Source organism: Choloepus didactylus, chromosome 5, assembly GCF_015220235.1.
Source record: "Choloepus didactylus isolate mChoDid1 chromosome 5, mChoDid1.pri, whole genome shotgun sequence".
NCBI classification, from domain to species: Eukaryota; Metazoa; Chordata; class Mammalia; order Pilosa; family Megalonychidae; genus Choloepus; species Choloepus didactylus.
The window spans coordinates 158413196-158989911 of record NC_051311.1 but is presented as its reverse complement, the minus strand read 5'-3'; the positions used below and the strand labels follow the sequence as shown (position 1 = coordinate 158989911).

Here is a 576716-nt window from a genome sequence, read left to right as displayed (position 1 = left end):
GATGTGTTTCGTATAAATGCATTTGCAGTTTTGCCGAGGCATGACCTACCTTGATGGTTTGCTCAATTTAGGCTAAGTGGAAGCACATCATTTAGCTAGCAAATGAGTCTAGCCAACAGCCAGACCTTCTATATCACCTCCTCTATTGTGTTTTTTTCACTTGTTGCAGTAGAGTAATGCTATGGAGTAAATCATATGCTCTAAAAGAGTTACAAATCTGACAGTTCCCAAAACTCTTCCTAAATAGCCCCATCCCCCATCTATATGCCACCACACATTGATATCACCCAAATCACACCTTTATCACAGCATTCACCATATAACAATGCAATTGCCATTTTTCTATCTCCTCTCCCCACCCCAGTGTGTAAGCCATTTCAATACAATGTCTGGGTCTTATTTTTCTCTTTATTTCTAGTACAAATCATAGTGCCTAGGATAAATGTGGAATACTGACAAACTATAGGGTCACACTGTTAAAAATGAGAATAAGCTTTTAGTCCCCATAAGCACTTCAGGTATTTAGGAATCATCTCTGTTTGATGTCTTCCTTTTATCTTTTCCTTGACAGGAAAACAATTAAGAGAGAAGGGACATTTTATAGTGCTGTTAAAGTACAGCAATTGTGTCAACATTTCTCATCTTAGTTTTGGAAGGAAAACAATTTACAGTTGGTGTTAGTCCATCTATAAAAATGGTGCCTGTCAGATGGCATTTTGTGGAAATCAGGATACTCAGGAAAAAAGTCATGGTATGGATACTCAGTAAGACATTAGAGTTTCAAACCACAAATGCCTTGTTTCTATCCACATTATGTCTTAAAAATGCAGTCCTTTAAGTCACAAAGTTGATATCTAAATGGTATGTCAAATTTTATTAAATAATTCATGTTCAGTGTAGAATATTTTGAAAAGAATGAAAGGAATAAAGAAAAAAATATTTTCCTGCATAGTAAGAATAGCTGGAAATATAGAAGATAAAAGATGTTTGTGTATGCAATTATATATTTTTTATTTCATCTAGTTCTTTTATCCTGGGAAGTTGTTTTCTCATCACAAAATCAGTTAATTGTTTATTTCCTTCTTCTAATATATAATTATTTTATATTTAAATAAAAATCTTTATTAGTATGGTTTTACTTCCAACTTTTCATTCATTCCTGCTTTACTGATTTATACTTATTCCTTGTTCATAATATTAAGCTCTTAAGTATACTGAAACCCATTTCAAAAAACTTCTGTTTCATTGATTACCTGAAATTTCTTTCAACAGACATTCTATTGGTTTGATTGGTGTAAGTTTATGACATGTTTTAATAAAGAATAAGATAGGGTCCCCTCATCTGTCTTCATTTTCAAAACATCCTTTGCCTCTGGTGGAGATGGGACAGAATTCAAGCTTGGCCCATTCAGCTTCTGGATTTACATGCGAGAACACAGGCAACTTTATCACTCCTTCAAGACACACCCTAAAAGTAAAGGTTGGTTTGATGAGACATATACCCACAGGAGCAGGGAAACCAGGCAAGGAGACAAGAACACACAACATCAAAAGCTAAGGAACAGATGGAGGAGGTGATAACTATCTAACTGACACAGGAATATGAATCCCAAGCAGTGAGGTAAGCTGAAAACCAACAAGCTTTACACTACAGAATCCTAAAAAGACATACGAGCGGGAAGTTTCAGTACCTCTGTAGCTACTGTTGAAGTAGAGCTAAAAAATAAAAAAAAACAGGCTTGGTGAGGCCAGTTGAGAAAACATTGTTCCCTGAGATCACTATTCCACTTTACATGGCTAAGCCACTGACTTTTCCTCACACTCGCAGAAGCCTGGAGCCTGGAAACGGATTAGGGGATACAAAACGCAACTGAGGAGAAGGCCACTGCACTCGTTACTGAAGGAAGATTCAGCAGCTATGCACGCCAAATGCTGAATGCAGAAACACCACCGTCATCCTTTTCCCCCCAATGAGCTCACAAAATAATAAATAGAAGGAAGACACCTACACCTCCCTGCAGGAGATGGAGATGCTCATCTCTGGATGGTTCAACTAGTACAACAGGAAAGATCTAAAGATACTGTATCAGTTTCCCCCATAGATATCCCTAACTTCAGCCAAGGGCAGTATCAGTGAGCTCTACCCCTGCTCTCAGACATTCCAATTAGCTCTTAGGTTCCCACTAATTATGAATACTGTAACTATGCACTGTTATATACCTGAGAAAGTCTCCTATCATGGAAAATAGTGACTTCTTGAATAATAGGAGAAAAAAAACTTTCAGGAAATAGATACTGTGCTGGGAGGAGAAATCAAATAAACAAAGCAAAATTATTAATGTTCCTGAAGGGAGAATAAAAGCTATTCCATCAGTGAAATAATTACCTAATCACACATATATGTATATATGTATTTGTGTGTGTGTGTGTGTGTGTGTGTGTGTGTGTGTGTGTGTATAGACAAGATATGATATATGACATTCAGAAAAGAGAAAAGAGTTCTTAAAAATCAATCTACACAAAGAAATGTAGAGTGCTGAGCATGACATAAATGAACATAAATATGAAATTCATTTTTCTTTTCTTAACTGTTATAAAATATAATTAACTGCCTAAAACAAAGTAGCAATGTATTTTGTGCTTATAATATGGTCAAAAGTGAAATGTCTAACAAAAATAGCACAAATATTGAGAGGAAAGAATTGAAATAATCCAGTTGAAGGATCCTTACACTGTGATTAATTTAAGATGAATATTCTAAACCCTAGAGTGATCACTAAGAAAAATTTTAAAAAGGACTAAATGGTAAACCAGTAGTGAAGATAAAATGGAATGATTTAAGAATACACAATGCAAAGAAGGAAGAAAAAGAAAAGAAAGGATAAAATGAACAGATGGTATAAATACAAAATGACTGGCAAGATGGTAGCTTTAATATAGCCATATCAAAAACTACCCTAAATATAAAGCTCTAAGTACACCATTTAAATGACAGTGATTGTTATATTGGATTAAAAACTCAACTTTATGCTCTCTACAAGACATCCACTTTACATATAAAAATGTAGACTAACAGTTAAAAGATGGACAAAGATGGACCAAGTAAATTGAAAGAAAGCTAGGCTATATGTATAACAGACAAAATAGACTTTAAAAACAAACAATACTACCAGGGATAAAAAGAGACAATGTGTGATGATAAAGGGATAACCTTACCAAGAACACAGAACATTCTAACAACAATGCTTCAAAATTCAAAAATTGAAAGGAGAAATAGAGAAATATCTAAATACAATAGGAGACTTCAACACTCCTCTCTCAGTAATCAATAAAACAAATAGATGGAAAATCTGTTTAAGTGCCTGAAAAACTCTATCAACAGAGAACCCTTCCAACAATAGCAAACATATATTCTTTTTAAGTGCATATGGAACAATAACCAAGACAGACTTTATTCCATGCCATAACAAAACCTTAATAAATATAAAACATTGAAATTACGCAGAGAGTACTCTAGAACCATAATGAAAATGTGAACACAGAAAGATATATGGGTAAAACCCTATATATTTGTAAATTAAGCAAGACATTTCTAAATGACCTATGGGAAAAAAGATGACATTATAAGAGGTAAAAACAAATATTTTGCATTTAATGAAAATAAAATCATAGCCCATTAAAATTTGTTGGCTGCAGGTAAATCAGTGCTTCGGGAAATCTTATAGCATCAATTTTATACTAGAAAAAAGTAATTTCAAATCAATTATCTAACTCTTCACTTTGAGAAACTAGAAAGCAAAGAACAAATTAAATCCAAAGTAAGCAGGAAGTTGGACATAATAAAGGTAAGAACAGGGATCAATTGAAATAGAAAAACAATAGAGAAAAATCAATGAAGCCTAAAACAGTTTCTTTGAAAATATCAATAAACTTGAAAAAGTTCTAACTAGAGTGCAGTAGAGAAGAAATAACTTATAAATATCAGGATAAAAGTGGTGACATCACTACAGACTGCATACATTGAAACAATGTTAAAGGAAAATTTATAAACAACTCTGTACCCATAAAATCAATACTTCAGGTGAAATGGATAAATTATTTGAAAGACACCAATTGCCAATCATAATCAAGAAGAAATAGACAATCTGAATTTTCTTTTTTATACTAAAGAAATTAAATTCATAGTTAACCTTTCAGCAAAGAAAACTCCAGGAGCAAATGCCTCACTGGCTAATACTAACAAACACTTAATGAAGTAATAATGCCAGATCTACATAAACTCATCCAGAATATAAAAAGTAGAGTGGACATTTCTTGGTTCATTTTATGAGGCCAGACTTACCATGATGCCAAAACCAGACAAAGAAAGTACATGTATAAGTAAAAACACCGAACAAAATTGCTTGTGAACATAGTGATAAATCTGTCAATATATAAAAGTGATAAAATATCAGGACCCAATGTGTTTTACCTGTAATTTGCAAACTGATTCAACATTTGAAAATCAATTGATGTCATTCATCATATCAATAGATTAAAGAAGAAAAAACATGATCATCTTCTAGATGAAAATACAGCATGTGACACTTTAAACATGCATTCATGATTTTAAAAATGAAAAGGGAACTGTAAATTGAGTAGAACTTCCTCTAAAAGGTTCTCTTAAAAAAAAGTTAAAATATTAATTATTGGTGAAAGCCCACATGGGAAAAAGGCAAGGATTTCTGCTGGTACCACTCTGTTTTAGGTTCCAGGTGACAAAGCAATACATACTGATAATGGAGAGGCACCCCAATTTTGCCTTTGTCACCACCTCCTTCCTACACTCACACCACAGCTCATTTTGTGCCTCTGACTGGGTTGGGGAAATAAGACAAATTCTAAGTTCAAAAGAAGATAGAATGCAGACTTAAGGAAATAAAACAAATCCTAATCCCACCCAAAAGGTGTATGACTATATAGGTCAAGTGAGCAAGGACACCGGGGTTCAGACAGAAGAAGAAAGGGTCCATGGCAGGGATGCACCAGAGGGGATGTGGGGGACCTGATCCTTCAGGGGTAGATGGGAGGATGCCTTGGAAAAGGACGAGCGATGTGCAATCAATCAGGCTGCAATTTCACATCTCAGACCCAGCTGGTAGATTGTTGACTTTGATCCCATCAACCAATATTATCATAGCTGGTAAGAGATGACAGTTTGACAGTTAGCACAGCGCACTTTGTGGAATTTGATTCCGGAAGAGTATCGAGTCCTTGGGAAATTTGGGTGAGCCCTCTGCTGACTGTTGATGAGAGAAGGAAAGTGGGAAAACCAGTGCAAGGTGAAAGGTCTCTGCTAGCATCTCCCTGATGAAAAGCTTTATGAGGGCACTTGGGTGACCAGGGGTCAAACTGCTCCCTCCTGCACTAATGTCTCCTCTGTGAAAAGGGCATTAAAAGAAATAGTGGAAGTGCTAGTTTAACACACCACATCAATAGACTGAACATGAATAATTACAGGAATTAAAAAGGATGCAAGGAAGAGGTGAGCATTTGTCTTCTAATTTAAAATTTAAAAGGGCATAGCAGTAAGCATGGTATTTTAAGTACTTGAAGATTGTTAAGGTGTTTCTGCACACTTTTCTTCTCCAGGAAAATCAATGAACAGGAGCACAGACCTCACTTACCATTTATGAACTCTGCAAATGGTCCCAATTATTAGGATTCCAAAATATCTACTTACATTTGGGGGAAGTAAGAACTAACAGAGGCCCAGAAAACAGTTTTTAATTAAAACTGAGTATTTATAAATGGCCGCTAAATAGTTATTTCCCATGGTTATGTAAATTACAGAGCATAAAAATTATGCAAAATTCTCTCAGTTTTCTGACCTGGAGAACATGGATAACAAAGGTTCTTCCAAATACACAAAGTTTCATGGGATGAGAAGTCACAGGAGCAGTAAGAGACGGCAGTAAAACAGGAGGGAATTCTCCAAAATGGTATCCAGGCAAGCAAGAGTTCAGTAGTTACTTGTATATTATTCAGCTTGGAAAATGTAACATTATGTCTCATGCCAACTATGCTCTATATTTGAAAATGTGTACAGCTCATAAATTGTAGATGTATATAAATTTTCAAAGATCATAATTTTCCTTCTGTACAATATTAAATATGGTAAGCCTATATGAAGGATTGAGTTGCATCCCCCAAAAGATATAAGATAAGTTCTAACCTCTGATCGTCTTGAGAACCCTAATTGGAAATAGGGTCTTTGAAGTTGTTATTCTTAAGATGAGGACAATCTGGATTAACATAGACCTTAAGCCAACATGATTGGTTTCTTCACAAGGAGAGGAAACTTGGACACAGACAGATGGAGAAAATAGCCATGTGATAGAGGCAGTGATTAAGTTATGCCACAAGCCAAAGAATGTCACTGATTGCCAGCCAGCCACCACCAGAACTCTATAGACTTCCGGGAAGCACGGCCATGCCAACACCTTGATCCAGACTTCTAGCCTCCAGATTGGTGAGACAATAAATTAAATGGGCTTAAAACCCACCCCTTAGGTGCACTTTGTTACAGCAGTCATAGCAAACTGAGACAGTGTATCTATTGGTAATTTTCTTAATATCTCGGTACAGCGTTTAAGAAGAATTCAGCACTCCTTTGAAGGGCTTTATTTCAATTTAGAAAAGCCCTGCAGGGTTGACGCCTTCATTGAGAAGATACAGCTTTCAAAACTTATGTCCGCCATTCCATGAGGGAGTTGTAGCTGCTTCTGCATCCGAGGCTGACCCAGCAGCTTGTGGCAGCACATAATATACCATAAAAACCAAATGGATGCTTCCCCCGCCCCAATTATAGCGTTTCTATTTTCTCTTTTACTTTAGTTGAGACATTTCATATTTTTCTTTCTTGTTTTTTTTTTTTAACTCAAGTAATGTACAGATTCATCGAAGGAAGAGTAGGAAAACACAGGTAAACACATGAAAAATTTCCATTTTCTAGAAGAACCACTATTAATATTTTGGTTTATATGCCTCATGGTTTATATACATACACATATAAAATAATTCTATACCTTTATTAATCTACTTTGCTCTTAAAATGCAAGGCTTTCCATGTAAATAAATAAATAAAAGTGATATCATCATTTTTAATAACTGCCACTTTGTATATGCCATAATTTATTTAAAGATTCTTCACTAGAGGCTAGAGAGGAACTTTTATCAATAAAAATAAACCCTTAGGAACATAAAATGGCAAAAGATCTCAGGAGATTGTGCAGGTTAGTACTTTACATTTTAATAAATGAATCATTTACTGAAAACCATTTACAGTGAATCTTCTGCATATGTGGCAGTCTTCTGGGATCTGTGAAAGAAATAAGATGAATTATATAAAGATCCAGTTCTAACAGAGTTTACTATGGAATGTGGAAAGACACAAGTTCATCCAGTATATTTATTCAACAAGTTACGTAAAATGTGAGAAAGAACATTACGAGTGGCATGAAGCAGATACCGAAAAAGTGCCCTCATTGTACAAGGTGAAGATTTCCCCCAACTTGTGGAGAAGATGGCATTTAGTGGAGTCCTTCAAATTGCTAAGCCTCAGGTCAAAATCTTCTAGAAAAACCCTTGAGAAGGAAAGAAAAGATGCTGCACAAGGCATTGTGGAAGAGACGTTTTGAGAGGCTTTGAATCCTGGGGACAGTACCAGCCCCGGCCTTAGGAAGAGCCACTGGGTAGACGTGTCTGGGCATGACCACCAAGGACTCAATCTGTGACCTTGCTCCTCCAGAGACCAAAAGGTGGAGAAGAAGATGGCAACCAGATCAGAGCCGGTGGTCGAATTAATCAGAAGTTCCATAAACCCAAATCCCATGCTGCTTAAGAGAGATTTACTGGACAAACTAGAAGGAAGATAGTAGTATAACTCTTTTGTGGATACCTTCCTCACACCACCAAATATGTGCATTGGATACCATGACTTACACCAACCTTCTGAAGGAGAAATTAATGACTCCATTTTGTGAAGAGTGAAAAATCCTAGAGCATCAAATTTTCCTCATATTAAAAGATAGTAAGTGATGGAATATTATGTAAATTCAGGCCAATTTGCTTTCAAAGACTATCCCTTTCAATCACATCATTGCCACTCCAAAAGGAAAGAGAAGCTGTCAGGACCTGAAGTGAACTTTGGAATTAAAGGAAGTCCCTAGGTTTGTGGAGGAGAATGGGAGGGGAACTTGAGGGAAGGAGGATGAAGACTAGCATGGAATGCTAAGAGATACATACCCCCACTACACTGTCTGGAAAAGGTCTTTTCAACGTCAAAGAATATTTGTAGACCATCTTTTCCTAGAACGTTCAACCAGCATAGCACTATAACCTCTGAATGAATGAAACCCAGGGCCTCCAGGAGTAAGACCAGGACTCTGTCCACATTCTTGGCTTATAGGCTTGGACTGATCTGATGGAAGCCAAATTTGGGGATATTTATGGGCTCCAAGAGAAAGCAAGTGGATGGGGAGAGGAGGTCAGTCTTTGCAGCAAAATCCAAAGAGATGAAATAGGGAGTTTACAGTCCAGTCATGTGGCTTTTGCCCATTCTTTGGCATAACCTCCCCATCAAACTCCACAGGACATTCCTGTTCTAGGAAGGAGGGGGCACACATGAAAGAAAAAGAACTCTTCATTGAGATCTGGTTATGCAGAGGGAATAAGCATTTATAGAGGTCGGAAGAGATTTGAAAGAGGAAAGAAGGCGAATGGCTCATTTCCAGGTACTTACTTGGCAGATGGAGACATGTTTATCCAATGAACTTAAGACCAATGGTGGAAAAGACTTTTCTCAATCCCCCAAAGCAGGTGGATCTATGAGACATGTAGGTATCCCTAATTTCAAAAAAAAAAAATTGGGGTAGAAAATTGTTGGATAAAAGACAGGACTTCCTGCTAATCATGAATTTCAAAATTTAAACCGTATTTTTGACCCATAGAAGGGTCTTTTTAAAAGCACAGACTTACTTTTTTAGCTTCTTCCTAGTAGTTCTCTAACCTGCACAACCTCTCAATTGACTTTTTTCCTCTGGATGGGTTTTCCCAAAACAAAGAAATATCTCTGGTCACCTATCACTTAAAAATACTGATAAACTTTTAAGCAAAATATTACAACACAAATACTTCATGCATTAACCAAAGGTAGGGCCACAGACTGTAGATGCCCAGACTACTCTTAGAAGTCCCTATTTGTCATTGCAGTGAACTTTCTGTGGTCAAGCATCCATCTCCTAATAAAAGGAAATCAAGGCTGTTTCTAGCCTGCTGAGATAGCCTGGCTCCATCTTCTAAGAACTCCAATGTCTTCTTCATTTGGCTCAGTTTTGTAGTTTCTGCAGCAATGGATGGCACCATTCAAGATGGCCATTGCCGCTTTGGCATGGGGTGAAGAAAGCTCTTCCAAATGACAGCAAGTGACAGAGGGATGGGAGAGCCAGCTATTGGCTGGACTCAAAGCTTCAAGGAAAGCAAGCAATTAGCTGTTTTTACTGCAACAGATGGGCGTTCTGTAGAAGGAAACCAGGGAGATTCTAATTTGGAGATTGAAGGTATCATTCAGAGAAGGAAAGAGTCTGGAGTAACAACACTGCCTTCTTTTTCATTTTTGGTTGAAATTGCTCCTCTCACTTAGACTTTAGAAGAGGGCTAGTTCTGTAATTACTAAAACAAAGCGCACAGTTAGCATCTTAGGTTTTCAGAATGGCAAATGTATATGTAAACAATGTGTGTAGTAAGCATTTAAAAGTTACCACACAGACTTTTACAAAAGACTCTTTCTTTAAGTATGACTATGCTTCAGCCTGAGACACAGTGAGTCTAAAAATATTATACACACACATATTTTAATATCTATATAATATCTATATAAAGAATGAAAGATGTATCAAAATGTAAAGGAGATTTCCTTGGGGGGTTCAAATTAGTGTTGTTTTTCTCTTATATGTGTTAGGTTGAATTATGTATCCCAGAAAAAAATATTCTTAATTTTAATCCACTTCTGTAGATGTGAGCCCATTGTAAACAGGAGCTTTTGAAGATATTATTTTTAGTTAAGTCATGGCCAAATGAATAAGCCTGGATCTTAATTCAAACTACTGGGGGCCTTATAAGAAAAAATCATGGAGAGAAGCCTGAAGTGAAAGTCAACAGAAACCAGAAGAGAAAGGAGAATACATCAACACGTGATGGGAAAACCAAGGAACCCCCAGGATTTCTGGCCAGCCAGAAGATATGAGCCCTGGGAGAAGGCAAGCCTTCTAGACTGTGAAACTTTGAGCCAATAAATTCCTGTTCTTGAACTGATCCATTTTATAGCATTTGTTTTAAAAGCTGGGAAACTAAAACATTGTACATTGTTATAATTTTCCAATACACCTGCATGCAATAACAAATTAAGAAAAATTTAAGGAAAGAAGTGGTTGAAAACTACAATTAAGAGAAATATCAATCAGTAAAAAACAAGCTAACAGAGGACTCAAATCCTGGAATCAAGAGATAGGTACTTCAAAATAACTATGAAATGAATATATATTTTTAAAACTATAGGAAAAGATGGGTAAAGAGATGAATAATTTAGGAGATTTAGGAGAGATATGAAAACCATGTAAAATGACATATTATGAGCAAAAATGCAATAGCAGCAATAAATAAAATTTCACTATATAGGATCAACAGTAGATTGGATACAGAGAAATAAAGATGAGTGAAATTGAAGACAACTCAAGAGAAATCATCCAAGCTAATGTACAAGCCAAAAAAGTATTTTTTAAGAAAATGAATAGAGTCTCAAAGAGCTGGAGGACAATATCAAGTATCCTGAAGTATGGCAGAGGAGAGGAGAGGAAAAAAAAACAAGAAAAACAATATTTTTATAGAAGTTGACCTTTTTTTTTTCAAAATTAATCAAACAGAGCAATCATAGATACACAAAGATTAGCAAACTTTAAACAGGATAAATACAAATGAAATGACACCTAGAAACCATATAGTTAAATGACTTAAAACCAATAATATAAAGAAACTCGTTAAAGAACCAAAGGAAAAAGGCACTTTAGACACAGGAAAACAATGTTAAAAATGGTGGAAGACCAAAAACATTGAAATAGCATCTTCAGAGTTCTGGGGGAAAGGGTGGGGATAAAGCTGTGAACAAGAATAAAGATAGGAAAAAAATAGCAAGGATGGAAAAAGATATACCATGCAAACAGTAAGTATAAGAAAATGTGACTATATTAGTATCAGACAATATAGAATTTCTGACAAGGAGTATAGACAGATATGAAGAGAATCATATCACAGTGTTCATCAAGAAGTGACAACAATCTTAAATGTTTGTGAATAGTTTCAAAGTCCATGAAACAAACATTGGCAGAGCTAAAAGTATTAAAAGCAAATTCACAATCATAGTTGGAGATTGTAATGCCTAGATCTCTGTAAATTATAGAAAATATAAAGAAAAATCATTAAGAATATAGAAGATATGAATAATCTATCCGCCAACTTTACACAACTGACACTTGTGGAACACTACCACTGCACAATAAACCACGGTTTTCAGGTTTCATGGAATATTGACCAAAATAGAAGAAAGTCTCCATGCATTTCAAAAGGTGGAAATCACAAATATTATGTTCTCTGACCACATCTAAATTCAATCCAAATTAAATTAAAAATCAATAAGCCAATAATTATATCTCCAAATATTTTGAAATTTTGCAGCAGACTTTAAATAAGAAATGGTTAAAAAAAAAAACTAATCCCACCCAAAATTAGAAGGAATTTTGAACTGAATGATAAGAAGACAATGTATCAAAATGTGTGGCATGGAGTGACAGAAGTCCTTAGATTGAAATTAATAGCTATAAATGCTTTTATTTTAACAGAAAAAAAGAGTATGAAATTAGTTATCTAAGCTTCCAAATAAAAACTAGAAAAAAGAGAGCAAGACATACTCAATGAAATCAATGAAATTGAATACAAGCTATAGCGCACATAAATGGATCTCAACTTTGGTTTTTTTGAAAAAATTAATAAAATTTCAAGGAAATAGGAGACACAAATGAACATAATAGGATGAAATAGAAGGCATAACTACAAATTGCTCGAATATTAAATTGGATAACAAAGTCATATTAATATGGAAAACTCTATGCCAATACAATTTAACAACAAGAATTTAATGAATAAATCCCTTAAAATATAACTTACAAAAGCAAGCACAAGAAGAAATAGAAAATCTGACTTGCTATATATTTATTTTAAAATTGAATTTTTAATTAAAAATCTTTTCACAAAGAAACCTTCTTGCCGAGATGGCCTCTTGGTGAATTCTATCAAATACCTGAAGAAGAAAAAATATCAATCTTACCCAAACTCTGTCCAAAAAAAGAAGATGATAAAATGCTTTTCAGCTTTTTCTGTGAAGCCAGCTTTACCTTAATACCAAAACCTAACAGACATTTTACAAGAAACGAAAATTACAGACCAGTATCTCTCATAAACATAAAAACAAATATAAACATCCTCATTAAAATATTAGCTAACTGAATCCAGTGATATGTTAAAAGAGATAAAACATCATGACCAAGTGGGATTTATCCCAGGAATGCAACATTTATTTGATGTTCAAAAATCAATCAATGTAATTCATATATTAAAAGAGAAAATCGTATGATCAGGCAAATAGATGCCATGATCAAAATTCAACACTCATCCATTAAAAAAAAAAGTCAGTAAAAAAATAGATGGAATTTCCTCAGTCTAATAAAGGACATCCCCACATAAAACTTTATGCCAGTATTATATTTAATCATCTGAGGTTGAATGCTTTCCATGTTTGATTGGGAACAAGGCTCTGAGTCCTTTTATTCCACATTGTGTTGGATGTCCCTAAACAATGCAATGAGGCATTAAAAAATAAACAGTAATAAGGATTGGGAAAAAATCAAAGTTGTTTTTATTTGAAAATCACTAATATTGCTTAGAAAATCCTAAGGAATATACAAACCAATTATTGGAAACAGTAAGTGAATCTACCCAGTCATAGGATATAAGGTGACTATGCAAAAATAAGTTGTATTACTATATACTAGTAACAAACAATTAGGATATAAAATTTTTAAATATTAGTTAAAATAGCATCTAAAACCAGAAAATAGTAATAAATTTAAGAAATTATGTAAAGATTTTTACACTAAAAATCAGAGAAAATACTGCCAAAGATACAGTAAGATATATTGTATTCATGGGTTCTAAGACTCTATTATTATGATGTTCTATACTCCTCAAATGATCTATAGACTCAACACCATCCCAGCAAGCAATTTTGTAAATTGACAAGTTGCTTCAAAGGACTTTGAAGAGCTAATACATTTTAAAAAGAAAAGTTTGAAGAATTATACTACTTGATTTCAAGTCTTGTTATAAAAAGTTATTTAATTAAGACACTCCAGGTATTGGCCTCAAGATATATGTATAAATCCATGGAACAATATAGATGAAAAAATATACTTACAAGGTTAATAGAACTTTGACAAATGCTGAATGTAAAGTCTTCTTAACAAATGGTAATGGAAATGATGAGTGTTTAAATGGAAAGAAAGGAATCTATACAGAAAGAAACAAATCTCAATATACCCCCAAATTACTTTGAACTTAGATCATAGACCCAAACATAAATGCTAAAATTACAAAGCATTCACCAGAAAATATAGAAAAAACTGTTCACAAACTTGGACAGGCAAAAATGTCTTACAAAGGACAAAGAATGCACTACTAAGTAAAACAGACCTGATTAATTGAAGTTCATTAAAACTAAAAATTGCTTTTCCAGAAACTTTGTTAAAAAATGAATAATGCAAGCTTTTTATACTTTGTTAGAAAGGAAAACAGGGGCTAAGGGAAGGGGATATTCAGAATACTTGTATCTGACTAAGCGCCTCTCTCCAAAATGGATAAAGAACTTCAAACACTCAATTTAAAAAGCACAAGCAACCCAATAAAAAAAAACAGGGCAATTGCAATCAGGCTTCTCACAACATGATATACAAAAGGCCAAAAAAGTACACAAAAAAAGCACTCAACATTATCAGTAACAAGTCAAAACCAAATTAAAACTGCAATGAGCTACCACTTCATTTAGCCACTTTAGAGTGGCTAAAATTAAAAGATTGTTAACATCAAGTGTTACCAAAGACATGGAGCAACTGTAACTCTCAAATATGGCTTGCAGAAGTGCAGAACATTTACCACCGTTTTGGAAAATAATTTGATCATTTTTTAAAATGTTATATGCAACCCTTACTACAGGACACAGCAATTCCACTTTTCAGAAAAATAGAAACATATATCCCACAAAAATACGTGTACAAGAATGCTCATATCAAATTTATCCCTAAAGCTGGAAACAATCAAACAGTGGAATACTACTCAGCAATCAGAGTGAATGTCTTCCTAATGTTCATAATCACGTGGGTGAATCTAAGAGACATTATATGGAGTGTAAGAAGCCAGGTCCAAGAGGCGATATGACACCACATTAACTCCATTTATATGTGGTCTTTAACCAGGCAAAATCTAAATGTTTTTCAGGCCTAGGTTGTTGGGCGTGGGGGTGGCAGTCAGACAGAGGATTGAGTGATGGGGCAGGAGGGAGCTTTCTGAGCTGTGACAATGTATATCTTGATTGGTGAGGTGGTTACACATGTACCTACATTAGTCAAAATCATCGAAGTGTAAAATCTGTGCATTTTATTATATGTAAATTGCACCTCAATAACGTTGATTTAAAAAAATGATGTAAGCATATTTCCGGATCCTTTATATTGAGGAACTTGATGTAACTGCATTGCCCACCGTTCCTTGTGTTAATAAACTCCACACTGACTGCAATTTTAATTGTTACAGATTCAATAAGAAAACAGCTCTGGGACCTCGTAAATAAATACTGTGGACATGTTGAGTAAAGGCCAAGCGTCTTTATGGGAAGCCACGTGGATAAAGCATAATCTAAGTAGAGAAACAGGCCGGAGAATCCAGGGCCTAACAGACACAGATAGTGTTTTGCTGCTGAGCTCAGAAGAATCTGAGAAATGGAAACAGAACAGGGACCTCCCAGGCTGCAAGCGGCAATCAGGCTTAATTCTCTCTCATCTATCCCATTAAATTAATGTAGCTGGTTTAAATTTCATAGGTTTTGTACTTTACTTTATATCTGACCTGTACATTTATTTTATAGTTGCCTGAAAGCTATAAGCATAAGAGTCTTTAGTGTTTTATGTTTGCATTTATTTAAGTAAATCTACAAGAGAAAGAATTAAGTCAATGTTGGGGGTCTCTGTGAATATTTTCTCCTTTTATAGGGATCAATACATCACTCAAGCCTGGGAAATGCTGAGTATTTCTAAATGGTGTTACAACTGGAAGAGATCCAGAAGTCTTGATTGGATGCTTGAGCTGCCAGGAAAAAAATGGAGCGGAGCTGGCAACTGTGACTCTTTGCACAATTCAGAAACAATTCTTCCTCTGAGAGCGTAGAGGCAGATTTGCTGGGATAGCATGAAAGAATTTCTTGTGTAGAAAAAGCAGTGCCTCATTTTCTAAGTGAGAGAGTACTTTGAGAACACAGAATATAAGACTAGAAACCCTTTAAAGTGTAACCATCATGGTAGGATTTTGATGTCTACAGATATGTTTGGGGGCCACACTATTTAAACTGTGATATAGCTGAATTCAATTAGTGAATTATTTTATTCATCAGGGCTGTTGAAATTTCAAGTGACAGAAAACTCCATTTCAAATCAGCTTTTCAACTTGAAAACCCCATTTCAAATAAAAAAATAAAAGATATTCATTGGCTCTGACAAATGAAAAGACAAATGTTAGATCTTTCTTTGAGGTAGCTGGATTTAACAGAACATCATCAGGATTTGGTTTGTCGTTTCTTGCTTCAATTTCCTTCTGTGCTGTCTCCATTTCAGGTAGAAGCCCTGACTCACAGTGCTCCGGAAGGTCAACTCTTAATTTTTTACCAGATTCAAATCCAGTGGGAAAGGGAAAAACCTTTATTCTCAAATGATTTGAGCACAATTTCTAAGCCTGACTCTCATAGCCTAACTGGATCACATACACTCTGGCCAAAAGAATATGATCTGGCCAGGCCTGAAATAGTTGGGTTGAGATAGAGTTAGGGTCTGGTTCTCTAGAGGAAAATTGGGTTAGCTTTTATTATCAGAAGAAAGCGAATGGATGTGGGGTGGCAAAATTATCTATATATCTACCTATCTATCTATCTATCTATCCATACACACATAAATACATACATAATCTCACTAAAATAAATGTAGGCATAAATAAGTAAACCTTTAATGAATGAATAATAATAGCATCTGTAGGGCACACTGAGGAGCTATGATTAGAATGCAAATGTAGTAGGTGGCTTTGGAACTATTTGAAAAATTTCACTCAAAATACAAATTAGAGAATTGGAATCAAATCAGTAATGCGTGCTGAGAAGGCCCATGGTTGGCAATAGAAAATCGAAGCTGCACTCATCAAAGCTCTACATACAGCAGATACTGTCTACTTAGTTAACATATTGGAAAATGGAATAAGGATCACCTGATTCAATTGAATAACCTGATGCAAAGAATAAAGTTAAAGACCTGATTGGTACATAAGACCAACTCCACAAATCTAAGATAGGGAAGCCTGGCACACTGTCAGACTTAAGTGGATAGATACCTGAGTCACATCTTGGCTAATCAGTGAGGGAAACCTGATGTTGAATCCCTCAATAGTCCCTAAAAGGATTCTTGAATTTTGCAAGGGTGCAGGGGATAACCAGGATGCAGAAGGCCTAAACAGAGCAATAAAACAGGAATTCTTGGCTCACAGCTACTGAGCAATTTCAGGCTTCCTTATCCTGATGAGAGAAGAAAGGAGGTTCTTTCAATAGTAGGTGATACAAGCCTAACTAGCATAATCCTGAGTGAGAGGGAGAAGGGTAAAGCACCTGGGAAAGCCTGGCAAATGGCAGAGCCAGATAAAAGTCAGGAGGGCTCTCTTGAGCTCACATACAGTGCAACAGAACACAGTGCATTTGGAGAACCATTGTGTGTGATGGAGCGCAGGTAATTGGGGGTACAGGGGGATAACAGGAGATATAAGCAAAGGCCAGATCATAAAAACACTTGCCATATTCAGTTTTCATTTTCTCATTAATTCATCTGATAAATATATACTCTTCCCCTGCTACATGCTACAATGTGCTATATGCTAGAAATGCAGAGATGGCATACAGTAAGGAGGGTAGGGTGGGAAGGGATGGGGAGGCTGGGCATGGAGAGTTAAAGAGATAATTAAATAAGTATATGCAACACTATCTTATAGGTGCTAAGGAGTTTAGATTTAAAAATAAAGGGTGTTGAAGGCTCCTTGGGCAGTTTGATGAAGGCAGACCTGTTCTAGTTTAATAGGTCCAAATCACAAAAGAAGTGGATACATCAAAAAGGCTCCCTCTGTAGGAGGGGCCCATTTTATTTTGCATGAGAGTTCACCATTGCAAAGTTGTTGGAACACGTGGTGGCTTGGACTTACACACCCCAGAAAAAAACATGTTCTTATCCCTAAACCATTTCTGTGGATATGAACCCTATAAATAGGACCTTTTGATGAGGTCTCTTCAGTTAAGGTGTGGCCCATCTGATTCATTGGGAATTAATCCTGTTACTAGAGGCCTTATAGAGTAGGCCACAGAGAGACAAGCCATAGGGAGCAGCCAGCAGCTGGAAGTCAAAGGAACCCAGAAGAAAAAGAAGATGCTGCCACGTGCATTGCCTTGTGGCAAAAAGCCAAGTGTTCTAGTTTGCTAATGCTGCGGGATGCAAAACACCAGAGACGGATTGGCTTTTATAAAAGGGGGTTTATTTGGCTACACAGTTAGTCTTAAGGCCATAAAGTGTCCAAGGTAACACATCAGTAATCAGGTACCTTCACCGGAGGATGGCCAATGGCGTCCGGAAAACCTGTTAGCTGGGAAGGCACGTGGCTGGCATCTGCTCCAAAGTTCTGGTTTCAAAATGGCTTTCTCCCAGGACTTTCCTCTCTAGCAAGCTTGCTCCTCTTCAAAACGTCACTCACAGCTGCACTGAGTTCCTTCTCTTTGAGTCAGTTCATTTATATGGCTCCACTGATCAAGGCCCACCCTGAATGGGTGGGGCCATGCCTCCATGGGAATATCTCATCAGAGTCATCACCCACAGCTGGGTGGGGCACATTCCAAGCAAATCATTACCAAAATGTCTGCCCCACAAGACTACATCAAAGATAATGGCATTTGGGGGACACAATACATTCAAACTGGCACACTAAGGAAAGCCAAAGATTTAGGGTTAGCCAGAAGGTACTGACACTGAGTGGTAGCAAGCCTTCTAGCCTCTGAAACCATGAACCAATAACTTCCTGTTGTTAAGCCAACCTTTTGTGTGGTATTTGTTTTAGCAGCCAGGAAATTAAAACGGATACTTTCCACACCGTCCCTTGGTCCTTGGTTTCTCTTGGTTTCTCTTTGCTTAAGTGCCAACCACCGACCATTGCCTGAAAATCCCATACCTTGAATTTCTGAATTTGCCACTGTCCTTGTCCCGCAAAGTTCCACATTTCTGGATGCCTCCAAGTTTGGTTCCATGCATTTGTATTTTGGAGCAAGGAGTTATCTCCTTACCACTGTGCTTCTTCTGGAGCTAATATTCACTATTGGAGTCATGTCTAAAGTATCTGAGCCCCAAACAGTATCAAGAGTCAATCAGGTCCTTGACCAACCATTTACAGAACTCATTCTTTGCTACCTCCCAGTCCTCAGGTTCCCTCCACTGTCCCACAGCTGGCAATAACTAGGGGAGTGCCAAGATGTCCAAGAAGTTTCAAAAGTCATCTTGGCATATACGGGGATCAAGAAGCAAACCAGCTTGTGGTCAGGGACAGAAATCACATCAGGAAGACTCATTGTCTGACTATCCAGAAAAGACCCATGTACCAACCACTCACGTGGGAGACCTGAGGGCAGACTATGATGGTGCTAGATCCCTAGTGATCCATGACAGATCCAGTGGCTGGCCTCTTGCAAATAGCCTGAGCCAGTCATGGGAAAAGACATCCCATCTCTGAAGTGCTCTAGAGACTTCCTCCTTTGGAACTGTCCAATGGTACAAAGAAAACCTTAAACAATACAAAGGTTTTTACTTCTGCTGGAGGCACCTAGGTCCTTTCTTATGAAAGCATGTTCACATGCCACTGGCAATTCCAATGATTTTCAATGAAAATCATTGTGCTTCTTAGACCAGTAAACTTTTGATTGGGCCCTTCTCTCATAATAATTGTTTTGAAAACTTTTTTTTTTATTGGTAAATTTTTACATGGCCATTGATGTTAATACAGTGGGTGACTTTACAGTTTTATTTAAAATAGAGCATTGGAAACCTCCTTTCAAAGAACAAGCCTTTGCCACTGATTTTAGAAGAATATCCATGAGGCCTTCGCTCTACTATCTGAGCAGATGCTGCTGGCTTTTGGTATCATAGCAGAAGTGATGGGTCCCGGATGTGTGGTATAATCAGGCCGAGTGTGCAGCAGGTCAGCTCAGGAAACAGTAACTCAATCCCAGGTATGTATCAAAAGGGTAAATAGTAGCAGAACTGTTGCATCTGTCCCCCGGAGCCTGAGCCAGGATGGAACTTTAATTAGATGTTCTCTTACCAGTCAGTGTGCTCTGTGTGCATGCAGAAAAGTCTGTACACCTAAGGTGGCTTCCTTCACTCATTAAGTGGAGTTTATGGTCAAACTTCTGCCTGAATCATAAAAAAACCTTGCTGACCCCTGATTTCAGGTGGAAGTGGCTTTTACTCCCTCTGATCCTGAAAGATGAGGGTTTTAGGGCTCTTTTTTTCCACGGATCCAAGTCCAGAATTCAAATGAAATGTAGTCTGGCCAGAGGTGTAAACTAAATGAAAGCAACACTCATTTATTGGATCCAGGCAATGAGCAATCAGCAGGACGAAAGCGACGACCATCCCACCTTTTCTGCAAATGCTGCTGCCTGCCATCCTTGCCCGTAAAGGCAAGAAGCACCAGCCAGCACCGCCTTCCTCTCCATGGCCACTTTTAATGCCAGCCCTCCTTTGTGCCCCCAAACACCTATTTGTAGAGAAAATGCACGCGGTGACCTCCTCTCTCCTCTGTATCTCCACTGTCCGGTCTGAAGTCAGGTCCCATTTCTCTGTCATTGTTTTTAGTCATCTTAACTTCATTCCATACTTTATTTCATGCAGTGTCTTTCCTACTCTCAAGCCGTAAGTATCACTTCTGCTATCTTCAACTTCAGTAGGTAACCTTGCATTGGCCTTTGGTGAGCAGATCTAAGCTTCCCCAATTCTCTTTTAATTCACTTGTAAATATATCCTCACAATCCTCCATGGACACTCCATTTATCCCAAAGCTCTTTGTCTTATTTTTCTTCCTTGGAAAACCGACTCCTTTATTCCTCTCCTTCCTGGTTTGAGAAATTATTCGTCAGCTGATTCAGCTGATGCCTCCTCATTCATGCATTTGTTACTCTGCTTACTTGTTCCTTGGCAAACAGACACCGAGTACCTATTATAGGTCGGTCACGAGACTAAGGAACCGAAGACAATACGACTTAGGAACTGACCTCGAGGGTCTCACAGCCTTTTCCAGCCCCTGTATGGCACACTGCTTCTCTGTGCTCCCACAAGCGTAAGGCCCACTGATGAAGTTATACAGGTTACACTGAATAGGGAAGCTGGGGAGAGCCCGTATAACTAAGTGCCATAACTAGTTAACAGAGCATCCACCAGAAGACAAGCAGTTATTACCTCCTGGGGCAAGAGCATTGCAATGGACATGAGAGGATGGAGTTTCTGTCTGACTCATTCCCTAGGAGGTCATCTTTGAGATGTGAATTCTCATTTGCAAAATGGAAAAGAATAAAGGTTCCCCTGAGATGGGGAGTGTCCCGAGTAATCAAGATGGCTATGAAAGGGCCGGGCATTGTGCAGGTAATGTTTCTCCTATGTTTTTCCTTTCCTTCCCCCCCTCCTTCCTTTCTTCCCTGCTTTCCCTCCCTCCTTCTCACCCTCTTCTTTTGTTCTTCTCTTCCTTCCTTTCTTCCTTCCCTCCCTCCTTCTCTCATCTTTCTTTTAATCTTTCATACCTCCTTCCTTCCCTCCCTTCTTTCTTTCCTCCCTTACTCCCTCCCTCCCTCCCTCTTCTCTCCCTCTCTCCTACCCTTCCTTCTTTTTTCCCTTTCCTCCCCCTTTCACTTTTCCTTTCTTCCTTCCTTTTCTCTCTCTCCTTCCTCCTTTGGTCCTATCAAGGCCAAGGCTCTAAACATATAAGGAAGAAAAAGAAAAAACAACAAAAAAAAAAAAAACAAAACATACTTCTAATCCTTAATAAGCTACTGTCTTAGTGGCGGGTGCAGAAACCCACAAACATGAAAACGTCAGACTGGCATAAGGGCTGTAACAGCACATAAACCATGCAGTGCAGAGGTGGCTGAGATTAATTCTGCCTAAGGGGACAGGAAAGTCTACCAGGGAAGCAACCTTGAACTCTGTCTGAAACCCTGCTCTCCCCATTGCTCCAGGCTGGGCCTGTGGCCAAGCATTTGCTCTCAGGCTCATCCCTGAACAGGAACTCTTATCTCCTACTTCAGCGAACTGACTTGACTCCAGCACACAGGAAGAAAAACTGAAGCAATAAACTGGGTTAAAATAGGGCATGGTGCCAGAAATCTACCATATTCTCAGAGCATCTTGAGATTCCTATCTTTTTAGAGACTCTCTCTGCTTCAGTTTAAAGATAAGCATGCTAAGGCCCTGAGACATTGGGTGACCTGTCCAAGTCCCCAAAATCAGCCCCTGGTGGGACCCTGGTGACACTCAGTTCACCTTACTCCCTGATCAGAGAGTTTTCTGCTGCTGCTGTCCACTCTGTGGACTGGAGAACTAGGGAAGGAAGGAAGGAAGGAAGGAAGGAAGGAAGGACAGAAGGAAGGAAGGAAGGAAGGAAGGAAGGAAGGAAGGAAGGAAGGAAGGGATGGAGGGAGGAAGGAAGGAAGGAAGGGAGGTAGGAAGGGAGAAGGAAGGAGGAGGTGGGAGAGAGGGAGAGGGAGGGAAAGAAAGAGAAAGATCACTAAAATTGGGTAATAAATCATAAACGCCTTTGATGCCTGCAAAGTCCCCTATATTTCCTTGAATTACTCAGCTAGTCTTTTTCTTCACGCAGAAGCAGGACCGAAATTCTTCGGCAATCACTTTCCCCCTTAATCTCCTCTGCCCTATCACACCACTTCTGAGAGTATCTGACAGAATAAAGTGGTTTGAACACCTGGAAGCATAATTAGTTCCTGGTTTTCTCAGCCCTCTTCTCATAAGTTCAACTGTTTCATAGTCACATTTCCTACCGTGGCCAGGAGGCAGGGACAAAGAGTTTCTGAATAAACTGAGCCTGCGATTGCAGTGGGATTAATAAAGAGGCATTCTCATTCCCTGCTTAGGACCCCCAATCAATTTTTCCATTAGAAATGGAAACTTTCATGCATACTATTATAACTTTATACCTGTTAGTCACCTTTATTTGGGGCTACACCCTGTAACCACATGCAGTGTTTATTGAGATAAGCAACACAAGCATGTTTCATGACAGGAAAAGAATTAACTGACAAATGTGGTAGGTATCAAAAACTATAAACTAACCTCAAATGCCTCAATTCTATGAAAGCGGTGGAGTATATCATAATTTACTCCAGGGAGGATCATTTTTCACATTATATATGACCACACCCCAAAGTCACATTTTTATGTTGGTACATTGTAGCATATGTGACATCTGTGCTATAGGCACTATAAAGACACAGAAGCCATAACTAATTAGAGCATACAGTGAAAAGCAGGAAAGTACTGGACAAGCAGGCTCCCAGAGGCTCCATCCCACAGGCAAATGTGACCTTCTCCTGGTTTGTGGTGTCAAGAAGAAAAAAGAGTGTGGTTTGCAAAGGCAGCAGAGTGCAAACCCTCCAGGGCAAAAAAAAAAAAAAAAAAAAAAAAAAAAAAGGGAGAAGAAAACATCCTGGACATAGAAACCCTCCACCCAACCCCTGCTTTATTGTAGAAAGGGGAGGCAGCTTCTTCCCTGGGCTTTCTGGGGCTCCCCTGCCCTTTCTAGGCACTTCACTTAAACCTAGTATAAAAAGGTTGGGGAGAAGAGGAATTTGCCCCAAATGGTCCGCCTTCCCCCAGGGCCTGGGGTCCTGACTTCCCAGGCCATGTGCTTACACATGAGTATTTTTCAGAGATTCTAGGATGACACGAAGAGGAATCACCGCCCTGGAAATGGACATTTCTATAAAAATGTCATTTTTGAGGTTAATTCGAGCACATACTGTTGACCCTTTCTCTTTTATCCAGGAAAAACACCAAATTGATTGACCAAAATCTAAGGAAAAAAAAAATCGGAACCATACAGGCTACCTCTGCTTAATGGTTTAGTGTTTCAGAAAAGTGAACCAAAAACATTTCTATCTGTGGCAGAAGAGAGAGGGGGCCGGAAAAGGGAGGTAGAGGGAGGGGTGGAGAGAGAGAGAGATCCGCAGATTGGGAAAACATGCTGTTTGGATTTTCTTTTCTTTTTTTTAGTTTCTTACTCTTACACGTTTCTACTCCTGGGTTTCTGAATGTAAAGAGGAAAGAAGCTTCCAACAGTCTGCGAAACTAACACAGCCTTCGAATTCCAAATTGAACAGTTTGGTTCAGCTTTTCCAACAGTGGCAAAGCCAAGCCATCCACAGAGAGGAAAGCCAGAGCGGGCCAATTAGGAAGCAAGAAATTAAAGAAAAGAAAAGAAAAAAAAGCCAAGATGAAAGGTCCAGCGGAGAGTGAGTGACAAGGCAGGAGAATGGCAGCCCCGGCCGAGCTCGCGGCCGGTCCTGGAGGTGGGGAAGCGTTCGTGCGCGAGGCTGACAGGTGGGCTGAGCGGCCAGGAAGAGGAGCGAGCGCAGCGGGAGGTCCTCCAAGCGCGGGGAGGGTGGGGAGGGGCGGACAGCGCCGAGCCGACCCGGCGACGCCTTCCGAGCGGGGGCAGCAGAGGAGGGAGCCGGGGTGCGAGCCGGGAGGAGGCGGTGCGGCGGCTGCGGCGGGAGGAGCGGGGGAGGCGGCGCGCCAGCTTCCACGCCAGCCTCCAGGTCCCACTCGCCCGCCGGCCGCGCTCCGGGCATCTCCTCTCCCTCTGACGCGCAGCGGCCGCCCGGGGATTTCGGCTGCCTGGGCTGGAGAGCTCCCGGAACCCCCTGGCCGCGCCCGTCTGCTCGCCCGCGGAGAGGAGCCACGCGGGGCCCAGGGTGGCTCCCAGGGACCGCTTGGTGGCCGGAGACCCAGGGAGGAGCGGCCGAGGGCGGCGCGGGCACAGAAGCGAGTTTGCGCCGAGCGGACCCACGGCTACAGGCGGGATGAGAAAGCCCCCGGAGACGCCCTAGTCCGGTGCACGCGCCGGGCGGAGCGCGCAGGTGGGGCTGCGTTCCCCGCGTTCTGCACCGCGCGGGTCCCCGCCCCGGCCGGAGGATGGACAGCCGTGCCCTGGGGCCGCGCCCGCCGCTGCTGTGCCCGCGTCCGCCTGGATCCCGACGTCCCGCCCGCGCTCTGCGCTCATGTACGTAGGCTGGGTGCACACCTGCAAAAGTGAGGGTGCATGTGGGGTGTCCGTCCTGGGCCGCCGCCCATCTGCTCCCGAGGGAACCCCCGCCCTAAGTTTTTAAATAAGGGTGAATTTTCCCGGGGCTGAGGCCCGCTGGGCTGAGTCTAGGGATTGGCAGAGGACAGGGATGTCCCGACCCTAATGGGGGTGGAGGGTGGGGGGACAGAGAAGCCTTGGAGGGCGCCAAATATAAAAACATTTTGAACCCAGGAGAGCCTAGATAGCCGGCGCCCTGCGGCGTCTCCTGCTCTCAAGGCCCCTTTGGGCGACAGAAACTTTGGGATCCAGAAGGGCTTGTCGAGATCCGGAGAGTGTGCGGGGCTGTCCGCATCCTCCGCCCTCGAGCCCCAGCCTCCCCCACCGCACGCCTGAGTGCTGCTCTGGGCACGTCTCCCCCACAGCCACGACCCCCTCCCAGGTAAAAGCAACTCCAAGCCTGAGCGCTGCGGCCGGCTCGGGGTTCTCGCATCATTGCCCGGGATTCCTGAGACAGAATCACTGAGAGAAGGCGGGGAGCGGGTGACGGATGGGGGAGCCCAGTTCTCCCGGGTCCCCGACCTGGACGCCCAGGGAACCGCCAGCGCAATCTCCCGGGCATAGGAATCCGGGAGAGGGATTCGGACAGGGAGCCTCTTGTTTCCTGGCAAGAAACATTTAAAAAGTTGGTGGAAATGACTCACGGGGTCCGAGGAGAAGCTTTGCACCCCCTCTCTTTTTTCCAACATAAACTCCTAAGGCAAGCGAGGTAGGCTTTCCTATTTTCCTGCACATTGGCTCCATCTCTAACTCTACTGCAGATTTCTCAGTTTAATAATCTTTGGGAGAGACAGTGGCCAGAACTAGGAAGGGACCCCATGTGTCATTTCATGGTTCTTACGGGAGCTTCTTGGGTAGCCCCTGCCGGTTTGCATTGCCCACGGCTTCGCAAGCCGCCCTTGACCGTGTAAAATAATGATGATGACTATATAAGAAACACTGGTGGCAGGTTTTCTTGGACTTCGCTTCTGTGTACTCATCCACAATTTTTGAATGTCTAAGAATACTGGCTGTGCGATCCACCATGGGCGTTTTCGCGCTCCCCCCGCCCCCCTTCCCCTGCAACCCCAGGTGTCCAGATCTTTAAACCAGAGCCGGGGCAGCGCCGGGCCGGGGAGGGGGCTTCTTTGGGCCCGGGTGTGCGCGGGCTTCGGGGCTCAGTTGTGCTGCTGTTCTCTCCGCAGGGACCGCGGCTCCCGGCTGGCGGCGGCGCGCCCCCGGGCCGTGAATGCGACTCGCCCCTCGGCCGCGCTCCCCGCCCGCCCGCCCGCCGGGACGTGGTAGGGGATGCCCAGCTCCACTGCGATGGCAGTTGGCGCGCTCTCCAGTTCCCTCCTGGTCACCTGCTGCCTGATGGTGGCTCTGTGCAGTCCGAGCATCCCCCTGGAGAAGCTGGCCCAGGCGCCGGAGCAGCCTGGCCAAGAGAAGCGCGAGCACGCGTCTCGGGACGGGCCGGGGCGGGTGAGCGAGCTCGGGCGCCCCGCCAGGGACGAGGGCGGCAGCGGCCGGGACTGGAAGAGCAAGGGCGGCCGTGGGCTCGCCGGCAGGGAGGCGTGGAGCAAACAGAAGCAGGCCTGGGCTGCCCAGGGCGGGGGCGCCAAGGCCGGGGACCTGCAGGTGCGACCCCGCGGGGACAGCCCGCAGGCGGAGCCTGCGGCCGCCGCCGCCGCCGCCCAGGACGCAGCCGGCGCGGACCCAGCGCCCACTCCGGAGCCGCCGGAGGAGTACGCATACCCGGACTACCGCGGCAAGGGCTGCGTAGACGAGAGCGGCTTCGTCTACGCGATTGGGGAGAAGTTCGCGCCGGGCCCGTCGGCCTGCCCGTGCCTGTGCACCGAGGAGGGGCCGCTGTGCGCGCAGCCCGAATGTCCCCGGCTGCACCCGCGCTGCATCCACGTCGACACGAGCCAGTGCTGCCCGCAGTGCAAGGAGAGAAAGAACTACTGCGAATTCCGGGGCAAGACCTACCAGACTCTGGAGGAGTTCGTGGTAAGAGGCAAGCGCCAGCCGGGCGAGTTTGGCACATGCAAGGGCGGGCTGGAACAGATATATTTATTTACCCCCACTTTGAAGAAGAGGCGCTCTTCAGTTCTCAGAGCTGGAGAGCGCTGGGCTCGCGTCCCTTCGACATGACCTCCCTTTTGCAGTGCAGTGGTAATCTTTCAAAACGACGTGGCTTATCCATATTAACTCCGTTGATATTCGCTATAAAAGGGTTTCATTAGAATGAAGTCCAGGGCACGGAAGGGAACTGCCTCAACACTCATGGGCTGAACCTTTACCATTCATTTACTGCTCCTAAAAGTGTTAGCTGCTGAAATGCTCAACCTGTTTTCAAACACAGGATAATTAACCATGCCATTTGGGACATGTTCCTCAGCTAATAGCTAATTAAGGGGGACTAATTCATATAAATAAGCCGTTTCCTCGATTATGTGTTCAGGATCTCATGCAAATGTTCTAAAAAAATTAAAAGAAAAGGAAAACACTTTGCTTATTGGGTGGCAAAACATAGTGGAGGACAGAGAAGTCTGGTTTATGGCTAAAATTTATTTTGGTTGAGTAGTGGTAACAGTATTAATACAACTGCGTTCTCTTGAATGCCTACTTATCAAGTGAGGTTTTTCACAGGTATTAACTTTAGTCAAACCTCAACCCTGTTATATGGTAGGTTTTATTTGTTATCTCCGTTTTTTTTTTTTGTTTTTTTTTTTTGGAGAGGAGGAAACTGAGATGCAGAATACTTAAATACTTAAATAATTTGCTTAAGGCAACACACTGATGAATGCCTCAAACTAAGCAGTTCTGTTCCAGAGAAACAAAGACCCAGCCCCATGGATTTGCCTGGAGTTGCTATGGGGAGCCAAGCATACCAAATGGGGGTGAAATCTGAAGGTCTTTCCCCTTCACTAGTGAGGTTGAGGGAGAACCACCCAGACATTCAACCATTTCAAACCCCCCAAGGGGCCTGTCTGGACTTGGCTCAATGAATTGCATGCCAGAAATTTCCTTCTCCAACCTGCAGGGGGCGTCCTGGGAACTCACAGACCCCAAAAGCTGAGCATGAGAGGGACACTCTGGGATCCCACAAAGCACAGGCTTCTGAGGTCTGCTGATCCTATATAGGGCCCAGCATGTGATGGACACTTAATAGTGAGTTGTAGGGCAGAATTACCAAATGTGGCAGGAATATAAAGCCAGGAAGGACAGATTTATAGGTCATGTACAGAGTGCGAGATGAGCGCTGGGATTGAGTCAAGGAACGTGGGTTTCCATTCTGGCTTTCCACTAATCAGCTGCGTGAGCTAAACCCGGCCACGTTGCTCTGGGTTTCTACTTTTCTCATCTGTAAGATAAGGGAGTTGGGCCAGGTAGCCTGGAAGACTCATCCAAGCTGATTCCCAGGTTAGAGCTACAGGCATGCCTAGGGTGTCTGGATATGGTTCTTCAGTCCAGCCTTTTGGAGAAACAGAAAACTTGGGTGAAGATCTCAAAAGAACCAAACCCTGGCGATACTAAGACAGGAACCCTATCCTCAAAATGATTCCTGTTTAATGGGGAGCTGAGCGGATACCTTTCCAGGAGTTTTTATTGCAGCACAGAAAGAGCCCGGGCTAAGGTGAGCAGACTGAGGCGCCCGGGCAGAGGTGCAGGGGGTGTTCAAAAGCCCGCAGGAGGGGCCTCCCATTTTTGCTGGGATAGGGCTGCAGATGTGGGCCCCCTAAAACAATTCTCTTTTATAGGTAAGAAAATCTAACTGTTAGAAGGCCAAAGATAAACAGTTGGTTTTGAATTAATAGCGTGTGTTGTGTGTTCTGTTTGGTTTCATAAGTCATTTCTTAGAACTGGCTCATGAGGTAGGTGGAGGAATTATTAGCACTTTTATCTAAAAAGCACACACATATCATGGAGTGGTCATTAATCCACCAGAGATCACACAATATATTTGTGGCAGGGAGGGGAAGGAATTCAGACTTCCATTTTAGTAATTCATTACCAAGTGCAGGAAGCCTAAGCCATGAAGCTGCCTTGGGGTTTGATTCCTGTTTCCAAAACTTGTCCTCAATAGGTAGAACGTGTAGTCAAATTCTGTAGATGGGAGATGATAATAATAAAGGGGAAACTGGAAATATTACAGTCCTGGAAAGAATGAAAATACTAGTATTGCTGTTTTTAGCATGTTAAGAACATCTTTCATCTTCAAATGGCATTTCATTCTTAACTTTCATTCAGTCGTTCTCAGATGCTAGGATGCACACATGCAGTAAGTTGCAGAGTTGTTTCAAATTTTAATTATATGTCTTCATAAAATATGTGCAGCTACAGGAAGATTTTATTGCATTTATCATGTTTGTACATTCCTGTTAGTGTCTGGGAAATTTGTGGGCATTCCCCTAATTTTGTGTAACTTTGTGCAATATCTTTATTTTTGTTTCCATCAATGTGCAAAACAGGACCCAACACTACATTGGGGTGGGGGTGTGTGTTAGAATGATAAATGCAGAAAGGTATAGGGTCATCTATGAGTCCAGGAGGTTTGTGGGTGGTAATAATGGGAATTTGTTGTGATGCTGAGGGCCAGGACACAGAGGTGGTTAAAATGCTTGCTCCAAGAATGCTGGGTTTCAGAGAGAGAAAAATTGTGGTCTGCAGTTTGCATAGCACGAAGTGTATGGAAAATGAAAGAGGAAAGTGTTTTCTGTCTGAAGTGCTTTGGACTTACCTGAAGAAAATGCAATTCAAATGGTGATTGTAGTACAACAGGGCCATGCTTGGAACACCGCGTACTGTAGCAAGGAAGCAGGTGGAAAACATCAACACAGATCCAGGGTGGTGTACCAGTGAGGCACTGGTCCCTTAAACAGTCTTCCCGTGCTCTGGCATTTCATTCCTTTTTGAGACTGTCAATATTTTCTACATCCCGAGGGAGAGGAAATTACTGATGGAGGCTGGGGACTCATAATGGGTGTTTGAAATGAGAAGCAGATAAAATGGCAGATTCTGCCTTGTTCTGGGATGTACAGGGCAGCTTGGCTCCAGCAGAGAAGGTTGTGGCCCCAGAGAGCTTCTCCCTGTCTCCCTGTGCTTCTTTTTCCCTGGGCACTGGAATATTTGCTGCCTTTTCTGCCCAATTTTCTCCATACTCCAAACCTACCCTTCCTCTTCTCTCCATGCACCCCATCAGAACTCCCATTTCTTACAGCCTGGTTGACCTCGGCCAGCTTTCGGTAAAAGATCGCCCTGAGCCAATGAAATACCATGAACTTGCTGATAAAAATAGAGTAATATCCTCATTCTTCCAGGGATGTTTGCAACTTAATTTGTATATCCAAATAAGAACATAGTTAATGGTAGAACTTTCTCTGTTGCCTCCCAAATTATGCTAGTTGTCTTGCTCATCAACTTACACCAGCAGGCATTCAACTTTGAATAAGGAAGCCTGTCTATGGGCATATTTTTTTAAAATAAATATAGGGCATTTTCATCTGCTCTGTTTTTCCCAGTGTGTGACTGACCGGACTGTCCTCGTAAAGATGAGACAAGGATTACTAAGAAATGTGGTGGGTGAAAGGATATCCTAGCAAGTATGATTAGGAAAAAAGAGTTTATAAAGAAGGCTCAGGGTGCTTGGTGATGAACTAAGTGCCAAGCAAACATCATTAAGTGGCCCACCTAGAACATTCTGATTCTGTGTCTATTCCATTCTGAGAGCCCCGTTAGGAGTTTTTGTAATACTCATTGTTCTAGTTTGCTAATGCTTCCAGAATGCAAAACACGAGAAAAGGACTGGCTTTTATAAAAGGGGGTTTATTTGGTTACAAAGTTACAGTCTTAAGGCCCTAAAGTGTTCAAGGTAATGCATCAACGATCGGGTAAATTCACTGGAAGATGGCCAATGGTGTCCAGAAAACCTCTGTTAGCTGGGAAGGCACGTGGCTGGCGTCTGCTCCAGAGTTCTGGGTTCAAAATGGCTTTCTCCCAGGATGTTCCTCTCCAGGCTGCAGTTCCACAAAAATGTCACTCTTAGTTGCTCTTGGGGCATTTTTCCTCTCTTGACTTCTCTGGAGCAAAATCTGCTTTCAGTAGCCGTCTTCAAACTGTCTCTCAGCTGCAGCTACTCTCTCAGGTCCTGTGCATTATTCAAAGTGTCCCTCTTGACTGTAGCAAACCTTCTCCTTCTGTCTGAGCTTATATAGTGTGCCAGTAAACTAATCAAGACCCATGCTGAATGGATGGGACCACACCTCCACAGAAACTATCCAATCAGAGTTATCACCCAGAGTTGGGTGGGGCACATTTCCATGGAAACAACCTAATCCAAACATTCCAACTTAATTCCCACTAATATGTCTGCCCCCACAAGATTGCATCAAAGAACATGGCTTTTTCTGGGGGACATAATATATACAAAATGGTACACTCATGCTAATGGAGCCTTCTGGCATTGATAACTGGAAGGTAACTATGAGGAGCACTGTTGAACAGTGTTAAATTTCTGAGTTTTATGTGCCCCTGCTCTACCATACAGGTCAGCAGCAAATCAAATTGGAAATTCATATTTAAAAAACGATACCGTTTTCAGCAACAAAATAAGTTACTCCCATCAAGGGAATCCTGGTCCTGTGGGGGTAGAAGTGGGAGTTGGCATGCTTGTGTTACTGTTTTATAGAACCTAATAGAATTTATGTGATATCCAGAGATAAGGTCATAGAGGATAACTGGAACTTCACCTTTCTTTGCTTTCAGTTGGAATGATATAAGCTCCATGCATCAACACTGGTTTTCACAGCTGATCAGGAGCTCTGATTGGCAATTATATGTCGTTGCAGAAAATGAGAAAATGAATTGTTAGTAAGTTCTGCTTGCTAGACTCTTTCAAAGTGTGAGTACCGTTGAGGTAGACACACCTGTAAGGGGTACTTGCAGGTGAGATGGTTTGGGACCACTGAGTTCAACCAAATCTTCTCCTCTGGCTTCACTCTCTGGCTTGCAATGAACCCCGCTGTGAGATTTCATTTCTAGAATGTGATTACTGAAAAAAAATTCCCAGGTGAAATTGAAATCAAAAGCTCTGTCTAAATAGATCTCTGTTACAATTAAGAGAAAGTGCCAGTAAAGAAAAAGAGCTGATTATTCATATTTGTCAGTCTAATGATATTTATATTCTTTTGACTGATGCTATTTAACTGCAAGCAATACTATGATTATCTGCCTTTGCAAAGTAAAATGAATCAATCTGTGAAAAGCTTATGGCTGTGTGTGTGTGTGTGTGTGTGTGTGTGTGTGTGTGTGTGTTAAGTGCCTGTGCTCTTGCTGCCTCTGAGTTTGTTTTGGTTCTGGGTAAGAATTTACAGATTCTGGACTCTTCAGTTCCCGCCTTTCTTTCTAAAGCCATTTAAACATCAACAACTATAAGAATAAAATAAAAGTGTCTACCTGGTTTCTCTGGACCTTCCAGATGTGTCCATAACCAGGGTGGGGAAAACACATCTTTAAAGACTGCTTTTCTACGTATTCCACACGATATTGAATTGTAAGTATGATGGTATTAGTACCATAAATGATTGGTCTTTTATAATGGGAAGAAGGGAACAGGTATTTATCCAGCGTTTGTATTTCTAATGCCTCTTTCTATAATTTGCACAGCAGACTGATGAGTTGATGGTATTCTCTTTATTTTAAAGGAGAGAAAATTAAGGTTCAAAAAAGGTAACTTGTTCAAGGTCATAGTGCTAATAAATAGAGCCTAGCATCTAAGTCCTAATATGTGGGACTGTAAAAATCATGCACTTCTCAGCATACCACAGTATCGTCATGACATATATGATAATGAAGTATGTATTTTGTGAATTTAAGGTAGTGGAGCAGAGAAAGGAAAGCTTACACAGACCTGGAGCAGGTGGCACACATTGTTGCCCAATAAATGCTTGATCAGCTTGATTAAGCACTTATGTTTGTAGATTTATGTTATCTCTGACTCCAGCCATCTAGGACAAAGTAAATGTTTGTGCCCTTCAAAATGTAGAATCTGGAGTTGCCATGTATCAAGAAGTATTTAATCCCAGGAGCTCCCTGAGGGCAAGGGGGGAGTCCAGTGAGCAGCGGTTGAAAATAGAGAACATTAGATTGCAAGAGGTGGGCAGGAATTTAGAGATTATCAGGCCCACCGTGGCACCGGAGCCAAATCTGGCCTGAGGAGGTGTTCTCTTTGGTTGGCTGCAAGTAAGACATTTGTTTGACTAGTGTCAGTATTTTAAAAACAAGACTTTCATATAAATACCCAGACTGCCAATTTCTCATGAAAATGGGGTGATTTGGCAGCTCAGGGTCCACATTCCCAGAGAGTAACCCAAGCTGAGTGGGGGCTGCCTCTTCAAAAAGGTATTTGCCCTCCGGCTTACCTCATCCCCACCCGGCACACGATTCACCCATGGTTCTGTAGACATGGGACTTTGGAATGCCCCTCTGTCACACCCCCTCTTTCAGAGGTGAAATTAACCTTAGAAAATCTGCCGCCTTCAACATCAGCCAGCCAGCTGGAATCAGATGTGATTTAGCAATCCAGGGCTCAGCTACCAAGCCTTGCACTCATTATTCAAGGGTACTTGTAGTCAAAAGACATCAGCATGAATCCATGTTCTATTTCATCCTTGTGTCCTCCTGGCAAATTTCAGAGCTTCCTCATTTTCTGGTGGTAAAGGTTGGGTAGTGTCCTGCTTATGTCTCATATTTTAAGAAGAAATGAGATCTGTGCAAAAGCGCCTTTAACCCAAAAACCTCTGATCCAAACAAAATAAGCCTAGTTAGCATAGAATCCAGGATGAGTTTGAGAGAGTGTGCATCTTCTGGAAGGTGAGATGACTACCCCAGAGGAGGTTTTGTGGTCCTTTGGAGGACTGCCTGTAGACTTTCTCATCATGGCTTATAGCTGTGTCGTTCCATGAAGTGTTTCATTCTCAGATGGTATCTCCAAATCTGATTAGTCCCAACAGAGAACTCATTCTTGCCTTTATTTATTCAAAAATAGTTTAGCAGCTACTATATGCCACCTTGGGATAGATACTGGAGATGCCCAGAGAAACAGACTGTATTCCTTGGCAAACAGGCAGTGACAGTGCAGTGTGCAGTGCGTTGTAGTGAGCATGGCAGGGCTCTGGGAGTGACAAGCTGGAGCCACCAATCTTCTGTTGGTTTGTTTGTAGATGACAGAGTCTGGCGGCAGATGTTCTCAGGAAGAGACAAGGGTTTGTCTCAAATATAGAATTTGTAAGTTGGAGTAAATGATGTAGTTTTCCACCCAAACCTACATACCCTGTAACCATCCTTCACAGTACATTTCTGAGCATGTAGCTGGAAAAGCTTCTTGCTGCTTATCTGTTCCAAGGCTGAGATCTTGCCAGCTGGATTCACTCCTCGTTCTATTTCTGTCAGGTACTGGGATGCAGCCAGGCCCTAGACTGCCTTTTGGATCTGAGGAAAAGAATGATGTCAGGCATCTGTCCACAGCCCTCTGAGTTCCCTCGGGGGCTTTGGGCCTGTGGAAAAGGACAGGATTGAAAATTAAAAGGCTCATGTGGTTCTGTATTTCCAGTTGTGAGAGAACATACATATATTCTGTTTCTATATAAAAACAGATTTACTATAGGAATCAGCTCACGTGACACTGTGGATGGGCAAGTTTGAACTCTGTGGGGCAGGTCGCAAGCTGGGAACTCTGAGGAAGGTGAGGTTCAATTCCCAGGAGAAGCTGGCTGATAAAAAGGCAGAAATTCTTTCTGACTGCTGAAATCCTTGGTGCTCACTTTAAGACCTCCATATGATTGGATGAGGAGACTCCCCTCATTCTAGCTCTGATTCTGGCACTTTTGTTTCAGCTGGCTCTTAATCCTCATGCCCTTTTTCTCTTGTGTGCTTCATAATTTTATTTCAATGTCACATTTTTGTAAATCAGTTTGTGCAGATTCTTTGACACCTGTTGGAAAGTGCCATCCTCCTGGGTAGGTTTGCTTCTGCCAGACCTTGTGGGCGCTGCCAACCTGGGACAACTTTATTCAAAAATATTTCACTTGGGGTTTTCAGACCACACAGGGAACATGATTTTGGGTCCCACACCCATAAGAGGGCATGCATGCCCAAGACTGGGGAAACATTTATTTTTCCCTCTGCCCAGAGCTATGGTGTGGCTAGGCAAGTCTCCCTTATTATCCCTGCATAACAGGATCTTCAGTGCATGCTCCTCAAACAGCCACCACTTCAAGGCTCACTTACCTCTCTGGAGTCTTCCTTTAACCTGGTTGTTTTGTGTGTAGGAATTAATTTCAGTTACTTTATTTTCTTGTCATATCAGCTGTGCTTTTCAAAAGATGTGTTTTATATGATATCCAGGATTTCCATGGGTTTTGTTGAAAAGTGGGTTATCAGTCTTCTATACACCAGGTGTGATGGTTAAGTTCATATGTCAAATTTAGGTTATGGTGTCCAATTCTTCGGTCAAGCAAGTTATGGCCTGATTGTTACTGTGAAGGTATTTCACAGATGGACTTGCATCTATACTCAAGGGATTGCATCTATGGCTGAGATTGCATCTACAATCAACAAAAGAGAGTGATCTTTAACCATCACACCTGGCTGTCTGGGGAGCATGCACTGATCCCTGGAGTTTGGACCTTTGGTTTTCATGGCTAAGCCAGGGTAAGTGGCAAAGTCCAGGACCCTGAGGGGAGAGAATTCTAACAGAATCCACATAATAAGGCTAAGTGTCTCTGAAGATCCTGTTATGCAGGGATAGTAAGGGAGACTTGCCTAGCCACACCATAGCTCTGGGCAGAGGGAAAAATAAATGTTTCCCCAGTCTTGGGCATGCATGCCCTCTTATGGGTGTGGGACCCAAAATCATGCTTCCCGGTGTGGTCTGAAAACCCCAAGTGAAATATTTTTGTATAAAGTCGTCCCGGGTTGGCAGTGCCCACAAGGTCTGGCAGAAGCAAACCTACCCAGGAGGATGGCACTCTCCAACCAGGCCTCAAAGAATCTGCACAAATTGATTTACAAAAATGTGACATTGAAATAAAATTATGAAGCACACAAGAGAAAAAGGGCATCAGGATTAAGAGCCAGCTGAAACAAAAGTGGCAGAATCAGAGCTAGAAATTGGGATACAATATAACCATATTTAATATGCATGAAAAAATTAATGTTGGAATCAAGTATATGTGTAAAGAACACAAGTATATCCAAACTATTAGCCAGCTTTGGAAAAGAATCAAATAGAACTTCTATAAATGAATAATACAATAGTTGAAATTAATATTCAAATGAAGGGTTTAACAGCAGATTTAGATACACATTAGAGAATTTAGTGAACTAGCAGACAGATTTGAAGGTGATAGCCAGTATGAAACACAGACATGTGGATAGAAAGTATAAAGAGAAGTTTTGATACATGAAAGATACAGTGAGATTTAATATACATCTGATTACAGTTCTATAAGGAGACAATAGAGAGTATGGGAGAATTGAAGAGATACTGAGATATTGCAGATGAAAGACAGTTATTCTCCAAATAAATCCCAGTTGGATCCCAAGTGAGATAAATAAAAATATATCTTTACCTAAACATTTCATAAAGAAACTTCAAAACACCAAAAGCAAAAGAAAAATTTTAAGAGCAACCAGAGAGAAAAGATATTGCCTCCAAAGTCACAATAATTAGGCTGATGGTTGACATCCTATCAAGAGTAGAAAACAAAAAGCAGTAGAATATCTTTGAAGGACAAAGAGAAAACATGTGCTAATCTGATTCATATATCCAGCAAAACTGTCTTTCAGGAATGAGCCTGAACTAAAGCTATTTTCAGATAAACAAAAATAGCAGCTTACCACCAAAAGCACTTACTAAAAGAGTTTAAAAACTGAATCTAAAAAGTGAATTCAGGAAGAAGAAAAATGATCTCAGAAGCAAATTTATAATGTCAAGAAGGAATGAAATAAAACCTATTAAAACCTATTGCTTACTAAACTGTAAACCTATGGTTCTGAAACAGGGTGAGGGGCACAATTTTGGCCTTCTCAGAGGCATTTTTGGTTGTTGAAACTGGAGGCAGATGTTACTGGCATCTAATGAGTAGAGGCCAGAGATGCTGCTAAGCATCCTACAATGTGCAGAAAAGCCTCCCACGACAAATGTCAGTTAGTGCTGGGCTTGAGTGAGTCTCCTGGGTGGTGATGGGGAGCTGGAGGTGGAGTAAATATTTTTGGGCCTTGCAACAGTTGGTGTGTCTTGCACTGAATTTTTAGTTGGGAAATTCATACTTAAAAAAAAAACAAAACAAAACAGGAAAGGTGTTTAAATAAAAATTTTAAATCTTCTCAGAAAAAAATTTCTGGGGGACAAGCTCAGCTTTAAGCAAAATCATGAAGTAGATGAAAATTTTCTAAGGTTCCTCCTGCTGTCCTTGGGTACCCATTCCCAGTGCCACCAAGCTCTACTTTGCTATAGACTTTCGTGTGTGTCTCAGTTGCCAGGGCTGCTATGACAAACATCACACACTGGTTGGCTTAAACAACAGGGATTTGCTGTCTCATGGTTTGGTAGACCAGAAGTCCAACATCAAGATGTCTCCCGGCTATGCTTTCTTCTGGGTTCTGTTGTCTTCTAGTGGTGGCTTGCAGGCTATTTTTGGTGTTCCTTGGCTTGTAGATGCCTCTCTACTTCTGTCACATGGTGCACGCTCTTTCCTTCTCTAGCTTCTCCTATCTGACTGCATCTGAATTTCCTTTGCTTATAAGGACTCCAGTCATATCGGATTAACTCCCACTCTCATTCAGTTTAAAAACACCTTAACTAATGACAACTTCTGGGGTCCTATTTACAAATGAGTTCACACCCACAGGATGAGGGGTTAGGACTTGAACTTGTCTTTTGTGGAGGACGTGATGCAGTCCCCAACAATGCCCTTCCTCTAATAAAGGTCAAAACCATACAAAAGTGATATCATCACCCCTTCCTACATGGATATATTTACCCTTTGGCCACTAGGAAGCTCAGATATAAATCTCAGCTTCAACTACACCAAACGGATTGGCCCTTCTGTATTGTATCTTTGCTTTCCTATTATGTTAACATGCTACATTAAGTTATATTTCCCTCGTTAAGCTTTAGTTATTTCTTATTTATATTTTTACTTTCAAATTTGCTTTTTTCTAGGGGCATTTTTAGTATTTTTGTTTTAGGACTTGGGAAACAAATGAAATAAATTAAAATTAGACTCAAGCGAGCCCTTCTCTTATATATTAATTCATTTTAATGTGTCATGATCATAAAGCAAACCATTCTCTTCTATGTTAATTCATTTTAATGTGTCAGGATCATAGCGCCCTTCACATGGTGACAGTTCCATCTCGGGGCTGGTAGTACAGGAAGTTTGCAGCATCCAGGAGGATGTTAGCTTTTCACGTGGAACAGTACTACCCCGAGAGCCTTTGCGTCGACATGCTGGCAGTTTAGCTTTGCCACACATGTGAAAATGTCAGGAGTGTGAGGCTGTAAATGAAAAAGAATCTGACAAGGCCGTGTGTTTCCTGGGGCCTGTGACTGGCACACAGAGGCAGAGGCCTGGGGGATAAACTGGCTCTAACGTCCGCCTTTCCGCTCAGGGTAAGCCCCCACGTGCAGCTGAGTTTACCCCAGTGCTCCCGGCGTCCTCTAGAAGCCGAGAAACAAGTTGAACTTGCTCCTGGGTGACAGTGAGGGATGACTGATAAAACTGAACGGTCAGCTCTTCAAGGGCTGCTGTGTCCGTACACAGAGTGCGAAAAGAGATTCTTTCTGTGTGGGTGAGTGCTGCACTTTTTTCTTCATCCCAGCTTAAACCAACATGGGAATGGACTTCGTTAACTGGAGAAACTGCTGGTGGTGTCCTGCTCTCATTTTGGAATATTTTGGAAGAGGTTTTGCTTCAAGGAGATGAGTAGGGACAGAGGTGAGAGCTGGCAGGGCTGGTCTGCTCCTGGCTTGGGCTGAGGCCCCAGGCTTTCTGGTTAAATGGATGCTGATGCACGCTAAAGAAAGGTTTAACAGGATAGCCGTACTCTGGCTTCAGTTGGCGTCCAGGTGGGCAGGCACGTGGGTACAGTTTAGAAATGGGAGTGTAAGCACCACCTGGAGCACGGCCAACTCTGGGCAAGAGGCAGACTGACCCACCCCCGCAGTTATCCTCATTGGCCCCTGCTTAAAGTGATGGCTTTTCTGCCATCTCAAATCAGTGCCATGAAAATGAAAAAAATGAACCCCATGGCTTTCTCATTGATCTGTTTTGTTCTGGTGTGTGTGTGTGTGTGTGTGTGTGTGTGTGTGTGTGTCTGTGTGTGTCTGTGTGTGTTAGGAAGAGGCATATGCCTTGGTTTCAGTGTCTTAAGTTTCTCTCTGGTTTGCCATAGTCCCCACCACTCCCTATTAAGCACCTAGTTCACCTCCTCATTTTCTTACTTGACTGAGCCTTGAAAGAATTTGAATTGCGGCCCTGGAGAAACCAATTCCCATGCCACACCTGCCTTTTAGAAACCCAATCTTTGGAAGATGTTTGAGTTCAATTATTTATATATTAAGTAAAAACTAATGTCCCTTTTTCCTTCTCCCAAGGGATAATTATCATTAATTCTTTACTCCAATTCCAAAACAAATGGGTTTTAATGTTCCCATTTCTTAAGAAGAATAGGGGTTCATCTTTTAAATAAATTTATCAGAGGGCCTTCTCTCCTTCCATTCTGCCCTGTGTAAGGTAGTCCCACCTCATTAGCATCATGCCCCTTCTCTTAAGACTAAAGGACTTGCTTTAGGAATCTATGAATGAGCAAATTGTCTATAAAAATACCTTCAGAAATCTTACCATCACCCATGCTTCCCAGGTGTGAGGGGGGAGGCCGCCCCCTGACCTAAGCCCAGTGCACTAGCTCCTTGCTGGCTCCTCTTCTATCGAGCAGTGCACCCAGCAGGCGAGACTGTAGAGGTGTGGTGCTAGGATTCAGCTGGGCACACGTCTGCCTCAGTGCAGAAACGGAGGCGCAGGCAGCTAGCCCCCATTTTGCTGTTGCTGAGATTGATGAACTTCTAGAATGTTCTGGAATGGTCTGACTCTTCAGCCAGGAGGAAGACAGGTTTCCTCATTTTCTTCTTAGCTTTTAGCCACCAAATGAAATATTACTTGTGAACACTGTCAGCACTTTTTTCTTTTTTTTTTTTCGTTTTTTGCCTTCTGACTGACTTAGCACGTTCCCAAATGAACTGTGTTAATCTAAGGGAATTATTCAGAAGAGGATTTGAAGACTTCAGCAGATGAACATGTTGTCTCACCTCTAGCTAACCCACAAAGAAGGAAAAGTTATTCTTTGGCACTGAGAAGAAAGCTGTGTTCATGTGGGGTTGTCAGACTGTTGTACTGTTAATCTGGTATGTGGTATGTGACCTTATTTTCTTCCCAAGACTCAGAAACTGACAACTTCTGAGGACAGTTCTTAATTGAGTACCTTTATGTGGAAATCCATTCTCTGACAGGGGACTGGATTGCAAAGAGAAGGAGAAAAATTCTTTTCTGAATGGTGCAGGAAGCAGAGGCTTTCTTTTGCTTCCTGGGTAGCTGCTTGTCTTGGAAGCTAAGAGAGAGATTTTTGGATGAAATTCTTTTCACCTTAGAAGTAAATAGAAGAGAGTGTGTGTGGAATCTCCCAGGGCAGGGTGTTAGAACTTAGAGCCTGGGGAGACTTGCACTGTTGGGTTGAAGGTGAGACAGGTGTCCCCCAGTTATTGGTGTTGGACTGCACTGTTTCTGCAGCTTGGAAATGGAGCCTTGAGATGTCCTGGGCTACTTTGACTAGACAGTTTCAGGTTAAGTTCCTGAAGTGGGATTGGGAAAAGGTTTAGTTAGCAGTGATTGTCGAAAAGAAAGCAGTGACCTGAATATTGTCTTCCAGATTTCTTTCAGACAACAAGCAGAGCCTGAAAAAAGTAGGCAATGCCACGTGAAGTCTCAGGATGTGTGTGGAACCTGATGACTTCTGAATAAAGATTTTATGTCAGTAGCATGGTGGTAGGAGCACAACTCAAGTTCAAGCTTCTGCCCCCGAGTTGGCCATTCCCCAGCCCCGTGGGTGCTTTTTCACCTGGATAAAAATGTGGAGTTGGAAGGCAGCACCCCCGGGGTTTTCTTTCTGCTGTGAAATGCCACAGCTCCAGGTGGCCAGTAGCTAACAGGACTTGGTTGTTAAAATAGAAGTGGAACTTGATCATTTTCCTCTAAGTGGGGCACGACAACCTCGTCTTTTGAACTAGAGAAGGAGCAACTGGAAAAGACGCTTTCGCCATCTGGTGACCAGGCTGTGGAAATGACTCTGGGTGGCTGAGCTGCACCCTAGCTGGGGTCGGGGGCCAAGGGAGAGGAGGCTTTTATAAAGCACAGGGTGTTTTTCGTTCATGCCTCTGGTGACCCATGTCTTAATTTGATGCATTAAGAGTAATCATGTAATAGGGTGTTAAAAGGCAAACTTTCTTGCAGTCTCACAGCTTTATCAAGCAATTCTTGAATCTTGGGTAGCATCCCATTCAGAAAGAAGAAGGGAGCAGAAAGGGGAAGTTCATACAGGGCAAATGTGGAAGAAGGAGAGGAAATGTTCTGATTGGCTGACTTTAAGTTTCCACATTACTTTTACAAAGTGGGGAGCAGATATATATTTATTACCATGGTAGGCTTGTCCATTCTGATAAGCTGGCTCTACTGGACCGAATCTGGTTTATCACAAGGTATTGCTTATACACAGTTTTGTAGGGTGCCTTCCATTTTCTCAGAAAGCCTCTGCAGGTCAATTGTTTCCATCTTCTGGAAAATCCTTTCTTGGAAAGGGATCCTTCCCAGAAATACCCAATGCAAGCGGCCATTTTATTTTACTTAATAGTCCCACGTTTTGGTCGAAGCACTCACTGCAAAGCTCAGAGGTGCAGAAGAGATCATTTTCTCTAGTTTGGGAACATTTGTTTTAGTTCCATGCCTCCCCACATCTGCCAGCAGTTGAAAACATTTGTTCTTATCAATTTTTAGGTTTCTCTGTCTCTTGGTCATTGTTGTCCTTCAGGAGCTCAGGAATCTCATCACATTTGGGTGTTTAATTATTCAGCATTTCAGGATTTTTCCCCCTCTCAAAAGATCTCCAGCTTTCTTCTATTCTTCCCCAGACAGTCCCCACTCAGTGCTAGGAAGGACTTACACAGGCTCATGGCTCTGGGAAGCACATTTTGTCCTTATAGTATCTGTTGGTCCTTGCTGTGCCCCCCGTGGTTGGACAGGGCTTGCTTTGCACTTTACCCAGGTGGGGCTCGTGTTGCATGGTCTCGGGGATGTTGTGCTGGCACCTCTTTGCAGCCCCTGTTTTGAGGACTCTGCAATCTGCAGCCACCTAGTGCCAACCCTGAGACCCTCACAGCCACTGGTGCTCCAGCCGTGTGAGCCCAGGGATCCCGCTGTCCTCTCCACCCTAGGAAGGACTGAGCTATGCTTACGAGGCTCACTGATGGTGTCTCTTCTCTCAGAACAGCTCTTGCAGCCATGGCAAGTAGAGCCCAGAGGCCTCCAGGATCCCCAGCATCTGTCTAGGCAGGGACCCTCAGCCTCAAGTTCTCAGACCCCCCAGAACCTGTTGGTCTGTTTCCAACTGCCGCCTTCAACACCCCTAGGTTGGCTCAAACCAAGACTGTGTAATATTTGTCTTTTTGCCCCCTTCTTCCTCTCTCCCACGGATCCTTTCTTCCAATGCTAAAAGATAGTCAGTCTTCCTTTGTGATAAATTCTTTCAGTCATCTCTTCATTCTTCCTACTCTCTGGTTGATCTTTCCAACTTTGGTTCTTGATATGCAAAAGTGCTGCTCAAAAAGTAATAAAATATCACTGCTTTCTTGAAAGTCTGACCCTTGCAATCATTAAAAATCAAAGATGAGCCATTAGTTACTTGGTTCTAGGTGGTATCTGCTATCTCTGGAAAATCAAGGCTTGGCTTCTTTGCATAGTTATAGTGATGGAAGGGCCACCAAAGGGGAAAAATTAATGAGAAAGAAACATGGATTGGGCATTATTTCAAAATACCATCCATCTATAATTATTGTAATTACTAATAATTAACATGTATTGAGTGCTCACTGTGTGTCATTCACTTCTCCTAGCACTTTGCAAATATTAGTTTATTCAGTTGCTCCCATTTTCCATATAGGGAAACTGAGGCACAACATAACTTGCTCCAGGTCACACAGTTAATAAGCAGCAAAATGGGCTTCAATTGAGTCTGTTTAGAGAATCCAAACTCTTAATCCCTTATCCTTTACCAATGCTCATTTTTGTGTTTCACTAGGACCTATGATTATCACCTTAGTTGGTTTTCACAGATATATCCCTCCTTTCCCTTTTTATAATGGGGACACAGAGGTAACACGATTGGCCCGAGATGACACAGCTCATCTGCAGACTAAGTCCAGAGACTTCTCTTCCTGAATCGCTGTGTTATTGAGACTTGTGGCTGTCATTCTGCCTGACCCTGGGTCCCCATGCCATCTGCTTGTTGCACCCCTGCCCACGTTCCCCAACCACCCTTATGCTTGGCAAGACTGGAAACCTCTCTCCCGGCAGCCAGTAGCTTCCTCAATCAGTGCTGCTCATTGCTGCTGGGTCCAGCTTGGACTTTTTCCTTCTACAGGGCTGGGGAGAGGCCTGAGGCTGGGCACCTGCAAAATAGCCTCATCCCCTGTCAAAGGTACATGCAGTTTTAAGGAGAGAAGGGTCCTTCTGATTCTGCCAGTGTGTTTCATCGTGGTACAGCAAAGCCAGAGAGAAGGAGGGGCTCGGGCAAGGCCATGAAGCAGGTGAGTGAGAAAGCAGATCTGGGATGCAGGTTGTTGGTTTCTTTTTTTTTTTTTTGTACACTTCTTGCTGCTCACTGGGATATCCAGATCTCTGAGCACCCTCAAGTCTTGTCCTTTGCCACTGAAGTGACAGGCACACCCTTCTGAATGGCCTCTGGCAGAAATAGGAAGTGGCAGTGAAGGTCTTAGAATTTCATTCTTGGCGTTCTAATGGAAGAGCTGAGTATCCCTAAAGCATCATTAAAACCCTCCATCAGCAAATGGTTACTAGTTAATTATAAGAGTGATTGAGGATGATTAGGGGCATTTGGGGTATTTCCTGTTATATTTTAGGCACTTACTAAATGCTAATGTAGAATGAATTCATGGCTTAAAATATGTATCTATTTTAAAATTTGTTGATTTAGCAAATGTGCAAAAAAGTACACTAAAGGATATATATACTGATGCTATTAGTTTGTCACATTTGTTTCAAGTCCCACTCTTTTTTAAAAAAAGATATAGATGAAACTGGAGCCCCCGTCCTATCTCATTCAGTTTCCTTCCTCTCCAGGAATTGCCATCATAGTACAATTGGGACATAGCACTCCTACCCCTGATTTTCTCCTTTTACTCATGAGTTTCTCAGTGAGCAATGTGTAAAGTTATGTGTCTTTTTCAAAGATAGCAATTTATACAAAGAGTATATTGAGACCAACGTATTCTTTTGCCACTTGCTTTTTTTTTCCTGTTGATATTCTCGAGCCCAACCCTGTGGTTATGTGCAGATGTGTTCATTCATTTTCACCGCTGTGTGGCATTCCAGAGTGTGCTTGTCTGTTCTCTTACTGATAGGCAATTATGCCATCTGCAGCTTTTCTCCATTACAAATTGTTGGAATTCTGGTTTATCAATAGATAAACAATAGACACATCCCATTATTTCACGTCCAATTTTGCCACCAACTGAGCAGCGACACAGAGACAGATCGAAATCCTGGACTACATATAGGTGCAGCCAGATGGACTAAACTTTGCGGAGAATCATATGTGTTTCTGCCCTGAGTCACTGGCAGCCCTAGCAGGTGCAGAGTTTGCTTGTAGGAGTGTACTGCATAGAGGATGTGCTCATCTCACAGGTAAGCTGGCCCACCATGAGAAAGAAATCAGAAGATCTGAGTTGAGGCCTGTTACAGAGCATCCTTGAATTCTTCCTCCCAAGGGAGAAATGAGTGAAGCTGGTAAAGAAACTGCAAGGATGCCTTTCGTTGTTAGCTTCTTGTCAGCTTCTTGTGTATTGTACTCCAAAGTTATCACATTCATTTACAAGTGGTGACGTCAGCCCCATCTTTGCTAAAACCCAACATTATCAGGTGTTTGCTTCATGCAACTCTAGCACGTATGAAATAATATTTGTTTTGCATTTCCCTGACTTTGAATAAGCTTGAACAGTGTCTTATATATTGGTTGACTATTCAGATGTTCTCTTTTGTAAATTGCCACTTAACAGACTTTGCTTATTTTTCTAATGGATTTTTAAAAATAGTTTGTAGTTGATTTATTTACTTTCTTGAATATTGAGTACTCATCTTTGCTAGTTCTCATGAGGATAGCTATAGCAGCAACAGCTGGCATTTATGAAGCTTTGCTTAATTCATTTAAGCCCCCACAACAATCTTGTGGAATAAATCCTGTTACTGTTATTCCCAACTCACAGTTGTGGAAACTGAGGGACAGCAATGCTGTCACTTATCCAAAATGGCACCAATGAGTAAGTAAGTTGGAACTTGTACCCAGGCTGGCTTGTTGCACTGAGTCTTTGGCCCTTGTATAACACATATGAGCTCAGCAGGTAGGGAAGCATGGATGTTGGAATTGGAAGCAAGTGAAATAAATGTCTATTGCATGTAGCATGATATGGTTATTGTAGATACAAGCTGAACCTGTCTTATGGCTCTGCAGGATCATTTTGCCTCCACATTCCCCAGTGTATACAGGATATATTCCCTATCTCTTCCCTCTCTACATAGCAAGTCTTATCAGCTGTTGCACCTCTCCACTCTAATTCACTTCAGCTTGACTACATGGCTTTCCCTATTCTCTGCCTTCCCCATTCCTCACCACCTTACTTGGCCATATTTCCCAGTTCATTCCCTTCCCCATCATTCCAAACGGAAGCAACAACTTTGCCCTTAAAATTCTTAATACGTACACAGCACAATGAACAGCATTTTCTCCCATTTTGGTTAGTTTCTCCTTCATATATTTATGTCCCATCTGCCTAATCAGACTGAACTCTTGAGATCAGTGTCTTGTTGTGTATTTATTTCTGTCTTTGAGCATACTCAGTTCTGTACTATAATTAGGTTATGGAACTGGCTGATGTGAGGATGGATGGAATGATGGTGGGAATTGGGAAGGCTATCCCTGGTTCAGGTCCTCATCTAGAAGGTGGATGATTCCATATCTATGTCCGTGTTTGAGACATCTGAAAGTCATTTGTCAACGGTGTGAGCAAGAGATTATGACTCTTCAGTCATTCTATAAAACTTTTTAACTATGTAAAGAAAACTTTGACCAAGAGAGTTGAGCAGTGAGTTAGAACCTAGATTGTAGGTAGAGTGAGTTGTGACATCTGTATGTAGACCTGGGTTCAGAAGTAGATTGTTTTAGCAACATGAAATTCTGCTTGGTGATCACAGACTGTGCCCTCAGCTACTCAATGTCCACACACACCTTTGTACACTAACTGGTTCCTTTTTTAAAGTCACTGCTTTCATGTTTATATCATTCTGTGGTCCAGATCATCTGTGTCATTTGTAGATTAAATGTGCAATCTACAACTTGATCCTTTTCAATAGACTGTTTGTATTTATTCCCCTTTTCTTAGATGTACGTTTATAATGTGTGAGCAGCCCTTCATGAAGTCTTGAGCAACTCTTCATGAAACAAAGCTGTAGATATTATTCATGTATTTTTGGTTATGTGCTGTGCAGGTTAATTTAGGTCTTCCATCCTTCTGACTATTTCTTTCTTGACTCTGCCAATGTTTATTGAGCCCTTTCAGCGTTGTGAACTGGCCCAGTCACTGTAACAACTATGACACATCTAGGACATGGCCCAGTTATTGAGTTGCACTGAATCTCGATGATCAGCCACTCTGCAAAGGCTGAGGTTTAAGGCTGTGAGTGACAGACCCTCTGTGCTCTAGGCTGGCATGCCTGGAAGGTTCTCAGGGGTCAGGGGACTTAAAGAGTTTCCAAAGAAGGGAAAGATTAGGAGAGGTAGATAGGAAAGAAGAGTAGGGTCCAGATTCCAGTGTTTCTCTTTGTTTTCATGCTAATCTTGTCTTTACCATTGTAGGATCAAAGACCTTAGGAGCTAGAAAAACAAACAGAGCATCTCTGCTAATGGAGGAAACAGAAAAGGGAAGAGGAATTATTTTATACTGAGTGGTTTTAGGTGACGTTTTATGCTGAAGTCTGTTAGCTTGTGCATCTCTTTCTTCTCTGTGTTTAAATTAAACCCATCTTTGAAAACATTGAAGTTACTTGGGAAATTGTTCTCGGATTGTCATACCTCCCCCCTTTTTTGTTCTGGAGTGAGCATCTGCATTCTACCCAGAATTGCTCCCTAGCCGCAAAGAGATTTTGCAGCAGTAAAATTCATGCTACCCACTTCAGCAGTTCATGGTAAAAATCTCCAGATTAGGAGTATAATAGTGGTTGTTATACAGCTGACAGGTTTGTTAACACAAGCCATCTCTTAACTCTTCGTGCCCTTGGCTGCACAGAGCAGGAGGAAGTGTTTACACTGAGGTAGGAGTTTCCTAAGGAGGGGGTGCATTCTGGTGGATAGTGAGGGAATGGTGCAGAGCAGATAGGATGGAGCAGGAGGAAATGTCTGGAAAGGATTTCCTGCATGCCCCAGTGGAGTCATAGACAAGAATGGGGTGCAAATTCAACCTGCTTCCTGCAATATTTGATCTTTCAGAGCCTGTCCTTCTTGTGGTTATGGTAATTATAACACAGTTATAAAATTAAACAAGGTAGAGCTTCTTGCAGACAGAAGCCTGATTACACCTGAGTTCATTAATGCAAAAATGATATGAGATAAAATGTAAAGCTGAAGTATAAAGTTCCTCAAATGATCCTCATAAATGTTAATTCCAACCTCTCTACTCCGTTACCTCATTTTACATTTAGAAATGGTTTCTAACATGTAAATGATGTTTCCCATTTCTACTTAATTGCTTAGAAATAGATCCATTATTTATTGTAGAGTCCTAATCAACTATGGACATATAATATGGATATCTATATAATTACTAAGCATTGTAAGAGTCTAACTAATTAAGAATGATTTGTACTTTACTTATCATGCAGTTAATGTGTCTACTTATCCAGCCAAACCTGGGCTATGCACTTTGTAGTCTTAGTTGTTTCAATAAAAAAGAAGCCCAAACATGTCTGTTCTCCATTGTTTGGCTTTATGTTTGAGGTTATCATTCTTTTTTTTTTAAATTCAGTTTTACTGAGATATTCACATACTATACAATCATCAGTGGTGTATAATTAACTGTTCACAGTTTCATCATATACTTGTGCATTCATCACCACAATCAATTTTTGAACATTTTCCTTACACCAGAAAGAATAAAAATAAGAATAAAAAATAAAAGTAAAAAAAAACACCCAAATCATCCCCCCACCCTATTTTTCATTTAGTTTTTGTCCCCATTTTTCTACTCATCCATCCACACACTGGACAGAGGGAGTGTGATCCACAGGGTTTTCACAATCACGCTGTCACCCCTTGTAAGCTACATTGTTGTACAATCGTCTTCAAGAGTCAAGGCTACTGGGTTGGAGTTTGATAGTTTCAGGTATTTCCTTCTAGCTATTCCAATACACTGAAACTTTAAAAGGGATATCTATATAGTCCACTGTTGGGGGCAGGCCTGGCGGTTATCTAGTGGAGCCTGACCAGCGATCTGGGCCAGTCACCCAGGGCGTGGCAGCGGGCCCAGCGATGGAAGCAAGCAGTGGTAACGGAGTCCAGCCCATGGGCTGGGATGGTGGCCACTGCAGACCCGAGGACCCAGCCACCCTGCAGGGGACTGCAGCGTAAACGTGGTGAAGGCAGGGTCCTGTTATGTGACTTGGGTCCCGGGCAGGGGAGCCAGGAGCCCCGTTATCAGATGGGAAGCTCTGCCTTAGATCTGCCAGGGAACAGGGAGCAGCTGGAAAGCGGCTGCCCAGGGCGGACCGACAAGGGCCACGGCTGGCACTGGAGGGATCCGCCACAGCTCTGCCACCTTCTGTCCACAGCCTGGCTTTGCCTGGCATTTGGAGTGTTGTTGAGCCAGAGATGAGAGTGACTAGGCAGCCAACATGGGACACTGGTGAGGGCAGAGGTAGGTGGTAGGAGGTGAGGAAGATGCTCATGGTGATCCTGATTTTATGTATCAATTCAGGTACTTGCAAAGTGAATAAATCTTCCAGGAGCTGAATCAGGATTTCTAAATATTTACTGATAGGAAAACTCCACAATCAAAATTTTGTGGTCCAAAAACATTTAAGAAAATATAAATAGCCTGGCCTGTGTGCATTTGTTCTGAGCAGCTTTCTGCAGCAGGGACATGGAGAAATTTCAGATCCAGCAACAGGAAGAAGCATTTTGTTTACAGGTCAGTGTCTCTTGCCCATTTGTTAGGATTGGCTCCCCCTTGCAGAAAGGAGCTGGGCGATGCTGACTCAGAGCCTGCTGCCAACCTGCCCGGAGCCTCTTTGACGTCGCTGCTCCCACATTTTGTTCTGTGGTCTTGCTGTCTTCCTGGAGCCCTGTCTGGGCACGTGACATAGGACTCATTTCTCTTCTTCTGGTTTCCCAAACTGAAATGTTTTTGTTTGTTTGTTTGTTTATTAACTCCTACTTGGGAGTATAGCCTGGGGTGGGAGCTGGGTGCCAGGCTGTGCCTCTTTCTCAAGCACAGAACCAGTATCTGACCCTCTTGCTCCTTTTTGACCATACTTCCCTCTAGATCAGATGATCTTTGTCTCCCCTGGGGCAGGGTAGCCTGGAACCCCATCATTTAATCCATACAACCTATGCTTTACGGCTATGCCCAGAATCTTCCAATTGAAGGCTTTGGAAATGCAATAAACCATGTCTCTTGCTACTCATGGTCTCTACTTTTAAAACTCAGAATCTTTTCTTTCATCCTGCTTGCTCCATAAATCCATGCTTGAAGCAGAGATGCTTCAGGGGACTGGTAGGAATAGAAGAAAGCTCATAAACACCAACACAGCTAACGAGTAACGCTGGTTGTGGTAGCAAAAAGATCTTTTTTGTTCCAAAAATGCCTCTTAAAAATGTGCCTATACATTGTCATAGAACTGACTTTCAACTTTAGGCTGTGTTGAAAACCAGGTGAAGATTTTGAACTGGGTGACTCTAATGTTTTTCAAAGTTTCCTTTCTTTTCTGATTTTTCAAGTCTATGTGCATGAACACACATGCCTAAATCCTGACTCCCAGGCAGATTCGCTGTAGTTCCAAGACTGAGAATCAAATACATTTAAACACACACTGAACTTTGTTTCATGAGATAACCAGGCCATTCAGCTGAGATTTTGTGTAAGTATGTATTTATGTATGTATGTATGTATGTATGTATTTACTTATTACATTGCATAGATAAGGAAGCAGCAATGACTATTGTTTGGGTTCATTACTTTACAACTGGGGCTTGTTTCAAAAGTCAGCTGGAGCTGCCCTGCCCTTGGGAAAGCAGGAAACTTGGCTTGACAACATACACCCACGTGCCCCTATTTACATTGTCTAATATTAAAGTGCATATCCCACTTAGTTTCAGTTTCTGATTGCAGGGTCTGTATATACCACCTCTTCTTTGCCCTGGGACAACCCAGATCAAAAGTCCCCCCAGTGATGGTTTCCAGGGAATATGTCTTCTGCACTATGCCCTGCATGATTTATGATGGGAAAGTTCAGTTGGCATGTACAGCCTTTGCAGGAATGGATATTGTGCTTGATTCCAATGGCCCTGAAGGCAGAACGTGAGCCAAAGGGTGGAAAATACAGACAGATTGAAGCCCAGTAGATAAAAGAATATTGTAACCCTGGATGATGGAAGGGAGAGGAGTGGAACCCATGGGCTTTGGAGTCAGGAGGCCTGATGGGAATTGCAGCTCTGCCTCTCTTGAGTCTCAGTTTTCCCCGTCAGTACAAGGCCACTCATTTCAGCAGCTGTTTTTCAGAGTTGCAGTGAGACTTAACTGAGATCAGTAATACAGCTCCTGGTAAGGGGCCTGGCTCTAGGACCTTCTCAGTTTCTCCTCCCTTCACCCTTCTCCCTTCCTTTCCTAGTCTACCATTTTCTTAACTGAAAATGTTGGGAGTGTTCCATGATAAGTTGGGCGGCCACTTGGCTGGGCCAAGGAAGATGCAATCATCATATGAGTGGTCGGGCGAGAATTCAGCGGTGATTTAGTATTTGTGTAGTTTGTGAAGAAACCATAACCTTTCTTCAAAAGAGAGCTTATAAAGAAGCCCAGTACATAGACCACTGAAAACCAGGGCTTTTCTGGTTGAAGTTGAGTGGGAGGTGGACATTCTACCATGTTCCTTTAACCCTTAAATGCCCAAGACATCCATGTTCACAGTTGGAAAACTACAGAGCTGGATATTCTTTTTTAATGTTCCTAAAGCACCTCAATGTCTTCACAGAAAGTTTGGGGGAAGAAAATGATGAGTTGGTATAGGGATGGCTGGAGGACTGACCAGGACGGCTGGGCTTGTGTTTCAGGTGTCTCCGTGCGAGAGGTGCCGCTGCGAAGCCAACGGCGAGGTGCTGTGTACCGTGTCTGCCTGTCCCCAGACGGAGTGTGTGGACCCCGTGTACGAGCCCGACCAGTGCTGCCCCATCTGCAAAAATGGTATGTGAGATGCCCGCCCACCCCCTCTTACAAAAGACACCTGTGAGCTAACTGCTGTGCTTCACGGTGGATGAAACGTGTGTGGGTATGTGGGTTTAAATAGATGTGTACACACACACACACACACTCATGTGCACGATGTGTAAACTTGAGTACACAGGGTGCAGCCTGGAGTTGTTGTGTAGTAAAGGATTCTCTCTGCTACTGCTGTCAGCCGTGTTTCATGGAAGTTAAGAAGTTCTTTGGGGGAGAATTTCCATTTCCACCATTGAGGAATTTATTTTATTTTATTTTATTTTAACTTATTTTAATTTAACTTTGTTTGTTCTTGCAAGGCAGTTTCTCTCTTTCCAAGACAAACCAAATATGCTGGATGGGCTCATTTACTTTTCATTACTTAGTGTACTAAACTTGGAACCTAATAGAATATTTTTCATAAGCAAATTAGGCAGGAAGAGAGAGCTCTTATTCCCAGTGAGGGCCTGTGGTAGATCAAAAGCTTTGTCTGCGTTATTAAAAGGAAATGGCAGGATGTCCTTGATCGTAATTTATAAAGGGGAAGTGTTTCCTCAACCTGACTCATGAGAATTACTCCATACCTGAGGTACCGAGAGTTGTCACAGGCATCACACTTTGAGGGAATTTGACAGGGGTGTGTCCCTGGGAAGGATGGGTTTAAGGTTTTGGGCTTGAGAGGACAGTTTGATAAAGAGTTCAAGAATAGCTTGGAAGAGAGCAGATTCAGAAGACATGACCATGATCTTTCAAGTATCTGAATGTCTTCCCTGCCCGGAGAGACTCGACTTGCTTTGCATAGTTCCAAAGCATGGAGCTAGGACTGATGGGTGGAAGATAGCAGGTTGGCTCAGAAGGGAAAATGATTCTAGTGGTTCAAGTGTTTCAGAGAAGGAATGGACTAACTTGTGAGGCTGTCAGCTCTTCACCTGTGGGGTTCCTGGACCAGCACTTGATAGCCATGTCATGTGGTCTTTGTAGGAGAGGAGCAAACAGTGAATGGATGGTTAGACTGGGATGCTCTTAATATCAAGACAATTCTGAGATTCTGTAATCACGCCAAGCAACATTGTGTGGGCTGTGAGTTTTTTGACCAGGTACCCACTGACTGAACCACCACAAATTGTTCAGCTTTTGAAAAAATTAAAGTTTCTATCAAAGACAGATCGTCCTGAGAGAGCAACTCACTGTGTTTAGGGATGTGAAGGATGATGGAGACACACGTACCATCCTCTGACTGAAAGGAGATGGTGTCAAAAGAAAGATGTTCCAGAATGCACTTTACATAGGGTCTGCTGTTCTTTTATGTGTGTCAAGAGAAATGAAAGCTATTAGACTGAGAAGGAATAGACTTTTGAAGCTTGGAATAAGCTCTTTAAGAAAATAAGGCACAGCACTAGCTGCAAGGTGAGGGGAACTCGGTACAGTTTGTCTTCACTAGCATTGGTTAGGAATCAGAGGGGCAAATAGGCTTGGGGTTTGGGGAGGAGAAGCAGGTACAGAGTCACATTTGAATGTGAAGTTAAGCCTGCTCAAGGGCCTGAGCTGGTGCCAGCTGGTCTGTTAGGAAATCATCGTGCTCAGCTTCCAGATGGCAGCACTCTGCAAGTGGAGGAGGGATGGGAGAAATAACCTCCCATTGAGTCAAATGATACATAGTGAGTGGCTTAGATATAGGTTGTGCAAATATTTGACATCTTAAGTATCCGAAATAGTCTGTGATTTACTTGTCAATTGTGATAAGAAGCAAAGTTTTGGCATTAGATAACTGGGGAATCCTCGTTTAGATGTTTACAAATGACATGAAGACATGATTTTCATTGCCAAGGCTTTCTTCTCTGTCTTTTTCTTCAGAAAAATGTCAAACCTGCAGGAAAGTTTAAATAGTTGTACGATGATCGCTGGTATACCCTTCACTATATTTACCTGTTGTTACTATTTTGCCATATTTACTTTAACTCTTTCTGTATCTGCGTTTGTTCCCTCTTTCCCTATCTCACTGTATAAACCAACACCATCAATATATTTATGTGTTCTCTCCCATAATACACACAGAATAGCCTCTGCCAATACCACCATCAACATAAAACCTACTGAGTGAAGTTCAAGATTTCTTCATATTTCATATATATATATATATATATATATATATATATATATATATATGAATATGTATATTCTACTTGGGGCATAGAGTCTGAGAAGTAGGTTTAAAAATTATTTGAATTAACTTTTTTTAAAGAGAGGTTGTAGGTTTAAAGAAAAGTCATGCAAAAAAAAAAAAAAAATGAATAACCCACACAATATTCCTATATACCCCCATTATTGATTCTTAACATTGGTGAGGTACCTTTGTTAGACTTGATGAAAGAATACTAAAATATTTCTGGTAACTACAGTCCATAGTTTACATTAGATGTATTTTTCCCATATACCACCTTATTGTTAAGACCTGGTAGTACTGCCGTAATTTGTTATAATTCATGAAAGAACATTCTTATATTTGTACTATTAACCATAGCACATCACTCACAACAGGGTTCTCTGTGTTATAAAGTCCCACGATGCAAAACTTCCCCTTTCAGCCACATTCACCAGCATAATTCAGTGCTGTTAATTATACTCAAAATAATGTGCTAGTATCAAACATTTACAATAAACCTAATTTGAAATTCTATGCAAATTAAGCATCAGATCCCCTTCCTCTACCCTAGTCTATCCCCTGATAATCCATATTCTAGACTCTCACTCAATGAGTTTGCTTATTATGAGTAGCTCACATCAGTGAGCTCATACTATATTTGTCCTATTGTATCTGGCTTATTTCACTCAACATAATGTCCTCAGGGCACTTCTATGTTGTCACATGCATCAGGACTTCATTCCTTCTTACAAGTGAGTAATATTTCATTGTATGTATATAACACATTTTGTTTATCCATTCATGTGTTGATGGACACTTGAGTTGCTTCCATATTTTGGCAATTGTGAATAATGCTGCTATGAACATGGGTGTGCAAGTGTCTGTTTGAGTTCCAGCTTTCAGATCTTCTTGGTATATACTTAGCAGTGGGATTGCCAGGTCATGTGTTAGTTCTATACTTAGCTTCCTGAGGAACCACCAAACTCTCTTCCACAGCAGCTGCACCAGTCTATACCTTCCCACCAGCAGTGAGTAAGTGTTCCTTTTTCTCCACATCCTCTACCAAACTTGTAGTTTTCTATTTTTTTAATAGTGGCCATTCTGATAGGCATAAAATGATATCTCATTGTGGTTTAGGTTTGCATTTCCCTTAGTGGTGTTGAATATCTTTTCATGTGCTTTTTAGCCATTTGTATTTCCTCTTTGGAAAAATGTCCATTCAAGTCTTTTGCCTGTTTTTTAAATTGGGTTGTTTGTCTTTTTATTGTTGAATGGTAGGATTTCTTTATATGTTTTGGATATTAAGCCCTTATGGATAGGTGGTTTCCAAATATTTTCTCCCATTGAGTAGGTTGCCTTTTCACTTTCTGACATAGTCCTTTGAAGCACAAAAGTTTTTAATTTTGAGGAGGTCCATTTATCTATTTCTTCTTTTGTTGCTTGTGCTTGGGTGTAAAGTCTAAAAAGCCATTGCCTACCACAAGATCTTGAAAATGCTTCCCTACATTTTTTTCTAGGAGTGTTATGGTCCTGGTTGTTGTATTTATGTCTTTGATTCATTCTGAGTTAATTTTTGTATAAGGTATGAGATAGGAGTCCTCTTTCATTTTTTTGCATATGAATATGCAGCTCTCCCACCAACATTTGCTAAAAAAACTATTCTGTCCCACTTGAGTAGACTTGATAGTCTTGTTGAATATTAATTGGTCATAGATCTGAGGGTCTGTTCCAGTTTGTAATGCTGCCAGAATGCAAAACACCAGAGATGGATTGGCTTTTATAAAGGGGGTTTATTTGGTTACACAGTTACAGTCTTAAGGCCATAAAGTGTCCATCAACAAAGGGTACATTCACTGGAAAAAGGCCATTGGCATCTGGAAAACCTCTGTTAGCTGGGAAGGCATGTGGCTGGCATCTGCTTGCTCCAAGATTGCGTTTCAGAATGGCATTCCCCAAAATGTCTGCATCAGCTTCCAATGGCCATCTTCAAAATGTCTGTCTCAGCTCCAGCTCGCTATGCACTCCTTCTGTCTGAGCTTATATAGTGCTCCAGTAAACTAAACAAGGCCCATGCTGAATGGGGGGGACCACACCTCCATGGAAATCATCCAATCAGAATTATCACCTACAGTTGGGTGGGTCACATCTCCACGGACACTGAACCAACAGATTCCAACCCAATCCACACTAATACATCTGCCTCCACAAGAATGCATTAAAGAATATGGCTTTTTCTGGGGGACATAAATATACAAACTGGCACAGGGTCTATTTCTGAACTCTCAATTAGATTCCATTGTTCAGTATATCTGTCTTTATGATAGTACAATGCTGTTTTGGCCACTGTAGCTTTGTGATATGCTTTAAAGTCAGGAAGTGTGAGTCCTCCAACTTCATTCTTCTTTTTCAGGACGTTTCTGGCTATTTGGAGCCCCTTACCCTTCCAGAAAAATTGATAATTGGCTCTTCTATTTTTGCAAAGTATGCTGTTGAAATTTTGATTGGAATTGCAGTGAATCTGCAAATCAATTTGGGTAGACTTAATACCTTAATGATATTTAGTCTTCAAATCCATGAACAGGGAATGTCCTTCCATTTAATTAGGTCTTCTTTAATTTCTTTTAGCAGTGTTTTGTAGTTTTCTGTATATAAGTCCTATACATCCTTGGTTAAATTAATTCCTAGATATTTGATTATTTTAGTTGCTATTATAAACAATTGTTTTCTTGATTTCCTTCTCAAATTTCTCATTACTAGTGTACAGAAATACTACTGATTTTTGCATGCTCATCTTGTATCTTGCCATGTTGCTAAACTCATTTATTAAGTCTTATAGCTTTATTGTAGATTTTTCTGGATTTTCTATATATAAAATCATGTCATCGTCAAATAGTGAAAGTTTTACTACTTTTTTCCCAATTTGGATGCCTTTATTTCTTTTTCTTGCCTAACTGCTCTAGCTAGAACTTCTAGCACAATGTTGAACAAGAGTGGTGAAAGTGGGCATCTTTATCCTGTTTCAGATTTAGTGGGAAAACTTGCAGTCTGTCTCAGTTGAATATTATCTTAGCTGTGGGATTTTCATGTATGCCCTTTACCATGTTGAGGAGGTTTCCTTCAACTACTATCTTTCAAAGTGTTTTTTCCACCAAGAAAGGATGTTGGATTTTATCAAATGCCTTTTCTGTATCAATCAAGTTAATCACGTGTTTTTTCCCCTTCAATTTGTTAATGTGATGTATTATATTAATTGATTTTCTTGTATTGGATCACCTTTGCATACTTGGAATAAAACCTACTGATCATGGTGTATAATTCTTTTAATGTGCTGTTAGATTAGATTTGCAAGTATTTTGTCAAGAGTTTTGTGTCTACATTCATAATAGAAATTAGTCTGAAAATTTCTTTTCATGTAGTAAATTTATTTGGCTTTGGTATTAGGGTGATGTTGGTCTCATAGAATGAGTTAGGTAGTATTCCTTCCTCTTCAATTTCTTGGAAGAGTTTGAGCTATATTGGTCATTATTCTTTTTGGAGTAATTAGTAGAATGCACCAGTGAAGCCGTCTTTCCTAGACTATTCTTTGTTGTGAGGTTTTTGATGGCTGATTCAATCATTAGACTATTGAGGTCTTCTATTTCTTCTAGAGTCAGTGAAGGCTGTTCATGTGTTTCTAGGAATTTCTCTATTTCATCTAAATTGTCAAATTTGTTGGCATACAGTTACTCATATTATCCTCTTATGAGCCTTTTTATTTCTGTGGGGTCAGTAGTAAATTCCTGCTCTCATTTCTGATTTGATTTGCATCTTCTCTCTTTTTTAAGGTGTCAGTCTATCTAAGGGTTTGTTAATTTTATTGATCCTCTCAAAGAACCTACTTTTGGTTTTGTTAATTCTCTCTACAGTTTTTTAGTCTAGATTTCACTTACTTCTGCTCTAATATCTGTTATTGATTTCCTTCTACTTCCTCCTACTAATTTGGGATTAGTTTGTTGCTCTTTTTCTAGTTCCTCCAGGTATTCAGTTAGGTCTTTGATTTTAACTCTCTCTTCTTTTCTACCATAGGCATTTAGGGATATCAGTTTCCTTCTCAGCACTGCCTTTGCTACATCCCACAAGTTTTGATATGCTGGGTTCTCATTTTCGTTTGTTTTGAGATATTTAATGATTTATCTTGAAATTTCTTCTTTGACCCACTGATTAAGTGTGTGTTGTGTAACTTTCATATATCTGTGAATTTTCCAGTTCTCCCTTTTTTATTGATTTCCAGCTTCATTCAATTATTGTCAGAAAAAGTGCTTTGCATAATTTCAGTCTTTTTAAATTTATTAAGCCTTGTGATGTGACCCAACATGTGGACTATCCTGGAGAATGATCCATGAGTACTTGAGAAGAATGTGTTTCCTGCTTGTGGGGGCAGGCTGGGAGAGCTGAGACCCAGCGATCTAAACTCACCAATATAGAGTGTTATTAGTACCCAGCCTTGACCCTGCCTCCACCCCATCTTAGGGAAGGGGGCATCCATGTCCCTCTCCATCTGCCAGAGCCAGCTAGGAACCGGACCCCATGCGGCTACCTCGAGAGTGGGGGATGGGCGCCATCAGTCACCACTGAGTGATTTACTCACAGTTCTTTACCTCAGTGTCTCAGTCTCTTTGTCCCACTGTTCCCTGGATGCTGTGCAGTGCTACCCTGGGCTCTGCAGCCCCAGAACAGTTGTTCCGGACAGTTTCTGCCCATCCACTAGCTGTTTTTGGTGGAGGAATGAGTACTGCAACCCCCTACTATTCCATTTTCCCTGGAAGTTCTCCCCGAAATTAATTCTTTACCCTGTGTGGATATCTTAAAATTTTGCAAAGATATAAGGTCATTTGTTTCTGTTTATATTCAAGATTTTGTCATTTAAGATACAATTTTATTCTTTGAACAAGGAAAAACTAGATTAAATATAAATAAGGTATATAAATAACATAAATTCAGAGATGCACAATAAGTTTTAACAATGCATTGATGGTTTTGGGAGAGAGGAAATGGTTATTGTCCTGATAATAAACTTCTAGATGTTCATCTGTTACATCTATACTTTGAGAGGCAGTATGGGATGAGGTAGGACAAGATTTTTGTGTAATTCCACATTAGAGATTACAAGAAGGACAATGAATATGTTTTTCAAAACTGGATTTATATTACAGAGTTGTTTGCATTGAAAGATTTGACTCAATTATATCAAAGCATCAATAACTTATTTTCTGGAATATAACTAAAAGTAAATTTAAATTTGTCTAATCACCTAAAGCATTGCTAAGTTTTGCTAATATAGTCACCAGGTAGAACTTGGCTTTCAACTATCTCTTGTTATCTTGTATTCTGACTTTGACAGGGCAAATACAGTTTGAGATTATTAGTGAAAGAGATTTGCTTGAAAAATGAAAACAGTCTGTAGCAGAAAGGCTCTATAATAATTAACTGAGAGTAATGACTAATTTACATGGATCAAACCAAGGCTTTGTTTTCTTGTGTTTTAGTGAGACAGGATTATATGTCTGATATATCAGACATTGGAGGACATCAAAAAAATGGATGTTTTATATGAAATTAAATGCTTGGACAGATTTGGCATAGATGAAATAAGAAGGTTTTAACTGTTGATCTCGGCAGCATGGCCTTTACTCCTCATACTCTAATGTCTTGACATATAGTATTAAATAGCTCTTTCTCCCAACAGAAAAAAAATTACAGTTCTGTTCCTAGCTGTCAAAGTCACTTGCATCAAATGAGCAAAACTTTGAAACCCAGAATGCCTTGAATGTAAATAAATGATCACAAATCAAAAACAACTAATATATTCACTATGTTGAATCTCCTAAAGTTTTTCTTTTGGTAAATTGGATGTTTGCGTGGTATGTTTTGTTTTGTTTTTTTTTTTCCCAGTGACACAGACCATGAGTGTTATAGTGACTTGCAAGAATTCAGGTTTTCTCTGGTGATTTTTTGTACTTCAAAGGTTCACAGGATCTACTGCATTTGAGCCACTTAGTCTTAGATGTGCTTGTGAACATTAAGTAAGATACAAGGCTTTTGGGGTTTCCCCATTAGAGATCAGAAGATCTCCATTCTGTATGTGTGGATACAAAGTAGATACAAAGAAAGAGAACAGATGAAAGTAAAATCCAGGTGTTAAAGTATGAGGGCCTCACAGGGATTAGCTATGCTTCTTAAAAATGGGATACGGCACCCCCAGGGTGGGGGTGGGGGACTGGTTGGGATTTATACCACAGGACAAAGTTACTAGATATAAAGATTTCATCACTTCCTAAAGTTATGAGTGATACTCGATGATTGGTATTTATAACAGTATTTTTCACAAGAAAATAATTATGGCTATTTCTTGGAGGAAAATGAAAATTTAGTGTGAAATTTTTATGTTGAAATCTGAGATTTCAGATAATTAATGGAATTAATTAATTCATGGAAAATATGTGAAACATATTTCTAAATATAGTGTTCTAAAAGAGTATATTTACTCATTTAAACCTCAGAAAAACCCAATAAGGGAGTTAGTGTTATCCCTGCCTTACAGATGAAACTACCAGGGCACAGAGAGTTTAAGTAACTTATTTCAGTTCATACAGCAAGAATGACCTGATGGATATAAGCCATGGGTAGATGCCTCTTTCATGGTCCAAAGTTGTGAGTCTCTTTAGCTCTCCTAACGAAGTTTATTTATTAATATTACGATTTTCGCAAAAGAAGAATAGCATTAAAGTCATGATAGGGAACCAAATATAAGAATATTTGCTTCTTGTCCTGGATGGGAATTTTATCCAATGCAATAAAATTCCCATTTTGGTTATTTGTTATTGTTTTGTTTTGCTTTGTTTTGTTTTTAAACAGAAGTAACTCTTGGGGCTGATGTTGTTCTAATGACTTTTTGAGAGAATTGTCACACTCATCGTAGGGTAATCATGTATTATTATAGTTTTGCAAAGTCTTGTTTATTACTTAACTATTTTAAAGTCCTTTTTAATATATAGACACCAGAATTCATTTTTTATGTGTGTACTGTGCTGAGTTTGAGAAATGCATGTTGTCATGTAAGGAGTGCAACCAAGATAGAGAACAATTCCATCAGCCCTCAAATTTCCTTGCGTTACTCCTTTCTAGTCAAACCCTTCTTTATTCTCTGATGATCACCTATATGTTCTTTGTCTTATAGTTTGCTTTCCTCAGAATGTCACAGAAATGGAATCATACAATATGTACCTTTTTGAATCTCACTTCTTTTCACTTGACATAATACAGTTAAGATTGATCCAAGATGTTACATATGTCAATAGTTTGAATCTTTTTATTGCTGAATAGTATTGCATGTATGTACCACAGTTTGTTGAAGGACATCTGGGTTATTTCCAGTTTTTGCAATGATAGACATTCACATACAGGTTTTTGCATGAACATAGGATTACATTCTACTTGGGTAAATATCTAGGAGTGGAATTTCTCTGTCATGTATAAGTGTTTGGGTAACTTTGTAAGAACATGCCAAACTGTTTAACAAAGTGGCTGTACCATTTTGCATTACTGCCAGCATTGTATGAGTGTCAGGTTTCTCTGCATACTGTCAGCACTTATTAGTGCTAGGTTATTCATTTGCTTTTTCACCACTCTAATAGGTGTGTAGTAGTACATTGTGGTTTTGATTTGCATTTTCCTATTAACTAATGAAGCTGAGCATCTTTTCATGTGCTTATTTGTCATCTGTTTGTCTTCTTTTGTGAAATGTCTGTTTAAACTTATTCCCATTTTTATTCAATTGCTTATTTTCTTGATGTTGATATTGAGGGAAATATCTATAAATACAGATAGGGGTATAGGTATAGATATAGATATTGTGATTGTTAGGTTCATGTGTCATCTTGGCCAGGTGATGATAACCAGGTGTCTGGTCAAGAAAGCCCTGGCCTAACCATTACTGCAAGGACATTTGTGGCTGGTTAATAAACCAGAAGGCTGGTTTATTAAATTATCAATCAATTGGCTGCAGCTGTGACTGATTACATCAAGGCAACGAAGGGCATGTGTCCCACAATGAGAGAATGCAATCAGCTGGATTTAATCCAATCAGTTGAAGACTTTATAGCAAGACAGATAGAGGACCTTTACTTCTTTGGCTGACCAGCGAAGCATTTCCTCAGGAGTTCATCGGAGTTGCTAGTTTGCTGCCTGAGGAGTTCATTGAACACCTTCATTGGAGTTGCCAGTCTGCTGCATGCCCTACGGAATTTGGACTCGTGCATCCCCACAGTTGTGTGAGACACTTTTATAAATCTTATATTTATAGATATCTCTTGTTGATGCTGTTTCCCTAGAGAACCCTAACTAATACAGATATAGGTATAGATGTAGATATAGATATAGACATAGATATATTCACTATGCAAGTTTTCTGTCACAAATGTGAATTGAAAAAGTTTTCTCCGAATCAGAGGCTTGTCTTTTCATCATCTTCACAGTTTCCTTCACAGAGCAAATTTCTGATTTGATGAAGCCCAATTTATCAAACTTTTCTTTTATGGACTGTTCATTTGGTGTTTTATTTAAGGACTGTATCTAATCCAAGGCCACAAAGATATTCTCTTATATTTTCATCTAAAATGTTATGCTTTAATGTTTTACATTTAGTTCTATGTTAATTTTAAGTTATCATTTTCAATAATTCCAATATATGGATCATCTTGGGATTGGCAATTGTTGATTGTGTTTTCCCTTGAAAATTGTTCAGATATTCAGGACACTTTGTATGTCAGGCATATTTACATCATATCATAGACAGTCTGGATACTATGTTATTCTGAGGTCTTGGATTTGATTTTACCCTACTTGCAAGCCAATAAGTTAACCTCTTGAAGTTTCAGAGATGCTGACAGAAGGCACAATACCTTTGGGTCAGAGACAAAGGAATTTATTGCTCAAGGCAGAAAAAATTGCATGAGAAATTTCCCCTTCCCCCATGTTCTAGGGGGTGATGTGACGGGCCCAGATAGATGCTACTAATGCAGTGGGTGTGTGCCACAGCTCAGGTACACAGCTTGGGGACATCCACTGCCTTTATAGCAAGAGTAAGTTTTTGTTTGGATGAACTGTCACTTCTTTGATCAGGTTTACCAGCTGCATAAATATATCTGGAAAAGGCTGTGGATAAAGAATAGTCAGGGCCTTGCATCCTTGACACACCAGCAACATGGGTAGGAACAGAAGAGGTTCAAGAAGGATTCTCTCCCAACAGATGTGAGATGTTGGATGCTATTAAAATCCTCTGGAGCATGTGGGTTTTGTTTGTTTGTTTGTTTGTTTTGTTTTGGCAGGCAGTAAACCTGGTTGGGTTCAGAAGGCAATTTTCTGTCTTGTCTTCAGTGGGTTCCAAAGTCACTTCAATTTGCCAAGCATTTCCTATACTGTTTGAATGCATTCTTCCTGAGTCTCACTGATGGGCTGTGGTTTGTAGTGCAGTTCAGTCCTCAAAGCTTTTGCTGTGCTTCTTTGGATGTGTTCTGTACATGTGCAGCTTGGAACTGGTCCTGAGATGTTGTTTCATATATAAAATTAATGTCTTTCCTTACTAGGATTTTCCACTTGTTTTCTCAAAGTTTTACCTGCACAACCAGGCCACCCTTTAAAAAGTATATAGGAAAAAAAGAGAGAGAAAGGTAATGGGGATTTACACTATTCTCTGTATATATGAAGCCTCCTTTTCCAAGTTCTTCTATTCAGAGAGACAAATTATCTGAGTGTTAGGTTCATGGGCTTCCACCACTACTGCCATAATATAACAATTCCACGACAGAGCCTGGCCTTGGTGCAGAGCCAGCAGAGAAAAAGGAAAACAGAAAAAAAAGAGGATTTCCTGCAAATTTTAAATATTTTAGTGAAATTAATTTAGTGGTAATCTGAAGAAGATTATGATAAATTAAGATTCATATTGTAATTCCTAGGACAATCAGTATGAAAATCAACAGAGGAATGAAAAACAGCATGCTAAAAAATACATATTTACCCCCCCCAACAAAAGACAGTCAAAAAGGAACAGAGGAACAAAAATGACAGGCAACATACAGAAAACAAGTTTAAAAATGGCAAGTATACTCCCAACAATATCAATAATTAAATTAACTTTGAATAGTCTAAACCCTCCAATCAAAAGGTGGAGATTGCCATACTGCATAAAATGAAAACAAGATTTAACATTAAGCTGTCAACAAGAAACACACAGCATGATTAAAAAAACACATATAGATTGAAAGTAAAAGGATGGAAAGAGATATTTCATGAAAACAAGAACCACAATAAAGGGGAATGGATAAATTTACATCAGGCAAAATTGACTTTAAGACAAGAAATAGAGGCAAAAAAAAGATATTTCTTACTAATAAAAGAGTCAGTATATTAGAAAGATACCAACTTTAAATGTTTATGCATCTAATAGGAGAGCCACAAAATAGAAATACATGTAATAAAAATTGGCAGACTTCAAAGTAGACAATGAAACAATTATAGTTGGAAATTTCAATTACCCATTAGATAATTGATTGAAAATTAAAAAAATATAGAAGAGTTGAATGACACTCTCAACCAGCTTGACCTAACTGATATGTATATCTCTCCCAATGACTGAAGAATACATATTATTTTCAAGGGAATGTTGAAACTTCTCCAGGTTAGAGGATAATAAAAGACTTAATATAATAAGTTCAAAGGACTTAATCATATAAAATATGTTGTTCAGACACAACAGAATTCAAAAGAATTAAATTAGAAATAAACAACAGAAATAAATATTTGGAAGTTAAATATCATACTTTTAATAACCCATGGATCAATGAAGAAATCACAAGGGAATCTAGAAAGTATTGTAAAACAAAAGAAAAGTAGAAATAGAACATATCAAATATATGGGATAGAGCTTATTTTAGTCTGCCAGGCTGCCAAATGCAATATACCCGAGATCGTTGACTTTTACAATGGGGATTTATTCGTTTACAAGCTTACAGTTCTGAGGCCATGAAAATATCCAAGTCAAGGCATCATCAGGTGATGCTTTCTTCCCAAAGGCTGGCTGCCAGTGATCCTGCACTCCTCTGCCAAGGCACATGGTGTCTTTTGTTCTTTACCTTCTCTCCCGGTTTTGTTGTCTCCAACCTCTTGTTTCCATGACTTGCTCTCTCTTTTTTTCTGAATTTTATCTGCTTATAGATGACTCCAGTAAGAGAATTAAGACCCACCCTGATGAAGTTAAGATCCTATTCAGCAAAGATCCTACTTACAATGGGTTCACACCCACAGGAATGGATTAACGTTAAGAACATACATTTCTGGGGCCCATACAGCTTCACACCATCATGATGCTAAAGTAGTGCTTAGAGGGAAATTCATGCTTTAAATGCCTATATTAGAAAAGAAGAAAGTTCTCAAAGCAATACTGTAAACTTCCACCTTAAGAAACTAGCAAAAAAAATAAAAACAAAACAAAACAAAACAAAAACCCTGAAAATGATAGCAAAGGCATGCAGGAGAAAGAAATTAAAAATTCAAGCATAAATCAATGAAATAGAAAATAGAAAAACCTTTGAAAAATCAACAATACAAAATTAATTATTTGAGTTTGTTCTTTGAAAAGATCAATAAAATCGACAAAATTTTAGCAAAATTGAAAAAATATGACTGCAGATCAAGAAATAAGGGAGCATCACTGCTGACCCTATGGCAATAAAAATGAATATAAGGGACTATCAGGAACAACTTAAGGCCACCAAATTAGACAAGTTGAAAGAAATGGACAAAATCCTAGTTAAACACAAATTACTATAACCGACTCTGTTGATTTTAAATAGCTTTAAAACAAACAAAAATTCTAAGTAGTAATGAAAGTCTTACCACAAATAAAAGCCCAGCTCTACGTGGCTTCTCTAGCAAATTCAATCATATATTTAAAAAGAAATAATAGCAATCCTGCACAAATCCTTCAAGAAATAAAGACTAAGAGAACACTTCTCAATTTATTCTGTGAGTTCATTATTGCCCTAATACTAAAGCTAGAAGAGAACACTATAAGAAAAGAAAATCCTTATGAAAATATTAGCAACCTGGATCCAGCTATATAGAAAGGATTATATAGTATAACCAAGTGGGAATTATCCCCATAATGCAAAGTCAGTTTAATATCTGAAAATCAATTAATGTAATATACTGTATTATTAAAGTAAAAGACATAGCATACATGACCTTTCAATATATATAGAAAAGGCATCTGAAAATATCCAACATCCATTCATGTTTAAAGCTTTCTGCACAGTAGGAATAGAAGAAATCTTTCTCAAATTGATAAAGACTATGACTCACAGCTAACAACTTACTTAATGGTGAAGTACCTGATCCTTCTTTCTTTGATCACGGAGAAGGCAAGGAAGTTCACTTTTGCTACTTCTATACACCACGATAATGGAGGTTCAATACCATGCAATAAGGCTAAATAAATAAATAAAAAATAACCAAAAACAATAAGAAGGAGGAAAGGAAAAGAGTAAGGAAGGAAGGAAAGGAGAAAAAAAGAAAAAAAAAAAAAACATGTGGAAGGAAATTAAGAAGTAAGGCTGTCTTTATTCAGAGATGTCATTGTACTGTTTATGGAAAATTCTAATGATTCCTCCGAAAGTCAGAATTAATAAAGGGGAATACAAGACTGAAATGCTAAAATCAATTTGTTTCTACAAACTAGCAATGAACAATAAAAAAGAAATTAAGAAAATTGTTCTACTCACAATAGTATCAAAAAGAGTAGAACAGGGTCTGGGTGGCACAGGGAGATGCTTTAAGGCTCTGTCTTCGCACAGAGGCTTTAACAACCAGCAAGACCTTCCAGAAGAATCTTTCTCAAGGCTCCTCAAAGGAGTTAAAGGATTGCAGTAGCCGGCTGAGTGCCAAATCAAGAGAAAGGCTACTTCAGAGTTGTAAGACCTCCTGGCACCCTAGCTGGCCCCTCTTACATCCCTCGGTGGCTCAGTGCAGAGCTGGCCCATGCTCTTGGTGCAGATCCCAAACAGACCCACACTGGAATATTAAAATCCAGCTGTCGAGTGCCAGAGATAAAGAGTGAATTCTGAAGGAGAGAAGCAACTTGTCACATGCAAGGGAACCACAATAAGATTGTTAATTTCTCATTGGAAACTGTGAAGGCAAGAAGGGAGTGGGAAGACATATTTAAAAAACAAAAATTGCCAACCAAGAATTCTATATTGGGCAAAACTGCCTTTCAAAAATAAGAGAGAGATTAAGACATTCCCAGATGAACTAAAGCAGAGGGATTTGCCAGCCCTAGACTGGTCTTGTTGAAACACACGCTGCTGGGGTAAGCCCCGGAGTTCCTGATTCAGCAGGTCTGTCCTGGAGCCTGAGAATCTGCATTTTTACCAAGCCCAGATCTGTTGCTGCTGATCTGGGGAGCCCACTTTGAAAAATGTGCTTTGGGGAACTCATTCACTCAGCTTCTTTTGGATCTGTCCTCCCAGTCAAACGTAATAGGTGTGGTAGATTGAATTAGTTTCCCCAACAAAAACACGTTCTTAATCTTAATCTGCATCCTGTGGATGTGAAGCCATTTATAAATAGGAACTTCTGAAGATGTTATTTTTAGTTAAGGTGTGGCCCAACTGATCAGGGTGGGTGCTAATCCATATTATTGGAGGCCTTATAGAGAGAAGGTAACGGAAGCCAAAAGTCAGAAGGAAGCCACAGGGGGAAGCAGAAGCTGGAAGTCAGTGGAAGCCAGAAGAGCTGACACAGGAGAGAAAGATCACCATGTGATGGAAGCAGAGATGCCAGCCAAGGGACCCCAAGGATTGCCTGCAGCAAGCTCCACAGCGCTACAGTCTTCAGGAGAAAGCACGGCATTGCCAATGCCTTGATTTGGACTCCTAGCCTCCAAATCTACAAGCTAAAAGATGCTTGTTGTTTAAGCCAACCCATTTGTGCTGGTTTGGATCTGTTATATACCCCATAAAAGATTATGTTCTTTTAATCCAGTCTTGTGGGGGCAGAACTTATTGTAGGTGGAACATTTTGATTACGTTGTTTCCATGGAGATGTGACCCTGCCCGTTCAGGGTGAGTCTTAATCATCTTTACAGGTGTCCTCTATAAGAGGGTAAAAGGCAGAGACATTTTGAAGAGAGCTCAGAGATGCTTCAAGAGAAAACACCCAGAGACATTCTGGAGACAGCCACTGAAACCAGAACCAGGAGAGAAGCTAAGAGAAGAAATCCAGAGTTTGCTGCAGAGAAGCTAAGAGAGGACCCCCAGATGCTTAGAGAGAAACACCCTGGGAAAAGCAAGCAGGGATGCACAGGATCTGAGAGAGATAAGCTCAGACAGAAGCCCAGAAACATTTTGGAAAAAGCAATAGAAACCAGAAGCTGACCCTGGGAAAGGCCCAGCAGACTCCAGCCATGTGCCTTCCCTTTTGACAGAGGAACCCCAGATGCCATCAGCCTTTCTTCAGAGATGATACTGTCCTGTTGATGCCTTAATTGGGACATTTTCATGGCCTTAGAACTGTAAATTTGTAAACTAATAAACTCCCATTGTAAAAGCCAATCCATGAGCAGAGAATAAAAATATATATTCAGGGCCCCCCTGAGGAGCTGGGGGAGGATGCGATGTTGGACTTCCTCACCTGAATTGTTGCTGATGTTCTCACAAACACTGGGGACTGACGGCTTGACATGCTGAGCCCTCTGTCTTGGGGCTTGCCCCTATGAAGCTTGTTGCTGCCAAGGAGAGGCTAAACCTGCTTATAATTGTGCCTAAGAGTCTCCCCCTGAGTGCCTCTTTGTTGCTCAGATGTGGCCCTCTCTCTCTCTAAGTCACTTCGGCAGGTGATCTCACTGCCCTCCCCCCTACGTGGGACCTGACTCCCAGGGGTGTAAATCTCCCCGGCAACGCAGGAAGTGACTCCCAGGAATGAATCTGGATCCGGCATCGTGGAATTGAGAACAACTTCTTGACCGAAAGGGGGATGCAAAATGAAACAAAATAAAGCTTCAATGGCTGAGAGATTTCAAATGGAGTCGAGAGGTCACTCTGGTGGACATTCTTATGCACTATATACATAATATTTTTTAGGTTTTAATATATTGGAATAGCTAGAAGTAAATACCTGAAACTACCAAACTCTATCCCAGTAGTCCTGACTCTTGAAGACGACTGTATAACAATGTAGATTACAAGGGGTGACAGTGTGATTGTGAAAACCTTGTGGATCGCACTGCCTTTATCCAGTGTATGGATGGATGAGTAAAAAATGGCGACAAAACCTAAATGAAAAATAGGGTGGGTTATTTTTTTTATTCTTATTCTTCCTGGTATAAGGAAAATGTTCAAAAATAGATTGGGGTGACGAATGCACAATTATATGATGGTACTGTGAACAGCTGATTGTACACTATGGATGATTGTATGGTATGTGACTATATCTCAATAAAACTGAATTTAAAATTAAAAAAAAAAAAGCCAAGTTTCCCCACTAAATCTGGAACAAGATAAATATGCCCACTTTCACCACTGTTGTTCAACATGGTGCTAGAAGTTCTAGCTAGAGCAGTTAGGCAAGAAAAAGAAATAAAGGCATCCAAATTGGGAAAGAAGTAGTAAAACTTTGACTATTTGAAGATGACATGATTTTATATATAGAAAATCCAGAAAAATCTACAATAAAGCTATAAGACATAATAAACGAGTTTAGCAACGTGGCAAGATACAAGATCAGCATGCAAAAAAAGCCAATCTATTTCTGGTATTTGCATTTTGGCAGCTTTAGCAAACCAGAAAACCATTCTATGGTGTCTGTCAGAGCAGCCTGGTAAAGTAGGATAATTAATGTCCACTGTACACCTGTAAAGCTTGAAACATTGAATGAGATCATTTCGAGACTTTAAACACATTTCCAAATGCTGTCATTAATTTATAATTGGTGTTTTTCTAGAGACATGAGAGTTTATAGAAATATATAACAAGTAAAATGATTTTCAAAGTTGGAAAAAATAAGGTTGGAGAGAAGACTTTGAATGATAAGTCAAGAAAGGTTAATACAGAAATGTGCTATCATCCTATATAGTTATTAAAACATTGGCAGTATAGTTGACAATGAACTTTCTAGGAGTCAAAGCAAAAGAAAAAAGAGAAATGTAATAAATATTAGCTGCAAAGAGAAACATCACATTTCTGCTTTTTGTGGCACTGAGACCTGGAGGACATGTCTTCCTAGTGAACAATTTCCCTAAAAATAAATACATACATAAATAAATAAAACATTTAAACAAGATTTATCCAACCTCTTTTGATTGCCTTCCCTAATGGAAGCCAAGAACTCAGCTCCAAAGTGCTAACAGGTTTCTTCTCCCTGGGTTGGCTGTTTTACTTGCATTTTGGTTTTGTGGGAATAAGTCTCAGGTGGCACTCCATTAATCCTTATAAAGCTCAGTGAGCATCAATTATTTATTCTTATTTAGAGAAGCAATTGAATACCTCCAGCCTCTGTAATATGTATTTTCCATGCTGTTCCTCATCACTTTTCTAAACTGAAATTAAGTCTGTGTTTGCTGTTGTCTACCTCAGACTTAGATCCTCAGCATCACCAGAAGACGGTTCAGATAACACTCAGATTTCCTTATTTCTCACAAATTAGATAAAGAGGAGGAATGTGTAGGGTTTGATAAATTCAGGAATTTAATTTGTTTTCATCTCCTCTTGAGATCTTTCCATTAGCAGCTGTTTTTGAAAATATGGAAACAGCTCAAGGTGGCACTTTCATTGTAGACATTGGGCAGAAACTTTTTTTAAGATAAATAAATCATGTTAGACACGAACTACCTCAAAGAAGTTACTGCTGGTTTATTATGATGAAGTACTTTTCTTAGTTAAGTGCACTTCTGAATTTACAGTTCAAAGAGTGTAACAGTGGTTTTATTTGTAGGTTTTATTTGTCCAACATCATTCTAGCCCTAATCACTTTGTACTCTGTATGAATTGTGGAGATATCATAATTTAAACAACCTCTTGTTGTTGAACATTTGGTTGAGCAAATGTTGTATATGTGTGTTGCTTCTATAAAGCAGTTAGGCATTTTTTACTAATCTTGTGGTGGATACAAAGATGAATCTAGTTATGGTAGCTGCCTTTTTAAGTTTCCTTGGCTGTTCAAGCAAATTCCATGCAATGGGTTGGATTAAACAATGGGAATTTATTAGGTCATAGTTTTGAGGCCAAGAGAAAAGACCAAATCAAGGCATTATCAAAGTGATGGTTTCTCCCCAAAGACAGGTGTTCTGGTGCTGGCTGCCAGCAATCCTTTCTCCTGGGCTCCTCTGTCACATGGCAAGGCGCATGGTGATCTCTCCTGGCTTCTTCCTTCTCTTCTGGGTTTCGTTGATTTCAGCTTCTTGCTTCCTGAGGCTTTCTCTCCATCTGTCTGAATTTCATTCCACTTATAAAGGACTCCAGTAATAGGATTAAGCCCCAACCCGATTGAGATGGGCCACATCTTAACCAGCTAATCTCATCCTAAGGTCCTACTATGATGGATTCACATCCACAGGAATGGATTAAGTCTAAGGACATGTTTTTCTGGGGTACAGACAATTCCAAACCACCACACTGCCTTTGATAAGCACATAGTTTAGAGGAAAGGTAGCTGTGTAACCAACTGGCTGCTGTTTTACTTGAAATTATGATGAAAATGGTGAAGGAGCTCAGGGGGAAAAAAGTGAGTAATGCTACAGTAAACATCAGCATGTATATGGCTTTTATTTGCTTTTGAATTATTTTGTTTAGGATAAATTCCTCAGAGTGAGATTGTCAGGCCAAAGGCTTAGAACATTTTTATGACTCCAGTACATATTACCATGTTTTTTACAAAATATTGTGGAAATTTATAAAGCCCTGGCTTTTATTATAGCCTTGCTAACCTTTTATTAATGTAATTTATGGAAATGATGTCTCATTGTTTCAGTATTAAGCACCTAAACTTTAACATATTTCGGATGACATTTTTCAACACTGCATTATGTTTCTCTATCTTCTTATCTTTGAGTATAATTTAAAAAGGTTTTGATGACTGAAAGTCACTGATGGGAAAATTGATTCTAGGGCTGCCAAGTAGTAAAATAAGGTGTTCAGATTAAGACTTTGATCAAGTAGCTTGATTTCTCTATATCCTTTTTGTCATCTGTAAAATGAAGATATGAAATATACTACTTCTCATAAAAAATGTATGCTACATGCATGGGTGTTTTGTGACAATGGAAAATCATAGTCAATTTAGTAGTACTTTGTTAATTCATTCAGCAGATATTGATTGTTTTCTGTATGCAACAGGAGATAAAATGGCGGCCAAGGAGACCTCCAAGGTAGAGATTATGATGAGGGAAGCAGGCAGTTATTCGAGTGTGAGAACTGTGGTGAGGGTAGGAGGCCCTTAGCACTGTGGGAAACCCTGCAGGAGGTGCCCGGGGCAAAGAAAAACCCATCCAAAGGTTGGTGTCGTGGAGGAGAGTGCCAGTGGGGACCACAGAAGAGGGAGGAGAATAAGGAAGAGCTTGCTCAGCCTAGGTGGTGAGAGAAAGTACGTATCATATTTGTGAAACTAAAATAGTCTTCTAGGCCAGGAGTTCAAATGAGTTGGTAACTGTGGTGGATTGAATTGTATCTGAACATGTTATTGGTCTTGGCCCACATTCTTGTGGGTATGGACACATTGTAGATAGTATCTCCTCAAGATGTTACTTCAGGTAAGGTGTGGCCACACTGAATCAGGTTGGGCTTTAATCTGGATGACTGGAGGCCTTTATGGGCAGCGTGAAAGTCAGATGGAGAGAGAAGACAGGAGAGAGCATTGCCATGTGACAGAAAAGCCAAGGACCAAGGATCTCCAGCAGCCAGACTCAGAATGCCACGGTCTTCAGGGAGAAAACATTGCCTCCCTGACAGCTGGATTTTGGTCTTCTCCTAGCCTCAAAAACCATGAGCCAATAGATTCCCATTGTTGAAACCAACCTATTGCACAGTATTTGAGAAGCCAGGAAACCAGAACAGTAATTGCAAGGCAAGCACTTAAGAATAAGCAGAGGCTAGTTTATGATGGACCTTTCAGCCTTATCAGAGGGGCTAAACTTAATTCTGAGGCAATGAAAAACCTGAGAATTGTTTCTAGAATGGAAGTGAGACAATTATATTTCAGGTATAAAATGTCATTCTGGTTGTGGGGTTCAGGAAAGAGGCTTCTGGAGTGATCGAAAAGAAAGCTGCACCAGTTTGCTAAGGCTGCTGTTATGCAAAACACCAGAAATGGATTGGCTTTTAGAAAGGGGGTTTATTTGGTTACTAGTTTACAGTGCTAAGGCCATAAAAGTGTCCAAACTAAGGCATCAACAAGTGGATACCTTAACTGAAGAACAGCTGATGGCATCCAGAACACTTCTGTCAGCTGGGAAGGCATGTGGCTAGCGTCTGCTGGTCCCTTGCTCCCGGGTTGTGTTTCAAAATGGCTTTCTCCAAAATGCCTCTGGATTTCTCTTAGCACCTCTCTGTCAGCTCCTGTGCATCCTTGCTTGTTTCTCCCAAGACATTTCTCCCTAAGCACCTGGGGTTCTTGTCTTAGCATATCCCATGGCAAACTCTGAGCTTCATCTCTTAGCTTAGCATCTCCAAACATCCCTCTGTCTGCATCTCCAAGCATCTCTGAGCATCTCTCTCAGCTCCCAAGCATTTCTCTGAAAGTCTCTCTCAGAGACTCTGAGCTCCTTCTTTTGGTTAGCTCTCTTATAGGACTCCACTGATTTAATTAAGACCCACCCAAAATGGGTGGGGTCCACACTTACATGGAAATAATTCAATCAGAGGTTCCTCCCTAATCAACACTAATATATCTGTCCCCACAAGATTGCATTAAAGAATATGGCTTTTCTGGGGAACATAATGTATCCAAACTGGCTCAAAGGTCTGCCTTTGGATGAGGACAGTGACGAGGTCCCCTCAAGATCCCTCAGAGGTGAAGTCCATGGGATCTATGGCTGACCGTTTGAGGAGGAGGGAGATCAAGAGTTTCAGATTTGGGCAAAGGGAGAGATGGTGGTGCTAGTTCTCGAGACCCAAAAAACAGGAGGAGGAGCAGGTCCTAGGTACAACTGGAAGATAAAGGCTTGCGGATGTCCTCTGTAGACATGTTGAGCTTTCATGTTACACTTAATTCCTTGAAGACATGATGTGAAAAAGTGCTGGCTTTGGAACCAAGCAGCTTAGAATTTCCATTAGAAATTCTTGAGTTTCCTGACCTGGAAAATAGGAATAATCTTCCATACAGCCCTTGCAAGCTAATTATAAGGATTAATTAACCAAATGCCTAATGTAGTCTTGTTTTAGAGACTCAGAACTGTTTTCCTCCCCACCTGTGCCCCACTCCCCCCTTGCTGCACCCCAGTCACGCTTCTTAAAAGTAAATCCATCACCAAATTTTCTTCTGAGGAACCCCTAAAAGCATATCATGAACACTCTGGCCACCGATGACAGTGTGTTGAGCAGTTTGTCCAGCCTCAGCCAGTTGGACTAACACTGCAGAAGAGGTTAAGTTTCCAGCTCTATCCCATAGGCAAAGCCCTTTGCCCTCTGGAAGATTATCCATTCATACATATTCCTTCACCATTATTCATCTGTTAAAAGCTGCTTGGTTATTAATACACTGGTCTAAAATATCTCCAGCCTGTGTCCTCAGTAAAAGGGAAATCAATTGTCACAATATACAATAAAGCTATTCATCCTGAGACAGATATCTCTACCACATCCACGGTTTGATCAATGACACCATTACCAGAGGTAACTTGAATTGCATTCAAAACACTTACATGGGATGCATTCTCATAGAATCGATCTGTCACTGGGAGACAGTGTGAAGACAAATAGCCCTGTGGACGGCTTGCCCAATCTGTCTGGAGAATGAGCCACTGAATATTCTTAGCAAGGATTTTCAGTGGGTGCTTCCAGGGAATGTAAAATACCCTCTTTGTTGATCAGAAGACGCATTCTGCTCTCCCACTCACAGCAAAACTCAAACCTTTTATTTGTCTTTCAGGAAGATAAACTTCAGATATAAAAGAGTCCGTTACCCCAGGAGGTATCCATAAACCTCCAATTCTGTAAATTGCATCTCATCTTTTCTAAAACAAATGTCATCACTTAAGAGCGGTTACAATTTGGTAATCCTGACAGCTGTGAACGGAATTTATCTTTAATCACACATTCACCAAGTATCTATTGAAAACACATCAGGCATCATTGAGCAAAACATTATTATGTGAGGGAAATAAACGGCAAATTCTTTAATTAGGAACACCAATTTTGTTTTTTTTTTTTTGCTAGTAAGAATGGCGTGACTCTGAAGATATATCTGTATTTTCACCTATGTTATAATTCGATTCTTATAAAACTGGATTTAAAAAGTGTTGTCTGAAAAACTATTTGGCCACCAGAGGCATGTGCTCAAAGGTAGTTCAGAAGTACAAATTAGACTTCACTGAAGGACAATCCCCATGTGTTGGGCCCATCTGCATCCAGGGAATCTCAGGAGAGAACTGCAGGGCTTAGAGAAATAGGTGGAAATTGAAAGAAGGTAGATTTGGATACAATACAAAGAAGAATTTTCTATTCATCAGAGCTATTCCTCAGAAGTACTGAGAGGCTGGGGAGCCAAATTCAGAGCTAAATGCTTCCCAAATTGAAACAGATGACTTGGAGAGCGCTTCAACACTAAAAAATCTATGATTCTTTGAAACTAATGCATAAATGGCTCAGGCATCATTACTGTGATCCATTTTGGGTGCACATAAAGTTTATTCTGTTCTCTGATAATTCACAAATTTTCTTTTGCTCCCCATCTTGGTTATGTCAGTAAGTCATTCTGTAAATTAACAGGGTAAATACTCAACACATGTGTTCCTTAGTCCTTGGAGACCCGCAGAGAGAAGGCACCACAGCATTTTCCCCTAAGATGGAACTGAGGGAGACACAAAATCCAAACGGTATTCCCAGCCATCCCTGTGGGACAGTGTAGAAAGCAGCCGAGCCAGCATTCTGGTTCCACTCTCTGCTGCCCCTGGTGGTGAGACGAGGAAACTCACCTTCCAGCTCGGAGCCTCACTTACCTCATCTGTGAAATGAGGGTGTTGGGACCTTATGAGATAAAATGGGAGAGAATAAATATGAATGTGCCTTTACAAATTAAAAAGAATAAATGTTATTTAAAGATAGGGAAATTATTTATTAAATAAAATAAATGTAATTGGTATTTACAAAATCCATTTACTTCCCAATAATTAACTTGTTGAAACCCTCTAACCTGGCCCCTTGGTAAAGCCCAGGCATCTCAACACAATACACAAATGACTTCTTAGAGAATCTGCAGACTACTCTGTCATCAGCTCCACCTACCAAGCCTCTTGTATCTGTTTTCCATCTATGCAGAAATGCTTACATGCTTACATGTCCTCTTATCTGTTTTTGTTTTGTTTTTCTCCTTTATTAGAGAAGTGGGTTTACAGAACAATCATGCATAAAAATACAGGATTCCCATACACCATCCCACCACCCACACCTTGCATTGGTGTGGAATATTTGTTACAATTGATGATAGCATTTTTATAATTGTACTAATAACTAAAGTCCATGGTTTACCTTAGGGTTCACTGTTTGTGAAGTGTAGTTCCGTGGATTTTTTGTTTTTAATTTTATCTCTTACCATATATGCAATCTAGCATTTCCCCTTCTAATCATCTCTCAGCTGTTTTTGCCTCAGTTACTCACCCCACCTTAATTCTCTAACAAAGAAAAAGTTTATCAGTTTTCAAGGGCCAGACCAGGTGACTGCCTCCCATTTTGCAAAAGCCCTGATATCACATGCCTCGCTTTTATCTTCACTTGAGCATTCGCCCTACTCAGGTGGGATCCCTGTTTGATCTACTTTTCTTCTGGGCAGAACCGCTCCTTCTCCTCCATTCTCCACGGCCACCCCTGTGGAATTGCATTCCAGGGAAATAACCAGCACTCCAAAGGCAAAGTCTGTGGGGGCTGAGACACATACTGTGTGGCCAAAATGTGAAATATAATTTTCCTTCTTATATTTGCAGGATTTTAGTCCACCCTAAATAAAGTGAGGTTAGAGAGGCCAGGCGGTTCCCCTCCTTCTTTGGAGAAAAGCTGCCTGTTAAAAAGTTGCTGGAAACCCTCCTAAGGAAGAGAAGCCTTTTCAGCAATTGTAAATATTTAAGGAGGGCTCTGCTCTGCGTCTTCTCTGGCTCTGAGACTGTCTCGAGTGCCAGAAATGTCTGACATTTAACTCCTTCAGACTCCAGGCTCCATGACACAGTTACCACCAAGGCAGCCTTACATTCATTGCCGAAAATACAGCATCAGAATAATGAACATGCTAAGATTGTTCCCTCTGGGTTCCACGAGTAATGAAAAGCCTGAAGGAAGGGCTCATTCATTAAGATTTTATAAGCAGGGGAAGAACAAAGGGTATTTGGGTTTTAAAGAAATTCGTTTCTGATCAGTCTATTCTAACCTTAGCAGAACATTGTTGACAATGTAAATTTATTGTGGAAAAAGAAGATTAACATGAAGTTCAGTAACCACAATTAAGTCTTCAAGTGCTGCTCAAGCACTGCATTGTTAACATTTTCTTAAAAATTTCTGATTAACTGACAAGAACTTAATTTACTTTTCCTAAAGGAAGGTAAATATGTTTATGTGCATATACTGGGAATACAGAGAGTTAAAGTACATTTTACTCATATTGATTCTTCTCCACCGTAGAACCTGGCAGTGCCTTTAGAATCCCTAATTAAAATGGCACAATTGATCATTTGAAATTATCAAAGAGGTGACAATTAATAAACATGCCCCAGTGGAGCAGTACTGAGTACAGGCTGAGTTAGTCCTTCACTCTGGGGTCTGGGATGAGAAGAGGCTGGAACAGACTGAACCCAACCCCAGCCTGGGGCAGAGCTACCCACCCCACTCAGAAGAGGGCATCTGGATTAAGGGCTTGTTTTTGCAAGTGACGGAAATTTTGTTGTGCTGTGGTGTTTGTTCCACAGTATTATCACAACGAATGTAACTAATTCATTCGATAATGCATTTTTATTTTGCATCTAATCCTTTCATTAACAATGAGCTCAAAAATCAAAAACAAAGGAAGTGAACGTTTATAACATTTAGTACTGGTTTTCTGCTTCTCAAGGCTATTAATGATGTATGGGTAATTTGCACAAGATTTTTCTAGACAGTGACCAGATACAAAAGAGAAGACATAAATCTGAAGAAGCCTCAGCTTCTAATTCAAAGGTTAGTAGATATTTTAAGACTGCCTGAAGAGGATGATTTAGCATGTCCAGCAATAGAAGGTGTATTTACCTGCTATCTCTGAATCGTGACTTCTTATTGAAGGCAGATGACTCTTAACCCTAAATTAACTTCACTCATTTTCAATTCCAAGTTTTCTGAAATTGTTCAGAAAAATTACAACCACTATTAATAGATTGGCTCCAATAAGAGAAGACAAATAATACCACTTTTATACTAGTTTCTCATAAACTTCAAGTAGAATGTCAGTTCAGTTATTTTCAAAAACAAAGCCTTTTTTTAAAAAAAAATTCAATTCCTAGAATCAAAGAAAGCTTTTGGATGTTAATTCCTTCTGAACCTGTTTCTAATTCTATTTTAAATTCATTTTAAAAATTCAACATTGCAGGTAAAATTGATTTTTTGAACAATACTATAATAAATTTTTGAAGAAATTGTGTATCAGGAAAAAAAAACCATGATCTTATTACCTAGAGAAACTAATATAGTAGAAATCAATACCTGAAATTGATTATGTTGTACATATTATTCATAATTTCATACAAATCAGCTCTGTCATCCTAGCAATAAATTTAGAAACTTTAATTATCCAAAATTTAAAATATTCTTATAAACAGATTTTTTGTCAATAAAAAAAATTTAAGCATGTTAACAGATACTTTTTCTTTCAGCAGTTGTAATTTTATAAATGGTTGAACCTTGGAAGTACTATTGTTTAGGCAACCTAAGTGTCCAACAAATGGTTTTTTCTTTTTATCAGTTAAAGTTATTGAAGTATCATTTATGTATCATAAAAACCCCCTTTTAACCATACTGTTCAATTCCCACCCCCCACCTGGCCCCAAGAACCTGCTGATGGGCTTTTTGTCACTATAACGACAGAGTTTATAGAATTTCATATGAATAGTATCATAGAACATAAGTCTTTGTATCTGGCTTCTTTCAGTTAAATGGTGTTTTTGAGATTCACCTGTGGTGTTGTCACATGTTCAGTCTGCTCCTTTTTTATTGCTGAGTAGCATTCCATTATATGGATATACCACAATGTGTATATCCATTTATTACTGGATGGACATATGAGTTGTTTTCAATTTCTAACTTCTATGAATAATGCTGCTATGAACGTGAATGTATAAGCTTTGTGTAAGATATACGTTTTTATTTATCTTGGGCAGATTTCTAGGAATGGAACTTCTGGCAGTGTACATGTATGTTTAACTTTGTAAAAAACTGCCATACAGTTTTCCAAACAGGCTGTTTTCTTTTGTATTCCCATCAGTAATGCATGCATGTTCCCATACCCTGGCCAACACTTGGTGTTCTAGTTTACTGATGCTGCCGGAATGCAAAACACCAGAGATGGACTGGCTTTTATAAAAGGGGGCTTATTTGGTTACACAGTTACAGTCTTAAGGCCATAAAGTATCCAAGGTAACACATCAGCAATCGGGTACCTTCACTGGAGGATGGCCAATGGTGTCCGGAAAACCTCTGTTAGCTGGGAAGGCACATGGCTGGCGTCTGCTCCAAAGTTCTGGTTTCAAAATGGCTTTCTCCCAGGACGTTCCTCTCTAGGCTGCAGTTCCTCAAAAATGTCACCCTTAGTTGCACTTGGGATATTTGTCCTCTCTCAGCTTCTCCAGAGCAAGAGTCTGCTTTCAACGGCCGTCTTCAGACTTTCTCTCATCTGCAGCTCCTGTGCTTTCTTCAAAGTGTCCCTCTTGGCTGTAGCTCCTCTTCAAAACGTCACTCACAGCTGCACTGAATTCCTTCTGTTTGTCAGCCCATTTATATGGCTCCACTGATCAAGGCCCATCCTGAATGGGTGGGGCCATGCCTCCATGGAAATATCTCATCAGAGTTATCACCTGCAGTTGAGTGGGACACATTTCCATGGAAACAACCTAATCCAAACATTCTAACTTAATCCCCACTAATATGTCTGCCCCACAAGATTGCATCAAAGAATATGGCTTTTTCTGGGGGACATAATACATTCAAACCAGCACATTTGGTATCAACACTGTTCGGTTTTAGAATTTCTAGTAGGTCCAGTGGATTTCAATTTGCATTTCTCTTGTGACTACTAATGATGAGAATATTTTCATGTGGTTTGATGCTATTTGTATAGCTTATTTAGTGAAGTGTCTGATCAAATTTTTTTCTCAGTTTTTGGAGTTATTTGATTCTTATTATTGACTTGAAGAGGTAGATAAAAGTCTTCCATCAGATACATATGTTGTGAATATTTTCTCTCAGTCTATGGTTTGCCTTTTCATTTTCTTTTTTTATATTTTTTTATTTTGAAATAGTTTTTAAGATTATAGTACAGATACAAAAATAATAAAAACCCCATATAGAGAGTTCCAACATACCCCTCTATTCCTCCAAATACCCAGATCCATCAATTTTAACATTTTGCTAGATTTGCCATATCTTTCTATCTGTCCACCCATCAGTCTTACTCTCTGTCTCGCTGTCACTGTATGTCTCTATGTATCAATACATTTTTACAATTGAGAATAGATTGTATGCATCATACTCCTTTAACTCTTAAGACTGCCATGTACATTTCCTAAGAACAAGGATATTCCCTTATGTAACCACCTTAAGTGCAGTTTTCAAGTTCAAGAAATTTAACATTGATACAAAACTTACAATCTGTATTCCAATTTTTTCATATGTCCAAATAACATCGTTCTTTATTAAATCACATCCAGAATCTTGAATTGCATTTAATTGTCATTGTCTCTTTAGTTGCTCTTTCTTTTCTTTTTTAATTGTGGGAACATATTTATAATAAACTTTCCCATCTCTACCACCTCAAAGCATATCATGCAATAGGATAACCACATTCACAACTTTGTGGTACCCTCACCACCTTCTATTACTAAACTTCCCCATCTCCCCAAACAGAAATCCCACACCCATTATGCATTGACTCTCCATTGCCCTTGTGTGTTGCACCTGGCAACCTGTAATCTACTGTCTGTATGAGCTTGTACATTTTCTGATACTTTCTTTGTAGCTGTCGTGGGGCTCAAATTTAACATCCTAAATATGTAAAAACCTCATTTGATTTTATACTAACTTCAATAGTATACACATACTATAGTCTTATACCCCTCACTCCCCCCACCTTTATGTAGTTTTTGTGACAAATGTGTTCCTACATTTTGAGTCTGAAACCACTGATTTATCATTACATTTTATGCATTTACCTGTTAGGTCCCTTAGGAAGTAAAAAGTGGAATTACAAAACAAAAATGCAGTAGTATTGGCATTTATGTTTACCCATATTGTTACCTTCACCAGAGATCTTTATTTCTTCATGCAGTTTTGATCTATTGTCTATAGACCTTTCCTTTCAACTTGCAGAACTCTCCTTAGCATCTCTAGTACTGCCAGTCTAGTGTTGACAAACTCCCTCAGCTTCCTCAGCTTTTGTTTAATCTCTCTCTCATTTTTGAGAGAGAGTTTGGCCAGATATACAATTCTTGGTTGGTAATTTTTTGCTTTTAGCACTTTAAATATGTTATCCCACTGCCTTCTTGTCTTCATGGATTCCAATGAAAAGTCAGCACTTAATATTAAGAGGCTACCTTTTATGTGACATGTTGCTTCTTTCTTGTGGCTTTCGGAATTCTCTCTTTATCTTGGTATTTGACAGTTTGATTTTAATATGCTACAAGGTGGGATTATTTGTATATATCATGTTTGCAGTTCATTGAGCATCTTGGATGTGTATATTAGTGTCTTTTGTTAAATTTGGGAAGTTTTCAGCCATTATTTCTTTGAATGTTTTCCCTGCCCTTTTTTTCTTTCTTCTTCTACTGGGACCCCCACAATGCATATATTGGTAGTCTTGATGGTGTCCCACAGGTTTCTCAGACTCTGTTCACTTTTCTTCATTCGTTTTCTTTCTGCTTCTTAAACTGAATGATTTCAGTTGTCTTCAGGTCCTCTGATTCTTTATTCTGCCGGCTTCAATCTGCTGTTGAACCCCTTTAGGGAATTTTCAAAGTTCTGTTACTGTGGTCTTCTACTCTTTCCATAATTTCCTTTCCTCTTGATATTATCTTTTGTTCATCTTTCCTTTTCCTTATTTCCTTCAGTTCTTTGTCCATGTTTTCCTTTGGCTCTTTGAGCATGTTTATAGCCATTTCTTTTAAGTCTCTGTCTGGTATATCCCAAGACTGGCCCTCCTCATTGATGGTTTCTAATGCTTTAATGTTTTCCTTTGCATGGGCCATTACATGTTCTGCTAATTTTTATGTTCTGAAACCTTTTCGTGAAACCTAGATGTTTCAATATTTTAATGTTTAACACATTTTAATGTTTAACTCTGGAATTTAGTCTCTGAGATGTCTGCTCCTTAAGCTTTTGTCCAGCTAAGATTATGACAGAGCTTTCCTTGAATGCCAGAAACTAACAAAGAAAAAAGAAAAAGGAAAAGAAGGAAACACCTTTCTCAGTCTTTGCAGATTGACCCGTGCAGTCGTTCTCCTTCAGAGCTTATCCATACAAAGAGTTTGCAGAAAAACCCAAGCATAGGGGCCCCTTGATCCTTTCTTTGCACATGTCTTGTGTTGGGCATGTGCACACAGCCCTAGGAATTCCCTTATTTACATGGACATGAATGTCCCCTCTTTCCTAGGAAACAATATCCTCATGGTCCTGGGCACTGCATTGTGTGGTCTACAGACAGCAATCCCTTGCTCTAGGCAGCCATGACTTGACTAAGCCCCCACAGCATTCTCTAGGCAACCTGTGTAAGCTGTCATCTACACACAGGGCTAGGTGTGTGACAGCAACCTGTTACAAGTGTCCTGGTCAGTCCCTCAGGCCCCCACCAGACAGACCAGACCAGATGTACACCCTCCCAGTATGTGCACAGAGGTTATTATACTCCCTGTGGAATGGGGACTGGGAGCCCACACTGGAACCAGAGCCTACTCTGCAGCAAGCTGGTAAGGGATGAGGGAAGAGCCAGCCACGGCACCATGAAGTCCTACTATTTTTAAGTTGCCTTTTTCTTGGTTCAGTGCACTCCCACTTAACTGCAATTCTTTAATTGTTTTCTGGATCTTTGAGAAACATGTTTCTGCCAGTTCTTCCCTGTTGTTCAAAGCTTCTGTGGGAAATGGAGTCCTGAAGCTTCTCATGCCACCATCTTGATTGGGCCCTTTTCATTTTCTTAATGGTGTTTTTCAAAGAGCAGATGTTTTTAAATTTTGATCAAGTCCAATTTATCAATTTTTCTTTTTAGGGCTTGTGCTTTTTTGTGTCCTTCCTATAAGATCTTTGTATAATCCAAGGTCCCAAGTGTTCCTCCTATTTCATTTTTTCTGAAAGTGTTATGATTCTTTCTCTCATATTTATGGTCTATCATCCATGCTTCGTGTATATCAGGAGAGGTGAGGGTTGTTTATTTATTTTTCCCTACTGATATACAGTTGTTCCAGTACCATTCGTTTAAGTGATTATCTCTTCCCTATTGAGTTACTGTAAACATTTTGTCAAAAATTGATTGACCATATTAGTGTAGTCCTATTTCTGGACTGTCAGTTCTGTTTCATTGATCTACATGCTTATCTTTATAACAATAACAGATTCTAGATTACCGTAGAATTATAGTAAGTCTTAAAATCAAGTAGTTTAGTATTTCCAACTTTGTTTTTTAAATTGCTTATGGTATTCTAGTTTATCTGCATTGTCATAACATTTTGAATTTAGCTTGTTGGTTTCTACAAAAAAAGACTTTGGCTTTTGATTGGTATTGCATGGAATTTATAGATAGATTTGGGGGAGAATTGACACTTTTTAATGAAAGTAAGTCTTCCAATCCATGAACATGGCATATCTCTCCATTTATTTAGGTCTTCTTTAATTTGTCTCACAGTTGCTTTGTGGTTTTAATTGTACAGGTCTTTCATATCTTTTGTTACTTTAATTCCTAATATTAAATTTCTCATATATTAAAAGAAATTATTTTATAAATTTCTCTCCTATATTAAAAGGAAGTATTTTATTAAATTTCATTTTCCACTTGTTTCTTCAATATAGAGATAAAACTGAGTGTTGTTCATTAATCTCATGTGTTCCCACCTAGCTAAATGCACCAGATTTTTGTAAGTTTTTTCAGCCATTATTTCTTCAAGTATTTTTTTTTGGCCTCTTTTTCTCTATCTTGTCCTTCTGGGACTTCAATTACACATATGAAAACATTTTATATTGTCCCACACATCTTTCAGGATCTATTCAATTTTCCTCTATCTTTTTCTCTTTTGTTTTTTATTTTGGACAATTCCTATCTATATATACTCAAATTCACTGATTCTTTCTTCTGTCCTCACTAATCAGCTCACGTGAGTCATTCATTTCAGTTATTGTACTTTTCAGCTCTAGAAATTCCACTGAATTCTTTTTATAGTTTCCATTTCTATGCTTGATTCTCTATATGCTTATTTATTAAGGCTCACTAAGGCCATACTTTCTTTTAATTCCTTAAACATACTTATGAAGAGCTGCTTTGAAGTATTTGTCTACAGAATACAACATCTCAACCCACTCAGACACAGTTTTTATAATCTTTTTTCCTTCAGTTGGGGCACACTTTTTTTCTTCTTATGGCTACTAATTTCTATTTAAAAACTAGACATAGTAGATATTGTGTTTTAGCAACTATGGATTTTGTAGTTTCTTCTGAGGATTAATGGTTTTTTGGTTTAATAGGCCCTTAGCCTGTTTGGACTCATAGAATTTTTTTAATTATCTTGTATTCGGCAACAAATGGAATATTAGTGGGTTTAAAGAATGGAAACTCATACTGTCAGCAATTTTTAATCAAATAGCTGTTCTATACCCAGTGTTGTTCTAATCATTGAGTATGGACATATACAAGTATATTCTGCATTCTTGGGTTTTCATTGAATCTGCTGTATGGAACAATAACTACCTATTTTCCTTTCATATCAATGGAAGATAATTGCATGTGATTAAATTTATTTTGTAGAATTTGATGTCCAAAATAAGTTGCCTTTATTATTTTCTGTCATCTTAACCATTATAACCTGTTATTGATACTAATCATCATTTAGGAGGTCCAGTCTGTGCAAAGAGCAATTCTAAACCCTCTATGTGTTTAGAAGCTTAGAGGAGCTTAAACCCCTCTGGACACACCTCACCTACTACATCTTACTAGTTTCCTTTTCCATTACAAAATGCAATATTTACACCTGGATGTTCTTCCAATATATTTTTAGAAACATGTTTATTTTTTAGCTTCTATACTCTGATAAAGCTTTGTATTGAGGCATGATTTACATACAGTAAAATGCACAGTTTTTTTTTGTTTATGCTAGTGACTGACTAGGGGGCAGGGAGAATATACAAGGAAGTGGTGAAAGAGGGGGTAGAAACCCAGTTACTACCTCAAAGCATTATCCAACCACTCTTGCAAAGGTTGGAAAACTGTGAAACCAACTATAAATCAGAAGATCATTTAGCTTGAAGGTTTTAGGAATTTCAGGTCACAGAAAACTAAGAATCCAATTTAAATCTTCAAGTAACAATTGGTCCACAGAGCAAATATTATGGGGAACTCTGGATGATAGTAAGTTATCTGTTTCAAGAGATGGTAGCAGAGCAATAAAAATGAGGCAGGGGTTCCTCTGCTCTGGGATTGTGCTTCCTGGCCTGAGGCTGGTCAATTTTCAAAAAATGCACAGATCTTAATTTTTGGTAATTGTGTACATCTGTGTAACTACCACCCAAGATATTTCCCTCATGCAGATTTCCCTTTAACATGCAGCCCACCTCCACTCACCAGAGTGTGACTGCATTCTGATTTCTGTCTCTTTCTTATTTTTGCCTGTTCTTAGGCTTCATATAAATGGAATTATATATTGGATATTTTGGCTTCTTTCACTCAACATCTGACTTTTGAGATTATTCCACATTGTTGTGCTTATTTGTATTTTGGTTAGTTTTTATTGCTGAGTGGTATTCCATTTGTACAAATAAGCTGCAATTTGTAAATACATTCTTCTGCTGATGAATATTTGGGTCCTTTCCAGTTTAAGGCTATAATGAATAAAGTGCCATGAACTTGTTTGTTCAAGTCTTTTTGTTAACATATGTTTTTATTGCTCTTAAATACCAAGGAGTAGAACTGAAGGCACATGTGGGAAGCCTGTGTTTAAAGTTATAAGAAACTACTGGTTGTCAGAGGGCTTGTACCATTTTACATTCCTGCCAGCAACTTGCTCTCCGAGTTGCTAAACATCCTCACCAATACTTGGTATCACTTGTCTTTCTAGACACAGCCATCAGGTGGGTGTGTAGTGATATTGCTTGTGTGTGGAGCTGTGTCTGGGCCTTGCTGCCGCTTGGTTCAATTCAGTTCCCCACAGACTTCCCATGTTCAGGGCAGGATCAGAATTTTCCCTTTAGCAGGTGCCTTAGTTTGCCAGGGCTGCTATTTTGGGGGAAAGATAATTAAAAACAAAATCTTCCAACCCAGAAAATCTCTCCAAAAGAGAAAAGTGAAAGAAAAACAATTTTATTACTGAATAAGCATTAAACCAGAATGTGATACATCACAAGCAATCTGCTAAAGAGATTGCAAAGAAAGAAAGAAATGTTACCCTTTTATGTAGCCAAGCAGATACAACCCATTACATACAAGTTCTCAAGATAAGCGAAAACTGGTCCTCAAGTAAAAGGACTTGACAGCACCATTTGTCACACATAGTTTGTCTTAAATTCACCTGGTAATTGGGTTGGTCTTTGTGTTTACTAATGGCCTCTATCTAAAGGAGTCATAAAACTTGTAGTATCTCTATGAGAGGTTGATAGTTAGAATTTGGAGCCAGAAGCCCAAGTAAACTCCCATGGAAATGTGGACATGAGGGCGCTAATTTCCTTGATGTTTACATTTCAAAGAGACGGCTCCTGGGTCCTTGAGAAAGACATTCCTAGGTGGCAAAGCTGGCAAGAGGTTTAATTTTGCCTTTAAAAAGATTCACCTATACCTCAAAGGGGCAGAGAAAGGATTTACAGTTCCACCAACAATTGGAGTTTTGGAGGCTAGAAGTGCAAAACCAAAGTATTGGCAGGCTATGCTTTCTCTGAAGTCTGTAGGGTTGTGGTGGTGGCTTCCCAGCCATCCATAATTCAGTCTCTACCCCTGTCACATGACCACCTGTTTCCTTCTGTCTTCTCCTACATCTCCTCCTGTGTCCACATTTCCTCTGCTTGAAAGACCCCAGTCGTACAGGATGAAGGCCCACTTTGATTCATCTTAAGAGGATCTTCAGAGATCCTATTTGACATGAGCTCACATCCATAGAATCAGGTTAGGAATTAATGTGTCTTTGTGGGGAACACGTTTCAGGCCATAACTGCAGGGCCTGGGATCTGAGCACCTGTTTGGCTTGAGATTTGGTAACTGAAAAAGGATTTAGGGGATGATTATGATTACTAAATCATTATATAAATATTCCTTTTTACTTTCCGGTATATTATAGTAGACAGAGGGAAATAACCTGAAATCTCTGAACTGTAATCCAGCTGCCGTGATCTCTGAGAATGACTGTATAGCCTTTATCTTATACCCTTGTGATTATAAAATCCTTCTAACTGACATTCACTTGTATCCATTTATACAGTTTTTTGACTTTAACATCTTATGATCTCCAAAGACAGAACCTAGTGTTTATTAATGAAGGGCCTTGAGTCAGCCCGGAACTAACCCACCCCAAGTCCAAAGTTATCTTGATAACCAAAGCTGGATCTAACCAAAATGGGCCCACTTGACATGTGCAGTAGCTTAGACTTTAACCTGTAAGTCACCTATATACCTCATTATAATGCTAAAAATCATGCCCATCATCATAGTAGGACCATCATTTTCTCTCATACATTCTGTAACTAAGCATGTAATCAATCTGTGCATGCTCAATAATTAGATCACCTCTAATTACATCATCTGGGGCCACTGTACTCATTATCCTAAAACCTGCCCATCTTTTGATGCTATAAAACTATCAAAATTACTGCAGTTTGGGGAGACAGATTTCGGGCCAATAGGCCATCTGCTCTCCTGCTTCAAGCCTAGCAATAAATTCTTTCTCTCTTTGAAGCCCCAGTGTCTCAGGAATTGGTCATTTGAGTGCATCGGGCAAAGTTCCACTGTCTTGGTCCGGTAATGATATTTTGAGTTTTAGTTTGAGTTCCTAATGTCCAGCATTCTGAACTGTTGGAGATCTCTCTCCGTTTACAACCTGGTTGCCAGCCTTTTGGGTTTCTGGGGGGTTCTCTTTGCTCTCTAGCTGTGCTCCTGGGTTTTCTCACTTTTGGTGGTCTCTCTGCTGCCCGTGGAGACAAGACCCTAGTGAAAGTCCAGCCAGCCTGGGAGAGTCTCAGCTCCCACGCCCTGCCCCAACCTTCACCTGTTCACTTGGTGAAGCTCGTGGGAAGCGGTCGATGGTTGGTTGCAGACGTGCTCTGTGGCAGGGGCCCTTCTGGTTTTTAGAATATCACTCCAGTCCACGTGGCTTTTAAAGGTTGTGAACATTTTGGCTGTTTTCTCCTCACAACTGCCCATGCAGCCTCTTTCCTCTGCTGCCACTCTGTCAACAACGAGACCGACAGTGGGAGTCTTCTTTCCTAGAAGGGCTTGTCCCTTTTTGGATTTCAGTCCCCTTGGGTATTTTTACAGCTTCAGATCTCTAACGTTTAAACACATTAAACAAATAACAACAGCAGCAAAAACAGGAACAGAGAACAACTATGGTTGATAGCTCATCTGGCTCCTTCTTGTTAGGGTGACAGTGACAGTCTCTTGAGGTTTTTTAATATGCCAGTTCAAAACAGAACTTCATATGGGTTCATTTGTATCTCATTAACGTATTTTTTTGGTTATTGTTATTTTCACTAGTTAATCTGCTCTCAGATCTCTGTTGCTGCTTGTAATGCTTTTTATACAGCTGTAGGACTGTACTGACAGATATTTTTCATGTCCTCCAGCAACGGAAACATTTTTCTTCTGCCTTCAAAAGAAAAATCGACATAACTAAATGTATTACATGTGGTGGAAACTCCCGTATTCTTGACTGTGTGCAGCTTTTTCTCGTGGCTCTTCCCCTCTTGAAAGTCTCCAGGAAAAAATCTGACGCATTCTTACTTTTGGTCCTTGACAAGTTGTAGAGTCTTGTCTTTTTCTTTAAAGTTAAAAAAAGAAAATAACAAGTAGGAATCCTGTAGCAGAAGGAGAGCAATTTCCTTAAGGACACGCTCTTCAATGGAGTGTTGGGGGCTCTTGGCATCAACCTTTCTAATTGAGGAATACATTTTTTTCCTCACATACTTTTGTCCTATTCCAACCGTGTTGTAAGAATTCTCTATTTTCTTTAATATCTTGATTTCATCATACATTGAATTGCCTGAAGGCAATTTCTAAATTGTTGAATTTACCGTGTATTACCTTGCATTATTATTCCTGACCATTTCACCAGTGATGATTTTTCTGGGCTAATATTTATCCAAAATTACTCTTTCATTATTTCTCTCCCCTTGACTGTTTACATGGTCGGGAAGGATTATCATCACCCAGTCCTCTAGGATTTTCTGTTTTAGCATGCCTGATACAGTAGCATAGTCTGAGCTCCCACTTCTAGGTAGATAATTTGTTCTTCTTTTGTTTTTAGCTAAAGAAGTAAGGAAGGGCTCTCTGCACCTACTCGGGCTCTCGAGTTGAGTGTGTCCTCCTCCAGCCTCCAGTTCTTCTCCTCTGTGTCACCACACTTGTCCGTGTTGTGGTGATTCTCTTTTTTAAATTTCGTATTGCTTTTTGAAGTTCTTCTAGTTTATTTTGATATGGGTTTTCTTTCTTTCTTTTTTAAAGTGTTACCCTGTACTTTAGGTTGTTCATAATTTTTTTTTTTTTAACTTTTATTTTTATGTTTTCTGGACACTGAGATTTAGGGATAATTTGATGAATGTTGTATTACTTGAATATATTATTTAACCAGATTATGATGGATTTAAACTGGAGAAAGGAAGACTTCAGTGTTTCAAGGGAGCAGTGTTTTGATAGTTGAGTACCTGTTTTATGAAAAAGGGATTAACTTTATTCTGCATAGCTTTAGAGAACTCTCATGGGAAGAATTTACAGGTGGTGTATTTTGTCCCAGCGTAAAGGGAAACCTCTATTAATTAAGGGTTATCCCGACTGACAGACACTGGGGAGGCAGTGATCTCCAGCCGTTGGAGGTGACAGTGACAAAGGACCTGACTGGGGCAGTGAAAAGTAACATCCTGTTCTATCAACAAAGCAAGGGATTTCTCAAGTTTCATTAGCTTCTTGACAATGTGCTGGGCCCTAGGAGTCATTTGGATTTCTACAGTCATGACCACCAGGCTCTAAGGCTAAAAGTATGGACCAAAAATTGTCCCTGCACCAAAGGAGACGATAATCTAAAAGCATTCAGTGGAGAAGGATGTTTCCAGAATTGTAACTATAGTTGGAAATGTGCAAGGTTCAGAAAACCAAGATGACAGATTGAGGGCTAGAAATCAAAGACTACTGTGAAGGTAGAGTCCAGAGGATTTGCTGATGGATAGAATGTAGCAGGGGAGGAAAAGAGATGTCTAGCCAGGTTAACTGCAGGGATTTCATCCTGAGCATCCAGATGCATGCAACTGATATTTATTGATACTTAGAATGTGGCTACAGCAGGATGGAGCAGTGGGGACGTGGATCAGGAGTTCAGTTTGGATGTGTTAAGTTTGATATGCCTACTAGGGATACAAGTATCTTTGTAAAGTAGGGAGTTGTAATGTGGAATTCAGGCCAGAGGCACGGACATGAGGTCCTCAGCATAGAAAGTGGTGGTGAATGCGATCTTTGAGGGAGTGCTTGTATGCAGAGAAATCCAAGGGGGAGCCTGCAGCACTGAGGTGTCCAGAGGTCTGAAAGGAGGAGACGCCACCAGCAAAAGAATCAGAGAAGGAGCTGTCAGGGAAGGAAATGGCTGTATTCCTAGGCTGACACCCAAAACTCAGTGCTCCCCATAGAACAGCTAAAGGACCTCGCATCTGCAGTGCAATAGTTAGAGTCACAGAACTACAAAGTCATTCATGTTTGTGTATAATATATGTGTGTGTGCACGTAATACATACAATATGTGTATGCATATGTGTATATGTGTGTTTGTAAATGAGTGTGTGATGTGTATATATGCATATGTCTATGTGAATATATGTATATGTATATATGCATATTTATGTATGTGAGTATATATATATATAAAATACATGAAAGTGACTAAAACACTTTTGAATCTGGTACAGACACTGCAATGCCCTGGTATGTAGTTTCTAGGGCATGAATTGCATATCCTATTTGGGATCCAAGTTTCCACTCTGGGAACCCCCTAAAAGCCAATCCTTCTGCCAAGGCTTTGGATTCATTGTGGAGACTCAGCATATGCCAAAGGGGGGGCAGGAGACCCCTGCCTCGGGGAGGAGCACTGGGGGTTACAGTGAGTATTATTTTGACACATAAGACAATGAAGGTCGGGTCCACCCTGCCATGGAAAACAGTCGCAGGGGAGAAGGAAGTTGGTGGGACCGGAGTCCACAGTGCAGTCGTGGACACAGACATGAGGCTAGCCCCCTCTGTCTTTTAGGGGATACGCTGTGCACAGGAAGTGAAGCTGCCCATTCCCTTTGCTCTTCGGGGAAAGCCCCCTTGGCAGATTCTCCTCCCTGAAACGAAAGGATAGAGGCCCCAGGGGAATCACTCATCAGGTTTAGGATGTCTGCATGAAGGGACTGTCCATCCGGATATCAGCTTAGTCAGGCGCTTGCTGAGCTGCCCTGGGGGAAAGCAAGGGGAAAGCTGGCCTGTTGGCACCACTGGCACAGCCCCCCCCCCACCAGGGCTGCCAAGTTGCAGCCCCCAGAGAGAAGTCACCCCGGGTGGAGGAGGTGGTGGCTATAGGTTTGCCAGAAATGAGGGCAGCTCAGGGCAGAGAGGTTTTCCCTTCAGAGGGGTGTGCAGCTCAGGGTCAGCCTGGAGATGCAGCCAGGTGCAGCAGGAGATTGTGTTATCTGTGAGAGCTGAGAGCCTGTGGGGGCAGCGTGGGGAGCTCCTTTCTGTGCTGCTACCCTCTGCCCAGGAGATGAGCTAGATCCGGGGTGATAAATAATGGAAATTGGAGGACAACCTCATCACTCCTGATTCCAACCAGCAACAAAAAAGAAGACGCTGGATTGAATGAGGCAGTCACTACACAGAGTAGGAAACGTTCACTTTTTGATCTTTCTTTCTTCTCCCCAAAATACAGGAGAAGTGGGTACAGATGATGGAGAATAGCTTACGATTGCTGGCCATGTCTTCCCATTCACTTCATGCCAGAGCTCCTAGCAAGGAAGAGAGCTTGAAGTCAGATGTGAAATTCAAGTTCTAAAATGGACAGGGTTAATATAAATAGACTGTTTTAATTTTTTAAAAGTCTAAAATTTTATGAAATCAGTTTTTTGCATAGGTAAGGAAGTCTGTTGGCCAGCAGCAAAAAACCAAAACACAAAAAAATCTGGACAGAGCATAACTGATGGCAGTCACTGAAAATATAAAACCACTGGAGGTGTACACTTTGTGGGTTGAGATTCCTTGGTCCAACCAGTTGAAGTTACAACGTCAACCCATAAAAAATCAAGTATTTCTTTAGGTACAAAATCATGCTCATGCTGAATTTGGTTCGGTGCTGTTGAAAGGTAACTTGAAAGGGCAGAAATAATGAAGGAGTACATCGTGTGTACAAATCACATGCAAAGCATCAGAAGAACAAGGAGTAGGTCTGGGAAGAGGTACAGGAGGAAACACAGATCCATCACTCGAAGTTCTTGACAAGCCAAAGTGTTGGGTGACTCTAACTCTTTCGGAGAAGGAGCAGAGACTTAAAGATGTCTAATTAACTTTTTCCAAGGGTGGCAGAACTATGATTGTGCTGCTTCCATCAGCTTTGAAGATATTTGACAATATACCATTGGAATCACCATACCCAAGGGCCAGAAAGTTGACCTTGCACCATGGGGCAGGGTTTGTTGGGCAAAACTCGCAGGGCTCCTGCTGGATACTAGGTTGGTGGGAAAGGCTTGGGAGGAAGGGATGCCTGCTATTTTGGAAACCAGTCTTCTCTGATCTGTGAGCAGGGCTGTTTGAGTGGATGAATAGCCTTGTCTGGGTTGTATGGGCCCTGGGGCAAACTTCAAGGTTGACTTGATACAGTTCATTGGTATGTTCCACTGTCCTCTATGCATTATCCCCATAGGCTAATTCAATTCCAGAGGGAACTCTGTGGGAATCAAATAGTTCAATTTTATGGAGAATGAGTCTGAGAAGAGAGCTATCTTCATGTGTTAAGAAACCCATGCTGCAAACAAGATAGAAAGCTGTATGAGTACAATTACAGTTATGCAAATACATATACAGGTGACAAATTGAGGTTATTATTCATCAGATCTGTTAGTCCTACTAAGTGTCCAGGTCTGTATTATATGCTGAAGTATCAGTGGAGGATAGTCAGGGTTTCTGACAGTCTAGCACATGGAGCTGAGTTTCATGAACCCCTCCTCCTGTAAACACACAAATACTGGATAAGATAGATAGATAGATAGATAGATATTGAAATATGTAGCTTGGTTTGAAAAAAAATTAAAATTTCCAAAATGCTATGAATGAAGGGAGAAATAAAAACCAGAGTAATATCAGTCAGTGCCATGGGACTCTGGGATTTGGGGGCTACCTCAGGTTCTAGGGATCTGTAACCCCATGTAGGGACAGAAACTTTGATTATAAATACATGAGTCAGAAAACCTAGCTGTCCCCAGCATAGAGTTTCAATCCAAACTGGGAGTGGGGGGCATACATTTGGGATTCAAATTATACTACATGCATGGAGGGGAAAAAAACAGGTTGATAATTGAGGTTAAGACCCCTAGAATTCTGGCAGGAGGAAGCTCAAACCACTCCGTAGCAATCGTTTCACAAGTCAGGGATCAAAGGAATCCAAGGAAATTTAAAAGTGCCATGATGATGAGGTCACAATAAACAAAAATAACAAGAAACTCACAAGATTGAGCATAAAATAAAGAGAAAAGACACAATTAAGCAATACTGAGAAGGAAAAAAGATCTGAAACCTATCTAGAAATATAATCGAGATAATACAATTTAGAGAAATAATACCAGGAACAATTTTAAGTAAAATGTTGAAAACATGTAGGGAAATAATTCTTTAAATATAAATTTTTAAAGTTGACTGAAGGAAAAAATGTAAACAGTCCTATAAACATAAAAGAATCAGTGATTTAATTTTTAAAAATTAAAAAAAATTGTTTTAGATGTTGGTTCCATCCAACTTTCAAGAAATAGATGTCCCCTGTGCTTATAAACTTCTTGATTGAATAAACTCTTTCTGAGAAAAAAAAATCCTTAAAAAAACAGTATCAGTATATTAATCTCTCTCACAATCATAAATAAAATTAATTCCTGTATAAAATATCATGAAACCAAATCCAGCAATATAACAAAAACCATATTATGATCAAGTAGAGCTTACCTGTTATTTCAGAGAGGATCAAGTTTGGAAAATCATTTCAGATAATCAGTCACATTAACAGATTAAATGAGAAAGTGGGTGATTGCTTCAATAGCTTCAAAAGAAATTCATGATGAATTTCAGCCTCCTTCATGACTAAAATACAAACACCACCTTAAATAAGGAATAAAAGCAAACTTTAAAAATCCAATGCAGTATGAAACACTATAGGAAATCTAAAACAAATATATTTAAAGATGAAACATGGTAAGTATTCTTTTCAAGGAAAATAAAAGAGTACCGATTCTGATGATTTTTTTATTCAACATTTTATTTTGAAATTCTAATAAATACAGACAAATAAGGAGAAAATATAAAAGAAATATGGATTTGAAGGGGAAGAAACTTCTATTCACATAAAATAGACTATATAGAAAATTCGAGAGACTACAGATAAGCTCTTAGAACTAATAAGTTGAATTGTTAGTATAAAAATCTCAGTGGTATTTCTTTACAACTAATTAGAAAATGTAATAAAATAGACTATTGCTATAGTTGTTGAATTGATGATCACTGGAAAGAATTATACAAACTATTGATACTGGCTATCAGTCTTAAAACTTTATTAATAATTGTTGTTTGTTCATTCTTTATGTTTTTCTATTTGTTGTAATGACCATTATTTTTAAAATCAAAAAGTGATACTGATCAAAAGTGGTGGGTTCTCTGCCCCAACCGCTCAAATGACCAATTCCTAAGACACTGGGGTTTCAAAGAGAGAAAGAATTTATTGCTAGGTGTGAAGCGGGACAGCAGATGGCCTATCAGCCTAAAAATCTGTCTCCCCAAACTGCAATAATTCTGATAGTTTTATAGTATCAAAAGATGGGCAGGTTTTAGGATAATGAGCACACCGTCTTGAGATGTGAGGTTAGAGATAATCTAATTATTGAACATGTGCAAATTGATTAAATGCTCAGTCACAGAATATATGTAAGAAAATGGCTGCCTTAATATGATGATGGAGATGACTTTTAGTATTATAACGAGGTGTAGGTCACTTATAGGTTAAGGTTTAAGCTACTGTGCATGTCAGGTGGGCCCATTTTGGTTAGATCCATTCCTGTCTAGTAAGATAGCCTTGCAACTGGGGTGGGTTATTTCTGGGCTGACTCAAGGCCCTTCATTAATAAACATTAGGGGCTGCCTTTAGTGATTATAAGACTCTAAAGTTGAAAAACAGGATAAAGGTGTATATGTGAGGGCCAGTCGCAAGGTTTTTACAATCAAACAAATAAATGCTGTTGTTATAGAATCATTATCAGAGATCAAGGCAGCTGGATTACAGTTCAGAGATTTCGGGTATTTTCCCTTTGGCTATTCTAGTATACCAGAAAGTTAAAAGGAATATCTATACAATTATTCAGTAATCATAAGCATCCCCTAAATCCTAACTTCTTGATTACAAAAGAACAAAAAGAAGTTGAACCCTGTAAAATGATATCATGACTAATGATCTTATGTAAAACAATTGAAGATAACTTAAATTGCTTCAGAATAAAATATAATTCCTTGATTGTCTTTTCTTTGTTGTTAAATCATAATTTGTAGCTGACGGTTCATAGAAACCAGAGGAAGGGACTTTGTTCTTGGTTTTTATTTTGTGTTTAAACAAAAGTCTGAAAGAGTTGTTCCCGGATTATTCCAATGTGGAGTCAAAAGCCATCAAATTTAATTTGGATACACTATTTTAGCCAGATAACCTCAACAATTCTGTTTACATTTGTAAAACCAAAGCAGTAACTGCTTTTTTTTTAATTAACTAAATTAAGAGGTGAATACATAGGTCTATGGCTTTCATTAACATTTTTACATGCCAGTCTTGAAGCAACCTTTGTGTGTATAACTTTTTATTCAAACCATATTTAAACTTACACTTAGGCATGTGCAGAATATATAAAAATGTGTCTTTGGGATTTAAGGAATTTATTACCCTCAAAATGCCTGGAATTTTTTTCCCAAAGTCTTTTGGTATTTCAACATGCAAAATATACATACACACTGAAAAAGAGATCAAACCGTTTAGCTGTAGATGTAGCTGATCTCACAAATTCATCTCAGAGGGAATTCTCACTTGAATCATAACACAGTCAGGTCACATTTCCACACCACCTTTGTGCTACCCTTGAGCAAAATGTCAAAAGACATGAGAATGTGTGCACCATTAATTGCTAAACTACAAAATCACTAATTACTTGAAAGTTTTAGTCTTTGAAGTCTAAGTTATTTGGTTTGTGCAATATCAGAAGTTGGCTTCATAGCTAATGTCTGCCAACTATTGAAGTCAGTCGAGAACCTTAACAAAAATGACCCAATTCTTTTCAAACATTTTTATTAAACATAACCCATAGAGATATGAAGACTTTTAAGAATTGTAACTGTTCTATTCAGTGAGGGAATATTTAAAGAACCAGAGCTCCATGAAACTCAGTGGACTATGCAAACATTTCTCATACTGGCTTGTATAATAGGCTTAATTAAATTTAAACATCTTAAAATAATTGCTGATGTGTTCATCTTTAAAAAAGAAACTGGTATTAAATGTAAAGAGACCAGTAATAACAGCAAAACCTCCATTGTTTACTTACTGTGCCAACCAAGAGTCTGGGTGTTCTCAGGACACACGATGGGGACTTTTGGGTCCCGTCTCATCAGCTGAAAATGAAGAGTTATGTTTTACTTAATTCTGTGCCTTGAAATCCTTGAAGGCTGGTTGAGTTAGTGGAGAGAGTTCCAGAAATAGATTCAAACCACCTGATTCAGTCCTGGATATTTACTAGCAGCACAATCTTGGGGAATCACAGTGGGAAGATCAAATTAAGACGTGTATGTGAAAAAGGAGTTTTATTCATTGTACTGCACTTCATTTCACAAAGGACTTGACATGATACAAATAGAAGAAATTTAAATTTTTTAGCGTGGTTTATTTTGAGAGAAATGGAAAAAATAGTTAAAGCCAATAGTAAGGTTATGACCCCAAATGCTTTCCAAAGGTCATATACACTTATTTCACATGGACTACAAATTGGGTTCTGTATTGTCTAGTAGTCAAGGGAGAAGAAATCCATCCATTGCACCCTGAGAGAAATTTCTCCCATTGGTTCTTGTGATATAACATAATAAATAAAAATATCTTCCAAATCCTTACAGAAAATACAGCCATAAGCTTCAAAAATCTGCTTACACCCTTCTTCTATGTGCATTCATGGGACAGTGCCAAGAACAGCTCATTGGAAGCAATTTGAAGGGCAGTCAAAACTCTCCGGTCCAGATAAACAAATCTCAAATGAACTGGCTTAATCCAACTGTTAAATTTACGGTAGCAATGGGGGTGGAAGACCTAATATTTGTGAAACCCTCTTCTCTGTCTCTTACTCATACATAGCCTTATGACAAGAATTGGGAAGCAGAGTCAGGAGGCTGCAACGCACTCTGGTGAGTGCCAGAAGGGTATAATCATAAAAGGTGAAACGCCACATGAATGGGAGACATTTCTCACCCAAAATTCTTGGACAATATTGAGTTAAAGGCTTATCATGAGACTTAGCTCTATTCTCTTATTTCAGTTATTTATTTTTCAACAGATGAGTCATCTCTTAAGTTTCCTTAGGAATAAGTGTTTGGACTTACAGTGGAAGCTTGGTGGTTGATGAGGAACACTGGGTTCCGGCAGAATTACACAGACTCTTGTTTGTTCACATCTTGTCGATGGACTAAGAGGAGCTGAGGTGGCCGCTGGTACTAAGGAAAAGGGACGCTTACAGCTGGAATTGTTCCAGTGCCCGACAGAGGAGAGCCCCACCAATTGGGGCTTCAAGGCAAGTCATCCTGGAAATTGTGTTTGGTTTCCTACAGTCCCTGGGCAGATACAGCAGTGTGTGAGCAGTGCTCTGAGGCTAGAATTAACCAACATAAAGCTACAGTGGTGGTAATAATAGCTGTTCTAGTTTGCTAATGCTGCTGGAATGCAAAACACCAGAGATGGACTGGCTTTTATAAAAGGGGTTTATTTGGTTACACAGTTACAGTCTTAAGGCCATGCAGTGTCCAAGGTAACACATCGACAATAGGGTACCTTCACTGGAGGATGGCCAATGGTGTCTGGAAAACCTCTGTTAGCTGGGAAAGCACATGGCTGGCACCTGCTCCAAGTTCTGGTTTCAAAATGGCTTTCTCCCAGGACGTTCCTCTCTAGGCTTCAGCTTCTCTCCAAAATGTCACTGTCAGTTGCTCTTGGGGCATTTATCCTCTCTTAGCTTCTTTGGAGCAAAAGTCTGCTTTCAAAGGCCATCCCCAAAATGTCCCTGTAAGCTGAAGCTCCTCTCTCAGTTCCAGGGCATTCTTCAAAGTGTCCCTCTTGGCTGTAGCAAGCTCGTTCCTTCTGTCTGAGCTTATATAGTGCTCCAGTAATTTAATTCAGACCCACCCTGAATGGACGGGGCCACACCTCCACGGAAGCTATCCAACCAGAGTCATCACCCACAGCTGGGTGGGTCACATCTCCATGGAAACACTCAAAGAATTACAATTTAATCAACACCGGTACATCTTCCCACACAAGATTACATCAAAGATAATGGCATTTGGGGGGACATAATACATTCAAACTGACGCAATAGACATAATTTATCTTTTCAAGATCTAAAAGTGCTCAGGGTTTTCCAGGAGCTTTTAATCAATACTGTATCATTTAAGCAAACTCATGGTGACTCTATGAAATAAATATGTACCTTTTCCAAAACAAAAAACAAGGCTTAATCTGACAAAGGCCTTGTATCCAAAACATACAAAGGACTCTTAAAACTCAACAATAAGAAAACAATCAATCCAATTTAAAAATGGGCAAAAGAGCTGAATGGACATTTCAGCAAAGAAGGTAGAACTGATGGGAAATAAACTTATGAAAAATGCTCAATATCATATGTCATTAGGAAATTGCAAATTAAAACATATGCCTTTTGGAATGGCTAATTCCAAAGCACTGACAACACCAAACATTGACAAGTATGTGGGGCAACAGAAACTGTCATTCATTGCTAGTTGGAATGCAAAATGGTACAGCTACTTTGGAAAACAGTTCATCAGTTTCTTACAAAACTAAACATAGGCTTATCATATGATCCAGCAATTGTGTTCCTAAGTATTTACACAAAGGATGGAAAGTTTATGGCTACACAAAAACCTTCACATGAATGTTGGTAGCAGTTTTATAAAACTGACAAAAAATTGGAAGCAAACAAGATGCCCTTCAATAGGTGAATGGGTTAAAAAAAAACAAAACTGTGGTACATCCATACAATAGAACATTTTTCAGTGATAAAAACAACTGAACTATCAAGCTACAAAAAAACATGGAGCTTTAACCTTGAATGCATATTGCTAAGTAAAAGAAACCAATCCAAAATCAATCCAAAAAGCCTACGTATTGTGTTACTCCAACCTTTTGACATTCTGGAAAAGGCAAAACTATAGGGGTAGTAAAAAGATCAGTGGTTTCCATGGGTTCAGGAGCTGGGATGTATAGGTAGTGCACAGAGTATTTTTAAGGCTGTTGAAACTATTCTGCATGATGCCATAATGGTGGATACATGACATTATGCATTTGCCAAACCCCGTAGAACTGTACAACACCAAGAGCGAACTCTAATGTGAACAATGGACTTCAGTTAATAATAATGTGTCACTATCAATTCATCAGTTGTAACAAATGTCCCACACTAAGGCAACATATTAATAGTAGAGGAAACTGGCTGTATGTGTGTGGGGGGGGGGATTCTCTGTACTTTCTGTGTGGTTTTTCTGTATAGCTCAAACTGCTGTAAAAATAAAGTTTATTATTTAAAACAAAAGGCTTAGAGCTGATGTGTTCATTTCCCAGAATGATATAACTCTTAGAAGGCAAAGGCAGAATTTGAATTTATTCTGTATGTCCTGGGGTTTTTCATTGATGCTGTGATACCTCTGAGGTATTGATGATAATTTACAGTTATGCAGAATTGTTTAATTCACCCTACACTTTTTCAGACATGCTTCGTACCATCCGTACTGAGGGGAATCAAGATTTTGCTTGTTCAGAAATCTCTGTAAGCCCTCACACTTTCTTATGTGAACAGTGTGGTATATTACATCATTGTGACTGGAGCAGAGAGAAAACAGCATAATACCAGTATACTAAAGAGGGGCTGACCTGCAGAAGTTTGGGATGGATGACACTCACCTTCAAATAAGAGCTGGGCTGCAGTGAGGAAACTAGGCTTGGTTTCTTTCATCTGATGCCAACAGTTCTTTGTGTGGTTAGAAGCCCATAGTTAGAAGCTCTAGGATTTGCAAGTGCCAATAGTTGAAAATGTCTTGAGATGAAAGAGTTGCCAACAGAAATAAAGTCATTTGACAATGGAGGGGGCTTTGAGAAGACAAGACCTCAGTTTCACATTGGGGTCTGAACTGCCTGCTGTCAAACTATGAATTCCATGTTTCTAGAACCTAAAGTTAGAAGCATTCACAGCAGATTAGGTTATTTCAAACTCAGGTTTTTGTTTTGTTTGTTTTGTTTTGTTTCCAAGTGAATAACACATGGGATACAATCATATCTTCCCCAAATCAAAGCCGCCTGTGGCTCCCGGGACTGTGGTGTGACATTTCTCTCTGGGAAGTAGATGTTGGGACATCTCTCTCTCACTCCATGATCCACACAGGCCCACGTAGCTGATTAGGCATCCTGAACAGATGTTACTTTCTCGCTCTTGTCATGTTGTACATCCCTCACAAGGAAGGTTGTTCCAGGTTGCGAAAGCTGCCGAAATGCACTATACCAGAAATGGATTGGCTTTTACAAAGGGGGTTTATTAGCTTACAATTTTACAATTCTAAGGCCCATGAAAAATGTCCAAATTAAGGCATCAACAAGAGGATACCTTCTCTGAAGAAAAGCTACTTGCATCCAGGGTTCCTCTGTTGCCTGGGAAGGCACGTGGCCAGCATATGCTGGTCCTCCTCTTCCAGGTTCTGGTTTCAGTGGCTCTCTCTCTCAGCTCCTGTGGGTCCTTCTTAGCATCTCTGGGGCATTTCTCTCTATATAAGCTCTCTCCAAAAGTCTATGCCTTTTATCCTTTCATAAAGAGGATTAAGACCCACCTTGATTGGCCTGGGTCACATCTCAATTGAAACAACCTAATCAAAAGGTCCCACCCACAACAGGTCTGCACCCGTAAGAATGGATTGAAAGAACATGGCCTTTTCTGGGGTGTATAACAGCTTCAAGCCAGCACAAAGGTCTACCATGAGAAAGATGACTGTTCTTTGGTTAGTTATAGAATAATTTGGGGATGCTTTTAGACAAATATATGTTTCTTTGGACTATATATAGAATGACTATTGTATTCTACAACTGTGGAGAATATCTGATGGGGGAGACAGCCTCAACATTGAGTGTGGAAAAATTCTAAGTCATATAGAAGTATATGCAAACAGCATTGAGGTTATAATTATCATTCAGTATTTGCTCTTTGGGGGTTCATCATATCCCATCACTGTCTGATTCTAGATCCATGGCTTTGCTCAACAGAATATTCTGGCTGTTGTTGGTATCATGCAACTTTATGGGGGACTGTGCAGTAAAACTACAGTGTGATGTGATAGTGTTGAAAAGCATGATAACATGTCCTGAACACAAATCAGGGAGTTATGCTCCCCAATAAGTAAATGTTTGCAAAGTTCCCTGCTTTTAAATATTCAGGGGGTAGAAGGGATATTGGTCTGATTATTTTTCCTTCCTGAGTTACTAAGAAAATTCCTTCAGTGCAGCTTCAAGAGCTTTATGCATAATGAGCTGCTTTATCCACTGTTTTATTGTTTATTTTTATGGACCAGGCCTCCAGGAAAATTCTCCGCAATGTCCAACTGCAGCTTAAATGCACCACAAGTTCACAATGGGTCAAGCTCCTGTTTTATATATATATATATATATATATATATATATATATATATATATATATATATGTATTTTTTTTTTTTTCTCTCTTTATCCTCTCTCTAATCCCTGAGGCAGTGTTGAAATCAATCTCAGGCTTTCTTACTCCCAGAACTACAGCTGGTTAACACAATTGAATGGAGGGTGTGTGCGAGGCAGGCAGGGAGGAGGACAGAGTCAAATGGCATTATCAGAGGTAGAACAGATATCCATTTTGTGATTGGATTTCCCCCAAAGGACAGGAAATTGAAATTCAGAAGCCTGCTCTCTGGTTATCTGGTCTTATTTGGGTGAGCGAAGGAGTGAGTTGGGATTTTTCCTTGTCTGAATCATGAGACACAATGTATAAAAGGGCAGCTCTCTGTTCTGGCTTAGGAGGGACCCCTGCAGAAAGTGGTCCTTGTGCTCCAAGCTTAAGTAACCATGCAAGGAAGGGATACTGCCAGTTCCCTTTTGACAGAAAGAACACAGCTGAGGTTTGTAACCGTGTTATGAAAACTGGATTAGCTGAAATAGCCTGAGGATGTTTACACATGTTGACTCTTCCTTTCTTGTCTTTTGTAAAGTAAGAGAATCAGGCAAAGGAGTACGTAAAACTGTCAGCTCAAAATAGACAAGTGAAAATAAAGGATTCTAGGGTGGAGAAAAGAAATTAAATGTGTTTGTGGGATTTAAGTTAAAAACAAAAGGGATTCAATGGTTAAATGTGGATTTATAAAATTCTCATTTAAAGGCAAGTGAACACATTTCTTGTCTTTGGAACTTCTCATAGCCTCTAATATGGTGATGCAGATTGTAAATTTCTAAGAAGGGATATAGCAAATTTCCTAAAATAATTTGGTTTTCGAGCTTTTCCCTTCAAGTTATCTTATATGACTGGTATACAGATCACTGAGGACAGTCTACTGCAGTACAGATTTACTTAGCAAGCCTTGCTTTTCTTCTAACCCTTCATCCTATTTTTTGTCCTCATCTGCACATTTTTCATACTTCTTTTGTGTGAAATCAGTGTTTGCCACTCTGAGTTTCTGAATAAGAGTCAGTCCATGAGCTGATGTTAATAGTCAGCAAAAAAATTTTAACATTGTGTCTAATAAAAAAGAAGCAGCTCTTATGAGGAAGACGTTTTAAATTCAACTCCTTTAAGCAATGTCATAAGCATTATTTAAATATTTAATAAATAAATGTTTGCATGAAGGAATAAATGGCTATTGCAACACCATAGCTCATATGAAAATTATCACTTGGGAAATAAAAAGAAATGTGAAAATATATTGTCTGTTTACTTAATTTACCTCAAATTGTAAAAGAAAAGTTCACCGTGACATTTTCTTTTGTTTTATTTTTTAAGTGGCTGACTGTTAGGCATGATAGTTTAGACAACTCTTAGAGATAAGAGAACAAAAAAGGGACTAGGACACGCCCATTGAGAAGGGGTACCCAGAGAGACTCCATGGAATCACAGTGAAGCACAACTGATGTCTCCAGGATGCCTCTAGAAATAGATCACACCTATATCTTTTATTAATAAGCTTGAGAAAAGTCTTATTAAGAATAGTCTGTACACCTGCATATTATTTGTCATGAATGTTATTGGGAATAAATATGGGAGATAATGTAATAATTTGGGCAAATCCAATGTTAGTGATTTCCTTGGAGATGATGAAAAAGGGAGTTTCAGAGTGTTAGTGTTGAATATGGCCATGTAACTTTAATACTGTTCCAACCAGAGTTCAGCCTGTAGAAAAGAATGATGATTCCTCATCCTTCCACAGCTTAATGAAAGATGTCTCCTACCATTAGCAATCTCCTCTTTCTTGAAAACGTCTTGATACTACAACCAAGAAAAGGTGAAAACTATGAGTATTTCAATAACCATATCATACTCAAATAAATCCAGATTCAAATTCTGGTTTAAATGTCATTCTCTTATGAATGGAACACTTTTCTTTAGTACCTGATAACTCCAAGCACATGAATCTCAGCGAATGCAGATCAGAAATAACAGACGAAGATGATACACAGCTCAGTGAGGTCAATCAAAAGAACATTTGTTTTGAGATTCCTTGTATGTTCCATTTCTTATCAATCAAGAGATAAAAGGACCTATTGATGAGTTCAGTGGGTAGTGGCCTGGATCAAATCACTGAACCAGAGTCTTCCAATTTTATCAATGCAGCTACTTGTGTTAAAAAACATGTACATATGTGCATGTATGGATCACTCTTCAGTGAATGATTTTCTTTTAGTAAGAACAGAAAAAGTTTTCCATTAGTAGTGCCTATATTTTACACGTATTTTTTTTTCTTAGTCAATTACATTCCCTTCCACAGAACAAGCAGTGATATGCTGACCAGAGCTGTTGTCCCGGATGTTGGTGCCTAGTACCTCCCAGAGTGGTGATCAGGCATTGCACATGGATGGATACATTTCATGGGATGGTGTGTCTGTGAATATCTTAGTAAATCCGGAGGGTTCCATTGGCTGGCCTAGATCCAGAAGATGGTTTTTTCTTAAAGGAACAATGAGATGTCATCAAATAAAGCAGTATTTATTCTTTAAAGCCACCTCAAATAATTTTTCAAAATAGGAATTACACAGATAACCTCCATGGTGGAGAGCCATCTTTTATAATGACTGTTCCCCAGAAGCATAATTTAGGTCAAAATATCCACTGGGACAGATTTCAAAGGGTCATTAATGAAAAATCTTCACCGACCAATACACAATAACAGAAGAAATTATGTTTGCACTTATACACACACTTTCACTCATTCACCCATCCTTCCCTGCCTGAATATCCCAGTTAACTACTCCAAAGTGAAAGGGCTTTGCATCTGTGAGCCCCACTTAAACTGGCTTTAGAGAAGGAGACAATTTACCCTGTCATTCTTATGTCTGTACCATACGGGGGCATGCTTTTGAGTTTAATTTCATTAGGTTGTGAAGAATTTTTATTAGGAATTTTCATTTGGATCTAACATGTAGCATATGGGTTCGCATCTTGAAGTTAGGAAGTTTTGTTTTTGAAGACTGAATCAGCTTCACAGGAATTCCTCTTGGCCACAAAGATTGTGAAATGTGTCCAATTCACACAGGTGCTTTATTTCTCTCTCAGATATATTCATTCACAGTCCTGTATTTCAGTCTTTTTTTTTTTTTTGTAAAATTTTAAATATCAGGGGTTTGCTGTCTAACAGATAATATTGATTATAATCATGACTGTTATTGAAGTTATTTATTTTATCTAAAAATTTAAGTTTCTGTAGAAATCACAGACTTGTAACAAAGAGCTGGTTAGAGTCCTAGAGATCATGTAGTTTAATTGCTTCCCTTTGTAAAGGTGGAAACTAAAGCCCAGAGATGAGGAAAGGACTGACTTTCCCAAGATAATGTGGCTGCCCCATATCAAATAGATTGACCCCAAACCAAGTCTCAAAGGCCAGTGTTCTTTCCACTTCTCCATGCTGGCTTTCTGTTTTTGGACTTATTTTTACTATTAGATGGCCTACTAATAAGTAGAAATGTGTATTCATTTGTAGACATAATTAATTGAGTAATGTTGTGTACATTTTGTCTGGGTTAGTATTTACAGAACAATCTTTCGGAAATAGATCTGGAGTTAGCTACTTGACTTTGGTTTGGCATATTTGAAACTGTTAAATGGGAAGTTTAATGACTTACTGAAACCTCCCAAAGGTAAATAGATATGAAATGTTTTAAATTGCCTTACAGGTTGAGAGGTTAAAACTGATATCCTCCAAGGACTCATTTATTCAACCATCATCCAGCTTGATGTCAAAACTCTTATTCAATCGTTATCCCGCTTGATGTAGAAATACTCGAAACCAACAGCCCTGACTCACTTTGAGTGTGGGATCCGTGTCCACACTTAGCAGTCCCCCAAATACCTTAGATGAAACACCACTGCTTCTTCTTCCTTGTACCCCTCCTACCCACAAAAACTACCCCTGTTTCTCCTTCTGTATTCCTTGCCCCAAATGGGTGATCATGCATCCCGTCATCAAGACCAAACTTGGAAACCTTCACTGACATTTTGTTTTCTCTCTCTTATCAGCCACATCTTGTTGAATTAACCATAAATCTTGCCCTTTTTTTGCTTCTTCAGTATTTCCAACATCTCTCCTTTATTTCTCCATCCATCACATCATTATTACATCACCATCAGTCTCCACTTTCCATTCATCCTCCTCATAACTGACAGATTGATTTTTCCAAGACGAAAATATTATCACATCACTACCCAGCTTAAATCCTTCTGTAACATCCTGTAGCATCGAGCCAAACACTCCCACTTCTTAACTTCTCATGCACATATTTCCATGTTACGGCTACTGATAGACCTCAGCTTTTGCCATCCCCAATGACGATAGGGATTCTGGGCTCTAGCCCTGTAGCACAATTATGAAATCTGCAGAAGAGCCTAAGTTCTCCCTCTACTTGGAATTTGACTGCAGCTCTCAGCTCAAGCATTATCATCCTAGAAAGCATTTTTGGCTAAGACATGATTCTCTCCTTTTCTCTTTATTACACTGTATTATTCTCACCTCACTTGATTTTTTCCTGCGCTAAACTGTAAGCGCCATCTAGGCTTTTTGGTCTCAGTGACCAGAGAGCCTAAAGAATGGGTGAAATTTAAGTCCCATCCCTACATATTTGTTGACTTAATTAACAATTTCACACCATAGCAAGTGTACAATTTCCCTTCTCGTGTATTGATACAGATGTAAATTTCCCAGAGCCTCATTTGACAGGCAGAAGTGTGGGTTTTCTCATCACTTTGACACCTTGACAGTTTAGCCTGGATGAGGTAAAATATTATGATACCAATAGCTGTTTGTTTTTCTTTGAAGGAATAATTAGCAGTTTGACAGATCACATATGTGAATTATTCAGTGCAAGATTGTAAATTTCCTACAGGCAGCATTTAACTCCAGCTTGTAATGAGCAGAAGGTCTGTGTTCGAAAGTGTGAATGTCTTTGAAAATGTTGGCTTTTTCTATGCAAAGTGCTTTCCAAAAGAACAGCAAGCCACAGGGATGGCTTTGCTATAGGAACGGATGATTTCTTAAAAGAGGACTCTTCTGTGGGTTATAATAGGAAGAAACAAAAAGTGAGAGCATTTTGTAAGACAATGGCTAATTAGGCTCTAAATCCCCTATCTGACAAGTAACAGGTGCGTGACACTTGACTAGTTACTTATTATCTCTAGTCCTCAGTTTTCTCATTTTTAAATTGGGATAATAAGGTTGACTTTGTTTAGGATGGTGGTTAGGGGCAAGTAGCAAATATCTATATAGCCTTTAGCACAATGTCCAGCAAGGATCCTGAATGTTATTCCTGTAATCTTGCTTGGGAACATGTCACTCCCACATGGGGGTCCCTTCTCTAAATCAGGCCTTGGCTAGACCAGCCTTTTGGAGAGAATTTGCACGGGTGTCAGTGTTGTGCACCAATGTCCTGTCTAACCAGTCGACTGGGGAGGCTGGAAAACACAGCCCAGGGTTTTAGCTAGGCATCCTCTCAGTGTGTGAGACAGGTTGCCATGCAGCTATCCATCCTAAGGGTGGATTGTTCTCCCACCTCCACCCTTCTCTCAGTTCTCATGCCCACAACCACCCCGTGGTGAAATCTCTGCAGGATCCAGTATCTCATTGATTTCACAATCCCTCTCTCCTTCTCTGAGTGGCAGCCCACAATGTTCTCTTCTCCAGTGATAAGTGGAGGCAAGAAATGGTCTGAAGGGACTAGTTGCTGGGCACACACTCTGGACAAGCCGTCTGAGGACACAGCCTTTGGCTTCATTTCCAGAGCACCTGGCCTGGGGGGCCAGATGTGGGGTGCAGGGATTGTAGGGCTCTAACATTTTGTTTTGATTTGTAGAAGCAGGGGGTCTGCCCTTCCCATTTCCACTTTATCATCCATCTCCTCTCTGGCTGTTTCCTTTCAGGAGCTATCATTTCCATTTTTCTCACTTGTAAAATCTTGTCAAAACATGTGTATCTATAAATCATTGGGTCAGCCCCTTTCCACTTCCCTAGACCTCATATGTTTAAAATCTCCTCATAGGCAAGTACATTTTTTGTGTTTCATAGAGATTATTTTTCTCATATGTTGATAACATATATGGATATTTTGGTAACTGTTCTCTGGTCTTTAAATTATTTTCTATTCCACAAATTGAGTGCATTTTTAAAAAGTATATTCAGTAAAATGATAGTGTTTTGTGTAAATCCGTTCATAAAGAAATAGAGACAAAATGCCAACACTAATAATGTATCTGGAATTAGTTAGGCCCCAAATCCCAAATTACATACTAGCATATAATTGAAAAAATATGTTTTGATGACATTTGATCGATAAAATAACCAATTGTTCATATTGCCCTTGAAGTCCTGCTTGGTTTATTTATAACAAATGTGATGGAACTACTGCCTTGCAATTTCTAGTCCTACTGTGATACATTTCCTGTTTCTCAGGATTTAACTTTCCTATCTCCTTAGTTCATTCTTTACCTTCCCAGGGAAGATTCACACTGGTTGCCCTGAAGGCAGTAAAGCTCAGGGATGGGTATCCATCTCCCTGGGGAGAAATGGACACAGTTGCCATGTGTTGATTATACAACACTTTTGTGTCTTACGAACTAATTCTCCACCAAGGGAGAATATTGGCCAACCATAGAGCAAGTCTTTGCTGCATTCGTTAGCCCCACTCAAAATTCATTTCTTAGATAATTGGATAAGGACAGCATTGGGAATTGAATAGCTAATAATATAGTTTATATCTTTTATTTATCCAGTCACAGTTTTTGTAGGGATCCCAAAGCAATTGCCATAGTTGGGGGCATAGTTAGGGTCAGGGTCTTTGTGGGCCCTTTGGGGACTTGGACCACTGTTATCTGTGGCCCATTGGCAGCTATGTACCTTTGCTACTTAGGTAACAAAGCCAGATTCCAGCCTTTCTAGGAACACATCCTGCCTTCCGGTATCCCTTTCCACCCAGTGAGGAATCTGTCTGAGCATAGGAACAGGCAGGTTGGGGTCTCAGGCTGGGTGTTTATTTTCACCCTTTGGGAACCGCCTGGTGATTTCTTGCAGGGAGATAGTGGGTTTATCGTGAGCATGGAGGATGGGTGGACAGCCTGCATGGGCTTACTCTGCTCTCATTAACCACGAGTCCTGCTCCCGCCATGTTTAAGGAGAGCACTGCTTCTCTTTCTCCAACCCATGTCAGCATCATCAGAGATCCCAGCAGGGGAGTGAGTGAGTTCTAGGAAGTCTGAACCCAGTGTCACAGCACAGGGCTCGTTGAAGAGCATTTGCCATCAGTGAGGGTCTGAAAATAAAGACCCCCCCCCCATGCCACGCTCCAAGGACCTGAAATCCCATCCACTTGGAATGTGTCCTTTATTTTAGTCACGTTTTTAATTCCTGCCACCTACAGTTCTCTTGGTGGTTTGAAGATGAACCTAACTGGCCCTTAGGGTGAAGAAGCTTAAAATCTAGTGGAGGGAGGTCTGTCATTTTCCTACCAAACCCTCATAAGCCCAAAGTGCTCCAGGGACTGGGGAGACAGTGGTGACCTCAGTTGAAGGAGAGGGATAAAGCCTTGTACACACACACACTCTTCATGGTTTTTACCAGACCAGGTCATATCTAATTTCATATCTCATAAACAGTCTATTGTTTGTAATTAGAATATGCAGTGCGGCCAGGCAACTTGGGTTCAGATCTAGGTCTAAAATGTCTTCCCTGTGGGTCTTTACCCAAAATTCCTTTACTGTACTGAACTCTGTTGCATAATCTCTGTGATGTGGTTCACCTGTTTGTGCAACAATTACTTCTGGAGCACCACTGTCAGTTGTGCACTGTGCTGACCCAGGGGAGGCAACTCCTCGGGGATTGTTATGAGGCCATATTAAATAATAAGGTGCAAAGTGCTAGACACAGAGCATATTAGACAGGCATGCATTTAAGGGGGTCTTACCGCAGGAAAGGAGTTGCTGTTAGCACTATCACTAAGCCAAAAGGGCACGAGCTGCTTTGATGGTGCCCAGTAAAGCCATGTGTGCATGAAGATGATATGGGCCCTGGGGACTGAATCTGAAATAAAAGCCTGGGAAGAAGCTGCCAGGCCACGTGGAGATTTCTTCTCCCACTGTGTAAAGATCTTCTAGATTTGACTGGCTCCTTGCTCCACCTGTTCTTTTAGATAATAAAGAAGATGTCCTTCCCCGTGGCTTGTTGTTTGCCTGGACTGATCTGCCCTGCTGAGAGCTGTGGGTGAGGATTTGATGGATGAAACCAAAAACTAACCTGACAGATCAGGACACATGATACAGAGACAAACCAGCTCCACAGATCTTGGCTCCCTGGAAGAGTTCAGTCTTCGGGTCAGCAGCTAGTCTCCATTCCTTACAGCCACAGCCACTACCTTGTCTCCTCTGCCACAGGCTCTGCATCAAAAGTTCAGCCTCTAAAGCTGCCTTTTTCCAGGGTTGAGACCTTGCTGCACCCCTGTTCATCCCCTATCCAAAGGGGAAACACCAGCACCTGCAAAATGATCTGCATGGACTGGAGATAATGTGTACAGATTACTTAACAGGGGGCCAAGTTTCAAAGCTGCAAACCCAGTTTGCAAGTGACTTAATCAAGGGGGCCGCTTCTTTTTTGCACTTGCTATAGGTCTGATCCAACACTTGAAGATTATTTCATGTTATCTGTAAACCAAACCTTTACAACTATCATAAAATCAGGGGGTTAGTAGGGTTTAAGAGAATACCTGGAGATAACTATATTTAGTGGCTGCTCCTGTTTTCATGTCTTTTTGCTTTCATTTGGTAATAACTGCTTTAGGCTAAGATTGAAGCTAGATCAGTCTCGTATTATTTTCTCCGGTGGAACTTTGTTACTCTGGAATGACAGAACTGGGGAATGACCCGACTCCTATAGATTTATATCTGGGAGGATTCAAGTGATTCTGGCTTAATTAGCTTTTTCCAAAGCCCAGACCAGCACAGAACTTGGGAGCTGGACTTTTTTCCCCACTTGTCCTTCTTGACTGGACCTCCCTTTGCCCTCCAACTCCCAGTTGTAACAAATGTTTAGCCATGAGTTAGATTATAGAGCCCTCTAGTGGCACTCTACTTAAACTACAAGTTCAGGCAGAAATCCAAATCTGTAAAACCAAGGCACGTGTTTGATTTGGGTAACAAAAACTAGCAAGGGGCAGTCAGGCTTCCATTAAAATCTAGCCGTTTATACTACAGATCTACTTTGATCTCTCATGTTTCTCCATGTCTTCTCACCCACACATTAAAAACAACTGTAACAAATGACAGAAGCAAAAGCCACTGGAACTCAAAATGACCCAAATCTTCTTGCTCTAACCCTGACACAGTTCACAGGGGCAGAGATCAGACCTCTGGGTTGATTTTCACTCTGGGTCACTATTAAAGAAACAGCAAGACACCATAAGAAACGGGAGGGCTCCTTTAGGTGAAGCTCATCCTGCAAATGGGCAGCTGGCTCAGCCAAGCAAACTTTTGTCAGCAGTCCTGGGGAACTGTGTTGCCCTGAAGTATGGCTGACAGCCTGGCACCAGCCGTCTTGGGGCCCAACTGGCCTCCACAGCATGGGGCCCAGCAAGATGTGGCTTCAGTCCACACTGGAATCCTGAGCTGCACTGGAATCCTGTGGTTCAGGAGAATATTGATGAGTACCATTTTGGCTTCCCAGCTGCTAAAACAAAGACCGTGCAGCAGGTTGGCTTAAACAATGGGGGTTTATTGGTTCACAGTTTTGAGGCTAGGAGAAGTCCAATATTGAGGCATCAGCAAGGTGATGTTTTCTTCCCAAAAACGGTGGCATTCTGGGTGTGGTTGCTGGTGATCCTTGGTCCTTGGCTTTTCTGTCACATGGCAATGCACATGGTGGCCTCTCCTGGCTTCTTTCTCCATCTGAATTGCACTCTGCCTATACAGACCTCCAGTCATCCAGATTAAAGCCCAACCTGGTTCAGTGTGGCCACACCTTATCTGAAGTAACATCATGAAGACATCTTATTTACAGTGTGTCCACACCCACCAGGATGTGGGCCAAGACCAAGAACAGGTCCAAAGTGGAATACACAATTCTATCCGCCACCAGGAATGAAACCCAATCTTTGCCCTCAGGTGTCTTACAGCCAAAAGTCTGGGTGGGATAAGACAGGAACTAAACTTTTTTTTGATCTTGGTAGAATATAAATTCTATAACGAGTTTACATGAGAGAATTTATATAAAGTACATTTATGTGCATTACTTTCTCTGCCTGTCATTTATGAGCATATCCTTAACATGAGCCAAGCACTGTGCAAAATTCTCTGGGTATATTGTCTTATTTGCACAACAACTGAATAAGATAGGTATTATTACCTACATTGTTTTAGATGAGGAAACTAAAGCTTGGAACAGTTAAGCAGTTTATCCAATGTGGTACGGAGGCAACCAAGGAGCTTAACTCTCCCTGGTACAGGGTGGAAGGGTTGATAAATTCTAGATACCTGTCGTTAGTTGTCAATTATAAGTGAAGTCCAAAGGTTCTGAAGTTTCAACGTGAAGAACTCTCTTGCCTATATGTGAGGTATGAAGACTTCTCAGTTTCTATATATTTATAGAATAGAAAAATGGCTCTATTGCTCTGTAGAGTTGTGAAGAGAGAAATAAATGAGATCATGTATGGGAAAAGTTTGCTCACATTAGCTTGATAATACTTAAATTGATCATATGTCATAGTTCCTAAGCAGCACTGTTTCTCTTTTTCACATGTTTTTCTGGTTTGCATGTATTATGCCCCCAAAACACCATGTTCTTTAATGCAATCTTGTGGGGGGCAGACATATTAGTGTTGATTAGGCTGGAATCCTTTGAGTGTTTCCATGGAGATGTGACAATCAACTGCGAGTGAAACATTTGATTGGATAATTTCCATGGAGGTGTTACCCCACCCATTCAGGGTGGGTCTGAATTAAATCACTGGAGCCATATAAAACAGCTCATAAACAGAAGGAGCTCAGAGCAGCTGAGAGGACATTTTGGGGAGCAGCTTGATGGCTGTTGAAAGCAGACTTTTGCTGACGCTTTGTTCTGGAGAACCTAAGAGAGGAGGACAAACACCCCAAGAGCAACATTTTGAAGAACACACAGGTGCTGAGAGAGGAGCTGGAACACAACCTGGGATCAGCAGACACCAGCTAACAGAGGTTTTCCAGCACCATTGGCCTTCCTTCAGTGAAGGTATACTCGTGTTGATGCCTTAATTTGAACATTTTCATGGCCTTCAGACTGTAAATTTGTAACCAAATAAACCCCCTTTATAAAAGCCAATCCATTTCTGGTATTTTGCATAAAGGCAGCATTAGCAAACTGGAACACGTTATCTCTGAAAATGGAATATGTTTTATAGTCAGTGGCTGAAGAAAACATTGAATCATAGTTTATTGAAAGTATATTAAAATATGTTTCCTAGTGATATTTAAAATAGTGGTCTTTCTTCTAATCAATGACATCCTAGATTCAACTAGATACCACATACTTCATCCTTAGGTAGGTTGACTTGATGGGCCTCTGGTGAGGATTTCTGAACGAGAGTTTCACATTCACAGACTGAAAGTTCCTCAGGGAGGTTGTAGACGCGATTGGTTCTTGAAGCGAAAGAGGACCGGAAGGCTACAGCTCGGACAGTCGGGCACGCGGAGGAGGTGTCCCGGAGGGCATCAGCGGGATAATGTTGCTCTGAGATAGAATAAGTTTTCACGCTTGGGTACTGTGCTTTAGGAGAACGTGGCCGTGCTCCAAAATAATTTTCAGGGAGCTTGTGGCAGCAGATGGTGAGTAGCAAACCTGGCCAAAACTAGTCCCCTCCAGGGGCCAGCCCAGCCCTTGGCCTCAAAGATTCCCCGCCTCCCCCTGGCAGAGCAGCCTTCCCAGCTGTCCTGGGACACACTGGCGGCCAGGCGGCCTGTGGTTCCTGCTAATCCCCAGAGCTGTCCTCCTGCACTCGCCCCGGCAGGCAGCTGCGGGGAAGGACTGACTGTTCTTTGAAATCAGGTGGGAGTAACTGAGCCCCATGATTTGTTGTTGTGAACAACTTGTTCCTTCCAGCATTGTCCAGTTGAAAAGTGCTCTCCTTCAGTTTGTTCTAAGTATAAATGCTGCCTTTCAGCCTGGCATCCGTTTCCATTCTCACGAATAGCACCCCACTGGGAAGATGCATAGGATCCCACAGGTAGAGGCAGTGTTCTTATGTCTTTACCCTTAAGGGGGTGGTTCTCAAACCTGGGTCTGGGAAGGATGCAGCAGGTGTACGGGGGGGACTCTTTGATCTGTTTGGTGTTTCCCAAAGGCCTATTGGTGATGCTGTGTCACACACAGAAGCCCACACACAGGCTTCCCAGAAACCTTAAATTCATTCTCCTTTGGCTGCTGGGGTGGCCTTATAATCTCACCAACAAAACCTGGACGACAGTTATCTATATCATTGATTTCTCTGATGAAAGAGAAGTTAATGATTAACAAACATGGCAACATCTTTCAGGGTGAGGATGAAAATAATGGCTACCGTGGGTCAGTCACCGCTTCTGGGCAGAACCCCTGGTTGATTCTTGGCCTGCACTTCCTTAAACCGCACGATGAGTTGGTTCACAAATGCAAACCACACGCTGAAAACCTTCCTTAACAATAAGGATACCTGGCACTGATAACATGGCTTACAGTTTTTATAATGCTTCCACATATGCAATTTTTGACCTTCATTGTAACATGTAGAATAGACAATTTGAGCAAATTGTCCCTATTTTACCACTGAGGAAAGAAGCTTAGGGAGTCCAATGCCTAAGGTAAGAAACAGCTAGGACTGTCATCATGCTTTCCAATCCTAGTGCAATGCTCTCTGAATCTTCCTTTTAAAAGTATCATGAAATATTTCATCAATATGAAAGAAGACATAACATGCAAATGATACAAAAATAAAGTAGCATGTATGAACCCACCACAGACCCATCTGACAAAGCAGAGCATCTAAGACCTCCTTTGAAAGCCCAGGTACGCCTCCTCCAGGAGGAAGCAAGACTCAGATTTTTGCATTTATTATGCATTTATTTTTAGTTGATTACTTATGTCTATATTATTTTTTAGTACAATTTTATTCAGATATATTCATACACCATATAATCCATCCAAAGTGTATAGTCAGTAACTCACAGTATCATCACATAGTTGTGCATGCATCACCACAATCAATTATAGAACATTTTCATTTCTCCAAAAAAACAAATAAACATGAAAAAAAAAAAAAAACCCAAAACATCCCATTGTCCCCTATTATTATTATTTTTTGTCTCTATTTTATTACACATCTACCCATACACTGGATAAAGTGAGTATCAGTCACAAGGTTTTCACAATCACACTGTGGCATGATAAAAGCTATATAGTTAAAAAATCATTATCAAGGATCAAGATTGCAGTATTACCGTTCAACAATTTCAGGTGTTTCTTTCCAGCTATTCCAATATACTAGAAACAAAAAGAAATATCTATATATTGAGTCAGTAGTCATAATCATTTGTTAAATCCTAACTTCTCAGTTACAATTCCTCCCTCTCATTTGATCTTTCTCTCAATCTTGAGGGATATCTGGGCAATGGCCATTTTGGTTTCTTCATGATGGAAAGGGGTATTGATCATATGGGGTAGAGGATTGGAACTGGTTGACGTTCTCAGAGAGACTGGTACCTCTGGGTTTCAGGGCTTATCTGGCATAGAAACAATCTGAAAGCCTTGAATTTCTAAAAAAATAAACTTACCAAGAAAACTTTTATAGAGTCTTAGATAGAGCCCAGGGTATTCTTTAGGGTTTTCAGGAATAGTATTGGTTGGGGCTTGGCATACTGTGGCAGTTTGCAACGTCTGGCTGAAGTTTGCATAAAAGTAACCTGCAGAATGCCCTCTCATCTCTATTTGAAATCTCTCAGCCACTGAAACTTTATTTTGTTTCATTTCTTTTCCCCCTATTGGTCAAGATGTTCTCAATCCCACGATGCCAGGGCCAGGCTCATCCACGGGAGTCATGTAGCAGGGAGGGTAGTGGGTTTATTTGCAGAGTTGGCTGAGAGAGAGAGGCCACATCTGAGCGACAAAATGGGTTCTCTGGGGTTGAATCTTAGGCATAATTATAAGTAGGCTTAGCTTCGCCATTGCAAAAATAAGTTTCATAAGGGCAAGCCTCAAGATTAAGGGCTTGGCTTATTAAACTGGGAGTCCCTAATGCTTGAGAGACTATCAGGAATTCCCCAGGTGGGGAAGTTTAATAGTTCCACCCTTTTTTCCAGTCCCTCAAGGGGACTTTGCAAATACTTTTTTAAATTTTCTGCCCAAAATACTCTGGAATATATTGGGGTATTACATTAACCTGTACAGGATAACAAGATGGCATTCCCTATTCTAGGTTTCATGTAATTATGTTGTTTAAATAAACTGATCGTACATGTTAAATTAGATAGTGTGCTACAGAGAATTAAATTTTTGTACCAAATAAACATCTCTTAAAACAGTTAAAACTCAGGAATAGACGTGACTGCTGTAAGAGCTTACAGTCTAGGAACCTTTACAATGAGCTTGACTGAACATTCTATACTCCTGCATCGTCGATTGCCCAGTCTCAATCTACTTTCTATCCCCTGATATCCTATGCTATCAAATTCAATTTTCAGAGTTTGCTCATTATAGTTTATATTAGTGAGACCATGCAATATTTGTCCCTTCATCTCTAGCCCACTTCACTCAACACAATGTCCCCAAGTTCATTTACCAAGTTGCATGCCTCACGGCTTCATTCCTTTTTGCAGGTGCTCAATATTCTGTCATATGTATACAACACAGTTCACCCTTCTGATTCATGAGTTGCTGTGCCCTTAGGCCATCTCCATCCATTACAAATCATGAATAATGCCACCATAAACAGTAGTATGCAAATGCCTATTCATGTCCCTGCTTTCAGTTCTTCCAAATATATGCCTAATACTGGGGTTGAAGGATCATATAGCAGCCCTTACTTAGCCTTCTGTGGAGCCCTCACCCTACCCTCATATGTCTACATTCTTAACAATCTGTATTTTATTTTTTATGTTCTTGAAATTCAGACAAATGAAATCATACTGTATAAATTCTTCTAAAACTTAACATTTTTTTCTCTGTGTTCTCTTTCCACAATTCACTGATAATGGGATTCATGCATTTTACTGCTCTGAGGTGTTTCACTGACTATGTCAGAATATAACTATCCATTCTGCTGCTAGATAATGGTGCTGCTTTATGTGAGTTTTGGGTGATTACAAAGGATACTGCCGAGAACATTGTTCTGCATGTTTTCTAGCTTCTGTGGGCTCACATTTTTCTTGGAAACCTAGCCAGGAGCAGAATCCCTGGTCAGCAAGGATGCATGTCTTCAACTCTACTCAACAATTCCACAAAGGCTTTTAGTTCTTCTATCTTCTTTAACAGTTCTTTATATTGCAAATATATTGCATGCCTAGATTTTTTTTTTTTTTTGCTTCTTTTCACTTTCTTTATAGTCTATTTTGATGAATAATTGAAATTAGCTATATTGTCTTTCATTATTTTTGGTTTTGAGTCTAGTTTAAAAAATCCCATTGTAACTTCCTGAGGATGCTTTCCTATATATACTTCTTAAAGTTTTAAAGTTTTGCTTATCACATTACAACTTTAGTAGGGACAAAATTAGTTTTTGTATATGGTGTGAGGCTGGGATCTGATTTCTTTATCCTTTTTGGTTTTCTTTTTCTTCAAATGGATAACCACTTGAGCCAGCACCACTAAGCGGTGACCTTCAGTTCTGTTTCTCTTTTATATATCTTGTGGGTTGATGTCTGTACTTTTGATTCTGTTACATTGGTACATTTGTCAATTCCTCTGTTAACACACTACTTTATTAATTATTCAAGATGTATACTAATTGACAATTAGTGAGGGAGGACTTTCTCCCCTAAAAACTTTTAAACAAGCCTACTATGTCTTTAAAACAACAACAACAACAAATTCTGTAGAGATTTTCATCATAATCACATTGAATGTATAGATCAATATGGGGAGAAGCAAGAATTTTGCCTTAGTGAGTCATCCTGTGAACTGGAGATATATTCATCCATTTAATTATGTTCCCTTTAGTGGCTTTTAAAAGTTTCATAATTTTATCCATAGAAGCCTTATATCTCCTTTGTTATATTTATTCTTAAAACTCTTTTTTGTTGTAAACAGTTGTAAGTGGCATAAATTTTATGTCATGGTTTCAAACCAAAATTTGGTGTATAGAAATGTGTAATTGATTTTTGCATAGTAATTTTATATGAATGAGAATTTCAAGAGGAGGGGATTATTTTCAGTGCAGTCCATGGGGGTAAGGTGAGAAAGGCAAAAGCTTCTCCCCAGGTAGTGATTAAAAAGCTGGGTTCTGGAATCAGATTGCCTTAAAGCAAAGCATGTGTTCTCACCTGTTCATTTTATAATCTTTGATACATTACTTAAACTCTTTCAAACCTCAGTTTTCTCAGGTGAAAAATGGGAGTCACGCAAGTACTGTGTCAATTAGCTTTTGCTGGAAAACAAACTGCTGCAAGACTTAGTGGCTTAAAGTAACAATTATTTTACTTATTTTCAGATTCTGCAGGTGGCCAGGATGGATGGGATGGTGGACACTTCTCTCCATAGTCTCTAATCCTGTTGTAGGCTAACTCAGGCTTCTTCAAATAGTGGACTCAACATTCCATAAAACAGGAAAAGAGAGCAAACCCCAATAGCCAAGCATTTTTCAAGTCTGCTTGTGGTTCACTTGCTGCCATCCTATTGGCCAGAGCAAGTCACATGTCAAGTCAAGTAGGCTTGGTGGGAGAACACCTCATGGGTTCCGGGAAGTGTGGACAGCTGGGTCCCATGACTGCACAATCCAGCTCAGTCCACTCTCTGGCCCCAGTGACTCACCCGCCGCCAACGTGCAAAATATAGCAACTGCCTCCCCAGACTGCTCAGCCAATTACAGCATCTGTCCCAGTTTCCAAGCATCTCTCTACTTTGGGCAGTATTTCCTGGTGCTGCAGGACAATGCCCTCAGGATTCTTAGAGGCCCTTTTGTCTGGCTGAGAGCATCTACTAGAACCACCTTAAGTCTTTCGGAGGTCATAAAAGACCTTATAGCTACACCTCAATTTTATTTTTACCTTGAGGCTGTTTCTCCTTTTGACAATCTTTTGCCAGATGGAGAGATTAGGAATGTGCAACAGTTTTATTTTTCAGGCCAGCAAGTCCTGGCTCCTCTATATTTCTTTAAATTCTGCTTATAAATCCAACAGCTCCTTTAACTCATCTCTCTCCTGTCGGTGCCTTATCATATACAGCTAGGAGAGCCAAATGACCCTTTAAATGTTCGATTTGTAGATCAACTAAGCCAGATTCAAAAGTTCATTAGGTACATTTTTTTTTCTTTCAAGATACTCTAGATTACAGTTTTCCCAGAGCTTTCACAAGCAATATAATATGGGTTGCCATTTTGTGAGTCCTCACCAGCAATTTCCACCCTGCTTTTCCAACCTCTGCCTGCTGCCCAGTTATAAAGCTGCTGCCACATTTCAGTTTTGTTTTGTTTTGTTTTTTTTTAATGACAATTTCTATTTCAGTTAGATTTTGCTGCTGTTATAGATCATTTCAAAACATAGTGGCTTAACTTCAAGTGTTGGAGAGGATGTGAAGAAATTGGAATACTTATTCACTGCTGGTGGGAATATAAAATGGTACAGTCACTGTGGAGGACAGTTTGGTGGTTCCTCAGGAAGCCAAGTGGAGCATTAACTTATGACCCGACAATCCCGCTATTCAGGATATACCCAGAAGATGTGAAAGCAGGAATGCCAACAGACATCTGCACACCGACGTTCACAGTGGCATTATTAACAATTGCCAAAAGATGGAAACAACCCAAGTGCTCCCCAACACATGAATGGGTAAACAAATGCAGTATATACATACAGTGAAATATTTTTCAGCAGTACGAAAGAACGAAGTCCTGTAGCATGCGACAACATGGATGAACCTTGAAGATGTTATCCTAAGTTAAATAAGTCAGACACAAAAGGACAAATATTGTGTGATCTCACTAATTGTAATATGTAAACTCATAAAATATAGACTATAAATTACCAGGATATAGAGTGATGATAAAGAATGGGGAGTGGTTGCTTAATATGTGCAGAATATTTAACTAGGTTGAACAGAAATGTTTAGAAATGGACAGAGGTGATGGTAGCACATTATTGTGAGAATAACTAACAGTGCTGAATGGTGTGTGCATGTGGTGGAAAGGGGAAGTTTAGAGTCATTATGTCACAAGAAGGAAAGTTGGAGGTTAAAACTGGGACTGTGTAACTCAGTGAATCTTGTGGTGGACAATGTCCCTGATTAACTGTACAAATATAAAAAGTTCTTTCATGAACTAAAACAAATTGTATGGCACTATCACAAGGAGTTAACGGTAGAAGGGAGTATGGGAAAAATGTATCTATTGTACACTATGGACTATAGTTAACAGTAATATTTTAATACTTTTTCAACCACAGTAACAGATGTACCACACCAATACTATGGGTCAGAGGGGGCTTCAGAGGTATGGGAGGATTTGGGTTCTTTTTTATTTTTATTTCTTTTCTGGACTACTGCAGATTTTCTAAAATTGATCATGGGGATGTATGCCCAACTACGTGATGATACTGTGAGCCAGTGATTTTATAACATCGGACAGTTTGTATGGTATGTGAATATATCTCAATAAAATTGCATTAAAAAAAAACTTAGTGGTTTAAACAACAATCATTTTGTGTAGCCCATGACTCTGTAAGTTGGATGGGATGGCCAGGATGCTGGGTCTTTTATCTGTGCTGTCTGTCATCCTCCAGTGGGTTCACCACCCAGCCTTAATAGCAACTCCAGAGTCCCAAAAAGAGGACAACCCCCCCTGTGCAGTGACTTTTCAAACTCCTGCTTGTGTGTTTGGTGCAACTTTCCCATTGGCCAAAGAAAGTCCTGTGGCTAAGCCCACAGGTCAGGTGGAAAATGTTTATCCAAGAGTGAAAAAATTGGGAGCCATGACTGCAGCATTCCGTTGGGAGTCTGCCCTTGTGTTAACTTTTCTGTGTAACAGACTACCCAAAATCTTGGTAGATTTAAAAAAACAACATTTAACAGCTCATGATTCCTGGGTTGGCAGCCTGTGCTGTACAATTCTTCTGTTGAGCTTATCTGACTCTGCTGGTATCTGCTGGCTCTCCTCTATGTCTCCAGTAAGCCAATGCGTTGGCTGGCGCCTTCATCTAGGATGGCCTCCCTTACAGCCTGGCTGTTGGCCAGGAGCTGGTTGATTGTTTTCTCCTCCTAGTGGCTCTCATCTTCCAAAAGGCTAGCTCAGGTTTATTCCACGGTGGTTTCAGGGTTGTGAGTGTAGTTAGAGAGCCAGCCCCGATGTGCAAGCCCTTCTCAAGCCTTTCCTTGCATTACATTGGCCCAAGGTCCTTTGGCTTCATCAAGTCCATGGCCAAGCCCAGATTCAAACAATGGAAAAACAGACTCCAGCTTTCGATGGGAAGCTGCAAAGCCACATCACAAAGGGGCTTGCAGGTAGAAATGGGGAGGATTTGCAGTCAACCTTGCAGTGTGTACCTACTGTGGAGGACTGAGGTGAGCCTTTCCTTCCTGATTTGTGAGACTCATGAGTGTGCAGCCCAGGACCTGGGAGGACCACAGATGCACTGTGCAAAATGCTGTCCTTTATCTTTGCAGGTCTCTGTATTTGTTGGGTTGAGTCTATGTCTATTTGCTTTCAATTCAGTCTGAGGTGAGCCTGAGGCTGGAACATACCAAAACAGTTTTTGGGTTGCAATGACAGTAGAGCAGAACCTCCTTCTCTCTGAGGACTAAGTGATCTGGGAAGCCCACCTGGATCCTCTTCTCAGTAGGAGAAGAAGTGAGATTTTAAACCGGAGCAGGGCTGATCCACAACTGATTGCACTGTCCTTGTGAGTCCCCAGCATCCTGGAGATAACTGGCACAGTCTCTTGAGAGTCTAATGTATAGTTGGTAGCATACAACTATAGATAGGTGAAGAAAACCTATCAACCTGTGTCAACTTCCTATGAGGAGATTTAAACTTTCATTTGTTCACGTCTTTCAAAAATCCCACAGGGAAATGTTGTTGACCAAAGCATCACTAAAAATGTATTTAAAAATTCTTCACTGCTGCAGTTTGCTGGAAGGGAAGATTCATGACAGAAAGAGAAAGGTCTTGTTCTGTTTTATCTGTTCAGGTGTCAGAATTTGCTACTCGGCCAAGACAGGAGCAGTTCAAGAGAACGGAGTAAGGGAAGGAGGCCAGGTCAGTGGAGAGGTGATGCTGTGAATCCAAATTTAAGAAAAATGTTAGGAAATGATTCACCAAAAATAAGATATGTCCCATGTACTCACATAGACTGCTAATTTTCTTAAAGTAAATGAGTGAATAACCAAAGGCTCTAAGGAGGTGATCGAGGGGGAGGTGACCGAGGGAGATGTGAGGCCGAGAAAGCAAGCCACTTGGCCTTCTGAAATCTGGGCCGACGAGCTGGAAGGTTCTGGTCTTAATTACACCTGTCAATCAACCATGAGCCTGAAGGAATGGGAATGTTTCCAGGGCACGTGTGCACAAGTAGAAAGAACGGAAGACAAAGACCTGCCCAGAGTGAAGTCTCTTGGCCAGCCACTGCTTACAGCAGCCTGGATTTTACTCAATAAATATTGAATCATATGTGGGAAAGACTCGATTTAATAATTCATTGTTGCTACAATAACTGTGTTCTTGTTTTTTGAGGTAATGTTCACAGTGCTGATTTCTAGAGCTCAGGGAAAGGTGTACATTTCATTAAGAGAAGGCAGAAACAGAACAGTTTATTTTGAAGCAGAGACATTTTTTTTGATCTTCTTATGCCAAGTTAAGTTTGTAGATCATTCAAAATATCGGTTGGTGGTTCATTTCCTTGATCACAAATCAGTGGGTGATGGTACTTATTTAGTGTTTGTGAGATGAAGCACATCTAATTTAGGATCGCTCTGTCTACTTGGGAGTTATATTTATATTTTATAAAAATATATGAATCATGTAGAAGTAGAGAAAGTGCCTTGAAGCATTTTCATATATAGATTATCCTGTGGTTCTACTACTATGATCTATGTTCCTAAACATTCATGTACCTCTTTTAAATGTTTTCATGCAGGGAGCTGGTAAAAGATGATTATATAGAAAGCTATTTTCTTGTCTCAATTACATGTAGACCTTTCCAGAATATAATTTCCAGAGAGATAAGCTATGATTTAACAAAATATTAATTGTTGTTTTCTTTCTGAATTATATAGAATTTTATAAATATAATGTTTCTTCCATAAATTAGGAATAAACATGCACTCTTTCATTCATTTATTCCATAAATATTCATGGAATACAAGCTATGTGCTTAAACACAGTGATAAGATGTTAGGAAATGATTCACCATAAATAAGTTATGTCCCATGTACTCACATAGACTACTTATTTTCTTAATTTACTCATACATATGAGTAAAACATGGCATCCCACAGCTTTGGGGATGAAGCAGTGACGTTCATTGGTATAATTTAAGCATTGGGAAAATTTACAGAGCATGGAGGAAATAATCCCATCCCACGATCCAGTGAAGAATGGTAGAGGACATGATATTTGTGCAGAGTCTGAAGGGCAGGTTCACCGGTCCAGGAGAAGGGAGAAGGTTCCAGGTGGAGGACCGAGTTTGAGAAAAGCCTCGAATCCTAGAAGTGCCAGGTGTGTATTTCTGCTAGTGAGCAGCTCAGTGTGGCTGGAGGCAGCCTGTTGGTGCAGGAGACGGGAGCTGCTTGAAAGGCTGGAGCTGGGTGTTGGAGGTACTTGTAAGCCAGGATAGGGTGTTTTTATGTCATTGAGAAAATTATAGAACACCGTTAGACATTTTGGAACAGAGGTGCACACCGTGAGCTTCTTGTTGGAAAAATGGCTCTGTCAATAACATGGTAGAGGGGTAGGAGGCAAGAAGACGAGTTAGAAGAACAAGGTCACATTGGAGGGAAAATGTAAGAATGAAGGGCTTACACAACACAGTTGGAGAGAGGAAAAGTAATGGTCTCCATACTATAAAATTAAATGCATCATGATATTTCTAAGCTTTAAGTATTTTAGACTTTTTATATTGATCCTTTTGAAATATTTAAAATCCTTATTTGATATCTTTTGTTAAAGGAATTAATATTAAATGGTGTTTAAAAAGATATGTTACTGAACAGAATGATTAAAATTAAAAAGCCTTCCAATAACAGAGAGTGATGAAAGGGGTGCAAAACTATTGGAATTCTCAAAACCTCCCGGGTCAAGTTGAAGTCTAAGCTAACCCATTGACCCAGTGATTCTACTCCTAGATATATACCCACAAGAACAAGTCCATATGACTTTTACAAAAGATCTTTTCAAAAATGAACATACCCATTTCATTCATGGTAGCTCCAGACTGGAAACAGCCCTGAAGTCCATCAAGAAGAGAATGAACTAAACTATTGTACATTCATGCAACAGAGAACTACTGAGATGTAAAAAGAAATGAACCACTTGTTACATGCAAGACATGTTTGAATCGCAAAAATATTATGCTGATTGAAAGAAGCTTCAAGTACAAGAGTACATACTGTATGATTATATTTATTTGAAACTGAAGAACCAGAAAACTAAGTTATGGTGACAGAAGACAGAAAAGTGGAATTGACAGGGAAGAGGCGGAAGACGACTCTCCAGGCTGATAAAAATTTTCTGTATCATGATTGGGCTGTTAGGTGTATACGTAGGTAGATATTCCTCAACTTGTAAAAACTGTATGTTTTTTTTTAGACTTTTTTATTGCAGTAAAATGTATACAACACTATAATTTCCCATTTTAACTACTTTCAAGGGTACAGTTTGGAATATAAATTGCAGTCCCAATATTTTAAAAGATAAGTAAATGATAGTGGTTATCGTTACTTGGGTGACAGGGGCAGGACCTGCCTCAGGGTTTGGGTTTTCACACCAGCACAGGTGATCTGGGGCCTAGCAGGAGGCCAAAACTGATGATGCAAACACTGGGAAACCGTGCCATTCTCGTGAGCTGATAACAGGAAGTTCCTTCCCACTAATCTTGGCTCCTGAAAATGAACCATGCATGGTAAACAGCAGAGAAAATGAACCACCCTGTCCCAGCTCTCCCTGCCCCCTCCAATCTCCAGTTGGGGACCCCCGAGGGCAAATTCTGCCAGAAGCCCAAGGAGACTAATTGATGGATTCATAATCTAGTTATCTGGGGACACAGAGCAAGGAAGTGGATTCAGGGGGCAAATGAAGATTTCCAACCGAGAACTCGAAGCCCAAATAAAATGAGGAAAAAAAAATGACGGCATGTCTAAATAAGTATTGCTCTCAAGATAATAATAGAAGGGAGATAGGTTTTGTGTGTGCTCAGAATCACTTGGGAGAGAAAATAACTGGCGACAATTACTTGGGATTTGGCAAGAGTGTTCAGAAGGAGCTTAAAAGTATGATCAATTCTTTGTCTTTTTTAGGGGAAGAGACTAGAAATACTCATTAAATTTAGACTTCGTTAGAGAATGTAAAGGCAATTATTAAAAGAATATGCCTAGAATATCTAATGACTTTACTCCAGAGGAAAACAAAGGGAATACAAAGAAATCTGATCAGTACTGCCAATAGAAGGAAGAAGGGAATAAAAGAAAAGGAAGCAAAGGGAACATGCCAAACACAAAACACAAAAAATAAGGTCAAAAAAATAAACCTAAATATAGCATTTTGCCAAAATAAATTTTAAAGCTTTTCTTACCAATTAGAAGCAAAGGATCTTAAAATATCTTAGACTAAATCCATTTATAAGCTTTCAAAAATATATAGCATTTTACAATAATAATTAAAAAGTAAAAAGGAACACATCAAATATAAGCACACTGTTTAAGGGGAAAAAAGCTCATCTAAACTAACACAGATATGAGGTTCATAGAAGAAAGACTCAGCACAGTAAGAATGTTATTTTTCTCCAGATTAATCTAAAATCGGAAGCAATTTTTATTAATCTCTTCCTCAAATTTTTTATGGATGCTAAAAATGTTCTCCAATATTAGTATATAATTAAGTTTAAAATATTTAATATAAGTACATTCTTTTTAAATGTCACTTACCATTCCAGCTACAATAGTATATTGAAACCTATGGCAATTCAAACAGAGCTGGTGTCATAGATATGATATTTACAGTGTGGGAACATGGAATTTCAGAGAGATGACCTCAAATATCAATTGCCAACTCAATAGTCAAGACTCTTGCCTTGAACAGAAACTTTATATGGTTAAGAGTGATGGCATGCCCAGTTGAAGCTACATTTCCCAGATTGTCTTGCAGCTAACTTGTGGCCAGTGAGATGCAAGCAGAAGTCTTCGGTGGTTTGTGTGAGAAAACCTTTTTAAAGAGGGCTGATTCAGCTGGGAAGAATGCGATTTTTCTTCCTCCATCTATTCTTCCTCCTCCTTCCTTTCTGGAAGTGGGATGTGATGGTTGACACTCCAGCAGCCAACTTGGAGTGTGAGGTGAACTAGAGCAAGGGAGCTACAGATTGACAGTGTAGAGATAGAGAAGGAGCCTGGACCTCTAGTGCCCATTTAACTACAAATCAGTCCCAGATTGCTACATCCTGACTTCATTACATGAGAGAAAAACATAGTGAAAGTCACTGTTATTGCAGACAAGCTTAATCCAAACTGTTAATATTCAATACATGCTGTCAGGAAAACTGGGCTTCATATGGAAACAAAAGTAGATTCTTGCCTCACATCGTATTCAAAAATAAATCCCACATGGTTTAGAACTTGGTGAAATTCAATTTATTAGAATCTATGGTCAAGGGAGTTAAATATTTCTTAATCAGAATTCGAAAGAATGCAAAACATAAAGGAAAATAAAGTTTTCCTTTCACAATTAAAGATTGTGAAAATGAGGATTTGTTACCCAAAATGAATAAAACTATAAATTAATAAGAAAAAGTATTTGAAAGGGGGGCAAAGTATATGAATAGACAATTTCTAGAGCAGGAAATATTGATGACAAGTATTATATGAAAAAATGTTCTTCAGTAGTCTTCAAGGAACTGCAAACAATACAGAAGAAAAGCTAATTCTCACCCACAATTTTTGGGGAAAAAGAAGTTTGGTAGGAACTAGTATTGGCTAGGGTATGGGGAAATGTTGTGTATGGCTGTGTAAGCATGAATTGCCACAAAGTGTGGCAGTATATTTTTAAATTACAAATGCACATAGCCAGAGAATTTGCAGTGATCATGCATTTCAGCTTCTGGGTAGATGGACAAAGTGGCTTGAAAAAATATATTTGTTGAATCATTGTTTTTAAAAACAAAAAAAATGGAAACATCTTTAAAATGTTTAGGTAGAAGAATGGATAAATTAATTATGGTACACTTACATAATTGACTACTCTTTGGCATTTCTATTTATGTCAATGTAGAGAAATGACAAAAAAAGAACTACATTTTAAAAAGCAAGAAATATTATGATATACAGTTTAAATTGAATACTAATACCCTGTATTGCCTGGGATTTTGACAGAGGTTTTTTGGGGGATTGGAGTCGGGCAAAGAAGACCCTGACAAAGATTGTGCAAAAGCAAAACTATATCCGTGCACCCACCACACACTGTTACACATACATATTTCACAACTGGAAATGAACAGAGTTGTGAATTCAGGGCGACAAGCATTTGGGGTATTTGTGTCATTCCTTTTTTTCTGGACCTTATAAATTTATTGAGAAAATGAGAAGGCTTTATGCATTAGCCTGGGTGAGGAGGCTTTCAATGTAAATTCTATTCAGTAATCAGTTAACTATGAGCCTTGCATCTTATTTGTCAGTCCTTTTCCGGTGAAGATCCCTGCCCTCTTTTCCATAACTTAGAACTTAAGGTATGGAGAGGAGATATCAGTACCTGCCTCTTGGTTGTCCTTTTTGTAGGAGGAAGCTGGATTCCTGGAATTGCCTTTTCCTGTGGAAATTGGTTTCAAATTATGCAAAGATGTAGTTGAAAGAGTTTTATCATTATAATAGTGTTGCCTATGGGTAAACTAAGGGATGGAGACAGGATTGGAAATTTATGATACTGTTGCTATGTTTAAAAAACAAATTATCCTAACAGACTTAAATAAATAAAAGGAAAAAAAATTAAAGTATCTCAGTTGGGACTGCCTGTGCTGAGGTGAGTCAGAGCCAGGAGCATCTGGAGTCCTTGGGTTAGCAAGCCTGTAGTTTGACATTCATTTGAGTGATTATTCGATTAGTGAAAGGTTTTGAGAGCATTGCTGAGTTTGAAACATGCCCGCTCCCCCTTTTCCCATATTAATCCTGAGACCTTGGAGCCAATTTACCCCCATTTTGTCTCACCTTCCTTCTCTGTGCAAAAGGGATAATAACACTACCTCACTGAGTGTTTATGAGAATTATTTAATATATATTTAGTGCTTAAAACAATGGTTGGCCATTGTAAGAACACACAAGGAGTAGCTATGTATTGTATTTATTGTTAGTAATAATTGCATTATTACTCCTTTGAGCATCTCTCGCCCGCATTAGACTCTAAGCTCCGTGAGGACTGACCACGTTGGGTTTTTGCTCCACCACTATATTAGAACAGTATCTAGAAAATAATAGGTACTCAATTAATAGTTGTTGAAAGAATGAATGGAAGAAATCAGTGTTACATTGTACTAGCATGTTCTTCTGTACTGCCAATGCAAATTAGTACAATATTTCTGTAAAACCACTTGGCTATGTGTATCAGGTATTAAAAATGTTCATGATTTGTGATACAGTGAAACTGCTTCTGGAAATCTGTCCTAAGGAAATAACTGAATACACAGGCCATGATTCATACAGAAAGCTGTCCCAACTATAAGAGAAATTGGTAAAGATCTGTACTTTAACAGATGCTGGCTGACAAAGCCGTGTCCTCGTGGTAGAATATTTAAATGTATTATCTAGAAACTACTGAAAATATCAGCAGATTTTCCTTACGGGAAGCAATTATGATTGGTTCAGTGAAAAATATGTATGCCTTTCATTCAGAAAGCCTGATTTTGATTCTTCTGGCTGCCACTTCCAGGTGACAAGCTTGGGCTAGTCATGTCATATCCATGTGACTCAGTGTCCACACCTATGAATTGGAAGAATAACACCTGTCTCACAGTTTTACAAATGATTTAAATGTATTCAAGCACCCTTTAAAAACCACAAACTCTTGTATAAAGATAAGATTATTCTCAGGTGATATTCAGGGATATGCTTTTTATAGAATCTATATATCATTTAGTAAAAAATACTAATTTGGAGAGACTATGCAAGTGTTAACCACTGAGAAAAGCTCCAGGAAGGGACTGAAAGAAGAGTTTTCCTGTAACTTTTCATAAGCCTTAAGATTTTCTCCTATTTTGAGATTCACTTTCCTCCTCGCGTTTTTTCCTGACAGCCTGTATCTGTATTCAATCATTACCTGTCAACACAGTTTTATGTGGTATGAATAAATATGGCCTAACTAGCTTGAAAAAGATTCTTTAATTACAGTTGTAGAGTTGCTTTATTTGCTCAGCCTTTTTTATCTAAAGAATATGAGACAACCTGCCAAGACGGCTTAAAACATAAAGTCTAAAATCTATCAGTGCGATCCTTTTGATGTGCTTACAGAAGTGTGGGTTTGCCCAATTTCTTATGACAGGTTTGGAAGGTTCAAGAACATGTAACCACATTTATTCCTTAGGACATTCCGGAGTTGCAGAGCTTTCTGCTTTAATGTCAAGTCTCTTCCAGGAATTACAGATAATGCCCAAAGGAATTGGAAGGGAAGATGCCACCGGCAGCCAGCCGAGCTGGCAACTCGTGGGTGCAGAGAAGAACTGCCTTCGGGAACGCGTCACTGCCCAAGGTCCAGCCTTCAGTCTTAAAGTCGAAAGATTGTTCTGTCGGAAGGCCTGAGCTGAAAGGACCTGAGGATGCTAACTCCCACCAAATGCACCCTCAAAAGAAGCACAGCTTTTCCTCCTCTCAGTGTATTAAATCCCAGTAAACCAGGAAGGCAGCCTTTTGGAAGTTTCCTTGGTAAGCACAGACCAGAGGGGAGTTAATCGTGGGATTTGCGTGTTTACTGGCATTCGCCCAGATGACCCAATGCAACCATTTGCAAACCAGCCCTCTGCTCTGCTCTAGGGAGAATTCCGTGGCATACAGTGCCAGGGGTTGACAGACACACACACACACACACACACACACACACCACCCCCATGTCCTCAGTTGCCACAGCCCCCAGATCTGGCACAGGCTTTCTCTGGATAGGTTAATGCTTTCAGCCTGATCCTGCCTTTCCTTTGAGGTGGCTTTACTCCCCAAACTTACCTCACCAAACACCCTTCTTAATTCCCTGATTACAAAGTTCTTTGTCAGTATTCCACTGCCACCCCATGGAGAGTCTTGTAAGATGTTTCTGCATATCAGGGTGTTATTGCTAAGCGCAATTCATTGAATCTGAGACGTCGTCATTCTAGAAACTGAAAAGGAAATGTTTACATTGGATTGGGCCAGCTTTGATGGGTGGACTCAAGAAACTAACCATTGATCAAGATTGTGACAGAGGTCTATAGTTAATATTAAAGTGATACAAAGAGCATCCTTTCATCCATTTGTAGAGCTTCTTTGGAGAAAAGTCTACTCGGTCCTTTGCCTATTTTAAAATTGGATTGTCTTTTTGTTTTGCATTGTAAGAGTTCTTTAGATATTCTGAATATTATACCCTTATCTGATATATGGTTAGCAGTTATTTTTTTTTTTTCCATTCTGTAGGTAGTATTTTCAGTTTCTTGATAACGTCCTTGGGTATACAAAAGTTTCTAATTTTGATGATGTCCATTTTATCTATTTTTTTCTTTGGTTGCTCATGCTTTCAGTATCATATCTAAGAAATAACTATCAAATCCAAGGTTATGAAAGTTTTCCCCTATGTTTTCCCCTGGGTATTGTGTGGTTTTAGCTTTTATGTTTAGGTCCTTGATCCTATGGTCATCAGAGACATGCAAGTCAAAACCACAATGGAATCACTTCACACCCACCAGGATGGCTGCTATTAAAAAAACAAACAAACAACAACAACAAAAAAAAAACAGAATAACAAGTGTTGGCAAGGATGAGGAGAAATTGTTGGTGGAATTGTAAAATGGTGCAGCCACTGTGGAAATCATTGTGGCAGTTCCTCAGAAAGTTGAACACAGAATTACCATATGACTTGACAATCCTGCTTCTGGTATATATCCAAAAGATTTGAAAGCAGAGACTGGAACAGATATTTGCATGCCAGTGTTCATAGAAACATTATCCACAGTAGCTAAAAGGAGGAAGCAACCCAAGAGCCCATCAACAGATGAATGGATAGACATTTGGTATATACTTACAATGGAATATTATTTAGCAGTAATAAAGGAATGAAGTTCTAGTAAATGTTACAACATGGATGAAGCTTGAAGACACCATGTTGAGTAAAATAAGCCTTACACAAAAAGACAGCCATTGTGTGATCTTGCATATATGAAATGCCTAGAATAAGCAAATTCATAGAGACAATAGATTACAGGTTGCCAGGAGCTCAGGAGTGAGGGAAAGGAGGTGCTATCGCTTAATGGGTGCAGAGTTCTTGTTTGAGGTGATGAGAAGTCAGGGTAATGGATGACAGTGAGGTAGCGCAATATTGTGAAGGTAATTAATACCATGGGCTTGCACACTTGAAACTGGTTAAAATGGGAGATTTTGAGTTGTATATATGTTACTACAATAAAAAGCTTAAAGATGACTGATAGATAAAGGAGAGAAAGACAGAGAGGGAGGAGGGGAAGGACTGAGGGAGGGAGGAAGGAAGGGAGAGAGGGAGGGAAGGAAAGAAGGAAGGAAGGAGGCAAATACGGCAAAATGTTAAAAGTTGGCTGATCTGGGTATCTGGGTGAGGGATATGTTGGCGTTGTTTGTATGGGTTTTGTATTACTTTTGCCACTGTTCTTCTGTAAGTTTGAAATTATTTCAAAGTAAAAATTTAAAAAAAGCTTTGCAAGTATTTAGCCCTGCAAAATAAGTCATTTAGTAAGTAAAATGGAGGATCAATATATAATTATTTAAAGACAATACAAAATGTTTTCTTAAACTATTAAATATGGACTTGGTGTCTCAACAATTTTAACTCTAAATAATATTTCATATTTTGCCTTAATGATCAAACAACACAGATGACTGTTAAAAAAACTACAAAGTAAAATTAAATTAAATTAAGAATTTTAAATACCTTTAAAAATTAAAAAAAAATTACACAGAATTTTGGAATAGCGTTAATTACATCTTGCAAATGTTACTATGTCATTCTAATTATCCTCACTGTTAACTCATTTATTAAACTGCCATTGTATTTGAGGTCCTATTTTAATACTTTACAAGCATCGTAGTTCTTAATCTGCAACAGTATTATGAGGTGGAAAGTTATATGTCTATTTTCTAAGTTAGAAATACACATTGTTCAAAGTCATAAGGCGATATGTGACGGAGCCAGAATTTAATCCCAGGAACCATGTGGTCTAAAAATCTGGGCCAGTAGTAAAGCTGTCCTGTTTCTGCTGGCACTTACCTCTCGGTTATAATTCGTATGGTTGTTGTGCAGACTGGCTGGGGGGCAGCATGGGGGCTGGACCTGCTTGGCCCCACCCAGCAATGAACCAGGGGTCAATGTAGATAAGGTGCTTGGGGACGCCCCGTGGAGGAGGGAAAGGACCTGCAGGATATGGGAGAAAAAAGCAGAGGACGCAGCAGTGAGCTGAGTTTGGGCAAAGCACCTGCTTCACAAGGGCTGGGTCTCCATCAGAACAGGGAAGGTCTGGCGTGTGATCTGTCCTCTACCAACATCCCAACAGCAAGTCATTCCTTGCTAATTTTTCTGGCTTAGTTTCTGGGTTAAAGAGTCTGTTATCTGTTGTCTCCCAAGTCCTAAAACAAAAAGAGCACTTATTTGCTTATCATGAAGTAGGTTCTACTTAAGTATTTTTGAATGAATACTTTGGTTTCATCCCAGGCAAAACCTTAAAGCAAATAAGAGAGCAAACCAAGGAAAGGTACAAGACAGTAGGATAAGAAGACTTAAGAGTCAAAGTTAAGATGCATGACTTCATGCAAGTCGCTTCATCTTTCTAAATTTCAGGTTTCTTTTTCATTTGTAAACCATGGACTCAAATATGTCTATCACTGTGGAGCTGTGAGAATCACCTAAGAAAATGTATTGAAATAGACCTGGCACTTACTTGCAGCTCAGAAATATTCAGTCACTTGTTTATCCATTCACATTTTGCCTTCTTCCTTCACGACTGAAGGCCAGACTTGTGGATGGACAAATTCTGGCCTGTAAATGCTGGGACTTGCTAATTAGGACACACAGAGTTATGACCTGGGGATTAAGTTCCCTCATTTCCAACTCAGGCTTTCTACTGTGATTAGCCATGAAACCTCTGGAGAAATCACTAGCCCCTTTTAGGTATCGGCTGCTTTTATTTAAGCCTTAATTTAATTTTTTTTAAATAGGTGATAGTTTCCAAAGGTGGTTGCCGTAAGTAATTTCTCCTCTGATTCCCCACCCTTCAATCCAGGCTGGCTTTTATTCAAAATATATTTTCTTATTTTGCATGCGATCAGTCTTTGACAAATGGGTTATTTAGTGCTGATTTTAAATTTCCAAATATATCTTTAGTTACTTTCTTTTTGTTATTTATACCCAGATTAATTGCATCATGGTCATTTCAACTACTCTGTAAGATTTTTAGACCCTTGAACTTTGTAGAGACTTTCCCAGCATGTTACAAGTTTTTGTAAATTTTTTTGGTGTGGTTAAAAACATGTATTCTATCATTGTCAGATCCAGCATCGTATATCAAATAGATTAGGTTTTCCTCTCTTTTCTTGATTTCTTTTGGGTGATTGCAGATATTTCATTCATTTTTTCCCTTCTATTAGCTCACAGGCCATATATCCTTTTGCTTTAGTTTTAGGGGTTACTCTAGAGATTTCAGTGTGCCTCCTTGACTTCTCAAAGTCTAATATTAATGTGCTTTTGTCTACTATCTGGACAGTACAAGGCTTTACATCACTTTACCTCCAAACGCTCCTTCTGTTGTCATGTATATTAATTCTATGCATTTTAAACATGGAAAGACATTCTTACTCACTTACATCTACTCACATATTTATGATTTTGTTGCTCTTTGGTCTGCTCTGCTTCTCCAAATTCCCACTGGGATAATTTTCCTTCGGCCTAAAGATCACCCTTCAGTATCTCCTTTAGAAAAGGCCCAAGGGGGATGAATTTTTTCAGTATTTGTTCATGTGAACATGACTTCATTTCACTTCCATTCTTAAAGAAATGTTCACTTGATGTGTGCCTGTAGTTTGACTGTTGTTTTCTTTCAAACTCTGAAGTTATTTTTTTTACCATTTTCTGGCTTCCAGTGTTGACATTGCTACTCTCAGTCTGCCTTTGGCTTAGGAGGTCTTTTACTTGATTGCTATTAAAATTTTATCTTTGTTTTTATTTTTCTGCAGTTTTTAAATGATATCCTAAGGTGTTTATTGCTTTTTATTTATCCTCTTTGGTTTCTATAGGACTTATTTATTTGTAGCTTGATGTCTTTTATACATTTCTAATGTTCTCTGCCATAATCTTTCAAAACTTGGCTTGTGTACTATTTTCTCCTCTGCTGCTGGTACTTTAGTTTCACAAAAATTAGACTAGGAATCAGCAGCTCTCACCTACCAGCCAAATCCAACCCACTGCCCTATTTTGTAAAGTTTTATTGGAAGACAGTCACATTTGTTTATAAATTGTGTATGTCTGCTTTCGTGTTGCAATGTCACAGTTGATTTTACTACAGAAACTATATGTTCCACAATGCCAAGAATATTTATTTTTTGGCCCCTGACACACAAAGAGGTTTGCTGACTCCTAGATTAGATCTGCTCAATATATCCTTTATATCCTTCACATGCACTGCATATTTTTCAATCTTTTGTCTCTTTCTGATTCAATCTGGATATTTGCTTCTGAACTATCTTCCAACTCATTCATTCTTTCTTCAGTTGTATCTACTCTTTCTTTGGACTATCCTTTACCTTCTTAATGTTGATTATTATATTTTCAGTTTTAGAATTTCCTCTTGATTCTTTTTTTTTATAGCTTTCAGTTCTCTCCCCAAATTCTCAATCTTGTCTTTTACCTTCTTGAATGTAGTAAGAAAGTGTAATTTAAATTCTGTGTCAGATAATTACAATATCCGGAGCAACTGTGTTGCTATTCATTGTTTTTATTCTTTTGTCTACTTCCCTTATGTTACTAATCTTTTGTTTGCTGCGTGGTCTCCTTGAAAGGTTTGTAAGAATAATTTGAGACTAAATATGATGTTATTTTACACAGGGAGGACTTATGTTTACTCATACCAGATTCCTGTGAGTACCTGTAATTTGGAGTCACCTGATCAATCTGATTTGTAGTCCCTTGTGGGCATGTCTGCTTTTGCTATACTTTTTTTCCAGGTTGCAGCTGTTCAGAATCCTAACCCAAAACTAGTGTTCACCAGCAATTCTGCCCAGGTCCCAGTTGGAAGGCTTTGGACTACAATCTGTGTGATATAAGATCTCCCCAATCTAGTACATGGTCTTTCTCTTTAGTTACTGTTTTTTTTCTTTCAGTGGTTATTTTTTAAGTAGGCCCTTTGTTATCTTTGTCAATTTTATTCTATAATCAATATTGCAAATGGAAATTTTTTCTTATTTCCTTTTCTATGTACCTATTTTTAAATCTCAGAAAGCTATTTGGCTTTCTGGGTACACAGCTTCTCAGCAGCAGTATCAATAGGACTATCACTGTTTTCCCAGTGTTTATTGCTGCTATTTCATTCATTCACCTGTTTTCATTTTTCATAGTCCTCAAATTTAAATAAAATAATAATGATGAGAAGGACCATCTTTTTCTACTTATTGTTTTAATTGAAATTATTTTAGTGCCTCATCACTTAGGATAACAATTCCCATTAGACTTTGGTAAACAGTTTTTCTTGTATTTAAGAATTTTCCCACTTTTCCAATGTTTTAGTAAGTGTATCTACTAAATATGATCAAATCCCTTTTTTCCTTCTGTTAATATGATAATGGTTTCTCTTATATGAATTGATTTATAAGATATTGCTTAGACTTCTTAATATTGAAACACACATGAATTCCTCAATAATGCCCTTGGTCATTCTGTATATTCTTTAATTATATAATGCTGAATCCTATATATTGCCTTTTAAATTTTATATCTGTATTCATAGATGAATTTTGATTTCTTTCATGTCACCATCTTTGTTAGGTTTTAGATTAAAGTTTTGTTTGATTCGTTATATTGTTGTGGAGCTCTTCATTTTGCCCTATGACATAGAATAGTTGAAATAACAGTGGTAGGCAATTTGTATGGACCTGGCATCCTTTCTGAATAGTAGCCTGTGCTGGTTTGAATGTCTTATGTCCCCCAAAATGCCATTATCTTTGATGTAATCTTGTGTAGGCAGACGTATCCGTATTAATTAGATTGTAATTCTTTGATTGTTTCCATGGAGATGTGACCCACCCATCTGTTGGCAATGACTCTGACTGGATAATTTCCATGGGGGTGTGACCCCGCCCATTGGGGGTGGGTCTGAATTAGTTCACTGGAGCAATATATAAGCTCAGACAGAAGGATCGAGCTTGCTATAGCCGGGAGGGACACTTGGAAGAACGCACAGGAGCTGAGACAGGAACTGCAGTTTTACAGAGACATTTTGGAGACGGCCTGTGAAAGCAGACTCTTGCTCCGGAGACGCTAAAAGAGGACAAATGCCCCAAAAGCAACTAAGAGTGACATTTTTGAGGAGCTCAAGCCTAGAGAGGAACATCCTGGGAGAAAGCCATTTTGAAACCAGAACTTGGAGCAGACGCCAGCCACCTGCCTTCCCAGCTAACAGAGGTTTTCCGGATGCCATTGGCCATCCTCCAGTGAAGGTACCTAATTGCTGATGTGTTACCTTGGACACTTTATGGCCTTAAGACTGTAACTGTGTAACCAAATAAATCCCCTTTTATAAAAGCCAGTCCATCTCTGATGTTTTGCATTCCGGCAGCATTACCAAACCAGAACATAGCCTTTTAATCTATCTCTTCCCTGGCAACCAATCTCCTCACATATTTCATTTTCCCTTGGATCCCTTTGTTACATTCCCTGTGGGCCAAGATCTTGCTGCAGAGTACTCCACTCCTGGTTTCAGTTCTTTCAGTTCAAGGGACCCAGTTCTGTGTTTGTTTCACCTGCCTCCAGTGGTCCTTAGGCCTTAGGAGTCATTTTGCTAAGAAGATGGAAATAAATGATCTTGAACGGAGAGGAAGAGAGCCCAGTTCAGGCCATCTTGGTCGTAGCTTTTCGATTCTTCTGTTCCATTTATTTTATCAGCTTTAAAGCTCTGCTTGCCTAGCCAGGTACCCCATCCTATCTGATAATACAGTTTCTGTGACTTGAGAAATTTAAGACCATGTGCTGAAACCGTATTTGGAATAACGGGAACTCTGGAATAGGAGTGACTTAATAGAATGTTAAAAGAAAAAAAAAAAGAAAGTTAGGCCACTTCTATCCATGCTCAAATGCCCGATGCGTTGTCTTTGGCTGTGACTTTAGTTGTTTGGGTTGTGTTAGGAAATAATTAGGAGGAGACTCGAGAAGATGTATTATTGGAGCTACAAAATCAGTGTTATAGTTTCTTTGAGACATTCTTATTTTTACCATCTATCATTACTTGCTCATCCTAGAGAAACAAACCATCACAATATTAGTGCAGGATATATTAATTTTCCCTAAAGCTCTTTGGTTTGGTTAAATTTCTAATTACTGCTGAATTTCTAAGGGCAATTTCTCTTTTTTTAATGTTGATTGAAATCATTTTTCATATAATAATTATTAATAACCAAAATAAGTAGTAATTCTTTTTGACCTATTAAACTATATTTCTGAAGATGAATTTATGGATATATATACAGATATGTTTATAAAAGATGAACAAAATAATTAACATAAAAATTTTTATTACTTATTTGGTCTGCTCAAACTCCAGTTAAATGAATAAAATTGTCTTCAGTGCTTAAACTTATTTTGAAAATAAGTTATATTTTCATATCATTTTTCAAGCCTACAAGAAAATGAAAACAGCTTTTAAATAAGCACCCAAGTGCCATCTGCTTGTTTAACAGTTGCTCACAGATTTTTTTTTTAAAACAGAAAATGTATTGTATATAAATATTTAAGAATAGATTTACATGTGCTGTAAAACTTTGAGAACAAACTGGTGATTTAAACAACATTTGTTCTGTTTTTTTTATTAATTTGATGGACAAGAAAAGTAATGATGGTGACACTCTCTTTTCTTATATGGAAGTTGCCCAAAGTCTACAGTTAGAGGAATAGGTGGATACGTTCCTGGATATTTCTCTTTTTTCTAGTAAACCTTGCCCCACCTCCATTATATCATTTGCATATGTATTATGAGAATTAAAAAACAAGTTAGAAAAAGAGAAAAACATACCACTCTTTCACTAAATCATCCGCTATCTTCATTTTTGTCTTCTAGTTTTCTCCACATATGACAAAAAATTTTAGGCCAGGAGTATAGTAGTTTAGGTGCAACTGTATGCAGCATAAGAAAAGAAAGAGGAAGGGAGGGAGAGAGAGAAAGAGGGAGAGGGAAAGAGGATGGAACGAGGGAGAGGGAAAGAGAAACTGCAGGAAAGGAAGGAGGGAGAGGAGTGAGGGGCAGTGAAGGATAGAGGGAGAAAGAGATGGAATGGAAGCTTCTAAATAAGTGAAATGAAGAAAAAGATGTAAAGCATAAATTTATAAAATTAGGAGTTATAAAGAGGATAGAACAGTTGTGGGGCTGAATTTAAAATCCTAGGACAATACTTTGTACAACTTTAACTTTTATTAATAAAATATCAAAATCTCAATGAATGGGACAATTTTCTGGGTTTACTTAAGATGCCTCAAGGAGAAATAGAAAATTGGAATGGTCTGAAAAGCACATAAGAAATTGAAATGATTGTTAAATAATTTAGTTTCAGAAAAATTGTAATAGTGACAGTTTGAATACTTTCAAGAAAAATATGTATCTATTTACATTAACACATAAAAGGAGGAGGAATTTCTCAAACGTAGGACAGTTCTGAACCACAGCCTGATTTTAAAAATGGTTCTGAAAAGAAAACTGTAGGAAAATTCCACCTATGGATAATAGAAAAGGCCGTAAATTAAATATTAGCAAAATATATTCAAAAAAGATAATATTCCTTTATTTGGATTTTTTCTAGTAACTTTTATAAATTGCAAAGAATATTTATTTCATCTCAACCTCAGACTTGAGGGAAACACTAGATTTTTTTTTATAATATCTGCTTTCATTTTTTTCTGCAAGTTTTACATGAAATAAGACATGAAAACAACATAATAGTTACAAAATTGTAGGCAAAAAAAGATAACTTTTCCATTGTTTTAAAATTATCCAATTAAAAATCCCAACAACAAATTAATGAGAAGCTAATATAGTTAATAACAGAGTTTAATTGTTTCTGTCAATACAAAATAAACCATAGAAAATGGAAATTTTACATAGCAAAAATAAACAGTTATAATTAAGGAAATATGTTCATTCAATAAATACTGTGTATGATGCAGATTTGGGGATACAGCCTGAACAAAGTATGCAAAAATAAATTTCTTCCCTCTTGGTGTTTACTTTCTACTGGGGAGACCACTACAAAGAAAGAAAGGGAGGGAGGGAAGGACGAGGAAAGAAGGCATGTAAATATCACATAGGATGATAAAGGCTGGGGAGAAAAATCTGCAAAGGCACAGGGTGGAATGTTTTGTGGGTGCAATTTTAAATGAAGTCCTTACTGAGATGATGGAATAAGGAAGCTAACCACGGATGGATCCTGGAGAGAGGTCCAGGCAGATGGAACAGTAAGTGTGGCTGGGTGCGTGCTAGAAGATGGGCGTGAGAGGTCGGGGGTGATTAGGCGCCCTGGAGAACATGATCTGCTTCCAGTTGAACAAGATCGCGCCACTGGGGACAGAAGCTAGGAGACCACAGAAGAGGCTTTGGAAAAATCCATAGATATGAGAGGCCATGGGGGCTGGGTAGCCGTGGAGCTGGTGCGCTTTACTAGATTCTGCAGCATTTTAAGGGTGCACCTGATCGGACTGGCTGGCGGCATGGCTGTGGCATAGAAGAAACAGGGGAGTCAAGAGGCTACGTGATCTGAGGCTTGTGCAACCGGAGGTAGTTTCCCCTGGCCGCAAGGGGGAATTTTGTGGGAGGGGGAGGTTTGGAACAGATCTCCGGCTGAAACGCTTAGACCTGGTTAGTTTGAAATGCTTATCAGTTATCCAAATTGCGAGGTCAGGTAAGCAGTTTCTCCGAGGAGTTTGGCGTTTGGAGACAATCCTGGTCCGAGACGCATGTGCGGGATTGCCAGGCCTCTGAAACCGGGAAGCTGGATGAAGTTTTCCTCACAGCGGGTGTAGACAGCGAAGCCGGTCATGAGCTGAATACTCTGGTGGGGAAATGGAGACCCTGTTAAACTAACATTTCTGTTCTTTCAGTGTATTTATTGTTACAGTCTGGCTTTGAATCACTTTTAATAAAAACCTTTGACTATTCAGTCATAAATTTATTGTGTTGTAAAATTCACGTTAGTCTAAACTAATCAATTACACTTTCTATAACTTCTAAACCATTCTCTAATGTGGCTTATGCTGATACAAGCTATTAAAAATGATGTCAGTGCACTGTTAGATTTTGATTTCAAAATGATTTCTCTTTAAATATTCCATCATTGTGCTCTTTGGCATATTTAGTTTTGAAATACGATATGTTCATTGTGTTTTTAGTTTCATTTACCATTATAAAATATCCTTATTTATTGCTCTATAGAATGTGATAAAGTATTTTCTGAAAGAAACAATGCATTACTTAAGACTAACCTTTCTATTCAGCCTTTCTGAATTTTTATTTTAATTGTGTTCCTTGTAGCTACTTTTTGCTATTTCTTGACTTTTAATCAATAACAGCCTTTAATAAATAGGAAATACATGTGACAATTATTAGAACTTGTGAGACATCTTCCATCCTGTTTTATATCTTATGGGTCTTTTTTTGGTTGGTTTGCTTTGTTTTTGTATTTTTCTTTTTACTTGCTTTCAACGTACTGTTTTGTTTGCTTTTACCTTTTAAATAAGTTTTTAAAAGTAAATATTTTATGTCAATTTCTATTGAAGTTTAGCTTAGTTAATTTCAGGTGCATTTTAAGATTGAAAGTAGCAGTTCTTTGCACTTTTTTGGGCATTGCCCCTTTTTAAAATCATAAGGCTAGATTCACCTTAGTAAGACAACACACTTTGGCATCTTCTTTTTGTCCTTCTGCTAATTGATTTTGCTTGGAGCATGAAATAGTTTCCTTTTATAATTAATTCTCTCATCATTTTCCTTTTTGTGGGTGCCATAGTTTTTATTTTCCCATAAAATTATATTAATCAGTTAGAATTATCAAATAAACCTTTCCAGCAATAGCAAGATTCATGTACTTTTTTCTCTTACTTTACCAGTATGGGTTTTAGTGCATACTGTTTTTGAGGTGTAATGTCTAAATTCAAATATCATTCAGACTTCAGTGATTCACGGAGAATTTTAAGTGATTTTTGCCCAAAGGTTATTTGGCAAATCATCACAATTGCTCTCTGATGTCTTTGCACGTGAACTTTAAATTAGTTGAATTATAAAATTCTCTATCAACAAGGGTTTGAATTTTTTCATTGCAAGGATGCTTTATAATGGTTTTGTAAAACCTAAACATAAGGCGGGGATTTTTCCCTAATTTCAATTCTGCCTAATGGAAGTTAGATTTCTGGTCTAATTGTGACATACCCTTATTTATTAATAGACTTGCATGTGCTTCTTTAACAGCTTATCAGCATCAAAACAGCACCAGGATATCCCAAATATCTGAAAGGTTGGCAATTTCATTTTGGAACTGGTTTGTTTTATGTTTGCCTTACATAACACGTGGACAACATTTGCTGCTTCCTGAGATGACTGACAAAGATGTTGACGTGACAAGCAGGAATAGATACAGAAGTTGAAAAGGGACTAGTTTTAACGTAGTCAAATCATTCATTTATTAGCAAATGCACTTGGATTATGGTGATTTTGCTTCCAGAAGGAACTTTGTAATTGTGGAGCCATAGGTAATACTCAGTGTTCTCCAGAGAAACAGAATGGACAGGAGCTGTTACCTTTAATATAATGTAGATTGGCAAGTCTGAGTTTCGTAGGGAACCATGGCAGGTCACAGATGCAGAGGCAGGAGAAGCTGGCTGCTCTCCCTGCGGATTCTTCTTGCTCTCCCAAGAATGGTCAGTTTGCCCCAGGAGCTCCTCAAGGCTCCCACAGTCGGCTTTTTCTTTTTTTTATTATTAAATTCAGTTTGATTGAAATACATTCACACACCATACAATCATCCAGGGTATACAATCCACTGTCCACAGTATGATAACATAGTTATGCGTTCATCACCACAATCTATCTCTGAACATTTTCCTTACATCAGAAAGAACCAGAACAAGAATAAAAAATAAAAGTGAAAAAAGAACACCCAAATCATCCCCCCATCCCACCCCATTTGTCCTTTAGTTTTTATCCCCATTTTTCTACTCATCCATAAACTAGATAAAGGGGGTGTGATCCACAAGGTCTTCACAATCACATCCCACAGTCGGCTTTTGACAGCGGGTGACCAGTCAATAATTTTATTGGAAGAAAAAGATCTTATTGGAAGTAAAAATTACAAACTTGATGAACAGAATTTTTTTTAAATAGTCTATTTGAATTCAAAAAGCCCTAGTTGGTCTTAATTATTAATAACTAATAGATGCTACTGTGTGACTCTAATTCACCCCTGTCATTTTGAAATCAGAAGCCATCTGGCATGTCAGGCTGCATTGAGAAAACAGCGACGGGGTGAGATTTGAACTTCTGTGAGGAAACATTCCGGGTTGTGTGCACCAGCAATGGGTGTGCAGAGCCCGTTCAGCCCCCAGCGTCCTCCATTCAGCCCTGCAGACTCTCACTACCACTAAAGGACCAAGGGGTCTTTTACTCATACTTTACTGCTTCATCTCACAAACACCGCTCAGTGGAATATAAACATTCACCAAGATACTAATAACTGTGAAGAAAGGATTCCATGGTCAAGTGAGTTTAGAAGATGCTGCCTTGAATGATCTAGCCCTCTCCTGGAGGTTTTCAGTGAACACTAGAATATTTAAGTCTTTGAAAATGTCTTTGGTAAAGAACCCCATTTACACTGTTTAATGAAGCGTGCCCCCAATTTATTTGACTGTTTGTGAGATTTTTTTTTTTTAGTAAGAAACCTTTTACTCTATTTCAGAACTTTTGGAAATGCTTCTCTCATTTTTCATTCCTTTGAATGGAGCATATTATTTACTAATTTTTTTTTTGAACATAGAGTGTGTGAAGGTTTCAGCAGTTAAATATTAAGCATATCTTTTGTTTCTTGAAATTTGATGGAGTCTGTGTGGCATAAGATAATTTATATCAACTTGAAAATATTAGAATAAGGTAGCCATGGAATATTTCAGAATTCTAGAATAAGGGCATGCTCTCTGAAGGCTGAAAGCAGGTGTACATTGTGAGGAAAGTTCAGGTTCCTTCACAAGTCTCCATTAGAGCCACAAGGAAAGACCAGATGGTGAACCAACAAAATATTTTCCTTCAATGAAGATTATTTCTTTACCAGAGACCAATTCTACTTCATTTTCATGCTTATTTTAATGTTATTCCTTATTTTTACTCATTTTTAAAATCATTCTCTCTTCAGCTTTCTGGTTAAAAAATGATTTGTGCACTAAATCCTTATCAGAAAATGTGTGGACATGCACACACACACAGACTACACAAAATATGCATTTTAGGAAAAGAGTTTTTCCTATCATTGTAATACCAATGCCTTGTGAATCTAAAATACACCAGGAATATGAAAGGGAAATTAAAATGTATTAGATGTTCTTTGTCATTTAAAAAGCAGTTGGGAAATTTCATATTCAGGATTCAGTGTTGGTGGTAAGGAATATGATTTACAATAAGGTAGAAAAAGAGCAGCTGTTTCCAAACGGGCAAATGAAATAAAGTTCAGTCTATTGGGGAAGTATTTTTTATTTAATTTCATGAGTCCAAAGGAAAGGATGCAGATATTCTAGTGCCTAAAGAAAAATGGGCTGCCATAGGCTAATGCTGGGTCCCCATTGAGCCTCTTGGTCTGTGTTCCTGTTTGCTAATGCTGCCGTTGTGCAAAATACCAGAAACGGATTGGCTTTTATAATGGGGGCTTATTTGGTTACAAAGTTATAGTCCTACAGCCATAAAAATGTCCAAACCAAGGCATAAACACAAGTATACCATCACTGGAGAAAGGCCATTGGCGTCCAGAAAACCTCTGTTAGCTGGGAAGGCACGTGGCTGGCGTCTGCTTGCTCCCAGATTGCGTTTCAAAAGGGCTTGTTCTCCAAAATGTCTGCATCAGCTTCCAATGGCCATCTTCAAAATGTGTCCCTCGGCTGCAGCTGCTCTGAAGTCCTTCTGTTTCTGAGCTTTTATAGGGCTCCAGTAATTAAATCAAGACCCAAGCCAAGTGGGCAGGGCCACATCTCCATGGAAACAATCCCATCAACAGGTCACACCCTAATCAAAGGTGTTATTACTAGTCACACCTCCATGGAAACAATCCAAAGTTTCCAGCCTAATTAACACTAATACGTCGGCCCCCACAAGACTGCATTAAGGAACATGGCATTTTGGTGGACACAATACATCCAAACCAGCACAGTCTGCATGGATTTCTTTGCCATAACTGTGTTCCACAATGCTTTGCCCTCTGTGTAAGGAAAAGAGATATTCACCTTGGCACTTGCTTGTCTTTTTTTATTAACACTGTATCTTCTTGTGGCTTCCCATTACTTGCTGTAAAAATATAAATACTACTGGCAATTTACCCATCAGCATAGCTGTGGGTATTTATTTTAGTTTTGTCTGTTCTCATACTAGACTTTTAACCCAAATCATAACCTTTTGTGAGGTCTAGGTCTGTGCTGAATGCAGTTCTAGAGCCTGGGAAGCAATTGCAGGGAGTCTGGCTCCTGCCCTTGAGGGGATCCCAGTCTTGGAGAGAGCATTTGTGTGCCCGAAGAGCAAGCCGTCACTGTGCAAGGCGGGGCTGTGGGAGACTCGGAGGCAGCAAGGAGGGGGTGCCCAATGGCAAATTCTCCAGTGGGTTCAGGCTGATTTGGGATTTGTGAATGTCTGCCTAATGCCTCTGCAGTTCAGCACACACTACCTGAAAGCGCCTTTGATGTGCTAGACTGTGCTGGAACTGGGGAAAAACTGGGAACAAAACAGACTTCACTCCAGGAGACTCCCAGTGTGGGATTATAAAGGAATGAAAGAGGGCTCCATCCTGCTGATGTCCCTCCAAGAGGGAGCCTCTGCTAATCTGGAGAATATGCTACCTAAAAAGTGTGGGCATTTCAAGCTATTCGAATACAGTCACCAACCACAATGAAGCACTCAAAAACAACTGTCTTCACAGTCACCAATCCTCTGGCCTGATGTCAGATGAATAAGAAAGGCTCAGTTTCACAGTATCTATTGACAATGTACTTAAACAACTTTTCAAAGCAAGAAAACCATGAGATGCCATGATCATTTTCACATTCGCCGTTTTTAGCAAAAGGATCCCCTGACTACAACTATGCCAGAGCAAACATAAAGTAATTTATCGGTAATTACTAATTAGCCATGTGACTTGGACTGATACTTCTTCTCTCTAAATCTCACTTTCCTTATTTATAAAATTCTTATGCCTGCCTCACATTTATTGAAAATATCATGTAAGCAAATAGGAGAGTTAAATATTATAATTAAAATTAAAACATTGCTTCTTTCAATGAAGTTAATTTTATGGGGATTTATGTGCTACTGAATGATTACAGAGGTCAGAATTAATTTTTATAATCAGTATTCCCTTTGGTAATTTATATTTTTGTCCACCAAGTCAGCACAAGTGATATTTTTATCCGAGATGCTTAGTAGATCTTGGGTTACAAGTCCATAAAATTAAAGAATTGTGTTCTATGAAAATACAACATAAAAAATGTGGCACATACCTAAAGTGAAATGCTCAAAAGGAAAAGTCTTCAGTTGATAAACTGAGCTCTCACTTCAAGAAACTAGTAAAAGAAAAGCAAAATAAATGCAGAGCAAGCAAAAAGAAGGCAATAAAAAGGGAAGAGCAGAAATCAATGAAACTGAAAACAGAAAACCAATAAGGAAAATCAATGAAGGCAAAAGCTGGCTCTTGGAAAAGATCAACAAAATTGATAAACCAGTTGATATAAAGCAAGACTAACAAAGAAAAAAGAGAGACAAGGCACAAATTACTAATATCCGGAGATCGAGGATATTACTACAGACCTAACAGACATCAAAAGGATAAGAAAAGAATACTATCAACAACTCTGCACACATAAATTGAACAACTTTGAAGAAACGTACCAGTTACTTTTAAAAAAAAAGCCCCAATATGAAGTAAATACTTTGAATTGAAAACTACTAAGGAAATTAAATTCATAATTTAATCTCCAAACTCCCCCAAAATCTCCAGGCCTTGATGGTTTCACTGGAGAATACTGCCAGACATTTAAAGAAAAATTCACACCAATTTTACACAATCTCTTCCAACAATTAAAGAGGAGGGAATACTTCCCTGGCCAGTCTGTGAAGCCAGTTTTACCCTGATTCTAAAACCAGACAAAGAAAATTCAAAAAAAGAAAATTATAAACCACTATCTTTCATGAATATAGACTCAGAAATTCTTAACAGAATATCAGCAAATAGAATTCATCAATAAAAATAATTTTACACCATGACCAAGTGTGTTTTTTCCAGGTATGCAAAGCTGAATCAATTTTGAAAATCAGTCACTGTAATTCACCATATTAACAGGCTAAAGTAGAAAAAAAAATCACATGGTCATATCAGTTGATGCAGAAAAAGCATTTGAAAAAATTCAAAATCTTTTCTTGATAAAATCTCTCAAAAACTAGCAAGAGAGGGGAACTTCCTCAACTTCATAGGGAACATTTATGAAAAAATTTACAGCTAGCATTATACTTCGTGATAAAAGACTGAATGTTCTCCCCTAGAATCTCCCACTATGATCACTGTTATTCAATATAGTTCTGGAAGTTCTAGCTAGGACAGTAAGGCAAATAAAGGGATTAAAAGGCATATAGAGGGGAGCAAATAAAAATGTTGCTATTTCAGATATGTTCTTCTATATAGAAAAGCCCAAATAATCTACAAAAAAACTCTTATAACTAATAATTGAGCTCATCAGGGCCACAGGATCAACACATAAAAGTCAATTGCATTTTTATGTACTAGCAATGAATGTATGTGAACTGAAATTAAAAACAATACCATGTGTAATAACTCAAAGACTTAAAATATGGTGGTGTAAATCTAATGAAACATTTACAGGACTTATATTGTAAAAACTACAAAACAATGATGAAGGAAATCTAAATGGAAAAACATATCATGTCCATAGATTGGGTGACTCAAGATTGCATATTGTTTTGGTTTGCTAAAGCTGCTGGAATGCAATATACCAGAAATGGGTTGGCTTTTACAATGGTGATTTATTAGCTTACAATTTACAGTTCTTAGGCCTTGAAAATGTCCAACTCAAGGCATCAACAGGATGATACCTGGACTCTAAAGACAGGCTGCTGGCATCCAGGACACCTCTAACACATGGGAAGGCACATAGCCAGCATCTGCTGGTCCTTCTCTCCTGGGTTTCATTGCTTTCAACTTCTGGTTCCAGTGGCTTCCTCGCTGAGCTTCTGTGGGTCCTCTCTTAGCCTCTCCAGGGCTTTTCTCTATGAGCTTCTCTTAAATCCATCTCTTTGCTTCTTTGGGGCTTCTCTGAGCTCTTATCCTCTCATAAAGGACTCCAGTAAACCAATTAAGACACACCTTGAATGGGGTGGATCACATCTCAATTGGTTGATCACACCTCAACCAAAAGGTCCCATGCACAATAGGTCTGCACAGGAATGGATTAAAAGAACATGGCTTTTTCTGGGGTTCAAAATAGCTTCAGACTGCCACAGATATCCATTGGCAAAAAAATGAACCTTGACCTAAACCTTACATCTTATGCAAAAATTAACCCAGAATAGATCAGAGATTTAAATGTAAAACAGAAAATGGTAACATTTTCAGAAGATAATAGGAGAAAATCTCCATGACCTAGGGCTTGTTGAAGAATTCTTAGACATGACAAAAAGAAAGCATGGTCCATAAAAGAAAAAAATGGATAAACTGGACTTAATTAAAATGAAAATTTTTTGCTCTGTAAAAGAGCCTATTAAGAGGATAGAAAGACAAGGTTCAAACTGGGAGAAAGTATTTGCGAACTACATATCCAACAAAGGTCTAGTATCTAGACTATATAAAGAATGCTCAAAACACAAAAGTAAAAAAAAAAAACCCAGTTTGAACATAGACAAAATACACAAAGAGACATTTCACTGAAGAGGATGTACACAAATGACAAAAAAGCACATGAAAAGATAATCAACATCACTAGCTGTATTAGTCAGGGTTCTCCAGAGAAATAGAACTGATGAGATATCTACATATGTATGTATATATCATGAAAGGGAGAGAAAAACAGATTTATTATAGGAATTGGCTCATGTGACTGTGGGGATTGGTAAGACCAAATTTTGCAGCACAGACTACAAGCTGGAAACTTCGAAAAAGGTGATTCTGAAATCTGGCATGGCTGAAATCTGTAGGGCAGGTCACAAGCTGGAAACTCCAATGAAGGTGAAGTTGTATTGCCCAGGAAAAGTTAGCTGGCTGAAGAAGAGGCAGAAATTCTTCTTTCTGCCTTCTAAAATCCTCAGTTCCTGCTTTAAGGATGATTGGATGAGGAGACTTCCCTCATTGCTGGGAGCAGTCTCCTTTGTTGAATGTAGATGCAATCAGTTGTAGATGCAATCTGAGTATAGATGCAAAACTTTCCGTGAAATATCCTCACAGTAACAATCAGGCCAGTGCTTGCTTGATCAAACAACTGGACACCATAAACTAGCCAAGTTGTCATTTGAAATTAACCATCACACTAGCTATTAGTGTAATGCAAATTAAAACTAAAGTGTTATTCACTACAATCCTATCAGAATAGCTAAAATTAAAAAAAAATGTGACAACACCAAATACTGATGAGGATGCACAAAAATGGGATCACTCATATATATAGGAAAGTAAATTTTATAGCCACTCTGGAAAACAATTTGGCAGTTTTTAATAAAATTAACCATTACTCAGCAATTACACAGTGAGGCATTTATCTCAGAGAAATGAAGACTTACATTCACACAAAACATGTAAATGTATGTTTATAGCAGTTTTATTCATAAAAACCAAAACCTGGGGGAAAAAAAACACCCAAAATTCCCTCAATAGGTGAATGGATAAACAAATTGTGGTATAGCCAAATCATGGAATACAGCTTATCAATAAGAAAACAATGAATTTTGATACTCATAAAAATGTGACTTGATCTTAAGGACATCAAGCTGGGAAAAGCCAATCTTTTGCATTCACTTACTGTACAATTCCTCTTACATAACATTATTTAAATGAAAAAATATACACATATGGAAAACATATCAGTAGATTCCAAGGGTGAGGGATGGTGGGAGGTGGTAAATTAAGATGAATATAAAGGGAAAGCACAAGAGAAATCTTTGTGGTGATGGGATGGGATACTTCTGTCTCTTGACGCGGCAATGATTACATAGATTTATACATGTGATAAAATGATGTAGATGTATACATTTACATTGTGGGTTTTAAATAATTTTATTTTAATACTTGGTATTTTCATTGTTTTTGTTTTTCCTCAAAACTACAGTTTTTTACTAATAGGGTCTCAAAAATTTCTTGTGAGCGTAGCTTTATCACACAATTATCTCTTCCTTGTCCAAGCAGATGATGAACAATGTGCTAAGCATTTTTACATTTCATATATACAGGGGGATAAGCTTCAAAATACCCACCAATAGAGTATATCAATAGCAATGGCACATACATAATGGAACCATCACAACAAGGGTCATCTCTGTGTATTCACCTGGAATTATAAGTTGCAATACATTTTTAAGTGGAAAAAAATGAGCATTCATAGAATGTAAGCAGTATACTACCTTTTGTGAAAAAAAAAGGAAATGAATAATAATTTGTCTTTTCTTATAAAAAGATACAATAAAAGGATAAATTAGAAATTAATGATAACGGTTATAATAGTGGCTAGAGGTGGGCAGTGATACAGTACGAATGGGGTGGAGACGATAAATTGAAACGAATGCCAATGATTATATGTCCCACAGTGAATAGTGAAGTGACTTAAAGAAAGTATGTTGTAAGAACTGCAAAGAAAATGCATTCATTATATACTAGGAGTGATATTGGTATATTACTTTTAAAACTACTCTGTGTCATTTTAGGATAAAGAAAATAAGTGAATAGGTTAACGATTCCAAAAAAAAAAAACAAGAGTCTCAGTGTAAGAGTAGAGATATAAAATTTAAAATCTAAGAAGTTAAGAAAAAATGCATAGACTAAGTCAAATAAGTAAATACGTTAATTTTAGTAAACAGCGTTTCAGGGTAAGATAAAAGATATGTATATATAAAATCTAAGGAGAATAGTTTTAAATTACAATCAGTACTGTGAACTTTCTGTGTGTAATCCTAGCCATGTGTGCTGAGAGGACCTAGAAGCCTTAACAGCTCAGTAGAATGAGCACAATCAGCAGCCAGGTCTTGGTTTCTAAACACCATTCTCCACCACAGGGAATCAGGGCTCCTTGGAGAAAAGCCTAATTCCTGGTCTGGGGCAAGGTGAGCAGAAGCTTTTGGTGACTAAAGGAATTGTGTCAAAGGGACACAAGAACCAGTTTGCAGTTCAGGGATCCTAATAGCCACATTTGGAATATTTTGAACAACAGAAAGCATAATGAGACCTTGGAAAGCTGGAGGGTTGCCATGGACTATCCCTGAAGAGAATTTTCTGTCCCTTTTTTGGCTCAGTAGAGAAAGCCCCAGCCATTTTCAGTTCCCAGTGCCCTGACCCAGACAAGGGTGGGAGATAGCACAGGCAGAGAGAATCACTGAAATGCTAATGACCTCTCCCTAGGGGGGTCTATCTTCTCTAAGAGGAAAGGGGTGGGACCCAGCTCTACTACCTGCCTTCCATTCAGAACCAGACCCCAGAGCCTGGGGGAAAACAGCCAAGGGCCACACCTCCTTACATCAGTCTGGAGTTACAGGCTGACAGGCACCACCTGCTGGCAGAAAAGCACAGTGACCTGAGGCATCACAGGGTGTACCAGTTTTCTAGACACATCCTCAGGGAAACCAGATACTGAATATTTCTTCCTTCTAGGACCTGCGCCCATTCTGGTCTGGGAAAACCTGATTGGAGTAACCAAGGAAACCATGCCTAGACAACAGAAAACTACAACCTACACTAAAAAAATGAAGTTATGGCCCAGTCAAAGGAACAAACTCACACTTTAACTGAAGTACAGGAATTGAAACAACTAATAATTAGTCAATTCAAGAAGTTTCGGGAAGATATGGTGAAAGAGCTGAACCATATAATGAAAACATTGGGCATACATAAGGTAGAAATTGAAAGTTCAAAAAACCAACTGGCAGAATCTATGGAAATGAAAGGCACAACACAAGAGATGAAAGACACAATGGAAGCATACAACAACAGATCTCAAGAGGCAGAAGAAAACACTCAGGAACTGGAGAACAAGGCACCTGAAAGCCTACACACAAAAGAACACATAGAGAAAAGAATGGAAAAATATGAGCAACGTCTCCAGGAGCTTAAGGACAAAACAAAAAGCAAGAATGTACGTGTTGTTGATGTGCCAGAAGGAGAAGAGAAGGGAAAAGGGGCAGAAGCAATAATAGAGGAAATAATCAATGAAAATTTCCTATCTCTTATAAAAGACATAAAATTATGGATCCAAGAATTGCAGCATACCCCAACCAGAATAGATCCAAATGACCTATGCCAAGACACTTAATAATCAGATTATCAAACATCAAAGATAAAGAGAAAATCCTGAAAGCAGCAAGAGAAAAGCGATCCATCACATTCAAAGGAAGCTTGATAAGACTATGTGCGGACTTCTCAGTAGAACCACGGAGGCAAGAAGGAAGTGGTGTGATATATTTAAGATACTGAAAGAGAAATACCACCAACCAAGAATCCTACATCTGGCAAAACTATCCTTCAAACATGAGGGAGAGCTTAAAATATTCTCTGACAAACAGACAATGATAGAGTTTGTGAACAAGATACCTGCTCTACAGGAAACACTAAAGGACGCACTACAGACAGAAAGGAAAAGACAGGAGTGAGAGGTTTGGAAAACAATTTTGGGAGATAGTAGCATAGCAATGTAAGTACACTGAACAAAGATGACTGTGAGTATGGTTGAAAGAGGAAGGCTGGGACCATGTGGGACCAGAACAAAAGATAAATGATAAAGACTGGGACTGTGTAACTCAGGGAATCCTAGGGTGCTCAATGATTGTAATAAAAGGTACAAATATGTTTTTACATGAGATGGAACAAATGAATGTCAACAATGCAAGGTATTAAAAATAGGGTGGGATTGGGGGGAAAATACAATCAATACACACTAGAGACTATAATTAACAGAAACATTGTATTATGCTTCCTTTAACATAACAAAAGCAATATACCAAAGCTAAATGCATATGGGGGTTGGGGAATAGGGGAAGGGTGTGGGACTCCTGGCATTAGTGATGTTGTCTCTTTATTCTACTTTAGGTTAATGCTATCTTTCCTTTTGTTGCTTTCTAGCTATCAAGTTTTGGTTTTTGTTTGTTTGTTTTTTCTCTCTTTCTCCTTTGTTTTGCTTTTGCCTCTCTGCCTTCTTTGACTCTTCCTCTGACTTTGTGGAAGAAATATAGATGTCCTTATATAGACAGTGGTGATGGTGTGGAATACATAAACACATGACTATATAGGGAACTCTGTCAGCCCATTTATATGGTTCCACTGATCCAGGCCCACCCTGAATGGGTGGGTCCACACCTCCATGGAAATTATCTCATCAGAGTTACCACCCACAGTTGGGAGGGGCACATTCCATGGAAACACTCAAAGAATTACAATCTAATCAACACTGATAGGTCCACCCACACAAGATTACATCAAAGATAATGGCATTTGGGGGACATAATACATTCAAACTGGCACAGGAACCGATTATTTACTTAGGATGGAATGTATGGTGTGTGAACAAAACTGTCTTAAAAGAAATGTGTTGATGAAGAAACCTTGAGGGCACTATATTGAGTGAAATTAGACAGACACATAAAGGCAAATACTGTAGGGTCTCACTAATATGAACCAATTATAATATGTAAACTCGCAGACATGAAACATAAGTTACCAGGATGTAGAATGAGGCTAAAGAATGGGGAGTGGTTGCTTATTGTGAGCAGAATGTTCAACTAGGGTGAACTTACATGTTTGGAAATGGACAGGGGTGATGGTAGTATGTTGTAAGAATAACTAACAGTGCTGAAAGGTGTGTGAAGGTGGTGGAAAGGGTAAGCTCAGAGTCACACATGTCACCAGAAGGGAAGTTGGAGGTTAAAAGATGGAAATGTATAAAGCAGTGAATCTTGTGGTGGACAATGTCTGTGATTAACTATACAAATATTAGAAATCTCTCTCATGAACTAGAACAAATGTATGACACTATAACTAGAAGTTAATGATAGAAAGGCATATAGGGAAAAATATATATACCTATTGCAAACTATATACTACAGTTAGTAGTATTTTAACATTCTTTCATCAACAGTAACAAATGTACTATATCAAAACTATGAATCAATAATGGAGGGGGGCGTGGTTAGGAGCATTGAGGATCTGAGTTTCCTTTTTTTGTCTTTATTTCTTATCTGGAGTAATAAAAATGTTCTAAAAATTGAAAAAAAAATTAATTGTGTTGATGGATGCACAGCTGTATGATGGTACCATGGGCAACTGATTTTATACTTTGGATCTTTGGATAGTTGTATGGTATGTGAACAATCTCAATAAAAATATATATATATATTTAAAAAAGAATAATGATTGCAGTTGGTTCCAAAACATTGAAAAGTTTTGAAAAATTTTTGAAACCCAGAATGATATAAATGATATGATATATAATGATATAAAAATTGATAAATTAATAATAAAATTTGCCACCGTTTGAAGCGACAATTCACTGACACAGAAGCATAGGCTAATTTAGGCAAGAATAGGAATTTTGCTCGCATATGTTGAGTAACTACAGGGCACCAGTATATTATTTAGTTTGAACAACCCTGTGAGTTATTATTATCCCCATTTTTGCAGGTGAGGCCATTAAGGTTAAAAAATTAAATTAATTACTCCAGGACCACATAACTAGTAAGTGGCAAAACCAGACTTTTAATCCAGATTTGTCTGTTGGCAAAACCTGTACCTTTCTAGGGATACCATCCTGGGCAATAATTGGGTACCCTGTGTGTGCAAAGCATGGTGATAGATTAGAATGAATTAGGAACAGATAACATCCTCATGTTAAACTGTGTAAAGAAAGATGCCAAACAGAGCTAAAACTAAATGCTCAAGTTCATGGGTGTGGTCAGGGGGTTGACTGGGAGACTGTGAGCGATCAGGAAGCATTCCCACTCGGCCTCCCTATTGTGGCGCTGCTGGGTTTTGACCTCCCACATCTGAGGGAAGCTGGTGCTAAACAGAGGGGGACGCCTCAGCCAAAGCTTGGAGACAGCCCAGTGCAGGGTATGTGCGGCCATCTGCAGAGAGCATTAGGATATCATGAAGGGGCTACTGGCTGGAGTGTCTTACATTTAAAGTATTATAAACCATCAAAGCTGATGAATGAGAGTGTCTTTAACAAACTTAAGCTCATCAGATATAAAAGTGAAGAGACAGCCCAGATGTGACAAATCTGAAGTGCCGGCAGGAAATGCATTCAGTTGTCCTCTAGAAATACAGGACTAGAGATCATTGGAACCATAATTTGGGAATCATTCCCAGATTAATGATTTTTAAGACTTTGGGGTCTCCAAGGGAGAAAAGCAGAGAAAAGGTTAAACTTAAGGCAGTGCCTGAATGTGGGGGCTCAAAGAAAATAGAGTTAAGGGTGAAAGGAGTTAGGTGCACCCCAGAAAAAGGGTTTTCACAGCATGGCATTCAGTAGTTAGGGTACTTTGCCAAAAACTACAATCACAAAAGCCTTCTAACCATTCTGCTTAGAATTATTCTGACAAGAATTATAAAGGGGTCAGTTTTTATACTGGAGCTTTGTTGGATTCATTTATTTAAAAAAAAAAGTTCACAGATTTTTTCATCTCTTTTATGACTTCACACATTATAATTAAACATATTTTGGTAGCAAAGTGCATCATCAGTAAAGCCTTTAGAAGCATAAAGAATGAGAATTACGGCAAACTGCTGAAGTTCAAATTCAGGGGCTTTCTTGAGGTCACCATAGTTACTGATGTTGGAATTTCAGAGTGCAGTTAGGAGCTGGAGCAAATGTTCATGTTTGAATTAGGCATATGAACCATAACAGAGAGATGTTTGTCTTAAAAAAATTGTTTCAGCTCATATTGGAAATCTTTATGATACTCATTTCCTTCTCCATAGAGTAAAATGCAGATGTGACACTATTGTTGAACGAGAAACTTACAGTTGATATTCTTAAGAATGACAGAGAGCCTCAGTTACCATTGGAGATTGTCGAAGATAAACCCCTGGTACACGTCTCAAAGTGTGATCCCAGAGCAGTAGCTTCAGAATCACCTGGGAACTTGTTACCAGAGCAAATTCTGTCCCAATCCTACTGAATCAGAAACACTGAGGGTGGGATTGGCAATCTGTGTTTCAACAGCATCCAGATGATTGTTATGCGTTACGTTTGAAAACCACTGCTCTTAGGGGTGAGGAAGTTATATTGAATTTGTGTGATTTCAATCAGTTTACTTGTTCCCTGACACTAAGAAAAATAAGACAGGTGTTTTAAAGGTCCTGGTGAATTATGTTTTTCCTGTGATTATGTAGAATTAATTAAATCAAATGATTTCAGACTTGGCCTTTGTAGAAGACCCTAACATGGAATAGTCTGTTAATGAAAATCACACAGGGCTATCACTCATATAATTTTTAAATAACATTGGCATCATTTTGGAAAAGTTGGCAGTGCATTATATTATTGAAATTGTAATTTTTCCATTGTCCTTCATAAAATCGAGTAAGTAAAGCATACGGTATAATTTTAACCACCCAATTATATGTTATGTATTTATATACACACACACATAATGTAAACCATTTTTCTGTATTCCAGGTCCAAACTGCTTTGCAGAAACTGCCGTCATCCCAGCTGGAAGAGAAGTGAAGACTGACGAGTGCACAATATGTCACTGTACTTACGAGGAGGGCACGTGGAGGATTGAACGACAAGCCATGTGCACAAGGCATGAATGCAAGCAAATGTAGAGAATGTACAATACAAGAACTCTGACATTTTTATAGAACATTTTACTGATATGAACATTCTAGATTACTCTGGGAAATATAAATCAAAAGAAGACTTTTGATGATGAATGATGGAAAACTGTTCGTACTTTTGCTTTTCTGGGTAACAATTCCTGCAAGAGGAGGAAATCAAAATATTTCAAAACATCAGCAAGAACTTTGGGCATAAAATCCCTCTTTAAGATAAATGTGCTATTTTCACAGTAAGTACACTAAAGTACACTATTATATAATAAATGTATTTCTATAATCCCTCTACTAGAGAGCTTATATCAGTGTTTTCTATAGATACAGATTAAAACTACTGTGTTGTCAACCATCCTCCTTGTGTTCTGCATGTCTTTTTCAGTTCTGATTCCATCACATGGGAGTGTTTGCAGTTGACAACCCTCTGTCACACCTTCACATGGGGTCAGGTACCCATGAATGAATCATAAGCTAATGGGACTGATTCCTGCTGGAACCGTCCAACTTCTACTTAATTACAGTAATAGATTGCATTTTTATCCTTAAGAGACCCAGTCTAAATCGCTTAAATACAGTATGTCCTTCTTATAATAACTTACTGCTTTTATCATCTTCATTCTTAGTTTGGAAAATACAGTCAGAAAGATTACTAAAAGACATTTAAAGCCCCCACACTGTGATCTGCAGATAACTGCATACAAACATTTCATTTTCACTTACATTGTTTTCTCTTCTAAGCATATCTTTAGTTCATCTCCTAAACTGAGGAATAGGGTAGGCTGGAAAATTTGCATTACTATTCCATAAAGCTGAAGCATTCCATACAATATCATTGGCAAGTCGCTCAATTCCCTGAAAGAGAACAATTGGACTCCTGAACCATTTTATTCCTGAAATCTAGATATGGTACAAATATCCCAGCTGTCAGTTCAGTGGACTCATATTTCTTATTGGATGGAATCATCTATCCTACAAAATGGATGTAACAAAATCCTAAAAGATAACTCCATATTAGTCATCCTTCGAGAGAAGAATGAGAATGCTGTTTTTCTGCCCAACTGTTTTTTTTTTTTAAGCTGAAAGACAAGTGTACTCCACATCTTTCCTGTAGATATATGTATATATATATATAATTTCAAACCAACTTCATCTCCCTTTACTGAGACAGGGTATGAAAGAAGCCACTGCAAAGTCTTGCTGATCTGTTCAGTATATATTAGAGAATACTTCCAACTTTATCAATCGTGCCAACCCTTGGCACATCGATGAAAGAAGTAGTAGGAGTTTTAATAGGTACAGGGTAAAGAAACAAAATTATAACCACTACATAAAGTATTGAAAGTTTTTTCATGCATTTATTTATTCCAAAAATTTGAATTGAACACCCTTTTTAGCACAAAGTATTGTAATTACAAGAAGAATATGTCATGGTTCTTGCTTTTATGAATTTGTAGTCTCTAGTATAAGGTGAACGAGAAATTAGAATGCTTTGTGTTAGGAGCCAAACTAAAGGTCTGCACAGGATTCTGTAGGGTAAAGAGGGATACCTAATCCAACTCAGGAGGTTAGGAAGGCTTCCTAAAAATGCACAGAGAAAACAAACAAAAACATCATTCAATTAGCATTATTAAAGATTAAATAATACTTAAGAAAAACTGATATGTTTGCCGATCACTGAAAAGCTGAACTGTTGTGAACTTTAATAAATATAAAGCCACCACTGGCTCTGAATCCTTCAGAAATTTACATATGCTCATATTTGTTCATTTTTACCTTGTTCATAAAGAACTTCTTGGATGAAATGGATTCCATGCACATAGATGGTCATGGAAATACTCAGGGGAATTTGAAGCTAATTGTTCTCCAATTTGCTGAGCTTTCCAAAACTTAAGTTTTAGCATTAAAGACTGTTAGACATAGGCACTCTCTTCATTATTTAGGGGTAGATTTTTATGATGCCAGGTTATATGAAGATACGGTTTGGCCAGCAAGTGGCCTGGGCCTCCATGGGTAGGTGGGTCATTATTTATCTCTACCAGCATGCGAGGTGGCTCTTCTCTCACTACCAGAAACAAGGCAATGAGAGAGACTCCATCCACAGGGCCCCAACTCCCCCCATTCCTCATGGTGATGTAATCTTTACCAGGATGGGACAGAAGCTCTGGAAAGAATCGTAATGGCATCTTAAACGCTCTGAGAATTTCAGGAAACCTAGTATTTAGTTTCTTTTACAGTGAATGAACATGATACCTGTCTGGGAAATTGACTCACTTCATTCAGTCTACACTAGCGTGACCCATACATGTCTCATCCACACTGTACATTTTAAATTTTGCAGCATCATAATTATGCTTAAGAAATACTGCTCACTCCTCAAAAATAAATGTTGTGTGTATACATGCTAAAAACCATTCTGATATTTTTCAGAGAATTCAGATGTTTTCTATTTGGTTTTGTGTTTTTGTTTTGATTTTAAGCAGTGATGTGTTTTGAATGTTTTCATTACTGGAAACAAATTTGCAAAAAATACACTTTTCCAAATAATCACTATTGGACACGACACCTATTATTTTAAATGTAGGTTATTTAAGCATACAGAAAACAAAATTATAGACACCACCCAGACAGAAGAAACATTAACAGTTTTCCATCTTTGCTTCAGCAGACTAGAGATCAAGTCTACTTTTTATTAATTTTAAAAGTCATATGTTTTTCTCCAATGCAACATAGTAAGAAAAATTAATGTAGATAAATCATCCCATCTGCAGATATATAAATCTGCATTGTTGGTTAACACCATAAAAACTTCTTTGGCCAATAAAATTTGCAATCTTTTATTCTTGCTAGACCTACTTACATACTCTTTTACCCCACTAGAAGCAACTGTAGATGACTGATGTGGTGAATCACTCCTTGACAACTGGATTTAGAGAAAGCACTTCAGTTATTTTGGAATAAATATGCTTTTTACATTTCAGTCACCACTTCCAAAATTCAGGTTCTCATTATTTCATACTAGATAACTTACCCTGCCTCCTAATCCCAAAAACACCATTTCAGTCTACAAGTTTTAGTTTTCTAAACTCAGATCTAGTGTTCTACTTCATTTTCCACTTTGAGGATCTCAATTGCATACAGACACAAACTCCTCAGCACAGCAGACTTTTATCTTCACAATTAGGTTTTGGATCATACATGACCCCATATCTTGCTCACTAATTTGAATTTAGACTATGAGCACCAAGGCTATGCTTTGAGCATGTCCTCTATTTTCCCACCCTCCTGGCACAGAGTATCCTTTGCAGCATGTTGAAATATTAACCATTCTTCAATAACCAACTCAAGTGTCACTGTTCATGAGAAGACTGTTTTAATCCTAATTGGATTGTCACCTTAAGTCTCTGCCTTGCTATACATTTGATATCCTATTTTAGCATTTACACAATAAAATCATGTCATTCTTTGCATTATAGTTAGTTTTATGTCTGTTTTCTCTATTATTTATAAATTTGTTAATTCAGATGATAGGACAATCAATCCCCCAAATATAACCCAGTACCTTGTATGTTAAAAGCTTGTTGAATTGTATTGAATATTAATTCAATTATTTACTTCCTTGTTTAAAGCCAGCATATATCTCAAAGGGCAACAGAAAGCTCCTATTATCATTGTTCTGCCCTGTTGTCTTTTTGTTTCTTAATAACTTGCAAATCTCAAGAGTCCAAGACACAAGAACCTGTGACACTCCAAATAGTCTATTCTTACACGGTTTAGGATAAACTATGACATAACCATTGGCCTTTTCTGATGCAAACCAGGAAGCAAATTTGTTGTAAAGTTTCCAATGCTGAAAATAATCTCTCAGGTTGAGGAGACATTGGTAGTTACTGCTGATAAAACAAACCAAGTTTACAGCTTTGCTATTTATTTATCTACTTCTTTCCAACTTTCAGTATGTAAATATCTTAGATTTTCTGTTGCAATTTTGAGTATTTCTGCATATTTTAATATTTAACACAGGTAAAGACTTCAACAGGCATATAGTGAGTTGGTAAAATAAATCGACTGAATAACCTGTGCAGAAATACAACAGTTTCCATATCCTGTTTAAAATATAAAACTTGATGGTTATCTAAATTTCACCATACTGTCACATTTTACTCCTAATTTTTCAAAGCACCTGATGTTTTAACTTTCACACCAAAATGTAGAAATTTAATCCAAATGCTAAGTTTTAAAATTAATCAATCCATGGAATATTAAGTGACACTGAAAATTATGCTGAGAAGTATTTACCCAAAATTTCAATAACATTAAGAAAACTTGAAAGTGAAAATATGCTCTAAACGCTTATCTCATGGGTAGTTTATGGCTTAGAAAAATGCACTGTTTAACTCCTTCCTGTTAAGTTCAGTATGGTAAAGCATATGACTCCATAGTATAAGAGCACAGAATTACCAAACAGAACAAAAGGATATAACTGAAGTTATTTTAGTATATTATTGATGCTTCCTGATGACTAAAAACCATTTTAGAAATTATCACTTTTCAAGAAATAAAAATATTTCTCAGTTTTTTACTTAATATTTAATAATATTTTACTTGATTAATATTTATTATTTTTAGTATTCCTTGACTTTGAATTTTAGGCAGTATGCTTTCAAATACACTTTATGGGGATACTTATTTTTCCATTTCCTGTATTTATTATATTTACATTATCCAGGGAAGACAATTTTAATATAAATACAATTATATTTTCGATTTCATGGATTATTTCCTTCCTAAGCATGCAATGCTCACAATTAAAATGAAAAAAGTGAAACATACCCAATAAAAATTGTATTTCTATGAAATTATTAAAAATGTTATACATATAACCAAGTAGTTCATTTCATAGTTTTTAAAAAATCCACTCCTGGGCAATCAATAAATGTATATTATAATCCAAGAATTATGTTAGGTGTTTTCACTTATGATTTCACAGCTTTCCTAGGCAGTAGGTAATGTTATCCCTGTTTTTGCAGGAAAATAAATGTAGGCTCATACAAGTTGAGAAATGGTCACAAGATTCAGTCCTAGTAAGCAATGGGTTAAGAACCAAAATCTGTTTTGCACAAGAGCCTGTGATTTGAGCTCTTGTCATTAGCTTCTAGCTCAGGCAATTAGACAGTAATTTCCAAAATCCTCTCTTCTGTCTACAGCATCATGTCCCTTTAATTCAACTACAGCAATTCTGATACTTGTCAAAGTAAAAAGGTAATTCCTCACAGAAATGTTGTAACCTCCCTAGTATAAATGTTCACCATATATTTTCACTCCTAACCAAACAATCTACACCAAGATCTCTCATTAAAATACTATTCAAGCATCATATTGCTTTATATTTCTTTGTTTATGTATTGTCCTTGCAGTGAAATTTACAAAAAAAATTTCCAAAGTATTACGACCCAGTCTTCCTGAAGCCAAAGGAAGTAAACTGTCATTTATTGGGTGCCAGTTATGTGATGTGCCCTGCAATAGGCATTTCTAATCTTTCATTTGATTTCTTCCTTTCATCCAGAAAAGTATGGGCATGCATTATTTTCCTCATTGCATAGATGAGGAAATTAACACCCAGTAGGTAACTTATCCCAGTTCCAGCAATGGAACAGAGGTCAAGTCCAAACCCAAAAAATCCCTCCTTCCTGCCCTGGTGATGAGGGCTGGAATCAATAGAAATACTTGCCTTCCAATATTCTTCCTGGTGAGCAGCTGCTCACCTTGTTCAATCATTTATATCATGCTATGGATATTTCTTGAGTATATCCTATGTGCCAAATATTGTCTAGGCCTGAGTGATTAAATAATTTCTGGTTCTGGGGCCCATGGAGCTTTGAGATGAGCATGCAGACAGAGGTCCTCGGCCCAATAAAATAAAAGTGATGGCATCTCATGTCAATCTGAACTGTTTGCATTAATGTCATTAACCTACATCCGTAACGCCATGGATTTTCAAAAGAATTTTTGCTACCTCCTGATGTATAGTAGCTAGTGACAGAATTTCGAAGATAGTATCATATGACTTTAAAAAAAAAAATAAGTGCCTACTTGGGCTAATAATATACAATGCAATGTACACTGCATGAGGTTTCTCATTTAATCCTCATGAACCTTAATTTCATTTAATTAATATGATTTAATTATATGAGTAACCTGTGCAAGTTATAGAATGTTAAGTCTGTGATCTCCAAGCACATGTTCTTTTTCAAAACAAAGACCCTCCCTACCCAAAACAACACAGCGATGGTGGAAATGGCCAGAGGAGAGAGAAAATCTCACCTGTCACCAGTTTTCAGGCCAGAGGAGGGGACAGTCCAACTGCTGATGCCCTTCCTGGCTGTTTCCTCTAGAAGAAATCCTGGACATCTAAAGAAAGTTGACTTATCTTCAACATGCTAAAGGAAAACAAACTGCCAACTTAGAACTGCACATATAGGGTTAGTACTATATAGATTATAGTATGACTCTCTGCCTCATCAAGATCTAATATCTATTGGTGCTTTTTACAACTTTTGTGGACAAAGTAAAGATCATAGTACAGTTTAACTCCATTTATCCCTTCCTTCTTTTTAACTAGTGTTTTTATGTATTTTAAATTTGTGTATATTTTAAATCCGACAGGTTATTATTTTTTTTTCTAATAGTCACTATTCATTTGGCTATATCCCCATATTTGCCATTTTGTTGGTTTTTATTCCTTTCTTCATCTTGATTGTTTCATTGCAAATCATTTTTCTTCTATCTGAAGAATACTTTGTAGGGTCTCTTTTAGTGAAATTCTATGGGTGGTGAATTTTTTCAGTCTGTATCTGAATGAAAATATTTTTATTCCATCCACATTCACAAAGTGTAAGGATATAAAATGGTAAAACCACAAATAGATAATATGTCTTGATAAGGCAAGGATTTATACTATATTCTATGGGGTAATGTTTTTACATATGTAACTAGTAGAAGGTACAGGAGATAAAATAATCAGAAAAGATATAGTAGACCTGAGCAAAATAATTAATAAAGCTGACCTAATATATATAGATATAAAACACTGCATGAAATAACTCGAGAATACTGTGGTGGTTTGGAACTCTTTGTACCCCAGAAAATCATGTCCTTAAAGCTAATCCATTCTTGTTTGTGTAAACCCATTGTAAGTAGGATTTTTTTGATGAGGCAATTTCAGTTAAGTTGTGGCCCATCTCATTCAGGATGGGACTCGATCTTGTTACTAGAATCCTTTATAAGCAGAATGGAGAGAGAGAGAGAGAGAGAGAGAGAGAGAGAGAGAGAGAGAGAGAGAGAGAGAGAGAGAGAGAGAGAGAGAAAGAAAGAGAGAGATTGAGAGTGCCACAGAAACAAGAAGCTGAAATCAGTGAAACCCAGAAGAGAAGGAAGAGACCAGCAGAAGCCAACATGTGCCTTGCCATGTGGAAGAGGAGCCAAGGATAGCCAGCAGATGGTCTTTGGGAAGAAAGCATCACCTTGATGATGCCTTGATTTGGACGTTTTCACAGCCTCAAACTGTAAGCTAATAAACTCCCATTGTTTAAGCTAATGCATTTCATGATATTGCTTTAAATAGCCCAGGAAACAAAAACAAATACATTCTTTGCAAGCATAAATGGCATATTAATAAGCAATGACTTTATACTGAGCCACAAAGAAAGTCTCAACAAATTATAAAGGACTAAAATCATACAGATTATAAATCCTGGCCATAGTTCAATTAAACTATAATTTGATAATGAAAAATTTGAAGAGTTCCAAATAACCCATAGGTCAAATGATATGTCACAACAGAAATTATAAATCTGATGAAACTGATAAAGAACAAAAAGAGGGAAAGAGACGATAGAAATAACTAATATCAGGAATGAAAAAGTTGATGCTGCTAGAGAGTAAAATTATACTATGGGTGACTTCTGGTTCTGCCAGGAGGAGGCAGTAGCCCCATCCCTCCCAGATGCTCCCTCCTACTACTAAAAAGCCCACGACATAGCACAAGAAACAAGCACAGGGAGACTCTGAAAGGAGGAAAGGAGACAGTAGGCCTGGGATCCTTGGTGGGGACTTGAAGGGTGACATGGTAGCAAGTTCCCTGGGTTTCCTTCTGGTGTTGCATATATCCCAGAACCTCCAATGGGCACAGAAAGAAAGAACTCCAAGAGAATCCAAAGAACAGAGAAAAGCTGACCTAACAACAGAAAACCTTTTTGGCAACACTCTCCCTACTCCATCCAAACATCAATGGAAAACCTCACCTCTGTCCCTTGGTTTCAGAAGGTCTCCACAGGAAGCTGATCTCTCAGCCCAACCCCTTGATCCTGAGGAAGCAGGAGACACTACCACCCCCCACTGCATGCTGAGTGGTGAGAGGCCCGTTCCTGCACCTCCTATGCTGTGAGGAGGGAACCTGGTGGCTGGCTCTGCTCTGCAGGACTCCAGGCCTATGCATCAGGCATTCTATTAGGCCCTGGGCAGTGGTGCTGATTAAGGCTGTGCAGGCAGACAAGGCAAACCAACAGCTGAAATAGGTCTATATACCTATAAGGAAGAACCATCAGAAGGGGCCAGATGTGGTCAACTTCTCCCAAGTGGCTGGTTGGTGTCACTGAAGAATAGTGCCATACTAGGGACTTAGTGTTGGTCTCTGTTTACTTACTGGTTTGGCATTCTCGGGTGGCAGTGGCTAGATTGACCTGAGAAAGTAGGTGTCCATGCTGGTGGGCCCAGGAAAGCTCCATTTCTGCCATCCTGGCCACTCCATTCATGCATCCATATGGTAGTTCTTGTGTAGCTCTTGATGAAATCTGCCTAATGTCAACTGGCTGAGAAATTTTACCTACTTTGTTGTTCAGTGCCTCTTTTAAGTAGATTTTCTTTTTTTGTGGGTGTTAACATGTGATACAAAAACCACACTTTGTACCCACCCAGCCAGAGTCCATCCACATGCCTGTGCCCCAGAGCTCCTTGTCTCCAGTCTTCCAGTCTTTTTCCTTCTAGGCCTTTGATCACAGCCAGGACATTGGCTAATTCCCCAAATTGGTGAATATTCTTATCTTGGGCCACTACTCCTTCCTTGGGGATGGAATTTCAGCTCTGCTTATTGCAAAGATTTCCCCTCTCCCCTTTCTTTCAGGGCCACCTCTGAAATCTGTCAGCTCCTGTCAAATTTGGGCTTGTACCCATATACAGATCCAATCCACTTATAAATCAGTCTTGGACTTTTCCTTTATCTTTCAATTGGTTGATACAATGTGAGCTTGTAGAGGGGCAACTGTGAATGATATGAGGTCTGGGCTACCAGCTCATGGAGCTTACTTAGGCCTCTGGTTCTACTCGAACTCAGTCCTGGCTGTACCACTTCCATCTAACAATGGAACAATGGCTGCTGGGGCTGCCCAGAACCAACTCGTAACTTGGTGCTCCATAGTTAAGCATTGCATCTGATTGTTTTTTGGTGTTACTTCTTTGCTTCTCTCCAGTCCTGTCCTACAGAGGAACCCTCCCAATGAAGTAGCAATTGAGCAGCACGTCTTTGATGGCCTTGTGAGGGATGTGTCCTCTGGGACCTCCTGGGGAGCAAAATTCTCTGTTGGACTTTCTAGAGATCCATAGATTATCAATTCCAGCATTCTCACTTTCCTCAGTGTCTATATTCCTCTACCATCTTCCAGGGCAGCTCAGACATTTCTGTTTTGCTCAGTGTTAGCCATGACTTCAACCACCCTAGTAATGGGTTTGTCCATATCTCAGGGACTGTGCCAGCGGGTTAAGGACTGTGTCCCCAAAAAGTGTCCTAGTCAATCAATTCTTGTATAGCCAGTTTTATATTCCAGCTCCCTTGACCAAATACCCTCAAAATTCAATTCTAGGGATATCCCCTCAGCTCATGTCAGTCCAGCCTGCTAATTTGCTACTTCTTGCAGCTCCTTTAGTATATAATTTCTTTCCTCCCATATCAGATTTAACACTTTCCCACCCAGATGATGACAGGATTTAGTTCTAGTTATTGTTTATTGTCCTGGCTGCCAGGAGAGAAGTTGGGGCAGTTCCTGAGGGAGGCACTTGTTGCCTGGTGGATGAGGGGCCTTTGTAGCATCTTCCAGTACAAAGGATGTGCTAGCTCCTACTAGGGAAAATGGGCCTTCTCTGAAAACTCTGCTGATTCAGGCACTCTGCAAAACTATTATCCACAGTGGTATCTATCCATATGTCCCAATTCTATTTTCAGGGTTCCATGTTTTTCCACCAGAACCCCAATTTTAGCATAAGTGACCAGTCTTGGATGAACATTTAAACACCTTGAAGCTTTTCAACTCCAGTTTTTCACTATGAAAGTTTCTGTTTGCTGCTCATTTGCATTGGTTCTTCACCTGAGAGATTTAAGGGTCTCCCTGTAAGCTACCAAAGAGGCCCCTTATGAAAGGTCCTCAGCTTCTCATTATTCCTTTTCAAAGCATCAATTTGACTTAGCAGTAGCAAACCAACTCTGCTGCCTTATTGAAATTGTCCCCTCATCCATCAAATGCCTAAGCCATAATACTCACAAGGACATCGTACTCAGTGCAGCAACCTCTTTGCCCACTGGCTGGTGAGTGAGCCAGTCCCTGAACCACGTCTTCCTGCCTGTTGTCTCACACCATGCCTGGCATTACTTGTGTTAGTTTGGGTCCTCTGAAAGATAGTCACAAAAATGGGATTAGATGTGTAAAGATTTATTTGGGAAATTTTTGAGGGAGAAAATAGGGAGGAAATGGAAGATGCTGGGAGATTCTACAAATCACAATTCAGGTTGGAGCTCTGTAAAGGACAGAAGGAAGGAGGGAAGGTCTTAAAATCTTAGACTACAATGCAGTTTTAAGAAAATTTTGGCTGGGCTGATTAAATAATAAAATGACCACCAGATGGCAGTAACACACACTATTTATTAAGGTTGTGGCTTTGCTGTGTTTACAGTAGGAGGGGCTGCCCATCACAGCAAGAAAGCTTCAAGAAGCAGAGAGCCTGAGGGAACATGCTAAAGGGGAAACAGGCAAGGAAAAACTCCCAAACTCCTCGGGCAGTGGGAAAGTGGAGGTAGGGGAAGGAGTACTTACATGTCTAGGTGATGTTGCAGAGTCAGTATGGTGGAGAGCCTTACAGGCCAGAGTGATAAGATGCCAAAGATGCCTGGGGCTTTATAAGTGCAGGGTTTTATCTTATCAACTGAGAGCAGATGTTCAGTGAATTTTTATGAGATATGCAAAGCAGATCAATTCTAAATGGCTATATACGCTATTGCTTACTTAGGCTATTTTTTAAAAACAATTAGTTGGGCACTGGTGGGTTTTTCTAACAGACCCAGGATACTGTGAAGAGGTAAACAACACACAGCACCACTATACAAAGGCCATCTTTAGCTCATTTATACAAGTCATCCCATGGCCCTATGTTGTTTATAATATTAGTTGTACATTATTTCATAAGGCATGAGTTTGAAGCTATCCATAAAGCATGCTAATAACTCAAAGTCCTATTAGGGACAGTGATGTCATCAACATGGCTATGTAAACAGTTACTGAAAACTCTTCTCCAGAGATTCAATGAGAAAAAAGACAATTCTGAATTGTCTGTAACTCTGGAGGAGGATATAGACTGGAAAAGGACCCTGCAGATGCTGAATTGAAGAAAGAGAAGAAATATCAGGTAGGAATTTTCTGTCCCAGATCAGCCAGTCCTCTCATCTCCCCCTTGCTCAGGCTTAGTGTGGGAAAGGCACAGAAACAGCAGACCAGAACCCTCCTACCAGGGACACAGATTTTAAAATCTCTCACAGCAGTGAGACATACCCCCACTGTTTGAAGACCTGGGGGTCAGGGGAGGACATTTCATAGCCCAGGTCAGTGAGGCACAAAGAGACTGAGAAAACATGGATGGAGACTGTGTTTCCAGCCCTGGGTCTGAAAACCCTTCCCCCACCCTTGAGGGAAACAGCAGCCGGTGGCCATTTCCTTCCCTTGGGGAAGGCTGGAGGACTGGGTCAGCTGAGGGAGCACTCTGCCACAGGTGTAGCCCCACATCAAGCCAGATCTTGGCTGGCAAAGTGAGGGCATAGGAATCCCACAGTTTCAGCTCACCTGTGTAGATACAGCCTGCACTCAGAGGCAAAACAGCCTCTGAGGACGAGTAAGTTACTGAACAGTGCCATCTGCTGGACAGTCCAGAAAGTGCAAGAGAATAGTAGCCCTTTTTCAAAGATGCCTCAGACCCTTTGTTAGGACCATAGGAGCTGGTCTACATGCCCTGCACAGAAACTAAGCCCAGTTTTTGCTGAGAAATAAGGACAACCCAACTGTCAAACCAGGGCTCTAGAACAAACCCAGGTCTTGCTGACTGGCAGAAAACAGAGCACAACTGTAAGCCATCAGAACTATATTACCACACACACAGTGAATTTGCTGGGGTGCCCAGTCCCTACCTCCCATCCCTGTGGCAGGTCATGGTGGGTGCCTGATTTGGGGAGAAGACTGGGAACAGAGGCAATCTGACAACTGGGTAGTGAGATAAAGAAATATAGAGATCAAAGGAAACCAACAAGGAAACCCAAGACAAAAGAGAGAAAACAGCCTCTAGAATAAACTAATCAAGAAAATCAGATGCCTAGACAGCAAAACATCATGAGCCACACCAGGAAACACAAAAGATATAGCACAAAGGAATAAACTAACACCTCCACTGAGATTCAAGAGTTGAAACAACTAATTAAAGATGTTCAAACAAATCTTCTAAATCAAATCAACAAGTTGACAGAAAATGTGACAAAAGAGATGTAGGATATAAAGAAAATACTGGGTGACCATAAGGAATAATTCGTAAGCTTGAAGAAACAAATGGCAGAACTTGCAGGAGTGAAAGGTACAATAGAAGAGATGAAAAATACAATGGAGGCATACAACAGCAGACTTGGAGAGGCAAAAGAAAGGATTACTGAACTAAATGACAGGACATCTGAAATTCTACACACAAAATAACAGATAGGGAAAAGAATGGAAAAATATGAGCAGGAGCTCAGGGAACTGAATGACAACATGAAGCACATGAATATACATGTTATAGGTGTCCCAGAAAGAGAAGAGAAGGGAAAAGGGGCAGAAAGAATAATAGAGGAAATAATGAAAATTTCCCAACTCTTATAAAAGACATAAAATTATAGGGCCAAGAAGCACAGTGTACCACAAACAGAACTGATCCAAATAGAACTACTCCAAGACACTTATTAATCAGATTGTCAAATGTCAAAGACAAAGAGAAAACTCTGAAAGCAGCAAGAGAAAAGCAATCCATCACATACAAAGGAAGTTTAATAAGACTAAGTGCAGATTTCTCAGTCGAAATCATGGAGGCGAGAGGGCAATGGTATGATACATCCATGATACTGAAAGAGAAAAACTGCCAACCAAGAATCCTATATCTGGAAAAACTATCCTTCAAAAATGAGGGAGAGCTTAAAATATTTATAGATAACCAGACACTGAGAGAGTTCATGAACAAGAGACCTCCTCTATAAGAAATACTAAAGGGAGTGTTACAGACAGACAGGAAAACAAAACAGGAGAGAGAGGTTTGGAGAAGAGTGCAGAAATGAAGATTCTGGGAGACAGAAAGAATGTAAAGATCAGGCATTTGATTCTGAAGGAGTAAAGAATGTTAAACAGGATTGACTGTATAGATCCAGAAACGGATAGCACAATATTGGGTCATGCTAGCACAATATTTTCAGTACACTGAATGATGATGACTGTGGGTATGGTTGAAAGAGGAAGGTTAGGGGCACACAGGACACCAGAAGGAAAGATAGAAGACAAGATAGGGTACAATACAAATTAGTGAAAGAGTAGCCAATGATAGTGATTCAATATACAAATAAAAGAATGGTTTTACATAAGGGAGAACAAATGAATGTCAAATTTTCAAGGTGTTAAAAATGGGATGGTATTGGGGAAAAAATACAATCAATGCAACCTAGAGTCTATATTTAACAGTAACATTATTATATACTTCCATTAATTGTAACAAAGAAGGCAATACACCAAAGCAAAATGTCTATAAGTGGGGAAATAAGGGAGGAGCATAGGATTCTTGGCATTGGTGGTGTTGTCTGACTTTTTATTGTATTTTATATATTTTTTTCTTTTGTTGCTTTTTGGTTGTCACTTTTTTCTTTTATCTTTTTCACCTCTTCCTTTTTCTTTGTGAAAAAATGGAAATATCCTCATATAGATAGTGGTGGTGAACGTATGACTATGTGATTATACAGTGAATCAGTGTTTACTTAGGATGGAATATATGGTGTATGAATAAAACCTTCTAAAAAACAGAGGGATGTAAGTGCTGGAGAAAATGTGGAGAAAGGGATACACCTGATCTCCTTTGGTGGGGAAGGAGAATGGTGCAGCCCATCTGCAGGGCAGTGTGGTGGTTCTGCAGGAAGTTCACTATGGGTTTGCCATATGGTCCTGCAACCCATTATTGGGTATAAACTTGGAAGAACTTAAAAGAGGGAAATGAATGGACATTTGCACAGTGGGTTTATGGTGGCAGTATTCGTGATTCACATGGATGGAAGTGGCCTAAGGGTACATCAATTGATGAACAGAATGGTGAACTGTGGTGTATACATACAATGGAATATTGAGCTGCTACAAGAAGGAATGAAGTTGTGAGGTGAATGGACATTAAGGACAGTATGTTGAGTGAAATAAACCAGAAATGAGAAAAAAACATTATATTGCCTCACTAATATGGACTATTATGTGCAAACTCTGAGAATTGAATCTGAGAGCATAGGTTATCAGGGGAAGGCTTATTGTAAAGTTTCCTAAATTGTAAGCTCGTATAGCAGTACATTTATTCCTGAGTTGTGATGGCTATTTCTAAATTCTGAGATGCTGAGCTCTTTGTGTATAACCTGGTTGGTCCCTAGAACTTTGGGTATCTGTGTGACACCTGAGACTCAGAGCCAGAGTCCAGCATTTATGAATGTCAGAATTACCCCATACAGCAAATGTTAAAGAGTCTAAAAAAAATCAGACTTCGATTAGAGGTATGAATGAAATGGTCTTGGTTAGGACTAAGGTAAATCAGACTAAAGGGTAAAGGATGATATTGATGGTGTTTAAAAATTTCAACTTCTGTGTGAGACCAAAGGAAGAGATGTTTATTAGGTGAAAATCTATATTTTTGTAACACATTATATAATTTAACTTGTATGGTTAGTTTATTTAAACACCATAATTACATGGAGCTTTCAATAGGGAGTGAAATCTGGTTGGTTTTTACAGGTTAGTGTGAAGGCCTGATACATCCCAGAGTAATTTGGGCAGAGAATAAAAATATATTTGCAAAGCCCCCTTGAGGGACTTGGGGGAAAATAGGGAAATATTAAACTTGCCTACCTGGGGAATTAATTATATTCTCACAAGCACTGGGGACTACCAATTTAGAAGGCCAAGCCCTCAATCTTGGGGCTGGCCCTTATGAAGTTTGTTACTGCAAAGGAGAGGCTAAGCCTACTTAAAACTGTGCCTAAGAGTAACTCCCAGAGAACCTCTTTTGTTGCTCAGATGTGGCCTCTCTTTCTAAGCTAACTCTACATGTGGGACATGACTCTTAGGGGTGTAAATCTCCCTGATAATGTGGGACATGACTCACAGGGTTGAGCTTGGCCCTGGCATGATGAGATTGTGAAAGACTTCTGGGACCAAAAGGGAAAAGAGAAATGAAAAAAAAAAAAAAAAGAAGTTTCAGTGCCTAAGAGATTTCGAATGGAGTTGAGAGGTCATTCTGGAGGTTATTCTTATGCATCATATAGATATCCCTTTTTAGTTTTTAGTGTATTGGAATAACTGGAAGGCAATGCATGAAACTGTTGAACTGCAACCCAGTAACCTTGATTCTTGAAGATGATTTTATAACTATATAGCTTACATGGTGTGACCATGTGATTGTGAAAACCTTGTGGCTCCCACCCCCTTTATTCAGTGTGTGAACAGATGAGTAGGCAAATGAGGACAAAAGATAAATGAATAATAGGGAGGGATGGGGGTATGGGATGTTTTGGGTGTTCTTGTATACTTTAATTTTTATTCATATTCTTTTTTGTGTGTGGTAATGAAAATGTTCAAAAATTGATTGTGGTGATGAATGCACAACTATATAATGGCATTGTGAACAATTGATTGTACACTGTGGATGACTGTATGGTTTGTGAATATACCTCAATAAAATTAAATTTAACAAAAAGTCCTATTAGGGCACAAATTAGGATTTCAAAGCCCATTAACAGTGTGCCCATTTGGTAGGGGAAAACCAGATGAATAGATCATAAATGTGGAAAATAATTGTTCAGTTTGTACGGTCAAAAGAGGGACATTGTGGCCCCTTTAGTACAAGTCATTGGCTCTCAGTAAAACTCAATGTTATCTATTCACTAGACAATATCAGTGGTGCACAGATCCCACCTTTGGCAGTTAAGAAATCTAGAGTAATATTACCCAAAGTAATCTATCTACAGATTCAATGCATTCCCTATCAAAATTCCATTAGCCTTTTTTTTTTTTCAAAAATAGAAAAGTCAAACCTCAAACTCATATGGAATCACAAGTGGTCCCAAATAGCCAAAACAATTTGAAAAAAAAAAAAAGAACAAAGTTTGGATGTCTCACCCTTTCCTATTTCAAAACTTGCTACAAATCTATAATAATCAAAATAGTTTGGTGCTGGCATAAGGATAGACATATAAACCAACAGAATCAAATTGAGACTCCAAAAGGGAATCCACATATCTATTGCCAAGTGACTTCTGACAAGGGTACCAAGTATATTAAATGGGAGAAAAATGTCTCTTCAACAAAAGGTGTTGGAAAAACTGTATGTCCATGTGCAAAAGAATGAAGTTAGACCCCTACCTCACGCCATATAAAAAATTGACTCAAAATGGATCAAGGACCTAAACAGTTAAAACCATAAAACTCTTAGAGGAAAACATAGGGGAAAGCCTTCATGACCTTGGATTTAGCAATGATTTCTTAGATATGACACCAAAACACAAACAATAAAAGAAAAAGTAAACTGTACTTCATCAAAATTAAAAACATTTGTGCATCAAAGGACATTATTGAGAAAAGGAAAAGATAACCAACAGAATGTGAATAAATAGTTGCAAATCAGACATCTGATAAGGATTTAATATCCAAAAACAGAAAAAGCTATCAGAACTTAACAACAAAAAATCAAACAACCAATTTAAAAATGGGCAAAGGACTTTAATAGACATTTCTCCAAAGAAGTTATACAAATAGCCAAAAAGAACATGAAAAGATGTTTAACATCATTTGCCATTAGTGAAATGAAAATCAAAACCACAGTGAGATACCATTTCCCACCTGCGAGCATGGCTATTATTAAAAATGGAAAATAACAAATGTTGCAAAATATGGAGAATTTGGAATTATTATACATTGTTTGTTGGAATGTAAAATGGTGCAGCTGCTGTGGAAAATAGCTTGGAGATTCCTATAAAAGTTAAATATAGAATTAACTTATGACCCAGCAATCCCACCTCTAGTATATACCCAAAATAATTGAAAATAGGAATTTGAACAGATACTGAGTGGTTCACCAAAGTTTATACCATCATTATTCACAATAAGACAAATGGTGGTAACAATCCAGGTGTTCATAAACAGAAGGGCAAACAAAAGGTGATATATACATACAAAGGAATATTATTTAGCCATAAAAAGTAATAAAGTTATGACACATGCTACAACATGAATGAACTTCAAAAACATTATATTGGGTGAAATAAGGCACAAGGACCAGTATTGTATGATTTCATTTATGTGAAATATCTAGAATAAGTAAATTCATAGAGGCAGAATGTAAATTAGACATTACCAGGGCCTGGGGTGAAGGTAGTGGAGAATTACTGCAAAATGGGTACAGAGTTTTTGTTTGGGATTATGAAAACATCTTTGTAATTGATGGTGATGAAGGCAGAACAACATTGTGAATGTAATTAATAGTACTGAAGTGTGCACTTCAAAGTGGTTAAAATGGTAAATTTTTTGATATATACAGTTGCCCGTATCCTCGCAGTATGTATGTGCTATGTGGCTTCCAGTCATAGCTTGTCAATAGTAGAGTGTAGATTACCAAAGCTAGGATGATTCCCTAGTGGATGCATCATCAACACTGGTGAGGGAACGTCTCAAATAAGGAAGGTGTGCCAGTTTGGATGAATTATGTCCCCCAAAATGCCTTGTTCTTTGGTGCAATCTTATGGGGGCAGACATATTAGTGTTGATTAGGATGGAACTGATTGTTTCCATGGAGATGTGACTCAAACAACTGTTGGAAAGAACTTTGACTGGATAATTTCCATGGAGATGTTACCCCACCCATTCAGAGTGGGTCTTAATTGAATCACTGGAGCCATATAAAGGAGCTGATGAAAAGAAGGAATTCAGTGCAGCTGCAGCTTAGAGACATTTTGGAAAACACCATTTTGAAAAGCAACCTAGGAGCAAGTAGACACCAGCCACATGCCTTCCCAGCTAACAGAGGTTTTCCAGACACCATTGATGTTCTTCAATGAAGGTACCCTACTGTTGATGCCTTTGTTTGGACATTTTCATGGCCATAAGACTGTAACTTTGTAACCAAATAAACCTCCTTTACTGAAGCCAATCCATTTCTGGTAATTTTGCATAATGACAGCATTAGCAAACCAGAACAGAAGATCACAACAACAGTAGGAATTTAAGTTGGAGGTCATCTGCAGCCAGCAGTATGGGATCTAATTATCCCCTGGCTATTCCCCAGATGGTGTTGCTGGTTTGAGAGTACTTAGTTCCATCTCCTAGGTGGCAAGAATAGGTCTATGTTTGTTCCACTGTGCCTTTAATGGAACAAATACATGGCAACAGCTTAGAATACTTCTCTCCCCAGACAGGGATGGGTGGCTTGTCTGACTCATGCTGGCTGATGAGAGGATACAGGTTGAGAATGGTTCCAGAAGCAGTGATATATATCAGATCCTCATCAGAATTGGGGAAAGTTACTAGGCTCTTGACTTTCTGAGTGAGAAGGGAAAGGTGATAAGTACCAGGTGGATATTCCTTTGCTGTGGGCAGCAATAAATGATTAGGATAATTGGAAGTACTTCAGGATGAGTATTCTGAAGTAATGTGAAGTGGTTCTGGGATTTTTGGAACTGTTTCTTCAATCTGATTACAGTTCAAGTCACTAATGACTCTATTTCCAATGACAAAGATAGTCTAAGGCATGATGTGGCAAAGCAGATATGTAAAATATCTTTGATACTCCTTATCTAACACTTATGAGAAAAGGCTCTGGGTGACTGGGTATTTGATGTCTTAGAACATTTTTGTCAAATTAATGAGTATAATGAGATTGGCTGTTTGTTCCTAAATATGCTGGAGAAAGTGGTGAAAGAAAAAGATGAGCTCAAGGTTTCAAATTCCCAGATCACATGCCATAGAAATGACCTGAAACTCTATATGTGTGCCTTAAAATAAACTTTATCTCCTGTAGCCACAGAGTTGAGATTTCTAAAAACCAACCACAGAGCCTCGTCTTGTGAGTGGCTGAATTACCAAGCAAACTGAATTCCCAAACTTGCAGGGCATCTGCTGTTAAGCGAGGGCACTGATTGGGAAAGAATAGGATCCTGAAAACAGGACTGGGGATATATGGGCAGATCCTGATGAAGCAGGGACACTGAACATCTACATTCTGCAGAGTCTTCTTTGCCAGTAGAAGGAGCCCTTCCATCCCCATTTGAGGAGTTTAAGCTGCTTTGCTGGACATACTTGTAAGAGACTCCCCTGGGACAGTTGACTATCAATACACAGCAGAACCTTCTCACCAGACCTAAAATTAGACTGCAATTCCTGTAAGGAGAGATACAAAGTGTGACTCATGAAAAATGAGATATAAAGTGTGCCCAAAAGGAGGTGCACTACACTTCAAAAGGACTGCGTGACTTTTCCAATATATGCAGATAGAATTTTGGGGAATATGTTTGGGAATAGATAGCAGAGGTATGGGATAATGGTGGAAAGAACATAAAGTTGAATCAGGCTGAATTTATTGATATAGTACCACTAAACAGAGATTCTGGATTCAGTGTTGTAGCTCAAGGGGTTAGAAAGGGTGTTAACAATTTGTTTGGGTGGGTGGCTGAAATATGTACCAAAAGATGGTCTACACTAACTGAGTTGAAATGTCAGAACTGCCTTAGTATAATGTGGAATAAAGTATCCAGGGGCTTAGGGAGATTGGAATGTTAGAGTGGAATTCTCTTGTAAGACCTCTGTCCAGAGGTCTTGGGGGAGTCTTTTAGTTGCTGGGCCAATTTTAACAGTTAAGTGAGTAATCCCTCCTTTGACTAATCCTCCTCCCAATCTCCTGTGTGGGTCCCTTTAGAGAATAAGTGTTATCTGGTATTAGAGAGCTCTGTGTGCCTGTGTCTCTTATGACCAGCTAGTGCTGTTTATTCTTGGATGACCATATTACAGTTAATGTGGTAAGAGGGTGGGGACAGTGGGGCCCTGCCATTGATAGGGAAAGGTATGGAAGGTAAGGCTGCTTCCAGGGGGAAGTCTTCTGCAGGATGTAATTCCTCCACCCATTTACAAGAGGTAATTCAATTTGGGACTTCACTCTTCCTTAGAGTCCAATATCTAATACTTTAAGTGAGGTCCTTGCTGTAGGTGGTTTGTTTGGCCTAGGAGAGAGGTGGGTCTGTTGCTGTTTTTTGTTTTGGTTAGGTGGCATGTTTGCAGAACTAACAGGCAACACTTGACTCTGAGTTTGTCTTTCGTGACTTTCTATTAAATTCAGGGCATTGATGACCTCTTGACTTGTTTCAGCATTAGTCAGCAGACTCCTTGAGAAATAATTGCATGGATCCAGGGTTTATTGCAGCCTCCTCTGGACTTGCTAAATCATCATGCCTCATGCTATCTAATGCCTGATAAGCCCACTCCAGTATCTCCACTGATAGAGGAAATCTTTGGTCTCAGCTAAAATTTTATGACTGACAGTCTATCCAGGCTATTAAGAGGGCAGCCTTCCAAGAAATAAAAATCCACATCAACAAGGTATTTGTGGACCGGAGTCCAAATCATTCTCTGTGGATCATGCCCCCTTTCTGTATCACTTGTGCAGGGTCCTTTAGCAGAGATACAAGTTTTACATGCACAGTGGTAACAGCTAATTGTTTAATTTCGGCCCCCATTAGGTGGAGCTCACTCCCTGACAAATACATTTTTATAGCCAGGCAGCCCCTTTCTCACTTGGTTCCTGAATGAGGTCCTTGAGGACAGACTGCCTCAGGGCAAAAGAGAGGAAATGAGTCCTTCAAGACAGAACTAATCCCTCCTTGGTTTTTCCCTTTTGCTTTCTCTATCATTTTACAGATGGTTACTGGCAAAGCAGATGGTAAAATTTCCCAGTAATTATTGTAGTGTTGGCAGGTGACATCATCCTGACTCCTGCTTCAGAGATTCCTCATCTATATATGAGAATCCTCCCCTCCGTCTCCTCTTACCCAGGAGTATGGGCTCCTACTTCTTCTACAAGTGGCATCTACATGGGAAATAGCCACAAATAGGACCCAACAAGTGTTTTGCTGGTTTCGGGTGCTCTTTCAGTAGGGTAGAGACCTTCTTTGGACTCCTGGGAGGAGCAGGAACATAAAATTATTGGCTTTAGTTACTTTAAGTAACTCTTAGTCTGGCTCAGCCCATGGGTTGGAGTCTCAATATCTCTCAGGGGAGGGGCTGGAGTGACACCTTCCACTTTAGCACCGGTAAATTCACAAGCAGCAAAAGCAAGCCACCTATTTACAAAGACATCTCCCCTGAGTAGTGTTTTGGAGACTGATCTCAACCAACCATCTCTACCTTGTTGGCTCATTTACCTGCAATAGTGGTCCCGAATGTTGATGATTCCCTTTTTTCTTATTGTACCCAGAATCATTGTCCTGAGTGGAGTGTTAACTTCCCTCTTTCCCGGTCTGCCGCCACTGTGGAACCATAACCCCTTAATGAAAATGTTCAAAAATTGATTGTGGTGATGAGTGCACAACTATATGATGGTACTGTGAACAACTGATTGTACACTGTAGATGATTGTAGGGTATGTGAATATATCTCAAGAAAACTGAATCACTGTGGCCATGGGGCGCTCCTTCTGCTATAGTCTATCTTGGGGTTGGGGGCAGCCCACCCTTGATCCAGAGGCATGGTAATCCTCCCTTTTTTGATTCAGGCCTACAGGTCTCACAACAACCTGTATCTACCTAGTGGAGGACCTAGGTGGGTGGGCTGCCCTTCCTCCTCAGGAATTCAGCACCTCAAACAGCAAGAGTCAGTTCCACCAGGGTGGGTTTTCTCCAGATACTGGCACTATTGCTTGGCCAGGCTAAAGAGGCACAGGGGTAGACCACAAAAAAAAAAAAAAAAAAAAAAAAAAAAACAGAGTGCAGCGTAACAAATGGCAATGCCTCATCAGACTGATGTGGAGGCACCCCAAATTTGGGTCCCTACCATATAAAACAGTCCAAGTGTTTTGCCAATTGATTGCCTACTGAGTGGGTGGACCCCATTTCAATTTCTTGTTCATCACCCCAAATCTTGCCCCTTTCCTTGGTACCACTTGAGTGAGTTTGAATTCAAGGATTTTGCAGCTGATCAAGAAAAATACTTGACCACTAGATGGCATGAAGACACCATTTACTGGGGGTAACTACAGGTTTGCAGTGGGAGGAGCAGCCCCTCACAGAAGAAAACCTTCCTTCCAGAGGCACCCGAGTGGAAGCAGGGCAAGGGAGAACTCCCAAAATCCTGGGGCAGAGGGAAGGCTACATATGTAGGCAATGTTGCAGAGTCAGCTTGGTGAGGAGCCTCTGGGCCAGGGAGCACGGAGGGGCTGAAGTTGCTTGAGGTTTTTATTTTATCAATGGAGAGCAGTTGCTGAGCACAGCTTCATGGGATATGCAAAGGTCAATTCTAAATGGCCAAAAGTAGCTTAGTTGTGCCATTTTTAAAAAAAAAATCAGATAATTAAGGATTTGAAATGGGCATCAGTGGGTTTTTCTAATGAACACACTCTACTGTGAAGTAAAGAACACACGGGCTACTCCACAGAGGCTGTTCTAGTTTGCTTATGCTGCTGGGATGCAAAACACCAGAAATGGATTGGCTTTTATAAAAGGGGATTTATTTGATTACAAACTTACAGCCTTAAGGCCATAAATGTCCAAGGTAACACATCAGCAGTCAGGTACCTTAACTGGAGGATGGCCAATGGTGTCCAGAAAATCTCTGTTAGCTGGGAAGCCATGTGGCTGGCACCTGCTCTGGAGTTCTGGTTTCAAAACAGCTTTCTCCTGGGTTGTTCCTCTCTAGGCTGCAGTTCCTCAAAAATGTCACTCTCAATTGCTCTTGGGGTGTTTGTCCTCTCTTAGCTTCTCCACAGCAAAAGTGTGCTTTCAAAGGACATCTCCAAGATGTCTCTGTAAGCTTCAGCTCCTCTCTCAGCTTACGTGCATTTTTCAAAGTGTCCCTCTTGGCTGTAGCAAGCTTGTCCATGGAGACAACCTAATCCAAATGTTCCAACTTAATCCCCACTAATATGTCTGTCCCCACAAGATTGCATCAAAGAACATGGCTTTTTCTGGGGGACATAATATATACAAACTGGTACAGAGGCCATCTTCAGTTGATTTAAATAATAGGAGTCCTTGAGGCAAAGTGCCCATCGGGAAAGTTCCACATGTCCCAATAATGGGTCTGTTGTGGTATCCCTGCCATGGTGGCAGCAGGCAGTGGGATGCATGAGCTCAGTGCAAAGGTGACGGTGGAATCAGAGTGCAGCAGCTGGAGCCAGTGGTCAGTCACTCCTTGCATTAGATCTGAAAGCCACATTTTCATAGCCGCCGCGCCTTTGTTGTGTGCCATTACCAGCCCATCTATATGGGTGCTGCAGTGTTTGATTAACCTCTACACCAGGACAAGAGAGTATTCGTATCTGCCACAGAGGGTCTGTAGCTTTCCTTCTTGCCCCATTGTTTCCTAACAACTCAATTTCCCCTTGATGTGTAGGATCAATCACCTCAACGAGTACAGTAACCTCTTTTTTCAGGTGTTTCAATAGCATGAGATGGCAGTACTACCTCACAACTTAATAGACACTCTTCTTCCTTGTGAAATAATGCTTCAAAACTAGCAGAGTCCAAACTAGCAGAGCAGGAAGCAAATATTTCTCTAGTGGATATAAGCAGTAATAGTGAGAAGTAACCGCTTCTTCCTTCCCCTCCCTCCAACACATAATTCTGAGACACATTAATTTGACTGTAGAAGCAACAGCACCATATATTAGGGACATATAGGTAGGGACACTTCTAAGCATCTCAGTGAGGTCTTTCTAACAATAATCACCTTAAATTCATAGGCCATGGAACCAGTGAAGGAGACTCAACCACTTGCCATTACTTGTGAATTGATTCAGAGCATGAACCGCATCCATGAAGACACTGCCCTTGCCCATTAAGTGATGTCACTCAGGTGGTATCATGAGCATCTTCAACCACTCCACTATTTTATTAGTTCAGATGCTTCATGGTAATGGTTAACATGGTAAGACCACGGAATTACATGAGCATGAACCTACTGATGCACTTCCATTTGCTGAAAATTAGTTTTCTGATCAATAGCAATGCTCTGAAGGATATGATGGCAGCAATTAAAACATTTAGTAACTCCACAGATGGTGGTTTTGGCAGAAATATTGTCATTAGGGAAGTCAAATCTATATCCAGTTCCAGTATGAATGAAGTGCTGCCCCTTCCAGGATGAATCTGGTTCAGTGTAATCAACCTGCTACCAGGTGGCTGGATGTCTCCCTGGTAAATGTTGCCATATTGGGAGATCATTGTTGGACTCCACTTTTGTAAAACTGGGCACTCATAGGTGGCTGTAGCCAGAATATGCCTTGGTGACCTTCAGTTTCCTGAACCCATGCAGACCCTCCACCCCCTGCCCCCTCTACCACTTTGCTCATGAGCCCATTGGCAAGGAAAGAGAGCCTGACCATTGTCTGCAAAGTAGGTCATTTTATCCACTGAATTAAGGTCTTTCTCTGCTGATATTTCTCTTAGTGAGCATTTCCATGGGATACAAATATCCTCCCACTGTGTGCTCATTTGGAGAGATCTATTCACTTACATTTTCTCAAAACACCTTGTTACTGAATTTCCAATTTTGTTCCTTCCAAGTCCCTGATCAGTGAGCGAAACTGTTGAATACCTCCTAAAAATCTATGTAGATCTGTAACTCTAGCCATCTCTCCTTCCAAACTGGACGAGCAGGTGTATGGCTCAAATTTCTGCCTATTAAGAATATTTCCCTTCACCACTATCTTATAGGATCATACCTAAGTTAGGCTGTAGCTGCACACTTTAGGCTGCTGCCAATATATTGTGCAGAACCAACTATAAACCAGACTCAGACATTTATTCCTCAGCTACTTCATCAGAGAACTCCTTATTAGTTCATAGGTGCAGATGGAAGTGGGGTGGTCATGTAACAGGAGTAGGAACCATGAGAGTCTGAGCCATTTGCTCATGCAACTTACCTATACTTTTAGGACTTGCTTGAACCCAATCTTGTATACACTACTCCCACTGGATGATAGAGTGCTGCTGTGCAAACCTGACTTCATGGCTGGGTAGGTCAGAAAATATGCAGTTCATGATGGCAGCTCAGATAACATGGCAACTTGGTGGCAAATACTAGAATCCAGAAGTGATCTACAAGCTGGTTCTCAAAGGGAGAATAATTATTTGCAGAGGACAGCATAGTTTTCTCTGAAATTCCGAAGGTCTGTACTGTCACCTTATCTCAAGGAACCTGTGGACACAGAGTTCATATAGTATTCCTAGCTAGTACCTGCACTTTGAGCATGATTGCACCTGCTGGATCATACAGTTCAAGTGGAGAGCAGCTTGCACAGTAGCCTGTACCTGTTGTATAGCCCTGTCTTGCTTTGAACCTCATTCAAAACTGGTGGCCTTTCAAATTAGTAAATGAGGAGAAGCACTCCCAATTGATATAAATGTTGACTCTCAAATCAAGAGACCTCTCCTAGGCATTGTGCTTCTTAGTGGAAGAAGCTAGATGAAGAAATTTGCCTATATTCATGGAAAGATGTCAATATCTGTCAGATCACAGGACCCCTAGAAATTTCACAAAAGTGGTAATCTCCTGAATTATTGTGGGGCTTATATCAACACTCTGGTATGTGCATGTCTCACAGGGCTGCATGAGGCATTTGCCAATGCTTAACAACTTCAATCAGCGTAACACCTTCAATGTAGTGGGTCCACTTGGCTATGGAATGGAAAGATAATCAAGTTAACTGTAGAGAAGATTATGAAGAAGGCTATAAATTTGATATAGACCTGATGTAGGATAGTAAAGGTGTGTTTCTGGCCAGTCATCTGAAAGCAAACTTCTTTTGTTGGTCTTTACTAAAAAATACCAAGAAAAGTTCATTCACCATGTCAACAGCTGCATACCAGGTACTAGGGACTATTTTAATTTATACTATAAAGAAACAACATCAGGAAAAGGAGCTGCAACAGGGGTCCCACCTGATTAAGTGGGACAGTCATTCTCCAAGATCCCTCTCTCTTTTCTATAGGCCAAATAGGTGAGGCATATGAGGATATAGTAGGAATCACTATTCCTGCATTTTCCTAGTTTTTGAAAGTGGCACTAATCTCTGCAATCCTCCAGAAATGCATTATTGCTTTTTTTTTTTAATTTATTATTTTGGTAGGTAAGGTAGGTTCTTGGGGTTTCAATTAGGCTTTTCTTCCAATAATCATTATTACTGCATACATCATGGAACCAAGGAGGGGAATCTACCCCTTGTCATTCCAACTGTGCTTTCCGGAACTTGCAAAATAACCATGTGGGGAGGATCAAGGGACCCATTCAGCCTATTGTGAGATTCATCTGAACTGATACTACTGCATTAGCCTCTACCCTGGCCATAGCAGCATTTTGAGTTCCCAGTAGCAGTATCAGTTCAGAGTCAGATTCCAGTATCTCCAAAATATTTGGTATTTTCCTTTTCCTAATACACATTCATGTGGTAAATGGATGCAGGTCCCTTTGAGGAAAGCTGGAAATATTTACAGCATACATTTTTGACAGTGTAGTGTATTCTTCCTCAAGAGGACCACCATGGACTGCTTCTGTTACACTTTGTTCAAGGTACAAACACCTCTGGGTCTGTAAATTGGTTCAAGTCTGGGAACTAGCTAAGAAGCCATGAGTCTCCACTGTTGTGATTTAAGTCAGGATTCTTTTCAACAAGCCAAGAGCTTTCCTGTTTATAAAAATCAAGTGAGACTTTAGTACGCTGTATCTCTTTCAGTCTTAGGGATGCCAGGCACCATTAGCCCATGCCAAAGATCTCTGCAGATCAAGTTATTCTGATTCTTGCTTCAGTCCTGATGCCCACCTTGTTTCTGCTCACCTCTTAGCCTTCACTCCTAGCTCTCATCATCTCCATTGGATTCACCGAGTCCATTTCAATGTCAGCATCTCCCACTCCCAGTATTGGATGGCAAAGAACTGCCATCACAGAGACTTCACCAAAGTATCTCTGCAAGCCCTTGTGAAAGAAATATCCTTTAAACCCATCAGGGGTCAGAATAGATGGTGGGCAAACAGGTCTTACATTAAAAAAAAAAAAAAAAAAAAAAAATCCACTCTAGGATTCCAGTCTCTCTCAGTCTTTCAATACTCTACTCCGTAAACCAAGTTAAGGTCTGGCTTCTCAACTTCATTCAGTGTAATCCACTGTTGGTATCAGATTTTACTCAACTGATACAAACTTTTAGTGCTATGTACGACTGAACAAACTTTTAGCGCTATGTACGACTACTCAGTCTAACACATTGAGACCAGAATCTCTGGTAACTACACCCATACCAATAAATTAAGTACAAGTCAACAGTATATTTCTTCCATTTTGATTTAACACCTTTGGGATTCACCTCCGTATGTATTCATTTACTACTCATCTATAATAAATTTAGTGGCTTACAACAACAAACATTTATTATTTCACAGTTCTAAAGGTTTGGGAGTATGTGAATGGCTTAACTGGGTCCTCTGCTCAGAGTCTCACAAGGCTTCAGTCAGGGTATTGGCTGAGCTGCCTTTCTTTCCAAAGCACAAGGCCTTTTTCCAAGCTCACATGGTTGTTGGCAGAGTTCAACACCTTGCAGTTTTAGAACGGTGGTTCCCATTATCTTCCTGGCTGTCAGCGAGGGGCTACTGTCAGCTCCTAGAGGCCTGGGCAGCTCACTCCCTGCCATTTGATCCTCGCAGAGACCTTCTCAAAACACAGCAGCTTACTTTATTAATGCCAACAAGAATCTCTTGTTCCAGTCTGATAATACAGAGCCTTATGTAATCATGCAAGTGACTCTTCCTTTGACTATATTCTATTGTCTTGAATCAAGTTACAGATTCCATCTGCAATAAAGGGGAGGAGATGACTCAAGAGAGTAATTCATTGTGGTCACCAAAGAATATGTCTTCCACACTGTAGATATATCCCAGATATCTTCTGATATAAACTAACAAACTTGCAATTCTTTTGATGTGTATAGTAGATAACACTTGGTATCCACTTCCCTCCACCTGGGGGTACTGCCAGGATTCAAGTTCAGAAGCAATGAGAAATGATGATGATTCATGAGGAGCATAAAGGCAAGGCAATAATTTCAAGAGTTCATAATAAGTTCCTTAGGCAAGGGAAAGACTAAACTCACAGTGGGCAGAAGAGTGGCTTCTACTGGCAAAGGAAACGTGGCAGAATTTTAGATTTAAGATCCCTCAATGTCAACGGAATCTTCCTGATAGTCTCATCTCTGTTTTTAGGGTCCTCCTCTTTCTTTAGTAATCAATGTCCTAATTTTAACATGAAATTCTTATTAGGCTGTGGATTCAATTTGCTTTGTGATTCAGCCTGCCATTGGATTAGAATTTAGATTTACAGGAAACTCATGTGGATACAGAAGAAAAGAGCTTTCTTCAAGGCAGTTATAGGAGCTTGCTGGTTTTTTAAAGCCCTGAACTCATCATTTTCTTTCACTAAGTTTTCTAGTGCATTTAGAAGCAACCAACCCAACCTGGTACTTATACTCTTAATTTTCACTAAAATGTACAACTCAGCTGCTACTTGGACACCAAATCCTTGCCTTCTGTAGGCATTTGTACTCCAGCTGACTATGGGTGATAATTTTAGTAATTTTCTACCATTGAATGTCATGAATCATCAATGTTCTATTTACCACTGGCAATGTGGTAACATTTATCTTAATATCTGTAAGTCTTATCAGAATAAGGAAATTTTAAAAATAGGAATTAGATGTGGAAGGACAGGTCCATAGAAACTAAAATGCCACCTCTGGTGAAACCCTTTCTGCGTACACCAAGTAGTTAGTGGTACGCCTGAGGTCACTGTTGGTCTGCAGGGCCAGTAAGCACGAAGATGAGCTGGATGCAGAGTAGAGGAGGATGAGGACAGCGGAGCCCTTGAGGCACCTCTACATCTGTCTCCATGCTCAACCATGATGACACAACAATACTGTCCAGCACAATACAAAGGTACTGCCATGGAAATCCAATTCTGGCCAATAACAGCCTTTGAGTGTTCCTAGATCCCTGAATTACAACAGAAAGTGAACGACACTATAGCACAGCTTCCAGAAAGCGGAATATAATGTATAAGGAAGATATCAGAGGTTAGAACAAGGAGGACAGCCTAAGAATGAATACCAGTTTGATAGCAGGAAGATCTCACTAAATCTTGTCCATCTGGAGAGGTGACTAATGTATTTCTCTTTCCTTCCTTTTTTGAATTAGAGTTTTTACTGTTTACGCTTTTTCCTTTTTATAAATTTTATATTGGGGAAGTTGGAGGTAGAGGACCTGTTTAGACCATAGGTACCCTGAACTGATGTGTTGTACAAGTTATCCATGATTTGGAACTTCAACTGTATATAGTAACTGGATCAGAGTTTGAGGTTTCATTAATTGGGGGAAGGGATGAGTATATTGAATGTAGAACATTGAGGTGAAGAGCATATATTAATGTAGAGTAGTTAATGGGATAATCTTTAGGAAGATAACCATTCAACATCCATTCCAAGTCAATATTTTTTAAACTCCCTTCTCTACTAATGAAAATAAAAAATAAATATATCAATTCCTATCTTCTCTTACATGTAAGGAAGGTTATGTGAATTATTCATTTCAATATAATGTAAAAGTCCTTGAAAAGGGTTTTGATGTTCATCTTTTTTTTTTGAATGGAAGGCAAATTCCAATTCTGAATGGAAAGCTTGGAAGTAGCAGCTACCCACAACCATAAGAACAAAAGCTGTGTATATTAAGGATAGTAGGGCAAAAAAAGTACAAGTGGCCTAAAGTAAGGATGACATTGTAGAGATACCGCACCAGCTCGAAACTGACTATTCCTGGATTTATGTGAGGGTGGGGGGCGGGGAGAAAAGAAAACAGTGCTGAATTAGAATTAGAGCTCTCTGTAACTTGCAAAACCAAATCCTAAATGATACACATTTTTACCACTTACCAGCTGTGTAAAGTTGGGGGAGGTATTAAATTATTATGACTCATTTTTCTTGTATATGAAATGGAAATAACAGTTATAAATCAGAGTTGGACAAAATAAATATGAAAATTTATGTGGCTCTTTCAAACAAAACCTTTAAAATAAGCACTCAACAAATAACTAGCATTAGTATTAGCAGCAGCATTATTATCTGAGGAAAGTTCAATCTCACTAGTACTCAAAAAATGGAAATATAAAATGGAAACAATTTCCATATAGCAAATTAACTAATAATTTTTAAATGTTGGGGAGAATTCAGTAAAATATATGCTCTGGTACATTCATTATTGGAACTGTAAATTGGTACATTTCTTTAGGAAAGAAATTTGGCAAACGGTCCAGAAATTTATAAATATCTGCTTCTGGGGATTTAGTAGAAAAAAGACTTAAGGAAGAAGAAGATGTTAACTGCAATGCTCTTTACAAAAGTAAAAATTTGGAAGCAATAGAAATCTCCAACAATTAGAAATGGTTAAGCATATTACAGTATTTTTACTGAAATGTATGAAATATTATGGCCAATACAATTATTCTAATGAAGTGAATAAAATAATATGGAACTACAGAGGATAATATTAAGGGAAATACTGGCTGCAAAATGGTACATATAGCATGAATAAAAATACAAAAATTGGAAATTTACAAAAAATGTCAATATTTATATCTGGATTATGAAATGATATATGGCATTTTTCTCTTCTAATTTCCTTTATCTTACAAATTCCCTGTTACCAATACTGCATCAATTAGGATGCTTTTAGCTGCAAGTAACAGAAAATCTAATTGGTTAAACAAAAGGAACTTTCTAATCTCAAATAACTGGGAAGCCCAGGGGTGGCTGAGATCCAGATACAATAAGGGCTATTATTCAACATCATCATAAAGGGCCCAGTTCTTTTATTTTCTCTGCTTTGTGTCCTCAGTACTGGCTTCACACTCAGGACAGGTCACTTCATGGTTACAAGAAAGCAGCTGCCAGAAAAAGGCATGTGCTGACTGGCTAAAAAGGATCATTCTCTGGAGAAAACAAAGTTGATACTTTGTTATTAGGAAGAAGGGGAAAAGTGAATTAATGTTGGGGAGGATAGTAATAATGTCTTTTCTAAATTGCTCCCTTTTAAAAAAACAATTTTAAAGTATGTTTATTCCTTCCAAGATTTTGAAAGTAATTCATTTTGTTGCAGAATTTTCGGGAAACAAAGGGCATCAAGAAATATAGTGAAAACTCACACATGATCCCATTATATGAGAGAACTATTGTCAACATGTTGGTGCATTTGTTTTAAAAAATTTAAACAATACTACAGAAAAATTCATATTCATATATATTCAAATATATATATTATACCTTAATTCATAATTTGAAAATGTGATTTTAATGGTACAATAACTTCCTATCATGTGGAGATATAGCATAAATTATTCAACCGTTACTCTCTTGTAGGTATCTATGCTAATTTCTTTTTCATTATTATATTTAATGTGGTGAATAATACCATTGCTAAGTAATATTTCATCTGATTTCTGATTTATTCCTAGGGATAATTTTTTTGTAAATGAGATTACTGGACCAAACTCGGTAAGGCTCTTTTAGTCTACTACCAAAAAACACATATTGAAAATCTGTAATGAGAAAAAAATTCTAAGTAATAAAACAGAAAATGGGAATCATATTTACCCTGCTAACTTCAGAGGTCGATGTAAAGATCATATTATGTAATTTAAAAAGTTTTTTTGAAAATTAAGGCATTATATAAAAGTAAGATATTATTTGACACAAAAATGAGCAACAGTTAACACTGCTTTATGACAGTAATCTTAGAGGTTAGTTTATGATTTATCATATACATTGTAATCACTTTAAACAACTTTTGACATTTTATGTCATATCTGTTAATATAATAGAAGCAACATCTGTCTTAGTTACTGAAATATTTAAATTCACAGAACTTCAATAATCTATTAATTTTTTAAATTAAGCACATTTCTGTGTTTTAGGCAGAAGGCTAGGAAGCTACAAATAACCTAGTAAACACTGAATGTGAGAAAGAAAAATGCACAATTAACTACAATAAATTTAATAAATAATAAAATGAAACATAAATAAAGCAAAAAGAACATTTAACAGAGCACAAATACAGCAAAGAGCACTTAACTCCGGTAGCGCAGAAAGAGAAGCAATAAATCCTTCCCTTTCTTCTCCTGCATTTTCCTCTGCTTCAGTTTCTGCCAATTGTTCTCTTTCTTAATCTTAATTTGTTCTGCCCTCCGATATTTGTGTGACTATATTTTTGGTCTGCCTTCACAAGCTAAATATTCATAACTTCCTCTGATCTTCTACCTCCTTTTTGTCTACCCTTATCCCAGACTGCCTATATGACCTTGATCTGACTCTGATCTTTTACCTATCACTGCCATTATAACTGCCCCTGCTTTCTCAGACTGACTAGCTATTGATCTCGTGCTATTCATATCAGAGAAAAACGTATCTTTTACAAAATTACTCAACACTGTTTAAAAATAGGAAAAAAGTAAGCCAAACTTAGAAAGTTAAAAGGAAAACCTATGTATTTGAATTCATCATATTATACAATTAAGAAATTTGAAAACATTAAGGAGGTTGCACTGGTTTTTCTGAAAGATTCAATAGGCCTTTTACTAGTTAGCGAATACATGTGTTTGTTACTTAAAGAACAGTTTAGTCAGCCAAATGGTGTAATGTTAAATATATAACTTATTAGGGAAAAGAAGACACTTGAAAAACTCCTATAAATTCTATGAAAACAATTGCATCATAGTTATGAAAGTCCAAAGAGATTTAAAAAAGAAAGAAAACCACACACACACACTGGGACTGCAAAAGAAACATAGTTACATGTCATTTCTCTTCCCTTTGTACTTGTGTGAGGAATCTGAGGTTACATTTGTCAAGTGATGTCCAAACAAGAGGTTTATTAACTATCTAGTGAAATTCCCGTCAGAGTATTGCACAGTTTGCCTAGATTAAACCTGTATATATTTACCATTTATAAATGTTTATGTTCTAAGAGAAGAAATTTAAAGAACAAAACAGGGAACGAAAAGGAGACAGCAAAGTTGATGCAAATATAAATAAAACTATAATTAGAAAATTGAGACTACTAATTTTGTAAGTTACTTGTGTGTTTTTCATGGAATTTAAATATTTAAATTTTTGGACAATTATCCATATTCAAATATAATATCCCAAAGTGAAAAAGGGTCAGTAGTAGTGGTAGTGGCAGTAATATCTGTCATGTAATACTCATTTTAACAGCAAAGGAAATGAAACAAAGTTTTTGATACTTGTTTGATTCTTTTCTGTAGAGGTGTTGTATGCAAAAGAAATAGCTTAGTCTTTCTCTCTCTCTTTCTGCATGCCTACTGAGAACATTCAAATGTTAATTTAGGCATATGCAATGATTACACCACACTAAAAGGTTAAAAAGGTAACTTACCCGCCTTTAAACTACAAACACTTAAGACTGCCAAATTGAACTATATTAAAAACCCAAAGTGTGCTGGGGGCTAGGCCTTATACAATAAAGGCTAAAAATTGCAATAATAAGACTTCCAGGCATTTAAAAGTGACTTTCAACTATGAAAGGTTAAAGTAGAAGGAATAAAACCCCATAAAATTAAATCAAAGGAATGAAACAAGCTGAAATGAAGTTGTTTGTAGAAGAATACGGAGGTCTAAATCTAGCCTACATATAGTAAAGGCAGAATGGGATATTTTTTCAAATTCTGAAAAAATTTGGGGTAGCCCAATATAATATATTTGAATCTAATTTTTAAACACAATGATACAAAAGATATTTTAGAGTCATATGTAGTCCTGGCATAATAGATGAGGATTACAGAATGATCTCACCTTAGAAAGCACTTGAACTTACAGTGTTTGATTAAAATGATGACTCTCCATTTTTTTTGTATAATCTAATACATTTAATTTTGGCATAATATTGATTTATTATTTGTTAATACTACAAAAAATAATTTTGTGTTTAATAAACCACCTAGGATCTTAAAATAAAGGTCTGTTAGCATGCTTTTGCTCCATACACCATACTGGTATTGCACTGAAGGCAGTGAAGTCCATCACGGGGGTTATAAGTTCCAGGGCTGCAGACCACTGTGAATAAAGAATAAGCTAATAAGTACACTTTTCCTGAAATGCCACCTAAATTAATTTTGCATGGAAGATACATTTTAAAAGAAGACACTTTTTTCAGTACCAAGATTCAATAACATATGTTATTGTTTGGGTCTGGTGCATATTGTATTATTTGATTTTAAATCATTTATTTTTAAAATGCATTTTTTTTTCCAAATTGGGAAATATTCTGTTACTCAAAAGCAGTATTTTCCACACTGGGTTAGGATAAATCCTCAAGTTTTAATAGATGTTTTATCTGGGGACTAATGTTTCCAAGTAAAAAAAAAAAAACGTTTACACAAAGTTAAATAGATGAATTTGCTGCAGTAATAACAAGAGTGTTTAAACTGATAATGAACATTATAAAATTCCAGTGATGTAATAGAATAAGTTTCTTTACAGTGTATGACTGTGGTACAATTTCTCTGAAAGCATACACGCTAATTTTTATTAGAGCACAATTTTGGAAATGCTGAGCAAAGGAATTCAAAGTGCTAACAATCTTTAAAAATGTACAAGAGAAATGTGCATGCAGTCTTTACACACATACAAACAGAAATATATAAGACAGTTTTATACTTTGTGGGATTTAAGCCAACCTATTTGATTGCTACAAGTAAAACTGATACTGGCATTAAATCATCTAAACCAAAGTTTAAATAAAAATGATCTTCAAAGAAATGTTATTAAATTAATAAATCTTAGTAATACTACTTGTGTAATATCACAATCCTTGTCTATGATACTTTCTAAAGGTGTATACATAATAAAATCCTTTTTTTTCCTTCTCAAGTGGAATTGAGGAAAAGATTTAAAAGTTCTTTAAAGTGTAAAATTAAAAGGTTTTATCTAAGTTTAATTTTCACTTAGTAATATATCTCCCAGCTACAGATATGACAGCAGCCTGATTAAATAATAAGGAGAGGAAGAAATGTTAGAAATTGATCAGTAGTAATGAATAAAGAAATCATGACAAAATACAGGAAAAAAATCTTCATGAACTTAGGATACAGAATAATTTCTTTAAAAAACAACAACAAAAAGCACTAAACATTATTGGGAAAATGGATTCATTTGATATTAAAATTAAGGACTTTTGCTCATTAAAAAATCATAACTATAACAAAAGCAGAACAATTACTGGGGAAACAGTTGCAGGTATATAACCCAAAGAGGAATATCATTCAGAATACATAAACTATTCCTATAGATCAATAAGAAAAGGACAAAGAAAATTTTAAAATAGACACAAAAGTCAAAGCAAACAGCCAGCAAATGGATTTTTCAGTCAACAAAAAAGTGCTTAAATGAAATAGGAATCACAGAACCACAAATAAACATCAAAATGTGATACATTGCCTGTTCATCAGACGACATGTATTTAAGGCTTAATCATGCCAGGTATTGGCAAAGATGTGGAACACCAAGAGTTTTCCTACATTCTGTTGTAAAAGTGTGAATTAACATAGCCACTATGGAAGATATTCTGACATTTTTCAATAAACTGAGTATTTTGTGATTCATTATTAGGTAAAGATCTTGAATAGTGAACACTAGGATACATGAAAATATTCATGACAGCAATAGTTGTAATTGCAGAAAGAGGAGAGGTTAGAATCAATGTCAACCAACAATAGCATACAAACATATACATATATAAATAAATTGTGATATATTCATATAATAGAAAGTGATACTGAAATGAAAATTTAAAGAAAGACAAAACCAAATAGCATTATAACCACAAAAACAGGGATGAGTCTCACAAACAATATCTATAATAACGTGAATTGGTTAAAATAAATCAGATTCTTGGGCTAGATTTTTAAACATGCAGCTGCATAATGTTTATGCAAGAATGTAAATTTTTACAAAATTAATCTACATATTCAAAACAATTACAAATCAAATGCCAATAATGATTTTATTTAATTGAACTAACCTTAATTTTTTATTTTAAATCAACTGAAAATTGATAACTTTCAAAAAGAATAAAGCAGGTAGTCTGATCTCTCTACATATCAAGACATTTAATGAAGCTTTGGTAATTATCACACATCAGTAAAATAAGAGAACCCATAAAAGACCCATACATATATACATACACAAACACACATACATACATATATATTACATTATATGTACATAGTCTGTAACCTCATTTCATTCACTATATAAAATAAACTATCTCTGGATTCAAGCCCTGAGTATATAGAAAAAAAATATGAAATTATAGAGACAAAATATCAGGGAAATTTTTCATGATTGTGAGGAAGACAGTCTTTTCTAAGAAGTAACAAATAGAGAAAATGAGCAAGAGGACGGATAATACATTAAACAAAATTTAGTTACCAATGACAATTTACATAAAGTTAAAAAACAAGTGGCAAGATAGTGAGATCAGTGGAAATGGCAGAATAGGTAGCACCAAGTACCCATGCCTACAAAGAAACACTGAAAAACCAAGAAGTCAACTATCAAAATCAACTTTGTCAGAACTCTGGAAAATGGTCAAAAATTTACATCACCCAAGCAAATGATGAATCAAGGGAAAAAACAACTTTAAAAGAATAGAAAAGCTCTGTGGCTTTTAACTTGCCCTTCCCATCACCTGCTTAGTTGAGAAGTGGTCTTGAAGAAGACAGCACATGTTCCCAGCTGGGGCAGATCTAATTAACAAAGAATTGGGGTTGTCTGAGTGCTAACTGAAACACTGGTGAAAGGCATCTGTATTTGTTTCATCTAACCTGGAACTCACTTGGGACAGAAAAATGGTGGGCATTCCTCGAAACACTGTTAGCCAAAGGAACAACCCACAGATGCCTGGGGTTGAGGTATACAACAGAGGTTCAAATGCCTGGGAGAAGAAGCTGGGGAGAGAGCCTCTTTGAGAATGTTCTAGTTTGCTAAAGCTGCCATTAGGCAAAATACCAGAAATAATTGGTTTTTATAAAGGGATGTAATAGGTTACTTTACAGTTCTAAGGCCATAAAAGTGTCCAAACTAAGGCATCAACAAGAGGATACCTTCATTAAAGAAAGGCCAATGACATCCTGAAAACCTCTGTCAGCTGGGAAGGCATGTGGCTAGCATCTGCTGGTCCTCTGCTCCTGAGTTCTGGTTTCAAAATGGCTTTCTCCAAAATGTCTCTGGTCTTCTGCCTGTCTTAGCTTCTCTCTCTCAGCTCCTGTGCATCCTTGCTTGTTCTCCCAGGGAGTTTCTCTCTAAGCTTCTGGGGGTCCTTTCTTAGCTTCTCCGGGGCAAACTCTGTGCTTCATCTGTTAGCTTAGTGTCTCCAAACACCTTTCTGCCTGCATCTCCAAGTGACTCGGTCTGTGTTGGCCCCTGAGCTCTCTTAGGGACTCCAATAAACTAATCATGACCCACCTTGAATGGGCGGAGGTATACCACCATGGAAATAATCTAATCAAAATGTCTCATCCACAGTTGGGTGGATCATATCTCCATGGAAACAACCTAATCAAAAGATTCCAACCATAATAAGTCTGCACCACAAGATTGGATTAAAAGAACATGAGCGTAAAAAAAATAAAAAAATAAAAAATAAAAAAAGAATTGTTTAAAATGGAGAGTGATTAGGATTATACAACTAAGTGATGATAATGTAAGATACGAATGGATTATCGTGGATATAACATATGCTATTTGAACTTAGGAACTGCCTACTTTATGAGTCAAGCCCTTGATACTGAGGCTTGCTTGGGTGAAACTTAATGGCTGGAAAGAGGTGGCTGAGCCCACCAGTAATTATGCCTAGGGGTCACCTCCAGAGAACCTCTTTTGTTGCTCAAATGTGGACTTTCTCTCTCTAAGCCTAACTCTGCAAATAAATTCATCAACCTCCCCCTGACATGGGACAGGACCCCCAAGATGAATCAGCCCTCCTGGCAACATGGGACATGGATTCCAGGAATGAGCCTGACCGTGACATCGAGGGATTGAAAATGCCTTTTTGACCAAAAGGGGGAAAAGAAAGGCAACAAAATAAGGTTTTAGTGGCTAAGAGAATTAAAATAGAGTCAAGAGGCTGTCCTGGAGGTTACTCCTATGGAAGCTTTACCTAGATATGCCAAATGACCACGGTATGATAAGCCCAAGTCAAAAGTAGTCCTGAAAACCTTAAAGAATACATGGATACCTATCTGAGACTCTATAAGTTTCACTCACTAAGTTTATTCAGCAGAAACTTAAATCCTTCAGAGTGCTCCTAGGCCACCTAAGTCCCCAAACCCAGAGGCAATAGCCTCCTCAAGAACATCAACTAGATGTGTCCACTTTACTCATAAAGTTGACACCCCTTTTCAACATGAACAGGTCAAGGTGGTCACTGCCTAGACATCCTTGAAGGTTGAGAAAGTGATTAAACTAGAGGAAGGGGTAGGAACAGACAAGATGGAATTTAACAAAGGATTATGAATTCATTAATCTCTATATAATTTTCTTTTCCTTAGTTGCTAGGCTATTAGAATAGTTATAAGGAAAGAACTGAAATGATGGAACTGTAACCCATAGCATCTTTTGACATTTGTTCTATAGCTACTTGTTAAATTGTAATTTGAAAGCCATATATTTTTGTATATATGTTATATTTCACAATAAGGAAATAACTGAAACTATGGTACTATAACTTACGATAACTTTGGAAGTTTCCTATATATCTACTTGTTATATTATACTTTGAAAGATACTACCTCTTTATATATTATGTTGTATTTCACAATAAGGAAATAACTGAAACTTTGGAATTGTAACCTATAATATTCTTTGAAATTTCCTAATTACTTGTTAAATTTCACTTGGAAAGTTATCACTTTTATGTATATATGCTATATTCTACAAAAAATATGATAAAAAAAAAGAACATGACTTTTGTGGGGGACACAGTATATTCAACCAGCACAACGAGATCAGGGTATTCAGCAGCACCTGTGTATATTAGGGATTTAGGAAGCCATATGCATACCAAGGAAAAAAATTCATGCTTAGAGAAGACCCTAAGCTTTTATTTCTGGCTGATCTCTAGGCTCAGTGTGAGTAGGAATTGAGTAGGAAGTGAAGGTTAAGGCAGAGTTGTCTAGCTGAACACTGAAGAAGCTTCCTGGGGAAATCACAGACATGATCAGTGGCCAGTTCCCAGGCCTTACCTACCCTCCCTCCTTTTCTCCTCTTGCTTGATTGTGTGCAGATGTTTCAATATGTTTCCATTTCGCAGCCTGGGAGAGATGCTGGGTCTCAATTATGAAAAACAAGCCACCCAGAAATGGAATGGCCTGACCATACCTTGAACCCAAAACTGGGAAGAAGCAGCCCCAGCTGCTTGCCAGGGCTGGAACTCTGCAAAAAGGTTGCTTGATACATGCTTTTTGCTCAGTGGCAGGGCCCCATCCCCTTGGGATGTATAAAACACCCATGCTCAGAAAGACAGGGTCCCTTATCTCCAATGCAAAGTGGAACATGTGGAGCCAGCATCCACTGACCATGAACCAAGCAGTTGGCCTCCTGGGGGAATGGCCATAATGTGACATCTTCCCCTGCTATTTTGGATCTTCTGTGCTGTGTAGTAATAAAGTGATCATTTGTTGAGAATCTCCATTGTTCCTGAGTCTGTTTACCTACAATGCACTGTATAGCAACTTGCTCCAAGGAGTACCCAAGTACAAAGCCAATTGCAAAGTCTGGAAGAGGGGTTTTGTTTGTTTTGTTTGAGGAGGGTTAACTTTTATTCTTTATTACTTTGTTTTCTCTTTCTGTCCCCCCACCCAACCCCCCTGCCCTCTCTGCTCTTGGCCTTCAAGGAAATCTCTATCAAACATTAGATGAACACAAGCTAAAGTAAGAGAAACTAAACAAACCCACATAAGATGAAGAACACAGACTATACAACAATACATTAGAAAACTCACTAAACAGCGACACCCTACAGAAAGAAACAAAATTAAATTAGATGTTTTATAAATTTGGGATTTTAATTGTAATCCCTATGATTATTAAGAAAACACCTAAAAAGTTATACACAAAGGAAATGTGAAGAGAATCAAAATATTACTCTACAAAAATCAATTATGTGCAAATGAAGGCAGTAATGAGGAAAAGAAGACCAGAAAAGATAAAAGAAAAACAGAAAACAAATAGCAAAATGGCAGAAGTATATCTTTCCTTATTGGATTACCTTAAATGCAAACAGATAAAACTTTCTAATTAAACATCAGTGATTAGCAGAACGATTTTTATAAAAAAAAGATCCAACTACATGCTATCTACAGGAGACTCACTTAAAATCCAAAGACATAAACAGGTTGAGAGTGAAAAGATGAAAAAATATTCCATGCAAATATTAAGAAATGAAAGCTCAGACAGCTATATTAACATCAGACAAATTAAATTTTAAATCAAAGCTGTTAACAGGATACAAAGATAGCATTATATATTGATAAAAGGATCAATTCATTAGGAAGCTATAACACTATAAACATAAACACACCAAAGAAGAGCACACCAAATTCTTTGAAGAAAATACTGAAAGAATTGAAGGAAGAAATAGATAGTTCTGCATTTATAGTTGGAGACTACAATACCTCCCATTCAATATGGATAGAATAATAAGACAGATCAATAAGGAAATAGAGGACTTGATGAACATAAACCAATGAGACTAAATGGACATACACAGGACATTGCATCCCAAAACAACACTACATCCCAAAAATTAGTAAACAAATTTTACTAAAGTGTACATGGAACATTCTCAAAACTTACAGACATTCTAGACCTTATATTAGGCCATAAAATAAAATTTCAATAATTTATAAAGACTAAAACCATGCAAAGTATCTTTGATCAAAATGTAATGTAATTAGAAATCAATGAAAAAGTAAACTGATAAATTAAAAAAATTAAATAAAACATTCCTAAACAAAGATGAAATAACAGAGAAATTAGAAAATACTTAGGGATGAATGAAAACAAAAACAATGTACCAAAACACAGGAATACCCTGAAAGCAGTGCTTAGTGGGAAATGTTTAGCAGTAACAAAATTAACAAAACTTTAACTAGACTGATAGAAAGGAGGAAGGAGACAGACAGGGAGAGGGAGAGGGAGAGGGAGAAGAAGCAGGAGAGGAAGAGGAAGAACACAATTAACCAAACTCAGAAAGGAAAGTGAGATATTACTACCAACCTTAAAGAAATAAATAAGGATTATAAGAGAATACTATAAAAATTGTATGCCAACAAACTAGACAATATAGATGAAATGGAAAAATTCCAGAAGCATAAATTTCCAAACATGACTTAAGTAGAAGTAGAAAACCTGAAAAGACATATAACAAGTTAAGAGATTGAACTCGTAATAAAAGAACCACCCAACAAAGAAAAGTCCAGAAACAGATGTCTTCATGGCTGAATTCTACCAAATATTTGAAGAAGTAACACGAGTTCCTCTCAAATTCTTCCAAAACATAGAATAGGGAACACCAAGGTCTTTTGATGAGGCCAGAATTACCATGACACTACAGTTGACAGACACAAGAAAAGAAAAATACATTATCACTATCATTTATGAATACAGATGCAAAACTCGTCAACAAAATACTGGAAAACCAAATCCAATACTATTACACACTAAAACATATTATACACCAAAATCATTATACACTATGATCAAGTGGGATTTATCCCAGGAATTCAAAGGTGGTGTATCATAAGAAAATTAGTCAATGCACAATAGCAATTAACAGAATGTATGGGGAAAAAACACGATTGTCTCAACTGACACAGGAAAAGCATTTGACAAAATCCAACACCATTTTCTGATGAAAACACCCAGAAAACTAGGAATAGAAGGGAAGTCCTCTGGATGATAAAGGGCATTTATGAAAAGCCCACAGCTAAGATCAAACTCAATGGTGAAATTATGGAAACTCTCCACCTATGATTAGGAACAAACAAGGATGTTTGCTTTTACTGCTCCTTTCAATATTTTACTGCAATTTTTAGCCAAACCAATGAGGTAAGAAAAGAAAGGAAAGGCATCCAAATTGGAAAGGAAGAAGTAAAGCTATCTTTATTCTCAGATGATGTGATCTTATATATAGAAAATGCGAAGTAATTCACACACACAACAATAGTAGAACTAATAAACAACTTCCACAAAGCTGTAGGGTACAAGATCAACAACCAAAAAAGTTCAGTTTCTATATCTCATCAACAAACAATCAAAAATGAGTTCAAGAAAACACCATCCAAAAGAATAAAACACCTAGAAATAAATTTAACCAAGGAAGAGAAGGACTTGTACACTGAAAACTACAAAACACTGTTGAAAGAAATACAGAAAACCTAAATAAGTGGAAAGACATCCCATGTAATGGATTGGAAACTTAATATTGTTAAACTGGCAATGCTCCCCAAAGTAATCTATAGAATCAATATAATCCTTCTCAAATATCAACAGCCTATTTTTGTAAAAATGGAAAAGCTAACCCCCAAATGTATATATGGAACTGCAAGAAACTCCAAATAGCCAAAAACAATATTGAAAGGGAAGAACAAAGTTGTAGGGCTATATTTCCAATTTAAAAACTTACTACAGACCTACAGCAATCAAAACCATGTGGTACTGGCATAATGGTAGACATACAGAGCAGCAGAATAGAATGCACAGTACAAAAATAAAACTATAGCTAATTCTATAATATATCCTTTAAAAGGGTACAAAGACCTTTCAATGGAGAAAGAAGACTTCTTTCAACAAAGGATGCTGGGACAATGGGATAGCCACATATAACAGAATTAAGTTAGACCCCTACCTCACAACATATACAAAAATATACACTAAACTGGTCAGCCACTAAAACATAAGAAGTAAAACCACAAGACCATTAGAAAGAAAAATTAGTTAAATCTCATGACTTTGGATTCAGCAATGGATTCTTAGATATGGCACCAAAAGCATGAGCAACAACAAAAACAACAACAACAACAAAAAAAAACAAAACAGAAAAACTGGACTTCATCAAAATTTAAAAAGGAAGTCTTGGCATCAGAAGATATTACCAAGGAAGCAAAAGGACAATGTACAGATTGGGAGAAAATATTTTCAAATCACATTATCTATAAAGGTCTAGTATCCAGAATATATAAAGAACATTTAGAACTCAACAACAAAAACACAAACAACCCAGTTGAAAGTGTACAAAGGACTTGAATGGGCATTTCTCCAAAAGAGATATATAAATGGATTACAAGCCCATGAAAACATGCTCAATTGAATAATCCTGAAAAGACTACTCAATAGGGAAATGCAAATCAAAACCACAGTGTAGTATCACTTCCAACTCACTAAGACGGCTATAAAAAGAAAACAAACAGAAAATAACAAGTGTTGAAAAGCAAATGGGGAAATTGTACTTCTTGTACGTTGGTGGTAGAAATGAATTTTTTTTTTCCATTTTGAAAAGTTTGGTGACTCCTCAAGAAATTAAACACAGAATTACTAAGTGATCCAGCAATTCCACTCCTAGGTATATACCCTAAAGAACTGAAAGCAGGTACTTAAAAAGTGCATGTGCATAATCATAGCAGCACAATTTGTAATAGTCAAAGGGTAGAAAGAGCCCAAAAATCATCAGTGGATGAAAGGATAAACAAATTGTGGTATATTCAAACACTTTTATTGCTTTTTATTAAGCAATAAAAAGGAAGGAATAACTGGTACAATCTTACAATATGGGTGAACCTTGAAAATTTTATGCTGAGTGAAATAAGTCAGACAAAAAAGGTCAGATAATATATAATTTAATTTATATGAACTATCTAGAATAGGTAAATCTATAAAGGCAGAAAGTAGATTAGTGTTTCCCTGGGGCTACAGGGGGGGGATAATGAGGACAGACTGCTTTCAGAACTGAAAGCAAAGGTAGAGTTGCAAAGGTCTTGCTAAGCATTAAAGAAGGCTCTAATAGAAAGTCAATCTGAAAAGACTGGGAGAGGTATTTTATTCTTCTCATTCTTCCTTTTTCCTCTCTCTTTTCTTTCTTTTCATTTTTCATTTTTCTTTCCTTTTTTGTCTACTGGAATTCAAGAAAATATCTGTGAAAACACTAGCTGACCACAAGCTGAAAGAACAGAGACTCCAAAATCCAGAGAAGACAAAGAATACAGACTTAACAAAAAGAGTTAGAAAAGCCACTATCCAAAGAAACAGCTACAGCCTACAGCAAGCAATAAATTCAAAACCTGAGGAAGGGGAGCAATCTTATTTCCAGAGTTACCACATTATAATATTCAAAATGCCAAGTTTTCAACAAAAACTACAAAGCATTCAAAGAAAGTGTGGCCCACTTACAGAAGAAATGAATAGAAGAATAGAAACTGTCCTCGGGGAAGAATAGACTTTGAGGTCCCTAGATAAATACTTTACATCAACAGTATTAAATATGCCCTAAATGCTAAAGGAAACCATGGACAAAGAGGTGAAAGAAACTAAAAGAAAGAATAATGAATGAATAAATAGAGAATACTATTAAAGGTAAAAATTACAAAAAGGAATCAAACAGATTCAGGATCTGAAAAGTATGATACAATGAAATGAAAAACTCACTAGAGGGTTTCAACAGCAGAGGTGAACAAAAGGAAGAGAGAATCAGCAAGTGTGAAGATATATCAATCCAAATTATCTAATTTGAGGAGCAGAGAGAAAAAAAAAAAATGACCATTAGAAAACAAACCAAAATATGCATAATGGGAATCACAGAAAAGAGTGAGAGAAATGGACAGAAGGAAAATTTAAAGAAATAATATGTGAAAATTCTGAAATAATAAAAGACATGAATATACACATTTCAGAAGATCAATTAACTTCAAGTAGCATTAATATAAGGAGATCCACACCAAGGCACATTATAGTCAAATTGTCAGAAGTCCTGAGAAAAGAATCTTGAAAGTAGCAAGAGAGAGACAACACATCATGTTCAAGGAATTGGGAAAAAGGTTAACAGTAGGTTTCCCATCAGAAACCATAAAGCCAGAAGGGAAAGGGCCAAAATTTTTAAAAATTTGAAAGAAAAAAAATGCTGTCAACCAAGATTATTGATCCAGCAAATTATACTCCAAAAAAATGGAGAAATTAAGACATTTCCAGATAAACAAGAGCTGACAGAGGTTTTGCTGGTAGAAAGGAACTCTTTTAGGTTGAAATGCAAGGACATGACAAAGTATCTCAAATCCATATGAAGAAATGAAGAACTCTAGAAAGTTTAATATATAAGTAGATATAAAAGTTAGCATTATTTTATGTGTGGTTTCTAATCCTATTTTTGTTTACTAAATTATTTAAAAGGCAAATGAATTAAAATCATAAATATGTTAATGGGCAAATAAATTATAAAAATGTAATTTGTGATGACAACAATATATGAGAGAAATGACAAGCTGTAAAGAACAGAGGTTTTCGTATGCTGTTAAAGTTAAGATAGTATTAATTCAAATCAGATAGTTATGAACTTAGGATACTAATTGGAATCTCCATGGTAACCACTTAGAAAATATCTTAAAAAGTACACAAAGAAATGAGAAGGAAATCAAAATGATACATTAAAAAAGCATCAATTAACTACACACCAAAGGGCACGAAAGGAGGACATGATCAACAGAAAAGGTAAAAGACAAACAGAACAAAAATAGCAAAATGGCACATATCCTTCTTATCAGTAATTATTTTAACCTTAAATAGATTAACTTCCCCAATAAAAAGGCAAAGACTGGCAGAATGGAAACAATAACATGATCCAACTATATGCTATCTTCAACAGACTCATTTTAGATGCAAAATACAAATAGATTTAATGTTAGAGAATGGGAAAAGATATTTCATGAAAATAATAACTGATAGCAGGAGTATCTATAACAATATAAGAATAATAGACAATTCAAAACAGTTACAAGAGATAAATGTAGACATTATATGTTGATAAAAGGGACAATTTATCAAGAAGATAGGACACTGTAAATACATAAGCAACAAAAAGGAAAGTCACAAATTATATGAAGCAAACAATGAAAAAAATGAAGGGAGAAATAGACAGTTTTATATTAATACTTGGAGGCTTCAATATTCCATTTTCAATAAAGGGTAGAAAAACTAGACAGAATTATCAATAAGGAAATGGAGGATTTGAACAACATTGTAAACAGCTAGAATGAACATACCTAACAGAACACTCCACCACAAAATAGCAGAATTCATATTCTTCTCAAATGCACATGGAAAATTTGCCAGGACAGACCATATATTAGGGCACAAAATAAGTCTCAATAAATTTAAAAAGACTTAAATCATACAACCATATTCTCTGACAACAGTATAATGAAACTTGAAATCAGTGAAGGAAAATTGGTGGAAAATTGGTCAAAAAGAGGTCAAAAGAGAAATCACATGGAAAATTAGAAAATACTTAGAGACAAATGAAAACAAACGTAAACACACCAAACCTTATGGAGCCAGTAAAAGCAGTACTCAGAGGGAAATTTAAAGCATAAACATGTACGTTAAAAAAGAAGAAAGATCTCCAATCAATAACCTAAGAATACACTTTAAGGAACCAGAAGGAAAAAAAAAAAAAAAGCAAACAAATCCAAAGCTAGCAGAGGGAAAGGAATAATAAATTTCATAGTGGAAATAAATGAAGTAGAGAACAGAGAAACAATCAAGAGAATAAACAAAACCAAAACTTAGTTTCTCTGAGATCAGTAAAATTCACAGTATGTTAGACTGACAAATAAGAAAGAAGAAACAAAAACTAAAAGCAGACAAAAGTGGGAGATAATACTACTAAACTTACAGAAATAAAAAGAATTGTAAGGGTTATTAAGAACAATTGTATGCCTATAAATTACATATATAGATGAAAGGAATAAATCCAGGAAACAAATTACCAAAGCTAACTGAAGAAGATATAGAAAACCTAAACAGACTTGTAACAAGAGCTTGAATGTATTAAAAAATCCTCCCCAAAAGAAACATCCAGAAACTTGTTTTCAGTGGTGAATTCTACAAAATATTTGGAGAGAAATTAATACTAAAACTTCTCAAACTCTTCCAAAAGTTAAAAGAGGAGATATACTTCCTAATTAGGATATTAATTGGAATCCCATGGTAAACACTTAGAAAATATCTAAAAAAGTACACAAAGAAATGAGAAGGAAATCAAAATGATACATTAATTTATCCCAGGAATGCAAGGGTAGTAAAACATAACAACATCAATCAATGTTAATACAACACATTATTCGGATGGGAGGGGTATAAAACATGATCATCTCACTTGATGCAGAAAAGGCATCTGACAAAACCCAACAGGCCCCTGGGACTGTCTGGTCTTGGAAAATCTTACTGGGGTAATCAAAGAAATCAGATGTCAAGACACCAACAAAAAATTATGAGTCACACTAGGAAAAACAAAGATACAGTGCAGTTAAAGGAACAAACTAACACTTCAACTGAGATACAGGAGTTGAAAAACTTGTTAAGAATGGCCAAACAAACATGCTAAATCAATTCAAATATCAAATCAACAAGTTGAGGGAAGATATGGCAAAAGAGATGAAGGATATAAAGAAGACATTGGGTGATGATATGAAGAACTTGAAAGTTTGAAAAAACAACCGTAGCCTATAATGTCCTTTGAAATTTTCTCTATAGCTACTCATTGAATTATGCTTTGAAAGTATTTACCTTTCTGTATATACCCTATATTGCATAGTAAGGAAAGAACTGAAACTGTGGAACTGTAACCCAAGGCAATTTTTGAAATTACCTACGTAACTGCTTGTTGAGCTGTACATCAAAAGTTAACATCTTTCTGTATGTATGTTATATTTTACAGTAATGGAAATGGCTGAAGATGTGAAACTGTGACCCACGATATTCTTTGAAATTTGCTAAGTACTTGTTGAATTGTACTTTGAAAATTGTCACCATTATGTATATATGTTAAAGTACACAATAAAAAATGCATTAATAACAAATAAGGACAAATTAGAAAATGTAAAAAAAGAAAAGCAATTGGCAGAACTTAAGAGAATGAAAGGCCCAACAGAAGAGATGAAAAACACAATGGAGAATTACAATAGCAGATGTGAAGAGGCAGAAGAAAGGATTAGTGAACTAGAGGCAAGACATCTGAAATCATACACACAAAAAATAAATAGGGAAAAGGATGGAAAAATAGGAGCAATGTCTCAGGGAACTGAATGACAACACGAAGCACACAAATATACATGTTATGGGTGTCCTGGAAGGACAAGAAATGGCAAAAGGGGCAGAAAGAATAATAGAGGAAATAATCACCAAAAATTCCCCATCTTTTATGAGAGAAAAAAATTACAGATCCAAGAAGTGCAGTGTACCCCAAACAGAATAGATCTGAACAGACATACTCCACAACACTTAATAATCAGACTGTCAAATGTCAAAGACCAAGAATACCGAAAGCAGCAAGAGAAAAGTGTTCCATCACAAACAAGGGAAGCTCGATAAGACTATGTGTGGATTTCTCAGCAGAAACCATGGAGGTGAGAAGGCAGAGATAAGATATATTTAAAATACTGAAAGAGAAAAACTGCCAACCAAGAATTCTGTATCCGGCAGTACTGCCTTTCAATAATGAGGGAGAGTTTAAAATATTTTAGGAAAAAGAGACACTGAGAGAGTTCGTGAACAAGATTTGTTCTGCAGGAAATAGTAAAAGGACCACTACAGGCAGATAGGAAAAAGACAGGAGAGAGAGGTTTGGAGAAGAATGTAGAAATGAAGACTATCAGGAAGGGTAAACAGAGAGAGAAAAAATAAGATATGACATATTAAATCCAAAATACAAAATGGTAGACAGTAGCACAATATTATAAATACACTGAACAAAGCTGCATGTGATTAGGTTTAGAAGAGGAAGGCTACGGGCTTGTATGACACCAGAAGGAAAGGGACTGTAAACCAAGAAAAACCTTGAGTGGACAATGATGGTGATTAAATGTACAAATACAACAAGGTTTTTACAAGGAAAAGAACAAATGAATGTCAACATTGCAAAGTGTTAAAGATGGGATGGGACATGGAAATATCCAATCAATGCAAATTAGAGTCTACAGTTAACAGTAACATTATAATACACTTCCATGAAATGTACCAAAGGCAATATACAAAAGCTAAATGTCAATAAGAGGAGGATGGATTTAAGGGAGGGGTATGGGATTCTGGGTATTATTGTTTCTCCTTTTTATTTTATTTTATTATTTTTAATTTTTTATTCTTCATTTTTTCCTCTTCTTTCTTTGTGAAGGAAATGGAAATGTCCTCATATATACTGTGGTGGTGAATGCATAACTATGTGATTACATCAGGAACCATTGATTGTTTACTTGGGATAGATTGTATGGTGTGTGAATAAAACTGTTGAAAAAATAAACAAAGTTATAAGTGAAAATGTGGAGAGTGGGATGTATCTACTCACTGTTGGTAGGAAGTAGAAAGGTGCAACCCATCTGGAGGGCACTATGGTAGTTCCACAGGAGGCCAAATATAGGGTTACCATATGATCCTGCAACCCCATTATTAGTTATATACTTGAAAGAACTGAAAACAGAGAGAGGAATGGACATTTGCACACTGATATGTATGGCAGCAGTATTCACAATTTGCAATGGATGGAGGTGGCCTAAGGGTACATCGACTGATAAATGGAACTGTGGTGTATACATACAGTAGAATATTTAGTGGCTGCCAGAAGGAATGAAGTTGTGAGGCATGCATCCAGTTGGATGAACCCTGAGGACAGTATGTTGAATGAAATAATCCAGAAAAGAAAAGACCAATATTATAACACCTCACTAACATGGACTACATAGAATGTAAAAACTATGAAAATTGAATTTGAGAGCATAGGTTATCAGGGGAAGTCTTATGGTAAAGGTTCTTAGGACAAGTGGATAAACAAGCTGTGGTATATACACATGATGGAATATTATGCAGCTGTAAGACAGAACAAAGGCAAGGAACATACAATAATTGTAAGCTCATATAGCAGTCACATCTATTCCTGAGTTGTTAGGTTATTTCTAAATTCTGAGATTCAGGGCTCTCTCTGTATAACCTGGTCATTCCCTGGAATTCAGGTATCTGTGTGACACCTGAGACTCAGAGCTAGAGTTCTGCAGCTATGAAAGCTAGTACTACCCCATACAGCAACTATTAAAAAAAGCTGAAAAAGAGATCAGACTTCAATTAGAGATGTGAATACAGCTGATCTGGTTAGGAGTAAGGCAAATCAGACTGAAGGGTAAAGGATGATATTGACTGTGTTTTAAAACATCAACTTCTGTGTGAGACCAAAGGAAGAGACTTTTATTTGGTGGACAACCTATATTTCCTGCAGCACACTATCTAATTTAACTTATATGGTCAATTTATTCAAACACCACAATTACATGGAATCTTGAATAGGGAGTGAGATCTGGTCAGTTTGTACAGGTTAGTGAGATGTCCCGATACATCTCAGAGTAATCTGGGCAGAAAATTAAGAAGTACTTGCAAAGCCCCTTACAGGGACTGGGGAAATATGTGGAAATATTAAACGTTCCCACCTAGGGAACTCCTGATATTCTCTCAAACACTGGGGACTACCAGTTTAATAGTCCAAGCCCTAGATCTTGGGGCTTGCCCCTATAAAATTTATTCCCGAAAAGGAAAAGCTAAGCATACTTATAATTATGCCTAAGAGTCACCAATAGAGAACCACTTTTGAATTGCTCAGATGTGGCCTCTCTCTCTAAGCCAACTCTGCAAGCAAACTCAATGCCCTCTACCCTATGATGGACATGATTCCCAGGGGTTTAATTCTCCCTGGCAATGTGGGACATGACTCCCAGGGATGAGCCTGGCCATGGCATCATGGGAATGAGAAAGCCTTATTAGAATGAAAGGGGGAAGAGAAATGAAACAGTCTCAGTAGCTGAGAGCTGAGAGATTTCAAATAGAGTTGAAAGGTCATTCTGGAGGTTATTTTTATGCATTATATAGATACCGCTTTATAGTTCTCAGTATATTGGAATAGCTATAAGGAGATACCTGAAACTGCTGAACTGTGATCCAGTAGCCTTGATTCTTGAATATGACTGAACAACCATATAGTTCTTGTGCTGTGACTATGTAATTGTAAAAACCTGTGACTGGCAACCCCTTTATCAAGTGTATGGACAGATGAGTAAGAAAATAAAGACAAAAAATAAATAAATTATTGGGGGTGGGGACAAGGGGCATGGAATGTTTGGAGTGTTCCTTTTTATTTTTTATTCGTATTTTTATTTTTTGGGGGAATAATGAGAATGTTCAAAAATTGATTGTGGTGACTAATGCACAACTACATGATGATACTGTGAACCACTGATTGTATAGTTTGGATGATTATCCGGTATGTGAATATATCTCAATAAAACTGCATTAAAAAAAAAAACAAAAACAACAGGCTGCCCTGAAAAAAACATTAAAGAAACTGTGATTAGGATGGGACTTCCTAGTATGATGAACATTTATGAAAAACTCATAGCTAACATCAGATTTAATAGTGAAAGACTGAAACTTTCTCCTTAAGATCAGGAATAAGACATGAATTCCCACTCTCATCACTGCTATTGAACATTGTAGTAGAACTCTACCCAGAGCAATAAAGCAAGAAAAAGAAATAATATCCAATTTGGAATGGAATAAGTAAACCTATCTCTATTCTCAGATGCCATATTTTAATATGTAGAATTCAGATTTTTAAAAAACCATTGTAGCTCATATATATACTTTGAGTACAAGATCAACACCACAAAACAATTGCGTTAGGATTCTATATACCAGCAATTAAATATATGAAAATGAAATCAAGAAAAGGAAACCATTTACAATAGCTTCCAAAAGAATAAAATACCCAGACGTAAATTTAACCAAGGAGGTGAAATACTTGCCCACAAAAAAGAATAAAAAATATTGCTGAAAGAAATTAAGATCTAATAAAATGTAAAAACATTCTGCATTCATGGATTGAAGACTTAAGATTGTTAAAATGGTAATAAAACCCAGAGTGACTGACACAGTCAATGCAATCTCTATCAAATTGCCACTGATATTTTTGTAGAAATGGAAAAGCTGCTATTAAATTCATATGGAATTGCAAAAGGCCCTGAATTACCAAAACAGTGTTGAAAATAAAGAGGAAAGTCACAGGTCTCCCCTTCCCAATATCAAAACATCCAAATCTACAGTAATCAAAACAGAGTGGTTCTGGCATAAGGATAAATATATAGGGCAATGGAATAGAATTGACAGAACAGAAATAAATCCATGCATCCACAGCCAATTGATTTTCACCAAGGTTGCCAAGACCATTCAATAGGGAAAGAATAATGCTGGGACCATAGGATATCCATGCATAACAGAATGAAGTTAGAACCCTATCTCAGAACATGTACAAAAATGAACTCAAATGCATCAGTAACCTAAACATAAGAACTAAACCCATTGGAAGGAAGGAAACATAGGGTTAAATCTTTTGACTTTGGCAATGTATTCTTAGAAAGACACCAAAAACATGAGCAACAAAACAAAACAAAAAAAAAGAAAAATTGGATATTGTCAACATTTGAAAGTGTCTGCAACAAAAGACATTACTAAGAAAGCAAAAGAACAATTTACAGAATAGGAGAAAATAGCTGCAAATCATGTATCTGTAAGGGTTTAGAATCCAGAATAAATAAAGAACAGTTACAACTCAAAAACAAAAACACAATCCGATTAAAAACGTACAAACTTCTTGAACAGACATTTCTCCCCAAAAGATAAAGAAATGGCTCACAAGACCGTGACAAGATGTGCAACATCATTACTCAGTGAAATGTCAACCAAAACCATAACGAGGTACCACTTCACACCTTCTAAAACCATTACATTTAAAAACAAAAAAGAAAAGAAGTGTTATTTTGACAATGATATGGAGAAACTGGAATGCTGATACACTGCTTGCGGGACAGTTCAGACTGCGGAAAACAGTTTGATGATTCCTTGAAAAGTTAAATGTAGAGTTACCATTTGACTAAGCAGTTCCACTCCTGGGTACCCAAAAGAACTGAAAACTTACTCAAACAAATACATGTACACACATATTCATAACAGCACTATTCACAATAGTCATAGAGTAGAAACAGCCCAAATGTCCATCAACAGATAAATGGATAAATGAAATAGGGTATATCCATACAACGAAATATTATTTAGCTATAAAAGGAAAGAATACTAAAATATTATTTTATTAAATAAATTTTATTTTAAAATATTTCCATAAAAGGGAAGAATACTAAAATATAAAATACTGATATATTTTGGTGAATAATGCAAGGAAGAAATGTTTTCCTTGAATTTGAGGGTGATAAGGTAGGTCAGGAAAGGATGGCACCAGAGCTCCACAAAATGATGAATTCAAATATGCTGCTTTTCAGAGGAAGATAAAGAAAGCATCTGTCTTGGTTGGGTGAGTGGGAAGGGAGGTATCTCATGTAAATCTAAGTCAGTAAAAGAAAGAACTAGCCACTGTCTATTCTGAAAACAGACATACAAAACAAAACAGGTCTCAGTTTTCACTGCAACACTGCAAAAATACAGTGCAAGCTAATAATTAACAGAAATTTTAATTAATTCTATTATGAAACATCCATTACATTTTAAAAGTTAGATAAGGGGTTTTAAAAGAAGGAGTATTCAGGTTATTTGACTTTGTTTTTAAATAGCTGCACCAGAAAAATGCCTATTTTTTTATTAAACTATTTCATCACTTGTTAAAAAGGTATTTTGCATCTGAGTTTGGTAAAGTGTTATTTTACTTACTATTGTACTACCACCACCAATTGCCTCTCAGTTTCCTAAAGAGAAAAACTGCCTTTTTACTAGGAAGACTTTGTGTATGGCCAATTTTTCTGTTTGGCAAAAACTAAGGATTCACTGTAGTTAGTCTTACAGAAGAAATGTGGATTTGAGAAACTAATGCGTATGATTTTAACTTACGTTTGATATATAGTAGTAGGGACTTAGGAATGTTGATTATTTTTTATGCCAACAGCCCAGAATGTCACTTATATGTAAGCAGAAAGCCAGAATCCCTGCTTCCAAAGTTATTCTCAGTGTTTGAATGTTATTTTTTGTAAATGTGTTAATAAAAGTGTAAAGAATTGGAAAAATATAAATATTCTTAACTAAAAAAAAAAGGAAAGAACTTGTATATGCTACAAAGTGGATGAATCTCAAACACATTATGCTAAGTGTAATAAGCCAGACACAAAACAGCCTACATTGTATAATTTGATATATGTGAAATATCCAGAATAGATAAATCTATACAGACAGAAAGCAGACTGGTGGTTGCTCAAGGCAAGGGAGAAGGAAGAAAATGGAACTAACTTTTTAATGGGTATAAGGATTCCTCTGACACTATGAAATTATTTTGGAACCTAGTGGTGCTGGTTGCACAATATCTTGAAATGTACTAAATGCTACTGAATTGTTCAGTGTAAAGTTAATTTTATGTTATATCAATTTTAGCTCAATAAATAATATATAGAGCTTCATCGATGTGTGGGCCAATATAAATTGATGTAACCTACATGTACATGAAAGCCGAAAAGGAAAGGTAAGGGAGAGTGGTTCAGAAAATAGTAATTGAAAAAATAGCTGAAAAGTGCTGAATTTAACGAAAGATAAAAACTAATAGAAACACAGTAAACACCAAACAGGTAAAATACCAAGAACTCCACTTCTAGACACAACAGAGTCAGACTGCTATATATAAAAAATAAAGTGAAAATCCAAAACTGTACAGAAATGAATACACATGACATTCTGGGGGAAAAGCCTATGAGTGGCGACTTACTTTGTATAAGAAACAACATATGCTAGAAGAGAATGGAGCAATGTTTTATCAGAGATAAAAGGAATACTACAGCTAGCAAAATATTCCTCAACACTAAAGGTGATAAAAGATATTTTGCTATAAAAGGGAGAGACATTTTGCAGCCCTGCATTACAAGAAAGGCTAAAGGAAAATCCTTAGGCTGAAGGGAACTGACACCAGAAGGAAACCTGGATCTAAAGGAAAAGGTGAGTGTGCTGGTTTGAATCTACTACGTACCCCAGAAAAAGCCAGGTTCTTTTAATCCAATCTTGTGGGTGCAGAATTATTGTCGGTGGGACCCTTTGATTAGATTATTTCCATGGAGTTGTGGCCCTGCCCATTCAATATGGGTCTTAATTAGTTTACTGGAGTCCTTAAGAGAGCCGTCACAGACCCAGAAGCTTGGAGATGCAGACAGAAAGACATTTGGAGATGCTAAGCTAAGAGATGAAGCCCAGAGTTTGCCCTGGAAAAGCTAAGTGAGAACCCACAGATGCTTAAAGAGAAAGCCACTGAAATCAGAAGCTGAAAGCAACATAACCTGGGAGCAAAGGACAGCAGAGGCCAGCCACATGCCTTCCCACCTGACAGGTGTTCCAGACACCATCGGCTTTTCTTCAGTGGAAGTATCTTCTTGTTGATGCCTTAGTTTGGGCACTTTTATGGCCTTGGAACTGTAAATTTGTGAACTAACCCCCACCCCCCATTGTAAAAGCCAATCTGTTTCTGGTATTTTCATTTCAGCAGCTTTAGTAAACTGGAACAATGAGGAATACTGGAATAAGATAATTATGAAAACCTAAACTTTTTAATTTTGCTTCTGGATATGATTAACATGGAACAGATTTATCAGCTTGCCTGAAACAACAGAAAAGATAAAACCATACAAAACACACACAAAAAAAAACACAAGTTTTTAAGAGTCTGAACATCAGAAGAGGAAGATGGGAAACAAATGAGGTGAGGCCTACAAGTTTTCCTGGTTTACTCCCTTGAGACAATTCCCTAATCTTGGCACAGGGAACTGAGGTGGAACTTAGCAAAACCCCTGAACTGAAGAAACCAAGCTGAGTCTGAGAAGATCCAAGGCAGCTAGAATTCTTAAGATTGTGTACCAGAGAGGAGAGAGCTCAACAGGGAGAGTACACTGAAGGACCAATAGAACATCTCACTCCAGGATACAGCAGAGATGAACCTATGTATGTGAGAAAGATACCTGAAACTGAGGGAAAGGGCCACCTATATGATAGGACTAGAGAGAAGGATACCTGGCAACTACTCACAAGAACAGTGCTTGTTATCAACATCCACAATGGAAAATTTATAATTCATAGAGCATTGAGTAGAGTACTTAGGAATGTTTTGCTTCAGCTGTGCGAAATAATTGGCCCTAGACTTAACTCTACTCTAGAACCACCTATCAAATCATGAAAGTAAGACCCAAAATGATCAAACTGTTTCCAAGTGGTCTATTAACTGAATCAAAAAACATAGCCCAAGATGATATGTAGGCATATAAACACCAAATAAGGTAAAATTTATAATGTTTGGAATTTCAACAAAAATTGCCAGATATGAAAAAAGGCAGGAAAACACATCTCATAACGAGAGGAACAGTCAAACCAAAACAACTAAAAAGAAAACGTTTTGAGAACTAGCATAAAAAATAATTAAAACAGTTATTTTAATGGTATTCCATATGTTCAAAACTTACATACATGGAAGATATAAAAACCAAACTTCTTGAGATGAAAATTAGAATTAGAAAAAAAATGTACTAGATGAGAATATTGCACATTAGGCATTGCAGAAGAACTTGAAAGTATAGTAGTAGAAATTATCAAAATGAAAAAGAGAAAGATAAAAATAGTTAAATATGAAAAGATCACACACACATACATATAATTGTATATTACTTTTATGTAGTCTGTGATGACTTACACATATATACTATAGATTTTTAAGCAACTACTAAAATAACAAAACAGTTATAAGCTAACAAAGAAGACATAATAGAATTATAAAAAAAAAAATACTTGATCAACCAAAAAGAAGGCAGAAAAAAAGAGGAAACACTGAATAAAACACATATGTGACAAATAGAAAACAAATAACAAGATGATAGAGTTAAACGTAACCCTAACAGTAATCACATTAAAGGTAAATAGTCTGAATACTCCAATTAAAAGGTAGTGATTGACAGACTGGGTTAAAGACTCCTAAAAAAGATGCACTTTCAATATAAACACACAAGAAGCTTAAATATAAAAGAATAGAATAAGATATATTATGCTAACAGTAGTCAAAAGAAATCAGGAGTGGTTATATTAACATCAGAAAAAGTAGATTTTAGAGAAAAAGTAAAGAATTTTACCAGAGATAAATAAGATAATTTCAAAATCATAATGGGGTCAATTAAACAAAAAGATATAACAATTCTAAATATTAATGCAACAGAAATCCACAATGCATGAAAAAAGTCTGATAGATCTAGAAGGGCAGAAACACACATTTCAAGCCAGAGATTTCAATACCCCATTCCCAATAATGCACAAAATAAGGAGGCAGAAATTCAGCAAGAATACAGTAGATTTGAACTACACTACCAACCAACATGACCTGTTTGACATTTATAAAAGATTCCACCCAACAACAACAGAATACACATTCTTCCCAAGTACACACAGAACCATATTCACAGCCATAAAATGAGTCTTGATACATAAAAAAGAACTGAAGTTATACAAAGCATGGTCTCTGAACACAATGGAATTAAATCAGAAATTAGTAACAGAAAAACTGGGAAATCCTCAAAAATTTGGAAACTAACTGATACATTTTCAAATAACCAGTAAGTATAAGAAGGTAAAAAGGAAATCAGAAATTATTTTGAATGGAATGAAATTGAAACTTTACGTATCAGAATTCACTGAAACAATACTAAGCAGGAAATTTATAGCACCAAATGCCTATACTAGAAAAGAAAAAGGTCTCAAGTCAGTGACCCCTGATTCTACCTTAAGAAACTAGAAAAATAACAAATGAAATCCAAATAAAGAATAAAAAAGGAAATAATATAGATCAAAATAAAACAATTAAACATAAACAAACAAAAAATAAATGAAGAAGGAATGAAGTCCTGATGCATGCAACAACATGGATGAACCAGGAGGACATTATGTTGAACAAAATAAGTCAGACACAAAAGAACAAATATTGTATGATATCACTAATATGAACTAATTATAATGAGCAAACTCTGGGAGTCAAAATCTAAAGGACAGGTTACCAGGAGATAGAAAGAGGGTAGAGAATGGGCAGATGATGCTTGGGGTATACAGAATTTTTAATAAGGTTGATTGTAAATGTTTGGAAACAGATAGAGGTGATGGTAGCACAATACTGTAAGTGTAATTAACAGTGCCGAGTGTGAGTGCGGTTGAAAGGGAAGTCTAGGGTCGTGTATGTCACTAGAAGGAAAGCTAGAGGATAAAACATGGGACTGTAAAACATAGTGAAACCTGTAATAGACAAAGACTGGTTAATTATACAAATATAAGAAAGTTCTTACATGAACTAAAACAAATGTAAGTCACTACTACAAGGTGTTAATAGGATGGTAATAGGAAAAATACAGCTAATGCAAACTAAGGACTACAGTTAACAGTAACATTGCAATATTCTTTTATTGTAACAAAAGTACTAAACCAAAGTTAAGCATCAATAATAGGGGGCATAAGCATTATGTGATTTTTTTTTTTTTTTTTTTGAGCAATGAGAATTTTCTCAAATTGATCATGGTGATGAATGTATAACTCAGTGATTATACCAAGAGCCACTGATTGTACACTGTGGATGGATTGTATGGTATGTGAAAAAAAAAACAACTGTTTTTTTTTTTTAAACAATAACAACAAAGAAAGGAAACTATCAAGTAACCCAAAAGCTGGTGCACTGAGAAAGTCAAGTAACTATAAACCTCTAGCCAGACATATAAGGAAATAAAGAGGAAAGACAAGATTTATCAGTATCAGGAATGAGAGAGATGACATTGCTCAGATTCTATACATATTATGACAACATTGTGGACAACCTTTTGCCAATAAATTTGACAACCTATGAAGAAATGTGCAAATTCCTTGAAAGAATCAAATTACCAAGAAGAAACTCAAGAAGAAATAGATAACCCTATATCATCCTACGATTTAAATAAATTTAAATTGAACAAGAGCAAATTAAACATAAATTAAACAGCAGTAATTGATGAAACAGAAAATAATAAAAAAGATTGTAATAATACATAAAATGGGAAGCTTCTTTGAAAATATTAATAAAGTTAATAAAAAAAAACTAGTAAGATTGATAAATGAAAAAGACATAAGAAACAAATTACTAGTATCACCAAGGAAAGAAATTACATCACTACATACGACACAAATATAAAGTATAACAATAGAATATTATGAACAAATGTGAAAATTTAGATGGAACTACATACAATACCATACAATCCATCCACAGTGTACAATCAGTGGCTCTTACTATAATCACTGAGTTATACATTCATCACTATGATCAATTTGAGAGAATTCTCATAGCTCAAAAAAAAAGACCCTTGAAAGACCCAACTTACCACAACTGACACAAATGAAATATCAAATCAGATTATAATCATCATTAAAGAAATTGAATGTGTTGGGAAAATCCTTCCCAAAAGTTTTCCAAAGACTTCTGGTTCATCCATGAGATATTAACTGAAACCAGACTTACTCTTTATATTAGTTTCCTAGGGCTACCATAACAAATTATCAGAAACTAGGTGGCTTAAACAACAAAAATTTCTTCTGTCAAAGTTCTGGAGGCCAGCTGTCTGAAATCAAGGCGTTCATAGGGCTGCAGTCCCTCTGAAGGCTCTAGGGAAGAATCCTTCCTTGCTGCATCCTAGTTTCTGGTAGTTGCCTGCAGTCCTTAGCATTCCTCAGCTTATAACTGCATTAGTCCAATATCAGCCTCCATCATCACATGGACTTCTTCCCTGTGTATCTGTCATCACACGACTTTCTTATAAAGACACAAGTTCATTGGGTTTAGGGCCCAAACTAATCCAGTATGACCACACTTTTATATAATTATACATCTCCAAAGTTCCTATATCCAAATAAGTTTACATTTTGAGTTTTAATTTTAGGAGGCTATGAATTTTAGGAGGACACTATTCAACCCAAGTACAGTCTTCCCTCTGGCTCCCCCAACCGTCATATCTGTCTTATGGGTAAAATAAACTTCCCCATCTCCATATTCCTAATAGCCTTAAAGTATCCCAGCATCAACTCTAAGCCCAAGATCTCATCTAAATATTATCAGTTCGAAAAGTCCCAGACCTCACAATACAAATGATTTCAACTTGATGTGGGTGATACTGAGGTTACATTTCATCCTGGGGGAAAACTCTTCTCTATCCGGGGACCTGTTAACTTAGTATATAAGTTGTGTGCTTATAAAATCAATGGTGGGACAGGCATAAGATAGATATTCCCATTCTGAAGAAGAAAATGTAAGGAATAAAGGAATCACTTGTTGCAAGTTTGTAAATCAGTAGGGTAAATTCCATTTTCATGGCCTTAGAATAATCTTCTATGTTCTGTGCTCGTCTGTGGCTCTGACTCTTGCTATGGTTCTGCCCTCCAAACCCAAAGGTCTACCTTGTGTACCCTCTCTGTCCTCTGGGTCCTCAGTGGCAGCAGTTGTCCAGCCCTCTCAGTAGCCCATGTCCAGCTTGTAGAATTCCAGAAGCCTGTGAGTCTTCTTTCATTTCATCCTCTCTCTGCCCACTTCAGTCTACACTGGCAGTGTTTCTTTTCATAAAACCTTGATTTCTTCCATGTATGTCAAGGGGATCCATACCATTAAACACAAAGATTCTACTCAGATCCTTCATGGATAATTCCATCTCTATTCCTGGTTTAGGTTAGGATGGTTGATTGGACCCATAAGTCACATACCTAACCTCTTCAACAAAAGGTTGTCTTTGCATTCTCTACAGAGCATGTTTTAGCATCTTTTGCAATACAGACAGCCTGAGTATTTTCCAAACCATCAAGTTCTGGCTCCTTTTTACATAGCAATTTCTTCTTCAATTTATCTCTGTCTTCTCTCATTCTACTATGAGAAACAGCTTTGACACTTTGCCTGGAAATCCCAGCTAAATGTCCAAATTTCATTGCATACAAGCTCTACTTTCAACCAAATGACAGAACACAATTCTGTTTTCTATCAAGTTATAACAAGGACCTCTGTTCCTCCAGTTTCCAATAATATGTTCATCAGTTCCTTCTAAGGCCTCTCCAGAAGCACCTTTAATGTTCATATTCCTACCAATACTCTGTTTATGATGATATATGCATTCTCTATGATGAACAGTAGTTTTCTCCATCACACTCTGTCTTCTAAGCCCTCATCACAACTGTCTTTAACTTTCACATTTCTACACCAACTGTTTCATCAAGGCAATCTAGGTTTTTTTTTCTATCATGTACCTCAAAATTCTTCTACACTCTACCTATTACTGAATTCCACAGACACTTCCACGTTTTTAGGTATTTCTTACAGCAGCACCCCATGCCCAGTACCATAATCTGTATTCAATTCCTATGGCTGCCATAACAAATTACCACAAACTTGGTGGCTTAAAACAACAGAAATTTAGTCTCTCACAGTTCTAAGAGCCAGAGGTCCACAATCAAGGTGGATTGGTTCATTCTCAAACTCTGAAGGAGAATCTGCTCCATGCGTCTCTCCTAACTTCTGGTCAGCATTCACTGGCTTGGAGTTCTATCAGTCCAATACCTTCCTCAATCATCAGATGAACTTCATCCCTGTGTGTTTGTGTCTTTACGTGGCCTTCTTATAAGATTATCAATCATTGGATTTAGGGCCCACAATAATCCAATATGGTCACATCTTCACTGATTACATACGCCAAGACTATTTGCAAATAAGGTCACATTCTGAGCTTCCAGGTGAACACAAATTTTTTTGTGGGGGGAGCATTATTCAACTCAGTACACTCACCCTCTGGAAACAAGAAAAATGGCCAAAAATACAAAAACACAAAACAACTGTTTTCAGACACAGGGGTATAGGTAGTACACAATTAAGAACCCTGAGAGAAGGGAAGAAACCAAAGTGACAAAACTATCTGCCTGAAAATACTTAATGGAATTTTGTACATGAGGAAGGTTTACAAGCACAGCATGGAAATCACTCTGAGTTCATTTAAAGAGAGAATTAAATTCAAAGAGACTGTGGCATCTGGAAGTTGAAGGACAGAGGACCAGAAAGGGAAGACATCACAGAAACAGAGCACCAGAAATCGACATGGGATGCTAATTGTGCTGCTTAAGCCAGGCTTGCAAGGAATGACTCAGAGCTCACCAAGACTGAGACATGATCAAATTCAAATCAAGCAGAGTAGAGAGTCTTCTCTGAACACTGAGAGCATGAGCAGAGAATGCAGAAGGGTCATAAAAAAGAAGTAGGACTAAATGAGTGCAGTATAAAGGCTACAATATATCTGCTGTATCAAAGATCAAAAACATTAAAAGGATTGAAATGATCTACAATTAATTTAATGTAAAATAATAAAATCCATCCCACAATATAAAAAAATACAAGTCATGAAACAAAGAAAAGAAATTGACCAATAAATTGACCAAAATGGAATTAACAGAGAGGACTTTCAAAACTATTATAAATGTGCTCAACATACTGAAAAATTTGAAGAAAAACATGAATCTAATGAGCAGGGAAAGGGAAGATTTTAAAAACATTTAATAGGACTTCCAGTCAACAAGATGGTAGAGTAAGAGCCTTTAGGGTTCTAGTCCCCCAAAGAATCTTTGGAAAACAAGCCAAAACTGACAGAACCATTTCCTCAGAGATCCAGAAAACAGTTAAAGGGTTACAGTAACAGTTGAGCACCAAATCAAGAAGGCAACTTAGAAGTGCTCTGGCATTCAAGGAAAACTCCATTATATCACTAACTGGATACAACCTTAAGGAAAAAACACATCCAGGACTTATTTCTACAGTTAACACATTGAAATATGCAGTATGCAACAAAAGATTACAAGGACACAAAGAAACAGAAAATGATGGCCCAATAAAAGGAACAAGGTAAAACATCAGAAGCCATCAATGAAGGCCAGACTTTTGACATATTGGACAGAGACTTCAGAAAAATAGCCTTAAATATGCTCAAAGAGTCAAAGGAAAACATGAGCAAAGAACTATAGGATATCATGGAAACTATATGTGCACATAATGAGAATTTTAATAAAGAGATAGAAATTATAAAAAGAAGAAACAAATACTGGAATTGAAGTCTGCAATAAATGAACTAAAAAAATTCCTGAGAGGAGTCCTACAGCAGACTGGAACTGTTAGAAGAAAGAAACAGTATACTTGATGATAAGAAAATTACATCTATTCAGGCTGATGAACAGAGAGAAAGAAAATAATGAAGAAAAATGAACAGAGCCCATGAGACTGGTGGGACACCACCAAGCATACCAATATATGCATTATGGAAGATCCAGAAGGAGAAGAGAGAAGGGGGCAGATGGAATATTTTAAGCGACAATGGCAGAAAACTTCACAAATTTAATGAAAGACATGATATACACATAAAACAATCCCAACAACGTACAAATAGGATAAACCTGAAGAGCTCTGTGGCCAAACACATTATAATCATACTTTCAAATGCCAAACACAAAGAGAGATTCCTGAAAGCTGTATGAGAGAACTAATGCATAACATACAGGGGAGACAATGAGATTAAGTGTCAATTTGAAGCACATGAATTAGAAACCATGGAGAAAAGAAGGCAGTGGGCTGAAATATTTAAAGGCTGAAAGAAAATAAGTGCCAACCAAGAATTTTATATCCAGTGAGCTCTTTCAAAAATAAGGAAGAGATTAAGACATCTTCAGAGAAACAAAATCTTAGGAAGCTTGTCACTACTAGACCTGCCCTACAAGCAATGTTAAAAGCAGTTCTTCAGATTGAAAGGAAAAGACACTAGAGAGTAGACTGAAGTGGCATAAAGAAATAAAGATCACCAATAAAAATAACTACATGGGTAATAATAAACACCAATACTACTGTATTGTATTTTTGGTTTGTAACTCTACTGTTCATTTATTACAGGATCTAAAATGCAAATTCATAAAAAGTGATGATAAATTTATGGTTTGGGATGCACAATTATAGATAAATAATTTGACATAAGAGCAACATAAAGGTAGGGAAATGGAGGGGTATTAGGAATAGTTTGTGTGTGTTAATGAAGTTAAGTTGGTATCAAATCAAACAAGAGTATTATAGATTAAGTATGTTAAATTTAAGCCCTATAGTAACTACAAACATATATACAGAAGGAAATGAAACACACACACACACACACAAAATGATTCACTACAAAATTTCATCAAAATACAACAGTAGGCAGCAATGGAAGAACTGAGGGACCAAAAAGTTATGACTTGTAAAAACCAAATAAAAAAAGGTGGAATAAAGTCCTGCAGTTACTTTAAATGTAAATGGATTAACTTCTCCAGTCAAAAGGCAGAGACTGGAAGAATGGATTAAAAAATATGATCCAACTATATGCTGTTTATAATAGATTCACCTTAAATTCAAAGACACAAGTAGGCTGAAACTCAAAGGATGGAAAGAAAATATTGCATGCATATAGTAACAGAAAGAGTGTTGGGCTAAAATAATATCTTATAAAATATCTTTAAGTCAAAAACCATTGAAAGGGACAAGGAAGATACTAGGAAGATACTGCGTATTTACAAAACAGCCAATTCAATAAAATATAACAATTATAAATACATATACACCTAACTTGGAGCACCAAATTATATGAAGCAAATACTGACAGATCCAATGGCAGAAATAGACAGTTCTCATTAATAGCAGGAAACTTCAAAACACCACTTTCAATTATGGGTAGAACATCTAGACAGAAGATGAGTAAGGAAATAGAAGACTTTAATGATAACACACATTAATGGGACCTAACAGATATACAGAGAATACTTTACCCAAAAGCAGTAGAGCACACATTCTTCCCTGGTGCTCAAGGATCATTCTCCAGGAGAGATCATGTGTTATTCCGCATAAATTAAAAAATACTGCAATCATACCATGTATCTTCTCTGACCAAAATGGAATGATATTAAAAAACAATAACAAAGTGAGAACAGCAAAAAACTCACAAATATGTGGAAATTAAACAATACACTCTTAAACAACCAATGGGTCAAAGAAAAATCACAGGGAAATTGGGAAATATCTTGAGGAGAATAAAAGGGAAAACACAGCATATCAAAATTTATGGGATTCAGTAAAGGCAGTGCCAAGAGGACAATATATAACTCTAAATGTTTACCTTTTACAAAAGAATTATCTCAAATCAGTTGCCTAATCTCACATCTGGAGAAGAAAGAGAAAGAAGATTAAACTAAACACAGAGAAGAGGAAGAAAATAACAGAGATTATACTGGATATAAATGACATAGAGAATAGAAAAAAAAATCAATCAAATAAATCTTTAGCTACACTAAGTGAGAAGAAAAGGACACAAATAACTAAAATCAGAAATGAAAGGGAAGTCTTTACTACTGACCCCACAAAAATAAAAAAGGACTATTATAATAAGATACTACGAAAAATTGTATGCCAACAAATTAGATAATGTGGTTGGAATGGACACATTCCTAGAAACACACAAGTTACCTAAACTGAATTAAGAAAAAATAGAAGACCTCAACAGACTAACAACAAATTAACCGATGGAATCAGAAATCAAAAACCTCCCAACAAACAAAAGTCCAGAATCAGATGGCTTCACTGGTGATTAATAAATATTCCAAGAAGAATTAACATCAATCCTCCTCAAACTCCTCCAGAAAAGATGAAGAGTAGAGAACACTTCTTAACTCATTCTATGAGGCCAGCATCACCCCAGTACAAAGTCAGATAAAGAAAGAAAATTATAGACCAATCCTGCTCATGAATATAGATGCAAAAATTCTCAACACAATACTAGCAAAACAAATCCAATGACACATTAAGAGAATTATACACAATGATCAAGTGGGATTTATCCCAGGAATCCAAGGGTGGTTCTGTATATGAGCATCAAGTAATTTATTACACTACATTAATAGAATGAAGGAACAAATATCATCATCTCAATTCATGTAGAAAAGGGATTTGACAAAATCCAGCATCCTTTCTTGAGAAAAAACACTCAGAAAACAAGGAATAGAAGGAAACTTTCTCAACATGATAAAGGGCATATAAGAACAGCATACATCTAACATCATACACAATGGTTGGTAAAAAACTAAAAGCTTTCCCTTTAAGATCAGGAATAAGTCAATGATGCCCACTATCACTACAGCTATTCAACACCTACTGGAAGTTTCAGCCAGTGCAATTAGGTAAGAAAAGAAATAAAAGGCATCCAAATTGGGAAGGAAGAAGTAAAATTTTCCCTATTTGCATTTGACTTGAGCCTATATATAGACAATCCCGATAAATCCACAACAATGCTACTAGAACCAATAAATTAATTCAACACAGTGATGGGTACAACACACAAAAATCAGTTGTGTATCTATACACTAGTAATGAACAATCTGAAAAGTAAATCAAGAAAAAAATTTATTTACAGTGACAACTAAAATAATGAAATATCTAGGAAAAAAAGTAACCAAGGATGTAAAGGGCTTGTATTTAGAAAATCAGAGAACACTGTCAAAGAAATTAAATACCTAAATAAATGGAAGGACATTGTGTAATCATGGATTGGAAGACTGAATACTAAGATGTTAATTCTACCCAAAACAATTTACAGATTCAATGGAATACCAATCAAAATCCCAATAGCCTTCTTTGCTGAAATGCAAAAGCCAACCATCAAATTCATGTGGAAGGGTAAGGGGCCCCAAAGAACCAAAACCATCTTGTAGAAAACAATGAAATTTGAGGATGCACATGTCCCAATTTTAAAACTTATTACAAAGATACAGTAATCAAACCAGTGTGGTACTGGTACAAGACAGACACACTGGCCAAAGAGATAGAACTGAGAGTTCAGAAATAAATCCTCACATCTATGGCTACTTGATTTTTGACAAGGGTGTCAAGTCCACTTAATGGGGAAAGAATTGTCTCTTCAACAAATAATATTGGAAAAACTGGATATCCACATGCAAAAAAAAAAAAAAAAATGATAGTGGACACCACATTATAGCATATAGAAAATGTAACTTAAAGTGGAACAAAGACCTAAATATATGAACTACAACTATAAAAGTCCTAGAAGAAAATATAGGGGATCACCTCCTGGACACTGTATTAGGCAATGAATTCTCAAACTTTACACCAAAAACACCATAAACAAAAGGAAAAAAAAATGGACAGATTGAAAGACATTATCAAGAATGTGTAAAAATTCTTCAGAATGAGAGAAAACATTTGTGAATCATAAATCTGATATGGGTTTAATATCCACAAATAAAAAAAGCTGCTACAACTCAACAACATAAAGACAAAAAAAAACAATTCAAAAATAGGGAAAGTACTTGAACAGACATTTTTCCAAAGAAGATATACAAATGGCCACTGAACATGTGAAAAGATGCTCAGCATCATTTACCATTGGTGAAATGCCAATCAATACCTTGATGAGATACTACTTCACCCAGCAAACCCATTTCTTGGTATACAGCCTAAAGATATGAAAGCAGGGACTTGAACAGATATTTGCACACTGAAGTTCAGAGCAGCATTATTCACTCTGTCAGTGGATATATTAATAAACAAAATGAGGTATATGTATACAATGGAATATTATTCACCCACAAAAAGTGATGAAGTTCTGATAAATCCTACAACATGGACTAACCTTGAAGACATTGTGTTGAGTGAAATAAGCCAGACACAATAGGACATATACTGCATGATTTCACTCATAAGAAATAGAGTATGTAAATTCATAGTCAGAAATTAGAATACAGGTTCCAGGGGAAGAGGTATTGGTGTGAAGAGGGGAGTTAATGCTTAATTGGTACAGACATTGTTTAGGTTGATGGAAAAGCTTGGTAACAGGTGGTGATACTGGTAGAACAACACTGTGAATGTAATTAACACCACTGAATTGTATACTTGAAAATGTTAAATGGGAAATTTTATGTTGAATATATGTTACCACAATATAAAGTTTTAAAAGCATACAAGTGGAACTTCTAGAGATAAAAAAGTCCAATATCTCAAATGAAAGTATTACTAGATATAATTACATCAGATCAGCCACATTAGCAGTAACTAAAAAGATGAAACAGTAAGAGCTGTCCAAACTGAAAGACAGAAAGAAAAAATACTAAATCACTAAAACAAACAAAAATCAGATTTTCTGTGGCATTAGGTTATTATCAATCAGTCAAACACAAGTATAAAAGGAGACCCAGAAAGAGAGTAAAAAGGGATCAGAAAAAAATACTTGCAAAAATTGTAACTAAAATAATTTGCAAATGTGAAAGAAAAACACATTTGCAAGGATCCAAGAAGTAAACAAACCTGAAGCTAGACATAATAGTAAGAAATACATCAGGTACATTGTAATCAAACTGATGAAAAACAGTGATAGAGAGCCAATCTTGAAAACAGCAGAGAAAAAAGGCACATTATGTACTGAGGGAAAAAATAAGAACATCCACAGACTTCTTGTTCAAAACTTACTAAGCAAGGACAAAATGGAAAACCACCTTAACAAACTTTGAAGGGGATGGGAAAAACCCTGTAATCCTAGAATTCTAAAATCAATGAAAATATTTTTCAAAAATTAAAGTGAAAAAAACTTCAAAAACTAAAAGGTTGAAAGAATACACTACTAATAGAACTTCACTAAAAAAGAAATACTAACAAAAGTTATTTATGCAGAAGGAAATAATACCTGGATCTACAGAAAGAAAGATTACCCTAAATACAAGATCTGACATTAGGGTGAGGTAACACAGTCAACTAGGAGACACTCTCAATGCTAACTTATCAGAGTAAGGGCTTCCTTAAATCTTGTGTCCTATGTAATTCACTTTCAATGAGACACTCACTCTCAGGGTCATGGAAGTGCAGGTTGGTCCTGAGAGGAGTTCTACTCAAAATTTTCATCCTATACACTTTATTCACCTCACCCTATTCCTAAACCTGAAAAATGGTAACATGTAGCTATATGTGATTTTTTAAAAATCTAATTGGTTTCTCTAAAAGGTAATTTTAAAGCAAAAACTAATAATGGTACATTGTTGGGTTTATTACTTTACATAAAAATAAAGTATATATTTTACACTTTATTAAGTATATAAAAAATAAAATGTAGGAGGACAACAACAAACTGCACGAGTGAGAAGTAGATGTATATAGATTTTAGTTACATTATACATAAAGATATAAATTTGAAGGTATACTAAGTCAAAACAAAAAAAAATACACTTTAGAGCAAACAAAAAATAGAGGTACAGGTAATATGGGAATGGTGCAGATTAATGAAAGTTAAAAAAAATCACAATCCAAAAAAAAATAAGGAAATAATGGGGAAAAAGAACACATAGAAAAAAATAGAAATAAATAGAAAAAGTCATATTCAATCATACAGATAATTATGTCAACTATAAATGGCCTAAAAACTCCAATTAAAAGACAGGTTGTCAGACTGGGTATAAAAACAAGAAGTATATGCTGGCTATAAGAAAGTCATTTTAAATATAAAGACAAAGGAAAAGATAATAGAAGCAGATATACCGCATATTAGAGGATCTACTGAGAATGCAGAAACCACACCAGTAATTTGAATGGTAAAATTTTAATACTACTGTATAAGAAATAAAATTGAATTACTCAATAAGAAAGCTATAGAGAATTCTAAATAATATGGGCATAGCAAATGTAGGAATCAGCTTCTACCTCAAGAGCTGAAGGATAATACACAAGGAACAAACAAATTAGGAACAGAGATGCCCCTGAAGTCTGAGATTCAGTCTCAATGGACAGGGTCTGACTGTGGCACTGGATGTGAATAAGTTCACTGAGTGGCAAAAGGCTAGGGCTCACAAATGACACTGCCCACTGGAGTGAGGATGAAACTTATTGTGAAGACTGCTACTTGAATGCCAGTGAGAGTGATTGGGAAACTACCAATTGGGATGCTGAGCCTAGCTGGTAAACTACCAGTTGGGGTGCTGGTATAACTTGCCAGGAAGTCCTGTGATTGGGTATTAGTGAGACTCATTGAGAACTGGCAACATAAGATGAGACCATATATTAGGGTATTGACAAAACTCACTGAGATACCACATCCAGGGGTGCTGGCAAGACATTCAAGGAAACAGCATGCTTGCTGTCAAAGTATAGAAGCAAGGAGAAAAACGCCAAAACCAGAAAAGAAGACCCTTCCTATTGAAGTGTCCATTCAGCACAAACAAGGTAACATTGTGCTGACTGGTAAAACAGAGTGTTTACAGGGACCAGTTATAACTGGCACAATATATAAGCACCAATCATAAGAAGGTAGAGAGGTTCAATAAAATAGTTATTACTAGGAATAACAAGGTGTTTTATATAACGATGGAAGGTCAACTCATCAGGAAAAAATAGCAATCCTAAATATGTATTTACCTAATTTCAGTGTTTCTAAATACATGAAGTGAAGGTGGCAGAACAAAAAGGAGACATAGAAAAATCTACAATTATGGCTAGAGATTTCAACATTCCACTCTTACAAATTGATATGACAGTAAGAATGTAAAATAATAGACATATAGAAGAATTAATACCATTATACCTAACAATGCAAGAATGAACTTTGTATTCAAGCACATATGGAATAATCAGGATGGTTCATATTTTTCCTGAATCATAAAACATTTCTGAAAACAATTAAAAGGAGCTAATACAGAATGTGTTCTTTGAACAGAAGAAATTTAGTTGGAAATCAACATCAGAAAGATATATGAGAAATGATCAAACACAAGGAAATTGAACAATCCCTACTAAATAATCCCATGGTCAAAATGAACTTAGAAGGAACATTGGAAAATATTTTGGACTAACTTAAAACTTTAAGAAAACAACAAAATAAAATGAATGGAATGAAGGTAAAGCAATGTTATGGAGAAATGTATAGCTTTAAATACTTACGTAGGAAAGTCTGAAAGCAATGATCTATCTTGTTCTCTTAAGAAACTAAAGAAAGACGAGTACATTAAATTCAAGGTAAAGAAGAAAGTAAAGGCAGAAAATATTAAAGATAAGAGCATAAATCAATGCAATAGAAACCAAACAAGTGAGAAAAAAATAAATTATCTAAAGGCTGGTTCTTTGAAAAGAAGAACCAGCTATGGTTACTAAAATTAAAAAAAAGAGAGAGAGAATGGAGACATGAGTAATATTAGGAATGAACAAGGAAACATCACTATAGATCCAATGACGCTAGAGGAAAAATAACAGAACACTGTGATCAATATACGGAATAAATTTGACCATTTAGATAAAATGGACAAACACTTTGAAAGACAAATTGTCAAAACGGACTCCAAAAAATCTGAAAATCACTATATCAGTTAAGGACAACGAATTGTAAATAAAGTACTTCCGATAAACAGTTACAGTCTGCTGTTGTGGTGTAACCCTCCTATAACACATCCATCATGCTGATTACAACTATAAATTCTGGCCAAAATGTGATAACTAAACAAGGACTCTGAAAAGCCAAGGAAATCAGGCGAATTCAGGATGGGTGTCAAAGAAGCAACTCACACAGAGGCTAATTTTCAGTTTTGGAGGTTTTGTTTTATTTCAATCCCCATCCCCCACCCCTCTCACCCACCCCTTCTACCTCAGTCTCCCTCTCAGCTTCATCCTAAGGTGGGTCCACAGTTGCTGAGAAGCATGAAACTGAGGGCTAAAAGTCCGTAGAAATCCTGCAGTCCTTCTGGACAATGGAATCAAGAGATGAAGCCCAGGGAAGCCATAGTGAGAGGAGGAAATGTTGCAAAGGAGACAGCTAGAGAAAGGGCTCTGATAATTCTGTGTATAAGTCTGTATAAGGCTCAGCCAAACACCTGGACCACATAAACTAGATAGACCCAAAACTAGCACAGCAAAGGCTTTAGGAATTGAATTTTATTTGAAATACCGCCAACAGAAGGAAAGAAAGAGTCCAGTATCTGAACCTGTGTGGATTACTTACTAAAATAAAAATATCGACCTTCTCTATGTGATTATATCAGAATCCAGAAGACATGAACATATTTATAATTTTCATATACAATGCAAACTAACACAAAATACAGAAATCCAGGAAAATGGACTCATTATTAAGGAAAAGAAAATCAAATGATAAATTCAAGATGACAAAGAAGTTTGATTTATCAGACAATAACTTTAAAACAGCTATGATAAACTATGCTGCATAAAGGAAAGAATAGTTGAAATCAATAGCACAACAGGAAATCTTAGCAGAGCAATAGAAACAAATAAAATAAAAGAAACAGATGGAAAAATTTTAACTAAAATATAGGGTATCTGGCTCAAGAGGAGAATGGAGATGACATTAAAAAAATGATCAAAAACTTTAGACACATCAATGGATTAACCAGACTGAAGAAAAGGGGGGGGGCAGAAGAACAAATGAGAATAAAAGTAAAAGAGAATCTCAGGCATCTTTATTACAGTATTAATAGATGTAACATATGGGAATAATTGTCATTCCAGAAGGAGAGTCCGAAAAGAAGAGAGGGGAATAGAAAATTTAGCAATATATAAAAATGCCACTATATCATTCTGTAAAACACATAAATTTACAGATTCAGACAACTCCAAACAGGATAAAATCAAGGAAAACCCATGCCTAACAATACTGTAATCAAATGTTGATAGCCAAATAAACATATTGTTGTAATCAAATGTTGACAGCCAAATAAACATAAAATAAACATGTTGATAGTCAAATAAAATAAAAAACTGGAAAGCAGCTAAAGGAAAATGACACATTGTGCAGAAGGGAAAAATAATTCAAAGCACTATGGATTTCTTATCAGAATCTGTAGTGGTCAGAAGTCAGCTTCAAATGGTTGGGAAAAAAAAAATGTTGCCTAACCAAAATGCTGTACTTAGTGAAAAGATCCTTCAAGAAGGTGGGATAATTTGGGATAACGGAAACATTTTAGTGATGGATGGTGGTTATAGCACAACATTGTATACGTAACTAACAGCAATAAATTATATATTTAAATGTGGTTAAAAGGGAATGTTTTGTATATATGCTTCTGGAACAAAATTTTTAAGAAAGCAAAAAAATACAGGACTGTACAGCACAAACATGGAGCATGAATGGAAACCATGAACTATAGTTAGTTAATAGTAAAATTATAGTAATAATCTCATCAATTGTAACACATGTATCACACTAAAGCAGGGTGTTGATAATAGTGGGGTATATGCAAATTCTGTATTTTCTGCATGATTTTTCTCTAAACCTACAAAACTTCTCTCAAAAAAAAAAAAAGGTAGGAAAGACTTCTTTAAATAAAGTGACATCATCTTTAGGTAAAGGAAAAGTAAGATAATATGTCACCAGCAAATCTGCTCTACAATAACTGCTCAAGGAAATTCTTTCAGCTGAAACAAATTAAAAGGAAGAGGACATCTCAAATCTTTAAGAATGAAAGAAGAACATCAGCAATAGCAAACATCTGGATGAATATAAGAGACTATTTTTCCTTCCTAAGTTATTCAGAATATGTAAGACTGCTTAAAGCAAAAAATTATAACAGTGATTGGGAGGAATTTTCAGTGATCATACATGCAGCATATATATGAAAATTATAAAAAAAACATCAAGAGGGTAGCTGGGTAAAGGGACCTTTATGATTGTTAAGATTTCAACATTTTAAGTGAAATTGTACAATATTAATTTTAATGAGACCTCAAAATCACTGGTTTGTATACTGTCATCTCTAGAGTACCAACAAATACAAAAAAATTATAACTACCAAATTAAATGAATTAAATACAGCCAAATGAAAACTAAATATATTGAATTAAAACAATGCAAAAAAATCAAACAATACAAAAGAAGGCAACAAAGGAGGGTCAAAAAACAGAAAATAAATTTTAAAATTATGTAAACACTTGAATTGAAAGACAGACATTGAGAAACTGGACAAAAAACTAAGACCCAACCATAAGCTGCCTACAAGTGACATACAGATAGGTTCAAAGTAAATAGAGAGGATAAAATAGAATTATCATACAAACAGCAAGGATAAGAATGCTGGAATGGCTCTACTAATACCAGATAAAATAAAATTCAAGTAAAAGAGGATTTTCAGAGGTAAAGAGGACATTTCATAATGATAAAAGGGACGATTCATCAGGAAGACTTAAGTACTGAATCTGTATGTGCCTAATAACTGTCTCATATAAGAAGCAAAAATTGATACTTAAAGGGTGATACAGATAATTCCATAATCAGAAATACGTAGATCTTCTATGTAGACATTTATAGAACAGTATACCCAACAACTGCGAAGTCCTCATATTCTTGAAGTGGATATGAAATGGAACATTCTCCAAGATAGACCATATGAGGGCTGTAAAACAAATATAATTTACTAAAATCAATGAATCATATAGCATTGTGCCAGTCTGTATATATCATGTCCCCAAGAAAAAGCCATGTTTTTTAATGCAATCTTGTGGGGGCAGACGTATTAGTGTTGATTAGGGTGGAACCATCTGATTGTTTTCATGGAGATGTGACCCACCCAACTGTGAGTGACACCTTTGATTAGGGTCTGACCTCTTGATTGAATGTTTTCATGAAGTGTGGCCCTGCCCATTCAGGGTGGGTCTTGAGTAGTTCACTGGAGTCCTATAAAAAGAGCTCACAAACAGAGGGACCTCAGAGCAACTGAGGGTGACATTTTGAAGAGGAGCTGCAGCTGAGAGGACAAAATGCCCCAGGAAAAACATTTTGTAATGCAACCTGGGAGCAAGCAGATGCCACCCATGTGCCTTCCCAGTTAACAGAGGTTTTCCGGATGCCAATGGCCATCCTTCAGTGAAGGTATCCTATTGTTGATGCCTTACCTTGGACACTTAATGGCCTTAAGACTGTAACTTTGTAACCAAATAAACCCCCTTTATAAAAGCTAATCAATTTCTGGTGTTTTTCAAAACAACAGCACTAGCAAACTGGAACAAGCATGTTCTCTAAACATATAATAAGTAAATATCAATAATGAGATACTTACAAAAAAACGCAAATATCTAAAAATATTTTGAACTGAATAACAATGAAAGAATGACTTACTGAAATCAATGGGGGTACAGCTAGGTCAATGTTTAGAAAAAACAGTTTATCTTTACATGCAATTTTTATTAGGAAACATAAAGATCTAAAAATCTTTGTACTAAAATCCAAGGAATCTACAAAAAAAAATCCTAAAATATGTAAGTTTAGAAAAGTAGTAGGATACAAAGTCAATAAACACAAACATATTTCTAAACACTAACAGGGAACAAATAGAAACCAAAATGAAAACCAAAATACCACTTATAACGGTTCCATAAAAATGAACTACTTAGATATAAATCTAAGAAACATGTACAGGATCTATATGATGATAACTACAAAACACTGATGAAAGAAATTAGGGAATATCTAAATAAATGGACAAACACACTGTGTTCACAGATTAGAAGATTCAATACAGTAAAGATATCAAAAATCCCCAAATTAATTTATAATTTAACACAATTATATAAATATCCCAGCAGGATATGTGTGTGTGTACATAAACACACACACACACATTTGTAAACAGAAAAGTTGATTTAAAACTTTATATGGAAAGGTAAAAGAACTAAAATCAGTCAAAGAGCTTTGAAAAATAATAATACAGTAGAAGAATCACACAGTCCCATTTTAGGACTTACTATGTAGCTACAGTAATTAAGACATCGTGATATTAGTGGTGGGACAGACATACAGATCAATGAAGTCCATTATTTTCCTTGTTAATTCCATCAAATACTGAAAGATGAAATAAGAACAATCCCACGAAATCTCTTTCAGAAAAAAACAGTAAGAAAGAACACTGCCCAACTCATTTTATCATGCCAAAATAACCCTAATCCCAAAATCTGACAAAGAAATTATAAAAATGACAGCCCAATACTGATGTAAAAAAAGGTATAATATTCCTTAAGAAGCATCAGCAAATAAAATCCAACAAGACATAAAAAGTGTAATAGATCATGACCATGTCGGGTTTATCACAGGAATACAATGTTGGTTGAACCTTAGAGAATGATCAATGTGATTTATCATATTAATAGAATAAAGATAAAAACCACAGACTTATTTTAATAAAGGCAGAAAAAGCTCATGACAAAATTCACCAGCTATTCATGATAAAAACTTCAGGAAACTAGGACTTTATTAAACTGAAAAAGAGCAATTAAGAAAAACCTACAGCTAATGCACCTTAAAATGAAAGCAATATTTGTTTTATCCTTGATATTGAGAACAAGAAAAGAATACCTACTTTTACCACTTCTGTTCTACACTGTACTAGACATTGCAGTAAAGAAGGGGGAAAATGCACAAATAAAGTAAAAGTGTTATTTGCAGATGATATATTTACTTATGCAAAGAAACAGATGTATTAGTTATGGTTCACTAGGGAAACAGAACCAATAGGAGATAACTGTAAATATGAGATTTTAAAAAAAGCATCTCACGCAACTGCAGGAATGCACGAGTCCAAATTCCGTAGGGCAGGATGCACAAGCCCAAATTCTTAGGGCAGGCCACAAGGTGGCAACTCCAATGAAGGTCTTCAATGAACTCCCCAGGAGAGGCTGGCTGGCTGAAGAAAAAGAGAAAGTTCTCTCTCTCTTCTCCCCTAAAAGTCTTCAACTGATTGGATTAAATCCAACTGATTGGATTCTCTCATTTCAGAAGACATTCCTTTAGTTGATCGTAGATGTAATCAGGCACAGATGCTATCAACTGACTGATGATTTAATAAACAAGCCTTCTGGTTTATTAACCAGCCATGAAATGTCCTAGCAGTAAAGGTTAGGCCAGTGCTTGCTTGCTCGGACAGACAACGGAGTACCATCACCTGGCCGAGTTGACACATGAACCTAACCATCACAACAAATAATCTACAAAACAGCTGAGATCTAATCAGAGCATTAAGCAGAATCAAAAGTCCTGGTTAAAGTTTGAAAAATCAGCTGCATTCTTATACACTAACAGCATGTATTTGGAAAATTAAATCATAAAAATAATTCCATTTACAGTAGAGAAGAAGACTATAATGTCCTTATGAATAAATATAAGAAGAGATCTGCAAGAATTGTACAAGGGAAACTAAAAATTCACATCCATAAGACAAATTGAAAAGGGTTTAAATAAATGGAGAACCACCATGTTCACTGACTGGAAGACTAAATATATTTGAGATGGCAACTGTCAATCACCTTTACCTCTGTTTTCAATGCAATAGCATTTAAATTCTAAAAGCCTGATTTTAGAAACCAGCATGCAGGTTATATAACTGGTATAGGATTCTATAAGAAATCTATAGAATTATATAAATTTTAAAATTCATGTAAAAATAGAATAAATAGCAAAAGTACTTGCCTATTTCACACAGAATAGGCAAAACAATTTTTTTAAATGAAGAGCAAATTTGGAGGATTACTATATATGATTTTAAGACACACTATAAAACTACAGTAATCAGGACACTTTGGTATTCTTAAAATGATAAACATATAGATTAAGGGAACAGAATTCAACCAAGGTAAATATGATTATTCTGGTTTGCTAATGCTGCCATAATGCAAAACACCAGAGATGGATTGGCTTTTATAAAAGGGTGTTTATTTGGTTACACAGTTACAGTCTTAAGGCCATAAAGTGTCCAAGGTAATGCCTCAACAATCGGGTACCTTCACTGGAAAATGTCCAATGGCGTCCGGAAAACCTCTGTTAGCTGGGAAGGCACGTGGCTGGCATCTGCTCCAAGTTCTGGTTTCAAATGACTTTCTCCCAGGACATTCCTCTCCAGGCTTCAGCTCCTCAAAAATGTCACTCTTAGTTGCTCTCGGGGCATTTGTCCTCTCTTAACCTCTCCGGAGCAAAAGTCTGTTTTCCAAGGCCATCTCCAAAATGTCTCTGCAAGCTGAAGCTCCTCTCTCAGTTCTAGAGCATTCTTCAAAGTGTCCCCCTTGGCTGTAGCTCCTCTTCAAAATGTCACTCACAGCTGCAATTCAAAATGGCACTCACAGCTGCACTGAGATCCTTCTGTTTGTCAGCTCATTTATATGGCTCCACTGATCAAGGCCCACCCTAAATGGGTGGGGCCACCCCTCCATGGAAATTATCTCTTCAGAGTTATCACCCACAGTCGGGTGGGGTGCATCTCCATGGAAACACTCAAAGAATTACAATCTAATTAACACTGACAGGTCTGCCCACACAAGATTACATCAAAGATAATGGCATTTGGGGGGACATAATACATTCAAACTGGCATGATGATCAGTTTAATTTCTGACAGAAATACGAAGGTATTTTCATGGAGAAAGAAAAAGTCTCTTCAATAAATGGTGCTGCTGGATCACCAGATAATTGTATGGTAAAAATGATCACCCACCTTTCCCTAACACTAAGCTGAAAAAAATAACTCAAGATAGACACAGTCCTAAATATACAACCCCAAACTATAAAACTATTACAAAAACACAGGAGAAAATATTTGTGACCTCAGAGTAGGAAAGCTTTATTAGAACACAAAACACATGAACCACAGAATACAATATGAATAAGTTGAAATTCTTCAACTATGGTTCTTTGAAAAAAAAATCAAGCCATAGTCAGAGGGAAAGTATTCCCAGCACATATATCAGAAAAGGACTTCAGTCATACTATATTAAGAGTTCTTATAACTCAGTAGTTGTAAGACATATGATCAACTTAATAGGCAAGTTATTTGAACAGACACTGCAAAAGACATAGCAATTGGCAGTAAGAACTTGAAAAGATGCTCAAAATATTTAGTAATCAGAAAAACAAAAATTAAAACCACAATGAGATACCACTACACACACATATTGGAATGACTAAGATTTACAAGTCTGACACACCAATCTGAGGTAAGGATTTGGAGCAACTGGAACTCCCAAACATTGTTAGCAGAACTTGAAACTGGATTGCCACTTTAGAAAACAATTTGGCTTATTTTTTTATAAAGTTAAACATACACTTACCATATGACCCAGCAATCTCAGTCATAGGTATTTTCCAAGAAGAACTGAAAACATATGTCCACACAAAGACTTGTACAGGAATGTTCATAGCAGCTTTATTTGTAATAGCCTAAAACTGGAAACAACCCAAATGTCCATCATCAGGTGAATGGATAAACAAAATGTGGCATATCCATACAATGGAATACTACTCAGCAATAAAGGGGATTAAACTATTAATATATGCAACAACATGTATGACTCTCAAAGAGTAAAAGAATTTTGAAGGAGTACATACTGCATGATTTCTTACAGAAAATTACAAAATGCATGCATCTCTATACTGACACGAGCAGCTCAGTATTTGCCTGGGGTGTATTACAAATGTCCATAAAGCAAAATCTAAGGTGATGGTAATTAGTAATGCACCCTATCTTGAGTGTCTTGATGGTTTTATGGGTGTATGCATGCCAAAGCCATTAAAATGTAAGATTTCAACATGTGTAGTTAATTGTATGTATATAATTATACCTCAACAAAGCTATAAAAATAATGTTGAGCCCAAAAAAGCAAAATTGTAGAAGTTACTTTAGTCACAATTTATTTAATGATTACCATGTAAAACATTATTAGTTTGTCATTATTGCTTATCTCAATATGTTTTAAGTGTAAAATCCTGAATGGGGATGAAAAATACCAAATTCTGTTAACAGATATCTCTGAGGATAGAGGGAAGTCAATAGGATTGTTGAGGGATTCATAGTGAGGCTTCAGCTGTACCCTGTTTAAGTCACTTAAAATTTGAAAAGAACATGAAGCATGTTATAGATTCTGAAACCTATTTGGAATGGGTGGTGTGTCCACACTTGTTTGCAATATCATTTTCTGCATTTTTGGATGTTTGAAATATAATATTATAAATAAAGATTTTGTTTCTCTAAATAAACACTTAGGGAAATATTAATTAAAATCTGTTCCCCTACCCCACTCCAAAACGTCCCACCAAAAAAAAAAAAAAATTTGAAACCAACAAAAATAAATCTCCAGGTACAGATGGCTTCAATGGTAAATTAAACATTTAAGGGAGAAATTATATAAATTTTACACTTAAAGAAAAGCAACGAGAGAACAATTTCAAGTCATCTTTTTTTAAAAGACAGAAAATGCCTTAACCCTAAAACCTTGCAAAAAATTTAAAGGAAATAAGATATCAGACCAAAGTCTCTCATGAACATAGACACAAAAATCTCTTATAAAAATGAGCAAATAAAATCCAGCAATATATACAACGGATAAAGAGTGATCACATGTAGTTCTGATATATCAGGTTAGTTTATGCAAGGTCATAAACAACACCATTTATAATTAAAAATCAAAATAGGAAACGGAAGGGATTTTCCTCCTCAACTGATTAAGAGCATCTCTGAAAAGTCTACAGCTAGTTATCATACCTATTCATGAAAGAATGAGGGCTCTTACATGGAGAACAAAATAAGCATGCCCACTCTCAGCACTTCTGTCAACATGGTTCTCAATATTCTAGACAGAGTAATGAGTCAATAATAAATATAAAGCACATAGGGACTGTAAGAAAATAAGTGAAATTGTCTTTATTACTATGTGAAATAATAAGGTATGGAAAAAATCCTAAAAATCTATAATACACTTCCAAGGCAATAAGTTAGTTTAGCAAGGTCATAAAATAAGGAGTCAATATACAAAAATTATTATATCTCTAAGTATTGGAAATGAATTCTTAGTAATAGAAATTTTAAAATACTATTTACAACAGCATCCATAGTATAAAAAACTTAAGAAAAAAAAATTTAACATGTGCAAACCCTGAATAATGAAAACTGGAAGATACTGCTCAGAGAAGTTAAAGGAGACCTGATAAATGGAGAGATATACCATGTTCATGGAGTGAAAGAATTAATAGAGAGATATCCCTTCTCCAAAATGGTATCCATATATTCATTTTAACTCAATAAAAATGCCAGCAGATTTTTTCTGTAGAAATTGATGCCCTAATTTAAAAATTATAAAACAATCAAGAAAAGACCAAGAGGTTCACGAGGAGGAAGGCAGGGATGAATAGGTGCAGCACAGGAATTTTTAGGGCAGTGCACTAACTATGCTGTATGATATTGTAATGGTGGTTAAACATACATTATGCATTTGTCAAAACCCAACAAACTGTACAACACAAAGAGCAAACCGTAATATAAATCACAGTTTAGTTAACAATAATATATTAATCTTGGCTTACCAGTGGTAGCAAATATACTACACTAACACAAGATGGTAATAATAGGGGAAAACTGTGTTAGGGGTGGGGGGCATAGTACCCTCTGCATTTTCTAGGCAATTTTTCTGTATACATAAAATTGCTTTAAAATAATTTATTATAAAAAATAAATTTTTAACATATGAAAAATAGAAGGAAATATTCTTAATTCGGAAAGCAGCATCTACAAAAAACTAAATGGAAGACTAATATAATGATGAAGCCTTTTAAACTTTGCTTTTGAGATCCAAATGTGACAAGGATGCCTACTCTCATTCTCGCTCTTCTGTATGACTCTAGAGGTCCCAACCAGGGTAGTAATATAAAAAGAAGTGAAAAGTTTAGAAAATAGAAAAGAAGACCAAAAGTATTTCTTTTTTGATATATAAGTAATCAATGAAAATCCAAAATAATTGACAACTTATTAAATTAAATGAGAAAAATTAATTGTAAATATATTAGTAACAAAAGGTTAAGAAAAATTAAAAAAAAAAAAAAAGAACAAAGCAGTTGAAAACAGTGGTATAGTGAAGGCTGCCTGGACTCCCATGTTTCAATATTTTTCCTAAAATTAATAATCCGACAAGAAAGGAAAAAAGAAATGACACAAAAATTATGCCCTCATCCTAAACTGAAGACAGAAAAATGCACAAACCTCAAAATAACTATCAGGGCAAAAAAGGAAAAATACCAAATCTAGTATGCAATCCCTCCCTCTCTACTCCACCTGACCCAGCCACAATACATTTTTGGCAAAGGAGAGTATGATTAACATTTCAGACAAGAGAGAAATAGTGACTTAGTGACAGGCAAGTTTATGATTTATCTAAAACAACAACCGACAATAATAAGTCCACTTTAAGTATGAAAATATTAAAAGAGCATCTTGGCAGGTGAGAATACAGATTGCAGGGAGGGGACTCTTTCAAAAAATGTCTATAAACCTGTAGTGGCAATCCTTCCAAGTGTTTATTTTCTGGATGGGAAAAACAGGCAAGAAGAAAGGGAAAAGCACTCTTTTGCAGTTGAGTGGTAAAGGGGAAAAAAGCAAAAGGGGGAAAATTAGGCCTTGGATTATATAAAAAGACAAACAAACAAACAAAGAAAGAAAAAAGAGGGCACACAATCCCTTCCTGAGTTACCATTTTGTAAAATACCCCAATACTATAAAAATGTACCTAAAAAAGACTAACATCTCTATACAGACTTATTACCAAAAAACAAAAAAAAAAAAGAAAGAAAGAAAGAAAGAAAGAAAGAAAGAAAGAAAGAAAAAGAAAACAAAGCCAAACTCATATCAACTGTGGGATATTTCCCCAAAAAATCCAACATGAAGAATAAGAGAACTGTAAGACAATAATGCAAACTAAATTATGTATTACTCAGACAAATGTCTGAAGATAAGAAAAAATGTCTTGAATCATAAATTCAAAAAGAAAGAACAAAAATGCAAAAAGCAAAAATAAACAAAAACCAGGAAATAAACAGAGCAACTGATTTCTGGAAAGAAATGGGGGAAAAAATCGCTTTAATAAGGGTCAATAAAGAAAAGCAGGGAAATAGCCAAAAGCCTGAACATGAGATAAAGAACAATGCAACAAGGGTCTCAGTGAAATACTGCAAATGGAAGACAGGCAAAGCAAAATAGGAATTACATTTGTATTATTGGAATCTCTGAAGAAGAAAAAAAACAATCATATAGAATAACATTCTGAACTCAAAGCCCCTCTCCCCCCACCAAAAAAAAGAAAAAAAGAAAAGAAAACCCTCCAGAAATTTAAAAAAGACCAGAGTCTACAGGTCTACCCTCTAAATCAGCAATATTAAGATGCATAAATCGGAATACATAATTTAGAAAAAATAATGACCAAAAAAAACATAAGAAAGTCAAAAGAAAACTGACAATCTGGCAGAAAATAGTTGCAACATTTACCACAAAAGCCTAATATCCCTAATATGTAAATAACTCTTAAAATTGAAGGGTAGATATTACCTTAAGATCAAGAAAGATGGTGACTGAAGGCAGGGCAAGATGGTGGCACACAAAGGTGAGGAATTTAGTTAGTCCCCTAGAGCAACTAGTAAATAGCCAGGAAAAACTACTAAATAGTCTGGAACAACAGTCTGGAGGACATCTGTGAATGGACATACCTCATATACCAGTCCAGAACAGGTGGAATGGCTGAGGTCTTAGCATAAAACTGTAAGTAAAGCCCCCAAATTGTGGAGCTGGCACCCCTCCCCCAGTGACACGGCAGACTGAGTTGGAACACTCCCTGTTGGGAAAAGAAGTGATCTCTGCTGGGAGTAAGGGAAGGTAGCTCAACCAAGCTCCAACTGCAGTTTTAATTAATGAAGTTGGACTACTGAATATTAGCTATAAGCACAGATAAACCCAGAGTAAGCAGGAAAGGAACTGTGAGGTCACTCCCAGCAAAGAGGATGAAGCGCTGATGGGAAAAAAAAAAAAAAAAAAAAAAGGCTGTTGGAGTTGGCTGAGCTCAGAATACTGCAAAATGGGCTGTGTCCCAAGAAAAGGGGCAAAAAGAACCGGGTACCAACTCTGGCCAACCAGCAAAACATGGGGTCTGGAGACTGGCCCTCAAATGGGTATTTCTTTCTTCTTTTTTTTCTCTCATTCTGAGTAGCTCATTAGAGAAAGCCTCAGGCATTTTCAATTGGCAGTGTTGACCCAGACAAGGGTGGAGTTAAGATAGTTAGAGAAATGAAGGAAGAAATTAAGCGAAGGAGATAATTCCCTAGAGGGCTTATCTTCCCTAAGAAAAGGGAGTGCAGAGCCCAGCTCAAGTGGCTGCCGTCCCTCAGAGAATTCAGACCCCAGGGCCTGAGGTAAAGAAAATACCAGAAACAGCTTAAGCTTGGCTTCTGATTCACCCTCAGTGTCTGGCAGGGACAGGGTCTACTGAGAATTAAAGACACTGTACATCTTTATGCCAGTGGGAAGCTGTGGGCTGAAAGGCATCACCTGCTGGGCAGGATAGTAAAAGCACACAGTCTAGAGGCCTCACAAGAAAGTATGACAATCTACTTGGTCTCATCCTCAGGGAAACTTGATAGTGGTTACACCCTCCTCCTGAGAACTGGGCCCATCTGGTCTAGGAAAATTTGATTGGGATAATCAAGGAAACCAGATGCCTAAACAAAAAATTATGAGTCACAATAGGAAAAACAAAGATATGGTGCAAAGGAAAGAACTTACAATTCAAATGAGATACAGGAGTTGAAACAATTAACTAAAGATGTTCAAATGTGCTAAATAAATTCAAAAATCAAATCAATCACATGAGGGAGGATATGACAAAAGATATGAAGGATATAAAGAAGAAATTGGGTGAACATAAGGAAGAACTCTAAAGATTGAAAAAACAATTGGCAGTGACATCATCTACATGGTGACATAAACAGCTACTGAAAACTCCTTTCCATAGATTCAGTGAAAAAAAGGATAATTCTGAATTGTTTGAAACTCTGGAGGAGCATATATATTGGAGGAAGGCCCTGCAGGTGCTAAATTGAAGAAAGAGAAGAAATATCAGGTAGAAATCTTCCATCTCAGAACAGCTGGTCCTCTCCCCTCCCCCACACTCAATCTCTGGGTGGGAAAGGCAGAGAATCCAGTGTACATGAACCCTCCCACCAGGGACACAGATTTTAAAATCTCTCACAGCAGTGAGACATACTCCAACTGTCTGAAGACCTGGGAGTCAGGGGAGGACATTCCAAGGTACAGGTTAGTGAGGGACAAAGAGACTGAGCGAACATGGACAGAGACTGCATTTCCAGCCCTGAGTCTGAAAACCCTTCCACTACCTTAGAGGGAAACAGCAGCTGGGAGCTGTTTCCTTGCCTTGGGGATGGCTAAAGTACTGGGTCACCTGCGTGAGTACTCTGCAACAGGTGTAGCCCACATCAAGCCAGATTTTGGCCAGCAAAGTGATGGCATAGGAATCCTGCAGTTTCAGCTCACCTGTATGCACCCTATGATTGGAGGCAAAGCAACCTCCGGGGACAATCATGCTACCAAATACCACCATCTGCTGGACAGTCTGAAAAGTGCAAAGGAAACAGTGTCTACCTTCCATCCCTGAGGCAGGCAACAGTAGATGCCTGATGGGGTGAGGGGGCAGTGAGAATAAGGGGCAGAGCCAATCTGACAAGAGAAACAAGGCCAGCAAGAGAATCAAAGAAATAAAGAGATCAAAGAGAACTAAAAAAAGAAAAAAGAAAAAAAAAGGCAAAAAAGAGAAAACCTCCAGAATAAACTAATCAAGAAAATCAGATGCTTAGACAGCAAAACATCACGAGCCATACCAGGAAACATGAAGATATGACCTAGTCAAAGGAACAAATTAATACCTCAACTGAGAATCAAGAGGTGAAACAACTAATTAAAGATGTTCAAACAAATTTCCCAAATCAAATCAACAAGTTGAAAGAAAACATGACAAAAGAGATGAGGATATAAAGAAGACACTGGGTGATCATAAGGAAGAATTTGTAGGCTTGAAAAAATAAATGGCAGAACTTACGGGAATGAAAGGCACAACAGAAGAGATGAAAAACACAGTGGAGACATACAACAGTAGACGTGTAGAGGCAGAAGAAAGGATTACTGAACTGGAGGACAGGATATCTGAAATCCTACATACAAAAGAAAAGATGGAGAGAACAATGGAAAAATACTGTGAAATGAAGGACAACATGAAGCACATGAATATACATGTTCCAGGTGTCCCAGAAGGAGAAGAGGGAAAAGGGGGCAGAAAGAATCATAGAGGAAATAATGAAAAATTTGAAACTCTTATAAAAGAAATAAAATTACAGATCCAAGAAGCACAGCATACCCCAAAAAGAATTTATCCAAATAGACCTACTCCAAGACACTTACTAATCAGATTGTCAAATATCAAAGAGAAATAGAGAATTCTGAAAGAAGAGAAAAGCAATCCATTACATGCAAGGGACACTCAATAAGACTAAGGGTGAATTTCTCAGTAGAAACCATGGAGGCAAGAAGGCAATGGTATGATATATTTAAGATACTGAACGAGAGGAACTTCCAGGAAGAATCTTATATCCAGCAAAACTGTCCTTCAAAAATAAGGGCAAGTTTAAAATATTTACAGATAAACAGACACTGAGAGTTTGTGAACAGGAGACCTTCTCTACAAGAAATACTAAAGGGAGTGCTGCAGACAGATGGGAAAAGACAGAAGAGAGAGGTTTCGAGAAGAATGTATAAATGAAGGTACCAGGAGGTGGGGGGGGCAAGAAGGTGGAGTGGTGAGGTGTACATTTTAGTTACTACTCCAGGGCAGTAGGTAGAAAGAGCCAGGAACTGCATGGACTAGACACTGCAGAGCAATCTGACTTTTGGCATACTTCATACAACACTCATGAACGCGTGGAACAGCTGAGATCAGCAAAATCTGTAAGTTTTTGTGGCCAGGGGACCTGTGCCTCTCCCTCCCAGGCTCAGTCCCATGGGAGGAGGGGCCATCAGTGCTGGGAACAAGGAGGGAGAACTGCAGTTGCGGTTCTTACCGGAAACTCATTCTACTGATCCAAACTCCGAGACCAGACACCGGAGAATCCAGGAGCAGCCAGCCTGGCAGAGAGGAGATAGGGATAGCAGAAACAGCAAGGAAAACACAAAAATAAAAGCAGAGACTTCTTGGAGTTCTGGTGAACATAGAACAGGGAAGGGCAGAGCTCAGGCAGAGTCAGGCTCATATGCAAATCCAGAAGGCGAGTTTCTCTGTCTGAAAAGCTGGTTTCTCTGCTGCTTGGATCATTCCTTAATGGCCCTAATCTCCTTGTCTCTTAGCATTTCAATAGCCCATTAGATCTACAAGGAGGGCCCTTCCATTTTTTTTTAAATCTTTTTCTCTTTTTCTAAAACAATTGCTCTAAGAAGCCCATTACAGAAAGCCTCAAAGACTTTGCAATTTGGGCCCAGACAAGAGCAGAGCTAAGAGAGCTCTAAGACACAAGGCAATAAGTCCACTAGCCAAGAAAATTTGCTAAACGCCACAACTTCCCAAGAAAAGGGGGGGCGTCCCCTCACAACCATCTTCCCAGTGGGCAGGGAACACTCCTGCCAGGTGCCGGCTCCACGGCCCAGAGCTGTCCCAGACAACCGAGTGTGACAGGAAATGTTTTCAACAACACACAAACACACCACAAATCAGGTGTGGGCATCAGTCTTCCCCACACCTTCAGCTGGTTGTCCCAGAGTTGGGAATGTGGAGCTGTGTGTATTAACACGCCCCATTCAGCCATCCTTTCAGCAAACTGGGAACACCCCTACACAGCCCTGCAGCCCAGAACTACCCACAGGGATGGCACTCACCTGTGACATAGCACAGTCATCCCTCAACAGAGGACCTGACGGTGCATGGCTTGGAAGAGGGACCCAATCGCAAGTCCCAGGGCCATACGCCAATACCAAGGACTTGTGGGTCAGCGGCAGAGCAAACTGTGGTGGGACTGAACTGCAGGAACACCAGGGAGACTTGATTGATAGAGCCATCCCCCCCCATCTGCTCAGACACACGCGCCATATGCAGGGCGGGCAACACCAACTACACATGCAAGCTTGGTGCACCCACTGGACTCACAAAAGGCTCAGACTCCCACTCCCCACAAATACAAAGCTGGGGATAACTGGCTTGAGGGGAAAAGGTGGCTCACAGACGCCACCTGCTGGGTAGAGAACATGTACTCCACCAAGCCGTAGATCTGACAAATTAGAGATAAGTGTTTTAAGCGGCCTACAAATCCTAAAAGAACCCTGTCAAGTTAAGCAAATGCCAAGAGGACAAAAACAATAGAAAATTTTAAAGCATATGAAAAAAACAGACAATATGGATAACCCAAGTCCAAGCACCCAAATTAAAAGATCAGAGGAGACACAGTACTTGGAGCAATTAATCAAAGAACTGAAGAACAACAACAAGAGCATGGCACAGGATATAAAGGACATGAAGAAGACCCTAGAAGAGCATAAAGAAGAAATTACAAGCGTAAATGAAAAAATAGACAATCTTATGGAAATAAAAGAAACCGCTGACCAAATTAAAAAGATTCTGGATACCTCTAGTACAAGACTAGAGGAAGCTGAACAGCGAATCAGTGACCTGGAGGATGAGAGAACGGAAAATGAAAGAACAAAAGAAAGAATGGGGAAAAAAATCAAAACGGACCTCAGGGATATGATAGATAATATAAAATGTCCAAATATAAGACTCCTTGGTGTTACAGAAGGGAAAGAGAAGGATAAAGGTCTAGGAAGACTATTCAAAGAAACTGTTGGGAAAAACTTCCTAACTCTTCTAAACACCATGAATACACAAATCATAAATGCCCAGCAAACTCCAAATAGAATAAATCCAAATAAACCCACTTTGAGACATATTCTGATCACACTGTTGAATACAGAAGAGAAGGAGCAAGTTCTGAAAGCAGCAACAGAAAAGCAATTCACCACATACAAAGGAAATAGCATAAGGCTAAGTAGTGACTACTCAGCAGCCACCATGGAGGCGAGAAGGCAGTGGCATGACATATTTAAAATTCTGAGAGAAAAATTTCCAACCAAGAATTCTTTATCCAGCAAAGCTCTCCTTCAAATTTGAGGGAGAGCTTAAATTTTTCACAGACAAACAAATGCTGAGAGAATTTGCTAACAAGAGACCTGCACTACTTGAGATACTAAAGGGAACCCTACCAACAGAGAAACAAAAAAAGGAGAGAGAGAGATGGAGAAAGGCTCAGTACTAAAGAGATTCAGTGTGGGTACATTAAAGGACATTAAGAGAGGGAAAAAATATATACAACAAACATAAACCAAAGGATAAGATGGCTGATTCAAGAAATGCCTTCACAGTAATAACATTGAATGTAAATGGATTAAACTCCCCAATCAAAAGATATAGATTGGCAGAATGAATAAAAAAAAATGAACCATCAATATGTTGCATAAAAGAGACTCATCTTAGACATAGGGACACAAAGAAATTGAAAGCGAAAGGATGGAAAAAAATATTTCATGCAAGCTACAGCCAAAAGAAAGCACGAGTAGCAATATTAATCCCAGATAAAATAGACTTTAAATGAGAGGTTGTTAGGAGAAACAAAGAAGGCCACTACATACAAATAAAAGGGGCAATTCAACAAGAAGAAATAACAATCATAAATGTTTATGTACCCAATCAAGGTGCCCACAAAATACGACACAAACACTGGCAAAACTAAAGGAAGCAATTGATGTTTCCACAATAATTGTGGGAGAATTCAACACATCACTCTCTCTTATAGACAGATCAACCAGACAGAAGACCAATAAAGAAACTGAAAATCTAAGCAATCTGATAAATCAATTGGATTTAACAACATATATAAAACATGACATCCAACATTACCAGGATACACATTCTTCTCTAGTGTTCACGGAACTTTCTCCAGAATAGATCACATGCTGGGACATAAAACAAGCCTCAATAAATTTAAAAAAATTGAAATTATTCAAAGCACATTCTCTGACCACAATGGAATACAATTAGAAGTTAAAAACCATCAGAGACTTAGAAAATTCACAAATACCTGGAGGTTAAACAACACACACCTGAACAATCAGTGAGATAAAGAAGAAATAGCAGGAGAAATTGCTAAATATATAGAGACAAATGAAAATGAAAACACAACATACCAAAATCTATGGGATGCAGCAAAAGCGGTACTGAGGGGGAAATTTATAGCACTAAACATATATATTAAAAAGGAAGAAAGAGCTAAAATCAAAGAACTAATGGATCAACTGAAGAAGCTAGAAAATGAACAGCAAAACGATCCTAAACCAAGTAGGAAAAAAAAATAACAAGATTACAGCAGAAATAAATGACATAGAGAACAAAAAAAAATAGAGAGGATAAATGACACCAAAAGTTGGTTCTTTGAGAAGATCAACAAGATTGACAAGCTCCTAGCTAGGCTGACAAGATCAAAAAGAGAGAAGACCCATATAAACAAAATAATGAATGAGAAAGGTGACATTACTGAGGATCCCAAAGAAATTTTAAAAATTACAAGAGGATACTATGAACAACTCTATGGCAACAAACTGGATAATGTAGAGGAAATGGACAATTTCCTGGAAACATATGAACAACCTAGACTGACCAGAGAAGACACAGAAGACCTCAACCAGCCAATCACAAGCAAAGAGATCCAATCAGTCATCAAATAGCTTCCCACAAATAAATGCCCAGGGCCAGATGGCTTCAAAGGGGAATTCTACCAAACTTTCCAAAAAGAATTGACACCAATCTTACTCAAACTCTTTCAAAACATCAAAGAAAATGGAACACTACCTAACTCATTTTATAAAGCTAACATCAATCTAATACCAAAACCAGGCAAAGATGCTACAAAAAAGGAAAACTAGAGGCCTACCTCCCTAATGAATATAGATGGAAAAATTCTCAACAAAAGATTTGCAAATCAAATCCAAAGACACATTAAAAAAACCATACACCATGACCAGGCATGCAAGGATGGTTCAACATAAGAAAATCAATCAGTGTATTACAACACATTAACAAATCAAAAGAGAAAAATCAAGTTATCATCTCAATAGATGCTGAAAAAGCATTTGACAAAATCCAACATCCCTTTCTGATAAAAACACTTCAAAAGGTAGGAATTGAAGGAAACCTCCTCAATATGACAAAGAGCATGTGCTGGTTTGAATGTATTATGTCCCCCAGAAAAAGCCATATTCTTTGATGCAATCCTGCGGGGCAGACCTTTTGGTGCTGATTAGATTTGCATGGAAATGCGCTACACCCAACTGTAGGTGATAACTCTGATGAGATATTTCCATGGAGGCGTGGCCCACCCATTTAGGGTGGGCTTTGATCAGTGGAGATATATAAATGAGCTGATGGGCAGAGGGAACTCAGTACAGCTGTGAGTGACATACTGAAGAGAAGCTACAGCCAAGAGGGACACTTTGAAGAATGCACAGGAACTGAGAGAGGAGCTGCAGATTATGGGACAGTTTGAAGACAGCCGTTGAAGGTAGACTTTTTGCTCTGGAGAAGCTGTGAGAGGAAAAACGCCCCAAGAGCAACTAAGAGTGACATTTTTGCGGAACTGCAGCCTAGAGAGGAATGTCCTGGGAGAAAGCCATTTTGAAACCAGAACTTTGGAGCAGACACCAGCCTTGTGCCTTCCCAGCTAACAGAGGTTTTCCAGATGCCACTGGCCATCTCCAGTGAAGGTACTCAATTGCTGATGTGTTAACTTGGACACTTTATGGCCTTAAGATTGTAACTGTGTAATCAAATAAACCCCCTTTTATAAAAGCCAATCCATTTCTGGTGTTTTGCATTCTGGCAGCATTAGCAAACTAGAACAGAGCATATATGAAAAACCCACAGCCAGCACAGTACTCAATGATGAGAGACTGAAAGCCTTCCCTCTAAGATCGGGAACAAGACAAGGATGCCCACTGTCAGCACTGTTATTCAACATTGTGCTGAAAGTGCTAGCCAGGGCAGTTCAGCAAGACAAAGAAATAAAAGGCATCCAAATTGGAAAGGAAGAAGTAAAACTGTCATTGTTTGCAGATGATATGGTCTTATATCTGGAAAACCCTGAGAAATTAACAATTCAGCTACTAGAGTTAATAAACAAATTTAGCAAAGTAGCGGGATACAAGATTAATGCACATAAGTCATAATGTTTCTATATGCTAGAAATGAGCAAACTGAAGAGACACTCAAGAAAAAGACAACATTTGCAATAGCAACTAAAAAAATCAAGTACCTAGGAATAAACTTAACCAAAGAGGTAAAAGACCTCTAAAAAGAAAACTACATAACTCTACTAAAAGACAGAGAAGGGGACCTTAAAAGATGGAAAAATATTCCATGTTCATGGATAGGAAGGCTAAATGTCATTAAGATGTCAATTCTACCCAAATTCATCTACAGATTCAATGCAATCCAAATCAAAATTCCAACAACCTACTCTGCAGACTTGGAAAAGCTGGTAATCAAATTTATTTGGAAAGGGAGGATGCTAAGAATTGCTAAAGACACTCTAAAAAGAAAAACGAAGTGGGAGGACTTACACTCCCCCACTTTGAAGCTTATTATAAAGCCACAGTTGTCAAAACAGCATGGTACTGGCACAAAGACAGACATATTGATCAATGGAATTGAACTGAGAATTTGGAGCCAGACCCCCAGATCTATGGCCAACTGATCTTTCATAAGACCCCCAAAGCAACTGAACTGGGACATAACAGTCTTTTCAATAAATGGGGCTGGGAGAGTTAAATATCCATATCCAAAAGAATGAAAGAGAACCCCTACCTCATACCCTACACAAAAATTAACTCAAAGTGGACTGAAGACCTTAATATAAGAGACAGCACCATAAAACTCCTAGAAGATAATGTAGGGAATAATCTTCAAGACCTTGTATTAGGAGGTCACTTCTTAGACCTTACATCCAATTGATAAAGAATAGTCTCTTCAACAAATGGTGCTGAGAGAACTGGGTATCCATATTCAAAAGAATGAAAGATGGCCCCTATCTCACAAGATATAAAAAAACTACCTCAAAATGGATCAAGGTCCTAAATATGAGAGTGAGGACTACAAAACTCCTAGAAGAAAATATAGGGAAGCATCTTCAAGATCCTGTGTTAGGCAACAATTTCTTAGACTTTACACCCAAAGCACAAGCAACAAAAGAAAAAAATAGACAAATGGGACCTCCTCAAAATTAAAAACTTTTGTGAATCAAGTATTTTGTCATGAATGTGAAAAAATAATCTACTCAATGGGAAAAAGTATCTGGAAACCGGTTATCCAATAAGTGTTTAATATCTGGAATATATAAAAAATCCTACAACTCAGCAATAAAAAGAAACCCAATTAAGAAATGGGCAACGGAATTGAAAAGACCTTTCTCCAAAGAGGATATACGAATGGCTACAAAGCACATGAAAAGATGCTCAGCATCATTAGCTATTATGGAAATGTAAATCAAGACCACAATGAAATACCACTTTGTACCTACTAGAATGGCTACTGTTGAAAAAAAACACAAAAATACAAGTGTGGTAGAGGATGTGGAGAATTAGTAACACAAATTCATTGCTGGTGGCAATGTAAAATGGTGAAGCCATTATGGAAGTCAGTTTGGCAGTTGCTCAGAAAGCATAGATATAGAATTATCATATGATTTGGCAATCCCTCTACTAGGTAAATGCCCAAAACAATTAAAAGTAGGGACTGAAACAGACATTTGCATAGTGATGTTCATAGTGGCATTATTCAGAAATGCCAAAACATGAAAGCAACCCAAGTGTTCATCAACCGATGAATTGGTAAACAAAATTGGTATACACATACAATGGAATATTATTTAGTATTAAAAAGGAATGAAGTTCTGAGTTACACAAAACACAGTTGAAACTTGAAGACATTATGCTGAGTGAATTAAGCCAAAAACAGAAAGACAAATACTTTATGATCTCATTGTTATAAAATAATTAGAACAGGCAAACTCAGAGTTAGCATCTAGAATATAGGTTATCTGGGTCTTGGTTGGGGGCAGGGAATGGGGAGTTAATACTTAATTTGTACAGAATTTCTATTTGGGTTGATTATAAAGTTTTAAAAATGGATGGTGGTGACAGTAACACATTGTTGAGTGTAATTAACAACAATGAATTATATATGTGAATGAGATTAAAGGGAAATTTTAGGTCACATATATGTACAAGAATAACAAAGGATAAAACACAAGACTGTACAACACGGTGAACCCTATTTTAAACAATGAACTACAGTTAATAGTATAATTATTTAAATTTTTCTTTCATGAATTATAACAAATTTACCACACTAAACTGGGGTAATGATAGGGTGATATATTGGGAAAAAATACACCCAATGTAAACAATGGACTATAATTAATAGTACTATTATAATACTCTTTCATCAATTTTAACAAAGGTAACACACTAATGCAAAGTGTTAATAATAGGGGGAAGGGGTATATGGAATGCTGCATTTTTTACATGATTTTTTTGTAAATCTACAAATTCTCTAATTAGAAAAATAAACTAAAAAATTTTAGGGCAATGATCTTGTGCAAGATAGACAAAATGTGTTATATATGACAGGAACCTGAAAGTCACATTATATTTAATGAATTTTATGCAAACAGGAGGCCACATATTACTTAATTAGACTACAGATAAGCTAATATCAAAAGATAATTCTAAATTAAAAATCTTTATTTACCATAGGTCAGCACAAAATAAAATTTAGCAAATCACTAGTTAATAAATCTTAGCAATGAAAATGATCTCATAATTGCAAAAAAAAAATAAATTTTATTTCTCTCCTCTACTCAAAGATGTCTCCTACTACCACATTAAATTACACCTCTTCTAATTTGCTATCAAGGCTTCTGATGTCTCCGTTTCTTACAACATCAACCCTCTGAACCCAGTGGTCAGGCTAAATTCTCCCAGAAACATGACGCTCATTCATGTCCTTGCTTGGATTGTATTTGCTAACTTGGTATCCTTCAAAGACCTACACTGAGTCACAAATCACCCAGAAGGCTTATATCAATTACATTAATTTTCTATGCTCTATCCTATCTCTAACTCAGTTTTTCTTTGTATAATCTCCTTTTCATCTCTTGCCTTCAGTTTAGAAGACTCTTATTCCCTGTTTCATGCATTTCTTCTGTCTATAAAATCTATGGGGAGAGATCACATATTGGGAGGAGCAAAATAGTTTTTCAGAGATTTACATAAAAGTTTTTTTGTACACTCTTCATGGGGGGCTATGGTCAGGAATAAACAATTGCTCAATGAACTTGATCAAATAAATCAGCACTTAAACTGACAGTTATAAGTACATGGTAAAATTGGAGAGCCTGGCAGTTGTATTATTACCTGAATTATAAACACAAAAACATTTTTAAACGGTAAAATTATTTATACTTCTCAGAGATTATAATCTTTTATTTCATTTGAAAGAGGTTATGTTTAAGTATTTCAAAATATTTGAATTAATGAACAATATGCAAATATTTTAAATAAAGATATAAATGCATATATAAAGCTAAACCACTAGGTTCTGGGTTCATTTTATTTCCAAGACTTAGTTTTTCATTATCTAAACTCTAGGCTGATATACATAATCACAGATTTTAAAAATAATTAAAAATATGCTTTATTTGTTAAATTCATATTGTATTTCCTAAGAAACCTTTTAAGTTCATTTTATCAAATTTAATCCACTTAAACAAAATGAGAAAACAAAATCAAAACCAAAATCAAAATCAAGCCAAATTAAATCAAGCAAAGCAAAAAGAATGTTAAGTGCTCTATTACATGGAAAGATGGTAATTTTAAACCTAGCCATTAGAGCCAATGAATATGGTACTAATTTAATGATATTTATGTTAGACTGAAAATTAATGACCCACTCAATTCTTGGTAATAGAAATTCAGACTGTGAGTCCTTGTACTCATTCTAAGCCAAGAGCATCTACACATCACTTTCCTATGATAAAGAAGATGGATGAATAAAAGATAGTGGCTCAGATTCTTTAGTGCTAGGATCAAAGGTCAGAAAAATAACTGGTGGTAAAACAATTCATATATTTATACCAAAATGAAAAAGAAATAAGTAAATAAACTCTTACTCTAGACTATACAAACCCAAACTCAACAATAATGAATTCTAAAAGAAGTATCATTTGGCTTTCTTCAGAGCAAGTTACTCACTCTAAGTGACTCGTAAGTATTAATTATTTGTGTTTTCTCCAAGACAAATGCCTAACACTTCTAAACTCTCTTTGCTATAATATCAACACCTAGGGAGAAATTAAACCAACTTTTTCTCTTATATCTGTTTAGATTCACATTAGTCTTTTAAGACACACAATTCAAATAAACTAAGGAATAAATAATAGTAAAAATAAATAATAGGCATGTTAAAAATAAGTAAATTTTCATAAACATAAAATATGAAATCATAGTTCATTACATACCACAGCACTCAGGGCAGTTTGGATGTATCAGAGCGTTCATGCCATACCCTGGAAAGCAGCGATTAATCCAAACCATTTGGAGAGTACCTTCAATATAGTATATTTCAGGCAATGGCTCTGCACGTCTGCCTAGAACTTCTACTTGTTGATTAAAAAACCTCTCTATGAGATTTTTAGCCTAAAATATAAATACAGTTTGAAAAAATATTAGCCACACTTTATAAAATAAATGTAATTTTAGAACAAATAAAGTTGCTTATAGATTTACAGGCATGGGAAAACAAAGTCCTGAGGTTCTTGTTTTTTCTTGAATGCACAGGATATAAACAAAACAGGTAAAAATGGGAAGATGTCATCTATAAACCTCAAACATTTACATATGTACTTCCAAATACAATACAAGGAAATAATTTGGACATGTACACAATCATTTTGGGCCCTATAAATTTGAAATGATGGGCACCTAAGCAAAATTGACAGCCTTTTGGAATTAAATTTACTCTAAGAAACAAAAGGTTTAAGAATCTTAAAGAAGCTTATCGTAAGGCATCTCCTCCACTCTTCCACAAAGGAAAATTAGGATGGAAAACAAGAACAAATAAAATATATGTTACAACTTCTAGCTGTGTTCCAAAAATTAACTTAAAAAATATAAGGTCTTATTCTGATCTTTAACCACCTTTATATTTTCAATAATTATTCTGACTTTTATTTTCCTTTGACTTCTCAAGAAGCTCTAGATATTAAAGCATGAGGTCTAATCATGAATCCAGTCCTTCACAAGCTAATTAGTTCTGAATTCTACCATGTTAAATTGCATGTCTAATTTAGTCAGGAGGACAGATGGATGAACACAATGCCAATTTATAACCACTAATGGTACACCTAAACTTACTGAGTTCTTCAAATATCTTATAAATTATAAACCTTCAAAGAAAATTTCTATAAATCACTGTGAAAACTGATTTTTATATACTGTAGTCTACCTAACTATAAAACTCCTATTGTTCTACTATTCTATGGTTTTCTTGCATTTTTAAAAATAAATTTTGGTGAACTTGTTGCCTTGTGTTTTATCAACTCTATAAATTTTTGTTAAGGAGGTGCTTAAGATACGGCATTTATTCAATTTTATTTAAATATTGGGACTACAATCTTAAATTTCAGGAGACCCATTCATAATCACTCAGCTGTCTAACTCCCTCCTGCAAATTAAATGAGCTAACCCTGAGAAAAAACAAAAAAATGATCATGTAAATCATACCCCTTTTGCCTGTTTCCCCTCTAAAAAGGAGAAGGAGCATAGATCTCCTATTTGTTAAAATGAAAAGCTGATAAATTGTTTGAATCATCAACTGAATTTTCTTATACTAACAATGTTGATGGTTGACATGGGGTTACTAATCTGTACCAAAGGGTGAAACTGAGGAATTTTGTGGGTTGGATAAGGATTACAAATTTAAAAGTAAAACTTTTTGGACCAATCTGAATGATATAAGAACAAATCATAATTAGAGAAAATGCAATAATAATCACCTGGTTGAAGAAACTAAGAAATAATATGTCTGAATAGACATCAGTTTTCCTAGCTCACTCTACTAAAAAAAAGAATGCATAGATGGAAGATAATGCTCTGTAGTATTTACATCGGCTCATTTGGTTACAGGATTGGACAAGAAACTCTTATTATTTCAACACTGAGCACTCTGCATTGACATTTTGTGTGAAGAAGCCGAACAGATTGTTTTAAATACCACAATCTGCTTCACTGGCCATGCCAAGTTAGATTGTGAATAAAGATTACTAGAAAGCCTTTACTATTTGCCCCAGGTTAGTCCAGAAAATCAGGAAGGCAACAAACTACTTAGAATTCGGGGAGTTCCAGAATAGGCAACAAATACCTTATCTTATACAAGACCAGACTCTAATTGGGACTCAAATTACCACTAAGGGAGACCTACTATCCACCAAAGGGATATTACACCTGCAAGATAAATTTCTCTGGATACCTTTGGTTAACAACCAAGGAATCTGTGGGGAAAATCACTATAGTAATCAAACAGGATTGGAATTAAGAAAAGAAAGGAGATAGAGGCTTAAAGTTATCCTGGAAAAATGGAAACAATTGTAAATTTAAGTAAAAGAGACAGATGATCTTGATGCTCAGGATCCAAAGGAGTGCTGGCGATGTCCAGCTCTTATAGTAGAATGTTCCAATGGAAATCTGTAGAATATGATTAATCAAAACCACAACATCGTTTCTCTCATGTTAGGAAAACCATACCAGGGATAATGTGCTCTCATGCCAGTGAATTAGACACAAAGCTATGAGATAAAGCTGTTTGAAAGTGGGGCCAAAGGAAGGAAGAAGAAAGGAAAATGTTATATAATAATTTTAATTCTATGAAAGTTGGAATGCAATCATAAGAAACATAACAAATCCCAGAACTTCAGAACAGAAGCCTCTCACTTTGCATTGTAGGGAATACTAAAATCTTGAAGCAAAAAGTAAAAGAATACACTCTCCACTCAGGTATGTTACTAAAGTTGTGATTGCTATGGAATAAAATGGAAACATCCACTAGAAAATTAGGGCCTTTAGAAGAAAGACAAAAAAAAAAAAATCACTGTAATTTATATTTTTGAATTATTAGATAGTCAAACTGGCATGTTATTTTTTTTTTTAAATAGTATGTTCCTCAGAGGAAAAAACAAACAGATAAGATAGGGAATAGAAAGGTGAAAATACAAAAAAATTCCCTTTTCCACAATGTGAGGAACTAGATATCCTGAAAAATCCTCCTGATAAAAATCACCTAGATGAATAAAGAGAACAAAGACCTTGCACAGCCATATTACAACAAAATAATGAATGAATAAGAGAGGAAGAGAGAGAGAAGGTGAAAAAAAGAAGGAAGGAAGGAAGGAAGGGAGGGAGGAAGGGAGGGAGAGAGGAAGGAAAGGAGGGAAGGAAGGAAAATGTAAGGGCTAAAACTGAGGAGAAAACTGCAAACCTAATAGTAGTTGGGTCCTTAATTCATTTGGTGCCAATCTCAGTATTCTAGGGTCTCTAATTTTAATAGCCTAAAGAGAAAATCCTTAAACCTGATAAAGGAGGGCAAGATTCTAACAGAAACAGTGGACCAGGAAAAACTTCCCTGTCAAAGCCAGAAAAAAAAAGAAAAAAGAAAAACACAGGTTCCTGTAAAATCCTATGAAAATTCTTAAGCAATTGACTGCTTTCAAGTGGGTGTGCCATTTTTATTTACATTTCCAAACCAAGAAATTAAACTAAAAATTGGTCTTTGATAAGGAATAACTCTGGAGCACTAGGCAAAAGCAAACACAAACTGTAGAAACACACCTACACCATAGGCCAATCTGGCTATCTACTGATAAAGGCCTGATTAACATGACTTCATCATCCAGAATTTTGAAATATGTGATGAAATTAATCACCATGGGTAAAGAAGCAAAAGAAGAAACAAGGAACAGCCAAATTAAACCATCAAAAAGTTCATATAATGGAATTTCATTTACCTAAAATAAAAATAATTTTAAAAGTATGCTTAAAAGACATAAAGACATAAAAATGGAATGGAAACAAGAGAAAGGAAAATTATATCAACTTAAAAAGAACAGGCACATTTGAAAAAGTTTGAACTACAAAACATGAATGAGTGAAATTAAAAATTTAATGGACAAGCTGACAAGAGATTAGGCCCAGATAGAGCCAGAATAGTGAATGGTATAAATAGCTAAAAAAAATTATTCAGAATGCAATACATAAACAGAAAGAAAAAAATGTTAGGTGGTATAAAAGAGATGGAAGAATCAATGGGAAAATTCAAAATATATCTAATGGAAATTCCACAGACACAAACAGGGGGAAAAGTAATTTTCCAAGGGATTATGGCTGAAAATTTTACATAAGTGATGATAGCAATAAATTCTCAGTTTTATCATGCTCAGAGGCATGATGAATTCCGGAAGAAGAAAAATGACAGTAGATATACTAAGTCCAAAAAGAAAAAGTAAGCAAAGAAATGGATAAAATTTTGGTAAACTGAAGCAGCACTTCCTGAAACAATCTTAATAACAGAAAAATTAAGAAAAATTAGAAACAAAATTAAAATATTGGAAAACAAAACCATGAAAGATTAAAGGTAATCATGCGAGTTAAAGGGCTTTAAGGTCTTTGTATTTTTTAGAAGGGTAGAATAAATTAACTTTTAAGTTCTCAAGTATATAGGTTAAATTTTTTTTAACTTTATTTATCAAAAAATTAAAAAAAAACCACTTCAAACAAAACAAACCAAAGGAATAAGAACAAATAATCTGAAATAACTACATTATTTCCAACATGTTCCTGAGCATTCCTTTAAGATTAATCATAATCATTCCTGAGCATTCCTTTAAGATTAAGATTACCCCCAACAGTTTATCTGTTCCCTCTTCACTAGTGCTGTGTACCTCTAGGTAGTGCCTCCTTCACTAGCTGCTGTGTACCTCTAGGTCCCCTACATTCTACAATATAAATCATTTATTTTACATTTTTCACAGAGTTCACATTAGTGGTAACATACATTTCTCTCTTTTTGTGTCTGGCTTATTTCACTCAGCATTATGTCTTCAAGGTTCATCCATGTTGTCATATGTTTCACGACCTTGTTCCTTCTTACTGCTGCATAGTATTCCATCATGTGTCTATACCACATTTTGTTTATCCACTCATCTGTTGAAGGACATTGGGATTGTTGCCATCTCTTGCCAATTGTCAATAATGCCACAGTGAACATCGGTGTGCAAGTATCTGTTCATGTCACTGCTTTCAGAACTTCTGGGTATATACCAAGAAGTGAAATTGCTGGGTCGAAGGGTAACTCGATAGCTAGTTTTCTAAGGAAATGCCAGACGGTCCTCCAGGGTGGCTATACCATTATTCAGTCCCACCAGCAATGAATAAGCATTTCAGTTTCTCCACATTCTCTCCAGCACTTGTAAGTTTCCTGTTTGTTTAACTGCAGCCATTCTAACTGGTGTGAGATGATATCTCATTGTGTACTTAATTTGCATCTTCCTAATAGCTAGTGAAGATGAACATTTATTCATGTGTTTTTTATCCACTTGTATTTCCTCTTCATAGAAATGTCTTTTCATTTCTTTTGCCCATTTTCTTATTGGGTTCTTTGTAGTACTGTCATTGAGTTGTAGGATTTCTTCATATATGCAAGATATCAGTCTTTGGTCCGATACATGATTTCCAAATATTTTTTCCCCCTGAGTTGGCTGCCTCTTCACCTTTTTGACAAATTCTTTTGAGGTAGAGAAGCTTTTAATTTTGAGGAGTCCCCATTTATCTATTTTTTCTTTCACTGCTTGTACTTTGGGTGTAAGGTCTAAGAAGCAATCTCTTAATATAAAGTCTTGAAGATGTTTCCCTACATTATCTTCCAGGAGTTTTATGGTACTGTCTCTTATATGGAGGTCTTTGATCCACTTTGAGTTATTTTTGTGTAGGGTGTGAGGTAGGGGTCCTCTTTCATTCTTTTGGATATGGATAGCCACCTCTCCCAGCTCCATGTGTTGAAGAGACTATTATGTCCCAGTTCAGTGGGTTTGGGGGCCTCATCAAAGATCAGTCAACCATAGATCTGGGGGTCTATTTCAGAATTCCCAATTCGATTCCATTCACCAATATGTCTATCGTTGTGCCAATACCACACTGTTTTGAGTACTGTGGATTTATATTAAGCTTCAAAATCAAGAAGTATAAGTCCTCCCACTTCGTTTTCCTTTTTTAGAATGTCTTTAACAATTTGATAATCTTTCCCTTCCAAATATATTTGATAACTAGCTTTTCCAAATCTGAAAATAAAGCTGCTGGAATTTTGACTGGAATTGCATTGAATCTGTAGATGAGTTTGGGTAGAATTGACATCTTAATGACATTTAGCCTTCCTATCCATGAACACAGAATATTTTTCTGTCTTTTTAGGTTCCCTTATATTTCTTTTAGTAAAGTTATGTAATTTACTATGTATAGATCTTTTACATCCTTGGTTAAGTTTATTCCCTGTACTTGATTTTTTTAGTGGCTATTAAGAATGCAATCTTTTTCTTGAGTATCTCTTCAGTTGGGTCATTTCTGGTGTATAGGAACATTACTGACTTCTATGCATTAATTTCGTATCTTGCTACTTTGCTAAATTTGTTTATTAGCTGAAGTAGCTGTGTTGTCAATGCCTCAGGATTTTCTAAATGTAAGATTATATATATCATCTGCAAATAATGACAGTTTTACTTCTACCTTTCCAATTTGGATGCCTTTTATTTCTTTATCTTGCTGGATTGCTCTGGCTAGCACTTCTAGCACAATATCGAGTAACAGTGATAACATCAGGCATCCTAGTCTCGTTCCTGATCTTAGAGGGAAGGATCTAAGAGGGAGCCTTAGAGGGAGAGCTTAGAGGGAAGACTCTCGCCATTGAGTACTATGCTGGCTGTGGGTTTTTCATAATGCCCTTTATCATATTGACAAAGTTTCCTTCAATTTCTACCTTTTGAAGTGTTTTTTTTTTAATCAAAAAAAAAAAGGATGCTGGATTATGTCAAATGCTTTTTCAGCATCTATTGGGATGATCATTTGATTTTTCCCTTTTGATTTCTTAATGTGTTGTATTACACTGATTGATTTTCTTATGTTGAACCATCCTTGCATGCCTGGAATGAAATCCACTTGGTCATGGTGTGTGATTTTTTTAATGTGCCTTTGGATTCAATTTGCAAATAGTTTGTTTAGAATATTTGAGTCTATATTCATGAGGAGATTAGCCTGTAGTTTTCCTTTCTTGTAGCCCCTTTACCTGTTTCAGTATCAGAGTGATATTAGCTTCATAAAATGAGTTAGATAGTGTTCCATTTTCTTCAATGTTTTGAAAGAGTTTAAGTAAGAGTGCTGTCAGTTCTTTCAAGAAAGTTTGGTAGAATTCCCCTGTGAAGCAATCTGGCCTTGGGCTTTTATTTGTGGAAAGCTTTTTGATGACTAATTGGATCTTTTTGCTTGTGACTGGTTTGTTGAGCTCTTCTATTTCTTCTCTGGTCAGTCTAGGTTGTTCATGTGTCTCCAGGAAATTGTCCATTTCCTCTAAATTATCTATTTTGTTGGTGCCCAGTTGTTCGTACCTTTTTTTTTTTTTTTAATTGCTTTGGGATCTGCAGCAATGTCCCCTCTCTAATTTATTGTTTTGTTTATTTGGGTCTTCTCTTGTTTTGATTTTGTCAGCTAGCTAAGTGCTTCTCAATCTTGTTGACCTCAAAGAACCAACTTTTGGTTTTATTTATTCTCTCTATTGTTTTTCTGTTGTTGTTGTTGTTGTTCTCTATATCTTTATTTTTGCTTTAGTCTTGTTATTTCTTTTCTACTACTTCATTTAGGATTTGTTTGCTGATCATTATCTAGCTTCTTCAGTTGTTCCATCAGTTCTTTGATTTTAGCTCTTTTTAATGTATGCATTTAGAGCTATAAACTTCCCCCTCAATACTGCCTTTGCTGCATCCCATTTTATATATATATAGTTTTTAATTGAGATTGTTCACATACCATATAATTATCCAAAGATCCCAAGTATACAATCAATTGCCCATGGTACCATCATATAGCTGTGCATCCATCAACACAATTAATTTTTTTTCAATTTTTAGAACGTTTTCATTACTCCAGAAAAGAAATAAAGACAAAAAAAGGATCCTCCCATACCACTAACCACACCCCCCTCCATTATTGAGTCATAGTTTTGGTATAGTACATTTGTTACTGTTGATGAAAGAATGTTAAAATACTACTAACTATAGTATATAGTTTGCAATAGGTATATATTTTTTCCCTATATGCCTTTCTATTATTAACTTTTAGTTATAGTGTCATACACTTGTTATGTTCGTGAGAGAGATTTCTAATATTTGTACAGTTAATCACGGACATTGTCTACCACGAGATTCACTGTTTTATACATTCCCATCTTTTAACCTCCAACTTTCCTTCTGGTGACATGCGTGACTCTGAGCTTACCCTTTCCACCACCTTTACACACCTTTCAGCACTGTTAGTTATTCTTACAACATAGTACCATCACCCCTGTCCATTTCCAAACATTTAAGTTCACCCTAGTTGAATATTCTGCTCATAATAAACAACCGCTCCCCATCCTTTAGCCTCATTCTATATCCTGGTAACTTTTGCTTCATGTCTACAAGTTTACATATTATAATTAGTTCATATCAGTGAGACTCTGCAATATTTGCCTTTATGTGTCTGTCTTATTTCACTCAATGTAGTGCCCTCAAGGTTTCTTCATCAACCTATTTCTTTTAAGATGGTTTTGTTCATACACCATTCATTCCATCCTAAGTAAACAATCATTGGTTCCCTGTATAGTCACATATTTATGTATTCACCACCATCGCCACTATCTATATAAGTACATCTCCATTTCTTTCACAAAGACAGAGGAAGACTTAGAGAAAGAAGAGAGGCAAAAGAAAAAGAAAGAAGAAAGAGAGAAAAACAAACAAAAAAACAAAACTTGATAGCTAGAAAGCAACAAAAGGAAAGAGAGCATTAACCTAAAGTAGAATAGAGTCATACAACATCACCAATGCCAGGAGTCCCACACCTTTCCCCTATTCCCCACCCCACCCCCATATGCACTTAGCTTTAGTATATTGCCTTTGTTGTATTAAAGGAAGCATAATACAATGTTTCTATTAATTATAGTCTCTAGTTTGCACTGATTGTATTTTCCTCCCAATCTCACCCTATTTTTAACACTTTGCAATGTTGACATTCACTTGTTCCACCTCATGTAAAAACTTATTTGTACATTTTATTATAATTGCTGAGCACCCTAGGTTTCCCTGAGTTACACAGTCCCAGTCTTTATCATTTGTCTTTTGTTCTGGTCCCACATGGTCCCAGCCTTCCTGTTTCAACCGTACTCACAGTCATCTTTGTTAAGTGTACTTACACTGCTATGCTACTATCTCCCAAAATTGTTTTCCAAACCTTTCACTCCTATCTTTTCCTTTCTGTCTGTACTGCTTCCTTTAGTGTTTCCTGTAGAGCAGCTATCTTGTTCACAAACTCTGTCATTGTCAGTTTGTCAAAGAATATTTTAAGCTCTCCCTTATATTTGAAGGATAGTTTTGCCGGATATAGGATTCTTGGTTGGTGGTTTTTCTCTTTCAGTATATTAAATGTATCACCTCACTTCCTTCTTGCCTCCATGGTTTCTATTGAGAAATCCACACTTAGTCTTATCAAGCTTTCTTTGTAAGTGATGGATCACTTTTCTCTTGCTGCTTTCAGGATTCTCTCTTTATCTTTGATGTTCGATAAACTGAATATTAAGTGCCTTAGCATAGGCCTATTCACACTGACTCTGTTTGGGGTACGCTGCGCTTCTTGGATCCATAACTTTATGTCTTTCTTAAGAGATGGGAAATTTTCATTGATTATTTCCTGTAGTATTGCTTCTGCCCCTTTTCCCTTCTCTTCACCTTCTGTGACACCAATGATATGTAAATTCTTGCTTTTCATTTTGTCCTTAAGTTCCTGGAGATGTTGCTCATTTTTCCATTCTTTTCTCTATCTGTTCTTTTGGGTGTAGGCTTTCAGTTGTCTTGTTCTCCAGTTCCTGAGTGTTTTCTTCTCCCTCTTGAGATCTGCTGTTGTATGTTTCCATTGTGTCTTTCATCTGTTGTGTTGTGCCTTTCATTTTCATAGATTCTGCCAGTTGGTTTTTTGAACTTTCAATTTCTACCTTATGTATGCCCAGTGTTTCCATTATTCAGTTCAGCTCTTTCACCATATCTTCCCTAAACTTTTTGAAGTGACTTATTATTAGTTATTTCAATTCCTGCATCTCAGTTGAAGTGTAAGTTTGTTCCTTTCATAACTTCATTTTTCTTAATGGGGGTTGTAGTTTTCTGTTGTCTAGGCATGGTTTCCTTGGTTACCCCAATCAGGTTTTCCCAGACCAGAATGGGCTCAGGTCCCAGAAGGAAGAAATATTCAGTATCAGGGTGTGTGTTAGAAAATTGGTACACGCTGTGATGCCTCAGGTCACTGTGCTTTTCTGCCCAGAAGGTGGTGCCTGTCAGCCTATAACTCCAGACTGGTGTAAGGAGGTGTGGCCTGTGGCTGTTTTCTCCCAGGCTCTGGGGTCTGGTTCTGAATGGAAGGTGGGTAGTAGAGCTGGGCCCCACCTCTTTCTTCTTAGAAAAGACAGACACCCTAGGAAGAGTCATTAGCATCTCAATGGTCTCTCTCTGCCTGTGCTATCTCCACCCTTGTCTGGGTCAGAGCACTGGGAACTGAAAATGGCTGAGGTCATTTCCGCGGTGGCCCTCCAGCTCTCCAAGGTCAGTCGTCACCCAAAGCCTCTGTCTGCTGGTTGGGGATTCGTAGCTCATAGTGAGCAGTCCACACTTGCTAATTAAAACCCCAGTTGGAACTCAGCTGAGCTGTATTTGCTTGCTGGAAGAGAGCTTCTCTCTAGCACCACAAGGCTTTGCAGCTTAGGCTTTGGGGGGAGGGGTCTCCCAGCTTGGGTCCGCAGTTTTTACTTACAGATTTTATGCTGCGATCTCGGGCATTACTCCCAGTTCAGGTTGGTGTATGATGAGTGGACATTCACATTTGTCCCCTGCCCCCCGACCCACAGTTATTCCAGATTATTTACTAGTTGTTCCTGGTTTTTTATTAATTGTTCCAGGGGGACTCCCCATAAGTTTTAATATGTTGTGTTCTCTTTTTCATTCATCTCTACACATTTAGCAAATGCTCTTGCAATTTCTTCTTTAACCCACTGATTATCTGGGTGTGTATTGTTTAACCTCCAGATATTTGTGAATGTTCAGGTCTTTGATGGTTATTGACTTCTAGTTGTATGCCACTGTGATCAGAGAACATTCTTTGAATAAGTTCAATCTTTTTTAAATTTACTAAGGCTTGTTTTATGCCCCTGGATATGATCCATGCTGGAGAAAGTTCCATGAGCACTAGAGAAGGATGTGTATCCTGGTGATTTGGGATGTAATGCTCTATATAAGTCTGTTAACTCAGATTCATTTATCACATTGTTTAGGTTTTCAGTTTCCTTATTGGTCCCCTGGCTGATATATCTATAGTAGAGATGGATGTATTAAAGTCTCCCACAATTATTGTGGAAACATCTATTGTTTCCTTCAGTTTTGCCAATGTTTATCTCATTTACTTTGGGGCACCTTGATTGAATGCATAGACATTTATGATTGTTATTTCTTCTTGTCAAATTGTCCCTTTTATTAGTATGTAGTGGCCTTCTTTGTCTCTCATAACATCCTTGCATTTAAAGTCTTTTTTTTTTTTTTTGAAATTAATATTGCTACCCCTCCTTTTTTGGCTGTAGCTTGCATGGAATATTTTTTCCATCCTCTCTCTTTCAATTTCTTTGTGTTTCTGAGTCTGAGTCCCTTGTAAGTAACATATTGATGGTTCCTATTTTTTAATCCATTCTTCCAATCTTATCTTTTAATTTTGGAGTTTAATCCATTCACATTCAATGTTATTACTGTGAAGGCATTTCTTGAATCATCCATCATATCCTTTGGTTTTTATTTGTCAGATGTATTTTTTCCCTCTATTTCCTTAAACATACCCTTACCAAAACACTTTAGTTCTATGCCCTTCTCCAGGCCTCTCTGTTTCTTTTTTTCTCAGCCAGTAGGACTCCCTTTATTATTTCTCATAGGGCAGATCTCTTGTTAGCAAATTCTCTCAGCATTTGTTTGTGAAGATTTTAAGCTCTCCCCAAATTTGAAGGAGAGCTTTGCTGTATAAAGAATTCTTGGTTGGAAATTTTTGTCTTTCAGAATTTTAAATATGCCATAACACTGCCTTCTCGCCTCCATGGTGCCCATTGAGTAATGACTACTTAGTCTTATGTTGTTTCCCTTGTATACGGTGAATTGCTTCTCTCTTGCTGCTTTTACAACTTCCTCCTTCTCTTCAGCATTTGACAATCTGATCAGAATATGTCTCAGAGTGGGTTTATTTGGATTTATTCTATTTGGAGTTCATTGGGCATCTATGATTTGCATATTTATGTCTTTTAGAAGGGTTGGGAAATTTTCCCCAACAATGTCTCTGAATACTCTTCCTAGTACTTTACCCTTCTCTTCCCCTTCTGGAACACCAATGATTCTTATATTTGTGCACTTCATGTTGTCCATCATTTCCCTGAGATCCATTTCAAATTTTTCTTATTTTTCACCATTAATTCTTTTGTGCTTTCACTTTCCAACAAATTATCTTCAAGTTCACTTATTCATTCTTCTATTTCCTCAAATCTGGTGTTACAAGATTCAAGAATCTGTTTAATTTGATTAACATTTCTTTTATTTCCATAAGAGTCAATATTTTTTTTATTTACTCTGGAAAATTCTTCTTTATGCTCTTCTAGGGTCTTCTTGATGTCCTTTACATCCCTAGCCAAGATATTGGTGTTTGCAACTACTTCTTTGATTAATTGCTCCAAGTTCTGTGTCTCCTCTGGTTTTTTAATTTGGGCATTTGGGTTATCCATAACTTCTGGTTTCTTCATATGCTTTATAATTTTCTGTTGATTTTGGCCTCTTGGCATTTGCTTATCTTCATGGGGTTCTTTTAGGATATGCAGGCTTATTTAAACAATTATCTATAATTTGAGAGAGCTACAGCTTGTAGAGTACACTCTCCGTGACCTACTAGCAGACAGTACTCCTGAGCCACCTCTTACCCTCAAACCAGTTCTCCCCAACTTCATCTATACAGCGAGTGGGGGTCCAAACCATGTGGAGGTACAATCAGTGCACCTATTTTCCTTGTGCAGTGGGGCCTGCCAGCCCTGTGGTTGGGGGAATTCCCTGTGCAGTTTGTCAGGGAAGATGGCTTTAAAACCCAGTACTCCCAGCCATTCCCAGGGCTGTGGCTGGAATACCCTGGGGCTGCAGAATGTGTCTAACCCATCAGCTCAGATTCCCCACAGACCCTCTCTGCTGTGGGCCCACAAGTTCCTGGGATTGGTGTAGGTCTCTTGGCACTTCCTCCTACCTCTAGGCTGAGCAAACCATGGGCTTCCACAGCAGAGGCATGTGCACCATCACAAGCCAGATGAATCCTGAATTTCCTTAAGCTCTCAGCCATGGCACTGTGAAGGGGTGTCTCCCAGTCCACTGCAAAGATGGCTACATGGGGTGTGGAAACTACCCACTTCCATAATCATCTGCCTTCTGCAGTGGCCCATCCCTGGCACAGGGGGACTTAGCTGCAGGTGTGTGAAAGGTTATCACCCACACCAAATACTGAGGCGGGTGCCTGGCACATAGAAGGCACTCCCCACTGTGCTTGATTGCGGCTCCCACTACCAGCTCTGCGGGACACTGATTACGTGCTTCAGCTTGGCAGGCCTGGGCTGGGGGACCGGATCCACCCCTGGGGAGGGTAGTGGGCACGGGCGACAGCGCCCTCTACAGCCCCCCAGGCCTGGGAAAGTGAGGCCGGAGGCAGGCCCCATTTCCTCACCCAAAATACACCACTGTTAGGGGAGGCTTGCCGGAGGGAACCGCCTTTTCCCCACCCCCTTATCTTACCCGGACACTCCCCGTTGCCAGTGCAACTCCCATCACCACCAGTGCGCATACATTGTTGCCAGACACCGTTACCGGAGCAACTCTCGCCCCTTTTCAATCAACCTCCGCGCCCTCTCAGAACCAATGCAAGCCTTTAACCTCTACAACTACCCCGCCCTCTAAACGCCCGATACAAGCTTGTACTCTCCCCTAATAAACTCTCTTGGTTTCTTCACCCTAAAAGAACCGTGTCCCGCCTGTTCCTTTCTCGCCGCCCTCCATACTTTGCACGCCTCCCGCCGGGGACGTGGCCAAGTCCCCCGCCTCGCCCTCGCCTCCGGGAAAGAGCCCCCGCCGCCGGTACCCTCGGAGCAATCCTGAGAGCCTAGGATTTAGCAACCGGCCGCCACCCTCCCCCAGACGAGTCAACTGCGACCGCAACTGGCGCCCAACGTGGGGCACCTGGAATTAAAAGTCCTCTCTACGCAGCGGTCCAGTAAAACCACCCGCTCGCCCGGACGCCTCTCCAGCTCCCCTTCTCCTCGCCTGCAAAGTAAGGGCCGCCTCTCCCTCGCCGCCCCGCGGAGCCGCCTCTCCCTCGCCGCTCCACGTCTGGGGCCGCCTCTCCCACGCCGCTCCGCGCCCGGGCCGCTCTTCCTTTCCCGCATTAACCTAACTCTTGCCCCCGACTACCTTTCGTCTTCTCTTCCTATATCCCCCCCATTCCTCCTAACACTCTTCCTCCAGTAGCTTTCCCTCTTCCCCTCCATTACTTTGCTGTGGTCCTCTGTGTCTTTGTTTCTTTGTTTAGCGCGGTGTGCCTCTTTGCAACCGCCCCCCCCCCCCAAACTGCTCTCGCTACTAGAGGGTCCTGCCTTCTATTCTCACCGTCTCCTTCAGCCTCGCGGCCACGATTTACCTCATTTTCTTTACTCTATAATCAACCCCCCTTTTTTCTTTTCTCCCTCCGCTATGGGTAATCGTCTATCTGCACGCCAAGCACCCCAAGTTCGCGCTCTGGCGGGTCTCCTAGACACACATCGCTGTAAAGTGTCTGTCCGGCAGCTGCAAGTATACTGGGACCTCCTGCTGCCCTTTAACCCATGGCTCACCACTTGCCATCTTTGGGACCCTGTTACTTATGATCGCCTTATTGATCGGGTCACCAACGCCATGGAACATGAGAGCAAGCGCTTCCCTCCCGGCTTGCTCCCCACCTTAATAACCGTCCCCTCCTGCCTTCAAGGCTCCCTCCCCCCTGATCGAGGCCCCATTAAATCCAAGGAGGCCCTATCAACCCAGCCAACAGATTCAGACAGCGATACTAATGTAGACCACGATTCGGACACAGAATCCTTAGTCGAGCAAATTAACAACGCGCTCGAAGTCGCCCCCCAAAAACAAAGCAATACTAAGCCTCGCCAAGATGGCGAACTTCCTCCTTCTTCTTCCATCGAGGGGAGGAAGTGCTCCGGTGATGACGTCAGCCCTAAGCTGGGCCGGAAACCGCATGCGCTTTACCCCGCCCTTTCACAGGGCGGAGTTAGTCCGCCATCTTATGCCTTGGGCCCCGCCCTTTCACAGGACGGAGCTAGTCCACCATCTTATGCCTTAGCCACTCCCACCGCGCCGCCGTCTTGCGACGCTTGGGGCCTCCCACTTCCGCCTCCCCCTCCGGCGAGCTCCCCCTCGGAGCCGCTACCGGCAGCTGCCGCCGCTCCTCCCACCCTGCAGACTAACAACCCCTGGCTGCCTTCTACACCTCAAGGCAACCCTTGGGGCAACGCTCCCCCTACCCCCACTCCCGCGCCAAGCCCTCTGCAAGCGCGTCCTCCTTTCTCTCGTGCTTTTCGCTGCTTTCCTCTTAACCTTACCCCCACACCACAGAAACCGTATGACTGGTATCCCATTGACTCTGATACTATCAAGCAGCTTCGCAGGGCCGTCAAGGAAGACGGGTTAGGTAGCCCATACGCTTCCCAATTACTACAGGATATCGCCATGAACTTTTGCCTCCCCCAAGACTGGGCCTCGCTTGCCCGTTCCATTCTTAACCCCGGCCAGTTTGTAGATTGGCGTGCTCACTTCCAGGCGGAAGCAGCTAAGCAAAGCGAGCAAGACGCAGCCACTGGAGTCTATCATCACCCCGAAGCCTACTTGGGCACGGGAGCGTTTATAAATGCATCCGCCTATGTTAATGCGCCTGCCGCCTTTTGGCCTATCCTTCGGGGAATCGCCTTGCGAGCTTTTGCCAACTGTTCCGCCTGTCGGCCTACTAAATTCACCAAGCTCCTCCAGGAGCCAAATGAGCCTTTTGCCACCTTTGTCTCTAGGGTTGAAGAAACCTGCGCTCGAAAGGTTAATGATCCCCAGGCCCAACTGGCTCTCGCTCGAGAACTCATTCTCGAGGGAGCCAATCCCCCTTGCAAGCAGGCTATTCTTCCCTTGCGGGAGAAGAGCCTATGCGATTGGATACTCGCCTGCAGCGCCTTTGACCCAGCTGCCGCGTCCCTAGCCCAGGCCGTCTCTGGCGCTGTCACTGCCGCCTTAGCCGCCACCACCGGTTGTTTTAAGTGCGGGCAGAGCGGTCATTTTGCCCGGGAGTACCCCAATGCAGAAGTCAACCGCCCGCCTTTCATGCAGCGTAATGGGCGCCCCCCTCCCACTCCTTGCCCACGCTGCCAGCGTGGCTATCACTGGGCGCGCGATTGCAAGAGCAGCCCCAGAGATCTTAGCAAGGATAGCTTAAAAAACCTCTGCTATCCCTGGTGCCCTGACGGCAGTCAGCGCCAGGGCACTGAGCAAGCTTTAAACTCCAAGCGGGGCAAGCCTCAGCCCCGCCCCTAAGAGGCAGCGTGCCGGCCGGTTCTAATAAAACTAATCACTTCACCGGCAGTAAAACGCTTCTCTGGACAGTCCCTATCACCCCAAAAAAGCCTACTCGTAAGTTAAGAATAGAGGGGCAATGGTACACGGGCACGCTCGATTCAGGGGCAGAGGTCTCTTGCATGCCCGCTCAGTATGCCACCATATGCATGGTTCTCGATGGTCCCTCGGTAGTGGGAGCCACTGGTACCTCCACCTCTCTTCAGGCCATAGGGCCCATTAAGTGGGAGGATGAAGAGGGCCACTCAGGCACCTTCCGCCCGTTATTCCTACACACCATAGACCAAATTTTATGGGGCCGTGACATCCTCGCCGCCTCTGGGGCAGTGCTTACCACGCAGCCCCCCCAATAATGTGCGCCACTGCTCGTTTAACACCTCCAGCGCCCGTTCCTCTGCAGTGGGATACTGAGGAACCTATATGGGTGGAGCAGTGGCCCCTTCCCACGCATAAATTAGTAACACTCCAAGCCCTTGTCCAAGAACAATTGGACGCTGGCCACATAGAGCCTTCTACTAGTCCCTATAATTCGCCAGTGTTTGTTATTCATAAAAAAGCCACAGGGAAATTTAGGCTCCTCAATGATCTGCGGGAAATCAATAAGCATATTCTTCCCATGGGTTCCCCGCAGCCTGGCCTCCCCCATCCGGTAGCCATCCCGGCCCACTATCATGTAGCCACCATTGACATCAAAGACTGTTTCTTTTCCATCCCGCTACATGAGCGAGACCACCCGCGCTTTGCCTTTACAGTTCCCGTCCCCAATCACGCGGGCGCGGCTAGCAGGTACCCAATGGAAAGTCCTCCCTCAAGGGATGCGTAACAGTCCGGCTATCTGCCAAATGTATGTTAATCACGCAGTGGCCCCCCTGCGAAAGCGGGCCATGCTCATCCATTACATGGATGACATTTTGGTGGCCTCTGAGGACGCCGAGGCGCTTCCTCTAATCCTCAAAGACCTCACCACTAATTTAGCTGACCTCGGCCTTACGGTTCAGCCCGATAAAGTTCAAATTGTGCCACCATTAGCCTTCTTAGGGTTTAGTATTAATAGAACCATTGCCCCGTCCGCTCCCCAGCTGGACATACCGGATCGGGTCACTATCACTGAGCTTCAACAGCTCTGCGGTCAGATCAATTGGCTCCGCTCTGCGTTGCCGATCACCACCGCACAGCTCCAACCACTCTTTATGCTGCTGAGTGTCCCTGAAGCCCCGCCGCTAGTAATCTCCCGGCGCATTAAGCTCACCCAGGAGGCAAAGGAAGCCATTGCCGCTATTAACAAGGCACTCGCCGCCTGCTGTCTCAACAGGTTCAGCACTAAAGAGGGCAATCTTATAGCACTCATCCTTCCTACGCCCGGCACACCCATGGGCTGCCTGTGGCAGAAAGGCCCTCTACTTTGGGTGCACCCTGCTAAAAGCCGGCTTAGAAAAATTTGCCCCGCGGTGCGGCTCTGAATCAGCCTAGCTTCAGATCTAGTCACCCTGGCTGTTCATGTATTCGGAGAGCCGCCAGAAAAAATTGTTTGGCCCCTAGACGCAGGCCAAACCCGCCTGCTTATACGTGACAACCCGGACATGCAAATCCTTTTAAAAGGATTTCATGGGGAATTCAGCTGCCACTATCCTAGCCATCGGCTGTTACAAGGACTCGCCAAGCTTCCCTTCCGCAGCCCCTTCCATCCTTTCCCCTCCTCTGCACCCATCCCGGGTGCCACTACCGTCTTTACTGACGCCTCCAAAACCCGTTTCGCCTTCCTCTCTTATTCGCAGGACCACCCAGAACCACGCCTATTCAGTTATGTCAACCTTCATTCAGTCCAAGTGGGGGAAATTCTGGCAGTGTCATACGCGCTAAACGCCCACTGCAACCACCCAGTAAACATTTTCACTGACAGCCTCTACACGTATCAGGTCTGCCGAGTCCTTGCATTTTCCACCTTTTTCCCCGGGAACTCGGCCATCGATAAAGCACTTTCTGACCTCAGAAGCATCTTAGAGCATAGACAGGATCCTTGGTTCGTTAGCCACATTCGTAGTCACTCAGGCCTTCCGGGGCCCTTGGCTAATGGCAACAGTATAGTAGACCAAGCGGTCTCAGCTCAGACTACCCAAGCTATGCTAACTCACACAGCGGCCCCTCCGGGGGACGCTGTTAACCAGGCCAAGTTATTGCATTCCAGGTTTCACTTTTCGGCTACGTCATTGCATCATTTATGCGGCCTCCCCCTAGATACCTGTAAACATCTTGTCCGCAATTGTGCAACTTGTGCGCCCTTTGCGCCGCTTGGCCCCCTGCAACCTCAGGGAGTCAACCCACGAGGCCTAAAACCCAATTCTAGATGGCAAATGGATGTAACTCATGTTCCGTCCTTTGGGCGCCTCAAGTATGTACATGTAATGATTGACACCTTCTCAGCCATGTGTTATGCAGTCCCCCTCGCCGGGGAAACGGACAAACACTGTATCAAGGCCCTAAGACAGGGAATTCTCTTCATGGGAGTCCCCTGGGACATAAAAACGGACAATGGGCCTGCCTATCGCAGTGCCTCCTTTGCGGCCTTTCTTCAGTTATATAACATCACCCATCATTAAGGCATCCCCTATAATCCACAGGGGCAAGCCATTGTGGAAGCAGTCCATCGCCGCTTAAAAACACAAGTTGAAAAAGAGAGGGCAATGCTCCCCCAGGCAACTCCAGGGGACCTTATCATAGCAGCCCTTATTCACCTTAATCTACTCACATTCAATAAGGAAGGGCTTTCGCCCCTACATAAACATTGGGGGCCCTCATATAGGCCCACCCAGGCCCCGATGGTCTACTGGAAGGACCCAGAGAATAATACCTGGAAGGGTCCCTCCCCACTCCTCGCCCAGGGGCGTGGGTTTGCTTGTGTTTTCCCAGATGATGCAGCACAACCAATCTGGATCCCAGGAAGGGCAATCCGGCCCGCCACCAGCAACCACGCGTCTAACGAGACGAGAACGCCGCCGTCTCCGCAGCATAACGCACCAGATGACAACAGTACACCTGAGCCTGGACCCCAGTCCGAGTGAAACCCCGGAGAAACAAGAAATCAGAGAAATTATACGCCTCTATAGACGGGCGAAAGCCAGCCCCCTACACCTCCATAACCCCCACCCGAGCATTGCTTCCCTTCTAACAATCATGCTGGCTCTCGCCTCTTCTACCCAGGCTGTCTACCAGCCACACTCCCCTCACCAGCCTTGGAAATGGACCTTGGCACAGTGGGAAGATTCCACAGTTATACAAACCCAGGTTACAGCAGGGCGACCTTCCTTTCTTGTCAACGCAACTGATCTATTTCCCACTCCTTCTGTACGCCCCACTGGTTGGAATCAAGCCCAATATTATATGTGCCCATCCTCAAATCCTGGAAAACAGTACTGCAATTCCCCCAACCAATACTACTGTGCATATTGGGGATGTGAAACATTAGCCACTCAGTGGGAGACTTACGCCACTGATCATTACCTAACTCTAAAATGGGCCCCCTTTAACTGCAAACCACCTCAAGAACCCATTAACTGGGGTATCTATGGAGGCCATCACCAGATTGCACCTACAGGTACCTGCTCACATTTAAATCTCAGTGTGCAGCTCCCCAATGATCCCTCCTGGTTACTCGGTCGAACCTGGGGCTTCAGAATTTATTTGAAAGGAGTCGACCCAGGTTCCCTTATTCTTGTAAAAAAGGAGGCTGTACAAAAAAACCCCTCTGCCATTGGTCCCAATAAAGTCATTAACCCCCTTTTTCCACAGCTCTCCAGCCGCACCTCAGCTCCAACCAGCCGCACCTCAGCTGCAAACGGTGCGTTGCCAACACCACCACCCCAACCTCGTCTGCCCCCCGCCCGTTACTCCTCTCCCCTCCTCAGCCTTATCCAAGCGGCCTTCACCTCAGTGAATTCCTCCAACCCCAATCTTACCTCCTCTCGTTGGCTTTGCCTCTCCACTTCCTCCCCCCTGTATGAGCCAGTTGCCTCCAACCTCTCCTTTTCAGAAAACACAGAGGACAGCCCCTCGGAATGCAATTGGAATACCTCTGCCGTCCCCCTAACCTTTCATTCAGTCTCCTTTACAGGAAAGTGCATCCGCCCTCGCTCAAGTAACTCTCCCAACCTCACAGCTTGTGCCGACTACTCATCTCCCAGCAACTCTGCAAAATTTCTCATCCCTCATAACTCCTCCCAATGGCTCTGCTCCTCTACAGGACTTACCCCCTGCCTTAACGTGCAAACCCTCAATACAACTAATGAAACTTGCCTCCTAATTGTCCTTATCCCTAGGGTCCTATACCACAGCGAGGAAAACTTCTTCCTCCGCCTGGAAACAACTGCAGCTTCTGCCCCACTGCAAAAGCGAGAGCCCATCACCGTCCTCACGATTGCCTCCCTCCTAGGTCTTACAGGCGCTGGCACCGGAATCGCTGCATTAGCCAGTCAAGACTCCGCCCTAACTCACCTCCGGGCGGCTGTTAACGAGGACATTCGTCACCTACAAGACGCTATTTCCCATCTTAAAAATTCTGTCAATTCCCTCTCTGAGGTAGTGCTCCAAAACCGCCGAGGTCTCGACCTTCTCCTCCTCAAAGAAGGAGGCCTCTGCGCCGCCCTAGGAGAAGAGTGCTGTGTATATGCCAATTCCACAGGTCTCGCCGAGGACAGCCTAAAAAAGGTCCGAGAGGGACTAGAACAACGCAAAAAAGACCGTGAAGCCACCAGCTATTGGTCCCACATCTTTACCCCCCTCCTCCCATACCTCCTCCCTCTCCTCGGCCCCCTACTAATGATTATTCTAGCTCTCACCTTAGGACCCTGCATTATCCGCAGAATTGTCCAGCTTGTAAGGAAACAAACGGATGCTATTTTTTCCTCGTTCATGCAAGTCCAGTACCAGTGACTCGCCACCTCTGACGCTCCCTACTCCGAGATGACAACCAACCCTCCGCGACCTCACCGCCACCGGTCAACCCGCCGACCACGAGGCCCTTCTCGATCGCCTGAACATCGCACCAACCTCGAGCTCCAGCTTCTCTGAACCTCCAACTTTAAACCCCCCACCCTCGTCCATCCCACAAGCAGCAAGGCCCCTGTCGAGCGCCCGGGCGCCACACCAACGCCGAGCTCCAGCCTCGCTGAGCCACCGTCAACCCCTTTTCCCCTCCCCGACCTCCCCCTTCCCTCATCCCTTAGCGGACCTCTCCGGTAAGCTTCTTCCTTTAATTAGAAAAGAAGGGGGAAATGCGGGACACTGATTACGTGCTTCAACTTGGCGGGCCTGGGCTGGGGGACCGGATCCACCCCTGGGGAGGGTAGTGGGCACGGGCGACAGCGCCCTCTACAGCCCCCCGGGCCTGGGAAAGTGAGGCCGGAGGCAGGCCCCATTTCCTCACCCAAAATACACCACTGTTAGGGGAGGCTTGCTGGAGGGAACCGCCTTTTCCCCACCCCCTTATCTTACCCGGACACTCCCCGTTGCCAGTGCAACTCCCATCACCACCAGTGCGCATACATTGTTGCCAGACACCATTACCGGAGCAACTCTCGCCCCTTTTCAATCAACCTCCGCGCCCTCTCAGAACCAATGCAAGCCTTTAACCTCTACAACTACCCCGCCCTCTAAACGCCCGATATAAGCTTGTACTCTCCCCTAATAAACTCTCTTGGTTTCTTCACCCTAAAAGAACCGTGTCCCGCCTGTTCCTTTCTCGCCGCCCTCCATACTTTGCACGCCTCCCGCCGGGGACCTGACCAAGTCCCCCGCCTCGCCCTCGCCTCCGGGAAAGAGCCCCCGCCGCCGGTACCCTCGGAGCAATCCTGAGAGCCTAGGATTTAGCAACCGGCCGCCACCCTCCCCCAGACGAGTCAACTGCGACCGCACAGCTCCCCAGTGGCTTTCGGGTTTTACAACAACCCACCTCCAAACACAGTCTCTGGTTTGGTCCCCACCATGGCATGACTCTGGCTACTGTTTCCCTGGCAGCTCTCTGGACCAAACACTCACATAGCTCCAAACACAGTCTCTCGATTTCTCCAAGGCACAGTCACTATGGATGTTTAAGTCCCTGCCCAGCCAGTGGAACCCTGCAACTTCTATTTTGGAGCACTTTCTGTCTTTTATCTAGTATTTTTCATGGAGAAGAATTTTGCTCTGTCTCTCCTAATCCTCCGTCTTGGATGAGCTCTATATGCTAAATTTTGAAGCAAAACAACTAAAAGATTATAAAATGAAAGTATAACATCCAAAAACATCTGTTACATACAAAAGAAGACAGGAAAGGAACAAAACCTGAAAGATAGAAAAACAGAGCAAATGGCATGGGAAAAATGGTAAAAGGTGATCCACACATATCAGGATATATGAATGTAAAGCAACCACCAAGGTAGAGCTATAAAACAGGATTTTTTTTTTAAAAAAAGGTACAATCAACCCAAGAGAAGAGAAAAAAAAAAAAAAAAAAAAAACAAATTACAAAAAAATAGACAGGACAATTAGAAAAGAAATAGCAAGATGGTGGATTTAAACCCAAATACAGCAATAATTAAATAAAATGCAACTGGTCTAAATATTCCAAATAAAAGTTTGAAATTGCCAGCTACAATTAAAAGCAGGGCCCAATTATATGCTATGTACAAAAGATTGTTTTATATATATGAGCAACAACCTATTGGACAATTAAAATAAAGTAAATTTATAATAATAATCAGTAAGAAATACTTAGATTGTTAACAAAATAGGTAAAAGACCTGAATACAGAAAAATCCAAAACATTATTAGGAGAAATTAAAGAAGACTTAAATAAATGGAGAGATATACCAGTTCATAGAAGGGAAGGCTAAATATACTAAGATGGGAATCCTCACCAAATTGATTTATAGATTCAACATATTCCTGATCAAAATTCCAGAAGGATTTTTTATAAGGTACTGACTAGTTCTAAAATGAATTTGGAAATTAAAAGTACCTAAAGTAGGCAACACAATTTTGAAGAAGAACCAAGTTAAAGGACTTATAAATACCTGAATTCAAGACTTGCTACACAGCTACTGTAATGAAAACAGTGTAGTACTGATGTAAGTAGAGGTACACAGATCAAAGGAACAGAAGATACTCTAGAATTAGGCTCATACATATATACTAACTGATTTTCAATAAATTTTTTGAAGCTAATTCAATGAGAAAAGAATAGACTTTTCAACCAATTGAACTGGAACAACAGGAATCTCATGGGGGGAAGAATGAACTTTAAACCTTAGTTTACAAAATACACAAACACTGACTTGGCTTTGGATCCTAGAACTAAACACAAAAGCTATAATGCCTAGAAATCAACATCACAGAACATCTTTTCAACCTGGGGGTTGACTGCTTAAATAAAGCATGCATGTAGATACACACATGTGCACATGCACAAAACATAAACAATAAAACAGAAATACATGAATTAGAATTATCAAAATGAAAAATACTTTTGCAATGGTTCCATTACAAGGAGGATGGAATAGACATATATTTCCCTACTCCTTCTGCTAAGTATGTCTAAAAATCATGGACATTATACATAAAACAAATATAAGATGACAGCAAAGAGGAGAAATCATATCAGCCAGAGACCTCAGGACTGAGGAATGATAACTTCCCTGGGTTTTCTTTTTGCCTCATATATCTCAGAGTTGGAGCTGAAGAAGCCAACAATCAGAAATGCCAAGGGATATAGATAAAAAATGCCCAACAAAGCCTGCTTTCTCTAACCAAAGAACCAGGAAAAGAGCAGCCTAGCAAGGTAGAAAAATTTTAGATAATAACCAATCTACACCAGCCAAACACCAGAGAAAAAAAAACTTGGCTCCACCCCCACCCAACTTCCAAAAGCCAAGTGGGGAGCTTAGACTTCATCCTCACATCAGGCTGTAATGAAGCACTGTAATTCCCCCAACAAGGTGGTTTCAGTAAAGGCAAAGTAGGGAGCTGGGATTTTCATCCCTCTGGGTAGTAAAGAGGCCACCTTGCCCTACAGGCTTTAATATATGGAGACTCCGGACTTACACTTCACCTGGCAGTAATGATATGTCCTTCACTCTCCCCTGAGGAGGTTTTAAAGGAGACCTAAGGGAGAAGCACCACTAGAGATCATAATGAGGTTACTGCCTATGGAGTCCACAGAGCAGTAACAATGCCATTTTATACCTCACAGACAGCATGGTATCAGTGTAGACCTAATGGGGAGCAGGAACTCCCAACCCTGCCCAGCTATTAAAAAGTAGTACCAACCCCTTTCAGTAGATGTCAAGGATGCCAAATGGGGAACTATAATTTCTACACTAACTTGTCATTAGTGATGCAGTCCACCCCCACACATCCATGTTCCCCTCTTGAAGCAGTGTCAGAAGAAGACGGGGGGGGGGATGAAAAGAATAAGGAGGAGGAGGAGGAGGAGGAGGAGGAGAGGAAAAGGAAAAGGAGGTTGTTTAAATAAGATCCAGAGTCTCAAAATGTCCAGGCTTTAATTGCAAATCACTCTTCACACTAAGAACAAGGAAAATCTCAACTTGAAAGTTAAAAAAACAATCAACAGATAACAACATCTAAATGACAGACAGGTTAGAATTATCTGAAAAAATTAAAATCAGCCATCATATAAGAATACTTCACAAAAAAATTAAGAACACATTTGAAACAAAAGGAAAAATACAAAGTCTCAGCAAAGAAATAAGAAAGCTCAACAAAAAATAAGATATATAGAGAATACATAAATAGAAATTTAAGAACTGAGAAAAATAAACGAAATTTAAAAAGTCAATGCATAGGTTCAACATCAGAATGGATAGGAATTTAAAAATCAGTGAATTTGAAGTCAGAGAGATTGAAAATACTGAAGCTGAACAACAGAGAGAAAACAAACTTTAAAAATAATGAACATAAAACCTCAGGGACCTGTGGGAAAATACCAAAAGTTTTAATATCCATGTTGCTGGAGTCCCAAAAGGAGAAGAGATAATAGAAGATGGCTGAAAGAGAATAGTGGCTGAAAATTTCCCAAATTTGATGAAAGGCATTAACCTACAGATTCAAGAAGCTCAGCAAATCCCAAATAAAACAAACCCAAAGAAATCCAGGTAAAGACACAAGATAATTAAACTGCTGAAAATCAAAGATAAATAAAAATTCTTGAAAGCAGCTAGAGGAGAATTACCAATAAAGGAATAACAATTTGAATGAGTTGATTTCTCATCAGAAACCATGGACGTCAGATGGAAGGGATACAACATTTTTCAAGTGCTGAAGGAAAAGGAGTTTAAATCTCAGATATCATATCCAGTGAAAACATCTTTCAGGAATGAAGAGGAAACAAAAATATTATTAGACAAAGGAAAACTAAGAGAAGTTGTTGCCAGCCAACTTACCCTAAAAGAAAGCTAAAGAAAGTTCTCCAGTCAGAAAGGAAATAACAAAAAGGAAGAAAGAAAAATGGAGTGTGAAATAACAGGAACAAACATAATAGATTATATTTCTCCTCACTATTTTTGAAAAAAAAATATAACACCATCTGATGTGATGCTCAATGTATATAAAGGAAATAATCAAGGCAATTATATTTTTAAAATGGCAAGGGTTAATATACCTTAAATGGAAGCAAACTTTCTACACCTTATTTAAAGTAGTAATATATCAATACCAGTAGAATGTGATAAGTTAGGTATGTATACTATAATTCCTATGGCAACTACTATAAAATCTATACAAATAAAAGTACTTAAACATGGAGATATCATAAAACATATAAAGTTTAACATTCTAATTTCAGACTTAAGTAATTAAATCAGAAGCTCTCACTAAATAAAGATTTAAACATCTTTTTGTAATTATTTCTCCCTCTCAAGGAGATAGATGATGTTGATCATTTTTCTTAAGGAAACTACATCAAAACATGTATGTCCCTTTCCTGTGTTGATTATCCACACTGAGAGAAGAGAAAATTTATCACTTGTTGAGAGAAGCACTTGTTCAAGGCTCTTTCTTTGAGTAAAACTGTGCTGACTCTACATTTTTATTAAATAAAAATCTGCAATTCAGTGTACCAAATTAAGAAAAGGAGAAGTTCAAAATTTCTGCCCTAAGGAAATTTTACACAACTTTCCACACCCTGCTACCTATTTCCACTAACTTTGGGCTGAGGGAAAACTTCTCTGTATCTATCCCATTGTAACATACTACACCAATGCAGGATATGCTAACTTCAGTGAAAAGCTGGAATCAGTACAGGTAATATCTGAATGATGCTAAGTGTTGTAGTGTTTTAACTATAAAGGAAGAACACAAAATTCATTTAATTATTCTTTATCTTTTGATGAACCTAACCTCCCATCTTATGGTGAAGAAAACACAAAGTTTTTAGAGGAAATTTTTAAAATATTCAGAAGAACCAAATGAAACAGAAAACACGTCGTATCAAAACATGTGCAATGCAGCTAATGCAGCACCAAGAGGGACATTTATAACATGACATTCGAACATTAGAAACAAAGATGAAATGGAAAAAAATAACCTAAGTTTCTACCCCAAATAAAACTATAAAAAGTAAACAAAAATAAACTCAAAGCAAACAAGGAAAGCATAAAGCCCCGATACAACCCAGAGTAATTTGGGCAAAGCATAAAAAGTATTTGCAAAACCCCCTTGAGGGACTGGGGGAAAATGCAGAAATATTAAACCTCCCCAGCTGGGGAATTCCTGATACTCTTGCAAGCATTAGGGACTACCAGCTTAGTAGGATGAGAACTCAATCTTGGGGCTTGCCCTTATGAAGCTTGTTACTGCAAAGGAGAGGCTACGCCTACTCATAATTGTGCCTAAGAGTCATTCCCAGAGGGCCTCTTTTGTTGCTCTAAGCCAACTTGGCAGGTAAACCCACTGCCCTACCCCTACATGGGACATGTCTCCCAGGGATGTAAATCTCCCTGGAAACGTGGGTTGTGACTTTCAGGGATGAGCCAGGACCCTGCATCTTATGATTGAGAAAACTTCTAGACCAAAAGGGGAAAGAGAAATGAAACAAAGTTTCAATGGCTGAGAGATTTTAAGTGGAGTTGAGAGGTTATTCTGGAGGTAACTCTTATGCATTATATAGATATCCCTCTTTAGTTTTTAGTTTATCAGAATAGTTAGAAGGAAATATTTGAAACTGCAATCCAGTATCCTTGATTTTTGGAGGTGAGTGTATAATTATATGGGTTATATGGTGTGACCATGTGATTGTGAAAACCTATGACTCACACTTCCTTTACCCAGTGTATGGACAAATAAGTAGAAAATGGAAACAAAAAGTAAATGACTAATATGGGGGAGGAGGGGTATGTGATGTTTTGAGTGTTCTTTTTACATTTATTTTTATTATTATTTTGATTTTTTGGAGTAATGAAAATGTTCAAAAATTGAATGTGGTGACAAATGCACAACTATATGATGATACTGTGGACAACTGTTTTACACTTTGGATGGTATGTGAATATATTTCAGTTAAAAAATGGTTTAAAAAAAAAAGGAGGAGTAAACAAAATAAACTGAAAGCAAACAGAAGGAAGAAAATAAAGTTGCCAGCCAAAATTCATGAAACTGAAAATAGGAAGATGATAAAATCAATGAAACAAAAGGCTGGTTCTTTGAAAAAAAAATCAATAAAATTGATAAAGTTCTAGCAATAATGTCAAAAATGAATAGACATAAACACAAATATTAACAATGAAATAGATATCACTACAGATCTTGCATCCATTAAATGACAATAAGAGAAAACTTCAAGTAACTTTCTGCTCATAAATTTGACCACTTAGAAAAATGCACCAATTCTTCAAATACCACAAACTTCAAATACTCAACTCTAATGAAAAGGATAATCTGAATACTTCTGTAACCATTAAAGGAATTGAATATGTAATTTAAAAGCTCCCAAGAAATCTCCAGGCACAGATGGTTTCACTAGAGAATTATACCAGACATGTAAAAAATTAACACCAAATTTACATGGTCTCTTCCAGAAACCAGAAAAGGAGGTAACACTTCACAACTTATTTTATTAGGTGAGTACTACCTAAACCAAAACCAGACAACCTCAAAACAAAAGAGAAAAACTATAGACCATTATGAATCATGAAGTTAAACCCAAAAATCCTCAACAAAATAGTAGCAAACTAGATCCAAGAATACATAAAAAGAGTTATACACCATAAACAAGTTGGGTTTAATCCAAATACGCAAGGCTAGTTCAACATTATAAAATCAATCAATGTAATCCATCATATAAACAAACTAAAGAAGAAAAACAATATTATCAACTGAAGCAGAAAAACTTTAACAAAATCTAACACCATTTCATAATAAAAATTTCACCAAGTTAAGATTAGAGAACAATTACCACACATTGATGTAAAGCATCTATGAAAAATCCATGGCTAACATAACAGTATTGAAAGGCTGAATGCTTTACACCTAAATTTGGGATCAAGGCAAGGATGTCCACTCTCACCATTGATATTCAACATAATACTGGAAGTTCTAATCAAGGTAAAAGAAAAAGGCATACAGGTCAGAAAGGAACAATTGAAACTGTTTCTATTTGCAGACAACATGATGACCTACATAGAAAAGCCCAAAGTATCTAAAAAAAAAAAAAAAAAAAGCTAACAGAGATCTAACAAGTGAGTTCAGCAAGTCGACAACATACAAAACCAACACATACAAAAAAAAATCACATTTCTGTAAATTAGCAATGAACACATGGAAACTGAGATTAAAAATACAATGCCACCAAAAGAAATGGGTCTAAATTTAGCAAAATTTTCACAGCACTTGTATGCCGAAAACTACGCAAACGCTAAGGAGAGAAATCAAAGAAGAGCTTAATAAATGGAGAAACATGCCATGTTCATAGATTGGTAGAATCAACATAGTAAAGACATAAATTCTCCCCAAACTCATATACAACTTTAACATAATTCCTATTAAAATCCAAGCAAAGTTTTTGATAGAAATAGGCCAACATTCCAAAATTTATATAGAAAGGCACAGACCCTAGAATAGCTGAAACAATACTGACAATTTAAGAACACAGTGGAATTAAGTACTCTACCCAATAATAAAGCTTACTACAGTTACAGAAGTCAAGACAGTGTGGTATGGTTGGGGAACAGACACACAGATCAGGTGAACAGAATAGGGAACCCAGAAACAGACCCACACCATCATTCTCAACAGATTTTTAACAAAGATGCAAAAGCAATTCAATGGTGGGAGGACAGCCTTTTCAATAAATGGTGCCATCGCAACTGGACATTTGTAGGCAAAAACAAAACAAAACAAACAACAACAAACCCTTGACCTAAAGCTCATAACTTATACAAAACTTAACTTAAAAATGATCAGAGACTTCAAAGGAAAATGTAAAATTGTAAAACTTTTAGAAAAAAAGGGGGGATAAATATTCAGTATTCAGAATTAGGTCAAGAATTCCTAGATATGACACAAAAGTATGATCCATAAAAGGGAAAAATCACATATTTGACCTCATCAAAAGTGAAACCTTTTTCTCTGAGAAAACCCATGTGAAGAAGATGAAAAGATAAAACCAATGTTTAGATGATGAAAAGACTAGCTACAATCCAGGAGAAAGTATTTACAAATAATATAGCCAACAAAGGACCACTACCTAGACTATATAAAATCAAACAAACCAAACAGAAAGTGGACAAAAGACTGACATTTCAACTCAGAGGATGTACAGGTGGCAAATAAGCACATGAAAATATCAAAATCATTATTCATTAGGGAAATGAAAATTAAAACCATAATGAGATATCACTACAAACTTACCAGAATGACTAAAATAAAAAATAGTGACAATGCCAAGTGCTGACAAGTATGAGAGACTAGGTCACTCATATGTTGCTGGTGGGGATGCAAAATGTTACAGCCTCTCTGATAAGCAGTTTGGCATTTTCCTAATAAATTAAACATGGAAAGACCATATGACCCATAATTGTACTCTTAGGAATTAATCCCCCAAAATAGTAACTTATAAACACATAAAAGCCTGTACAGGAATATTTACAGCAATTTTATTTGTAAAAGTCAAAACCTGGGATCACCCTAGATGTCCTTCACCAGGTTAATGGTTTAACAAACTCCATCATGGAATACCAGGTAGTAATAAAAATGAACTATTGATATATGGACCATCTTAGATGAATCTTTAGGAAATTTTTGCTGAGTTTAAAAAGCCAATATCAAAAGGTTATATACTCTATGATTTCTTTTATATAATGTTTTTGAAATAATAAAACTTTATAAATGGAAGACAAAATAATGTCAAGTATTAGGAAAAAAGGAGTTGGAAGAGTGTAAGTATAGGAAGGTGAGTGTGGTTATAAAAAGGTAACACAAGGAATCCTTGTGGTTTTTGAATTGTTTAGTACTCTGTGGTGGTGGTGATGTGAACCTACAGAGGGGATAAAATGATAGAGAACGTATTAACAAACACACAAATGAATACAAGTAAACTAGGGAAAATTGAATGAGATCAGTGGACTGTATTGATGTCAATAGTTGTGATACTGTACCATAAATTTCAAGTTACCATTGAGGGAGAGTGATAGACAACGTATACAAAGGATCTCTCTATATCATTCTTACAATGATACGTAAATCTGAAATTATCTCAATAAAATGTCCAACTTTAAAAAAGGATGTTAAAATGATGTATATGAGTATCCCTTTAAACATGGTTAAAACATGGCCACAGATTCTATGTCACATCTCATGGACAAATGGAGTCTCTATCCCTTCTCTGAATCAGGCAGTTCTATGAGTGCTTTGACCAATAAAATGTGGTAGATAGATGCTGAATGACTCCCAAAGCTAGGTCAACAATAGTCTTACAGTTTATGTCCAGGCTTCTTTGAATGCTCATTTTCTCTACACACTTTCACAAAATGTGACCTTCTGTCTCCGAAACAATGCATCAAGCTGTGAGAAGTTCAAGTCACATGTGTGTTTGTGAACCAAGGAGGAGAAAACAGAAAATACTTAGGAGAATAAAAATGGACAAAATAATGGCTATACAGTTCCCCCAATTCAATGGAAAACATTAAATTATAGATTCCAGGACAACAAGCTAATCTCAAGCAGAATAAATACAAGGAAGACCAAACCTGGGCACAGCAAATTGCTTAAAACTGAAGATAAAGGAAAAAAAAAAACAAACGGACGTAGCCACAGGAAAAATAAAAGCACATTAAATACAAAGAATGAAAATATCTTCTATGAAGGAGAATAAAGACAATTTCTTGATAAAAGAATACTAAGGGAAGCCTGTGCCAACAGATCAGAATTAACAAGAAATGATTCAGGAAACATTTTCGGCGGAAGGGAAATGATATCAGATAGAAACTCTGATCTTCAGGAAGTAATAAAGAATATAGAAAAATATAAATATACGAGTAAATATAAAATATTATTTGTTCTCTTAGTTTCTTGAATATATATATGACTTTTTAAAGAAAAATTTTAACAATGTATTTCAGAGTTTTCATATGAAGACAAAATACATATGACATCTAAAGCATAAAGACAGGGGAAAGTAAATAAACTTATAAACTTGCAACATTTCCATTACATGTGAAGGATACAATTTTAATTTTCAGTTTTCTATATCATAATTCCTAGAGCAATCACATAATAAATAATGCAAAGAATAACTAAAAGGATAATAGCAACCTTAAAATGGAACTTTAAAAATGTATTCAAAGAACACATGAGGGAAGAAAAACATAAAAAATAAAAAACGGGGAAAAAGAGAAAACAAATAGTAAAATGGTAAGCAAAAACTAACCAAATCAATAATTACTTCCAATGTTAACAGACTACATACTCCATAAAGAAAGATTTTGATTTAAAAAAAAAAAAAACAGCCCAACAGTATACTACCTATAAGATAGATATTTCAAATATTAAGACCTAGACAAACTGAAAGTAAACAGGTGGCAAAATATATTCCCTGCTAACAGTAAGCAAAGAAAACTGATGTAATAAGATTAATTTCACATAAAGTGGGTGTCTAGAAAAATAGATAAAAGGGATGTTTCAAAGAATAAAATAATCAAATCATAAGGAAGACAGAATTATAAATGGATAATGTGTCTAAGAGTAGAGCTTCAAAACACATGAAGTAAAAACTGACAGAATCAAGGGAAGAAATAAATAATTCCCGAATAACAGCTGGAAATTTTAACACCATTTTTTTTTTAGCAGATGACAGAACTGAAGAAAAAAAATCAGTAAAATAATGGAACAGGGGTTGGCAAACTACAGACCAAGAGCCAGCTAATTTTATACCTAAAATTTTATTGGACACAGCCCTCAGTTACATATTGTCTAAGGCAATTGCATTGCAACAGCAAAGCTGATCAGGTGTCACAGAGAACGCGTAGCTGGCCTGTTATCAGGCGCTGTATCAGAAAAAGTTTGCTAACCCCTGATACAGATAATCTGAACACCCATACTCAACAACCTTTACTTATTATAAAATATTACATCCATCTTCTACAGAATACTCATACATTAAGTATACATGGCACCTACAAAACAACCAGTATAAAAAAACAAGAGAATTTAGTAAGGTGGCAGGAAAGAAGGTTAATAAAATAAGCAGAAATCTATTGGAAATTAAAAACAAAATACATAAGAATAAATTTAACAAAAGACATATAGGACCTCTACATTTTAAAAAATGGAAAACAATGCTGAATTTTTAAAAGACTGAATAAATGGAAAGATATAGCATTTTCAGGAATGAGAAGACTCAATGTTGATAAAATGTAACTTTTTGCCAAACTGACATATTGAGTCAAGGCAACTCCAATTATAGCCTAAGCTGACTTTTTAAGTACCTAAAATATCCAAAACAATTATGAAGAAGAGCAAATAAAAAGGACTTAAACTACCTGACTTTAGACTTGTTATAAAACCTGACTTTAGACTTGTTATAAAGCTACAGCAATGAAAACAGTGTTGCACTGACATAAAGGATTGACAAGTAGATCAGAAGAACAGAGAAGACAACCCAGAAATAGACTCATTCATACTTGAATGATCATATTTTCAAAAAAAGCACCAAAACAACACAATGGGGAAAAGAATGACTTTTTAAAACAAATTTTTCTGACACAACTGGATATTCATATAAAAAAAAAATCATAACCCTGACTCTATACCATATACAAAATTAATTTGAAATGGAACACAGACCTTACTATAAAACATAAAACCAGGAAGCTTTTCAAGGATAATACAGAGAATATCTTCATGACCTTAAGGAAAGCAATGGTTTCTTAGAAAAGTCACATAAATCAGTAACCATAAAAGGTAAAAAATGATAAATTAGACTATCTAAACACTTCACTAAGAAAAGAAGCAAGTCACATATGGTGAAAAATATTTGCAAACCACCTATCTAACACAAAAACTGCTCAAAGAAAATGAATGCATGGAAAATAAGCATATGAAAAAGTGTGCAACATTATTAATAATCAAAATGAAAATTAAAATCACAATGATATGCCACAATATACCCAGCACAATGGTTAAAATTAAGTAAGAGTGGTAACACACAGTATCAGTGAAAATGTGAAGCAATAAAAACTCTAACCCATTTTTGGTTGGACTATAAGATGGAAAAACTACTTTACAATAGGTCTAGTAATTTCTTATAAATTAAATATACAGATACTCTATACCAAGTAATTCTACTCGTAGATATTCAACCAAGAATGATAACACATGGCCATATATACATAGATAGAACAAGTTTGTTCTTAACAGCTTTATTTATAGTTTATTCATAATACCCAAAATCTGGAAACAGCCTTATACAAAAGCATACATACTGTTTGATTTCATTTACATAAAGGTTCCAGAACGCAAAAAACTCATCTATGATGGAAAAATCAGAACAGTGGTTGCCTCAGTGGGGACTGCCAACTGGGAAAGAGCTAAAGAGTACTTTGGGGGGCAATGGTAACATCCTACTGTGGTTAGGATTGGTAGGATTTGAGGTTATAACAATATACGCATTTTACAAAACTCACTGAATGGTACGTTTATCATTTGTGTATTGTACTTCAAAAGAAAACAAAAATAGATGTGTACGCTAAATTGCATCAAATACAAGCCATAATACAAAGGAAAAGACGGATTAAAGGATGGATGGCTGAACAAACACATGATGAAACAAGTATAATAAAATATTCTACCTGATTAATAATTATAAATTAAATACCAAAGTAAATAAAGCTAAACAAATGAGAGTAGCATCCTTCTTCATGAAATCAGTTATAAAATCCTTTCTGTAAGCTAAATTTCAAAGTATTTTACAGAAATAACACTTCTATTAATTTCTTATCAGTTATTAATGTGGAAGCTTTATTATTGAATGCCCTAAATGTGGAGATTCATTGTGTTTTATAAATAGCTAGATGCCTGTTTACATACTGGGCATGTTCAGTCAACTTTTTATTTTTCTTTATTCCAGCCTCACATAACATACCTTAGATAGTCTTTTGGAAGATTCACAATTATGGCCTGTACATGCCTTGGATCCTTTTTCAGTGTCTAGAGATGAAACTGCAAAAATATATTATATTTTATAATGGGTCTAAAGTATGGGATAACAATATTTAAATTGGTTTTTTGAAATATAAAACAGATCATTTTCCCAGTATTTCTCTTTCATTAAAAATTAAGCAATTTTCCTAATGTTAAATCTCTCTCTATAGACACAAATCCAAGCTGAAGATTTATTTTATATAAACCAAGCAAACATTACTCTTAATCATGAGCTTAAGAATTAATCAACTTTGTCAATAATCAATGACTGACTATTGATTTTGAAAGTTAGGCTGCTAAATCTCTGACCTAATTTTTAACAGAATTGTTTTCCACTTCTATAACATGTATGTATATATGTGTGTGCATGACATATATACATATACATATATAGGAATATATATATTCATTCAATACTCCATTTAACTCTAACCAATAGCATACTGAGTGTCATTTGATAGACACAATTCTTAATCTCTACCTGCAAAGGTTGGAGATAAGATAAACTATGATAACAATTCTGGCAAGGTACCAAGGTTTGACAGTGGCAGTGGTCACTGTAACTGAAATGCTAGAAATATTCAAGAATGCTTACAGGCATGTACTCATTTAATCAACAAATAATTTTCAAGAGCCTAATGTGTTAGGCATTATGTTAGGTTCTTGGAATATAAAAGTGAACAAAACTGACAAAAGTCCTGCTTCTTGGAGATTATACTGTAATAGGGGAGAGAGACAATAGTAAGAATAATAAGCACATAACCCATACTGTGCAGTAAGGTGATATGTACTAGGATTAAAAAGAAAAGAAACAGGGAGCCAAAAACAGAGAGAGACAGAGAGAGAGCTAGCAGGGAACTGTGAGGTGGCGAAAGGGTTGCAATTTTAAATTGGATGATCGTCAATGATACTTGAACAAAAAAATGAAGGCAGTTTGAGAGTTACCCATGGCCCAGATAGTGTAAAAGCTCCAGGGCAGAACATGCATGGCATGCTAGAAGGACAGCGAGATGCAACTGTGACAAGAGAAGAGTAAGCAAAGGAAATGGGAGAGGTAACATGACAGCATACTGTGTAGACCACTATAAGGCCTCTGGCTTATATTCTGAGCAAAAAGGAAGTCATTATAAGATTTTTAAACCAGGAATAACAAGTAAGAGAAGCATGGCAGATTAAATTGTTGGCCATGATTCTTCATATCCCCTGCATTCACACTTGTGGATGGCCTAAACATGAAGAGAGTATACTTCGTCTCCCCATGACTTTGGGCTTTGCCATAGGATTTGCCAATGGCTGATGGACAGGAGTTCTATCCTAAATCTAGGTCTTAATGTGTTTCCACTTTCTCTCTCATACTTCTCTTATCAGCATGAGCAGGGCTTCCCTTGGGTGGCTGCTACCACTTCAGATTTGACCCTACAATAAAAACAGACACCCAGTCAAGCAGAGCTGGACACACAAATTAACAAAGAGCCATCTAGGCAAGCCCAATCTAGACAAAGCTTACCCTCCACCAATCCAAAGATCTGTGAAAATAAATCACTCTTTCAAAATTAGAGATGATTTGTTAAGTAGGAATTTTGTGTTCAAAAGCAGAAAGTGAAAAAATATTAGGAAGTAATGGCAGTCAAGAAACATAGATAACGTGAACCAAAGTGGCAGCCCAGGAAACGTTAAGAAGTGGCTAGATGCTGGTTATATTTTGAATATAAAGCCAACAAGATTTCTCAAGAAACTGATTATGACTCCAAGATTTTTGGACTTGGCAACCAAAAGGATACAGTCACATTAACAACAGAGAGAAGGTTGGGAGAAGAGACCCCAACAGACCTACTCCAAGACACTTACTGATCATACTGTCCAATGTCAAAGACAGAGAGAATTCTGAAAGCAGCAAGAGCAAAGCAATCCATCACATACAAGAGAAGCTCAATAAGACTATGTACAGATTTCTCCGCAGAAACCATGGAGGCGAGAAGACAGTGGTATGATATATTTAAGATACTGAAAGAGAAGAACTGCCAAACAAGAATTCTATATCCAGCAAAACTGTCCTTCAAAAATGAGGGAGAGATTAAAATATTTTCAGACAGACAGGAGAAAGCAGTTTGGAGAAGAGTGTAGAAATGAAGATTATCAGGAAGGGTAAAAAGAGAGAGAGGAAAAAATAAGACATGACATATAAAATCCAAAAGACAAAATGATAGAGGAAAGTACTGCCCTTACGGTAATAACACTAAATGCTAAACTCCCCAATAAAAAGACACAGACTGGTAGAATGGATTAAAAAACAGGATCCTTCTATATGCTGTCTACAAGAAACTCACCTTAGACACAAGGACAAAAATAGGCTGAAAGTGAAAAGTTTGAAAAAGATATTTCATGCAAACAACAACCAGAAAAAAGCGGGAGTAGCTACATTAATATCAGACAAAGTAGATTTCAAAAGTAAAACAACTAAAAGAGACAAAGAAGAACACTATATATTAACAAAAGGGTCAATTCATCAAGAAAATATAACAATTATAAATATTTATGCACCAAGCCAGACCACCCCAAAATTCATGAAGCAAACACTGAGCACACTGAAAGGAGAAGTAGATAACTCCACAATAATAGTTGGAAACTTCAATACACCACTCTCATCAATGGATAGAACATCTAGACAGAAGATCAACAAGGAAACGGAGATGTTGAATTGTATGATAAATGAACTAGACTTGACAGACATTTATAGAATACTACACCCCACAACAGCAAGATACACATTTTTCTAAAGTGCTCATGGAACATTTTCCAGGATAGACCACATGCTGGGTCACAAAGCAAGTGTCAACAAATTTAAAATTATTGATATTATAAAAAGCAATATCTCAGATCATAATGGAACGAAGTTGGAAATAAATAACAGGCAGAAGATTGTAAAATTCACAAATATATGGACACTAAACAACAAACTCTTCGAAAACCAGTGGGTAAAGGAAGAAATTACAAGAGAAATTAGTAAACACCTCAAGGCAAATGATAGTGAAAACACAACATATCAAAACTTAAGGGATGCAGCAAAGGCAGTGCTGAGAGGGAAATTTATTGCCCTAAATGCCTATATTAAAAGAGAAGAGAGAGCAAAAATTGAGGAATTAACTGTCCACCTGGAGGAACTAGAGAAAGAACAGCAAATAAACCCCAAAGCAAACATAAGGAAAGAAATAACAAAGATTAGAGCACAAATAAATGAAACTAAGAACAGGAAAACAATAGAGAGAATCAAGAAAACCAGAAGCTGATTCTTCAAGAAAATCAACAAAATTGATGGACCCCTAACTAGCCTAACCAAAAAAGAGAGAGAGAGAGGATGCAAATAAATGCAATCACAAATGGGAAAGGAAGCATAACTATTGACCCTGGAGAAATAAAAGAGATAATGAGAAGATACTATGAGCAACTATACGCTAATAAACTGGACAACTTACATGAAATGGACAACTTCCTAGAAAAGCATAAACAACCAACACTGACCCGAGAAGAAACAGACCACCTTGACAAACCAATCACAAGCAAAGATGGCTTCACATGTGAATTCTACCAAGCATTCAAGAAAGAATTAATACCAATCCTGCTCAAACTCTTCGAAAAAATTGAAGAGGAGGGAAAGCTACCCAACCCATTCTATGAAGCCAACATCACCCTAATACCAAAATCAGACAAAGATACAACAAAAAAAGAAAATTATAGACCAATCTCTTTAATGAATATAGATGCAAAAATCCTCAAAAAAAAAAAAAAAATGCTCGCTAATAGAATCCAGCAGCACATTAAAAGAATTATAGACCACAACCAAGTGGTGTTCATTCCAGGTATGCAAGGCTGGTTCAACACAAGAAAACCAATCAATGTAATACACCACACATCAGTCAATCAAAACAAAAGAACCACATGATCATCTCAATCAATGCAGAAATGGCATTGACAAAATTCACATCCTTTCTTGATGAAAACACTTCAAAGGATAGGAATAGCAGAGAATTTTGTCAATATGATAAAGACATATGAAAAACCCACAGCTAACATCATACTCAATGAGGAAAGACTGAAAGCTTTCCCTGTAAGATCAGGAACAAGACAGGGATGTCCACTGTCACCACTGTTGTGCTGGAAGTTCCAGCTAGAGCACTTAGGCAAGAAAAAGAAATAAAAGGCATCTAAATTGGAGAGGAAGAAGTAAAACTTTCAGTTTGCAGATGACATGATTCTATATGTAGAAAATCCAGAAAAATCAATAACAAAGCTATTAGAGCTAATCAATGAATACAGCAAAGTGGCAGGCTACACGATCAACACGCAAAAATCCGTAGTGTTCTTATACACAAGTAATGTACTACAAGAGGAAAAAATGAAAAAAATTTCCATTTATAATACAAAACAAAATAATGAAGTATTTAGGAGTAAACTTAACCAAGGCCACAAAAGACCTATACAGAGAAAACCACAAGAAACTGCTAAAAGAAATTGAACAGGACCTAGAAAATGGAAGAACATACAGTGTTCATTGATGGGAAGACTGAATATATTTAAGATGGCAATTCTACCTAAACTGATTTATAGATTCAATGCAATACCATTTAAAATCCCAACAATTTACTTTGCAGAAGTGGAAAAACCAATAACAAAATTTACTTGGATGGGCAAGGTGACCCAAATAGCCAACAATATCTTGAGAAAGAGGAATAAAGTGGGAGGTCTCACACTACCTGACTTTGAAACATAGTACAAAGCTACAGTTCTCAAAACAGCATGGTACTGGCATAAGGACAGAGATACCGATCAATGGAATCAAATTGAGTGCTCAGAAATAGACTCTCACATCTATGGACAACTGATCTTCGATAAGGCAGTCAAGCCAAAGCAACTAGGACAGAGCAGCCTCTTCAATAAATGGTGCTTGGAGAACTGAATATCCATTTTCAAAAGAATGAAAGAGGCCTCCTACCTCACACCTTATACAAAAATTAACTCCAAGTGGATCAAAGACCTAAACATAAGCGCTAAGAACATAAGACTCTTAGAAGAAAATGTAGAGCAGTATCTTAAAGATAGACCTTACACCCAAAGTGTGAGCAACCAAAGAACAAATAGACAAATGGGGTCTCCTCAAAATCAGACACTTTTGCACATCAAAGTACTTTGTTAAAAAAGTAAAAAGACAGCCTACACAATGGGAGACAATATTTGGAAACCACATATCAGATAAGGGTTTAATATCCTGAATATATAAAGCAATCCTACAACTCAACAACAGAAAGACAAACAACCCAATTTAAAAATGGGCAAAAGACCTGGACAGACACTTTCCTTATGAGGAAATACAAATGGCTCAAACACATATGAAAAAATGCTCAAATTCACTGGCTATAAGGTAAATGCAAATCAAAACCACAATAAGGTATCATCTCACACCTACCAGAATGGCTATTATCCAAAAAAAACAGAAAATGACAAGTGCTGGAGAGGTTGTGCAGAAAGAGGCACACTTATTCATTGCTGGTGGGAATGCAGAGTGGTGCAACCACTCTGGAAGACAGTGTGGCGTTTTCTCAAGAAGCTAAGTATAGATCTGCCATATGACCCAGCTATTCCATTGCTAGGTATATACTCAAAGGAACTGAAAGTTAAGACACAAACAGACATTTGTAAATCAATGTTTATTGCAGCATTATTCACAATTGCCAAGAGATGGAAGCAGCCCAAATGTTCATCAACGAAAGAGTAGATAAACAAACTGTGGTAAATACACATGATGCAGTATTATGCAGCTGTAAGACAGAACAAAGACATGGAACATATAATAACGTGGATGAACCTTGAGGACATTATGTTGAGTGAAGTTAGCCAGAAACAAAAGGACAAATAATGTATGGCCTCACTAATATGAACTAACGTTAGTGAGCAAACTTTGAGAGTTAAAAGCTGAGAACACAGGCTACCAGGAGACAGAAAGAGGATAGATATGGGGCATTGGATGCTGAAGGACTACAGAATGTTCAGCAGGATTGATTATATAGATCCAGAAATAGACAGCATAAAACTGTGTGATGGTAGCACAATATTGTAAATACACTGAAAAAAGATGTCTGTGAGTAAGGCTGAAGGAGGTGGAATAGCGGAATGTATGACACGAGAGGTAAAGATAGATGATGAAGCCTGGGACTGTATAATTTGGCAAAAACTGGAGTGGCCAATGACTGTTACTAAATGTACAAATACAAAAATGTTCTCACATGTGGGAGAACAAATGAATTTCAACCATGCAAAGTGTTGAAAAAGGGATGGTATTTGGGAGAAAACAAAAAGCAAACTGGAGTCTATGGTCAACAGTAACACTGCAATATGCTTCCATTAAGTGTAACAAAGGCAATATACCAAAGTTAAATGTATATGAGGGGGATATAAGGGAGGGATATGGGATTCTTGGTAGTGGTGTTTGTTTTCTGTCCTTAATAATATACTGTATTGTATGACACTTTATTTTTCTTTGTATTATCTTTTTTATTATTCACCAAAAAAAAAAAAAAAAAAACACTTTTTCATAGTAATCAATATGTTCAAGTGCTGACTGTGGTGATAAATGTACAACTATATGATGATAACATTAACAAGTGATTGTACACTGTGGATATTTGTATGTTATGTGAGTACATCTCTATAAAATTGTAGGAAAAAATATAAATAGTGGTAAAAGTGCTGGAGAAAACATGGAGAGAGAAGGATGTACCTATTTACTGTAGATGAGGAGGCAGAATGGTGTAGCCTTTCTGGAGGTCACTATGGTGGTTCCACAAGAAGCTAAGTATGTGGGGGCCATAAGGTCCTGCAACCTCACTATGGGTTATGTACCTGGAAAATCTGAGAGCAGAGACATGAATGGACATTTGCACACTGGTGTTTATGAGGGCAGTAGTCATGATTTGCAGTGGGTGGAGGTGGCCATAAGCGTACACTGACTGAGGAAGAGAATGTGAACTGTGGTGTATGCATACAATGGAATATTGAGCAACTATGCAAAGGCGTGAAGTTGTGAGACACACAAGTAGGTGAATGGAACCTGTAGACAGCATTTTGAGTGAAGTACACCAGAAACAAAGGCAAACACTATAACGCCTCACCGATATGGACTAACTACAATGTGTAAACTCAGAATTGAATCTTGGAGCACAGTCTAACAGGGAAATGATTATTGTAATGGTCCCTAGATTGTAAGCTCTAACAGCAGTCAAATCTATTCCTGAATTGTAATGGCTATCTCCAAACTCGGAGATGTTGATCCCTTGGTGTATAACCTGATTGATCTCTGGAGAATTGAGTATCTGTGTGACACCTGAAACTCAGAGCTAGAGCTTGACAGATATGAATGTCAGTATTAACGCTTACAGCAAATGTTTAAAAAAAAAAAACTGAAAAACAGCCCAGACTTCAATTAGACATATGAATGAAGCAGATCTGGTTAAGACTAGGGCAAATCGGGCCAAAGGGTAAAGGTTGAAACTGATTGTGTGTTAAAAATTCAACTTCCATGTGAGACTAAGGGAAGAGATGTTTATTTGGTGTAGCATCTATATTTTCTAAACAATATAACTTCTACAGTCAGTTTGTTCAAACACCACAATTAAATGGAACTTCGAATATGAAGTGTATAGGTTACAGTGAAATAGCAACACATCCCAAAGTAATTTGGGCAGAGAATAAAAATATATATGCAGGGTTCTCCTGAGGAGGTGGGGGGAAATGTAGAAGTGCTGGACTTCCTCACCTGGATTGTTGCTGATGTTTTCACAAACACCAGGGACTGATGGCTTGACATGCTGAGCCCTCTGTCTTGGGGCTTGCCCCTATGAAGCTTGTTACTGCAAAGGAGATGCTAAACCTGCTTGTAATTGTGCCTAATAGTCTCCCCCTGAGTGCCTCTTTGTTGCTCAGATGTGGCCCTCTCTCTCCAACTAAGCCACCTTGGCAGGTGATCTCACTGCCCTCCCCCTACGTGGAACCTGACTCCCAGGGGTGTAAATCTCCCTGGCAATGCAGGATATGACTCCTGGGGATGAATCTGGACCCAGCATTATGGGATTGAGAACATCTTCTTGAACAAAAGGGGGATGCAAAATGTAACAAAATAAAGCTTCAGTGGCTGAGAGATTTCAAATGGAGTCGACAGGTTAATTTGGTGGACATTCTTACACACTATATAAATAACACTTTTTAGGTTTTAATGTATTGGTATAGCTAGAAGTAAATACCTGAAACGACCAAACTCCAACCCAGTAGCCTTGACTCTTCTTGAAGACGACTGTATAACAATGTAGATCACAAGGGGTAACAGTGTGATTGTGAAAACCTTGTGGATCGCACTCCCTTTATCCAGTATATGGATGGATGAGTAGAAAAATGGGGATAAAAACTAAATGAAAAATAGGGTGGATTGGGGGGATCATTTGGGTGTTCTTTTTTATTTTTTATTCTGGTTCTGATTCTTTCTGGTATAAGGAAAATGTTCAAAAATAGATTGGGGTGATGAAGGCACAACTATAAGATGGTACTGTGAACAGTTGATTGTACACCATGGATGACTGTATGGTATGTGAATGTATCTCGATAAAACTGATTTAAAAAATAAAAAAGGATGATATTAAATATTTTCATTAATTACTCTTTCTAAACTATAGCATTAGTTGTATTATCACACAGCTCAAACACCTTCAGTCACTCTCCAATATCTACCAAAATAAATGGGAAAAATGTGATTTCTAGCCCAAGATCCATCACTAATAAATCTAGGTAAATTTTTCAATCTCTCCTTGATACTTCCACGCTAGTCTGTAAAACAAGGAGCTCAACAAAATGATTGAAAACATAAATAATTCAGCTCTCTATAATATAACCAGAAGACATCTTCAGAATTTTATCTTCCCCAAGTTCTCTATGCACACCCAATCCCTTCAACCCATTTTATACTGTTTTCCAAATATGCCCTCCACTGTCCGTAGGACGTGATTTTAAGCTGTCCCTTTAACACAGAATTCTGTTAGCACTTCCCATCATCAATATTACCTTTTAAAACACCAGCAATTTTTTATGGTCCTCCTTAATTTTTCTTTTCCTTAATATCGTCTTTCTTCCTTAGAACCCACAGGGCACTTGGTGTCTTTTCTACAGTATTTACATGACCTATACTATTGTTACTTGAACGTTTTCTTCTTACTAGAGTATGATCTTGAAGATCGTTAACAGATTGTTGCCAATGATTGCCTAATCTACTATGTAAAATGTGTTTGATAAACATGCATTGATCTGAAGATCATCAAATTGACCACACAAGTATTAATATATGCAGAGTACACTACTGGAATCCTGGGAAATATTTATTTTATTTCGACCTATTTCTTTCATATCTTACCAAACCAGCACATGTTGTGAGTTTTACTGTTGCCACCTGAACTGATATAAGGTATTATAATATTGTGTGATAAAACAGCACAAACAAGACATCATAATCCATCCCAGTGTGTTGAAAACATCAGACTGAAGAGTTAATTTGAAGCAAACTTCGAATTAGGACTACAGATTTGGAAAAAAAAAAAAGTTTGTTTATGGTACATTTTTGCCTAAAGTCTTCTTAAAATGAGGCTCATAAAAACATATACTTCTAAAATTATATATCAGGAATGCACAATGGATATATAAAGAGCACAATGTCAAAATCACAGAAAAATGTGGGCAGACTTTTAAAATACTGTACACCTAAGGAACAACTTTTCAAATTACTACACGCCCATGTATACAACCACCATAACAAAATTCTGAGATTGGATCATCAGTATGGTGTTCTTTTTTTTTTTACTTTGAATCTTTATAAAAGCTTAGGAAAATGAAGCATTTTATTAAAATCTACTATTCATACAATTAAATCAAAACTGTTGGAAACCACAACACACAATCAACAGAAACAAAGGGTCTTTCTTACCTATAATTTCAGAATAGGTAAAGATAAAGTTTACTCAAGTGACTAACATCTAAGGCACAGTTTGGGTTCAAATCCAGTACTGATGACAATAAGCCATGGACACTGTACTTCCTGATGCAGTTAGACAAACTATACAACACTCATGTTCTCTAGATGAGCTTCTAAAAGAGCTCAATCGTTCCCCAAGCTTCTTTTTCCTATTTTATCCCCTATTTATTAAGGCTACTTGATTAAGGTACCTGATCCTGTGTGAAACTACCAAGCTTTAAGACAAACATTCTGTAAGATTAAAAAAAAGAAGACAGAAGTGACATCACCAAGAATGGCAGAGTAGGGAACTTCCAGGGCCCACCCTTCCACAAAAATACAGAGGAGAAGGAAAAAAAAAAAAAAAAAGTCTGTCAGAGTCAACTTTTTGTTTGAACTCTCAGAAAAGGTTTACAAAGGTTTAAGCAACCAAGTGAATGCTGAATCAGTTTGCTGCCAATGAGTGCCTCATCTGCTATGTTGTGTTTAAGGAAATTTCTGTCAAACCACTGGTTGACCAAAAGTTAAAAGGAAAAAATATTTCAGAGACCAAATACGACAAAGGATACTGTCTTTACAAAAAATAGTTTAGCATAGTCACTAAACAAACAACTCTAACTGTAAGCGAACTGTAACTGCAAGCAAAAAATAGCAATCCTTGAGGATGAGGAAAGAATATGATTTCTAGAGTTATCACATTATAAAGATTCAAAGTGTCCAGTTTCCAACAAAGATTTACAAGGCATGCAGAGAAACAAGAAAGTACAATCCATTCACAGCAGATAAAGAAATTAACAAAAATTGTCCTAAGGAAGCAGACATTGAACTTTCAGGGCAAAAACTTTAAATCTACTGTATTAAATATGTTCAAAGATGTAAAATAAACCAAGGACAATGTAAAGGAAACAAGGAGAATGATGACTCAAACATAGAATATCAATGAAGAGAAAGATATTATAAAAGAAATGAACAGAAATTCTGTAGTTGAAAATTACAATAACTGAAATGAATAACAAATAGATTTTCAATAGCACATTTGAGCAGGCAGAATAAAGAATCTGTAAACTTGAAAATAGATAAACTGAAATTATCAAATCTGAGGAGCAAAATGAAAACAAAAATTACAAAAATGAACAGAACCTGAGAGACTAGTGGGATATCATCAACATACCAACATATACATAATGGAAGTTGCAGAAGAAGAGGCAAGAGAGAACGAAGCAGAAAGAATACTGGAAGAAATAATAGCACAAAATTTCCCAAATTTGATGAAAGATGAATCTGCACAAGTAGGTAATTCAATGAACTTAAAAAAGGATAAACACAAACAAATCCACACTGAGACACAATATAATAAAACTGTCAAAAACCAAAGACGAAGAATCTTGAGGACAGCAAGAGAGGTGACTTGTCATGTTCAAGAGATCCTTGATCAGATTAACAATCAATTTCTCATCATAAACCCAGAGCCAGAACAAAATTTCTTAAATGCTAAAAGAAAATCTTTCAAACAAGAATTTTACTTAATGCAAAATTGTCCTTCAAAATGAAGGAGAAATTAAGATATTCCCAGATAAATAAAAGCTAATGGAGATAATTATTAGTAGGCCTGCCCTACAAGAAATGTTAAAGGGAGTTCTTCAGGCTGAAATTAAAGGACATAGATAGCAAGCAGAAGTCATATAAAGAAATATGAAACACTGCTAAAGCTAACTACACAGGTAAATATAAAAGCCAGTATCATTGTATTTTTAGTTTGAAACTCCTTTTTTTTCACATTAAAAGGCAAATGCATGAAATAATAGATAGAAATCTATACTAATGAGCACAAAATGAATAAAGATGTAAGTAGTGAAAATAATAAAAAGAGGGAGGGGCAGAGCTGAATAGGAGAAGAGTTTTTGTATACTACTGAAACTAAGTTGGTAATAATACAAACAATGCAATTAGAGGTTTAAGATGTCAATTGCAATTACTGAGGCAAAAACTAAGAAATGATTACAATATATACAGAAAACGAAATCAAAATGGTTCACTAGAAAAAATCAATTAAACACAAAATCAGGTAATAATGTAGGAAATGCAGGCCAAAAAATATAAGATGTGTAAAAAACAAATATCAAAATGGCAGAATGAAGTTCTTCTTTATCAGCAATTACTTAAAATATAAGTGGATTAATTTAAAGTTGCAATTACAAGACATGGTTTTATCAAATGGATAAAAAAACATGATCCAACTATATGCTGTCTACAAGAGACTCACTTTAGATCCAAAGACAAAAATAGGCTGAAACCAGAATATGTAAAAAGTGTTCCATGAAAGTAATAACCAAAAGATAATACGGGTGGCTATAATAATATCAGATGAAATAGAGAGGTAAAAATTGTTATGAGGAATGAAAGACATTACATTTTTATTAAAGGGCCAATTCATCAAGAAGATACAATAATTAGAAAGTATACATACCTAACAACAGCACCCCCAAATATATGAAGCAAATACTGACAGAATTGAAGGGAGAAAGAGACTGTTCCACAAAAATAGTTAGACTTCAATATCTGACTTTCAAAAATACCTAGAGTGACTAGACAGAAGATCAAAAAGTCAACAAGGAAATAGAGGACTTGAACAACACTATAAACTAACTAGATCTTACAGATACATTCAAAACATTTCACCCCCAAACAATAAAATATACAGCCTTCTCATGAGCACATGGAACATACTCCAGGATAGACCACAAGCTGAGTCACAAAACAAGTATGAAATCACACAAGGCATCTTCTCTGACCATAATATAATGAAGCTAGAAATCAATAAAGTAGGAAAATGGGTAAATTCACAAATATGTGGAAATTAGGCAATGCATCCTTAAATAATTGAAGGGTTAGAGGAGAAATTGCAAGGAAAATTATGAAATACCTTGAATGAAGAAAATGAAAACATAACACCAAAAATTATGAGATGCAGGGAGAACAGTGCTCAGAGAGAAATTTATACATATATGTGATATATTAAACAACAAAACAAGAAAGATCTCAAATCAAAAACCTAATTTTACACCTACAGGAACTAGAAAAGAGTAATCTAAACCCACAAGGAAGGAAATAAAGATTAGGGTGGAGATGAACAAAAGAGAGAAAAGAAAAATAATAGTGAAAATAAATGAAACCTAAGTTGTTTCTTTGAAAAGATCAACCAAATTGACAATGCTTTAGCTAGACTACACAAGAAAAAAGAAAGAAAACTAAAATTACTGAAATCAGAAATGAGAGTGAGGACATTATTATGAATCTCACATAAATAAAATGACTTTACAGGAATAGTTTGTAAAATTGGCATGCAAAAAATTAGATAACCCAGATGAAATGGACAAATTCTTAAAATACACAAACTCCCAAAGTGACTTAAGAAGAAACAGAAAATATGAACAAACATAACAAATCAAATACAATCAGTAATCAAAACTTTCCCAAAAAGAAAATCCCAAGACCAGATATCTTCACTGGTTAATTCTACCAAGCATTTAAGCAATTTTTCTCAAAATTTTCCAAACAATAGAGGATGAGGAGGACACTTTATAACTCAGGATATAAGGCCAGAATGACCCTAACACCAAAGCCAGACAAAGACATTACAAGAAAAGAAAAGTATAAGCCCAAAACTTTTATGAACATAAATGCAAAAAACCTCAAGAAAATACTAACAAATTAAATCCAGCTGCATATTAAAAGCATTATACATACACCATGACCAAATGAGATCTATCCTAGGAAACAAAAGATTGGGTTAACATAAAACATCAATCATGTGATCCAACACACTGATGAAAAAGAGAACAAAGAAACACATGCTCATCTTAATTGATGCAGGAAAGGCATTTAACGAAATTGTATACTCTTGCATGATAAATATACTCAACAAATTAGGAATGGAACTTTTCTGGATTACATGGCTTCACACTAGCACACTCCACCCTCTGACCCCAAAAAAGACATATTATTTCCATATGCAAAATACATTCATTCCATCACAATATCACAAAAGCCTTAAATCATTCAGGAACAATATTAAGTACAAAGTCTCATCAAAATCAGTTATAGATGTGATCTATCCTTGGGCAAAATTACCCTCCAGTCATGGATCTGTGAAACTTAGAACAAGTTATCTGCTTTCAAATTACAAAGGAGGTACAGTCATAGGATAAATGTTAAACCAAACAGAAGCCACAAATCCAAAACAGTTCCAAAAACCTGCAGGGCATACTTTATTAGACTTTAAGGTGTGAGAGTCATCTATAGAAAGACGTTCATCCTCAGGGTTGACAGAATGACAGCCCTACACTTTCGAAGGGCTTGCACAGTGGCTCTGCTCTCTCCAAACACTGGGGTGAGGGCTCCAACATCTCCAAGCATTGGGGAGATGGCCATGCTCTCTGCTCCACTCTTCTCACATATCAGGGTGGCGGCCAGACTCTTTGCCATCTCTGGGGCATAGGGTCAACTCCCTCCAAAAAGTGGGGTAGCAGTCAGACTCTCCCCAGTCTCCAGGATATATGCTCCACCCTCTCCAAAGCCTGGGGTGGACGCACTCTTTCTAAACAATGGGATGGAAGGCCCACCCTCTGCAAACTCCAGGGCAAACTCACCCTCTTGACGTACATGGTAGGTCCACACTCCTGGCCCAAGGCATCTTTGCTCCAAACTTCAGCTTCAATGGTTCTGCCTTTGAAGTCATTTTTCCTTCAATCTGTCCCCTTTTTGTCGCATTTAGTCCGGGATGGTAGTGGTTCCATTCATACAGATCTCACAACAAACTTGGTATCACATGTAGCACACAGGGGTCCCAACCATCAGACAATAGGACCTTCAACAAATTCTTTCTGGATAACTCCAGCTCCAATCCTGACTCACACTGAAATGGCGGACTGGATCCATGTTCAGTTAAATCCTCACATGGGACACTATTCTTTCCAGAAGCTCAGAATTTTCCAAACCACCAAATTCTCATTTCTTTGTACCCAAGAGTTCAGTTCTCAGCTTATCCCTTTCCTCTCACATTTTACTTAAGCTGCAAGAAGTCAGGCCACACTTACCACATTTAATTTGGAAATCTCTTCAGCTAAATATCCAGGCTCATCACTTTCAAATTCTGCCTTCTATCTGACATCAGGACTCAATTTTTCCAAATTCTCTGCCACTTTAAAACAGAGATTCCTTTCTTCCAATTTGTAATGACACATTCATCATTTCTATTTAAGTTCTCACCAGAAGTATCTTTAGCATCCATGTTTCTACCAACAGTTTCTTCAAAGCAATCTAGGCCTCTTCTATCAAGCTTCTCACAATTCTTCCAGAATCTTCCCCTTATCCATTTATAAAGCTGTCACAGCATTTCTGGTATTTGCAAAGCACAGCACACCACTCCTGGTACCAAAATCTATTTCAGTTTGCTAAAGCTGCCAGAATGCAATATACCAGAAATGGGTTGGCTTTTACAATGGGGATTTATTAACTTACAATTTACATTTCTTTGGCCATGAAAATGTCCAACTCAGGTCATCAACAGGATGATATCTGGACTCTGAAGACAGGCTGCCAGCATCTGGGACATTTTCGTCACATGGGAAGGCACGTGGTGACATCTTCTGGTCCTTCTCTCCTAGGTTTCTTTGCTTTTAGCTTCTGGTTCCAGTGGCTTCCTCTCTGAATTTCTCTTAATTTCATCTCTTAGTTTCTCTGGGACTTCTCTGAGCTCTCTGCCTCTTTTCTCTGTGTCCTTCTGTCCTCTATAAAGGACTCCAGTAAGGGGATTAAGACCCACCATGAATGTGGTAGGCCACATCTCAGTTAAAATAACCTAATCAAAAGGTCCTACTTACAATAGGTCTGTGCCCACAGGAACGGATTAAAAGAACATGGCCTCTTCTGGCGTATATACCAGCTTCAAACTAGAACAGTCTCTAGATTCAACGAAAATCCTACCAAAATCCCAAGAGTCTTTTTGGCAGAAATGGAAAAGCTGATTCCCAAATTTTTATGAAATTTTAAGGGCCTCAAAAGTCAAAACAATCTTGAGAAAGAACAAACTTGGAGGACTCACACTTCCAGATTTCAAAACTTGCTACAGAGAAAACTGTGGTACTGTCATAAAGATAGAATTATAGATCAATAGAATAAAACTTAGACTTAAATAATGAAACCATATTTCTAAGGTAAATTGTTTTTCAACAAGGGTGCCAAGATCATTCAATAGGGAAAGAACAGTCTTGTCATCAAATGGTGCTAAGAAAACTGGATAGCTACATGAAAAAGATTAAAGGTGGCCCCATATCTCACATCACATACCAAAATTAACTCAAAATGGATCAAAGACCTGAACATAAGAGCTAAAATTCAAAACTCTTCAAAGAACATAAAGGTGATAAATCTTCATGACCTCAGATTTGGAAATGAATTCTAAGGAATGTCACCTAAAGCATAAACAACAAAAGAAAAAGTAGATAAACTGGACTTCATCAAAGTTAAAAATTGTTATGCATCAAAGGACACAATCAAAGGAGTGAAAGAACAACCTACAGAATGCAAGAACATGTTTGCAAATTATGGATCTGATAAGGGTCAAGTATCCAGAATATAAAAAGAACTCTTATAAATCAACAACAAAAAATAAACCACCCCATTAAAAAATGATTAAAATACTTGAATAGAAATTTCTCCAAAAAAGATTTACAAATGACCAACAAGCACATGAAAGGACAGTCAACTTAATTAATCTTTTGAGAAATGCAAATCAAAACCACAAGGAGATACCACTTCATATCAACTAGAATGGCTATAATCAAAAAAGTAGAAAATACCCACGGTAGCAATGATATGGAGAAACTGGAACCTTCTTGCATTGCTGGTGGTAAAGTAAAATGGTCCAGCCATTTTGAAAGCAGTTTGGCAGTACTTAAAAAGTTAAACATAGAACTACCACTTGACTCAGCAATTCCACTCCTGGTATATATTCAGAAGAACTGAAAATAGATATTCAAACATCTTGTAAACAAATGTTTATATAGTACTATTCACAACAGCCAAATGGTAGAAACAACTTAAGAGTCCATCAGAAGGGATGGATAAGCAAAATGTGGTATATCCATACAATGCGATACTAAGTCATAAAAAGGAATCAAGCTCTGATACTGACTACAGCATTAGATGAATTGTGAAAACATGCTAAGTGAAAGAAGCCAGACACAAAAGGTCACATATTGTATAATGGCATCGATATGAATGTCCAGAATAGGTAAATCCATAAAGACAGAAATCAGATTTGTGGCTCCCTAGAGCTGGGGGAGAGGGAAATGGGAATGACTGCTTAATGTGTACAGGTATCCTTTTGGGGTGATGAAAATGCATTGGAACTATATAGAGGGGTTGGTTGCACAACACTGTAAATGTATTAAATTCCAGTGAACTGTAAAACATTTATTTTATGTGATTGCCACCTTGATAAAAAAATATATAATTTTATAAAGAAGGAAAAAGGAAGGAAGGAGGCATGGATGGAAAGAAGGAAGGAAGGGTGGGAGGTAGGATGAAAGGGAGGAAGGAAAGGAGGGAAGAAGGAAGGAAAGGTTGAATAATACCATTATATATATATATATATATATATATATATATATATCTTGCAATCAAACAGAAATACAGGACTTTGAAACTAAATTCAGTCAGAATTTCAAAAAAATTTAAAACCAGATCTATTCTAATTATAAGAACGCATACTCTTCAATTTATTAAAAAAATAGAGATGAAAGAAAGAAGATAAAAGTGGAAAATGGAGTTACACAGATGTAGGTTTGAAAAGAGAGATATAGAGTTAGGGAGAGATAAAAGGATCATTCAGGAACTATAAAAAACAGATCTGATGGTCAGTTCCCCATTCATATCTGTATTAGATACTAAAACTTCTCTCACAGGTTCACATATACATCTCTCAGGTTTTCTAATATTTGTCTACCTAGTAAACATATCCAAGATTCAAAGACCCTGTAAATCCTATGAATCCTAATAATGGACTTCTTTAAGAATCAAAGAGTCAGTCTTTCTCTGGTAATTTATCTCAGACTGGGAAAACTTCTCAATGTTTTTCTGGAGAAGAGCAATGGGTAGGTACAGTCAAACAGTAATAGCAGAGAAATAAAGGAAAATGATGTGGGAAAAAAAAGAAAAATAGTAAGCTATAGCATTTGAGATGAAAAGGGGAGGGATTCTACTGCCACTGGGACTCCTTAAAAACATATGGTATGGTGTTTCCTAAACGCTGATTCATAAACAATTTTTAAATCTGAGACTCCTTAAATATCAAGCCTAATTTTTTATTTTCCTGAATATATTGGGCCTCAATTCTGCATTATTAGGAAAAACAAAATAAGCTGTTAGAAGGGTCCCTGTGGTCTATGATACTAACTTATCTTATAATTAGGTAGTTTACAAATTAAATCTTTAAAGCTAAATATCATGAAAGATATTCCTTACACTAATCCCATTCAATAGTAAATTATCATAGCAAGATTTAAGTTATTTGAGAGAGCAAACTTTTCATTACATGAATCAGGAGAATTTTATTTTGGTGGCTACTGGAACGAAATCAAAGTAGAGAATGAAACATACTTAGATTTATAACATTCATATCTTAAAAATGCTTTGGGTAATTTTACATGCCTTTAAAATTAGTTATCTGTTCTCAATTTGTTTTTCTTTAAAGAACTGGACATACTTACCTGAAAATGTAAAGAACAATTCATTTTGCAAACCAGCTTTTTGCATTTTAACACGATGACATTCAAACTTAAGTAAGGAAATTTCACATGAAAGGTCAAGAACCAATTTGCTTAAAATCTGAAGAAGCTTCTTCTCAAAAGAAATATTATAGATACTATTGCAGGGAGCTGCATGATATCGAGCTGTGAACTGATAATAATAATGAGGCTCACGATAAGCTGTAAAAAATTAAACAGAGAAAAACATAGTTATTTATGCAGTTCAAATATATTGCTACTATTTAACATAAATCTTTGGGGAAGAATTCATAATACATGTTTTATATACAGCTATATTTATTTATACTTATTTTTATTTAGCAAAAACTTACCTAGCACTTACTAAATGCCAAATACTATTATAGGCACTTTAAAAATAGTGGCTCATTTAAATCTTCTAACAATCACTTAAGATTGATATTATTTCTATACCATGATGAGGAAACTGAGAGATGCAGGCATTATGTCACGTACCCATTATCTATGCTATCCAAATTAAGTTTCCAATATAGGCCAGCTGGTTTTAAGAGTCTGGCCCCTTAGGTATACTATCATGATACCTCAAACTAGGAATGGGACATCACTAAATTTATATATTCATCTTAGAAGAAATTAAGGCCATAGAACTATCAACAATAGAGATAATGTTTCTAATAAATCCCAAATCAGTTTTATTAAGTTCCGGTTGAACATCCAGAACTTACATTTATTTTTTTTCTTGTCTATCCCCAAATCATACAGAAATAAGACAAAAAAATATAAATGTAAAAATAAACCTCCACTTTCACCACTCTTAATCAATATGTACCAGAAGTTCTAGCTAGAGCAAGAAAAAGAAATCAAGACATCCAAATTCCAAGGGAAGAAGAGAAACTCTCTCTCATCACAAATGGCTTAATCTATATATAAAAAATCCCCAAAACACAAAAAGTATGAGAGGTAATTTAAAAATTCAACTAAGTTGGAGGATACAAGATCAACACACAAAACTCAATTGTGTTTCTATGCATCAACAATGAACAATCAGAAAAGGAAATTATGAAAACAACCCCATTTGCGATAGCTTCCAAAAGAATAAAATGTCAAGGCACAAATTTAACCAAGAAGGTGAAATACTTGGACACTGAAAAATACAAAATATTGCTGTAAGATATTAAAGATGATCTACATAAATGGAAAGGGATCCTGTGTTTATGGAGTAGAATATTTAATAACATTAATATTTAATGTTAAGATATTACATTCCTTCAAGATGCTTATACATTTAATGTAAATCCTACCAACTGAATTATGAGAGGACCAGTCCCTAATAGACAAAATAATCTTGATAATGAAAAACAAACTTGGAGGACTCACATTTCTAGATTTCAAAACGTACCATAAAGATACAGTAGCCAAAACAGTGGGTACAGACATAGTATATACATGCATTACTGATTGGAACATAAAACTGTTCAGCCACTGTGAAAAGAGTATAACTGTTCCTCAAAAAGTTACATAGAATTACCCTATGACTGTAATTCTTTTGTGAGATACCTATTCCAAAGAACTGAAAAAAAGATACTCAAATACAAATCCATGCATATTCATAAATAATAGCACTATTCACAACAGCCAAAAGGCAAAAACCACTCAAATTTCCATCAACAAATTAACTGATAAGCAAAATGTGGTATATTCATACAATGAAATATTATTCAGCCATGAAAAGGAATGAGATATTGATTCATTCTACAACATGGACAAATCCAGAAAACATAAAGAAGTCAGAAACAAGAAGTCAGACACAAGTTGTCACAAATTAAATCATTCCTATCCAAACCAGTTAAATCCAGAGAGATGAATGCAGATTGGTAGTTTTCAGGGGGCTGGGAGGAGGGGAAATGGGGAAAAATTCCTTATTGGATAATGGGTTTTATTTTGGAGTAATGGAAACATTTTAAAACTAGATAGAACTGGTGGTCAAACAACAGTTTGAATGTACTAAAAGCCCCTTTTGTCCACTTTAGCATGGTAAATTTTATGTTAGGTAAAATTCACCTCAATAAATTAAAAACAGATAAATTCACAGCAATGTCAGAAATCAGAAAATTTCACTTTTCAAGGCATGGAACTCTATTGCTACTTCTGTTCAGTCATGACTGTCCTCCCTACCTGTTCCTAGCTACAGAGTCTGAAGGAAAATCTCACCAATCACACTGAAGTAAAGCCTGCCACTGTTCACTTTCTTACCTGCTCACTTAAGCTAAATATCAGAGTGAATACAGAATTTATTGTCAATATTTATATACAGAGACCAGAAGCTTTTAATTGCAGAGGAAACCTCTATCAGTTTAATTCAGAAACATGAATGAAAACCACAGAATTCCCCAAATTTGGGGAAATACAAAAACTTAAAGAGAAGCAAGAAAATAAAAAGCAAGGAAAAGGGGCCTAAAAGAAACAGTCAATGCAGAAATCATTAGTAAGTTTTTAAAAGTCTAAATAGTAAAGATAGAAAATATATCTATAAAACAACAGTAAAGCTTTTGCAGAAAAATGATTGGTAAATATATAAAATGTTCTTGAAAAACTAAAAAAAATGTCTAAATACTGAAGTTGCTTAAAAAGTTAATTGAAGTAAGGAATAAAAACAAGGCTAGAAATCTAATATGTCTGGATACCAAGTAATGGAATTCTTGCATAGTATACAGCAAATTAGAAACAAATGAAAATTATAAGATTAAAGTAAGAGATGAAGAGAGATCCCAGATATCTAATACCAAACTTAAGCAGTTCAAGAAGGAGAGAACAGAGAGGACAAAAAAAGTTAATCAATGGAAAAATAGGAAAATGTTTCCATAAGGTGAAGAAATATTTGTGTCATTGTATCAGAAAGGTACAGAATACTGAAAATAAGTGTTAGCTCTAGAATCAAATCTTATATAAATCTACAGGCCTTCTGATACATCTCTTAGCACATGTATGATTTATAAACACATTTATCATGTACATGCATATACAAATACTGATTTATAATATCAAAGATAAAAGATGTACACAAATATCACAAAGAATAACCACTTGAGGGGGTTATAGCTGGAAATGGAGATAGGCTCACAGTATGAGACCAAAGACAAGTAAGTACTTCTCTGCCTATGGACTAAAAATAGAACAATATTTTTCTATCCAGAAATCTGGCAAGAAATTATTGGAGACACAAAGAAGTCAGGATGTAAACCAAAACATTCCCAAAATGCTCTAAAAAACTATCAAAAGTATCACCTTCTGAAGAGGGTCCCAAATCTCCATTAAAAGAACACACACACACGCACACATGCCAATTCAAAATGAGCATATGTGCAGGCCTAAAGCTGCTATCTTTATGATGGCTTGCTTGCAAGACTGACCCTAGGCTGTAAACAGTTCCATATTCAAATGTGAATCTTTCCCTAAGTAATAAACCTGTTTTGCCAACCTGGACCCCGTGAACATTTTTTAACTTTTGAGACTGGAACTTCTGTAGTTCCAGAGGGTGCCTGAATGACTAATTGGCTTCCCTGAGCAGAATCATTGCACCTATGTTACTTTTATTTTTCACCACTGAAGAAAGAAGCAGGCTGTTGTGACTCCTCATTCAGAGAGCATAAAGGAAAACTTAACATGGGTTTTTCCTGTCTCTGCCTGTGCTTTTTACCCTTGCTGATCCTGTTGTGTATCCTGTCACTGTAATAAACCTTAGCTGTGAATGCAATTGTATCTTCCTATGGGCCCTTGTAGTGAATCACCAAACATGTAGGTGGTCTTGGGGACCTCTGAAAGAGCTTTAAAACTAAACTTCTCAGAATAATATTGGGAGCAATAAGAGAAAAAAGACATGTATGACTCTAGGAAAATAAGGATTTAAAAAGGCATAAAAATGCGAAATACAGAAATTACATATGGTAATTGGAAGGAAAAATCTCCAAAATAGGTGACAATATCTGTAACAGTTCCTCCCACAAGTTTTGGTCTCAGGACTTCTTTACACTCTTAAAAGTTATTGAGGACCATAAAGTGTTCAGATATAGATAAAGAGATAGACAGATAGATAGATAGATAGACAGACATTTACTATATTAGAAATTAAAACTGAGAGACTTTTAAAATATTATTTAATTTAAAAATAACAAATCTTTTACCTATTTAACATAAATATCAGGAATATTTTGGAAAAATTTTCCACCCAAAATTATTGACAACATTGGTATTTTTTTATATTTTTGCAAATCTCTTTAATGTCTGGCTTAACAGAAGTCAGTTGGACTCTCATACCTGGTCTTGATGCTAAGTTGTTTTGGTGAAGTACATAAAACAAATAACTGCCTTACACAGATATGTAATTGGAAAAGGAAACATTTTAATAGCCTTTTCAGATAATTGTAGATTACAGTTTGCAGTATACCAAACTCAACAAGTGGGAATTTCTTAAAGATTTGTTGCAATGTGGAATATGAAAACTGTATCAACAAAGTTTTCATCCATTAGTTTAGCTTGTACTTTGAATGGATGTGTTATAATCATGCATGATTTTGTAACACCATGCATGAGTCATTTGAAAAATATTGTTCACTGATAAGCAGAACTTCCAAATACTGACATATTTCATTAAATAATACAAAATAAGCACACGTGTTACTATCAAGCTAATCTGCCTTTAAGTATTAAGAAGCTGTCAAGCTCATGGAGCCAAGTACAAGTATACCAAAATTCTAATTTCCACTAGGAAGCTCAATTGTATCATATCCAATAATTACTATCAGCTGTGTTCCATATTCAAGACTGCAAAATAAGATTATAAATCAGTCTTTCAAGGAAAATGGTTCTGTTAAAAAAAACTTGGCTGGGTAACTCAATCACAAAAGTGCCTTTTCCCCAAGATAGCGATTACATTTTATGTCTACTTCTCATTTCCTCACAAATGAAAAGAGATGTGCTCAAGAGTCAAAAAATTGGTAAAACTGATGATTTTTCATGCTTCATTATTGAAGTCTTTTTAAAAAAAAAAGTTTTATTCAAACACCATACATCCATACTAAGAGTACAATCAGTGGCTCTTGGTATAATCAATAGTTATGCATTCACCACCACAATCTATATGAGAACATTTCCACTTCTTCCAAAAACAAAGAAGAAAAAAGAAAGCAAAGTCCTGCTCCAGTTTCCTAGAGCTGCCATGATGAAAAACACCAGAAATGGATTGGCTTTTATAAAGGGGGTTTATTTGGTTACAAATTTACAGTTCTAGGGCCATAAAAAAGTGGCTAAACTAAGGCATCAAAAAGAGGGTATCTTCACTGAAGTATGGCCAATGGCATTCCGAACACCTCTGTCATCTGGGAAGGCACACGGCTGGCGTCTAATGGTCCTTTGCTCCTGGGCTGCGTTTCTCTCTAAGCATCTGGGGGACCCTATCTCAGCTTCTCCAGGGCAAACTCTGGGCTTCATCTCTTAGCTTCTCCAAATGTCCTTCTGTCCACATCTCCAAGCATCTCTAAGCATCTCTGTCAGCTTTGGCTCCTGTCTCTCTTCCTGAGCCTCTTAAAGGACTCCAGTGATCTAATTAAGAGCTACCCTGAATGGGCAGGGCCACACCTACATGGAAATGATCTAATCAAAATGTCTCACCTATAGCTGGGTGAGGCACAGCTCCATCAAAACAACCTAATCAAAAAGTAACACCCTATTCAAAAAGATTAATAAGTCTGCCCCCACATGATTGCATTAAAAACATGGCAAACTGGCACAGTCCATACCACTCCCATATTTCCCACTTATTTATATTTAGCTTTGGTACAGTGCCTTTGTTACAATTAATGAAAGAATATTACAGTGTTACTGTTAAGTATAAAGCCTAGTTTGCATTAATTGTATTTATTCCATATACCATCCCATTTTTAACACTTGTAAAAGTGTTCATGTAAAAACTTTCTTACATTTGTACAATTAACCACTATCATTGTCCACTCTAGGTTTTGCTACATTATACTGTTCCAGTTTTCATACTCTATCTTTCCTTCTGGTGCCATACGTGCCCAAACTCTTCTCTTTCAATCATATTCACACTAACTTTTGTTCATTATACTTACAATATTGTGCTACCATCACAGAGTATTGTGCTATCCATCTCTGACAATCAACATTGTTAAACAATCTGTACTCCTTAAGCATAAAATGCCCAATCTCTAACCTCCTTCTATCTCCTGATAACCTGTGTTCTCAAATTTAACTTTCAGAGTTTGCTCATTATAGTTAGTGTCAATCAGTGAGACCATACAGTATTTATCCTTTTGTTTCTGGATTATTTCCTCAACATTATGTCCTCAAGGCTCATCCACATTGTTGCATGCACCATGACTTTATTCTGTCTTACAGCTGCATAATATTCCATTATATACTTATACCACAGATTGTTTATCCACTCATCAGTTGATGGACATTTGGGCTGTTTCCATCTATTGGCAATCCTGAATAATGCCACTATAAACATCAGTGTGAAACCCTGCTTTCAGTTCTTCCAAGTATATAGCTAGTAATGGGATTGCTGGATCATACAGCAACTCTATACTTAGCTTCCTGAGGAAAAGCCTAACTGCCTTCCAGAGCAGTTGCACCACTGTACATTCCCACCGACAGTGAATAAGTGTGCCTATTTCTCCACATACTCTCCAGCACTTGTTACCTTTTTTTTTAAATGATGGCCATTTAGTAGGTGTGAGATGCTATCTCACTGTGGTGTTGATTTGCAGTTCCCTAACAGCTAGTGAAGTTGAGCATCTTTTCATATTTGAGCCATTGGTATTTCCTCTTTTGGAAAGTGTCTATCCATGTTTTTTGCTCATTTTTTAATTGGGCTATTTGTCTGTTGTTGCTGACTTGCAGGATCTCTTTATATATTCTGGATATTAAATCCTTATTAGAAGTGTGGTTTCTAAATATTGTCCATCATTGCATATGCTGCCTTTTTACTTTCCTGACAAAGTACTTTGATGCAAAAAAGTATTCAATTTAGAGGTGATCCCATTTATCTATTTCTTGTTTCATTGCTTGAGCTTTGGGTGTAAGTTCTAGTAAACCACCTCCTACCACAAGATCTTTAAGATATTTCCCTACATTTTCTTCTAAGAGTTTTATGGTGTTGGCTCTAATGTCTAGGTCTCTGAAAAATTTTGAGTTAATTTTTGTGTAAGGTGTGATATAGGGGTCCTCTTCATTCTTTTGGATATGAATATCTAGTTCTCCAGCACCATTTGTTGAAGAGGTTTTTCTGTCCCAGTTGAGTGGACTTGGCCACCTAGTCAAAAATCAATTGTCCCTAGATGAAAGGGTCTATTTCTCAACTCTCTATTCAATTCTACTGGTCAATATATCTTATCTTTATGCCAGTACCATGCTATTTTGACCACTGTAACTTTTTAATATGCTTTAAAGTCAGGTAGTGTGAGACTTCCAACTTCATTTTTCTTTCTCAAGATGCTTTTAGCTATTCGGGGCACCATGTCCTTCCAAATAAATTTGATTATTGGTTTCCCTGTATCTGTAGGGTTAGTTGTTGAGATTTTGATTGGTATTGCATTGAATATAGAAATCATTTTGGATAAATTGACATTTAAACTATATTTAGTCTTCCAATCCATGAATACAGTATGTCCTTCCATTTATTTAGGCCTTCCTTGGTTTCTTTTAGCAATGTTTTTTTTAGTTTTTTGTGTATAGGTCTTTTATGTCCTTGGTTAAATTTATTCCTATATATTTGATTCTTTTGCCATTGCAAATGGAATTATTTTCTTGAATTCTTCCTCAGATCACTCATTACAAGTGTATAGAAACACTAATAATTTTTTTATGTTGATCTCATATGCTGCCACCTTGCTGAACTTGTTTATTAGTTCTAGTAGCTTTAGACTTTTCGGGATTTTCTACATATAGGATCATGTCATCTGCAAAAAGTGAAAGTTTTAATTTTTCCATTCCAATTTAGGTATGTTTTATTTCTTTTGCTTGCCTAGCACAATGTTGAATAACAATGGGCTTCCTTGTCTTTTTCCAGATCTTAGAGGGAAAGCTTTCAGCCTTTCCCCATTGGGTATGATGTTAACTGTGGGCTTTTCATATATTCCCTTCATCATTTTGAGGAAGTTTCCTTCTATTCCTATCCTTTGAAGTGTTTTCAGCAAGAAAGGATGCTGAATTTTGTCAAATGCCTTTTCTGCATCAGTCGAGATGATCATCTGGTTTTCCCCCTTTAATTTATTGATATGGTTCATTACACTAACAGATTTTCTTGTGTTGAACCACCCTTGCATACCTGGACTAAAACCCACTTGGTCATGGTGTATAATACTGTTAACGTGCTTCTGGATTCAATTTGCAAGTATTTCATTGAAGATTTTTGCATCTATATTCATTAGAGAGATTGGTCTACAATTTTCTTTTCTTGTAGTATCTTTGTCTGGCTTTGGTATTAGGGTAATGTTGGCTTCATAGAAAGTGTTAGGTAGTTTTCCCTCCTCTTCTATTTTTTTGAAGAGTTTAAGCAGAATTGCTACTAAATTTTCCTTGAATGCTTGGTAGAATTCACATTTGAAGGCATCTGTCTGGTCATGGACTTTTCTTTGTTGGGAGATTTTTTTATTTTGTGATTGGTTTGTTGAGGTCTTCTATTTCTTCTCAAGTCAATGTTGGTTGTTCATGCTTTTCTAGGAAATTGTCCATTTCATGTAATTTTTCTAGTCTGTTAGTATACAGCTGCTTATAGTATCCTTTCATTATCTCTTTTCTTTCTGCAGGGTCAGTAATAATGTCCCTCCTCCCATTTCTGACTTTATTTATTTTAATCCTTTTTTTTTTTTTTTTCTTTTGTCAGCCTAGCCAAAGGTCCATCAATTGTACTGATTTTCTCAAAGAACCAACTTCTGGCTTTTATTGATTCTCTTGTTTTCATGTTCTCAATTTCATTTATTTCTGCTCTAATCTTTGTTATTTCTTTCCTTCTGTTTGCTTTGGGGTTAGTTTGCTGTTCCTTTTCTAGTTCCTCCAGTTGAGCAGTTAAGCCCTTGATTTTTGCTCTTTTTCTTTTTTAATATAGATGTTTTGGGCAATAAATTGTCCTCTCAGCACTGCTTTCACTGCATTCCATATGTTTTGATATGTTGTGCTCTCATTTTCATTTGCCTCAAGATATTTACTGATTTCTCTTATAATTTCTTCCTTGACTCACTGATTGTTTAAGAGAGTGTTTAGATTCCATGTATTTGTGAATTTTCCAGCCCTCCACCAGTTACTGGTTTCCAGCTTCATTTCATTGTGATTTGAGAAAGCGTTTTGTATGATTTCAATCTTCTTAAATTTATTGAGACCCTTCGTGACTGAACATGTAATCTATCCTGTAGAATGATCCATGGGCACTTGAGAAGAATGTATATCCTCCTGTTGTGGTGTGCACTGTTCTATAAATGTCTGTTAAGTTGAGTTCATTTATCATATTGTTCAAGATCTCTGTTTCCTTATTGGTCCTCTGTTTAGATATTCTATCCATTGATGAGAGTTGTGTATTGAAGTCTCCAACTATTATTGTAGAGGTGTCTATTTCTCCCCTCAGTGTTTCCAGCTTTGCCTTATGTATTTTGGGGCACTCTGGTTAGGTGCATAAATATTTATGATTAGTATTTCTTCTTGATGAATTGTCCCTCTTATTAATACACAGTGTCCTTCTTTGTCTTTTTTAACTGTTTTACATTTTAAAGTCTAATTTGTCTGATATTAGTATAGCTACCCCTGCTTTTTACTGGTTGCTGTTTGCATGGAATATCTTTTTCCAACTGTGCTGGTTTGAATCTGTTATGTACCATAAAAGACCATGTTATTTAATCCTATCTTGTGGGAGCAGATCTATCGTAGGTGGGAACTTTTGATTAGGTGTTTCCATGGAATGTGACGCAACCAACTGTGGGTGGGACCCTATGATTAGATTATTTCCATGGAGATGTGACCCTGTACATTCAAGGTGGGTCTTAATTAGTTTACTGGCATCCTCTATGAGAGGATAAAAGGCAGAGACATTTTGAAGAGAGCTGAGAGATGCTAAGAAAAAATGTGCAGAGAAATTTTGGGGACAGCCATTTTGAAACCAGAGCAAGGGAGAGAAGAACAAGAAGATGTCGCCATGTGCCTTCCCATGTGACAGAGGAACCCAAGATGCCGTCGGCCTTTCTTCAGTGAAGATATGCTTTTGTTGATGCCTTACTTTGTACACTTTTTTTTGGCCTTAAAACTATAAATTTGTAACCTAATAAACCCCCTTTATAAAAGCCAGTCCATTTCTGTTATTCTGTTTTCTGGCAGCTTTAGCAAACTGGAACACCAACCTTTCACTTTCAACATATTATTGCCCCTGGGTCTAAAGGGAGTCTCTTTTATACAGCATATGGATGGATCCCTGCTTTTATATCCATTCTGCCAGTCTCTGTCTTTCGTTTGGGGAGTTTAAAAGATTATCACTCAGTCTTGTTACTGTAAAGGCAGTACTTTCTTCAATCATGTTGTCCTACGGATTTTATGTCATATTTTATATTTTTTTCTCTTTTTACCCTTTTAGTTACCCTTACTGATAATCTTCATTTCTACACTCTTCTCCAAATCTCTCTCTCCTGTCTGTAGCACTCTCTTTAATATTTCTTGTAGAGCACATCTCTTGTTCACTAACTCAGTGTCTATATGTAAATATTTTAAATTATCCCTCATTTTTGAAGGACAGTTTTGCCAGATATGGAATTCCTGATCAGCAGTTTTTCTCTTTCAGTATCTTAAATATATCATAACACTGCCTTCTCACCTCCATCATGTCTCCTGAGAAATCCACACTTAGTCTTATCAAGCTTCCCTTGTATGTGAAGGATTGCTTTTCTCCTGCAGCTTACAGAATTCTCTCTGTATCCCTGGCATTTGACAATCTGAATAGTAACTGTCTTGCAGTAAGTCTATTTGGAGTATTCTGTTTGGGGTACGCTGTGCTTCTTGGAGCTGAAATTTGATGTCTTTCGTAAGAGTTGGGAAATTTTCAGCGATTATTTCCTCAATTATTCTTTCTAACCTTTTTCCTTTCTCTTCTACTTCTTAGATACCCATAACATGTATATTCACTTAGTTCATGTTGTCATTCAATTCCCTGAGTCCCTGCACAAATTTTATATTCTTTTCCCTACCCTTTTGTAAGATTTCAGATTCCCTGTCCTCTAGTTCACTAATCTGTTCTTCTGCCTCTCCAAATCTGCTGTTGCATGTCTACATTGTGTTTTTCATCTCTTCTATTGTGCCTTTCATTCTCTTAAGTTGTCATTTTTTTTCAAGCTTCCAAGTTCTTATTTACGTTCACATGGTGTCTTTTTATATCCTTCATCTCTTTTGCCACATTTTCCTTGAACTCACTGAATTTAGTAGAAGATTTGTTTGAACATCTTTAATTAGTTGTTTCAACTACTGTATCTCATCTGAAGTTTTGGTTTGTTCCTTTGACTGGGCCATATCTTCATGCTTCCTAGTATGACTTGTGACTTCTGCTGGTGTCTAGGCATCTGATTTTCTTGTTTAGTTTATTCTAGAGGTCATTTTCTCTCTTTTGCCTTAGGTTTTCTTGTTGTTTGTCTTAATGCTCTAACTATTCTTTGACATTTGGGTCAACTTATTCTAGACCTGTAGCATAGCTTCTGTTTAACTGATGAGAACTTTTTCATCTCTTATTTTTCTGATTCTTTCCCTGAAAATATGGAATTTTTTGATATTGCCCTTTTTTGTGCAGTTGTTTCTCACCCAGGAAAAAGTGCTCCCTTCTCTCTTCCTCCTCAGGGAATACTGATCTGCTGGGATTTTGGTTTTGCCTGTACATGTTTTTTTTGAACACTCTTTCATTACCTCTAGCAACTTTTAACTAGAGGGCTGATTCTGGGAGGAGGGTCCCCTAGAGAGGATCTACCCCAGTCAGTTTTTCCCAGACCAGACAGGTCCAGGACTCAACAGGTAGATCAGTACCAAGGTTCCCTGGAGAGGAGATCCAGGAAGGTACCAGTCTCTCCTGTGGAGCCTCCTGATTCTGTGCTTTTCCTGCCCTGTTAAAGGCATTCTAAAATGAAATTTTATTTCTTTTCATTCTGCACATTTGGCAATGAAAAAACAGTTTGGTACTGCTACCTTGCTATGTGCTGAGGCTGTATATTTTGTCTATGCAGCAAAAATCACTAATAAGTATAATTATGAAAATAGTTTTGGCCTTACCAGCCCCTTAAAAGGGTCTCAGGCATTACCAGAGGTCCACAGGCCACAATTTGAGGATAACTGATACACAATATTCAAAGTGCTCACTGAAATTGATAAGAAGACAAACAACTTAGGAAAAAAAACAGGAAAAAATATGAATATGAATCCTCAAAATATACATGAGCAAAAAAAGATGCTCAAAGTAACTAACATTCAGGAAAATGCAAACTGTAACAGTGAAATATCTGTATCCTGAAACCCACTATACAGATAAAAGAGCAATAACACCTATTTTAGGTGAGAAAGAAGGGTATACCAATTTTATATCCTTTTGTTTGTAAAACAAAATTTTAAAAATACAAAAATCCTCAAAATGTTTAAAAAGTAATAAAGAACAAGAAATTCTGAAACAAAACAGGTGGATGTAAAAGTGGAATTTTTAAAAAGGAAGATTCAAATGGAAACCTTAGGGATGAAAGGTACAGTTACCGAATTTTTTTAATATAACGATAAATAAATAGGATAAATGGCACATATGACATTCTTGAAGTTAGATATTGTAAACTGGACAACAGTATCTAAAATATAACACATTTAAAGATTTGGGTATTTGAAAACAAGTTAATAATAAATTAAGGAACGCTAATAAATATAGTTAACAGACATTTCAGAAATTAACATACAGAATATTTAAGAAGCAATATAAAATATTCTCTGAAACAAAGGAATCAAAATGAAAATCAACAATTAAAATCTTTATTTTTAAATAAAACACATACATAATAAATAGGTTAAGAATGAAATCACAATAGAAATGACTAAACATTTAGAAATGATAATTTATAATATAAAAAATTGTGAGATACACAATAGAAAGTAAATTTAAAGCTTATTTTCTTTCTTCTTTTTCATGACTGTTTTGCCTGTTCAGATAAAGAAAATAAATGACCTAACAGTTAAGTTCAAGAGTCTAGACAAACAATCTTGAAAAAGAAAAACAAAACTGGAGAATTCATACTTCCTGATTTCAAAAATTACAGTTCTACAATAATCAAAACATTGTGCCACTGGCCTAAGGACACACATATAGATTAGAAGAAGAGAACTGAGAGTCTAGAATGAACCCATATATTTATGGTCAACTGATATCAAACAAGAGTGCCAAGATCATTCACTGGTACAGAACTGTCTTTTTAACAAATGGTTCTGGAATAACTTAATAGGAACATGTAAAAGAAAGAATTTGGACTCATACTTCACCCCATATACCAAAATAAACTCAAAATGGATCAAAGACCTAAATGAAAGAGCTAACACTACAAAAATCTCAGAAGAAAGCAGGGGGATAAATATTTATGACTTCAAATTTGTTAGTAGATTCTTATATAAGACAGCAAAAGAATAAATAACAAAAGAAAAACTAGATAAACTGGATTTCAACAAAATTAGAAACTTCTCTGCTTCAAAAAGATACTACCAAGAAATCGTAAAGACAACCAACAGAATGGGAGAAAATATTTGCAAATCATATATCAGATACAGAGTTTGTATCTATAATACATAAAGAACTCACACAACTCAATAATAAGACAAACAACCCAATTAAAAATAGGCAAAGGATGTCAATAAATATTTCTCCAAAGAAGATATACAAATGGCTGACAAGAGATGAAAAGATGCTTGTCATCATTAGTTATCACATATAAGTACAGTAAATAAAAATGACATGAGATACCCCTTCATAAACACCATAATTCAGTTAATAACAAGTGTTGACAAGGACAGGGAGAAATTGGAACCCTCAACTGGTGAGAATGTATAATGGTGAAGCCACTTTGAAAACTAGTCTGGCAGTTCCTCAACTAGTTAAATACAGAATTATGATATGACTCAGCAATTCTACTCCTAGTTAGCCAAGATAAATGAAAACCTATGTCCATACAAAAAAGTCAATGTTTATGGCAGCAGTATTTATAATAGCCAAAAGTGGAAACAAGCCAAATGTCCATCAACTGATGAATGGATAAATCAAATGTGATATGCCCAACAACGGAGTATTATTTAGCAATACCAAGGAATGAAATACTGAAACATGTTACAACATAGATGAAGCTTGAAAACATTATGCACCAAGTGAAAGAAGCCTGTCACAAAAAAACACAAAGTATATGATTTCATTTATATTAAATATCCATAATAGGGAATTTATATAAAGAAAGAAAGTAGATTTGTGATTGCTTATGGGTAGGGAATGGGGAGGCATAGGAAGGGAGAGAGCCAAAGGTTTTTTTTTTTTTCGTAACTTGATGAAATATTCTAAAACTGTCTGTGGTTGTGGTTGCACATATCTCTGAATAGACTAAAAACCACAGAATTGTATATTTTAAATGCATAAATTATACAATATGTGAATTACATCTAATGAATGTTATTTTTTTAAAATGGACTTAAAAGCCTAATAATAATAATTGTAGTCAAAACTACCCTCTCATCCCAGAAATTAAAGTCTGGATTAACACTGTAAAAATCAAAATCAATTAATATAATTTACCACATTAGATTAAAAAATATATCACATCATCATCTCCTTAGATGCAAAGAAACATATTTGATAAAATTTTCAGACACTCATGATAAAATCAGATAGCAAACAAGGAATAAAGGGGAATGTCCCTTACCTGATAAGGATACCAACTAAGAACTTACAGCAAACATAAAAATCTTTAAAAGTGTTTCCTCAGAGACTAGGTACAAGAGAAGGATGCCTACTGTTACCATTTCAATTCAGAAACTATAGGAGAGGTCAGTCAATGAAGTGAGGCAAGAAAAATAAATGAAATTTATAAGTATGGGAAAGGAAATACAAAACTCTGTTTATAAATCGTTCAATTATACATGTGGAAAATCCAAACAAACTGTGTATTTAAAATATATCCATAAGAGTTTTTCAGGTTTGATGAACTAAAAAAATTAATACAGAAGTAAATAATCAGAAAATGAAATTTAAGAGACACTGTCTATAATAGCATTTAAAAATATCAAGTGTCTAAATCTGACAGAAAGAGCATCTAAGAGAGTAAATTCAGATTCATTAAAGACCTAAATAAAAATAAAACCCAAATACTTCATGTTCATGCTCTGAAGAATTAACACTATAAAGATATATCCATTTGATTTATATGTTCAATACAATACAATCTCAAGCAAAAAAAAAAAAAAAACTGAGTTTGTTTCTGTTGTGGTCATGTAGTTTTTGATTTTTTTTTAATTCATTTTATTGAGATACATTCACATACCACTCAGTCATACAAAACAAATCGTACATTCGATTGTTCACAGTACCATTTCATAGTTGTACATTCATCACCTAAATTAATCCCTGACACCTTCATTAGCACACACACAAAAATAACAAGAATAATAATTAAAGTGAAAAAGAGCAACTAAAGTAAAAAAGAACACTGGGTGCCCTTGTCTGTTTGTTTGTTTGTTTCCTTCCCCCACCTTTCCACTCATCCATCCACTAACTAGACAAACGGGAGTGTGATCCCTATGACCCCCCCCAATCCCACTGTCCCCCCTCATAGGCTACATTTTTATACAATTGTCTTCAAGATTCATGGGTTCTGGGTTGTAGTATGATAGTTTCAGGTATCCACCACCAGCTACCCCAATTCATTAGAACCAAAAAAGGGTTGTCTATATTGTGCATAAGAGTGCCCACCAGAGTGACCTCTCGGCTCCTTTTGGAATCTCTCTGCCACTGAAGCTTATTTCATTTCCTTTCACATCCTCCTTTTGGTCAAGAAGATATTCTCCATCCCACGATGCCGGGTCTACATTCCTCCCCGGGAGTCATACTCCACGTTGCCAGGGAGATTCACTACCCTGGGTGTCTGATCCCACGTAGGGGGGAGGGCAGTGATTTCACCTTTCAAGTTGGCTTAGCTAGAGGGAGAGAGCCACATCTAAGCAACAAAGAGGCATTCGGGAGGAGGCTCTTAGACACAATTATAGGGAGGCCTAGCCTCTCCTTTGCAGCAACAGTCTTCCCAAGGGCAAATTCCGTGGTAGAGGGCTCAATCCATCAAACCACCAGTTCCCTATGTCTGTGGGCATGTTAGCAACCATCCAGGTAGGGCAGGCCAATAGCCCTGCATTCTCCATCAGCTCCTCAAGGGGGCTCTGCATATTTTTTTCCTTCTTTTCTTTTTTTTTAAACTTTTTTTCCTAAATCAACTGTATAAAAAATTTAAAAAATTTAAAAAAAAAATAAAAAAACATACAATAAAAGAACATTTCAAAGAGACCATAACAAGGGAGTAAGAAAAAGACAACTAACCTAAGATAACTACTTTACTTCCAACGTGTTCTTACCCTACCCCAAGAAAGTAACCTAATATAGCAACATTTCTGTGAACTTGGTCCTACTATACCAATCGGAAATTAACAGACCGTAGTCATTCCTGGGCATTCCCAGAACATTAAATTTACCCATGATAGCTTATCTGTTCTTCTTGGATTATTGTTCCCCCTTCCTTAATTGCTCTATCGCTAGTTCCCCTACATTCTACATTATAAACCATTTGTTTTACATTTTTCAAAGTTCACATTAGTGGTAGCATATAATATTTGTCTTCTTGTGCCTGGCTTATTTCACTCAGCATTATGTCTTCAAGGTTCATCCATGTTGTCATATGTTTCACGAGATTGTTCCTTCTTACTGCCGTGTAGTATTCCATCATGTGTATATACCACATTTTATTTATCCACTCATCTGTTCAAGGACATTTGGGCTGTTTCCATCTCTTGGCAATTGTGAATAATGCTGCTATGCACATTGGTGTGCAGATATCTGTTCGTGTCACTGCTCTCCGATCTTCCGGGTATATACCGAGAAGTGCAATCGCTGGATCGAAGGGTATCTCTATATCTAGTTTTCTAAGGAACTGCCAGACTGACTTCCAGAGTGGCTGAACCATTATACAGTCCCACCAACAATGAATAAGAGTTCCAATTTCTCCACATCCCCTCCAGCATTTGTAGTTTCCTGTTTGTTTAATGGCAGCCATTCTAATTGGTGTGAGATGGTATCTCATTGTGGTCTTAATTTACATCTCTCTAATAGCTAGTGAAACTGAACATTTTTTCATGTGTTTCTTGGCATTTGTATTTCCTCTTCAGAGAACTGTCTTTTCATACCTTTTGCCCATTTTATAATTGGCCTGTCTGTACTATCATCATTGAGTTGTAGGATTTCTTTATATATGCAAGATATCAGTCTTTTGTCAGATAAATGTTTCCAAAAACTTTTTCCCATTGAGTTGGCTGCCTCTTTAACTTTTTGGCAAATTCCTTTGAGGTACAGAAACTTCTAAGCTTGAGGAGTTCCCATTTATCTCTTTTTTCTTTTGTTGCTTGTGATTTGGGTGTAAAGTCTAGAAAGTGGCCACCTAATACAAGGTCTTGAAGATGTTTTCCTACATTATCTTCTAGGAGTTTCATGGTGCTTTCTTTTATATTGAGATCTTTGGTCCATTTTGAGTTAATTTTTGTGTAGGGTGTGAGGTAGGGGTCCTCTTTCATTCTTTTGGAAATGGATATCCAACTCTCCCAGCCCCATTTGTTGAAAAGACCTTTATGACCCATTTCAGTGACTTTGGAGGCCTTATCAAAGATCTGTCGGCCATAGATCTGGGGGTCTATCTCCGAATTCTCAATTTGATTCCATTGATCTATATGTCTATCTTTGTGCCAGTACCATGCTGTTTTGACAACTGTGGCTTTATAATAAGCTTCAAAGTCAGGGAGTAAGTCCTCCCACTTGGTTTTTCTTTTTTAGAGTGTCTTTAGCAATTTGAGGCATCTTCCCTTTCCAAATAAATTTGATAACTAGTTTTTCCAAGTCTGCAAAGTAGGTTGTTGGAATTTTGATTGGGATTGCATTGAATTTGTAGATGAGTTTGGGTAGAATTGACATCTTAATGACATTTAGCCCTCCTATCCATGAACATGGAATATTTTTCCATCTTTTAAGGTCCCCTTCTATTTCTTTTAATAGAGTTATGTACTTTTCTTTGTAGAGGTCTTTTACCTCTTTGGTTAAGTTTATTCCTAGGTATTTGATTTTTTTAGTTGCTATTGAAAATGGTATCTTTTTCTTGAGTGTCTCTTCAGTTTGTTCATTTCTAGCATATAGAAACGTTACCGACTTCTGTGCATTAATCTTGCATCCCGCTACTTGGCTAAATTTGTTCATTAGCTCCAGTAGCTGTATCGTCGATTTCTCAGGGTTTTTGAGATATAAGATCATATCATCTGCAAACAATGACAGTTTTACTTCTTCCTTTCCAATTTGGATGCCTTTTATTTCTTTGTCTTGCCGGATTGCCCTGGCTAGCACTTCCAGCACAATGTTGAATAACAGTGGTGACAGCGGGCATCCTTGTCTTGTTCCTGATCTTAGGGGGAAGGCTTTCAGTCTCTCACCATTGAGTACTATGCTGGCTGTGGGTTTTTCATATATGCTCTTTATCATATTGAGGAAGTTTCCTTCAATTCCTACCTTTTGAAGTGTTTTTTATCAAAAACGGATGTTGGATTTTGTCAAATGCTTTTTCAGCATCTATTGAGATGATCATTTGATTTTTCCCTTTTGATTTGTTAATGTGTTGTAATACATTGATTGATTTTCTTATGTTGAACAATCCTTGCATGCCTGGAATGAACCCCACTTGGTCATGCTGTATGATTTTTTTAACGTGTCTTTGGATTCGATTTGCAAGTATTTTGTTGAGGATTTTTGCATCTATATTCATTAGGGAGATTGGCCGGTAGTTTTCCTGTTTTGTAGCATCTTTGCCTGGTTTTGGTATTAGATTGATGTTAGCTTCATAAAATGAGTTAGGTAGTGTTCCATTTTCTTCAATGTTTTGAAAGAGTTTAAGTAAGACTGATGTCAATTCTTTTTGGAAAGTTTGGTAGAATTCTCCTGTGAAGCCATCTGGCCCTGGGCATTTATTTGTGGGAAGCTTTTTGATGACTGACTGGATCTCTTTGATTGTGATTGGCTGGTTGAAGTCTTCTGTTTCTTCTCTGGTCAGTCTAGGTTGTTCATGTTTCCAGGAAATTGTCCATTTCCTCTACATTATCCAGTTTGTTGCCATACAGCTGTTCATAGCACCCTCTTATAATTTTTTAAATTTCCTCGGGATCTGCAGTAATGTCACCTTTCTCATTCATTATTTTGTTTGTATGGGTCTTCTCTCTTTTTGATTTTGTCAGTCTAGCTAGGGGCTTGTCAATATTGTTGATCTTCTCAAAGAACCAACTTTTGGTGTTCTTTATCCTCTCTATTGTTTTTTTGTTCTCTATGTCATTTATTTCAGCTTTAATCCTTGTTATTTCTTTTCTTCTACTTGGTTTAGGATTGGTTTGCTGTTCATTTTCTAGCTTTTTCAGTTGATCCATTAGTTCTTTGATTTTGGCTCTTTCTTCCTTTTTAATATATGTGCTTAGTGCTATAAATTTCCCCCTCAGTACCGCTTTTGCTGCATCCCATAGGTTTTAGTATGTTGTGTTCTCATTTTCATTTGTCTCTATATATTTAGCAATTTCTCTTGCTATTTCTTCTTTAACCCACTGATTGTTTAGGAGTGTGTTGTTTAACCTCCAGGTATTTGTGAATTTTCTAAGTCTCTGATGGTTATTGACTTCTAATTGTATTCCATTGTGGTCAGAGAATGTGCTTTGAATAATTTCAATCTTTTTAAATTTATTGAGCCTTGTTTTATGTCCCAGCATATGATCTATTCTGGAGAAAGTCCCGTGAGCACTAGAGAAGTATGTATATCCTGGTGATTTGGGATGTAATGTTCTATATATGTCTGTTAAATCCAATTCATTTATCAGATTGCTTAGGTTTTCAATTTCCTTATTGGTCTTCTGTCTGGTTGATCTATCTATAGGAGAGAGTGATGTGTTGAAGTCTCGCGCAACTATTGTGGAAACATCAATTGCTTCCTTTAGTTTTGCCAGTGTTTCTCTCATATATTTTGTGGCACCTTGATTGGGTACATAAACATTTATGATTGTTATTTCTTCTTGTTGAATTGTCCCTTTTATTAGTATGTAGTGACCTTCTTCGTCTCTCAAAACATCCCTGCATTTGAAGTCTATTTTATCTGAGATTAACATTGCTACACCTGCTTTCTTTTGGCTGTAGCTGGCATGAAATATTTTTTTCCATCCTTTCACTTTCAATTACTTTGTGTCCCTATGTCTAAGATGAGTCTCTTGTATGCAGCATATTGATGGTTCATTTTTTTTTTATCCATTCTGCAAATCTACACTTTTTAATTGGTGAGTTTAATCCATTTACATTCAACGTTATAACCGTGAAGGCATTTCTTGAATCAGCCATCTTATCCTTTGGTTTATGTTTGTCGTATATATTTTTCCCCTCTCTCTATTAATATCCTTTAATGTACCCATACCGAATCTCTTTAGTACTGAACCTTTCTCCATGTCTGTCTCTCCTTTCTTTGTTTCTCTGCCTGTAGCGCTCCATTTAGTATCTCCAGTAGGGCAGGTCTCTTGTTATCAAATTCTCTCAGCATTTGTTTGTCTGTGAAAAATTTTATCTCTCCCTCAAATTTGAAGGAGAGCTTTGCCGGATAAAGTATTCTTGGCTGGAAATTTTGCTCACTCAGAATTTTAAATATATCATGCCACTGCCTTCTCGCCTCCATGGTGGCTGCTGAGTAGTCACTACTTAGTCTTATGCTGTTTCCTTTGTATGCGGTGAGTTGCTTTTCTCTTGCTGCTTTCAGAACTTGCTCCTTCTCTTCTGTATTTGACAGTGTGATCAGAATATGTCTCGGAGTGGGTTTATTTGGATTTCTTCTATTTGGAGTTCGCTGGGCATTTATGATTCATGTATTTATGGTGTTTAAAAGATTTGGGAAGTTTTCCCCAACAATTCCTTTGAATACTCTTCCTAGACCTTTACCCTTTTCTTCTCCTTCTGGAACACCAATGAGTCTTATATTTGGATGTTATATATAATCTATCATATCCCTGAGGTCCATTTCGATTTTTTTTATTTTTTTCCCCATTCTTTCTTTTGTGCTTTCATTTTCCATTCTGTCATCTTCCAGGTCACTGATTTGTTGTTCAACTTCCTCTAGTCTTGTACTATGAGTATCCAGAATCTTTTTAATTTGGTCAACAGTTTCTTTAATTTCCATAAGATCATCTATTTTTTTATTTAGTCTTGCAATGTCTTCTTTATGCTCTTCTAGAGTCTTCTTGATGTCCTTTATATCCTGTTCCATGCTCTTCTTGGTGTCCTTTATATCCCGTGCCATGGTCTCATCGTTCATCTTTAGTCCTTTAATTAGTTGCTCTAAGTACTGTATTTCTTCTGTTCTTTTGATTTGGGTGCTTGGGCTTGGGTTATCCATATTGTCTGGTTTTTTCATGTGCTTTAAAATTTTTTGTTGTTTTTGACCTCTCAAAATTTGCTTAACTTGGTAGGGTTCTTTCAGGATTTGTAGACCAACTGAAATCCTTATCTCTAATTTGTCAGGTCTACAGCTTCATGGGGTACACCTTCTGTGACTAACCAGCAGGTGGCGTCCGTGAGCCACCTGTTCTCCTCAAGCCAGTTCTCCCCTGTTTTGTCTCTGTGGTGAGTGGGGGAGTAAGTCTTGTGGGGTCCAGCTGGTGTACCAAGCTTGCGTGTGTAGTTGGTGTTGCCCGCCCTGTATATGGGGCGTGTGTCTGGGCGGTCAGGGAGGGGGGCGGCTCTAACAACCAAATCTCCCTGGTGTTCCTGGAGTTTTAAAGCTGCTGCAATAGTCTAATCCTTCAGTTCAGTCCTGCCACAGTTTGCCTCTGCCACTGACCCACAAGTCCTTGGTATTGGTGTGTTGCCCCTGAGACTTGTGAGTGGGTCCCTCTTCCAGGCCTTGCATCCCCTGGTCCTCTGTTGAGGGATGACTGTGCTATGTCACAGGTGAGTGCCATCCCCCCAGGGTGGTTTTGGGCTGCTGGGCTGTGTAGGGAGGCTCCCAGTCTGCTGAAATGATGTCTGAATGGGGCTTGTTAATTCCCACTGCTCCACCTTCCCAAGTCTGGGACAACCAGCTGAGGGTGCAGGGAAGGCTAATGTCCATGCCCAATTTTGTGGTGTATGCATGTTATTGTAAGCACTTCCGTCACATTCGGTTGTCTGGGGCAGCTCTGGGCTATGGGGCTGGTGACGGGCAGGAGTGTTTCCTGTCCACCAGGATGATGGCTGTGAGAGGACGCCCCCCTTTTTTTGGGAAGTTGTGGTGTTTAGTGAATTTTCTCAGCCACTGGATTATTGCCTTTTGTCTCAGAGCTCTCAGTTCTGCTCTTGTCTTGACCTGCCCAAATTGCAAGCCTTTGAGGCTTTCTGTATTGGGCTTCTTAGAGTAATTGTTTTAGAAAATGAAAAAAGATAAAAAAAAAAGGGCCCTCCTGGCAGACCTAATGCGTTATTGAAATGCTAAGAGACAAAGCAATTAGGGCTATTAAGGAAAGATCCAGGGGGCAGAGAGATCAGTTTTTCTTTGGGTTTTGCAAAAGAGCTCTGCCCTTCCCCTTTCTATGTTCACCAGAACTCCAAAAAGCATCCGCTTTTATTTTGGAGTTTGTATTGCTGTTTTTTTGCTATGCCTATCTCCTCTCTGCTGGGCTGGCTGCTCTCAGATTCTCTGGTGTCTGGTCTCAGTCTATGTATGGTTGGAGTTTGGATCAGTAGAATGAGTTTCCAATAACAGCTGCCACTGCAGTTCTCTCTTCTCCTTCCCGGTGCTGACAGCCCCTCCTCCCATGGGACTGAGCCTGGCAGGGAGGGGAGCGGGTCCCCTGGCCGCAAAAACTTACAGATTTCACTGATCTCAGCAGTTCCACGTTTTCATGAGTGTTGTATGAAGTATGCCCAAAGGCAGATTGCTCTGCGGTGTCAAGTCCACGCAGTTCCTGGCTTTCTACCTACTTCCCTAGAGGAGTAACTAAAACATACACCTCACCAATCCACCATCTTGCCCCACCTCCAGTTTTTGATTTTTTAAAGACTTTGAATTGCTTCTAAAATTTTATGGAAATCCAAAGGGTCACAAGTGGACAATATACTCTTAAGGAAAAAAGAAAGTGGGAGGACTTTCTCTAACAGATGTCAAGTCGTATAATAATAAAAGAGTAATCAAGAGAGTATGGTATTAGCCCTCTGATTTGTAGTCACCTGTGTAACACATGAAATCTCAAACACGATGACATCTTATTTCACTCTTATTTTGATGTCTTGATAGACTTGCCCATTTTTCTCCAAAGTGTAACTTTGTTTTTTTTCACTCCATAATAAATTTTGAGTTTTAAAATAGCACTAGTTCTCCCTCCTTGATTCTTCTTTTTACAGTATTGACAACCTTAACTCTTTTAAATTAATTTCAAAATCAACTTGTCAAGTAATGTATAAAACACTACCAAGATTTTAATGGAAACTATACTGAACTCTTAGATTAATTTAGGGATAATTTTGACAATAAGACTTCTCATACATTAGAAAAGACAGTTCTCCATTTATTAAATTATTATTTTACATCCTTTGATAAATTTTCATAGTTTTATCCATAAAGGGAATTTATAGCTTTTGTTGTCTAGTCCTAGGTAGCTTACAGATTTTGTTGCAAATATAAACAATATCCTTTTTATCATTACATTTTCTAATTGGTTATTGATAGAATAAAGTAGCACTTTCTTGCATGCTATTGCAATAATTCATTCTAGCAGTTATTAGTTTTTGTGCAGTAAGTATCAAACTATGAAATAGTTTCCATACTGTCTTGGGTTTTTGGTCTGAAAACATATTGTCTGGAAATAATAGCGATTTCATCTCTTCCTTTCCAACCATTATAACATCCTTTCGTCCTCAACATTACTACATGGAAAATAACCTCCCATACAACTTTGATCACTGATGATTACATGTTTGTCTTTTTCCTGATTTTAATGGATAAGCTTTTAATACTTTATCATTAATTATATTTTCTATACACTTTTGGATGATCATTTTACAAATTTAAGAAAAATATCTTTCTCTTCTTCATTTACTAAGAGTTTTTATTTTTACCATTGAATTTAATCACATGCTTTTTCCTGCATCTGACAACTCACACTTTTTAAAATAATTTGTTAATACACTATTACTAATAAATATTTCTGATGTGGAAATATCTTACTATTGGGAAAAACTCATATTTGTAATAAAGAATTCATATAAACATGTTTACATATGCATAGATTATGTAAGCTGTGTGTGTGTGTGTGTGTGTGTGTGTGTGTGTGTGTGTGTGTAAAAGGAATATAACTGTATTCAGAATTCTAATATTTTATTGAAGATTGTTGCATTTATATTCATAAATGAACTTAGGCTACTATTTCATTATTTTCAACTCCTTTATTTTTGAAATCAAAATTATTCTAGCTTAATAAAATTAGCTGTATAGGTTTTCCATTTTAGTTTTTATCCTCTTAAATGCAAATAGATTATATTATTAAAAATAATAAAATAGATTTCTTATGCTTTTGGTAAAATGTTTCAACCAAGAATCTTGAAAACATTATGCTCAGTGAAAAAAGAAAATGCAAAGGACAAATATTATATATGATGTCACTTATAAGAGACGTCTAGAAATAGCATATCTGCAAAGGCAAAAAAGTAGATTACAGGTTACACAGGGATAAGGTTGGAGGAGCATATGTTTGTTGTTGATATGGAGTCTGTATAAATAAAATTACCAAAGGGGGAAAAAAAGGAAAAAAAATGTTTCACTTGGTTCCTTTACAGTGGAAGGATTGCTTTAAAAAATAATACTAATTATTATTAGTATTACATTAGTATTTTTGTGAAATATAACAGATACAGAAATAAGTGGAATAAAGCCAAATGTAAGACTTCTGGTCCAGACAAGATGGTGAAGACCTATTTCGCCCTGCCCCTCCCCACTAAACACAATTATCCTGGAAAGAACATGAGAGGCAACTAAAGGAGAACTTGAAAAGGTGGAAAGAGGAAGGTGAACTGGTTTGGAACGCCAGGACTAGAGCAACATAGTGACAGGGCATCTTACAAACCCCAAACTGTAATTGTCGCCAATTAGCCCATTTTCCTTTGGGACCCCTCCACTGAATCCTCTGTATCCCTGTAGATCATAACTACTTACTACAAGATTTTAATGGTAAAGGTAATTTAAATGGTAAGTGGTAAAGTTTAAATGGTAAATGGTAAAGTTTACTTCCACTCCTTTACTTCCTATGTTTTACAACACTGCTCCAACCAGTAACATTCTATCTACCCCAGATGACTTTTTGTCAGATTTTATAGTCCATTTGTTTACCTTAGTCTCTTTACTTATTATCTTATGTTAATTAAACTATTTACAACACTGCTGTAAGCTTTAACCTAACACTTTCCCAGGCTCTTCAAAGAACTTCTTAGATTCCTGTGCTTACTTGTATGTTAATTGAACAATTTACAATCCTGTTGCAAACTGTAACTAATACTTATTCCAGGTCTTGTCAGTCTTCAGGCCTGCCCTTACACACTTCCAATTAACTATAACCAATCAATCAATATCTGCCAGTGTCACTATCTACACCTCCCTTTGTAAATTCCATAGAAACTCTATACCCTTTTGACTCAGGGAGAGAGAACTGAGCATGCCTTCCTCCTGTCTCCTTACAGGCAGCCCTGTAATAAATCTCTGTCTCTCTTTGAAACCCTGGTGTCACAGAATTGATTCCTGTGCACACTGAGCAGCAAGTCTGCATTTCTCCAGCAACATACCCAACAAAAGAAGCCAACCGAAGTTGGGAATTTCCTGATTCCCTAATGTTCCAGTTTGCTAACGCTGCTAGAATGCAAAACACCAGAAAGGGATCGGCTTTTATAAAGGGGGTTTATTTGGTTATAAAGTTACAGTCTTAAGGCCATAAACTGTCCAAGATAAGTCATCAACAATTAGTTACCTTCACTGGAGGATGGCCAATGGTGTCCAGAAAACCTCTGTTAGCTGGGAAGGCACGTGGCTGGCGTCTGCTCCAGAGTTCTGTTTCAAAATGGCTTTTTCCCAGGACATTCCTCTCTAGGCTGCAGTTCCTCAAAAATGTCACTCTTAGTTGCTCTTGGGGCATGTTTCCTCTCTTAGCTTCTCCGGAGCAAAAGTCTGCTTTCAATGACCATCTTCAAACTGTCTCTCATCTGAAGCTCCTCTCTCAGCTCCTGTGCATTCTTCAAAGTGTCCTTCTTGGCTGTCGCAAGCTCGCTCCTTCTGTCTGAACTTATATAGTGCTCCAGTAAACTAATCAAGGCCCATGCTGAATGGGTGTGGCCACACCTCCATGGAAACTATGCAATCAGAGTTATCACCTACAGTTGGGTGGGTCACATCCTCATGGAAATGCTCAAAGTATTACAATCTAATCAACACTAAAACATCTGCCCATGCAAGATTGCATCAAAGATAATGGAGTTTTGGGGGACATAATACAGTCAAACTGGCAAACCTACCTAGTAAAATAAGGCAGCATAAAATTAGTGAATTTTGAGGAGAGATCAAAAATGAAAAATGAATGAAAAAATGAGCAAAGCCTCAGGAACTCATGGGTCATTCAAAATATCTAGCATTCATATTACCGGATTCCCTGAAGGAGGAAGAAATGGGGGGAACTGAAAGAGAGGGTGAAGAAACAATGGCTAAAACTTTCCCAAAAGACATAAAGACAAAAAGATATAGATTCAAGAACCTGAGCAAACCCCAAATAAGATAAAGCCAAAGAAACCCACACCAAGACACATACCCAGTTAAACGTCTAAAAAAACGAAAAGACAAAAAAAGTAAAAATTGTGAAAGCTTTCACAGAAAAACAAGAAATTCAGAAGAAAACTAATTTGAATGATGGTAGATTTCTAAAGTGAAAACATGAAGGCCAGAATTGTCAGGCAGTGAAACTACTGTTTAGGAATTAAGGGGAAAAAAGACATTTTCAGGTAAAGAAAAACAAAACAATTTATTGTCTCAATCCTACCCTTAAAGACTGGCTTTGTTACAGGAAACTGCTATTTAGGAAAGGAAATGAAAAAAAGAAGGAATTTTGATAAGCAGGATAGAAGAAAGAACAATGGAAATATCAGAAATACAGGTACATAAAATAGTCTGCTCTCATCAATTTTATAAATCATATTGTTGACAACTAAAATTGTAACATCATCTGATTGACAATGAAGAAAATAATATTTAAATATGGCTAAGTTATAAAGGGTCCTAAAGTGATTAACATCTGACAAAGTAGTCCTCAGCACAAAGAGAATTACTAGAAAGAAAGTAATTATGTAATGAAAAAAACATACAACCCACCAAGTAAATACAACAAGCCTAAGTGTGTACAGACCAAACAACAGAGTCTCAAAATGGAGCAAAAACCAATAGAGCCAAAAGTGAAAATAGACAATTCCACAATGATAGATGGAGACTTCAACACTTCGTCTCAGCAACTGACAGGGATATCTGTCAGCAAATCAGGGAGAATACAGACGATCTGAACAACACAATCAACTAATAGGATCTACAGAACATTCTAACCAGCAACAGCAGAAGACACATCTTTTTAAGCACCCATGGAACTTTCATCACAACAGACCACATGCTGGCATAAAACAAATTTCAACAAGCTTAAAAAAAATTGAAACCATATAGAGTATATTTTCTGGCCATCCATAATGGAAGCAAACTAACAGTAATAATAACAATAACAGAAAGACAACAGATATATCTTTAAACAATGGAAATTAATCAGCAAACTTTGCAATAATTCTTGAGTCAGAGAATCTCTCAAAGGAATTTTTTTTAAAATAGAAGAAATGAAAACATAACATTTCAAAATATATGGTATGTATTGAAGCCATGCTGAGAGGGAAATTTATATCATTAAAGGTTTACTTTAGAAATGAGGAAAGGTCTCAAATTAATAATTTCAGTCCTCCTCAAGAAACTATAAAAAGAGAAAAATAAACCTAAAGAAAGCAGAAGAAAATAAAGAGATAAAAGCAGAAATCAAGGAAATGAAAAACAGGAAAACAGAGAAAAAGGAATGAAACAAAAAGCTAGTTCTTATAAGAAAATCAATAAAATTGATAAATATAACAATAAGAAAAAAGACAAAGAAAGAGAAGACAACCAAAATTGGAGATTAAATAGGAACTATCACCACAGATAGTGAAGCCATTAAAGGACAATAAGGGAATCCTAAGAATGACTTTATGCTCATAAATTTGACAATTTAGAATAGAACACTATCTCAAAAAAACCACAAACTACCAAAACTCAACAAAGAAGATGGCTCCATAACCAGTAAAGTAATTGAATACATAATTTAAAAGCTTCCAAATAAGAAAATTGCAAGCCTAGATGGTTTCAATAAAGAATTCTGCCAAATATGTTAACAAGATTTAACAGGAATTCTACACAATCTCACCCAGAAAACAGAAAATGTGGGAATACTTCCTAATTCATTTTATGAAGCTAGAATTACCCCAATAAGAAAATACTTAAAGACAAAAGAGAAAAACTACAGACCCAATACTTCTCAAGAACTTAGATATATAAACCTCAATACAATATTAGCAAATTGAATCCAACAATGTACAGTGATTATACACTATGACCAACTGGGATTTATTCTACTTAAACAAAGCTGGTTCATATTAGGAAATCAATGTAATCCATGATGTCAATAGGCTATAAAGAAGAAAAATCACATAATCATATCAATTGATGCATAAAAAGCATTTGAAAAAAAATCCAATGTTCACTATGACCAAAATCTCACCTAGTTAGGAAGAGATGAACTTCAACTTGAAAAAGAATGTGCCAGTTGGGATGTATTATGTCCCCCAAAACACCATGTTCTTTGATGCAATCTTGTGGGGGCAGATGTATTAGTGTTGATTAGGTTGGAATCCTTTGATTGATTGTTTCCATGGAGATGTGACTCAATCAACTGTGGACAAGGCCTTTGACTGGATAAATTTGAAGAATGCACAGGAGCTGAGAGTGGAGCTGGAACTCAACCTGGGATTAGCAGACGCCAGCCACATGCCTTTCCAGCTAACAGAAGTTTTCCAGATGCCATTGCCCTTCCTTCAGTGAAGGTATACTTGTGTTGATGCCTTCATGTGGACATTTTCAGGGCCTTCAGACTGTAATTTGTAACCAAATAAACCCCCTTTATAAATATCAATCCATTTCTAGTATTTTGCATAACAGCAGCATCAGCAAACCAGAACAAAGAGCATCTACAAAAATTCTACAGCTATCATATTTAATGGTGGAAGACTGTATGCTCTCCCTTAAGATCAAGAACAAAGCAAGGCTGTCCACTCTCATCATTCTTATTTCATTGTAGTAAGGCAAAGAAAAGAAATGAGACATACAGATTAGAAAGGAAGAGATAAAGTTGTCCCTATTTGTAGATGACATGATTGTCTCCCAAAGCATCAACATTTTTAAGTTAGTTCAACAAGGTGGCAGGATACAAAGAATGGCAAGCAAACAAAAAGAAAACACTTTTCTATATACTTAACAATAAACATGTATAAAACAAAATTAAAAACATAATATTATTTACAATCAGTCCAAAAAAATACTTAGGTAAAATTTTAATAAAACATACACATGCTCATGAAACATATCAAAGAAGAGCTAAGTAAATGGAGAATCAAACCATGCTCATGGATTGGAAGACAAAATATAGTAGATATTGATTCTCCCCCAAATTAATCTGTAGGTTTAATGTAATTTCTATCAAAATCTTAACATTTTAAACATATTAAAAATTTATATATTTCCATATAAACTCTAAAAATTTTATGGAAAAGGATAGGCACTAGAATAGCAAAACTAATCTTGAAAAAGAAGAATGAGAGGAATCACTTTACCTGATGTTAAGGTTTACTAAATAGTTACAGTAATCAACAGTGTGATGCTAGAGAAGAGAGGGTGGGAAAGACAGATAAATCAATGGAAGAGATACAGAATCCAGAAGTAGACCCACACAAATACACTAGACTGATTTTTAACGAAGGTGCAAAAGTGGGAAGGACAGACATTTCAATAAATGATGCTGGAGGATGTGGACATCCATAGTCAAAACTAAAACATCAAATTAAGCCTTACACCATTTGCAAAAAATAACTGAAATATTTCACATACTTAAATGCAAAAACCAGAAGTATAAAACTTTTAAATAAAAGCAGACAAGAAAACCTCTGGAATTTGGGACAAGGCAATGAGTTTTAGACTTAACACCAACAGCAGGAGTTGTAAAAGGAAAATGTGATGAACCAGACCTCAGAAAATTTAAAACTTTGGCTCTAAAAAGATCCTGTTAAGAAGATGAAAAGATAATGAAAAGACAGGCTACACACTGGAAGAAAATATTTGCAAATAACATGTCCAACAAAGGGATAGTATCTAGAATGTATTTTTTTTATCTTCTCAAAAAAATTCAACAGTAAGAAAAAAGATAAATTAGAAAATGGGTAAAAGACATTAAGAGGCATTTCATCAAAGAGAATATACAGATGGCAAAGAAGCAAATGAAAATATAGTCAATTTCCCTAATTAGTCATTAGGGAAATGCAAATTAAAACCACACTTCACACTTACTAGAATGTATAAATAAAAGAAAATGACAAAACCAAATGCTGATGAGGTTCAGCAGAAATTAGATTACACATTGCTGGTGGGAATGTAAAATGGTAGAGCCACTGTGGAAAACAGTTTGGTAATTACCACAAATCAAGCAATTTGCACTTTCGGCATGGATATCTCAAAACAAAAATGTTTTGGTAAATAAAACCTGGAGGCCTAAAAAAGAAAATATAGGAAAATATCTGTATTATCTAAGGATAGGGAATAATCTTTTAGGGAAGCAAAAACAAAAACAACTCAGAAAAAATTGATAAATTTCATTAAAAAAATATATAGTATTTAGGAGGGATAGAGAAAATTTGAAACAAACAATAAAATCTGGGTACGGCTGAAAGAGGAAGATCAGCGTCGTGTATTCACCAGAAGGAAAGCTCGAGGATAAAAACTGGGACTGTATAACTTAGTGAAACCTAGAGTGGGTGATGACAGTGGATAATTGTACAAACATAAGAAAGTTTTTACATGAACTAGAATAAATGTATGTCACTATTAAAAGGTGTTCATAATGGGGTGGTATATTGGGAAAAATACAATTAGTTCAAACTAAGGTCTATAGTTAGCAGTAACAGTGTAATATTCTTTCATTAACTGTAACAAAGGTACTATACCAAAGCTAAATGTCAATAACTAATAGGGGGATATAAGGGAGGGGTATGGGATTCTATTATTTATTTTTTTCTGGAAGAAATGAGAATGTTCTCATATTGATTGTGGTGATGAATGCATAACTGAGTGATTACACTGGGAGCTACTGACTGTACACTTAGGATGGTTTTGTGAATAAAACTGTTTAAAAAATCTAAAAAATTAAATAAAATCTGGAATACTATGTAGCCATTAAAAGAAAACAAGTAGGCCTTTATAATGAAATAGAATGAATTACATGATTCATTTTTAAACAAAAAAGAATAGGTTTCTAAAACCAGAGTTTATTAAATGATATTTCATACTGTAAGCATTTATATCATAGTGTTAAATAGTAGTAAAGCATAAAGGATAAAAGTATTAACTCTAGAACAAGAATTTCCTGGTTCAAGTATGGTTCCTTCACATACTAGCTGTGTGGCCTTGAGAAAGCCATTCAAGCTCTCTTTAAGGCAGTATCCTCGTCTATACAAGACGGATAATAGTGGTACCTAATCACAGGGTTGTGCTGAGGATTAAATAAGTTAATATAAATAAAGCACTTAGAACAACATGTGGCATGGGTAAGCCCTGTTTAAGTGTATGTGTTTTGTAGTTGTCACTATAATTGCATGTAAAAACAACTTTGATTGGCACATAAGTACTCAGTAAATATTAGCTATCATTAAAATTACCATAAACAAGCACATTTCAGCACTTACTACGTTTGTTAGCTTCTTAGAAAATGTTCTTAAGAGAGATTTCAAAGTATATTTATCAACTTTATACATGCGATAGCAAGATGGAAATAACTACCATGTAACAAGATGAAGTATGACTGCTTAAAAAGTTTAAACAAAATTATTCACCCAACAATATTAAAACGATTTCTCATAAAAACATATTTCTTTCTTTGGATATATGAGATAATGGTTTTATATATTTGACAGTGGTTTTCTGGTGATCAAAAATTATCAGGAAACCACTGATAATGCTGCTATTTGTTCTCCTTCCCAGCTGTGAAAAACGTGGTGTATTAGTTTCATAATGCTGCTATAACAAATTACCACAAACTTAGTGACTTAAAGCAACACAATTTATTATCTTACAGTTCTGGAGGTCAGAAGACTGAAATGAATCATACAAGGCTAAAGTCAAGGTGTTGGCAGGGCTGTTTCTTCTGGAGGTGCCAAGGGATAATCTCTTTCCTTACCTTTTCCAGCTTCTTTTCTAGCTCCATTCCTTGGCTTGGCCCCTTCCTCTATTATCAAAGCAAATCACTCCAACCTTTGCTTCCATTGTGACACCTTTTTTTCTGCCCTTTATCCTCATACCTTTCTCTATAAGGACCCTTGTGAGGACACTGGGCCTACCCAAATAATTTAGGATGATCTCACCATCTCAAGATTCTTAACTAAATCACATCTGCAAAGTTCCTTTTGCCATGTAGGGTGATAGTCATCTTTGTGATGTAATTATTCCATCTACCACCCATGAGGCCCACCAATGAGTTGAAACTTGCAAACAATCTTTGTCCTCTCTGATCTCCTGGCCACGGTGCATCAACCTGACTCTCTCCAGCTCATGTCTCAAAAGATGAAACTACTAGGAAAGAATTTTACAGTGGCTCTTCATATTCTGCTACTGGGGAGTATAAAGATAACACTCAGAATTTAAAATCAGTATAATCTGTAATATCACCATAGTAATTTGAAAACATGATTTCTACACCCCTTGTCTTCATTCATTGGCTTAAATTTATCTGTGTATGTGTCAACATTCCCTTGGGGAAAAAGACTTTGCCCTATTAACCATTCTGAGCCCTTACCACTAATCCCTTACAAAGTATTTGGCAAAAAATAAGCAAGAAAAACATGTTTCTGCATTAAAGGAGATTACAAATGACAAAGTTGTTTTAAAACAAACCTGTTAAAAATATTTGAACAGGAAAAAAAATTTTAATACAACTAAATGTACTTCTTACCATACACAAGATATTTTAGCTGAACGTTTTTAACAATTTCTTCCACGGTAGGTTTATACTCGAGGAAACATGTATAAACTCCACTCATTGTCTCCTCGAAGTTCTGGAATATAAGACTTCCTGTGTTTGTTACTTGTGCAGTGCTGTTTTCTAATAAAAGAATAAGATACAGTCCTTAGTTGCTTAAATTAAAAGAGACTGAGACAGACAACCCAAAAATGTCTAAGCAGAGTAAAACCATCAAAATTTACCCATGGACTGACTGAAAGGAGTTGGGGGCATACCTAGTCATTGAGTCTGGTGCTTGCTGACAGTAGGTGCCAGGATGACCTTCTCAGTGACAGACTTTCACTAACCAGAGTTCATCAACTGTGTGGCTGCCTCAGTGGTAAGAGACTAACAATTACAAGTCCATAAGGTGTTCCTAATCTGTTCCTTGCATTGAAATGGGGACTATCAGATACATACATACATATATATATGTATATATATATTTATATATATTTATATATATATATATTTATATATGCATATATATATTTATATATGTATATATTTATATATATATATTTAATGATAAGAAGTATGCCCTCAGTGAGCTTACAAACTGCATTTGAAACAGATAAAACCATGTACCCAGAAGAAAGCCTAGCCCAATATACTCACTAACAATTACAGATTTCTTGTCATTATACACGTTACTAAAAAGAAGTCGGGTTATAATAATCTTAAGAGTTGCAAAAGAAAGAAAACAGGAGATCAGATTTAATGAGTTTTCCATGGTCACACAGTCACTGCATTGCAGTGTTGGGAGTTAGAATCTGATTTAAAATCCTGTTTTACTTCAACAGGCCTCATTACTTAAGCATAGTATTAGAAGAAAATTATGTTGGGTAGTGGAAAACATATCTGACTTAAAGAAATTAAAATACCTGGGTTTGAGGTCTAGCTTTCTTTCTCACCAACTGTGTAACCTTGGGAAAATCACATAATCTTTCTGAAGTCCAGCTCCTTCATTTGTAAAATGAAGAATCATAATATATGTTAAAATACATCATAGGATTTTTTTTGTATTGCAAAAATAATGAATGTTAAAGTGCTTGAAAAAGCTATAAATCATTAGGCAAATATAAGGTGTTCTTCTGAAAGTTCATAATCACAGTTTTGCATTAGTAAAATTCTTAGATATCTAAAACTCACCTAGTCAATAATTTAATGTGCTACTCATTACAATTGAAAGTAACATCTCAGTAAATAATTGTCTACCTTTTTCTCTCTTAAGTAAATGATTTATTGCTTATAAACTTCAAGTTGAAATATTTTCTCAAATACAAAGAGTTTGCTTAGTGATAAAATTTTCATGATTAATCTGCTCAGTAAGTATTTATTGAGTTTCTAGTACATGTAAAGCCCAGTTTCAGATATTGAAGGAGAAATGAATTAATGGATATACCCACCCTCAAGGAATTTACATAGAACATTATGCCTTGAGAACTCCAATTTTATACCCTAGATGAAGCTGGAAAATGTGATACAAATTTAGAATATATTTTTATCATAATGCCTATATCTTTATGAATAACTTTTCATGAAAGATTATATATCTATCATTACATGTTATCTCTTTTCTAAAGCAGAGTAACAGGTTTTCAAGGGTTGGGTATATTATTTCAGCAGAAACCAACACCTCACAGTAATGTGACAACAGATGTTTCTGAATTTATAGAAATTTTAGAATATCACGTCATCAATGAGGCTACGCATTTCTTGGCAATAATTTGAAATGAAATTTTTCCACAGCAGTATCATCAATTAGTAGGTATATCAATATATATTTGACTGACTACTACAATGTTAAATGCTATAAATATTAAAAGGCAACAAAAATTGAGGCTCATGGTTTCTATAAAAAAATGTTCCCTGACCTGCCATCTTTTTTTTTTTTTTTTAATGTGTCAAATCCAAGGATTTATTGGACTATGATGATAGGAGTAGAGCTTTAGGCTTGGTGAGCAAAAGTTACAATGCTGAGTCAGCAGGGCAAGTTATCTTTTTGGAGCTTTTCTTTGCATTTTATCTCATAATTCTAGTTTTTTATTTCTTTTTTATCATTATTAAAGAAGTTATAGGTTTACCAAAAAATCTTGCATAAAATACATAGTTCCCATATACCACACTGCCTTCTTATTAAAAATAAACAAATAAAAAGTAATACTTTGAAAAGGTTCCCAGACAATTTCATACCCAATGCAAGATCCTATTGTAAACTATCACTTTACAAATAGCCTCTTAAGTGACTAAGTCTAAATATGAGTTTCATGATGCCAAGGGATATATACTGTAAGAACTATGTGACAGCAAAAATTCAGTAAATAATTGTGGAATTAAAGTAGAAACCTATTCCTCTATCTCCAGATCTTGGCTTGATTATCCAAAATTTCAAGAGTTGGACTAAATCTCTATAACTTTATATCTTAAAGCTCTAAAATTATATAGCAAATTGTTACAGATTAGATTGTATTCCCCAAAAAGCTATGTTCAAGTCATAACCCCCGGTCTCATGAATATGATCCTATTTGTGAACATGATCTAAACTGGATTAGGATCCAATATCACTGGCATTCTTGAAAGGATTGGAAAGTTGAACACACACAGAGAGAAGACAGCCACATGAAAGAGGCAGAGACTGAGCTATGCCACAAGCCAAAGAACTCCACAGATTACCCTCAAGCCACCATCAGAACCCTAAGGACCTCAGAGGAAGCTTGATCCTGTCGGCACCTTGATTTGAACTTCTAGTCTCCAGGACTGCGAGAAAATAAATTTCTGTTGTTTTAAGCCACCCAGTTTGTGGACTTTGTTAAGGCAATCCTAGCAAACAAAAATACAAATATTTAAGCATAATTTCATTACAAACTCCTAGTTTTAAAAACAGGTTTAGAGTTCTGGTTTCAGCTCAGGCACAGAATGTGAATATAATACCGATCACACCATTACAATAAGGAAAAAGCTAGACAAGCTGCAAATTTATAACTTAATTTGAACCACCAAAGAAATGTGGTGGGGGGGCAACCAAATAACCTGAAATCTGCTGATAGATAGATGCCTGCATGTAGAAATAGGACCCTTGCCTTTGCTTTAGCTGCCATATAAACTGGTAAGATTCAGCTAAAAAAGTTTTTTGATGAAATGCTGGAAAGCTCCCCACTTGAGGGCTGACTAGAGGTGAGGCACAGCAGCCATTGCTGGAACTCTGACGACACCCATTTCTCCTATATCTCCAGTAAAGAACAAATCTTTAATCTACAGGGAGAAAAGAAAGAAAACCTGTTGAAAAAAGAAGAGGGGAAGGGAAAGGGGAAGCACTTGTAAAGGCCACACCCATGAGACCCAGGAAATTAAAGTTTAACCAGAACATTAGGGAGTGCCTCTCTCTCCTTACTACCCACCACTGATACCGGTCTAGCAAAAATAACAATGGGATAAAGCTGGGGGAGCTGTAAGAGAGAGATTCTTACTGGGGAGCAATAAAAAGTGAGAAACTGAAGCCAAAGAAAGATTACACACTGAAAAAAAAAATAATAACTTTTGGTGAACAGCCTACATCTTAAATACAAGGTATCACTGGAGGATCTGAAGCCTTCAGTGCACTGAGGGTAACCACAGCAACAACCAGCATCAAACCCATGCCAACTTCTAACTAAATTAACACAAACCCTTAACATTAAAGGCTTAGCAGGGAAAAGGTGTTCATCTCAAAGCCTAAAAATACCTTGAAATCTACTGTCCTATTCAAGATGTCCAAATTTAACAAAAAATTACAAGGCACACAACAAAGGCAAGAAAGAACATGTTTTCAAGATACCAAGCAATGCTCAGTACCAGACTCTTAAATGACACAGATAACAGAAGTACTATACAAATAATTTTAAATAACTATAACTAATATTAAAGGCTCTAATGGAAAAATTCAGACCACATGCAAGAACAGATGTGTGATGTAAGCAGAGAAGCAAACTATAAAAATCAAATGGAAATACTAGAACTACAAACAAAACAAAAAAACAGAAATGAAAAAGAATAATACCAGAGTAACACAGATTAAGGATGCCTTCTATCAGTTCATAAATTAGATCTGACATAATCAAGGAAAGAATCTGTAAACCTGATGAGAGGAATAATCCTATCCCTACCACACTGAGATTACGTCTATGGACACTGACGTCAGACTTCAAAGACACATGACTACAGCAAAGCCCCTTTCCTCTCAATGCCTCTGTTTTCTCATATATAAAAATTAAGAAAATGGCTTTACCTACTTCAAAAGGATGTTGGGAAGATTAATATTTAATATTTAATATTAAATATTTAATAGGTACAAATGGCTTAGAATAGTATCTGATACATGACAAATACCATATGTTACCATAATAATTATAATAATATAAAATTAAAAACCAAAAAAACAGCTAAAATGCACTCTTGTGGAGTATGTATACATGTGGTAAATGACTAAAGAAAAGCAAGGGACTGATATTGTAAAACTTCAGGACAGTGTTTACCTGGAGACAGAGGAATGGAATTTCAGAACAGCATATTGGAAGATCCAACAATATTGATAATGGTATATCTCAATTTGTTTAGTAGATTCAAGGATGTTTATTTTATTGTTATGCTTCACAACTTGCAAGTATCTTACATACATTTGTACATATAAGATGCTTTATAATAAAAAAGATGAAAGTACAGTAAAATAAAAGCTATGATTTCATGTTTCTGAAAATATAACAAGGGTGGGATTATAGGGGAAAGCCCAATATATGTGTATTTATATGCTTATACATGTTTGTATGAACATTTAGGAAAAGGAGAAAGCATACACACCCAGAAAATGTATAGGAATGGCATTAGGGTTGGAATGAAGAGTAAGAACTTGTAATTAATGCATTGTCCCATAAATAAAAATATATATATATTGAACCTGACTGAGAGAAAAAGAGGAGAGGTAAAGGCAGTGGGAGTTGGGAGAACAAATATTAGACTTCCCTGGACTTTACAAACCATCAAAACAATCTGAATATTTCTCTCCAATGGAATTTACAAGTAATTAAATAATTAAATGATTTGTTTGGCTCACTTTTAGGGAAACTGGAAAATTCATAAAATGATAACGAAAAAGTGCAGTTTAACCTAGAGTTCAAAAATGCTTCTTTTTTTCAAACTTTAAGATAATTAGTCAACATTTTCCGGTTTCTTCCAAAATAATGATAGTGTGACTGCCAAGCTTTAAAATTGATACAGTGAACTATAATACAATACTGCACAGTAAATTAAATTGTAATTATGATGTTAGAATACCAGAATTCCCTGGGAATAGTTTGGATAAATATAAAAACCATTGTATTAACATGATTTTATCCATATTGGGAAATGACTGCATTTGTGAACACCTATTTTCCATTATGAAGATAATAAAATAAAATACAGTTCTTGATTAAACAATTCAAAATTGAGTTGTATATTGTACTATGCAATAATAACTACAAAGCCCAACATGATATCTTAGAGAAGATAAGGTTTCAAATTTCATTTTAATATCTTTCCATCTCCCACAAAACCTAGCACAATGACATCCACCAAATACTCATTCTGAATAATTCACTTTAAGGAACAACCTTCTTACCTAAAGAGAAGTTTGAGCCAATTGGAACAACAAAAATATAATAGAAATTTACAACAAAGATCCTTCAACTATATAAAAATATTAATTAAAACATACTACAAAATAAATATTTCCAATGTTTCTTTATCATGTCTTTGTATAAATACGCTGTATTCATTCATGCAAGATAATAAAATAAACTTGTAGGTTTTAATCCACAGGAACTATCTCAAAATACCAATTAGAGTTAAAAAAAAAAAAAAAAAGCATGTTGAATAGAGCAATAAAGAAAAATTCCCTCGGGTATATAAAAATGATTAGGTCCTTCATTCAACAGATTTCTAGGAAGAAAATTCATCAACCAGGATTCTTCAGTGAAACTGAAAACAAAAAACAGCTAGCCTAATATACATTTTTCAATTGCCCTGTAAAAAATAAATAGGCTTTTAGCAAACAAAAAATCAGAATGCAAGTGAACTACGCATTTCAGAATAACAAAATAAGAAGTTGAATGGAGACAATGCAGTGTAGAATAATCTCCACAGGATAAAAGTACTTTGTGAGAGTAAAATCTTGTTTTTCTCAAAAATTTAAAATCTGAAAAGCTCCCACTCAGGCATGTCTCAAATCCATCCTTTCATATGGATGAGAATCCTAGTACTACAGTTCTTCTTTTGTAATCAAAGCATCAATAATTTATTAAGAGACAACCACTGTCAAACCACACTATATTTTAAAGCCTGCTTTTAATATTACAATATCTAATGTTAAATTTCATCATTTGTTTCAATATGGATAGTTAAGGTATATTGAAATACAATCCATATTACCTAGACAGAATTTTAGTCTAAAAAATATAAAATAATAATTACTAACAAAGCCTCAAATTGTCCCTATGTGGGGGTGTATAAAACAAATAAAACCATGTCTTTAAATCAATGGTTCAAAATGCTCATTCATATTTTTTACAGAAGCCAGAATCATATTTGCTTCTTTATAATATTTTGCCAAACAAGAGTCATTAGCTAAACCAAAATGACTGTATTAACTTTTTAAAAAGTAACTTTATTTTGAAATACAGATGCTTAGAGAATTTTACAAACAGCTAACTCTCCAATTAAGATATGTTTAAAAAAAATGCTAACACCATCTACATTGTGAGATTCTAACTCCAAAAGGAAATCTCGGGAAAAAAAAACGATTGAGGAAATAGATAAATTTACATGATACAAACATTTTTTTTCTGTCGTGAGTACATTTTCAATACATCAATTTAATTATGATAATTGAAACAAAATCCTACCTGAAACAATTTTACCTCTTGGCCCATGCCACTGGTATAATGGGTCTATCAGTTCGGAATTTCGCAGTCGTTGGGTTGAACATAACATATGTGGGCTCTTTTGATGGAGCATGACATACACTTTCACTGAAAATACAATATTAAAATGTTCCAATAATACTTTATGTACATTCTTTTTCTATAATGCCTTACATTTTTGTGTCTTGGTTACATGTTTTTATAGTTATTCTTAGGATGACTGCTCCTATTACTCAATAAGAACAGGACTGGGGACAGGATCAGTGTTTGTGTTAGAGTGTGTCTTTGTGTCCATGTGTGTATGTATCCTCAACTTCAGCATAATGATCTCATCTTTTTTAGTTTGCTTACCAATCTATCGTAGTTTCAGAATATTACTTTAATTATAGTATACTAAGATAATTCTATATATAGAATTTATATACTCTGACTTGCAAAGACCCCAAACCAAAGAGTAACTGATACCTTTTAGATTATGATGCAATATAGCACAATGTGCTAAATAAAACATTATACTGTAAAGTCAACAAACAATTGCTTTGATTGTAAACAGTATTTTGTCACACTTTACTTTAAAATTTAAATAATACTGATAAATAAGCAGATGTAGTATTCTCTAAGACATACAAAACACAGTAAAAATTCATTTAATATTTTGAGTTTACTCATAAGTAAGCTTTTAGAAAAGGTCCCAACAGCTCTTTAGAAATGGTATGCTGACTCTTCACTGATTCCCCTTATTCAAGGATTTGTGTGACCCAGAAAAACAAAAAATTTTTTGAGAATCAAAATTATCATAACATTAAAGAGACTGCTTCTAAAGTTTCACCAAAAGCAAGCTTATCGTATGTGGCTTTTAAGTAGATTTTCTTCCTCGGGTTAAAGAAAGCTCCATTAGTTACTTTTTCATAAATTGGTGTTGAATTTTATTTTTTTCTATAATCACTGAGGTGATCACTTATTTTTTCCTCTAAATACTTTAATGCATGGCCTGAAAATAATAGATTACTTTCCTGGGATAAATCTAATTGGTCATGCTTTTTTGACTTAAACATTGCTTGATTCCATTTTTCTTTTTTTTTTTTTACTTAAACACTGATATAGATTCTAATTTTTTTCAAATATTTTTCTTAAGATACTTGTATCTATGTTCATAAATTTAACTGTATGTAATTTTATTTTCTTTTACTATCTTTTGTCCTTTCCCACTTTCAGTCCTAAAGTTGTTTAGTATTTATTATTACTAAGGTAGGCACCTAAGGTTATAATGGCCTCAGAAAATGAGTTGGGCAGATGTATAAATTTTTTCGGAAAAAACAGGTATAGTTTTTTTTTTGTTTTTTTTTTTAATTTGGAAAACATTATAGTCTGGTAACTTTTTTTCTTGATAAGGGGGAGTAGAAAAACAAATTTTTTGTCTACCAGTCAGATGCCTTTAATTGGTTATCAGTCTACTCAGGAATTTAATTGAGTCTACTTTAGAAATGCCATTTTACTAGAGAATTATCAATTTTAAATTTATTTGCATAAATAAGCAAGAATATTAACTTGTGACTTTTTAAGTTTCACCATGTCTGATTTAATCATATTTGTATATTTGTACTTTGGTAACTCTCTCACAATAAATTATCAAAAATTTCTATAAACTGTTCTCAAGACAGATTTTGGTTCCATACAACCTCTCTATTATTTCTTTGTTGTCTCATTAATTTCTGCTCTTCTTTACTTTATTTCTTCCCTACTCTCCTTCAGTTTAAATTTCTCTTTTTTTCCAACTCCATGAATTTTCACTCCTCAGCATGACTTCAAGCCTTCCTCTCCATGATGAGTCTTTTACAAGTATCTCACCTCTTTTCACACCCTTTGTCCTAACCATGCCACACTAATAATATATCCCTAAAGTGGCAACTACACCACTTTTTTTGTGATTCTACTCATGTAACTGTCTAAGTGTCTCCTCATATTTGGAGACTCAATGCAAGTATATCTTTTCTGCTCTGGCTTCTTTGATTGTCCAAGTTCCCTTCCTCTGGCCCCCACCTAACCTTGCACATACTTCAATCACGGCAAATAAAAGTGAATCTATCAGAGTATCCAGTACAACATCAACATTCAAAAAAAATCTTCTATATCAACAATAATACATTGAACCATGTAATAGAAAAGAATATAACATTTAGAGAACAATGAACAGTTGATCTATAATCAAACAAGACCTTGGTCAAACTTTAGCCAAAGAAGTAAAATTAGATAACAATGTCATAATCATGAGTATAGACTTATTTTAAAAGTAACAGTTTATCACATATTTATGTATATAATAGACACAGTTTGAAGAAAATTCCCAGAAGGATTTCTAAGCAACTCATGAATACTGATTCTAATACATATTTGGAAGATTAAAGGTTCATAAATAACTAAAATAATTATATTTTTAAAAAAGCAAAGAGGAAGAACTGGCATTACAAGTTAAGATGTAATCATAACAAAGTGGTCTGGTAGAGAGACAAAGAAATCAATGAAAAGAATAATGTATCCAGAAAAAAAAACCCACATAGGTGTAAAACCTGCTATATGATAAAGGTAGTATCTTAAATCACTGAGGAAAATATAGATCATTAATAAATCACATTAGAAAAATTATTTCACTATATACATAAAGATGAAATTAGACTTATAAATTTCAGATAAACTGAAGACCTGAAGCAAAATCATATCATTAGTTAAAGAAAATGTAAAATAATATCTGTATGTCTTTGGGATGGAATGATATTTTAAATGCAAAAATAACAAATGTAAAAAGAAAAATACCAAACTCACTTCTTACATATGAGCAACTTCTTTTTAATCCCATATGCCATAGGCATAGCTAACATATTTGACAACTGGGAGAAGACAGCTGCAAAGATGATAATCAATAAAGGATTTATAAGTGGAATATATAAATAGCATGCAAGTAATTCCTATGAAAACATCAAGAGAAAGAGAGGAAATGAAACTTAACCTTCAGTTTAGCCAAAATTAAAAAGCTGATAATACTTAGCACTGGTGAGGATGTGAAGAAATAGGCCACCTTAAGCACTCCTAGTGGAAGTGTAAATTGGTGAGGCACCGTGGAGATCAATTTTAGTGAGAATGAGAATGTTCAGATCCTGTGACACTGAACATTCATTTCTGGGTACATCAGACCCAGAATACTTTTGAGCAGACACAAAAAAGAGATATACAAAAATATGAGATGAACTGACACTGCAACACAGATGTAAATAAATGCTTCTTGAATGAATGAATTCTTGAGTGAAATGAAATTAGAAGAGCAACTGAACATAAAAGACTAAGCAAAAGGTGAATAAGTTAGATAGGACCACAGAATAGAAAAGGAATAGACATAGATGCTGAGACACTGAATGAGAGGAGAAACAGAAGAAATTCAGGCAAGAACAATCTTAGTCTCAATATTCTGTGGACCTACAACTAGTAAAATATCACATAATTATCTACAGTGAGATATAAGAACTACATGTTGAATTGAAATGTTAATCCACTTTTAAGAATTCTTATACAAAGAAAGAAAGAAAGAAAAGGGGAAATTGTTTTATAATTTAGGTATAAAAATTGTTGATGATGTCAGTTGAAACAGCAGAGTAAAGGCTTTCTAAAATTCTCCCTTTCATAAAGAAATGAGAAAACTGACAGAAATCATCACAATAAATGTTTTCAAAACTCTGGAGACACAGGAAAGATGCAGCAATCCAAGAAGTGTTTATTCAAGAAAAACAGCTGAATCTCAGTAAGAATAGCAAGCTGGTAGCATTTCAACTTGCCGTCTTCTCATCTCCCATCCCCTCTACCTCTGCCATGGCTCTGAAAACAGTCTGCAATCAGGGTGAAAACAAGCAGCCTGGAAAATAGGGTTAAGGCCTCATTCCCAGAGAACTGACCTGTCTAGTCATTTTCCGAAAGACTCCCTTGCAAGGCTGTCTTTATTTGAACTTACTTGAAGCTCACCCAGCACAAAAAGTCTTTTCACGAGAGCCTTGTCAAAAACAATTAAAGGCAATTATTTAACTCTGTGGCTGCCTGAGGCAGTACATAATAGTTAGAGGAAACAATAGAAGCTAACCAAAGAGCCTAAAAGGAACACCTAGGAAATGAGATGTCCATAGGGACTTTGAAAAGCTCTGATATATTACCGAGAATCTTAAAGGCTAGGGGCATATCAGTGCTGTGCACATGCTCAGGAAAGACCCTTAAATTTGCATCTCTGGCTGAACTTGAAGCTCTGAGTTATAAAAAGTGAAATATAAGGTAGAGTTGTCAACTACCTGGTTGAATGTTGAAGGTTATGCCACAATATACACACAGAGCCCCTTGGCAGATTGACTGGTTCTAGGTGTTTAAGGAAATGTCTATCCGATTATTAGCCTAACTAAGCTAACTGAGCAGAGACTTCAGTAGCCACACACAGCAAGGAGTATCTAATTTACAGAGTTATTTCAAAAAAGTCACTAAACAAACAACAACAAATAGCAACACCAAACTCTGGGGAAGCAGTAGAATCCAATATCCAGAGTTGCCAAATTATATTATTTAAAGTTACCAGTTAAAAAAAAAATATGTATGACATGCAAAGAAACAAAGTTTGGACATACACAGGGAAAAAATCCAATCAATAAAAATATTTCCTAAGGAAGACCAAATGTTGGACATAACAGAAAAAATTTTATATAACCCATTTTTAAATGTTCAAAAAACTTAAGGAAGCTATATTTGAAGAACTAAAGATAAGTAAGAAAAGATGCCTCCAACAAATACAGAATATCAGTAAAGAAAAATTATTTTAAAAGAACCAAAAAGAAATTCAGATTGAAAAGTACAATAACTGATTAAAAATTCACAAGAGGAGTTCAACAGAAGAGATGCGCTAACAGAGGAAAGAATCAGCGAATGTAAAGAGAGACCAATTGAGACTCTTCAGCCTGCGGAAAAGAAAGAATAAAGAAAAATGAACAGATACTCAGAGACATATAGGAAACTATCAAGGATGCCAACATAGGCATAATGAGAGTCACTCATGAAAATTCCATTTACAATATTATCAAAAAGAATAAAATATTTAGGAATGAATTTAACAAAAGAAGTGCAAGTTTTGTACAATGAAAACTACAAAACATCACTGAGGGAAATTAAAGAACACCTTAAAAAAACGGAAAGACATCCCATATACATGGATTGGAAAAATTTATATTAAGATGGCAGTACTCCCCAAATTGATCTATAAATTCAATGCAAGCCCTCTGAAAATCCCGAAGTCCTTTCTGGCAGAAATTGACAAATTGATTCTAAAATACATATGGAAATTATAAGAAACTCAGAACAGCCAAAATAATGTTAAAAAAGAATGAAGCTGGAGGACTCACACTTCCCAATGCCAAAACTTCATACAAAACAATTGTAATCAAGACAGCACAGTATTTCGTGAGGGTAGATATATACATAAGGGAAATCAAACTGAGTCCAGAAATAAAGACACACAGCTACACACAGCCAACTGATTTTGAACAAGGATACCAAGACCATTCAATTGGGAAAAGAATTGTCCTTTCACCAAATTGTGCTAGGATAAATAGATGCTAACAAGCAAAAGAACGAAGATGGACCTCTTCTTCACACCATACACTAAAATTAAGTCAAAATAGATTCATGACCTAAAATATGAGAGCTAAAATCTTACAACTCTTTGAAGAAAATATAGTGGTATATCTTCATGACCTTTGATTGGGCAATAGGCTTTTTAGAATACAACACCAAAAGTATGACAAACAAAAGAAAAAACAGACAAACTGGATTCCATTGAAATTAAGTATTTTATAAAGAATATTATCAAGGAAGTACAAAGACAACCTACTGAAATGGAGAAAGTGATTCTTAACCATATATCTAGTAAGGGTTTGACATTCAAAATATAAAAAGAAATCTTATACCTCAACAAATAAGACAGACAACCTAATTTAAAAATGTACAAAGGACTTGAATAGACTTTTCTCCAAAGAAGATACACAAATAGCCAAGAAGTATATGTAAAGATTCTTAACACCATTAGTCATTAGGGAAATGGAAATCAAATCCACAAGGAGATAACACTTTATATCCACTAGAATGACTATAATAAAAAAAACAATAAAAATAAGTGTTGGCAAGGATTGGAGAAATTGGAACCCTCACACATTGCTAGTGGGAAGTAAAATATTGCCGCTACTTTGGAAAATAGTTTAACAGTATCTTGAAAGACTAAACAAAGAGTTATGACATGGCCATCAATTCCTTACCTAGGTATACACACAAGAGAAGTGAAAACCTATGGTCACACAAGAACTTGAACATAAATGTTCACAGGAGCATTATTCATAATAGCCAAAAAGTAGAAATAACCCAAATGGCCATCAAATGATGAATGGATAAATATGGTATATCTATACCATAAAAAGGAATCAAGTTCTGATACATGCTACAACATAGATGAATCTTGAAAACATTATGCTAAGTGAAAGAAGTCAGACACACAAATGTCACATATTTTATGATATCACTTAAATAAAATGTATAGGATAGGTATGTCCACAGAGACAAAAAGCATATTAGGTTCCCTGTGGCTGAGAGGAGGGGAGAATGAAAATGACCACTTAATAGACAAGGGTTTCCTTTTTTGGAATAATGAAAATGCATTGGAACTATATAGAGGTGATGGTTGCACAACAGTGTAAATGTACTAAATGCCAATGACCTGTACACTGTAAAATGGTTAATTTTATATTATGTGGATTTCAGTGGCTGAGGAAGAGAGGAATGAGGAGTAATTGTTTAATAAATACAGGGTTTCTTTCTGAGCTGATGAAAATGTTGGAATTTGATAGTGGTGACGTATGCACAACCTTGTGAATATATTAAAAACTACTTAATTGCAAACACTGAAGGGGAAATTTTACAGCATGTGAATTTACCTCAATAAATAAATATGCCAAAATAGTTGTAATTGGTATACCTCATGGGACCACTGTAAAACCTTTATTAACTCAAAATCTGTCATATGTAGACTGCATTTGTAATATCTTTTAGTGTATTTGAGAAGCATACATTTAATATTAATATAGTTAATTTTTATAAAATAAGCAAAAATGTTATAAGTATCTTTAATTAGATGAACTTTCAGAAATAATTATAAAGCAATTATAGCCAACAGAGTTAAACCTGGACAAATCTAACTATGGAATCAACTTTAATCCAATCCTGTAGAATGAAAAGAGCCATAGGAGACTGGGATTAATGGAGAACATTTAGCTTTTGGGGTAAAACTGATAAAATTTAAACAAATGCTTATTATTTTCCTCTATTTCTAGAAAGAAATTTAATTACCTGGAAAATTTGATGATCCTACTATTTTCACCGAATCTTGGGACAAACGAAAGGCTCGTGGTATTCTAACCAAATATCCAACTGTCAGAAACAAAAAGAAAAGAAATGATCAACATTTTGCCTCACGGAGAAATTCCAAGAGATTAAGGCCTTGTTTGAAAGGGAGAACAATAAATCCATCTCCTCTAACATCGGATGTCTGAGCTCCAACTCTACTCCCTTTCTTATGTTCCAATTAAATTAATTTACCTACTGCTTCTCAGACTCTCCCTATTATATTTTACCTCTGGCTCTTTATACATCCACATATATTCTCACCTTTAAAAGTCCAAATCCCCCACCTTTCAAGACTCAAATCAGAAGTCTCTCCTCCATCAAATCTGTTTCTCCCTTTCCTTCATTAACTGCCATAATACATCATTAGCACCTCTCTTAGGACACTCATTCTCCACTGTATTATAGCTATTTATAAAAAAAAAAAATCATTTTCCTTGAGAGGATGAGTCCCATTGATAGAAGAATCTGCATTTATCATCTTTTCAAGAATCAGTACCAAGCACAATCAATACCATGCACATAGTAAATATTAAATAGTAATTGTTGAATATAATCTGACTTCAGTCTCTGTTGGATGCACAATTGTAATGGGCAAAATAGTGTGCACAGAACAATGGGAGGACCAATATAAAAATGCAATAAACGTATTATACCCAAATAACTTGTAACAGACAGGTAGTCAAGTGCAAAGAAAAGAGTATGGGATTAAAGTCAGAAAACTTGAGTTTAAGTCCTAACTCTGTTACTTACTGATATGGGAAAGATCCCTTTAAACTTTAGAAGCTTCAGGTTTCTCATCTGAAAAATGTCGCTAATAATTCCAGCCTTACAAAGTTATTACAGGGCATGAATGAAATATTGCATAAACTGTAAAATGCTATAAAACATTATTTACTATTCATAGCTGACAATTCAAGATATTGCCTGTTTGTTGTACGAGTAGACCCTGAAGGATATGATCTTATTGGAACAAAAAATAGTCTAGAATAATTAAAAAGTGAAAACACATTTCACAGTACTTAAAACTAGACAATGAAAATGTTCAAGAAGCATTCTGCTACTACAGGGCAATTAAAGGGGCACATTAGGTATTCTAGTATTTATAAAGAAGAATAGCCTTGTATTCCTGAAGCCTGATTTCCAGCATATTCAGGCATATTTTGTAATCTGCAATCCTTCTCTCCTTTCTCCTCCTTATACCCTTCTTACCTCTCCCAGTCCTTCTACATTAATACTTTTAGGGGACTTCTTTTCTCATTCCTACTTATTTAAACTAAACATATCCTTTTTAAAATTTGTATTTGTCAATTGGGAGATATTTGTTTTTAAAAATGTCTAAAATCTAAACACAAATTATACAGTCAAAACCTTTCGAGTTCAACTCTTAACTTCTATCTTCAGTGTATTTTATTCAGTATCTTGAATACATTTTGAAAATAAGGTGGAAAGTATTTCAGTTTTCTGGATACAAGAAGAAAACAGGGTTAGCAAAATGTCAAAACTAACATCCCAGAATTTCTTGCAGTTTATAGCCTTAACCAATAGATGGAGCTACACTATCACTGATGATTTCAAAGTAGTTTACTAATTTTGAAATATGAAATATAAACACAATACATCATTACATCAGCTGTAATAGTAAGGAATCAACAAAGTTATACTGAAATACAGAGCTAGCAAATGACCCATGAATTGAATTAGAAAATTTATTAACAACCAATTCACTGTAAAACTTCAAATGTGGATGTTTTAATGACTTCTATCTATATTATTAACTTCCCAGTCATTTGCTTCCCTATACAATTGTAGAGTTCCTTTGTACAACTTACTTAAAAAACCCTCTCTTTAGGCGTATGAGAATATAGTGTATCCTTATGCAAACACTCGACTGGAAAAAAAAACTCTCGAGCAGTGATTCTCAAAATGTGGTCCCTAAGTCTGCAGCAACAGCAACACCTGTGGAATCTACGAGAAATGTAATCCCTACAGCTCAACCCCACACGTATGGAATGTGAAACTCGGGGTGGGGTGGAGCCCCACTCTTCCAGATTTTAACAAATGAGGCAGGTGATTTTGACCTAAACTCAAGTTTGAATACCATTTCTTGGGTCTAGAAGAGCTTTGCAAAGAGTATACGATCCAGTGTTTCAAATGGCAAAGCTTTGTAAATGTGATGGCATGTGTTTATGCAGACTTGAAGATGCTTTCACAAGTGCATGTGTAAGGTGGACCATTTGCAGCACCAGACAGCACAAACGCTTAGAATGTTTCAGGTTGGTTCGTAAGATCCACTATTGAATACACACGTGTTGAACACAGATGAGGAGGAAAAGGGAGGAAAAGCACTACTGTTTTATTTTGGCGGGAGGGGAGGGGTGGTGTGAGGGGACAGGGAGTGAGAAAACACTGATAAACACAACACGTGACAAGTACTTAAACGTTACCAGGAAAACCAGTCCTACAATCTGAACAAATAAAAGGTTGTTTCTAAGTTGGAGCTCCAGGCAACAGATGCTGGAGGAGACCCCTCCCTTCCTTCGGAGGAGGAGCCCTCCCAGCAGCTGCGGCGACGACGTCTCACCTGACGGGGGCGCACGCACAAGCACAGCGGAGAGAAAGAAGAGGACAGCGGCACGGGAGAGGCGGGGGCCGGCGTTTCGGGCCTGCCTCCAGCCCCGCCGCGCCCGGCCAGGGGCCGAGGCCTCCATCCACACGCCGCCGCCTGCCGACCTTCAGCGCAGAAGACCGTTATGCGACGCGCGCCCACCCAACCCTGGGCCTCGCGCCCAGCGAGAGTTGGCGAGCGGAGGCGCACCGGAAGGCCAGGCCTCACTTCCGACGGGGCTGGGTCAGAGGCCGTCGGCTGCGGAACGATGCTGCGGCAGACCGGAAGGGCAGGCCGCACTTCCTTCGGACCCGTGGTCAGGGGTCGTGGGTCTGAGGGTGGGTGCAGCCAAGGCGCATGTGCGCTGACTAAAAGGCAGTGAGTCCAGTTGCTAGAGGGATCTCCCAGGCCGTGCCGAACGTTGACCAAGCTGGGTGGTGGACGACACAGCCGATTTGGGAATCCCTGAGGGGATAAGAGACCTGTTGAACATTCTCATGCCGACGTTGGAACCTTGGGCTCCAGAGCCGTTCTGTGCGTGTTCCTGGGCAGAGGGAAGGCCCCTTTTATCAGCTGGAGTTGTAGACTATGTGTTTCAGCTAACTCTGAACGACAGGTATTCCTTGTAGTGAGAATTAAATGAGTTAATACACATACAACCTTTAGAGGAGGGCCAGGAACTTGTAATTTCTGCTATTAATACTTTATCGATTTATGGAACTTAATTTTATGAGCTAAATGGAACGCACAGGTAGTGGGAATAAAATATAAAGTGTTTGGCCCCAGTAAGAAACTTGATGGGAAAAAAAACAGGAAATGACCTTAGGTGAAATTGACTTTGCACCTCTCAGCCTGGAGTATAATCTTTTATCACCTAAATTCAGAAGGATATATAAAACCACCTATCAGCCCAAGAAGTTATTCATTGATAACCAGTACTTGTTTTGGGGAGCTTGAAAGAGAATCATGACTCTATATATTCTGCATCTTAAAAGATTTATTTAACGGGACCAAACCTACAATAGAAATAAATCTTGAGCAACTTGTGCAAATACCTTGGAAAATGAAATTTGAGCAACTGAAGACAGACTGTCTAATAATGTGCATTTTCATCCTTAATATGAAGGAGTGATCCTGGGTGAGCTAAAAACCCACACTAGATAAAAGAGGCTCTAGATAAGGGATTTCAACTTGAGAACTTGACCACAAAAGCCAGCCTCCCCATATGTTGGTAGTCTCTCAAAATTTTAATGTCTTTAGGTGTTGCGAAGATATTCTGGTTGCATCACAGATAATGCCAGTCCTTGTTCTGTTAGAGTTGGCCTGGTTTACATATTATGTGCCTGGCTCTTGAAAGCTAAGATCTTGTCCATTTTGCCACCATTGTAACCTAAAATCTTAGGATACTTCTTGGCACATAGTATGCATTCATGTAGGCAAAATTTTTAAAAGACCATCATGTGGAAAGAAAAAAGAGGCTCTTTCTGGTCCAGTACCAGGGTGGAGACATTACTTAAGGACTTTATAAATATCCTACCCACGAGTCTTTGTTTTTTAATACCCCAGAAAATGTAAATGATTTCTGCATATCCCTTGAGTTTGCTGGATATATTTATGCATGTGTTGTTTTGTAAACTGTATATAGTACAGTTTATTTTGCTCAATAGATTCACTTCTCAAGAAATTCTTTCTGGTCTATATGAAGTTCCTGAGATCACTTGTTTAGTCATGTTTTAATGAAGAAAAACTTGAATAATTTGGATCCAGAGAGACTTTTGGTCAATGTCTTGCAGTTCCTTTGAGCAGTTCAAGTAAATGTACACTTTACTGAATAAAGCCCAATTCAGTCACTATCTTTGTCTAGGTTTAACTCCATGTTAAAAACTTTCAATTTTTATAACGAAACGAACATTTGACTCTGGACTTAGATTAACAATGGTGCTAGTGTACAACAGTGGGGGAGCTGTTCAAGCCGTGCTAAATCATACAGTCTGCTTTCTGGCATCAAGGGTTTGCTTCAGTTCATCAGTCCCTCCTGCCTTTTTTTAATGTATTCAACCTGGGAATAGGGCTGTTTGCTCAAAGTCAGAAAGAAAATAGGTAGGTCTTTCATCCAAGAGTTTGTCTAGTTTTTTACATTTGCTGCAGTAGGTACAGTGTGGACATTTGCCCCAGATTCTAATATCTGAAATTCCTGTGGTAGTACCTTTATTACAAGACCAAATTATCTAGTTGAAATAGGCTTTTAAATGAACTGGTATGTGAATTATTTGAATGAAATCTTATTATTCATGTGGGCTGAAAGCTGATGTCCTACATTTGTTTTCCGAAATGAGTTTAATACCTTCATTACTCTTATGGTGATGTTAAAGGATAGGGATAATTTAGGGAATGTAAAAGATGAACCTGTACTTTGACAATAAGTTGCTAATTATTGCCCTAAAAAAATTAGATTGCCGAATATAACCATCATATAATACATATTCATTTTTTACACTTTATATGTTATAATTTATATATTATACCTCTTTAGGTAAAAAATGTAGTCACTTATATGACATTGTCACTGATTAGTTACTTTATTTATACTTCTTGCTGGATATCATTTTACCCATAAAATATTAATTTAAGACAAAATTTAAAAAAGAATAATAAATTAACAAAGCTTTCCTGAGCATTCGAGAAGAAGGTATCATGGAAACACTAACAAGGCAATTTTTGTTTTTCCTAAGAATTAAATTATGATGTATAGAATACATAGTTCAATATGTTCTAGCTGTTACCAAGCAACAATGAACTCTGCTTTTTATACCCCACTGCTGCCCAAATTCCTTTACTATCCTATTATTCCTTTGATGGAGAAGAAAATATTTTTCTTAAAAAGAAATGAGGGAAAAAACTATTCTACAGACATGTAGAAAGCTGAATCAGTCTCTGTGGTAGATTAAAAACTGATCTTCAATTATTGGAAATACAATATTATATAAAGTTAAGAAGAAAGTCATCAGAAGCAATTAATTTACAATCATCAAAAATTTATAGGAAGAAACGCCACAGATAATGGATTCACAGTGTAGGCCTGGACAGCTCAGTATCCCCAAAGAATACATCTACTCACCAAAGAAGGCTATTGAGAAAATGGACTATCCACACTATTGTGATCTCCTACGAAAAATGAATATGCCTTTTGTGAAAGGAGTTGAGGACAGACATGACTATGGCAGATTTGAAAAGAAATGCAATCCTACTTTTCTTAAATTTCATCCTTATCCCCCTTCAGTTCTGCCAGACTATCATTTACACTATCCTTATCCTCCGCCTTATGGGCCAGATTATTCATTGTTTCCACTTCGGGATGATGTGCCCTTGAGCGATCCCTGTTCAGGGTTTTTGAGCCCTGGTGGTGATGCTGATTTAAAGCCTGGTATTGGCAGAACCATACCAAACCTTGTCAGTTTTAATGATGTGAAACCTCAATTTCGAGTTCCCAGACCAGACACAGGGTTTAATACAGCAATCAAAAGGGAAAAAGTCCTGTTTGAAGAACTACAACAAGACAAGAGATGGAATTCCAGGGCAGTACCAGACATTTCCATAAAGGCGAGACTTGGAGGTAATTAAAATAACGTGGACGTTTTTTAAAGCATTCAAGAGAGGGAGAAAGTCATGATATAAGATTCAGTATTTTTAGCAGTTAATGTTAACATAAAATTGTAAAGGACTGAATAATGAATTTTTTAAATTACAAAATATAAAATACAAGTTACTATAAAATAGTAAAAATGATAAAAAGACTGTTAATAAACCTATTTGTAATGCAATATTTGGTTTTTAAAAAGTATGTTCATTAGTGTGTGACCAAAACAAAGTTTATATCAGATCATTTAATCTAGAACTGTGTATAATCTAATTTTACCACAAATTGATGTGTTAATTTGATAATGGTGTATAGTATTCCTCCCTACCTGTCTTTCACCCTTTAAAATATGTCTGTTAATAGTAATGAGAAAGTTAAGTTACAGAGGCTGAAATGAAATGGGAAAATAGAATAACGTATACCCTTGAGTCTAGTAAGAGCAAGAGCTGAAGAGAAGCAACCTGCAAAAAAAGCCTACCACATTGCTGGAGACAGGATCGATGACCTCTCACTTATATCTGGACTATAGGGTTTCTCTGTGAGAACTATCAGAGAGTGACATGTGGCCCAGGAGTGGTGAGAAAGCACTTTCAAAGGAAAATCACAGAGAATAGTTCCTGTATGGAAGTGTGTCTGGCAGACAGAGAATGAAAAGAGAGTAAAATCTTTGAGCATGTGAAAGGAAAAGACCAAATGTAGCCAGAGGTGCCAGGCTTGTTCTAGTTCCAGTGACTGCACCATCCTTCCACAGCTCTTCTTCAGCACTCAGCCATAGACCAGAAGCTTAAGGAGCCAGTATGTAGAGGAGCAGTGAGGCTACAAGTTGAAGCAATAGGGATTCCTGGTTCCTGCCACTCCTCGATGGGGATTGGTCATAGACACTGAAGACCAGGAATAGGGTAAGAATAAGGAAACGGTAATAGAAATGAAAAGGCCTAGAGGATAACTCTCCCCAGCTACGTTCTCCTTTCTGAGGATCCCACTTTTGAGCCAGAGGGAGGAATTTGGAGAGGCATAGGCATAGAATAAGAGTTAAGATGTTAATTTGCTCCTAGCTCTACTCTTAGCAAGTAGGTTTAGGGAAACTCCTGAATTAGGTATGGAATTTTCATATAAAGAGTGTAAATGAAGCCCAGAAACCTATTTTAAGCAATGAGGATTTTATAATTTGTTGAAAATATGAAGGAAATTATGGTCATACTGTGAATCAAATATACTTGTATTTTCAAATAGAAATACTGTCTTAGGAGCTAAAAATGTTTGATTTGGGCATTGGAGGAATTGTTAAGTTCAGGTCCTCTCACAGAAATAAGTATATTTCATTAACTGTGAACTAGTAACTATTTTTTTTTTCTTTTCTGGTCTGTCAGGAAAGGAGCTGGAAAATCTTTTGCTAATGTTCCAGTGTATAATAGTATTCATTGTCAGGAATTCTTAAAAACACTTGAAGTCATTTTTCATAGTAGTCCCATTTTAGGCAAGAATCCCACCTTGCTTGTAAGCAGAGAAACCCAGCCTAGATTCAAACTTTCTTGCCTCTCTTTCATGGTATAATTTTAAAGACAACATTGTTGGTTTGTTGTTGTAAGTTATTATAAAATTGGACTCTTCATTATTTCAACAAATTATTTATCCATTGAGGAAATGGTTTATTAAAGCTAACATAGGGCTAAAATAAGGTTAACATTCTTTGCACCAACAATTCAGAAGCAACATAGAGCTCATCCAGCCTGTATATTTCACTGACAGAATCAGTACAATAGAGGAGTTTGGAAGATAGGGTCTAGGGTCATATTGTCTGGGTTCGAATACTAGCGAAAAAGTTCACTTGCTCTATGACTCTGGGCAAGTTACTTAATCTCTTTATACCTGAATATCCTTCTTTGTAAAATTCACATAATAGCACAGGTTAGTAGCGAGGGTCACTTGATATAATTCATGTAAAAGTGTCTGACATAAAAGAGCCAATAAAGGTTAAATATTAGATCAAAGTCCACAATTCTCTGTTCCTTCATACATGGATTAGGAATAATAGTACTTCTCATAAAGTTAAAAATTAAATGACTTAAGACGTGTAAAATGCTTAGCAAAGCACCTGGAACCTGGTAAAGCAATTAATAATAGCTATTATTATTAGCTATTAAGGATTTCAAGGATAGTCCTGGTGTTTGTAGGATTGAGTTCGATAACATTTGTCCTAGATTTTCAATGACTTTATGGATACTGGAAGTAATCATTAATTATAAATAAATACTTTCAGTTGTTAGCAAACATAAATACACATCATTTTCAGTACATACTGATAAAAGACATCTTCTCAGAATTAATTATATCACACACCAGTATATTTCTGAATGGACTTTTGCAAACATCAAATAAGATTATAAAATTTTATATTATTGAATTCTTATCCCATTCCAACCTTATCTAGCCCCTCATGGAGCATTTCCTTTTTTTCTTCCTAGTTGCTTCTTTTTCTCATCTACGAATCAGCTATTCTAAAAGTATCCTAATTACATTCAAACCCTTTATTGGACCCTTTGCCTCTTATTTCAGCAGATGATCCTGTTTTCCTTTTCACAGACAAAACAGTTTGTCTATTGTCACCACCTCCATTATTTATACCTCTTTATATGTCTTCCTGTCTTAGAGGAAACACTAACTCTTGCTTTCAAGATTACTAGTAAATCTTGCTCTTGCCTATCTCTCTTCCCACTTTGCTTCACTGGCTGTTGCCTCTGGCTTATATCATCAGTATTTTCATAGCTAGGCTTCCTCCACTTTGTGTACTGTCTACAAATAGGCTACATTCTGAAAAGAATCCTTCCTTTGATTCCAGTTCTCCACTCAAGTAACTGCTTTCTGTTTGTCCTCTACCCTTCCTGGATAGAAATATCTAACATGTTAAAATCCAGCTTTCATCCTTATTGCACTACAGAATGTGTTCACAAAAAACCCTAATAGTACTTAACCTCTCTGTAGCAGAGACCCTGACTCCTTTTCCTTCCGCGATAGACATCTTGATCCTCTTATACATTTCTTATTAATTCAAAGATTCTGTTCATGTTCCCTCGGTTTTTCACCTAAATTCTTCCTAAATTGAATCATGGGCTCTTTCTTTTTTCAAGATAACTTACGTCTTCCCAGACTTCCACCACCAAATGGTTAGAAGAGCAAGAGTAAGCCTTGAATTCAGATTCACTGGCTACAAGTTCATTGGTCATGCCACTAGACCACAGCCTCAGAAAATTCATTGATGTTTATGGGGTTCACATCAAGGTGGAAAGAGGAGAATTTAGAAAGATGGTGGCCAGTTTTCTGACATTAATCTGTAAGTTAAAAATTGCAGCATGGTTCTTCCTTAGTAGAGACATCATATTTTGATAGTGCCATAATTGAAAGAGCAGTCATCTATATGGTTTCACCCTAATTTCATGTAATTTTTTGTTGTTGTTTAGCAAATATATCATTGGTTTCATTGACTTGCAACACGTTATAAGGTGAGGGGATCGGAAAGAAGCATCCTAAGAGTAGGCAATAAACAGAATGCTCTAAATGTGCCATAAATGCTGACTTAAGTTCTTCCTAATGACTGCCTTCTGAAGTCTTAGTTGAGTAATTGAGTTCATAGTTTGATGAGTAACAATATTGTGGTATAAATAAAATGTTTTCAAATGTAATCATTTGTTTGAATATATTTATGCTATTATTGCAGTACCAGAACACCCAGATAGGAGTATCAAATTATTTATCTTTAATCTCTCATATATGGGTCGTATACTTTAGAAATTGTTAAATATTTAAACCAAAACATGGTTCCATCCACAGTTATTTTTAGACTCTTATAATCAGTGATCTGGGATCAAAATCCTTAAACCCAAGGATATTTCACACTTGCTAGCTGAGTGAACTTAGAAAAGTTATTTAATACATTTGAACTCAGTTTGCTCATTTGTGAAACAGTGGCTGGTGAATTAGGTCATTCTCTAGTGTTCTTTCCTATTCTAAAATTCGGTGACTGTAATCTTCAAAAATTTCTGTAACTGAAATATGCTTGCAGATGGCAGTATAGTCTACATTTTATGTCAAGACTATAATATAAGGCAGTCCCTTCAACTTGTTTTCAGATATTTCCCCAATAATTTATTCTTAGTTACATTCTTTAGGGAAGATTAGAGAACTATGATTTACCCACAGTAACATGAGTGTAGCTGAATCCTAAGCATGGAAGCTAATGAGAGCTAAATCTCATTCTGTTTGAACCATGAAGTATTCTAGAAATAATGATATATCTTCCCAGTTGACAACACTTAAGAAATTATTGCATCAGTCCAGGAAATAAATTTAGAATATGATTTGTAAGTAGATCCTGTCAAAATGGTGGACTAAGCAGACACAGTAGGGCTTACTCCACCACAATTCAAATACATAGAAGAGCTAGATTAAATAGAACTTAAAATTATTATTGCAAGGTGGAGTTTGAAAGGAAGGAAAAGTCACGGGTGTCAAAAGAAATATTTCAAAAGCAGAGTGATAAACCAGAAAAAGTATAGCTACTTCAAAGTAATTCAGAAGCTGATACATTTCCTGAATAAATCCCAAGGTTACAAATGTGCAACCAGGTTAGAGAATAATCAGTCCAGATCAGGGCAGAAGGATGGATCATTACAGAAGTGATGCCTCCAAGAACAAAATGAAATAAATAGCTAACTTGATGACTTACAAACATTCTCTCAGGAGATTCATGTTTCTGGTGAAGACTGGATAAATCATTGATAGAAACTTAGAACTAAAGAAAGTAAAAAATTATTAACTCTGGGGAAAATAAGAAACTTCATGAAAGACAATAAATCAAGAATATTACATGGCTTAGCTAAGAATAGTAGCTTCATAGTGATCATAAAACAAAACTTGTAGTATATTTTAACCTACAGTTTTAACATAAGTACTTTGTCACAGTGGGGGTGATGAAGTAGGAAAAGAGGGAAACATGTAAGAATGCTAAATCCTCATTCGACCATTGCTACTCAGAGTCTTTGGATCACTAATCTTTTTTTATTGACCCATGGTGAGATAAGACTCTTACACCAAAATATAGGTCAAAGCTATGAGAAAGCTTTGCTACCAAAGAAAGAAAGAAAAACAGGTAGTAAAACTAAAAACTGTGTTTGAGAAAGCTCTTTATCATGCTGAGAAATGATACACTAATTAAATTAAAATGGACCAACTTCTCCAAAAGATTAAGATTGATACACTTCATTTTAAAAAAAAAATAACTGTTTTACAAGACAGAAAGGTTGTGAATACAAAGAAAGGTTGAAAGTAAAAGAATAGAAAAAAATGTCCATAGAAAGCATAACTAAAGTTGATGTTGCCTACTAACACCAGACAAAGTAAATTGTTGACCAAGAAACTCCACTGAAGATAAAGAGGCATATTTCATAATGAAATAAAGATTTATCCACCAGGAAAATACAACAATCTCAAATCTGTATTTACTCAGTAACATTGCTTCAAAATATGACAGGAAAAAACTTGTTAATAAAAGGAGAACTAAACATCTAAAGAGAGCCTTCAAATGAGTCTTTCAAAGCTGATAGAAGCAGCAGAAAAAAAAAATCAGGATTATTAAAAATATGAACAACACAATTAACAAACAATTTCCAAATTGGAAGTAAATTCAAAATACATTTCTAAATGATTAGGAAATTTACAACCACCTGGAAAATAAACAATCTTTAATCTTTAATTGATATAACCAATAGATTAAAAAAGGAATCACAACAAAGTGTAAGGGATTACATTGCCCAATTTGAAAACATTCTAAAGCTACAGTAAGAAGACAGTGTAGTATTACAGAAGAGTAGATATATAGATGAAAGGGAAGGACTAGAGAACCCAAATACAAGCTCTTACATATATAGCCAATTGATTTTTAACAGTCAAGTTCATTAAGATATATACATACCATAAAATTCACCAGTTTCAAGTGTACAGTTCTATGGCTTTCAGTATATCTAGAGTTGTGCAACCATCAAAATGATCTAATTTGAGAATATTTTCATCACACATCTCCCCCAAAAAAACCCATTCCCATTAACAGTTATCCCGCATTCCTGCCTAGGCAACCACTAGAATATATATATGTATATACGCCTGTTCTGTATGTTTCACGTAAAAGAAATCCTATGGTAAGTTGTCTTTTGTAAGTGTCTCTTTTCACTTAGCATAATGTTTTCAAGAGTCATCCATGCTATAACGTGTACGTACTGTATTCCTTTGTATGGCTGAATAATATTCCATTCTATGCATATGCCACCTTTTGTTTATCCATTCATCAGTTAATGGACATTAGGATTATTTCACTTTGGGCTATTATGAACAATGCTTGTATGAACATTGGTGTTCAGGTTTTTGGTGAGCATATATTTTTGTTTCTCTTGAGTGTATACCTAAGAGAGGAATTTCTGGGTCACTTGGTAATTCTATGTTTAACAATTTTAGAAGCAGCCAAACTGTTTTCCAAAGTGGCTGTGTCATACATTCTGACCACGAAAGTGTGAGGATCCTAATTTCTTCACATACCCATCAACACTTGCTGTTGTCTTTGTTTATTATAGCCATCCTAATGGATGTGATATGGTGTCTAAACTGTGATTTTGATCTGCATATTCCTATGACTAAAAATGCTGAGCAACCTTTTATGTGCTTTGTTTGCTGTTTATCTTTTTTGGAAAAATGTGTATTCACATCCTATGCCTATTTTAAAATCAGGTTAATTGTCATTTATTTGAAAGTGTTCTTTATATAGTCTAGATATGTTTCTTATCATATATATGACTTACAAATATTTTCCCCATTCTTTGGGATGTCTTTTTACTTCCTTCTGTCTTTAAAATACAGAAGATTTTCATTTTGATGATATCAAATTTATCTGTTATTTCTTTTGTTTTTGTACTTTTGGTGTTGTATCTTAGAAACCATTGCCTCATCCAAGGTAAAAAGATATAGTCCAATATTTACTTCTAGGAGTTTTATAGTTTTTAGATCTTACATTTAGATCTATGATCAATTTTTGGTTCATTTTTGTGTACAGTGTGAAGAAGAGGTCCAGTTTCATTCTTTTGTATGTGGATGTCTAATTGTCCTAGCATATTTGGAAAAGGGACTAGTATTTCTCCCAATGAATTGTCTTGACACTCTTATCAGAAATTATTTTACCATAAATGTAATGGTTCATTTATGGGCTTTCAATTCTATTCCATTAATCTATATGTTTATCCTCATTATTGCCACATTGTCTTGATTACTGTAACTTTGTGGTTAGTTTTGAGATAAATAAGTGTGAGTCCTCCAACTTCGTATATTTTAGTGATTATTTTGACTACTCCAGGTCCATGTGATTCCATGTGAATTTTAGGATCAGTTTGTCATTTCTGCAAAGAAAGCCAGCTGGGATTTTAATAGGATCTGAATATCTGGGAAGAAGTGCCGTCTTAACATTTTGTCTTCTGAATAATGAACATGGAACATCTTTCCATTTATTTAGATGTTTTTAAATTTCTTTCAGACATTATTTGTAATTCTCAGTGTACAGATTTGTATACTTTTGATAAATTTATTTCTAAGTATATTCTTTTATGCCATTGTAAATGTGATTGATTCTTTAATTTTATTAGATTGCTTTTTCCTGGTGTATAGAAACACAGTTGACTTTTGTATATTGATGTGTGCCCTACAACTTTAACTCATTGATTGATTCTAGTAGTTTTATACTGTATTCCTTAGAATTTTCTATCTATAAGATCATGTCAAATAGAAATATAGATATTTTTACTTCTTTCCTTCCAAACTGGACACTTTTTATGTGTCTTGCCTAATCCCCTTGACTAAAACTCCAGTATATTGTTAAATATATGTATAAAGAACAGACATCCTTTTTCTTATTCCTGATCTTGGGGATAAAGGTTATGATTATGAATGATGCTATCTACAGATATTTCATAGTGGTCAATTAATTTTTTACAAGGATGCCAAAGAAATTCAGATAGGAATGGATAGTCTTTTCAACAAATGGTATTGAGTCATTGGATATCTATATGCAAAACAATGAATTTAGACACTTACCTCATAATGTACACAATTAACTCAAAATGGATTATGACCCTAAATATTTACAGCTAAAACTGTAAAACTTATAAAGGAAAGCATCAAAGAAAATACCATTGACTTGGGCTTATCATATTGTGGTCATTTGGCATATCTAGGTGAAGCTTATATAGGAGTCAACAGTAGTCCCAAAAACCTTAATGAATACCCGGATCCCTAGCTGAGACTCTAAAAGTTTCACTCACTACGTTTATTCTTGAGAAACATAAATCCTTCAGAGAACTTCTATGCCAGCTAAGTCCCAAAACCCATAGGCAATAGCCTCTTCACGATCAACCAAGTGTCCCCTTTTCTTATAAAGTCAACACCCTTTATCAACATGAACAAGTTAGGGTGGTCACTGCTGAGACACACCTGAAGATCGGGAAAGTGATTAAACTAGAGGAAGGGGTAGAAACAGACAAGAAGGAATTTAACAAAGGATGATGAATACTGAATCTCTATGTAATTTTCTTTTTCTTGGTTGCTAGGGTATTGGAATAGCTAGAAGGAAAGAATTGAAATGATGGAACTGTAACTCATAGTATCCTTTGAAATTTGTTCTATAGCTACTTGTTAAATTGTAATTTGAAAGCTAACACCTTTTTGAATATATGTTATATTTCACATTAAGGAAATAACTGAAACTATGGTACTGTAACTCATAATAACTGGAAATTTCCTATGTAATTACTGGTTAAATCATATTTTGAAAGATACCATTTTTTGTATATTTAAAAAAAAAGAAAATACTGATGATCCTGGGTTAGGCAAAGATTCTTGGATATATAAGATTGCATAATCCAGAAAAGAAAAATATGTTAAGTTGAACTTCATCAAAATTCAAAACTTTTGATTCAAAAGGCACCAGTAAAAATGAAAAGAGGGAAGATTGTGGGAAGCTGGTGAAGTAGGAAGCTCCAGGAATCAGTCCCACTACGAAAACAACTATTAAGCAGGCAGGAACTGTCTGAACCAACTATTTTGAAACTCCCGAGTCTAGTGGAACGCTGCAGCATCTAGGGAAAAGTGAAAGGAAAAGGCTGGTAAATTGCAGTGAATATCAGTAAATTTCACTCTTCATGCAGCAGCTACCATCACCCATCCCACAGCCTTGCAGCAAGCAGCAACGTGTTCCTCAACTCCAGGACATGGTGCAGCTTGCCAGTGCCAGGGTGTGATAAAAAGATCTAATTTCCCAAGAACCAGGGTGTGCAGGCTGATCACTGATCACTGCTTTTTATCAACCCACTACAGGTTGCTGGGGCCCCAGCTTTAAGGACAGCCATTGTTCCAACCTGCTTTGGGCAAAAGTGGCAGTCATCTTTAAGACAGTACCTTTCCTCAAAACTACCAAAAAAAAAAAAAAAAAAAAAAAAACAAAGGGCTTCATTTACTGGGCAAGTGCCAAATCCAGAAAGTGCAGCTTCAAAGTACCATAGGACAAGCTTCTGACACCCTTGCTGGTCCCTCCCTACCCCCCACCCAAAACAATTCTCGAAGCTATGGTTTTAAAGATATTGGGAATTTGACAAAGAGGGAAGTGATCCCTGAGAGACGGAGAACAAATAATGTAAGTTCTACAATTGCCCAATTTATTGTCTGAAGTAGTTCTAGGTTATAGCTCAGGGGAGAGGTGGGAGTGTGAAAGATATAATTAGCCATCTCTAAGTATTGAGACAGACCTGTGGGTCTGGTAAAACCAAAGTAGCTAGAGTTGATAGGACAAAATATTGGTGAGAAGATAGCTGCAAAGAGAAAAAACATTGGAGATCTGGAAAAGGTGTCCCTTGAGTCTTCAGTTGAGAATTGATCAGTGTTTGAATATGAAGACACTACCTGACTTCATTGGAAGAGCCACCTGAAAGGATTAGTGGATACAATGCCCAGAGCTCACAAGGCTCTAAATATCTCTTGTTGCCACCAGCCAGAGTATAAAACATTATAATTAGTAGCACATCAGTTATTCAGAAAGGTTTTACTTCAGTAATGGGCAAAAATTAGCCCTTGACTAAACATTGTCCTTTGTCTTGCTAAATAAACTTAAATCCAGACTCAAAAAAATCAAACTATCCAAGTAACTTAAATTATTCCCAGAACAATGTCCCCAAATATTTATAGGAATACAAAAATGTTCATCACCAAAAGGTAAAAATAACTGTCTATAACCAAAAAATTACCAGACATGCAAAATCAAACCTAAATATGAGAACTGGGACTTATAAAACTCCTAGAAGAAAATATAGGGAAGCATCTTCAGGATCTTGTGTCAGGCAATGGTTTCTTAGACTTTACACCCAAAGCACAAGCAACAAAACAAAAAATAGATAAATGGAACCTCATCAAAATTTAAAAACTTTTGTGCATCAAAGGACTTTATCATGAAAGTAAAATAACTCCCTACACAATGGGAGAAAATCTTTGTAAACCACATATCTGATAAGGATTTCATATCCAGAATATATATAGAAATCCTACAACTCAAAAATAAAAAAAGACAAACAACCCAATTATAAAATGGGCAAATAGACATTTCTCCAATGTGGATATACAAATGGCTAAAAAGCACATGAAAAGATGCTCAGCATTATTGCCTATTAGGGAAATACAAATCCAAACCACAATGAGAAACCTTTTCATACCCAATAGAAAGGATACTATTAAAAAAACAGAAATACAATTGTTGGAGTGGATGTGGAGAAATAAGAACACTTAACTTATTGCTGGTGGGAATGCAAAACGGTGCAGTCGCTTGGAAGACAGTTTGGCAGTTCCTCTGAAAGCTAAGTTTCAAATTACCATATGACCCAGCAATCCCACTAATAGGTATATACCCCCAAAGAATTGAACCCAAGTATTCAAACAGATATTTGCACACTTATGTTCATAGTGGCATTATTCACAATTGCCCAAAATTGGAAGCAACCCAAGTGTCTATCAACCTATGAATGGATAAACAAAATGTGGTATATACAGATAATGGGCTATTATTCAGCATTAAAAAAGGAATGAAGTGAATGAAAGCGGATAGAGGTGATGGTAGCACATTATTGTGGGTATAATTAACAGTGCTGAATTGTGTATGAATATGGTCGATAGGGGAAGTTTACAGTCATATATGTCATCAGAAGGAAAGCCAGAGATTAAAACTGGGACTATATAATTCAGTAAATCTTGCGGTGGATAATGACTATGTTTAACAGTAAAAATATAAAAAATTTCTTCCTTAAAAAAAAGGAATGAAGTTGATTCATTCCACAACATGGATGAACCTGGAAGACATTATGCTCAATGAAATAAGCCAGACACAAAAGGACAAATATTTTATGATCTCACTGATATGAAATAATTAAAATAAGCAAACTCGTAGAGTCAGAATCTAGAATATAGATTATTAGGGGTTGGTTTGGGGTAGGGAATGAGGAGTTCATTAATGCTTAAACTGTACAGAATTTCTACTTAGGTTGATTACAAAGTTTTGGTAATGGATGGTGGTGGTTATAGCACAACACTATGAATGTAATTAACAGCACTGAATTAAATATGTGAATGTGGTTAAAAGGGGAAATTTTAGGTCTTATATATGTTACTAGAATAAAAGTTAAAAGAATAAAACATAGGACTCTACAACACAGTGAACCCTATTTTAAACAATGGATGATAGTTAACTGTACAATTATAAATATGTTCTTTCATGAATAATAACGTATGTACGACACTAATGCTAGGTGTTAATAATAGGGTGGTATATGGGAACTCTGTATTTTATATATTTTATGCCTATTTCTGTAAACCTACAGCTTCCCTAACAAAAAAAAATTAATTAAAAAAATTACCAGGCATGCAAAGAAGCAAGGAAAATGACCCTAAACAAGGAGAAAATCAATTGAAACTAACCCAAAAATTATGTGAATTATAGTAATAGTAAACAAAGGTATGAGAAAAATTATATAATTGTATTCCAATTGAGAAATAACCTATGGGAAGGATTGAGAATGTTAAGTAAAGATATGGAGACTATAAAATAGTCCCAAATTGAACTCCTGGCAATGAAAACTACAATGACTAAAATGAAAAATACAGTAGATGCAATTAAAAGAATAAACATTGCCAAAGAAAGTATCAATTATAAGAATGTTCTTTCATGAATAATAAAAATGTATGACACTTATACAAGGTGTTAATAATAGTGTGGTGTATGGTAAAAAATACACCTAATATGAACTATGGGCTATAGTTAATAATACAATTTCAATATTCCTTAATCAATTTTAACAAAGGTACCACACTAATGCAAAGTGTCAACAATAGGGGAATATATGGGAATGTTGCATTTTTAACATGACTTTTCAGAAGATCTACAACATTTCTAATTTTAAAAAATAATAATTAGAGAAACATTACGCTAATTTAAAGAAGCCAGACAACAAAGTACTACATATTGTATGGTTCCATTTATATAAAATGTAAATGTAAATAAATTTATAGACATAGAAATAGATTAGTGGTTATGTAGGCTGGGAAGGATAGAGGGATTAAGAGGTGACTGCTAAGGGGGATGGAATTTTTCTTTTTGAAATAATGGAATTATTCTAAAATTGATTGTGGTGATGAATGCACAACTCTGAATATACTAAAAGCCACTGATTTTACACTTTGACGGATTGTACGATCTATGAATATACCTCAATAAAACTGCTTTAAAAAAGACGTATACATGAGAAAATAAAGGAAATTAGTTTACTTGAAGACACTAAACTTTCCAAAGTTAAGCAGAAAAAAGAAAGTCATTGGAATATCTATGGACCCAGGAACCACTTCAAGTTGCCTAATAATATACTTGTAAGTTCTCAAATCCAGAGAAGAGAGAGAAGAGAAACAGAAAGATTATTTGAAGATATATAAGGAATCTCAATAAACCCCAAGCTTGGAAACATGAAGAAACCTACAACACATTTCATAGTTGAATTGCTTAACACCTGTGTTAGAAAAAAAAATCTTAGAAGCATCCAGGGAGGAGGGGCAGATACGTTATGTACAAAGAAGTAAAATAAGAATATCACAGTTTTATTCTGAAATAATGCAAGTCAAAAGACAGTGGAGCAACATCTTTAAAGAAATAAACCTAGAATTCTGTACCAAGCACTTTTTTTCTTCAAAAATGAAGGTGAAATAAGCTGACAGAAATCACCATAGTCTGCCACTGCAAAAATATTAAAGGAAACTCTTTAAGGAGAAGAAAAGTCATACCAGGTGCAAATCTTTATCTGTACAAAGGAATGAAAAGTCCAAGAAATGGTGACTCTCTAAGTAAACATAAAAGTTTGTTCTTATTGTAATATATTTAAAAGTTAACTGATACTTAAAACAAAAATAATGACACTATCTTAGCATTTATAATGCATATACAAGTAAAATATATGACAAAAGCAGCACAAAGGACAGGAAGAGAGAAATAGAACTATACTGTTGCAAGGTTCTTATGCTATATGTAAGATATCACTTGAAGGCAGACTTTGGTGTTAAAACTGTATACTTTGAACTCAGAAACAACGAGCATAAGATGCAACAAAGATTTATAACTAACAGAAGTGGTTATAAATTACTAAAATTCAGTAAATTTGGTAATAAGTCACTAAATTAAGTAAATTTGGTTATAAGTTACTAAATTTAGTAAATTTGGTTATAAGTAAAAATGTGGGATAAATAGAAAACAAATAATTGCATTAAATGCAAATAGATTAAATAATCCATTTAAAAGACTGAATTGTTATTGGATAAAAAAAATCAAGGCATATAAAGAACAACTTGAAATGTAAAGATACAAATAAATCAAGATAGGACCAAATGAGTATCCCATGGTAACACTAATCAGGAAAGCTAGAGTGACTTCATTAATACAGACAAAGTAGATTTCAGAGCAAAGGGTATTATAAGAGATACATTCATTTCATAATGACTAAGGGATCAAAGCATTAAAAGGACATGTTAATCACAAACACATATTCACCTAATAGAGCATCAAAATAAATGAATCAAAATGTGCTAGAAATACAAAAAGAATAAACAAATCTGCAATTATGGTCAGAATTTTCAACATTCCTTCTAATTATTCATAAAACAATATGGCTGAAAATTAATAAAGTTAAAAAGAATACTTGAACAACACAATCAATTGTCCTGTCTGATATTTATAAAGCTCTCTATAACAGAATATCAGCATACACATTCTGTTAAAGTACATATGGATCTTTTACCAAAGTAGACCATATTCTAGGCCATAAAATCAGCTCCCCAGAATTTCAAAGTATTCAAATTCTGCTAAGTTTATGCTCTTACCACAATGAAATTAAATTAGAAATCAATAAAAGAAATACAAAACCACCAACTATGTTGGATATTAAATAACACTCTACTAAATAATGCATAGATCAAAGAAAAATTCAAAGGAAAGGTGAATTTAGAAAGTATTTTGAACTGGGTAAAAATGAAAACACAACATATCAAAATCTGGGATGCTACTACAGCAGTACTTTGAAGGAATTTTATAGAACTAAAAGCCTGTCTAATAAAAGAAGAAAGGCCTCAATAGTATCAGCTTCTAACCTTAGGAAATAGAAAAATAATAGCAAAAAATTTTAAAATTCACAATAGCATAAAACACATAATGTACTTTGGGATAAATGTGACAGAAGATCTGCAAGACCTGAGCTTTAAATGTTGCAAAACTTTGCTGAGAAAATTAAAGACCTAAATAAATGGAGATACATATCATGTTCATGGATCAGAAGACACAATATTGTAAAGATTTCACTTCTCTCCACATTTATCTATAGTTTCAAATCCCAATCAAAATCTCAGTAGACTTTTTTGTAGAAATTGACAAACTGACTCTAAAATTCTTTTAGACATGGAAAGGAATTGGAATAGCCAAAGCAAACATGAAAAAGTACAAATTTGGAGGATTTACATTGCCTGATTTAAAGATTTATTATAAAGCTACAGTAATCTATACTGTATGGTACTGGAATCAAGATAGATGAATGGAACGGAATGAAGTACCCAGCAGTGAGTCCACCACATATGAGCAATTAAATTTCAACAAAGCTATAACAACATTTCAGTGGAGAATCATCTCTTCAACAAATGTTACTGCGACCACTGAATATCCAAATGCAGAAAAGATAATAATTTTAATCCACACTTCATACAAAAGAGAACTCAAAAGAGATCATAAACCTAAATAAAGCCTAAAACTCAAAAATTTCTGGAATAAAATGTAAGATAAAACCTTTGTGACTTGTGGTTAGGAAAATATTTCTTAGATCTAGTATCAAATCCATGATCCATAAAATTTTTTAAAAATTGATAAATTTGGCTTCATCCAAATTAAGAACTTAGGCTTTTCAAAAGACACTGCATAAAGATAAGCCACTGATTAGTAGGAAACATTTGCACATCACAGATCTGATAAATGACTTGTATCCAGAATATATAAAGAATTCTCAAAACTTAATAAGAAAACAAACAACTCAACATGAAAAATAGTCAAAAGATTTGAAAAGACACTGCATCATAAAACATATACAGATGGCTATAATGTAAAAAAGAAAATAACTTGTTATATCAAGTGTTGCTGACAATAGAGTTCCAACTGGAACTCTCATACACTTCTGGTGGGAGTATAAAATGGTACAGGCACTTTTGAACAAGTTTTCCATTTTCTGAAACTGTTAACTAATTACTGGGCCATGCCACTGCTAGGTATTTACTCAAGAGAAATAAAAACATTTGTCCAAACAGATGTTTGGACATGAATGTTCATACCATTTTAATTTGTAATAGTATAAAACTGGAAGTAATCCAAATATTCATCAACAGGCGAATGGATAAACACACTGTGGTATGTCCACACAGTAGATAAACCATATTAAAAAAGAATGAGCTATTAATACATGGTAAAACATTGGTGAATCTCAAAATGGCTGTACTGTCTGAAAGTAAACTAGACCAAAAGAATACATACTATGTGATTCCATTTATATAAAATTCTAGAAACTGAAAACTATTCAAAAGTGTCAGGTAGCAAATGAGTGGTTAACTGGCAACAGTGAGATTGGGCCAGGATCAGAAGGAAGGATTACAAAGGGACAGGAGGATATTTTTACATTGAAAAATATGTTTATCATCTTGATTTAATGATGATTTCATGATCATATACATATAGCTGAACTTATCAAATTTTGCACTCTAAATATGTACAGTTTATTATCAGTTGTAATGCAATAAAAGCTTTTTAAAATATCAGTTTGAGAGAAAGAACAGATACATTCAAAAGCTTATAACTTATTAAGAACAACTACAAACAATTTAAGAAGATAGGAATATATGCTACGTGCTGAAAAACAAATAACTGCCAGTGTAGAATTCTATGCTTAATAAATTTGTCTTTCAAGATGGAGGATAAAATAAAGATATTTTTAGATAAAGGCTGACAGTCATCGCTGATAGATTCTCACTAATGGAAATTCTAAAATAATTATTTCAGGCAGAGTGATAATGATCCCAGAAGCAATTTCTGAAATTCAGAAAGGAATTTTGAGAAAAGTATGTGCTAAGTACACTAAACGTTGGCTGTGAAAACAGGAATAAAGGAGTCTAATTATTGCAGGCTAAAAAAAAAAGAAACAATATTAAACTAAAATACTGGACAAATAGCATATAAATTTTGGTGGTAGGGTAACAGATAAAGTGATTAAACTTTGTTGCTAAAAGTGTAAATGTTAAAATTTTAGGGTAACCACTAAAAGAGTAATTGTGCAGAATGATTTTTCCAGTCTAGTAGAGGAAAAAAATGAAAAGAGTTTAAGGAAAAAAAAACTCAATCCAGTCCAAAAAAAGAAAAAAAATCACTGTTTCCATATATCAGTCAAAATAAACTAGACTAAGATGTCATTTTTAGACGATCACATTCTTAGCAATTGCAAAAACAGAAGATACTTAAGAGATAAAATTTACTGAAGAGATGCAAGAACTGTATGGATAAAATTAAAAAATGCAACAGAAGAAAATATAAGCACTAAATAAAGATATTTGTTGATACATGTCATGATTTTGGATAGGTAAATTCAGTATCTACAAATTCAAAGCATTTCCTCTCAAAATATCAACAAATTTTTAAAAAATGAATCCAAGAAGCTTATTCTAAAATTTACATTGAAGTGTAAAGAGGCAAGAACAACTAAGACAATTTTAAAGCAGTAGAATAGGAGGGGAATGGAACTTAAACTTTCAGATATTACGTCTAATTATACAGCTATAGAAAGAAAAATGGTGTTCTATAGGCACAGGAATGAAGAATCACCAATGGAACAGCACATGAAAACTCGGTATTTGATATGATTATATTAAAAAATTAGTGAAGCAAGGATGGGCTATTCACCAATTGTTATAAAAAATGACCTTCCTTCTGTATGGTTTAAAATAATATTGGATCCTTACCACAGGCAATACGTTATTATGTTCCAAATTTATGAAAGCTTAAAAGTGCAAGGGAAATTATGAAAAGCTTTGTGAAAAAATTAAAGACAAATATTATTCTGAAAAGGTAAAGCATAATGAAAAAGGTTGATATCTTTTAGACTACATCAAATTTAAAACAACAAAAAAAGCCATGAACAAAACAATCCAATAACTGACAAATATTTACAACATAAATATAATTTGAAAATATTAATATTCAGAATATATAATATATAATTCAGAATGTATAATAAATCAATAAGAAAAAGACAACCCAGAAGAAATCAGAGCAAGAACATGAAATGACTATTCACAGAAACAGAAATTAAGATAGTAAGCAGTGAAATGAAAATTAAAGCAATAAAATACAGTGTCTACTTATAAAAATGGCAAAATTTTCATAATTTACACTCCAAATGCTGATTACAATATATAGGAATTAGAACACTCATTCACTGCTGATGGTAGTGTAGTGGAACAACTTCTTTTGAGACATTTTGTAAATGTCTACTTAATTTGAACATGCATGTTCACTTTGACCCAGTATTTCCTCTTCTTTGTACTTACCTTGGAGAAACTCTTATCCACATGTTCAAGGATGTTCTTTGAGCATTGCTTGTATGCAAAAAGTTGAAAATAACTAAATGTCTAAAATAAATGAGAAGATAAATTTATCATATCATTTTCATATACCGGAAAACTACAGAGCAATTAAAACAAATGAATTTTGTCAATATGTATCAACATGGTTGGATCTCAGTTATACAATTGTGAATTAAAAACACAATTTACAGGAATACATTTTTATCATTCCGTTTTTGTAAATCTTAAGAACATTATAATATATTTGGAATGTGTATATATATAACACAACATACACACACAAATATTCTAAATGTTTAAAATTTTGATGGGAAACCTAAACACCAACTGGGTAGGAAGGATGAGAAGGGGACTGTGGAGAGGTTGCAGTAGATTTCAATCTTTAAATCTATTTAAAAATAAAAAATATGTGTTAAACATGACAAAATTTTATCAATGGTTAATTCAGAAATGTGAAACATAGATAGGAGTTAAAGTAATCTCTGTAAATACTGTGTGTCAAAAATAATATATTAAATTAAAAAGGAACAATTTTGGACAGCTACAATACATGAAAATCACCAAAAGGATGAGTTGATAGTCATACAATTGCTTTATGTTTTATCTATCTATTTACCTAATAAAATAGGTCTGTTGTGTGTGTATCTATCCAATAATCTAAAACAGTTAGGTCTGCTCAAGAGCAAATTGATCTGCAGTGACAGCTACCAGATGTTAAAAACAGAAGATTAAAATAAGCAACAATAAGTGAAAGTAGTTCATAAAGGTAATTAACTGTTTAAAAAGTAGACTCTGTTCATCAATCATAGTATGTAATAATAAAGTAAATATAACTTATAATATGATGAGTCCCCTGGCATACATAAACCTACATGGTAACTTTTTGAATGGGTTTTAATAATTTTTGAGCAGGTTACAGTCTTGAGTCTAGAGGTATAAATCATTAACATGGAACTTTACTATACAACCTAGCAAAGATTACTAGCAAAGCATACTTTATGTGTTATGAAAACCTGTTTCTAACCAGTTGAGGACATAAAACACAAGAATGAGAATGCAAAATACACAGCATAGTCCTTGAATCTTGCTACTGTAGCATAGTTTTTGTGTTCCTAAAAGCATCATATTTTGGAATTTTTTGTAAATTTTAGCAGGATCTATGAGAAAAATACAATGGGCAAACCCCTATGGGATGGATAAGTTCCTGTGTCAACTTGGCCAGGTTATGGGGTCCAGTTGTTTGGTCAAGCAAGCTCTGGCCTGATTGTTACTGTGAGGATATTTTGTGGATTAAAATCATTAATCAGTTGATTGCATCTATTACTGATTACATCTACAGTGAACAAAGGAGATTGCTTTCAGCAATGAGAGAAGTCTCATCCAATCAGTTAAAAGCCTTAAAGAAATACCTGATGATTCCAGAGATGAGAAAGAATTTCTCTCTCTACTTCAGCCAGTCAGATTCCCCTGGGGAATTCATCAAAACCTTCATTGGAGTTCCCAGCTGGCCGCCTGCCCTATGGATTGTGGCCTTGCCAATCCCCATGGTTGTGTGAGTCAATTCCTATATCATCATTATATATATACTATATATATAATGACTGTATCTATATATATGTGTGTGTGTGTATATATATATATGACTAATATACCCACCATGTCCATATAGTTTCTTGGGTTGCCTGCAAAACCCACTCACAATAAAAATATAACCACAGTTTTAAACATTTTTAATTCCTAACATGTAAAGAAATACTATAGTACTTACCTTGATAAAAGTGATGAAATGTGACTTTGAGTTATGAACAAAAGGTGTATGGTAGCTGGTCCTCAAAGACGCCCAGAAGCTCTGCCTTCCCCAAACAACCCCCTTCCCCATGTGTGCCTGTTGCTCCTCCTCTTAAAAAAAAAAAAAAAAAAAAAAAAAACCACCACCACCAACAACAACAACAAAAATGAGCCTTAAAAGAAATAAAGGAAGAGAATAAAAGAAAAAAATGAGATTTACCCCCCCATGTTGATATGGACTTGGCCATATGAGTGGTTTTGGCCAATGAGATATCGGGAAACTGATGCAAGTGGAGACTTGCTAAGTACTTGCACACTGAAATTGATCCTCTTGGAACTCTAACTCTTGGGATTTGTCCTCTCAGATACCATTCACTATGCTGTAAAGACCCAGCTTAAGATAGAAAAATGTCACCAAGACACTGGCCATCAGGACAAGCTGAACTCTCAGCTAATAGTCAACACCAACTTGCCAGCCATGTGAATGAGGCCATTTTGTACATTTTCAGCCATCTGAGTGACACCACATAAAGCACAACCTCCCCATATATCTATAGAAACCTGAGATAATAAATTTTTGTTTTAAGCCACTAAGTTTGGGGTGGTTTGTTATGCAGCAGTAGATACCAAAACAGGGTGGAAGAAAGGACATTATCATAGTTAAATCTAAATGTGTCCCTGAGGGGCATGGCAGTAATTGTTTTATTTTCTTTCATTGTTTTATTTTCTTCTACTCTGGCTTAAATAGAAATCTAAATTTTGTTGTTTTGCTAGCTTCCTCGTTTTTCAAAGCAGCTGTTTAAATGGTTTCAAATAAGATGGAGACAGTGAATTGCCTTCCTGATGCTTTTGGCATTATAGTCTTCTGGAGGCTTTCCATTGGCCAGCTGTGTCATAGAATTATCCTTATTGTTCCCAAAACGGAAACCATCATGGGTTTCAGCACCATTTGTTTCCATTTGCCTTGGCTTGTCTCCTCTGCTTCTGTATTAGTTTTTTATTGCTGCTGTAACAAATTATCACAAATTTAGCATTCTAAAGCAACACTGTTGTTTTATTTGCTCACAGTTTTTTAGCTCAGAAGCTTGGGTGTGCTTGACTGGGTTTTCTATTGAGTTCCCCACGATGCTGAAATCAAGGTATGAGCTCTTATCTAGGGGCTCTGGGGAAGAATTGCCTTCTAAACTCATTCAGGCTCTTGCCGGAATCCAGTTCCTTGCATCTGAGGTCCCTATTTTCTTGCCAGATATCACCAGGAGGCTCTTCTGCTCCTAGAGGCCATCCACATTCCTTCTCACTTGACCCCCTCTATCTTCAAAGTCGGCAGTGAAGCATCAAGGCGTTTTCATCCTAGGAACCTCTCTGACTTCCCCTTCTGAATCTATAGACCATTCAGCATCCCACTCCTACCCCATCCCTTGCCATTTCCCTTTGCAGATTCTGCCCCAAGATTCTTAGTCAAATGTTGACTGAATAATCACCATCATGAAAATGATATTACTGTATTATGACTGAAAATACAAATATTACAACTACTAACTGATAATACTACATGTTGAGCACTTGAAGTATATCAGAAACTTTGCCAATTCCTTTATTTATATTCATTCCAGTTTTCAAAATTCTGACAATCATTAACGATGAGAAAAATGAGGCTCACAGTGGTCAATCAACTCACCTGGCTCACACTGTTACCTAAGCAGGATTGTGTATCCATTGTTAAGCCTCAAAGTCTGCTGGAATCTGTTGTGCAGCTCCACCACACTGGAATCCAGAGATGATCATGGAGGTCCTGTGCTCACTGCAAGTCATTCTCACAATTCATTCCACCAGGGTTTAAAAATCTCTGTACTGTCCATCTAACTCTCAGATTGTAACTTAACTCACCTTTCTCCATGTTGGATCAATCCATGGGGCAAAGCTAAGATGTGGAGCACTCAAGTTAGAAACCCCAGTGGGGTAAGAGAAAGGATCCACATGGAAACTAACAGGGTTGCTACCATTTTCTTTATCTACATTAGTCCCCAGTCAAAGCTAGAGTGATTTTCCAAAGTTATTGATCTGTCTGATCAAAACCTCCCAGTGACAATCCATCTACAGATTAAGTTAAAGCCTTGCATGGCCTACAAGGCCTTCTTGTCCTGGCCTTGGCTGACCTCTCTTGTCCATTTATCAAGTTTTTGTGAATCTTTGTACATACCATGATATGCTTGCAGGACAGGCATGCCTAGGCACATGCGTTTACCCTTCAGGACTATGTTTCCTCCACTTCTCCTTTTTAATCTAAATCTGACTCAGGTTCAAAGATCAGGTCAGGTTTCATTTTCAGGAAGACATCCCTAACTCCTCAAAATCCAATTGGATTAGGTATCACACCTCTCCACACCCACAGGGCTCTGAGCTTAACTATCATTGCATTGCCAACTCATACTGGAATTATCTATTTACCTGTCTGTCCCATCTGCTCACAAGCATTTCAAAACCAGGAATGCTGTTTTTCATCTTTATATATTCATCAATTGCCAATAATGGTGCAGTCAATATTTTTGAAGTCTTCTTTAATATTTGCTAGTCTCTGAACTTCTAAATTATTGTTAGATGCACTATCTTAATAGTAATGACACTCCTTTTGTGTTACCACCATCCCAACACATCCATGTGCCAAACACAGATTCATAGAACCCAACAGATCTCTTTAAATGATAATAATTGGCAGAGTTATGATTATACTAATAGGTAAATTCCACAGCTACTCTCTTCTCACTGTTCAGAGGTCCAGAAAAATTTTTAGATAATTCATTGTAAGATCAGTTAACACCACACAATTTAGCTTTCTATTAGGAAATATTTTTGGTGGAGGAAGAAATTTCTATTGAATTTTTAATGGAAAGCACATAACATCTTTTATTTTCAGGTTGGACAAGTCCATCGAAAGTTACTCCTTTACCACCTCTTCATGAAGGATGCTCAATAAATCACTTGTTTACATTTGATGAGGAGCCAACATGTACAGTAAGATTTTCTTAATGGAAGGTGTTACACAATATTTATCCTTAATTTATTTTGTTGTTTGTCTATTTGATATTTTATACATTTGACCATAATAACAATATATATATTTTATAAAGGGCTTCCTATATGCCAGGTGCTCTGTGAATCTTTACATTCATTGTATACTTCATCATATGGTGTTATCTTATGCCATCTCCACAACAGTACTAGACAAGAGGGGTTAGTAGTAGGTGCTGGTTGTGCCCCACCCTTTACTGGCAAGAGGGCCATTCCCTAGGGGTAGAAAGTGATGGCCACTAAAGTCTGATAGTCACCTGCCTGCAGAACTTTGCCCTCCTGCCCTGTGCTCCTCAGACTTTGGCCAGTGACTGACTTTCCTAACGGAACAGGCTAAAGCCAGTTTCTATCTAAGACCACATTCTCACCAGCTTCTTTCCCTTCACCCATCCTACTATCCAAGACCACATTCTCACCAGCTTCTTTCCCTTCACCCATCCTACTGTCCTCGATGCCCTTCAGCTGGGAGCATGCCCACATTCTATCATCTGACCAACAGTCCTGTCTCAGTCTCTGCTTCTAGAAAAATAGTGTTTTTATCCCCCTAGTATATGAGAAACCTGATGCCCAGTGATGTTAAGTAACTGGCCCTTGATTTCATAGATAGTATAAAAGCCAAATTTAAACCTACATATTTTTTGAATATCAGGAATATGTTCTTAATCATTTTGCTATATTGATTTTATAGTCCCTGAACCCATGATATTTAAATTAAGGTACTTGAAGACTTTCCAAGGGGTACAAAGATACAAATATTTAACAGCTTTATTGAGCTATAATTCCCATACCAAAATCTTCACCCAATTAATGCACACAATTCAAAAGGTTTTGTAGGATATTCATAGAGTTATGCAGCCATCTGCGCAGTCTAATTTTAGAACATTTTCCTTACCACAAAAAGAAAGCCCATACTCATTAGCAGTCAATGATGTGAAAAGTTTTTAAGGAATCAATTTCTATTTCTGTAACTCCCATGTGCACTCCTTCCTAAAATTGATGTGCCTAAGAACTTTCTTCCAGTTAAAGTGTCATGTTGATTTCTTCTTTTCCCGCCTCTCCCTTCACAATTGTCCTCTAAATTTAGCGTGAAATAGTATGGAGCATACCTCTCACAGACCATCAACTGCACCTCGATAACTGGCAATGAAACAAAGAGCATGGAACAAAAGGGCAGTTCAAAATAGGAGTGTCATTGATGCCTCCTTTACCCAAGACACCACACATCCACGTTAGGGTTTCATGTCTTCCCTTGTCTTATGCATTTTCTTATTCATATGAAAATCACAGCATTGGAAATGGGAGTACTTTGACCTGATCTGGACTATTGTGAATTAAGGGAAAATGCAAAATATAATTGCAATAGTAATAAAAATGTGTATTTACTAGCCTTACTTCTTCTATTCACAAACTCTTATGAAAGAATCCACTGCTCCTGTAGGTAGATCCTGTGAAATAAAATCAAAGTAAACATTACAAGAAATTGAAGTCACTGCTGCCTTTTTTCATCTAAGCTAAAAATTTATGACCAGGCTTATGTTTTATCTAATTATCTATTTTAGAATTAGAATTCTGAAGCAGGTATTTGTCATGGGAATGCTTATTAGCATATTTATTCAAATTTAAAATAAGATTAGACTTTTTGTGACAGAAAATAAATCTGGATCTTTTACTTCCAGTAATGGAAGCTAGTAAAATGGGCCAATACTTTCACTGGAAAAACAATTGGATAAGTACTTAGTTTCTTTCTTACAATATCAAAGAGCTCATAAGGTAGATAGAAATTCCTGGGTCAAAGAGAAGATAGGAACTTTAACATTTGAGCCATGCACTTAGGTAACATTGGCTTTCAAGGCATTTGCATTCCTGGAAGCAAACAGTGTGAGCAAAAATTATGATGCCCTCATGGGGCTAAAATATCAAAAGCTGGAGTTGATCCTTGAAAACCATCCATTACTTTGTACTAACTACCTAGAAGCCTGAACCCTTGAAGTAAGGGTAAATCAATAGTAAAAACACCTTGAAAAGACTACAGCCTGACTTCTTCAAAGTAAATGAGAAAATGTCAAGTCTTGAACTGGGATGAAAGTGGCCCTAGATTGTTATCATTCCCAGGATGCAGGCAGAAGCAAATAAAAATCTTCTACGGAGGAAGAAGATTTCTATCTTCTCAGCTCTCAAATTATTTCAATAAATAACTTAAAAAATAAGATGTCCAAAACGCAACAGGAACAAAGCCTCTAAAGAGAAAGAACAGCATGAGCAAGAATCAGTAGAAATTAGAGAAAGCAGACAATGTTAATTCCAGAGGTAGGAAATATGCATAAACAGTCAAGAAGATAAAAGGTAGGTTTGTAATTTTTGTACAGAAAAAGTGAATTAGAAAATTGGGGAGGGGGAAAGAGTTTCTGGACTAACAATTACAATAACCAAAGAATTTATTAAATGAGTACAGTAGCAGGTTAGACACAGCTGAAGAGATAACTGTAGAACTGGTAGATACATTAGAAGAAACTATCCACAAAGAAGCATATAAACACAAAAAGACAAAATACAGAAGTAAGATAATGAGAAACATAGAAGTTACAGTGAGAGACAATAACAAACATTTAATTGGAATCCCAGAAGTAAAGGAGAGAAAGAATAGGGCAGAAATAATATGTGAAGCTACAATTGTTATATCCACTGCTGTGTTTATTTCTGGGTTTCCCTGAGGCATGTGCTTGTATTCCCCACTGTGCACTGAGCGTGAGTGCCATTAGCCTCATTAGAAAGTCCTAAGAAATATCTTGAGTCAAAAGTACAGGTTTCCATTGAATCCAATCCCAAGAACTCTAAATATGAAGCCAAAGGGAAAAATTTAACCCCTTCTATGAAATAGCCCCTGAACACAAGCAGAGCACAGTAACAGAAGGAAAAGGCACAGGCAAGAGTGTAGCTACCAGAAAATTAAGATTTACTTTTAGGAAATGGTGTAGAATATAAATGTGAGGACTTGGGAATGGAAACATTTCATAAAGAAACCGAAACAGAAGTTTACAGTGTGCACTACTATAACCAGGAAGTGGAAGAGATGATGTATTAGCAGGAAAATTCAGATTACAAAGAAATATTCTACCATGATACCCTTGATATGAACAAGCCTATGAACCACCAGAAAATGAAGGTACATTAATATCAGATACTGCTGCAAAAAACACAGGTTCAGAAGAAGTAATAGTCCCTCTAGCAAAGAACAACAGATACTGTCAGCAGATTTCAGAAAGATTGTTACGTAATCTTATCTACATATTACCCACCAACCTTATCTACATATTTCCCCTGGAAAACAGGTGATTGTGACCATCTTGTTAATTACTGAGCAGGTCAAAATCTAAGCTATTTTAAATGAGTTGTAGCCAACTGTAAATTCAGAATATTTTTTAGAAACCAAAAATTGATGTGATTTTTGCATTCCTGCATGCCTCCTTTTTGACAATAGAACCATTTGTTTTTTGATTTTTGATTTTTTGTTATTTCACTTGTTTGTTCTGTCTTCAACACAGGTCTTATTCTTACCTATGCATTTTTTGTACAAGAGATAATTACATTGACAATGGAGCAACAATAGACTTGGCAAGGATTTCATATTTATTAATACTGTGTAAGTCTAACAATGTTAGACTTATTTGGGTGATCTCTATGCTAAACATGATTTTATCTGCTAAGACATTAAAATAGTTGTAAGAACTCTTGCAGATAGGAGTTATTATAAGGTGTTATATGTTGGATTGATTACATCTACAGTATTATTTCTGTCAACAAGTACTATGATAGCCTAAAATATACTGGTTAAGAGCACACATTTTGAGATTTTGTAATAGTTAGCTGGTTATAAGACTTATAAACATTTCAACAGGAGTTTCAAGTTATAATGTAATTAAGTGATTTTTCAAAATTTGGGGAGTAAGACTATAAAAGACTTCTTAGGACATAGACAAAATATGGTGTGTAGTACAAAATACACTTCTCAGCATATCAAACTCATCATATCAGAGCTACAGTAATTAGGCGTTTATTTAAATTTTGGAAAAACTACATAAATTACTGGTGCTTAACTTCAAGCTTGTTTTGCATTAGGCCAAATAAGCAATTACCTTACGTTAATAGGTTAAGTACTGCAATGTTTTTACGAAATAAAGCCAATAATTCCTGTCTATTTGGATTGATTTACAGTTGTGGTATGTGTATTTATTCATGGCTTACAGATAATGTCTATGTTGAAAATATTTATGTTTTAGAAAAGACTCTAGATAAAACTTCATCTTGAAAAAACCATGACCTTAAAGAGTGATAAGAAGCATTTCCTTTAAATGACAGGGGTAATGTTGGATCATGTCGACCTTGATTTAAAATAAGAAAACTATACTTTTACTCTTTGGGTCAAAATCAAAGATGTTTTGTATTTTTTCTCATGTGTATCTCAAATTTCAATTTGATAATTTCTGTATGCTGACAACTCAATGTGTAGCATAACTTCAAAAAACTAAACTGGAAAGAATAACTATAATTTTTCTGAGGCCATGATAGTGGTGATTCCCAGAATACTGGGAATTGAGGATCAATTCTGCTGTAGTTAATTTTTAATATTTTATAATTCCAAATATGTGAATAAATGAATGTTGTTTACTATCACATGCCAAGCTGTAAAAAATTAATGGACTTTTAAAAAGTGATGAACAGGTTCTTTGTTTACTATTATTTGAGTACAAGAAAATACAGAATAATTAATGAAGTAGTGATTGATAATTTTTGTAAATGTTGAAGGCATTGATCCAAAGATCCATGAATATGAATAAATGCAAGCTGAACACATTCAAATACTTTATACCCCAATCTACCAAAGGGAAACTGCAGAAAACCAAAGACAATGAAAGTATCTTTAATGAAGCCAGAGAAAGACAGTTTACCTTCAAAGGTTTGACAGACTCCTTTCTAAAGAGCACCAATGGAAACTAGAATATGTTGCAATAATATCAAGATGTTAAAAAAAAAAAAGAGAAAGAAACATTACTGTCACCTAGAATTCTATATCCAATGAAAATACACTTCAAGAATGGAAATTAATGAAGACAATTTTAAGCAAACAAAATCACAGTTTACCAAGAGCAGACAAATACTAATGGAAAATTTTGAATGTTCTACAAGCAGAAGGAAAAACACACCAGGTAGAAGATCAGAGATGCAGTAAGGAATAAAGAGCAAAGCTGCAATAAGTGTATGGTTAATAAAAGTGACTATATAAAATTAATATTAATGTCTTATGGGATTTAAATATAGGTACAGATAGAATTAAAATACACAACCATAAATCTGGAGTAGGATAAATGGAGATAAACATTTAATTCTTGCCTTTTTTGAAGGGATAGTAAAAGTACTGATAATTGTTTACTTTGATAATGTACTCATGTTGTAATTTGTCGGATAAGCACTAAATAGAAAAAATAAGTAAAATTGATATAATAAATGGAATTACAGAAAATTGATCCAAAAGAAAGGAACAAAAAGAGGAAAAGCAATACAGAGCAGGCTGAACATGTTCGCGGTAGTTTTTAAATTCAAATTAAATTCTCAATGTAAATTAAAATTCTCAACGTAAATGTTTAAATGTTCCAGTTAAAACACAAGATTGTCAGAATGGATCAAAATAAAACATCTAGTTGGAGGCTCTGGCGGCGGCGCCATGCTGAAGCGCTCTCGCAGCTCCCTCCCCTCTCCTGCTCCAGGCCTGGATGCGCCTTGTTGGAGAGCAGAGTTCCTGGGCTAAAGGAGGAGAGCCTGCAGGGCTCTTGGGTGGAAAATAATCCTGCTGGACTCTCAGCATGAATCTGGCTAGAGCAGCTCCAAGAGCTCTCACTGTGACAGTGCACCTCGCCCACAAAAACCTAAAATGCTAAAAGAGCTTCTGAAATACAACCAGAGCATTGGGGAGAACAAACAAACAACAACAACAACAAAAAAACCAGTTCTTAGTCTGGGGAAGATTACATTCAGAGAAGAAGAGAAGTTGAAAGCACTTTGAAGAAAATCTCAGATTGGTTTTAGGATTGGTCTAGTTGTAGAGAAAATATTCCCTACCCCCCACCCCGGAGGAATTCCCCTCAGAAAGGCGCACAGCCAGCCTTTCTCAGTGTGAGAAACACAAGTGTGATGATGAAGAAAGGGGACATTTTCTCAGCAGAATTTTTAAAGGTTTTCCTTCTATATCTGCTGCTCTCTCACGTGCTGGCTGCTGGATTGGGGTTCTATTTTGGAAGGCACCTGACCACTCAACCCAGCGCCTTTTGATGAAGAATTAGAATGCTACTTTGTTCACATCATGGGGATTTATTCCTGAGCTTGCAACCTGCTAACTGGAGAGAGATCTTGAACCTTTAGTGGCTGCACGATTGGTATTTATTTGTTGTGTAAATCCTGTGTTCCTAATTGAGTGAAGTGAAAGGATAGACACCGAACCTGCACTAACCTGTGCTCATATACAGGGAGGTAGCAGGTCAGATTGGTAATACTGACTGTGATATTTGGGAATCAGTTTTCTTTGGAAAAATAAGTACAAATAACTTTAATACTCTGGCCACAATAAATGTAGTACTTTAACAACACTCATCTGTAAATGCAATTCAGTTAAGATGCTTCATATTTCAAGAGAATTAATAATGTCGGTATTAAAATAATGTTGGTATTACATTAAGGGGCTTGTCCAAAATAAATTTCGTAGCCCTATAGTCTCACACTATTGTAGAAAACATTATGTGCTCAATTTAAATGGATGCAGGTTGTCTACTAAAGACTACTCTTAAGTGTGCTAATTGTTCTTTAAGTAAGAAATAGAAAACCAAAGCACGAACACAAACTCTGCGATGCAGTTTACACACCGTGTTTGCTTTTGCAGTGGAATGACTTCAGCCTCCGGTTGTTAAAGAATCATCTCCAGCAATCCCTTTTCTGTGGAAAGCACCTGCTCACTGTTTTGCTCGTCATCAGTGTTAACTGATGAATTTCATCTTATCTTCTGTGTGCTCTTAAAAGACTGGAAAGAGAAAAAAATAAATCCTTGGCAAAAACCAATAAATAAATAAATAAATAAGTAAATCATCTATTTACTATTTACTGAAAACCAAAGAGCACATAAAAGTTGCAAACAAAATTATGGAAAAAGATATACTATGTAAGGAAATTGGTATAGCTATATTAATATCAGACAAAGTAGAATTTAAAGCAAAAATCATGGCATAAAATTAGGATTATTTCCTAGAGAAAATATGTTAAATTAAGAAATAAGGGATAGACATTTTACATGTGAATGTACTTAGTGGAATGATCACAAAATATATAAACCAAAATCTTAAACTACAAGTAGAAATATAAAAGTTCACAGCCATCCTGGGATATTTTAACATATCAATCTTGTTAATAGAACAATAAGAAAAAAAATTCTGCAAAGATTTCATTAACTTGTTTAGACTATGCTTTGCTGTTGTTTAAAAGGAAAATTCCCAGACCTCAGCAACTGAGCATAACAAAATATTTACTTCTTACATAGAGTCCATTGCAGGTCTATGTGCCACTCCCAGACAGTTTTCTTCAGGCAGTGACTTAATTATCCATTTTGCTTTCATCTTATAAATTTTCCAACTCAAAATGGGAATTCCAAGTCTGCCAAGGCAGAGAAAAACAGGAGAATGGTGCCTTAGTTTTCCTTTCACATTTAATTTACCAGACTAACTTCTATTGCCCTTCCTAATTCAATGGTGCTAGGAAGAACAGGAAAACAAGATATTTGAGAATATAGTATATACAGCACTAAATATAGTAGATTAAAACAACATAATTAACAAATTGACCTAATAAACATGTAAATATACTTTGTCCAGGTAACATTTATAATAAATTAGCATAAAGCATGTCTCAACAAATTTGAAATATTTTAAATTATGCAGAGTATACTTGATACAAGACAATTATGGTAGAAAAAAGAACACCCTAGAAAATCCTTACATAAAAAATATATTTAGGAATGAGTCATGGGCCAAAGAAGAAATCCAAAGAAACTAGAAAGTATTTTCAACTAAATGATAATAAAATTACCATAGTAATATCTGTGGAATACAACTAAATTAATATCTGGAGGAAAATATATATTCTCATTATGTTCTAAAAGAAGAATACCTGAAAAATCAAGACCTAAGTATTCTTCTCAAGAAGATAGAAAACATGGCAAAGTACATGTTTTTTAAAAGTTGAGAGAAGAAAAGATTAAAACAGAAATTGAGCAAGTGGAAAACAAGTCTGTAGTTTTTAAAAGATCACCAATGTCATCAGCTTGTTCTCTGAAAAGAAGTTAAATATCTTCCAAGAGCAACCAAGAGGAGCAAAATATTAAATTTTGAGAGCCAAGAATAATGATGGTTTCATAAAACTGAGCCCCTCCCCGCCAGCCTCATAAGCAATGCTGAAAAAGAAAACCAATACTATACAAAAACTATACTTTCAATATAAGTAGAAGACAGAGAAATTCTACCTTCAAATCCATGCAAATAAAAAGAAAATACAAACTTCTAGCAAGTGATGTCTCGAGAGCTCAACAGAAATCTTTTCTGGTGAGTGAAGGCAGTCTTTGTAAAATTTCATGGTAGATATGTGACCATGTGATTGTGAAAACCTTGTAACTGACACTCCCTTTACCCAGAATATGGGCAGATGAGAAATAAAATAATGAGAAAAATATATATATAAATAATACTAGGGGTTAAGGGGTATGGGATGGTTTGGGTGTTCTTTTTATTTTTATTTTGTTCTTTGTGTTGGAGTAATGAAAATGTCCTAAAATTGATTGTGGCAATGAATGCACAACTATATGATGACACTGCGAGCCACTAATTGTATCTTTGGATGGATTATGTGGCGTGTGAATTTAGCTCAATAAAATTGCTTTAAAAATTTACATGGTAGAGAGTAAAAAGATTTCAGTGGACCTAAGATTGATGTAAAAACCAATGCCACAAAGATAAAGTTATCTCCAATTCTACAGGGAAGAAACTAAAAGTACAGTTGATTTGAGGTGGTAATTTATGAAGGCACTGATTGTAATGGAGAAGTTTAAAAGGAAGGTGTGTCACCTTTTGGAGATTGGGTATGATGAGGAAAAAAAAGGAAAATGAAAAATTTAAGACACTGACAGGCAAAGGAAAATTAAATGATTGGAGGTGACACTGACTCTTAGATCAACATCAACAAAGGGGAAATAACTTTATTCAAAAATCTGTACTCTGCTACATTGACAGAAGAGGGCACCCTTAAATTAACAATTTCATAAACTGCACCAAATCCATAAAATTAATAGATATGGAATGAATCTATCCAAAGCTACTTTAATAAATAGAAAACAGGAATCAAAATACTTCAGGTGATGAAAATTCCTCCCCAAATCAACCATAAAGCAGAAAAAAAAGTATAAAACAACACTCCAAACTGGATTAAACACTTTCAATCAAGCATCTGAGGATATGAGAACTACCTTCATTCACAAGTCCAAAAATTAAAAACAAAACAAAACAAAGTGGGCCAATGAAATAAAAGAAAAAAACAAAATCATCTTGGAAATTAATATTTAATTACATGGTGCCTAAGGGAAAGGGGACTGTGCCAGTTTGAATGTATTATGTCCCCCAAAATGCCATTATCTTTGATGTAATCTTGTGTGGGCAGACATATTATTGTTGATTAGATTGTAATTCCTTGATTGAGTGTTTCCGTGGAGATGTGACCCATCCAACTGTAGGTGGTAACTCTGAATGGATAATTTCCATGGAGGTGTGGCCCTGCCCATTAGTTTGGGCCTTGATTAGTTTACTGGAGCACTATATAAGCTCAGACAGAAGGAGCGAGCTTGCTACAGCCAAAAGGGACACTTTGAAGAATGCACAGGAGCTGAGAGAGGAGCTGCAAATGAGGAACAGTTTGAAGATGGCCATTGAAAGCAGACTCTCGCTCCAGAGAAGCTAAGAGAGGACAAACATCCCAAGAGCAACAGAGAATGACATTTTGAAGAGGAGCTGTGGCCTAGAGAGGAATGTCCTGGGAGAAAGCCATTTTGAAATCAGAACTTGGAGCAGACACCAGCCACGTGCCTTCCCAGCTAACAGAGGTTTTGCAGACACCATTGGCCATCCTCCAGTGAAGATACCCAATTGTTGATGTGTTACCTTGGACATTTTATGGCTTTAAGACTGTAACTGTGTAACCAAATAGACCCCCTTTATAAAAGTCAATCCATTTCTGGTGTTTTGCTAAAAGGCAGCATTAGCAAACCAGAACAGGGACTAAAATAAAAATTTAATGAGGGAGCAAAAGTTAAAGGTGTCAGAGAGAATGTAGTTGAAATGGAAGATAGGCAAAGAAGAAATATATATATATTATATATATATATTATATATATATATTATATATATATTATATATATATAATATATGTATAATTGGACTCCCTAAAGAAGAAAAACTGAAAAATGGAACAGAATTAATATATTAAATCTTTTCTCAAAAAGGTAGGTTATGAACAGCAATGTAGACAAGAAGAGAGACCAAATACAGAAATAATAAAGATAAGAGCAGAAATTAATGAAGCACAGGTAATGAAATAATAGGATCTGCCTTAAACAAACAGAAAAACAGACAAAATATGTGAAATAATGTTTTCCAGACTTGTGACAAAAAGCCATAAAGGACTGTAATCTCTAAGGAAGGGGAACTTACAAGGTTAACCCTATGATTACACCAGCTTATGGCCTGGTGGCAGGGAAGGGAAATCCAAACACAGCTTTACATTCTTGTTGAGTTGAGGAGACAGAGATTGGAGGCCAAATTATCAAAAATTTTCTGAATAGCACAGCAGAAAAGACAGAGCTACACATAGACATAGGAATTTGGAGATCTACAGAAAGATCTGCTGAAATCTTTGAGAAGCATTCTCAGCATAGGAGAAACTTCTGAAGCTGGGGAAAGAATCACTGGAAAGAGTACACATGATCATTACCTGGAACTGAAACAGAGCTGAGAATGGTCCATGTTCCCAGACTAGAATGGAAAGAGTTTGTAAAACACGGGGCATCAGGTAGAATCTTCAAAAGGGTATCATCTTTGTAGTCAGACTTAATTAGCCCTACTCAATAAGTTCTTCAGGACCTGCTTGAACAAAGGTTAAAAGCAATCCCCAAAAGCATCCAGCTAATTCCAATTACTTAACAGTGTGCTGGGAAAAATTTCAACAATACTTAAAGAATACAACAAGGTCCAGAACTAACAAAATAAAGTTCAAAATAGGTACTTAATCAAAATTAATTTTCAACCAGAAAAGCAGGAAAATATTACTCCTAGACAGAGAAAATATAAATCAATAATAACAGATTCAGATGTGATATATATGAAGGAACAAGCAGAGTGATGTGTTCAAACTACTTTTATTAATATACTTCATATGTTCAGGACAGTAAAGGAAAACATAACCAAGATGAGCAGAAAAGGGATGATATAAACACAACATTCAAAAGGACTTCTAGAGATGAAAAACATAATATCTAAAATGAAGAATAAATGGATATTTTTAAGAGCAGATCAGACACTGTTGGAGAAAAAATCAGTGAACTTGAAGATATGGCAAAAGAAACTATCCAAAATGAAATACAAAGAGAAAATAAAGTTTGGAACTAAATAAAAGTCTCAGATAGCTCTGAGACAATGTCAAGCACTCATTTTATTGGAGTCCCATGGAAAAAAATAGTTTCTCAGGAAGAGAAAAATATGTGAACAAATAATGGATAAAAGTTTTCAAAATTGTTGAAAATTATTAATCTATAGATACAAGACACTCAACAAATTTCAATTTGTATAAAGATAAAGAAAACTATGCCAAGGCACATCAATTAAATTATTTAAAACCAATGAAAGGGAAAAGCATAAAGGAAGTAAAAGAAAGAATGACACATTATGTACAGAGGAAAGCACATAAGAATAGAAATAGGATTCTTGTAAGAATCTGTATGAGCCAGAAAAAAAAAAAAAAGGACACCTTTTAAGTACCAGCAACAACAAATTTCAAAAAAAGGCAAACAGCAGATGTTTTCAGAAAACCAAAGATGAGAAAATGCAGTGCCAGTAGACCTGAAGGAAGTTCTTCAGGTGGTATGAAAATAATACATGTGGAAATGTTAGTCTACACAATGGAATCAAAAGCAGCAGAAATGGTGAAGATGTAGCTAAATATAAAATGCAATTTTTCATTTTTGAAGTTCATGAAAAGTTACCTGTTTGAAACAATAATAATGTATTTTCGGATTTTAGCACATACAAAGTGGTGTAATAATATATACTTTTTAAATGCAATTATATTGAGATATATTGTTTAAACCCTAGAGTTAAAGATGTATATTGTAAAGATGCATACTGTAAACCCTAGAACGATAACAACAACACAAAATGCATCAAAGAGGTATAGGCAATAGAAATGGGGACAGGTCAAATGAAATAAAAAGAGAAAATAAACTCAACAATTTTAAGAAAAGTAACACAAAAGGAATGAAAACCATATGAATTTAATGAGAAACAAATCCAGATGGTAGATTTAAACCAAACTTTGTCAATTATTAGATTAAATCTGATTTAATGTAATTAAATTAAAAAGCAGAGATTGTCATGTTGGATGAAAAATCAGTGCCCAACCATATGCTGAGCACAAGAAAACCATGTTAAATAAAAATAATTGAAGTTTAAGTTAAGATAGGAAAAGATATACCATGCAAAAACTAGGCAAAAGAAAGCAGGAGTAGCTATATTATTATCAGACGATATAGATTTCAGAAGAAATTTACCAGGGACACAGATTGATATTTTATAGTGATAAAAGGGCTAATCCATAAAATGTGTATGTACCTAATAACAGAATCGAAAATCCATGAATCCCAAACTGATAGAACTGAAAGGAGAGATAGGCAGATTCAGTTATAATTGGAGATTTCAAAACACCCTTCTCAGTAATTGAGAAAATGAATAGAAAGAAAAGCAGTAGGGATATAGAAGACGAAAAACAATATCTAGCTTTACCTACTTGATTTATAGAATGGTTCACACAATAGCAGAATATGAATTCTTTTCAAGAGCACATATAAAGTTCACCAAGATAGATTATATTCTGGGCCATAAAATAAATTGAATGAAATTTAAGAGAATTAAAAACATGTAAAGGTTATTCTCTGATTGCACCTGAATTAAACTAAAAATCAATAATGTAAGATAGCTGGAAAAGACTGAAGGCACACACACAAATTCAACAATATAATGATAGCATCACTGCAGATCCTGCCTATATTAAAATATGAATATATTATGCCAATAATTTGAAAAGTAAGACAAAATACACAATTTTCTGGAAGAGTGCAACTTATGAAAATTGCTAAAAAATGGAAAATCTGAATGTTTCTATAACTATTAAATGTATTGAAACTATACTGAAAATCTTTCACAAAGAATATGCCAGGCCATATAGTTTTGAAGGAGTTCTAAAAAAAATTTTAAAAGAAAAAATTTCAGTTTTATAAATACTTTTACACATTAGAATAAAGGAGCCTACTCTCAAATTTTATGAGGCTAGATAAAATTTAATACTAAAATCTGACAAGGACAGAATATGAAAAATTAAAGTCTAATTGAAGTCATAAGAAGAGCTGTAAAAATCCATGAACAAAGAAAATGTAGCAATAAATCAAATGTTTAATACATCATGATAAATTTGGACTCATCCTAGTAATTTAAGATTGTCTTAACTGTAGAAAATGAATGTAATTCACTGTATCAGCTGATTAAGTATAAAAGTCATATACTCATCTCAATATGTGCAAAAAAAAAAGGTTTGATTAAGAGAACTGAAGATTATCCTTAAACCAATAATGAGCATCTACTGAAAGGTAAACCAAACTTGATATTTAATGATGAAATGTTGAAAACATGCCCTTTATAATTAGTAATAAGCAAAAATGTTCTTTCACCTCTCCTTTACAACTTTGCACTGGAGATCCTAGCCAGCCCAAACAAGCAAACACAAAAATAATATAATATTTGGAAAGATGTAAGCAAAACTATTATTAATATTGAAAATATTATTATGCAAAAAGTCCAAAGGAATCAATAGTCAAATTACTAAAATTAAAAAGAAAATTGAATAAATTTCCTAGACATAAACATTATTGTAAAATCATTAATTGTGTTCAAATTGCCAGTGAGAAACAGAAAATGAAAACTAAATTAAGCACTCCTTAAAATTACATCAAAACTATCATCTACTGAGGAATACATCTACCAAAAGGTATTTAAGAATTCTGTGGCAAAATTAGTATAAATATGGAGAGAAATAAAAAAAAAGCTAAATAGAGAAATATATTATCTGGATTGGATGGCTAAATATTTTTAAATATTTAAATTTTCCCTAAGTTGATTTATACTTCCAATGCAATCCCATTCAGTATCCCAACTGTAGTTTTATAGAACTTTTATGAAATGGATACATAAATGCAAAGAGTTAGCAATAGCCAAGTATCTCCTTGAGAAGAGGAATTTGATATAGGGCATCTATGAAAAATCTTTGGCTATAAATAATATTTAATGGTAAAATATTAATATTTTCTCCCTAAAATCAGGAACAACAAAAAATTGCTTTCTCTTACCACTTCTATTTCCCATTTACTGGAGGTGAAATCTATTGCAATAAGGTAAGAAAAAGAAACAGTCATAAATTTTGGAAAGGAAGATATAAATCAATCTCTATAGAGATAACATGAAGATTTTTATGGAAAATCCTCAGGGATCTACAAAACTAGAAGTAATAATTGAATTTATCAAAACCATAAACACATTGTTAACATACAAAATCAATTGTATGTTTACATGACGGAAGCAAACAATTGCAACACTAAATATTCCATTTACAATGGTGCCATAAACCCACTTTGGATTTAAAACACATGCAAGGTTTTTTTCTTTCCACGAAAAACTGCAGTACCTTGTTCAGAGAAAGTTAAAATAAAAAGACTTAATAAACAGGATGTAAACTACGTTTCCAACTCAGTATTCTGAATATTTCAGTGCTTCCCCAATTGATCTATAGATTGAACACAAACCCAATCAAAATTCCAGGAGGTTATTTTGTAGAAATTGAGAAGTTGATTATATTAAAATGCAAAAGTTATAATAGATAAAATAATTTTTAAGACAGAATAAAGTTGGAGGAATTGCAGTAACTGATTTTAAGTTTTCCTATAAAGCTTACTATAAAGTAATCAGTACCAATTAGCAAAATGATTGACATATAAATCAATGGAATATAATGGAGAATTCAGACCCATCTAAACATTGCCAATTGATTTTTTTTAATGAATCAAGGGAATTTAATGAGTAAAGGAAAGTCTTTTCAACAAATTATTGGAAGAACTGCACATCCTTTACAGGAAAAAAAATCAAATTTTAATTCACAGATACACAAAAAATAGTATTTGGGCATGACAGACCTTTATATAAAAGCTAAACTTTTAAGGATTTTTAAAAATATCTGATTTTCAAAAGACATCATTAAGAAAATTAAACTATAAGCCACAGAGTGGAAGAAAATATTCACAATCATATATGTGACAAAAGACTTGTATCTAGAATGTATATAAACTGCAAGTGAAAAATGGGGAAAATAATTGTACAGATACTTCACAAAAACAAAAAAGAATGGCAATAAGCACATGAATAAAACATCATTAGTCATCAGTAAAATACAAAGTACAACAAGCCATCACAATGGCCAATATTAAAAAGACTGAAAATACAAGTGTTGACAAGGATATGGAACACTGGAATTTTCATACATTGCTGGTGGGAACATGAAATAGTGCAATTACTTTAGAAACTCTTTAGAATTTTCTTAAAAAGATAAATATATACCTATCAAGTGACCCAGCCATGCTACTACTTCATATTTACCCAAGACAAATTTAAATCTATGTCCACACATATAGTTATACATAAATGTTCAAATGAGCTTTATTCATAATAGCCAAAATGGGGCAACAATTCAAATTCCCATGTGCAAGTGAAAGAAGGAACAAATCATGGTATAACCATACATGGAATAGTATTTATCAATAAAAAGGAAAAAAAACTACTGATAGATGCACAACATGAATGAATCTCAGTATCATTTTACAGAGTGAAAATAGTGAGAAAATATTGTATAGCAATTGATTCCATGTATAAAAAACTAAGAGTCCAAACCAATCCCAGCCTGGAGAGAGAGCAGCAGGAGATATGGATGGCAAAGGGTCATGGGAATCTTTTGGGAAAATGTAAATGCTCTGAATCTTATCTGTTGTAGTAGTTTCATTTCATGAGTGTACATAACTGTCAAAGCTCATCAAATTGTACATTAAAAGGATTCATTTTACTGCATGTAAATTACATCTCAATAGGGTTTATTTTTAAAAGGTAAGGGATATTACAAAGAATCTTATGTCAATGAAGTTGACAACTTAGATAAAATAAACTAAATCCTTAAAAACACAACTTACCAAAACTGATACCAGAAGAAAGCCTGAATTGCACTGCATGTATTAAAAAACTGAATTTGTTATTCAAAACACTTTTCACAGAGAAAACGCCAGGCCTACATAATTTTAAGGATGAACATGATCAAATATTTCAGGAAGAAATAGTGTCATCTTACCACTCTTGCAGAAATAATATTTTTGACAAAACAGGACAAAGATATTACAACAAAAAAATTGCAAACTAATGTGTCTATGAACTGACCAAAAATATCCTTAGCAAAATTTTGCCAAATTGAATTTGGCGGTATATAAAAAGGAGAATATATCTTGACAAAGTGGCGTTTATCCTCAGAATGCAAGTTTGGTTTAGCATTTAATAATCAGTGAATGCAATTCACTAGACTAACTATATATATGCATATGTTTTACAAAATCCAACATCTATTCATGATTAAAAAAAACCTCAGCTAATTAAGAATTAAAGAAAATACCATCAACCCCCAAAAAAGGCAATGATTAGAACTTAAAGCTACCATTCAACTTAACAGTGAATCTATGAATGTTTTTTTTTCTCACTAAGACCAGAAACAAGCCAAGGATGCCTGTTCCTACATCTATTTAACAATCTACTAGAAGTTCTGGCCCTTGTAATTAGGCTAAATAAATAAACAAATATCAAAAGAAAAGAATACTCCTTATTAGCCAACAGCATGATATTTAGAAAACCCTGAGAAACTTACAAAATATTACTAGTATTAATGATTAAATTTAGCAACATACAGGATTCAAGGTCAGTACACAAAAAATAGTACAATTTCTAAATTCCTGCAGCCATAAATTGGAAAATGAAATTATGAAAACACCACTTAACAATAACATTAAAACATTAAAAACATACTTTGGGTTAGATTTAATCAAAGATACGCAAGATCTATACTAACAACACCAAATAATGCTGAATCAAATTAAATAAGATCTAAATTAATGACATTATATACCACGTTCAATAAATGGAAGACTCCATATTTCTAAAATATTAATTTGCTCTAAATTGAGTTATAGTTATAAATGCTCTCCCAAACATAATTTTGCTAGTGTTTTTTCGTACAAAGTTATTTGTTTCTCTGAAATTTACATTGCATTGCAAGTGACATAGAATGGCCCAAGCTACCTGGAAAAAAAAAAAAAAACAATAGAAACCGAGACTACTTGATTTTAACATCTACAATAAAGCTACGGTAAGTAAAACAGTATTTTGGTGTAATGATAGGAAAATAGATTAATTGAACTGAATTGAAGTTGCAGAAGTAGACCAATCTTATACAAAGGTGACAAGGCAATCCAATGGAGAAAGTCTTTCCAACAAATAATCTTTGAACAACTGGATATCCATATGGAAAAATAAGCTGATACCTTCCTAATACCATCCACAAAAATTATTTTATGTTGGGTCACTCTGTAAAATCTAACATTAAAGACTTCTATATAAAAACATAAGATAAAACATCTGTAACCTTGGGTAGAAAATATTTATTAGAAAGGATTTAAAAATAACTGTCTTTAGAAACAAATGGTAAATTGGACTTCATCAAAATTAAAATCTTCTGCTCCTCCAAAGACACTGCTAAGAAATTGAAAATGCAAGCCAGAGATGGAAGAAAATATCTGCAGTACGTATATCTGTCAAAGGTCTTTTAGCCAAGATATATAAACAACTCCTACAACTCAATAACAAAAATATTTTTAAAATCATTAACAATAAGATAAACCCCTAATAAGTAAAAGACTGAAATAAATGCTTCACCAGAGAAGATATGCAAATGGCCATTAAGCACATGAAAAGGTGCTCAATATTATTGGTCATCAGAGAAGTGCAAATTAAAACCAAAATGGGATACCACTGAATACCCACCAGAATGTTTAAAATTAAAAAGTTTGACAACCAATACATTGGTGAGGACAGGAAGAAACTGGGTTTCTCATACATTTGGCAGTGTCTTAGAAAGTGAAACTTACATTTATCTGATGACCTAGAAATCCTGCTTTTTATTTACTCAACAAAATAAAAATCTGCATTCAGAAAAAAAAGATTTATAAAGGAATGCTTATTGCAGCTTAATTAGTAGGAGATAAAAACATCCATCAGTAGGAAATTGGATGAACAAATCATAGAATGATGGAATAGTACTCAACAGTAAAAAAGAAAGACCCATTGATACACAACACAAAGGGAAAATCTCAAAAATCTTAAAATTTGAGCAGAGAAATCCAGACCCCAAAAAATACATACTGTATTACTCCAAATACATGAAGGCAGAAAACAGCAATGTTGCTAGAAAAAAGAATAGTGGTTGCCTATGTGGAGTGAGGACTGACTGGAAAGGGGAATGAAGTAATTTTCTTGGATGATGGAAATGTTCCATATTTTGATTGAAATATTGGTTGCATGGGTTTAATTCAACTAATCAAATTGTACCATAGTCTATATATTGCATACATATTGCAGTATGCAAAGTTTATCTCGATAAAATGAAAAATAAATATAAAAATAACACAAAACATAATCACTTAATGTTGGTAACTACAATATAATCAATGAAACCAAACCAAAATTTTTAATTCTAGAATTAGTAATTTAATTCTATAATTAGTAAATTCTAATTGACAAAACAAATTCATGCTTTAACATCTTTTATGAGTTAGCAATTTATCTAAGAGTAAGGCATAGGTTGGTAATGCCTACAGCATTCCAATCTGACTGTGGCAATTCTGGAATTCAAGATTATAGAAAGCTCATATCCAGAATTGTCACAGACTGAGCTGACCCCATAAATTTTCCCTGTCACCTTCACATATATTGAAATGCTAAATATTCTCTAAATTAAATATATAGCTAAGCTCAAAAACAAGAAAAGGGAAGGGAAATCCCAGGTGCCAGAAAAGCAAAGGAAATTCAATGCTAAAAACATATGTGATGGCTTACACTAAATATTTCCATAGGTGTAGCAGTGGGTAACAGAGACCCAAATATGCTGTGATTTAAACAAGATGGAAATTTACTTCCCTTTAGCATGATAGTCCAGAGGGCCCGGATTAGACAGGGGGTGATTTGTGTGCTGCCTGGGCATCTATCTTCCTTTGGCTAAGCCACTTGCCTCCACAATGACCTCTGGCCTAGTTTCCATCCCTGGAACATAAACTTCCCCAGAGCATCTGCAGCCACCACTCACACCACCCACACAACTCATGCAGAAATGATAAGCTAACCATCCCCAATGCCCTCAGTCCTTTTCCTTTTTCATGCTCATTTGCTTGGAGCTAACCAATCATTGACTCCCATGGGAAATCTAATGTCCACCCCTGGTTAACAACAAAGGCACAAACCCTCAGGTCCCTCTTTCTTTGCTTGTGTTCTCCCCTCTTGCTGGTTGAGCCACCCAAACCAATCGTTCTTCCCATTGACCTCTCGCAGTGCCTCCTTTCTCAGCACCTGTAAGTAACAAACTATCTGTTCCCATGCCTTATGTCCTCAGCTCCCCATTGTGGTACACCTGGCCTCCATCCAGACCCAAATTTAAAATCCATCTTAATTAACTAGAAACAGAGATTGTTTTGCTCCATGAGATTGTTTTGGACCCAATCTATCTTGCTACTCAAACACACCTAAATGTATGGCTGCTACTTGAATGGCCCAAAACAGGGCATATACTAAGCATCGGAATGGGAGAAGGGACAAAGAGACACCCACTCTCATTTTAATGATTTGTCCCAGAAGTTTCACACAGCATCCCAAGTCAAATTGACAGAACATAGTGAATAACTACTGCCAGTTGCAAATGTGTGAAAGAGTTATCTTTAATCCATGGTCATGTGCCCAAATAAAATGTGGGTTTATTTTACTGGTAGGTAATGGGGAATGAAACTGGTTTGATCTAAAGGCAAATAGTGCAAAGACTAGGATTTTATTACCCACACAGGAAAGGGATTTGAAGCCTCAGTGTCTCTCATGGTAAATATTTGGAACTGAGTTTTCCATCTAAATTCAGGCACCACAAAAATCTATGTCATTAATGAAATGGAGACTTGAATAATCCTTATACACAGGAAGGAATCTGAACAACTGGCCAGGACAATAAATTGGACAATATACTACACTAACCATGAAAAATTAGAACCTTTAGGTGGATTGTGATTTCTTAGTATACGTATAGCATGTGCATGCCATATCCTACATTTTAAATAAAAAATGGTTTTGGACCTAGAAGCTATAAACAACTATGAACATTTCCCCAAAGAGAGACATGTAGGATCCCACAGAAAACAGCTATCATGATGAAAAGCTCACAGTCAAAATTATAATCCACATAAGAAAACTATCAATTATGAAAGGATTTCTAAATATCTCAGATAATAGAGAAACCTGAGATAGACTTTAATGTTCAAGAAGGTAAAGTAAGAAATTTTGTTTCAAAGGCAAAGCAAAACTTAATGATAAGAACAGGTAGATACGAAAAGGAGCCAAATGAGAGATTCTGTAACTGAAAGAATTTATTAAAATATCTGTTAAAAATCTTTGTTTCCTCTGTGGCAGAGTAAGTTCCTAACAAACTAAGCCTTCCACAGATAACAACCATGAACTCAGACAACATACGATTAAACTTACTTGAAGGCTGTGGGGAGTGAACAAAATCAGTCAGATTTCAGAAAGGAGTTGCAACTTAAAGGAACAGAGCGAGTTTCCCATTTTCAGGGCTTTGGCTTGAAGGTGGGCTTCAATAAAGGAACAAGGGATGGTTAAAATTTCAATAGAAACCTCTGTCTTTTCTGGCCTAAAATAAAATAACAAATGGAGCAATGGGAAACCATTGCCACATAAAGGAAAGAAAATTTCTAGGTGGGAGAGAGCGGGTTGAAGGGTGCCACAATTTCTATACATGAACTCAAGACCCTTGCTCACAACAGACTCAAGGCAGTTTGCATCACAGGCAAAAAAGAAAATGCTGACCTGAGATTTTGACCGCTACTCGGAACAGGCAAGAATAAATTTGCCGTATTAGTCTAGTCAGGTTAATTGCCAACTAACACATCAACACCCTCAAGAGGAAAAAGAGAATCCAGTGTCTCCATTACAACAGTGTCTCCATTCACAATGTTGGGAATACAATCCAAAATTACTCAAAATACAAATACCCAGAAAAACGTGACCCAATGTCAAGGGTAAAGATAATCAGCAGATGCCAACCTGACATGATCCAGAAGCTGGAATTAGCAGATAAGGACTTCAAAGCAGCTATTATAATTATGCTCAATGACATAGTGGAAAATATGCTCATAAAATTGAAAAGATAGATGTTTTCATTTTCTGGCTGCTGAAGTAAATACCATGCAATGGGTTAGCTTAAACAATGGAGAGTTATAAAAGCTCAGAGTTTTGAGGCAAGGAGAGGTCCAAATCAAGTCCAAATCAAAGCCTTATCAAGACAATGCTTTCTTTCCAAAGACTGGCATTCTGGGGCTGGCTGCCAGCGATCCTTGGACCTTAGCTCTTCTATTACAAGGCACTGCACATGGCAGCCTTTTCTGGTTTCCCCCTCTGTTTTGGGTTCTGGTGACTTTATCAGCTCTCTCTGTGACCTTCCTATATGACCTTCAATAATAGGATGAGGATCCATCCTGGGCCACACCCTATCTACAATCTCATCAAAAGGTCTTACTCACAACAGGTTCACACCCACAGGAATGGATTTAATTTAAGAACATGTTTTTCTGGGGTACATACAGCTCCAAAACCACCACAATGGGAATCTTAGCAGAGAAATAGAAAGCATGAAAGAATTACCAAATGGAAATTTGGAGACTCAAAATCTCTAAATCATAAATAAAAATTGTCTGTATGGGCTTAATAGCAGAATGATGATAACCAAGGGAAGTATCCAGGATTCAGAGATAGATACAGAACTTATTCAGAGAGAGAAAAAAAAATTTTTTAAATAAATGAGCAGAGATTCTGGGACCTGTCAGATATTATGAAAAAGACTGAAATACATTAATTAGAGTCCCAAAATGAAAGGAGAGAGAAAATGGAGCAGAAAAATTATTTGAAGAGTAATCATTGAAAACTCCCTAGTCTTGGTGAATGACATAACTGTAGGGATTCAAGAAGTTCACTGAATTCCAAACAGGACCAAAATAAGAAACCTGGGCATATCATAGTCAAATTGCTGAATACCAAATAAAAAGAAAAAAAATTGAAAGCAGCCAGAGAAAAGAGAGGTGAAATATCACAATAGTTTCATCAAAACTATTGAGGTGGAACAAGGGAACAACATATTTAAAGTACTGAAAGAAAAAAACTTGTCATCCCAAAATTCTATACCCAGAAAATCTATCCTACAAGGATGAAAATTATATTAGTTGTCTAATGCTCTTGTAACAAGTTCCCAAACTTAGGGTGTTAAACAATACGTATTTATTATCTTAGAATTCTGGAAGTCAAAAGTCCAAAATGGGTCTCACAAGACTAAAATAAAGGTGTTGAGAGGGCTGCCTTCCTTCTGGAAGTTCTAGAGGAAGAATTGGTTTCCTGCCTTTTCCAGTGCTAGACGCCACCTGCAGTTTTTGGCTTGTGACCCCTTCTCTATCTTCAAAGCCAGAAATGGCAAGTTGAGTCCTCACATCAGATCATATCACTCTGACTAACTTTTATGCCTTGACTGTCTCCTTTTAAGGACCCTCGTGATTACATTGGACTAAGCTGGATAATTTTCAGGATAATCTTATCCTATCTCCAGGATAATCTTCCTATGCTAGGGTCACCTGATTAGCAATTTTAATTCCATCTGCAACTTAAATTTCCTTTTCTACGTAAGGTAACATATTCACAGGCTCCATGAATTAGGGCATGGACATATTTGGTGCTCATTATTCTGCCTACCACAAAGGCTGCAATGAAGAAATGTGTGTACATTTAAAAAAATGAAGGAAATGAATTGCCAAAAAAAGTGCATTACAAAAAATTCTGAGTAATAAAAGACTACTTTTTCCTTTTAATTTCTATAAAATACATGTGACTATTTAAAATAAAAAATACAACATTGTGCTCTGAAGTTTATTGTGTATGTTGATGAAATACGACAACTATAGAATAAAGAATGATAGGGATGCTAAACAGACATATGGTTGCAGAGTTTGTACATTTTATGTGAAATGGTATAATATTAACTCTAAGTGGACTATGGAAAGATAAGAGTGTATATTGTAATCTCTAGAGCAACCACTAAAATGTAACACAGAGTTATGGTTAAAGAACCAATTGATGGCTTAAATTGAAATTCTAAAAAAAAAAATAGATTTAAATCATCCAAAAGAAAGCAGGAAAAGGGGAACAGAAGAGCAGAAAACACAGGGAGAAAACAAACAAAAAAATCATATGGTACACCTAATCCAAATAATTAGTGAAATGGTAATGTACTAAAAATTCTGATTGAGAGGCAGAGGTTATCAGAATAGATCAAAACACAACACACAACACAAATACATTCAAAGTAAATGAAGGGAAGATAAATACCATGTAAACAATAAGCATAAAAGGCTTTTAGTGGTTATTTTAAGAACAGATTAAATAAACTAAAAGACAAAGAATATTACAAGATATGAAGAGAAACACTTCTTAATGATAAAAGGGTCATTTGTCAAGAAGACCCAAAGGTTATAAATATATGTACATCGGGTAAGAAAGATTCAAAACACATGAAGCAAAAATTGATGGACTCAAAAAATATAAACAGACAATTGCACCAATTGCATTAGGAGATTTTTAACACCCTTCTCTCAACAATTGACAGAACAACTAGTCAAAAAAACTTCCTCAGTAAATATATAGATATGAACAAAGCATCAACCACCTTCAGGTAACATTACATCCAACAAATGCAGAGTATGTATTCTTTTCAAATGCACATGATGTTCTTCCCATGATAGATTACACGGTGGGCACAAAACAAATCTTAATAAACTTAAAAGGATAGAAATGATTCCACATATGTTCTCAAACTACCACAGAGTTAGATAAGAAATTTAGGGAAACTTCCAATATTCAGAAATTAAACACTACACTTTTCAATGATCTATGGGCCAAAGAATAAATCATAAGAGAAACTAGAAAATATTTTAAATAGATGATAATGAAAATACAACATATCACATTTTGTATAGTGCAGTTAAAGCTCTGCTAAGTGGAAAAAAATGTTAGCCTTATAGGCTTATATTAGAAAAACGAAAAATGTTTAAAATTAGTGAAATGTCTCCATCTTAAGATTAAAGTAAACTTAAAATAAGAAGGAAAAAAAAATAAAATGATAAGAGCAAAAATCCGTGAAAGAAAACAGATGCATGAGAAAGAAAATTTTAAAAGCCAGAAGTTCTTTTTTTGAAAACATCAATGAAAGCAATAGAATTCTCATTAGTCTGATCAAGAAAAAGAGAGTATACATGTTACCAATATCAGAAGTTAAAAAGGGGTTATTTCCTGCAGATCCTAAGAGAAAAATAAAGTAATATTGCAAACCACTGTATGCTAATAAATTTGAAAACTTAGATAAAATGTAAAAATTGCTTAAAAAAACATAACTTTTCAAAATTGACACTAGATAAAATAGAATGAATTAATGCTTGTTATCTATTAAATAAATTGAATTTTTAATCAATAACCTTCCCACAATGAAAACCTAGGCCCAGATGGTTTCACTTGGGAATTTTGTCAAACTTCAGGAAGAAATTACACCAACTTTATATTAAATATTTCAGAAAATAGAATAAGGAACACTCTTCAATTTGTTTTATGAGTCCAGCTTAATCTAAACAAAGATATTATAAAAAAGTAGAAATTACAGACTAATACATCTCATGTACATAGACTCAATAATCTTTACTAAGTACTAGCAAATCAAAACCAGTAATTTATAAAAAGGATGACACACCATGATCAAGTGAGTTTTATTCAGGAAATGTAAATATTGGTTTAATGTTCAAAAATCAATCAATGTGATTCACTATATTGACAGAATAAATGAGAAAACTATTTGATTATTTTATTAGTTATAGCTTTGATGAAATTTTAAAAATCATTATGAGCAAGTTTAAATGCGGACTAAAAATAGGTTAATTAGGATTTGGTAAACAGGTTAAGTGGAAGATAAATATGGATGTCACAGATAAAGAGATGCAAAAGTTAAGAGATTTGGATGATAGAATGAGATACTCCAACATTTATCTAATGGGAATTTCAAAAGAATAAAATAAAGAGAGTACATTGATAACAAACAGGTAAAGACTGAGAATAGTTTAAGTTGTTGGAAGTCACAAACTCTTACATTGAAGAAGAATAACAAGTGCTAAACTGGATAAACAAAAATATATCCTCTCCTAAACAAATTATATTGAAACTGTAAAAAAACTAAAATGAAGAAAATATTCTAATTACAACTGAAGAGGAGGTAAAAACCCAAACACACAGAAAACCTGCAAAAAATTAAGCTCAGTGAAATTTCAAAAGCAACAATACAGGCCAGAAGTCAATGAGATTCTTCTAAGTTACTAAGGAATCATAACTATTAAATTAAAATTCTAAACCTAGTTAGAGCATTATTCAAAATTGGGGGTGACCTTTTCACATGAAGAAGTTAGAATAGTCATTACCCTGATATCCCTGAAGAGTGAAAGAATGATCAAATTAGAGGAGGGGTTGTAACTGCCAGGTTCGGATTTAACAAATAATTATGACTGCTGACTCATTATATAGATATTTCTTTATAGTGTCTAGTGTATTAAATTAGCCAGAAGGAAATACCTGAAATTTTTGAACTATAATCTAGTAACTTTGACCCTTGACAATGACTGTATAACTATATAGCTTCCATCTTGTGACTGTGATTGTAAAAACCTTGTGACTGACACCCTCTTTATCCAGTATATGGTTAGATGAGTAATAAAATAAAGATTTGCAATTTAAAAAAAAGAGCTAGGATGGGGGTAGGAAAGGGAGTTAATGGTTAACTTGTGCAGTGTTTCCACTCTTATTGATGGACAAGTTTTGGTAATGGATGGCGGTGATGATAGTATAACATTGTGAACATAATTAGCAGGACTGAATCATATATTTGAATGTGGTTAAAAGGGGAAATTTTAGGTTGTACATGTTATTAAAGCATGAATATCTTAGAACTCAAGAGTTTTCTTGAATTCATGAATATCTGAATTTCCATGAACTTTAATATACATGTTGTAAAATGTAATTTAACCACTCAAAGATTACAAACAGAATATAAATTTCTAACGCAAGAGAAGACAAGCAGGGAAAAGTTAAATCTTGCCAATCCCACAGGTTCTATGAAAGAAGAAAAATGAAGAAAGGAACAAAGCAAGTATGGTGAATGAAAAACAGTAGCAATTTCCATTTACATCTGGTCTCTTCTAACTTAGTTTCTATGCCTTATGCCCCCTAGGAAGATGGTGAACCCCTTTTTCAACGAAGCAAGAAATATAGTGAAAAGGATTCATTTTACAAGTCCTCTACACAAAAGTAAGCATTTTTTTCCCCAGTAGAGTTTTGGTTTAAAAATATGATTATCTATTCTTAATGACACATACACTTCTTGTCTGCAATATCCCGAATCCTACAAGTAATTCAGAGAACATCAGACATAGTATTTATAATTAGGGCACACTAGTTGCTAGGGAATAAAAGGTCAAGGCAGATTCTTAGAGAACACTCATGTTTACTAGAGTATCAAAACCAAGACAAGAAAGAAATGTTCAGGGAGAGAGGAGGAGACAAGAGTAAAGAGTCATAGAAAATAAAGAAGAGAGAGCATAAAGGAGCAGAATTAATTTGCCCATTCCACAAATATTTATTGAGAATGTACTATGTGCCTATATTGTAGGTTCTGAGATTCATCAGTAAATAAAACAGAGAGTGATCTCTGCTCCCAAGGGGCTCCCATTGTGTAGGGAGACAATGAGCAATAAACATAATAATAAAATAAGTAGATATATGCTAGAGTAGATAGAGCAGTATTTTTTTATAAAACAAATATAGAATTGTGGTGTTTTGTAGTCTCTTTTTAAAAGACTTATGTAAGTCTTTGAGAAAAAAAATGTGTACAATCTCCATGGAAAATTCCGTAAGGTAATTCCTGAGATACAACAGTCTTAAAAAGTGAAGTATCTTGCAAACTTTGATTCAACTTGCAGACCAATTCTTAACACACTTCTAGTCAGTGTATATAGTATCTCAGAAAAATATATCATTTAAATCTTTTGTAAAATTAAAATATTTTATTAGATTTATCATTTCCTTAAAACAGTCATTTCAGAATGAGTGGTTCAAAATACACACATAAACACTGCAAACTCTATGAACCAATCACTGGTTGACTTTAACTTTACTGATCTTTATTTAATCCTCACAACATTCTATGTGGTAAGCATAATTTTAATTGTAGTACTTATTCATTCTTTTATCCTTAGACCCTAGCACAGTGCTTGAATTTCAGTAACCTCTGAATAAATATTTGTTGAAGAAATGTGGTGAAAGTTGATTTTTTGCAAACTGACTGTGTTAGTTAGGGTTTTCTAGGGAAACACAATCAATGAGAGATATCTATAAACATAAGTTTTATAAAAGTGTCTCACGCAACCATGGGTATGCATGAGTCCAAATTCCATAGGGCAGGCAGCAAACTGGTGACTCCAATGAAGATGTTCGATGAACTCCTCAGGAAACGAACTGGCAACTTCAACGAATGTGTTTGCTGAACTCCTCAGGAAATGAACTGGCAACTTCGACAAACTCCTCAGGAAACACTTCGCTGGTCAGCCGAAAAAGAAGTGAAGGTCCTCTATGTGTCTCAGTTGAAAGTCTTCAACTGACTGAATTAAATCCAGCTGATGGCATTCTCTCATTGTGGAAGTCATGCCCTTCATTGATGTAATCAGTCACCGCTGCAGCCAATTGACTGACAATTTAATAAACCAGCCTGTTGGTTTATGAAGCAGCCACAAATATCTTTGCAGCAACGGTTAGGTCAGTGCTTGCTTGACCAGACATGTGGGTACCATCACCTGGCCAAGTTGACACATGAGCCTAACCATCACACTGACTTTGGTTCACACAGGACTATCTGGAAGGTTATGGCTTGCCCACAGAATGGAAAGATCCAGTTGAATACCAAAATTGGACAGGGCAAGGACAGGCATAACTCCAGGGATTCAGGCAGCAGGATTCCAGGACATCTGTCCAACTATCCTGTCAGGACACAGTGTCTGGAATAAGAATTGTTTGTTTTTTCCATTCAGCATCAAATTGGAGTCCTGCCGCACTGTATCTGTCATACATGCCTGCCAGAAAGAACAGCATCTTTTGAAACTCCAAATAGAAGGCAGTACCTTTTGATCCAAATCCTGATATACAGTAATTGTATTTAATTAGATGTCTGGAGTTTTTGTACCAAGGTATCACGATTTTTATAACTTGGCTGCATTGATGTGGAACACTGGGTATGCTGCTGACTCTACAGAGAGAGATAATCTGGATTTGAGTCATGATTTTAGCCAAAAATAACTGAGTGACCTTAAGCAAACAAATTTGGTTTTCCAAGCCATGGTTTATTGATTTTTAAATAATCTTCTTGCCCAGCTATGAAGGTCAAATGAAATTGTTTGGCAAACTTTAAAACACATATAAGTATATGCATTAGTTTTCTATTGCTGTGTAAAAAATTACCTCAAATTTAGCCTTTTAAAACACACCCATGTGTAATCTCAGGGTTCTGTAAGGGCAGGCATGTCCGATCATGTCTTAGCCAGGTTCTCTGCCCAGGGTTTCACACATCTGGAATCAAGGGGTAGGTGGAGCTAGGTTGACATCTTCCAAGCTTATTCAGGAGGTTGGGAAGACTCAGCTCATTGCAGCTGCGGAAGTCATGGAGACTTGTTTCTTTGGGGACAGCTTAAGAGCATCTGCTGCTGCTCTTTGTCTCTCTTAGGTCCCATATTTTAGGTCAGGCCCACCCAGGATAAACTCCCTTTCGGATTCATTCAAAGTCAACTAATTACAGACTGTAATGACATGCACAAAATCCCTGCTGTATAACATAACATGATCACAGTAGTAATATTCCATCATCATCATCATTCCTGCCCACATTCGAGGGAAGGGGATTATACAGGGTGTGTACACCAGGTGGCAGGGATCTTAGGGGTCAGCTAGGAACTCTGCTGACTATAGTACATGATATTGTTATGAACTAAGTTATTTGAGGATTTATCTTTTCATCAAATGTCCTAATTTGCTAATTTCATAGAGCTTACGAAGATGTTCCTTGGGACAAGATGCTGGCACCAAAGCTTGATCCAGTAGAAACAACGCTGGAAAAAGCTGCTGACCTCGTATCCCAGTGTTTTACGCTGAAAAAATATGAAAGGGCACCAGCCATCACTCAGGTCAGTGAACATTCCTGGGTAACAATTCATTATTTCTGTTGCTGAATAGAATCCCCAAATTTTAAGTCTCAGTAACACTTATTTTATTTTTAAGAATTACTAAAAGAATCAAGTAAATAAACACACACACGTATATATGTCTATATATACATACACACATATATATGTGCATATATATATAATGAGAGTTGTATATGTGTGTATATATATATAAAGTTGAAAATGCCATAATCATAAAAGTCACTGATTATTGCAAGTATTTTATTATAAATAATACATTAAATAAAAGTTACATATTACAAATATATAAATATTATAAATATTTTATTTATTATTTAGAGCTAACCACTTTCTCAAAAGTCATTTGAGTAGCTTACAATGCAGTACACAGAGGGAATAACTGCATTTATTTGAAAAATTGCATGAGAACAAGTAAATAATGAGGAGGACAGGGATAGATGATTCCATCAGAGAACCTATGTTGAGGATAGGTCCTGAAATTTAACCTAGAGCTTAGCTCTGCACTTTTCAAGGCAGAATGGGAACACGAGTCATATAGCTCTTATTTAATAAAACAAGCATACCAAGTTACCAGTAGAGATGGTCATTCTTTTCATCTCTTTAGAGATGAAAAATCCATCACCTGGATTATTACATGCACACCGCAGCCAGTTATTTTTTCCAAAGCATGAATCTGTTCATGTTATTCCACTGACTAAAATCCATCATCACTCTTAAAATCAAGTCCATTCTTCTTGAATCAAGTCCACTCTCCCCGCCAACCTTCACCCCACACACTATATTCTATCTCTGCCAAACTTCTCTCAGTTCCTCAAATGTGCTATACCCTGCCTCAGTTCCTATCTTTTGCAAATAGTGTTCCACCGTCTGCAACAATCTCTCCAACTGTTTTTTGCCAAGCTAAATCCCAAGCATCCCTTTAGGTTTCATCTGAGGCCTCACTTTTGACCTCCCAACATTAAATTATGTCCCTGCCCTGTGCTTGCCATATCTGCCTGTTAAGGAGCCTGGGTAGGCCCTTAGACTACTTCTGATAATGCAACTCTTGAAGACACAAAATATATAGGGTTAAAAAGGAAAAAAATTATGTCAAGTACAGTTCTAAATATTGACCTTTAGCAAGTCCATGGGCCCCAAGTTAAGAAGTTCACACAATCTTATAAAATTTCTTTGACTTCTTCAGAGAAAAACGATAACATAGGGGAAAATATGGGTTTAATATAAAGACTCAAGCCCAAGATTTTCACATAGCAAGCAAAATCATTAAAGGACAAAAAAATATGGTGGTTCCTTGTAATTATATTTTTAAGGTGAGATCTCTCAACTACTTCCAATATTTTTATACTCTGTGAAAATTGCTCATCTCATTCAAATCTAAAAGTTTACCACCTATTCCTTGGTGTTAAATTGTATTAGTATCCAAAGTCCCTTCCCAGGCAAGATGAGGTTCAAAGCTCAGGATCTGGGCTGGGCTGGAAATGGGGGACTGGCCTGGGGCTACAGAGAGTGGGCCAAGCAGATAAAGGTGAGAAGAGTTTCTATTCTTTGCTTGTCCTCTCTCCCCACCAACCTTCACCCCCCATGCTACATATAGCATTGAAAACTAGAAGCAGACCTTTCATCTGGGCTTCAGTCTGCAGGAGTTGGAAGATGGGGCAGCTTCCAGCTATGGCACACCAAACTGAAATCGGAGGTCTGAGAACAGAGCTGGAGACTTGGAGCAAACCCCTGAGCTGCTAGGGATGTTTGGGCGGTGCTTTTCCTAGAGACCCTGGGATGGGGCTATGCTGCAGAGAGGGCTGTGAAGAGCATGGGAGCACCTACATTAGAAATTATGATAGCTAGTTCATTAACTGTCTTATAATTTATTTTGATGATGATTTTAGATGGTTGGTGGACTCTGGGACAGATTTCAAACAAGATCTTTCTTGGCACCGGTCAAACCAATCAATTTGTAAGTTTTATCTCCTAATGTTCTCATTGCTAGATTTTTCACTATCACTCACTATAAATAAGAATCAGATGCTCTAGCATATCCTCTGCTGGAGAGCATCCAGAGACCCTAGGACATCCATCCATCCTTGTGATCTGAAAGGTTACTCAAATCCCATTTCAATTGCTTTGTGTGGACTGCTTTTTCTCATTTTCTGCCTCCTTAAAATTTACCCTATTAAATGTGCCATGATGATTTAAAAACAATGAGTACTTTGTAAATAATTTGATATGAAGAATTAAAATGTTGCAATATTCATGGAAGTCATATAAAAGGAATTCTTGAAGAGTTGTTTTCTACCAACTTTTGTATCACATAGTTATTTTATGTTGTATTAGGACTAGAAACTCTGGGTTTATTGTTAATAATTCCACATTTTGTATTTGTATTGTAAATTCCACATTAGGAATTTGTAATTTTGCGTATTTAATCTAAATAAACTTTTGTTTCTGCCTTTCTATCACCATTTTCTGTCTTTATTTTTGTTTTAACCCCAGCCCACAACCTAGGTCATCTCTGTTTTTATTTTTTAATTACTTTTTAACATTTTGTATATATAAAAAATGTTTAAAGAATTATATAATATAATCTGTATATTTATTACCTAGCTTTAGAAATAAAATATTATCAATACAATGGAAGCCCCTTATGTACTTCTCTCTTAGAATACATACTTTTCTCAGGGATCACCACTAGTGTGGATTTGCTATTTCCCATTTTAATGCATTTCTTTAGTCCTTTAAAGCATATGTGTTATTTTTAACCAATATATGGTATTGTGTTCCATGTTTATAAACTCAGTATGTATTGTCATATATATATCAACACATCTTAATATTTTTGATCCGTATTGTGTTTGCAAAATTCATACACATTGGTCAGTGTTTCACTAGTTGTTAATTTTCCCTGCAGTATAGTCTTCCATTGAATGGATCTACCACAATTTATTCATCCATTCTCATGATTAAGTTTTGTCTGATTTTAATTGCAATCAGAAACAAAGTTCCCATGTCACCATGTGTCCAAGAGTAAAATATTTCTGGATTACATACACACACACACACACACACACACACACACACACTTACACACTTACATCTAGAATTCCTGGGTCAAGAAGTGTGCACTTCTTTGCAACATAAATATTGCCATATTCTCAAAAAAAGTTATGCCAGTGGCCTCTCCCACTGGCAGTGCTTTAATTCCTATTACTGCACATCCTGTTCGGCATTTGGAATTTTCAGATTAAAACAAAAAAAATTGCCAATCCAATAGGTATGAAATTGGGTTTCATTATGAAACTTACATAAATTACCTGATTGCAAATAAGCATTTTGTGTAAGTATATTAGTTATTTCGGTTGTCACCTCTGTAACATTCCTGCTCATATTTTTTGCCTCTCTTGTTTTTTTGTCTTTAGCTATTGAGTACAGAAACTTTTATGTTTAATATTATGGATAAAACTATCTTCTTGGTAATATGCATCAAAGTAACTCCTTTTAGTTTGTGACTCTTCTGTTTATATTATGCCCTTTGTTGAAACGCAGATTTGAATTTTAATGTAGTTGAATTCATCAGTATTTTCCTTCATGGTTTGTGCTTTTTGTGGTGCTTTAAATAAATATTTCCCTATCCTGAAGTAATAAAGATATAATCCTTCTTTTCTATAAATTTAACATTTTTTATTTTTACTGTTTCTCTTTAAAACACCTGAAATTGACTTTTGCTTATGGTATGTGCTAGGGCTCCACTTTTTCCATATAATAACCAATTATGCTAGTCCAATTTAATGACTAGACTGGTGATTTTTAGCCTGTTGGCTGCAAACAATTAGTGGCAAGTCACAAACAGCATTTTGAAAAGTTAAATAGGATAGAAAATAAATACATGGTACTTTAGATGGAACTGTGTATTTCGCAACAAATACTGCAACTAATTATGAAGAATAATGTGAGACAGACAGATATAGAAAGAGATAAACATGTTGTCCAGGAAGAAGTCATCCCATCTTTCGCTCACTGGGACCTCATCTGATTTCCTGGTTTGGGGAGACTTAATGAGAGAGTTAGTATTGTACTTTTAATTTTATATTTGCATAATTACAAGTAATTGCAAAGACTTTTGCCCACACTCAGCAAAATTAATGAGAATTTTTACTAAACTGCAGTTATAAAAAACAACATGAAGGATAACATTTTTCAAGTCTTTGGTAATTGCACCACTTCAGTAAAACCGGTATAAATTGCTATTTAAAAAGGAATTGTTTTACTATTACAAGAAAAGAGCATAATGGTGTGGAAAGATACAAAGCCAAAATCAAGTTTGGCTGCTAAATATGGAAATGCAAATAGTGACAAAGTTGACAAAAATACCAGGCCTTGTAAGAAAAAGTTGATTTTATTGAGCCATATTCCAAAAATAGTAACTGTAAGATTTTTATAAAGATTATGTAAAATATGGTTTTACCAAATATGTAATACAGTCCAATATAACTAATAGACTCCAGTATATAAATTGAATTGTAATCATTCAAATTAAAAGTTTCCTATATTTTAAAAATTATAAAACCTTGTAAAAACAACAAGCTGAAATTATTGATAATCCTATTCAAATATTTTTAATAGAATAGGAATGTAAATTTGTGGGTATTAATTCCTAGCAGTATGTGAATGTTTGTAAGAAAACTTTATCAGCATTGATTTAGTTACACATCATGTAATAAAATGATAAATTACTCACCAAGAAGCTAAATTTTAAAATTTCAGTTTATATGGAACTTTTTTTGTTGATGGTAAATTAGCAGATAAATTAAAAGCTATGTCTTATTCAGTGTTGCCACATCTCACAACTCCAGAGAGTGCAATTCATCCTGGAGCCTGCCTCTGAGTGACTGTTTCTTCCAGGAGTCCACAAGAAAACCTGTGTGTGAATGTCTATAGCAACTTTATTCATAATCACCAAAACCTATGAACAACCAAGATGCCTTCAACAGTGAATGGACAAACAAACTGTAGCTCATTCCACACAATGGAATACTATTTAGCAGGGGAAAGGTACTCTTGCAACAGAAAACGATGTGGATGAATCTTAAATGCATTTTTCTAAATGAGAGAAGCCAGGGTCCGACCCATAAGGCTGAATATCGTATGTTTGCACTCCTATGACATTCTAGAAAAGTCAATACTGTAGGGGTGGAAAACAGATAGGCTCTCTAAGTGCTAGAGAAGGGAGGAGGGGTTGACTACAAAGGGTCCACACAAGGGAATATTTAGGATGATGGACTGCTCTCTGTGGGACTGTGGTGGTGGAGACATGAGTCTACATTTCTTAAAACCCATAGAACCATATACATCACAAGGATGAATTTTACTGAATGCAAAGTAAAAAAAAAACAAAAAAAACAACAAAAAAAAACCCAGGATGTTGTGGGAATCCAGAACGGGATTCAGATTGTGACAAACAAATCTAATTGTGTTACAAATAAATGGCATAACTAGACTTAAATAGGTGGGGGAAGGGGAAGGAGTTGACATCAGCAAGTTTGGAAACAGTATTGAGACTGGATACTGCAAGACTAATGACAAAAAGGACTGTATATAAGCACTATCCTCTGGTTGGTAGATTGTTTCTTAGGGGGACACAGGTTGCCAATTTTGAAACTACTTACATGTATACTAGCATCGAACAAGTAAGTAAATATTTCCTCAATATTTTGTAGATAGTGGGAGCCAGGTTTCTTCCCCTAAGGGGACAGGAAAAGGGAGAATAAACTGTGATGTGATTAGAGTAGGAGATATCCTATGAACTCATGCTCATTTTAATTTATATACAATTGGATAGACACAGAAATAAATATGTCCATATACATGGGCTCAGATACATACATATATCTCTAGCTTTGTTTGCTTGAAAGGGCCTAGAAGCAGTGGTACCCCATAGCCAGAAACAAACCCAACACCTAGATGTTGGCTTTTAAACGCCATTCTCCAATAAAAGGAACCAGACAACCTCAAGAACTGACTGATTTTAGGGCTAGAGAAGGGGGATGGGGGGTGGGGAGATAATCCTGGAGCTTCTTGTAATGCCAGAAACAGCTGTGCTCTTAAATAAGTTAACTTCTCTGTTCTGTGGTTGTCTTATCTCTGCAAAGGGGCATTAGACTAGATGGTCAGTAAGAGCTATGCAAATGCTAAAATTCTATATGCCTCAGAAAATAAGTGGTCCAACTGCACCAAAGATAGCCTGTCTAATCATTAATAAGAATACAGCAAAAGAAAAGTCCAAGAGGAGAGGCTTTCAGAGACAGACAAACCATAAGGGAGTCAAAAGAGAGACGTATTTCAATCGTGACTTGGGGTCAGTTTGTTCTGTTTGTGATTTTTATCGCATAAAAAACTGACATCTTTAAATGATTTTTGTTTAAAATTCCAAACTTTTGGAAGCTAATTCCTATGAGATATTTCTGAAGACTTTTTAAAATTTAAAATTAGAAAATATTGTATTGTGCTACTTTGATGTTTATTAAATTAATAATTAATAATATGATTGCCCATTTTTTTTCTTTTTCTAAGCGTGAGTCCAAGTTCTAGAAGTAAATACATACCACTCTATACGTAAGTCATGTTTCGTAATGGTTTTTTGAAATCCTAGATTTACATCTAAATTGTAGTTGTTTTCAGCTCACTTATGTCTGTAGTTCACTTTTTAAGATAACTTATGTGTGCCTCCACATATTTCTAATGTTTGCCTAGCATAGCACCTGTTTAATGTCAAGAGTTTCATCAAAGGTTTGTTAAAGATTTCAGTAAAAGAAAGAAAGGAATAGGGGTATTTTTATGTCTTCCTAAATTGGTTATTTCATGAAATAAAAGTGCTTGGAGGCTAGCACTATTGGGTGTTGGCAATTGGAAACACTGTTATACTTGAGGTGATTGCTAATGCTGAAATGCAGGGAATATAGCATCTGAGTTCTCTGTATTTAAATTGAGCTTTCCTTGGGGGACAAAAAATGCATTACTGGCGATTCTGAGGCTTTTGCCTCTGCTTTAGATTGAATAATGTTGGAACAAAGTAGATCCAAAACAAGGAAGGCTCTAGACCCTTGATCCAGCCCTGTCCCCATCTCTGCCAAGCCTCCGTGGCTCCGGCAGGTTACCTGGGTCTCTGACTTGCCCCAGGCCTTCCTCCTGTCTTCACAGAGTTGTCATCCTGGGTCTGCAGAAACAGCCTGTTCCTTTGCTCAGAAAACATAAAACAGCCAATGCTCTCACTCTGGCCCAAACTTAAGAACACAAGAGCCTGGCACCCCTGACTCTGAAGGAGAAATGGTCACCTTTCCTGATTGTTATTTTTAAAGGCACATTTTTCCGTCATCCAACCTCATTTGCAAGAATGGTTTAGTTTTTGCATTTTGAGCTTTTGATCTGTTTTGACAAATAAGATTTCCATTGGAAGTTATAACACTAACTAATAGAAGCACATATTTCTTCTAATTTTCTTATAAATGTACATCCATCTTTGTGTTTTCTTTTCCCCCTAATAAATAGATGCATCTTTGTTTTTTCTTTTCCCCAGTGGTTGTGTGGAGTCCACAAATGCTGATGATGTTGACAATCCCTACGGCAACATCACATCTGTAGGCAAGCCTCGGGTGTCTAGACTTCTTTATACAAACACAAGTTGGTGAGTTACATTCATAATCAATTCCTTTATTTTTCTGTTACTAAGGCTGATGGATGGTGATTGATTTCATTAAAAATGAAGGAATTTAAAAAAATGGTCTTACTAAGCAGAGCATAAGAAGAAAGATACTTGTCTCTTGAAAGAAATGTTGTTTGTAAGAAAGGAGATGACAGTTTTGGAAATGGACTTACCTATGGGCCTTGGACATGTCACTTCTCTAGAATGTCAGTTCCTTCATTTGAAACCTGGGGAGGAAAATGCTACCAAACAGGGTGATTGTGTGGAGGATCAAACTTTGTAAAGCACCTGAGACACAAATGATCAATAGCTAATGGTGATTAAAATTGGTGAAACTTGGCTCTTTTCCAACAACAAGATATGCGAGTTTTTCAGTGCTATAATATTGCTTTCCAGAACATTGATCCAGTCGGATAGCAAGTGCAATCGTCCAGCAACTTGGGAAGTGTTTGTTTTCAGGGGCAAGGAGATAACAGCAAGATGAGATGTGCACTAGCAACCTTTGGTTAAGGAAGGATCCCTAAGCACCATGATTTGATATTTGGGATTCGTCACAACAATCTTTATGTATATACATATGTGTGTGTATACATATAATCACAAGACAGACAGACTTGAAGTCCTGTCTTTTTTCATCATACCTCTGACCTGCCAAATGTCAGGGACATTACCATCAGTTTCTACAGTGATTGAAGTCACTTGCAGAAGATTTCATGCAAGGTTACAGTATCCATCATAATAGGATTTTAAATGTTTTTCTAATTTCTACTTTTTGAAAACATCAGTTGTGTCCATGAGACAAACTCGTCAAACTTCACATTAGTTTCCCTCCTTCAGACATATTCTGGTTTGTTGAGTGCAATATTATGTCCTACAATAATTTTTAAGTTTTTCTATGTTTTCTTAACTATTCTAACCAATTCTTTTGATGATTTGCCCAAACAATACAACGTATTTCAAAAATAACCAATTTAAAAATATAGTTATGTAACCTATCTCAATAAGGAATTAAATATGTCTATCAAGCCCCACCCCCAAAATATATTGAACACCTAAAATATCCTAGGTAATGTGCTAAAAGCAATAGAAACATAAAACTGAGAAAATGCAAAGAATTTGCTGTCAAATAGCTTTAAAATTTGGTGGGTAGATTAGCTATGTATACAAATAATTATATTATAAAACTGGATGAAATAAATTCTGTATAAAACTAACTCAGTGTGTCTGAATCATAGTCCAGGGAGAAATTACTTTCACCCAGAAGACTTGAAGCCTGTGGCATTTTCAGCTGAGTCCCATAGAAGAAGTCAGTATGATTCTTCTGTAAATTGCAAGGAAATCAATGTTATTAAATATAGTAATCTTAAAAAACTTGAATGATATTGGGGATAAAACAAACATTAAAATATTCTATGACATCACTACTTAATAATGCTTCATCTTCGAAATGTATATTTGAATTTTGAGATATTTTATGAGACATTCTTGCTAAAGAATCAAAATGTATTCTTTGGGGCCGATCTTCATAGAGCAGCCTGGCAACACTTTAAAAATGTAATGTAAAAGTACCATTTAGGGTGAATAAATTTGTGAGTACGCTATTCTACATCATCTTGCTGTTAATTTCTGTTTTTAACGATGTGAATAAAATTATGAGTGGATAATGTAAAAGAATTGAAGACATTAACTGTGCTTATTCGATTTGGGCACTAGAGGGCCTCCGAGGTTGCAAAATTTCTTCTTTTGCTTAGTTTTCCATTTTTAACTGAATCGCATCCTTTTAACACGAAGAAATGTTTTTCCATTTTTATTATGAAATGTTGATTGATCCAAAAATGTGCAGCATTAAATGTAATATATAAAGAAAAATAATAGATAAACGGCTTTGTGCTCCTTGCCTAGCTTAAGAAATAGAATGTTACCAATATCTTTTAGGGCCCCATGTGTCCCTCCCAATCTCATCATCCCTTCCCCAATCCCAGAGTAATCACCATCAGATTCTGTGCTTATCCTTCACTTGTTTTTCTTTATGGTTTTACTATGTATATATAAATCCCTAAATAAAATATTGTCATTTCCACAATACCACATTAAGCAAGATACAGAAAAACACATGCAATCCAGCATTTGCATGAAGTTCAAAACCAAGAAGCACATAAACTTGCTAACTTTATGCCCAGCGGAGAATAGGACACCATCCTATTCAGAAGAAAATATGACTCTTCCTTTAGTTTCTCACTGTAAACTTTCTTAAAGAGAAATATGTTTGTGATATTATCTTCAGCGTTTGCCTCATGATTGATGTTATTTAAGCATAGTGTGCAAGTCATGTCATGCCTCTACTCCTTTAATGGAAATATTTCAGGCAAGTGTTGAGGTCACTGACTGTTGAGTTCAAGGGATTGGAATCACCAATTTCCCTGACAAGTGAAAGTTTTTCAAATTTCTCTCATTCATTGATTTCCTTTGTTGGTCACCAAGTCTTCTGATACGTCCAGTGGTTTTCATATTGGTGGTGATTGTACCATTATTTTAAAAAATAGTTTGGCATTTTTATTGTAGAACTGAATCTGAAATCATTATTTTTAAAAGTAGAGAACAATTAATAATAACAATACACAAAAACATGACCACTATAGGCACATTGGTATATTTCCATCTGTCATATTCATTTTGAGTCTTATTTTTGTACATTTATATAGCTATGAACATACAACATATAAAATTTTTATCACCTCTACATTGCAACATAATTATGGGTACATATTATGAACTCATCATAGTTTTTATTTGCGTGTATGTGCTATAATTAAATAGTTAGCTTAGGTTACATATGTAAATTTTTTCCAGTTTTTGTTACAATGAATTATGCTTTCAAACATGCTAACAGGCATCTTTTTCCTGATTTGGATTTTTTACTTCAGAAAGAGTCCCAGAAATGAATTATCGGATCAAAATTTATAAACATTCTGAAGCCTATTACCAAATTATTTTCTGAAGGTATCATATCAATTTACAGCAGAATCAGTGTTTATGTTCTGTTTTTATAATCACCTTCAGTGCTAGCAATAACACTCAATAATACCTTATTTTTTCCTTGCAAATATGTTCATTGTAAATATAATTCAAATATTTTTAAAGTGTAAAAAGATGGCTCTTCCATTTTCAATTCCATTATGGAAAGTTTGATGTATTCTTTTAAACATTTCCCCCATGCTTCTATGAATGTTTGCACTGTAAATATATGTATGTGTATATTGTTGTATTTGAATGCACATATATTGTGCATGTGAGATTGAAGTATGCACTGTACATTTTTTACTGACATTATACAGGGCTTCTAAAATCTTTTTAATTGCTGCATGTTATTCTATTCCATGGCTACATCATAGTTTAGATAAGCCAAGTACTTACTAACATTTTTTTCCCCTATTGTAGATAATACATCGATGAACAACCTGTACATTTGCCTTTGCATAATTATGCATATTTTTCTGCAGAATAAATTACTAATATGGAACTGTTGCATGAGTTTTCTCATTAAAATTAAAAATATTTTCCAATTTGATAGGCATGCTCAGCCATTTGGGGCTAAGGAACTCAAAATATTAATGCAGTTTCCACTGCAGTTCCTAACTTCTAACTTGAGATTGGTTTAGGAGCTAGGAGAACCCAAAATATTCATAAGTTTCAATGGGATTTATTGAAGGTCAGGATAGTTAAGCAGCTTTTCCATTTCTTCAACAAATATGTGCTATTCGGGATTTTATATATATATGGTGAAACAAAGTAACCCCCACTTATAGTCTGTGTCAAATAGAAAAGTTAAGGTAAGATACACATAAGATCCATTTTTAAAAAAATCTGACTTTTTATCCTTCTCTTCAATACAAGAGCCATTTTCTTTGAAGGAGCTTAATGACAGTGTTAAAGAGAAGTCCATTTTCTTTAGTAATTATTTTATAGTTCTATGTAGTTTCAAAATGCTTTGCATTCATCAGTCGTCAGTACAAGATGCATAATTATTGAATCATGTATAACAGCAAATCTGTGAAAAGTCAGAACCTAAAGCATTTAATCCTTGTCCTTGCCCTTTCCAAAGAATATGGAGAGAGCTGCTGAAAGTGCTTTGGCTTTGCTGTTGACTCTAGAATGTTGGAACTAAATGGTATGTTAGATACATGCATCTCATTTAGTCTAGCCTCTTATTATACCAATGGGGAAACTGAGGCTCAGAGCAGAAAGTCATGCCCCAGGTTACAGAGCAGACTGGAGCAGAAGCTGATCCCAAACACAGTGCTTTACCAGGCAACATTTGCCTATTTTTTTGTTTGTTTTTTCCCCTCAAAATAAAACAGGTTCTTCCGCCATACTGTCTTCTACTAAGTTGTAATCTTTTCATATCAGGACTTCACTTCATTTCCTACTTACTGTGCTTTTGCCTTAATGACTTCAGTAAGGAAACATTTACAAGTAATGAGTTAAATGTCCAGAATGGACCCCCAGACAGCCGCTGGTCAAGTTCTGAGATGGGAAGATGGGAGACCAGCCTGCAAATCATTGGACTCTGTAGCACCTTTTATTTTTTATTTTTTTTTTATTTTACCACAACCCAGGCTAAGAATAACACTATGAATAGTAGTTCCTTACATTAGCCCAACACTTCTGCCTTTGCAGAATACTTTCACATCTACTTTCTCATTTGATTTTCAAAATAGTGTGATGAGGCCAGAAGTGCGGGAAAAGGTTCTATTCCCATTTTACAGATGAGGAGCCTGAGGCCAGAGTAAATGATGTGTGGAGCCCAAGATCACTCATTTCAGGAGTGGCTAAGAGAAGCCCATAGAGGGGGGTGCCTCACCCCCAAAGTAAACTCTTATTCTTAAGCCACACTCAACATGACTTTTGCCTTTGGCAAGTCAGTGGTTCCTTAGGCTTCAGCCTCATATATAAAAATAACAGCTTTGGGTTATATTATTTCCATGTCTTCTTCCAAATGTAAGAGCTGAAGATTCTAAGAACACAGGAGGAAGAAAATGTAACCACTAGATAATAATAATAATAAAAGACTATAATTCCCGAACCATCCTTGGGGCCACGACACATTATTACATTCAGAGAAACACAGTCCTGTGACCAAAAGTCATTACAAAACAATTCTAGTCTTATTTACCCTTCTCATTGAACAGTATGTCCAAATTCAGAACTCACAAAGAACTTCTGTTTCCCCCCTCTAGCTGTCTCCCATCCTCAGAGTTCTCTGGAGCTTCAACTTCCACTCGCAGAGCTCTAGGCTTGATTCTCCCAGAAGACCAAGCTTTGACCCTTTCTGGCTCTGCATTTCCCCTCCTGCCATGCCTCTAGCTGCCATCCCATTCCTTCTTGCATTGCTTCTGCACTTACTGTGGGCTAGGCACTAAGCCCAGCTCTTTAGCTACATAACATCAACCTTCCACCCCCGAAACCCTGCAAGGCGGGGCACAATTACCCTGATTCCTGGATAAGGAAACTGAGGCTCAGACGATATAAACTCCATGTTTTCGCTCACACAGCAGAGGAAAGCCAGCCCCAGATGGCACTGCCAACCGCCCTGACCCCACAGGCTCTTTTTGCATCCAGTCCATCTCAAGCTCCCCCTCTCTTCCTTTGCATCTGTGGTCTTTGCCCCATTTGGGGTGGTTCAATCTCTAGATGTGCATTTGTAAAATTTACACACTTAATGTGAAAACTCAGGAACCAGGCCTGCTTGACTTCTGACTCGCACTGGACTTGATGCAAAATAGCCCTCCATAAAAGATTGTCAGATTGCCTTGAACTTGCACTGACAGCCATGTTCTGCAAAGACAGCCAGAATAAAAGCCGTTGACTCTGAACTAGGAAGACGCTCCTGGCTAAGCTAGAAGTGTACACATGTAAGAGCACATAGGGGTTTCCCAGCAATGCAAATGGTCCTTCCAAAGTAATCTCACCTTTAAAACCTAAAAGTGGGATGTGAATCCTACAGCTAGATTGCCTGAGTTTGGACCCAGTTGTACCATTCACTAGCTCCGTTGGCTGTGGACACATTATTTAAATTTTCTGTTTTACATGCCTCATCTATAAAATGGGGTTGATAATAGGACCTACCACCCAGAGTAATTGTGAGAGTTAAATAAATCAATAAATGTAAAGCATTTACAAGGATGTTGGAAATATAGCATGCTGTCAATAAATATTAGTCATGCCTATAATAGAGAGAGAGAAATTATGTGGATAGCTGAATTTTGATCCACATATACACTGCATGTATTTTCCATTTAACATGGTTTTTCCCATGTTCTCTTTATTTTCATTTAGCTTTTAATTACATACCTTCTTTTCACTACTTTTTTTCTAACTCATCTACTAAACATCCCTATTTCCTGAAATTTATTTCTAGTTTATTATCCTTTATTGAGAAAAACCAGTGACTTGTAAATTTAGGCAACAGGCTATTCAAAGTTACCCATTAGAGAACAAAATCCAGTCTTACTTGGGAATAGAGCTACAAAAGAAGGTATTCAAAGGACTGGAACTTTGGAGAAAAGATACAAATGAAGGCTTCTCTAATTTTTAAATTGGTTCCTTTTCTCTGCTTTCCTCAAATAGGGGGTAGGGGAGAGTCTTTTAAAGTGTAACTAATCTGGAAACCCATTTCAAAGCCTGTGCGCTCCAGTATTTTTACTAGCTTTATTTCCTCCAATGTTATCAAGTATCAGCAGCAGGTCTGGAAAGAGTACATCAGAGAATATTATTCTCTTTTCAATGTACAGTCAATATGTTGCATTTATGATGGCAAAAGTCCCTTTGCAATGTCTCTGCATATGGGTTAAATGGAATAGATTTAGTGGCAGCACAGTGAGGACTTTTCTTTCCCCAAATATTTGGTAGTTTATTATGCAACCGAATTTATTTCTCAAGGCTAAGCAGTTAATTTTTATCCATTCTGTTTCATTGTATCTTATTATTAGATATGACTAATACAATAAAATATAATGAAATGAAATAAAATACATTACTATACAATACAACAGCATAACATAACATAACATAACAACATAACATAACATAACATAACATGACATAACATAACATACACCATTTAACATCCACAACCTATATGGCGTGGGGCACACAGAGCTGTATGATATTTTATATCAATCAAGCCCTTTATATGATGAACAAATCACTTGCATCCCTCTCCCTGACTCGTTCGCTGCTCTAATGGAAGAAGATGATTTTAGAGGCACTTTAACTCTGCAGGTGTTTTGAGGCAGTGGAAAAAACCACCCACACAGATGAAGGGGATTTCCTCTGTAACATGCATGGAAGCTTTAATGAATGCTTGGGGGAGAGACATATACATCTGTAATTTTGCTCCATTTGTTGCTTCTCTAACTTGCAGCTACATTTCTTCAAGAAAATCCCAGGCAAACCCGAAGGGTCCTGCTGAGAACGTGGCAGCTTTGCTTCGCTCACCTGGGTCCCTCCAAGAAAACGCAGCTCAAAAATAGAGGTTTCCAAACTTTTCTGCCCTGTAGAATCATCTGGAGATCTTTTGAACATCCAGATTCCCAGGTCACACCCCATTACCAAAGAAATCAAGAGTGTCTGGGAAGGTGGGGTCCAGGCATCAGAGCCTTTTAAAGATCCCCATGAAATTCCAAGGTGCAATAGCGTTTGGAAACCACCTTCTTAACAGCTTTACAGCCTCTGAGCTGGATAAACCGCATTCTCACTTACACAACTCCTGTCAATACCTTACGTCTTTAAATCTTGAATGTCAACTAAAACTAGTTGAGCACCTATTAAGTGCTAACGATGTGCTAGCTGCTTTCACATTTGCCTGATGAGGTGAGTGCGATCTTTATTCCGCAGTTGACTGAGCTGGGGCTTGGAGAGCTTCCTTCATTTGAATAAAATCTCACAGTTGATCAAGCGGAGAGTCAGGATCAGAACGGAAGCCTGGCTCCCAGTGCGCGGGCTTCCCCTGTGCTTTAGCTGCCTTATTTACCTACTCTTACAAAATCCGTTAATTTGCACCGTTTTCCATTCTGGCATTGCCCTTGGTGTAATTACCCTTCAGTATCTTAGTTTTGGGATAGCCCCAATTTTATTGCTTCCAAGTCAATAAGACATCACCTATGGAGACACAGAACTACACAGCTGGAAGAGACATTTGAGGTCTGTTAGTGCAACTCCCTGCCTGATAACAGATGTATTTTTTTCTCTAACCTTCTGATACCAACACATAGACAATGCATGGAAGGACACCAAGAAATTGCAATGTTAATGGCCACCTTTATTCCACTAGATCAGTCACATGTTTTGTCTTCCCCACCCCACCCCAGTCCCTTAGGTTGGTGTTATTATCCCCTTTGCAGATGAGGTAACAAGAGATTAATTCAGTGGTCCAGATCTGAGAGCTGATGAGAGGTGAGCAGAGTCACGGGCCTTGAACCTTAGTCCTAATCCTGAGTCCACAATGTTATCGCTCCCCCTTATCTCTTTTGTATACCTCTCCACTTAACACTGTAAGAAGGAACAGCTTCCATTAACCTCTTTATTTCAAAACTCGCTCCGAAGACAAGACAAATGGTTCCTGGAAAAGGTTTTTTTTGGCTTAGTAGGTGTGTTGGAAAGGTTGTAGATATAACCAAGAAATCCAAAGATGAAGCATCCCTTTGCCTTTGGCAGAGGATCAATTGCTGCTGCATTGCATTTTGTCTGTGCATCAATTTAGAACAAGGAACCATGCCAAAGGGATGTCATGCGCTCAAAGGAAGGCCTCACTGGTGGGAAGCACAAACCACTGAGCTGAGTAGAAGTTGCAAACTGCTGTCTGGCTCTTTCCTTACCATCAGCCCGACAGCACCTTGACAATGGCGGTGTTCCTCTTTCCCTTTCCAAAGCAGGCACAAGCCAAGGCCGGAGCACTGAAGTGATACTACAAGCTGACTTCCAGAAAAAAAAAATGTTTTGTTATTTGACTGAGGCCCATTATTTGTATATAGTGTGTTCTTGCTCTTCGAAATATAGTTTAAATCTTTTCTCTTCCTTAACTCCTTGAGGTGAAGGCAACATGTCCTAACAGCACACAGGACTGGCCCTTGTCCAGGGCCTCAACCTGTAATTCAGCCTCTCCTACCTCAGGATTCTTGTACCAATCAACAGAAATAATCCATGGAAAGCATTCTGTAGAATAAAAATTTGATATGAATATTAACTTTACTTACTTAACATTTCTCTGAACCACCTATTCAAATATTTCTTTTGAATGTTTTTCTTTTATACACTGATGTTTATATTCATGCTAAAAAACCTTCCCCATTCATTTTAGTGTTTTTCCTTTCCCCCACTCCTTCCCCTCTCTGGTGGAGAAAAGGAAAGGGGAAGCAGAAGAGTAAGTGAAATTAAGCTCAGCAATCTAATAGAAAACAAATATGCCTGATCCAATTTGTTTTTAATGTGTGCAATTTTAGGAAATTATCTGAAATCAGTCATAGAGTACACTTATGGTGATAAGAAAGAAATTTTATAAAACACACACAGTTGCAAATGTAAGAATTCCATTTGCTAATACTGAAATTAGCGTTACAGAGTGATGTGTGGGATATAGGTCTGCTGCTTTGCAAAGAACTGGTCCCTCCAAGCTGAAACAGATCTGGAGAATGAATCACATATGTAAAATATATGCAAATTTAAAATCATAGCAAAACATGGACTCAAAATAGGTGTCTTTAATCCCAGAACAGAGCTTGTATCTAAATATCTATGCATCACTGTGCCCCATGCCTGCTTTCTTTCCTGTTTGAACATACCAAGTTGCTGCCCTAATACAGGAAAAAAATCAGACTGGATCCCCCTTTCTGTCTTTCATATCTGGGTGTTAGTTACCATGACTATTTCACAAATCATTATTTTAATTTCTCCTCTCTTCCCTATTTTAACTCTTTACTTTAGCACTGCAAATATTCCAGGATACACTGGCAAGGTTCATTTCACATCCACCCACCCAGCAAATTCTAATATTCCATCAACAACCCCATCACCAGATTCAGAAGTGCACGGGTAAGTCTGAGTCCTATTACTCAATTTGCTCGGATACATTAGAGGGGAAATCATAATTATAGTTATTCCATTAAAGAACAATTAAATACTAGGAGTACATTTACTTTGTTTAAAAAAAAATGGAGTTGTCAAGCCCAAAAAAGAGAGAAGAGCTCATTTTCCTACAGGCAGGAACTCTATTAGGGCCTTCACTCTTTTTCCTTTTTGAATCTTATACAAAATTGCACTGAAAAAAAAAACATATGTAGATTAATGTTAATATTGATATTGTGGGAAGGAGCATGTTGAGATATTCAAGACTATTAGATGGAGAGCATCCTACCTCCTGGACTCACAATTTTACATGCATATAATCCTTCTGTACTATCATCAGGAGCAACACGTTTCTTGGATGCATGGAACATATTTACATGAGACACATATTTTTTTCTTGTGAATGCTCACCTCATTTTTTTTTTTTTTATAAAAGACAACATTCTATTGAAAATGACATATACTTTTAAGCACCACTTTTGCAAATTGAAAATAGAATAAGTTAGATGCAAGGTTATTGAAGTCTCCTTTATCTGAAGCTGCTGGTAAGAAGCATCACATTATTGTTCATCATAACTCAAATTTGAAAGTGTTGGGTGGAAGCTTTGGCCTTACAAATAAGATGACACAGTTTTGAAGATGCAAATGTGGTCTTCACTGTGTCTAGATGCTGGTCCAGGACAGAAAAAATAAACCATCCAGGTAGGATGGTGGGTGGAGGGGTGGGGAGATAGTTCTCACTCCAAAGGATACCTTTTTTTCCTAGATCAAATTATTTTGGTAAAGAATCCTTCCTTCCTTCCTTCCTTCCTTCCTTCCTTCCTTCCTTCCATCCTACCTTCCTTCCTTCCTTTCATTTATCAAACATTTACCTAACGTGCATTCTCGGTCAGGCACTGTTAAAGAGGTCCCAACTATCGAAGCTTATGTTCCATTGTGAGAGACAGTAAAGAAGTCCTTAAATAATTTAAAAAATAAAATAATTTTGGAGAGTGATACATGCTGGGAAGAAGAAAAGACAAGGTGATCTAGTAGAGGGTGCCTGGGAGGGTTCTAGTTTAGGTTGGTGGTTAGGGAAGGCTTTCTGGGGAGGTGACCTTCCAGCCCCTGCTGTGATGGATTTCTTGAATATTCCGAAGGACAGCTGCTGTGAGTGGGCTTCTTGGGCCACGGTTCACAGTTCATCCAGCTGTTTATTCCATCAGGCACTCATACATTTGCTTGTTAATTTATATGTCTTTCATTGAGTCAACAAATTTTTATCATGCTCCAGTAATTCACAAAAACTAGACCTTGTTTTCAAGGAGCTCACAGTCTAGTGAAGAAAAAGAAATAATCAAATGACTGTAGAACACGTGACAAGCATCATCATCATCATCACCACCACCACCTACATTGACCAAGTGCTGCTTGTAGGCCAGGGACTCCTCTGTGTATCCATTTAACTGTCCAAGTAATCTTGTGAGGAGGATACCATTATTATCCCCGTTTTAGAGGCAAGGAAACTGAGGCCTACGCAAGCTCTCAATGTGTAAAATGGGAAAAGAATCTACATGGGGACACCCAAGAAGACTTCACAGAGGAAGTGAGTCATGTGTTGACTCTTGGAGGAGTGGGAGTTTATCTCACAGCTATTTGAGGGTCCTGCAGTGAGTAGGTGGGGTTTTCACACCCCAAGGAGCCCACCCCAATCAGCACCCCTCCTCCTGCAATAATGGGTGACTCCTCAGGAGCCTTCTGAATGAGGCTGTCTAGAGAATTCTAATTGATTCCACATCCCCAGTTGTGCATGCCCCAGTTCTCAGGGCAAAAGGGGCTAATTAAAGGAAAGAAAAGGTATCTGATGAGGATGTGAGGAGAACTTCACTACCTTATTTAAAGTTTTAGTTTGATGATTATCTAGAGGTTCTAGGCCATCTGATGAGAAAAAAATTTTAAAGAAAGTCTTTGATTTTCTAGGCCAGCATTTTGCATTCAGTCAATTTTCTCTAAAGATACATCTTCAAATGTCACAAATCCACTTCCAAAAGCGGGACTGATAGATGTTTAGGCAATTAATGTATTTTATTTCATGTGAAGGACATAAACAATCTCAAAATTAAATGCATCCTTATATCCATATTTTAGGACTGCTTTACCAAAAGAGGTGAGATAACATTCTGTGAATTGATGGCTAGCGATTACAGAAGGATCCAACTTAAAGATGCTTTGTCAGTACAAATGGCAAATCTTTCAAATCCCTCTTTTTCTTTCACAATCCATCTTCTCATGCCAAACAGCCTGGATCCCACTCCCTGACATTCTGTTGGTTTAACCTGTTTTCACAGCCACATAATCCAGCTATGCAATAGGCAGTTAAAACGTCCCTACTACCTTTGAGAGAAATCTTTATTTCCTAACTATAAAACCATCACCTACTGCTACTACTGGAGAAAGAACTTGAGTCTTTCGGCAGGAAATTCATTTAGGCCAATTACTGAATTGAGAGATCTCATCTCAGACACACATCTGTCATCCCCTGCCCCAAGCTGGAACCAAAATTAATCACACAGTGCCCTCTGAAATGGCTTCTCTGGAGTCTTCTCCTCAGAGTGACCTAAGGCTCTGGAGACATGCAACCGGAATGTCACCCTGTAACTAAGACGTGGGCTGGTGTTGGGCTTTAGAAATCCACCTTTACATTAAGCTGGAACAGTAGCTCCTGACAGGTGGTGATTCTCAGAATGAGAATGCACACATAGGGGGTTCAATTAAAAACAAAAGAAAACCAAAAATCTGGGCTAACTGCTAACATGAGTGTGAAGCCCTCTAAGCAGGAAGGCCTGGGGTCTGCATTTAGCCTGGTCCTTCTGCACACAGAAGAAAGAAACTTGCTCCTTTTAGGCATTCAGGGTTCTTCATGATCAAGTATCTTCTCTGACCTTTTGTGACCCTATATGTAATGTTACTTTTGCTAAAATTTCCCAGTGAAAGTGTGAGTGTAGGTCTCTCTCTGATGATCACCATAACTCAGTGAGCTAACTTCCTCCTGAATGTGCCCATCAGAGATGATGCATTTGTTCCTCTTATTTCTAAGAAGCTGTCTACCCCCGGGCATCCCCTGGGAACTCCTGAAGATTGGCTCAATTGTACCCTCCCTTCTCTTTTGTAATTCATAATCTTCTTATTACACACCCACACTATTCCCCATGATGGCAGTATCCAAATTTTTCTGGCCTACCTAAGCTGCCAATCCCATCCTGTCCCTGAGATGTGCCTCAACAGAAGTTCTCGCCTTCTGCTTGCCGGGTTGCTCAAGATGTCTCAGGGTGATCTTATTTCCCTGTTACCGTGGCTGCCTCCTCACCACATCACCATCTCTACTTCCATCACTACCTTTCTTCCTTTCCTCCAAGGAAGGCACACTCTCACTGTTTTGAAAAGGTTAATCCTCCACCTGAGCTGTTTCAGCTGTTTGACCCTGCTCCCTACCTACTTGCCATGCCACATTCCTGCCTCTTCCAGTTGGTCTGCTGCTTCTGGAGAGACCCAGTCCAGTCTCCCTTTTGTACCAAGCCAATGTGTTCCCCTCTGAGTTACCATCCCGGGTCTCTCCTTCCTTTCACTTCTAAACTTCTTTAAAAAGCAAAAAGCCACTCTCCTTTCACTGTCTCCACTTCCTCTCAGCCCACTCTCTCCATAACTTCTTGCAATTTGAATTCTGACACCACCAATCAAGTGAAAGTGCTCCTGCTTGCCAGATCATAGACTGACAGAGCAAAAAGGAGAGAAGGAACCATTGGCATCCCTTCATCCAGAGGGTGTGGCGGTTGTATTCACAGTGGATTCTTGTGGACAACAGGGCTGCAAATGGGGGTTTGGGTTACATAGATTAAACCAAAGGGGTTGAGAGCCATGTGGTCCCCATAGTACAGTTTGAGCAGAGGAGTGAAGGACTGCAAAGATGGGTGCAGAATAGATTGGAAAGAGATTATTGGAAGAGATCCCAAGTGAAGAGATAGCAAGGTGCAGGAAGTGGATAAGACAGGATTTTTTCAAACCTTCAAATTCATGAATGAGAGAAGGTGCATTCAAGTCTCTTTCTCCCAACTGATATTTCCATTAGAATCCAGTGTTTCTTGCTTATTTCCTCTCACCTTTACAGGAAGCTTCAGATCTCACTGTAACGGCCATTTGCCAGAGCATAAAAAAGCAGGAAAATAAAAGAAAAAGCAAAAAAAAAAAAAATTACTTTGTGGTAATCCCTGCATAAAAATAAAACTCTTTTACATTTGGTTGCTGTGCGGGAATTAATTTCACACACGTAGCTTTGTAACTTGCTGCCACATAAAAGCATCACATTGTGTGTGGGATTCCAACTTACAGCAAAACAATTACACGTCGTGGGCTGGTGGGGGTGGCTCTCGACAGCTGGCATGATGTGTGTGAGAATGCTGGTAACCCAAGGTGATGAAACATCGTTTGCATAGTATTCTACATCTTCACTGTTATTTTCTTTAATTCTCAGAGCAAATTTAGTTGGGCAAATCTATTCCCACTTGATAGATGAGCAAACTAAGACAAAGCGAGGTTACGAAAACTGTGGGAGCTGGCCTTAAGCTGGTTGGAAGCTCCCCGTTGCCTGGGGGATAACACTCAGACGCCTCAGGCCAGCCCAGAGCCTCTCCTGAGGCTGCATCCCAGCCCTCCTTGCTCTGCTCTCACCCATTTGTCTTCCCCTCAGATGCTCTGTGCCCTCTCTCTCCTGAATTCTTCATGCACATCACCACTTTTCCCTTTTCCCTCCTACATGACATAGCCCAAGGCAGATGCCCTTTCTCCACCCATTGAGGGGGTCAGTGCATCCTCTGAGCTCCCTGGCACCCTAGATTCACATCTATCAGAGAGTCTTTCTATGGGATTCCTCTAGGATTATTCAGCTGCCTGTGTACACACCCATGTACACATCCATTTGGCTGTATTTTCTGTATTCTCAGCACCTAATGTCATTCTGGACACATAGGAAGTCTTCAGTAAATGAAACTGAATGATAAAAGATGAGGACCGCACACAAGGACCTCCCATTTCTCTCACAGCACATTTATCATTAGTTGCAAAGTAGATGAGGTTATGTGTTTTCATCTTTATTTAATGTATTTTTGTTTGTTTGTTTGTTTGCTTCTCCCCCTTTTCTGCTACAGCGTCTTACGGAAAGATGCAGAATTTGACCTCTTCCGTCACCAGGCACCTCTGTCTCGAATGGTTACAACTGTCAAACCCTACAACCCCTTCAACAAGAAGGAAAAGGAAACCGTAGGCTACTAAAGCATCTGTCCGGCTAAGAGAGACCTGGAGGACCTCAGTCTCAGGGGAGGTGTTGCTAAATACCCAGCAAATGTGCTCGCAGGATGGGGAAATAAAGGGCCCAGGCACGTTCCTGTGTGTCTGCATGAGTTGGGTGAAACCCAGATGCTCTTTTCCACTGAAGGCAGAGTGTTGTAGACCCCACCCTCGGCCTGTCTGCTGAGCCCTAAGGTGATCTGTCTTCTGAGCCCTGGAATACCCCCTTCCATGCTGGCAGCTGAGACTTTCTAAAAGCCACCAGCCACAGGAGGTTGATTTTACAAAATTTCTCTGAAGGGTTGGAACACCAGTTCTACATATTTGTTTTGTGTCTTGGCCAAGTTAATACAGGGATTATAATTGTAGGGTATAGGTCATAGAAAGCTGGAACAGAAAGGGACTGCAGAGATTAGCTAATCAACAATTCCTATTTTCTCAATGGGAAAACTGAGAACTTGAGAGAGAAAGTGACTTAGGCTCTCGCTGAGAGCTGCATTATTCTTTCCACCTAAGGGACGACATCACATAGGATGATATCGAAGGTGCAGATGGGACAAAACGTAAAGAGGGTGGCATGATTGGGCCACAACCAAACAGAACACCAGCACGCTGAACCATGGATACAGGCTGTGGGAGAAACTTCCACCTTCCCAAATATGTTTACAATTGTATACACATAAATATGTACACACAGAGCATATTTACATTTGTATATGCACAATATGTATACACATAAAGTGTAGTCATGGGTGCATAAACATATTTACAGAGCTTTTTTTATCGTTTACAAATTACATTCATAAACCTTAGCACATTTGATCCTGTAACCCTATAATGAATTCAGGTATCAGGTATTTTTACATTATCTTACTATTTTACACAAAGATAGACTGAGGTTAGGAGAAGAGAAGTATGTATCTAAGTCACATGACCAAGTGATAAGCACTAGTATCCAGAGTTCCTGGATTTAGATGTAGAACCTCCATTCTCACACACATCCATTTTTTCCACAGATTGGATAACGTTCAAAGACTTATCCAAAAACTAAACAGAACAAAATAGAACAGAAACAAGCTCCCTGTGATTCTAGACATTTTTTGGCAGCCTTTCTTTGGGTTTTACCTGGCTTCTCTTTCTCCCAAGAAATTCGGAATAAGAGGGTTATCCCACGGAACACCAAGCAAATGCTTAACTTCTGCTGGGGGTGATTTGGCCCTGCTTACAAAACAGATAGGGAAGACCAACTATTTTGTCTTGAAATCACTTTGGTTGACAACTACATAGATTTTGAAATTGAATATTGAGACCATGTCTGTGCTTTGCTCTATGGACCTGCCTTCCAGCGGTGACAAACAGGAAGACAAGCAGCCATCCATCTGTCCTGAGCACCTGACGTGCCCCAGAGGAAAAGGAATGACTTCACCTCAACCTGATCTCCTTGTCTAATTATATTCAGAAAGAGCAATTCTATTAAAAGTCAGACCAAAATAAAAATCTTTGTCTCTGGAAGACTTTCACCCAAAACACAAATGGAGAGTATTAACACCACCCAGGAGGTAGACTCATTTAGTTACCTGAGAGTACGTTGTCTGGTAAACACCCCACTTTGTCAGGAGGTGTTTCTGCTCAGAATCTGAAGCCCCTACTCATCATTCTGGGCCCTTCTATGGCAGGTCATCAGTCACACACGCTCTTGACATTTCTTGCAGGCTGAGATAATTCTTCCCATGGTCTACAGTACAGGTTTCTGGTCTCCCATCTGTGCACCTGAACACTCCAAAGCCACTTCCAGAAGGGAATAATAGCTTTACTTGTAGCATACCTGGGCCACATTCTAGAGAAGAGAGAGGGTGACTCTTCCTTTGCCCTTTAACTTAATCAGACTTCTCACCTTTGAAGATAAAATGCAAACCCTGCTCCCCACATGCCTAGTATCCAAGGTCAGCCTGGGGTTACCAGGGCTCCCAAGAGTGTAAGTTGCCTTCTTTGGGCCTCTGTGGTCAGAAGCCCAGCTGGAAAACACAGTAATCAAGGAGGATAATCTAGGAGATATGGTTTGCCTTTTCAAGCTCTAAATTGTGGTCTTAGATTATTTTGTTGCTCCATAAGCCAACATACCTGCTTCTCTTTATTTTTCCACATACCCTACAGTCATTCACAGCGAATAATCAACTGCTCACAGTACCATCATGTCGTTGTGCATTCATCACTAAAACCAACTTTTGAACATTTTCCTTATTCCTAAAAAATAAAAGTAAAAATAAAAGTAAAAAGGAACACCCAAAACATTCCATCTCTTTGGACTAGCTTCTTGCTTCCTCCCCAAAGCAAAATCTCCCCTACAGTGTCTGGTTCTCACCTTTATTTGCCCCCAGAGGTGATTCAAACACTGACTTTACAGAGAATCTTTGTGGTTTTATTAAAACTGATGTGGAAGGCATTGTTAGAAAGGATTATCAAGTTCACCTGTAAAAGAAAACGTTTTTTTTTTTTTTTTGGTCAGGCAGATGATCAGAAAAGAGAGCAAATATGCTTGTATAAGGAAGTTAAAGGTGCAGCATTTTGTTTAATTGAGAGAAATTTGGAAAAACAATTTCCATCAAGAGAAAATTTGATAAGTTGTGTACACAAATATATTGAAATACTATATATGCATTTAAAGAATAAGATACCTCTCTATTTATTTTCATGGAGAGCTATGCATGAAATATTGGTAAGTACAGGAGATTTTACAGTAGTATGTATTTTAATTTTATATATATGTATATGATAATGTTAATATTTATTAATTTTGGGATTACAGGTGATTGTACTTTTTACACTGTTATCACAATGGGCATGTATTTCTTTAAATCAAGAAAGTTTAAGAAGTTATAAAAATGTAACCTCCTTAGGGCTTTTCTCAGTTCCTTATATAAGAAATTATCCAAAAAATTCCTTTTAAAGAACTTAACACCAGGAAAACATCCTTCCTAAAGAACTGTTATCTGAGTATAAGAATTACATAAACTGTCCACCTCAATCATTTCTAAAATTTGCTCTTCTATAATATATACAAGGGTAAAATTTCACAGGAAAATGTGCTTCCTTTTTCCTGCCTGCCAGGAAGCTCAACGCTGAGTTGAATCAATATATTAACTTAAAGACTCTAACAAACTTTGGCCAGGACTCCATATTCAAAATTGATGTTTTACTAAGCCTTTTGAGTCATTCTGATGTACATTAAAGTCTGAAAACCACTGCTTTCTGGTTGATATAACTGCTTCCCTTGTCCCTATCCTACATGGTTTTAGATTTTTCTATTTCTATTTTGAATCCTTTAGTCTTATGAGGTACCTCAAGTCCTTGGGGAAAGTTGATAGGATACAGATTACATTAAATTTTAAAATGTTTCCCATTGGCGTTTCATGCACAAAATGGAACACTGGCTTAAGGAAGAAAACAACTTGGACCCTTGTAGAAAGAACTTTCCTAAAAGCCTTCACAGTGAGCAACGTCCAGCCCTCCTAGTGCAGGCTAAAGCACGGGTCGGTGAGTGAGGCAGGAATTACCCAGTGACAGGGTTACCAACCCCCTCACAATCCAGAATTATTTCCAAATAAATGAGAATTCTAAATTAGATCCATTTGCTCTGTTTAGCTCAAGGTAGACTGGATTATTTAATCTCTGGAAATTACAAAGCTCTGCATTTTGGTCTATCAGTGGTTAAATATAAAAGGCAAAGAAGGAAAACAAAATAAAATAACTGTAATTAAATAAGGAACAGGCATGTTTGCCTGAAAAATACACTATCAGGATTGATTTTTTTTTAATGTATCTACTTAAAAGCACTGTTTCGTCATCACTGGTCAGATAATACTAGGGGAGGCAGGGCAACATAGAGGTTACAAGCCTGGGTTTCAGAATTTGTCTCAATTAAGTCCAACCCTGGCTCCCATACTCTCCAGGCAAGCTACTTCACCGTGCTGAGCCACAACTTCCTGTTAGTGAAATAACATTCACCTGATAATAACTTAATAAATACTGTGATGGTTATCATTATAAGCATAGTAATAAAGATGACCCTCATGTTCTCTAATGTTCTCTGATGATCTCACTACCTGAGAAGACACATGAAGGTGATTTACACATTTCTGATGCATGTTCATTTGTTCAACAAATGCACTGGGAACACAACGTACTAGATTCCTGCATGTCATGTATTCATGGGGGCAACCCACAATATTTAAGTCAATGAGTAAATAGGAGGTAATCAATATAGAGTCATTGAGCAGCAATCATGCCAAGGAGGTTTACAAGGAACATCAACACGCATGATCTCTCCACCCAGACAAATACATGAGATAAATCTTTAGTAAATTGAGCAATTTTCATAAAAATAAACCACACCACATTTTAAAAAATAAAAATATTGTACCCTGGTATAAGATATATGCACTTCAAGGTGCACATGTGTGCAAATATGCTTAAGGGATAATTCAATGAAGCTACTGATAAATCTTTGGGAAGACCTTGGCCTATCTAAATTAATGCTCTTTCTGAAAATGAGTTACTCAATTATATTGGGTTTGGGGAATAAACAACTGCTAATCCAGAGGGTGCTGGACATATAGTATGTGCTCAGTAATTTGCAAAAAAAACCTGCATGAAAATGCAAGAATCTGGGGCTGGGTGCCATGGTTCTCAGTGCTTTCTTCTGACTTTGTATCACAAGAAATGTGCATGCATTCTATCCAAATGGAATTCAGAAACAACACAAGGGTTATATTTGATGCACATGATTGCGTGTGTGTGTGTGTGTGTGTGTGTGTGTGTGTTTATTATGCATGGTTTTGAATATTCTACAAGATAAAGCAATTCCCATTTCACCCTCTATGAATGTAGATTCCTCAGAAACTGGTGAAAATGTAGATTCCTCAGAAACTGGTGAAAATCACCATTGGGAAGCCACTCCAGACCTATTCATTTAGCTACTGATTACAGGTGTACAGGAATGAGACTGACTTCCCAGGTGCCACACTAGACATCTCTGGTTGCCCAGAGTGGGATGCCAGTGCCAACCCCACCGGGTCTGGTTCATAAATTGTAGACAAAAACAGCTTTACTTTGTTGCATTCACATTTTGGAAACAAGGCACTACAAAGTGTTTGGCATAAGTCTATTTTTTCCAGGGCTGGTAGACCGTTTTTATAGTATCTTCTGTGGGCAGAGCCGCAAGATGTGAGATAAAGTGAGCCGCTGCAGCGGGGCTGGGGGGAAGGCAGGAAGAGGTGTCTGGGTGGGGAAGGGGCCTGGAAGAGGAGCGGACGGTGGAGCAGCATGCAGTCCCCTTCCTGTGCCCAGAAGGGTGTATGCACGTGGGGGCGGGAGGCGACAGGGGAATCAAGGGGGTCTGCCCAGGATGGGGAAGATCACAGGGCTCTGGGCAGTGGATGGAGGGCTGTCTGCCCTCGGGAAGGCCACCAGTGGCTGGATGCTGTGCCTGGGGTTCCCATTCAGGATTGCACGGCACGCCTCCATCCCAGGTGGGAAGTGTTTTCGGCAAAGCAGACATCAAGGAGAAACCCAGTCAGACAGGCTGAGGGTTATCGGAATACTGACTGTGTTGTCTACATTCCTGCTAAGAAAGAATGCCTGCAGATTCGCATTCCAAAACCCAGATCAGTCTGCGGGGTAACTATTCCCCAGTAGTTAACAGCTAGGAATGACCCCTCTATACTCAATTCCTTATCTAAGAGGACAAATGCGAAGTCTTCTTGGAGGGGTTGGCTAGGAAGTTATGTTGTTTCAAGGTAGACATTCTGTGGGACCTGTACCAAGATGGTTTTAAGACCAATGTGAGAAATGGTGGATGTCGTGTTCAAAAATTAAAACTAAATAAACTAAAACTATAATTGCCTTTTTATATGCTATTGGAGAGAACCCAGCCTGCTGCCTAAAGAAAATCTTGGCCCTCTGCTCCTGGCTGGCCCTGAGGGAGGGTGGTAGGGCCTTCCATGTGGTCTCAGAAGCTGGTGAGGAGGTAACGTCAACCCTAAGCTAAGCCACGTTCTGCCATGTGGGTCATCACAGAAGAGTCAGCTTCTGCACTTTGGTGCCCCCAAACCAGCCAGTCCTTCCAGGGAGCAGGTTATTGGTCCTGGATCAAAGCCAGGTATTGGCAGCAAGTTTAGCTCTTCAAGGCGCTGGCTGCCACAAATACCCCTTGGTGGAAAGGGAGATGTATTCAGCCTGACAAGCAAGCAAGGGTGCTCAGGGCTGTGGGGTATGGCTGCAGCTAAGCTCTCTGAACTCTGAGATGCCTTCTTCCTCCTACCTTCTGTTTTGCCCTCCAAATACCAACTAATTGTGCTATCCTTTAAAAACCCAAGTAAATGACATATGACATATTATGTAATTTAAAAGTGTATTGAGTGCTACTTTGCATTGGAAGATGCATCTAAATTCACATCTGCAAAATACTGGAATAAATATATGTCATGATTCCACTTGAACTTACCAGGTCTCCCTGATTTTCTCTTTCCTTTGGAGAAAGACTCATCTCCAAATTTGCTCATCAGACCAGGGTCAGAAATGTGCATTTTAGGTTTCTGGTTTTCTTGGCTTCGCTATTTAAAAGAATATGTCTCAACTGCCATCTAGTAAAGGTCACAGAAATATTAATATAATTCTAAAACAAGAAGATCCAAAAACTCAGCTTTCAACATACGTTTAAGTGTGGTGATGCAAATTGCAGAAAACCAGTGGCCTGTGTCTCTCCAAGAATTATTTAATAATGAATATACCAGTTGCAAAATAAAAAGGGCCTCTCTTGGGTGAGTTTTATGCACAAACAATTGAAGTATCCGGAGGGCCATAAGAGCAACTTGACTTTCCAAGAGATATTTGGAGAACACAACTGGCCACCTTGCAGTGTTCACATGTCTCCAAGGGGCAGGGGGTAGGGTGATCAGGGCATTAGGTGAAGAACCAAGGAAAAGACCAAACCAGTTTCCTGAAGGAGCATGTGCTGAAGAAGAGCCAGGAAAAGGAATGACCCCTGGAATAGTGGGTTTTGTTGCATCAGAGACCACCTCTCTGTGTTCCTGACTTGTGTAAAAGACTCTGCTCAAGGTACTTGATCAGAGAGCAGGCTGGCTTGCTTCATGCAGACCCAGAAGAGGTTCCAAGACAACCAAAGAAAGTCCAGCTGCTCCTCTGTGGCCACTCGGATTCTTGGTGCAATGAAGTCAGTTCTTGGCGCCAATGAACAATCGAGCAGAGGGAAGGTGCCCTCCTGCCCTGCAGAATGGAAGGTGCAGGATCTGTAAACACAAGTCCCTGAGGACTGATGGCTGGAGGCTTTGCCAGTGTGCAAGCAGCCCTCCCACAGTGACTCGGGCACCAAACCCTCACGTTGAAGCAGAGCTGCCCCTCAGGAGGGCTTCCTGGAGGAGCTTGGGTGGGGAGGCCAAGGAATGGCTGAAGGGAAAGCACCGGGCATTTCTTCAAATCATGGCGACCTTTTCATAACATTTATCCTTTTTTGCTTCAAAGATTAGCTTAGAAAAGGCGGGGGAGTGACGTTGTTTGCCTTGGTGGGGAGAGGATTGTGGTTTGATCATAGTTCCTTTGAATCCTTTATGGTTTGTCCTTGAGGGTGCCTAGAGGCTTGGGATCCTAAGAGAGGGGTGTTCTTCAGAAAGCCTCTGCTCTCTTAAATCACAGTGACAACACCCCTTCCTTTCTCGTAGACCCTACAACGAGGTAACCCCTTCCATCCCAAGCATCCCCTGTGAGTGAATGTCACATGCTCATTTCCTGGCTGAGAGGAGAGATCTGGGTAGAAGGAAAGCAGTTGGATCTGGAGTGGAGAAGGTGAGGGGAAGGAGGAGGAGATGGCTTGCTGGGGTACAGAAGGAAGAAACGATTTTGTGCATGGAGAGGACCTGGAACGTGCAACTTCACCACAATGGGTGCTCCTGCAGCCCTGCCGCTGAATGTGCGACCAGGACATTTGCTCACGCTTGGTCCAAGGTTTTCTCCTAAGACTTAATTTCTATTTTCTAAATTTGTAAACTTTCAAAACTCACATGTATATCCAATGGCAGCTATGATTCTATTCCCATGGAAAGGTGTTATCTGGTCCATTGTGCCCTATCCCTTAAGCCAGCTCCTAGTCCACGTCAAAGTCAGCATTTGGCTTGTGGCATAACTCAATCTCTGCCTCTGTCACATGACTGTCCTCTCTCTCTATCTTTGTCCAAATTTTCTCTTCTTATAAGAACACTAGTCATCTTAGATTAGGGCCACTCTAATTCAGTTTGGCTTCATCTTAAACCAATAATATCGTCAAAGACCCTATTTCCATATAGGATCACATTCATGGGACTGGGGTGAGCACTTGAGCAGGTCTTATTAGGGATACAATTCAATCCATAAAACTTGGTGAGGAATTTATGTCCTCTAAGCCTCACATTTCCCATTGGGATCATGGAGTGTTGTTGTGAGCAGTGAGGAGAGAACACACACGAGTACCTGGCATTCAATAAATATTAATAGTTATTATTAAAAATAATGTCCTTCTGAAATAGAGCTTGTCCACTGTGTTGGATTGAATTGTGTACTCCAGTTTAGACATGCTCTTGGTCTTGGTGGGTGTGGACCAGTTGTAAATAGGATCTCTTGAACGTGTTACTTCAGTTGAGGTGCGTCCGCACTGAATCAGATTGGGCTTTAATCTGGATTACTGGAGTCCTTCACAGAATGTAATTCAGACAGGGAGTAGCCACCACCAGTAGCCAGGAGTTGGATGTCAACAGAACCCGGAAGAGAAAGGAAAAGATGCAAGGTGATGGAAAAGCCAGGGACCAGCGATCACCAGCAGCCAGCCCTAGAATGCCACACACTTTGGGGAGAAATCACTGCCTTGGTGATGTGTCAATTTTGTCCTAGCCGAAAAACTGTGAGCCAGTAGATTTCTGTTGTGTAAGCCAACCCATTGTATGGTATTTGTTTTAGCAGCTAGGAAGATAGAGCAGCACCCTTCTTAGGATGCATGTGCTGTCCATATAACCATTTTCCCCACTCTGCCAAGACTCTGGGATCTATCACTACTAAATGTGTGCCATTACCCCCCAACCCTGCTCAGCCTTCAGCAATCCTGATGAGCCAGTGATACTGCAACTCATCCAGACACCAAGCCAGAAACTGACAGTCATCCTAGATCCAACTTGAAGTCTACTTTTTCGCTCCATTAATATAGCTCTCAAATAAATCCTCGTAACACTGTTCCTTCTAATATTGCCTTCGTTAGGTTTTATATATAATATATTATAGCAATTATCTCATTGTATTGAAATGATCAGTTCATGTATTTTCCTTTCCCATTCTTTGAAGTCTGAAACCATGTTTTATAAAACATGGGATCAGTTGGTGTCCCGTACCCAGCCAGGCACATATTACGTACTTAAAAGTATCTGTGCAGTGAGTGAGTGAGTGAATTGATGGATGGATGAATGGATGGATAAATGGATGGATAGATGGAGGATGGTTTATTCAGGATTCCCAATAATCCCCTTAGCAGAAGATGAGTATTTGAACCTACAACTAGTAAAAGTGAAAATAAGGGATTTCTTATTAGCTCTACTCTCATATACTTGCACTTTTTGTTCTCTACTTTTCCTCCTTCAGAACTCCTCCCTTGTCAACTTTTCTCCTACTTGTCTTTTGCCTGCCTCTCCCTCTCTCCCAAACCCCACCCCATTCCATTGCTTACAATTTCTGTCTGCTGCTGTGGACATGCCCATCAGCCAGCATGAGTGGGTAGCATCTAATCTGTGCATAGAACCAGAAAGAGATGTGTGTTTCTCCCTCCCATCTTGACCTCTGAAATCACATGCTAACTCTTCCCTTTGTGTGTGTTTATGCATGTGTATCTACATACACACACACACACACACATATTTTGGGGAGGAAGATATCTGGGACACAGACAATGTTAAATTCTGGTTCTTCAATTGAAAAATCTTGGTTAACAATAAGGTTGTATATCACTAAAGGCTAAATTACTTGGTACAGATTATATGCCTTCCAGGGCCCCAGAGAAAAGAAAGAATGGGGCAGGCCAGGAAAATCTGGAAAGACTTCATGAAAGACATGGAAATGTAGCTGGATCTTGAATGAAAATATAAAAAGATCACAAAAGTCAATTATTAGATTTTTTAAAATATTTGTATCCAGTATAATCTCACTAATTCAGGCCTAATTCTCGAGATTTTAAAGTACTTTTATTTTACCTGTGCTGAATTTGTAAAGTGGTGACACAAATAAAATTACAAGAGAAATACCAGGATGCTGATTTCAAGTAAGAGGATGCTGGAAAAGACAGAAGAGAAGGGAGGCAAGAAATGAAAACATTTTCAGTACCTCTTACATGACAGGTCAAAGTAATATTTCATTTAATGGTTCCAACTATCTTACAGAGTAGATGTTATTTTCTACAGTTTACAGATGAGGAAACTAGAATTCAGAGGACATGAGCAAGATGGTACAATTAGGTGATGGCAGAACAAGAAATCCAGTGGAATATAGCTCCTTCAAAACCCTTGGTCTCGGGGATGTGAAGGGAAATGAAATAAGCTTTGGTGGCAGAGAGATTCCAAAAGGAGCCGAGAGGTCACCCTGGTGGGCACTCTTACGCACACTTTAGACAACCCTTTTTAGGTTCCAAAGAATTGGGGTAGCTGGTGGTGGATACCTGAAACTATCAAACTACAACCCAGAACCCATGAATCTCGAAGACAGTTGTATAAAAATGTAGCTTATGAGGGGTGACAAGGGGATTGGGAAAGCCATAAGGACCACACTCCACTTTGTCTAGTTTATGGATGGATGAGTAGAAAAATAGGGGAAGGAAACAAACAGACAAAGGTACCCAGTGTTCTTTTTTACTTCAATTGCTCTTTTTCACTCTAATTATTATTCTTGTTATTTTTGTGTGTGTGCTAATGAAGGTGTCAGGGATTGATTTGGGTGATGAATGTACAACTATGTAATGGTACTGTGAACAATCGAAAGTGCGATTTGTTTTGTAAAAAAAAACCCTTGGTCTCTCTACTCTGTCTCCTCCCTTCAACCAGACTCAGACAAATGATAATCTGATGGCAACTGATTGGGAACTATATTTACTCAAGTATCACTTGTTCTAAATATCACCAAAGGGGGAAGAACTATTTCTTTGACAGTAACCAATAATTCAGATTTTACTTGAGTCAGATGGAATGGCCAAACTCTTTCAAAAAAGTGAAGTCATACTGTATGTGTGTATTCCCACTCAGAATATATGACTGTTCTGTGGCTGCTTCTCTGGAAATTCATTATATCAGCCTGGACTGAAATTCACCATCTTTCCTTTTAATCTAGCTCTCCTGCACCCCAGCCTTTAGCTAAATCTGAGTGCCCCAGGGCAGACTTGTCCAGTTACTCAGTTAATGCACGTAGAAGGAAACTTCCTCCAAAAAAGCTAAGTTCCTCCAGCAGATGTGATGTGCTCCAGTTGCAGAGCTAAATGACGTAAGGCAAGGCAATCTCTGAGGTGATATAGATTGTGGTAGATTCAGTTATGTAACCAAGAGAAAAAACATGTTCTTAATCTTAGTCTGCATTCCTGTGCGTGTGAACCCATTGTAACAGGTTCTCTTAAAGATGTTATGTTTTAGTTAATGCAAGTCCCCATTAAATGAAGGTGGGTTTTCATCCAGATAACTGGAGGCCTTATACAGAGATGATGATCAAAGTCAGAGAAGCAAGATATGAGAGAACATCACCGTGTGGCAAGAGGGAGAGATGCAAGCCAAGGAAACCCAAGGATTGCTCGCTGCCAGCACCAGCACCCCACAGAGTTTGGGGAGAAAGCATAGCCAGTACCTTGATTTTGGACTATTCCTAGCCTCAGAATCATGAGCCAATAAATTCCCATTGTTTAAGCCAACCCATTGTGTGGTATTTGTGATAGCAGCCTGGCAAACCAGGACAAAGATGTAACTAAGAAGCAAAAAGAGAAGGAATGAAGGCCCATTTTCCATGGGAGAACAGGCAAAGCTTACCAGGATCACTGATGTTTGAACTGAACCCTAAGTAGTACTTAGGAGTTCAGTAAAGGAATAAGAGAGGAGAACTTTCTAGACAGCGGGGGAAGTAGGCGCAAGGAAGAAATGAACATATCTTGGCTGGAGAAATGTGAATTAATGCCTGTCTCCATAGTACAGAGTGGCAGTTCTCAAACATTAAGTCTCAGGACCCCTAAACACTATTAAAAATTATTGAAGTTTCCAAAGGGTTTTTGTTCATACATGTTATATTATTGATTTTTATCATATTAAAAATTGAAGCTAAGACATTTAAAAATCTTTATTAATTCATTTAAAAATCATCATAAAACTGCTATATATTGCACATAGAAAAGCATATTTTTTGTGAAAAATAGCTATATTTTCCAAAATAACAAAAAATGTAATAAGAGTATCACTGTCTTACATTTCTGCAAATCTCTTTAATGACTGGCTTAAAAGAATACAGCTAGATTCTCATATCTGCTTCTGCAGTCAATTTATGGCAGTGTATTGTTTTGGTTGGAGTAGATGAAGAAAATCCAGCCTCACACAGATAGTTTATAAGAAGATGACTATTTTAATAGCCTTTTCAGAGAATTGTGAACGTTCTTTTTTGGTTTTATACCAAAAATCAACAAGTGGTAGTTTCTTAAAGAACAGCTGCAATGTCAAAACTGAAACCACGTGAAATGAAAACTCCATTGTTTCATCTTGTACTTTGTAATGGCTTTGGGATGTGTTATCCTGGCTAGGCAGAATTCTTTCCCCAGAATTCCCTTTCTAGTATATTTCCAGTTCAAATGGGCTTCAGAAGACAACTAAATACCCTTTTTATGTACTTATAATCAAGTTTTCTATTTCTCTAAAAAAAATCTTTCTTTAATAAACTTTACCACTCATTCCTTCTGAAAAAAAAACTCTCCCTTCTGGGCTATCAGGAAGATGTTCTTGGGAAGAGTTAGAGGGCAAAAAGGAAACAATAGCCATTTTGTAACTTACACATACTTTTATTCTAGTTATTTAATCAAACACTAGTTTACATGCTGCTGTGAAACAATTTTACAGACATAATTAAAGTCCCAAAGTGCCAAATCAGTGAGCTTGAGTTAATTGAAAGTAAAAATATTCTGAGTGGGCCTGACCTAATCAAGTGGGCACTTTTTTTTTTTTAATACGAGGAACTAGGCCTTCCCCAAGGGTCAGAGACTTCATGTTGCAATGTGGAAGAAAAAATTTAAATTATTACCATATTCAGGGACCTCCACGTTTATCATTGTTGCTTATTTGCTGATTCACTGCATCGGCGTGAAGCTGCAGCTGGGCTGGCTGCCACTGCTCTGTCTTCCCCATGGCTTCTCCTACAGGTTCTCTGACTCCTGGGCCAGGTATGTGTGTTCCACTCCCTGATAAGAGCCCCAGCTTCTGCAGGATCCCCTCATCACCTGGGTCAGAAGCAACTGAGAAAAGGTGGATGGAGTCCATCCTTGTATGGTCCCAGCCCGTGCATGATCTTCCTTTCCTGCCTGCCTGCCTGCCTGGGGAATTTGGGCTGCAGCACTAGATGTGGAGGTGGCTTTACAGTGACTGCTTAGCCAGTCCCAAATCCATTTAAGAACAATCTTTCCGCACCTGGTCTCTTTGCCTAGCATGTCTGCCTCCCCCACCAACGTCCTCTCCCAAAACTTAAGATGTAATGAAAATATCTCATCCTTCGTGATGCCTTCCTAAACATCTGGAGGATTAATTACTCCTCCTGCATTGTTCTGATTGTACTTTGTACACATATAACTACCAATTTCTTAAATCATGTCATGATAGTTTATCTATCTGCCCCACTGTCTTTTAATGCCGGGCTGGAAGCTATGTCTATCAGGATAGATGGTAGAAGCATTGCCTGATATATATTGGGAACTCAACTGATATGGGAAGAAGTAAGTTAAGGTTCATATATATGAAATATAGAAAATGGTACCCATTTTCTATAGAGATCTACTCTACCATCTTATCCAATATGATTCCAAAGATGTTGCAGCTGAATGGGAAAAATTATAAATTCATTGACGACTCCAGCAAACACTTATTAAATACCTATGATGTTCCTGGGAAAATCAAGCTATATTCTGCACCCTTATAGAGTTGAACCCTTAAGATTACCATGGCTTAAAAAGAATTCTGCACCAGGGTCACATGAATAGGCATTTGAAAATGATTTTGCATGGAATGGACAACAATCGTGTGCTGACTTATCAGAGAAATTTGCACCCTGAAGAAGTTCACGAAGCCATAAGACCAGGAGGAGACAGCTGTCTGCCAGAAAAGAGCCTGGGCCCAGCTTGGTTGTGAAATCCTTCAGGCCAGTGGGCTGCTGAGGAAGCTTATTTTAGAAGTACAGCATCAGGACCTCTGGAATTTCCCTTTCTACATCTGACAGAGAGACCTAGTCAAGAAGGAGAGGAAGCTGAACCAGACAGGAGGCGTTTGGCTTCTGATGCTCTCTGCTGATTGTGAGATGCGACTTGATTCTGGCTCAATTTTGCAAGCATTTCTCCTGTCACCATGGAACCCTATCTCCCATCTATGTCATTGGTTGTTTGGGAAGGAGAATATGTCACTGAACTTTCTCATATTCCTGTGGTTTGAAGTTGATTTTCTGTGATCTTAACTCCGAGGAAGTGTTCCCATGTGTTCATTAGCTTAAAACCTGCTCCCTTAGTTTTATCTCTCAGGCAAGAACTCTTTCCAACATCTCACATCACACCCTAAGTTCAATTCGAAGCACAGTGAGTGCTTTTCTAACATTGCCTTTGCTTAGAGAATAATTCAATACTTTGTGTGGACTGCCACTCTATCAAAACTTTTTCCCCCAGCCAATCAAATAATTAAATTTTAGGTAAGTAGCCCATAATTATTTAGGCAAAAACATGTGATACAATAAGCATGCATTATTTTACAATGGTCTCAGAAATCCTTCAACCATGTCAGGTGGCCTCTAAGTGGTAGTAGGAGAAGCAATGGACTTGGAAAGTATGAGCAGGGACAGTAAGTGGGTACTTGGCTCTGAGTTCTGCCTTCACCCAGCAGCATGAGTTCAAGTAAGTCCTGGGGCCGTTCTGTGCCCCAGGTGCTTCCTGGCAAATTGAAGGTGTTGATTTCAGGATTTCCAAGTTCTTTTCCATCTCTGATTTTTAGGGTACTGTGAATAACCAGAACGTTCCTGATCACATGGGCCAACCACAAAGCACCCGTAAGGGTTGTATGGACCACTTCATGGGGCCTGTGGGGTTGATAGAGAAACATGACCAATGGTCCCTTCAATGTACTCTGTCCTCTTTCTCATTATCCATCCATCTCTGCAAACAGAATTAGGAGGAACTCACCCACAGTCTGTTGGTTACAAGGCTGTTCTGTGAACTTTCACCAGCTGCGGTCTTCAGTTCACACATTCTCAGAAGCTCTCCAGGCTGTGGGTTGCAAAAACAAGGTCTTAAATACCTGAGTTCCACACAGTAGCTTCACCGGAATCTGTCGCCATCAATGATTACAGATTCCACAAAATAATCCTTTTCTTAGATTATAACTCTTCATGCTGAAGGATTTAGGGGGACAATGGCCCAAGGGTATTGGGTTAGCTCCAGCCCATGGTGAACTCAAATTGTTCCTCGAGAATCAATGTCCCAGACCTGGAACCCCGGTGAAGACAAGACCGAGCAGTGAGTTTGGTGAAAGCTCATTGCCTGTGTTCGTCCAGGTCTACCTGCCCAGGGCCCAGCCTTCTACTTCTACGTGCTGCCTGCACCGTCTTTCCTGGGAACCCAGGGTCTTCATTCAAATAGGCTTCCTAGAAGTTAGCCGGGGAATAGCACGGTTCAGGGTGGTTGCTGCAGAGTCACTTCACTCGCTCTGACATGCTCCTGCTTCTTGCCTGTTCTCAACTCTCAGTTCCACTTCCTGTTTATGGCTCCATCCTACCCTTTGGGTGACCATTTGCATTGAACCTCTTCGATTTCAGTTCTTTCACCAAGATTGTGGCTTGGACTTGCTGGGTCATGTTATCCCGATTCAGATGTTCCTCCTGCCCCAACTCCAAAACGGTTGATGGGAATATTCAACACGGTTAACAAATGCAATCCCCGTGAATCTTCGCTGGGATGACAAGGTCCCACAGAAGCTTCTCACAGCATTGTCACTGGCTCCTCTCTCCTGGCTCTCTGGAAATATCAGTCAAGGAGTAAGAGTCTGGTCAAAATTCGAGGCCTTCAATTTAAGGGAATTGTGGCGCAAACTCAAAGCATGCATGCTTTTCTCTTTTCAACTCTTTGGAGGTCTCTCTATTTGTGTTCAATTTGCAAATATTTGTTGAGTTAGGAGTTAGTGTGATCAAATAAGGCAGGATGAGATTGTCTTCACCCCACAGAATCTCCTTCTCATCTGTAAACTTTCCCCTTTTTGTGGTAGATTGAATTACATACCCCCTCAAAGGACATGTTCTAAACCTCAGTCCGTGTTCCTGAAGGTGTGAACTTATCAGTAAATAGGACCTTTTGAAGATGCTGTTATTAGTTAAGGTGTGGCAGACTAAATAAGGGTGTCTTAATCCGTATTACTGGAGGTCTTATAGGGAAAAGAAACCAGAAGCCAGAAGTTAGAGAAGGTCACACAGGAAGAAGTCAAAAGTCAGTGGAGGCCAGAAAAAACAGACAGATCACCATGTGACAGGAGGCAGAGATGCTAGCCAAGAATCCCTAAGTATTGCAGCAAGCCAGTGCTAGAATGCTACAGTCCTTGGAGAGAAAGCGTGGCCTTGTCAACACCTTGACTTTGGACTTTTTCTAGATGCAGGAATCTAGTACATTGTGTTCCGAGTGCATTTGCTAAACAAATGAACATGCATCAGAAATGTGTGAATCACCTTCATGCATCATCTCAGGTAGTGAGATCATTAGAGAACATGAGGGTCATCTTTTTCTAGCTCAAGACCATGGGACAACAAATTCCTGTTGTTTAAGCACAAACCAGTTTGTGGTCTTTATGATAGCAGCTCTGTCAAACTAAGACACCCTTTAAGGGAAAGATGCATTTCACAAGGCAAAAACTAAGTGCCAAAAATTGTCATCATAAAACAATTATTAACATTACGCTGTGAGAAATGAGCAGTATTGCTAAGAGGAGGAAAGAAGAAGCTGAAGTGCATTCAGCTGCCAGTGTTTAGATATAAAGGAGACTTGCCCCACCAGAAAAGGAAATAAATATTGTGCACCATCTTTTGAACACATTTTATATCCATGGTCACCTAAGAGTAAGATGATTTTCTTTTGGGTACTAGTTTACACCAGGACAGACTTTCAGAGTAGAATATATGCGTCATGCCTTCAAATAGCTAACTCCCTGAGGAGACAGACCCATATTCAGCCAGCCTGCAGCTTTAGTTCATCAGTGCTCTTACGGAACTATAAACAAAGTACAATGAAAGTTGCCATTTTCCCTGAGTACGTCAGAGAAACATTCACCTTACAAAGGAGCAGAGAATTTGCAGATAAGAAAAGGAGAGAAACGTGCTAAAGCATACAGGACATAAGCTGTGCTTGGCCAGGAAATGTTGAATGGAAACTCTGGAGAACAGTTTGCAATTCCTCATGGCCAGAGGAAGTGGGATGAGATGAAGGACAAGGAGGACCTGGAGACCAGAGAGTGACAAGCCTCAAAGCCATGATGAGGATTGAGCCCAGGGTCACAGGCTGTGGTTGGAGACACTAAAAATCTGAGGCGGACACGGGCCCAGCCTCTCTGCCCAGTGCCGTGACCACCCATGGCAACCCAAAGAAGGCCTGCACTTTCTCTCACAGTTCCCCTCAGGGGATGCCATGGATGTCTGTGACAAATGAATTATGTTTGTGTTCCCAAAATTATCACTAGAAAAATCATCTTGCACAACCCTGCATTTGGTTATTCTAGAAAAAAATACACTGCATTAAGAGGCATGAGTTAGGCTGATGGTTTTTCTTTCCTCAAGTTAGTGATCTGAGTGTTTATCAGTCACTGCAACACTCAGGGTTCCCTAGAGAAACAGAACCAACAGGATGTACATATATACACAAACATATATATACACACACATACACATATATATACACAGAGACATATATACACACATGAAAACACATCTATACACACATGCAAACACACACACACATATATACACATGCAGACACATACACACATGCAAACGCATATACACATACACACATAGACACATACACATATGTGCACACACACAAACATACATGCACATATATACATATATACACATACATACATGCACATATATACACATACACACACAAACATACATGCACATATATGCACATATACACACACATACATGCACATATATACACACATATGTGCATACACATATACACACTCAAACATGTATATACACACTAACAAACATATACATATATACACACACATACACAAATATACACAAACACATATATACACACATAAACATATACATGCATGCATACACATATATACACACATATACACATGCAAATACACATATATACACATACACATGCACACACATATATACACACATATACAAACTTGCACACATATATGCACACTTACACATGTGCACACACAGGTAAATATATATACATATACATAAATTTATTTATTTATACATTTATTATAAGGAATTGGCTCATGCAACTTTGGAGGATGGCAAGTCCAAGTTCTAAGAGCAGGTCAGAGGCTGGAATTTTCCATGACAGTGATACAGAATTCTTGAGTTTGCATTCCTTAGGCTGGAGACTCTTGATGAAGTGGAGGGTGGAATCTTGAGGCAGAATTCCTTCCGATCTTTGGAACCCTCAGTTCTTGTTAGCAAGACCCATAAGTGATCAGATGAGGCCCACGCACATTATCCAGGGTCATCTCCTTTATTTGAAGACAATGTCTGTAGATGCTAATCCCATCTACGAAACACCTCCTCAATAAACTCCGTGAGGTCATGCCTTCATTAGAAAGCCCATTTTACAGACCAGGAAACTAAGACCTTGAAAAGTTAAGTGACTTGCTCAAAGTCATGCAGAAGTCATCAGTCACAGAGCTGGTACTGAAACCAGATGGCCTTAGTAATTGCAAAGAAAAGAGCGGCCTTCTTTTGAAATGAATAGCCTGTGCAAAAGGAAAAGTCCAAAGTCATGACCGGGGGGGCCTCAAATGGAGTACTTCTGGGGAGGCCTGGGAGGTGCACGAGATGACCATGGGATGGTGGCTGCTCAAGGCCTTGAAAGCCAACTCACACATTTTTCATTAATAATTTACGTCCAGAGATGGGGCAGCTTTTCTCGCAATTTCATGGGGATTGTGTGTGTGTGTGTGTGTGTGTGTGTGTGTGTGTGTGTTTTAGCTTTAGCATTAATTAAACTAATGTGCTGGCTGTGATAGCCATCCAATTATATCTCCTAAGTGCTTTTACACACGGCTGAGTTTAACAACAGCAGATTAACAATTCGGTCATCCACTGTACAATCAGTGAGAGTCACACACAGAACTGAAGGGTGTCTTTCCCCAAATTGGCTACGGAAGAATCTAGACGAGAGAACTTGGAAACTGGTGGCAACATGACCCCCTGCAGCGGCCCAGGCTCCTCCACACACAGGCTTTTGCAGAGCCCTGGTGGGTTCTGGCCTCAGTAAAACCACAGGAAGTGCCTCAGAAAAACCCAAAAGACAAAGAGAAAAAGAGTGCACCCCATCCTCTTGTGTTACTACATTTGTCAGTGTTACTGCATTTGTCAAACTTTCCAGGAAAGAAGTCCTGTCAACTTTGCCAAGTTCCTCATCTATCCAGACATTTCCGTTAGAAATGCGTTTTTGTGTATAATAAATTGATTCTACTTGGCGGAAAATCATTTTTCCCCGTTATCTCTGTGATCCGTTACTTCTCCCGTTCTTTAATGTACTTCACCTGATTATACGACTAGTCATTAAAGGCTCAGTCCCCAGTACAATGGTATCTTATGTAGAGTGATCCATGAGAGCTTATGGAGGCTTACCAGCCGCAGCCTTAATTTTACTCATTCGTCTTAATTTTTTGTAATCATTTTTTGTAAAGAGGGTATAATGTCAGGCTTGCTTCCCTGCTACTGACAGATCCAATCTAGCAGATAATTACCATAAGGAAATTGATGCTTTAGTGTGCAGGAGAGAATTTAATTTACTCAGACATCCTACAGTACAATGCATTCCAGAAGATATGAGGATTTAAGTTTTTAAGAAATTAAATTTTACTATTTAACATGATTACTTATGTTGAACATCATTAACTAGCTTTTTTTAACTGTTTGAAATAATTACAAGCACACTTGCTATGTCTAAAACCCAGAGTCTGCATTAAATATGGGTTAAGGATCCATGAAATGAAAAGAAAAACTCACACTTTTTTTTTCTAATTCTCCAGTTTTCCAAAAAAAAGCCTGCTCTTGACAAACCCATGCAGGAGAACTGAGAAGATGCCCACTTGGAATAATATATTTTCTTTTTCTGCATGATATTTTAATATGTATTTTAATAGAAGGTTATTTATTTCAATTGATCTAGCCCGGAGCAAGGTTATTGGTGTAAAGGGTCATAAGAAATGGAAGAACATTCTGGGAGGAGTAGGGTGGACGTGGTTACTTGGATGCAGTTTGCAAAGGCTTGAGTGTGCATGCAGAGACAAACCACTTCCAGTATTTCTTTTTTTTTTAAACCTGGAGAGAAAAAAAAACACAACAGTGCCAAGGGCACGCTTTCGACCACCAGAAAGTTGAGAAACAAAGACAAGTTGTAAGACAACCTCAACCTCTCAGAAGCGTTCACCTCTTTCTGCATTAACCAGGGTTCAGCAGTGGGTGCTCTGAGGTTGTAAACCCTTGTTAACTAGATTCCCGAGGGTTCCTCAATCCTTTCCTAAACGTGAAGTGAAACACTCGATGGGAAATTTCTGGACGAAGCCTGCCCAGAAGTTCCGTTTATCCAGCACCTCTCCCCTGTCACATTTCCTCTGAGGAGAAGATTTCAAAGAAGCCTTCCCTGTTGTGTGTCTGCTGCAGACCCTATGACCGTTTGGGTAACAGGCAGGGGATTGCCCAAGGGTCCCAATTTAGAATTCCCCCTCTGGCTACTGGAAGGAAGCTAGGGACTGGGTTTTGACTTCTGTGGTGGTCCCAGTATGAAGGGGTTTCTGGAATACTATACTGCAGACCCCCTCACAAAGCTCCAGCACTCTGCTTCCTCCACCAGGGCGTTTGTGAGACATTTCGATTTCAAATGCATCGATGCCTGGCAAGAAAACGATGCTTGATCTGGTCTGTTAAGGCCCCAAGAGGGAGGGCCGTTCCAGAAACCAGGAAGATAAGTGCAAATATTCTTTAAAACTGTAATTATTAGATACAAAGATAGTGCAGTCTTTCCTTAATGAACAATTTTGTCTCTTCTTGGTAATTACTCAATTATTTGAAACTTTAAATGTAATTTTATTTGGGTGAATATTCCCAGTTTGTGTTTACTTTTAAGTTGTATGGGAATAAAAACAACAATGCAGGTGATCTAAATAATATGCAAAATTTGTAACTAAGTGGTCTAGGTCTGAAAAAGTCAAGTGATAAACACTGAACAGAAGTTTTGTACCAGAAGTTGCTACAGCATTATGCCATTTATTGGTTGCAGCCATTCTGTGAAGGAGATATTCCTAATTTATATTTTACAGATACGGAAGTTGAGACTTAGGTTACATAAATTCCCAAAAGTACACTGCTACCATTACAATAGTAGTTGTTAATTTCAGAGAGCTTGCTGTGTGTCAGGCATGGCTCTAAGCATTTACAAATATTAACTCAACACACACACACACACACACACACACACACACACACACACAGTAGCTATTACCAAGCAAAAGTACAGACAGTTTAGGTAACAAACTCAAAGACCCACTCTTAGCAAGTGGCAGAACTGGGACTTGAACCCAAGACAACTAACTCCAAAGTCCACGTTCTTCTCTGTGAGGCTATGCTGGGGTGGGAGCCAGGTTGTGCTCCAAGCCCGTATACATCTCTATTGTACCAAAGCCAACCTTAGCAACTGGTATTGCTTCATTTATTTACTATTATAATCAAGACTCCATGATTTATTCTATTATTCCATCAGTCAGTCACTTATTCACAAACATTCACTGACCCCTGCCAGGCCCTAAGGAGGGCAAAGCCATTAGAGATGGTCAATGAAAATCCTTGTCTATGGTAATATTCACAGTTCATATCTGCAACAAGACACATACGTCACAAGAGGCCATATCAAGATGTTTAGCTCTCAAATGACTTTATTTTTCACTGAAAACACAATATGATTCAATCTCAAGGGTTCTGGCAGTTTCTTTCCCAGCCCTCCATGCCACGCACCTTCCCCCATGCTGACCGCACATGCACAAGCCAGAGCTTCCTCTTTCTGCCCTGGTAGCGCCTTTCCAGAGCGCGGTCTCCTTACTTCTGCTCCCATGGAAATGCACAGCACTCAGGCCATCCAAGGTTAACCACTCATTGCAGGGTCGAGTCCATAGTCATAAAAGTAGATCAATCTCCCTAATTGTCTGAAAGGGTCAGTTTTGTGTTCGAAATCAGCATAGCAGCCAGAGAGGGGCAGGCTGCAATTTCCGACCCACATCTGTAGCCGCACAACTAGTTCTATTGTGCCCAGGCAGGTGGAAGGCAAGGCCACTGATGTGCTTCTGATCTGGGCAGAGGTCACTCAGATGAACAGCTGAGCCTGTAGAGCGGAAGGCATCAGGGACTTCATGTGGCAGGGAATAGGCACCAAAGACACATTCATGCATAGAAAAATACCACAAGGTGGTGCAAAATTCATTACCGTAATTTGATGGATACACTAGAAGAAATGGCTGACTGAAGAAAGAATATTACCTAAGACCCGTGCTTGCCTCACCCCACTGTGCTTTGTGGCAGGTGCAAGGGACACTGAGGCGAGGTTGTTAATATTTCTATTTGCAATTCAATTATCTGGGATGTAGTGAATCGCAACCATCTCTAACTGCAACCATCTCCACGTTTAGAATTGTCAATAAAAATTTTTGAAAATTCAAGAGCTGAGGATATTCTAGGAAGTGACCGGTGGATGATAACCCAGTCTACTGCACTTTCCTTCTCTGATCTGGTTTATTTATTTGCAACTATTCTTAAGAACATGAGTTCCATGAAGTAATTGTCTTGTCCATGGCTGTGGTCCCAGGGCCAGCCATAGACCTTGACACATTATGGGGACTCAGAAAATAGGAGTTGAATGAGTGAATGACTATGAGAAGATGATGACTTTTTGTTTGTCCTGCAGATCAGCAGTTTTCAAAGCCTGGATGCTCATCACAGATCCTGGGGAGGTCTTTTAAGAATTCAGACATACTGCATCAGATAAATTTGCTGAATTTTCCTAGAACATGGAGACTCTCGGAGTTCAGTGGTTTTGTCCCAAATCACACAGTCAGTAACTTTTCAGGGCTTGTCCCAAATCCCAGGCTTGTTGACTCTTTAATTTAAGCTTATTCCACTAGACCCCACCATCATCACTACCCCCCTTTCATCATGCACTTGGCTCATTCATTGACTCATGCATTCAGTCTGCAAATTCAAATCTCAGTGACTGTGTGCAGGGCCCTCAGGGAGCCCCAGGGAAGCCATGACATGTACCATCAACAGCACTGAGAACTACTACCAGAGATGAACTTCCTTTTAAATTGTGGGGAATTTAAATCCTTGAAATTGGTTTGTATTTTGCACTCAGATCATATTCATGCACTGTAAAGGTTAATATTTTTCACTCATTGAAAAATAGTTGGTTTATTTTGCTTCAAAAATGTAATGTAAAATGTATATGTGTATACATATAAAATATATATAAATATAAATATATATATATACGTATATATAGAAAGCACCTCAATCTTTTCCAGAATGGGAAGACTAGATCACATCACTCTACCTGGCTCCACTGAACTCCTCTGCAACTTCAAATTTAATACCCTTCCCTCCATGCCCAATCCTGTACTTCCTGTATGTGTCTGTTCTAAATGCATATGGTATTGCAAGCTCTGCTCACATTTAGAGTCAGGGAGAGACAAGAAGAAATGGACTTTACACCTAAATCCCAGTATTAGCCAGGACCTAGAAAGCAGATCTCCAAGCTCATGATTCTGACAGTGTTTTAGCTGCTCTGAGTCATGCCCCTCTTGAGGCTGGGGTTTCAGCTCTTCATACCTGTGAGCTGTGCTAACTAGTATCCTTCAGATAAAGTCCTTTTTTTTTTTTTATTTTTTTTGCTTAAGCTAGTTTCTGCTGCTTGTCATGCAGAGAACTTTAACTCTCCACCCCTCCCTCCCTCAATACCCAATTGCTTAGTCTTCAAGTACTGATATTCTACTCATTAACTAGACCTCATCTCTCCATTCCCATTGCCACTGCCTTAAAGACTTCCCCCTGCCTCACCTGCACCATTGCAAGTGCCTTGTAATTGATCCCCCACACCCAGGTCTCATGTCTCCAGCCCACCCTGTTCCACCAGGCACACAGCCACAGTGAGCTTCCTAATCGGCACATCTGATCACCCCACTTTGTTTCTTCAAGGGCTCCCCAACACTGACAGGCTCCAACTTCCAGCCTCTGCTTACCCACAAGGTCTGCCATGACCTGACCCCAGTATACGCTCTGCCACTTCCCCTTCTCTTACAGCCTTGCTGCCCCCACCCCTCACCAGGAAGTTCATTCCAGTAACACTACTTGGTTCCCCAAATAAGCAATGACCTTGACCACCTTCAGGCTTTGCTGCCTTTCTCTTTCTCCAGCTTGGAACCCTCGTGTCTTCTTGTTCATCTGGCAAATTTTTACACAAGCTTTAAGATTCAAATCAAATGTTACCTCTTCCTGTACAGCCTACCCTTGGCTTTCTCAGCTGGATTTTGTACTTTCTGTTTGGACCATCTGTTTGTCTCCCATCGTCTGGAGATCAGGATGGTGCAATGGTTGAAAGAAGATGCAGTGCCATCATACCACTGAGGTGCCCGTCATGGCTCTCTCACCTGCTGGACAGAGTCTAGAGGAAGTTATTTCATCTTTCCAGATCTCAATTCCAAGATCCCCTTGAAAAATGAAACTGTATTAGTACCTGCTTTGTAGAATTCACTGTCAAGATTAATCGAGATTATGTGTGTGAAATACTTAACACAACAGCTAGCACATAGTGTTTGATAAAAATTAATTAAATATCGTCATCATAGCAATGGTCTTGTATTGTCTGTACTTGCATTTTTGCACTACACTGTAGGCAACTCATTGACATCAGAGGCTGGGTCTTTCCTCACGTGTGTGCCCCGAACTCAGGGCACATAACATGCTCTCAATAAATGCCACTTAAATGTCCAGTCGAGGCAAAGCTAGGCTAGCTGACACTAGTAGACTTTGGATGGACTTCGCAACTTGCTGAAGCACAACAGAATGACCCAAAGAGTGAGAGTTTTAGGTATTCATTCATGGCAGTCTCTGCCACCATCAAGAGGCCTTCAGAAAACATCAACTAGGAAAGATGACACCTAAACTTTAGCCCCCCATAATACTGCAGAACTTTTGCTCATTGGATTTGACAGCAGAGGGGGAACCCACCATGTTTTTGATGACTATAAGGTGGCATCAGGGAATCAGCTCTGGGATAAGATCACAGCAGTGGGCTTTGGATTTCTTGGATGGTATATAGCCAAGGCAAAGGGAACCGAAAAGGGTAGTGGTTGCATGACAAACTGAGCTTGGCTCAATTCATTTTCCTTTTCTGGAAATCTGTGGAACGTCATGCATTTTAAATACTTTTCTAGAAGGGTAAGAAGCAGAAACGACCCCATTCTCCCTAGACACATGGCCTGGGACATCATCGTTTTAAGTGCGCGGGTTGTAATATCAAACAAAATTCCAATCCCACCACTTAAACTGTAGGAATTTGGGTGTGATTTTAAATATCCTTGAATTTCAGTGTCCTCATATGGAAAATGACTTAATAATACCTACTCCATGGGATTGCTGAAAGAGTTTACTGATCTGCTGTACAAAAAAGAATTTGAAGAGTGTCTGTCATGATCTGAAAACTCAACAACTATTCATTATCACAATTAATACATGTTCTAAGACATTTTCTGTAACTAACATATACTCTAGATCCAGTGGGGATCTCAAAGAGGCTTGGGAAAAGGAAATGAATATAATATAAATCTTATTTATATATAAATTTAAAAATAAATATTAAAAAAATTCTTTTGGTGGGCAGCTTCAAAAATCACAATCCGCTTAGGAAATGGAAGCTATTTATTGAGTATTTGTGTTTCAGCCACAGGGCTAGGCACCCAATGAGTTATCAATGAGTTTATTTCCTTGACATCCAAAGGTTAAGAGCCAAAGTATTCTGATGACCCTTTTCCTTATGGAAATTCTCACCATCAGAGATGCCAGACTCTGCACATCCAATCACACCGGACAAGGATTTTTATCAGAACATCCCTGTGCATTGATCAGCAATAACGGGGTTAATGATGCTTTTATTCAAAGAGTCTCGATTATGTTTCAACATTAACACCCATTAAGATGAATGACAATGCATTTTAAGTAGTGTTTCAATTTGAAATTGAAATTGTATCAATTAGCCTTTAAACTAGCCTAAATAAATTCCGTTTGGTAGCTCAAAAATTATTCAAGTGCCATGATTTTGAATAAGAGACTTGAAAAAAGTTTTTTTTTCATTTATCCTAAAGATTCTTACTAATAATAATCATATCTGCTTCTATCATCTCTTGCCTTCAAATAGAGAAGGAGTAATAGGGACCGTCAACTGGTAAATCATCACAGCCTGATTGTAAATGGGTAGCAATTATGAGAATGATTATTTCCCAAAGGGGGAAACAAACACAGAGGAACAGACTGCTGTGAAGCAAGATAATTTTTAAATCTGGGATGGATGAGGTACAACCATTTAATGGGTCTATACCACCCAAAGACATTTGAAGAATCACTGGCTATAACCTCTACAGGGTCTTCAGCCAGCAGCCAGCAAGGAACAGAGCCTCAACCTGGAAACAAGAGGTGGCATTCCTTTTCTCAGTGCCTACATGGCCCATCCTGCCCCACTTCGCTTCCCCTATTCTTTATGCACAAGTCTATCTTCCCTGTTTGAGTGTAGGTGCAATTAAAAACAAAAACCTGATCTTACTCATCTCTCTAGCCCCCTCCATCTCCCAGCATCTAGCAAACTGCTTTGCACTGATGACATATGACTATTGAAATAAAGGCTTGATCCTTTTAAACAATGTCCCAGTTCCTTGAAGTTTTGCACCCCAAATTGCAACCTGAACAGTGTTTGCCTCTTCAAGAAACTGCAGAGGAGAAATGACTTTCTCTGCAACAGCTTGTCCCAGGTGCAGTGCTCCCAGCGTTTCTAACCCTGCAGTGGACATCAGCAAAATGTAGCTAACATTTGCAAAGACTGTAAGGTAGATATAAGATACGCATGCTAAGGGCCTGAGACTATGTCTAGCAGAGTGAGCAAGAAATAAAAAATGCTCAAGACACGCTCGTTCCCTCCCCTCAAATGCTACAAATGTGTGGTGATCATGGGTTCCTTTCGCCAGTGGGAATTTCAGTGTCTTCTCCCTGCCCTGTAGCAACTTTTCTGGCCTCTTTGTTACTACACTCAGCACAGCTCCCCCCGATAACAAACAACAGTGACTAACGGCACTAACAAAACTGGCATAAAGGGGCACACTTTTCTCATTCTTTCGCTTTTCATCCAGTCTAATGGCCACACTCAGACCGAACGTTCCTTCCAGACAAAATTTAGATCATGTCACTCTCCTGCTTAAAACCCTTCCACAACCAGCCTCCTCCACCATCTTAAGGTAAATTTACAATTCCTGAGTCAGAACCCAAAGCCTTTCATGACCCGTCCACACCACCACCTTAGTGGTGTGATGGTTTGAGACTGAATGGTCACCATTCCCTTCCATCCCCTCAGCCCCCAAAGCCCTGCCTCCCTCCCCCATCACTCTGCTTTGCCAACTGCATTCAACCTTCAACTCAGTTTGCTAAGTCCTCTCCACACACTCAAACTTCACCCTAAACATTTGCATATGACTTCAGGGATTCCCAGCCACTGAAGCCAATCCACTGTCAAGCAGGAACCTTGCTCTAAAGCAAAAGCATTTTCTTCACTAGCAGGCATTTTGGAGGCATGCCAATAGGCCACCCTTTGTCTCACAGACTTTCCAGTTTTGTAAAATTATCTTTTTAACCTCAGTAAGTCGTTTGCTTCTCACCTCTGTTACAGAAAATAAAATGTCCTGTCACACTTAATTCCCAGCACAGGATCAACTCTCTTTGTGACTGACCTTCCTCCTTTCTCTTCTGACTTCTGCTCTCTCTCACTCTGGTGCCAGATTGCCTGGGTTCGAATCTCTGCTCTGGCAAAAACTGATCTTTTGTCTTTGGCATGTTTTTTTTTAATCCTTGAAAGTCTTATTTTCCTCAGCTGTAAAATGGGAACACTAATTGTACCTATCTTGAGGTACAAAAAAGATATTCCAGGCATATAGCAAGTGCTCAATCAATATAAGCTAATGCTTTATGGTAATGACTACTAAGTCTTAGATATTTGTATTGCTGTAGCACAGGGACAGCTGTGTTGTCATAGTGAGAAGGATGGTTTTTGAGCCAGAGAACACTGTTCCAACACAGAGCTATGAATTATGGGATGTGAATAAATGATTTCATCCTAAAATAAGGAGTAATTTCTCTCAGATTTCTGCCATTTCTTTTTCTCTCCAAAGGCCAGGTGGAGTTAGCTCTGGCTCTACAGCCAAGCAGACTGATCACCCCATGACTCTGGTTACAAAACTAACCCTCTCTGAATCTCAGGCTTATTTATCACATGGAATAACAAGCCTTACGCTGCAATGGTTGCTGTGGAATTATATAAAATGTCTGGCACAGGAGTCTGATATGTAGGAGGCATCCAAAACAAAACAATACATGACACAAAAAACACAATGGTACATAAAATCATCGATGAAAGCAGGAAACATCATCACAGTTCTCTGTGCTTTGTGGTGGCATAAATAGAGCATCTTCTGGAGCAAGACGCAAAATGAAAACAAAGAAAAAGTATTAGTGCATTTTCATGGGAAAGAACTATGACCACTGCTTTTCCCATTCCCCTTCTCCCAAACCATTTTAAAGTTCACTGCTATCTAAATAGATCATGTGTTTGAAATTGGATAGTTATATTTTTTCCCTGTGTGCGCAGTGTTTTATTATTATTTCTGAAAGCAGTTTTATTGAGATATATTGACATACCATACAATCCATCCAAAGTGTACAATCAGTGGCTATTAGTATAATCACAGAGCTGAGCATTCATCACCAGAATCAATTTTAGAACGTTTTCATTACTCCAAAAATAAAAATCCCATACCCCTTAGCAGTCGCCTCTCAATCCTTCTATCCTTCCACACCCTACTTAACCACTAATCTAAATCTGTCTCTATAGATTTGTTTATATTTACATTTTATAGAAATGGAATAATACACTATGTAGTACTTTGCATCTGGTTTCTTTCACTCATCATACTGTTTTTAAAAAAATTTTTTTTTAATTAGAGAAGTTGTAGGATTACAGAAAAGTCATGTAATAAATACACCATTCCCATATACACCCATATTGTTGACACTGCTTCAGTGTAGTACCTTTGTTACAACTGATGAAAAATATTAAAATATTACTGTTAATAATAATCTATACATTAGGCATATTTTCCCCATACACCACCCTATTATTAACACCCAGCAATAGCATCATACATTTGTTATAATTTATGAAAGAATATTCTTCTGCTTGTACTATTAACCTCAGCCCATCATCCACAATAGGGCTCACTGTATTATACAGGCCAATGTTTTATCTTCTAACTTTCCTTCTAGTAACATACACGACCCAAAACTTCCCCTTTCAACCACATTCACAAACATAATTCAGCAATATTGAGTACATTCACAATAATGTGCTAACATCACCATTATCCATTTCCAAACATTTACAATCAACCTAAACAGAAACTCTGAACAAATTAAGCTTCAGCTCCCTTTTCTCTTCCCCTATCTACCCCTTGCTAATCTATATTCTGGATTCTGACTCTATGAGTTTGCTTATTATAATTGGTTCATATCAGTGAGATCATACAAGATTTGTCCTTTTGTGTCTGGCTTTTAAAACTCAGCATAATGTCCCCAAGATTTATCCATGTTGTTGCACACATCAGGATTTCATTCCTTCTTACAGCTGAATGATTTTCCATCATATGTACATACCACATTTTGTTTATCAATTCATAGGTTGATGGGCACTTGGGTTGCTTCCAGCTTTTGGCAATTGTGAATAATGCTGCTAGGAACATCCGTGTGCAAATATCAATTTGAGTCCCTGCTTTCAGTTCTTCTGGGTATATATCTAGCAGTGAGATTGCCAAATCATATGGCAATTCTGTACTTAGCTTTCTGAGGAACTGCCAAACTGTCTTCCATAGCATCTGCACCATTTTACATGCCCACTAGCAGTGAATGAGTGTTCCTATTTCTCCATATCCTCTCCACTACTTGTAATTTTCTGTTTTTTTGTTTTTTGTTTTTTGTTTTTTTAATAGCAGCCATTCTAGTAGGTGTGAGATGATATCTCATTGTGGTTTGGATTTGCATTTCCCTAATAGCTAGTGATGTTGAGCATCTTTTCATGTGCTTTTTGGCCATTTGTAATTCCAATTTGGAAAAAAATGTCTATTCAAGCCTTTTGCCCATTTTTTGTTTGGGTTATTTATCTTTGTATTGTTGTGTGGTAGGAGTTCTTTATATATTCTGGATATCAAACCCTTATCAAATATGTGGTTTCCAAATATTTTCTCCTGTTGAGTAAGTTGTCTTTTCACTTTCTTGACAAAGTCCTCTGAAGCCCAAAACTTTCTTATTTTGAGGAGGTCCCATTTACCTATATATTTTTTTCACTGCTTGTGCTTTGATTGTAAAGTCTAACAAACCATTGCTTGTCACATGATTTTGAAGATGCTCTCCTACATTTTCTACTACGATTTTTATGATCCTGACCCTTATATTTAGGTGTTTGATCCACTTGGGGTTAATTTTTGTATAGGGTGTGAGATAGGGATCCTCTTTCATTCTTTTACATATTGTTACCCAGTTCTCCTAGCAAAATTTGTTGAAGAGACTATCCTGCCCCGGTTGAGTGGACTTGGCAAACTTGTCAAATATCAATTGGGCACAGTTGTGAAGGTTTATTTCTGAACTCTTATTTCAATTCCATGTTCAATATATCTATCTTTATGCCAGTACCATGCTGTTTTGACCATTTTGACTTTGAAGTATGCTTTGAAGTCAGGAATTGAGAGTCCTCTTACTTCATTATTCTTTTTCAAGATGTTTTTTGGCTATTCAGGGCCATTTACCCTTCCAAATAAATTTGATAATTAGCTTTTCCATTTCTGCAAAGTAGGAATTGATTGGAATTTTTATTGGGATTGTGTTGAACTTGTAAATCAATTTGGACCATATCGACATCTTAATATTTAGTCTTTCAATCCATGAACATGGAATGTCCTTCCACTTATTTAGTAGGACTTTTTTTTATATCTTTTCGCAAAGCTTTTTAGTTTTCTGTGCACAGGTCCTCTACATCTTTAGTTAAATTTATTCATAGATATTTGATTCTTTTAGTTGTTATTGTAAATGGAATTTTTATCTTGATTTCCTACTTAGATTGCACATTACTAGTGTATAGAAACATTGCTGATTTTTGTGTGTTGATCTTGTATCCCACCACTTTGCTGAATTTGTTTATTAGTTCTAGTAGCTTTGTTGCAGATTTTTCAAGACTTTCTATACATAGGATCATGTCATCTGCAAATAGTGAAAATTTTGCTTATTTCTAATTTGGATTCCTTTTATTTCTTTTTCTTGCCTAACTGCTCTGGTTAGAACTTCTAACACTGTTGATTAACAGCAGTGACAGTGGGCATCCTTGTCTTGTTCCATATCTTAGAGGGAAAGCTTTCAGTTTTTCACAATGATGCTGTGGCATTTCATATATGCCCCTTAATGTGAGAAGGGCGTAGAAGTTTCCCTCTATTCCTATCTTTCAAAGCACTTTATCAAGAAAGGATGCTGCATTTTGTCAAATACCTTTTCTGCATCAATCAAGATAATCGTGTGGTTTTTCTCCCTCGATTTGTTAATGTGGTGTATTACTTTAATTGATTTTGCTGTGTTAGTCTGTCCTTGCCTACATGGTAGGCATTTTACCATGGTGTATAATCCTTTTAACGCGCTGTTGGATTTGATTTGCAAGTATTTTGTTGAAGATTTTTCTCTAATATTTATTAGAGAAATTGGGCTGTAATTTTCTTTCCTTGTCATGTTTTTATCTGGCTTTGGTGTTAGGGTGATGTAGGCTTCGTAGAATGAGTTAAGTTAGTATTCCTACCTCCTCAATTTTTTAGAAGCACTTGAGCACAATTAGTATGAATTCTTCTTTGAATAAATGGTAGAATTCACCTGTGAAGCCATTTGATCCTGGACTTTTCTTTGTTGGGAGGTTTTTGATGACTGAGTCATTCTCTTTGGTTTTAATTGTTATTTTGAGGTCTTCTATTTCTTTTTAAAGTGTTGGCTGTTTATGTGTTTCTAGGAATTTGTCTATTTCATCTAAGTTATCTAATTGTTAGCATACAGTTGTTCACAGTATCCTTTTATGATTCTTTTTATTTCTGTAGGATCAGTAATAACATACTCCATCTAATTTCTCATTTTAATTATTTGCATCTTCTTTCTTTTTTTCTTTGTCAGTCTAGCTAAGGGTTTGTCAATTTTATTGATCTTCTCAAAAAACCCACTTTTGGTTTTGCTAATGCTATTTTTTTACTCTAAATTTCATTTATTTCTGCTCTAATATTTGGGATGTTTGCTCTGGGATTTGTTTGCTGTTCTTTTCCTAGTTCCTCCAGATGTGCAGTTAGATCTTTAATTTTAGCTCATACTTCTTTTTTAATGTAGGCATTTAGGGCTACAATTTTCCCTCTCAGCACTGCCTTCACTGCATCCCATAAGTTTTGATATGTTATGTTCTCATTTTCATTCATCTCAAGATATAAAGTCATTTTTCTCTTGCAATGTTTTCTTTGACCACTGATTGTTTATGAGTGTGGTGTTTAACTTCCATATATTTGTGAATTTTCCAGCTCTCATCTGTTATTGATTTCCAGCTTCATTCCATTATGGTCAGAGAAAGTGCTTTGTATAATTTCAATTTTTTAAAATTTATTGAGACCTATTTTGTTACCCAACATGTGGTCTATCCTGGAGAATGATCCATGAGCACTTGAGAAGAGTGTATATCATGCTGTTTTGTTGTGCAATGTTCTGTAAATGTCTGTTAGGCCTAGTTCATTTAACCTATTATTCAAGTTCTCTGTTTCCTTATGGATCCTCTGTCTAGATGTTGAATCTATTGATGAGTGGTACATAGAAGTCTCCAACTATTATTGTAGTGATGTCAATTTCTCCCTTCAGTTTTGCCAGTGTTTGCTAATGTATTTGAGGTACCAGGATTATGTGCATAAATATTTATGATTATTATTTCTTCTTGGTGGATGGCCCCTTTTATTATTATATATTGTCCTCCTTTGTCTCTTACAACAGTTTGCATTTAAGGAATATTTTGTCCTATATTAGTATAGCTACCTCTTTTTTGGTTACTGTTTGCATGGAATATATTTTTCCAGCCTTTCACTTTCAATCTATTTGTCTCCTTGGGTCTAAGGTTAAGTCTCTTGCAGACAGCATATACATGGATCAAACTTTTTTACCCATTCTGCCAATCTGTGTCTTTTGATTGGGGAGTTTAATCTATTAACATTCAATGTTATTACTTTAAAGACAGTATTTTTTTTAACCATTTTATCCTTTGGTTTTATATGTTATATCTAATTTTTGTCTCTATTTTTAACCTTTTATTTCCCCTTACTGATAATCTTCATTTTTGCACTTTACTCCAAGCCTCTCTCTTCTGTCTTTTTCTTTCAGCTTGCAGAACTCCTTTTAGTATTTCTTTTAGGACAGGTCTCTTGTTGATGAACTGTCTCAGTTTCTTTTTATCTGTAAATATTTTAACTTTCCCTCATATATGAAGGACAGTTTTGCCAGGTAAATAATTCTTGTCTGGCAGCTTTTATCTTTCAGTACCTTATATACATCATACCATTGCCTTCTTGCCTCCATGATTTCCAATGAGAAATCAGAATTTAGTCTTGTTGCGGTGACTTTGTAAGAGACAAATAACTTTTCTCATGCTGTTTTCGGGATTCTCTCTTTAGCTAGGCATTTGACATTCTGATTAGTTTGCGTCTTAAAGTAGGTCCATTAGAATTTATTCTGTTTGGAGTATGCTGCACTTCTTGGACAGGTATATTTATGTCTTTCATAAGAATTAAGAAATGTTGTACCAGTATTTCCTCAAATATTCTTTCTGCCCCTTTTCCCTTCTCTTCTCCTCTGGAACACCCATAACATGCATGTTTGTGCACTTCATGCTGTCATTAAAATCCCTGAGACCCTGCTCAATTTTTTCCATTCTTTTCTCTATTTATTCTTCTGTGTGTAAGAGTTTGATTATCCTGTCTTCTAGCTCACTGATTCTTCTGCCTGTTCAAATCTGCTGTTGTATATCTCTAGTGTATTTTTAATCTCTTCTATTGTGCCTTTCATTTCCATAATTTCTGCTATGTTTCTTTTTATAATTTGAAAAAAATTTTTTATGCTTGCCCAATGTCTTCTTAACATTCTTTATGTCTCTAGCCATATTTTCCTTCATCTCTTTGACTTTATTTAGGACATTTGTTTGAATATCTTTGATTAGTTATTCCAAATTCTGTGTCTTCTGTGAAGTTTTAATTTGTTCCTTTAAAGGGACATATCTTCCTCTTTCTTAGTATGGCTTGTAATTTTTTGCTGATGTCTAGGCATCTGACTATCTTGATGAGTTTACTCTGAAGGTCAGTTTCTCTCTTACTTAGGGTTTTATTGTTGATTGGCTTTGTGTTATGGCTCTTTTTTGACAGCTGGATCAACTTATTCTAGACCTTTAGAATTGCCCATGTTTAACTGATCAGATTTTTTCAGCTTTTCTTCATCTGATTCTTGCCCTGGATGTATGGTACAAGTTTTAAGATTGCACTATTTGTACAATTGTTTCACCTCCAGGAGAAAGGTTCCTTTCCTCTGTTTTGTCTCCAGGAATCTTGATTTGTTCTGTTGGTTTCATTTTGCCTCTACAGTTGTTTTAACACTCCTTTCATTTCCTCTAGCTGCTTTTGCCTGGAGGGCAAATCCCAGGAGAAGAGTCACCCCAGACAGGACATTCCCAAGTCAGTATTTTCCAGTCAGAACAGAGCCAGGAACCCATGAAGGGGGCACAGACCAGCTCCAAAGAGCCACGGGAAGAGGGTCAGGAAAGACGCCAAAACATTTTTGACAATTCCCCAAAGCTGTGCTTTCCTGGCCTGCCCAGCAGTTGGTGCCCTTCAGCAAATTGTTCCCCACAGCCCAAAGGAGACACTGTATCTCTAAACTTCCATCACCTCCACCCTGTCAGGCACAGGGTTGAAACAACGGCCATCTGGGGTGAACTGGAACAGCAGCTCGGAGCCAGGATCCAGCAATCCAAATTTGCTGATCAAAAGCTGTGATCAGGGCTCAGCCATGCCCCACCCCCATCCTTGGGGAAAAGGATTTCCATAGCCCTCTCCATCCATAGCAGCCAGCCGGGGACCAGACCTCTGGGCAGCCCACCTTGAGAGTGTCACAGAGTGAGCTAACCACAGTTTTTTACCACAGCTTCTCAGACTCTTCCTCCCACTCTTCACTGGATGCTGTACACAGCTCCCCTGGCCTCTTTGGCCCCAGAACAGTAGTTTCAGACTGTTCCTGCCCATCCACAAGCTGATTTGGAGGAGGAGTGAGTCCTGGAGCTCCTTCATCTTCCCCAGAAGTTCAAACAAGATAGGTTTTTGGTTTTTTTTTTTTTAATTTTTTATTAGACAAGTTGTGGGTTTACAGAACAATCTGTAAAACACAGGATTCCCTTACACCACTCCACAACCTACACTTGCACTGGTGTGTAAAATTTGTTACAATTGATGATCACACTTTTTTAGTAATTCTAATCTTTTTTAACAGTAGTTACATTTGTTACAATTGATGAAAGATTATTAAAGTAATACTATAACTATTGTCCATAGTTTACATTGGGGTATTTTTTCTTCAGATTCATGACCCATCTTTTTTTCATGCGTGTCTTTATTTTATTACTCATCTACCCATACGCTGGATAAAGGGGGTGTCAGTCACATAACTTTTACAATCGCATGGTCACATGATAAAAGCTATATAGTTATACAATCATTATCAAAGATCAAGGCTGCTAGATTACAGTTCAACAAATTGAGGAGCTTCCTTCTGGCTGTTCTGATACACTAGAAACTAAAAGGAACTGTCTATATAATGTCAGTAGTCATAATCATTTGTTAAATTCTAATTTCTCAGTTACACCTCATCCCTCTCATTTGATCTTTCCCTCAGTCTTCAGGGCAATGACCATTTTTAGCTTCTCATGCTGGAAAGGGGTGTCAACCTTATGGGGTAGAGGAGTGAAACTAATTGATGTTCTTGGAGAGCCTCGTACTGCTGGATTTCAGGGCATAATTGGCATAAGAACAATGGGATAGGTTTTATTTCAAAATATTTTCACCAACCTGCTGAAATATACATGAGCAAGCAGCAATCTTATTCATTACATAAAACATGATAAATTATTGCTACATAGAAAAGATGTTTTCAGATTTCCCAAGCAATTCCAGTCACCCTTGATCTACCTATAACCATGAAGAAATTGCCGTCTTTAAAAGAGAATTCCCTAATTGTGTGCAAGCCTGATGATGGGTAACAAGTATGCTGTGCCCACCCTCCTTCACCTATGGCAGATGTGTCCCACATATGTGTTGACCCACCTCCCACCCCTCAACCACCTTTTCCTGCAGGTGATGCTGATAGCACCTGCCTGTGCTTTCCCATAGTACTCTCACTTCCTACCCTGGGCTTCTCAGAGGCAGATGGCACCCAACTTGGAGTGTGAGGGAGGTAGAGCCCCAGGAGGCACCACTTGAACAGCAGGGGATTGGAGCCAGAAAACAAATGTCCCTTTATTGTAGCTCCTGCAGACAATTCTGAGCTGCACTCAAGAGCTGCCCGAGGGCTACAGCCAGATCAAGTCCCAATGCCCACAATGGTGGTAAAATTGTTTTGACTTTGCCTCCTTCCTTGTTTCATTCTTCCCCATTCTTAATCCTTGGGATCACTTCCCAAAATACATGACCACACACTAGCCCTTGCCTTACTCTGCTTTCTTCCAAGATTCCAGGCTGCTTCTATGAAGATGATTTGGCAGCTCCTACCCGTGATGCTCCTGGTTTCCCCTTAGCTTCATAGGGTCAGGGCTCGCTGGAGCTCCCCAATAACTCACTGAGAAGACAGTGCCTCATATAGGACTACAATTTGACTGGAGAGCTCCCGTTCCCTGTCTCCATGTTTTCCAGTTTGTTAATGCTGCTAGAATGCAAAATGTCAGAAATAGATTGGCTTTTATAAAAGAGGGTTTATTTCGTTACACAGTTACAGTCTTAAGGCCATAAAGTGTCCAAGGTAACACATCAACAATCGGGTACCTTCACTGGAGGATGGCCAATGGCGTCCAGAAAACCTCTGTTAGTCGGGAAGGCATGTGGCTGGCATCTGCTCCAGAGTTCTGGTTTCAAAATGGCTTTCTCCCAGGACTTCCCTCTCTAGGCTACAGCTCCTCAAAAATGTCACTCTTAGTTGCTCTTGGGGCATTTGTCCTCTCAGCTTCTCCAGAGCAAAAGTCTGTTTTCAAAGGCTATCTCCAAAATATTGCTCTGTAAGCTGCAGCTCCTCTCTCAGCTCCTGTGCATTCTTCAAAGTGTCCCTCTTGGCTGTAGCAAGCTCGCTCCTTCTGTCTGAGCTTATATAGTGCTCCAGTAAACTAATCAAGGCTCATGTTGAATGGGCAGAGCCACACCTCCATGGAAATTATCCAATCAGAGTTATCATCCACAGTTGAGTGGGTCACATCTCCATGGAAACACTCAATGAAAGAATTACAATGTAATCAACACTAATACTCTGCCACAGAAGATTACATCAAAGATAATGGCATTTTGGGAGACATAATGCATGCAAACTGGCACACCACATTTCAAGGCAATATTCTAGTGGAAAAAGTCAAGCTTAGGAGTTAGAACACTTAGATTCAAATCTCAGCTCCATCATTTACTTCTGGGTGAGTTTGGGCAGATTGCTTAACCTCTCTGAGCCTCACTGACCCCACCTGGGATAATAATTCCAGCTTTGCTGCATACTTAGTGGTAGTTATGTTAAATGATTTATGCAGAGGGTTCACCTGACAAGGGGTGGCTAAGATCACGATGAAGGTGGTTAATATTATTAATCTGAAGTCACTCAACAAATATCTCTGATGACTGCACTAATATTGTTTCTTTATATAATCTGGGTTTGCTTTCTCCATTTACTAACATAACTACTTTTTCTCTATCTCTGCTCTCCCCTTGACATTTTAAAGTACTAATAAAAAAATCTGATCCCTTTTAACATTCTTTCTTATTTTGTTTTTTCTCCCATCTTCCCTCAAGCCTTAATTGACCCTTTATTATTCTCTTGCTCCCATCGTTCCCCATTTCCAATATAGTTCCAGGTGGGTAACTCTAAAGCTACTGTTTGAACCTGTCTAACCATAAATACAATTTGACAAACTATTTCCAAGCAGTCAGTAATGTGAGAAGGGAATTGATCCTTGCTTCTTTTCTCATTCAACCTCGCACATCTTTTCAAAGTAAACGGCACAGCCAAGTGCAACAGCAATATTATTTTGCTCAGATTTCAGACAATAAAAACTGTGATCATCAACCTGGGGACTGATTTTCAAACTTGCGTCTTCTCATAGCTGATAAAAGGCCATAGCCCTTACAAGAAGGATAGTGCAGGCTCAGCACAAAGACCTCTGAAACCCATTCCTAATTTATACAGCCTTGCAGGATTGCTTGCTACCGAGGAGCTAAGGGGATTCAAAGAAGATCAGGAACTTGGCTTCTCATTATTATCCCATCATATTTAATGGGAGAGGGTGGAGCAATATCAAGGGGAAGAGATGCAGGCAGGTAGTAGACACATATATTTAATCCTTGCTTACAGGTTTTTAGAAACATTCTTAGTTGCCAGGGCTACTGTAATAAAGCACCACAAACAACAGAAATGTATTTTCCCTTGGTTCTGAAGCCCAGAAATCAAGGGCCACGCTCTGTCTGAAACCTGTAGGGGAGAAACTGTTGCCTCCCTGTCTCCTGGCTTCTGGTTATGACCAACTCTCCTTGGCTTGTGCCTCCGTCGTCTCTCTTTCTCCATCTCCCTCTGTCTCTTTGTCACCATCTCTCTGTCTGTGCTCAAATTTCCTTTTCTTATAAGGACATCAATCATATTGGATTGAAGGCTCACCCTACTCCCATACACCCTCATTGTAACTTGCCTGCTTCCACCTGCAAGGACCTTATTTCCAAATACAATCATAGTCACAAGACTGGGTGTTAGGAATTGAACATGCCTTTTTGGGAGGACACAATTCAATCCATAACAAATACCCACAAATAATTCCTTTGAATGATACGGAAGATGTAAGAATACTGACTTTGCATCCATCTTTCTCTAGATTGTGAGTGACTATATTTCACTAGCTGGAGCTGAAGAAGCAAAGCTAATTTTACACCTTGGAGTGAAAAGCAATTCCAATTTTTTTTTTCAGGGGCGGTATCTGATCAGTATGTGACCTTCTTCATCAGCTTGTGGTTCAGATCACATCACATTTTTAAAAATTTCTTGAGTTTCCCTCACCCCCGGCTGCCCTTTTAAGCAAGAAAGCCCATGTTTCTCTCCTAAGGCTCACCTAGTCCAAGGGAATCAGTCCAGCTTCCACTTCCTAAGCAGAGAGACAGAGACTGGAACATCTGGTCAGATCACCAGCCCCTTTCCTTGAGCTGCTCCCAGTCTGAGGGCTGCCCATTCGCTCTGCAGTTATTGCCAGGCTAGGTAAGGCAGAGGAACAGGCCAAAAGGGTGTCCCCCACCTGGGCTCCCCACTTATATCTCTCTGGGCTCACCCACCCACTGTTTCCAGGAAAGGTCTCCTCCAACCTCAGCCACGGGCCGGCTGGCCCAGCGGAAGACCTCGGCACTCCAGGCCCAGCTGCCTGCCCCTGACTTCCTGCAGAGCTGTCCCTTCCAGGCCCTGGCTCCTTTGCTGATGGGGGACTTACTTAACCTACAGCTTCAGTTAACAAGGTTGGGGTTCTCATCCCTCCCCTCAAGTCTACACCCTCTCCCCAGGACCCTGAACACTTGGGAAAGAGACCAGATTTTTAAGTCAAATGAAAAATTTCATATATCATTCTGCAATTTAAGAAATTTCACTTAAATAATTCCTTATTTAACCAAGAAGGTCTTTTCTAAGGTGACTTTATGGCTCTTTCACATGAAGTTGTTTTGAAATAAATTAGAAACATATATACTGTTTAGATACTGTTTAAACACTCATGCCCTGTTACATATAAGAGATATCAAAGCTTTGTTAAGACTCTTATTTACTTCCCCAGCCCCCTCCGAGTCTAGGCAATTCTATTCATCTCTCATATCCTTCCCATAATTTTCATGGATGTTTCCCTAGTCAGATTCTTACTTTCATCAGCTACTTTCCTGGTCTCCAGCCTTGATTCTCCAACCATCCTCCACACTGCAGCCCATTCAGTCTGCCTACAGGATAATACCAATCAAGTAGTCCATCACTCAAAAACCTTCAGCAAAGATAACTTTCCCATCAGCTTGGCAATTAATTCAAAGCCCTCCATGTTTTGACCAGAAGCAAGAAATTTCAATGTGGACATTTTATGGTAACCAATGGGTATAAAATATTTTAATGTGGTCTAAGGGGTAGAAATCATAACAATCATTATTATCATTTGTTTAATGCAGGGTCACTCATAAAGTAAGAGTGAGAGATGGGTTAGAGAGCAGGGTTGGGATAAGGCTCAGTGTTGAAGTAGAAAACAGATAATGAGGTATGATGGGGAAGAAGTTAGAGATAGAACCACAAAATGGGTGTGAAGCTCAAAATATTCCCATTGTCGAAATTGCCATATCAATATGGCAATCAAAATGCCAAATGTATTTCTATTAGAGCAGCCTTCCATTTCAGGAAATACAATACCACTAGAATACCCCATGCTTTAGTGAAACAGCTCTAATTACCTGTCTAGCAGTTAGCATTTCTCATGCTACTCACTTCTCCAGGAATGTCTTCCCCAATTTTCATCTACAGCTACTGAAAACCTTCTCCATCCTCATTACTCCTGCTCAAATGCTATGTCCCAGAGAGAGTTTCCACTGATTCCCTCAACTGGATGTTGTATCATCGGACCTTAAATATCAGCATCTTTTAAAATGTTTTGTATTTTACAAGATTGTAAGTAACTTAAGAGCAAGATTATGTCATCTCTTCCATGCAGCCCTCTCAGGGTACTGGCAAGGTGTCAGGCCCTTAGTAGGGTGAGGTTTTGAAGTTGTTATGTATTCCAGAAATGATCAGTTCTGAAAAGCTAATCCATTCCTGTGAGTGTAGACCTGCTGTGGATGGGACCTTTTGTTTAGGTTATTTCAGTTGAGGCATGCCCCAAGTGGGTCATAATCCTCTTATTGGAGTCCTTTATAAGAAATGAAATTTAGAGAAGCACACAAAGAAAGACACAGAAGCTCAGAGAAAAAAGCCAGAGAAGCTCAGAAAGGACACAGGGAAAATAGAGAGAAACCACAGAAACAAAGGAATCCATTGAAGCCAGAAGCTGGAAGAAACAAAACCTGGGAGAGAAAGGAGAGACCAGCAGACGTCACTATGTGCCTTGCCATGTGACAGAGGAGCTGAAGATCAATGGTAGCTGGTCTTTGAAAAGAAAGTATCGTCTGGCTGATTCCTTGATTTGGGCATTTTTTTGGCCTCAGAACTGTAAACTTGTAAGCTAATAAATCCCCATTGTAAAAGCCAACCCATTTCTGATATATTGCATTTCATCAGCTTTGGCAAATAAAACAGTAGGCATTCAAGAAAATAGTTGGACTGATAATGATTTTCTGGGCATGGATATTTCCCCAACTTGGCAGTAAGGATTGGAAATTGCAAGGCTTTGCACACCAAGTTAGTCATCCAGCAGGCACAGCTATAATCATAAAGTTTTTAAAATGGGCAATGACAAGTGTTGGCAATGTTGGGAAGATATTGTAACTCTCACACATTGTTGGAGGGAATGTAAAGTGGTATGACCATTTTGGAAAACAGTTTGGCTCCTCCTCAAAAGGTGACCCAGCAATTCTACTTCTAGGTGCATGTCCACAAGATATGAAAACAAGGCAGTCCCAAAAGTTGTACATGAATGTTCACAGTAGCATTATTCATAATAGCCAAAAGGTGGAAACCACCCAGATTTCTATTGACTGGTGAATGGATAAGCAAAATGTATTATAACTATACAATGGAATATAATTTCACAATAAAAAGAATGAAGTGTGGATACATGCTATAACGTGCATGAGCCTTGAAAATATTATGCTCAAGTCAAAGAAGTCAGTTAAAAAAGACCATGTATTGCATGATTCCATTTATATGAAATGTCCAGAATTGGCAAATCTGCAGAGACAATAAAATAGATTAGTGGTTGCCAGGGGCTGGGGGAATAGTTGGGGTATAGGGGTGGAATGCTAATGGAGAGTAACGGCTAGTAGGTACAAGGTTTCTTTTTACAGAGATGGAATGTTCTACACTTTTAGATTGTGGTGATGTTTGCACCACTCTGTGATATACTTAAAACCACTGAATTGTACAATTTTAATTGGTCAGTATTATGACACATGAATTACATCTCAATAAAGCTATCATAAATTTTAAAAGGATAAAGATAATACAGAAGGGAAAAAAAAAAAAGAATGATACCCATTTGTGACCTGGGCAACTGGGTAGATCTGTTTATTGAGACAGGCAGATCTGCCTATTGGAGGTGAGAGCAAAAGGTTCTGTTTTGACCATGATGAGGTGGAGAGACCTATGAGACATCTGTGCAGAGAAGTGTGAGTCTGGATTTCCAGGGAGAGGCCAGGGAGCAGAAACAGAACTGGGGTCTTTAGCACAAATATGGTGTTTAAATCCATGGAGCTGGATGAAGTCAAGGGGAGAGCAGGTAAAGCAGTGAAAAGCCCAGAACAGGGCCCTGAGTCCCACCAATAATTTTGACACTAAGCAGAAGGGATTGGGAAGGAAACAGGTAGGTGGAAAACCATGGCAGTCGGGGTTCACAGAGGCTTGGAGAAGAAGCAGTTTTAAAGAGAAAAATGGTGCCGAACACTGACAACAAGTCAAAGGAGATGGGAATTAAAGTGTGACCTTTGGGTTTACAGCATGATGGAAGGCATCAGTGCCTTCCTTGACAAGAGCCATCTCCATGAGGTGGGGAGAGGTAGTGGCTGGGATGACTTGAACAGAGAAAGCCAGTGTGACCCTGTGTCAGTAACCGTGAACTATCCTTACTGGAAGTTTTGCTGTGAAGACTGGGAGAAAAATGGACCAGGAACTAGAGGGGGAATATAGGATCAAGGGAGAGGTTTTGTTTGTTTGTTTGTTTTGTTTTGTTTGTTTTATCATTTGTCTTTTAATATGTGAGTTCCTAAAACATGACGGTATGCTGATGTCACTCTAATAGAAAGCAGAGACTAATAATCGAGTTGGGGGAGGGAGAGGACATTTTAGTTTCTGTGTCGGTTTGGATATATTATGTCCCCCAGAAAAGCCATGTTCTTTAATGCAATCTTGTGGGGGCAGACTGATTAGTCTGTTGATTAGGGTGGAACCTCTGATTAAATTATTTCCGTGGAGGTGTAGACCCTGCCCATTCAGACTGGGTCTTGATTAGATCACTGGAGTCCTTTATAGGGAGCCCACACAGAGAGCAGAGAGGACAAAACACCTCAAGAGAAGCTGAGAGAGACATTTTGGAGATGGCTGTCAAAAGCCAGCACTTGGAGATGCTTGGAGATGCAGACAGAAAGATGTTTGGGGATGCTAAGCTAGGAGATGAAGCCCAGAGTTTGCCCTGGAGAAGCTGAGAGGACCCCCTGGCACTTAGAGAGAAACGTCCTGGGAGAAAGAAGCAAGGATGCAGAGGAGCTGAGAGAGAGGGGCCAAGACAGATGCCCAGAGACATTTTGGAGAAAGCCGTTTTGAAACCAGAACCCAGGAACAAAGGACAAGCAGATGCCAGCCACGTGCCTTCCCAGCTGACAGAGGTGTCCCAGATGCCATCCGCCTTTCTTCAGTGAAGGTATCCTGTTGTTGATGCCTTACTTTAGACACTTTTATGGCCATAGAACTGTAAATTTCTGATGCAATAAATCCCCTTTATAAAGCCAATCCACTTCTGGTATTTTGCATAATGGCAGCATTAGCAAACAGAACAGTTTCCTGCCATGACAAATTATTACAAACCGTGGCTTAAAACAACACAACTTTATTATTGCATAGCTCTCTAGGTCAGAAGTCCAGGTGGACCCAGCTGGTTCTCTGCTTAGGTTCTCACAAGGCCAAAATCAAGGTGTCATTTCTTATCTGGATGCTCTGTGGGAAAATCTGCTTACAAGCTCATTTAGGCTGATGACAAAATTCTGTTTCTGTGGTTGTGAGACTGTCATCTGGGGACCAGTCTCTGCTCCTACAGGCTACCTGATTCTTTCGTATGATTTCCAGTTGCCCTTTCCAGCCACAGTGGTCAAGTCTCACTCATGCCTCGAATCTCTCTGACTTTATCTTCTGCTGCATCTCTCCTCCCCCTAGCCAAAGAATGTTCTCTGCTTTTTATGGCTCCTGTGTTTAGACCAGGCTCACCTGGATAATCCAGGATAATCTCACTAGTTCAGGCACTAATTAGTAACCTTAATTACATCTTCAAAGTCTATTCTGCTATGTAATAAATCATGGTTATGGGTTCCAGGGATTAAGGTATAAACTTCTTTGGGGAACAGGCTGTTCTACCTACAGCAAGGATGGGGAGGTGCTATTTATGTCTTTGTGTTTGTGTGCATACACATATTTTGAGAATTATAAAATTATGACTCATGGGTGTATTAACATTGGCTCCTAATGCTCCTTGTTGTCGGTGCAAATTCATTTTCATTGATTTTATTCAATATGAAAATTTTGAAGTAACTAAAATCAACTCTAAACACACACATACACATGAACACACAGAGCTGATGAAATTCCTCAAATTCCTAATTTCCCTAGGATTCGATGAATACCTTGAATAACTTTGGATCTTATTATTGCGTGAAATGGCCATTCCTGTCTCCTTAGATTAATTATTCCGATGATTCTAATACGATGAAAATACTGGCCATTCTCTCCAAAATTTCTGATACCATTGCCAAGTTCATTGATCCCAATTTTACCATCCCTGATATGGTAGATCTTCCCATTGTTTAGGTAAAGTGCATCTTAGAGTGTTGATATGCCCAAGGCTACATGCTAATCCATGGCAAATTCAAGTTTAGCACCCAGATCCCCCAACTTTTGGCTGAGCTTTGTATATGCCATGTGGATCACTCACCCTGAAAGGGCTTCCAACACAGGTGGGCGCACGGGGGACACTGGATGACAATCCCTATGGGAGGGATGGATGGAATGGGTAGAGGAGAAACAAGAGAGTCAAAAATTTAGAGAAGTGCAATGAGTGCACAAAGAGTAGGCCAGGGAAAGTCAAATATTCAGAGGACAGACATGGAAACATGGTTCTTTCTATAATAGGCCACTTAATTTAGGTGGAAATATCAATTTGCTGAGGCCATATTGTTAATATTTAAACATATGGCAGTTTTCTGGGCTGGTCCTTCTCCTTTTCCTGGTGGTTCTTGGCCAGCCCCTCCCCAGGCTGGCCTGCCTGTCCTCCTAGCTGCCTCTCAAGGCACACCCTCAGGCTGCAGGTCATTTCTGCTTTTCTGGTTCATATTGATCTTCAAATAATGTTGTCTTAAGCTAGTGCTGATTTTCCAGGGTTATATATGAATAGACTTTACACTTAGGACATCTTGACATCTGATCTAGAATAGATTTCCTCTAAATTGCACACAAATGATGCATGCATGATTGCAACCTGACTGCCCCAACTTTTCTACCATCCTTTGAGCAAGGCCTGATGGCAGCAATTTGAGCCCTGCTCCAAGCAGCTCTCTTGGAAATATTCATTCCCTTCAGATCCATCCTCATGGTGGGTTGTCAGCTCTTGTCACTCCTCCAGGATTCTGGAAATCTTCGGTCTGCCTTCAATGGGATCACCGTCAAAGTTTATCCCTCTTAGCCCCAAAGCTAAATTCAAAAGCTGTCACTTCTATCAGACTCAACTCAGGGTTGAGGCCAGCACAAGAGGATTATAGTGCAGGAAAGGAAAACGTAAAGCTGGCATCAGCTTCTCCCGGCATCTCTCAGCTTTGCTGCCTACAGCCTGCCTCTCACTTCTCTCTCTCTCTCTCCCCCCACCCCCCATCCCCATTGCTCTTGGCCTCAGTTCAAATACGGCTGCAAGGTTTCCTGGCATCCACTCCTTCTGTCACAGGATCCTGCCCCACCAAGCTCCATCCCTGTTGTAACAAAGCACCACAAACTGGATGGTTTAAAACCACAGAAGTCTATTCTGCCACAGTTGAGGGGGCTAGAAGTCTGAAATCAAAGTGCTGGAAGGGCCATGCTCCTCTGAAGTCTGGTAGCCCAGGGGCCCCTTGGCTTTAGAGGCATCTGCTTCAGTCTTTGCATGGCTGTCTGCTCTCTCTTTCTCTTTGTCTGTGTCCAGGTCTCTCCTTCTTATAAGGGCACCAGTCATATTGGCCCACCTTAATCCAGTTTGTCCTCATCTTAACTAATGTCTTCAAGACCCTATTCCCAAGTAAGATCACATTCTCAGGACAAGGGGTTAGAACTGGAAAAATTTTTTTGAGAGGCACAATTCATCCTATAAACACTCACCTTTACCCATGGACTTAGGGGACAAGATAATCTCTTAGCAACATCATTACCTCGACATCAATGCACTCAACTTCAAGGAAAACAGACTTTTGATACTATTACAAAATCCTCATTGTCTCAGTCTGAAGCAACTACCTGATGAAAAAAACTCCTATCTCATCAAATTGTTTTGCCCTCAAGAACAGAGGAAGAACCTACCCTGAGACTGATTTACACCTGATGAACTGATCTCCATTTTAAAATATCTCATTTGCTCCTGATACAGAGAAATGAGAGGCCTGGTTGGCTATGTGCTGTGAGGGAGGCAGAAACAAAGGGCCTGGGGATTCTGGGATGGGGAGGCAGGTCAGGCCAGGCTCTCAAGGGGGCTGGACCTTGGGGGTGAGTCACTATACCAAGAGGACTGGGTGCTGAGCCTTGGGTGATATGATCAAAGCTGTGCTGTGACTCAGTGATCTGCCTTTCTGTTCTCTGGGTGGGAGTAGGAAAATGGATCTTCAAAGGGATCGCCATGACTCACGGAGGTGGTTGCCAACAGCCTCAGTACTCAGTTTTCCAAAGAAAAGTGATGTTTTGATTCTACCTTCTTCTTTTTTTTTTTTTTTTAGCTCAAAATGCTGCTGGATATGCAAATTGAGTCTTGAAACCTTACATGTAATTTCCAAATTGCTGAGAAAAATTTGAATCACAGAGAAAAAAAAAAGATGCCAAGTTTTTCTTGTATCTTTTATGATAAGGGATGCTACATGAGTAATTAAAAGAGTTTCCCTTTTTTGTCTTTTTGCAGAAATAGATTCAGATGAACCTTTTTTGAAACACAGTTCTTAATTATTAAGATGTAGTCTAATGGGAGAGAGGAAGAAAAAAATGAACTAGAATTTGATCTCTCCATCTTTCTCTCCCAAGGAGTACCCTTGAGAAGTGGTGATTACAATTTTTCCAGGATATAATAATTAGCCTGAATTTTCAAGTCTTTTAAATTACTAGGAATCGTTTCAAAGTAGACGTTAAGTGGACTTGATTTTGATTCTTCTTGTTCAAATATCTGTTCTATGAGGGCAGGTGCACAGTCCGTCTTATGAATGGACTTTACTTCAAGATGGTAAAGCTCTCTATTTTGGTTCACTGCACATATCCAGCTCTGCCTTTGCATAAGTGCTAACAGGAGCTCCACCCTCACCAAGTGGACCTTCTCATCACTTCTGGACTCCACACCTCTCTTCTATTCCATCATCTTTGCTCACACTGCCCCCAGTCTAGAATCTCAACTATCTTAATCTTAATTTCTTAATCTTCTTCATTTTCTGATTCCCATTCCCATTTTTTCTTCCCCCTTTAACTTGCATAGATCTTTTCCTTTCAATGTTTGACCCACAATTCATAAAATCCTCTGCTGAACACCCACAACATGGCATCATCACAATAGGCATTTTAATATGTGATCTCTTTTGGGTGAAATAAGATAAGGAGGCACCTTTCAGGGGGATGTGTGTGGAAAAGATCTGGTTCATGTGCTGTGACAATTGAAAAGAGGAAGAGAAAATAGCTTCCTTGAAGGAACCTTTGGACAGGGCTTTGAAAGGTCAGTAGGATTTGGACAGGCAAGAGGACAGGAGCTTTCTAGAGAGAGGGAAAAGGCTGAGTCAGGCAGTTCAAGTCTGCTCAGTGCAGAGTGGACAGAAACACACTGAGGCTCCAAGACTAAGGAGCCCTGCACAGAGACCTGAGCTTGGACTTGATGATCTTCACCTTATATATTTTCTGTTTGACGAAAAAATCTAAACTTTTGCATGTTATACTATGAGTTCAAATCAACGGAGTTATTTCTGATACTTCTGAAACAGATTGTGGTAATGTAAAAAAGTGTAGGCCTTGGCACAAAATGCATTTGGGTTTTAGTCTTGACTTTGCCATCAATTAGCTGGGTGATGGTGAGATTAACTCACTTTATTTGAGCCTCAGGTTCTTCTCGGGCAAAATGAGAATATTGACATCCACTTCATTGGGCAATGTGTGCGCAGAATGGGAGGACATATGCAAGAACCAGGATGACTTCTGGCAAATCGTCTGTCTCCATGCTCTGAATGGCCTGTATCACCCAACTGTGCTGCCCAGGACTGAATTGCACCGGGAAGAGAGCACGAGCTTTAGCCCAGACAAGCTGGCAGGGAGACCAGATGTCATCTCTGAGGTTTTTAACTGAGTGGAATTTTTTTTTATGCAGGAAAACAAGGTAAAAAATTTCCCAAGGGGTTTCTACAAGATTTCCAGCACTTCCTAAATTAGCCCTGACCAGTAAAACCACGAGAGAAGACTTCCTGGCAGGGCCTGGCACTTCCATTTCCAGTCCCAACTGAAAGCAGGAAGCATCGAGACAAGTCATAATTCAACTCTGCAGTTGGCTTCCAAAATTATCCACATGCAGGTCCCTTGGCATTTGCACCACAGGTCAAGAGGTATATTCTAACTTTATCTGTTCCAGATTATCAAGTTGTTTTCGCCTGAACCAATTGCAGAATCACTTCTACCTGTTGGAAATAGCTTTATGTCTTCCTCATCACCCCTAAAATCTGCTAAGCAGACCTCCTTGTGAAGCTCAGGGTCATACAAAAAGCAAGAGCCCTTCAAGCCTGAGGTCAAACGTTGTTAACCTGGAGAGAAAATACTTCCCCTTGCTTGGATTCAGAACCCCTGAATATAATTCCCAGCTCTGCAGCTGCTCATTAGCTGAATTATCTTAAGCAAACTGTTTATATTTGCTAAGTCTTAATTTCCTATTGTATAAAATGAAAAAGCTCCTTATTTTCAAAAGCAGGATGGAAAAACCAAGCAGTACTGAGCCATGGCAGTTTTTTCTATACCAGAAATTCTGTTGGGATTCAAATTTGGATACTAGGCAGACAAATAACCATACTATGCTGTCACAAGACATGAAACCACACTGGTTTGGCGAATCTAGTGTACACAAGATGGGCTTTACTTTAGGGAGGCAAACCCTCCCTGGAAGACACTCAGCTCCAGTGATCCAGTGCCTCGCTGGTTTGTTTGGCTTTTGGATATCGGGCATGTGATGCTTTCTGGCTTCTCTGATGAATGACACTCAGACCTCGCTCCCCTTTCCCACTCAGACCCTCCTCCAAGAATGAGTCCATAATCTTATTTCTGAGCAGATGATTTGAAAGACTGTGATGCTAGTTCTAGGTCTGTCTCACCAGTTTTCCTCAGTTATTTTCTTATATTGAGTTGTATTCCCTGCCCCCCTTTTAATTTTCTTTTTCTTTGGCTTTATTTAGATGATTCTGCCTTTTGTAATACTTTGCTCAAAGAACGACAAATAGACTGGGGACATGTTCTACCTTTATCAACTAGGTTTACTTATAAAGGCAGGAGAGTGAGGGCAGCACTGTGCGTGTGTGATCTGGGGAGATTTTAGAAGAATTTGATAAATCCACCCATCCTGCCAGATGGCTGGGGTACACTGGCAGGTCTCAATTGAAAGGAAAGGGGAGTGTGCAAGTACAGTGAGCAACTTTTTGAGTAAAGACTTGAGATGATAGACGTGTCAGATCATTGATTGCTAAGCCAGTGGCTCCCTTTCCTTTTGGAAAATACTAAATGCTTTTGAGGCTGATGTAGACACTTAGAAAAGTATGGGGTTTTTGGTTGTCATTTTGGGGACATTGGAGACCAGTGAAATATTTTTTCATTAATTGCCCAGATAATTCCTTCAACGTGTTTTCATTTTCCAAAGATTAAGTTACCTCCTTAGAAAACCTTTAAGTTGTCACTGAGCAGAAGTCACAAGTCATGTAGAGTACTATTATGCCATCATTCATTAGTGGGGACAGAGATGATTAAACATCCCAAAAGTATTTTGGATTATCATTGCTGATATCTTTTGTTAAGGCAGACATGGCCCTATCCCTGCATTGGGGGTGCTGTTGGAACAATGGGGTCAGCAACCTCCACAATGAACTCCCAAAATCCCCATCTCCTGGTGGTCCTCTCCCACATGGTACCAGGAATGGTTTGTATGATCAGTAGGGAAAAGTGATGCTACGCCACTTCCAAGATGTGGTTATAAAAGATTGTGATTTCCATCCTCACTTGCTTCTCCTTCTCTGTCTCTGTCTCTTTCTCTGTCTCTGTCTCTCTCTCTCTCTCTCTCCCCACACCCCCACCCCTCAATGGCCCTGCTGTGAGCAGCCCTATGGAGCTTCCCATGTGATGAGAAACTGAAGCCTGCTGCCAACAGCCACGTGAGTGAGCCTGAAAGTGGATGCTTCCACCTCTTCAGTTGCCTGCAGCCCTGGCCAACACCTTAACTGCAATTTTAACATGCACTTGGCTCCCTGACCCTCAGATACTGTATTAGATAATTATTGCTTTAAGCTGCCAAGGAATAATTTGTTACACAGCAAGAGCTAGCTGATGCAAACAGCATGAGGAGTATTGTGATTAGCTCCATTTCTTCAGGTTGCACCAACCTTGCAAGAAAGCCCAGAATGTTGACTCCTGTGTTTGTACCCATCAAACCCAATAGAACTCTAAGCCTTTCCCTTTTGCCTGGAGGCTCCCATGTTATCCCTCAACCCCCTCCTCCCAACTGATGGCTTTTATTTTGTGACCAGAAGAGTTAAAGCCATACTGTAGATAGGGAGCCAAGCCTCTGCTGCCTGCACTGTGCCACCTGCTGTCAGGACTCCCATCTCTGTGGTTTGTGAAGGGCAAGGACAATGGAGAGGAAGTGGCCTTAGGCATGAGTACCTATTCCAGCTCTGCCACGTAACTGGCTCGGCATCATCTCTCTGAGGCTCAGTTTCCCTGTCTGTAAAATGGCAAAATAATAAGAAATTTGTGGGGTCGTTGTGAGGTTTGAATAAGAAGATGCAGGTAGAGTATCTGATGTGAAATAGGCCTTGTTTTAGCAAATTATGGGATGTATAACCACCCACCCCATAACTTAGTGGATTAAACAATACTGAGTCATTATTCCTCATGATTCTGTGGATAGAGCTGAACATGTGTGGGGTGGGGGTTCTCTCTGGGGTTTCACTGGCTCCTCCGTACCCCAACATTCAGTTGGAGGATCAGCCAAGCTGGAAGCTCATGTGTCTGGAAGCTGGTGTTGGCCTCTATTCCTCTCCATGTGATCTCCCATCCTCCAGAAGACTAGGCTGACTTTTTACTTCATGGCCTCAGGCAGAGCTTCAAGAGGGCAAAAGCAAAAATTGCAAGACTTCTTAAGGTTTAGGTTCTGGAACGTGCACACTGTCACCCCCATTGCACTTTTTCAGCCAATGCAAGTCACAGGCTGGTGTAGATTCCAGAGGTGGGGAAACAGCCTCCACCTCTTGATGGAAGTCCCACAAAGGCACGTTGCAAGGGGACGTGCATACCAGTTGAGAAAGTATCTGTGCACATTTTTCACAATCTACCATAAGCAAGCAACAAACTGTATAATTTTTTTCCCCTTGATGCTACCAGGGTAACTATTTGGAATAAAACTCTCGAGCCTGAACGATCTGAGTTTGAGTCCCCACTTTCAAATGTTACACCTATGTGACCATGAGTGAGTTATTTAGGCTCTCTTGGTTTTACTTTCTTTATCTAAAAATGTTTCCACTCCTGCTTTAGCGAGCACGTGGTGGAGGACTCTTTTCTTTAACTCTCATGCTCTCCTCCCTGATGCTACCTACTGTTGCACGTGGTCTTCAAAAATGAAAATAGAGGAGATGGAGATTGGGGACGGGCACGTGGTTTCTCAATCTTGGAATCAGCAGGCCCTTGATCAACAGCCTGCCCCTTGTGAGCATCCATGAGAAACGCACATACAGAAGACGAGCCTCGGCAAAGTGTCCATATGTGTCCCAGTTGGCCTGGAAGCTCCAAGAACTCCATTTGCCTAGGCTGGAGAGAGGCTCAAAGCCCCAAACACCCTTCCTTCTTTGATTTCCTTGGCCCAGGCCTAAATTATTATCCTTATCCTTTTGATGGTAAGGGGGAGAATGCTAACTGAGAGGAAGCAAGTAATAAAACACAGGGACCAGGGCAAAGGAAAGGAGAGCATTTATCCCAATAATATATTTTGTATCCCCTTTCTTAATGCTCCCCATGAAACATGGCCCTATAGGCATCCCTGGGCTTGACCAAACCAAAGGCATTTATCTCCCGGGGATAAGGTAAGGAATGGGAAGCAAAGGAGGACCTGCGAGGTGACCTGCACAAGGGGCCAACTCCCAAGGTTAAGCAAAGGACCTTTCATTCACTCATTCATTCATTCAACAAGTATTTATTGAGCATCTGTTATCTTCCAGGCATTGTTTCTGTTGTGGATTCCTGTGGTGGAGGTGCCCCCATTTCGATTGTAGAATTCTCTCAGTGCGATGTTGGACGGTCTGCCATATAGTGCCCATGGCTGTCCCCTACAGACAGCAATCGGCCCAGTGTTTGATATATGTTCTCTTCCAAGGAGTCCAAGACAAGGCTCCCTGGGAGAAAGGCAGGGACACAGGGCCTAGCGCCCCTGTGCTCCAGCCACACAGCTTCTTTCAGATCCTCAAACAGGCCTTTCTTCCTCCTGCCTCAGAAACTTTGCACCTCCCTGCCTCTGTCTGGGACAGTCTTCTCCCAGCTCTTCACCGAATTAACTCCCTTTAGTGCTTCAGTTCTGAAATCAAAGGTCCCTTCCTTAGAGAAGCCTGGTTGACCTTCTGGCCTTGTAAAGTTCCTTTGCTATATGCTTTTGCATGGTATGTTATTTTCCTTCATAGGAGTCTCAGTTTGTAATTACTCAATCATTTATATGACATTTTGATTAATTGCTATCTCCTTCCACCATGCTATAAGCAATTTTAGAGCAGGGACCAAAGCCGTTTCATGCTCTACATTAAATGTGTACAACTATATGCTAAGCACCTAGCATAGTCCTTGGCAGTAGGATGCTCAATAATTGTTGAATAAGTAAATGGATGAGTGAATAAAGGAATGAATGAATCTTCCATGTTGTCTGCAGACATATCCCCTGATCCAGCTTTTGGTAAAGTCTCATCCTGGGATATGATCTCACTGAGAGTCAGGTTCTTTCCGAGATGACTCAGAGCCATCTTTGTTTCCCTTCCTCCAAGTCTTCAACCTGGTACCCCAGGGTTCCCGCTTTCCAAGATTTCCTTCTGCTGTTTCTTCCAGGAAGACCAGGAAATGCTGGTGTAAACAGGACTTCTGCAGTCCACCTCAGATATCCCAAAATCCCAGATTCAGTCTCCATCAGGGCCTTGCTATGAGAGAAAGAGAAAATCCAAAAGGCTTTTGCATAATGTGGTAATGCTACATTTGGATTGTTGGGCATCTTCCAGCAGGCATAGAAGTGATTAGCTTAAGACAAGAGGGAGAATAATTGACAGCTGAGAGCTGCTGTCAGAGGCAGCAGAGTTTTCCGGCAAAGATAAATCCATGCCCAGAAGAAACTCAGACAAGATCGGACTTCCTGTTGGCTCCTTTTCTAGACAGTCTGACCGGATGGTGGATGGAATCTGGTCTTTGAGGGGAGTTTCAATCCTGTGTTGAAGGGCCTACGTCATTGTATAAAGACCAAAGAACAAGAAAACATGGTGGTTGTTTTCTGGGATAATGGCTAGGATGAGGAGATGGGACCAGTGGGCTCAGAAAGGAGAAACTGGCAATCACAAGGAAGGATAAAGCAAACACAGTATCACTGGTTGGGCTTAGTTTTTCTAATACACATTTTTTGAAATGTCTTTGTTTTGGTCTAAGTGAAGCCAAGCGCAATATTAAAGACCTAAGGCTGAGCTCAAGCTGGAGATCTCTGGCCCTTCCTCCCCGACCCACTCTTGGATCCTGTAGTCGAGGTTCTGGTAGCTCTGGTAGTCTGCCTATGAGCTTCTCAGCTCTCCTAGGAGATTTCTAAGTGCAGACAACCAATAGGTACCATTTATTTCCACAAAACCAGGCTATTTCTCAGCCATGAGTTATCACTGTGGTTTCCACAATCGTTGGGCTGGGAGGTAGCTAAGGAGAGAAAATCAAAGAAGGAAATTTTCTCCCTAGATTGTGAACACTGAAAAAAAACAAAAAAAACAAACACACACACACACACAACACACATCCACAAAACACACACCAAAAAAACAGAAAGCAATACTAATTACAGAACCACCATGCAGAAACTTTGATCTGAGAACTCAACCTGCAAGTGAGGTAAATGGCCACCAGGTGGAAGTAGTGACTGGGGCGTTGCCTAAAGCTCAAATCAGCCCATCAGGAGACAACATACAGAGCAGCTCTGCCTCTCACCTCCACTCCAGATGAGGAAACTGAGCCCCAGTCTTTCAGTTAGCTAGACTGATCCTCTGTTCAGCAATTTTCCCATCATATTGGGATGAAGGCTATCAAGTCCCTGACTTCAAGGAACTCACAGTTTCACAGTTGTGCAAGCAACTTCTATTCTTTCATTTAGCATGTAGATTTTGGGCACCCACTATGGGCTCGGGGTTGGGGATCTCACAGGGAACAAAAACCCAGTTCTTGCTCTCCTGAAGTTGGCAGTGTAACTTGTTTATTACAATACTCTGTGGGTGCTACCCACTTTGAGGTCTTACCCAGTTGGTTAGAGAGTTCAAAGAGGGACCGTGTCTGCTCTGGATGGGGGAGGGCAAGTCAGGAAGAGGGAAGGTAATGTTCAAAGAGGAGGTGACATTTGAGTTGTGTTTTGAAGTTGGTGTGACTAACATTTGCCTGCCAGGGAGGAAGATGAGGTTATTCCAGGCAGAGAAGCAGCAAGGCCTTCGAATACTCACCCTGCCCACCTCCCCACCCCCAGTGTCCCAGCCTCTTACAGAAATAGTGTGAGGGCCCTGCAACGTGGAATGTGTGTGCAAAGTGGGTCATGGCGGGTGGAGTTAAAAATAAATGTGGGGGCAGCTTGGAAAGGCCGTGAGTTTGAAAGCAAGACACTGGACCATTGTTCCTTAAACAGAAGAGGGAGAAGACAATAGCACTGTTCCTTCTGTGTTTTGCACAGATCGTTCTGTGGGCTGGCAGGGAAGATGGTGACTCATGAGGGGTTGGAAGCCTGGAGCAAAGGAGAATGAGGAGCTGGACCAAGACCGGAGTGGTGGAGAGGGAACTGAAGGTATGGACTAATAGATGGATCTGGGAGCGAATCAACCTCAGACTCACTCATTCTGCCCACCCTCCCACAAATCTGCATTAGGGACCCCTCTCTGGAATTCCCCAGCACTTCCTATCATACCTCTTCCCTCACACCACTGTAACCAGTTAACTTCTCTTTCTCATGGATTATGCTGTAAACTGTGGGAAAGCTAGAACTCTGTTTTTGGCTCTTGCTTCTCCCTGTTGTCTGGCTCTATCTCAGTACCCAGTGTATAATAGGTCATCAACGAGCAGTTCATGCATAAATGGATGAGGAAAATGGAGATAGAGGAGTCAGTGAGGGCTCTGAGCTTTCTCAGTTAGGCTGGAGAGCAGATGATGGTGCCATTCCCAAGAAGTGCAATTTTTAGGAGGAAGGCCGCACATACAGATAGGTGAGGGCTCAGGAGCAAGGAAACAGATCCCCTCGAACCCATTGGGTTGGAAGACCCCGCAGGATGCTCTGCTATCCCCAGAAGGAGTTGGAAGTAGAGGTTGGAGCTCAGGAGTGAGGCTGGGCAGAAGCCATGGAGTTGTCAGTGTGTATACAGAAGGTGAAGTCTTGGAGATCATGGACTCTCCCAGAGAGTGCGTGAAGCAACAAGAATGAAGGCAAAGGGACAATCTTGAGTGGAAGTGGAAGAAAGCGTTGTGGGAGACTGAGATGGCAAGCATGATCAAGGAAAAGAACTGACCAGCACAGAGAACGAGCAAGGAACTTAAAGAGGAGAGTTAGAAAAAAAAAGGAGAGGGTGCATTCACATCACATTCATTCATTCAGTGCCACTGAGTGACATTGTTCTGAGCACCAGGGGTAAAAGAGTGGAAACATAGACCAATCTCCCTCAAGGAATTTATGTTCTAACTGACCATAAAGAGAATACCAGGGAGAGACGCAATGTGATTTCAGATGTTTTCTTTTCAACTGACTCTGGGTAAGAGGAGAGAGTGTGGGGTGGGGCTCTTTCTGTGCGGTCAGGGAACGCCTCTTTAAGGAAGTGACATTTGAGGAAGACTTGAATGATGAGGAGCAACCACGCCAGCCAGGGAGAAGGCCGAGGGGCAGGGGGAGGAAGAGCAAGGCAGTGATCAGAGGCCAAGAGAGGAAGGAAAGGACATCAAGGGGCAGGCAGGGTCGACATCAGGTGGGGTCACAGGCCAGAGACGGGCTTTGGATTTTACCCTAAGGATGAAGGGAGGTTTTTAAGTAGAGAACGGCACAATCAATTGACTTGCAAAGCAAGCACTCACTCTCCTTGCTTTGTAGATAATGGACTTTAGGTGGCAAAAATGAAAGCAAGGGAACAGGTTGAAAGCCCATGGCCATGGTGCAGGGAAGAGATGATGGAAGATGGCGGGAGAACGGTGGGATGGAGGTGGGGAGCAGTGGGTAGGATTTGATATTTTTTTAAGATAAAGCCATCAGAACTTACTCATGGATCAGAATGGGGGGTGGGAGGGAGGAGAGGAAAAAGGGGAACTAACTTGGATGAAAAGACACTGATAGATAGATTGTGTGAAATTGGAAATATGTGCCTGGAGATAGCAATTAGGACGCATCAAAGTCCTCCAGCAGTTCAGTCTAAGTTTTCTGGCAAAAGCCAGATTCCAACTGTTTGAGGAATGAGTGGGAACTATGAATGTACAGGTAGGTAGAAAATGGCACATGATCATAAGCCCTCACTGGCTGGATATTCTCTAACTTCACCGTGATTCTTACCACGGTCTCAAACTTCTGTCTAGATCTAGGTCTAATGCATTTGACTTAAGAAGCCCTTTTGAGTTAGAGATTGTCAGCAGCCTTTTTACTTTCTTGATCTTAGCCATTTGTGTTCTTTTCTTTCATTATGTTATTAGCACTAATTAAAATCTCAGTCTTCTACCCTCTTTTTTAACTGAGAAGATGTCAACGTGTTCTGAGTTCTTTCTGACAGCAGCAGAAGAAAGAACTGCTTTCTTCTGTGGCCACAATTGAAACAATGGAACCGTCATATTGCCATCAGAAATGGCTCTCTTTTCTCTCTTCAAGGAGAAAAACACAGCCTGAAATGCAGCCGCTAATTATTCTGCTAAGAGTTTCCAAACCCTAGCCCTAATACCGTAACCACGGTCAAGGTTTCCCTCATCAACATGCTACTTCCATGACTTGACTCACTTTCTTTATTTTCTCAAGAAACTGTCCACTAAAATGAGGGTATCTATTTATCAGGAACAGAGTGTTTTCAAACATTTTAACAGAATCTTAGAAAGGCTGTAAGTTAGAACTTTAAGGTGGTTTCCTGTTAAGGGGGGAAAGCAAATACATGAAACCCAATCTTTATTTTGGTCACAGTAATATCTTTTGGAAAAAAATAATACTTTTAGATTGCTGCATTCTAGATATCCTCTCTAATTTGGTGATTATAAAATAAGAGGCAGGTATTTTACAAATGGGACAATGCAAATGATTTGTCCAAGACCACATGGCTTATAAATGGCAGATTTCAGGTTAGAGGTGGGACTTCTACTGCCTTTCCTCTCCAATCTAATGTTTAACAGCTGCTCTGGAGTCTCAGAACCTTTATGGATGAACTAAAGGAGAATATTCACCTCCATAAATGTCTGCTGGAAAGACCTTTACATGTTTCCTTCAGGGGACATAGATTTTGGAATTATTTATCATCAGCAAAGGGCTGACTGCTCTAATTTCACATATTTTTCCGTGAAATGGAAGGTCATGTGAGCAAGAGAATCTTCTGACTCATTGCAGATTCATTAGCTAATTAATTAATCAGTGCCTCACCCTAACTTGTGTGTCCTCTCTGCCATGAGAGATGCTACCACGTGGCAAGTTTTTTGTAGCCCACGGGACACCCCTAGTTTTCTCTGTAGCTTTCATTGCCATTTTCTTTCACTCGCTGCTGTAGGTCCCTTTGGGGGGCTCTTTTGGTTTAGATATTTTCATTCTGTGGTTCCTTTGAGTCCAGCTCAGGAAGTTCCGTACATCCCTCTTCTACACAAACTGACTCTCAGCAGACCCTTTTGAAACGTCAGAGATGGATGAGACTTAGGAAACATCCAGCCCAATCCTACCCTTTCTTCAGATGGAGAAAGGAGGTTGGGCAAGTAAAGTGGGTTTGTTCACACCATCCTCTTGTTAATGACCATCTCCCATGACAGTGATCACAACCAACTCACTTTGCAATTAAGTAGCAAATATGTAAACATTTCTCAAGGAATAGCAAACATAGGTGCAGAACCCTTGTCTCAGAGCAGTTTGTTTTCCAGACAGCTCCCTGGGTAAAAAGAGCTGTGAGAGCAATAGAATCAACAGATTTTCCTCAAAGGGCTCTTCCACTTGGCACAGATTATCTTTTTCCATCCTCACTGCCACCCTTTGAAATAAAGGCTGCTACTCTGATAACAGTTTCCAAATGTGGAAACCAACACTCGGAGAAGTTAAGCTACCTGTGCGATGTCACACAGAACAAGACCAAGTTGGGAATTGGGCCTCGGTGACTCCAGACCCCGTATTCTCAATAATGCTGATCAAAATGGATCATCACCTGCCCATTGCACTCAATCGCTCGGTGGATTGTAGTCACTGCATTAGAGGGAAGTGCAGGGAGTCAGTGACTTTTCATTGAATTCTCTCGGCTCAGCAAGTGATTTCATAGCCTGTTAGTTGGGTCAAATTGGAATGTGTGCAAGTTGACCGAGGGACTACGCAAATCTCTCCTTATCTGTGTGGGTGGCCCCTGTGCAATAACTGTGTCCCCAGCATAAGCCAGAGGAGCACACTTACTTGATGGCTTGACCAAGCCAGCCCTTGTGCAATGGGCTGCAGTATGCAGTATCCAGAAATCTCTTGCCCAAGATCACTTTCAACCTTGCTGTGTTTGTCTACTGGAGAGCAACAAGGGCCAGTGCAAGATCAAGAGGGGGTGGTTCAGTTTGCCATATTGGAAGAAGCACTAGAGCTAGACACAGAAGTTCCTTCTTCACAGGCAAGGATCAAATAAGCTGGTAACTCAATGAATGCTAAGGGCTAGAATTTTGTTTGCAATAACATCAGTGCATTTGTCTGTATCCTACCTCTGCTGTACTGTAAAACCTTGGGTCATAGAAGTCCTCAAGCCTAGCATTAGATGCTCTTTGCCCATGGGAAACAAATGTTGGGTTCTGACTTGCCTTCTGATTTTACTGATTATCTGTTTCCCTTTTTCTTCTTCACACCATTTCAATCCCATGTTTTATGATATTAGGAAGAGTTTGTATGCATTATAGTAAGATCTGGACATGGATTTGGTTTTGCTATTTATTTGCAGTATCAATTTCCTCTTTTGTAAAATGGGAATGACAACCCCACATTGCAGGGCTCTTGTGAAGATTAAGCAAGGTTGTGGATTCGAAACATTTATATTGTGAAGTGTTAAACAGATATTATGCATTGTTTGTAATCACGAAAGGTAGTTTTTTAATTGTATCTATTTGATATTTATTACATTCCACTAATGATATTTTTCACCTTGAAATAGTTTAGTATGTTTTAACAGGTCTAAGTTTCACAGTATTAAAAAAAAGTGACTTTTATTCATATTTTCATAAAAGAAAATTACAAAATAAATAGTGATATCTGATTAAGGATAACTCAAATTCATAAAATTAATGTTTACTTGTTACTAAGTTTCTGTTTCATGACAATAAAATAAGACCTCTAAAAGACAGTCATGTCATTAGGATTAAAATGAAACGAACTTTAGATGTTTATATTATATGTGACTATATCTCAATAAAATTGCAAGGGAAAAAATCGTACACTTTATGTGCTAGGCTAAGGCCTCAAATTATACAATTAGAGAATTCTTTTGATTTAAAAGTTTTGTCCTCTATTGAGATAAAAAAAAAAAAAGTTAAGTTGGGAATAAAGAATTTACTTTCCATAGAAGTCACTAATAAAAAAGAAAGAAAGAAAGAAAGAAATGAGCTCTCTGAGGTGTGGGAAACACAAATGCTCACTCACACCCTTGCCCCCACATTTCCCTCTTTCTTCATTTAATCATATTTACTTATAGCCAATATAGTCAAAAGATGTGTAATGTTTTGCCAAAAAAAGTCATTCATTCATTCATCCATTCATTCACGTACTAAACATCCTTGAGTTCCCATCATGCCAAACTCTGTGCTTGGTACACAGACTGGGGCTGGTCAGGAGGAAGAAATGATGCTAGGGTTGAGACTTACTGGAGAAGCCCAGCTCAGAGGATGGGCAGAGCCAGTGGGAGCAGAAGGATCCAGAGCCACGGCCCAGGAGTGAGAACTAAGGACCAACAGCAGGCAGGCATCAGCAGGAAAAGAGGCAGACCCAGGCCATGCATATCCTGCTAGGTCCTTCCTAACACAGTTATTTTTTTTTTTCTCCTTATATAAAGAAACAAATGCATTCCTGGCTAGGAGTAAGAGCAAGAAGGCTTCTGTTTGTGGCTCTTGGGCAGGACTTCCAGGCCAGGATGGAGGCAGCAGTGGGAGGTGGGAGATGGTGCAGGGGGCATGGAAGGAGGAGAGAAGCAGGAGGCAGGTGGAGCAGGGGGTAGCTCAGAGAATCTGACTGGGGATTTGGGCCGGGTTTCCCCATCCCCCTCCTGGGGCTCCAAGCCAGAGCTTATCTTTAAATCAAGCGTGTATGAGGCCAGGATACATATCTTTTGGGGCCTCCAGAGAGTTGGAAACCACATCCGTACCTTGGCTTCTAAACGAGAGGAACTGCCCAGGGCTGGAGAGTGCATGGTCTTCACCAGCTGCCTCTGTTTCCTCCCAACAGCCTCGGCTTAACGCGGTGGGATCTGCTTTTCTCCTCTCTGGCTGGAGAGCACGGGCCCTTCTACTATTCTCGTCCACACTTAAATTTTCCACATGTGCACATTTTGTCCCTCGACATTTTAGAGTCTAAAATGAAGTTAGCCCCGCTACCCCCAACCTGACCCAGCACTTGTGTTATCCTGGTGCTTTTTGTCTACGTGGTGCATAGCACACAGCACTGGCTGGTGCGTGAAAACAGGTGGGCAGAAAGCTAGAGCTAGAGGGAGGGCTGACGTCTGCTCGGTCTCCTTCCTTGTTCTGGATGCTTCCCATGCTCGGTCTCGCTCCATCATGTTCTCTTCTCTCCTTCTTGCACATCTGTGTGGTTCTTCATCCACAAGCTCCTTTCAGTTTTGCCAGCATCAAGCCCAGAAAGGGTGTTAAAGTGTCGAGGTGAAGAGCAGCCTCCTAGTATGTGGCCTCAGTTTCCCCATCTGTACAACAGGGAACAGGTCTAGGTTTCAGCAAATGGAATGATGAAATTATCACATTTCCTGGCTTATAGCTGCCATCACGTCACTATTAGTTCCTTTTCTTAACTGAGTCCTAAGCCTCACTGGCTGGCCTGGGCAGGCAGGTATGGGCCAGCCTGGAACCAAGTTGGGTCAAGCCTTCATTTCAAATCCCAGGAGTCATGGTGGGCAGCTTGGAGAAGGGGAACGCTTAGAAGCCAAGAGAAACAAAACAACGCAAATTTTAGCAGGTGATCAGCTGGTGCAATTGAGTTGAAGAAGGAACACTCTTGTATCTGGAAAGAACATTTTATTGAGTGGCTGAAGGTCCAATGTGTTTTTTCCAAGGACCTTCAGGTTCGGTCATCATGTTTCCTTGGGAGGACACTCTGGTTGACCAGCTGTCCCGAGGTGTTTGCATGGCAGCAAAAAGCCACTGTGTGTTTGGAAATTCCCCAAGCTCTTTGTTAGCGTGAATGGGGAGCTTGGGAGATAGGGCAGCCCAATGGAGAATCACCCCACAAAACTGCTCCTGCACATGGCTGGGGAGTGTCGGTGATATCTTTAGGCCTTACCTCTCCCTGGAGGACTGAAGCACCTCCTGAGCAGAGGGCAGGGGGACTCTGACTAACACTTGGGTGCGGTGATCTTATCAGCTGTGGCTGGTACGTTTCCATGAAAGAATCACCTTTGCAACAAAGATTGAGGTTGAGACAAGAGACACAGCTGCCGAAGCTCCTCCTGGCTCTGGCCAGGCCTTGCCCATTGAAAAGCCTCTGAATTGGTCTCTCTCCCCTGTATATTTTTCCCTGAGGCCTGTCCTTTTCTAGATAATGGGAGTCATAAAATTTCCTTATCTTTCCCAGTGGTACCCCAATTTTTCCATCTGTCCCCCTAAGATAATCTGAACAGGGATTCGATCAATACCAGTTATATCAACTCCTTGGGCCCTCTGGGTCCTTGTCATCACCAAACACCATTGCCTGCATTTTCGGACCCTGGCACAGATGTTCTGGGGCTTTGGTAACAACCGTTAGAAGAGGGATTTCTGAAACCGAAACCAAGTTCTGCGTGACCAAAAACTCAAAAAAGCACATGTCTGAATTAGAACTGAAGGGCAAGATGAATCGATCAATGCTCTTTCACCATTCAGGATTACTCATTAATGAATGGACTCGTTAAGGAGACGGGACTGAGAACTCATCATGTCTCCATCTTTGTGTAACTCTAGGGGTAGTGAAGGGAAACCACAGGCCCAGAGCAGACCATGTGCTCAGTTTGCTAAGTGCTGTCTCAAGGCTCTCCTCATGGCTCCTGGGATGAGAGAGCGTACAGGGGAGGTCTAGAGGAGTGGCTGCAGCCAGGGCTTGCAGGGCTTTGGAGCTATGCTTCAGGATTTGGACTTGATCCTGTAGGTTCTGAAGAGCTGTCGTAGAGTTAAAACAGAAAGGACAAAGCTTGACCTGCACTTTAGAAAGGTCATGGGGTCAAAATGCAGAGAATGGATTAGAGAAGAGGGACCCAAGAGGCAAGGAGGCCAGTTAGGAGGCCATTCAGAAATTCATGAGGCAAAGGACAGGGGCTGGAAGGAAGGCAGTGCAGCGTAGCAAAGAGCAGGGCTTGGGGATTTGGTTTCCCAGTAAGCATGAGAGACGAGTCCAACTTCTAGGTTAGCGATCATGAACTTCGAAGCTCCTGGTCCAGATGGTGTCCGAGGTTATGTTGTGACAAAGTCCTATGTAAAGAAAGAAGGCCTCCTTCCTCCTTCTCCTGGTGCCAGCACACTCCCACACTGGCATACCATGATGTCTCTACCCAGAAGAGTGAAGCAAGTCCATGAGCTTCCATGGATGGTTACTAGTGCAGGGGAAGCTCCAGAGGACAGAGTGGGCACTGTAGGAAAGCAGGCACAGGGCCCAGGCTGCGGGGAGCTGGGGGGAGGCTGTGACCACTTCTCGCCTTCCCTTCTCCCTGGCCTGTGCTCCTATTGGTTAAATGGAAACGATGGAAGGCCAGGGTTGTTAAGTACTTGGAGCTGGTGAGGCTGCCTGGAGTGTGGGGGGGGAGGATGCAGATCCCCAAATGTAGCAACACTGATGGGCTTGTCTGCCCAGGTTCCAGGATCCTCAGGACTAACCTCCAGTGAGCCTTTTCTAAAACATGCCCCTGCCCCCTCTACCACCTGCAGCCACAAGTGGTTGGGTTCAGGATCAACACTGCCAAACTCCCATAAATTTGCAATTGGGATCAAGAGAGTCTTAGGGTGACTGGATCTATGCAATAGTTTATCATGATTAGTAAGGAGTAAAGAACGCTGGACTGTAGAGGAAAAAGAGCCAGAGAGGTGTGTGTGTATGTGTGTGTGTGAGAGAGAGAGAGAGAGAGAGGAAGAGAGCAAAGAAAGAGAGGCAGAGAGAAAATGAGAGGGAAAGAGAGAGACAGAGAAACAGAGAAGGGGGAGAGAGAGGGAGAGAAGGGTACAAGGAGTGAGAAAGTAAAAGACCAAGAGAGACAGAGAGAATGTGAGAGAGAAAGAGAGTCAGATACGGGGACAGACAGAGGCAGGAGAGAGGCAGGGACAGAGAGCAAACAAGCTGACGTCCCCTTCCACAGGTTGCGTGAGAGACCCCTGTGTATCATCATAACAAACTCCCTGTCTGGCTGACACTGGCTAGAGGTGATTCCTGACGTGGGCCCAGGGCATCCTAATTAACCTTCCTCGGCAGCCTGATTGCCTGCCCGTACCCCTGTCCAGAGCAGGTTCTCTCTGTCCCTGATGGAATCCAGTGGGGAGTGCACAGGCCCGGCATCTTCTCAGTGACGCTGGGCAAACCACTTCTCCACCTTGTCCCAAAGCTTCCCCTTGTCTGAAATGGGAGGTGAGCCCCCATAGCTGTCAGTTCTAAAGAGCCTAAACTGAAGCCCTGACCCTTTGGGTTTTATTGCCAACAGAGGGCTTCACCCTACCAATATCTTTTATCATCCTTTGGGGACCTCTTGGACTCCAGAGTGAGTTTATACTGGGGCATGTCATAGCTGTTTCCAGGCATGGCCAATGTGTTGCCCCATGGCTGTGCATCGCACCATCCCAGAGGTCACTGGTCCCACACTGCACTGGCAGTGCACCCCAGGACAGGCTAGCAACCAGAACCTTTTCAAATGTCAGGTTCCCCCATAACCAGGGAGTTGGGAGCTTAGTCCCAGTTGTTCCTAACTGGTGTAATCATGAACCTTCCCTCACAGAGCCACATTTCTGAATCTACACCATGAATAGATAGTCTCTGCGACACTTTGTAACACTAAGATTCTCTAATAATGATTACTCAGAAACAATACTGTGGGTGAATAGGTATGTTCTAGAGAGCCTTATACTGACGTTGCCTTTTGGATAAGTTGGATAAAGCATTCATAGGTCAAATTTCTCTGCAGAAATTCTACCACCATTCAGAAGGGAGAGACATCCTAGAAAGAAGCCAGGATTACTGTTCCAACCAAGCAGTTCAGGGAGCTGAGCTGTAACTTATACTTAGGTTAGAAACATTGTTTTAAATGACCTCCCTGCATTGAGACTGTGTTACCCGACTTAAACCTGAGTAGATTAAGACTTCAACAAAATGATTTCTCTGTCACTTCCACAAGACATTAGAACAACCATCATTTCTGAAAGGTCGGGGAAATTCACAACTCAGCTTTGCTCCCCTTAAGTTACTTTCCAATCTTAGAGCACATTATGGGGATATTTTGCTACCACTTCATCAGCACTGATGACAATAGCAATAACTTGGCAAATCTCTGTGCTCATTTCACCAAGCGATATGAGAGCCAAAGTTTAAATGCCTGAGAGAAGAATCATCTGTGAAAATACACGGAGAGGCTGTGATGCAAACCTCCTTATCGAGGTTGCATTGTGTGCTTGGCATCGATTTCATTATCTCCCATTTCCTACTTATAATGTAATGACCAGCCTTTTCCTGTTACCCAAGGGTAGCAATTTCCACTTTAGAGAACACATTTCTTACATATCCTTTGGTAATCATGGACAACTTAGTGATTTCTCCTTGTTCTCTATATGAGAGCATCCTGCTCTTTTTCAAGTAGAAATGCCAGACGCTCTTCTCCCTCACAGGCAGGAAACTTATGGCCAAAGCCCTGCTCGACAATCGAGGATTGCACATTTCAGGTGGCAACAGAAATTGAAGTTGTCTGTGAATGCCAGAAAAGAACCACTTCCGAGGTTGTCATCGCAACTTGCTCACTTTCTACAGAGAGCAGGCTCGTTGAGGTGGAAGAAAGTGCCAGCATGTAGTGAGGGTCCAAGCCAGGTTCACTGACAACTCCAAGATCAAGAAGATCCCAGGGGTCAGGAGCTGTGGCCCAGGAGTCAGGGCAAGGGTGAATAACCCCTAAAAACAGGAGCTGCAGCCAAACCCTGGGGCAGGTTGGTGTCTGAGCAGACTGATGCTTTAGAAAAAGCCCAGGGAAAAGCTGTCCTATATCCTGCTTGTGGGATCATTGAGATGTAAACACCAGAGATCAGCTGGAGGGCAGATTCAGATGAGGCTAGAAGGGAAAGACCTAGTAATCATTAGAGATAATTACCGTAATTATAGTGCAGACACTATTCAAGACATTATACAAATATGAATGTATCATTTTTCATGTATATGTATCATGTATGATTTCCATCATCACAAGAACCCTGGGAAGTAAGTAGTATCCCTGCTATGCAGACACAAAAGCTGAGGCTCAGAAAGGTTAAGGAATTTTCCAAACATCACAAAGCTGGTATTGGAGGAAAATGAGATTGCCACTTGGAAGCATTAGGCTCTGAAGCCCATGATTTCCCCACTACAGCCTTGTCACTACAAGGTCCGGGGAGCAGACTCTATGTCACCTAGGAGCTTGTTAGGAAAGCCAACTCTCCAGCTCCACCTCAGACCTGCCAAGCTCAACTCTGCATTTTAATAAGATCTCAGGTGATGAGTGTGCATTTTATTCCTTGTGGATCTTCCACGAGCGCATTGGGTCACATTTCAGACTCAAAACAAGGTGGTTGTCTGTCCCCAGCTCAGGAGGAGGCTGTGGAATCCCTGAGGTGGAAGCACTATGAGACACAATAAACAAAATAGTTCATAAATCATGCCCCCAACTAATCAGTGCTCTATCTAGATAGGATAATAAAACATAAAAGGAAATGACGGTAAAGTGAGGTTTCATGAAACACACAAAAATTAGATGCCCCATCTCTAATTGTTTTTGAACTTATGAGCTCTTTCTCTATATTTACATCCAGTCATTCAACAAAATTATTGATGATGTAAAGTCTTAGACTGATACAGGTTCTATCAGACTATTGTCTCATTTCCCCTGCTTGATCAATACAGAGGAATTAAAAAGCATGCCCTCAGATTTAGGATGACCTTCTCAGGTGAAATTACCAAAATTGACACATATTTTACTACTGAGCAATCTGTGGTCATCTTTAGGAGAAGGGGTATCTCCTAAATCAAAGCAAGAAAGGGTTTTGCCAAAATCAAATGAGGAGACAATAGTTCAATAGATGGTAGTAATAACATATCTAAGGACAGGGTATCAGTAGAAGGAAAATAGTTTGGAAAAGGTAGGAGGGGCAAGAGTGAGGAGGTGCTTTGCAGTAGTGCCCAAGCGGAAGGATGCCAGATGGAGTAGACATTAGCAATCTAGAGACCGAAATGGTGCCAAGAATTGTTCTGGGAATTTTCCCAGGGTCCTCAAATAGCATCCATGTTGTGTGCTCTAATCCTACACTGTGGTAGTTATTGATTTGGAAGCAATACCCAGGGTCGAATGCTTGAAGGTCACATGCATTAACAAAAGGACAATTTTAGCTTATGATTTCACCTCTTGTGAGTTTGAATATCATCAGTCAATTTCTGAGAATGTGGTCACTTCTAGGTGCACTGACAAAATGGATTGTGTTCAACCTGAAAAATTGGAGGCCTAGAACCCTGGCCTGGAAATTTCACCAGACTATTCAGTGTCCCACCCTGGTGATCAACTAGTCCCCTCTCCTGACATGATCTATAACCTCACCACCTGTGTCTGTCTTCCCCACTTCCTGCAATGCAATTAAATAGTCCTTTTGCACCCAGTTGCCAAATCCCTATCCCACCTAATTCCTGAATCAAGTTTGACTGACACAGCCAGTGCATTGAGTTCTGTAACCATCTCCTTCCCCCGTCCGAACAGGTAGGTTTTAATATTGTCACTCTCCTGGCTAGGCCCGAATGGGTAGTTCAGGTTCTCGTCTCCAGTCACCAGCTCTCCTTGCCCAGCCTGTGGACCAGGGCTTTGTATGCCCTTCTCAGTATCCATCCAGTCCTCCAACCACCTTGCTTATGTTAGAGCTCATGCTTCTAAATATCCCACCAGGTGGCTAGAACCCAACCTCCAGGAACGAATTTTCCAGAAGATTCCATCCCACATGGCATCATTTAGCTGCTATGTTCCTTCTAGCAATAGGATCCTGATACCTCCTGAACCCACCCTGGTAGAGATTTGTTCCAGTTTGCTAATGCTGTCACTTTGCAAAACACCAGAAATGGATTGGCTTTTATAAAAGGGGGTTATTTGTTTACAAAGTTACAATCTTATGGCCATAAAGTGTCCAAGGTAAGGCATCAACAATGGGATACCTTCACTGGAGAAAGGTCAATGGCGTCTGGGAAACCTCTATTAGCTGAAAGGCATGTGGCTGGCATCTCCTTCCTATGCCCCCAGGTTGTGTTTCAAAATGGCTTTCTCCCAGGATGTTTCCAGCTAGCTATGAGCTCTTTCTATCTGAGCTCTTATAGAGCTCTAGTAAACTAATTAAGGCCCATGCTGAATGGGAGAGGCCACACCTCCATGGAAATTATTTAATCAGAGATATCACCCACAGTTGGGTGGGTCACATCTCCATGGAAACAACCTACTCCAAAGATTCCAACCTCATCAACACTAATATGTCTGCCCCCACAAGATTGCATCAAAGAACGTAGTGTTTTGGGGGTCACAATATATACAAACCAGCACAGACTGCTGTGTCCCTTGGACACTTTCTTGTCCAGCCTCCCCTTCCCCTGACAGCATCTGCAACACTGAGGACCCCTGCAGCTCCTGTGGCTTGCTCTGATGGGCGAATCTTTTACCCTATACTAAAGCTAGTCTTACACCCTAAACCCACCTCTTGCCCTCCCTACGTGGCTGCAGATGGTGTTCCTTCCAGAAATGGCATCTACCAAATCTCAAGATAGAGGAGCCCCAAAAAGCAACAATAGTGAGTGAAGTGGAATAGTGACAACCTCATGGAAAACAGTTTGACACACGTCATGAAGGTGAATTAGGAAAGGCTAGGAGAGGGCCTCCAAATAGAGGAAGTGGGGCAACACTGGCAGGGACTAGGCAATCACCAAGCTCAGCAGGAAATGGAAAGGAGATTAGCTTGCAGGAAGGCACCCGATAGAAAGTGCAGAGGGTGGTGCTGCTGCCTGGAGAAGTGAGGCTCTCTCTGGGAACTCAGGGGCCTTCCCCTAATGGGGTGAGGATTACAGCAAGTTTCTGTGGAGCTCCCCTTTTGTCATGTTCTGCAATGAAGTCCCAGAAATGGATATTCATTTGTAGTTCTTCAGTAGAAAATTGAATAGCGAAAGCTAACCTATCAGTCCTCAAATCTTATGTCAGAGCTACTATGAAAATGGGAAGGGAAATAAGCAGCCTAACATGAGAAAATAATTTCTAAGTACTGTTTCACTGTTTAAACAGTGCAGCAATTCCAAACCTAGACATAAGTCATCCAAGGTCATCTGTGAGCCATCTCATATTTCTCAGCAAAACTTTCAAAAGTAGATTTATGTTTAATCATGTACACATTCAGATACACACACACATACATCTACATAAGTACATTTGTGTGTTTGCATGTGTACGTGTACACACAATTTGGGGGAGTAATTAAATGAACAAAGTCATGTGAGTACGTCCTCAAAAAATGTTGGAAGTACTAACATTTTACTTCTCAGTTACTAATTCCAGTTAATACTGTGATTAGAAAATGAATCCTAACATTTACTGGAATCTGACTTCAGCCACACATGATAAGACAGGCTCATGTTATTTTAAACAGGCTTTTCATAGATCATCCCTTAAATATATAGAGAAAAAGGAGTGGTAAAAGTCAAGACCATTCAAAGGCAAATTTACCACTTGATACGTATTATAAGTCTTGTGTAGCTGCAAAGCTTAGTTCTTATCTCTTTAGTCAATTCAGAAAGAAATTTTATAAATCGGATAAAATGGATTAAGGAAGCCTTAAATAATTGCCAAAGATAAATAGAAATCATAGTACATGCTTTTATGCTTCTTCTGCATTGTCTTACCATTTGAAGAAGTTTTCCTGGTAGGTTCGGAGATTTGGAATACTTGCTTCCTGGCCCTGCTCTTTGCCTCCTAAGGAGTCTAAAATCCCTCTTGCCAACAAAGACATAACAAGAAAACAATGGTCCAATTTTTCTTATTAATATAGATGCAAAAATCTTCAACAAAATCAAATCCCACAACATACAAAAAGACTTATATGCCATGTGTCTATACACCAAGTGGGAATTATCGCAGGAATTCAAGGTTGGTTTAACTACTGAAAATCATTCATGTAATATACTCTTTCAATAAAATAAAGGACAGAAACCACATGATATTCCCAAGAGATGTTAAAAAAAAATTGATAAAGTCTACCCCTACTTCATGATAGAAATAGTTAAAAAAAATATGAACAGAAGGGAAATTCTGCAACCCGATCTCTGACACCTATGAATAACTCACAGTTAACATCTTACTTAATACAAAAAGACAGAATGCTTTTTCCCAAAGATCAAGACAAATATGTCCACTTATATCACTTCTACCCAATATTTTACTGGAGGTCCTAGCCAGGGAAATTAAGCAAGAAAATTAAATAAAAGGTATCCAGATTGGAAAGGAAGAAGTAAAACTATCTCTCTTCATAGAGATAGGATTGTGTATATATAATATCCTAAAGAATCTGCTAAAAACTACTGGAACTAATAAAGGAGGTCAGCAAGTTTGCAGGATACAAGATCAATATGCAAAAAAAAATTATATTTCTATACACCAGCAATGAACAATCCAAAAGGAAATTAAGGAAACAATTCAATTTACAATAGTATTCAAAAGAATGAAATACTTAGGAATAAATTTAACCAAGGAGGTGCAACATGTGTACATTGAAAACTACAAAACATTGCTGAAAGAAATTTAAGAAGACCGAAATAAATAGAAAGACATACCGAGATACTGAATCCATGAGTTGGAAGACTCAACATTGTTAAGATGTTATTACTCCCCGAAGTTGTCTGCAGATTCAGTGCAATCCCTATTAAAACTCCAATGACCTTTGTGTGGAGATGTAAAAGCTAATCCTGAAATTCATGTGGAATTGAAAGAGACCCAAATAAACAGTCTTGAAAGCACAGAGTATATTTAGAGGTCTTACATTTCCTGATTTCAAAACTTACTACAAAATTACAATAATCCAAAGAGTGTGGTGCTGATTTAAGGATAGACTAATACATCAGTGGAACAGAATTGAAAGTTCAGAAAAAAAAAAAACAAACCCATACATATGTGGTCAATTGATTTTCAACAAAAGTGCCAAGACCATTCAGTGAGGTAAGAACAGCCTCTTCCACAAACAGTGCTGGGGAAACTGGATATCCGCATGCAAAACAATGAAGTTAGGCCCTTTCCTCACACCATAAACAAAAATTTAATTCAGAATGAGTCGAAGACCTAAGTGGAATATGAAACTCTAAAACACTTGAAGAAAGCATAGCAGTAAATATTCATGATCTTGAATTTGGCAAATGTTTCTCAGATATGACACCAAAAGCACACATAACAAAAGAAAAATAAATAAATCCAACTGCATCAAAATTAGATATTTTTGTGCATCAAAGGACATTATCAAGATAGAGAAAAGACAACTCATAGAATGGGGAAAACATTTGCAAACCATGTATTTGGTAAGGATATAGCATCAAGAATACATAAAGAACTCTTACAATTCAAAAAGTCAAAGACTAACAACCCAATTTAAAAATTGACAAAGGACTTGAATAGTCATTTCTCCAAAGAAGATAAATAAATGGCCAATAAGAACATAAAAAGATACCCAGTATCATTAGTCACTAGGGAAATACAGATAAAAAAACCACAAGATGCTCCTTCACTAAAATGGCTATCATTTAACAAAATGGAAAATAACAGGGGTTGACAAGGATGTGGAGAAACTGGAATCCTCATTTACTGCTTGTGGGATTGCAAAAGGATACCACCACAGTGGAAAACAGTTTGTTGGTTCCTCAATATGTTAAACATAGAACTACCATATGACTCAGCAATTCCACTCCGAGGTACATACCCACAAAGAATTCAAAGCAATTGTTTAAACAAAAAATGGGTATATGCATGTTCATAGCAGCTTTATTCACGATAGACAAAAGGTGGAAACAACCCTTTTGTCCATCAGCAGATGAATGGATAGACAAAATGTGGTCTGTCCATACAATGGAATATTACTCAGCTATGAGAAGGAATTTTACAGCATGGATGAACCTTGAAATCATTATGCTAAGTGAAAGGAGCCAGACATAAAATGTCATGTATTATGATTCCTTTAAATCCATAGAGACAGCAAGCAGATTACTGATTGGCAGGGACTGCGTGCAGGAAGGAATTGGGAGTGGCTGCTTAATAGCATGGGGTTTCCATTTGGGTGATGAAAAGTTCTGGAACTAGATAGTGGTGATGGTTGCACTATCATGATCTTAGTCGTCCATGACACTGTGGATGTACTCAATCCAACTGAATTACTCGCTTTAAAATGGTTAGGATTGTAAAATTCAGGTGTCGTGTATTTTACCACAGTGCAAAAGACAAGTATAATGACCAACATTTGTGTTATGCTTTTATATATTACAAGGTGTTTGCACATGCCTAGAAGTTTTATTTCATAAATATTTTGGGTCTTAAGAAGTAGCATCATTATAGTTTTATAAGAGGGAAAATGATGCAAATGTAGTATCTCATTTAGGGCCTAAATCTATGCATGAAACTTAGTAAAAACTTAAAAGGTGATTGAATAGCAAATGAATAAATGAAAAAAAATGAAAAAAATGAAAAAAAAAAACTTAAGTGACTTTCTAAGTTATCATGGTGGGTCTTTGAGCCAGAATGTAAAGCCAGCATTTTCAGACTCACCCTATGACACACATTCCACTGAAGAATGTTGTCTGCCAGAAATATATTACTGGCATTGTTTTTTCTGTATTTCAAGGAATTGTTAATAATTTAGAAAAATAAGAGAAACCCATCCATCATTCTCCATTAGCTTAAGCAACATAAAACAAAACAAAACAAAATCTTCTAGAAAAAAAGACCAGAGGGAAAATAAGGCTATATGACAAGGGTCATTTGATACACTAACAAGGAGAGAATTCCTTCAAAACGCAACCATGGACACAATCCTACATCCCCAGTCTATTGCTGCCAGGATACTGGGACATCCTGTGGCTCAGACATAAAGTGTCTCTCACATATTTCCATAATGCTGTACAATATTGCAGAAATGGCTATCATTATGGACTTAGTTGCATGTCACTTTGGCTCATGTATCATGACCTTTGAGCTTAGCTAGAGGTTCTTTCCTCAGGGTCCAAAACATCTGCTGGAAAAAAAATGTTATCTATATCATCAGAAGATGTGTTTAGTTGACACAAAATATGAATATATTTTTAACTTTTTGGATTAAAAGTCCTGCTTAATCTGGCTATTGAATCATAGGTGTGAATATTTACATAGAAAGACCTGGCATTAATTATTTAGGTAAGGAAAGAAATAATTCAGGATCCAACACTAGGGAGGCAGTCAGAGAATCGTGCGGGTCTGAAGTCCAAGAGCGAGAATTCGAATCGCGACCCCTGTACTTCCTAGCAAGATAATCTTGAGCAAAATTGACCTCTTTGTTCTTTGGTTTCTTCTTATCTGTTAAGTGATTGCACCTAATGCAAAGTATTGGAATGAGAATTAATATACAGAGCACATACAGAGTATGTCGCACAGGGCCTGGCAGATAGAAAACACTCAAAAAATAAAAGCTGTTAGCTGTTAGGAAGAATCACTCAAGAACTAAGCTGTTGGAATATGCTATTCATTAACTCCCATTGAGTAATGGTTGAAAAGAGCGTTAGGAACCATGTCTTGAGCGTCAGATGCACCAACTTACAAATGCAGAACTTTTCTCTGAAACCCAGACTCCTAGCTACAGTCTCAGTCATAGCCTCACAATTTGGTAAAAGGGAACTTGGATTTGAGTAATATTGTGGAAATGCGGGCTCGAGTTCAAACTAAGTGGCCTTTTGTTTACATATTTAGAAGGAATGCACTTTTCAAAGTATCCCTGTCAGGGTCAGGAGAGAAAAGAAAGAGATCATATCCCATGGTCGAAAGCTCTCAAAAGAAAGTGAGCTCAGAGGACTCGGGCAATGCTCAAACGTCTAGCAAGGACTTGAATTTTCAAAGAATGTGCACAATGAGGAGAAGGACCCATAATCGAGGGCAAAAATATGAGCTGAGGAGGCTTGTGAAAAATACCAAATACAGCAAAGACAACTCTTTAATCTGCATTCAGAGGAAGAAGCCGTCAAGCGTGTAGTGGCTACTGCTGGTGGTGGGAAGTGCAGAAAGTGTGGGGAAGCCCCAGTACAAGGAAAATTTAGTCCAAGATGGTTGGGGTGGTGGGAGCACCCAGCTGTGCTGAAGCCTTTCCAGTCCAATAAAATCACATCCCAGGGGACGGGGAAAACTAAGAAAGAAGCTGACTTAATTGCTGTTACTAAAGGTGAGACACTGAGATCACATTCCTGTTCTACCGAGTTCTGTTTCACTTTGGGCTAAAAAGCCCCAGTTTTCTTCACTTGTAAGATGAGAGTGATAGCATTAGATTGATGTGTATTTAATAGCCAATATTGGATCATTTTTATCTCCACAATTAGCAATTTAATAAGATTCAACATGATAGCTAATTTGCATGCATGTTGATGATAGTATTAGATAAATATAGATTAACCACAGTTAGTTCACAATACGTGTTAGGTCTCATTCACCTATAGCGGAAGATTTGACGAAATATTAGAAATGGGAAATATCAGCAAATGTCCTGATTTTCTACTAAATAGAATAGTAGTATTTTAAAAATGAGAATATTATAAATAAATCATTAATAATAATGTCACATATATCATAATACCCAGAGCAAATTTTCTATCATTATCCTATTTTTATCCTTTTAACAATCTTTTGAGACATGCAGCTAAATATTGTTTTTTTTTTTCCACACTCCCAGAAAGAGAGTGGTAGGTCTAAGGAAGACAGTATATAACTGGTAGGGAGACTTCCAGAAAAGGTTTTTGATTCCAAGTTCAGAGCTCTCTCCACTGTGGCATACTACATTCCATATTTACAAGTGAGAATTCCAAGAAATAGATCTGCAGCGCTAAAACAAAGCGAGCTCTTGGCCACTAGCTTCTATGCCCCTAATGCATTTGGAAAAGGGAGGTGTTGAGTTACTTGGTAATTGCATGAGTAAAGCAGGAATTCTCATTCCTTGCATAAGTGAGTGGTAAGTACCAAATATTTTCTGTTTGGAACTACGGTTTCCAACTTCTGGGGATTCTCACCAAACAGCCATCTTATCTGAGGGGCTCTCAATACAGAGGAACTTCTTACGTCATTATCTAGTGGAGAGAATCGGGATTTGGGTTTCAGGTTGGCAGTTCTTAGAATTAATTTCCTATTTTCAACTTAAGGTCACCTTCCCCATTTTGTTCTTTCTATAATAGACTGTCACCCTTCCTGACTTGCTCCTTTTGAAAATCAGGAAGGGAGATGGGGGTAAATATCATGTATTTAAATACGTAAGCATGGAACAACACTATCTGGGGATACAAGTGTTCTAACTGCTAGTTAGCATCAAGATCAACATTTCTATCCTGTCTTGCTTGTCTGAAATAATCTCATTACAAATGAAAATGAGAAGAGTATCCGTCTTGGCGCATAGCACATCGTGCCTCTGTCTTCATAATGTGGGTGGATATTTTGATTCCGCTGGCTTTCTGGAGTAACTTTCAAAACCCCTTCAAGTTTTACGGAGGGCTCAGAATTCCTTGTCATGGACCCACCTGAGCGAATGAGAAAGCTGTCAGCATGCATAAAAGCTGAACCAGGAGTTCCTTTAACAATGGCTAACTGTTGATCACTTCTTCAGTTTATTCATTTGGGGTCAAACAGTAAAATAATGACACAACACACTCAAAATCCTCCTTTAATACTTCATCTCTCCCTCACCCAAACTCGTCTTCAGCCATGGTCCAGAATTTTATTTTAATGTGTGTTTGTAGTTGCAAGGATTTGTGGATGTCCACTGGACTTCATCTTTGTTCATCTTGTTAAATAGTTTATTTTAAATTTCCACTAAAATCATTGTTCTTATTAAGTGGGGAAAGCAAAACAAACCCTTTCCAGTTACAAGCGTTCCTCTTTTCTCTAGATCTTCAGCAGTATTTTAGGGCTTAAAGGAAGCAAGTCTTGTCCAAAAATATATAGATTTCCCATCAACTCCAGACATGGCTTTGCCTTGAGGCTGAATTTCACAAACGGTCAAGAGTAGATTGATCAGTAGATTACATAATCAGGTTACTCTGTTAAGCATTCAATCATTCACATTCATAATCAAGGCAAGGCTTGACATGAGGGAAAAATACTCTATTTTCTTCATTCCAGGATGCCACCGATTGTAAAACTACCATAGACTTAATAACAGATATAAGTGTACAGGATGGGGAAATATTATAGACTAGTTTCCCACATATTAATTTTTCTGACCATGGAATGCATTTTACGATCAAGATTTACATATTAATCATATATTGATCCTGAAATGCATCCCAATAGCAGGAACGTGAAAATATGAGAAAACGTGCATCTTAGCCTTGAGAAAACATAGTATATGCTTGTACCTTTTCCTCAACTGTTTATTCAGTTTTTCCCCTCACCGCATCCCCGGTCTCTGTTATCGATGGAATAATAAGCACAATATCTTCTTTTCATGAACTTTTCAAATATAGATCTCTGAAATGTGGGTGAGGCACCCATAAGCTGGTAACTAGGGGGAGCACAGGAATGGATAGGTGTTCTAGTTTCCTAATGCTGCCAGAATGCAAAACACCAGAAATGTTTTTATAAAGGGGGTTTACTTGGTTACACAGTTACAGTCTCAAGGCCATAAAGTATCCAAGGTAATGCATCAACATTCGGGTGCCTTCAATGGAGGATGGCCAATGGTGTCTGGAAAACCTCTGTTAGCTGGGAAGGCACGTGGCTGGCATCTGCTCCAAGTTTTGGTTTCAAAATGGCTTTCTCCCAGGACATTCCTCTCTAGGCCACAGCTCCTCTTCAAAATTTCACTCTCAGTTGCTCTTGGGGTTTGTCCTCTCTCAGCTTCTCCGGAGCAAGAGTCTGCTTTCAATGACTGTCTTCAAACCATCTCTCATCTTCAGTCCTGTGCTTTCTTCAGAGTGTCTCTCTTGGCTGTGGCAACCTCATTCCTGTCTGAGCTTATATAATGCACCAATAAACTAATCAAGGCCCATGCTGAATGGATGGGGCCACACCTCCATGGAAATTATCCAATCAGTTATCACCCACAGTTGGGTGGAGTGCATCTCCATGGAAACAACCTAATCCAAATGTTCCAACTTAATCAACACTAATATGTCTGCCCCCACAAGACTGAATCAAAGAACATGCCTTTTTCTGGGGACATAATATATACAAACCGGTACAGTAGTGATGGTAAGAAAGCGCCTACTTAAAGATACTGTGTTCAGAAGGAACACCAGCTTGATCCAGGCTTGAGGCACTACAATGTGCAATCTGAGAGGAGTCAGAACTGTTGTTTTATTTATTTTTTTTGTAAGCCTCCAGAGTCAGAAGTCATCTCGGGGGGTGGGGGGAGGAAGGAGGTTTAATAAAGTGATTCTGGTAAACATTCAATTGTCTAGGGATCAGCTGGTTGCAAAGAGGGTAATTTCTATTGAGAAATGGAGAGGTTATTTTTTTGGACCTAGCAATAAAATATTCAGGATAGAAAGATACAAATTAGCTCACTTTGGAGGGATGTGGAAAAAAAAAGGCAAGTGACAAAAAGGCATTGCATTAATTTAAGTGAGTCTCGATTCAATGAATTATCTGTTCATGTATAAATTACCCACTGTAATTAAAACTGCCGAGTATTCTATTATCCAATATCCCTTCTTGCTTTAACTTCTATGAATGGCACCAACTGTTCATATCAAAAGCCTCAGCATCTTAATTTTCTCCTCTATCTCCATGGATGCTCATGTGTATTCAGTGGCCAAACCCTGTTAATTTACCACCTACTTGTCTTGCATCACCGTCTCTTTGCCTCTCAATTCCCGGGGGTGGGTGTTGGGGTGGGAATAATTATCAGGCCCTGGTTATTTCTTCCAGGAATACCCTGATAATTTTCTAATAAGCCTTCCTGCCTCCAAACCATCTTTAGTGCCTCCTTGCAGGGAAACACCAATCCCGGTGGTATTTTATTGTTATTTTATTATTGATGATTTCTGAGGCCAAGCTGTTCATCAGGGCCCAGACACAGTACTCTTCTGCTAAGAAATTAAGATATCTGTTAGAGTGACATGTGGCCCTGACCATGACATCTCACCAAAGTGAGAAATTCAGGAGCCAGATTGACCTTGAAGCTAGCCGTTTCTTAAAAGACCTAAATTTGCAATGATAAACTGCCACTAGCTGGAAGTCATACTGAACCGTGGTCTGGTAGTAGATGTTAGTAGAAATCTCCATCACGATCATTTGTAGAACTTTCTGAAAGGTGCAGAAGCCTGGCGCATAACAATAGAGACTGTGATTCAGTAAGTCAAACACCTATAATTTTTAAATAAAAAATAATACTTTTCCTACATAAAAAACAATAATATATCTTCCTTATAAACATTTGGAAAAAACTCTTAAAATCACATGTAATATCACCTCTCATAAAATTAACATATTATATGTTCTTTTACAGTTTTTTCTATGCATATACATTTTCATAATTAAGATACACATATGTATCTATACATATATACATTCCTACATATGCATATGTATATGTGTCTATATGTGTATCTATTCATCATTTTACTGCCATGCACATAGCAGGTTAATATAAACATCAGTTGAAAGAATTAAAAAATGAATAGATAAGAATCATAGAGTTAGAGAGTTTTAAAAGGAAAGAAGGAAGGAAGGAAGGAAGGAAGGGAAGGAGGGAGGGAGGGAGGAAGGATCAAAATCTTGCTTATGTGAAAAAAATAAGTACCAGACTTCTTTTTCCCCTTTTGGGCACCAAGTCTAGGCTATTTTCCTATCAGTCTTTAACATCAGTTGTGTTTCCTGAGGACAGATGAACTAAAAACACCTTGCTTTTACGGGTTTGGAAAGCTGGCCATTGGTGTTTGAACGTACAGATTGATCACTGCTGCTTCCCTACGTGGGAAACAAATGCTCACTTTATTTAGTGGACAGGCAAGCTCAGGACAGTCCAGTAACAAGATTAGAGAACGTGGCTTTTAGAACTTGAGGCCTAAATTGGGCTTCCTATTTCTTCTCCCATGAATTCTGAGAGTCTGAGTGGTTGATAGAAACCGTTTAGCGATTAGACCTCAGGCCTGGAAGTCAAAGCCTTCTAAGGGCCAGGTCTGTGTTTTTTTCAATGGTCCCAGAAGGTGGAAGGGTAGGTTGGGGACACCAGTCTCCCTAGAGACAAATCACATTCTAGGGGGAAGTGACAACTCATTTCTCCTCCTCTCTCCCACTCCTTCCCCTCCCTCCCCCCACCCCCTCAGCAAATCCCCACCTCATATTCTCTCTACGTCTCAGGTAGAACTGTCCTGATCAGGTAGGTCCATCTACCAAAGCATTTCTCATGTCTAGTAAGAAAGTCCTGATGTTTCCTTGTTTTGTTCTCACACATTTATTATATTGTTCACATTTCTGTGGTTGATCCCTTGTGAATGGGTCTTCTAAAATTTTTTTTCCAATTGTTTATTGCTAGTATTGAAGGAATACTAGTATTAATGTCTGCCCAATATACAAAACTCTCCTATTGGTTCTAAGAGCTTTTGCACTTAATTTTCTTGTATTTTCTAAGTATGAGTCATATCATCTGCAAATAACAAAAATTTTTTCTGCTCTCCAATACTTGAATACCATATTTCTGATTCCTCCCTTGCTTTATTGGCTTGAAGTTCTAGGATAATCTCAAATAAGGGTTGCATTTGTCATTTTATTTTTTTTTAATGTAGTCATTTCTATTGGGTGACTCTTTTCTCTCTCTCTCTCTTTCTCTCTCTCTTTGCCTATTCCCAAGAAAAAAAGGTTTTCTTTCCTTGTCACCTGGTTGCTGTAACATTTGTCACTGCCATCAAGAACCGGAGCTTGTGCTATTATAACATTTTTTTAAGATATAGATAGATAGATAGATAGATTTAGATCATCTTTGGATCAGCCTAGGACTGAAGCAACTGATTATGTCTTTGTTTGTTGGTGAAAAACATACCAAATGTTCTGGACAATTTAAGAGTTATGTTGGTATTTTTAACAGAGTAATGATACAAGGAAACTTTCAGTAGGCTGATATTTTGTGTTATTCAACTGAAATGTATATGTTTATATATATGAAATAAACATATATATATTTTACTTTTTCTTTTCTCTTTTTTCTAGATGACTGATCTACTGTCACCCTTCTAGAATGTATAGGTCATGGCCAGCCGATTTTTTTTTTTTTTTAATTTTAAATCCCCACAACTCCCCCAGCCCCCTTCCTCCAGTATGCTGGATAACGCTTAAATATGATATTGGCTGCTGAAATTATTCAGATAATATTTTTCATGTGAAAATATTCTTCTTCTTAACATACCAAGGTTTTTGCTTTTTAATTAGGTATTGAAGCTATATTTTTAAAGAACTTTTTTACCATATATTTCAGCATAACTTTTTTTGTTCTTATGTGATCTGTTGTATTGCATCATATTACAGGATGCCCTGACATTAAGCCATTCTTACATTTCTGAGAGGGAAACACTACGTTTGGTGTTTATTCTTGCAAGCATTTTAAATGTAGATGATTCCACTTTTTGCATTTATAGTAAAAAATACTCTTAGTATATACACGGTTCTTTGTGTTTTTTCATATATTGCTATCATAGTCATACTAGTTACATGATGTGATCAGTGTTTTCAGCTTCTTTGTTCTGAAGTAGATCATGTGGTATGGCAATGAAAATTCTTTTAAAATTATGAGATAAATTACCTATAATATCATATACATCTACAGAAAGGTTTTTGGTGGAAATTCTTTGAAAAAATTTCCCACTTCTTTTTTGACTATTAACTTACTTGAAATTTCTACTACTTATTTAGTCCAATTTGATGACATGCTTTCTTGGAATGTTATCCTCACTGGTAAATTTCCAAATGTATTAGAAAATGTATGTGTATAAAAGCATTCTTGTAATTTTTAATTGCTTCTCTATCTCTTTTGTATCTGAATTTTTGTTGCTATTTTTGCATGTTTCTGTTTTTCCCTTAATTTAATTTGTCTGAAATTTAATTGTTTTCATGGAATTGGTTCTTGGATTTTTCAATATAATGCTTTCTATTTATTTCATTTTTCAAAAAAGTTCTGCAAATAGCCCTTTATTTGAGTCCTCTTCTTTTAATGAACTAGATCCTTTAACAAACTTGCTCTCAAGAACTGTTGGATTTTACATGGAAAAATAAGCAGAGATATCAAAGTCCCAAATAATACAATTAATATTTTCCAACTATTAGATTTGTATAGAATTTATACACTCAAGAAACAGAGAATACACATTCTTTTCAAGTACACATAAAATATTTTAAAAATAGACCATGCATCAATCACCCTATAAAAGGAGCCTCAATAAACTCCAAAGGTAAGCTTGTTGGCTAGTGGTCAGCTAGCAGTTTCCACTACTATTATACATGTGGCTCCCAGAACTCCAGGTACATGCTTCTTACACTCTGCCTAAGTGAACCTGAAGGTCTGTCCAATTACTGCTTCTAACCCCAAGTCAGAATCTTTAGGTGCTGTGCGGTTCTCTCCATTAGGCTCCTCATATCTGCAAGACAATAAATAAGATGACCTTACATTCCAGTTTGCCCAAACAGTCCCTGTTGCCATTGTTCCTGCCTCCCATTTGGTAAAATCTGTTTAGATTTTTCATTTTTTAATGAAGTACTGGCATTATTACCAGTTGCATTAAAACAGGCCAGGATGGGATTAGTAGAAGTATATTTTCTCATTTCAGCTTCTGCTTCTGTTCACACATCATGAACAAAGTTTAACTTTAAATCTGAAAGACAACCAGTCATAATCTTTCTTCTCTTGAACTTTGTGCATTTGTATGTGTGTGCAGATAGTTCTACACAATTTTATCCCATGTGTAGCTATGTATAACTACCACCAAAATCAAGATACAGAACTGCACCACAAGGATCTTTTGTGCTAGCCTTTCCCTAATCCCTGGTGACCACTAATCTGTTATACAACTACACAATTGCATCATTTCACAATTGTCATATAAATGGAATCATAGAATATGTGTCCTTTTGAGATTGGCTTTTTTCACTCAGCATGATTCCCTTGAGGTTGATCAAGTTATTGTGTGTATCAGTAGCTTGCCGCTTTTTACTGCCAAGTATCCTATTCCGTGTACGGAGGTACAGATTGTTTAACCATTCACCTACTGAAGGACATCCGGGTTGTTTCAAGTTTTAGGCTATTACTAATAAAGCTGCTATGAACATTCATATACATGTTTTTGTTTGAATATAAGTTTTCATCTCTCTCTGTGATAAGTGTCCAAGTGTGCAATTGTTGGGCTGTGTCATAATTGCATGTTTACTCTTACAAGAAACTGCCAAATGGTTTTCCAGAGGAGCTGTAACATTTTACATTCCCACCAGTAATGTATGAGTGATCCAGTTTCTCCAAAAGCATTTGAAGTTATCCCTATCTTTTCTTTTAGTCAACCTCATAGGTGCACAGTGGTTTTTATTTGCCTTTCTCTAATGGCTAATAATGTTGAGCATCTTTACATGTACTTATTTGCCATCTGTATCTCTCCTTCAGTGAAATGTCTGTTCATGTCCTTGGACATTGGATTGTTTGTTTTTTACTGTTAGGTTTTGAGAGTTTTTGTACACTACTTTGTCAGCTATGTGGTCTTGCAGATATTTTCTCCCTGACTGTAGCTCATTGTTTCATCCTTTTAATAGGATCTTTTATGGAGCAAAACTTCTTAAATTTTGCAATATATCAATTTTTTGTTTTATGGCTTATGCTTTTGGGGTCAATTCTAAGAACTCCTTCTCTGGTCCTTGGTCCCAAAGATTTTTACTAATTTTTTTTCTAAACATTTTACAGTTTTGCATTTTACCCTGGAGTCTAAAATCCAGTTTGAGTTAGTTTTTATTTAAGGTGTGGGGCTCATTTTTTTTTTTTTTAAACCATTTGTTTAAAAGTCTATCCTTCCTCCATTGAATTGCTTTTGTACCTTTATAAGAAAAGGTTATTTGGGCTGATTTGTGTGGATCTATTTCTGGATTCTGGATTCTGATCCATTGATCTATGTGTCTATTCCTCTGTGTGATTTTAAATTTCTCTTTCTTGTCTTAATTCTCAATTACTGTAACTATTTAGTGAGACTTAATATCAGGAAAAATCATTCCTCCCACTTTATTCTTCATTTTCAAAATTATCTCGATTATTCTAGAGCTGGACCTTGTGACACAAGGAGGCAAAGTTATTTGGGGGAAATATGCCCAGGTTACCAACAATCCTGAAAATGATGAATGCATAAATGTAGTCTTACTCGTTTAACAGCAGTTTCATAAAGTAACTCCTTCTAATTGTTGAAGACTACATACCAATCAGGAAAACCACCATTACTCTCATGTTTCTGAATATTATCAAACAGTCCTACATTTCTGTAGTCACCAAGAAAACTATTTATGTTGTAAAAAAAAAAAAACATTAAAATTGCCCAGTTTTTTTAAAAATTTCATTTTCAAAATCATACTGATTATTCTATGCTTTAATAATTTTAGAATAAGTTGTCTATGTACAAAAAAGTCTTGCTGAGATTTTGTTAGAAATTGCATTAAACCTATAGATCAGTTTGGGGAGTGCCGACATCTTGATTGTGTTAAGTCTTCCAATCCATGAACATGGTTGGCCTCTTCAATTATTTAGGTCTGATATTTCTTTCATCAGCATCTTATTATTTCTAGTATACAGATCCTATACATGTTTTGTTGAATGTACACCTAGTTCATTTTATTTGGAGCAATTGTAATTGGGATTGCATTTTTAAATTTCCATTCCCTCTTGTTTATTGTTAGTGTATAGAAATGAAATTAATTTTTCTATCTTCATCTTATACCCTGCAACCTTACAGAACTCACTTATTACTTCCAAAAGTTTCTTGGTTTTGTTTGCTGTTGGGTAGATTTCTTAGGATTTCTATACAGACAATCATGTCATCTGTAAATACAGACAGTTTTAGCTCCTCTTTTCCAAACTGTGTGATTTCAAATTTCTCTTTCTTGTCTTAAATTGTTCTGGGTCTTCCAGTGTTGTGTCGAGTAAGAGTGGTGAGAGCTGATACCCTTGCCTTATTCCTGACCATTAAGTATTATGTCAGCTGCAGATGCTATTTATGAGGTTGAGGAAGTTCTCCGTATTTCTAGTTTGCTGAGAGTTTTATTATTGAAGGGGGTTAAATTTTGGCAAATATATTTTTCTGTGTCAATTGATATAATAATAGATGATTTTTCTTCTTTAGCCTGTTGGAATGGTGGATTACATTGATTGATTTTTAAATATTGAACCAGTCTTGCATACCTAGAATAAATCCCACTTGGTCATGGTGTGTTCAGCATTGCTAGATTTAATTTGCCAATATTTTGTTGAGAAAGTTTGCATTTAATTTTAATGAGAGATATTGGTCTGTAATTTTCTCTTTTTTGTGTGTGTCTTTTTCTGATTTTGTATGGGGATAATACTGGCCTCATAAAATAATTGGAAAATGTTCCCTCCCCTTCTATTTTGTAAAAGTGATCATATAAAATTGGTATTAATTCTTTTAATATTTGGTAAAATTCTCAGCTGGGAATTTGTGGTATGGACATTGCATTTTGGAGAGACTTTTATTTACAAATTCAATTTCTTTTAATGGCTAAAGGATATTTAGGGTAACTATTTCATCTTGGTTTAGTTTTGGAAGTCTGTGGGTTTTGAGTAATTGGTTCATTTCATCTAAGTTTTCATATTTATAAGTGTAAATTTTATCTGTAGTAACCCCCTATGACCTTTTCTCCCTTCCTCCCATCCTTTCCTGTAACTCTCTCTCTCTCTCTCTCTCTCTGTTTCATTGCAGAATCTCTGTGATCTGTTGCATTCCTGATACCATTTTTGTCTTCTTTCTTTTTGAATATTTGTCAGTCTTGCTAGTGGTTTATGAATTTTATTTATTTCTTTTTACAAAGAAGTAGATTTTTGCTTCATTGACTTTCTCTAATGTTTATCTGATTCCAATTTATTTTATTTCTGTGCTGCTCTTTATTGTTTCTTTTCTGCTATGTGCTTTGCTTGTATTTTGACTTCTTTTGCTAGTTTGTTAAGGGAGAAACTTAAGATTACTGATTTGAAATTGTTCTTCTTTTCTAATGAAAGTGTTTTTAGTGCTACAAATTTCCTTCTTGGCACTGCTTTAGCTGCATCCCTCAAATTTTAATATGTTGTATTTACTTCCATTCCATGTATTTTTGAATTTCCTTTGAGAATACCTTTTTTGGATGTGGGGTGGGGGGATAGGTTCCTGGCCAGCCCTGCTGACACTGATGCAGTGGTAGATGAGGCCAAAACTGCCCAAGGCATTTGCCAGGGATCCTGCTTCTCTCCTGCTGCTGACGTGACAGATCAGGCACTGTTACTCTGGGTGTTGGGAAGGGGTGTGTAGTCCATCATGTCTCCACTGGGCTGCCATGTTCATAGGCCTTTGACATAGGAGAGCAGCCCCCCCCTTCCTTCCTTCTTCCTTCCTTCCCTCCCTCCCTCCCCTTTCCTTCCTTCCTTCCTTCCTTCCTTCCTTCCTTCCTTCCTTCCTTCCTTCCTTTCCTTCTTTCTTCTTTGCACATATTGGTAGCTCCAGGTTGCAGGCCTCTCTCATGCCCATTTTAGGATATATGTAAAATAAATAGAAAAAAACAAGGGAGGACTTTTGAGCACTGAGATCTCTACCAATCTGCCTTCTTTCAACCTTTCCTTCTACAGTTGTCTAGGTTATTATGTTGTATTTATGGAGGAATCACAGAAAAGTATACCTAGGCCTCTTCTCTTGACATATTTTTCTTTCTTCTTCTTTTTTAATATGGAATGCTTCACAAATTTACATGCCATCTTTGTGCAAGAGCCATTCTAATCTTTTCTGTATCAATCCATTTTAGTATATATGTTGCCAAAGTGAGCAGTGTTTCATATTAAGATTATAACATCTTAAAATAGTCAAAAGAATCATGAATAGAGACAATTTATTTCATGAGTTTAGTTAATAAATGTTTATCAAGGAAAGTTACTAATGAACAAAGGCAAAAATAATACACATGAAAATTTTTGAGTTTAAACATTTACCCATTTCAGTAGTAAAATATTAGAATATTCTCCATCAGAAAATTCTTAAGCAGAATTTGCTCTAACCTAACAGATAGCTCAGGTTCTATGGAAAGATTTTTCTCAATTAAAATTATGATCTACAGAGGGAAGTCCATTAAAAGTATCAAAAATTTCAATTTATTAACCACAAAATGCATCTTTGAAAAAGAATTTATGCAAATTTATTTTTTAAATAATAAGAATATACTTTTAAAATATATGTTCTGTAGTAAAGCAAGTTTTTGGAATCCAGGAAGAACATTTCTAAATAAACTAAAGAAATATCAGTGAGAGTAGCATTAGTTTTCAAGATCTGGCCTACACAGTTTTTATTGTAAGTTGATATGGCTTGATTATGAACTTGACTTTAGATCAGATCAACCAAACAAGAAAAAAAAAAAAAATCAGTAAGAATTACTATGTTATACAAATTGTTCTAAAGAAAAGAAAAAAATGACCTCATTCCCATTCATTTTGTGAGGTTTGTAATTCCCAAACCAAGTAAGGTCCATGCAAATAAACAAACGAAAAATCTTTAGGTCATTTCATTTATAAATATGCATGCAAAACTCTTAAAGTGTAACTAACTGAATCTAATCATTTGTTTAAAAAAAATTTGCCATAATCAAAATATACCAGTGTTTTGGTTCCTCAGCTGCTAAAGTAAATACCATACAATGGATTGGCTTAAACAACAGGAATTTTGTGTCTCAGTTTTGAGGCGAAGAGAAGTCCAGAATCAATGTGTCAAGGTGATGCTTTCTCTCTGGAGACTGTGGCACTCTGGGGCTGGCTGCAGGTGGTCCTTGATCCTTGGCTGTTCTGTCACATGGCATTCCACGTAGTGAAGTTCTCTCCTTTTTTTCTGGGTCCCCTTGACTTCCAGCTTCTGACAGCTACTCATGGCTTTCTCTCTCCGTGGCCTTCTCTATAAGGCATCCAGTGATAGGATTAAGACCTGTCCTAATTCAGTCCGGCCGTGTGTTACCTGAAATAACCTCATCAAAAGGTCCTATTTGCAATGGATTCACATCTGCAGGACCAGGGTTTGAAACCCGAACGTGCCTTTGGAGGGGAATATGATTCAGTCTCCAATACTCAGGAAAACAAGTATGATTTGATATCAGAGAACCTATAATGTAATTTGCAGTTAACATATTAAAGAGAAAAAAATCATATTATTACTTCAATGAATGGGAAAAATTAATGTTGAGGTAGAACAGAACATCATAAATTTGATGAAGAATATACCCAAAACTTATAGTAAACATTTACTTGATGAACAAGTATAGATTCGCTTTATTTGAATTGGCAACAAGAAAATAATAGCCATGATCACCACCACTGTTTAACCTAGTGCTGGTATAGATTTGGGAGAGAAGACATAAACCTCTCCTTATTTGCCTATGACATGATCACCTATGTAGAAAAAAAACATAATAAACAAAAAAACTATTAAAACTAATAAGAGTGCTCAGTAATTTTGCCATATACAGGCTCAATCTACAAAACTCAACAGTATTTCTACACTCCAGCAAAAATCAATCACATGTATCTATATCTATGTATTTAACAAGAATGAATTAAGTATTACTTAAACGACATCAAAGAAAATAACTAGGGCATCAATGGAAAAAGCACTCAAATTCTAATAAAAGAAAATGACTCATAACTTTCTAATAAAATTATTCTAATAAAATATTCTAATAAAATAATTCTAATAAAATAATTCTAATAAAATATTCTAGGTACTACAAATACTACAAAGCTAAATAATAAATGCTGAAAGGCATGATAATAGAAAAATAGACAAATGGTAGAGAATAGAGTTTAGAGGTGGTGGATTCATGCTATGTGGATCATTAAAGGTGGCACATTAAATGAATGGGGAATGAGTTAGCAGATAGTTTTGGAAAAATTGGCTCATGACATGGAGAAAAATTAACTAATTCCCTAAAATGGGGACTTCAGATCAGCGCCACCCAAAAGAAATATAATATGCAGGTAATACATAATTTTAAAATTTCTAGTTGTACCATTAAAAAAGTCAAAGGGAATAGACTTAATTTTTAATAATATATTTTATTTAACTTAATATATCCAAAGTATTGTCATTTCAACATATAGTAAATATTAAAATATTGTTGATATGATTTACCATCTTTTTTTCAACTAAGTCTTTAAAATATGGTGTTTATTTTACATTTACAACATAATCTCAATTCAGTTTATCAATTTCATTGGAAATAGTTGATCTATATTTAGATTTTTAAAAATTTACAGTTGAATGATCAGATTCACATGCCAATTTTTTCCAAACATGCTTAATAATTTTGCAATAACTAAATTGTGCATGAAAAATCATTCTCCTTTAATACTTGCATGCACACTAAAAAAAAATTGTTCACCTATTTTAGAAGTATTGATTTGACTTTGGAGAAAAGCTTATTAGTGCCAATAGTATGCCCAAATTATATAAATTCTCTAATTCTTGTGTAAATTCAATACTATTAACATAGAGTTGAAAGACAAGTATTGCATAATTTGAAAAGTCATTCTAGATTTATCATAAAAACAAAGTATACATCAAATTTTTCTTATGATTTTGCAGCCATTTCACATTATGCTGATGATTATAATTGAAATCTAGTATATATTGATTCACATTGGGAAAAATCTGTAAATTCTTTACTGGGAATTTGTATTATGAAAAGTTTCAATTTCATACCCATCTCATAGCTATCTATCTAGGTTACAAATATGCTTTTTCTTCCCTTGGAGCTTCAAATTTAGCTTGTTCAAATGTAATGGGATATTAGGGGTAAAAAGTAAGCTACACTGCAAATTTTTGCCTCTGATTATTGAATATTTGGTAAGCATTACATTTGTTTCAAAAAATTTTGAATTGACTTTGACAGTAAAGTAAACCTCTGTAAAACTCGCCCACCACTCAACCAATTAGTATTGGTGAAGAACTCAAAATCATAAAATTCATTGTCTACTATTTCTTTCATCAGTTCCATAAATCGGTGATGATTCAAAGCATTTGCATGTATTTACTGAAGGATATTTTTTAATCTTTTTTAATGCAGTTTTATTGAGATATATTTGCATACCCTGCAATCATCCATAGTGTACAATCATATAGTATCATCATATAGCTGTGCATTCATCACCAGAATCAATGTTCGAACATTTTCCTTACTCAAAAAAAAATAAAAAAATAAAGAATAAAAGAAAAAAGAACACCAAAACATTCCATCCCCCCATCCCACCCTATTTTTCATTTAGTTTTTGTCCTCATTTTTCTACTCATATGTCCATACACTGCATAAAGGGTGTGTGATCCACATGGTTTACACAATCATGCAGTCACACCACGTAAGCTACAGTTATGCAATTGTCTTCAAGAATTAAGGTTACTGGGTTGCAGTTCAACAGTTTCAGGTATTTCCTTCTAGCTACTTCAATAAACTAAAAATTAAAAGGGATATCTATATAGTGCATAGTAATGCCCTCCAGAGTGACCTCTCAACTCCATTTGAAATCTCTCAGCCACTGAAACTTTATTTTGTTTCATTTCGCTTTCCCCTTTTGGTCAAGAAGATTTTCTCAATCCACAATGCCAGGTCCAGGCTCATCTCTGGAAGTCATGTACCACCTAGCCAGGGAGATTTACACCCCTGGGAGTCACGTACTACGTAAGGGGGAGAGCAGTGAGTTCACCTGCCATGTGGGCTTAGAGAGAGAGAGGGCCACATCTGAGCAACAAAGAGGTTCTCTGGGGGAGACTATTGGGCACATTTATAAGTAGGCTTAGCCTCTCCTCTGCACTAACAAGCTTCATAAGGGCAAGCCCCAAGATAAAGTGCTTAACCTACTAAATTGTTAGTCCTCAATTTTTGTGAGAATATATGCTGAAAGATATTAACAAATGTATTCACAACACTTTTTATAAAGTATGCTTCAAAAAACTGAACAAAAATACTTTCAATATGTCCCATACTGTTGAATGAAGCAATAAGGAAACTATCAGGCACTTGTTTTAAAATTTGAGTTGATCCTGATTTTTAACCCAACATATCTGAACACTGTCTTTTGTGATAGCAACTAATTTTTTATCTACCTGAAATTCTTCTTTGAAAAAATGTAAAAGTTTCAAATATATCTATGCCACAAATTCAAAATTTTAGATTTTGAATTGACAAAACTTCTATGTAAATTTGGATGTCCTTTGAAACAAAACATACACAAAGCATTAATTGAGCAGTGTTTCATATCACATGACTCATCTAAAACTGAAGAAAGAAAGATGCTTACAGTTTTTCAAATGTTGAATCAATTACTTTTTGATACTGTTAGCAAGGTATTGTATTCTATGGACAATTCTTTGGTGACTTAACTAAAGGTCTTTCACTTTTGATAAAATATTTTTTTTAGTATTTTCCTCATAACTGTCTAATAAAATTTCCATAACTGAAATAATTTTATTTACAATATCCCATAAAAATGTAATTTTTCTATATAAGAAGAATTCAAGCCATTTTATAGCTGGTCAAAGTTTTAAACTGTCATTGTTGCAAACAATATTTTTTTAATTATTAGGCATTTAATTCTGATTTCAGGTGATTAATTTTGTCAATTCTTTTTTGACTGTAGAGGGGAAACATCTCATTCACATGTATTTATAAATAAATTCACTATGTATTTGCTGAAAATGCCTGTTAATATTTTCCACTTTAAAATTGACATGACAAACAGGTTGCTTTTTTGTTTTCCTCTGCTGCAGCAATTTGCAATTTCCATTTATTGTGCAATTTGAGACATATCTTCCAATCTCTTTCTTATCTTTACAGTTCAAATCATAATAGTAGCCTCTGTATGTTCACTTGATTCTGCATCAATAGAATGCCTTCATGCTAAATCTAAAAATTTGTCAATACTTATATTTAGACTATAAAAATTTAAATACATTATAATTAAATAATACATTTTTAAATTTAATTTCCAATTAAAATATACATAGGTAACACTGTAACTCTTGCTGTTGGCATAATATATTAATGTAAACACATTAGAATGTTACTTCAGTGCATAGGAAAAAAGTCATTTTAACTAAATCAATTGGTTGACACAAACCAGATTGGTAGTATACATTTATGTGTAAAATTATTAATGATGCATATGCCTGACATGTATGCTACAATAAAACAGAATCTTATATGATATAATAAAGTGAAATGAACACCTATCATAACAATAAGATACAGATGATGGGAAAATATTTTATACAGCTTCAGTTTTTAAATTTAAATTCAAAATAATTCAAATTAAATAATATTAAAAATTCAGTTCCTCAAATGCACTGGCCACTTCTCAATAGCTACATATTATTAGTGTATAGCACAGATCTAGATGAATTAAAGCTCTAAATGTGAGAGGGAAAATTACAAATTTAATTGAGAAAAATATAGGACAATACTGCAGTAACATAGAAGAGTGCCAAAGCATAACATTTAAGTTTAAAACTCAATTAATTATATCATATAAAACTTAAGCACTTTTGTTCAAAACAGGGACTGTGGACAAAGTTAATAGGTAACAAAATTAGAAGCAAGAGAGGACCAAAAGTTGGTGGAGATGTGGTAGATAAGTCTCCTCCTGCACTCTTTGTAGGAGTATAGACTGATTTAGTGATTACAGAGAGCAATCTAGAACCACAGTCAAATTAAGTGCGTGCATAATCCAGTTACAACCCAGTGATTCTCAAAGTGATACATATGATGATGGCCCCTGCAGCATTGGCCATGGTGGTAGAGAGTTGGAAGCCATGTGGAAATCCATCTCGGATGGGTGGGAAGGTAAAATGTGGTAGATGTCTCCCATGGAGGATTAGGCAACAGTTAGGAGAAACAGATTAGTGTACACAATCAGATATGGAGAAAACTTTTAAAGTAATGCTTAGTGGAAAAAAGTAAGAAACAGAATGAGCTTTAGATCATGATATCATGTGTGAAAAAATTTTAAATGCACATTAGATGACAATACATATTTTGAAATAATACAATAGAAAACATATAATGATTATCCATAGGGGGATAGGAATGACACTGAACTAGACTAATGATTATTATGTGTCATAAACATAGGAGATCTTTTATTTTTGTAGATAAAGAAAATAGTTTTAAAATAAACTGAATTCCATTCCTGGTAGTATGACAGGGTCTCTTAAGATACCCTCTCAAAGAAAACAAAACAAAATTCTGCATAGATTAATTTTTAATATATATTTGAATATATTTCTCAGATACAAATAATGAAGTGCAAAAAGAATCCAAAGATGAAAGAAAGCACCCAAACCCTCTTTTCCTCAGAAGCATCAGCTGAACACTGTTTAAATTGATTTTCTTGTTTCATGTCTACACATGGAGCACAAGGTATAAGAGATAATCCATTACTCTCCAATGTTCAGGCATCTAAAGCTTACCTACTTAAAGTTGAAACCCCATGAGGTTAAGGTGATTTAGAAAGAAATTTACCTCACATGAGGACACAAAGAGAAAACTTGCCTACCTTGGCTTTGACACTGTATAGAAGAAAAATTCTGCCCTGAGTTTCATCACACCTAGATGGCTTTTGCATGCACATTTTCAACATAAAGTCCAGCTATCTCCATGGTTTGAAAAATCTCAAGCCAGGAATCAAGTGGTACCAGTTAGTAAGAGCCATAATTTCCTGGAAAGAAAGGCAAACCTCTTTCAGAAAATTAAATTTAAACCCAGTCATCAAGCAATTCCCACAGGTAAATTTCAAAGGAACATGAACTCTAAGGCGTATCATCAGTAAGAATAAACAGACAATAATATATGACAAGTTATATTGGAAAAAAGAAGCATATAAAACTTCTAAATATTAAAATATATATTGAACTTTAAAATATAATAGGTAGCAGATTAAATACAGGTGAAGAAATTTATTTTCTTGGCAATTAAATCTGAAAAAATTACTCAGACTGCCACACCAAAAGAAAATGAGATGCTGAATGTGAAAGTTAGGTTAAGAGACAGGAAGGATAAATTGTGAATGCCTAATATGCTTCTATTCATTAGTCTAGAAGGAGAGAAGTGGGGCAAATATCTTAAATAAGAAGGGTTGAGAATATACCAGAACTGATTATGTCAGCTCCCTTGAGATTTTGGTAGCTCATAGAATATAAGGCAAAATGAATGACGTAAAATTCATATTTAGATCCCAAATGTTGAAGTTTCAGGACACTGAAAATAAAGTGCATATCGGAAAAGTAGCTGCAGGGAAGAAAAAATATCTAAAAATAATTGATAATTCCGCTGACAGCTGACTTTGCAATGGCAATAATGGAAGCCAGAATACAGTGGAATAATATCATCAAGGAACAGGCAAAAAGAATTCTCAATCTTAAGAGCAACAATCAGATGCAGCCCCTTTCCTCATAATGTCAACACCCCATTTCAATACGAACAAGTTAGGGTGGTCACTGCCTAGACACTTCTAAAGATTGAGAAAGCAGTTAAACAAGAGGAAGGGGTAGCAACATATAAGAGAGGATTCAAAAAGGATTATGAATACTGAAACTTTATGTAAACGTATTTTTTTACATTCTAGTGTATTATAATAGCTAGAAGGAAACAACTGAAATGGTGGAACCATAACATATAACATTCTTTGAAATTTGCCCTGTACATATTCACTGAATTGTGCTTTGAAAGTTAGCACCTTTCTGTATATATTCTATATTTCAAAATAAGGAAAGAACTGCAAGTGGAACTGTAACATAACATTTTTTGAAATTTCGTATATAACTGCTTGTTGAGCTGCATTTTGAAAGTTAATACCCTTCGGCATATATGTCATATTTGACAATAATGGAAATTACTGAAATTGTGAAAATGTAACCCATAGCATTCTTTGAAATTTGCTCTCTAACTACTTGTTGAAAGTTATCACTGTTATGTATATATGTTAAAGTTCACAACAAAAATGCATAACAAAAGAATTGTCAATCTAGAATTGCATACCTAGTGAACTTTTTTCATGAACAGAGCAAAATAGAGATTTTTTTTCAGGTAAACAAAAAGGTTCCCTAGGAAGCAGCCCCTGAGATGGAGATTTGCATGCAGAAAATTTATTAGGGAGTGCTCTCAGGATCAACTCCTGTGGGGGAATGAATGAAGGAGAATTGAGCAGAAGGAGATTTTTAAAAATTTCTTTTTACAAACAAATGCTCCTTATTGCCCCTTGCCCTCATCCCCCATAAGTCTTCATGTTTTCTATCTCTGTATTTTTGTTTTTTCCAGTCATCTCTTATAAGTGATATTGTACAATTTTTGCCTTTGTGTGCCTTGCTTATTTCATTGAACATAATGTTTTTGAGATTCTTTAATGTTGCAGGATGTGCATTCATGTTTCAGCTTATTTCATAACTTGACATGAGGAAATACTGAGCTGTGAAGGAGTCACAACAAAGACTCAGCTAAACTCACAGGTATCTCTGGAGCTTGGGTGGCCCTTCAGAGATTTCAAATTCTGGGCAAGGAAACTGTCCTTTCATAGCCCTGCATCAACCAGTCCCTGTATGTGAGTTACCCCTGGGAAGGTGTGCCTGGGGCAAGATGGCTCTCAGCAGCTCTTAGCAATTCTGATAAGGGGCAGAACTGAGAAATGGCAGTCACCGACATGCCCAGAAGCTGGGAGAATAAGCGTTCCATCCTGAAGATTGAATCTCTTCAGTGTACACCAAGCATCCGTTACAACTAAGCACTGCATTGAAATATAAAACTTTATCAGAACATATAATAAAAAAAAAATCCAGTTACCTGGATTTAATAACATCAAAATAAAAGAATGGGGAAAGAAATACTATTCAAAAGAAAAACGGTCTAGCTATAATAACAATAGCTATAATAATAACAGACAAAATAAAGTTTAAGTCAAAGAAGGATTAGTAAGAGCAAGGAGAGTTAATACATAATGATTAAAAAATCAATTCACCAGGAAGATATAACAGCTCTAAATTTACCTAATCCCATGGACTCAAAATATACAAAGTAAATGCAAGGAGAAAATGACACATCTATCTGATAATAGTGGGAGATTTTTTAAACTCGATTATTGATAGATCAAGCAGAAAAAAAATTCATGAGAATATAGAAAGATTTGATCAAAATAATTAATGACTTCATTGAATCATGTGACACATTATGCTCAACAATTAGAGAATACATATTCTTTTCAGCCATACAGAGAAATTTCATGAAAAGTGCATGCACATTAACGGCATAAAGCAAGTCTCAATAAATGCTGACATAAATGGAATCTATTAAAAAGTTCATACTTCCAAAAAATTTTTATGTTTAAAAATAATGATGGAAAATATTTGGAATGGAAAATTATTAAAAATACTACATATCAGAATATATAGAATGCACCTAAGGTATTAATTAGTAGGAAATTTATTTCCTTAAAAGTTGAAAAAAATGAAATAAGTACCCTATTCCAGTTAAAAAGGGGCAACAGAATAAACTCAAATAAAGGAGACAGCTCAAAATAATGAAGATAAAATAGAAATTAATGAAACAGAAAATGAACAAATAATAGATAAGAACAATAAAAGCAGGTTGATAATCTTTTAAGTCTCACCAAATTAAGAAATCTAGTGAATTTTCTTTTAGAAAAAGAGAAAATGCACAGAAGCTTTTTTTAGAAGAAATTTTATTGAGATATACTCACACACAATATAATCAATCCAAAGTATATGATCAGTGGCTCACAGTATCATCATATAGTTGTGCGTTCATCATCACAATCAATTTTCAAGTATTTTCATTACTCCAAAATAAAGGGGAAAAAAAGAAAAAAAAATACCCAAACCATCCCATACCCTATATCCCCCCTATAATTTATATATTTTTGTCATTATTTTATTACTCATCTGCCTATGCACTGGTTAAAGGGAGTGTCAGTCACCAGGCTATCACATGGTCACATGATAAAAGCTATACAGTTACACAATTATCATCAAGAATCAAGTCTTATGGGTTACCATTCAACAGATTCAGGTACTTCCTTCTAGCTATTCTAATACACTAGAAACAAAAAAGGAATATCTACATAATGCATAAGAATAACCCTTTTGGTCAAGACAGCATTCTCAATCCCATGATGCCAGGGCCAGGCTCATCCCTGGGAGTATGACCCACGTAAGGGGGAGGTATTTGCAGAGTTAGCTGAGAGAAAAAGGCCGTATCTGAGCAACAAAAGAGGTTCTCTGGAGGTGACTCTAAGGCACAATTATAAGTAGGCTTAGCTTCTTTGTTGCATGAATAGGTTTCATAAGGGCAAGCCCCAAGATCAAGAGCTTGGCTTATTAAATTGGGATTCCCTAATGCTTGCAGGAATATCAGGAATTCCCCAGGAGACGAAGTTTAATATTTCCACATTTTCCCCAGTCCCTCAAGGAGACTTTACAAATACTTTTTTATTTTCTGCCCAAAGTGCTCTGGGGTGCATTAGGGTATCATTGTAAACTTGTACAGAATGACAAGATCTCATTCCCCATTCTAGGCTCCATGCAACCATGTTGTTTAAATAAACTGACCATATAGGTTATCTTAGAGAGCTTGCCACAGATAATATAAATTTTGTACCAAATAAACATCTCTTAAATAACATCAAAGCTCAGGAATAGATGTATGACTGCTGAAAGAACTTACAATCTACAAACCTTTACAAGGGTGTCATCGATTGCCCATCTCTGTCCACGTTCTATCCACTGGTACCTGTGCTTTCGAATTCAATTCCAAGCATTTGCTCATTATAGTAAGCTTATATTAGTGAGGACTTGCAATATTTTTCCTTTCATTTCTGGCTTATGTCACTCAACATAATGTCCTCAAGTTTCATTCACCTCACAGCTTCATTCCTTCTTGAAGCAGCTCAATATTCTGTTGTATGTATACACCACAGTTCACCCTTCCATTCACCCATCTATGTACACTTAGGCCACCTCCATTCTTTGCATCGTGAATACTGCAGCCATAAACACCAGTGTGCAAATGCCTATTCATGTCCCTGCTCTCAGTTCTTCCAAGCATATACCAAATAACAGGGTTACAGTATCATATGGCAACCCTATCCTTAGGTTACAGTATCATATGGCAACCCTATCCTTAGCCTGCTGTGGAACCACACTAATCTCCAGAGGGGCTGCACCATTCTACTTCCCCACCAACAATGAATAGGACTCTCCCTCTCTCTCTCTCTCCCTCTCTCCCTTTCTCTCTCTCTCTCTCTCCATCTTCTCCAGCACTTGTATCTTTCTGTTTATTTTTTAACCACTTTTATTCGCACACTGTGCAATACATTCTGAGTAAACTATCAATAGCTCCTGGTGTAATCACGTAATTATACTCACACCACCACAATCTATATGAGAACAATTCCATTTCTTTGGCCAAAAGAAGGAGAAGGAGAAGGAGAAAAGGAGAAGGAGGAGAAGGAGAAGAAGGGAAAAAAGAAATAAAAAAGAATAAAGAGTAAAATAAAGTTAAATTAAATTCAAAAGGAGAAACAACAACAAGAATCCCATACCCCTCCCTTATATCCCCCTTTGTTGATATTAGCTTTGGTGTATTGCCTTTGTTACAATTAATGGAAGAATATTACAAAGTTATTGCTAACCAGAAGCTTTTTGGAAAGAAAAAAAAAACTCAAATTCTAGATGCTGCAAACAATAAAAAATAAGAATGTTAAGTACAACTATATGCCAATTAAATTTGTAAACCATGATGTAGTAGATCAATTTCTAGAAAAATATAACTTAGCAAAATGACCCAAAAAGAGCTAAGCAATTGAATATTCCAACAACCATTAAATAAATTTAATCAGTAGTTTAAAATCGTCTTTAAAAAATCCTATGCCCAACAGTCGTACCAGTAAATTCTGACATTCAAAGAACAAGTAATTCTAATTTTATAAAAGCTCTTCTTGAGTATAGAAAAAAAAAAAAAATGCCAGCCAATTCAGCTATGAAGCTTACATTTCCCAAATACCAAAGCCAGACAAGGACCCTAACAGAAAACACAAATAAAAAATACAGGCCAGTCTCATCCATCTGCATAGATTCAATAATCCTTAAATTGAAAAAAGAAGAACAAGCCACATCTAATAGTGTATAAAATGTTATTGTATGGCTTTGTAGGACTAATTCTAAGAATACAATTTAGCATCAGAAAATTCATTGATATTTCAAACATTATTAGATAAATGGAGAAAAAAATATGACAAAAAAGCATTTGAGAAAATTTAACATTTATTCATGAAAATATTGTTGAGCAAAGTAGGAAATTAAGGAAACTTCCTTAAATTGCTAAAGGGTGGCTATTAAAAATCTAGAGAGAATATTATACTTAGTGGTGGACTATAAAGATCTTCTCTTTAAAATGAGAAAAAAAAGACAACAATTCCTGATATTATGCTTCTCTTTAACATTACATTTGAGGCCATAGCCAGCTAAAAAAAGACAAGAAAAGGAAATAAAAGTAAAGAATTTTACCGAACAGAACAAACTGTCATTATATGTTAATAATACAGTGGTCTGTAGAAAATCCAAAGGAATCTACTGATAAATTACTAGAATTCATAATGGAACTTAACAAGAATGCTGGATACATAACAAATAAAGAGAAGTCAATTTCACTTGTATAGCCCAGCCAAAAGCATTTAAGTACCGTAGTGTGGAAATGTAATGTTAAGTATTTTACTCTTTCCAACGGTGTATCATTTACCATTTAAAACACCTATGAATAAATATAATGGAAAGTATATAAACTTAGAAGACCTAAACAAAGGAAATGAAATATCATGTTCTCTAAAGGAAAAGTTAATATCCTAAAGATGTTAATTTTTCTCAAATTGGTCTTTATATTCAATGAAAATCCAAACAAAATCCCAACAGGTTATTTTCTGCATCAATTTATATTTTCTGACATTAATATATGTGAGCCAATGATCCAAAAACACACCATTGAAGGGGAAGAACAAATTTGAGGGATATATCTTAGCTTATATCAAGACATACTACAAAATATGTTTATTAAGATATGGTTTCATTGGAGCAGAGGTGGACAAATAGACTTGTGAAATAGAAGAGAAGATCCCTCTCTTCTCATACAAAGATAGAAACTTGTTTAGGACAGAGCTGGCTTTCTACATCAGTAGGGGGAAATAGTGTACAACTGCCTTTACATGTGGTTAAAAAATGAAATCAGATCCTTACATCCCATAAAACACAAACATCATTTCAAACTGGCATAAATATGAAACTCAACAATAAGAAAACAAACACTCAATTAGAAAATGGGAAAAAGAGCTGAACAGACAACCTCATTAAAGAAGATACACAGGAGGCAAATAAGCATATGAAAAGATGTTCAACATCATATGTCATTAGGGGATTGCAAATTAAAACAAAGAGATACTAGTACACAACTTTTAGAATGCTAACATACAAAACGCTGATGATACCAAATACAAGTGAGGATGGAAAACACGGGAACTCTCATTAATTGTTGGTGGGAATGCAAAATTGTATAGCTACTTTGGAAGACAGTCTTGCAGTTCCTTATAAAGCAAAACATAGGCTTAACATATGACCCAGCAACCATACTCTCAGGTATTTACCCAAATGAATTAAAAACTTATTTCCACACAAAACCCTGCATATGAATGTTTATAGCATTTTTATTAATAATTGCCCCAAATTGAAAACAACCAAGATGTCCTTCAATAGGTAAATTGATAAACTGTGGTTAAACCATACAATGGAATATGACACCAATAAGAAGAAATGAGTTATTAAGCCACGAAAAAATACGGAGGAACCTTAAATGCATATTGCTAAGTGAAAGAAGCCTGTCCAAAAAGGCTAAAAACTGTATGATTCCAACTATATGACATTCTGGAAAAGGAAAAATTATAGAGATGGTGTAAAGGTCAGTGGTTGCCTGCAGTTCGTTTTGGGGTGACGGGAGAGAAATGGGGGGATGAATAAGTGGAAAACAGAGGGTTTTTAGGGCAGTGAGACTGTTCCGTATTGTACTATAATGGGTAAATACATGACATTCTGCATTTGTCTAAACCCATAGAACTGTACAACACAACAAGTGAACCCTGGTGTAAACTATAGACTTTAGTTTATAATAATGTAGCAATATTGGTTCACCAATTGCAACAAATACACCACACTAATGCAAGCTGTTAATAGTGGGGGTAACAGTGCATGGGGAGAGGGGTGTGTACAAATGCTCTGTAGTTCCTATGCTATTTTTCTGTAAACCTAAATCTACTCTAAAGAATAAAGTCTATTTTAAAAATACACATTGGGGTAAGACATTTGCAGCATACATCACTGAGCCATTTTGGGGGAGAGGGGGCATTTAAAATACTCCCAATATATAAACACAAAAATGCCAAGCAACCCAAAAGTGAAGTGGGAAAATTATGTCAATGGTCACTTCACACAAGAGAAAAATGAATGTGTACAAATGTACTCAATCTCATGAATAATCAAAACCAAAATAATATTACAATTTACCACTTGATTGGCAAAAATTTTGAAGACTGTCAATACCAAGTGTAAACAGTGTTATGAGATGGGAATAGAGTGTTTTCTGAGCATAAAACACATGAGGACAGTTGTGTAAAGGGGAGATGACTGGGAGATGATGGGATATGACGGAAGGCCACCAATGTCTGTGAAAAGTCATATGCATGTCCCTTAAAACAGTGCGGTGAGCTCCCAAGTTCCTCAAGCCAAAGCAAGGCTAGTCACACCATATTTTCACTCATTCAGTGCACATGAAATTCTTTCAGTATCTAAAATCATAATGACCAAAATAAACCAGATAATACTACAAAATCACAGCAACACACAGCAACTACCACTTCTTTTTCAGAGAGATATATTCAGGTGACAAATAAATACTGTCCCTAATAAAATTTTTTAAATTAATAACCTAGTAGCCATTACTTATTAAGTGCTTTATTATGATCTGCAAGTCACAAACAAGCTTACAATCTATCATTATCATGGAGACTATTTTAAAACATATGCTGGGGTTTCAGTTTGATTTTTTTGTTGTTTTATTTTATATAGTTTTGTTTTGTTTATATTCTATGTGAAGCAATGGGTTCATGATAGAGGTAACCAAAGTTATCTGTTTCTGTTCAACAAAATTCAGTAGGCCCTACATGAACTTTAATTGCCAATATCCATTTTGTAAAATTGCCTCAACTCTGTGGGTTACAATTTCTGAACGGTTAAAAAGAAAAGTGATAAAAATTGGCAACCAAGTCTGGCCAGTTCTGAAATTCTAAAATTCTAGGAAACACCATTGATCAGTGGTAAGATCACGAGGTCTCACAGCCACCTACTGAATTTTACAATTCTGGCTACATTTTAGAAAGAATATATTCTTCATTTTTTTCTTCTAGCACCCACTATAAAGCAGACCTGAGCCAAGAACTACTCCTATAGAAGCAAGATCTTGGACTTTGGAGTTAGGCAGCACTAGATCTCCCAATCAAGTTACTTATCTCAGGTTTATTATCTGTGAAATAGGTCTAAATAATATCCACATGGTAGGATCGTTGCAAGGATTGGGCAAGCTAATGTGTCTAAAATGCCCAACCAGTTCTTGGAACAGAGAAGCTCTTAATGTGTTTCAGTTCAGACAGTCTTTATCCTGCCCTCATAATCTCTCTAAGCCCCATAGACCAGGAGCAGTATCCACAGAAGAGGTTTTTGGAGTGTCCTTTCTGATGAGTTTGCACATCATCCCACTTCTGGGCACTTTGCAATTGGCCGTCACATATTATCTCTTCTTTCTCTGCTTTGGCCCTCCAGTGGCTCAACCACTGTCATCCAACCTCAGCTCTGTTCCCCGATGCACAGCTCTGCCCTCCAGCCCCAGCCTCCATGGAATGCCATCAGACACCCGGTATCCTGGGCCCTTGCTGGCATGTCCCAAGACCTCTCACAAATGCCATGAGCAAAATCAGACACCACCCAACACATCCTTTCCTCCACCTCTCTCCTGTTCAAAATGCACCGACCACAGGGGCTCAACTTTGCTTCTGCCTGCCTGTGACAAGCTGGCCTGAGGCAACGGGACTGCTTTGTGCATTTGTACAATAGAGTTTTGCTTTTCTGAATGATTTAGGAACAAACATGCTCCAGCAATATTAAAAAATGAAAATTCCAAGATTCTTGTGATTACATGTTGTTACCAAAGCTTTCATTTCTTTATCTACTCTGTACTCCTTGCTCCCTCACAATTTGTCTTCATTCAACCATTCCACTCTCACTATTCCAGCTAAGTTTTCATTGTACTATCCAATGGACACATATCTTGAGCATCGATCCCTGAGTTCTGATCTGATAGTCTCTAGCTGGGTTTATAAATAGTTATCCTGTCATTCTAACATTTCTCAGCTCTCTTCCTTGTATCCACTGCTAAGCTGTTGGAATAATATTTTCTAAAATGAAATATGGATCATGACACTCCTTTCTATAAAAACCTGAAACACCAAATACGTTTTAAACTTTTCACCATGGATCACTTGGCTCTTGGAAACCTATCACTATTTCTTTAAATGCGTATTTTATTCCAAATGCAATGACTTAGATGCAATTCTCCAAATTGCCCATGCTCTTTCTTTTTTTAAAACAATTTATTAGAAACAATGCCAAACTTAAAGAAAAATTTCAAGTACCCTACTAAGAAGTTGCTCTCTTCCTGAATCATTTGAGAGTAAGTTGCTGATGTAATTTATAGTTATGTCATCCTCAAATAGTTTCTAGTATATTTTCGATAAATTCTCCTACAAATGCACTATGAAACCATCAAAGTGAGAAATTAGCATTGATATATTACTAGCATTCAATCCAGTTTTGCCAGTTGGCCCCAAAATATCCTTTATAGAAAAAGGATCAAGTTTAGAATCATATATTGCTTTTAGTTATATTTTTTTTTTTAGTTTCTTTCAAACTGTAGAAGTTACTTGGTATTTCCTTACCTTTCATATTATTGACACTTTTGAAGAGTGCTAGTCAGTTATTTTGAGGAACGTCTCTCTATTTGGGTGTGCTGAGGGCTTTCCCTGAAGTTAGTGTTGCTTTTCCCTTCTCATCCTATCACAAGGTGGAGCATAATTTCAATTGTGCTCATTTCTATTACCAGTGACATTGAGTTTGATCACCTGATTAAGCTTGTGCCAATTAAACATTTGATGGGTAGCTACTTTGAAACTATGTAAAATTACCACTCCTCATCAAAGGTATAATTTATTCACTTACTTATTATTTATAACTGTACAGACTCATGTTTTACTATTTTAGTCAATGGGTAATAATCAGTTACTATCAGTAGTTATTTTGATACTTACATTGTTCCAGTTTTGGCCAGTGGGAACCTCTTTAAATTGGTATCTGGGTCCTTTTAACATGCTCCCCTTCATATTTTAAATACTTCCTTACTTTTTCTACTTTTCTTTTTTTTCTGCCCCAGCCCTAGACTCCACCATTTCTTCAAGGAGATTTGGTTTCATTTGGTGAAGAATGGTATTTAGAAACCAAGAATTGGGGTTAGGTGTGCTCCTTGTTATTGAATGTTGCTGTTTCTAATCCTTCTTAGTGGTTAGAGCTAGGGAATGCCTGTGCACGTCAACATATACAAAGGAAATATATGTATACACCTACATCTCTCAACAGAAACAAATTCACACAGATGGCTCCAATTCCAATCTAGAACCATGGTTCTAGTTTGCTCCCTTACTGTATTTGTAACATTCTCCTCCAACAATAAGAACCTTAATATATTCATCTTTAACATATTTATTTGATTAATCTCCCTGAACATAACCAAGTTTCAATGATACCTCCCTTTACCCTGCATTGATGCCTCTACAGTCCAAGAGTAAGACAAGATCCTTCAATTCCTCCTGTCCTAAGAATTTCTATCATGAATGGGTATGAAATTTTGTTAAATATTTTTTCTTTGTTTTTAAGATGACCATAAGATGTTTCTCTTTAATCTTCAAATTGCATTTGTTCATTTTAAATGTTAATCAAAACTTGTCTTCCTGGATAAAATCAATTTAGTTGCCATATATTGGATTTCTTCTTTGTCAGTTGGTGGTGGTGGTGGTGATGGTGGATTTAGTCAGTTAACATTTTGATTAGAATTTTGATCTGTGTTCAGGGAAGGATTTGGCAGCTAATTGTACTGTCTGTTAAAGGTTTTAAAATCTAAGTTATGCTAGCATCGTAAAATGAATTGAGAGATCCTTATTTTTCTATGGTGGGAGTATTTTGAAGAATTCATCAGTGAAGCCAGTTGGGCTAGGAGTTTTCTTTGTAGGAAGGATTTTGTAACATTCAATTTCTTGATCAGATATATAATTATTCAGATATTCCATTTTTATTGTGTCAGTCTGGGAAGCTATATTTTTCTCTGGATTTCACCCTTCTATCTGTATTGTCAAGTATATTGGCATCAAGATTTAAAAAAAAATCCTAATACTAGTTTTTAATGTCCATAGTTTCTGTAGTAATAGCCCCTTTTAATTCTTAATGTTAATAATGTAGGCCTTTTCTCTTTACTCTTTTGTAAGTCTTGCAGGAGGTTATCAGTTTTATTGATTTTGTTCAACAAATAGATTTCAAGCCCTCTGTGTTCCTATATCTCATATAGGGAAATAAATCTTACTTTATAAATAAGATTGTAATTTTTATTATTTTTTAACTTCAGTCTGACAATCATAGCCTTTGCATTTGGAATATTAAGGTGGTTTTCATTAATGCAATTAATAGGTTTAAATACAGCATCTTAAAATTTGTTTTCTATTTTTTCTACCTGTTCTATGCCTCAATTTTCTCCTTCCTTTCTTTATTTTGGCTTAATAAAGTTTTCTTCTCATTCCAGTTCTCCCTTTATTTACTTGATATTAATACAGTCTTTAATTATTCTTTTAGCAATTACCCTAGACATTACAGCATGCTTCCTTGAATTATTAATAAGTATTTTGACACTTTCTGAGCAATGTTAGAGTCCCCTCCTGCCTTTTGGCCTATTGCTTTCATGTTTTGGGGGGAGAATTTTTCTCACTAAGCTTTGTCATTTTGAAATAATTGTAGATTCACATGCAGTTGTAAGAAATAAATCAGAAAGATCCCATGTGCACTTTACCCAGTTCCCCCTTATTGTAATAATTTGCAGAACTATAGTACAATGTCACAACCAGATACCGACACTAATACAATCCCTCAATCTTATTCACATTTCCCCAGCTTTACTTGTACTTGTTTGTGTGCGTGTACATGTATTTTGTTCTTTGAAATTTTATCACATGTGAAGGTTCATCAATCAACCACAAAAACTAAGACACAGAACAGATTCATTACCACAAGCACCCCTCATGTTGTCCCTTTATAACACTTTTCACCCTGTGCAAACCCCTCTCTCCCCCACGCCTAACTCCTGGCAAACACTAATCTGTTCTCCATTTTTGTAATTTTTTCATCCTGATTTACTTATAGCATTTTTGAGTATATCTCTTGGTACCATTTTCTTAGTGGCAACTCAGGGTATTAAAATATACATATGTTGAAATAATTAGAATATGCAACTCATAGAGCCAGAAATTAGAATACAGCTTACCAGGGGCAAGGTACAGCAAGTAAAGGGGAATTATTTCCAAGTTGGTACAGAGCCTCCGGTTGGGTTGACGGAAAAATTTTAGTAACAGATGGTGATGACAGTAGCGCAACATTGTGAATGTAAATTAAGACCACTGAGAATTGTATACTTGAAAGTGATTTTAAGGGGAAATGTTATGTTGTTATATGTTAGCAGAATAAAATTTTTTTAAAATCCATTGAACTGTATACAACATAAAAAAAATGAACCTTAATATAATTTATAGACAATAATTAATAACATAATATTATTGGTTCATCAAATATAATAAAGATACCACCAAAAATATACATATGTGACTTATCACAGTCTACTGATGTCAATGTTTTACTTTGAGTGAAGTCTGGAAATCTTACTCTCATTTATGTTCCTTTATCCTCCTGCCTTTAAATCACTGTCTTGAGTATCAGGTAGTGTGATAATTTTTCTTTCAATCATCAATGTGATTTATAAAACTCTTGTATGTACCAATATTTCTATTTTTTCTGTTTTTCTTTCTCCATTTCTGATGCTCCAAGATTTCTTCTTTTATCATTTCCTTTCTTTTTGAAGAAGCTCCATTAGCCATTCTTTAAGTTCTTCCTGCAACAAATTCTTTCAGTTTTCCTTCATCTGAGAATGTCTTTATCTGCAAGGATCATTTTGCTGAAAATGTAATTTATGTTAACAGTTCTTTCTTTCAGCACTCGGAACATGCCGTGCCACTTCTTTCTGCCCCCATAGTTTCAAATGTGAAATGTGCTTACTTCTGAATTAGTGTCCTATCTAGAGAATATGTCATTTCTCTCTGGCTGCTCTGAAGATATTCTCTTTGTCTTTAATTTTCAGAAGTTTTTTAGGAATGTATCTTAGCATATGTTTCTTTGGGTTTATTCTATTTAGGGTTGACAGAATTCTTGAATCTGTAGGTTTATGTCTTTATCCAAATTTTGGAAGTTTTCAGGTAATATTTCTTCAAATAATTTTCAGTCCCTCTCTCTCTCCTCTCTTTTTGGGATTCCAATGATACAAATGATGAATCTTTTGTCATTATCCCTCAGGTCCCTGAAGTACTGTTCATTTTTTTTAAGTCTATTTTCTCTCTATTGATTGTATTATGTAAATTATATTATTTTGTCCTCAAGTTCATTGATTCTATCTTTTGCCATCTCCACTCTACTATTGAACATCTCCGGTGAGTTTTTATTTCTGTTACTGAATTTTCCAGTTCTATAATTTCCTTTTTTTTTTTTTTTTTTTTTTACAGTTTTTATTTCTTTGCTGAGATTTCTTTTTCTATTTTTTGTTTCAAATTTTTTAAAATTTGTTTGTCAAAGCAGTTTCATGGTGGCTTCTTTAAGACTTTTGTTCCCACAGGTCTGAAACTGTCCTCCCCACCCAGAGACACCAGTTATCTTTGAAAGTAGGTTGTTTTATTTTCCCTCAGATTGCTCTTAAGATTTTCTCCTTGTTTTTAGTTCTCAGTTTGACAATGATGTGCCTAGATTGGTTTTCTTTTTAGGTATCTTTTTTGGGCTTTCTGATCTTGAATCTGTGGGTGATGTCTTTTGCCAGTTTTGAAAAACTCTTGGCCATTATCTCTTTAAATAAGGCTTTTGCTCTATTAGCTCTCTCCTCTCCTGGAAATCATTGCATATTTGTGTGATATTTCTACCATGTCCCAAATGTCTCCTGTGTATTTTCTGTGTTTACCACCCATTATTCACTCTGTGTTTCAGCCTGGCTATTTCATTCCTATTCTTCCTTTGGCTCTGTAATTGCTTTTACATGCAACTATAGAGTTTCCATTACTACATTTTACATGTGTGCAATTTTCATTTTATTTCTTTTTGTATTTTCTAGTTCTCTCTAATTTTATCAATATTGTCATTTAATTCCTTGAACACGTTAACCACAGTTAAATTAAAATCAGTGTCTGAGTAATAGTCCCTAGACTGTAAGCTCTTACAGCAGTTAACTCTATCCCTGAATTGTAAGGCCTATCTCTAAACTCTGAGATGCTGATCCCCTAGCGTATAACCTGATTGGTCTCTGGACCAATGCATATCTCTGAGACACCTGAAACTCAGAGCTAGAGCTCGGCAGATATGAATGTCAGTATTAGTGCATACAGCCACTGTCAAAAAAAAAAAAAAAAGCTGAAAAAGAGCCCAGACTTCAATTAGTGATATGAATGAAGCAGGTCTGGTTAAGACCAGGGCAAGCCAGGCCAAAGGGTAAAGGTTGAAACTGATTGTATTTTAAAACTTCAACTTTCATGTGAGACCAAGGGAATAGATATCTATTTGGTACAGGATCTAAATTTTCTAAATGGTACAACTCTACAGTCGATTTGTTCAAACACCACAATTGCATGGAACTTTGAATAGGAAGTGAGATACGGTAGGTTAGTATAGGCTGGAGTGAAATAGTGACACATCCTAGAGTAATTTGGGCAGATAATAAAAAATATATTTACAGCCTCCCCCTCCCCAGCCCCGAGGATCTGGGGGAAGGTGCGGATGTGTTGGACATCCTCACCTGGACTGGTGTTGATGTTGTCACAAACATTGGGACTGGCAGTTTGATGTGCTGAGCCCTCGAGCATGGGACTTACCTTTATGAAGCTCATTACCACAGAGTCTAAAGTTGTATGTAATGGTGACTAAGAGTCTCCCCCTGGGTACCTCTTTGTTGCTCAGATGTGGCCCTCTCTCTCTCTAGCTGAGCCATCTCGACAGGTGAACTCGCTGCCCTCCCCTCTACGTGGGACCCGACTCCCAGGGGTGTAAATCTCCCTGGCAACGCAGAGTATGACTCCCGGGGATGAATGTGGACCTGGCATCATGGGACTGAGAGTATCTTCCTGACCAAAAGGGGGATGCAAAATGAGACGAAATAGTTTCAGTGGCTGAGAGATTCCAAATGGAGTCGAGAGGTCACTCTGGTGGACATTCTTATGCACTATATAGATAACACCTCTTAGGCTTTAATGTATTGGAATAGCTAGAAGTAAATACCTGAAACTACCAAACTCCAACCCAGCAGTCTGGACTCCTGAAGACAATTATATAATAATGTAGATTACAGGGGGTGACAGTGTGATTGTGAAGACCTTGTGGATCACGCCCCCTTTATCTAGTGTATGGATGAGTGGAGGAATGGGGATAAAAACTAAAGGACAAATGGGGTGGGATGGGGGGATGATTTGGGTGTTCTTTTTTCACTTTTATTTTTTATACTTGTTCTGGTTCTTTCTGATGTAAGGAAAATGTTCAGAGATAGATTGTGGTGATGAACGCATAACTATGTTATCATACTGTGGGCAGTGGATTGTATATCATGGATGATTGTATGGTGTGTGAATGTATTTCAATAAAACTGAATTTAATAAAAAAAATCAGTGTCTGATAACTTCAATTCCTGGTTTTCTGTAATTTTGAAACTACTGTATGTTATTTCTATCTGTTTTGGGCATTTGCTTTCAATTATAAATACCAGGTATGCCTGATAATTTTATATTGCATGCAATACATTGTGTATAAAAAATTTTAGAGGAAATTTGATGTTGTGAGTACTTTTACAGTCCTCTAGATAAGATTTATTTTTGTTTCTGGCAAGCACTCAACATAGAAGCAAGTCAACTTAATCCAATCAATGATTGAACTGTTTCAATCCTTGTGATGGTTGGTCTATTTCTGGTTTAGCCTTGGAGAATCCTAACTAAAAGCTTAGGTTGTTTATCAGGGCCCAACTTTCTCCATGGTCCCTGAACTATAATGTCAGTCCATTTTTCGCACCATAAGACTAGATGAAACTCTCCTCCAATTCTCAGTGTCTCAGTAACGATAAGAAAATTTTTAAAATGCATTGAAGGGGAAAGTGGCACCAAATATAGTACAATTCCCTTATTTTCAAGGATCTTGTCCTCTCAAGTCAAGTCCTTGCTTAAAAATCTGTTTTTAACCAGCACATGTAGTTTTTCCAGGTGGGAGAGTTTGTCTACAATAAGCACTTTACTATTGTCAAAAGAAATTTATCTCTTTTCCATGCATTTTAATATCTGATAGTATTAGTCATTATTACTTTCATACAATCCCTTATCTTTTTCAAAAGTTTGGTGGCTGGCTTCATCTCCTAATACTTCCATAACAACTTTGGTGTAATTTTTTTAGTTTGTTAAAATAATTTTACATGGATTTGGCTGAGATTTATCAAGAACTGGCATCTCTACTAGTTTCAGTTTTTACATTCAGAAATATAGCATGACTCAGTATTTAATATTTCTGTTACATCTCTCAATAAAGTTCTTCTTACATGTCTACCCATTTTTATTAGGATTATTGTTGGATACTTGATTTGTGTTATAGTCTCATGAATAGAGTTTTTCCCATTAATAATTTTAACTAGTTACTGCTGGCATCCAAGACCACTATTGGTTTTGTATTTAATAAGTTTTAGGGGAAATAGTTACTTGTTGTGGATTGTTTTCATCATGGAACTTCTTAGAAACACTAATATTCTAATATATACTGCCAATACGCATGATGCTGACTTAATGTGCGATATTTCCATAGAATATGTGTTCTGGAAGATCATTATTTTTAACCTTCCAATTAAGATGAATATCTCATGGAACTTGTATTCTGTGAACACTATTCAGAAAACATTTCAATAGACCTTTTCATTAAACAGATTTCTAGTCCTAATTTCATCTTAGCAAATGAAACCCCCACCATAACAAATTCATGGTATGTTATAGTTTGTAATTTTTCTGAGGTACAGGTTTGAGTTACTCACTTAAGAGATTGGTATGCAGAAACAAACAGTCCAGCTAACAAGAATAACTCTTGATGATTACCCAAAATGAATTTCTCATCTTGTCATTTCTTATGTATCAATATGTTTATGTACTCAAATACATTTACATAGGTATGCACACATGCAAATAATGTAAATTGTATGTATATAAGTATATAAACGTATATTTATATACATTGCATATATGTACATACATGTATGTATGAAATACATATATATATTCACACACACACACATATATATATTTCTTTTTTTTAATTACCAAAATAGAAACCAGGATCTGATATTAAGGAAGAAAAAATCTAGGAAAATGAGTAATGTCCTAGCTAGAAAAAGAAGTTGTCTATAAATCAAGGAGTAAAATTAGAGTGTATTACTGTTGTTACCCTTACAGTGATGCAGTGTAATACAGTATGGGACTTATTTTTATCCCTTTCAAGTGAGTGTAGTTTTGTACGGATTTATCAAAGATTTAAAAGGATCACATATATTTTTTAATTACACCTCACTGAATTTTACGTCATTGTGCTCTATTGTGACTTGGGGAAAGGTTTAAGATTTATTTTATCAATATAAAAAGTGCATTTTGTTTATATTCTAGTTGGTTATTTTCTAAACTTTCTTACTAATTTTAAGAGTTTTCCCATCAATGAGTTTTAGGTTATAACCATTTTGCTGGAACAACCAACAACGATCTGTGTCTATTTTCCTTAATTTTTCATTGTTTTATGCTAACAATTTGTTGTCATACTAAGGAAGCATCAGTTTACAACCAGTTTGCTAAGCACTTCTTTTTAAATGAAATTGGGTATAGAAATTTATCTCATAATTTTTCTTCATCTATTGAGATTTTAAGGTAATTATTATTCAACTTATTTATGTGACATAATGTATCAATCGAGCTCCCAATATTACACAACCCAATTCATGTGGAATAAACACTACACGGCAGTCTCAGATAATTATTTAATTCATTTGAATCAATTTATAAGCATTTTATTTAGAATATTTCTTTGGGTTCATTCTTTTGTTTCACATTTATCTCTTTATAAACTTCTGATATTTGTTTTAGTCTACATTCATGAAATGAATTATGTTGGCTTTAATTATTTCTAGGCTATGGAAAGGTAAGGATGCCACGAGTATGGCCAAGGAGACCTTACACCCACTTCTGCACTCAAGGCAGGCATCACAAATTGGTTACAGAAAATACCACTAACCAATTAGCAGCTCTCTTTCCCTTTGGGTCCAGACATACCTTCTGAATCCTTCACAATGGTATTTTTTAGGCAGCCATAGAATCAGATCAGAATTGGCATATGTGCTGGCTTGAATGTACTATGTCCCCCCAAATGCCATTATCTTTGATGTAATCTTGTGTGGGCAGATGTATCAGTGTTAATTAGACTGTAATTCTTTGAGTGTTTCCATGGAGATGCCACTCACCCAACTGTGGGTGATGACTCTGATTGTATAGTTTCCATGGAGATGTAGCCCCATCCATTCAGCATGGGCCCTGATTAGTTTACTGGAGCACTATATATGCTCAGACTGAAGGAGCAAGCTTGCTACAGCCAATAGGGACACTTTGAAGAATGCGCAGGAGCTGAGAGAGGAGCTGCAGATGAGAGACAATTTGAGGATGGCCATTGAAAGTAGACTTTTGCTTCGGAGAAGCTAAGAGAGGAAAAATAATCCAAGAGCAACTAAGAGTGACATTTTTGAGGAACTGTAGCCTAGAGAGGAACATCCTGGGAGAAAGCCATTTTGAAACCAGAACTCTGGAGCAGACGCCAGCCATGAGCCTTCCCAGTAACAGAGGTTTTCTGGACACCACTGGCCATCCTTCAGTGAAGGTACCCTTTGTTGATGGACACTTTATGGCCTTAAGACTGTAACTGTGTAATCAAATAAATCCTCTTTATAAAAGCTAATCCATTTCTGGTGTTTTGCAAAAAGGCAGCATTAGCAAACTAGAACAGTATACAAGAAAAGAATTGTGCTATCCCTATTTACTGTTTATCACCTAAATCACTGTTTTAAAACCATTATTGTATTTACTATTTCATAAATAACATTATCATTTTTATTCAGTTTTAACATCTTTTACAATAATTAAATTTAACCTTCAAAACTTATTTCAATACTCACCCTTAGTCCTTTAATACCTGAAGTTTCTTACTCTTGACTTTTATTTCAATTCATTTATTGGTCAGCTGGAGCAAATTTTTAAGTCATTATTAAAAGAAAATTAAATAAATGCTAAATTTTCTTTGAATATCGGGTGCTTTCTTTATATAGCCTTCATATACAAGTAAAAAATTGGTGGTATATCAATATTGGAGTCATAGCTTTTATACTAAAAATTCTGTTGTTCTTGCATTGCCTTTTTTTCTGAGAAGTAATGTTATGGAGGAAAGTCTGAGATAAAGCTGCTTTTATGCCTTGATACTTATAAGAGTTTTTGTTGTTACTATTATCTTTATAATTCAAAAATGTTGCTAGGGTATGTCTGGTAATAGACTTCTTTTCATTAGTTTTGAATGGATTTCAGTAAATTCATTTGCTAACCTAGGAACATTTTAATCAATTTTATCTTATTTAGTGCTTCTATTATAATTGCTTTATTTTCTTCTTCATTAACACCTATAATTATTGGTTAGTCTTTTTTCTCCATCTGCCACAATTACCATCTTTTCTTTCATCTTTTTATCCATGTGCTCAAAAAGCCCATAAAATTTCTCCTGGTTTTCATTACACATCATTGATTTAGTTTTCAACTGTGCAAGTCCTAATCTTTATTGGTATAGCCAATTTTAGAATGCTATAAATTTAATAGGGGTACAAAATTCCATAAGGCACAAACCCTACTTCAAGACATTGGTAGAAATAGGCACACAACTCAAAAAATACACACAAGAAATAGAGAATCTCAATAAACACAAAGAAATTATTTTAAAACAGAGAACCAAATGGACATTTTGGAGTTATAAAGAACAATAGCTGAAATGAAAAAATTCCCTAATGGGGCTTGACAGAAGATTTGAAATGGTAGAAGAAAGAACAGTAGCCTTGAAGATAGGTCAATAGAAATTATCCAATTTAAAGAACAAAGAGAAAAGACTGAACTAAAATGAGCAAGGCATCAAAGGTCTGTGTTACAGCATGAAGTGACCAATATATGAGAATAAAAGGTGGGGAGTGGGGCATAAAAATTATTTAAAGAAATAGTGGCTGAAAACTTACCAAATTTGATATAAAATATGAATCTACAGATCCAAGCTCAACAAACCCCAAGTAGGATCAACACTAAAAGATGCATACCTCAACACATCATATTTAAATTTTTAAAAGACAAAGTGAAAATCTTGCAAGCATCAAGAGAAAAAGGATTCAGAGCAATACAACTAATGTTGTCTTCTCATTAAAAATTATGGCAGCCAGAAGGCAATGGAATGACAAATTTGAAGTGCTAAAAGAAAAACTGTCAACCAAGAGTTACTCATCCAGCAAAAATGAAGTAAACTTTAAAAAAAAAAAAAAATTCCCAGACAAACAAAGACTGAGAGAATGTATTGCTAGCATAGCTGTCTTATAAGAAATACTAAAGGAAATCCTCAGGCCGAAAGGAAATGATACCAGAAGGAAACTCAAATCCAAAGGACAAAATAATGAGCACTGGAAATGGTAAATATGTGGATAAATATAAAATGCTCTATAAATACATTTTTCATGAATTAGTTTCTTATGTTATATTTAAAACATAAGATTGTGTAAAGCAAGAATTATAATTCTGTATTGTTAGATTAGTAACTGATATAGACAAAATATATATGACAGTAATAACTCAAAGGAAAATAAGTATTGGAGCAAAGTTTCTTTTAATGGAATTAAGTTAATATTGTTTTGAAGATGGCTACAGTAAGTTAAGTTGTGTATTGTAATCCCTAGCACAACCACTAAGAAAAAATATGCTTTAAAAATTCAACAGAGTAATTAAAATAGTGCACTAAAAATATTTATCTAAACAAAATAAGGCAGTAAAGGAGGAGCAGAAGAACCAAAAAAGCATGAGACAAATAGAAAACAGCCAAAGCACTGCTAGCAATACAACCAACCATATCAGTAATTACATTAAATGTAATTGGACTAAACACCCCACTCAAAATGCATAGGTTATTAGACTAGATAAAAAAGCAAAATCAACTATATGCTATCCACAGGAAATGCACCTTCAATTCAAAGACAAAATAGGTTGAAATCAAAAGGATATAAAAGGGTATATCATACAAACTATAACCATAAGAGAGCTGGAATGGTTACATTAATAGTATATACAATAGACTTTATAACAAAAAATGTTATTAGAGACAAAGAGAGACATTTCTTAATGATAAAAAGGTCAATAAGTCAGGAAGACATAATGATTATAAATGCACATGCAATTTATAACAGAGTCCAAAGATACATGAAGCAAAAACTGGTACAATTGAAAGGAAAAAAATGAACAATTCAAAAATAATAGTTGGGAAATTCAATAATCCACTATCAATAATTGATAGAACAACGAGACAGAGAATTAGCAAGCACACAGAAGATATGAACAACATTCTCCACCAACTTGACCTAAGTGGAATTTATAAAACACTCTACCCAAATGATTGCAGATTGCACATTCTTTCAAGTGCACATCAAGCATTTTCCAGGATGGAACAAATGCTGGGCCACAAAAAAGAAAAAAAAAATCAATAACTTTTCAAAGATTGAAATCATAAAAAAATATATTTTCTGGCCACCATGGAATTAAATGAGAGATCCACAAGAGAAAGAAATCTGGGAAAACCCAAAGTATTTGGAAAATAAACAACACACTTCCAAAAAACCAGTGGGCCAGAGAAAGAAATCACAAGGGAAATTTTAAAATAGTTTAAATTGAATGAAAATGAAAACACAACACAACATATCAAAATTTATGACATGCAGTTCAAAATTTATGGGATGCAGCTTACTGGGAAATTTAATGGAAATGTTCAACATCTATATCAGAAAAGAAGAAGCTCTCAGATTAATAACTTAAGCTTCCAATTTAAGTAACTAGAAAAAGAAGAGCACACTAAACACAAAGCAATGAGAAGGAAGAGTAAATACACCAACAAGAGGCACTGGGCACTTAACAAGTATAGTATAGGAGGGAATACAGATGAGAGGTTGGAAAACTTCCTGTAAAGGGCCATATAATAAATATTTTAAGCCAGAGGTTCTCTTTAGCAACTAGCCCATACTACAGTCATATCACAGCTAAAGCCAGTATGTAAGCAAATCGACATGGTTGCATGCCCAAGAAATCTTATTTATAGACACTGAAATTTGAATTTCATACATATTCATGAGTCACAAAATATTATTATTCTTTTAAGGTTTTTTCCAACCATTTTAAAATGTAAAAACCATTCTTAGCTTGTAGATCATACAAAAGTCCCACAGGTCATAGCTTGTCCGTCCCCATATAGATGATAAGAAGAGTCAAGAAAAGAAATAAACCGTAAATACTGATCTTCGTTAAGGAAGGGACTACATCTTTATAGCTCTGTATTATCAATCAGTTAATAGATGAGATAACAAACTTTAGGAGCAGTGTGGGTCTTTCCTAGAATTTCCAGAATGAAAGAGAAGAAGATGGTCCATGTTTTACGATAAAGATGCAGTGATTTACCAGTGGTAAGAATTTCTAGAAATGTGATTACTTAGTTTTGGTAAATTCTAGTGGGAAAGAACTGAAGATGGAATCTAACACATAGGAAGTACTTAATGTACTCAGATTATTTCATTTACTATTGACCACACCCTCTGTTTGGCAAACAGTGAAGCTAAGAGAAGTTAAGTAACCTGCCCAATTTCCCATAAATAGTAATAAGTCAAAACAGGAATAAAATAGATTTTTAGATCCAAAGATCAAGTTTTTTTTTTCATTAACCAGGTCTACTTACCTTCCTGTCCATGACCACATACTCTGCTATTTCCATCACAGCTATTCCTAAAAAATTCCCTTTAATATATAGAGACCTCAACCTCCTGTTAAGGAACCATAAGCCTGGATTCTCACAACAAATCTGGGTCACCACATAAGTAGTGATTCAACGTATTTGAGCCTCAATCTCCCAGCTGTGCAAAACTGATAACGCCGCTACCTATGTCACTGGGTGATTAAGAAGATGAAGTAAGATGATGTATATGAAAGTGCTTTGAACAGAACAAAACATTAGACAAAATTTATGGTGGAACATTTTTCCATCCCTCATCAGCTTTGGCCTTATTTTAGGCAGAAACAGGCAAACCTTTGTGAATCAATCACTGTGCTTTCTAAGCATGTGCAAGCTTTTTCTGCCTGGGATGCGTGACTGGATGAGGTCCTTGCTAATGTGTAGGTTTCAGTGTGGGAGAGATTTGTATCTGTGGGTATTCAGATAACTGGGACACTCTGTTCTCTTTATACGTCAATCTTTTGCTGGTGGGATTTTGACTGTTTTCCTCAGTAGCTCCAGATGGACACTATTTGTTCCTGAAACAACAGAATACGGAGTTAGAGTACTCACGCCCCTCCTGTTAAATTATAGAAGCATAGGTGGTAGCAGCTCGCATAAAATGGAGATATATTGACTCTCTTTGGTTTGGAATCTGAAGAACCTCTGAACGCTTAAACTCTTAGGTTAGATAAGCATCAATAAGTTAAATGTTTATCTCGAAACTTTGAACTTTCAGTGCCTATTTGGGTAAGAACTATCGTGAGATTAATTTTTTTTGTCTGATTTCCAGAACTTCCTGATTTTGAAGGGACCAGATATTTTTTGAAGAAAAGCAATATTAAAAGCCATGATGGTGTTGAGATGCTTCTGATGAAGACTAGAGCGGAAGGAACCAAACCGAGACCCAGGAACTACCCCTTCTGTCTACCCCCTTACAAAACCCACTCACAGATACTTCCAAACTTCCCAGATTCTGAACATGCCATAATTGGATTACATTCAGCTGGGGAATTTCTGTAGTTGTTTTTTTTAAGTACCTGGCTATTATATCTTTCTTTGGAGGTAGGATAGTATATCAGAAAACCCAGCTGTTCCACTCTCTGGGTCTCAAATTCCACATGTGAAAAATGTGCACAGGGATATCTACTTCATGAGGTTCTCAAGGGGATTATTGTACCAAAGCACAGTGCCTGGCACATAGCAGGTGTTGAAAAATGTTCATCCCCTTCCCCTTCCTCTTCTCCTTTCCTATTGTTGGATCTTGTTCAGGTAATGGGATTGCCCAAAGTAAAGTCAGTTATGTAATCCACCATGTGCATTAGAGCACCATATGATGAAGAATAAAGTGGGCAATTAGGCGTTCAGGTTTGCTAATGCTGCTGGAATGCAAAATACCAGATATGGATTGGCTTTTATAAAGTGGGTTTATTTGGTTACAAAGTTACAGTCTTAAGGCCGTAAAGTATCCAAGGTAAGGCATCAACAATAGGGTACCTTCACTGGAGGATGGCCAATGGCATCCAAAAAAACCTCTGTTAACTGGGAAGGTACATGGCTGGCATTTGCTTGCTCCCAGGTTGCGTTTCAGAATGGCGTTCTCCAAAATGTTAGTGTCAGCTTCCAACGGCTGTCTTCAAAATGTGTCTCTCAGCTGCAGCAATGGAGGTCCTTCTGTCTGAGCTTATATAAGGCTCTAGTAAACTAATCAAGGCCCACACTGAATGGGCAGGGCCACACCTCCGTGGAAATTATCCAATCAGAGTTATCACCTACAGTGGATGGGTCGCATCTCCATGGAAACACTCAAAGAATTACAATGTAATCAACACTAATATGTCTGCCCACACAAGACTGCATCAAAGATAATGGTGTTTGGGGGACATAATACACTCAAACTGGCACATTAGGGAATTTCTTCCTGGGCGATGGTTCAGAGCCTGCATCCCAGGGCCGAGTTTAGGGTTGAGGGGTGGGTGTGTGGCTTCTCTGTAGAATAGATCTCCAGGCTTCAAAGAGCCCTCTGGAGCCTGCTTTGCTTTTCAGCCAATTAACTTTTTCTCATGAACATTGACGAGGAGAATTACGATAATAACTGTCCGCAAAGAAGAATAAGAGAGGAGAGAGAGGTTCTTTCTTCTGTCTCTTGCCTTTCCTAGATTAGGTGAGTGAGCAAATGAATCAATGCTGGGTTGGAGGCTCATTCAATAGCTTCAACATCCCCAAAGCTGGACAAAACAAACTGAGAGAGAAAGGGTACAGCGGCCAATAAGAAACAGTAGAGAGTTCTTGGCACCAAAGAATTGGTTATCAAACTGTGGAAATTCACCAGATAAATTATAGCCAATCCAGGATATGTCAACAGAGCAAACCTGATCTTTCTTCTTTAATCTGAAAAGTCTATAAGAACTGTTTTCTTATTCCATCATAACTCATCATGATCTTTATCCTTCTCATTTCTCCTGATTCTAAATCACAATAAAATTAGAATTAATCTCTCATTTTGTATAGCTTCTCTCTTACAATCTAGCCCATAACACAGACGATGTGTATTTGCATTCACCATCGCATCCTCAGCATCAGCTTAATTCCCAGCACATAGGAGGAACACAGTAATGATAGAATGTCATTATTATGGAAGTTAAAATCTGGGGGTATTGTAAGGACTGTAGAGACAAATCTATGTCTTTTTCTTCAAATGCCCCCCTACAAGGCTTAGCATCTTGCTTCTACCTAGCAAGTGTTCAGTAAATATTGAATAAATTCATGAATCAACAAAGGTGTTAACATGTATTGAGTACCTTCTGGAGCACAAGCTAAAGAAAAGACAGATATAAGGCAAGTTTCCTCTCCATGAGGTTGAAGTTTAGTTGAGAAGTGATGATATAGACGCAGAGTTGGATAACAGTTTCAGAGAAATTAAAGCTCCTTATGAAATGTACAGATATTAAATACTGAGGAAGACTCACTAATGATCATTCACAGAGCAATGGGAAAGCCTTTGGGGATTCTCAGACTGGAACGAGCCCTCCCAAGAAGGGCTGTAGATAATGAAAGGTGTAGATAAGGAAACTAGCATGTTGCCATGTGTTTGATGCATGTTTTCTTATTTCATCTTTTTTCAGCAACGTTCCATCACAGTTGGGGGAAGGGGGGAAACAAGGCCATACATAGTAAATAGCAAATAGCAAAGGCAGGATTTGAATCCAAATCTATCTGACTCGTAAAAGAAGATTTTTAATCCTGCATGGGAATGTCCCCTACTTGAACACAGGAAGAAGGAATGAAATGAAGGGGAAACAGCATGAGGGAAGGCCTCGTACTAGGTGAAATATCTGGTGAAACAGAAGTTGAAATGTTAAGATGTAGTAGAGTTTGTTTCCAGGAAGGGAATGTTGGGAACACAAAGCAAGGTCTGCAGTTTGAACTTAGCTCTGAGCTTAGAATGGGAAACCTTTAAAGGATATTGAAAAGGGAATCAGTGTTCTAGGAAAATTAGCCAGACTGTCATATAAGATAAATTAAAATGGGAGACTGCAGAGGCAAAGGATGAGGGCTATTGCAAAGGCCAGGATGAGCAATCCTGAAAACTTTGGTGAAAGTCATTCATTCATTCTCTTAAATATTTTCTCTTTCTTTTATGTCCCAGACGCTGTTTTGGTGCTAACAATATAGTAAAGGAACAGGACAAGCATGCAGCTTTTTTCTAAAGGAACCAATATTCTGGCGGGAGAGATAGACACTAAGAAGGAATGAAATAAATAGTATAATTTCAGGGAATGTTAAGCACTCCAATGAATAAACAGGATAATGGGGTGGACAGGATGCAGGAGGAAGGGCTGGTGAAACTGTGGATTGGGTGGACAGGGGCCTCTAGAGACACTACCCTCTGCGTCAATGACAAGTGGCAGCCACACAAGACCTGTGGGAAAAGCCTCGAGGCAGGGGTAGAGCAAGAACAAAGGCCTGAGGACCAGAAGGGCCAGATTGATGGTGAGAAGAGGCAGAGGCCTGGTTCCCCAAGGGGCTGGGAAGAGGGCAGAGGTCCTGTTGGATTGAGTGTGGGGAAGGAAAACGTGAATGAGGGTTACCCCATGAAGGAAGATAGTATAGGTTCTTTGGTCTTTGAATAAGGAAGAGGTCCAAGGGTACCTTCAGATTTGTGAACCTCCAGGCCTGAGGTTACAAGAAGATGAGGGTGAGGGCTGCTGTGTGGGGGAAAGGAGATGATTTGGGTTTCATGAAGAAGAGAACGGGGGAGAGGTAGCCCATGATTCACTTGTTTCCAGAAACCTCTTTCTTTTAAGAACAAAACTATTTTCTTTCATGCCATTGTGGAATTTCCTAGGCTGGAATTGCTGACTATACCACAGAAATGATTTGCTCAGTACTATATGGCTGGGAATTTCTGTATGTCTCAGGAAAGAGAGTCACACCTACCTCGACCTGACAATGTGTAAATGTGAAGTGGGCAAAAATGCCAAAAGGGGAAAAGCTCCTAGCATTTCACTATCATAACATACCTCACTGGTTTTTAAATTTAGTTACTTAAAGTCTTCCTAATTTCAAAGGAGTTTTTAAGGGTGGCCTGCACAAAACAAGAAAGAGAACAGAAAAGAAGAAAGAAAGAAAGAAGAAAGAAAGAAAAGGAAAGAAAGAAAGAAAGAAAGAGAAAGAAAGAAAGACAAGAAAGAAAGAGAAAAGAAAGACAATCAGCACGAACTCCCGGAAAGCACATCCCTGTCCACGGCACGGGACGGAAGGGAGAGAAAGAAAGAGAAAGAAGAAAGAAAGAAAGAAAGAAAGAGAAAGAAAAAAGAAAGAAAGGGAAAGAAAAAGAAAATACAGGTACATTAAGAATGAAATCAGTGAATCTGAATCATGAACCAATGGAGATGGTGCAGGGTATGGGGAAAAATCTTTGTTGAAAATTCTTGGATGAAAAATAAAATCCTTAGAAATACAAGCATACGTCATTTTATAGCTCTCCACTTTGTTGTGCTTGACAGATACTGCATTTTTGCCAAATTGAAGATTTTTGGCAACCTTGTGTTGAGCAAGTCTACTGGCGCCATTTTTCCAACAGCCTGTGTCTCTGTGTCACATTTTAATTAAGGTATGTACATTGTTATTTTAGACATACTGCTATTGCACACTTATTAGACCACAGTATAGTGCTAACATAACTATTATATGCACAGGAAAACCAAAAAATTTGTGTGATTTGCTTTATTGCGATATTTGCTTTATTGCAGTGGTCTGGGACAGAACCCACAATATCTCTGAGGTGTGCTTATATAGAAATTGATTGATGTGTTTAGCTCTAAGCTTCTTAGAAGCCAGAATAAAGAAGGAAAACTATAGGCTCAAGAAGTCCCCCTGTCAGTCACAGCAGATGTTATGGTCATTGGGTACAACAACTGTTGTTGTCCCCATGCTTCAAAATGGTGTCTTTGTATAAGGAGCAAAGTCCCTGATAGAAAATTTGCCACATTTTCTCTTTCTCTGTGTTGCTCTTTCTTTCATCAATTCTCAGCAAAAGAAGAAATCATCCAGCTAAATCCAAGACTTAAAGGCTTTGTGGGGTCTTTAAAGGGGCCGAGAAACGGGCCCAGGCATTATTAATTTCTGGTGATCTGGCAAATACTGGGATATAGTTTGGAGACTCTTAAAGAATAAATAATCAACACCATCTCTGGTCTACTTGGCGTGTATTTGTCCTTGGAGGTACTGGGTCACCCAAAACGGACAGGTGTTCTATTTGCTGCCCTGAGAACGCTCCACGGACTCTGGTCACCAGGTGTGATGAGGGCAGAGAGGACATTTGATTGGGACAGTTAAAGAGCTGACTTGTGCTCTGGCACCAGATTCTGCTCAGGATGGGGAAGGGAGGTGGGTGGTGGATGGTTGTACTGTTTTCATCTGCCCCCTTCCAGCTCCAACTCAGTCTCCCGTGGACCCTGCTGTCTCTTCTTGCACTGATTGTAATCTGCACTGACCCACCCTTGTAAATTTCTTGCCATCCTTTGCCCCTAGTGCAGTGCCTCTTTGGGGTGAAGATCACTTACAGGTTGTCTTCCTAGAGAAACAGAACACTTTTGTCTCCCACCATGATTCCTTAGCATATCAGTTTGGATGAGTTCTCTGGACTGGGTGAACTTCATTTTGTATTTTGAAATCAGGAGATTCCCATCCCATAAAGCATCTCTAGCTGGCTCCTAGTGGGAAAGGCAGCTCCCATGTCTACCTTCTCCATGACAAGGATGTTTGTCAGAGTTGCTTCTTTCAGAGATGCTCCGTGGTCATGCCCCTCGGTCCCATTGCCTCAGCTGGTTCTATTTAAAATCTGTAATAAAAAAAAAAAAATCAAATGCTGGTAATCACATGCCTTCCTTGTATAAAAACCCAGCTTGTTTCTATCATCAGCAACTTGTGCTACAACAGAGTCTTGACACATACAATTCAGGATAGATTAGGAATCGCTGGCTGCATTTACATAATATTAAAATCACTGTCTACATGTGCAAAATAGAATGAGTCTCTTCCCATTTCTCCCACATGAGCTTGCCTGAGATCGATTTCTGCCTGGCTTTCCCTTTTTTTTAGCCACGTTGATTTGTTTTGTCTGTCTATTATCTGCTTTCCTGGTAATGGGGTCTTGAGACGCTCCCTTCACCCTGGCTGCCCGGAGAGAAGCAGCGGGCTTGCCTGAGCAAAACAGCTCAGGGAACGCGATGCGAGGTGGGGCAAACAACCTATCTCATCTCCCAGCGTGCCTTGCAGCTGCAGGAAGCCACCCACCCGTATTTCAGAAACCACAGGCTCCTGTGGCTGCTGATATCCTCTGCTCTAAGTGTCCTTTAGCACATGCAATTTATGCAACACAATTTAATATCTTGGTAGGCAAGGAATTCTGAGCTTGCCATTTGCAGCCCTTGACGTTTCTCAACTGAAACGAAGGAGGCTCATCATTTGATCTGAACCGTGCATAGTTTGATCTCCAATCTTCCCTTTTCGCAAACTGGGGTCTCGGGCATCCTCCCAAGCAACAACTGTGGGGTAGAAATATCCTACTGCGTGCGCTGGAATTCAATCTGATTTGGTGTGCGGCGGAAGGAGTGATCCGTTTCTTGTTATGAAATAACCCCCACAGAAGCCCAGTTGTGGGCTTTCATCAAAACAAGGATCTGGATCTTTAGCGGCCGCTGGTTAGTCCAGAAGCATCGAAGTCTGTCCCAGTGGAACCAGGAAGGAAAAGGCGCCCCCGCTTCGGAATCAGGATAGAGGGCAGCTTTTCTGCCGGTTCGGTGCCTCTGCAATCTTCTGCCCCCTGCTCACTGCTCCCATGCTCATGTTGTCCACCTGCATAACTCCCACTTGTTGTGACCTGAGCTCAGGGCTCTAAATCCACACTTTCCTGACTCTGCCTCCCGCCTCGCCTCTGGCGGCTCCAGGAGCCCTGCGTTGCGCGGCTGAAGCCTCTGTGACTCCAAGCCCTTGAGGACGGAGCATTACCGTCCCTCCGGCCCTGGAGCTCAGCAAAGGGTCTAGCCCATTGTAGGTACCAGAGAATGCTCGTTAGCTTGAAATAAAGGCCCCGCATTTACTTAACCATCTAGTCACAGAACAGCGGAAACAGGAATATTCCAAATCAGAAGCAGCTGACCGGGTCAGAGAGGTGGACGCTGCGGGACCGATGTGGGCGCCACCAACCCCCACAATCCCTTACCCCATCTCCACTGCCACGCACAGCTTTGGAGATCACAGGACCCGGCAAGGGCTAGTCCTGCCTGACAACTGCACCTCCGGACCCAATCAATTACTGACTGGTGATGACCACGCGTATGATAAGGCAGCACTTCACAGTCTGCATGGCCCCTACCTGGGATTATCTTCTCCATCCTCAAGATACCCCTACATGGGGCAGTATTAGCTGCCACGTGCGGATGAGGGAAAGGAAGCTCAGAAAAGTGATGTGACCTTTCCAAGGCCTCATAACTTGCAAAAATGTGAAATGAAGCTATAAACGTTGATGAATTCAAGTCACTTTGTCCCACCCCACCCCCGGACCTATCCACTTAAACCTGGCAGGAGGCCCAGTTTCAGGGTCACCTACCAGAGCAACCTCTCAGGGCCTCACACTTGGTGTTTAATGCTTTGTGGTCCCTGTCTTGCAATTCTTAACAATTTTATCCAGCACGTGCGTTTTGTAAGAGAAAGCAGATGGAACAACGGAGCATGCGCGGCGGGGTGGGGGTGGGGGGTTGGACCCTCAGCTCCCCCGCAGTTCCCAGGCCAGCCACCTCCCTGCCTCTCTGTGAAGGGTCCTGGGCCATCTGCTCCACTGCCCCGCCCAGCAACCGCTACCAACCTCGGGCTCCCCGGGGCCTGGGCGTGGGCGCGGGGAAAGTCAGGCACAGGCAGCTGCAGGGCGGTGGGTGCAGGGAGGGTCAGCACTGGCCCCCCGAATATCCCCGTGCCCAAGGAAGCATGACGTTAAATAGCAAATAAAAAACACCAGGACAGGTTGCAAGAGAGATCGCCGAGAAAAAGCCAAAGCTTTTTTCTCTACGTTTCGAACACATGATCCTATATTTTCATTCTGCACTAGCCTGCACATTTTGTACCCAGTCCTGCCCAGTGGTCCATGCCCCAGGGAGCCTAGTCACTACGTGACGCTAGACTGTTGATGGCTTCTAAAGTCCCTCACTTGATCTGGTATTTTAGATATCCTTGAGGAGGAGGGTATGAAAAGCAGCAGCAGCAAGTGACAGCTGGTCAAGGTGCTAAAGGAGAGGGGGCCCACCTGCCACCAGGCTCTGCAACCTGTGAGCAGGGAGAGTTGGTCTCAGACCACCTCCTCCTCAAGCAAGAGGATTAAAAGCTAAGAGCTTTTAATTCTTAAGAGCTACCTTCTCAACGCCTGTGTCTAAAATAAGGCTACAATTTTGCATCTGCAATTATTTACGCCTGGAAATAAGGAAGTGAAATTCCCACCTACTGGAAACACAGTTACAAGGGTGGCTGTGCGAGGCCAGTGTGGGTTAGAGCTGTGCAAACAGAGACTTGCACATGCAGAGGGAAACCTAGGAGAATCAAACCACACAGCTGTCCATCAACACTATTGCTCGCTACAAGATTGTGTCCACCTTCGTTCCTCATCTGAAAATGCAGAAAAAGAACACACACTCCACAGGGGCATGGTGAGGTCTGAATGAGACAAGGGCTGGAGCTGGAATTGCATTTGTGTGGATGTGTGCCAGCAAAGGGATCATCAGCAGAGCATCACATCCAATCTAATTGCCCTCACTACCTGACACTACCCCAACTGCCCAGTGGGGATATTTTTCTACATATCTTGAAGCTTTCTCGGCTCTAAGTAAATTTTCATAACCCTCTGTGCTGGTTTCCTATACTGGACATTCCTTCTTTAGTGTTGACCCTTCATTACTATTTGATTGCTGCTCGGAAACCTCCTCTGAGCTGAGATTGGAAGGGTACGGACTCCACAGCCAGCTGTAGGAGTGGGCCCTGGATGGATTACGCCAGGCATTGCATCACACCTTCCTGGCCACAGGAAGTGTTTAAAGAGCTACAAGGGTAAACATTCTGTCTTCCTCTGAACGGTATGACCCGTGAATATGAGTTGTGGAACTGTGCCAGCCATTTTAAGACATGAGGGCAGAGCTTATCTGTGGGGCACCATGAAGAACCCAAGAATGAAATGGACACTGTAGAAAGCAGACCACGGAAATGCAGAGAAATTGGTGGCATGGGTGTCATGGCCGATTTCCTGGATCCAGCTCCTCCTGAATCAGCCATTGACTTTTTTTAGTTGAGTCAATACATTTCCTATATTGTCTGACATGTTTCAGTTGGCTTCTTATTTTAAAAATTGTACTAACTTAATAGGTATTAGATTATAGCTCAGGGTTGTTTCAATTTGCATTTTGGTTAAGTAACGAGCTTAGCTACTAATTTTATCTCTTCCTGGCCACAGGATGAACAAAGTATATGATAGTCTTTTCCTAGATAAATCTAGGGACTGTGTGATTGATACAACACCGGCGAGAGAAAAACCTCTCTTGGGTGTAATTGCATACTTGGAAGAATGTAAGTGATCCTGGGCAACTTGTGTCTTACCCTTTCCATGGAAATACAGTGAAACTAAACAGAGTCAATCAGAGTGAGGGATGGAGGGTGTAGTAGGCAGAATTCTAAGATGACCCCCAATGACTTTCACCCTTGTAAACCTCCTCCCCTTGAGTGTGGGCAGAGCCTGACTGTACAAAGAGACATCCAGTCCCATCAGTGTGTTGTGTTGTATAGCCAAAGGAATTCTGCAGATGTTTCTAAGTTTAGTAATCAGATGACTTTGAGTTAATCCAGAGAAGATTGTCTGGTTGGGGATGATTTAACCATGGAAGCAATTTAAAACAGGGGCTAGAGGTCAGAAGTAGAGAAAGTGAGAGATTTGAAGCATGAGAGGGCTTGACATTAGGGAGGGTTTCCATTGCTGTTTTTGAAAAAGTGGGGGGTGGGGGGACATATGACAAGGATTGTGGGTGGGCTCTAGGAGCTGACAGCAGTCCCCAACTGACAGCCAACAAGGACATGGGGGCCTCAATCTGACAATTACAAGGAACTGAATTCCCCCTGTAACTTCAAAGAGCTTGGAAGCAAATTCTTCCCCTGAGCCACCAGACAAGAACTCAGCGAGTCAATACCGTGATTTCAGCCTTAGCAGACCTTGAGCAGAGAACTCAGCCATGCCATATTCACCCTTCTGACCCACACAACTGTGAGTCAATCAATGAGACTTGTTTTCAACCACTAAAGTTGTGGTAATTTGTTATGAAGCAATAACAAAGTAATACCGAGAGACAGATCCAAGGCCACTGCTGGAACTCCTCGACCCAAATGGCCATGGAGCTAGTTGTACCCTGGCCTTTGCAGCCACCTGGGAAAATAGAGTCCTTTGTTTAAGTTGATTGAAGCTGGATTTCCATCCTTGGTGACTAATAGTTTCCTAACACAGCTCTTAAGTTCTTTTGATTTCTTATCTTATGATACATTGCGAGGAATGGGACTACCTAGACAATGGTGTTATTTTAGCTTGTTGAGAATTTTTAATTGTTTTCCAAAAGAGTTGTATTAATTCATCCTGCCATCAGAAAGCTATGAATATGCCAACATCGTACTCTTACCATATTCAACATCGTACTTTTACCATTTTTTGGTAACATGGCAATATTCACTTATACTTCTGTTTTGCTTTTCTTTTCAGTTTTCAAATGGATATGATCTGCAATATGTCGAACTGTCTGTTCATTAATTTTGACCAACTTTCTATTAGGGTCTTAATTTTTTCTTATCAGCTTTTATGAGAATACATATTTAACTTCTGTTAAATTTGTTGAAAATGTTTCCAAGTTTATTTTTCTTTTTACATTATTTCCGTTAGAAATATAAAATTTGTTTTGAAGAAGTTCCCTATTTTTATGCTCCATATCTGTTGTTTGTTTCCCTCATGATTTCTTATATTAGTTCAAAATTATGGAAGTCTAAAAACTTTTTGACCAGTACTTTAGTTCAGTATTCATTTCTGAGATTTGCCTACATTGGTTTTTCAAAAATTCACATCTTGCATTTATTCATCCATTTCATTTTTCTGTTTCTACTATTGTATTTTTTCTGCTTCTATAGTATTTTTCAGGAAACTTTGTCACCAGTTTCAGAAACCCAATATGAACACCAGGCGAGTGATTAAAAGGCTGCTTGGGAAGTTTACAGATTGCGAGAAAGAGATAGACCATCAAGCATGAGCCATGACAGGGGTGGAGGAAGCTCAGGGATCAAATGCTCCCTACCTTTGTATCTCTTTGTCTCTCAACTCCACGATCTCAGTGTATTCTATTCTCCAGTAGTGGACAGCTCTCCATGCTGAAGAGATGGTGGCTCTGGCCTTATGCCTTATAGCTCCATTACCCAAGGGCAATGAAGGACCGTGTTTTGCCAGCAATAATCAGGGATGTCTAGGGAAGGGCTCAGTTGGCCAGCGTGGGTCACTTGCTGGCCCAACATACAGAGTAAATAGTAATTAGCGAGTATTTCCTCAAGAAGGGATTTCTTCACTCTCAGGTACGTCTTTAAATTTCTCCATTATATCTAAGACCTTCATGGTCCAAAGACTCCTAGAACCCTGAACCCAGCTATGGACCAACCTACAAAGTTGAGGCAGAGTCCCATCCTTGAGCTCCAGGGGAAGCTTCCTGGTGACCTCCCACCAAACCTCACATTCCTTCAGGCATGTTCCGTGGTCCTCTGCTGCAGTCAGAAAGCTGAGAGTTCCCAGATTGCTACGCCACTCCAGGAGATCTGTGGGGTCTTTGAAGGAATTCCCATAAACCATTTATTCTAGAAAAGAGATTTAGTATGGTCTCTAAACAGAGATGCTCTGACAAGTGGAAGGGCTATAGTTACACAACCAATGAGGGCAGAAGTGTTATCTGACCTTCTATTAAAGAATTCCCCAGGCTCATTTCTTCTCAAGTAAATCAGTCCCTTTCAGTAATCACTCCCCAAGAGATGCCACATGGCAATACTTTAATGAAAACTTCTAAGACACATCTTTTCAGACCCAGCTTTTCTCTGCTGTTTTGAATACTTCTGCTTTTCCAGTGCATGCTGGTTGATTTTATTTGCATTGTTTTGGGCTTTGATTTTAGTCAGCACTATTAATAATTTACTTTTTGACTTAATGGAGCTGCCAAGGGGATGAAGAAGGTCTGGTTCAAGTGGTGTGAGCTCCTCAGTATGGACAGCTCTGGGCATCTTGTGTGGTGCCAAGTGCATTACAGAGTAATAAATGTATAACGAGTTGGGCTGTCTGTGTGTGTGTGCTAAAAATGAACTCTGAATTAAGAGAGAGGAGCATTTCCATTGTGCTGGCTCTGCTATTAAGGAGCCGTATCTGTGAACCGTCAGGAATGGTGCAATTGTTCAATCCCTACTTCTCAGAATATGTGTATTATATGGGTAAACTGCGAGCCTCTGTGCACGTAAATCTCACGTTATTTTAGAAGCACTGCTTCTAAATAAATCATTTTAATCAGGAAAGATCCTTATCCATGCTCCATACCATGCCGCAAGTAAGAGGTCTTTGGGTATTACTCAAAATATTCTCATTCCATTCATTTAGTTAGATGAGGTCTAAACTGTTCCAGTGTAGCTCATGTAAAAATGGGTGTGAAATGGTTCAACAGTAAAACCTCAAAGGTCTGCAGCTGTGGGATGGTGGGGGTGGGGTATTTGCCAATGGAACAGAGTCAACATCTAAGAGTGAAAGGACATCTACAAAGGGGGAGAATTTGTTCTTTAGAGAACCCTAAATCCAGAAGATTCTATAAGTCTTCAGGTAGTTCATCCTAAAGTGAGGGAGAAGGGAGAGAACTCTTGCCCAAGGAACAAATGAGCGGCCAGAAAATTCTGGAGATTCTAAACTGGAGTAAATTCTCTCCCTTACATTCAGCAGCAACTAGAGCTATTAAACACAGAAGGGGGTGACTACTTAAAATGTGACTATGAATCAACTCTGACAGAGAGACTAAGAATCTTTTTCAGTGAGGACAAAAGCCTCAACCCGAGGAAGAGACCCTGGTTATCAATGAAAGTAGGAAGACCAAGGGATACTTTGGGGAGGACCCATGAGTGATGTAGATCCGATCACTCAGAACACTGATGAGAACCAGGAGCAAAAATATTCTTTTAAAAGTGCCCTGCTGACGGGTTCACCAATTCTCCAAGACGGATTGGAGGCTAGTATCAGACACAGACTGCAGATTAACTACAGTCATTTTTGTAAATACAATCAAAAGAACCCCTTCAGTTACTTTCATATATAACTATGCAAACTGGGGAGACCATATCTAGAAACCCACTCTGCATGGAATGCCACATTGCAAAATTCAGTGATAACTTTTAAGGCACATATTTCTAGATCAAGGTTTTCTCAATTATTTTAACAATAGGGAGGCCAGGAAAACAGCATTCTTTACAGCTGTCTGTGCTACTTACTACATACATACATGACAGGGTTTCCAAACTTTAAAAAAGGTGAAGCAAGGAATTAGTTTTGGGTTAAATTTCCTGCTATTTCAACACATATCTGCCATTTCATTGTATCCAATATGACCTGTCTCTCTTATATAGGAACCAAAAAGACCTTAAGCCTATTATCCCTTTCTAGACCATCGGAATAGGGATGGATAATTTTTAAGGGATGTGTTACATTGCATGCTCAGCAGGAAGTGAGAGAGAACATCGACTAATTCCAGTTCAGCCTTCACCTCAGAAGCAAAGCAGAAGTTCTCTATCCACAGCCTTCGCTGGGTGACAAGGAATGCTACCTTTTTAATGGCCTTTGGGAGTGGGATAGAAAACATCCTTTGCACCCACTTGGCAACAGGTTCACGAAAGAAACAGTTCTCCTACTTTCCTCCGAGCTCTGAGGGCCATGGGAGAGCAGGTAGTTGCAAAAGGTAATGTCTGTTCCTACCAGAGCTGTGGAAGTTCATGACAGAACTTCACAATGCACTAGCAGCTCTGAGCTCAGTTTTACTCGTGTGCAAAATCGCGAGGATAAGGTCTGCCTCCTAGGGATGCTTTGAGAATTCAAGGATATGGAAAAAAGAAAAAAAAAACTCTTGGCACGATGACTGACACAGAGTTGGTTAGCATTTTTGAAGAAAATGACGATCACTTCGAACAGCCCACTGTGCTCCTTCCTGAACGAACATTTATTGAGGGGAAGGGGTCGGCGTCATGCCTCGCGCATGCTCCCAGGGCCTGCTGGTACATGCAAAGATGTTGCTAAGAGCTTCCGGGCAAGACAGACGCGCAGCCCACTCAGACGGCAGCAGTGTATCCAGGTAACGCCCGAATCCCTTCCGGTTCAAATAGGCTATCGTGGGAGCTGTTTATCATCAAACAATGGTCATTTCCAAACAAGTTAATAAATACTCCCGAATGAAAATATATTTGCATTGGGAAATTAAACAAAGACTACTCTTGTGTTTAAATACAAATTTAAATAAATTATTTCTGATTTCCAATAATTTCAGATATAATTCTGAAAAAAACTTATGGTTAAATTAGGGGTAAAAAGAATTCTATTTGAAGAATAGCTTGGGATGGAGGTGACGGAAAGATTTAGGTGTTCTTTTTTGCTTTTATTTTTATTTTGGAGTAAGGAAAAGGTTCAAAAATTAATTTTGTTGATGAACGCACAACTGTATGATGGTGCTGTGAATAACTTTACACTGTGGATGACTGTAGGGTGTGTGAATATATCTCAATTAAACTGTATTAAAAATGTAAGTGAACAACCAGGGGAGTAGGGGAATAGGATGTTTTGGGTGTTCCTTTTTATTTTAATTTTTATTTTAGTTTTTGGAGTAATGAAAATGTTCAAAGTTTGATTTTGGTGATGAAAGCACAACTGTATGACAATACTGTGAACAACTGATTGTTCACTTTGAATGATCGTGTTATGTGATTATATCTCAATAAAATTGCATAAAATTTTTTTTTAGAAAAGGATTCTATTTGTTTAATACCATCTTGCAAGATTAAAATTTCCATAAAATTAAGTAGAGGATTTGGTACATTTTCAGATTTTCTAAATGGGGACACATGTTTTAATCAGAAAATTAGAAAACGGCTATCCATACATTGCTGATGTCCAAATAGTGAAAAATAGCATCAAATGATAATACTGTACCTAGCAGCTAATCTTGGTTATTTGTAAAACTTGCTTTAACACCTTGTATAGAGGATATATAAGTGAAATGAGTGGCAGAGAGGAAAAGAGAGAGAGGAAAGGTGAGGCAAAAGGTGATACATTTTTCTAATCTGATGTTACAATGGCTCAATTACCCTCTTTTACACTTCATTTGCTCTGTGCCTCTAAATTTATACGGCTCATGAATGGATCCCACATCCCCTGGAATATTGTCTATCAGGCTCAAAATCTTAAAACCCAACACCTCTGGCAGATCTCCCTACCCCTCTGTAATCGTAGGGCTGATATATCTCATTAATAAGCAGACGCTATTTATTTTTCTCTCTAATAAATGCTTCTTAATTCAATTAATCTCCCTCCTACAGCATACATTAAATTTAGAGATGTTGCCTCACCCACAGAGGTCCCATGATGCAGACGGATTTCTATAATAGCAAATTCATTCTTTCCAGAACATTAGCCCAGAATTTTTAATAACCTCACAGGAGCAATCAGGTTTGCGCACCAGTACGATGACTAAGTCTCCGGCCCAATTTATTCTTTTACTCAGATACCCTCTCTAACTAATTCACGCGCTTCAAATGCATCCGTTTTAAATTGGGAATTTAGAGGTCTTCTTGATAGAGAGCAGTAAAGTAGTATGCTCCAATTCCAGGCATGTCTAATGGAAATCTTACTCCTAAACTGTTGTTAAATTACTTGGATAGTGTGCTCTTGGATTCTGTGAGCCATTGCATGCTGCAACGTCTTTATTTAAATGGCCTCTTGGGCCACCTTTTCAACACATATTAAAGAAATAAGCGAGTTATTTATAATAAAGGAACTCATTTTTAACTGCTCTAGATTGACTGTTATTTCCCTCTGAGATGTCAATAAATTAAATAATTAACAAATGTTAAGTAAGCATAACGGAGGCGGAAGGCCATTACATACGCAGGATTTACTCAGGCTAGGATTGCTTGCAAAGAGTTTTTGGGGGAAAAAACAAATCAACCTCTCACCCCCTCCACCTTCTGCTTCGCATTTCTTTTTGAATTCATCCCCTGGTTCCTGCATTTTCTAATTACCCTCAAGAATCAAACTGAAAATGCAATTCTTGAAGTTTGCTGGGAAAAACCAAAAACCTGCTAAATTTGCATATAAGAGAATCCCAGGTAACAGATACTTGCATTTGGGGATTAGAAGAAGCTTCCGGGGAAAATGGGCAATGCTACCATGGAGTACAAGAAAGACAGAAATTCTTTGGTGTCTTGGAATAGACCATTATGATTACAGAATATGGTTGAGCCTTACAGAGTAACTAACTCCCATCTGCCTTCTACCTTTTCTCTTTCTCCCTCTCCAAACAAATCCTTCTTTTCTCACACACAATAGTTCAGCCACCTGCTTTCTTGCCTAGTCTTGTAATCACACCATGTCCTCAGCGTCAAATCTTCTACATCAAGCATTTAGAAAGTGTGAGTTTGTTTTATTTTGTTTTGTTTTTGGTTCCCACAAACGAAAGACACTTCCTTTCTTCAAAAGAATTGCCAATTCTCAAGATCCCTTTTTAAAATGTGTTACGTGGACTTAGGCAAAAATTGGGAAACAATTAAAACCCTTAAATTTACATACATGGGGAAATGACTAAGTAAAAAATGATGTCTCTACACCATGGAATACTAAGCATTTTCCAAAAGTATGAAGTAGAACTGTGTGTTTGACGTTG

At 37.7% G+C, this 576716-nt stretch overlaps 3 protein-coding genes, 1 non-coding gene and 1 pseudogene across 4 annotated transcripts; 3 read left to right on the top strand and 2 right to left on the bottom strand.

Annotated features, from left to right (window-relative positions):
- The first annotated feature begins 26139 nt into the window (after positions 1-26139).
- On the top strand, positions 26140-158428 carry VWC2 (von Willebrand factor C domain containing 2). Its single transcript, XM_037837575.1, has 3 exons — positions 26140-26841; positions 51556-51685; positions 157927-158428. The coding sequence occupies exons 1-3, from the start codon at positions 26140-26142 to the stop codon at positions 158076-158078; spliced, it is 984 nt and encodes a 327-aa protein (XP_037693503.1). The 3' UTR covers positions 158079-158428.
- Positions 158429-192973: 34545 nt separating this feature from the next.
- On the bottom strand, positions 192974-360852 carry LOC119535080 (zona pellucida binding protein). The gene is made up of 8 exons (XM_037837598.1): positions 360672-360852; positions 358034-358114; positions 350603-350728; positions 343638-343787; positions 309921-310139; positions 291049-291125; positions 255891-256068; positions 192974-193065 (listed from the first exon to the last, which is right to left on the bottom strand). The coding sequence occupies exons 1-8, from the start codon at positions 360796-360798 to the stop codon at positions 192974-192976; spliced, it is 1050 nt and encodes a 349-aa protein (XP_037693526.1). The 5' UTR covers positions 360799-360852.
- A 2903-nt stretch (positions 360853-363755) lies between these two features.
- SPATA48 (spermatogenesis associated 48) lies at positions 363756-440714 on the top strand. Its single transcript, XM_037837809.1, has 9 exons — positions 363756-364308; positions 387308-387405; positions 414577-414653; positions 417436-417574; positions 419482-419549; positions 424160-424201; positions 425163-425270; positions 435270-435377; positions 440591-440714. Exons 1-9 carry the CDS (start codon positions 363756-363758, stop codon positions 440712-440714), a joined length of 1317 nt encoding a protein of 438 aa, XP_037693737.1.
- LOC119534799 lies at positions 393136-393786 on the top strand (annotated as a pseudogene).
- Positions 440715-528306: 87592 nt separating the features above from the next.
- LOC119535593 lies at positions 528307-528412 on the bottom strand. The gene has a single exon (XR_005217215.1). It is a non-coding gene; the product is annotated as a U6 spliceosomal RNA (small nuclear RNA).
- Positions 528413-576716: the final 48304 nt, after the last annotated feature.

Excerpts from the sequence above, each read along its gene's own strand:
- VWC2 (XM_037837575.1), top strand. The coding sequence starts at position 26,140 with ATGCCCAGCTCCACTGCGATGGCAGTTGGCGCGCTCTCCAGTTCCCTC. Across the intron at positions 26,842-51,555 it reads AGACTCTGGAGGAGTTCGTG|GTGTCTCCGTGCGAGAGGTG; the intron begins GTAAGAGGCAAG and ends CTTGTGTTTCAG. Across the intron at positions 51,686-157,926 it reads CTGCCCCATCTGCAAAAATG|GTCCAAACTGCTTTGCAGAA; the intron begins GTATGTGAGATG and ends TCTGTATTCCAG.
- LOC119535080 (XM_037837598.1), bottom strand. The coding sequence starts at position 360,798 with ATGGAGGCCTCGGCCCCTGGCCGGGCGCGGCGGGGCTGGAGGCAGGCC. Across the intron at positions 256,069-291,048 it reads CTTCCAAAAGACTATCTAAG|GCTAAAAATCTCATAGAGAG; the intron begins GTATGTTATGTG and ends TTTATATTTTAG. Across the intron at positions 193,066-255,890 it reads AAACTGCCCTGAGTGCTGTG|TGGTCTGCAGCCCTGGAACT; the intron begins GTATGTAATGAA and ends CTTTATTCACAG.
- SPATA48 (XM_037837809.1), top strand. The coding sequence starts at position 363,756 with ATGGATTCACAGTGTAGGCCTGGACAGCTCAGTATCCCCAAAGAATAC. Across the intron at positions 419,550-424,159 it reads CCGGTCAAACCAATCAATTT|CGTGAGTCCAAGTTCTAGAA; the intron begins GTAAGTTTTATC and ends TCTTTTTCTAAG. Across the intron at positions 424,202-425,162 it reads AAATACATACCACTCTATAC|TGGTTGTGTGGAGTCCACAA; the intron begins GTAAGTCATGTT and ends TCTTTTCCCCAG.